This window comes from Pinus tabuliformis, chromosome 8 (genome assembly GCF_031772625.1).
Source record: "Pinus tabuliformis cultivar Carrire ecotype Pingquan chromosome 8, CPIR1, whole genome shotgun sequence".
Lineage (NCBI taxonomy): Eukaryota > Viridiplantae > Streptophyta > Pinopsida > Pinales > Pinaceae > Pinus > Pinus tabuliformis.
Window position 1 is genome coordinate 1,359,175,035 of NC_142294.1, and position 576,716 is coordinate 1,359,751,750.

The window sequence follows — 576,716 nt, forward strand, 5'->3', positions numbered from 1 at the left end:
TATAAAATAACAATAATAATTTTTCTTTTCTCTTTTACATAAAATCAATGAAGACCGAACCTTGTTATATATTTCAACAATGTGTTTTCATTGGCATGGAGATTTTCTTGGATTGATAGTGGTTTTAACCTTACCTTGCCATTCCCTGGATAACCATGGTGTTGTGGGTTTTTTCCACTTGATTGTTTTCTAATTGGTGCTCGTAATTCCTTATGGATGCAGGTTGGAACAAATGCTCTGGAAGCCCTTGAACAACTTGGGTTGAGTTACTAGTCTTGAAGCCTATGTTGGGACAAATTCATTAGAGCCCTTGGTGGGTTAAGTTACTAGTCCCTGGAGTCAATTTGGACAAATGCTCTAGAGCCCTAGAAGGTTGTGGGTTGAGTCACTAGTTCTTAGAGCCCTAGATAGCTTGGGCAGAGACCGATCTAGTTGGTGCTAGTGATGTTCAACTCTGGAGGTGGAATTACTATGGTTGAGGGTTGAGGTGGTTTGGCCTCTAGAAGCCTTGGTTTGGTTTTGCTTTGGTTTATACCATGAGATCCCACATTCATGCTTGGAATATGGTGCAGGGGTGATTGGCTGAAAGAGAGATTTGGTTCAACCTAATCTATGGTCAGGTGGTACGTGAAAGTCCCTGAATTGGTTGGTATTTTCACATGTTAATATGAGATAGTTCCTTATTGCGATCTATGAGCATTTGTAGTATTATATTGGTGATGCTATGGCTGAGTTGCCATGGTTTCTATGTTGGTTATTTTCTAGTTATTCATTGGTTATATGATGTTTATTATTTATGGCTCTTGTCATGAATCGTTTTGTTATCGATTGGTCGATGAATGTATGGACTAATAGTGTTTTTGCAGCTATTAAGATAGGGCATAGAGCCTTCTTGGTGATTCTTAGATGAATCTTAGACTATTATGATCAAATATGCACTTGTGACCTGTAGCTTACATGTTTGCCATGTGTTTGACGAAATGTCTAGTGTGTTCTATGCGGCCTAGGTCAAGTTATGCCTCCAAGTTTGAATGTTTAGCTTTCTTATTGTGTCTATTATTATTTTGGAAAGTCTCAGACAATTCTGAGCAGTTGTTTGGAGGCTAGCCTATAATTGTGGCTCAGATCTCGAGACCTCACCCTCTGAACTGGGAAAGTTGGATCACAACCACATGGACGCAGTGTTGTGCATGTGATTGGAGGCCTATAACTGCATCCAGGCCTTGTCATGCACACAGTTTGGAGTCCAGATCAGTGAAAAAGAGCTCCAACTCAGGGTTTGGTCATTTGTGGTGGTCCTTCTACCTCTGAGTGTCTTGTAGCCTTGAGGGATGTTGTGAGTTGTCAATTTGTGGTCAATTTCTAGGTCCCACTTCTTTAACTAGAGCTTGGAGGTCGGGTCATGTCATAGTAACTCTTTGTCTCATATTTATCCTGACAGGCAGGTGAAATTGGGTAAATGTGAGAGGGGGTGGTTACACTACATTTTTTTTCCTTTACACATTTCAACCATAAATTCATCTAAGCCAATACCAATGTTGTCCACTCAATTCATGCTCTCTTTTAATTGAGTTAAACCAAACAATTGTAGATACATAATAATATCTCAACTGTTATCTTTTGAGTCTATGCTTTTACAATATGTTATTTTAGGTAACTAAATCATATTTCAAACAAATCATCAATATCATAATTACCAAGTCATGATAGCCACTTGTCAAGATGTCAAGTTTTGCTACATGCTTCCTTGTGAGGTCAACATCCCTTTGCATGTTCTATCTTCATACTAGAATCCTTCTTCATGTTATTTTTCTTTCAATCATCAATTAATGTGTTCATCGAATGAAACAACAACAAGCTTCAATATCATATCCATCAGGGTCTTTACAACTCCCTTTGAAGTTGTCATTCTTAAAGAGACCATATCGAATGTTGATCAATACCATGCTCATCTATCATGCTTCTATGTATCGAGTAACCAAATGGAAGAGTTTTGTCTTATCCAAACTTAACCAAGACATACCATGCTCATGCTACCAAGCATATTTTTGCAACCAGCTCTTCCTACAATATTTTGAAGACATGAATTATACTTTCTAATGAAGAGCTCTAAAGATATGCATACCTCTTCCTTCATTTAGTCATCTAGTTTAATTCCTTCTAAACAAGTTGCTTCTTTCATTGAAGACGATATTCCTTCTCTAACAATATAAATGCTCCAATTATGCATTCTTATTGCAACTCGACTATGTTCATACCTTTGAAACTTCTAAACTTATTTTGATATTTCTTCCATGATCTTCTAATGGGATATACTCTTGCCATGTTGCAATGATTCTTGACAAACCTTCTTATAATGATGGTTTTATTATTGTCAGTGATCCTTGTGATCCTTTCCCGCTAGAAGATTATTTCTATAACAACATGATGTCAAAAAGTAGTTGCATGAACTATGGAGTGTTAGATGGTCCAAACCCTTCTATCCTTACAATATGACTGCTACCAATGAGATTCAATTGATGGCGTAGACTCTAATCCTTCAAATGCTTCTTTCCATGAAGCCATACTTTATAAAAACCAAAACTTTTAAAATGCAACTGCATAGGCTACTCTTATTGCCATTTTATAGAAAATTGCAAGTAAACCTAGTAATGGTAGAGTTATTCAATAATAGTGATCCTTAAGATCTTCACTCTTCGACTTTTTTTCAGGTTCTTCATTTTCTTCGACTAAATGAGCTCCACCCTTTTCCTTCCTCTTATTATTCTTCCTATTTTGAGGATCCTTGGGACAATATTTTTTAAAATGTCCATATTCATTGCATCCAAAACATTGTATTTTGGACATATCTTGTCTTCCTCGTGGTTGATTGTTGTTCTTCTTTTGATGAGGTTCAAACTTTCCAAACTTCCCCTTCTTCTTCTTCAATCTAGCAGCAAAAGCTTGAGACTTTTCATTGGGTTCGATGTCATCCTTTGCCTTCAATCTTGTCTCTTATAGAATACACAAAGACCACAACTCATCAAAGTTTGGAGTGTCCTTTCTTGAATAGATGCTTGTCACAAAACTACTCCATTATGAAGGTAATGCATTGAGTATACAAGTTGTTAATTCAAAATCAGAAACAACTTCTCCAAGCCCTTGTAATTGATCCTTCAACTGAGAGACCTTTATAAGATATGATGTCAAGTCTTCATCCTTTGATAACCTTGTTTTGTAAAGTATATTCCTCAAAGATATTTTCTGATGTGTCGTACGCACAAAATATATTTTTACCAATTTCTCATAAGTTGCTTTAGATGTGCCCAAATTTGCAACAAATGGAATAAGATGATCTTTGATGGATTCAATGAGAATCCTTTGAGCCATAACTTTTCCTTTATTGTACTTGGCCCATTCTTGAGTTTTATCCTTCATTGGTTTTGCAACTTTTCCTAGAACATAGTCCATGACTTCATTTTCTATGAGCACCAAATCTATTCTCTTCTTCCATGCTTGAAAGTTTGTTGGCTGATCGACCTTATTGCCTTCCTTGCAAAATGAAGTTATTAGATTTGAATATTGAGACATAAAGAATAATATAGTACTTACTTGTCAAAAGAATAAGATGCTTTGAATATGATGCCTTCTTGAAGCCTCCAAAAACTTTGATGATTCCAAGAGTTCTTCAAAGAGGTCCTTGAATAATATATTCAAGTTACCCCAAAAGTGAAAAATGATGTTTCCAAGATTGTAGAGGTTTCAAGAATCTTAATGCTTCTTCAAAGATTTCTTCCAATATCAAAGAGTTACCAAGAGAGATTGATGTACTTCTTCAAGATGATGATGTGTAAACAAGAGCCTTCAGTGATGGAGAGAGAGAGAGAGAGATGCTAACTTGATGCAGTACCTTCCTGTAGAAATTCCTTGTAGATTCAAACTGCAGATTGTAATATGCTAAAACAATTGAATTGAATCTACTCTACTAATCGGCGGAAACAATAATTGATCGATGAAATCACGAAGCATAAAAGAGAAAAATTCAAACACTGACAACACAATAATTTTTCGAGGAAAGCCACAACTAAAAACCCTTGCTATCTGTATATTGCATTAATCGAAAAATATGAGAAGATTACAATGCTTTTCTTAAGCCCGAGTAACTTCTGCATTATCTCAATCTATCTCGCTACTTCACAAACAAGCTCCAACCAATACTTAGGCAAATTTGCTGCCTGCCAAGCTCTTATTTCCTTGCATAGTTTCTTAGGGAATTAGCCCATATTTAATTGGGAAATTCCTCAATTATGAATTGCGTAATCCTCATAGGCCTTCCTCTGATTGCATGCACCACTTGTAAAATTTAGATGATTATACAACTGATAGTACATTGTCCTTGAACTCCAATCTCAACTGGGTCTTTCTCTGATCTGACATGCATGAGTTAATTATGAGTGAATCTTTAGTTTACTAGTTGATCAGTGTTGGTTACACCCCACTACTACAGGTTACACCCCACTACTGGATCTCCCACTAATTCCTCCATCAGTTGGAACTAGTTTAATTGAATTTAACTCAGTTAAACTGAATTAAATAATTACAACTCAAAATAAACTCAACTAGGTCTCCTAAAAAGTAGGAGACACTCTACATGACTCTAGTTAGACTCCCAACTCAAATTAACTGAGCAAACTAAGTCAAATTAACTTAGTTAACTATTACAAGTTGTTATGAGAATTGGAATTACAATTTAATTATGTTGTAGAGGCTACAAACACCCTCCAAAATTTTGGCTCGCATGCAAATTTCAGAGCCTACCTTGGATCCTATGATCGATCGTTCCTTGGTCACTTGTTGGTAAGCTGATGATCTCAAGCTCCCCTCCTTGATCTTAAGATGTGTTCACATTCTCATCTCATGTAATATGTGTCATCTTTGGGCATAGGGATTATTGTTTGTCATGCAAAGGGGATGTTGCTATGCTGTAAGGGGAATATTTGTGCGTAGGGGTTGTTCTCATCACAGAGACATGTTTCACATTCACTTCATGCACTCTTGTCATGAAGGTTGTTGCATCAAGAAAAGTGTGTTTTATACTTTTTGGATGGTCTATGTTGTATCACTAAGTGTTCGTGTGTGATCATAGTCAAGTTTTATCACTGTGTACATCAATGTCACTGATCCCACACATAGCTAGTTTCCCGAGCAACCTAGCCTCATCCATCTTTCCAGAACTGCACACTTTTGCTTCTGCAACCCTCAAGATTTTTCTCTTGACTGTTGGAACTGCACAATGTCCAGAGTCCTTAGCCTCCCTTGGCATCCAAAACTGCGCAATGGTTTTCTCTAGTGTCTTCCCATAGCCAGAACCCATTGTCTTCAAAAACTGTGCAGTGTTGTCCCTCAGCTGCCTAGGCAAAACTACTCTCCAAAAATGCGCAGAGTAGTTAGGCATCCAACACTGCTCTCCTGAAATGTGCAGAGCAGTCAGGTAGCTAACACTACTCTCCAAAAATGCGCAGAGCAGTTCGGTTGCCCTGCATTCAGAAACTGTGCAGAGGTGTCCTCCCAAGACCCCATCTCGCAATAGTGTCTTGTCATCAGAAAATGCGCAGTATTGTCCCTCAGCTGCTTAGGCTACAATGCACTCAAAAAATACGCAAGAGTGTCCTCCTAGGACCCCATCCTGCAACAGTGTCTTGCATCTCAAAACTGCGTAGTGTTGTCCTAACTGTCTAGCAACCTTGCTCCCAGAAATTGCGCAGAGCAGACAGCCCAACCTTGCTCTAGAAAACTGCGTAGATCATCCCTGCAGCAGTCACTTTCCATTGAAATTGCGTTGATATGTGTCTCGGTGACTACAGGAAAATATGACATACTACATCACTCTCGAGGAGTTGAGGAGAAGGACCAAGAAACCAAGTTATGATAAAATATCGAGACCTCATGCAAACTCCGTCAGATGCATATCATCTTGAGGGTATGTATGGTAAGTAAAGTACATATTTTGAAGTACATCTCTTAGTGTATCTTGAAGGACTGCTTGTCATTGTCATATCATTATGTCTTCAATAACATGCATGTTTGCAAGCACTAAAAGTCATTCCATGTGTTTCCCCTACGTGTCTTGCTTCCTTTTCGCTTGTTGAACCAACTGTTATCTTTGGCATGTTGATTGCTATGTCATGCTTGCGATATGGTTCTGGTGATTTTAAAGGTTTGCCTTTGTGTGTTTGGGTTGTCTTAGCTATGTGAACGCCCGTTGCACTCACACACAAAGTTGTAAGCACTGTCGCGTAAGTGTCGTCATGGTCGTACGAAGATCTATCCCAAGTTTCACACTTGTCGCTTTCAACATTAGATAGTCCCGTAGAGGGTCATGATTTGCCATGTTTGTCTTGTTGGTTTGAGGTGTATTGTTGTCAAGTTATGCTAAGTGTGTGATCACAATGTCATGTATGCATGAGTTCACTTTCTCTCACACTTAGTCATTTTTCCTGAAAATCTGTCAACCAGACAACCCTCCTTCAACCGAACCTCGATTGAGCTGCACTGCGCAGTCTCAGCTCTCAGTGACCCTGCACTGCTACCCAGAACTATGCATAGCTTGAGGTTGTCCTTTGTGTAACTTGCACCACATAATTATGGAAATGAGCCAACTGACTATCTCCCAGAACAACGCAAAATTTTTCCCATAATCTAATCCAGCTTGCGCTTCTTGCAAAGATCACCCATCAAGCCTCCCTCTGGTCAACCGGAAAAATTGAACTGAGTTGTGACCCAAGGTTGCACTGATCCCTAAAACTGCGCAGAACTTGTCCAGTTGCCTTCCTTACACTACCTTTAGAAACTACACAGAACTGTGGGACAAGTCTTTGTTGTCTGTCACTGCATTGTCTCGAAAAATTGCGTAGATCTAACAGGCAGGCCCCCTGCTGCCCTGCTCTGCTCTCCCTCATAAAATTGTGTAGTTTTGATTGGTACCTACCCTGCTTCCTCACTCTACACTCAGCCCAAAAACTATGCAATTATGTTCGGGAGCCCCTGCTTCATGTCCCAAACTGTCTCCCAAAATTGCGCAATTTTGACCAGCAGCTCCCAGTAACTTGATCATGCCTTCCTCTGGAAAACTGCGCAGAGTCTCCTGTCAGTGATTCTTGCTTCCTGCACTATCTTCCCCGAAGAAACTGTGCAGATTCCCAGCTGGACCCCCAGATGACCTACCCAATCCTCATCTTGAAAACTGTGTAGAACTGTCGAATAGTTCCCTGGACACCTTGCCATGTCTTCCTCCTAGGAACTGCGTAGTTCTGCCTCCCAGCTGGGTTCTCTCCCTCAACTATCATTGTTGTCTTGGATTCCGCAAATTTGCCCCCGATGACATCTAAATAGTTTTTCCCGATAGTGCCTCAAAGTCTCTCATCTCGACCTGAAATGTGCTCTGCGTAGTTTCAGAGCCTTGTCCTCTCTCCCAGTCATCTGCACCTGGAACCAAAAGACAATGCATCATGATAGAATAAGAGATTTTTGGATTTGATGTTGTCTCGTCATGAGTGATTACATGTACAAGTACATTGATGGAACATGGTGCGATGACGAACGAGATGAAGAAGGAGTGCATGCTAAAAGACTTTCTCGCAGTTGAACGAGCAAAAGAAACACATGCATGGGACCATCTTGCAAAGACCAAGACCATTGAAGGTCCCGCAACACTAAGCTATTGTGGAGATGAAGACAAAGTACATCCAAGAACACATCCATCACTTAGCAGCACAACAACTGGACATTGACACCACAGTCAACCAGTACATGTCAACAGTGTCATGTCGAGTTGTGTTATGAGTTGTCTCGACCACCTCACTACTAAGTCATAATTGTTGTAATAAGATGTAATGTAAAGTGAAATTCCAAGTGTCATTAGTGGAATGCAAACAATCATATGTAATGTAAAGAGTTATTTGTAACAAAGTTGAAAAGTCATGAGGGTAGTCCAAGAGTCAAAGGGGAATGTCAAGGGTCACCCCACCCTTTTCTATATATAGAACCTCATAAATCATAGAAGGGGCTTTTGGGAGCCAAGATTTTGCTAGGCATTGCTTAGAGAGGGCTTGGAGAGTATTGTGACGAGCCTTAGCTTCTCCACAGTGCAAAGCGAGTACGTCTCTTTGGAGGAGCAAGCGGTGTTGACTGTAACGTTCCACTATTGGGGCTAGTGGATGTCATGGTTATATGCATGGATGGAACTTTCACTTTTATATAATATAACAAAGCCAACACGTTTCATGCATGTGTTGTTATTGTAGTTCGAATATTCTAGTTACTTTAGCAATGTATGCAGTTTTAACCTACGCATTTATGTATGGACTATTTCGTATGTGATTGTATGAATCTTATTGAAGCGTGTTGTTGGTTTAACTCATCACTTTGGATTGTCGACTATTCTGCTCTCCAATTTTTGATGTCATTCAGCTAGTGTGTTCCTCTCAGGACGTATAGTATTACAGGCTTCTAAGGGATACACTCCTTTTCCCCTTTCGTGTGGTAGAACCTCCCCATGCATCTCTCTTGACTTGCTACAAGGTCACACCCTTGCTTTCGACAAAGATATCCTGCTTACCTCTGCGCATTATTGCAGTCAAGGCATAACTTTACTACCCACTGTTGGGACTCCTACTCCAAACGGTCTGAAGTCTAGTTGGGACATTTTACCCAGGAGATCCCCTGACATGTTGGTGTGTCTAGCACCCTCAACAAATTCCTAATTTAATTCAAGGAAAAATTAAATTAAGATTTTCTTGTCGCATTTTTCAACACCTCCTTCAAGGTGAATGATGAACTTTGAGTCTTCTTACTTGTGCCCTACCTTGTATCCTTCCTTATAACCTTTGCAAATAATGTCTTCCAAAGTAACTTGTATGAGTGTCTTTCCTTTATGCCAACAAGAGTGATCTTCAAGTTGCCTTCTCCTTCACCTTAGCTTTGATACCATGTTGAGAAATCAATAGGGAAACAATTAGGGTGATTTATCTTTACTTGATAATTGCTTGTGAAGTTATGTTGGCTTCTTATTACTTTTATTATGTTCTTTTCATCAAACAATTACCAAAACCATAAAGCATGAAGATCACAAAAAGACAATGGACACAAGATGTAGGCTCCAAGCGAGTAGAAATATTCTCTTTCTTATAGAATTATATCAAAGTGATAAATCCAAGACCCAAACACCAAAACCAAGACCTCCCATGATCTGAGCCAAGCCAACCCTCCTTCCAAGTTCTTCCAACAAATCAAAGTCTTCCAAATTTGGTCAAATTTCTGATTTTCGGCGCCTGCAATAGAATTTTGACCCCTGCAACTAGGTCTACAACTTCAACCCCTACAATTACCCTGCAACTTCGCACATGTGAGAGATTTAGGATAGAAAAGTAATATTTAGACCCTCTCTCTCTCTCTCTCTCTTGTCTTCCTTAGACCTTCACTCTTCTTTCTAGGCTTCTTTGTTGGCATTTTTCTTTCTTCTTGGCACAGGAATCAAACTTGCTTGCTTGTCTCCAAATGAGGTGGAACTGTCCTCAGTTTATACACATCTAGGAGGTCAAATGTGTCCCTTCCACGACCGACTTGTCTAGGCAAGGCCGACTTGGTCTTGTGAGGGACAAAATTTACATTTTTGACTCAAATAAAAATCCTTTTCCACTTTCTTTTCAAAATCCAAATGAAACTTTACTTTAATACAATAATCTAACATATGGAAAATATTCTTTTGACTAGAAAAACCTTAAAAACATGAAAAACATACTTGACCTAATTAATAAATTAACTTAAATATGAAACCCATTTTTGAAAAATAATATAATTTTTTTTATTATATAAAATACATAATAATACAAATTATGAAAACTGAACCTAATTACATTTTTCAACACTAACAACCATAAATATACAAATTATTATTCTCTTTTATGAAAAAAAAAATTGAAAATATAACTTCTTTTATATATTAAATACACTTTTTTTTTTTTTATTATACAAAATATTTAATTCATAAACAAAGTCAAAATGATTTCACTTTTCAAATCTGTGAGATGTAATTCATTTTACATAATATTCTAACACAAAATTATATATATATACACACTCAAAACAAACACACCCAAAATATTTATATCTTCATACATAAGTATACTCTCATAAATTGGAATGCAAAATATTTTCGCAACTTATAAGTGATGTACTCACTAATCTCAAAGTATCCGCTCCAATTCTAAGTGTCATAAATTTAAAGAGTATGCTAGATATGTAAATGGCCACTTTACATGAATAAGTTAATAGGTGGCCTAAGTCAATCCTTTTCGTTCCTTTTTTTAACTAGAATTAAGTTGATATTATCAACTCTTCATTTTCATTGTATTGTACTATTTAAAAATATTAAAATTAAAAAATATAAGAAATAATAAATAAATATTTTATTTTTAATATTTAAGTAATTAAATTAATTTAAATATTTTAATTTTTTTTGGTTAAGAGTTAGTTTTTTTGGATGTAACCAAATAAGTTAACAACTTAAGACCCAGAGACATCTGATAGGAGTGAAAATCTATGCCTTTATGAATTACTGACGAGCAATTCCAAATGGCATGGTTTTTTTTTAATGACAATATTGAGTCAACCTACATTCTCCCACTCTTAATTTGACAATATAATAATGATAAGTTCTCTCACATATTACAATGCAATGTATTAACTACAAAACTATAGAAGAAGAATAAATTATTTTAACGTCTACGAGGCTAAAGGTAGCATATGAGACAGATTGCTTCGCCATCTAATTCTTGTATTCAACCCTTTTCCTGTGAAGTCTCACAATAAACACTCACAACTTCTCAACAAACCTCTCGCTGAATAAATTATCCTAAGAGCTAGTTGTCAAAATATTTGCATAACTTTCTATGTTGTATTAAAAGGCCTCACATTCTAAAATGAAATGCTTTTTTGTTTCCACTTTTCTGGAAGAGCAAAAAATACATACTCTTTCTTCCCACACTTCTTTTGGTCTTTTCCAATGCCTTGTTTCACAACGAAGTTGATGATAATTAGTCCTTAACTAAGCAATAATAATTTTGGGTCTCCAAGAAATATTGGCTCCTATGTACACTTTTTGTTGATGATTATAAGTGGGTTTAAACTCTTCAATATAGTATTTTTTCTTTCTCCCTAGCTCTTTATCCCAAGTACACTTGTGGAACTTATCCATAACAAAAGTTTTTATCTCTTTACTATTTGTGGGACACATATTCAAGCAAATACCCCATTTACTAAACCATTTGTTATTTTGGTGCACCCAAGTCTTCTTTCTTTTGTACAATATGTCATTAAAGGCAACCTTAGGCCATCTTCCCTCTTCCATTTGCTCAACTTTTTTCAAGTACCTTATGACTCGCATCATAGCAATTGCTTCAATAGAAGCAGTGCTTGTTTCACTTAACAAGATATCATAAGGAACCGCACTTTTAATTTTGAATTTGTTTGTAATCAAGTACTTCTAAATTTTCTCAATTTGTTCCCATTACGTGTCAGATGTACTGTTGGCCCACAGTTCACAACCATAAAGAATCCCCATAATCACTAAAAGCCCAAAAGGAGTTTGAGTGGTTTTCTAGTCCCATAACTCTGCTTCTCTACACCTATTTTGAAAAGCATAAAATTCTTTCCACCCCCCCAAAGTTATTTTCTTTCTACAGCTGTCCCAACTTAGATTTCTGTTGAAGTCAATTCTGAGGTATTTGTAATTTGCAACTTCTTTGAGAGTGTTTCCTTCAAAGTAGAACTTATGTTGGTTATGATTTCTTTTGTTAGAGAAAACCACTACTTTCGTTTTGCTAATATTAACTTGCATCCCCACCCCTTTACAAAAACGCTCAAGGGAAAGTAAGTGCTCTCGCAAACCAACAACAGATTTAGCAATCAGAATAAGGTTATCTGCATACAAAAGAAGCCTTATAACAAACTCGCCCAAATGGATACCATCACCCCCTTGTGAATTTAGCCACTCTTCAAGCTTATTGATATATAAACCGAAAAGGGTAAGAGATAATGGGAAACCTTTCTTGACCCCAATATCACTTCTAAAACTTTCAGAAATGCCTACTAAAGTTCTAATTTTGACTTTCACCTCTTCATACAACCTATGCACAATTGCTCTCAAATGCCTAGGAACCCCAAGTTCCTCCATTCTATGCCAAATCTTGTCTATAGGAATTGTGTCAAAGGCTTTTCTGAAATCAAAAAAGCAACAAAAGGCTTCTTCCTTTTTCTCCCAAACTTTTTCAATGATGTGCCTTAAAGTTATACCATGATCAACTGTGGAATGTTTAGGTCTAAAACCTGCATGCCCTTTAGCACATTTATCACTTTCTTCCACCCACTTGCTAATTTTCTTTTCTAGCATGCTTCCAAATAAATTTGCAAACAAGGGATTTATCATTATGGTCTTATAATTAGAGGGAGCATTGACGTCACCACTCTTGAAAATAGGTATTGCTAGACTAGTTGTCCAATCCGTGGGGAACCCCTGTTGTATGATGATGTTGAAATTTTTTGTAATGTGAGGTGAAAGAATTTTTGAGCCCCATTTTAACTCTGCTTGGAGTTCAACTAGGTCTTTTGCTTTTCCGACACCTAACTTCTTGATGCCCATCTCTACCTCTTGCATCGTGAAGAGTTCAATATCAATGTTGACCAAGGAGGAGGGTCAAACTTGGGATCCTGCTCATAAAGCTGCCTTGCATAGTCAAACCATTTAGAAGCAATAATACTATTTTCAGTTTTCATCTTTCTCGGCTGGAGTTCCTTCCAAAATAATTTGGGGTTATTTTTCCCAAGGAAGATTAGTTCTTCCCTCCTTGAAACCATGAAATCAACTTTTTTCTTTGTCAATATATGTTTGTAAACTTTGAGCTTTATGTTATCCTTGTTTGACTCTTTCCACATTCTCCTTGCCTTTTGCATTCCTCATCAAACCAGGCATTAACTTGAAAGCATTTTGTTTCAGACTTCTTAATTTTTACTCTTTGCACTCTGCAAGTGCGCTTTGAATTAAATGTGTTAATTCATGACTATGAAGACCATGGATCAGAATATTCTTCTTCTCGAAGAGCCTCTCTAACACTATTTTGAAGGTACTACAATTTTTTGGAGTCAAAAGAATTATGCCCTTTGGGAGATTTTGTTGAACACACTGAGTTTTTGACGCTACCTACTTCTTTCCAATTCAAGATAAACTTAAATAAATTGGCTTGTGATCCGATTTTAAATCCCAAAGTTGTTCTCCAATCAAAACTTCCTCCATTTTCTCACACAAACCATGCGAGCAAATTACATAATCTACTACACTTGCTCCATTGTAAGTAGTGCAAGTGAAATTACCAGACTTTGCCCATCTAGTCAAACCATTACAAATGACTAAATCGAAAGCCCCAAATAGAGTAAGCAATTGTTCACCAAAGAGATTGCAACCCTTGTCCTTTGAGATTCTTTTCCAATGATAATTACTCTCTTCTGTAAGTCAGATAGGGTCACAATCTTCATTACAACAAAGAATGCTAGCTTGCTCACTTGCAATCCTAATATTGAAATCACCCACTATAAGGATTTCACCTAGTTAAGAATATGTTACAATATCTCCTTTTAAAGCTGCAAAGAGCCTTTATGATCAAACCCTCTACTTTTGTAAGCTTTTGAAACTTGCGGTGCAATATAACACACTGCAATTCTAATATATGATTTTGATTTTCTAATATTTTAAACCAAATAAATTATCTATTAAAATCTTCTTTCCCTAATATAAATCTCCTCATACATAACTTAAAATTAAATAATTATATATTAAATAATTAAAAAATATATAATGGAAAAATTAAATACCTTATTTCAATTTTATATAATTAATATGTCCATTTCACACTTTCCCCTCTCTTTATTTATTTATTTTTGTTTTAACTTTTTTATTTCAAAATAAAAAAGGAATGTGACACATTTATGACTTTTTCATTTACCATTTGGTACTCCAACTCCGAGGACTATTTAAACCAGACCTGAGAGCGTAAACTAACAGAAGATGTCAAAACTATATTGTTGATAGTTCAGAACAATTTGGATTTTTAATGGATGCGATTCAAAATCCGACTTAAGTCACATTAGACACATTAGACACCATGTCTGTTTAAAATTTGACCAGCGAAATCTTCGATGCTGATTTCTATTGAAGTCCTGTTATAACATATCCTGCTTTGTCGCTGGAGCAGATGTGAAATCTTGTTTTTTCAAAACGTGGTAAACTTTCTATTTTGGGGCTCAAAGTACACCATATACATCGATTTGATTTTACTGATCAAAAGAAACACAGCAGAGCCTTTGTGCTTTCTTTTTTCAGAGTTCTGTGCATGCAAGGATGGCGAACCAGAGCATTTTGTTTTCATCGCCAACTCCTCTGTGTATCGGACAAAAATGGTCTTTACCGACAACCAGATTGGCGTGTTTGGTCAGCTCTATGAATGCATTCCCCAAAAAACTGGTTGCTAAAAATAGCCATTATCTGCAACTGGGAATGGATATGGACGTGTTTCACACCAAAGTTATCAAGACCAGAGCAGTTAGAGCGATTGCAGCTGGAGAAATCGCGAGTGTTGTGGAATCCCCCAGCATTTCTGAAACGTTCGCCAATCTTAAGAAGCGTGGAAAGGTAATATTTCTGTCTGTTAAGCAGGCGGGGTTGGCTTATTAGGGGAAACGGCTATGTGGGTTTCATTTAGTAGGTATTTTCGGTCCCGTCATGTTATGCTTTATGGTGGTTTACAGAGGCTATGCTTGCGTTAATCTCATTTTATTTAAACATCGCATTTTGAACTTTTGTTTTTGACAGATAAATTTTGGGAAGTTACGAACCTCATAACGCTGCCATTAACGTCTTACACACCCACTTTAACAGGGGGACGGAGAGATTTGTCACAACATCCCATTAACGCCCTACACATTCAATTTAACATGGACCGAAAGATTGGCCACACTACCTCATTAATTTCTTACAAACCCACTTTGACATGGGGCAGAGAGATTTGAACCTTGCACTAAGATTACGATGCCTTTATTGATAAAAACAAATGAGATTATTTCAACATTATCTTTACCTGTAAATTATGAAGTTATCCCAATATTACAGAATGTTAATTTATGAAGTATCCCAATATTACAGAATGTTAATTTATGAAGCTATCCCAATATTACAGATTGAAGTTATTTTGGATGTCAACAATGAAATGCTAAAAACCCCAATACCCCGTTAACAACTTATTTATTAATGTCTTACAGATTTAAGTTATTTTGAATGTCAACAATGAAATGCTAAAAACCCCACTACCCCATTAACACCTTATTTATTAAAGTATTGGCAATGCATTTATCCATACATCATGGGGTAATCCCAACATTACAATTTGAAGTTGTCTAAAAATAAAAAAATAAAAAATGTTTTGAAACCTAACATCCCATTAATTCCTTGTAAACCCACTTTAACATGGGGCACAGAGATTTGAAACCTTGCACTTTTCTTAAGCATTAGCAATGCCTTCACCAGTACACAGTTGACAGTTGAAGTTGACCATCACAGTTGTTGTCTCGAATGTCAAAAATAAAAATCACATGGTCTATACATTCAGAGTTTTATGGCAATGATGTATGCAGGTAGCTCTCGTGCCTTACATAACTGCAGGGGATCCTGATCTATTAACTACAGCCAAAGCACTCGAAGTGCTGGATTCATGCGGGGCTGATATAATAGAGCTGGGAGTGCCATACTCTGATCCTCTAGCTGATGGGCCAGTCATACAGGTTCAAGTTTTTCTTCCTTTTTGATTGCCCTGTTAAAGTCTTTTATAGTTCTTTTCAGGTCTGGATTATGGTCTTCCTTTCAAAATGCAGGCAGCTGCGACAAGAGCTCTACAAAAGGGTACAAACTTTGATGCAGTTATTTCTATGCTTAGAGAGGTATAATTCTGCATATTTTTATTGAATACTTGAATGCTATTTTGTTCAAGTGTTTTTTCTTTTTCTTTTTTAATTTAAAGCAGTTAATTTTAGTTGCAATACAAGACATATTACAAAAATGGTCGGTTCATTCCCTCGTTCCCTCCTTAATGTTTTTTGTTTTGGCTTTTTGGCCTGTAATAGTTTGAACTTGGATTTCGTGGCCTATCTGCATTTGTCCAGAAGGATTCTATCTGTCTTGCATCTATTTGCATCATATGATATGTTATATTATTTGAGTTCTACTACCTAGACTTCCACGAGTGATAAAAAAATTGCAAAACAGAGGGGTGTGCTCGCAACTCGGTTATGATCATGAACCTTGGCCATTTTTGTTTTCTCCTGTTGTGGGGAGCTCAAGGCTTTCTATTTTGTAGATGCATGCTCTGAGAAAACATCGTGGGAAAACCCTGGGCACTTCCCTGCATTTTGCAAATGGTGCCCAGTGTAAACCTGCTGATGTTGATTACGGTGCTGGACCTGGTAAGGACATTGAGTGAGGCATACAACAGAGACAGCCAGCCTGGGAGATCTATGTAGTACGAAACTTCTAGGAGCCCGACGTTTCGGGCTGTACCCGTACCCGAAACTCCGAAACTCAACCATCATGTAATCATATATGAGAGTTAATATAGACTTGGTTTTCCTTCTAAATTGTTATCTATGGGTCTTATTTTCCTTTTTTCTTGCAAGATATTGTGTTAATCACTTATTTATAAATTTCTTTATATATATATATATATATGATGTTTCGGCGACATTTCCATTTTTGGGAGATGGCATTTCTAAATGTACCTGTTTCGGAAACTCCAAAACATTTTGGCACTTCCTGCAACTTAGTGGAAGATTGACCTAGAGCCCTCCTCCACGAAGCTCCAAAGCACTTAACCACTCGACCTAGCACACTGGGCTGTATACTTGACTAATTTTGCTACTTTAGGTAGCTATATTTACATTTGATGCACTCTTAATCTCATTGACCTACTTTTGTGGTCATTTGTTGGACATTAATAAAGTAATTTTATCTTATTTTATATATCTTGCCTGGTGACTGATGCAGAGACTCTTTGAAATAAAATATTTATGGCCTTCTACCAATGGGGACATGATTCATTGGTGAGATATGAATCTTAAGCCATCCACCAAGGTTCCATTCTCAACGTGGCCTGTCTCAAGAAATGGACGAGGGCAATTTTAGTGTAATAGTTATTCCCTAGAACCAAAGATATTCCATGTTGTGCAGTGCAGGCCTCATCATTGGGTCATGTTTCTTGAAGCAATTCCATAAACAAAACATGTGCCCTTCCATATTTTTACATATATATGGGGTACTGTTAAATTTTCTAAAACCATGGTAAGCAGACTTTGCACTCAAAGAATTTCTAACATACTAGATATCTGAATTTTAAAAGCCACTCAAAACTTCTGGTCTAATAATGCTAAAATCTGCAAAGACATACTGTAGAAAATATATAACAAAAACTCGCAGGTCTGCCATAAATCACATCACTGTTGTTAAATAGGAAAACATCATTACAGTGTACTTGCCAAATCACTGTTAAAAGCAAAACAGAAACTCAGATGATGGACTGGCAAAATCTGTTACTGCTTTCTCATGAGTTTTTAACTGAAATCTGCTACAGGAGAAATGCAGCTATCTAATTCATTGCCTGCTGCTGAACTGAATGAATAAATCCACACCCCTCCTTTCTCCTTTAGTGTAGGAAGAAGAGTAGGTACAACGAATTTGGACAGATGTACAACAATGCCTCAACTGGAGATGATCTAAGGCATGCTATCATGTACCCTGCTAGATATCTGCACCCTTATCTACATGCATGTGCTTAACTGAACTTAGAAGACTTAAGTTACATGTGGAACACTGCTTAATAAACTGAAACTAACATGTGCAACTACATGCGTCGTCTCTCCTTCACTTAGAAATGACCTTATCCTATCTTATCTAAGGATAACCTATCCTATCCTATCAAAAGCTGGTGCATGCATGCACCCTTATTGCCAGAAGCCTACAAATAAAAATGTGTCCCACTTCTAGTCTATTCTACTGCTGTACCTTCATCTACAAACATCATGCTACATGGACATTAACGTTGCACAACTCTGCTGAGTGTGTCATGCTATTGTAGAAGATTATCCAAGGTACACTCTCTTACACTCCCTCTTACTGAGGAAATTGTTCTCCACTAATCCAAGTGTTTTTGTGAACATATCAAACTTCCTCTTGGCCAGGGGCTGATTCAAGATATTTGCAACTTGTTGATCTGTTTGAATATACTCTAGAGAAATTACTCCCTTCTAGGCCTTGTCCCTGAGAAAATGGTATTTGATGTCAATGTACGAGCGGTCATGAAATACTAGACTCTAAGAGAGTCTGATACAACTCTAATTCTCACAGTGGACCACAGTAGGCTCCAACATCTCAACTGTCAGATTTGCAATCAGCTTCTGAAACCATATGTCTGAACAACTAGTAGTGCTGGCTGCCATGTACTCAGTTCTGCTGAACTCAATGCCACTAAACCCTGCTTCTTGGTGAACCAGGAAATCACTCTTGAGCAATGTTCCACCGAGTTTCCGGGACAGGGAACTGCGGGAGCGGGGATACACACAAGGGGGACGTATATAAGCAACCCAAAATTTAGGGAAATTTCAGGGAAATGGGGAGACGTCAGAGTCATAAAAAGTTATATTATTATTAAAAATTTAATATATAAAAATAAAAAATAAAATCCCAACAATGTGTAAATAATTAAGTAAATAGTAAATGTTCATAATTACGAAATGTACATCTAAATATGTTCATCATTTTGTATTAGACTTTTATGAATCATAATTATCATTTGACATTTTTGCAATCAGACAAGCTAGACTACAATCACTGACGGTGCATTGCAATCCCTCAAAGGCAACTCAATATTTGCCTTACAAGAAGTTAAAAGGAGGTGCTTTCTTGTCTAGCTCACGAAGTCACATGACACAAAGACACGAGACATGGAGGACACATAATTACGAGTGTCCAACACGAAGCATGATGAACCTGGAAATAGGACATGGAGGACACATTACACACACAAATTTGTTATATATTTAAAAAAATATAACAAATTAGTAACTTACACATACAAAAATGAAATATAGACAAATTCAATATTTTTTAGAATTTAGAAACTAAAACACTTACAATTGTACATGATCATGATACAAATTCAATCATACAACTTTTGCTCTTGAGCCTATTGTCTTGCTAAAACAATGTTTTTTTCAACATTTGTAGTTATTGTTGCAGTGCCATTTCTAGCAGATGGAGCACTAGTAGACCCTGAAAAAATGGAGGAGGGGGGCAACATCAATGGTGGCATTCCTCCCTTTCCTTTTAACTTTTTTCTAGCTGTCCTTGATGATTAAGCCATGGTTTTTGTGAAATGAGGAAGACAATGGGCTATTCTAGGAAAAAAACTTGAAGATTGGTGGACAAACCCACTTGCACAACACTTGGAATCCCTTCTAACACTACACAATAACCTTCAGTTGCACTCGAAAAACATCTCACACCTCCAACATGTAGGGAAAAATGAGCTCAAATGAAAGGAAAAAATGTGTTTTTATGGGTTGCATGCCTCTTTTACTAGGGGCACAGTGAGGGCATCTGTCTAACACATGTTTGGTAAGTGTCTTGTTAACATGACACATGCCAAACATTATCAGGACACCTTCCAAACATGTGTTAAACATGTGTCCTCACATATTGGTGTTCGACATATAGGATACAAGACACGGGTCTTGTTTGGAGGTGTCCTGTTACTTAGCTAGCTCAAGAACGTTACTTGAAGGCATCCCCAATGAAATGGAGCTAACTCCTCTCATACGGTAAGTGGTATCGTTGCCAAGCACAATCATGCCTCCCTTTTGCTCCCAAATCCCGTTGAATAGAGACTTATCATATGTTATGTGTTTGGAAGCTCAACTGTCCACATACCAACCAACAATAGACATGGTGTTAAAAGATAAACAAGAGACCAATGCTATATCCATTCTAGAAAATGTGCAATATGAAGAAGAAACAACTGTTCTAAGGTTCAAGGTGATTTTCTCAAGCAACTTACAATTTCTCACCTAGTCACCTCAATTAGGTCAAGTACCTATCCTAAGTAAACTCTAGCTGAAATACAAACTCTCTTTTATTCAAGAGTGATTCAACCATAACAAGCTTTGAAATTTCATGGAATTCAAGATTCAATGTGTTATCACATTTTTTGTTTTTGTTTTTTTATTTTATTTTAAGAAGACGCTGACAATTTCAGTGTCAGCGAAACAATTTGTGATAAACAGGAGAAATGCTGATAATGAGACTATCAAGGCTTATTAAGTTCAGAAAGTTATTAATAGGAATACGTTGACACTGTTATCAGATATTGGCTGATAACAGGAATATCAACGACGAAAGTAAAATTTGAATTTCGATTTTCAAAATCGCACTAACACATTCCACGTTAGCGACACGATAATCATTGTTTGGTCACACCACAAATTATCTGGAGGTGAAAGGGACATATGGAAAGTGAAGTTTTCCACCGCTGAAGAGCTATGGTGTGATTTTGTAATTATCGAAATATCATTTCACCTGTCAATCAGTTATTCCGCTTAAAAATCTCATTGTTTTGACCGCATATTATTTTCACCATTGTCATTTGCAAAGTTGTGTTAGTTTAGCGCTGGAGAGCTGTTTGTTTCAAATTAATCGACGGAGATACAACGTTCGATCCCAGCGTCTCATCTGCATAATCGCCAAACCATAGGGATAATGGGGAAGAGCGAGAAGCTTATCAGAAACGAACCCATAGGTCCCAACCTTTTAGAGATTTATCCAAATATTCAACAACAATTCCAGTGGGCTGGGTAGCAGGAATTTTTCCATCAATTACTAGGACGCTGTGGCTCAAGCATTCGCCTAAGGGTTTGACAGACAACATGTGGAGGTAGGAGGACTTTCGTTCCTGGTCACAGAGGAACTAATCGCTGAAGTTACAGGCCTACCTATGGATTGGGAAAAGGTTTTTAGAATTCACATTCTAGTTGGGATTGATGTCCCATTTTTCTTGAAAGTCGAGTTCAAGGACAAAAACTGGAAGGTAGGGGGCAAAGATCCTGGATGGAGGACAAATGGCATGGTCTGCTATGCATTACTCAGTCATACTTCATGTGTGAAGGGCGTTTTAACCGGGTAAATCTATACCATTTTCATTTCTTAGCTCATCTAGTGGGACAAGTAAGAACGAATGCCTGTTTTTATTTATTGGAGAGTCTCAAGCACATGGCTGCTTGTTTCCGGGCCAGAGCAGACCCCTCCCCTCATTTTGTTTATCACAAAGCCTTGATTAAGTTGTTAATTGAGAATCAGTTAGCCAAAGCTGGCAGAACTTGGAGCCATTTACTGTTTTGGGGAGGGTTTCAATCCCAGCCCCCTAAGGCCAAACGAGGGAGATAGAAGGGTACTAAACAGAGCAAGAAAACTCAGGTAGAAACAACCTCTCAGGGCACCTCCATTGAAACCCAAAGCCGAAAAGAGAAGGACATTCCCTCATCCTTTGGTCCTACAATTCCTAAGGTCTATGCCAGAAGAAGTGATAGACTTAAGAAGATACAACCCACTACTGAACACTCTCCCGCTGAAAATCTGTCTTTTTCTATGAATTCCCCTCATGTTGAGAAGCCACCCACTGAGAGTTGCCCTGCAGAAACTCATCCACTAGTGCAGACCAAGGGAAAAGAAGTTGAAACTGAACCCCACGAGGAAGAAGAACCCCCCTGGTTTCAAATGTTCAAAGGGGGTAAAAGATCTCATACTAGGACTTTAAACAAGTTAACGCTAAAGATAAAATTAAAACAAAATCCCGACCTCGCCAAGGAAGTGATAGATGTGGACAATGTCCCATTAAAGGACCTGATAATAAACAAAGGGAAAACTGCAGGTTCTAAAAGGTCAAAGGCCAAGGAAACTAAAAAGAAAATCCCTATGGAAACCAGACAGAGCAAGAGGCAGAGAATGGACAAGGTGGATGTTCTTTTGGAGGTGGCCAATACCCTCTGCTAGGAAGCTGATAATCACTTTTTTTTGGGTTTTTGACTATTCACTGCTAAAGTGAATTTTGTTGATCTATCATTGATCATGCACTTATCAGTGTTTAGATACAGAACAACACAAAGGAGAGTTGACATTTCCATTGTTAGCGAATTTTGCACAGAAAGCATTGACATTTTCATTGTCAACGCATTTTGAAGGAAACAATATGGAAAGGATGCTGACAGTCGGCCCTTCAGTAAAACTATCGATTCAGGTGGATAAAGGGTTGACAGTGGTAGTATCAACGTATTGCAGCAGGGATGAACGAGAAGACAACAACAAAACTGAAAACTGGTTTGGAGCATGACAAGGTTGATCTACAACGAGGGAAACACAATCATGATACATTTTCTTAGCCCCATTTTCAACATGATTTTGAGCAAGTTATTTTGATTTTTGATATGTTTAAAAATATATTTTCAGATGCATGTACCTAAGACATTTATACTTCTATTTTTGGATTATTGTAATTATATTGAGCTACAAACATGTTTCAGTTATTGTAATGCTTATATAAGCAAAGACTACATAAGAAGAAAGGGTTGGTGTTTATTCGAGTTTTAGCATCCTTGTGTATTTTGAGCAGACCATTAAGAAAACAGTGTTTATGAGCATTTACAAAAATTCTTGTGTTGTATTTCCCTGTCTGTTTTTTTGCTTTGTTTTATATTTCCTCATGTTTGAAAAGCAGAGTATGAGATTGGGATTCATATTTGATGCTCCTTTTTCTTTATTTCTGATGCAGGAGCATTTGACCACACTTAATCAAAATTCAAATTCAAAGCTGTGAAAGGGGAAACGTGGACAATCATTGTAAACCGGGGCAAATTCTGTTTAAACAGAGTGAAATTGATGGAATTGATAAGGCTTGATTTAATGTAATTATCTGCCATGTGTGCGTATAGAGGGATTTAGGGGATTTGATTGAGCGATTGTGGGAGAAACTCATGGATCTTAAACGATCCCTCCCTTTGTAATTTCCTATATAAAGAGAGTTTGTGTTGTGTGATAGATATAGGAGAGTACGCAATGTAGCCGCAGGGCAATTTGTGATTCAGGGCGTGAGGCCTTAGCCTGTAATCGAGTTCTGTATATATTTGAAATATACGTGTTATTATACATTTGCGTGTTATCTGAGTTTTGTGTGTCTGTGTCTTTATATATACGTTCTTTCCTGTAAAGTTGATAAATTGCGTGTGTGAGTGTAAGGGACGAAGTTCCTATGAACTTTGCCTTAGATAAAGTATGGCAGAGATAAAGTGTGTTGTAATACGAGTTTCATCGATAAGCAAATGGGAGAGCTGTTGGATTGAGAACAGATCAACGAATGAGAGGTGTTCAATCGAAACTGGAGTCGATTGAACAGTATAGCGGAAACCGTCGGATCGGCCAGATCGATGAATAATAATGACGGAAGAGGAATGGCGGAGATTAAACGCTAATCCTTTACTAAGCCAAGTTTCTTTAAGTTCCGTATTGAGCACGTGGTTGGTATTCAGCCAGTGGTAAGTGGTTTCTCGTGTGCCCTAAAGGTGGGAAGCTGTATTTCTAAATTCTACGCAATTAACCTTAACGGTTGACATGTAGCACGCGAAAACAACTTTTCTCGCGTGCTTTTGGAGTATTAATCGTCGTGCTAATTGGAACGAGAGATGATGCGACAGCTATTGGATCGAGCGGGGTCACATCGACGATGGAGATTGTCTGGGCTAGTTGGTGAGTGGATGATGTGATAATCGTTCGATGGAAGAAGATCTACGGTGATCGCGCGGGAACTTGCAAGCACATTACCTTGGCTAGCGGACCCGATAAACTCATTTAAAAAGAGTTTATACTTTAGGATGATCGAACCGTCTGTTTAATGGTAATCAGACGCATATCACTTTCGAAAGTGCGCGAAGGCTAACATTTGATTCGGATGCGATAAGGTTTTATACAACGAGATTAAAACCTCATTGAGTTCCGGCCATCAAGACCGTTCATTGTTGGTTGATTGGTCGGGTTTTGTTGTGAAGTCCACCAATTATAATGCTTCTGATGTATACGTGGGCCCATAACCCACAAGTCCACACAGATTTATGTAAAGATGCAACTTTGCTGTATCAAAGCAGCTGAGCTGTCATCGTTTTTGGTATCAGAGTAGAAGAAGATTTTGCGTTCAGAAGGAAGTACAATTATGTTGAAGATGGTAAGTGTGTGGTATTTATATTTTTGTGCAGGTAACAGCAGAGGAAGGTGAGAATATTTGCAGCGGCCTAGAGCATGAAGTGCTCATATGGTTCCAGAGAAGAGAACTAGAGAAATGCCAAAAGACTAAGCTCAGAAGAGAGAAGCTTGGTGAGGTATCGTGTAGCAAGAATGAGACTTGTTACTGCAGAGGTTTTGTTGCAGCTCACGAATGTTGTTACGAAAGATCATAAAGGCAATTCCACAGAGGATGTGGGTAGAATTGCTAAGGGATGAAAGAAGCATATGACCATGAGGTCATAAATTTTTGTACCTCGGGAGTCTGATGCAGGAGCATCTAACCACGCTTAATCAAAATTTAAATTCAAAGCTGTGAAAGGGAAACGTGGATAATCATTGTAAACCGGGGCAAATTCTATTTAAACAGAGCTAAATTGATGGGATTGATAATGCTTGATTTAATGTAATTACCTGCCATGTGTGCATATAGAGGGATTTAGGAGATTTGATTGAGCGATTGTGGGAGAAACTCATGGATCTTAAACGATCCCTACCTTTGTAATTTCCTATATAAAGAAAGTCTGTGTTGTGTGATAGATATAGGAGAGTACGCAATGTAGCCGCAGGGCAATTTGTGATTTAGGCCATGAGGCCTTAGCCTGTAATCGAGTTCTGTATATATTTGAAATATACGTGTTATCTGAGTTTTGTGTGTCTGTGTCTTTATATATACGTTCTTTCCTGTTAAGTTGATAAATTGCGTGTGTGAATGTAAGGGACGAAGTTCCTATGAACTTTGCCTTAGATAAAGTATGGCAGAGATAAAGTGTGTTGTAATACGAGTTTCATCGATAAGCAAATGGGAGAGCCGTTGGATTGGGAACAGATCAACGATGAGAGGTGTTCAATCGAAACTGGAGTCGATTGAACAGTACAACGGAATTCGTCGGATCAACTAGATCGACGAATAATAATGACAGAAGAGGAATGGCGGAGATTAAATGCTAACCCTTTACTAAGCCGAGTTTCTTTGAGTTTCGTATTGAGCACGTGGTTGGTATTTGGCCAGTGGTAAGTGGTTTCTCGCATGCCCTAAAGGTGGGAAGCTGTATTTCTAAATTTTACGCGATTAACCTTAGCAGTTGACACGTAGATATTGTTTGGGCGGGGTCACATCGAAGGTGGATATTGTTTGGGCTAGTAGGCGAGCGGATGATGCGATAACCGTCCGATGGAAGAAGGTCTATGGTGATCGCGTGGGAACTTGCAAGCATGTTACCTCGGCTAGCGGACCCGATAAACTCATCTAAAAAGAGTTTATACTTCAGGATGATCGGACCATCCATTCAATGGTAATCGGATGTATATCGCTTCCGAAAGTGCACGAAGGCTAACATTTGATTCGGACGCGATAAGGTTTTATACAACGAGATTAAAACCTCGTTGAGGTCCGGCCATCAAGATCGTTCATTGTTGGTTGATCGGTCGGGTTTCGTTGTGAATTCCGCCAATTATAATGCTTTTGATGTATACGTGGGCCCATAACCCACAGGTCCACGCGGATTTATGTAAAGATGCAACTTTGCTGTATTAAAGCAGTTGAGCTGTCATCAATTTCTCAGGCATTAATAATTGTTGTTCATTTAACCCTCACATTAAATTCCTTCATATTCCTCTAAATCATTGAAGTGTCAAAGGACCTACCTTGCTTTTGTGTTTTGCTTATCGAAACTGTGTTTGTATAAAACCTGATTGGGTTAGACTCCATGCCCAATGGTGGAACTTTCACACAGCCCAACCAAATTTCAGTCATTTTTCAATAAATATGGCCATAGGACTCAATTGCAAACCTTCTACTACAGTGACCTTGAGTAGTTGAGTTTTTAGGGAGAGATCCCTCTCCAGGTTGAAGGGCCAGCTTTCAACCTCAAAGAGGTTCGAGGTTACCTTAGAGGTTTTCCCGCAGTCGGGTTTCCTCTAAGAGACAACAAAATGCAAAACAAAAATTTCAGCTTTGACATAGATATGATGATAATTATATTAAGGTCCAACAATCCAACAAACGACTACAAAGGCCGGTCAATGAGATTGTTGAGTACAATGATGTCAATGCAAAGTAGGAGAACCAAAATGTCTCACATATAATGAACAAGAGGGAAAATAAGACATGAGGTTTATATATTAAACCTGGAGAAACCCTCAACTCCATATGCAGGTAACCACATTGGGAGGGAGATGTACAAAGGAAAGAGATCTATGGACAAGGTCATGGACTATTAAGTCTCTCTCTTCGACTAGTGGCTTGAGGAAGAGTTGGGAGAAGATACGGACCCGCTACTATGTTGCTACCTAGAACAAGTAATATGCAGTTGATGTCTAGGTGATCTCATTTGCCTATTGGTAAGGGATTTGGTATGGCGGTCTCTAGGGAAGGGGAATGGTCCCTCGAGCCTACACCTATATGTACTTAGGAGCAATGCTACCACCAATTTGTCTCTTGGTGCCTCTAGCTAATGGGAGCAATGCAAAAGAGGAACTAATTTGCTGAACACAATCAGGTCTAGGAGGAGGTTGGAGATTGTGGGTACAAAGCTCGAGGTCCTCCTGCATGTAGAGGGTAAAACACATCTGGTAGTAGGAATTTACAGGGTAAGTTCCTCAGAAAGAACACCAAAAGGACACCGCTCACAACCAGATCACAGATCAATACACCAGTATTTTTGACGTGGTTAAAACCCTCAAAGAGGGAAACAGTCCACGGCCTGAGCCAACGCGGCCACTTCAGGCAATTTATTAATCAAAGAATGAAAATTTACATAAGCTTCTCTCATGCACGGATTACCCTACAAATGACCCTCCACGCGCTTTAAATAGAATTCATGGACCAATCGGGTGTCAAGCCACGGATCAAGTGTCGGTAATACCGAGGAGAGAATGAACCGTCGGATCACTACATATCGTGACCGTCGGATTGTAAGTTACAAAATGTACAACGGTAAAAAAACACACTTTACCTAACTCTATACCTAACTCTACACTAGACCAAGTTGAACTTAACTATATCCTATGTGTCGGAATATCCTAACATCCCCCCTTAAGAACAACTTGGGATAGGATTGAAGGATTTACAAATATGACACAATAGGAGAAGGAAGGAGGCACTAGAGCCTATCCCCCCTTAGTGACAACTTCCTGAACTCCAACCATAAATCGAAGTTTAGTGAACTTCGCCTCTGTGAGAGCCTTTGTGAAGATGTCTGCAACTTGATCATCTGTTGAACAATATTGCACTTCAAGAACATGGTCGTGAATGAGCTTTCTGATGAAGTGCATGTGCAGTTCAATGTGTTTGCTGCACTGATGTTGGACTGGATCTTTGCATCGCTGAATGGCACTTTGATTATCACACCAAAGTGTAGTCGGATGCTGCTGCTCAAAGCCAAACTCTGACAGGATCTGACGAAGCCACAAGGCTTCCTTACTAGCTTCTACGGCACCACGATACTCTGCTTCTGCTGATGAAAGAGAAATGGCACCCTGTTTCTTGCAAGCCCATGTAATAGGTCCTGAACCAAGAGTGAACACATAATCGGCAGTAGACTTCCGATCATCAGGGTCACCAGCCCAATCGGAATCAGTGAAACCAACCAATAGAGGAGATGCTTTGGCACTGTAATGAATGCCAAACTGAATCAGTGGAACATAACGAAGTATTCTTTTAGCTGCTTTCCAATGACTTTCACGGGGGTTTTGCATGAACCGAGCAACAAGGCCAACAACAAAGGAAAGGTCAGGACGAGTATGGGTTAGATACAAAAGTTTTCCTACAAGTTGACGGTATAAGGTAGCATCAACTTCAGGAGAAGTACAAGTGACTGAGAGTTTGACTCCAGACTGAAAGGGAGAAGGGGCTGGCTTACAGTCTTCCATGTGAAAATGACGTAGAATATCACAAGCATACTTGGACTGGGAAAGGGAAATACCCTCCTTGGATTGCAAGACTTGAAGATCGAGAAAATAGTGTAAGTGTCCTAAGTCTGTCATTTCAAATTTCCTTTTGAGGCTAGACTTCACATGGTTTATAAGGTTGGGATCACTACCAGTAAGGATAAGATCATCAACATAAAGAACAAGGATGATAAGAGAGTTGCCCACTTTCTTGGTGTAGACAGTATTGTCAGAATGACACCTAGAAAAGCCAGATTCTAAAAGAAAGCTATCCATTTTGGCATACCAAGCCCGAGGAGCTTGCTTGAGACCATAAAGGGATTTCTTAAGTCGACAAACAAGGTTGTAGTCTGTTTGTATGAAGCCAATGGGTTGTTCCATATAGATTTCTTCATGCAAGTCCCCATGCAAGAAGGCAGATTTAACATCCATCTGATGGACTTCCCATTTGAAAGAGGTAGCAAGGGAAAGAACAAGGCGGATAGAGTTCATTTTGGCAACAGGGGAGAAGGTTTCAGTGTAGTCAATGCCTTCAACCTGTGAAAAGCCCTTAGCAACAAGACGAGCTTTATGTTTATCAACTTTCCCATCTGGTCCATACTTGGTTCTGTAAACCCATTTGCATCTAACAAGTTTTCGTCCCTTTGGTAAAGGAACAAGATCCCATGTATCATTTGCCAATAATGAATGATATTCTTCATTCATAGTTGCTTCCCAATCTGGATGGCCTGAAGCTTCTGCAAAGGTGTCAGGATCATAATTTACTGGAGCTTGAGCCAGTAAAGAAGAGGCTCTCTCGAACTGAGAACGTGTGCGTCGCTGATCTGTAGGATCACCGGCAAGATCACCTGCTGCATCTCGAGTAGCACGAACCCATTTTGGAAGCTCAGGAGCTGAAGGAGGATCCTGAGATGGTGGGGGAGGATTGTCATCCTCACTTTCATCATCTGAAGAAGAAATGTTTTCAAAGGTAGAAGAGATAGGGAGAGGTGGCACATCCGCCGGACTAGGCTCGCAGGCCGATATATTTTCATCAAATTTTACATCTCTTCTAATGATAACATTTTTGGACTTAAATGGAATAATTCTATAGCCTTTGACATCTTCAGAATATCCAACAAAAGTACATTTTTCACTCTTAGGTTCTAAAGCTTTATGCTTTTCATCTGGAATATGGGCCCACGCTTCACTTCCAAAAACACGAAAGTGACTTACACATGGTTTGATTGAGCTCCATGCTTCTTCTGGAGTGATATTCTTTAAAGCCTTAGTAGGAGTGCGATTTATTATGTAATTTGCACAGTTAATTGCTTCTGCCCAAAAACTAAGACCAAGTCCTTTAGATTGTAGCATACAATTAGCCATTTCCTTTAAGGTGCGATTCTTCCTTTCAGCTACACCATTTTGTTGTGGAGTATATGGAACAGTATGTTGCATTTGAATTCCATTCTCAGTGCAATAGTTGATGAATGTGTTTTTAACATATTCTCCGCCATTATCAGATCTTAACTTAAGAATTTGATGTCCAGATTGTTTTTCAACAAAGGCCTTGAAGGCCAAAAAGGTGTTAAATACTTCACTCTTGAGTTTTAAGAAGTATACCCAAGTGCGTCTGGAGAAATCATCAATGAAAGTTAAGAAATACTTGCAACCAGAGAATGACACAACTGGAAGTGGACCACATAAATCACTATGCACGAGCTGTAACGGGGCTGAGGCGTGCCAAGAGGCACGTTTTTCAAAACTGTCCCGATGATGTTTTCCGAGTACACATCCGGAACAAACACCATCTCTGCAAGATACCATAGGAAGACCTGTCACCATATTTTCTTTACATAGATGCTGAAGGGAGCGATAGTTTAAGTGACCAAATCGCTCATGCCAAAGTTTGCTCACTTCATCGTTATGAGCAACAAATACTGAGGAAAGATTTGATGACCCAAAATTGTGAAACTTATACAACCTTGTAGAGTCATCAGCAATGCCAGTAGCCAAAATCTGTTTAGGATCTTTTAAGTCCTTGATTACAACATCATGAGGTGAAAATTCAACGATTTTACCTTCACCTGAATGAGTTATCTGATAGACAGATAGAAGGTTGCAGGATAAGATTGGAACACATAATACATCATTAAACTGACCATTGTCTAGATGAACAGTTCCAGTCCCTACAACATTAAGAGATCTATCATCACCAACATAGATATTTTTGGTGTTACAATCATTTAAAGAAGAAAACATGGCTTTGCTTTTGGCCATGTGATAAGAAGCTCCAGAATCAATGAGCCACTCATGAGAATGAGAAGAAGAAGATACATTTAATGCATAACCAGACCGAGATGATTGACAACCACATGCAGAAAGTGCCATTCCTGAAGATGAAGTTGAAGTTGAAGATTGCCCCAAATGGATGTTATGCTTCTTCATTGCTGCTTCCAAGGCTTCCATCTTCTTAAAGCATTTTGATTCTAAGTGCCCATCTCGATTACAAAAATTGCAATGTCTGTCAGTGTTCTTCCATTTGTTTTTATTGGTCTTATCATTTTGCTGAAATGATCTTTCATTTTGAGGCTGAGTTTGCTTAGGACCCTTGTTTGGTTTAGGACCATTCCTTTTAGGATATGACTTTTTAGGATTCTTTGAATTTGGTTGCTGCTGGGCGGCTAACGCTTTCTTGGAAGAGTTTCCAAGATTAAGAAGACCAAGGTGTAAGAGTTTTTCTTGTTCTCTTATTAAAGAATCACAAAAAGAGTCAAAGGAAGGGGGCTTGTAGTCTTTTCCTTGAGAAATGAAGGCTTCTCTTGTAGAATGGAAGGTGGAAACAAATACAGAGTAGGCTGGTCCCAACTTAGTAAGGATGGAATAAATAAGGTTACTATCTTCTTTCTTAACCTTAACACCTTCCAAAAGATATCTAAGGGTCTTGAACTTGGACAAGAAATCTTCAATGCAAGAAAAATTATTAGGGTCCAATGTAAGCAACTCATTTTCAAGTTGATGGGCTCTAATTTCATTTTTAATCCCAAAAACTATATTGATTTGTTCCATTGCTTCATGAGGAGTTTCAAGTTCTGCAATATGGAATCTAAGATCTGGAGAAATAGACATCCCTATCAAACCACGTGCTTGATCTTGTCTATTTTCCCATTTAGCAGCCTTGTCTTCATCTTTCGGTTTCTTTTCTTGGCCTGTGGCTATTCGGTAGAAACCTTTACTTCTAAGTAAATCCTCCATGTAGGACAACCATTGGAAGTAGTTGGTGCTGTCAAGGGTGACTTGGTATTGACTTTCCATTTCAACAGAAACTGAAGCTGAAGATGCTGAAAGTAAGTGTTCCAATGGATAGATCTCGAAAAATTAGGCTGGTTTAAAAAAACGGCTCTGAAAAAGGCTTCCGGATGAAGAAGTTATGGTTTTTTGAAAAAAAGTTGTTGAAGTTGCCGACGAAGTGCGGGAATGTGCGGAAATGAAAAAGTCCGCCCCCACAAAATGGAGACTTGAACCCAAGACCTCTACTCTCTTAAAATAGCTTTGAACCAATTGATCTATACAAAAAATTTGAGAGAGAGAGAGAGAGAAGGGGGGGGGGCCTTGGGTTGCATGCTTGCTTTGAGAAAACTCTTTTTCCCTACAAAACAAAAAAACACAAAACCCAACACGGACATGCAAAGAAAACGAACCTTATGGCTCGAAGTTAGCTTTACCCAAAAAAACTAAATATTTTCAAAAATTGAACCTTGCGGCTCAAAGTTAGCTTTAGTCGAAAAACTAAATATTTTTCTCAATGTTTCTGATTTTCCGAGATCACACTAAGGTGCAGGGAAAAGAGCATACGCATGAGAAAAATCCTTCCTTTCTGTTTCTGATTTGCCCAGATCGCACAGAGTCGCAGGGCAAAGAGCATACGCAGAAATGAAAGGTATAGATCCGGTTAAAAAAAAGCTAAATAAACCGAAACCGAAATAAGAAGAGAGAAAATAACAGTAAACTGCAAATAAACACTGTATACCTCCAGATCTTAAAAATGACGCAGCTAGGGCTACAGGAAACCTTTTCGCGTGAAATGAAAGGGGTTCCTCACTGGAACAGATGCTCCGAACACAACAGAGCAGTCCTCTCGGCCCGAAAGCAGTCAGAAACAGCAGATCTAGGAAACGGCAGTCGGATGCAGTTCTACCGGCTTCAGATTTGGATCACCAACGGACGCGGCCCTCAAATAGCTTTGATACCATGTAGGAATTTACAGGGTAAGTTCCTCAGAAAGAACACCAAAAGGACACCGCTCACAACCAGATCACAGATCAATACACCAGTATTTTTGACGTGGTTAAAACCCTCAAAGAGGGAAACAGTCCACAGCCTGAGCCAACGCGGCCACTTCAGGCAATTTATTAATCAAAGAATGAAAATTTACATAAGCTTCTCTCATGCACGGATTACCCTACAAATGACCCTCCATGCGCTTTAAATAGAATTCATGGACCAATCGGGTGTCAAGCCACGGATCAAGTGTCGGTAATATCGAGGAGAGAATGAACCGTCGGATCACTACATATCGTGACCGTCGGATTGTAAGTTACAAAATGTACAACGGTAAAGAAACACACTTTACCTAACTCTATACCTAACTCTACACTAGACCAAGTTGAACTTAACTATATCCTATGTGTCGGAATATCCTAACACTGGTTTGGGTATCAGAAGAAATTGGATATAGTATGGATCCCTTTGAACAAGCAATAAAATTGCACGTGGATCTCACAATAAATAGGGCAATAGAAGATGAAATGCTCCTAGATCTCAACCTTTTGGAGATGGTATAACTGACAGATCCTGTCAGATTGATCAATTTGGTGGCCAGTCTCCATATGTAGTCTACGAGAGCCAACTTTGAACTTTCACAAGGGGATCTGAAGGGCGTGCACCTAATGGTAAAGTGTGTAATGGCATTGAATAGTAAGTCCATCACTCGTCACCATGAAATGCTCAACACAGAAGGTCATCTTTGGATGTAACCTGCCTTGAGGGTTTATCCAAGTGATCTATATATATCTTTTATAGATATCTTCTCAAATGATTGTATTCATCTCGTGTTTGGTTGGTAAAGGGTCACTGGGTGCACATAGGGAATATCAAAACAAAGAAGCTGGTCCACCATAATACCAATTGAAGCAAGGAGATCTGAGACTCCAATTTACCAATATTGAGATTGAGCTAAAGGATTAGCTGCTTGAATAGACTCTGATGAACAATAGGACATGTATGGATATCGCTCACGACCCTTTGTTGTATTTGCGACACTTTGAAGATTGTGTGGAAGTGAGATGAGGACAAACATTGTCTCAAGTTGGAAGGGTCAAGCACCAAACTTTGCGAGGATGATGGGCTGAGGAATTGTTTGCTTGCAACTAATGATGCAGCGAAGGAGGACAAGCTATACTTTCTCTACTGAAGGCCGATGAGACTCTAATAAACTGCGTCCCAAAACCTCAAAGCCATATAAAACTGTGGGTTGCACAAGAGTGTACATGAGCAATGTCTTGGACAATGTCTTGAAAATGGTTCTGGAAACATTGCTTCTCTAAGAGGGCTAGGGAACCATAACCCTTGTTGACTTGGGGCTAGAGTGCATGGTGCAGACTGAGTTGAGGTCCTGTGAATAGAACTCTTGAGTAAGTATATGAGCAAGTGATCTCAATCTCCTCCCCCCTAAACAAGAAATGGTGATTAAAGAGGGTCTTCTTTGACTTGTTGAAGACCATAACCTTGTTTTTACCCAAGTTGACCATCAATTGTTGAAGGTCACAAAGGAGGGACAAGTCATCGAACTATTTCTATAACTTGTCGAGGGATGAGGTTTAAAGGACCACATCATCAATGAAAAGCATGATAGAAATGAAAAATATGGAGGCAACACCCATCTTCCTCTTGAATGTGGTCATGCAACAAGGATTCTAGCTCATCGTTGTAAATCCCTAACAATGTGGGCCTTGGGGGATGGGAGCATCCCTGTTTGACCCCAATGGCGCTCTTGATGAAATTTGAAAACCCTTATATTATGCACAAATGACCAAGAATTGACTTATAGAGGTGCATGTTGACAACCAATAATGTACTAGAGATACCAATATCTCTCTCTGGAATAAAGCCTCACAAGGGACAATCAAAAGCTTCTTGAAAATCCACAAAGTAGTAGTAGGCTTTTGAAGAGTGATGTTGTGCCTCCTCAATAATGGCATGGAGTGTATGATCTAGGTGGTTGTTGGTGGCCACTTGCCTGTTCCACTTGGACCCCATCACTGTCTCTTTTAGTTTTTCAGTTTCCTTAATTGTAGCACAATTTACTATTTTTGGCAGTTTTTGGTAGTCCACGGATAGATCTTTCTAACACGGTATTATGCATGTCAAACAAAAATCGTATGCCAAAGTTATGACCTCGGGAAGTTGATATACGAATTTACACAAATGGGGCCCATAGTTTTGGCGCTTCATCTCTTAGGGTTAGGTTTTTGGATGTTTAGGGTTTTCCATTGTTTCTCAATAATAAATAGGCCTTCGAGCCTCATTGTAACACAGTTCAAAGGCATGTAGCCGCCACATCTCTTCTCCGTGATAAACTACTATCACTCGAGCTAGTTTATTTCCATTCTATTTGTAAGTTTATTTCAGTATTTTATATGAAATGAATTGTTATTTCTGCTGCATCTCTGTATTTATGGTTATATTTGTAACTTGTTGCATTTTTGTTTAAGTTCGGATCAAAGGTATAAGAGCGGTCTGATCTTTTTTGGTTTTCTTTGCATGCCCCCAATGAGGTCGGGATATAAGGAGTTAGGGCTCGAATTGGTCGAACCTTTGCAATACCAACCTCACAAACCCTTACGCCCTCCCATGGCGGAAGAAAAGAAAGACGAGGGGGCAGGAGATCCTTTCAAAATCTTGCTCAAAGAAGCCCTCGAGCGACAGAGGAACATGATGATGGACAACTTTGCCCAGATTTTTCAACGGTTACCCAAAGGCGACGCATCTCCTTCCAGCGGCCACTCTGGAAGCACCACACCCTTCAAGGTACAAGTTAACTTTGACATCCCCATATTTGAAGGTAAGATAGATGTGGATGCCATAAATAAATGGTTAAATCTACTAGAAGGATATTTTTCTGTTCATGATTTTTCCAGTCGGGAAAAGATTACTTTTGCACTTCTCAAAGCTGCCCCCCACGTCAAGGACTGGTGGGAAACCTACTGTGAGAAGAAGGATGAAAGTACACCCTCACTATTTTTAGCCGCACCCACTTGGAATTCATTCTGGGACGCCATCAAGGAGCAGTACTACCCTGTCGGGAGCTATGAGGATAAATACATAAAGTGGACCACGCTGCGACAGGGAAGGGACCAAGACGTGCTGGAGTTTACCAATGTTTTTCATACCCTTCACACGAAGTTGGGTATCAAGGATTCTGAGAAGCATTTGGTACTCAAGTACCACAACTATCTACACAAATACATCCAAGACGAGATGGAGTTCCTAGACATCTCCTCGCTCGGCACGACGTACTGATACATTGTCAAGATTGAGCATAAATTTAAACAGAAAAAAGAGACTTTGGATCTGTGAATCTAAAGCAAGGGAAAGGCGCCCCTAAACCGTAGAGCAAAGGACAAAGCCAAGGCGAGGCGACCCATGATAACCCACTTAAGCTGCAAGCAAAGAACAACACCACGAAAACAAAGGACGACACGGGAAAGTGGTGTGAGTTCCATAAGAGCTCCACTCAACGCAAGTGAATGTTGGGCCAAGCAGTCACTGGGGGCCGAGCTGAAAGTTTATGAATCAGATGCATGTTCCGACTTTGAGTCAGAACCCGACAAAGGGAATGACAAAGGGAAGCAGATCATTGACGCGGAGCCCATTGTCACCGTGGCCACCACCAAGATCCAGAAGATTGAGCCTGAAGATCCAGAGGAGGGGAAACGCCTCTTCCATTCACAGATGTGGGTGAAGGGTTCTCCGCTGTAGTTCATTGTCGATAGCGGGAGCCAAAAGAATCTTATTTCAGTAGAGGTCATGAAGCGGTTGGGCTTATTGACTACAACACATTCGTAACCGTACACCATCGGGTGGCTTCACCAAGGACGAGATCTCCGCGCCAGCCAACAGTGTCACCTTCCCTACAACATCAAGCCCTTCACGAATGAGGTACTGTGTGATGTTGTTCCTCTTGAAGTTTGTGATGTATTATTAGGACAACCATACTTGTGGAAGCGACATGTTGTATATGAGTCTAGACCTCGCTTTGTTATTATTTCTTTGGGTAATAAGTTATACAGGATACTAGAGGTAGCCCTGCCTACCACCATCTCTTTGATCTCTGCTAAGCAATGCAGTAAGATCATCTCCCAGACTGGGAAATTTGTTTTCTTTCTGATTCACTCTCAAAGTAAGGGGAAGATTGTAGCCACATCCATGGCCCCCGAGAAGGGTTCCTCCACGCAACAGAAGTAGGTGGATACGGTCGTGGAAGAATACAAGGACATCTTCTCCTCACCCACATGGGTACCCTTGCACTGTCAGGTCAAGCATTCGATCGATCTGACTCCTGGAGCACCTCTACCCAACGGGTTGATATATCGCCGCTCCATTCTAGAAAATGAAGAGATCAAGCGACAAATCCAGGAGTTGCTGCAAAAAAGGCACATCCGACCAAGTTCCTCGCCTTGTGGGAGCCCGATTGTACTTGTATAGAAAAAGGATGGGACCTAGAGGCTCTGCATTGATTATTGGGCACTAAACAAAATCACTGTCAGGAATAGGTATCCAATCCCACAGATTGATGACCTTCTAGACCAACTCAAGGGGGCCAAGTATTTTAGCAAGATCGATTTGAAGTCTGGCTATCACTAGGTTCCAATAGAGCCCACAGATGTATGGAAGACTGCCTTCAAATCCAAGGAAGGCCTTTTTGAATGGTTGTTTATGCCCTTCGGGTTGACAAATGCCCCTGCTACTTTTATGAGGCTAATGGATGACATCTTGCGGCCCTTCACCAACTCATTCGTGGTTGTTTATCTGGACGACATCCTCATCTTCAGCAAGAGTTGGGAAGAACACTTGCAACACATTCGGCAGGTCCTTCAAACCCTTCGACAACACAAACTGTGTGCCAACTTGGAGAAATGCACCTTTGGCATGAGCCAGGTCCAATATTTGGGTTACATCATAGATGAGCATGGTGTGCATGTGGATCCGGCTAAGATCCAAGTCATTCGGGATTGGCTAGCCCCGACTGCTCTAATAGAACTTCGCAGCTTTTTGGGCCCTGCAAATTTTTATTGGAGGTTTGTTTTGGGATTCTCTCATATCACTTGGCCTTTGAGTCAGATTACTAAGGGCGGGGCGAAAGCAAAGTTTTCTTGGTCTGAGTCCCAACAGAAGGCGTTCGTTGAGTTGAAGCACCGCCTTTGCTTTGCACTGGTATTCACATTAACAGACCTGCAATAGCCATTTGAAATTGAGACAAACGCCTCCGACTATGTTATTGGTGTAGTCCTCACCCAACATGGGCATCTAATGGCCTATCATAGTGAGACACTTTCCGATACAATTTGGAAGTACCCCACCTATGATAAAGAGATGTATTCCATCATGCAGGCTTGCCGACAATGGAAGCATTACATTCTGGGGAAGGAGACAGTCATCCACACCGATCACCGACCTCTTCAGTTTATACAGACACAAGGGAAGTTGTAGAACGATCGCCATCAGAAGTGGTCTACATATCTGCAACAATTCCACTTGAACATTAAATACAAAAAGGGCAGCACCAATCATGTTGCAGATTGCCTCAACTGGCCCCTAGTTGCAGCATTGACTACTGTTCTCAACTCTTGTGGCCACGAGACCTCTAGATGGCTGCAACTATACAAAAATGATCCAGAGTTCGCCTCCACATACTAGATGCTAGTAGATGGAAAGCAAGTTCTTGATTTCCACCTCCAGGACACATTATTATGCTACCTGGGCCACCTTTGTGTTCCTTCAAGCAAGTGTGCCAAGCTGATTTGGGAGGCGCACTATAGTCGGGTCGCAGGACACTTTGGTGTGGAGAAAACTGTGGCTGTACTACAAAAGTACTTTTATTGGCCAAAACTCCGACTGGATGTTGGAAAATATATCAGATCCTACACTGCTTGTGCCATCGCCAAGCCAACCATCAAGAAGCAAGGCCTGTACACTCCTTTGCCTACTCCCATCCAGTCGTCGGAATCCATCTCCATCGACTATATGTCTGGCCTCCCTTCTACCAAGCATGGTAATGACTGTATATTTGTGGTCGTGGACATATTTTGGTAATGACTGTATATTTGTGGTCATGGACATATTTTCTAAGATGGCTATATTGGTGGTCTGTAAGAAGAGTATCACAGCAGAGGACACTGCCAAACTCTTCTTTGAACGAGTGTGGGTACATTTTGGGATCCCGCAGACCGTTATATCATATCTAGATGGCAGGTTCCTGAGCACATTTTGGTCAAGCCTCTGTACACTCTTGGACACCAAGCTCACCAAGTCGATTGCCTTCCATACCCAGATTGATGGCCAGATGGAGGTCGTCAATAGGATGATAGTGTACATACTCCGCATGTACAACTCCAAGCATCCACGAACTTGGGATGAGTCTTCCCTATGTGTAACATAGTTATAACAAAGCTCTCCATAGCTTGACTGGTCGCAGTTCCTTTCAAGTGGATCTAGGATTTCAACCATTGTGTCCGATTGATGTTGCCATGCCTCATGCAACTACACAGACATAATCCACACATGTATTGTCTGAGGCTGATAAAGCGACCAAATTTATTGAACGCATCCAACACATCCGCCAACAGGTTCACGACATCTTGGAGAAGTCAAATGCCAAGTACAAGCAGCGACATGATCAACATCGAGTGCCACACAAGTTTCAGGTGGGCGACAAAGTTTGGTTGCATTTGCAGAAAGAACGCCTTACTGGAGCCCATCGGAAGCTCATACCACTCCGATATGGTCCTTATACCATTACCAAGGCTATGGGAGACAATGCTTTTGAGCTCAACATTCCCCCATTCCTTTGCCTGCACCTAGTGTTCAATGTGGACCGCCTTCAACCATACTTCCCACCATTACTGGACACATCATAAATCGCAGAACAACTCACACCAACAGAGTTAAACCCATATTGCATGGAACAGGCCACAACTGATCAGATTATGGATACACAGATCAAGAACACTCGCCAATAGAAAATCCAACTATATCGGGTTGTTAAAGATGGCCAACTCCTGCATCAAGGCAAGTGGCTCACCAGGGACCAAGTTCAGCAGAAGTTTCCCCATCTCATAGAGGCACTCAACGCAATGGGGACCATTGCTCCCTAAGGGGGAGGACTGATCCAGGTGGATGTTGGTGGCCATCCCCCTGTTCCACTTGGACCCCCATCACTGCCTCTTTCAGTTTCCTTAATTGTAGCACAATTTACTATTTTTGGCATTTTTTGGGTCCTGAACTTCCGGAGCCGTTTTGAGGCCCTAAACAACATTTTTTGCCATTCTAAAGTTGTATTCCTCAAATAGATCTTTCTAACGAGGTATTGTGCGTGTCAAACAAGGATCGTATGCCAAAGTTACGACCCCAGGAAGTTGATATACTAGTTTACCCAAACGAGGCCCATAGTTTTGACGCTTCATCTCCTAGGATTAGGTTTTTGGATCTTTAGGGTTTTCCATTGTTTCTAAATAATAAATAGGCCTTCAAGCCTCATTGTAACACAGTCTAGAGGTATATAGCCACCACATCTCTTCTCAGAGATAAGCTACCATTGCGGGAGCTAGTTTATTTCCATTTTATTTGTAAGCTTATTTTAGTGTTTGATATTAATGAAATGAAGTGTTATTTCTGTTGCATCTCTATGTTTATGGTTATATCTGTAATTTGTTGTGTTCTTGTTTAAGTTCAGATCAGTCTAAGGATGTGGTTGATGGTCTGATTCTCAGGTCTAAATCTAGCTTGTTGATCTGGATTGATCATTATATTGTTTGTCATCCATCTTGATGCTTTTAGAGTGGAAAAAGTGGGGGAATCAAATCACATGACCAATTTTACTAGCAAGACCTAGTTTGGCAAATTGGGGTTTGAAACCTATTGGGAGCATTTTGAGGCATCAAACAATGTTTTAGCCCCACACTTTTTTCTCATATTCTACACATAAAGACCTTTCCAATGACACAAGAATCACCTCATTCGGAGTCAGTATGCAAAAGTTATGCCACTTAGAAGTTGACCTTCTCGTTTTCACCACCATAATTCGAGAGGATGCCATGTTAGCCCCCATTATTTATGGAAAAGGGGCTGGCCACATGATTATGATGAAGAAGACACTAAAAGAGTCTATATTGTAACTTTGGTTAAGAGTTGAGGTAGTTAAACCTAACCACTAATAGAGTATTGAACAGTGTTATAACCAGGCCACTAGGAGGAAAAGGGGTTCCATTCTTTTCAAGTGCATTTGTTCCATAGATGAGCAAAATAACCGAGAGGGATAGGCGATAGAGCACACAAAGAGGATTTGTGCACCGTAGTAACCCTTGGGCCACATGCCATACTTCTTTGTACTTGCAATTAGAATTATCTTATTAACTCGACTTAAATTAAATGCAAGAGTGATTAATTGAGTAGTGCTCAGGCTATCCGATTAAATTAGACTACGTAGATTTAAAGTTATGAGATGAGTGCCTTCAATGACAATGCTCAAGACAAAATATATTTGCACAATGGATGGACCTATCAAGTTACACAAATGATTTATAGATCAGCACAAAATAAGCTTCAATTAATGGAATTAGGCTCACAGTTCTAATTACCAATGGATGCCATGCAAGGTGAGAGGCAAGACTTTGCAAAGTTGAATATTACTCCCAACAAGATACAATCACACTTTAGTGCCCCAAATGAACAATCAAGAACAATTATTCACTTGTAATCAAAGTGATGAATATACCCCTTGTAACGTAAGATCACAAGAGTGCCAATAACAATTTGTAAAGCGCTAAATAAATTTGTAATATCAAGATGACAAGAAAATATACTTTAAGCACAGAAATTGCAAGAGCTATCAATGGCAAATGGTAAAGCACTTTAGCAGTCACTTAATGTGCTTATAATGATTCTAATTTTCTTATTCAGAGCTATTGAGGTGGTCTTCATGGGAAGTAGTTCAAGACCACTTCCTTATGGTAATAGATATACCCCAAGAGTAGTCGGAGCAAGGACACCCATGGCAGCTAATGCTATAGCTATAGAATCATCAAAGATCTAACGCAAGTTTGTGGAACTCTAGAGGAACTACTAATAGAGGAAGAAGCGTGCGAGGAAGTAGCACAAGAGGACAAAACTCCTTTTTAAGAAACTCACAGTATGACACAAGGGAATCACCCCAGGTTAATTGTTGGGGATGCGGAGGACGTCATTTTTAGTGTAATTGCCCAAAGGCTTCATCAAGTGTGATGCATAGGAAAGGAAAAGAACCATCATCAAATACCAAAGGCAATCATAATATCCATGCAGTTGTCAACAACAACCAGACAAAATATCAACCTACTATAGTGGAGTCCTTAAATACTATTAACAACATAAAACTCAAAATCTTATTTGATACTAGTGCTACTGATAGTTTCATTTCATCATATGAATTAAAGAAATGTGGGTTGGCACCTCGCAAGCAAAACGATTTCAGACATGTAGAAATGGCTTTAGGAGAACCTTAGTCCGTAGATTTAAGTATTGAGGAATGCAAAGTTGATCTAGGAGTCTCTTTGACTAAGTAAAAAGTATATGCCACAACACTAGGAACTTATGATCTCGTCATAGGAATGGATTGGTTAGAAGCTCCTTAAGCTTGGGTAGATTGTTACGGAAAAATAGTTCCCTACATAAAGGAGAGACGATTCAAATCCAAGATATTAAGAGGAAGGTATCTTTATGCTTCATTTCAGCAATGCAAATGAAGCGTTGCTTAAGAAAAGAATGTTAGGTATATGTAGTTAAGGAAGTAAGCAACGAAAAAAGACCCTCCTTAGAGCAATATCCGGTGTTATCTGAATTTTCGGATGTTTTTTCCAAAGGAACTACTGGGATTACCTCCTGAAAGGGAGATTGATCTCACAACATAATTAAAACTTGGTACAAAACCAATTTCTAAAACAACCTACAAAATGACGACTACGAAACTTCAAGAGTTGCAAATTCAACTGAAGGAACTATTGGTAATAGGGCACATCCGGCCTAATATTTCACCTTGGGGTGCACATGTAATTTTTGTCAAGAAGAAGGATGGTTCCTTGCGGCTATGCATAGACTATCGAGACTTAAATCGAGCTACAATAAATAATAGGTATCCAATTCTTCAAATTGATGACCTCTTTGACCAAATGAAAGGGGCTTTGGTGTTTTCAAAAATCGATCTACGGTCGGGTTGCCATCAATTAAGAATTAAGGATAGTGATATTTCGAAGATTGCATTCCGAACATGCTTTGGGCATTACAAGTTCACGGTGGTACCATTTGGGTTGACTAATGCACCGAAAGTATTCATGAATCTTATGAATACTGTTTTTCGCAAGTACCTCGACCACTTTGTACAAGTCTTCTTAGATGATATTCTCATATATTCCAAAAATGAAAAAGAGCATGAAGAACATTTGTGGATGGTATTATTTTGCCTCAGGGAGCCTCAGTTATATGGAAAGCTATCCAAGTGTTCCTTCTTTCAGACGAAGATTCATTACTTAAGTCATATTATGTCTGGTGAAGGGATCTCAGTAGATCCTGAGAAGGTAAAAACAATCATGGAGTGGCTGATACCAAAGAATGCACATGCAGTGCGGAGTTTTATGGGTTTAGCCGGATATTATCGAAGGTTTGTGGAAGGGTTCTAAAAAATTGCAAAACCTATCACAACCCTCTAGCATAAAGGAGTTAGGTACGAGTGGACCAAGGAATGTCACATTGCATTCTCTGAGCTTAAAAGATTATTGACCACTGCACCAATCTTGCGAGTACCTAACATGGACAAAGACTTTACTGTATGTACCGATGCATCCAAGCAAGGATTAGGTGCAGTATTAATGCAAGATAAAGGAGTAATAACGTATGCCTCAAGGAAGTTAAAGCCTCATGAAGAACTCTACGCCACACATGATTTAGAGTTGGCCGTTGTAGTACTAGCTTTAAAGATATGGAAACACTATCTTGTAGGGAGAAGTTTTGTGCTCAAAAGTGACCACCAAAGTTTGCAATACTTGTTTATCCAAAGGGACTTGAATGTTAGGCAAAGACGATGGAGTGAATTCTTAAGTGAGTATGACTTTGAAATTTCATACATTAAAGGGAAAGAGAATGTAGTGGCAGATGCTCTAAGTAGAAGACCAAGGATCTTTTCCCTTATACCCATCAAGGTAGATTTGAGGGAGCGAGTGTTAGAACACTTCTTAGAAGATAGTTGGTATTTAAAAGTAAGATCTGGGCTTGATAGTAAAGGTCCAAAAGAACCTAAGTTTGAAGGATATGAACTAGAGAATGATGGATTGCTATGATTCCATGATAGAATATATATTCTTGATAGTGGAGATATCCGAAACACCATCCTTAAATAAGCCCACAGAGCACTGTATTGTGCGCATCTTGGCGTAAAGAAAATGTATGCTAATACAAATAAACTCTTATTTTGGGCTGACATGAAGCACAATATTGTCCAATTCATTGCAAAATGTCTTGAATGTCAACAAGTGAAAGCTGACCATCGACACCCAGCAGGTCTCCTGCAACCTCACGACATTCCTATGACTAAATGGGAGGTGATATCTATGGACTTTATCGTCGGGCTACCTCATACCCCGCAAAGGCGCAATGCCATTTTGGTAGTAGTGGACAAACTCATGAAAAGTGCCCACTTTATTCCTATAAAGACACATATGAAGTGGCTGATGTAGCTCGAGTATTTATAAATAAAATTATCAAGTTTCACGGAGTACTTAAGAAGATCATATTAGATGGAGATTCACGATTTACTTCAAGATCCTGGACTTATATGCAGTTAACCTTGGGAACTCAACTAAATTTAAGTATAACATATCTTCCTGAGAATGATGGGCAAACAGAAAGGGGTGAACCAAGTAATAAAAGATATGCTGAGGATGTACGTTATGGATCAACAGACACAATAAGAAAAGTACTTGCCCTTAGTTGAATTTGCATACAATAACAACTACCACAGCTCAATCGGAATGCCTCCATTTGAAGCATTATACGACAGATCTTGAAAAACACCGTTAAGTTGGGACATGTTAAAGGACCAAGTGATAATGGGGCCATAATTAAATTAAGAGATGGAAAAACAGGTAATAAAAATTAGAAAATGATTAAAGGAGGCACAAGATAGACAGAAAAGTTATGCTGATACTCACAAGACATATAGGAATTATGAAGTAGGGGATTAGGTTTTCATCCGCATCAAACCAAACAAAAGCAACATCCGGTTTGGAAAATGAACAAAGTTGTCACCCCAGTTTATTGGGCCATTCAAAGTTCTAGAAAAAGTTGGACTTGTCGCCTATTGTTTTGCACTACCACCCCACTTGCATAAAGTTCATAGTTGACAAATCACATAACCTTCAATAGAAGAAACTGCAGGTATCAGATGAGGGAACCATTTCAATCGAACCATGACGTATACTAGAACGTAGGGTTCGACATTTCAGGAACTGCATGGTAGACCAAGTTAAGGTCCAATGGGACAAGTATAGTCCTGGATTGGCTACCTGGGAAGACACAGAGACCATATGCTAGAAATACCCCAACTTATTTTGATTTTGAAGCACTTAAAACCTTATTTTGTATATCTTTACTTTATTTTGGCTGGATACCTAAGACTATCATTTTGAACTGTTACACGTAAGAATGATTTTAAATTATTTGTTTAACATTGTTGGTACATGGATACCAATATGAAATATGTTATTTGCTTAACATTGTTGGTACATGGATACCAATATGAAGTCTATTATTTGCTTAACATTGTTGGTACATGATACTAATATGAATTATGAATTATGATATGGATGTGATGTCTATAATTTTTATTTTTACATATCAACATGAATGATGAGATGGAAATAAAAGAATGACTACATTTGACTACTTAATATGAAAGCTAACTTACAGATATATGGGCTAGACATAGCCAAATACGTTATATGAACTCAAAGATCAATATCGTAGATAACAACATATTTGGAATGCATAGAAGCTATTATTTGAGTACAATTTACGATGAATATATTAATGCATATGTTATAATTTTTCCACTGGAAAAATCCGTAATATTTCATTATAAATATGAAAGATTACATATGTAGATGCTTTGTCGCATATGCCAAACTGTTCAGTGCATTTTCAAGATATTTGCAGATCAGTGCTGTATATCAGTCTGTTACATTTACAAAAATTGTGCAAAAATGGTGCCATTTAAGGCAAACCTCGATCTATTTACATATATATCATATTGTGCAGTGAAATAACAAAAAAGACTGATTGTTAAGTCGCTTGTAGACCCGCAGTAGGATATGGCGGGTCTATATATGGCCGATGGTGGTATTTCTGCTCCTGCTGTTCCAAGGATTCAGTGATTTCCCATAAGCCATTTTCCATCACCGCGGCCTCCTTGGAAAGCTTGTCAGCAGTCTGGTTATGTTCTCTGTATATATGAGATATGTGAAATGAGTTAAAAGCCGCCATTAGTATAAAGACTTCATCTAGCAGTATATTTAGAGTGTGTGAGTGACATGTAGTAACTCTATTGACCCAATTAACGACAATCTGAGAATCTCCATAGATGTTGATGCTGGTGCAATGATGGCTGAGTGCAAAATGAAGTAAGTGGCGGAGAGATATGAGCTCAGAGTAATTGTTTGTGCCAGCCCCCAGTCCTACTTTGATGTGATAGAAGTGCCTCAATGATTTGTGTATAATGATGCCCCCTCCACAGCCATGTTCGTTTGCAGCCCCATCGAAGAAAGCCCAAGGTGAGCTCATGTCGATATTGGGAGGAGGGGTCGGCCGTCGCTGTTTTGGGGGAGGGGGATTCGGTAGTTCGTTATATGCTGTAATGATACCAGCTTCAACGAGAGGCCATGTAGGCTCCCATCCATCGAATATCATTCTGTTCCTAGTCTTCCATATAGACCAGTTTACAATGATCGGAAGGTTTACAAATTTCGAACCACGGTGTCTGTTCCCCCAATCCATCCACGCGTTGATAAGTTCTGTACCAGACCAATCGCCCGAAAACTGTAAGTGATGTTTGATATGATGCCATAAATGATTTACAATGGGGCATCTTAAAAATAATGCATATGTTATAATATGTGGACAAGTGTTTACATTGCAGATAGTATCATTACTAAACCGACCACGTGATGACAAAATTCCAAGAACTATTGAGACTCAATGACATTCCATGATAGGGTGTTGAACTTGATCATATTAGGAGGGGTGGAGGTGTTGCCCATTGTTATCCTCCAAAACTTAGAGTCACGCTCCCCTAAACGTGTGATGATGGCTACTAGATGCCTACTGAGAATTAGGTCGATATAGTCAACGTTGTCACCTTGAGGTCAGTATAGCTGACGCCATGACATATTCTAGTAAAGGATGGATAGGATAGAAACAAAAGAGATCAGGAAGGATAGAGTGATTCTAGAATAGTTTGAAAGCTCTGCTGGGGAAAAGCATGACTATTAAGTTGTAAACCAATAAATATTTAAAACACAAATTTTAAAAGTGCCTTCACATTATAAATGAAAATTCAATCTTGAAATGCAAACCATACACGACTATAATAATCAATAAAGTAATCACTGTTATATTATAAATCCTAACTTCGGGGCAAAGTTTCTTGAAGGAGGGGTGTATGTAATGACTCATCTCTTATTATAGGGGACACAAGAATATTAATATGCATACCAAACATCCATATGATAGCTACATATGCATGAATCACATGTACTACACTAGTATACATATTGGCTAATATTGGAAAATGTCTAAGTTTAAGGTAATGAATTGATTATCGAAGTAAATTCCTAACTCACTAGAATATAATGAATATATCGAGTGGGGTACTTGATATGTATACCACCATTATATATATATATATATATATATATATATATATAATGCATAAATAAAAAAATAATAAATACAATGAATTATGAATTAAATTTAATATAATCAAAGTAAATAAAGTAATTTATTTAATATACAAATAAAGTAATTTATTTAACTTTTAAATAAAGTGATTTATTTTACTTATAAATAAAGTAATTTAATTAAATAAAATGAGATATTGTTAGCTCATAAACTAAATAAATAATTGTAACCAATGCTTCATTACATTTATAAATGTAACCTCCTCTAAACAAAGGGAAAAGACGATTCTAGAAGGTAGGAGATCGACAATAGAGGGATGTTGAGACAGTGATGAGTTTTGAGACGGTGGATTTTGGGCATATAAGGGAGTTGAGGAGACCAAGAGAAGGGGAACAGAGGACGAGGAGTACGGAAGGAGGGTTTTATTTCTAATTGTGGGTGAAGCAAAGATTGTGGAGAGAAACACAAAGTCTTGAGCAATTGTTCTTGGGGTTTTGGGCACGGGGGCCAGAAGACTTCTAACAGGACAAGTTGATCCTGTAGAAATTCTCATTGTAGATTAACTTGATTATGCAATATACTAAAGCAAAATACTTAATCTACTTCTACCATCAATCTTGCAGAAGCTTAATCGATTTGAGCAAGATCAAACAGAACACATATAACTGAGAAGAAGAATCAATACACATGAAACACAGAAAATACTGACGGGAAGTCTCAGCTAAAAACCCCACTATCTGTATTATCATAGAAGGTGGAAATACATTAGGATTACACAAAACCTTAGCTCTCACAACTAGCTAGCTCTCAGTGCAATCCTCCTAGATGCTCACAGGGTAACAAGACTTCTCCTAAGCCTTCTCCTCTGCCCTCCAAGCCTCCTATTTCCTTGCGCAATTTCTCTGGGTGATCCTCCTGTTACCAAGTGTAACACTGATCACTCACACTGATCTCACACCCTGTCAGAACTGTGCAATCCTCAAGGAACCTTGCCATGACTGCATGCTTTGGTTTCCTTTATAGGCAAACATAAGCAATTGATAGTACATTGTCTTTGTCTTTAATCTCAACTGGGTCTTTGTCTGAACTGACATGCATGAGTTATTTATGAGAGAATCATCAGTGATCTGGAGAACACTAGTTGCATGCATGCATGCATTAACTGACTAAACTCACAATTAGTTCCTCAAACTGTTTGGAACTAATTTAACTGGACTTAACTCAGTTAACTGAGCTAACTAATTACAACTCAAATACAACTCATCCTTATCTCCTTAACTAAGGGATAACTTCCTTAATTTAAGGGATAACTGTTGCATGACTTCACAAAGACTTCTAGCTTGAATTTCTCCAACTAATTAATCCATAATGAATTAATTAATTATTTTTCAAGCAGCTGGTGAGACTAAATTCGAATTTTAATTCTCAATTCTAATTCAAGGACAAATCAAAATTGGAATATTCTGAATGTTATTTTTAGCATTTCTTGTTGCTATTTTCAACACTCCCTCTCAACAAGAAAGGAATTCAACTCGATCCTGATCCTGAACCTTTGGAATGTTCTGCATGCAACACTTCTCTCTAGTGTTGTTGCTCCAGCAACTCCAGAAACAAAAAAAATCCAACCTGAATCAGAGTGATGCCTCTATCATCAAAGTCTCTGACTGCATCAATCCCACTGATTCCTCCTCTCATCATGTTGCATCGCGCTGCCCACTGCTGCACTGCAACTCAGTTACTGAGAAGTAAGTAATTGATCTCCCAACTGACCTCCCTATTGGGCTAGAAACACCCTCTGATGCTAAAGCTCCCTCTGCCGCTGACAAGTGCTTCCTCTCTGACCTTTGCGTTGCTACAACAACTCCCTGCATCTTGCATCGTTGCACACCTCTCTGTGCCATCCTGCACTGATGCAACACTCTTGTGCCTCTCGCATTGCTTTAGCCTGCTAGCTCTGCGCTGTCTTGGGACTCCTGCATTGTAGCTCTCTCTGCCACTCCATCCACATCTGTCTCTATCCACTCAGCTAGTCTTGCTACTCCTCGTTGGGCTTCCCGTAGCAAGGTCTAATCCAAGAGGCTGGGTACTTCGAGGATCCTGCCCCTATTTTAGCGTTCTTGGGACTATCACTTCACATCGCCCCACCTCACACCTGGAGGTATGGCTGCATGTGATCCCTCTGCCCACTTGGCTTGAAATTTCCCCCTACTGGAGGTCTCTGCATGAGTGGATGCCTCCACTCGGTTTCCTCTTAGCTTCTCTAGTTGTGGCTATTCCACAACTTTCTGAAGCTGCTTCTCCAATTGTGGCTCCTCCACAATTGTCTGAGACTTCTTCTGTGGCTGCTCCGCAAGGCTTTGCATGCATCTTGAACCTCAAGAGCATACAGGTTCTTGACTCGTGAACCGATCTGTTTCACCTGTCTCGTGGTGATGTGTCTATGGAAAACGTTTCCCTTACTGAAGACAACATTGTAGCCTTTGTTCTCCAACATCGCGATCGATACCAAGTTCTTCTTCAATCCTAGCACATACTTCATATCTGTCAAGGTGATAGGAGCTCTATGCTTCCTTTGAAAAGCAACCGTGTCCACTCCTGAAACACTATACCTTTCATCGTCACCCATCTCTATGAGTATCTTGAGGTCTTTCTCCTCTAAGGTACTGAATAAACTTTTATCGCCGATCATGTGGAATGAGGCTCCACTGTCAAGAAACCAACCACAACCCATCATCGATGACACCATGCAAGCGATGAGGGTGAAGTCCATCTCGAACTGAGAGGCTAATGCCTCACATTCAGATCCTTCCGAGGATCCCTTCTTGGACTTCTTCGATGGGAAATTAGTGGCATAATGTCCCACCTCATGACAATTAAAGCATCTCACTTTAGACTTGTCAACCTTCTTCCTTCCATGAGAAGAATTCGATTTGGAATGAGAATCCTTCTCCTTTCCTTTCCTTGCCTTACCTGCTAAGGCCAGATTTTCTTCATCCTCCTTGGATGAAGAACCATCTCGTGTGCTCCTCCTGATCTCCTCCTGCATGAGATCCGACCATAGTCGTTCCCAATCTAGCAGTTTCTCCCTTCCATTCATAGAGTCCTGGTAGCTATGCCAGCTCTTTGAAAGGCTGAGGAGAGCAAGGCTCACCATATCATCATCAGCAGTAGTTATTTCTACATTTCCAAGCTCATCTCTGCAGGTGGTGGGCTTGTTCAGATATGTTGAAGTAACATCACCGTTCTCCATCTTGATTCTTCAAAGCTTATCCTTGAGCGCCAATTTCCTCTAGTCGCTACGGTTCTGGTAGATGTCCTTCAATGTCTTCCACATTGAATATGGAGTATCCTTCCCATGGAGACTCGAGACAATATGGTCTCGAACTCCCTCAAGGATGATCCGTCTTGACCTCGCCACACACTTCTTCCACTCAGCCAACTCTTGTGCATTAGTTGAAGCTGGCTTTGGGATTTCTCGATCAATGAAATCCTTCAAACCATTATCTTCTAATACAGCCTCCATGTGATCTTTCCATGCTATGTAATTCGAGCTGCCATCCAAGGCATACTCGAGTCTCAAGCTATGGAACACCATTGACCAACCTGAAGTATGAGATGAATTCGATTTGTACTTGCAACCCCGAACTTCAAACTTCTAATTTCCCTTCTCAGTATACTGTTCACAGCTCTGATCACCTTTGCTCTGATACCATGTAGAAATTCTCACTGTAGATTAACCTGATTATGTAATATACTAAAGCAAAATACTTAATCTACTTCTACCATCAAACTTGCAGAAGCTTAATCGATTTGAGCAAGATCAAACAGAACACATATAACTGAGAAGAAGAATCAATACACATGAAACACAAAAAATACTTAGGGGAAAGCCTCAGCTAAAAACCCCACTATCTGTATTATCATAGAAGGTGGAAATACATCAGGATTACACAAAGCCTTAGCTCTCACAGCTAGCCAGCGCTTAGTACAATCCTCCTAGATGCTCACAGGCTAACAAGACTTCTCCTAAGCCTTCTCCTCTGCCCTCCAAGCCTCCTATTTCCTTGCGCAATTTCTCTGGGTGATCCTCCTGTTACCAAGTGTAATACTGATCACTCACACTGATCTCACACCCTGTCAAAACTGCGCAATCCTCAAGGAACCTTGCCATGATTGCATGCTTTGGTTTCTTTTATAGGCAAACATAAGTAACTGATAGTACATTGTCCTTGTCTTTAATTTCAACTGGGTCTTTGTTTGAATTGACGTGCATGAGTTATTTATGAGAGAATCATCAGTTATCTGGAGTACATTAGTTGCATGCATGCATGTATTAACTGACTGAACTCACAATTAGTTCCTCAAACTATTTGGAACTAATTTAACTGGACTTAACTCAGTTAACTGAGCTAACTAATTACAACTCAAATACAACTCATCCTCATCTCCTTAACTAAGGGATAATTTCCTTAATTTAAGGGATAACTATTGCATGACTTCACAAAGACTTCTAGCTTGATTTTTTCCAACTAATTAATCTATAATGAATTATTTTTCAAGCAATTGGTGAGACTAAATTCGAATTTTAATTCTGAATTCTAATTCAAGGACAAATCAAAATTGGAATATTCTGAATGCTATTTTTAACATTTCTTGTTGCTATTTTCAACAGATCCCAGATAGGCTGGGAGGAAATAGTCAGTTTGGTAGCAAGAGTGGGAGTAACTACAAACTAGAAACGCCTTCAAACTGATTTACAAGTATTCCTCTACATTTAATTTTTTTAAAGTCCGGTTCAAATTTACTGTCTGGTTAATTGTCAAATTAAGCTCATTAAATTCTTCCATCCAGTTAATTGTCAAACTTAGGGCTTTAGATTCAATCCTCCATAAATTGGTAAAATTGCACAAGTAGGGTTTTACAATCACACCAATTAGTTTTTCCATCTTTTCATATCAATCATATGAAAAGGGCAGTTGAAATCGTAGACCATTCAAATCTTTAACTTGAACTATTGTAGTAAATGTCATACCTTGTCTCTCTTGCTCTCCAATATTAGTGTTAGCTTTTTCCAATTTTAATCATTATGACTTGTGGAACATTAAACCCCAAGTTTCAATGGTAGCTGTTTTCTATTACTTTGTTTGAATGCAAAGTGACTAACAATGTTGAATGATGGAGAATGAGAATAATAAGAATGTAGTCAATAGTTTACAGTTTCAAGAAGCAAACATTTAAGGTAAGTGAACATTTTATTTAAAGTGAAAATTCAAATATTTTATTTATGGTTGAATTACTGTAACACAAAAATCAATGCACATTGTCAATATCGAGAGATTTGATCCTTCTCGGCACTTGATAGATCCGGGGTTAAGATGGATCTAAGCTGGTTTCAGTCCACAACCCCACAACCCTTCTCAGTTCCACGCGTTGATCATTGGTGCAGTTATGCTTCAATCGCTGAAGCTTGAATACACTGCCCACGGAAACCTGCCAACAGTTCTTTACCTCAGACAGCTTGCATCTAGAAGATTTAGAAACTAGGTTCTAAGACCATGTTAATGTTTCTTAAAACGTGGTAAGCAAACTTCACACTCAAAGAATTCCTAATGTAATAGATAGCTGAATGTTAAGAGCCACTTAAAATTGTTGTTCTATATAATACTAAAATGTGCAAACACATACTGTAGAAAAAATACAATGAAAACTCGCAGGTCTGTTCTAATATCAACGTTGTTACTAAGCAGGAAACCCAAATTACAAACTCTTGCTAAATCATGGTTAAATGCAAACAAGAAAATCAGTAAATGGACCGTTAAAACCTTTTGCTTTCTCATTAATTCTGAATTGAAATCTAATATAGGAAAAATACAAGAATCTATGATTGCTATGAACTGAATGAATAAACCTCTACCCCTCTTTTCTCCATTACAGACTAGGAAGAAGAGTAGGTATGGCGAATCTGGACACATGGACAACAATATTTCACCTGGAGATGATCTGAGGCATGCAAGCATGCATCCTCCTAGAGATCTACGCCCTTATCTACCTGCTGCACCTAACTGAGCTTAGACTTATGCTACAGTTGGAAAATTGCTTGATAAATTGGAACTAACACATGCAACGACATGCACACTTTTTAACTTAGAAACAAGAAGAATCTCCTACAACTAGAACCTAAGGATAATCGAATCCTATCCTATCTATAGCTGGCACTTGCATGTGCTCTCACTGCTCGAAGCCTGTAAATAAAGATGTGTCCACCTTTGGTCTATTCTATGCTCTGCTCTCATCTACAATTTATAAGTAATTATGCTGCACAGAAATCAATGTGGCGAAGATCTGCTGGCTGTGTCATGTTAACATAGAACACTATCCAAGGTATACTCTCTTACAGGTATGAACCCAACTGACTTGCAACAATTCCATAACTTGATAAGCACAATTTCTCCAAGTCATCTGCATGTACAGCCAACATTGTTGTTTTGTAAAGGTCCAGTTCCATTTCAACTTTTCCCTTTCCTTTCTCGTTGCTGACCTTTTTTGTCTTTTTCCAACCCATCTTTTTGATGATCTGCTTTATGTCTGTAGTGTTGTCTTCAACCTGTTTTGATAACTTCTGCATCATCTCCATGAGGTTGGCCATCCTCAACTCTACCTCCTCTTTCCACTCTTCCTCTTGCTTTTCTTTGTTGAGTGACTCCTTTATCAAAGTTAGTTAGTGTCCATTCTACAAGTCTGATCTGAGCTTCCTCAAACTTCTTTAACATTTTGTTCCATTGCCCTGCATTAAGAATTTGAATACGAAAATCCATATTCACAGTGGCCTTAAAGAAATTTATTTGTTAAGAGTTATCGTGTTGCTCAGAAATTGTTCTCCAGCAGTGTGCATTTTCAGTTGATCTCAAATGCCTTGATATTCATGCAGCAGTGGTCTCTGTCTCTGATTAAGGTATACTTAATGAGAGCACAGCAGTAATGATGTACAGATTGTGTTACAGGTGCATGCATGAACCAACTTTAGATTTGGCATTTTTAGCAGATATGCTTTTCTAGAATTAGAGTGTTGTTTAAACTTTATCTCTAAGTTTAAATACTTTTCCAGTTTAGGAAGGGCTTGCCTTTTGTTGTAATTTAGAAAGTGCTTTTCAGCTCAGTTTTCTAAGTTTGACAAAAAGTGCATGAGCTAAAAGAGTTTCCAGATTTAGCTAGGCACTCTATTCTAGAATGTTTTCTCATGTCTAGGCAGCTAGAGTTAGACAGGAATGGTTCTATTTTCATAAAACCTACTCCTCTCTTAGTGTATAAAAGAGGGACAGTGTGACTTTACTAAACAGGGATTTTTGAGTGAGTTAGGGATTTGAGTGATTGATTGTACAGTTTTATCTCCCCATGAATAGTAAATCAGATATGATTGATTTCAACAAAATCCCTGTACTTGCTGCTAATAATTCTTAGTTATCCATGTGTTTGTATATCTAGCATTCTTAATAGAGAGTTTTCAGTTTAAAAACTATCTAGGGTTTGCCAGCTTATCATCAGTTGAAAATTTTGACATGGTGATGAATCATGTTGTATGAAGTCTCCTGGGGTCCGTGTATCATATGGAGTGGGCTGCTGCTTGGGAGAGGGTGCTGTTGAAGCATTTCAGTTGGTCTGATGCGCTAGCTTCAATTATTGAAGCTGATCTGTGCCTGTGATACGTGCCAAGACATGTGAGAGGTTGGTGGGTGTGATGCCCATGATACTCCAATAATTGGAGTTTGTTCCTGAAATTTTCTATCCAACGCGTGGAGGAGTTTGCTTCTCATGAGAGAGTGTTGCTATTGGCAGATTTCAACAGGTGGGATTCTCAAGAAGCTGTAGAGATAGGAGCAGGTCCATGCCTTCGATAGGCAATAGGCCTTGTGAGGGTTTAATGGTTGTGATGCTTGGGAAGGTCTGTAAATTGGAGCAGAGGCATGCCTGTCATAGGATTCAAAACCTGTGAGAAGTCAGTGGGTGTGATTCTTGGTGAAGCTCCAGTGATCAGAATATTGTTCACTGGACCTGTTATAGGTTCAGGCCCTGTGAGAGGTGTCTTGCTCTAGTGATTGGAGTGAACTTGTTGTCTAAGATATAAACAAAATGAACCTGTGATAGGTTGCTGATTTTTGATTGATCTGCTTTAAGATGGCAGATGCAGATCAAGTATGGTGGGATGCCATGATAGAGGAGTATTCTTCCAGCTTTGAGGTGGCACATGCAACGTCCAGGTATGGTGGATGGAATTTGGGAGATTGTTCCAAAACCCCTTGTTGAATCAGTGATTGATTCTAGGCATGCAGTGGATGTTAGCATTAGAGAGTCTGTCAAGATTCATTGGCAGATGATTCTCTTAGAAAGAGGGAGTTAACCTTGTTGAGACTTGTGCTTTAGTTGTCAGATTTTTTAAGGTACATGGGTGAGATACCCATGATTGTTGATTGCAGATAGTGGCCCATGAGGTTGGCATAAAGAACTTTGTCTGCTGTAATATCTTTGTACAAGAGATCTTTTAGAGTGAAGAAGGGAGTGATTGTCTTTGTTACCCGTTGACCACTCCATGTCAACTATCCTATAGTAGTACACCCATTTTTTTACAAAAGGGATTTCATCATGTTCCAGTGTTCAGATCATCCAGGATTCATCATCAGTCGACAGTATGTTAAATTTGTGAACCCATTTTGCATGTTTATAATTTTAATGATCTTAGTAAGACCATAATGTATGTAACAACCTAGGTAAAAGTATTATTTTGATGGCGATTTTCATCCTAGGAGGTTTTTCGTCTTATCGATTCACTTGTGTTTCTAAACATAAATGATCGACAAAGTTTTTCCCTTTAGCTTCACCCGAAAACTAGGGTGTATTTTGTCATTAAGATCTTAGGTAAGTCCTTATGTTCTAATCGCGCCTTCTGTAAAGTGATTTGAGAATAATTTTAGCTATTTGGTTAAATTATTTGATCACAAATCACTTGGTTTACTAGATCATATTTGAGTCGTAGAATTGGGTAAATAATTGAGGGTCTATAACGAACGGGTGTTCCCCCTTCATGGGATACATGTAATTATCTTATGTAAAAAATATTTTAGCCATTACGCTAAAATATTAGAGCGTTGGAAAAAATAATTAATCTCTTCATTGTCAATTAATTATTTTTTTGGAAAAAATAAATTAAAAATCTAAGCTAGAAAATTAATTAATACAGTCAAATTTAAGTCTTAGGAAAATAAATTCTCTAAAATAAAAAAATTCGCGGTTTCTAGAGAAATTAATTTTTGGAGGTCTTCCACTAAGAGAATATTGAAATTTCAATAAATTTTGGACCTTTGGGCCTTGGTGGTTAAGTCAAAGTCATTTTTTTGAGGAAATTAGCTCAAGATAATTAATTTTGAGAAAATTAAAAATGAATTAAAAGAGAAATTGGAAAATTCCTCAAAAAATAAATATTTTGACGGTGAAGATTAAAAGATAATTAAATCTTTATCAATGGTTGAGATTACTTTGAGGGGGATCAAACCAATTAACCGTTTGGAGAATTTATTAGAGGGTTGGAAAAAATAATTAATCCCCTCGTGTGTCGATTAATTATTTTTTTTTCGAAAAAATAAATTAAAAATCCTAAGCCAGAAATTAATTAATTAGGGTCAAATTTAAGTCTTAGGAAAATAAATTCTCCAAAATAAAAAAAAATTCGTGAGTTCTAAAGAAATTAATTTTTGAAGGTCCCCCCACCAAGGGAATTTTGAAATTTCACGAAATTTTGGACCCTTGGGCCTTGGTGGTTAAGTCAAAGACAATTTTTTGAGGAAATTAACTCAAAATAATTAATTTTGATCTAATTAAAAATGAATTAAAAGAGAAATTCGAGAATTCCTCAAAAAATAAATATTTTGATGGTGGAGATTAAAAGATAATCAAATCTTTGTCAATGGTCAAGATTACTTTGATGGGGGTCAAGCCAATTAGCCGTTTGAAGAATTTATCTGCAAATGATCCGATCATTAAATCGTGTATTAGCTCTTGAAGCTCTCTTGTATTTTTTTGGAATAATAATAACGCAAAGTCTTTGGGGTTTTCATTGATGGTGGTGTTCCTCTTCTGCTGTTTATGGTAATACTGTTCTTAATATTCTGTTGAATAATATTTTTATAAGTTGTTGATTTTTAGTCTTTGGGAATAATCTATTGCTCAAGTATCTTGCATAAGTTATTAGATCTAAGATAGCATTTTATTTTAATTGAATCAGCAGATATATCTAATTCTTTAAGATTACATTGTTATTTTATATTTCTATCGATCTGACAACTTGATCTAGTGTGTGCAGAAATCATTTGTATTCGAAAAACTTGGGCGTTAGGGGAAATCTTCGGTTGGACCAGTGAACTCCCAGGGCATAAGCTCTCAAGAGCCTTCTTAATTGAAACCCCAAGATCTATCTAAAGAAGTTTATCTTGTAGGATTTCTTGGCTAGTGTCTCATTTAAAAAATTGTATACCTTTCATACATTGAATTTAATTGATAGATCTGGCTAGAAAGAGCTTTTATTTACAGATTTGGGAGCGGAGTTGGATTCATACTCCTTAAATTTGATAGATTTGTATTTTAATTGTATAGATCTGAAATAATTTTTAATTTTTAACATCTGGGTTTTGGGTTTTAGTTTTATTTTTGTATATATTGGGTTTTGGGTATTTCATTTTTACTTGTGCAGGTGTAGACCTGAGATTATTCAAGGAAATTTTGGAGTTTTGAGACAAATCTAGGCCCTGGAGGGCAAAATCTAGTTTCAAATCTTTGTTTGCAAGGTCAAAATTGAAGGATTATTCAGCCAAGGAACTTCACATCTCAGATCGGGGTTTGATAAATATTTTGGTGAAAGTTGGGCAAATTTTTATAGGCCTTAAAGGCCTAACATAGACCCCCAAGGGCCCTCTAAAACCCATGTTGCAACCTCTTTTCCTCATCGCAAGCCTTGTTGCCTCTCCTCTTGGCCTAACACTGCCCTATTACCATGCTTTCCAGCCCTTTCTTTCCTCCGTTCTGCTGCCTTATCCTTCCTGTGGCTCCCTCTTTCCCTGCGGCTGCCTGTTGCAGCCCTTATCCTTTGCCGCAACCCCTTATCCTTTCCTTCTCGACTCCTCCATTCCTCCACTCCCTTGTCCCTCCCTCCTTCCACCCTTAACGCTACTCACATCAGCCTCATCTCACCTGCCTTTTCTGGTGCCTTCGGCAACCTCCTAAACCCCTACTAACCCTTTCCTTCCTCCTTGCTGTCCCTTCATATCCTCATTCCCAGTCTATTGTTGCTCCCTAAGCCCTCCGATTTGCCTCCTCCAGGGCTGAGCACAGACCTTCCCTTCATTGTGTTGCCCTATTAGCCTTCAACGCTCCCTGTAGCAACCTTTCAACCTCAACATGGCCTCTCTCACTATCACCTTACAACAACTGTTCCTTTCCTCTAGCGTGACTTTTAAGGCTTGAATCCATACATCTTTCTTGACCCTAATCGCTGTCACAATTTCTTCCTCACTGCGGTGAAATTTTTTTGAGTTTGGATAAAGTTTTTGCCATTCAGAGTTGAAGTGAAGGGAGAGGTTAAAATTTCTAAGTTGATATATATTTTTGAAGAGAAGAGTGGATAAAGACAAATTTGCTAATCATTGGAAGATTTTGGCAAAGACTTCTAGGCCTTCGTTCTCCTAAACCCCTATGTCTATCACTGTCTAATGCATTAAGCTAATAAATTTGAAACATTGAGGTTAAATAAACACGTTGGTAATCTCTGGCATTAAAAAAATTACAATTCAAGTGACTGTCTTTTCTTTTTTGAGGTTTGATCATAAAACTGAGTTGCATCTTTCTTTGAAAAGCACATTTGAGAATCTAGTGTGAAAATTTCTAACACGAAATTCTACTGCAGTAACTGATTTATTTCTCCTGCTTATTTTCCATAATAAGTTATTTGCAAAACCCTTTAGTAAACATCAAAGTAAATTCTACTGTAGTTGTCACATAATAGCATAGAGAAAAGAACAGTGAAATACAAGCATAAGAATCAATCACATCAACACAATTATTTTTGGACAATAGTCCCTGGAAAAGCTCAATGCGGGAAAACCGGTGCAGCAGATGAGGCTTTATTTATTATTCTTCAACAACAATCTTGTTACAAGGAATGATTTGCAGAACATAGAGAAACCTCTGAGAAAACACCTGAGATAATTTTCCTCCAGCCCTTGGAGAAATTCTGACACCTAAGAGACCCTCCAGCCTTCACTGCGTCACCTCTGCGTCATCTCTGTGTGAGGATTGCGTCCCTTGCTGTGCTGCCTCTCTGATCTGTCCCTCAGCGCTGCCCCTCTGATGCACTATGTCGCCTCGTCCTCAATCTCCCACTGATGCTGATACCCCCTCTTCCTTCACCTTGCAACTCTCCCTCTGAAATCAAACTCTTGCTCCTTGAGAATCGATTTCTCTCGCGTTATTGAGTATTTGCCCGGTGTGTCTCCAAATGACTCTCACGTCTTCCTTTATACTTTTTCTGTTGAGATATCAACGGCTATGATCTAATTTCTAATCGATGGCTAAGATTCAATTAGACTTGATTCTCGCCTCTTAGAAGCTTCTCACCCATATTTTCATTAATACCCATTAATATCTTAATTTTCCTAAGTTTAGACTTAGGAACCCCATTAAAAATATTACTTATTTTAATAAAATACAATCCAGGTGGAATTTCACCAAATGATTTCCGGGTCTTGGAGATTTCATGTGTTCTAGCCCCTCCACAAAATTTCGAAGCTAAAGCACATCCTATGCTACCCAATATCAACACTCCCTTTTAGAGAGGAATGTGCTCTAGCAATACTTCCCAGCAGAAGTATCACACTGATCCACGACATCAGTTCTCTGTGCTGCTGATGCTCGACCTGCTGCCCTTCATCCACTGCGTTGCTGCAACTTGTACTACTGCCCATGAAACTGCCACTGTCACTGCTACCTCTGTATTGCAGCTCCCTCTCAATATGCTGCATCATGCTGGCTATAGCACTGCCACTGCTAACTGCTGCACTGCAACTCCCTGCACTATCCGTTTCTACTACTAAAACAAATTCTCAATCATCCCCATCTTCTCCTTGAAATAAACAAACTTTGTTCTTCCTAGAGCCTTGGTGAGAATCTCTGCCACCTGTTCTCCTGTCGGAGTGTACTGTAACTGTACTGCCCCTCGCTGGACACAGTGTTTGATAAAGTGACACGTGATGTCAATGTGCTTTGACCGATCATGAAAAACTGGATTCTCAGAGAGCTTGATGCAACTATGATTATCACACAAAATATTGGTCGCTTCCATCCTTCTTCTGAATAGATTCATAAGCAACATCCTAAGCCATATGGCTTTACACGATGCTGTGCTAGTTGCCATATATTTAGCTTCAGCTGAGCTCAGAGCTACGGATTTCTGTTTCCTACTACACTAGGAGGTCATTCCTGATCCAATGTTGAAACAGTACAACTCAGAGCTACGGATTTCTGTTTCCTACTACACTAGGAGGTCATTCCTGATCTAATGTTGAAACAGTACCTAGTGGTACTGTTAAGTTTAGGTATGTGATATGCTCAATACCTTTTCCAAATTAATAATCACATCATCATTAAAGTAAATTGCAGAAAAAACATAAACATAAATCGCAGAAGACAAGCCAAGACAAGAGGACACAAGATGTGGCGCTAGCCAGGGACAAACCCCAATGTGGGGAAACCCTTGATCAATTCTTCTTATATGTTCCTCAATAGTTCAGCACAGAGAGAGAGAGATAGTACATATACAATAGAAGTCAACACTTTCACTTATTTAAACAAGAACATAGATCATCTCTAAGTAGATGATACATGAGGTAGCTGAACTTAGTTGAAGACATGCTGCCTCAATTGATTCTCCTAGGTGACTCCATCACCATGCTGCACTTATCATTGTGTTGCTCCTCATCATCATGATGCACCTCACTGTGCTGCACCATGCTGCACCCATCATCACCATGCTGCATCTCATCACACGTCACTAATCATGATTGTACCTATCACTGTATTGCATCATGTACTTGCTGTCCCATGTGCCATTGCTACACCATGCTGTCACACTGCTTGTCCCAATGTTTAGCACTAGTGTACCTTGCTGCCATACATGCTGTCCCAATGTTTAGTACTGCTGTACCTTGCTGTCACACATGCTGTCCCAATGTTTGCTGCACCAATCACCATTGCCTAGCTGTTCCCTTTACCATGCTCCAACAAGCACCATTGCCTAGCTGCGCCATTTGGCATGCTATACCTTGCTGCTGTCCTAATGAGTTTGCAGCACCATGCTAATGCTGCTGTCCCATTGTAACCTTGCTATACCATGTCATAGCTTGCTATCCTATTGCTTTCTCCACCAAGTGACCTTGCTGTCCCATGTATCTAGCTGTCAACACACCATACAAACGCTGCTCCAAACAATTTATATACTGCTGTTCGTGATTGTTCTGGTTAGGGCACTAGGGCAGCCCTAAACTCCTCACACAGTCCTTGAACAACCCTCTGGAAAATTGTGGCACACCCTTAAGAGACACCTCCTTTACTACGTTGTTGCCTAGGGTCAATATTAGCCCTTAATTTGCCCCTATGCAAACCTTGCTGTGGTGCTAAGGCCTGCGGCCTAGCACACATCAGTCCTGTAGCCTTAGGTCCCTCAAAACAGTGCCTAAACCAACAACGTTTAGCCCTTAAGGGCTTGGCCTAGCACACGCATACTCGGCCTCCATTACAGCAACTCAGACCCCAAAACAGTCCTCCTATTCCACGTTGTTCTAGCCTCCTTATGCTGCGGCTAGGGCATGTTATAACCCTCCTTAGCTGCGGCTAGGTACAGTTCGTTTAAGGCCTCCTCTTTAGCATTATTTCTCCATCCTAAGACTACGGCTAGGCTCCTTTAGGCAATGTATAGAAGTAGGGTCTCTTCTCTTGAATTGTTGCTAGATCATCCTCCTTAGGGCTACGTTAGGGCATCCTCCTTAGGACTAGGTTAGGGCTTGTAGAGGGCAGCGTGTAGGCCTCCTTCCCTCCTGCGTCTTAGGGCTACTTCTTCTTGGATTTCTCTCACACTAAAGCCTAAGACAAGTGGAGAGAAATCAAGAGAGAAGTGTGTGTGAAATGACTCTCAAGTCATCTCTTTTTATACTAAAACGTTGAGCACATGGGGGTGTTATTTAGTTGCTGACCGATCTTGACGAATTGTCTTATAACACAAATAAATTCATAACTCCATGAATACTTATCGGAATTGGATGATCTTTAGATCAATCCTACACCTTTCGATGAGAGGGATCCAAGAAAAATATCAGCTACCATAAATAAGATGACCCACATTGAGTTTGGCCCTAGTTGCCAATTTTAACACTCCTTCTCAACCAGGGAGAACTCCATCCGTTGATCCATCTGCCAGATTGTACTATCTCTGCCATCAGTGTCATGCATTGCTCTGCTCTGCTGAACCCTGAAGAAGAAGAATTGATCGAGAATGTCTCATATCATTTTCTATTTATCCCAAGTCAGTTCCATATGAAGAGAGTGTGTCATACCACTCTTACTTATCCCAGATCAGTGCCAAAAGAGAGTGAGTTATGTCACTCTTACTAACCCAAAGTCAGTTTCATTGATCCCAGATCAATATCACACGAGAGTGTCTCAAACCACTCATACTGATCCCATATCAGTTTTATTGATCCCAGATCAATGGAGGTCATCCTAGCATAGGGAGTATGGTAGATACAACAATGCGTCCATCTATAGTACTACTATGGTCCCTAACCCCATTTCCCTGCTCATTGGCCAGATGAGAGGTACTTCCCATGAGTCCCAGACTGCATGGGTAGGATGCCTCGACAGGAGAACCACTCATCCTGTCCATAAGTCGCCATAGGGTATCATAGGGGAAGGCTGAACCATTCACCCTGTACACAACGCACCATTAGGGGAGGGTGAGTCGCCCTATGGTTGCTTGTTGCTCCAAGAAGTGCCCCAAGCCCCTTGGAGCTCTCAGAGCTCAATGCATGCATCATGCAGGACCCTCATAAGAGGGTCTCTCAACAACTCCAAGTCGTTTGGGAAAGTCAGAAATTTGACCTTTCCCCTTTCCTCGGGGCTTTGACAGAATGTATGCGACCTGTACATCAGTCTCAATGCGATGGAGCCTCCTCGCTCATCGACGTTCCATATCCTAGATAAGATAGTATCTGATGTCTATATGCTGGAGCAATCATGGAATACAAGATTCCTTAATAATCGAATCCCCCTCTGGTTGACATAGAAGATCACGGTGGCATCCATCATGTGTACAAACAACTCACTGAAGAGCTTCCGCAACCATGCAGCTTCACACGAGGTCACACTCATAGCTATGTATTCGGTCTTAGCGGTGCTTATAGCAATCGACTTCTGCTTGCTGCTCATCTAGGATATTGAGCAGAACCCAAAGAGAGTTAGCACCCAGAGGTGCTCTTGTGATCCTTCACACTGCCTGCCTAATCATCATCAGAAATAATCATGCAGCTTCACATTTCTGGCAGTGTATCTCAAGTCATGAGAGATTATGCCCTGAAGATATCTCAAATGATTATTGGCATCAATCCAGTGAGGCTCAACTAGATATGAGCTCAACATACTAAGTTACTAACTACAAAACATATATCCGGACGGGAGTTCACCAAGAATATCAATGCTAGTATGAGTTTGTGAAACTCAAAGGCATTTCCCAAAACAGGTTCGGCATCCCTACCACATAACTTCTGAAAGTTAAGATCCATTGAGGTGGTCACGGGCTTGCAGTTCATCATTCTAAATTGGAATCCAACTCCCTCTTACTTTTGTAACTGAGAGGGTCTGTACCTGTCAGAAAGAGGTCGTCCTCAGAAGGTGTCGGTATGAGAGGTCTATCATCCACAACCTTCAAGCAATGGTTTGGATCGGCTTCACTCCTAGTGAATCTCAGCTTCATCAGACAACTATCAATCCTCTCATACTACACCTGGGGTGTTTTGCTTCAAGCCATAACGGGCTTTCTTCCACCTGCACACATGAAATTCCCGATCATGAATCTCAAACTCCTCAGGTTGTTCCAATCCTGTGGACCTGCTACATGAGGGGAATGGCCCCCTTGCAAGATTTTCCTTTAGTACATCTCAGACATGTACCTTCATGCTCTTCTTGAATTCAGGCATCCTTGTCACCATCTGACTCACATCGGGTAGGGCCCCAAATAAGTAGACCTCTGGTGCTATAGATGAGATGTGACAACTGACATGGTCCCCAATGGACCATCCTGCAACTCGATACAAATTGCCAACCTAGAACCCATGAGTAACAACATCTTTGAAAATTCTATTTTCAAACACGTACCTTTCCATCGATGAATGCCACCCTAAAACCTTTGACTTCCATTGCCGAAATGGACACCAGGTTCTTCTTGTGATCAGGTACATAATTTTTTTTTTTAAGTGAATCGAGTTACCCTCATTCAATTGAGAGGTAACATTCCCTACACCCTTTCCGAGATAGGTGGTATTTACTCCAAGTATAATCCCACGAGTGTTTCCATCTCTACCAAATCAGAGAGAGCATCCTTCTATCCGATGAAGTGCCTTGAAGCACTACAATCGATAAGCCAGATTCCCAAAGATTCTGGAGGAGAGGGCCAATATATGATAACGCTTCTTTATTTTATCAGAAACAACATTTGATTCTTCATACCTGGGGTTCCTTGCTTTCTTTGAAGAGTCGGCTATTTCCTTGATGACTTGCATTACCTGTCATTCCTTCGATCATTGAAGATGTCCCTAGAATGATTGTTATCTTCATAAAGTGATGTGTCCCTGCCATTCGGACACTCCTTCACATAATGGCCGAACTTATTACAAACAAGGCATCTGCCTTTCCTTCCACCCTTAGACCTAGACTTCCCATTGAAGTGATCTTTAGGTAGGCAATCAGAAGCTTCCGCTGCGCCATTTTGATAATGTTCTCTACTTCGACTTCACCCTTGGTGAATTTGAAGAGGGATGAGGAATCCATTGATCATTTTGTCCTTTCCCAATTGTCTTTGGTGATTTCTCTTTCACTCTTGCTTGGGCTTTGTCTTCACCTCAGCTCTGATACCATGTTAAGTTTAGGCATGTTCTATGCTTAAAGCACTTTAATTCAATTTTCATAGTTAGCTCAATATCTTTTCTAGATTAGCAATCACATCAGCATTAAAGTAAATTGCGGATAGAACATAAACATAAATCGTAGAAGACAAGCCAAAACAAGAGGACACAAGATGTGGCGCTAGCCAGGGACAAACCCTAATGTGGGGAAACCCTTGATCAATTCTTCTTATATGTTCTTCAATAGTTCAGCAGAGAGAGAGAGAGATAGTGCATATACAACAGAAGTCAACACTTTGACTTATCTAAATAAGAACATAGAACATCTCTAAGTAGATGATACATGAGGTAGCTAAACTTAGTTGAAGACATGCTGCTTCAACTGATTCTCCCAGGTGACTCCATCACCATGCTGCACCTATCATTGTGCTGCTCCTCCTCATCATGATGCACCTCACTGTGCTGCACCATGCTGCATCTCATCATGCTTCACTAATCATGACTGTACCCATCACTGTACTGCATCATGTACTTGCTGTCCCATGTGCCATTGCTGCACCATGCTGTCACACTGCTTGTCCCAATGTTTAGCACTGGTGTACCTTGCTGCCACACATGCTATCCCAATGTTTAGTACTGCTGTACCTCGCTGTCACACAGGCTGTCCCATTGTTTGTTGCACCAAGCACCATTGCCTAGCTGTCCCCTTTACCATGCTTTAACAAGCACCATTGCCCAGCTGTCCCCTTTACCACGATCCAACAAGCACCATTGCCTAGCTGTCCCATTTGGCATGCTGTACCTTGCTGCTGTCCTAATGAGTTTGCAGCACCATGCTAATGCTGTTGTCCCATTGTAGCCTTGCTGTACCATGTCATAGCTTGCTGTCCTATTGCTTTCTCCACCAAGTATCATAGCCTTGCTGTCCCATTTGCTTTCTCCACCAAGTGACCTTGCTGTCCCATGTATCTAGCTGCCAACACACCATACAAACGCTGCTCCAAACAGTTTATATACTGTTGTTCGTGACTGTTCTGGTTAGGGCACTAGGGCAGCCCTAAACTCCTCACACAGTCCTTGAACAGCCCTCTGGAAAACTGCGGCACACCCTTAAGAGACACCTCCTTTGCTACGCTGTTGCCTAGGGTCAATATCAACCCTTAATCTGCCCCTATGCAAGCCTTGCTGTGGTGCTAAGGCCTGCGGCCTAGCACATAGCAATCCTGTAGCCTTAGGTCCCTCAAAACAGTGCCTAAACCAACAACGTTTAGCCCTTAAGGGCTTGGCCTAGCACACCGCATACTCAGCCTCCATTACAGCAACTCGGACCCCAAAACGGTCCTCCTATTCCACGCTGTTCCAACCTCCTTATGCTGCGGCTAGGGCATGTTATAACCCTCCTTGACTGCGGCTAGGTATAGCTCATTTAGGGCCTCCTCTATAGTGTTATTTCTCCATCCTAGGACTGTGGCTAGGCTCCTTTAGGCAGCGTATAGAAGTAGGGTCTCTTCTCTTGAATTGTTGCTAGATCATCCTCCTTAGGATTGCGTTAGGGCATCCTCCTTAGGACTGCGTTAGGGCTTGTAGAGGGTAGCGTGTAGGCCTCCTTCCCTCCTGCGTCTTAGGGCTACTTCCTCCGAGATTTCTCTCACTTTAAAGCCCAAGACAAGTGGAGAGAAATCAAGAGAGAAGTGTGTGTGAAATGACTCTCAAGTCATCTCCTTTTATACTAAAACGTTGAGCCCATGTGGGTGTTATTTAGTTGCTGGCTGATCTTGACGAATTGTCTTATAACACAAATAAATTCATAACTCCATGAATACTTATCGGAATCGGATGATCTTTAGATCAATCCTACACCTCTCGATGAGAGGGATCCAAGAAAAATATCAGCCGCCATAAATACGATGACCCACATGGAGTTTGGCCCTAGTTGCCAATTTTAACAGGTACTTTTCCGATTCACTGAACTTGTAGCCCAATCTGCATCAGTGAACCCACTCAGCCTGATATCATACCCTCAGGTGTACTTTAATCCATGCTCGATTGTTCCTCTTATATATCTGAGAACATGCTTGGCTGCTGCCCAGTGTGCCCTCTTTGGTTCCCCCATGAACTGACTCAGGATGTTGACAGTGTAACAAATGTCTGGCTGCCTGTACAAGGTACGATCTACTCCTTTATCTTCAAACGCATCAATCTTCTTCCAGTTGGTAATCATTGGAGTAGCCATGGGTCTACAGTCTTGCATTCTGAACCTTTTTAAAATTTCTATAGCGTATCTCCCTTGTCCAAGGAAAAGTCCACCCTTCTGCTGCCAAACTTCCAACTCCAGAAAATAATGCATCTGTCCCAAATCCTTCATGTCAAATTTTGTAGCTAGGTTTTCCTTGCAATCTTTGATGAGCCTGGATGAACCTATTAGGGAAAGGTCATCCACATATAACACTAGAATTAGAGACTCATTCTCTAAAATCAGATAGTAGAGGTTGGGATCTGCGTCACTCTTGATGAATCCCATCTTCTGCAAGTAAACATCAATTCGATCGTACCATGCTCTAGGCGCTTGTTTAAGCCCATACAAGGCTTTCTTCAACCTACATACATGAGTTTTCTTCTCATGTGTCTCAAAACCCTCTGGTTGTTCAATGTATACTTCTTCTTCTATCACCCCGTTCAAGAACGCAGTCTTGACGTCCATCTGGTGAATCTCCCACCCCATCTGTGTTGCAAGGGATATCACAGATCTAATAGAAGTATACTTGGCTACTGAGGCGAAGGTTTCTTCGTGGTCTATCCCTTCCTTTTGAGTATTTTTACACACTGCCATCTGTAGCATATTTGACCTTGGAGATCCATCTCGAACCTACAACTGATTTGTCCTGAGGCCTAGGTACCACTTCCCAGACATCATTGATCATTATGAAACTGTATTCCTCCACCATAGCATCTACACGTGATGCTAAACGACCTCCTGAAAACTAGAGGTTTCTCCAACATGAGCCACCAAGGCTTGGTATCTATCTGGTTGTCTACGCTCCCTTTTCTCGTTCCTAGGAGCTCCAATGAAATCCTCTGCATCCCGTAGTGTCTGTCGAAGTTCCCGACTCGTTCTTCCACTGGTAGTGGGTAGATCTATTTGCTCCTCTTCCGAATATTCCACCCGTTGTGATGCCTCTGGATTCTTGTCCTTTGGAGAAATACTGGTGCTAGTTTCTGCTGGTCGAAGTGTCTGGACCAATGGATCATCCTTTGATTGCTATGCGGAAGGCATTTCTCGGAATTCCTAAAAGCTGTCTTCCATGAACTTTACATCCCGTCGTACTACGATCTTTATATTTCCCGAAAGGTAGATTCTATATGTCTTAGCATTCTGACTATATCCCATAAGGTATCTTTTTTTTGCAGTTTGATCCAACTTCTTCCTCTTTTCTTGTATATGCAGTGTGCCAAACTCCCAAATATTTTGAAATGACTCACTTTAGGCTTCTTGCCGGTGAAGACACTTTCCGGAGTAATCTTACCTAATGCCCTGTGAGGAGTCCTGTTCTGAACATATACTGCTATGCAACATGCTTTTGCCCATAGAAAATTAGGCATATCCTGATCATACGACATTGCCCTCGCTGCTTCAACGATACTTCTGTTCTTCCTCTTTGCTACTCCATTCTGTGGCGGATTATATGGAGTTGTCCATTCTCTTATGATGCCTTCCCTTGTGCAAAAATTAGTGAAGTCCTTATCAATGTATTCTCCACCATTGTCTGAGCGCAACACTTTTATCCTCTTCTTTGTTAGATTCTCAACCAGAGCTTTAAACTCTTTGTGTCGATCAAAAACCTCATCTTTGGTTTTTATAAAGTAGATCCAGGTCTTCCTGGAATGGTCATCAATGAAGTTGACGAAGTATTCGGCACCACTAAGAGCTTTTGTGGACATGGGTCCACAGATATCTGAGTGTATCAATCCCAGAACACTCTTTGCCCTATTGTTACTTTTGGAATAAGCCGCTTTGGCGTACTTGCCTAGTACGCAACCTCTGCATACATCGTCTCGTTTGGTACTTAATTTTGGAACTCCTGTGACGGTTCTTCTGAGAATTCTTAGAGCCCCATGGTGTAAGTGCCCCATCCTTTTGTGCCATAGTTCATTCAAATCTTTTTCACCACTGCTGCCTATTAGTGCCATTGGAGATTCTAGCTGTAACTTATACAGTCTGTTACTTCTGACTCCAATTTGGGCCTTCTTCTTCCAACTTGGATGTTTGACATATACTTTCTTCCCAATGAAGTAAACATCATAGCCCTTGTTCTATAACTAAGATACAAAGAGTAAGTTCATCCCCAATCCAGGCACATGCAACACATTGGTAGCTCGAAGCTGATCCCCTGCTTCTGTTTGGAAAACTACAATATGTCTTCCTATGGGGGTACATTTTGACTTATTTTTCATGGTGATTTGGAAGTTCGTATGTTCTTCTTGATAGCTCGAGAAACATTCTCGTATTCCCGTCATGTGCGCAGAAGCTCCACTATCAATATACCAAACCTTAGAGGAAGCAGAACTTGCCAATCCAACGACTTCTTCTTCCAGTTTGGAAGCGAACACAAAATTGTCGTGATCCATTATATTCTTCATGCTTTCCTCTTTCCCGAGAGAACTGCGTGAGTCCTTTTGAGTTGCTGCTCCAGCATCATGCTCACGACCCATTGCAGATTATCTAATCCTGTTGCCCGATCTCTGCTTTGATACCATGTGAAAATTTCTAACACAAAATTCTACTGCAGTAACTGATTTATTTCTCCTACTTATTTTCCACAATAAGTTATTTACAAAACCCTTCAGTAAACATCAAAGTAAATTCTATTGCAGTTGTCACATAATAGCATAGAGAAAAGAACAATGAAATACAAGCACAAGAATCAATCACATCAACACAGTTATTTTTGGACAATAGTCCCCGGAAAAACCCAATGCGGGAAAACCGGTGCAATAGATGAGGGTTTATTTATTATTCTTCAGCAACAATCTCTTTACAAGGAATGATTTGCAGAACATAGAGAAACCTCTGAGAAAACACCTGAGATAATTTTCCTCCACCCTTTGGAGAAATTTTGACACCCAAGAGACCCTCCAGCCTTCACTGCATCACCTTTGCATCATCTTTGCGTGAGGACTGCGTCCCTTGTTGCATTGCCTCCCTGCGTTGTCCCTCTGGTGCACTGCGTCCCCTCGTCCTCAGTGTCCGACTGATGCTGATACCCTCCTCTTTCTTCACCCTGCAACTCTCCCTCTGAAATCGAACTCTTACTCCTTGAGAATCAATTTCCCTCGGGTTATTGAGTATTTGCCTGGTGTGTCTCCAAATGACTCTCAAGTCTTCCTTTATACATTTCCAGTTTAGATATCAACGACCGTGATCTAATCTCTAATCTACGACTAAGATTAAATTAGACTTGATCCTCATCTCTTAGAAGCTTCTCACCCATATTTTCATTAATACCCATTAATATTTTAATTTTCATAAGTTTAGATTTAGGAACCCCATTAAAAATATTAATTATTTTAATAAAATACAATCCGTGTGGAATTTCACCAAACGATTTCTGGGTCTTGGAGAACTCATGTGTTCTAGCCCCTCCACAAAATTTCGTAGCTAGAGCACATCTGATGCTACCCAAAAATCAATAGCTAGTAGATTTCAGAATTGTTGGAAATATTTGATGCTGATTTAAATTCTTAACTACTGTCATAAACATAATCTTTGAAGTCTAAACATAACAGTGATATTATTGGCATTTAACATTCTATTTGCTTATAAGTTCTTGTTCTATTTATTTGTGAATGATAAATGTGCTAATTTTGTTTGAGCTAAGTGGCATTGAAGATAATTTATTCCATTTGCATAATCTAAAGATAATTGATTGGTTTGAGATCTAATTACATATTGGGCTATAGCTGCCTCTAACTCTATTACTACAGTATCTAGCACTAATCTGGTTAGGATGCTTACTCTGCTGCTATGGCCTATGTCTCCGTATCCTTTGCTTCTATTGATACTGATGGGTGGGTCCACTGAATCATCAATTGGATTTGCCATAACTACATGATATGGATGTGTGATTAAGTATGAAGAGTATCTAAGCTCACTATATGGAATGTATAAACCTATGCTTATTCAATATGATGAAACAGATAGTACTCGTTAAATGTGCAAATTCGAGTAATTGTCTTTGGCATTTTATGTTGAAAATTGGATAAGTGCTTTATTTTGGATCTTGGCAAATTGTGCAGTTCAGTAATTTACTTAACTTTGTTGACACTTTACAAGATTGGCATTTATTTTTCTATTCAGGATTATCCATTGAATCTTTTGCTTAAGTACTTAGTGTACAACTCAGATTAAATAATAATCTAAGTGCTCCAAGGCTTTAACATCTCATCTTAAAGAACCATTCTCTAACTTCACCTTGCACTTGCATCCTAAGTTAGTATTGCATTTAATAACTGACTTCCAAGCATAAACTTGGTTGAAAGAGAGATAGGAACACCTTTGCTTCTTCTCTTGAGAAGTCTAACCTTTATGGTGTCTAAAATGGGGACCTTGTAGTTGTCAAAACCACAGCCTCTGCAGCGCCGAAGGCATCAGGTACGTTAGATTTCAAGGAGAGGATCGTTAATCACACCCTCGTGTGCTTCACCTTGACTTCTCTCTGCCATTTGCAATAAAGTGGCTCAATACAGACAAAGATCAAAGAACATAGTTAGAATAAACATTTAAGTAAAATCAACCAAGATTTCTGCATTTCACATAAATCTTAGGAATTGCATTTCATATAGGATAGTTACTCATTAAAGCAACATTTGTCCATCCTGTACTTGGTCTTAAAATTTGTAAAGTAAGAATATTGAGTCTATAAGGCATTGGTTTTAAATCTTATAAATCTAATCGAATCCTTAATATCTTGCTAAATCTAAACAAGTACTTGGCCACTCAACTGTCTCCTAGATTAGTTGGTTCCCAACTAGTCCTTCTTCATCTCATTTCCATAGGGTCTACCCCCCATAGTCTGTTGTTGGGAGACAACTTAAATGGAGAGGGTGGGCATTAGGGTGACAACCCTCGACCTGAGACTTTGTCACAGTGCGTATACATTTTGAGTGACAACATTACCCATCCAAATACATGGGTAACCCTAGGAGAATTTTTTTCTCCTACATTGCAGTTTGCTTGCTAGTAGCCTTTCCATGATACAGAGATAGCCAGCCTCAGATGCCTCTCATCCACGATCCTTTTAGTGTATTGATTGATCCAGCCTACTCATCCAATGAAGGTTGGTTATCTATTTTCAGGTACTTCAACCATTTTTACAATCAAGTGTTTTCAGGTTGAAATTGGATTATAAACTTCTACTAGTTGTGTATTTGTTCCCTTACTTTACCTTGGTGGTTATCATGTGCCGCTAGTTTGGGACCTTCCTTTGGGTATTCTCTTTCACCGTTTAGGAGGGCACAAATAGGAGGCTCAGATGATTGTATCACTCAATTTATTCATACTTAATTCTTTTCATCTTTACCCTATATCCATTATCCTATCTTTTGATTGGTTGTTGTTAGTCACTTGTACTGGTTCATTGTTGGCCTTGTCCTAATAAAAGGGGTTGAATATACCCGAGGTTGATGCCACTGTAAGGACAAAAAATGTGTGAGCCAAATGTTAAAACTTAAAATGCAAAATAATGGCAAAGGATCTAAAGCGAGGAAAATCCAATTCTAGCTTAAACTCTATCCCTTCTTATATAGCTAATTGTCCCCAAGAGCATCCATGCATATCAAGTGTATGAAAGTAAAAGGAACACTTAGTAAACATCTTGATCCCAATTAAGCAATATATTGCCCATCATTAAAGGGGGTTGTATGATGATCATTAATTGATAAATCCATAAAGCCTATTCAACAAACTATATCAAAGCAAGAAAGAAAAAATAAAATATTGGGGGTTTGGGAAAACAAAAGTGAGGGAAGGTAATTCAAGTAGGGAAGCACTCCCTCTATAAAGGTGCTCATGGACAATTTTTTTCATAACCTAGTATAAGACTATTGACTTTTCACGAAGTAAACCCCAAGTCATAACACCTATCACTTACACCTATCATTTGAAGGGGTCAACCTAGGAATTTTTCTTACTCTTAGGGTTGGAAGCACTAGATAAAACCATATGATAGCCATCCCGTACTTGTAAGGCGACTTGTACACACTCATTAGCTAGTTAGACATCTGAAAATGATGCTTGTGTGGAATACTTTGATGGCTTTAACATGAATATGGTACATCTTGATGGTTTTATGGTTTTTGTATCCATGATGTTGGTCTCACTTGATTCCTTGAGTATGTGCTAAATGATTCTTACAGGTGTAGTTGAGTAATGCTTCTCCAACACTATAGGACATCTCCATCCCCATTCCATGGTGACACATGACACCTAATGGAGGAAATTGGAGCCTTGTTGGGAGCGTTGACTTGGATGATAGGCTTGCATTGATAATGTGGCTTTCCTCCAACCTCATGACCTTGGATGGTGAGTATTGGAGCTAGGGTATCGAATTGAGAGCTAAGTAACATGACACGTTCTTTCCTCCCTTGTGTCATGTATTTCATGTGTTGGACATGACACATGTCCGACATGAGTTGGATTCATGTCCTGCTAACAGGACATGAGTTTTACTCATGTCAGACATGAGCCCTACTTGTGTCTCGAAATTTGGACATGTATCCAGTGAAAAAGCATCACGTGACTTCCTAAAATCGATTTTTTGCCTCATTTTCACATAATTCAATCATAGGTTTGGAGCTCCCAAAGGTTTTGGAGCGTAGCTAAGGGCAATTAAGCAATGTTAGAAGGGATTCCAAGTGTTGGGAAGTGGATTTGTCTAGGGCCTACTAATGGTATATAAGTAATGGCAATATTAAATTCTTTTCATCCATTTACTTAAATTTTTAATATTACCATTAATTGTTTCAGGGTGTTTAAGAGTGGTTCCAACCTCATTAGATTTCAGATGGAGAAAGTAGAATTTTAGATCCTATTCAAAATCCACCTTACTTAAGCAGTTTTCAGGATTTCAGGATTTGGGGGATTGCAATGTTTCCATTTGATTTTGTGTACTGTTCCCAAGTAATTAATCGCTTAAGGGATGAACTAGCCTATTGATCCCTATAGGCTATAGTCTTCCATAAAGGGAAAAACCCCAAATTTCCCTCTGTTGGGAAAGTTTTGGGGTAGCTAGGCGAAGAAACCCAAAATTTGGGCTTGGAGTAAAGTTTGCTCAATCAATTAAGGAAAGAGATCCCCTCAAAGAAATCTATAAATTCAGAAGGATTGGATTCATTTGAGCATCATGGAATTGGATCAATTATCTTTGTCTTATTGATCCTAAGGCTCTGAGGGTTTTAAGACCCCTTTTTTCCCTGCTAATTTCGGTGGTGAAAGATTCCACCCTAGTTAGTCCATTTTTTCTATTTATCTACCTTGTTTTGGCACAACGATTTCTCTTGTTTCAGCACAATGTTGAGCAACTTTGGTTTGGGTTTCAAGATTGACGTTTACCTTTGTCTCGACACATCATATTCCTTGAAACAATTTGGGTTTGGTCTAAAGGAATAGTTTCCTTATGGTCCTCTCTGTGATGCGAAGGTTAGAAGGCAACCTATCAACACCGAATTTCTGTTCCAAACAGTTTGGCTTTGTCACTCTGCGTCTACTAGCACACATTCCAGTTTTAACCAAGCATAGCAAGCAGACATGTCTGACATTCTTTGACCCTGAAGGCTCATCGAATTACGAAAGGCTGCTGTGAGAATTTAGTACAGCGAGGAACGATTATCTGCAACGAAGATTCCCTTTAAATATATCCGAACAAGGCATAGACAACGAACACCGAAATCTTGTATAGTGAGACGACAATCATAGCCGCGAGGATTTCTTGGGAGCAGAAGCATCTCCAATCGTATGATCCATATCGTGTCAGCTTTGGCACTAATTGGAATTCGACATAACGAAGTCATTGCGGGAAGCAATTTCGTGGCCCTATAATAACTGCAAATTGGTGATAGACTCTATGTGGCTATCAAAGGAAAACACATTTGAAGATTTGGCATCGACATGGCTGTGGAAGTTGGAAAAGGGTAGCGCAATTTAATATTGGTGCATGATCCAAAACAAAAGATCCAATCGTTTGACTCGACAGTGGACTTTCCTGAATTGCTGGTTCCTGCCCTAATTCAGGAACAACACTATACCATTCTAGTTTAGCAATAACCATAGTTGTTATTAATCTGTGTGTCTCGATACACACTGAGCAGTTAATAACCCATCCAACAGGGATCTAGTTACTTGTCAGCGTGCAGAAGGGCTCAGATCGCTGATTAGGGCATTTTTATTAAACATGTACGCACTATTTGGATCATATTGGGAATCCCACTAGTTTGTTGAATAGTATTGAAATTAAGCTTGTTCCTAATTTCATAATACTGTTGGGTCATGGACAGACAAGCAACGTTGTTCATCATTAAAATCTAAACGCTGTGATTTACAATATTGTATGACTGGAATGATATTGATCATATCTGTATTGAGAACCATGTGTTGAATGAAAGGAAAGAAAATATGTTACACGTTTTTAATTGTGTACGAAAAAACCTTAGGTAGAATAAGAAACCGTAGAAGAAAAACTGCCTTAGACCACTACATTCTGTCATGTATGAGGGTATGGAACTAGGATCTAATCGAGAGCGTCAAGCCCTCTATATACCTCAATGTTGGTGGCAATGATTGTGGAACTCCTCAATCATGACCCTAGTAAAAATATACCCGTCACTCAATTAAAATCTCTATTTGACATGTTAAGCTTTTTCTATCTTACTAGACGGCTTAGAGGGTGATATTGATGATGAGGATCCCAATATCGGCAATGATTTTGATGATATGAAGTACTAGTTATTTGCTATAGCATGTTTCTTTTTGGACTCTACAGGGCATTTAGGGCCTCTTTGTTAAAGTATTTTTGGTTCAGAGATGGATTGTGCTTAGTGCTATTTTGGTTTTATGCTTTAGTTGAATGATTGAATTTGTATCATCATCATGTAAATGTTTTATTTTCTAAATTGAATCTTGGTTTATATTTATTTTTTGTGTATTTTTTTTTTCCAAAGGGAAAACCCTGTAATTTTGTTTCAACTTTTGAAGAAAAGGAACAAAATTACATTTTGCAAATGCTAAAATCATTCAATATGAGCAACCTTACGACTCAGTAACAAAGAGAAAAATTAAAGATAGAAAATACAAAGGAGAAGATTTGGTGATATAAAAATCACTTATCGTCCCTTTTTTTTGGACCTTCTGCCATCCCCCTGTAGAATGGTCCATAGGAACCATTGCCAAATCGTTCACAGTAGTCTCTGGTGGGTGTTCTTTTTCTGAGTCGAAACTTTCCGAAGCGTGAGCTCTCTTTGTGCCCACCGTTCCATCTTGTTTGTGTGCCTCATTTTTTTGTTGTTCTAGTTCTTTTTTATATCTGATTTTGTACCATTTTGCTTGTGGGTTGCATTGCCATTTTGGACTTGAGAACCCTTGTCTTCTTGGTTTGGATGGTTCTCTGTGATTTATCCTTCTTCCTCCGTGATGTAGGGATCAGAAGGCTACCATCCTTTTGTTTTACAGGCTTGCTACTTTTTCTTTTTCGGGTGCTTTTTTGCTTGAGGGCATGTGTCTTGCAAGTGTCCTGTTTGGTAACATGATCGACATCTGAATGTCGTATTTTCATAATCTAGAATTTGGGTCCATTGGAAGTTTTTATGTTTCAGCTAAATGCGATCAGGTAGACCTTTACTTAGGTCTATTTCTACACAGATTTTGGCAAAGGTAAATAACCCTTTCTCCATTCTTTTTGTGTCCATCTTTTTGAATGACCCTAGAGTGTTTTCAATTTCCTTGAGGATGTTAGGATGCCAAAAGGGAAGGGGAAAATTTGGTACCCTCACCCATACTAGCATTGTTGAGGCCACCATTCTTGTGGCATCAAAATCTTTGAACCAAGGGGTAATGAAGACCTCTACATTTCCCCAAAACTAGGTCCTTCTTTCAATAATCTCTCCAAATCTTCCTAGGTGTCGAATTGAACAAAGAAGAAGCCTTCCGAGCATAGGTATATGTCACACTTGCTTGTCCAGGTTGTAAAAACCCACTGATGCAAAGCATCGGACATAGGCCAAAACTGTTGAATCTGCAAATCATTGCCTTGGATTGAAGAACAAAAAAGTGTTGATTTACCTCTATTAGGTTTACCTCCATGGTAGGCATTTGTTGCTGTTGTTCAACAATGTAAAGTCCAGGCCTATATTGTGGTAGATCCGATGGGGTAGGTCCCTTGCCCCGCGCCACATCTTTATAGGAGATTAAACCCCTTGGGTTCCTAGATCTTGAAGCACCCTCTCATAGTCTCAAATTCAAGACAATGGTAGAATTTATTGAGATGTTGTAATCCTGCAGTTGGGATAGATCCTGGAGATGCTTTCCTTCGTGAAGAAGACATTGTATGTCAGTACAGTAGCCCAATTGATTCTCTATACTTTACTTGAGATTCACCACATAGTCCAAGCCAGAGACCCAAAAAAGGAGGAACTTCCTATTGAGGGTCTTAATAAAAATTTGAAAGCCCTCCCCCTGTTCCAACTCTTCCAACCCTCCACTCAAGCTAGACCGATAAGAAGAAGGGGTTTTTCCTGGTAGATCCGCGCCATTCAAAGAGTAGTCGAGGCTGTGTGTGCATAGATCTAAACTTGCAGCCTGAAGGGCTTTCGAAAGGGGGTTTGCAGTGCTGGTTGTCGCTAGAGGATTCCTTTTCTTGATCGATAGAAGAACAACTAAGAGGCAGTCCCGAGTAGTTAGTTGCATGCGTTACCTCTTGGTTTTCGACACAATTTTCCTCATCATCATCATTATCACTCTTTGCGCGGCCTTCGCTAGCACATCTATTGTAGCCGAAGACATTCGGATCTGGCTCCCCCCTGTAGACCCCCATACAGTGACAGATTGGCAGATCTAGTACAACAAGCTTTCACAATGCAGTGCCATGAGAAAATTTACATTTTGAACTTTGGCATCGCAGTCCCAACAGAGACTCGCTTTGTTCGCCTCGCAGTACAATTTTGTAGAGAAGTAACCAATCTTGCGTTCCTTCATTGGTTTAGACATTTTCAAATCTCCCGCAAACCCTAGTTGAAGATACCAAATGTTATGGTTCAACAAAAGTGTTACTTTGATTCATTAATCTACATCTTTTTAATGTCTAATTCACGAATTTGTTATATTTTTAATATATAATGTGTCCTCTATGTCTTGTTTCAGGGGTTGTTGTGTCACGTGTCAAATACTCATATTTCGTGTACTCCGTTTCTCGTGTCATTGTGTCATGCAACTTAGCTTGAGATGGTGCACCTTTGAGATGACTACATGGCTGCAGGCTAACATCATACCTTCTTGATGGATGTTGCACCTCTTTGATGGTGATTGATGGTGTTGATCACTTGTGGTCCATTTGTAGGGGTAGATGCACCCACACTCGTTACCTTGATGACATCATGGTATTCCTTGAGTATGTCATCCTTGTTCCTCTTTTGATGATGATGTGAGCCCTTTTTGAGGATGACATGGGATTTGGAGGGCTATTTTGATGATATGACACCTCATTTGGTGAGATCTATGACTTAGGGGATAGGATGTGTCCCTTAAGTTGTTCCTTGCACCTTTTCATGAAGAGAAATGCTCTTTTGATGATGACGTCACCTTTGGAGGACATTAGACTCACACATGTGGGTTAATTCAGGCTTGATTTCATGTTATCTAATGGATTTGACTATTTTGGGGGCAACTTGTGACCTATCCACCTTGTATGACAAATTTAATTATATTTTAGGGCATTTTGGTCTATCTTAGGCAAATCGACTTGGCTACCCTCATATAAATAGAGGGGAGTCAATTTCCCAAGCACCTTGGTCACACCTGGATTATTACACTTGTTCATTAGTGATCTCTTCTCTCTAGTACACAATTCAATCCACTTGTTCATTAGTGATCTCATCTCTCTATTACACAATTCTAGTGTGCAATGGAGGCGTAATAGAGTGACTTTCTTAAGTGGATCTTGGATGTAATGTGATCTCTTTTCATGGATGCTTATGGCGGATCTTGAATGTTGCATGGTGAAGTAATTTAGTTTATTTGCTTTATCTTGGTATTATGTTCCATGGGATGTATGTTCTTGTTCTAAGTTATTTTATTTGGTATTTGTTTCATTGCCCCTTGTTGAGCTAAACCCTTCCTCCAAGTATTTGAGTAATAGAGATAGGTTTTTCTTTTCCTTAATCATCCAGAAAATTGAGAACCTAAATTACAAACCCTAGGATAAGTTAGTTTATTTGCTTTTGTTTGGATTTGGAATTGCTCCTAAAGAAACCCTAGATTGGTTTGTATTCTAGACTCCATTTGCTCTAGATTGATAAGGCACATGTCCTTATCATTTGTGGCATTCTATTAAAAATCCTAAAATTCTTTTTTATTTTGTTTCATTGTAAATTAAGGTTATTTTTTTCGCTAGAGAATGACGTCCCTTCCACTTCTCACATTTCATATATCCCTTCCCCTATTACACACCCCACCCCTCACCCTGTTCCGCCATCCATAGACCGACCTATTTCACCCGCTGCCTCGCCTACTAACTCGGTAGACAGTGACCTGGAATTTCTCTTACAGCGAAAGACATTGGACTTACATATGCTTACTATCCACAAGCCACCTGGCTCCACGTCCCCTATCATTAGCCCTTTATCGGCTGGAAATATTACGGTCTGTTGGAAAAAGAACCGGGATAGTCGACATTTCCGGGGGCGACCCCTGAATATCCCTTTCAATTCTTTTGATTCCCATTCCTTGACAGATGTCCCCATTGCTTCGTCCTCCTCTCCTCGAGCCCTTAGAGCAAAGCAGCCCATTGCCGGGCCTTCATGAATTACATTCTGTCCATGAACATTCGGGGATTAGGGCCGTCCCACAAATATTTGGCCCTAAAGGAGATTTTCTGCACGACTCGCCCTTTCATTATTCTACTACAAGAGACTATGCATCCGGCTCACCAGGTGATCAAATATTTTAGGAAGATGCTTCCTGACTGGTATATGGCGGCTACTGATGCTGATGGCCTTTTCGGGGGCTTAGTTGCTTTATGGGATCCTCGATGGGTTAGGATGAAGGCTTACTCATGTTTTTCTGGTATTCTATTAGCTGGATATATTAGAGGTTTGTTGGGGCGTATTCACATATTGAACATTTATGCCCCGTATAGGGATAGGGACTCTTTCTGGCAGAAGTTAGTGGCAACACAGATGTTAGAAATTACCACACTGATCATGGCAGGGGATATGAACTATTGGTTTGGATGAGGTGTGGGGTGGGAACAGAAGGACAGATCCTGTTTGTGCCCAGATAAAAGATATCATCATTGACTATAACTTCATTGACATCCGACCATGCAAGATTGGGCCGACCTGGGACAATGGGAGATTAGGTAATGATTATGTTGCCAAAAGATTAGATCATTTTCTGCTTTAGGAACAAGTTGTTGAGAGACTTGGAGTGGTCCAATCGGACATTGTGGATAATTTCATATCCGACCACCGGCCCATTATCCTCGGCTGGCGCCACGGGGATATCCGAGTTGGGATGCCATTTAAATTCAATCGGGTGTGGTTGGAGGACCCCGATTTTGGCAAGTTGGTACGAGACAATTGGGCAAAGGCTATATCTTCTTCCCCTTCTCCCATGATGCGTATGCTGGAAAATCTTCGGGCCCTTAAGAAGGTGGTTAAAATATGGGAGCGAAAGCGAATTGCACAGTAGAAAATTGAACTGAACGAGATAACAGTGGCTCTGTCTTCTCTTCGACCACATCTGTTAGTGCATCAACTCTCTGTGGAGGTTCGGGACGAAATTCGTTCACTGGAGCATAAGAGGAAACAAATCCTGCAAAACAAGGAGGTGACATGGCGCCTAAAGAGTAGGGCAATATGGATTCGAGAAGGAGATAAAAACACAATTTTTTTTCATAGATATGCTAACCATCGAAGGAAAGTTAACACAATTTGGGAGATTTTTGATGCTGAGGGTAACAGACACCTGACACAACAGGAGATATGCAGTGAGGTGGTTCAGCACTTCGAGCGGGCTTACAGTCGTAGGGAGCTCGATTATGTAGAAGATCAAATGTGGGGAGTGGAGGAGTATCCAATCATGTTCGATGAGGATGATAATAATAACTTATGCAAGGTGGTTACGGGGGATGAAATTTTGGGGGTTCTCAAGTTTATGAAGTGTGATAAGAGTCTTGGCCCGGATGGTTGGACGGTGGAACTATTCACTCATTTCTTCGACATATTCAAGGGAGATCTGATGGATATGGTGGAGCAATCGAGAGAAAGAGGATATATTCATCCACATATCAATTCAACATACATTGCTTTGATTCCGAAGAAGGTCACAACTGCTTCTTTCTCTGATTATAGGCCCATACCTTTGTGTAATCTTATTTATAAGATTATTTCCAAAACGATTGCCAGCAGGATTAAGAACACATTATCAAAGTTTATATCTCCGGAGCAATATGGTTTCTTACAAGACCGTCAGATACATGATGCGGTGGCGATTGCTCAGGAGTGCATTCATACGATTCATGAAAAAAGATTGAATGCTGCTATTATGAAAGTGGATCTACAGAAGGCATATGATTGTTTTGATTGGGGTTACCTGAGAATGATTCTTCATAAAATTGGTATGCAAACTAGAGGAGCAGAATGGATTATGGCATGTGTCACGAATGTTCGATATGTTGTTGTGATCAATGGATATCCAACACGGTTTTTTGGTGCTGGGAGGGGGCTCAGGCAGGGGTGCTCTCTTTCGCCCTTACTTTTTATATTAGCGATGGACGACCTCAACTTACAGATCAAAAAAGTGGTTGAGACAAACAATTTTGGGGCACTGGTCCTGGGCAGAGACATCAAAATTTCACATAGCTTCTTTGTGGACAATGTATTGATTATGGGGATGATTAAGCGCACTGACTAGTTTGTATTATATCATATCTTCAAAATATTTGAGAATGCATCAGGCCTTATTATGAATTTACTCAAATCTTCCATATTATATGGCTCTTGCAACATGGATGACATTGCATATATTTAGAACCTCTTTGGGATTGATGCGGACTCCCTAGAAGGTGGCACAAAATATTTACGATTTCATATCAAACCCTGTCGATATCGAAATCAGGACTGGATGTGGCTGGTCGATAAATTTTATAAGAAAATTATTGGATGGGAATTCAGATGTCTCTCCTTGGGAGTTTATTGGGCTCATTTATACCATCTCCCACAAGCCATTATACAACATCTGAATCGACTAATGGCACAGTTTATATGGTCAGGTGCGTCTTGCACACACAAATATCATCTGGCTAGACTGGAACAGATCTCCCTGCCAAAACGCATGGGTGGATGGGGTATTTTGAACCTGAGGCATTTTGGATGGGCACTATTGCTGAAGACGTTGTGGAGGGCCATTTTTGGGGAAGGCATATGGGGCAGCATAATTAGAAAAAAGTACCTGAAGGACAAAACCTTTACTGTTTGGATGCGCAGTGGGACTATCGGGGTCTCTATGGGCTCGACAATATGGCGTAGTTTGTGTAAAATTAAAAATATTTTCTTGCAGAAGTTTTGTTGGTGTCTGGGTACGGGACATCAAGTTATTATGGGATTGGATCATATTATGGGAACTGAAAGGCATGGATTGATTTTTGCGGATCTTAAACAAAAATTAAATAGGAGGGTTTTTTTGTTTTTGTTTTTTATTTTCTTTTTGGAATCAAGTGATCCAAGAATGGAATGGACATATACCAATATGGAAAAATGCTAGAGATTTAGGACTGATAGACCGGATGGCACAAGAATGGGAACATATCAAGCAGATTATGAAAATGATAGGTATATGCTGGGACGCTGGCGGAGATCAGATTTCATGGACTGGCAAGATGAAGGCTGGGGGCGTGGTGGTGGCGGATGCATACAAAACACTATGCTATCAAGAGGCACAATCAAATGAGGTATGTTGGTTTTACAAATATTGGAAAACCAAGATGCCTGTTAAGATGATTGCATTTCTTTGGCTTGTATGGCATAATAAGAATCTAACATGGGGGAACCTGCAAAAGAGAAATTGGCAGGGGCCGACATACTGTGTATTATGTAGGCATGTTGGGGAAGATAATGTGCATCTATTTTTAACATGTCCAGTTACAATACAAATCTGGAGATACATTGCTGTTTATGTGGGATTTCCTTTCATACAGTTTGATAATATAGATGTTTGTTTGTGTTGGTGGAGCAACCAAAAACCATCATGGCGTATGGTACCCCTTGCTATTTTATGGGAAATATGGAACATACGTAATAAAATTATATTTGAGGATGTCCTGGGAAATGTAGAATTGATGCTGGACAGAATTAAGAGGTGGTATATGGTTGGTAGTATTCAGGACAACGGTCCTAAAAAAACTGTAGATAAGGGGTCTAGACCAGAGATTACATACCCGGCTGGTTTTTTTGATGGGGCAGAGCAACGGGGTATATGCGGATGTGGATTTTGGATCCAATTTTCAGAGGAACAATAATACTGGGTACATTGGGGGTCAGGTAGAGGAACGAATATGAAGGCAAAAGTGATGGCCTTATGGGGTTTATTATGGTTCATTACATTTCTAAACATTCCCAGTATTCATATATATAGAGACTCTAGGATCACCATTGAGCACATTCGGGGCAATATCAAAATTAAACAACCTTATGCTACATGGATGGCTCTGCCAGATTGAGCTCCTATGGAACACTTTAAGGGACTCATCACTACAACACATTGGACGGGAATATAATCAAAATGCAGATCTCATGTCCAAGAGGGGTTTACAGGATGAGCTGGATGGGATGCATATTGAAATAGTGAGGGGTGCGCACAAAGTGGATGCTGGAATTCTTCCTTTGCCTGGATAAATGACAACTACAACAAGGGATTCACACATAAGTACCTGTTGTTTTGTTTGTTTTTTGTTTTTCTTGTGAGAACTAAAATGATGATATGCTGCAAGTTTCATGATATTGCAGGCTATGTTTTTTGGCACTTAGTATTTTGTTTATATTCTGTTGATATGGAACAAAAGACGCTTGTATAATGCTGATCTATGGTTGATAACTATTTAGATGTTCCACATTTAGTGCTGGGTATTTTTGGCTTAACATATCCGAATGTACAAAGTAGATGACTTGCATATGGACTGGTTAATGAATCATTATGTAAACAGTTTGATCTTATATGGATACATCAAATTGAGTATATGTACTGTATTTCTCTATATATAATACAATTTTTTTTTTCTTACTGAAAAAACGGACTTGTTAATGAATGCCTTAGGGATACGATTTGTTTAGAAGTGCATCAGAGAAGCTAATTTAGAATTTTTTAGGCATTTTCCAGCCGTTTTCTAGGGCTGACGTCATTCTTTATTCATTGTTATATGCTATTATAACCTTCAAGTTTTGTTGTAAATTTATCCTTATTTAGCTCTTACATTTAGCCTTTATTCCATGTAATTTTTTACGCAATTTTAGTAGCTAAATTTGCTGCTATTGTAAACTTTACTTTTGCTGCCATAAAACCCTATTTTAAAGTGGCCTTGAGTTTTTCTTTGTCTGGTGTGTTCAGGTAACTTATTTGAGATTCCTTAGACAAAACTGTAGCCTTTACATTGACTCATAGGCCCCTTATACATGAGTCTTGACTTTACATGTTCATCCACAGGAAACCCTTAGTTTGTCGTATCCTAATTCAGTGGATATGTTTATTGTAGAATTCCTTAGGGGGCACTTAACTTAAGATTCTTTGGTGACTTGATCCTTAAGCCCTACTAGGGAAGCCTCCCTTGTGTTGGATTTTGTCTTTCACTAAAGAGGGGAGTAGTTGCTAAGGTGATAGTGGTAAGACTCCCATGTGTTGCACATTGTTTATGTCACTTAGTGAGGCTTTATACTAGGTGTTAGATTTCACTGTAACAATCCTCATTTACATTCCTTTAGATTAACAATTGGTCAACATTCTTTTGAAGCTTCTAGTAGATGGGCGGTTCAATGTTGAATTGTTGATTTTGTAGCTTCAGAAGGTCTTCTGCATAGGCTAGTGTCTTTCATGCAGGAGGTGTTCTCTTTAGGCTGTTGTTCGAGAAAAGCAACTAATATGATCTTCTTCCTAAGTATTAACTTAGGAAATAATACACTGATTAATTATTTAATTAATGTTGACTTTGGGCTTGTTGACCACTGGAGTGGCCCCTGATGATTAAACAAAGGACTCCATGCCCAAAGATGATCCAGAGGACACTTGTACCATCAGATATCATCAGTCAGCAGAGTTTTTAAACTCTACTTCGATCTTCTCATTAGCTTTCTTGTACCCAGATTCCACACCCTGCGGGGAATTGTAATAAGTGATACTAGTAATGATGAGTTTTTGAGTCTGTAATAGGCCTAGGATGTTGAAACTCGATCAACAAACGAGTACACCTTGGAGTGTTTTTTTTATCTGGTTAATTATCCCTTCTTTTTCAGAGGCGGATAATTTTTTGGGTTTTTTCACTTACTTTTTACCCCAAGGTTGAGGTGACGGTTTGAAGCTTGAGCCCCTAACACATCTTAGTGTCTAGAGTCTATGTATATTACCATACTAGATCACACAAATTTTTTTGTGGAATTTGGCTAGGTTTAAGTAGGATTTTTTAATTTTTTTCTATGTAATGATATAAATAAGTGGCCTTAGGAAATGTCTGGGGTGTGTGACTACTCGAAATTCATCATCAGAGACCCAACATTATCCTGGGACATACTTTGAGAGTCAAAAAACGTCTATTAGTCCCTCAAATTCTAATTTTTCTAATGTTAGTGGCAAAAATGAGGAAAAAATTAAAAAAAATGAATAATTGGAATAATTTAGAAAATTTTCCAAAGTCAAAAAAAGTCAAATTTTGACATGGAAACTATGTGGAGAAACAAGAGATGATGTGGCAGCCATGTGGGGCCCACCACAGAAGGTACAAGTCAAAGTCAATATGCCAAGTCAAAAGCAAGTCAAAAGTATCACGTTGGTTGCATGAAATGCTACGTATGGCTAAAAATTTACTTTGGATTTAATTTAAACATGGTGGAATTAAAGTGCAAGGCATATTATAAAGTTGAAACTTTAACAAAGTTAGTGGGGGACAAAAGGTGTGACATGGCAGCCACATTGGAGCTCAAGTCAACAAATCAGTCAAGGAGGCCCACGAATCATCAAAAAGGCACTTAAAATCAGTTTATGGATTTGTAAAAGGAAAGTGGGGACAAGACTGCCACATGGGACAGACCTTGTCTCCCACTTGTTCCCCACTAAACTCCACTCAATTGGTAGTCCATTGAAAAGGTACGCAGCTCATTTTGATATCAGATTTAGTTGGGACAACTCTGACACATGGGACAAAAGCTTGTCCCCTATTCATTGGAACAATTTGCAGTTAACTCCACTAAGAAGATATGCAACCTGTTTTCAAAGCTCAGTCCAACTCACACGCAACAGTCAACTATAGCCTGTACACAACAGTTAGAGGCAGCCATATGTTGATGATAACACACAGATCTGATTAGCATTGATTTGGTACACGTGGGGCACATGATCGTTGTATTTGATTTATGGCTAATTTAGTGGGATATTGCTCCCATTCATTTCCACAGATTTCACACTTGGCAACAATAAGATGCACACACAGGCCAGCAAAGGGATACATTGCCCATTTTTGATGCCATCTGCAGCAGTTTGGAAACACATTGGGATTGTCAATCTATCTCCACTTGTCATTGGAATTTTCCTTGGGATTATCTCCCATTTTCTTATTTCTATGAGTCTTTGGCTCTCATTATTGTATCATATTGTTGCTAGCTATTCTGCTTGCGGAAGCGCTGATGTCTTGTACACTTGCAGAAATATCAATAAAGACTTTGGGGTTTCATTCATGAGGTATTCCTCCTTTGGGAGTGTGATGAATTGTTGATCATTGATATAATTCCTTTTATTCATGCTTTGATCTAATTTGTTTCCATATGCTTTTGTAGATTTGTTAATGTAGAGCTATTTTGCATTGACATTTGATTTAGAAGTATGCTCTAGCTATAGAATGCTGTAGTTGGTTTTAAATAAATCTCTAGAGTTTCTTATCATTGTTTATTGCGAAATCTATATGAAACTAATTTTTGATTGAAGTTTTGTAGCGGGAACATCTTGTTGGGATCACAAAATCAAGCATGAGGGGAAGTTTTTGGAGAGACCAACTCGCTCTTGATACATTCTTAAAGGAGATCTCATTTGTTCTTTGAGCCTTCATAGTCTTATCTTACAAAGTGTTTTGGAACATAGCTTGTACTCAAGCCGAATACTCCTAAATTTAAATATCTTTTAAAAAGAACATCATACTTCATTTCTTTCATTTGCTATCTAAGAGCTTGAAGATGGCTAAGCAAAGAATGAGAGTTTACTCTCACTCTTTAGCTTAGCCTTTTGTGAATTATAATTGTACATATATATTTTATCTTATTGATTTTTCCATTAATACTTAACTTATTTTACAGCCATTGTTTGGATTGTTTGCTAACTCTTGTGTGGCAGATTTTGAAGAGCAACCTCCCGCAACATCTAACAAGTGTTTGCAGGACCTTTGGCAAGTGTTGGGGGTTCGATTTTCAAGGGATGCCATGAGCCCTTTTGAGGCTTATTTTGGCCAAAATCAAGTTCACTAGAGGGCTGTCCATGTTTCTCTCTAAGCCGTGGGCATTTGGAGGAAACTTTCACCTTGTTTCCCTTGCATAAGTTTTGTGAAATCTTGTCATTACTTTCTCAACAAAGGAGGTCTAGTGTCCAAGTTGCAAGCAATTATTGTGAAGACTTTCCTTGAAGTTTAGTTGAGGACTTTGAAGGGCCTCTTCTCATTGTAATATTAATAAAAGATATAATTTGCTTGTGGGAGTTTGGGATTTCTCCCATGGTATCCTATCTCCCCATTTAGAGGGAGGCTTCTCTTGGGTGGATTGACATTTGCATGGTTTAAATTTTCACGCTTCATTCACTTACATGCATGCTTTAATTGGGAATTAACACAACCTCACTATCACATTTCATTTTTAATTTAAAGTTTGTTACAATTTCATTTGAGCCTTGCATTTTCTATCTCATTGTTGCTTGGAGCTACAAGCTTACCCTTTACTTTGGGCAATTAATCCTTTACATGCAAGCATTTTATATTCTTTACAAACTTTGATTCGTTTCCATTTACCTTGGTAAATTGTTTCATGAGCACTTGAATACATGCTTCATTTTTATGCTACATTGTTATCTTGAATACTTGAGCAAATTTATTGTCATTGTCTATTTGAAACAAATTTTACTTTCAAGCAAATTACTTGTATCATTTTAATTCATTGATGAGACACTTGCAACACTTGTAAGCTAATTGTATTTCTCTAATTGAGGTTATAATTGCAACTTATGTTGAACTCCATTTCATTTTCAAGCATTGCAAATCAATCTCTCTTTTGGGGAAAAAAATTACATGCATTTCATTTAGGCATTTTAGTATAGCCAGGCCCCAAGTCTCACTTAAATTAACCTCCAAGCATAACCTTGGTTGATAGAAAGTATAATGAAAAAAACTTTCTTGGAAAGTTCTTCTATTTGGTACGAAGTAAGGTAAAAGCGTTGTGACCTTGCAGTTATGAAAGTGACTTGTCTTCTTCTAGGAACGAAGGTATACGCTGACTCGCAAGACTTAGGGGACGGGTATCGTTAATGATAACTCTGTGCCCTCGTCCCCTCTTTCTTGCAGTCACCCCAATTTCCACTCTTTGGTAAGAGCTCAAGAGGAGGACTTTTCATTTAGATTAGGCGTTTTAGATTAAAAATAACCAAGGCTAATTGCATTCAAATCTAGTATAGGTGCATCTCATGCTAATACAGTTATGAAGGTGACTTGTCTTCTTCTAGGAACGAAGGTACACGCTGACTCGCAAGACTTAGGGGACGGGTATCGTTAATGATAACTCCGTGCCCTCGCCCCCTCTTTCTTGCAGTCACCCCAATTTCCACTCTTTGGTAAGAGCTCAAGAGGAGGACTTTTCATTTAGATTAGGCGTTTTAGATTAAAATAACCAAGGCTAATTGCATTCAAATCTAGTATAGGTGCATCTCATGCTAATACATTTTATGGTTTCACATACAATTGTCCATTTCACTTGTCATCATTGAATATTTTATGTTGGCAAGCATTGTTTCATTTTACTTTTGCAAGTAGAACACTAATTGTTTTTTCTTTTGCAAAATATCTCTATATGCTTTGATGTATGCATTGACTATGTTTTGAAAGCATTTTATATCTTGTATTGATTATCATGCTAACATCTTTGTCTCCATTTAAGAATTGCTTTGCTTTCATTGTTGGAAGCATTCTACTTTTGTTTTGAGCAAATGTATCTTTCATTCCCGTTGAGCAATTTATCTCAAGGCACTGGATTTTTGTTTTTAATATTGCTCATATCATATTTTGCTCATAATTCTTAAAAGTAATCCGTTTTCACTATAACACTCTCCTAGAAACTAACATTTTTTAACTTAACTTTTCATTAGGGACCCACCCCTTTAGCCAACCTAGGAGATAACTCAAATGGAGAGAGTCGGGATTAGTGTGACAACCCCTTCTCTGAGTTCCCTGCCACCAACCATACCTTATGGGGTTGAAGGCTTTTCTCACTAACTTGTAGGTAGGTGTAGGCGGCAGGGTCAACAATTTTGGGGCCGTTGCTGGGAACAAACTTTATTGTACCTAGGTAATCGACTAACCTTTTGGTTTTAACATTTTTTGAACTTTAGATTTAGATTCTTGCTCAAGTGGCGACTCCACTGAATCCAAATTTTGTAAGAGTCTCTACTAGGAGAACTTAAAGTGGTCTAGTTAGCCCCTCCTGATCCTGAAAGGGTTTTTAGACAGAGGATGAATAGAATTTCTCATAGTAGAGCTCTTGCTAGTCTTGGGCAAGAGGCTATTTCTGATATTCATTTGCTTTTTCAAGAACAAGTAGAGCCTAGCATCATGAATGATCTTTTTGCTCCTTGTGACTTCACTAACATAAATGGCTATCCTCCCACTATCCTTGACAAGGCTATTGAAAAGTTGCTGTCCTTTCAAGGTAACAATGACATTAGTGCTACATCACATGTGAAAAACTTTAATGTTTGTATCTTTAAATGGTGTAACACTACTAATTATGAGGATGTGAAGATGAGACTTTTTGTTTTATCTTTAAAAGAGGATGCTCTTGATTGATTCATTGAGCAACTTGCAAACTCGTAACACTCTTTACAAGCCATTCTAACTGCATTTTTAGACGAGTTTGGAGAGAAGGAGGAAAATAGGCATTTGATTAATGCCATTAGCAATATGAAGGAAAATGAGAACGAAACCATGGAGGAGTTTAACAAGAGATTCAATGGATTAGTAAAAAACATGCCTGCTACTGTGAAACCTCTCGATGAATTTCTTTTATGCTCATATTTGGATGCTTTTGGTGTTGACACTGTTTATGAGTTGAGGAGGAAGGAGCCTGCGAATTTAGGTGTAGCTCAAACTAAAGCCTTAAAAATGGAAAAGGCTAGAAAACAATCAGGAAAGAGCCATCGAAACCGAATGATTCCAAAGGCAAGGCCAAAGAAAAGACCACACATGATCCTATTAAGGAGTTAACCCAACTCATCAAGAGTATGGAGACAAATCACTTGAGTCTACAAAGTTAGTTGATGATTCCATGCCTTATTGTAGACCTTCTGATGACATACATGATGAACTCACTTGTCCTTATGCAAGAAAGATCCTAGAAGGAGATATGGTGGGAACAAGTGAGCAAATCAATGTAGTTGGAAAAGAGCATCATTTGTCCTTGTAAAATTGGATGGGAGTTATGGAGAGTTGTCAGAAGGTAAATAAAAATTCTCCATCCTCCTATAGTATAAATAATTTTGAAGATTTGGATAGGATCACTGAGTTATATGGAGAGAAGTCTTCATCACCTCAGATTTTAGAGATAGCCAAGGCTAAAGAAAGGGGAAAGAATAAAGAAAGAAATCATAGTAAAACTTTCACTCCACCCACATTGAAGTTGAATATTGACTTGGGAGGATGGATTAATAATGCTAAGATTTTAGTTCTTGTCACTGAAATCATAAAGATTCCCCCCCAAAGATATAAATTGTTCAAAGCCATTGATGCTCCCAATGGAAAAGAAATGTCTAGTTTTTCTAAGGATAGATATGAGGATGCCCTTACCACTCTGCAAAGTAGTGATATGTGTAGAGATAACAAAGAGCACCAACCTTTTTTCATCACTATGTTGGTCAATGGAATGCTTTTACACAATTGTATGTTTCACTTTGGGGCATCTTGTGTCATGACTACAAAATTTGTGCAATGGATTCAAAGATCATTGAAGTTTGTGGTTTGATAAAAGATCTTCAAGTCCACTTGGCTATGCATCCTGACATTATGATCACCATGGATATTGTGGTGATTGATGTGCCTGATGCTTGGGTGATGTTATTGTCTAGAAAGTGGGGAGTTGATATTGGGGGTAGTTTGCAAATGGATTTAAGTTATGCTACCATCCCTATTAGTGAGGGATTCTTGGTTAGATTGGATAGGGAGTTGGAGAGAAGGTTTCATGTAGAAAACCCCAAGGAGCCTCATAATGAAATTGTGTATGAATCTGATAACTTGGCAAACTATGCTATCCTGGCTAATTCTTTTTCTCCTTTGGAGAAGGAGGTGGATTGTAAGAAAGATGGAGTTTGGCACATGTATTTTGATGGTACCCATTCTAGGTATGATAAGGGTGTTGGAATTGTCCTCACCTCCCCTCTTGGTCACATATTCAAGTTTCCCTATAGATCGGAATTCGATGCAACCAACAATGTAGCATAGTATGAGGCTCTATTGTTGGGTCTTGAGTTGGCAAAAGACTTGACGATAAAGTTGCTTAGTATCAAGGGGGATTCTGATCTAGTCATTCTTCAAACTAAGAATCAATTTGCATGCAAGAATGATAGATTAAAGAAGTATCAAAATGTTGTTTGGGATAATATGTAATATTTTGATGCATTAGACCTTCAAGCAATTCCTAGGGAGGGAAATAAATAAGCTGAGGAGCTGGCTGTTGCTGCATCTACATTACAACTTGGAGAGAACTTGATGGATGATAAAGTTAAGTTGGAGATTATCTTTAGGCCATCAGTGCTTGATAACTTGAGCATTGGAAAATCTTTAATGATGAAAGCCAAGTGGCTCGTTTTTTAAACAACATGGAGGAATTTTCTGAATTTAAGGCTGGTTACAAAGAGGAAGGATGTGATTATGCAGAGTGTAACGTGGTGACAAATCCCACTCCTAGGGAACGTGTAGCCTTGGAGCAAATGTTTGATAGACATGATACTTCAAAGAGAAAAGATGATAAGAAAATTGACCTAGGGGAATTCATTAGAGTGAGTATTGGTACCCATCATGATTCAAAGATTATTAAAATAGGCAAGGGTACCAATGAGCAAGAAAGGAAGAATTTGATAAATTTACTTCATGAATATAGAGATGTTTTGGCTTTTTCATATGATGAGCTGAAAGGTTATAGGGAAGATGTTATGGACCATACTATCCTTCTTAAGGATGAAAATGCCAAACCCTTTAGGCAGAAACTTAGACAAATCAATCCTAAGTTAGCTTCCTTGGTGCAAAAAGAATTGCAAAAGATGCTTCAAGCTGGTATTATTGCTCACACTAGGCATTCCACATGGTGTTCAAACTTGGTTATTGTAAGGAAGAAGAATGGATCAATCACGCTGTATGTAGATCTTCGAAATCTTAATTTAGCTTGTAAAAAAGATAATTACCCTTTACCTAATATGGAAACATTATTGCAAAGGGTAACAGGATCTGGAATGATGTCTTTGTTAGATGGATTTTCAAGATACAACCAAGTCTTGGTGAAGAAAGAGGATAGACATAAGACAACATTCACCACACCATGCGGTACTTTTGAATATTTGAGGATTCCTTTTGGATTAAAGAATGTTGGAGCAACTTTTCAAAGGGTTATGGACTATGCCTTTAAGGGTCTAATTGGGAAATTTATTGAGATCTATTAAGATGATTTAACTATTTTTTCTAAAAATCGAATTTCCCATATGGGCCACCTAAGGCAAATTTTTGATAGGTGTAGAGAGTATGGAATATCCTTAAATCCCGCTAAATCTATTTTTGGAATGACTGAAGGGAAGTTGCTTGGTCACATCATTTCAAAGGATGGGATCAAGATTGACTCTGAAAGAGTTGAGGCTATTCAAAATATTCCTTTGCCTCATAATATTAAAACCCTTCAATCCTTCCTAGGAAAGATTATTTTTCTTAGAAGGTTCATTCCAAATTATGCTGAGATTGCCAAACCCATCCAAACCCTCTTAAAGAAAGATGTTAAGTTTGTTTGGGGAAATGAGGGTAGAAAAGGTTTTTAGGAAACAAAGGATTCTATTGTCAAAGCACCTATTCTAGTAAGCCCAGGAGTTTTTGATTTTCTCTTTTGCATCCGAAGATACTGTTGCTGGGATGTTGCTTCAAAAGAATAATGAAGGGCATGAGCAACCTATTGCTTTTATGAGTAGGTCCCTTCAAGGGTTTGAGTTGAAATATAACACCATGGAGAAGCAAGCTTATGCTTTAGTCAAGTCTCTTAAACAGTTTAGAGTTTATGTGGGGCATTTTCGGATAATTGCAATTGTTTCCCACTCTGTTGTAAAGGATATTTTAGTCCAAGCTGATTGCTTAGGAACTCGAGCTAGGTGGTTCTCGAAGATTCAATAATATGATTTGGATATTAGACCTACCAAGCTTGTGAAAAGCCATGGATTGGCCAAAATCTTGACTGAAGGAAATGAGAAAGGGATAGGAATGATTTGGAATTAGCTTCATCAGAACTTCAAAGATTGGGTCAACTTGAATGGTATAAAAACATTATTTACTATTTGCAAAATTTATCATGTCCTAACCAATTAGTTGGCCACAAGAGGAGCATTAAGGCTTAGAGCAACTAAGTATTGCATTATGAAGGATGGTCTAGGTTGGAGAAATCTAGAGGGAGTAATACTTAGGTGTGTTGATGAAGTTGAAGCCAAAAAGCTTCTATCTGAGTTTCATTAAGGATTTTGTGGAGGGCATTATGCTGCTAAGACTACTACCCACAAAATCTTGAGAGTTGGTTATTTTTGGCCTTCTATTTTTGTTGATGTGCACAAGTATGTTAGAGGTTGCCAAGCTTGTCAACTATTCATTGGGAAACATAAGTTAGTTTCTTTGCCTCTTCAGCCTGTGGTTGTGGAGGTTCCTTTTCAACATTGGGGGCTAGATTTTATAGGGAAATTTAATGAAAATTCGAGTAATGGATGCTCATGGATTATAACTGCCACTAATTATTTTACTAAATGGGTAGAGGTCATCCCTACAAAAAACGCCACTGACAAAGTAGTGATAGATTTTCTTGAAGATAAGATTATCACTCGTTTTGGTGTCCTTGCCAAGATTACTATTGACAATGCCAAGGCTTTTAGCTCTGCTGAATTCTCATCGTTTTGCTTTAAGTATGGCATTGTTTTATAACATTCATCAAACTACTATCCTCAGGGTAATGACTTAGTAGAGCCTAGTAATAAGAATTTGATAACCATAATCAAGAAGATAGTAGGGGATAACAAATGGGCATGGGATAGTAAAATTAAATATGCTTTGTGGGTTGATAGGATTACAAAGAAGAGTTCTACTGGGAAGAGTCCCTTTGAGTTAGTTATGGCTTGGATGTTAGCCTCCTTATGCATTTGAAGCTACCAACTTACCAATTGCTACAAAGTTTTACATCTAATAAAGATGCTATGCAATGTAGGATTGACCAAATTGTAGAATTGGATGAAACTAGAAGAAGAGCCTTTGAGCATTGTTGTAAAAATCAATCTAAGATAAAAATAAAATTTGACAAATCATCTAGGAACAGAATGTTTTCTAACAATGATATGGTTTTGCTATGGGATCGCAGGAATGAAAAGCTAGGTAATCATGGTAAGTTTGTCTGTTTGTGGCTTGGACCATACATTAGCAAGGAAGTAGTTGGACAAAATTCCTACTATTTGAGCACTTTGGATGGAGAACCACTCGAATTACCTGTGAACGGCCAACTACTCAAATTGTTCTGCAAAGAAAATATCTGATGCCATGGGCATCTTTTTGTATCATATTTCTAACGTTATCATGTGTCATTTTTGTTTAATTAGTTTTATTTCATGAATAAATTGTCATTTATGCTCTTAGAATAATTCTCCCTTTCTTCATTTCTATACTTTATTTCATACTCTCACCCCAAAAATGATTTGGAACCAATAATTGAACCACGCAAAATAGAAATACTTATGAATTTGATGATAGTTTGAATGGATATTGCTGATATATGTCTATTGTCGATGGATGCAGATTCCAGGTTTTTGCACGCTATCACTTCATATCTAGCATGCATTCCCATATGCAGCCAAATGTTGACCACTGGAGTGGCACTTGATGATTAAATGAAAGACTCTATGCCCAAGGATGATCCAGATGACACTTTTACCATCAGATATCATCAGTCAACAGAGTTGTTTAACTCTACTTCTATCTTCTCATCAGCTTTCTTGTACCTAGATTCCACACCCTGCGGGGAATTGTAATAAGTGATACTAGTAATGATGGGTTTTTGAGTCTGTAACAAGCCTAGGATGTTGGGACTCGATCAATAAACGAGTACACCTTGGAGTGTTTTTTTTATCTGGTTAATTATCCCCTATTTTTCAGAGGCAGATAATTTTTTGGGTTTTTTCACTCACTTTTTACCCCAAAGCCAGAGTGACGGTTTGAAGGTTGAGCCCCTAACACATCTTAGTGTTTGGAGTTGATGTATATTACCATACTAGAGCACAAAAATTTTTCGTGGAATTTGGCTAGGTCTAAGTAGGATTTTTTAATTATTTTCTATGTAATGATGTAAATAAGTGGCCTTAGGAAATGTCTAGGGCGTGTGACTACTTAGAATTCATCCTCAGAGACCCAACATTATTTTAGGACCTACTTTGAGGGTCACAAAACGACTATTAGTCCTTCAAAATCCAATTTTTCTAATGTTAGTGGCAAAAATGACGAAAAAATAAAAAAATGAATAATTGGAAAAATTTAGAAAATTTTCCAAAGTCAAAATTAGTCAAATTTTGACATGGAAACTATGTGGAGAAGAAAGAGATGATGTGGCAGCCATCTGGGGCCCACCACAGAAGCTACATGTCAAAGTCAATATGCCAAGTCAAAAGCAAGTCAAAAGTATCACGTTGGTTGCATGAAATGCTACGTATGGCCAAAAATTTACTTTGAATTTAAAGTAAACATGGTGGAATTAAAGTGCAAGGCATATTATAAAGTTGAAACTCTAACAAAGTGAGTGGGGGACAAAAGGTGTGACATGGCAACCACATTGGAGTTTGGAAACACATTGGGATTGTCAATCCATCTCCGCTTGTCATTGGAATTTTCCTTGGGATCATCTCCCATTTTCTTATTTATAGGAGTCTTTGGCTCTCATTATTGTATCATATTATTGCTAGCTATTGTGCTTGTGGAAGCGCTGATGCCTTGTACACTTTCAGAGATATCAATAAAGACTTTGGGGTTTTATTCATGAGGTCTTTCTCCTTTGGGATTGTGATGAATTGTTGATCATTGGTATAATTCTTTTTACTCATGCTTTGATCTAATTTGTTTCCATATTCTCTTTTAGATTTGTTAATGTAGAGCTATCTTGCATTGACATTCGATTTAGAAGTATGCTCTAGTTGGTTTTAAATAAATCTCTAGAGTTTCTTATCATTGTTTATTGCTAAATCTATATGGAAATAATTATTGATTGAAGTTTTGTAGAGGGGATATCTTGTTGGGGTCACAAAATCAAGCGTGAGGGGAAGTCTTTGGAGAGACCAACCTGCTCTTGATACATTCTTAAAGGAGATTTCATTTGTTCTTTGAGCCTTCATAGTCTTATCTTACAAAGTGTTTTGCAGGGGTTTTGAAACATAGCTTGTACACAAGCCGAGTACTTCTAAATTTAAATCTCTTTTAGAAAGAACATTGTACTTCATTTCTTTCATTTGCTATCTAAGAGTTTGAAGATGGCTAAGCAAAGAATGAGAGTTTACTCTCACTCTTTAGCTGAGCCTTTTGTGAATTATAATTTGTTGAAATTTGGTACCGGAGGACAGGTGGTTCCCTAAGGCTTTGATCTTTGGCCTAGGGAAAAGTGTCCAAAAGAATTTAATTTTTCTCCTAAAGTAACTTTATAATTTTTATAAAGTTAAATCTAATTTGAAAGTGACTTTAAGTGATAAAGTTACTAAGTCTAATTTTAAAGTGACTTTATAAAATCAATGAAAAATTAGAAATGAAAAGTGACTTTGGAAATAAATGACTAAGTGGGTCTTTATTAAAGTGGGGTGAATTAAAAAATAGAAAGTGAGATTTAAATGAGCATTTAATCTCAGCCATTGATCTAAATCTATTTCAGCCATTGGATTTAGGGATCACCCAAAAGTCATTTAGGGTTGGGTTAAGGGAGGAAAAGGAGAAAAAGATCATTCATTCTTTCATGAGCAGATTGAGAGAAGGAGAGCAAGAGAGCAAGGGAGATTTCTGGACAAGGAGGAGAAAGAGGCAGCAGTTTGGCACACACACCAAGGCAGCATTTCAGCAAATCTGAACAGCATAAAGAACAAGCAGAAAAAGGCAGATTTAGTGAGCAAAACAGGGAAAAAATTGATTTTCAGCACGAATATCGAGGAGGCGATTTTCTGCACGAATTTCGAGGTCTGTCCGTACAAGTCCGTCCGTACAGTCCGTACAGTCCGTACGGTCCGTACATCCGTACGTCCGTACATCCGTACGGTCCGTACAGTCCGTACAGCCATTTTCAGACTGTCTGTTAGCTGAAAAAACAGATAAGTTTGCTTGCTGGAAAATTTCTGTTTTTGCTGATTTTTTGCTGAAAAATATTTTCTCTGTAAAAGGCATTTTCCAGAAATAAAGAAGAGCTCTCAAACTGGTTTTCCCCAAGAGTTGTAGGGGGTTTTTCCAGGGTCAAGTTGACCAAAAATCACTGAGTTTAAATGTGTTTTTATGGCTGTTTTAATTGCTGATTTTTTATTTCTGCAATTTCCAGCACTCTGAAAAATTTCCAGAATTTGTGTTTTCAGCAATATTTATTTTTCAGTCTGTTAAATGTATGGCTATGGGAATGGGCATTTAACTATATGGGAGAAATAAGGTGAAACTGAAAACCGGGGTGGGAAACAGAAAATTTTACATGGTATCGGAGCTTGAGCGCTGAAGGGCAGTTTGGGACAGCAAAAGGAAAAAAATACAGCTGCTGATTTTTTCACTTAGAAAATTCCAGCAAGCTGATTTTTCATAAACAACAGTTTTATCTTTACCACAGCAGTGCTATTTTCAGTTTTAGGACAGCAAGATGTCATTGGGATTGAGGGTGGAGGATAGGTTGGATGGGCATACAAATTACAGCGTTTGGAAGGAGAGAATGCAGAGTATCTTTGAGGACGCAGAAGTCTGGGATATCATGGTGCATACAGCACAGCACCCTGTTGTTGTGCCTACTGATGCTACTCAGTTGGCAGCTTATAATAGAAAGAACAACAAGGGTAAGAGGCTGATTCTAGACGGAATCAAAGACCATTGCATTCCTCATGTGAGAGGAAAGAGCAATGCCCATGAGATGTGGACAGCATTGTCCAATCTCTACCAGAGTACCAATGAGAACCGGAAGATGGTCCTGAAGGAGAAGCTGAAGAACATTAAGATGGGGAATGATAGTGCAGCTGGATATCTCACAAAGATTACCAATGTGAGAGATGAGTTGGCAGCGATTGGAGAGGCCATTCCATCCACTGAGTTGGTGCGTATTGCAGTGAATGGCCTCCCCCGTTCATGGTTGAACTTTGCTGATGGGGTTTGTGCACGTGAGACACTTCCCACATGGGAGAGGTTTTGGGATGATTGTATACAGACAAAGATCAGGAAAGGACAGCTTGGGGCAGCCAAGCCAGTTGAGCAGGATGAGGACGTAGCACTGGTGGCAGGAGGCAAGAAAGGCAAAGGGAAGAAGCAGGCTTCCACAAGCGGTGGTGGAGGCAAAGGCAAAGGTAAAGGTAAACAGGGTAACTCACAAAAGGACTATTCCAAAGTGAAGTGTTGGAATTGTCAGAAGATGGGACACTATGCAGTTGTGTGTCCGGAGAAGAAGAAGAAGAAGGGGAAGACCCAGGATGTGGCAGCGTCAGCTGAGATTGAGGACTTTGCAGGTCGTTTTGACCGGGAGTTTGCGTTCACTACATGTGAGTCCTCTAGTGCAGGATCACCTGCCACACAGGTTCAGAGGGAGCATGCTTTTCCCTCGATTAGCGGAGCATCTACAGGTATTTGGTATGTGGACAGTGGGGCTTCACGTCACATGACAGGAGTCCGGGAGTACTTCTCAGAGCTTTCAGAGAGTGGCACTGATATTGAGGTAGTACTCGGTGATGACAGAGTTGTTAGAGCAGTCGGGGTGGGGACAGTGACATTTCAGAGGGAGTCCAAACCTCCCTTGAAGGTGTCAGAGGTTCTTTATGTGCCAGGGATGAGGAAGAACCTCATATCCGTCTCAGCGTTGGAGGACAGAGGATATGAGGTACTGTTCAGGGAAGGACAGGTGTTGATGTATCCCAGGGGCTCTCCAGCTGATTCAGCTAGAGTGATAGGTGTACGCCATGCAAAGGTGTACAAGTTTGCATTCCAGCCCCCTTTGGCATTGAGCTGTAGTACCGACAGCAGAGCTAGCAGTTCTGAGCTATGTGAGATTTGGCACCGCAGGATGGGGCACATGTCTCATGGAGCCTTGAGGACATTGCGGGAGATCACTACAGGTGTGCCAGATTTCAGTACTGATCACCATGATACTTGCAGAGGTTGTGCGATGGGCAAGTTTGCCAAATCCCCTTTTCCCAGCAGTGACAGCAGAGCGACGGGGATACTTGATTTGATTCATTCCGATGTGAGCGGTCGGATGTCTCATGTTTCCTTGAGTGGATATGAGTACTATGTCTTATTCATTGATGATCACTCCAGGAGGACCTGGATTTATTTCTTGAAGACCAAGAGTGAGGTCTTCAAGCGGTTTCAGGAGTTCAGAGCTCTTGTGGAGACTCAGACAGGTCGAAAGATCAAGTCCCTGAGGTCGGACAATGGAGGAGAGTACACCCTTGGAGAGTTTGTTGACTATTGTGCAGAGGCAGGCATTAGGAGGGAGTTCACTGTTCCTTACAACCCCCAGCAGAACGGGGTTGCGGAGAGGAAGAACAGATCCATCATAGGGGCTGCCAAAGCCATGTTATATGATCAGGGGTTGCCATTGTTCTTGTGGGCAGAGGCCTGCAACACAGCTGTTTACTTGCAGAACAGGAGTCCGCATCGTGCCTTGGGGCACATGACTCCGGAGGAGGCTTTCTTTGGGAAGAAGCCTGATCTTGGTCATCTTCATATCCTTGGATGCATTACATACTCCTATATACCCAAGGAGGAGAGGACCAAACTAGAGCCCACCGCAGAGAAGGGTATCTTTGTGGGCTACAGTGAGACCTCAAAGGCCTTTCGGATTTACATTCCTGCACAGAGGAAAGTTGTTGTCAGACGGGATGTGAAGTTCGAGGAGGACAGGGCCTTTAGGAGGTCACGGGAGTTAGAGTATCTGGATCAGCCAGACCCTCAGCAGCAGTTGAGTCAGTCGCAGGGATCCAGTGGGCAGGGATCAGGAGGATCCGGAGGTACATCTATGAGGATGTCAGGTCCATCAGTGAGCAGTGGCTCGCCGAGCCAGAGGGGTGGTGCTCCGGGCAGCATACAGAGCAGTTCACAGAGCAGTTCACTAGGGAGTCCACTGATGGACAGTTCACACGGTACCTCAGCTTCTACAGGTTCAGGTGCAGGCAGGAGGACAGCAGACAGACAGTCAGGAGTTCAGGCTACTGATGGGGATGAGGAGGAGGAGTTTCATTCTCCTATGGGAGAAGCATGCTCAGGGAAGAGGAAGCCCAAGTGGCTTCAGGACACCTTGAGAGATGCCACATCTGTTGCTGAACCGAAGAGGCCGGTCAGAGAGAGTAGACCACCTGAGAGATTTTGTAGCTATATGGCGATGGTTACCAGCATCCTTGACTCTGAGCCTTCTAGCTATGAGGAGGCAGCTAGCCAGCAGGTCTGGAGAGAGGCCATGCAGGAGGAGTATTCTTCTATCATGAAGAATGATGTTTGGGAGGTGGTGCCGAGGCCTGAGGGCAAATCCGTGGTTACTTCCAGATGGCTTTACAAGGTAAAGCATGCTGCAGATGGCAGCATTGAGAAATTCAAAGCAAGGTTTGTGGCTAGAGGGTTCTCACAGGTAGAGGGAGTTGATTATGAGGAGACCTTCGCTCCCGTGGCTCGATATACTTCGATCCGCTCCATTATATCGATAGCAGCAGAGATGGGTTGGAAGATCCACCAGATGGATGTGAAGACCGCATTTCTCAATGGCTTCATACAGGAGGAGGTGTACATTGAGCAGCCACAGGGCTTTGAGGTGCATGGGAAGGAGTCCCATGTGTGCAGATTGAAGAAGGCCCTTTATGGCCTGAAGCAAGCTCCCAGAGCTTGGTACTCCAGGATAGATGCATACTTGCAGGGGATGGGTTTCACAAAGAGTGAGGCAGATCCGAACCTTTACTTTATTGTGATTGGTGAGGAGCCTCTCATTCTGGTGCTGTATGTGGATGACTTGATCATTACAGGTGCAGAGAGACTCATAGAGCACTGCAAGAGAGATCTTGCAGCGGAGTTTGAGATGAAGGACATCGGCTTGATGCATTACTTTTTGGGTTTGGAGGTGTGGCAGGAGGAGGGGCATTTCTTCCTGGGGCAGGGGAAGTATATTGTGGACATCCTTAGCAGATTCCACATGGAGGATTGTAGACCCATGTCGACACCGATGATCACCAACTGGAAGAAGCTTCATGCTTCGGATTCCGAGTTGGTGGATCCCACATTGTACAGGCAGCTGATTGGTTCCTTGATGTATTTGGTCAACACCAGACCAGATATCTGTTTTGCAGTCAACACGATGAGTCAGTTTATGTGTGAGCCTAGGAAGGTTCACTGGGTGGCTGCAAAACACATTTTGCGGTACTTGCAGGGGACAGTGGATTATGGTCTGGACTACAGGCAGGGAGATGGAGTGAAATTGGCAGGATACACTGATTCTGATTGGGCAGGTTGTGCTTCTGATAGGAAGAGCACTTCAGGGTGTTGTTTTGGGTTGGGTTCAGCAGTAGTGTCATGGTTCAGCCGGAAGCAGCAGTCAGTAGCACTGAGTTCAGCGGAAGCAGAGTATATGGCAGCCAGTCTAGCTAGTTGTGAGGCCATCTGGCTTCGCAAGATGTTGTTTGGCTTATTTGGTCAGCCGTTGAGACCTTCAGTGATTTACTGTGATAATCAGAGTTGCATTAAACTCACGGAGAATCCAGTATTTCATGACAGGTCAAAGCATATCGGGATCAGATATCATTTCATCAGAGACCATGTTCAGAAGGGAGCTGTAAAGCTTGAGTATATTTCCACTGATGAGCAGGTTGCAGATATTCTTACCAAAGCCTTACCACGGGGCAAGCATGTCTACTTCAGAGACAAGATGGGTGTGGTGAGGAACACCTTCCTCGGTAAGAGGGAGTGTTGAAATTTGGTACCGGAGGACAGGTGGTTCCCTAAGGCTTTGATCTTTGGCCTAGGGAAAAGTGTCCAAAAGAATTTAATTTTTCTCCTAAAGTAACTTTATAATTTTTATAAAGTTAAATCTAATTTGAAAGTGACTTTAAGTGATAAAGTTACTAAGTCTAATTTTAAAGTGACTTTATAAAGTCAATGAAAAATTAGAAAGGAAAAGTGACTTTGGAAATAAATGACTAAGTGGGTCTTTATTAAAGTGGGGTGAATTAAAAAATAGAAAGTGAGATTTAAATGAGCATTTAATCTCAGCCATTGATCTAAATCTATTTCAGCCATTGGATTTAGGGATCACCCAAAAGTCATTTAGGGTTGGGTTAAGGGAGGAAAAGGAGAAAAAGATCATTCATTCTTTCATGAGCAGATTGGGAGAAGGAGAGCAAGAGAGCAAGGGAGATTTCTGGACAAGGAGGAGAAAGAGGCAGCAGTTTGGCACACACACCAAGGCAGCATTTCAGCAAATCTGAACAGCATAAAGAACAAGCAGAAAAAGGCAGATTTAGTGAGCAAAACAGGGAAAAAATTGATTTTCAGCACGAATATCGAGGAGGCGATTTTCTGCACGAATTTCGAGGTCTGTCCGTACAAGTCCGTACGGCCGTCCGTACAGTCCGTACGGTCCGTACATCCGTACGTCCGTACGGTCCGTACATCCGTACGGTCCGTACAGTCCGTACAGCCATTTTCAGACTGTCTGTTAGCTGAAAAAACAGATAAGTTTGCTTGCTGGAAAAATTTCTGTTTTTGCTGAAAAATATTTTCTCTGTAAAAGGCATTTTCCAGAAATAAAGAAGAGCTCTCAAACTGGTTTTCCCCAAGAGTTGTAGGGGGTTTTTCCAGGGTCAAGTTGACCAAAAATCACTGAGTTTAAATGTGTTTTTATGGCTGTTTTAATTGCTGATTTTTTATTTCTGCAATTTCCAGCACTCTGAAAAATTTCCAGAATTTGTGTTTTCAGCAATATTTATTTTTCAGTTTGTTAAATGTATGGCTATGGGAATGGGCATTTAACTATATGGGAGAAATAAGGTGAAACTGAAAACCGGGGTGGGAAACAGAAAATTTTACATAATTGTACATATACATTTTATCTTGTTGATTTTTCCATTAATACTTAACTTATTTTGCATCCATTGTTTGGATTGTTTACTAACCCTTGTGTGACAAATTTTGAAGAGCAACATTCCGCAACATCTAACAAGTGTTTGTAGGAACTTTGGCAAGTGTTTGTAGGACCTTTGGCAAGATGGCCAAAGTCGAGTTCACTAGAGGGCTCCCCATTTTCCTCTCTAGGCCGTGGGCATTTGCAGAAACTTTCACCTTGTTTCCCTTGCATAAGTTTTGTGAAATCTTGTCATTACTTTCTCAACAAAGGAGGTCTAGTGTCCAAGTCTTAAGCAATTATTGTGAAGACTCTCCTTGAAGTTTAGTTGAGGACTTTGAAGGGCCCTCTTGTCATTGTAATATTAATAAAATATCTAATTTGCTTGTGGGAGCTTGGGATTTCTCCCATGGTATCCTATCTCCCCATTTGGAGGGAGGCTTCTCTTGGGTGGATTGACATTTGCATGGTTTAAACTTTCACACTTCATTCACTTACATGCATGCTTTAATTGGGAATTAACACAACCTCACTATCACATTTCTTTTTTAAGTTAAAGTTTGTTACAATTTCATTTGAGCTTTGCATTTTCTATCTCATTATTGCTTGGAGCTACAAGCTTACACTTTACTTTGGGCAATTAATCCTTTACATGCAAGCATTTTGTATTCTTAACAAACTTTGATTTGTTACCATTGACCTTGGTAAATTGTTTCATGAGCACTTGAATACATGCTTCATTTTTATGCTACATTGTTATCTTGAATGTTGGAGCAAATTTATTGTCATTGTCTATTTGAAACAAAATTTACTTTCAAACAAATTACTTCTATCATTTCAATTCATTGATGAGACACATGCAACACTTGTAAGATAATTTTATTCCTCCAATTGAGGTTATAATTGCAACTTATGTTGAACACTATTTCATTTTCAATCATTGCAAATCAATCTCTCTTTTGAGGAAAAAACTTACATTCATTTCATCTAGGCATTTTAGTATAGCCAGGTCCCAAACCTCACTAAAATTAACTTCCAAGCATAACCTTGGTTGATAGAAAGTATAGGGAAAAAGACTTTCTTGGAAAGTTCTTCCCTTTGGTACAAAGTAAGGTAAAAACGTTGTGACCTTGCAGTTATGAGGGTGGCTTGTCCCCTTCTAGGAGTGAAAGCACACGCTGACTCGTAAGACTTATGGGATGAGTATCGTTAATGACACCTCCGTGCCCTCGCTCCCTCTTTCTTGCAATCACCCAAATTTTTACCCTTTGGTAAGAGCTCAAGAGAAAGACTTCTCACTTAGATTAGGCATTTTAGATTAAAAATAACCAAGACTAATTGCATTCAAATCTAGTATAGGTGCATCTCATGCTAATACATCTTATGGTTTCATTTGCAATTGTCCATTTTACTTGTCATCATTGAATATTCTATGTTGGCAAGCATTGTTTCATTTTCCTTTTGCAAGATATCTCTATATGCTTTGATTTAGGCATTGATTATATTTTGAAAACATTTTATATCTTGTATCGATTATTGTGGTAACATCTTTGTCTCCATTTCAGGATTGCTTTGTTTTCATTGTTGGAAGCATTCTACTTTTGTTTTGAGCAAATGTATCTTTCATTCTTGTTGAGTAATTTTCCTTAAGGCCCTAGTTTTATGGTTTTATTATTGCTCATATCATATTTTGCTCATAATTCTTAAAAGTAATCCGTTTTCACTATAACACTCTCCTAGGAACTCACATCTTTTAAGTTAACTTTTCATTATGGACCACCCCCTTTAGCTGACCTAGGAGATAGCTGAAACTAAGAGAGTCGAGATTAGTGTGACAACCCCTTCTCTGAGTTCCCTGCCACCAACCACACCTTGTCGGGTTGAAGGCTTTTCTCACTAACTTGTAGGTAGGTGTAGGCGAGAGGGTCAACGGGGCTAATGTTTTTTTTCTATGGATAAATAATTAATTATTTGACTTAGAAGGCTATGATTTAATCTTAATCTAGCAATGTTATTTGACCATTGATCTAGGAAGGCTATGATTTAATCTTAACATCTGTCACTTTGGAGATTAGGGTTTGTCACATGGAGAAATTATAAAGAGAACCTTTGGGAGAGGATTATGACACACGATACAATGCTATTGTTGTGAGAACAATTTTCTCAAGGAGTGAGAGACTCCAGGATTGAAGAGAAGGGAAAAAGATTGCAGCAGGGGAATTTCAGGAGAAATTTTCAGGAAGGCCAAGTCTACGAGAGAGAGGCAGAATTATAGAAGAGGAGGGCTGAATTCTGGAGGGAGGCCAAATTATCTAAGGGCCGATTTTTCTCTAGCGTGCAAGGGCTATACAAAGGGAGAAAGAGGGGCCAAGTTAGCTGTTAGAGGAGGCTGATTTAGGGCTGAAATCTTCAAGAGGGTCAAGTTCCAGGAGGGTCAAATTCCCTGAGGTCGAATTTCCCTAGGGGCTGATTTCTAGGTTCTAGCAATTGCAATTTTTTTGTGTATTCTCTGTGGGTTTACACTGTAATTTTCCTGAGTAATATAAAGTGAAAGAAAATTGTTTTGTGCAGAATTTTTTCTGCTATAGTGTAACTGATTTTCCCTATTTTATTTTTGCTGCAAATTTAACTTTTGAAAGTTAAACTACCAGTGATTTTATTAAGTAAATAATTTATGGGTATAAAATAATTGTCGGGTATAAGTAAATTATATCTTGCATTTGAGATTTAACATGGTATCAAAGCAATAGAAACTTTGTCGGGAGGGGGGGGATCATAACACAAGGATTTTACAGCGGCAAATTATTTTATCGGCAAAATTTTTACTTTTTACAACAAGGGTTTTGTGGCTAAAATCGATTTGGTTAGATGACATCATCTAGTTTGAGATTTGAAGGTAGTTTGGATTGGGATGCAAACTTCAGTCTATGGAAAGAAAGGATCACCATTGTTCAGATGGAAAATAACCTATGGGAACTTGTAGGAAAAGAGATCCAAGTTCCTTTAGATCCCACACAAATATCTGAACACAATTTGAAGGATGTGAAGGCTAGAGGGAACATATTGGACATTGTGAATGATCACATAATTGCTCACATATCAGGGAAGCATACAACTCAACAAATGTAGTCAACGTTGATGACCTTGTACCAAAGTAAGAACCAAAATATGAAGATGGTGCTGATAGAGAAACTACGAAACATAAGAATGAACATATTTGAAACTGTAGCCTAATACTTTACAATAATTCAACAGGTTCGTGAAGAATTGTCAGCTGTTGGGAAAGTTGTGGATGAGGGTGAACTTGTCAAGATAACCTTGAGTGGTTTTACCAAGCAATGGGCTACCTTTGTAACAGGTAACATTGCTAGAGGCAAGCTTCCTGATTGAACTGGGTTGTCGGACTACTTCACTCAAAAGATGTGGGAGAGTTCGATATTTGATGGACAACGTAGAGGTGGAGGTGGAGATGAGGAACTTGCTTTGCTGAGAAAGAAAAGAAGGGCAAGGGTAAAGCCAAGCATAACCAAAGTGGAGGAGGATCTTGAAAGGGAGAGGAAAAGGACATGAGCAAAGTCAAGTGCTTTGCATGTCACAAGTATGGTCACTATGTTGGATAGTGCCCCAACAAGAAGAAAGGCAAAGGGAAGACATTAATAGCTGAATCTGCATAAATGGATGGGTTAGATGAGAAATTTGAGGAGTTTGCATTGGTGTCATGTCTTTCTGGCACCATGACAAGTGTTGTATGGTTTGTGACAATAGAGCTTTTCGTCATATGATATGATCTTGTGACCTCTTCACCAATATGGCCAAGGAGCATTGCGATCTTCATGTGGAGCTTGGTGATAATGCCAAGTATGTAGTGGATGGTATCTGCAACATACAGTTCTAGTTGGACTCTGAGAGTCTTATGGAGCTAAGGGAAGTATTGTATGTGCCTCGGTTGGAGAAGAACTTGCTGTCCATTTCGACTATGGAGGATAGAGTACTGGAGGTCAATTTCATGGGGGGTGAGGTATCTGTTAGGCCAAAAGGAGCCGATCCTGGAATGAGGAGAGTGATAGGCAACAGAGGGTGCAACCTATATTTGTTAAGAGGACAACTAGTGAAGGTCCTTGTAGATGACAGTTACATCTAGAGTGAGCTTTGGTAGAGGAAGATGTGGCATCTACTCTTTGGGCTCTACCATTGTTATAGGTGATGGTCACTAGTTTTCCAGAGTTCAATTTGGAGCGGGATGGTGTGTGTAAGGGATGTTCGCTTGGCAAGCATGCAAAAGGAGTGTTTCCTAATAGTGGGACCAGGTCCAGGGGGGTGTTGGATTTGGTGCATTTCGATATTTGTGGTCCCATGTGAGTGGATTCTATCTTTGGGTGTAGTTATTTTGTGACCTTCATAGATGACAATTCTAGGAAGACATGGATTTACTTCTTGAAGGCCAAGGATGATATCTTCGGCCGGTTTCAAGAGTTTAAAGCTCATGTGAAGAACTAGACTGGAGTGGCAGAGAGGAAAAACATGACCATAGTTGGAGCAACAAAGGCAATTATCCATGATTAGGACTTTCTTATGTTCTTATGGGCGGAGCCTTGTAACACAACAATGTACCTAGTACTTACATAATAGGAGTCCTCATAGGGCTGTGGAGGACGACTCCTTAGGATGCATCAACAAGAGTGAGACCTGAGGTGAGCCGTCTTCGCATCTTTGGTAGCCCAATGTATGTCCATAATACATATTGCATCAGAGAAGAGGACTAAGCTGAAACCCTCATTTAAGTGAGGGATTTTTGTTGTATATAATGAAATCTCAAAGGTTTACGTGGTCTACATTCTGGGGCAGAGGAAGATAGTAGTAAGCCAAGATGTCAAATTTGAGGAGGGTAGGACCTTTAGGAGGTCGCGTGACATAGGTCTAGTAGTGGCAGAGGTTCAAGGATTGGGAGTGAGAGGCTCTAGAGGTTGAGCAGGAACTAGTAGCACCAACATTAGGATCACAACCTTCTAATTAGGAGCGAGATGTTACTTCAAAATTTACCAGGAGGAGATTGAGATGGGCCAAGCAAACCTTGAGGGATGCATATGGGCATGTGGAGGCCACTAGCAAGACCTTTAGGGAGAGTAGACCACCAATTAGATTTCCCAATTATATTGCCTTGATGGGTAGCATCGGTCAGTACGAGCCTTTACCTTTGAAAATGCAGTAGACCAATAGGTTTGGAGGGTTGTCATGGTGGAAGAGTATAGTTCCATTTCGAGGAACATTGCGTGGGAGATAGTATCAAGGCTTGAGGGGAAGGTAGTGGTCACTTCTTTATAGATCTACAAGATCAAGCATGCAACATATGGCAGTATCGAGAAGTACAAAGCAAGGTTCATGGTGAGAGGGTTCTCCCATAGGGAGGGAGTGGATTACGAGGAGACATTTACATTTGTTGCCAAATATGCATCTATCAAGGAATTTATATCTATAGCCTCAAAGATGGGGTGGAGGATTCAACAGATGGATATGCAGATTGCCTTCCTTAGTATGGTAATTGAGGAAGAGGTGTATATTGAGCAACCTTAGGGATTTGAGGTGCATGGAGGGGAGTCTCATGTATGCAGATTGAAGAAGGCCTTATGTGGACATAAGCAGGAACCTCACACATGGTTCTTGCTTGGATTGGGGTTCACCAAGAGTGAGGCGGATTCCACCTTGTACTATGTACTTGTTGATGGTGAGCAACTTATCTTGGTACTGTATGTTGATGATATCTTTCTGATAGGATCAAAGAAACTCATAAGAATGTGCAAGGAGGACCTTCCTTTAGAGTTCAAGATGAAGGATATTTGATTGTTGCACTACTTTTTGGGACTAGAGGTGTGGCAACAACTAGGAGAGATTTTTATAAGGCAGGGCGAGTATGTAGTTGAGATCTTGAAGAGATTCAGGATGAGGGATTGCAAGATGATGCTTACTCCCATGATTACCAACTCGAGGAAGCTTAATCTTTTGAGGGTGAGTTGGTGGTTCCCACATTGTATAGGTAGTTGATCGAGTCGTTGATGTATCTGGGTAATATTAGACCGGATATATGCTTTGCTGGGAATACACTCAACCAATTTATGGTGGAGCTGAGGAGGGTTCATTGGTTGGTAGCCAAGCATGTATTGAGGTATCTCTGTGATACAATGGACTTTGGATTTAGATATGTCAAAGTTGGTGGAGTGCAGTTTTAGGGCTACACAAATTCAAACTGGGTAATGAGTGTAGTGGACAAGAACAATACATATGGATGTTGTTTTATCTTGGGGTTAGCAATGATATCATGGTTTAGTAGGAAGCAGCACACAATGGCACTTAGCTTAGAAGAGGCTGAGTACATGACAACGAGTCTGCTGAGTTGTGAGGCAATATGGCTTCATAAGATGCTCTTAGGGTTGTTTGGTCTTGATATGGGGCCTATGGTGATTCATTGCAATAACCAAAGTTGTATCAAGCTTTCAGAGTATCCAATGTTTCATGATAGGTCCAAACACATAGAGATCATATGTCACTTCATCAGGGATAGGGTTTAGATAGATGTTGTGAGATTGCATTACATTTCCAGAGGGGAGCAAGTAGCAAATATTCCCATCACGTCCCCAGTGAAGGGGAGGTTTGTGTTCTATAGGGGTAAGTTAGGGGTGGTGAAGAATCCCTTCTTTGCTAGGAGGGAATGTTGATTTTGTAGCTTTGAAAGGTCTTTAGCATAGGCTGGTGTCTTGCATGCAGGAGAAGAATTCCTTTTTAGGTGGTTGTGCAAAAGGAGCAACTAATATGATCTCCTTCAATAAATAATTAATTATTTAAGTGACTGAGATCTAATCTCCACCATTGATCCAAGAAGGCTGGGATTTAATCTTAGTCATCCATCACTTTCCCATGGAGAAATTATAAAGAGAACCTATGGGAGAGGATGAAGACAAACATTACATTGCTATTGTTGAAAGAACGATTTTCTCAAGGAGTGAGAGGCTCCAGGACTGAAGAGAAGGGAGAAGGATTGCAGTAGGGGAATTTTGAGAGAAATTTTTGGGGAGGCTGAGTGTAAGAGAGAGGCCGAATTATCCAGGGGCAGATTTTCCTCTAGTGCTGTATGAAGGGAGAAAGAGGGGCCAAGCTAGCCATTAGAGGAGGCTTATTTGTCTCGGGCCAAACTCTTCAGGAAAGCCATGTTCTAGGAGGGCCAAATTTTCAGAGGGGCTGAATTCCAGGTTCTTGCAGTTGTAATTTTTTTGTGTATTCTCTGTGGGTCTAGGCCATAATTTTCCTGAGTAATATAAAGTGAAGGAAGATTGTTTTGGGCAGAAATTTTTGTGCTGTAGTGTGACTGATTTTCCCTATTTTACTTCTGCTGCAAATTTAATTTCTGAAATTTAAAATACCAATGATTTTATTTTCCAGCATTTTTCATATTTTATCGAGTAAATAATTTCCGGGTATGAAATAATTGTTGAGGTATAAATAGATTAGATCTGGTTTTAGAGATTTAACGTTCAATATGCTGGGATAATATCTTGGTTTGGTGTACAATACCTTCCTCACAAAAAGGATGTGTTAGAGTTTTACTTGTGTTGATCAGAAATTGTTCTCCAGCAGTGCACAACTTCCGTTGATCCCTGATGCCTTGACATTCATGCAGCAGTGATCACTGTGTATGATTAAGGTGTACTTAATGAGAGCACAGCTGTAGTGACAGATAGATTGTGTTATGGTCCATGTGTGAGCCAGCTTTAGATTTGCGATTTTTAGCAGATCTGTTTTTCCAGAATTAGAGTGTGTTAATCTCTAAGTTAAATGCTTTTCCAATTTAGGAAGGTTTTGCTTTTCTGTTATATTTAGAAAGTGCTTTTCGGCTCAGTTTTAGCACAATTTTCAATGTTTGGACAAAAGCGCATGAGCTGTAAGAGTTTTCAGATTTATCTGGGCATTTTATTCTAGGAAGTTTTCTCATGCAGGTAGGGCATACCCTTCTAGGCCACTACAGTTAGACAGGGATGGTTCCATGTTTATAGATCCTATTCCTCTTTTTGTCTATAAAAGAGAGATAGAGTGACTTCACTTGACAGATTTTTGAGTGAGGTATACAGTTGGGGTTTTGAGTGCATTGTACAAGTTTCTTTTCGAGTGCATACAGAAAACAGATGTGATTGAGTGTGGCAAAATCCAGGCACTTGCAGTTCATAATTTTCAGTTATCCATGTGTTTGTACTTGAAGATCTAGCATTCTTAGTAGCAGTTTTGAGAGGTTTCAGTTTTAAAACTATCTAGAGCTTGTAGGAGTGCAGGCCTGTTTATCATGAATTGAAAATTTATCATTCTTTGTGTGCTAGTGTGTTTGGAGTCTTCTGGGAAGGATCCACCTGCGTTGTCCCTGTGGGGTGCATGCCTACCATATTCACTACTAATTTTTACAGTTGTTCAGATCACTTTCCCCTTTTGGAAGTACTGTCCTATTCTCAGTCAAAATTATTGATCTCTGTGGTGTTTACCTTTCTCTTCTTTTCCATGAATGTATCAGTGTCAGTGTTGGAGGGGATTCTTTTACCCACCAGGTCATGAATCCAGCCAAGGAAAAAAAAACACTGAAATCCCGATATTGGGAGGGAACACAGATGCTTACAAGAGTGTAGTTCATTAGACATGATGTTAATCACTCTATGGAAGGAAATTTACAGAGCAAAGGAGATGGTGGAAAGAGCCACACGAATGAATGACACCAACTGAATGTTAATTTTTTTTCTTAGGGCTGTATTGTTCTTTGCTTTAGATAATTGCATTTACAAAGCTATCATGTTACATTCACCCCATAACATCGTTACAACATTAGCAATTATGTAGAATGAACAATATCATCAACAAGACAGCGGAATAATAAAAGGAACATCACAAGAAAAGCATGCACAAGTAGAGACACTAGGATTTGGTCAGAGACCAGGGCAAAACCCCACAAGGGGGAAAACCTGGAACTCAATACTTCTTCTATTAGATTTCATCAAATGTTTAGCTGAGATACAAAGTAAAAAAAGGTGTGAAACATCAAACACATGAGACCTCCTAGGGCCAATAAGAGTCAGTTCACAACTTTGTTTGTGAACTGACGCTAATCCAAAAAGAACTGATATTATATCACCATCTCTGACATAGTGGCACTGTCATCATTCTCAAGGCAACACAATCACTGTCATTGCAATGCAGTCATTCTGTCTTCACTAAATCACTGACAATATTGCTAGGTCATACTGATAGGGTTTCTATACTTCTCTGGATATCAATATATGAGGACATACATACAATGCAGGGATGCTATTCATACAATGGTGCCAACCATACGTAAGTGTATTGTATCAAACTCATTCTCTGTGGATATTCTGAATACCTTGGTGGCATGCATACCTGAACACCACGAACCCATAATACAACTATGCAGGAACAGGCCATACAAAAGAGGTGCAAGATCGTAGCTGTCATATTAATGTGAGATTGTGCCTGTGTTATATAACATGTATGATATCATATGTGAAACCAAGAACTGTATAACATGTATGATGCCAAGAATTGATGCCATATACGATGCCAAGACTGTATGTCATATGTGATGCCATGACTGTATGTCATATGTGATGCCAAGAACTGCACCAAGATATCATAGGAACTGTGAACATACAACTGTGTGATACTAATATTGTGAATTGAAGCCATACAAAAATCTGAGGAACTGTGTAAGAGCAATGCCGAGGAACATAGTGCGGAGCCTTATATAACTCAGAGATAGCCCAATGAAATATGTCCATACAGTTACTCATCAAGACCAAACAAGTCATAAGGAACTGTGCGTAGCAATATTGCAGAGGAACAAAAGGAGCAAGACCATATATACAGTGAATTGAAATTTGAAATGAATACATAGCTATGAGAGATAACCAATGTGAGGTCATGTGACAGAGGAGCGAAGGTTGGAACTGCGATGTCAATGTGATGATTTTAATGTGATGACTATAATTGCGTTGCTATTGAAAAAGCATTGCCACTGTAATAAAGAGAACTGTAGTCTAGCCGCAGTCATTAGATTCATAGAGCGAATCCCATGCGAGTGTAGTAGTCCTGAGGCAATACGAAGATCAGAGACCAAGACCCTTACAAACAGACCATAACCCTTTGTGAAACCCAGAAAATGACACCCGAAATCTCAGAGCCATGTGAGCCATCGAACTGCCCTTTTGGGGATCACACCATTGGGGTATTTATACTTATTCGTCAATGTAAAAAGGTGCCTCTTGGGGGCAAGCCAACTTGTCCCGTTATTCAAATTCAAATTGTGGCCGACCCATAGAATTGAAGGGAAATTTAAAATTTTAAACTCATAATATTTTGCCAAATAATTACTTCATCAATTTGAACTTTATCCTTGGGGTTCAAGGGAAATTCTTCCCGACGCTGCCCCATATTTTAACACTGATGACTAGAATGCGGGGATAATAAGATGGGTCTCCCTCTAGGGCCAAGTTGCAAGAAGATTGGTGATGGCTTCGGCAAACATTTGGTGAAGATGGCAAGGTACAATGCACCTCTACATGCCTTACTTAGCATGAAATTGATCCACAAACAAAAACGAGAAGCATGAAAAGTTGGTGTGTTGTGGCTGAGATGTCTAAGTTGGGTAGCTCAAATTTTCCTTCCAAGGTCACCTTTATATGGTTGCTGTTGCGTTCTGGAATTTCATCTAGCTTGCATAAATCATACTCCATTTCGGACCCTCTCCATGGCATCCCTTTGATCTGAGTTTTGTCATGTTGATTTGCAACTGCAGATCTCTGCCTTTTTTCATTATTATTCCTTCTGGTGTTGTTATTATATATATAGTTCTGATCAGTGATCTTTATTGTCATCTCTTAGAAAACATATGACATACACCTTTTCCTCCCAGTTGTTGATGCCAATTTTTCCTTTCTTTGCTAGCCCTTATTCTTCTAAGATTTTAGAGCCAAGTTATTTTGTTCTTGGTGTTGGTTTTTTTGCATTCCATCTACACTGTTTTTCCATTCCATGTGGAATTTTTTATTCCTTGATAGCTCCATTTTCAATTGGCCTGCCCTTATGGAGGCAGAATGCCCTTTTAAATATGTTGTTATTATATGTTGGTTCCACCTCCTACTATCTTATTTTTATAGTCGTGAATAAGAGTTTAGACATTAGTTAGTATTGTGAGGGGCTTTTGTTGTATCTTGTCAAATGTGTTAGGTCTTCATCAAAGGTGATGAATGATCAACATTGTTCAGTCAATGTTAAAGATACACTTGTGACTCTTCAGCAGTGTGGCCATTGTTTTCAAAGATCAACTCTAAAATGTTATTGTTTTTGCAGGTGATTCCACAATTGAAAGCTCCACTTGTGTTGTTTTCTTACTACAATCCAATCTTAAAGCGTGGCCCAGAAAGCTTCATGCATACCATCAAATCAGTAGGGGTTCGTGGTAAGTTCTATGTTCTATTTCTTTTCTTTAAAGAAAGATTTTCTTAAGGCTGTTTGTTATTGTCTAGAATTTGTTTTTCTAGTTTTTCCTTTTGTTATTAACTTTTGTTTATTAAGATGAGTGTTTTAATTATTAATTCTTTGCCTTGGGTGTACTTCTCTTAGAAACGGATTTTATTAGCTGTTTAACAATGTCTTGAATCATAGGTTTACTTTTTATATTTTATTTTGTTTATTGTTAAAATAATATAGGCAGTTTCATATTTAAATATTTTGTTTTCAGTGTTAGGTCTGTTAGAAATAGGAAGTAAATTGGCATCTTATTTTAAAAATACAAAAGAAGATTTAATTTACTATAAAATCTGATAATTATAATTGCTGGTTGGGAATCGATCAATCTTTACAATAAAAAATGATTGATTATGCCCAACTAGCTTCCATCATACCAGTAGCTATTTTGACTCGATCAAACAGAAGTTCGCATGGGGAACAAGCCCAAGCTTGTTACATGCCTGAACTTTGTTGTTTGGAAAATAACTATATGAAGCCTCAACTTTATGAAAATAAAAGGCTTTGAAATATTTAAATTTTATATTTGAAAAAGTTATAATTGAGGCACATGGCGTAATTGAAATGAAAAGTAAGGGTTATGAACTCAAGTGATCTTTGGAATATTATTCAATTGGAGAAGGGGGAAGGATCATTATGTGCAGATTTTGCATAGTGAGTGGCTAGGCAAGTGTTTGAGAGCTTGAGACTCATGGGATATAAGCTATTTTAGCAAGAGTGTTAAGGCACATCTAGCCAGGTTGAAAGTAGAGCGTTGAGTGGACATTGCCCATGGTTTAGACATTGTCTATGGACAAAGCTTTGGAAACTGGGTTATCGTTGTGCCCCTGACATATTGTTTGGAAGTAAAGAGTTGAACATTAGCTCACAAATGCAATATGCTGGTTGTTCCCTGGATGTGTATTTCAGCAAAGGTTCCCTTCCTTCAATAGGTTGGAGCTACTCGTCTTTGGAGATGCTAGTAAGTTCTCTTTCATATTGTCATATGAATTGGTCTCACTGCATATACAATTTATGTTTTGAATATGAATTGATAAAATTTTTCTTTTGTATGTTGATGACTTTGGTGCTAGAGATTTGACTTGTAACAAGTCACATGTTCAAAAAATAAGTTTTTTGCGTCCAATGCTTAGATTTAGCAAATTTTCAAGCAGGGTCTTCCAGGGTCGCTTTCTCATCCCTGAACTTTATTTGCATTGTTGTTTGGTGTTCTTCAGTTCCCCATAGGACATACTTATCCTCTGGGCTGCCAACTCATTTGCAGGATGACTGTTTTGCATTGCCAAGGCAGATTCCTTCTCCTTGAGCCGAAATTTTACTGCCTGGTGCAAATCGGTCTGTGAATTGGTCTTACTTGAGTTGTCTTCCCTCATCCACATGACCATACAACATCCCTACAGGTTGTATGCACTGTGCAGGAAGTGTTCCTTGCTCTTTGGACCATCAATTAGTTTTTTGAGTTGTTTTTATCTCTCAGGGGTTGATTTTTCCTTAGTTTTGTGTTTCGTCTTCCACCCACAGGCCGTATAATCCGTACATGATGTGTTTGGGTGGTCCCTTGCTCACTGAGGTTGCATGACTAGTTACCTCGGGACATTTTCTTGTGGGATTCTCCTTTGGCTTGTAGAATTGGAGTTATGACAGTTTGATTGGAAAATGGTGTGGGGATTGACAACATTTTGCTCCTTCATATTATGTTTCATTGATAGCCAAGATTGCTGTCAGTTAGCTTGCTTATTGGTCAAATACACGAGGATTCAACTCTAACTATAAAAAAGTTTTAGTGTAACCAACATAGGAATGTGCTACAAGAAGTTTGTATTCATAATTTCTTTCTGGACTCTAGCTTTGCAAAGAAAACAGGCTCCATCAACTTTGATTGGAGCTGAAGCTTGAAGACAAGAACTCAGTTATTTTTATGTATTGGAGAGTGTATTATCTTGTTGTTTGATTGATTTAGAATTGGAAAAGGCAATGCACTCCTTCAATAAGCCTTTGCTTACTTATTGGTGGTCTTTGGTATGAGAAAGGAGGGAGCATTGTGTAGAGCTCGGTAATACTCTTTTCATAAACACTAACACATTGGTCTTGTAATACACAAGTCTAAGGGAGAGTGTAAAGAAGATTGAAGTGAACAATCATTGAATAGATAAAAGCCAAGAAATCAAGAATTATAGGCTTGCATCTTCAGCAGTTTGCATTTACAGGCTTTGTAATAATCTCACGAGTTTTTGATTTGTAAAATTTGATGTTGGAGAATGGTTAATGTTGAGTTTTTTGTGTAGCATTGGGAGGTATTCCCACATGCCTAAGTCAGCCTCGAAGAATTATGAATAATTAAAATATAAATTTGATTTTTGAATGACAAGTCGGCCTAGGAAGCGAAGGGATGTGCCCCTTGGGTTATTTCACCCCATTCAACTAGTATATATAGAAGATGTGACATTTTGTTTTCACAACGAAGCAAGAGCAATTCTGAGCAAGAAGAAAATCAGTTTTGGAGATCATCCTGTATCTTTTTATCTCTCTTGACCACACATGTGGAGAAGCAGTTGACTGAGCTTTTATCTCTGTTTGATCGAGTTGAATGGGCATTGATCGAGTTGTTTGACCTCTGATTTGACCACAAAACTGTATAGTGTTGACCTTAGGGCCACAATTGACCAAGATTTTCACCGTGTTTTGACCATAGAGTTTGACCAGTTTGATTGTGTTGATTTCTGGTAGCATCGGATGTGCTCTAAGCCTCAAAATTTGCAGGGAGGCTAGGACACATGTATTCCAGAATGCCCAGAAATAATTTTGGGAAATTCCACCCGTAGACAGTTTTATTAAAATAATTAATAATTTTTAATGGATGCCTAAGTCTAAACTTAGGAAATTAAAATAATTAAAGGGTATTAATTAAACTAAGGGTGAAACTTCTAGAAGAAGACGAGGATCAAGTCAAAATTATCTGAGCCGTTGATTAGAATCTAATTTGGGCCATTGATTGATCAACGAGAGGATTATAAGGACTGATGGGCATTTGGAAAAGGAACCTGATAGATGCTCAGTTGCCCAAGCATATTGATTTTCTCACTGGCTGAAGTTCGGCAAGAGAAAATCGAATCAGAGGGAGAGTTGCAGGTTGGAGAGAGAGGGCGTCAGCGATAGTCGAGAGTGTAGGAAGCAGAGAGAAGACGCAGAGCAGAGGAGGGATAGCATAGAGGCAGTGACGTTGGAACTGCGCAGAAGGTGACGTAGTGAGGGCAGTAGGTCCTCTCCAGAGTCAGAATTTCACTGTGAAGCGTGAGAAAATTGTTTGTAAAATTTCTCACATAAATTCCTCTTCCATTCTACTGGTTGTATCTTGTACATGAGATTTTGCTGAAGATCAATAAAGAAACCCTCATCTGCTGCACCGGTTTTCCCACATTGGGTTTTTCCAGGGACAATTGTCCAAAAATAACTGCGTCATTGTGATTGTACTTGTGCTAGTATTTTTCCTTGCATTTACTTTTTGTAGTGTTTGAATTGTGAAGGTTGCAGTAGAATTTATTTCGATATTTGCTGTAGAAACATTGTGAATAACTTATTTATGAATTAATAAGTAGAAGAAATAATATCGGTCACTGCAACTGGATTTCTATTTAGAAATTTTCATATGGCATCGGAGCTAAGGAGAAGCAAGAGAACGGAGCCAGAAGAGCTAGCGCTGAACAAAAGTGGGAGCTGCGTAGGCAACAGATTGAATCCCAAGAGGGATTGCGCAGTTCAAGAGGGAAAATTTTTCATGGGAAAATCTTTGTCTGAGTGAGTTGACAGAGAGAAATATTTCTAGATTGAAGTTTGCTACTGATAGAGGGAGCAACGCAACAGTCTCAACGCAGAGCAGTCTTCAATTGGGACGCAGTTTTTGCTGGGTAAAAAAGCGTCATAAATTGATAAGAAAAATAGCACAAATAAGGATGGAAAATCAAGATGTCTCTGAATTATTTTCCAGATTGGAAGAAGAATTCGCATGCTTGTCAAGTTTAGTGTCAGCAGATGTTTGGTATATTGATAGCGAGGCTTTAGCTCACATGGCTGGAGTACGAGAATACTTCTCAAGCTATCAAGAAGAGCAGATGGACTTCCAGATTACTATGGGAAACATAACAAACTACAAAGTGTACTCCAATAGGGAGAGGCACCGTAGCATTTCAGACGGAAGCAAGAACCAACATCCAAGCCACTAATGTTCTGGATGTGCCCAGGTTAGGAATGAATCTGATGTTAGTGTCCCAGTTACAGGACAAGGGATATGATGTATACTTCATTGGAAGGAAAGTATACGTCAAACATTCAAGCTGGAAGAAGATGAGACAAATTGGAACTTGAAGCAACACACTGTATAGATTGCAGCTCGAGTCTCCAATGGTACTAATAGGCAACAGTCATAATGGCGAAAAGGAACTGAATGAACTGTGGTATAGTCGAATGAGACACTTTCACCATGGAGCACTGAGGATGCTCAGAGAGACTGTTACAGGAGTACCAATCCTCAGTACAGAGCATGACGATGTATGCAGAGGATGCGTACAGGGGAAGTACGCTAAGGCAACTTTTTCCAGAAGTAAAAACAAAGCGAAAGGCTTATTGGGATTAATACACTCAAATATTTGTGGCCCAATGTCCACGAGAGCTCTTAGTGGTGGCGAATACTTCGTCACCTTTATTGATGATCACGCTAGAGAAACTTGGATCTATTTCTTAAAGATCAAGGATGAGGTCTTTGATCGGTTCAGAGAGTTTAAGGCTCTCGTAGAGAACATGACAGGGAAAAAGATAAAGGTATTGCGTTTAGATAATGGTGGAGAGTATATGGACAAAGACTTCACAGATTTCTATGCAAATGATCGCTTCAAAAGAGAATGGACAACTCCATATAATCTAGAGAAGAATGGAGTAGCAGAGCGAAATAATAGAACTATTGCTGGGGCGACAAAGGCTATGTTGTATGACCAAGACTTGATTGTTATGGCCAGATGCATGCAACACAACGGTATATAACCTGAATAGAACTCCTCACAGAGCATTGGGGAAGAAAACGCCTGAAGGAGTCTTCACAGGGAAGAAGCTGGAGGGGAGTCATATCAGGATATTGGGAAGTGTGGCATATTGTCACATTCTAGATGAGAAGCGTAGTAAACTGGATTAGACTACAGAAAAGGGGTACCTCATAGGATATAGCGAGACCTCGAAGGCATACAAAATCTACATTCCTAGCAGTAGGAAGATTGTTGTAAGACGGGATGCAAAGTTCATGGAGGATAGATCTTTCAGGAAATCTCAAGAGATGTCAGCAAAAGATCAGTCAGTAGATGTTCCATTAGTCCAACAGCAGGAGAGGTAGCAAGGAGGACAAGCAAGAGGACAGACACCAGGATCGAGCACAATGACCAGCACCAGTATTTCCTCAGAAGTAGGAAATCTAGGCAATTATCAACAGATGGAACAACAGGAACAGGAGGGGGATTTGATTGAGCCTCCCATGTCCAGTGGTAGAACCAGCAGGGAAGTACGACAGACGCTGAGGGACACGAAGGAGTTTGTTGGAGCTCCTAGAACTGAGAAGAGGCAGCGTAGATAGCCTGACAGGTACCAATCCTTGGTAGCATAGGTTGAAGAACCCTCCAGCTTTCACACCAAGTTTGGGTGGATGGCATAGGAGAAGAGTATAGTTCTATCATGATGAATGATGTTTGGGAAGTGGTACCTAGACTAGAGGATAGCTTAGTTGTAGGATCAAGGTGGATCTACAAGATCAAGTATGTTGCAGATGGCAGTATAGAGAAGTACAAGGCTAGGTTCATGGCAAAAGGGTACGCACAAAAGGAAGGAATAGACTATGAGGAGACCTTCGCCCCAGTAGCTATATATACCTCTATCAGATCCATTATATCCCTAGGAGCTCAAATGGGATGGGAGATTCACTAGATGGATGTCAAGACAACATTCTTGAACAGGGTGATAGAAGAAGAGCTGTATATAGAACAACCCGAAGGCTTCGAAACTCATGAAAAGATAACTCGTGTATAGAAGTTAAAGAAAGCACTATATGGGCTCAAGCAGGCACCCAGAGCATGGTATGGTTGGATTGATAGTTACTTGCAATAGTTGGGATTCATGAAGAGTGATGCTGATCCCAATCTCTACTATCAATTGGTGGAGAATGAGCCACTTATTTTGGTATTATATGTGGATGACTTGTTTCTAATAGGGTCATCTAGGCTCATAAAGGACTGCAAGAAGTGTTGTAGAATGTAACTAGGTTCGGTCTTCATAATGACTTGTAGTTATGAATTCATGAAAGAAGACAAAGATAATAAAATGTATTTTGTAATACTTGCATCATGGGTTTCGTGAGCAAGAAGTTTTTATTATAGGTCAAAGACTTCTTCTTGATGTCTTTAGGGGTTTGTCATCTTGTCATCAATGTATCATTTAGAGTCATGTATATGAAGTGTTGTTACACTTGTAAAGAAGTCAAAGTGTCTATGTAAAAGTCCTCCAATCTAGACAAGCACGGTCATCCTATATCAACTTCAATATATATATGATGAAGACTTCATGTCGGCTTCGAATGAAGATACACCCTTTGGATAAATATCGACCTCAATATATATATAAGTGACATGTTGGCTTTCTTATGAGACATGTCGGTTCACAAAGGATAGGTCGGCTTAAATAGAAGCACCAACCACTATAAAAGGAAGCTTGGGTCATTTCCACGATGTACAGTTTCAGATCACTCTGAAATTTCGGATCATAACGTAGGAAGACAACTTCGGGTATGTCATAGAGACATAGTTCGAAAGTCCTCCAATGTAGCTCGATGATGGGGCTCGGGCATCAACGCAAAGACTCGGATCTCCTTAGTAGTTCGGACCTCTACTCAGCAACTCGGAAGTCCTCCATAGTAGCTCGATGATGACAGTCATGCTCAATTTACTCAGTGATGTTATTCGGTGCCTGCTCTACATGATGTCAAGGTTGGTGATAACAGTGATGTTAAAAGAACTAGTGAAGGATGACTGTGTCTTGATCTAGGAGAGGCTCTATGGGTCAAATATACTTGTCAAGGTCAATGTACTCATCTAATGAAGAATCTATAAGAAGAGAATTGCGGGTTTTCCCCTCAAGTGGAGGGGTTTTAGCCCTGGCTTGGAGCCTAACTATTGTGTCACTGATGTTATTGTTTTGATAGCAGTTTGATGTACTGAACACTGTAATAATGATGAACAAAGATAATAACTAAATATGTTACACAAGCAGTTATCATCTAAGAGAATTTAAATTAATGTTTGCCCTACCCACTTCTCAACAAGAAGAATCTTGAAGCATAATTCAACATGAAGGATATGGGGTTGATGCATTATTTTCTATGGTTGGAAGTTTGGCAGAAGAATGGGGAGATCTTCCTTGGGCAAGGAAGATATACTACAGAGATTCTGAAGAGATTCAGAATGCAGGATTGCCGGCCCATGGCTACGCCCATGATCACCAACTGGAAGAAAATATATGCATAAGGAGACAAGTGGACCCCACCTTGTACAGACAGCTCATTGGGTCGCTCATGTATCTGGTCAACACTAGGCCAAACATTTGCTTCGTTGTCAACACCCTTAGTCAGTTCATGGTGGAACCGAAAAGGGTGCATTGGGCAGCAGCTAGGCACATTCTTAGATATGTGCATGGAACAGTCGGATATGGGTTGAAATACACCCGAGGAGATGATGTCAGATTGAATGGATTCACAGATGCAGATTGGGTAGGTAGTTCAGTAGACCGGAAAAGTACCTTCGGGTATTGCTTTAGCATTGGATCATGAATGATCTCTTGGTGCAGTAGGAAGCAAAAGTTGGTAGCTCTGAGCTCAGCAGAAGCAGAATATATGGTGGCCAGCACAGCTACGTGTGAAGCTATATGGCTTAGAAAACTGCTTGTGAGTTTGTTTAGGAAGAGGATGAAAGTGACCAATATTTTATGCGATAATCAGAGTTGTATTAAACTCTTTGAGAATCCAGTATTTCATGATCGGTCGAAACACATTGATATCAGATGTCACTTTATCAGAGATTGTGTTCAGCGTGGGGCAGTACAGCTGCAATATGTCCCCAATGGAAATCAAGTAGCAGATGTACTCACAAAAGCTCTAGGAAGAGCTAAGTCCATCCAGTTCAGGGCCTGCGAATAGAGTACTCCACTTCAAATGGAAGTAGAGTCATAGATTGGGTAGGATACTGAAAAATATAGTTTATTTGCCATTGCATAATCATCTACCTTCTTGTGTGCCAGTTATGTAAATGAAGGAGCCAACCAGCCAGTCTGGAGTAAAGGTTGCGTAGAGAACAAGCTTACTAGCCTTAAGAAGTACAAAGATTCTTGTACAAGACAAAGGACAAACTTCAAAGATCTGGCATCCTGCAAAAAACAGAGTAATTTGTACAAGCCTGGTAGAGCACACATAAAAGTCTACTCATGAATAAAAAAATGTTGACAAAATGAGAAGTTTAGTATGAGGATCTCACAGAATTAATTGAGATACTATCAGAGCTAGTTATGGAGATGGTTGAACTGAATAATTAATTATGACATAGTTGTTATGGTCACCTATTGTTCCATAAAGGGACGTAGTGTACAATAGAAATACACACAAGATTGGATTAAGAGAATAGCTTTCCCCTTTGGTGGTTTCTTGAGTGCAAACTCCCAGTTTCCCTTGCTTAGTATCAAGTTGACATATGTTTGTGTGTATTTGCTGCTGAGTTTCTAAACTCAACATTTGGTACAATAGTTCATGGTTGTAAATATATCTCACATTTCAATTGCAAAGCTGTAAAAGTAAGATCTTGGTATGAATGTCAATTTTTGTTCAATGAACTCTTTAGTGAATTGAGATATGTAGTTTTCCCACTGCCATGTTGTATTTGAGAGTGAAATTAAGTTGGAAATGAGTTAATATGTCCACTGAAGTTGCTATGCTGCATTTTTTTAATGATCTTGGAGGTGGAAGAGCATGGTTGCCGTTGTAGTCAAAGATGTTGCTGAGCTGAGCAGATCCCACATGTAACACAAGCCAAATAAAGGTTCAGCATTATTGGTTAAAGTGTTATCGGGTTTTTTTCAAACTGTTTATTGAGATTATTGGAGAAGCCTGCTAAAGTTTGATGAGATGCAGTGTTTACTACGCTAAAGAAGACAATCATATCAATTTGAAGGTTTCTCGTCATTTAGAGCTGCTGTTAGAGGAAAGGGGAAAGCCTCCATATCCCAATCAATGAGTAGAAGAAACCATATGCTATTTAGGAGAGACTGGATTGTATCTGAAGCAGTTAGACGAGGCACAGAAAGCAAGCTGAGATATTGTTAGATAGACCCAGAGGTACAAAATTATTGTTTTACATTGTGCTCTATTGAATAAATATAGAGGAATCTATACACAGGAGAATGTTGGTCATCACTGAAGATATAATGAATGTGAGAAAACTGGCAATCTGAGCCTGTGTGAAAATGTAATTCTATTACTGTGTTGCTATCATGAATGGAGGAAGGAGCTTTGGTGAGGGTGTCTCCATTCCTGTAGATGCAATTATAGATTTTTGGCTCTGAGGAGGAAACAAAAGAAGTGTTTAAAGTCGATGAAACTACAGTGGAAGGAGCATCTAGTCTCTTCAGCAAGCAAAGCTACACACTATAGTTATGCCCAAGCACATCAAAGAGCCAATACAAGCATGTAGGGAATTCATCAGATCAACTTATTTGGCAATGTGTGAGAGAGCATTAGGTGGAGGTTTGGGCAGATTGCACCAGTTGTTCTAATTTATGATTTTACAGGCCACTCATTTTAAGTGTTGCAAAAGGACAGATTGACCCATATGTAGGCTGTCAAGTGTTGAGAAATGAATTCTTCAACCGAAAAGAAAAATAAAATAAATTTATCTACAAACGATCTCAAGCTGTGAAAGAGATCCTGTGGAAGAAATCATCCATGAGTCTAACCAAAGAGAGAGAAGTGAAGTAGTACAGCTCTGGGAGACAAACCTGAGTGATACAGAAGAAACACTTCTTGAAAAAGACTTCAGTCTAGATGAAGAGAACTGTGACAGTTACGAGAATAAGGCAGCCGGAGCAGGAAGCGATTAAAATTGTAGAAGGAAGCAATCAATAGCTTGTGAAGAAATTTAACAGTTGGAAAGCTGCGCACCGTGTTAAAGAAGGGTACGTATTGTTTCTGTGTTTACATTATGCCACATGCATGGGATGAAAAGAAAAAGCCATTCTTTATGATGAAGATTGACTGCCATGTTAAATAAGATTTTGAGCTGTATGGATGTGTAGAGAAACTTCTCTAAGTGATGGTTTAATTATACTAAAAGGTGAGTTGATATTTCAAGAAGGTTTTGTACTGTATACAATATTCTTGTATTTTAGAGTCATGTGGGCCAATGATTTTAGTGTATGAAAAAGAATCAATTTGAAAAGTAATTCTAAACTCATTCTAAGTTAGAAAAGAGATTTCTGATGATGTAATGAGCTATAAGAGTCATGTGAACTCATCCTATGATCATCCTAAGTCAGAAAAGAGATTGTTGATGTATTGAGCTATAAGAGAGCTGTTAGCCACCCAAGTGGGTAACCCCTAGGAGAATTTTTTTCCCTGTTTTTCAGCTTGCCAGCCAGCAGCCCTATGATGATCCTTAGATAGCTAGCCTCAGATGCCTACCATCCATACTCCAGTCAGCGCTTTATTTCATCTAGCCTGTTCATTTGATAAAGGTGGGTAATCAATTATGAGGTGCATTAACCATTTCTGTATTCAAGTGCTTTCATATAATGTTTAAGGGCATTCTAGTATATGGACCACAGTTTGAATTGGATGATATATGTATAGGATGGGCACAAATAGGAGGCTTTGATTGATGTTGCGTGTCCATGGTAATCCATACTTAACATTTTCCATCTCTCCCTTGTATCCACATCCCATCTTTTGGTTGATTGCTACTTGTTACCAATATTCGTTCTCAATTTTCCTCATCCTTGAGTAGGGGGCTTGGAAACTTTGTTTTAAGAGGTTGACTCAGTAAAAAGAAAAGAAAAAGTACGGGGCATATGTTAACTTTTAATGCCAGGTCTAATTAATTTTTTTCCACAATTATTTTATATCTATAAAATTATTTATGCTGAAATACTTTTGAAATTGCTTGACAATAAATACAATTGTATTTATAACTTCACAATAGAAATTATGTAGTGGAAATTAATAAGAAAATCAACCACAAGGCAACAAGAATTTTCTATCCAACAAATCTTCTTTCACTTTTATTAATTTGAAGAATTAGGGCCTAGACCCATAGAGAAATACATGGAAATGACAACAATAAATTAAACTTGGAAATGGTCCTGTTGCCTCAAAATCGCAAAATCTCACAGGTCTTGTGAGATGCCGCACAAGACAAAAATTCAGACTAAGACACAACAATGAGGTGGATGCCACTATCACCTTAGCATTCCACCTCCTACTCTTTAGTGGAATTTCATCACACGAGAGACTTCCCAATGTAGGTCGCCTAAATGGTATTCTAGGTCAAAGGATTAAAGGTGACACTTTGATAGGCTTAATCAAGGTACTTCATACTAGGAATGAGGGTCAATTCGTTGTGATAAGGAATAGTGTACCTATGAAGAGGCCTATAAGGTAAGACTTGTAGCCTAGGGTTTTCAAGATATGATTCAACATACTTGAAAACAATATTGCGTGATGGATTATCCCCATGAATTGACAGAATTAATTTTCGTCGAGGAAACCTCAGTCGCAAACTTGTTGAATGGCGGATGTTAGAGTGGAGGAGTAACGAATTTGATGAATAAAGTGGGAATGCGACATCGAATGCTTTGACATCAAGTTCAACGATAGCACAATTAAGCATACAAGAGGAAGGACAAGGTTTACTTGGAAGGTATGATTAACAAAAGGAACCACAAACCTTCAAATGACCCTTAGTTGAAGTCTTAATGCAGAGTTAGGGTTTTTCCAACCCTTGAATTGCCTAGGGTTTATGATGTCAGACCTAGGGAAGCACTTTCAACTATGAAAATTGCTATACTTTGATTTTTTAAGGCCAAGCAAGGTGAAATGACTTCAAATTAGCTTAATGTCTAAGCCCTAGTTGAATTTGGCTTGAAACCCTAACCTTAATGACTTGTCTTGAAGGAACAAAATTCTAGGAGAGAAAGGGGAAAACCCTATGTTTTCACTTGCTAACCCTAACTATCGCTTTATGAGCGGATAAGTTTACTAGAGAAAAGCTCACTAGGAGGTTCTCTAGGGAGTTCTAGGATACAAAATTAAAGCATGCAAAATGTAACGAATAAAATATATAAATAATATAAATATAATGTAAATGATAATAATCATAAATAATAATTAGTTAAGTAGTAATTAGGTTGAAGAGGCATGTCTAAATGAGACATGACTCTTCATGAAGAGACACTTGCTTGGTATATAAGCAAGCCTCTCATTCTCATTTGTAAATTATTCATTATCATTTTCATTCTTATTCATATATTTAATATAATATTTATATCCTCAATGGATAACTTCATATTCCAAGTCTTTTGGAGTAATTAATTTGTGGAAGGAACTTTGTTCACTTCATTTGGTATCAGAGCAGTTCGGTCCTCTAGGTTGCTTAACCGGTGCACAGAGCTTGTTGTCCGATCCAAGTCTTTGGCTATCGACTCTTCGTCAAATTTATTGCTGTTGCAATTCAAGCGTTTCGCTAAATATTTGGGAGTTTCTCCTTTTCTCCATTTTTCTAGGCCTTTGGCCATAAAAAAAAAATTAACCAAAAAAAAATATAAGTAAATAAATTAAAAAAAGAAGAAAAAAAAGTAAAAGAAAAAACAAAACAGATACAAAATCTCATACCAAGCATATTTAAAACTTTTTATGTGGAGAAGCCCGTGGTTTTAAAAACAACCCATGGTAATTGCCCATGGAATTTTAGAAAGTTAAGAAAAAAAAGGAATACGTTTTACTTTTTACGTGGAGAACATTTTAACGGAGGTTTTAAAAACAATCCATGGTAATTGCCCATGGTATTTAAAAAAAAAGAAAAAAAAGAAAAAAAGAAAAAAAGGAATACGTTTTACTTTTTTACGTGGAGAACATTTTAACGGAGGTTTTAAAAACAACCCATGGTAATAGCCCATGGTATTTTAACATCGTGACCATGTCATATGAAAAGACGTGACCTTTATATTTATTAAGTGGGGTGACATTAAAAAGTTATCATGGGAGTAATTAAGTATATAAAAAAGGGACCAATTTATTATAAAAAAAGAAAAGAAAAAAGAAAAGAAAAAAGAAGTGAAACTATTATTATTTTAAGATAATAAAGTTATTTTGAAAAAGGGTCTTAATATAAAGAAATACATACATATATAGAGGGAAAAAATATAAAGGAGTATTTTTTTTAATAAAAGGGTATTCAAGTTTCAACAATCCACATTAAAGGAGAATATTTGAAAAATATATATAGAATAAATAAGTGATATTTTATGATAAAAATAGCTCCAGTTGACATATTGTTTACGTAAAAACATCAAGGCAAAAATGGAGACTAGTAATGAAAGGTTTCCTGAAATCTTTAGTAGATATGTTTACACAATATTTAAAATCAAAGGATCACTTGCACGAAGAGACATCATAATCTCTATCAGTCCTACTGAAAGAAGTAATTATGTTAGTCCTAAATGTGCTAATCAATTGGTGATTCCTGAATCAAATATAGTTGAAACAAATATTTTTGGCAAACAATACGATATAAGCAATCTACACCTAAATATTGGAGATTATACTTTTACCTCACAATTCACCGTGCAAACCTTATCTCTTAACGATAGTGATATTGTTTTGGGCTTACCCTGGATGGAAACTCTAGGTTCCTTTATTCTAAATACAAAGAAGAAGTTTTTAACATTTTCTTACAAGAAGAAGAAAATAACGCTCCAAGATTTTACACTAAAACCAAATTTAGTAACACCCGAAGATATCTCAGATATTTCAAAAGTAATGTCTCAAGAAGGTAAAAAGGTATTACAAAATATGCAAAAAGAAATTGACAAAATCAATGTTGACAAAAATGAAGAAGTTTCTCGACTTAAAAACCATAGTGAAAAATTGCTGACGCAAATTAAGAAACTTAAGAAGGATAAGAAGTCATTAGAAAGCCAGGTACAACAACTTATCAAGAAGGAAGCATCAAATGTAGGAATTCAAGTTGATGACAAAACAACAAATACCGATTCAGTGAATGTCACAATTCAGGAAGAAGACAAGCGAGTTGAAGAAAAGACGCGCTTGGATGTTGTAGTTCAAACAATGAACATCCCCAGTGAATGTTTCATAACCAACTCAACAACATCTTTGCCAGAAGAAAATATAAAAATTGTTGCATGCCCAGTGAGGAAAAATCAAACAAAAAAAGTTCTATATCGGTATCCGAATCATGAGAACAGACGAATCAACCATGCTACATATTTGAACCAGTAAGAACTGAAACAACAAACTGATGTTCCAGAGAAGAGTAATGTAACCTCAACCCAGTGCTACGAGGACAAGTCATTACAAAATTCCAATGATCAGAATGCTATACAGAAGATTAATCTCGGATGGTCTGATCCCTTCTCAGTGCGACAATTTTGTTTGTCACTTAGAAGATCATATCAGCTTGTATTGACGAAGATGACTGTTCCAAGACAAAAGGACGTTCGAAGCCGAAAAAGAGATCAAGCCTTTTTCATCGACAAGCTTTAAGGACAAAGCTTTTTGAGGAAGGAGGCAATGTAATGAATAAAATATATAAATAATATAAATATAATGTAAATGATAATAATCATAAATAATAATTAGTTAAGTAGTAATTAGGTTGAAGAGGCATGTCTAAATGAGGCATGACTCTTCATGAAGAGACGCTTGGTATATAAGTAAGCCTTTCGTTCTCATTTGTAAATTATTCATTATCATTTTCATTCTTTTTTTTTCCCATGGAAAATGTCGTAATTTCTATTGATATAAAGAATTACATTTTGCAGATGCCAAGTGCATATTCATATGGAGGTAGAGATGCCTGACAAGTTCATAAGCTTTTAACCAAAAAGGAAAACTATAATGTCTCCACGCAGGGAGTCTGTTGACTGCTATACTATAATTTACTAGTTTGCAACTGTAGTGAGTGATCAAAAATCTGTCCGGCTCTTCGCAGAGAGCACTATAACTATTAAGTATCCAAAAATGAGATTGTAACCAGTACCAAGTTGTAGAATATGTATAGTAAATACAAAGAAAGTTTAGAAAAGGTGGGCCTTATAGCCCATTATTTGTAAGATCATCAAAAGGTCTGTGGTAATGCTGGTAGAAGGACCCGTCGATCTCTTCCTGAATCAACCAGTCGTTTCCTTGTCTGTGCGCTGCCTCTTTGGATAATTGATCTGCCCCTGTATTTTGTTCCCTGTAAATGTGTTGACAGACAAAGGAGTCAAAGGATGTAATCAATCTTTTAGCTTCATCTAATATATGCCTCAATGAAAATGCATTGCAATGAGATGCATCATTCAACCAATTGCAAACAATTTTAGAATCGCCGAATAGCTGCAGGTGTCTGCATTGTTTTTGCAGTGCAAAGTGGATAATATGTTTTGCTGTGCATAGTTCAGCAAAGTTATTGGTTTCCCTGCCTAAATTAATTTGGATTTTGAAACAATGATTCTCATTAAGATGAAGGATGGCATTATGTTGGGCACTATGTTGCGAGCAATCCATAGTGCCCAACATACAAGAAGAGGCATATTTGTGGATTTTCCTTTGTGATTTTGACACCATGTATTCTAGGCATCCATAAGGTTGAGCCCATGCTAGTTTTTTAAGGAAGGATAGTGAGCAATGATGGAGTTCCAAAATTCCTTTGCTGTGGGGCAGCTTAGAAAAAGGTGCTCTGTGCTTTCTTCATCTTTGTGACACAGGTGGCACCAGAAAGGGCCATAAAACGATCTCTTCATCAGATTAGTCCCAGTAGGAATCTTGTCAAAAAGGATATTCCACATCAGCAAGCGAGAGTGGGGGTTTGCCTTGAGCTTCCAGAGTAATTTCCAAATAGGAAGAATGTTCTGTGGCTTGTGAGGTTCCATTAACTTAATATAACCCTGTTTCGGGGAGTATACACTGTGTTTGGCATAGGCCCAGATTGTCTCATCCGGTCCATCAGTGAGACGGATGTGTGCCTGGGTAAGGGCATCCGTATAGTCCTGCCATTCATTCTGCCACTGAACCGGAATGTCCAATTCACGAGCCGATATCCATGCTTGATGAAGAAAAGAGGAGTTGTTGTTGTCGCCAATGTGTTTGATGTGGGTGATACCCCTCCTATGTAGATACCTTATTAAGTTTGCAGGTAGTCTATGAGCATTGCCACAGCCTACCCACGGATCCAAACCGATTCGAACAACATTGCCCTCCTTGATACGCCATGTGATGCCTTCTCGCAGGAGAGGAAGAGTACCGATGACCGCTTTCCAGATATTGGAAATGTTATTTCTCGTTCCATGCTGCTGTCTGAACCAGTCCATCAGGTTCATAGGCCAGATATACTTCACATGTGCAACTCGGGACCAAAGACTGTTGGTGGTAATAAGCTGTCAACCAAGCTTAGCCGCCAAGGCTCTGGAAAAAAGATCAAGCCTTTTGATGCCCCATCCTCCCCATCTCTTGGGTTTTGCAATAGTGTCCCATTTGACCCAGGCAAAGAGCTTGCCCGGTTGATTACCCTTCCATAAAAATCTGCAGCATATACTCTATAATCTGTTTAGAATACCTTTTGGTATCCAGGACAGCGTCATCAAGTAGACTAGAGTTGCTTCGATCACCGCCTTGATAAGGATCAGTTTGCCTGCCCGAGATAGGTATTTATGGTACCATATCTGGAGTCTCTTTTCCACTTTGGCAACGAGCCATGTCCAGTCCACTATCCTGTATCCAAGAGGCTTTAATCTAAATCCTAGGTATTTTATACCCGCTGTTAGATTCAGAGAGGTAAAAGGGAAGCGGTGTGATGTGTATGTGATCTCATGTTGTGAGCAGCCAACCGTAGTGATAGTGGATTTGCTATCATTTAACACCATCCCTATGGCTTGTTGAAATAGATTGAAGATGCTCTGGAGGGCTGTGGTATCCCCAATACTGCCATTTAAAAAAATGAGAATGTCGTCAACAAACAATAGATGAGTGAGGAAAAAATTCTCAGCAATTTTGATGCCTGACAGGTGATTACTATTGCGAGCAGATGTAATAGTCCTACTTAATCCTTCCATTATAAGTAAGAATAGTAAGGGCGAGAGTGGACATCCCTGTCTGAGGCCTCTCTCCGAATTGAAGAAAGAGGTAGCTTCTCCATTAAGTAGCACACTGTAAGATACATCTGTTATACAGCTCATTATCAATTTAATATATGCAAAAGGAAAACCTAGGTGGGTCAGCAGTAGTCTGATGTAGAGCCAATTTGCTCTGTCGAAGGCCTTAGATAGGTCCACCTTAAGTATCATACCTTTCTGCTTTTTAATTTGCATGGTGTGGAGGAGTTCCTGCGCTGTAGCGATAGCTTCATGTATCTGTCTGTGGTGTAGGAAAACAAACTGTTCGGATGATATATGTCGAGAGAGGATAGGCTTCAGCCGATTAGCTATGATCTTTGCAATAATTTTATACAGACAATTACAGAGGGAAATGGGACGGAAATCGTTGAAAGTGGCGAGATTGTCAGATTTCGGAATGAGGGCTATGAATGTGGATTTGATGGCCGGAGGTATTCTGCCACGCCTTCTGCCGTTTTCCACGATCTTGAGCAGGTCATTCCCAAGGATTTCAAAGAAAGCTATGTAAAACTCAATGGTCCATCCATCTGGACCAGGGCTCTTATCTTTTTTGAACCATTTTAAGGTTTCCTCCAGCTCTTCCATTGATACTTCCATCAATAGATCCTCCGTGTCTTCCTGTTGTACAAATCTGGGGAAATGTTCCGCCACCCGCATGATCTCCAAGATATTCACATCTCTAGGAGCTTTATATATGCTCCTGAAATGTTCTATTGCTAATCTGGCCAGATCCCTCTGAGATGATACTGAGTGTCCTTGTTCATCGCGCAATGCCCAAATAGTGTTGATGGCTTTGCGGCCGTTGGCAAATTTATGAAAGAACTTTGTGTTATCATCACCTTCGGTGAGCCATATTGCCCTACTCTTGAGCCTCCAGCTTTCTTCTCTTTCCTTCAGAATTTGTGAGCGCTTCATGATGAGGGAGGTGTAGAGTTCTTTGCTTTCAGGTGTAGGGAAGGTACCATTAGATGAGTCCTCATGCGCAACAATGGCCCTTTCTGCCTCTTTCAGAGAGTTGTCATCATTCATACGCTTCTGATGAGCCCAAATTTTAGAGATCCTCTTTAGTTCAGATAGTTTCCTTATAAAGCCTTCAGTATGATCCTCTCCTTCTAGGATGGGGTTGGTCTGCCAAAAGTTGGTTGCCAACTGTATATACAAAGGGTCTCTTAGCCAAGAGGCATTAAATTTAAAGGGGTTCCTGATCTTCTGATTTTCATCGGCCATTTCCAAGAATATTGGTCGATGATCTGAGATGCCTCCAGTCCCAACCCATTGACGAATGCGGGGGAGTCTGCTAAGAAGGGCTTCCTTGATAAGAAATCTATCAAGTCTTCTGGCCAGACTATGATCTCCACTGCGATTATTGGTCCAAGTAAACTGAATCCTGGCCGAAGGAATGTCCACCCACTGATGTTCCTCAAGTAGATTAGAGATAGTATCAGATAAGCAGTCCACTTGGGCCGAGTGTCCCCATGATTCATAGTAGCCCAGCGAAAAATTTAGGTCCCCTCCTAGAATGATGTTGTCTGCCTGTAGGAGGTCAGAGTCCAGTATGGTTCTCCAATAGTTGCCCTGTCGGCGCAGGGACCATAAACATTCAAAATGCGAAATTCCAACTCCATAGAGTGGGCAAAAATGTCCATTCCTATGAAGCCTCTGCCTCCCCAAATATTCTTGATCTCCATAGCTTTGTTGCTAATCCCAATAGCAGAACCCCCAGATCTCCCAGACGCATCTAATGTGTGGAAGGTCCAATTAGGCAACCAGGAATTAAGTGTGTGAATTAGAGGTTCAGCTAAACAGAGAGTTTCTTGTAAAAAAATAATATCCGATTGAGACGAGGTGAGCAGTCTTCTGAGCGCTAGTTTTTTGGGCGTGCTAGCAAACCCTCTGCAGTTGAATGATAGAATCTTCATGATGGGTGAAACTACGGGCCATTCCTAGCTCTAAGGGCCCTGAAAATGGTTTGTTGTCGCTCGAGGGCAACTTCTTCACCCGCGGTATGTCTGGATTTTGTGAGGCGAGAAGGTCGGCCTCTTGAGTTCTTATGGGTAACAGGGGTAGCCTCAGGGTCCAGACCAAATGCATCGAAGCTTCTATCCTTCGATCTGGAGCGGAGTGAGTACCGGGGAGATACTGAGGGGGAGGGGATGGAGTGAGAAGGGAGGGAGGAAGATGACAGGGATGGAACACAGGGGGATGAGGCGGGAGCGGGGAGAGGGAGGGAGCAGATAAGGGAGGATGGAGGGGCAAGGCCCTGCGAACTAAGGGAACCCACAGAGGTCATGAGCGCCGATAGGGGGGAAGATGTGCAAATGATGGGATGAGATGCAATAACTTCAGATATGCAAGACACAGGAGGAATGTGTGAGGAGGATGAAAGTAACATACCCGGCGTCGAGGAGTCCTCCTGATCAGGAGCGGTGCTTGCAGGAGGCGGCGATGGAGGGAGTGTATCTGAGATGCCCTTTACCGCGTCCGCATTATCAGGAGTACCGTGGGACTCCCCTGCATCCTTGACTTGCTCCTCTTGACCCTTTCTTGAATTTTGCCGAGGGGGATTTCCTATGGGATGATTAGTCTCCAAGCCCTGTGCATTATCCTTGATTTTCTGGAGGAGTGGACAATCCCTTTATAGGTGCCCCACTTTGTGGCATCTGCTACATCAATACAAGATACCTTCATAGTCAATGATTTGCTTTCGTGATGTGTCCCTCCATTGAATAGTAATGAATTCTTGTAATCCGCCCCTGGTGTCCAGATTGATGAGAATCCGAGCATAAGCCATCATGCCTGTGTGCTGGAAGGATTTATCATAGTCCATGTAGGAGCCTATCGCATTGCCAATCCGCCAGAAGATGTCTTCTGACCAGTATTGCAGGGGGAGTCCCGGGAGTCGAATCCAAACTGGTCCAATGCCAATCTGCTCAGTCTCGGGGTCAAAGAGGGGCGTCCATCGCTTGAGGAGAACCGGGGCGTGTTCAAAATGCCAGTATGAGGACAATACCCAATTGGTGTGGTCGGCACGAGTGAATCTCAAGGCGAACCATCCCCTCACGAAAGTTTGCACGAAGGGGATGTCCACCAGATGGTGACCCCATACCTCCGTTGCCCAGGTCTTCAAGCGAGCGGCTGTATAATTCCGACCTTTGATGCATCCAACCAGTACCCTGTCAGCGAAATCCATGGTCTCTCCCCACTGAATGTCCTCCTCTAATCTGAGAAAGATGTCGTCTGCCTTGGATTTGAAACACTTGTACTTCTTCTTTGGTCCTAGAGGGGGAGGCTGGTTGTGAGACCAGTTCGGAGGAGGGGCCGATACAACCGGGGGGGGGAGGGTTAGGGTTAGACGAGGATGGGTAAGTGATACCCACAGTGACAGGGAGGGAACCGGCGAGCAGAGGAACTGCGGTGAAGCTGCCGGACGGGGGGGTGAAGGAGACTTGAGAGGTAATACCAGTCGAAACAATGGGAATCGAAGGGGGGAGAAACGGCCGGGTAAATGCTCCAGACACCGGGAGGTCCAAACCAGGGTTAGGGTTCAAACAGCCAGAAACGAAACCAAGGGTTGCCGGGGAGTGGGGGGGGGGGTAGAAAGCGATGGCCAGGTAGGAGGGTCGTCAGGGAGGCCCACAGGATGTAACCGCGACGGTGCCACCAAGGTATATGAGGGGTAATGTTCGGTGAGGCCAGAACTGTACATACCCGCTGATGTGGAGAAAGAGGAGCGCCAGATGGAGACCCCCTCCAGCGGGTCTTCAGAATAATCAACGGCTTCTAGTTCCTCCATGACGCCAGCTGCTTCTTGGAACGACGGACACCTCAGATAGCAGGAAAAACCGGAGAGAAAACAGTGCCCAGGGAACGGACCGAGTGCAGCTGGTAATGCAAACCGTTTGCGGATTGTCAACCGGGAGATAGCGGCACAACAGAACCCCCTCGATATCACAGCAGGTCAACCAGCTCAAAGCAAGGGTGAAAGGTGACGAACGGGCATGATAACTAACGACAAAGATGCAGGTGACGGTAGCTTAGCATGGTTACTGTGACCTGCAGAGAAACCTGAAACCCTAACCCAAACCCTTGCGAGCTGCCTCCATCGTCTCCAGTAAGTCCTTCTAGAATGAAATCTTCTCATTTTCATTCTTATTCATATATTTAATATAATATTTATATCCTCAATGGATAACTTCATATTCCAAGTCTTATGGAGTAATTCATTTGTAGAAGGAACTTTGTTCGCTTCACAAAATTTACTAAGCATTTCATATAAATATAAGCATTTAGAGATGGAACGTAGAAACCCTTACAATATTCATTACATGCAATAATCATAAATGATATTAAGCAAAAAGGTGCTCACAATATATCCAAGAACATTTCTTCTTTATCCCAAAATGACATCTCTACAACAAGCGCTAGTTTCCAATAGCCAAAAATCCACAAAAGATCACATCTCCACAAAGTAGCAGAGTACAAATAGCTAGTCTGAGTTCTCTAAGAGAGGCAGAGTTTTCCACAAGTGACGATGAGCAAAATGAAAGAGGTGATCCTCTATTTATATGACCTCCTCCTCTTCTAATTTCAAACTAAAAGCCCTTACACAAGTTTGTTTTTTGAGTGGACAAAAATTAAAATTGGGTTACAAGTCGACCCACTAGCTTTACAACTAAATATGCCAAGATAAGTCCACACGCATGAGCCATAGACCTAAAAAGGTGATGACATCATGACCTTTTAGGGCTCAAAAAGCTCCATCAAGGGAAATTCAAGGCTGAGAATGTCTCCAAGCATCATGGTCATCCTCCATTTGAGTAAAATATCCAAATAATGTCATCTCCATGCGTGTCAAGTGAGCAACGTTGTGCCTCCTTTTTCCAACTTTAGGGCTCCATCAGGTGAAACAATCCCTCCTTAATAATGTTAATGATGAACATCCTCATCAGGGCCCTGGATCATGGCATGCACATCAAGTAGTGTTAAGGCCAGCCTAGGGGAATGCAGGGTCCACTGGTACATCATCAAGAATCCTCCATGCTAGGCAAGAGAAAAGAATATAGTCATTGAGCCTCTCACTCATTGAAAAAATCGCTTCGTCAATCATAATGTATCTTAACATCTCCCTTAAGCTTATTCAATAATTTCATCTTGAGCTAAATCCCTAACCCTCAATATCTAAAGTGATAGGTGGTTAGCATTAATTTCTAACCCACTTAGATGAATAGAAGAGATAAGATTGAAGTCACTTAAATAATTAAAAGATTAACCCCCTTGGGGAGTTGAGACAATAAATTTACGGTCAAGATCGGTAAATCATCTAGATCACCCATTTATCCATGCTAAATGCCCAAAACATTAACTAAAAGCACTCAATTGCAAAATGTTCAAAGTACCTATTGAGTGGTGGCCCACCTTTCAAGAGGAATGCTATATAGTGAGAGGTATAAGGACTGGTGCAGATGGTGGAGGAACTGGCATATCATCATCATCAAGCAAATGTGTAGGGTTGCTGGTTGGATGGCTATCCAAGATAGGAACAATTATTTTCTCCTATGGGTTTACCCATTTTGGTAGGTAACAGGCGCTCTGGATTTTTTATCTAAGGGAAATTTGGCCTTTAGAACATGGCTACTTTCGAAGATGAATTGACCCTAGAAAATCATGGCCTCTACTTGCAAATTTTGATCCTCCTGACTGTGCAACCTGCGCATTGGAAGTTTGAGTCCCCTAGATGAAATTTGGTCTCCAAATCTCAACTCTCTAGCAAACGCAGCTTCCACGTAACCCAAATGGAAAAAATCAGCCTTCACCCTTTATCTCAGCCTGAACAAGAATTTCAACCTCTCTCCTCGAGGTCTCACCCTCTCTCTCGAAGAGCTCCGCCTCCTAAAATTTCTCTTGCAAAAAACCGTTACTATATTCTTTTCTCTTCACTTTAGTCATTGAGCCTCTCACTTATTGAGAAAGTCGCTTCCTCAATCATAATGTGTCTTAATATCTCCCTTAAGCTTATTCAATAATTACATCTTGAGCTAAATCCCTAACCCTCAATATCTAAAGTGATAGGTGGCTAGCATTAATTTCTAACCCACTTAGATGAATAGTAGAGATGAGATTGAAGTCCCTTAAATAATTAAATAATTTATTCTTAGAAACTTATTCCAATAGTCAACATTAATCAATTAAATCTATTAATGTGCTTTTCCTAATTTAAATTTAGGAAAGAAATCATAATAAAATTTGAGTGACTCTTGTCATAAACGCCTAAAGAGGAAAATCCTAACAACTTTTGCATGCTAGACACCAAGCCAATGCAGAAGCACCTTGCTTGAGCTATTATCAACACTCCCTCCTAGTGAGAAAGGTGTTTTGCACCACCCCAAACTATCTTTGTAAAATACAGATATTCCCTTCACTAGGGGTTTGGTGAGAATCACTGCCACTTGCTCATTTGTGGATATGTATTGAAACTTCATAGCTCCCCTTTGGATGCTATCTCTAATAAAGTGATACCTAATCTCTATATACTTGGACCTATTATGACACACTGGATTCTCTGAGAGCTTGATGCAACTTTGATTGTCACATTGAATCACGGTCAGATCCAACTCAATAACAAACAACCCTGTGAGTATCTTGTGAAGCCAAATGGCCTCACAACTCACCAAACTTGCAGCCATGTACTCGACCTCTGCTAAACTAATCACCATTGAACTTTGCTTCCTACTAAACCATGAGATAACTGCTCATCCCAAACTGAAGCAACACCTCGAGGTGCTTTTCTTGTCAGCTGCACTCCTAGCCAAATCTGAGTCTATATAGCCCACTAACTATACTCTATCACCTTTGACTTACCTGAGCCCATAATCTACTGTACTTCGAAGATACCTAAGCACATGATTCACTGCCACACAATGAAGCCTCCTTGGCTCCACCATAAATTGGTTCAGTGTATTCACAACAAAGCAAATATCTGGCCTAGTGTTGACTAGATACATCGAAGAATTTATCGGTCGTGGCATCGCCTAGACAATGTGGGATCCACCAACTCTGACTTAGAGGCATTCAACTTCCTCTAGTCGGTAGTCATGGGTGTTGACATAGACATGCAATCCTCCATCACGAATCTCTTCAAGATCTCAATTGCATACTTCCCCTGTCCAAGGAAGATCTCACTTGTTTGTTGCCACACCTCCACTCCCAAAAAGTAATGCATCATTCCGATTTCCATAATCTCAAATTATGTCGCAAGATCTTGTTTTCACATCTCTATGAGCTTCTCGAACATTATAAGGAAGAGGTCATCCAAATACAACACCAAGATGAGAGGATCATCTCCAACAAGTTTAGTACAAGTTGGGATCCACCTCACTTTTGGTGAAGCCCATACCTAGCAAATACCCATCAATCCTTGACTACCATTGTCGAGGTGCTAGTTTGAGACCATGCAATGCCTTCTTCAATTTGCATACATGAGATTCCCTGCCATGCACCTCAAGATCCTGTGGCAATGCACATCTCCTCTGTGACAACCCTGGCGATTTCCCTCTTATTGTAAATATTATCTCTATTTTTGTTGAAATCAAAATGACTGATAAATTGGGACACAGATTCCAGAGTTTGGCGAGGGAGATTTGCTTGCGGAGACCAAGTTAATATTAATGCCGGATTCTGTGCTTTAATGAATCGATTGCACAATAAATTTTACTAGAAAAGGAATGATAAGGAACCATACTAGCTCCTTGGAAAAATATTCAAGAAAGAGAATAAGGATTAAATGGAAATTTGGCTGCACTGACAGACTGACAGGGGCAACAAAGAGGTTATGCCCACGTAACTAGAAATGGTGGCGATAGCCTTTAGTGGGAGAAATTAATGAAAACAAAGAGAATTGCCTCTGCACATACTGGAAGAGGTAAGCGCCCCTGTGCACGACAGAAAATGTTAGCATCTCTATCCACCAGTAAAGGGCAAACATCGAAATTGGCAGGATGAGGGAATAATTATTTAAGAGATCGATGAGGAGGGGGTTCTGTTTGGGGCGGTGCTAGTTGGTTTGGTTTTGTTCTCCCTAGACCTAGAATAAAGCTCATTTCTAATAGAGAGAGTTCACTTTGTGGCAACGTAGTTGATGAAACCACTGTGTGGCTTGCTAGCTCAGATGAAAGAATTTACAGGGCAGTGGCTTGACTTGAGGCTGATGAAGCCACTGTGAGTGGATTTCCTAAGGTCTGAAGAACCCACCGGAAAATTTGCAGATTGATGAACCTACTAGCCAGGAGGTGGAGACACTCAGGTACTTGTGAGGCTGATGAACCACCAAATGTTTCCTTGGGGTTGAAACATTGATGCTTGCTTTCACTGATGAACTACTTGGAAGAGTGATTTCCACACTCCCATGGTAGCTTGTCTGCTGAATAATCTTCCCAAAATTTGAAAGAACTCTCCTCCAGGTATTGAACTGTAAGTCTTTACTCTAGAAAGAACCTCAGAGTTGAGGTTGACTATGTTAGCAATCTTTGTTATGTAACAACTGTGAGTTGTTGATAAAACCTGAGGGAAGTGAATTCCTACTCCTTTTGTTAACTCCATATTGGTTGTTGAGTAAAGATGGGTTACCTTTGGAGGCCCTGTTTCACTTGGAAGTACTAATTTTACAATTTAAGCACTCCTTCTCATGCTCTGGAATCTGGCTTGGGGGTGACTACTGCAAAAAAGGCTTGGCTACAAGTGTTTAAGGTTGGGTGGAGAGTTGAAGTCCCAATCTTAGTTGCCAAGCTTTGGATATAAGATAAGTGTTTATTTCATTTATATGTGCAAGTGAATTTCCACTGAATACCTGCTATGTTGATTTTAAATGCTACTGAATGTATGAAACTTGGTTTCATGAATGATTTGAGGTGCTGATATCTTGAGTATTGGTTATGTTGAGTAAATTGCTTGAATGCTAATCGTAGTTCCAAGATTTGGTTCATGTAGGCTGATGCCTTGGTCAATTTTCTGAGTAATGATGTATTAAGTGCATGCACAAGTGCTAAGGAATGGTATAATTCTGATTTGTCTATGCAATAGTGCTCAATATGATTGATGTGCTAGTGATTTTATATGCATGCTGGTTATGACGTTTAATTATTATGGTATATGTGAAGGATATGTATCCCTTGTATGAAAAGGATTGTGATTCTCGTAATTGCTACAAGAATGGATCCCTGTATAATTTCTTGAAGAATGGTTGAATTCCTATATGCACTATGTGACCATGAATCTCTGTATTCTTTTCATTAAATTGATGAGTATGATTTGCTGGCTCGTTTACTATTGATATGCGTTGTATAATTGAGCTGTTATAGGCTAAAAATAAATGCATATATCTATATGCTGTGGATGGGAGGCGGGATTGAACTCTTGTGATTATGAGAAGTGCACTCAAATCACATGTCCTCTATGTATTTTATTGGGTAAGAAATAGCCCGAGTTTTTTAATTTTTTGTTGTCATCCCAATAAATTATGGGAGTAAGCTCATATGTGTGCTTTAGCTTAAATGATAGTGTGAGCGCATCATTGGATGGCTCCTATTCTCAAGCAGCGTTGGAAAGGGTTCATGAGGTCTTCAAATTTCAATTCTTGAACTCGTAGATGGCAAGTTTATCTCTTCGCAGACATTCAAATTTTGTATGGTTTGGGCTTGTGTGAAACCGGAAAGAAAATATTTGTTTTCTTTCTAAGTAGGTTGAATTTACCTATGGGACTGCCAAGTCGGGGTTGGGAAGGTTGGGTTGAAAGGCCAAACTGAGAATGAGTTGGAGCCCAACTAGAGGAGAGTAGGCCGAGCAGTCGGGTGGGGCCCTAGTCAGGCTAGTCGGCCAAAAGGCCAGGGTCAACATGGCATCGCACCCAACCATGTATTGTACTCGAGAAGCGTTAGGCTGACCTCTAGGTTGGGGGTCGAGAGGTCAAGCTAGTCACACCAGTCAGGGTCGGAGATTCTAGTACACATGTTTGGCAGTTTTGCAAGGGAGGGCTGACCTTACACGATGAAGGCAGACGTACCTTGCTTGGTGGCATGGCAGCCACATGGGCTCCATGTGGGTGGCATGTGGTTGCCACGTGGATGTTAAGGATGGCATGGAAGAATTTAGTGTGTGGAGTTCAAATGGTCACATCTCTTGATTCAAGAGTTGGATGGAAGCAAATTTTGTATTGTTAGAATCATCTCGATGAGACAAACACAATGACATTACCCATTTTAAGTTTTGAGGAAGTTGAAAAGGGTCGAAAAATTTAGACCCCATTTCCATAATTGGACCATGGAGATTGGGTCAACATAGTAACTCCCTCCTACATACCTTAGTGAGGGCTGGGGATAGTAAGGGGTATGTTACATCCTCCTCAATAACCCCAATGAGGAAAGCTGTATTCACATCCATTTGATGTATCCTCCACCCCATATCTGAAGAGAAAAATTATCACGACCTTGATAAAAGTATACTTTGTGACTAGAGCAAATGTCCTTTCATAATCTACTCCCTTCTTTTGGGAAACCCTTTTGCCATGAATCTAGTGTTTTACTTCTCGATGTTCCATCTCTAGCATGTTTGATCTTGTAGATTCACATGGAATTCAACATTGGTTTCCCCTCTGCACTCGGAATGATGCCCCACATCATTCTTTGTGATGGACTCCTCCACCATGGCATCTCTCCCAACTTCTTGGCATGTCGCCTCGTCATCACTGGTAGGCTCAAAGTCAATGATGCCACTCATGAGCGCCATGCAACTAGGTAACTTTCTCGGTGGTATTCTCTCTATGAACATCGTCATAGGGGCTTCCACATGTTTCGCAACATCCCTAAGAGTTTGCTCTATCCATATCAACCTCCCCTTGATATGGCTACTTCTTGATCTTTAGATTGAATACCTATTGCTAGTGTTGTTGGCCTCTCTTAAACCTTTGGAGCCTCTTGCTCTTGATCATTTGCCACCATTGGTATTGAATCACGTGACTTACTCAAAGCCCTATGCTCCTCAAACCTCATGTTCTTGCTCATTACAGTCTTTCCCAACATTCTAAATTGAAAATAGGAGTCCTGACAGGGTCTTGGGAGACAAGACTCTTGAGGAAGTGTTGAAATGAGTGAAACTGAAGGTGGGACATTTTCGCATCTTAGGGTGTCTCATGTATATCCATGTCCCATCAAAGAAGAGAACAAAGTTGGAGCCCTCAGGTTTGATGGATTTGGAAGCCTTAGCAATAGCCCTGCTTTTCCTCTCAACAACCCCATTTTGCTATGGGTTGTAGGGAATTGTCAACTCCTTGTTCATGCCTGCCTTTTTACGAAAGTCCTTGACCTTCCTCCCTATTTAGTTCTCCACGAGAGCTTTGAACTCCTAAACCTGCTGAAGGCCTCATCCTTGGTCTTCATGAAGTAGATCCACATCCTCCTGGAACAATCATCAATGAAGGTTACATAATAGTTGTAACCACTCAAGGACCCTACCAACATAGTAGCACACACGTCTGAATGCACTAGGTCCAACAACCTCATGGACCTAGTGTAACTCTCTTTCCCACCCCCTTGGAGTCTGCAAGACTGAATGGGAGGTGCTACCTTCATTTAACCCAATGTGAAAATTCTAATGCAATTAACTAGTAATTATTCTCCTATCTTTTAATGATTATTTGTCACAACAAATTACTTTACTGAAAATGAAAAATAAAACCAGTACTGCAATATTCACCGATTAAAATACACAGGAATTGGAAAAACACACATAAAATAGATAGCGAGATTTTTGGACAAATTGTCCCTAGAAAAACTCCAATGTGGGGAAAACCAGTTCTGTAGATGAGGGTTTTATTATTCTTTAGCAAATCCATAATTTAAAATTAAAACAATTGCTTGCCGTAAACTGGCAAAGCTCTGACAAATAATTTTCTCCACCTATCAGCACATCAAAACTACTTAGAAGGAACTTGACCTCCCTTTGTAAGATAACTTAGCCTCCTCTACTGAAATTCTCTGCCCTCTTGCGCAAGTGTATGACCTCCACATGCATGGCCTCTACTAAAGGAAATATGGCCTCATGACCCCTAGCAAATTTGGCCTCCTCTGGCAAGCAACTCGGCTTGACCTCTTGGTATTCCCTGGAAGAATTTGACTCCAATAATGGTCCTCACTCTCCCAAACGTGCAAATATCGAAAACTCGGCCCTAAAAAAAACCGCTACGCACTAGATGAATATCTTGACCTTCTGCATTAAAATCGCACTAACAATCGCTCCTCCTTTGGATCTCAGAAACTTGAATAGAATTGATGAAGAAATTCTCCTGAAATGTTTCTCGCGCAATCACTCTTGAACCCTCAATGGTGTCCCACACTATCTCTGCACCCTTGTTCATTCGATATGATCTCTAAGATGCCCATCAAATTCCTCTTATAATCTCTCATTGAGAAATCAACGACCAAGATGTAATCACAATCAATGGATAAGATTATCTTGACTCGATCAAACACCTTTTATAGAAGTCACTAGAGAGAAATCGACTTGTCTCAATTAATACTGATTAATTAACCTGTTTTCCTAAGTTAGACTTAGGAAAATAATTAAAATTGGTTAATAATCTAATTAAGACATTTTCCCTTAGAAAAATTTACTGGGCTTGGAGATAATTAATTCTCTTGTGCTCTTAGCCTCATTGACACCTCCTGAGACTAGAACACCTGTTCGAGCTACAAAATCTAACACCCAACCTCCATGATCACCTTATGGATATGGGGTTACAAAATTTCTCGTTTCCCAAAGTTAGCGGAAATAACGTTGGATAACATCATCGCATTCAACTCACTGAGAGATTTCTAACCAATGTTATCAAAACCGAATTGGTCATCGAATTGGTAAACCCCCCAAACTGGGAACATGTCAGAACAGGACCGAAATCGGACCAAAAAACCAGTCAACCAAAAACACATGAAATATTCAAATTTTAAAGAAAACCACATATTCTCATGTTCATCTGTCTTAATCCAAAACATTTATACACAAATAAGCAACAATTTTCATTTATAGAGCATATAAGGGTGCGCATAACCAAAATAACACAGAGTGCAATCGATCCTTGAAACAAAAATACATAAAAAAGAAGACCTAGAGGGCCTCTAGCATCCAAAAACTATTATGCTACAACAAATACGTACATATCATCAAAATTATTGCTTGTATTGGGATCTTCGGGATCAATATCACCCTCTAAGCATTAAAATAAGATAAAAAATTCTTAGTATGCCAATTAAAGATTTTGTTTGAGTGACGAGTATCTTTTTAATAGGATCATGATAGAGGAGTTCAACAATCAATGCCACTAACATCAAGTTACATAGAGAGATTGGTGCTCTCGATTAAATCTAGTTCGATACCCTCATACATGATAAAATCCAATGGAAACATTGCAATCCCCCCAATCATGAAATCTTGGAGTGTGGATTTTGAGTGAGATCTAAAATTTTTCTTTCTCCATATGTTATCCAATGAGGTCGAAACCACTCTCCAACATCCTGAGTCGTTTCATGGTAATGATAAAAATTTAAGTAAAAGGTCGAAAATGAAAGATAAAGGAGAATGCCACTTTTACTCTAAGACTTTAAAATTACCATGAATTGCATAGCAATGATAGGGCCATATGCTTGAATATTAGGCACCCATTATGGGCTAGTGCCAAGCTAAGACAAAAATTAAAAGAACAAAAGAAAAACACGGCCCACTTGTCACATTCTATGCGGCTTTACTGTACCTAAAAATGGTTCGAGTCATTGGTTCGAACCAGTTTTCGCCTCAAAATGGCCAAACCGATTAGACCCGACCAGTTTGGTTTGGTCCTTATGACACTGTTTCCGACGATATAAATTTTATCTCGATCCGATGCCCAAATCAAAAGTTATGCCCAATTAAAGTTACTTTTCCACATAGGTGAGAACTTGCCACGTGGCATCTCCACCTCACTTAGGTGGTTCTATGTCATCTTAGGACGCCAAGGAGACCATGACTAGGTCCACGTGGTGCCCACCACATCACCTAGCCTCATGGGCCAATGAATCTGGCCCTTAGCACGTGGATCCATTTATTCATGTTATATCTGCATCATAAAGAAGTCTCATGCTCCCACCATTTCTCACCTGGCAAAGGTCCCGAACTTTCAAACCTTCGAACTAGCTCCTCTCCACATGTGCGCTTGGGCTTGGCCCACATCCGACCCTCCCAGACTTGTGTCCTTGCACGCACCACCGGATGCCATGGATACCCGAATGCATCTGCCCAACTCCTGTTAAGTCTGGTCCCGCACTACTTTTCACTGTGAGAGCCCCACCCATATTTCCATTGGAATCTGATTTGCGATGGGATTTAGCCTCAAACACCACAATGTACCACCCATGAAGGGCCCCACGACAGATATGGCTTATCTGGTTCATTTAACAACCTCATTAAATTCTATCTGATCCATCCGAAATACAATCCCATTGCGACTTATTGCTTATCATTCCTCCCGAACATTCAGACTCCTAGATGTGTCTGGACTACTTCTGTCCACCTTGGACACAAAGGAAATTTTTGCCTTATCTGTCCCGAATGACTTTCTGGGTTTTCTTCAAGTGCATCAGGGATTTAACCAAGGTTTTCCTGAGAGCCTGGTTCATCCCAAAACATGCACTATCACAGGAATATATCCCTAAGTTGAGCACAACATTCTAATGTGCTGACCATTGATAAAATACACTCACAAAGAGGCAAGTCCAACTATTAACAAACCTAATAGCCAACCAATCCAAGGCTACAACACTCTGACTTTAACCACAACAATACCAGATTCCTCATATGTATATATGTGTGTGTGTGTATAAATATTTGTTGCCTTATTCCTTCTATCACTCCATGTCTAAGGAAGGCAATAATTAGTCATGCACAACTCGTCAACAGGAAAACTCTTTAATTCTCAAACACACAGACCCTTTTGATAGTCACAATTCTCAACCATGGAATTTCACACACCATAGCAGTTTAATTGGATTCTTAAACAATCATCAACAATCATGCAAGTAGCAAAACATATATTAGCAGTTATAGGGAATCCACAAGTCCCTCATACCATGAGAATAATCACATAATATCATCATTGCAACACACACATGATACACATTCCTTTATTAAAAGTGTTGATACTCTCGTACCATATATTAACATCAATTATCATTCACATTACACAATATATGTAGAGATGAAAGTAAGCAACTTATCTTATTAGTTAAATGACTGGCATCAAAAAAAGGGACTTCAACTCTCCTCCCAACTGTAGGCCAATTGCACTGCTGCACTTTCTTGCAGTTAACTGCCCTCGAGCTAGTTTCATAGCCTGAGGAGTGAAGTGCTCAAGGGAAATTTGCACCAATCAAGTTACAAACACATGGGAATATAGAGCATTCAGTGCCTCCACCTGCAATCTGGCAAGAATCTAGAGGGCATGATGTATGCACCCAACCAAGAACTTTCGGGAATTTAGAGCACATAATGCTCCACCCAACAATCACTGCAGGGATCCAGAGCCCATGGTGTCTTCGCCCGATTCACACCACAGGAATCCAGAGCCCACATTGCCTCCACCTGTAATCCTTCAAAAATCCAGAGCACACCATGCTTTCACCTCGTAGCTTTCATGGGAATCTAGAGTCCACTTCCAGGGTCTCCACCTATGAAACTCCAAGAGAAGTTATAGAGCACCGAATGTCTACAGTTGTTAAGCAGGAATCCAATGCCCACTATTACTTGTTGATTTGGGGTAGCATTGGATGTGCTCTAGCCACGAAATTTGGTGGAGAGGTTGGGGCACATGAGATCTCCAATACCTAGAAAGGGTTTGGGCATATTCTAAGCAGTTCAGGAGATATTAAAATAATTAATATTTTTAATGGAGTCCCTAAGTCTAAACTTAGGGTAAATAAAATATTAATGTGTATTAATATGACACTGTTAGAATGGTCCAAATGACATGGATCAAGCCAGATCTAATCTTAGCCATTGATTAGGGACTTAATCTTGGCCGTTTATATGTCAACAGGAAAAGTATAAGAGGAGGCTTGAGGGTCGCTTGGAGAACACACCAGTGTGATCAGTCATTCTATTCTCTAGAGCGGGGTTTGCTAAGAGAGATAGAATTAGTGATCAGGAGATGCGGCTAAGGGGCATTTGAGTACAGAGACATTGAGAGGCAGAGATAGTGCCGGGAGAGCAGCGCAGTAGCCAAGGAGAGTGACGCTGAGCCAGCAAGGGCTCATGTAGGGCCATGCAGAGGCAGTCGGGAGCTGCGTAGAGTCTTAGAGACGCCAGTGTTGCTGACCCAAAGGGCTAGAGGGCTGATGCAGGGCCTCCCAGGGCTGACGCAGATCCCATCTGCGGTGACGCAGGGCCAGCGTGAGGCAGAGAGGGGCTGACACAGTCTAGAGAGAGGCTGACGTTGGGGTTCTGGGGCTGATTTGGGTTGAGAAGCTGTCGGAAGGATTATTCGGGGTTTCAGCCAGGAGATTTGTCAGAAACTGAGATGTATTACTGCCAAGGAAGTTCTCCGTTGGGTAGGCCAGGTTCGACACTCAGATTGTACTTTGATATTGCTTAATAAGAAAACCCTCAGATAGCTGCAACGATTTTCCCACATTGGGTTTTTCCGGGGACATTAGTCCAAAAATAATGGTGTCATATGGTGTGTTTGTTTCTGTTTCTTTTAGTTGTCGTTCTGTAATATGTTGAGCATGCACTAGTGTTTATTTTCAGTGTTTATATTGTAAATAACTTGTTAAGGAAAATAACAAGTAGGTAGGAATAAATCAGATAAAGTGCATGGAAGGTTTCTAACTAAGTAAACTTAGAGACTTCAACATGGTATCAGAGCGTGATTGCAAATCACAGGAGGACTAAAGGACATCAGCCAAGCAGAGCAATAGCAACAAAAACAACTGTCCCGAGGTGACAAAAGCTGTTTCTACCAAAGCAGCAACAAGGATGGGTGATGCAGTACCTGTGTCATCAAGGGTAAGCTGGGAAGAGGCAGCGCAGAGGCTAAGGAAGGTCAGAGAAGCCTCACGCAGAGCCATGCAGTAGTTGGGAGGGCTGATGCAGTTCGTTGAGGAGGCCAGATTGCGGTGCCTGGATTGCGCAGAGCCTAGGAGCTCTCACCTTCAGGTTGTTGGGGTTTAGAAGGCTGCGAGAATATTGCGGAGTGGTGTTGGTGAGGTACTGTAGTTAGAACAGGACCTGACAGAGCAAGGCCAAAGGAGTTGCTACCAAGGGTTTCTAGCCGAGGAACCTAGATCAGTGGTGCGGTTGCACAAGACGATCAGAGTAGGGGGCATCTCGACAGCGGCAGAAGGATTTCCAGGAGGGAAATTAGGACTCAGAGGGAGTCTAGACGAGAACTTCCAGACGGGAAGTAGAGACTCAAAGGAGTCGAACAAAGAACTTCTAGGAGGGAAGTAGAGGGGCATCATGGCACTACACGGAGTAAGAGACCAGGATAGACTGGACAGAGCATCGAACTTTGCAGTTTGGAAGGCCAGAATCTTATCCGTACTTGACAGGAATTGTGTGAAGAACTTCGCCTTGAAGGTAATAGCTGTCCTAGTCGACCCCAATGATAATGACAAGTACGAGGAGGCGATGGCAAGGGCCAAGAGCATTATCCTTGACGGGGTCAAGGATCATGTATTACCACACATAGACGAGGAGGAAACAACATTTGAAATGTGGGAGGCTCTCAAGAAGCTGTACCAGCATACTTCTGTGCAAAGAAGAATGTTGCTTGAGAATCAGTTGAGGTCGTATTAGATGAAGAAGGAAGAACCAATTGACACCTTCCTTAGAGGACTGAATGAGATTCGAGATCAGTTGATTGCTATAGGGGCGACACCAGATCAAGAGCTGATGGTGAGGACAACCTGAATGCTGTCTCAGAAGACTGGGAAGTATTTGTCCAACCTTGGGACGAGATGTGGGCAGCGCTTCGCCAGGAAGAGATGAGACGACAGTCGAAGACGGGTTGTAGCAGCAAGGGGATCAAAGTCAAGCAGGAGGAGGAAGACGTGGCCCTAACATCTGAGGGAAAGCAGGAAAAGCGGAAGAAGAAGGATCTCTCCAAGATCAAGTGCTTCCATTGTGGGGAGTTGGGTCATTATGCAACCCAGTGTCCAAGGAAGAAGAGTAAGGGAGAGTCTTTCGAGACTATGGCAGCAACAACACGGGCATAGAAGGAAGTTTTGACTGACAAACACTGTGCCATGAGTGCACACACACCACTTGAGTGGATGTGGGGAGACATCAAGTTGTAGTCAGGTGGACTACAAGTGATCAGGGGCAGGATCCTCGAGGTACCCAGCCTCTTGGATCAGACCTTGCTACGGGAGCCTCGACGAGGAGTAGCAGGACTGGTTGAGTTGGGTAGAGACGGATGCGGATGAAGCGACAGAGAGAGCTACAATGCAGGAGTCCTGAGACAGCGTGAGGCTAGCAGGCTGCAGTAGTGCGAGAGGCACATGAGTGTTGCACTAGTGCAGGATGACACAGAGAGGTGTGCAACGGTGCGAGATGTAGGGATTTGTTGCAGCAGTGCTGAGGTTAGAGAGGGAGCACTTGTCAGCGGTAGAGGGAGCTTCAGCATCAGTGGGTGTCTCTAGCCGAATAGGAGGTCAGATTGGGTGATCAGTTACTTACTTCTCAGTAACTAAGTTGCAGTGCAGCAGTGGACAACACGATGTAGCATGATGAGAGGAGGTGCTGTGCGGATGCAATATGCTAGAAAGGACCAGCAACAACATGGATGCAGAGGGAGCTGTCGTATAGATGCAACAGTGGCAGTGGCAGTGGAAGAACCATGGGCAACAGTACAGGATGCAGTAGTGGCAGAACCATGGGCAGTAGTACAGGATGTAGTAGTGCAGAGGATGTTGGGCAGGAAGGCCTAGCATCAACATGGGTATCGATGCTGGATGATCAGAGTAATACCCACTGAGGAGTATTGCTAGAGCACAATCCTCGCTAAGAGGGAGTGTTGATTTGGGGTAGCATCGAATGTGCTCTAGCCACGAAATTTGGTGGAGAGGTTGGGGCACATGAGATCTCCAATACCTAGAAAGGGTTTGGGCAGATTCTAAACAGTTCAAGAGATATTAAAAATATTAATATTTTTAATGGAGTCCCTAAGTCTAAACTTAGGGAAAATAAAATATTAATGTGTATTAATATGAAACTGTGTTAGAATGGTCCAAAATACATGGATCAAGCCAAATCTAATCTTAGCCGTTGATTAGGGACTTAATCTCGACCGTTGATATGACAACAGGAAAAGTATAAGAGGAGGCTTGAGGGTCACTTGGAGAACGCACCAGAGTGATTAGTCATTCTATTCTCTAGAGTGGGGTTTGCTAAGAGAGATAGAATTAGTGATCGGGAGATGCAACTGAGGGGCATTTGAGTATAGAGAGATAGAGAGGCAGAGATAGTGCCGGGAAAGTAGGGCAGTAGCCAAGGAGAGTGACGCAGAGCCAGCCAGGGCTCATGCAGGGTCACGCAGAGGCAGTTGGGAGCTACGCAGAGCCTCAGAGAGGCTAGTGTTGCTGACGTAGAGGGCCAGAGGGCTGACGCAGGGCCTCCCAGGGCTGATGCAGACCCATCCGGGGTGACGCAGGGCCAGCGTGAGGCAGAGAGGGGCTGACGCAGTCCAGAGAGAGGCTGATGCTAGGGCTTCTGGGGCAGATTTGGGCTGAGTTGCTGCTAGAAGGATTATTCGGGGTTTCAGCCAAGAGGTTTGTCAAAAAATGAGAGGTATTACTGCGAAGGAAATTCTCTGTTGGCTAGGCTAGTTTCAGCACCCAGATTGTACTCTGATATTGCTTAATAAGAAAACCCTCAGATAGCTGCAACGATTTTCCCACATTGGGTTTTTTCGGGGACACTAGTCCAAAAATAATGGTGTCATATGGTGTGTTTGTTTCTGTTTCGTTTAGTTGCTGCTCTGTAATATGTTGAGCATGCATTAGTGTTTATTTTTAGTATTTACATTGTAAATAACTTGTTAAGGAAAATACAAGTAGGTAGGAATAAATCAGATAAAGTGCATGGAGGGTTTCTAACTAAGTAAACATAGAGACTTCAACATTACTCTACTTGCTCAACACCACAACTTCAGCGTGAGCTACCTCTGAGCTCTTCCAGTGCTTCATGCACACTGCTAACACAAAATCTTCCTTGTTCCTGCGTTATCCCGCTCTTGGGTCTTCTCGTGCCTTTCCCAACATCCAATTGATACCACACTGTAGTCTCCCTTATTCTTCTTTGTTGAGGTATTCTCGCAAATCGAAAGCTTGTTGTTACTCTACCTCACCACCAAAATTGCAACCTAGGCTTCCATTGAGCTCTTCTAGTGCTTCACACACACCGCTAACCAGCAATCTTCTTGTTGTTGCACTATCCTACACTTAGGTCTCCCTGGGTGCTCTTTCTTGTGAGAGTACATTTGTTTTTTCCTATCCTTACTTGTTGCGTGTTGAGTAGGGTGAACACGTCTCATGAGAGTAGGACTAACTTGTCCTCTTGCCCATACACATTTTTAATGCGTACCAATGTTGCCTCCTTTATGAGAGAGATAGGTGGCCAATTAGATGCCACTTTTGAGCTTGGCTATTTCCCCAAGCAATTCCCAAGCAACTTCTCGCAAAGTCTGAATTGTTGTCCTCTCTCTCAGTCCAATCATTTTTATATTTTTCTCAATTATTTACTATTGTACAAATATTTACAAAAGGGGGCAGCCAAAATGGGTTGTCACAGACCCCACATCTTTGGAGGGACACTGTCCTTGGTGTTCCATACCTAAACACAATTTACAAGAGCTTTACATACCCAACTCATTTACATTTACAATTGCTTACCCAAAAACAAAAATGGATACGATACCCTCATTGGTTAAGCCATTTCCCAAGTCGCTTCATATGGTCCAAAGTGATTACACTGCACCTTGACCTGCTCGATTGCTTGATTTTTTAGGATGATCTATTGGAAAATTAGAAAATCAGAAATGCAGAAATATTTTCTTTATGTTGATAATTACTTGTGATATTCTTATGTTGTTATTAACTTTCTTGTGTTCTTCTTTTATTTAGTTCATCAAGCAATTACCAAAATCATAACACGAAGATCAAAGACACCAAATGTAGGTAGACAGCTAGGGCAAAACCCCTATCTAGGGGAGAACCCAGTCAACAACTCTTCCTTCAATAGTTTCACGAGATGATTTAAGACTCCTCGACCTAGACACGGACTTCCTCCAATCACTAAGTCAACCCTTCCTTTCTTCTGCAGATGATGGCCTTCCAACAGCAACTTCGACCTAGCACTTCGATCTTGCAGCAGCAGAGTTTCGACTTCCAGCAAAAGAACTTCGACCCAACAGCAGAACTTCGACCCAACAGAACATCCATCCAGCAGCAGAACTTCGACCCGACAACAGAACTTCGACCCAGCGGAAGAACTTCGACCTTCCAGCAGTGGCTCAGTAAATTCATACGTGAGAGAGATGACCCATAAAACTTCGATCTAGCAATCCTTCTTCTTCTCCAACAATTTCGTACACTTCTGCTTCTTCTACTTGTATATCGAACTTATGATTGATACTCCAAATGAATCGAACTGCACTTCTATATATAGCCTTTTATGGAGTTCGAATTACGCCTATGTACGTCGACTTCATCAGTTAAGGGCTAGCTTGGTGTGGAGGCAACAAATGACTTATTTTACTCAAAAATAATTCTTTTTACATGATTCAAAAGCCCATGAAGGGTCTCATTAAATGGACAATGACTCTAATGACTTAATATAAAACCCAGAAGTCTTCAATGGGGACTTTGACCTAAAACATGATGACCCAAGCACGAAACCCATGCTTTAATAAGTCATAATAATAATAATAATTTCTTTTTCTTTCTTTTGATAAATACATTTATTATGACTCAAATACAATTATGAAGACCGAACCTAGTTACATTCTTCAACACTCCCTCTTAAATAGGGAGGTATTCATACTTACACATATATATATATACAAATGGAAGATCTCAAAACACATGAACCATGAAGAGTTTAGGCACACACAGTGCCACAGACTAGATTCCTGACTAGGGTAGTCTATTTGGGTGGGACTAAGATGGACTAAAGCTTTCAGCCTGTCTAGGTACCATCAGGCTTACTTGTTAACCATCAATCGAGGGAACTAGGTGCGTAATCCAAGGTCAGAGCTCTATGACCAAGGCCACCCTCCCTACTTCGAGAGCTAGGCATCATTACACAGGGCGGCTAAATGTCCTCCCAGGCATACACAATGCCTCAACATAACAAATCTCTCTCGATCAAACAGATCGGTAACATCAAGCATGCTTCCAAAACTTCGAGACATTTACATGAACAATCACAACCCTAATCAATAACAATCTTTCAAATACATAAGTAAACACAAACCTTCAGGGTTTATAGACATCTTGATGCTACTTCACAATTTACCATAAGTAGGACTTAGAGGCTTTCCAAACAAATCTTGGCAGAAGATTACTCAATTATACAACTTCCTTTCATGCAACAACATATTCTTCAACCAGACACTGCTTTCCTTCTTTCAACAACACCCTAATATGCATTCTCCGATTTCTTTTTCAAAGTATCCACCATCACTGTCATACTATGCACTCCCTCTCAACTTGGGAGATTTCCTCTATCTAGGCTCCCTCTTAACTTGGAGAGTTCAACTTCTTTTCCATAACATCGGAGATTTTTTCATGGCTTCAATCCTTCTTATCAAAGTCATCATGATCATCATCATTCATATAAATTCCTTCATCATGCTTATCAACCTAACCAACTTTACTTACGAATATTTTCAACATCTTGAAGATTATGTACCTACACAACTTAGATAGCAAGTACAACCAAATACATATATAGAAGCATCAACTTAATTATATCAGAGTCATGGAAGTATTAGACTTTAGACATCAAATACATAAACTTAGTTAGACTCATAATTAGCAAGAGACACATACTTTTAAACCTCAACTTCTTGCTCGGGTTAGGTTATAACCCCTAGATCACATTAGTAACTCAATCAAGATATAAGTTGTTAAAATTGGCAACTGGGGCCAAACTCCACATGGATCATCTTATTTATGACAACTGATATTTTTCTTGGATTCCTCTCTCCGAGAGGTGTAGGATTGATCTAGAAATCATCCAATTCCGACATGTACAAATGAAGTTATGAATTTATTTTGATTTTGGACAAATTGTCAAGGTTGGCCAACAAACTTATGTAGGCTCAAGAACCCAACAATCATGTCTATTCATCCTCAATGTTTGCTATAAATACATGATGACTTAGCTGTTGATTTGGGGTAGCATCTGATGTGCTCTAGCCATGAAAATTGGAGGAGAGGCTAAAGCATATGAGATATCCAAGACCCATAAATGGTTTGGGCAGATTCTACCCAGTTAAGGAGATATTAAAATAATTAATATTTTTAATGGAGTTCTTAAGTTTAAACTTAGGAAATATAAAATATTAATGGGTATTAATTTAAAACTGGGTTAGAAGGTTCTAAATGACATGAATCAAGCCAAATCTAATCTTAGCTGTTGATTAGAGATGTAATCTTGGCTGTTGAAGGACCAACAGGAAAAGTATAAGAGGAGGCTTGAGGGTCAGTTGGAGAATACACTAGAGTGATTAGTCATTCGATTTTCTAGAACGGGGTTTCCTAAGAGAAATTGAATTAGTGATCAGAGTTGCAGCGAGGGGTAGTGAGTACGAGGCAAAGAGGCAGAGATAGTGTCGGAAGTCTGACACGGAGGCAAAGAGAGAGACGTTGAGCCAGAGGAAGCCACGCAGAGGTAGAGGAGATTGCACAGAGGTAGAGAGGCAGATGCTGAGCTAGAGGAAGCCATGCAGAGGCAGAAGAGACTGTGTAGAGGCCAGAATGGCTTGCGTCAACCACGCAGACGCTGTAGGAGTGACGCAGAGGGCCATAGATGTAGCGCAGAGCCTCAGAGGGCTGACACAGAGGGTTTCAGGTTGACGTAGAGGCCAGGAGGGCTGGCGCTGTGCTTTAGATTGTGCTGGAGAGGGCTTCGTGGGGCAAACTTTCCGAATATCTGCTTCTGAATAGAGAGGTATTACTGCTGGATTATTTTCTTTGTCGGGTGAGCCAGTTTGGCACCAAGTTGTACTCAAAAAGACTGCATAATAATATAACCCTCAGAATTGTTGCACCGGTTTTCCTGCATTGGGTTTATCCAGGGACGATTGTCCAAAAATAACGGTGTCACTTGTGTGTTTGTCTATTTATTTTAGTGGTTGATTTGTAGATGGTTGAGACTGTATTTTGTTTATTTTAGTGTTTATATGAGTAAATAACTTGTTAGTAATTAAATAAGAGAATACAGATAAAATTTTTAACGGGTAGTACTTAGAAATTTCAACATGGTATCAGAGCGTTGCAGATCACAGGAGCGCTGAAAGCACCAGCAGAATCAGAGCATTTGCGACAGAAACAACTGTGCCGAGTGACAGAAGCTGTTCCTAGTAGAAAGTAGCAGAGAAGAGTTGACATAGAGGGACTCTGTCATTAGTTCGAGCGAAAGGGAGGCCAATGCAGAGGCCGAGGAGGGCAGAAGAGGCTCACGAAGAGCCACACAGAGACCAGGATGGTTGACGCAGTGGGCTAGTGGAGCAATTCAACCAATGTCAGGATTGCGCAGAGTCTGGAGGCTTAGTCCTTCAGTTGTTGGGGCATAAGAAGCTGTGGGCAGATTGCAGAGAGTGACGCTGGTGGGGTGCTGTTGCTGCCGAGACAAAACAATACCTAACGGGGCAAAACCAAGGTAGAGGGAGTCGCTACCTAGGTAGATTTCTAGCCAAGAAATCTAGATCAGTTTTGCAGCTGCATAGGAGATCGGAGAGGAATGACTCGACAGCTGGAAGGCGGGTTTCCAGGAGGGAAATCGAGACTCAGAGGGAGTTTAGCAGAGAACTTCCAGGAGGGAAGTAGCTACTCAGATGGAGCCGAAGAGAGAACTTCCAGGAGGGAGGTAGAGACTCAGAGGAGTCGAAAGGAAGAGCAGAGAGATGGCCATGAATGGATTGAGGGATCAAGACAGGCTGGACGGGGCGTCCAACTTTGTTGTCTGGAAGGCCAGGATCCTGTCCATTCTAGATAGACATTGCATCAAGGCCTTTGCCTTGAGAATCGTGGCTATCCCAGTTGACCCAGCTGACAATGAAAAGTATGAGGATGCGATGGCCAAGGCAAAATGCATAATCCTTGAGGGGTCAAGGATCATGTGGTCCAGCATATTGTCGAGAAGGAGACGGCAAAGGAAATGTGGGACACCTTGAAGACATTGTATCAACATACTTTCGTGTAGAGGAAGATGCTACTAGAGAATCAACTGCGGTCATACTAGATGCAGAAGGGGGAGCAGATAGATCACTTCCTCAGCAGATTAAAGGAGATCCGGGACCAATTGACTTCCATAGGGGCCACGTCGGATCAGGATTTGATGGTGAGGACCGCCCTAAACGCAGTCTCTAAGGAGTGGGAGACATTCGTCCAAAGCATTATGGGCAGAGCGAATCTTCCAGATTGGGAAGAATTGTGGGCAGCTCTTCGCCAAGAAGAGATCAGACGACTGACCAAGACGGGAAGTAGCAACAAAGGAATCCGGGTCAAGAAAGAGGAGGAAGAGGATGTAGCTCTGGCATCTGCGGGGAAGTAGGAGAAGAGGAAGAAAAATGACCTCTCCAAGATTAAGTGCTTCAACTGTGGGGAACTGGGGCATTATGCGAACCAGTCTCCGAGGAAGAAGAATAAGGGAGAGGCGTTTGACTGCAAGGCAGGGCCATCAAAGGCAGAAAAGGAGGTAGAGGACGATGATGATTGTACCATGAGTGCTCATGTACCTCTAGGGAAGAGGTGGGGAGACATCAGGTTGTAGTCAGGAGGACTACAGGCGATGAGGGGCAAGATCCTTGAGGTACCTAAACTCTTGGATTATCCCTGGCTACGAGAGCCCCAAAGTGAGAGTAGCAGGATGGGGGATGTCGGTGGAAATAGATGCAGATGAAGCAACAAAGAGTGCTAGAGTGCAGTAGTCCCAGGTAGCGCAGAGAGGCTTGCAACAGTGCGAGAGGCACAAAGGAGGTTGCAGTAGTGCAGGATGGCACAAAGAGGTTTGCAGCGTGCGAGAGGCACAAAGTTGTTGCAGTAGCGTAGATGCAACAGAGGGAGCATAGTATAGCGGCACAGAGAGCTTCAACATCGAGAGTGTTTCTAGCCTGACAGGGATGTCAGTAGCTGGGTGGATCAGTTACTTACTTCTCAGTAACTGAGTTGTAGTGCCGTAGTAGTTAGTAGTAGCACAATGCAACATGATGAGAGGGGGTTGCAGTGCAGATGCAGTGTTGGGAGAAAGGACCAGTAGCAGCATGGGTGCAAAGGGAGCTGCCATACGGATGTAGCAGTGGTAGTGGCAGTGCCATGGCCAGCAGTACAAGATGCAACAATGCAGAGGATGTTGGGCGGGGAGGCCTAGCATCAGCACTGGTACCGGTGTCGTATAATCAGAGTGATGCTCAATGTGGAGTATTACTAGAGCATAGTCCTCGCTAAGAGGGAGTGTTGATTTGGGGTAGCATTGGATGTGCTCTAGCCATGAAAATTGGTGGAGAGGCTAAAGCACATGAGATCTCCAAGACTCAGAAATGGTTTGGGTAGATTCTACCCGGTTAAGGAGATATTAAAATAATTAATAGTTTCAATGGAGTTACTAAGTCTAAACTTAGGAAAAATAAAATATTAATGGGTATTAATATAAAGCTGGGTTAGATGGTTCTAAATGACATGGATCAAGCCAAATCTAATCTTAGCCATTGATTAGAGATGTAATCTCGGTCGTTGAAGGACCAACAGGAAAAGTATAAGAGGAGGCTTGAGGGTCAGTTGGAGAATACACCAGAGTGATCAGTCATTCGATTTTCTAGAGTGGGTTTGCTAAGAGAAATCGAATCAATGATCAGAGTTGTAGTGAGGGGCAGTGAGTACGAGGCATAGAGGCAAAGATAGTGCTAGAAGTTCAACGCAGAGGCATAGAAGCAGACACTGAGCCAGAGGAAGCCACGTAGAGGCAGAAGAGACTGCGCAGAGGCCAGAAGGGCCTGCGTCATCCACGTAGAGGCTGCAAGAGTGACGTAGAGGGCCATAGAGGCTGCACAGAACCTTAGAGGGCTGACATAGAGGGTTTCGGGGTGACATAGAGGCCAGGAGGACTAGGGCTGTGCTTCAGATTGTGCTGGAGAGGGTTTCGTGGGGCAGACTTTCCGAATATCTGCTTCCGAATAGAGAGGTATTACTGTCGGATTATTTTCTCTGTCGGGTGAGCCAGTTTGTCACCCAGTTGTACTCAGAAACACTGCATAATAATATAACCCTTAGAATTGCTGCATCGATTTTCCCGCATTGGTTTTTTCCGGGGACAATTGTCCAAAAATAATGGTGTCACTTGTGTGTTTGTCTATTTCTTTCAGTTGTTGATCTGTAGATGGTTGAGTCTATATTGTGTTTATTTCAATGTTTATATGAGTAAATAACTTGTTGGTAATTAAACAAGTAGGCGAAATAAACAAGAGAATACAGATAAAATTTGTAATGGGAAGTACCTAGAAATTTCAACATGGTATTAGAGCATTGCAGATCACAGGAGCGCTGAAGGCAACAAAGGATGTGCTCTAGCCATGAAAATTGGTGGAAAGGCTAAAGCACATGAGATCTCCAAGACCCAGAAATGATTTGGACAGATTGTAATCGGTTTGGGAGATATTTAAATAATTAATATTTTTAATGGAGTTCCTAAGTCTAAACTTTAGAAAAATAAAATATTAATGGGTAATAATATAAAACTGGGTTAGAAGGTTCCAAAAGTCATGGATCAAGCCAAATCTAATCTTAGCCGTTGATTAGAGATTTAATATTGGACGTTGAAGGACCAATAGGAAAAGTATAAGAAGAGGCTTGAGGGTCAGTTGGAGAACACACTGAGGGAGACCAATCAGTTCGATTTCTGGAGTGGGGTTAGCTGAGAAATTAGAACCAGTGGTCTAAAGAGCAGCAGGAGGCAACGAGTACAGAACAGAGAGTCGGGAACAACACCAGAAGACCAACACTAAGGTTGGAGAGGCAGACGTAGAGGCAGCAGACTGCGCATTCACTAGAGGGCCTTCGTGGGTGATGCAGAGAGGCAGGAGCTGACGCAGAGGGTCTGGGAGCTACACAGAGGTAAGGTAGCCTGACGCTGACACTGGGAGAAGTGCTGGAGAATTTTCTCTCTGTTGGGTAAGCCAGTTTGGCACCCAGTTGTACTGAAGAATTGCTGAATAATAAAATCCTCCCTTGCTGCACTGGTTTTCCCACATTGGTTTTTTTTCCAAGGACTGTTGTCCAAAATATCCGTGTCGATGTGTCAATTCTTGTGCACGTGTTTGTTTCTGTATTATGGTGTGATATCTGTAGCAAAATTTATTTTAATGTTTACTGAAGGATTTTCATAAATGACTTATTGGGAAATAAGTAGGTAAAATAAATCAGTGGTTGCAGTGATAGAATTCTCACAAAGACAGACTTTCCTCCATCCACCAAGCCAACTTCCCATGAAGAGAAGTCTAACTCCAGTCCATTTCACATGTCAACACAAGTCAACTCAACAAGTGACTCTGCCCTCTCCGCAACACTGTAAGTCTCAGCCCTTACTGCAACTCTGTAATTTTACGTCCTCTTTGTATCTCTGTAATTCAGTCTTCTCTGCAACCTTGCAATTCGGTCCTCTCTGCAACTTTGCAATTTGGCCCTCTCTGCAACTCTGCAATTTAGTCCTCTCTGCAACTTTGCAATTCGGCCCACACCTCAATCCTTTTCCCACGTGTGGCAGAAATATAAAGAATCTCAGCTTCTCTTTGGTAGTATCTTCCTTTTATGCAAAGACCTCTCTTTAGACCTCTTCACACTTCCTTTTTTCACCTTGAAAATTGCAGATCAAAACCTACTCATCTCTATTCGAAACTAGGTCGAATTCATGGGTATATATAGTAGTTTGAGATTGCTCTTTGAGGCTGACATGAAGAGTGAGAATTGGTGGCTGTGTTAAAAGACTTTTGCTAGGGATAAGAGCCCTAAGTTGAAGAATGTAACTAGTGTCAGCCTTCATAATTGTATTTGAGTCATGATGTAATGTATTTTTCAAAAGAAAGAAAAATAAATTTTAGTTATAAAAGAAAATTATTTTTGAAGCATGGGTTTCATGCTCTTTTATTTATTTTCTAGGTCATAGCCTCCACTAAAGGCTTCTAGGTTTTGTCTTGAGTCATAAGAGTCATTTTCATAGTGTAATAAACCCTTCTTGGGGTTTGTATATCAAGAAAAAGATTTATTTATGTGTCAAAAATGTCATTTGTGCCTCCTCCACCAAGTCGGCCTCAAAGAAGACAAGTTAGCCTCAGTAGGAGCCTCGGAACACTATATATTGGCAGCTACTCGACCTCATTTGATACACCAAGCAAGTAAGTTCGATCTGTAGTTGCAGGGGAAGAAGAAAAGAGCGAAATTTCAAGAAAAGGAAGAGAAACCCTAGAACGAAGAAACAGGAACCCCAGCGAAAGAAGACCATCTTTTCTCTTATTTCTACTTCACACATGTGAGATTTTGCAACTACAGAGAGAGCTGAAATTACAGATCTAAAGCAGGGCCGAAATTTTGTTGCAGTAGGGCCGAAATTTTATATTAGATGTAGTTTGACTGGAGTTGACTTTTGGTGCTTGGTTAATCATCTTGGACGCTGACTTGGTGGATAGAAAGAGGTTCTTTGTCTAGGTCTAAGGTCTTGGATTATCTAAATTTTGATTTGGATCTACTAGTGGAAGAATTTGACTGGGTTTTCCCCTTCATAGGGGTTTTTCCTTGGCCGAGTGCCTATATCTGGTGTCACTGATCTTCATGCTTTTGATTTGATAGTTGCTTGATGAAAAGAAGATAAAAGAAGAACATAAATGAAGTTAATAAGAATACAAGAATTTTCACAGGTAATTGTTATGACAAGAAAATCTTTCCACTTTTCTGATTTTCTAACTTGGTATCAGAGCTAAGTTGAAGGATAAGAAGGAAAACGCAGCTTGAATATCTATTGAAGGAAGAAAGGATTTAAGAAGGAAGGATCAAGGAAAGATGTCAAGACAAGATCATAAGGAGAAGAGAAGTTTCATTTTACAAGACTCCACTTAGGAAGACTTGAAGAAGAAGGCTTATTGAAGGAAAGAATCTAAATCTAGTAAGGGTAATATAGTCAAGAAAACCTAGGGCATCTTCAATGATGTCCGAAAACAAACTAGAAGGAGCCACGAGCTATAGAGCATGGAAGAAGAGTAGATCTAATCCTTGCAAAGCACAAAGTATTGGATTTTGTACTTGGAAAGGTTAAGGAACCCGCAGATGAAGCAGGAAAGGAAAGGTATTGGGAAACTGACATCTTTGGTATGAATCTAATTGTAGATGGAGTGAAGGATAACCTATTCCCCTACATATCCAATATAGACACCGCAAAAGGGATGTATGATCAATGATGCTCTCTCCAAACTATTCATCATCAAGAATATTGGACAAGTAGCTAGTCTCAAGAATGAACTAAGAACAATAAAGATGACAAAAGATGACATTGTATCTTCTTATTTTGCAAGGATATCCTGCATAAGAGATGAGATCCAAGCCATTGATGAAGTCATACTTGATAAAGAGCTTGTAATTGCTGCACTACTAGGTCTACCAAAATCATGGGGTGCCTTTGTATCAAGTATTAGCAGTTGGAAAGAAACACCATCATTTGAAGAAATGTGGAATGCATGTAGTCAATAAGAAGCTCGCATCTCATTAGAAAGTGATAAGAAGGAATATGAAGAGAACACCACATCAAATGCATATTTTGCTCACTACAAGAAAAAGGGAGGACACAAGAAGTTTAAAGGACCAAAGAAGAAGATTGACCTATCTAAAATTGAATGTTTTAATTGTCATATGTTGGGACACTACAAGAGCCACTGTCCTGAAAATCCAAGGTGCAAGAAGAGAGAAAGAAAACATGCAACAATTGTTGATGAAACTCCACCCAAGAAAAACAAAACTGAAGAATCTGAAGTCAAAGATTTATATTATTGAGTCTCTAGGGATGCTATCCCTTACATATCCTCATATAGTATAGACTATTATTTTATGATTGGACTCTAGGATTAGTCTATCTTTTGATTTCTAGCATTCTTTTATGATTGGACTCTAGGATTAGTTTATCTTTTGATTTCTAGCATTCATAGGTCTAACATGTTTTGATAAGAATATTCTTGAGTTGTTTGTAAGGAAGTCCCTTGCAAAGAAAAAATTGATGCTAATAGGAGATTCCCCACCATTTTACAAAAGATGAGTATCCTGTTCTTTATTTCCTTTATGATTGATTTCCTCTATACATCTAGCTTTCTTTATATTGCATACTTATAATCCTTGTATTTTCGTTGCTAGGAAAGTTTGCATAAGGATTGTGACTAGATTCAGAGGGAGACATCAAAAGAAAATACTTGTATCATGAAAATAAGCTTGTTGCAAAGGAAACTCTACAAGGTTTGTTAGATAACAACTCAAGGTATGTTTTTAGACTACAAGTTCCACTGCAGATCTTCATAAAAGAAGGTATGATCATTCTTCATTTGAAATTTGCTTTTAAGGTTTGCTATAGAATCATTAAGATTCTATATTGTTAGGGTGATTAATCTCTAGATTGAATCTACCCTTATCATACTATCTTTACTGTTTATTCATTTTGGTAAAACCCTAAATCTTTAGGTTCTCTATAAAATCCTAACCTTTTGATGCTTAAGGGTATGTTGATAATGAAACTCTAGCCGACTTGGGGTTTGTTGATAAAGTCTAGAATCTATGATAAAATCCTACTCTGTTGATGTTTAGGGTTTGTGATATCATAAAGCCCTCACCTTTTAGGGTTTGTTGTTGATGTCTAGATTATATGATGAAACCCTAGATTTTTAGGGTTTGGTAAATTAGAGTTTATAACAAAGCCCTTGCAATAGGCAATGTAAGATTCTGGGAATGAAACCCTAGGTGTATATGCTTTTGTTTGATTAAAACCCTAGCTTTGTCGAGTTGTTTTATATCTAACACTAAAAAGTTTTGATGTTTGCATCTAAGGGTTACAATAAAGCCTTAGAAAGAGATTGATATAAGATTTTAGGGAATAATAAAAAAACCCTAGATATAAAATGCTTTCGCTATGATTAGAATGCTAACTTAATTGTTAATATCCATAATTTAGTTTTGTTGATGAAATCTAGGGTTTGTGACAAAACCCTAGTGAATGTTCCTGTAAAAGTCTAGGGTATGAAAGATGTAACCCTTGTTGATTGTGAACCTAACTAGGTTTAGGTTTTAGATGTCTAAAGCTTGATTTCTTGCTCAAAGTTTTTATGCTCCCATTGTGATGACATACTAACCCTATATTGATAAAGTTAACTTCATGCTCCTATATACTTATTGATAAGTTTTGCAGGCACATAATCTTCAAGACGTTGAAAATGATTCCCTACCTTTACTTGTTGATAAAATGATGATAATGTTGAGCATGGTAAGAAGCCCGATAACATTAAAGTCTACATTGATGATTGAAAGATGACCTTGTTTCCATATGTAGGAATAAAGTTTTGAAAAATCTAAGTTCTTTATGATAATGCAAAAAGAAAGAGCCTGTATAGCTGAAAGAATAAAGTTGTTGATCTCCCTAAGTTGAGAGGGAGTTTGGATGAAGGAAAGTGTATATCCTCCATAGTTAAGAAAGAGGACATGATCTTGGAAATATGAAGAATATCGATAAGGGAAGAATACAATCAAAGAATAGCTAAAGCACTACAATTGATTGTTCTTAATTGATAAAGTTGCAAACAAAAACTTGGATATGTTGAAAAGTGTTGAGGCTGAGGTTGGTGCTATTGAAAAAATTGAAGAAAGAAGCTTCCATAGAGATAAGTTTAGATATTGTAATGATCTAAGCAGCATCAGAATGATTGAAGACCCCATAGGTTTGTACTAACACACACACACACACATATATTGAAAGTTTGTTACTAACTGGGGTTGTGATTGTGCAGGATCTCTCCATAGGAAGTTCAAATATTTAGAAGCATGCTTGGATGGTAAATATATCTGATTTAGTTAATAGGAGAGACGAAGCATCTTAGGCTGCCTGCTTATATGATGCTTGGGAGGACATCTGGTCAGCTTGTGATGATGTCCAAATCCCAAAGAGGGAGGGTATCGTTGGTCTTATGGAGCTCCGACCTTGGATACGATACCTAGATCCTTGTGGGTTGGTGTTAGAGCTGAAGCTCGATGGTACCTATAGTGGCAAAAGCTTGGATAACACTTTAGTCCCAACCAGTTAGATACCTTGGTCAAGTATCTAATCTTTAGCATTGCACATGCTATGAGCCTTTGTAGAACATATCAATTTGAGTTCATCCTTGTACCTATATATATCTATAATTATGAATACCTCCCTAGTTAAGAGGGATTGTTGAAGAATGTAACGAGTGTCGGTCTTCATAATTGTATTTGAGTCATGATGTAATGTATTCATCAAAGAAAGAAAATGAAATATATTTATAAAAGAAAATTATTTTGAAGCATGAGTTTCTTTGCTCTTTTATTTATTTTCTAGGTCATAGCCTCCATTGAAGGCGTCTAGGCTTTGACTTGAGTCATAAGAGTCATTGTCATCGTGTAATAGACCCTTCCTAGGCCTTGTATATCAAGGAAGAAATTTATTTTTGTGTCAAAAGTGTCATTTGTGCCTCCTCCACCAAGTCAGTCTCAATAGGAGCCTCGAACCACTATATGTTGGCAGCTAGTTGACCTCATTTGATACACCAAACAAGTAAGTTCAATCCGCAGTTGCAGATGAAGGAGAAAAGAATGAAATTTTAAGAAAAGGAGAAACCCTAGAATGAAGAAAGTGGAACCCTAGCGAAAGAAGAAGACCATCTTTTCTCTTGTTTCTACTTCACACGTGCGAGATTTTGCAGCTACAAAGAGAGCCGAAATTACAGATCTGATGTAGGACCAAAATTTTGTTGCAGTAGGGTTGAAAGTTTATACTGGATGCAATTTTGATGCAGTTTGACTAGAGTTGACTTTTGGTGCTTGGTTAATCATCTTGGAGGCTGACTTGGTGGATAAAAGGAGGTTCTTTGTCTAGGTCTAAGTTCTTGGATTATCTCAGTTTGATTTGGATCTACTAGTGGAAGAATTTGACAGGGTTTTCCTCTTCATAATGGTTTTTCCCTGGCCGAGTGCCTATATCTAGTGTCACTGATCTTCATGCTTTTGATTTGATAGTTGCTTGATGAAAAGAAGATAAAAGAAGAACATAAAAGAAGTTAATAAGAATAAAATAATTTTCACATGTAATTGTCAAGATAAGAAAATCTTTCTGCCTTTCTGATTTTGTAACACCCTAGACCGTCCGGTTGGTTGGTCAAACTCTTTCTTCACTTTATTGACATTATGGGTTTGGACTTGCTTGTTGTTGTTGAGGAATCTCGCACATTTGGTTATATTCCCGGTGCATTGAATGCTACGTATATTACCTTGATTTCCAAAGTCTCCATTGCATCTACATTCAAGGACTTTCGACCCATTTCCTTATGTAACACAATGTATAAAATGATCTCTAAGATCATTGCAATCAATTGAAAAGCACATTGCCTAAGCACATTGGTCCTGAATAATTCGGTTTTCTTCAGCACAGACAGATTCAGGGCGTGGTGGCCATTGCACAAGAGTGTATTCAGTCGATCAAGGTAAAAAAGAAAAGATTTGTTTTACTGAAACTTGATTTACAAAAGGCTTTCGATTGTGTGGATTGGTCCTTTTTGCGCATGGTTTTACATAGTATTGGATTCTTTGAACTCGCTCTCGACTGGATAATGGAATGTATTTCATTTGCTAATGTTGTGGTGCTTATCGATGGGGTGCTGTCATAGTTCTTTAAGGCTTCTTGGGGACTAAGGCAGAGATGTGCCTTATACCCACTTCTTTTCTTGATAGTTATTGATGATCATAAGTGCATCTAAGTGGCCCATAGTTAAGTGTTTAATATTTCAAGCTAGGGTCACCTTCAAATATCTAATTAGACCAAGTTTGGTAAAGGTGTTCCCTACCTTTGTAGAGGTGGCTAAGTAATAAACCCTATTAGGTGCTTCCAACTTGCAAGGGGAGGTGGCATTTCCAAGGTTAACCCTTCCAATCAATAGCTGTTGGTGTAAGTGACAATAGGGGGAGAAGATTTCATGTCCAAGTGCCATGGTTTGGGGACCAACGAATGGGAGTCCACATCCTAAGTGTATAGATGTAATGGAGGAAGCAATCGTGGATGCATGAGTTGACCTACTTGGCTTGATTTTTCCACCCTCTAGTGTGCCTTTTACTTTTTTTTCAATAAGGGTTTGTGTTATGGTGCATAACTCATAGATCAAAGATTACTCTTTATGATATAGCATTTAATTTACCCCTTAAGATGAGGCAGTTTATTTCTCATCAGGGTTGGGACATGCAAGGGTTCCTTTTGATGAGGAACATTAAATGCTTAGGAACCGAGTGATGGCTAATGAGGTCGGTGTTAATTTAGCAACACAGTGACAAATTCCAATCATGGGACTAGATTCTTCTTTTCGAGAGGACCAATTTGGAATATTGAAGCGCTCAATTTGGATAAGGGAACATATCTTTTTGAGGAAAAGCCCGCATGTGCACAAAAGGATAGGTCGACTCAAAAGAGAAATTGGATGCATGGGTGGCTATAAATTCAAGTCAAGTGACCTTCATTTAGACATCATCATTATGATCATTCTTCTCTCTTTTGGTTTAGCTCGCATAGGTCTAAGGCTGGGTTGCAAAGATTGGTTTGTACAGGTCCGAGATTGCAGAGTACGAAGCTCGCACATGTTTTAGGGTTTTGGTTTCCAGTCATAGACATGCTTCAGGAAAATTTCGGTCGCAACCATAGGCACGTACGCTCATGCATGAGGTTGGAGGGTTTCAGCTGCACGCACATCACCCTTTGCGTGTGGTTGGGACCTAGGGTTTGATCTTTACAGTTGACCGCAGAGTTCAGCAATTCACTGCAGATAGTGATAGCTGACCGTAGGCTTCTGAATTAGGGTTTTGATTATTAGCGTTATTGGGTTCATATCATGGATGTTGTTTAGTTGATTTTGTTGGATAGGATTATGGTTGAAGATATGGATCATTGTACTCTCTTTTGCTGAATCATTCAATGACAATCTAATAAGAAGAAGAATTTGAAAGGGTTTTCCCTGTAGTGGGTTTTGCCCTGGTCTCTGACCAATCCTAGTGTCTCTATGTGTGAATGCTTTTCTTCTATTCTTCCTTTATGTTCCACTCCATTGATGATGATATTGTTCTTTCTATTTAATTGCAAATTACTGAATAATGTGGTAAATCTGAATAATGTTATGAGTTGTGGGGTGAATTCAATATGTAAAATGATGAAATGCAATTATCTAAAGCAAAGAACAATATAACCCTAAGAAAATTTAACATAACTCATCTCTTGACCATCTTTTGCATTTTGACTCTTTTTCTTTCATTGTGGCCATATTATGATTTTCCATTCTTTTTAGTTGCATCAACCTCCAGGGCAATGTTTTTCGGCCCTACTTAAGAATGTGGATAAGAAGGCACGAAATCCCAATGAACTAATGACAAGTTAGACTTAAAGAATGTAGATGGTATAAGGGGCTTATAATGTGACATGGTAAGTGTTAAGTATGGTGAAAGGGAGAATGAACATGCTAGTTGAGGCCTTAAGGGAGGTTTCATTGGACTAGGGCTAAAAAGTAACTCCCATGGTAAGGTGAGAGAACAAATTTACAGTCAAGATTGGTAAAACATCTAGATCATCCCTTTATCAATACTAAATGTCCAAAACATTAAGTAAAAGCACTAGACTACAAATGATCAAGGTACCTATTGAGTAGCCCACCTCCATCTGAGAGGCATGTCGGACGGTAAGAGGTGTAATGACTAATTCAGGTGGTGAGGGAGCTGGCATGTCATCATCATCGCCAGTATGTAGGGCTCTTCCTCGGTTGGCTGTCCAAAATAGGAGAAGATTTTTCTCCTAGGTGACGAGGGTTACCCATTTTGGTGGGTAACATGGAGCTTTACTTGTGGGAGTGAGCCTGCTTCAACTTTTTGGTGGTGTGGCCCTTGGGTGGTGACATGGAATCATTAAACCACAATCCAACATTTTCTTACCTTGGAATATGCCTTTTCTTAATCGCTCAATGAAATGCGACCTTTCTTCTTGTGGGTCATGTTACCCACCATTTTGTGGGTGATATCCCTTGGAGAAAATTTTCTCCAAGATGGTCCTCAACCGTCAACCAACAGCCCCTTGTAGCCACCAACTAGCTCATTGTGCTACTTCCTCGCCACTTGAGCCAGCCATGTGATCCCTCACCCAGCTGTCATGATCGTATGTTTGAAGGTGGGCCTCCCAAACCTAAAGGTACACATTGTCATTTGGTAATTGAGTATTGTAGTTTACTTATCATAGAAACTTTTGGGCATGAATTAATGGGGGGATTTGACGGAAAGAGTGGGCTAGGTCTGTGCCCCTGTCCCCTAGACCTCTTTTGAATGTTACCCTTGGATCTTAGTCTCATGGGATCTCTTTTACTAACCTTTGGGCTCTAGGGATGGTCCTTCATGGGAAACCTTGATTTTGGTTGCGTGATTCCGATCCCTCATCCACATATATCACCCCCCTCCATTCATTATAACCCCATTCATCATTTTTCCCACTGGGTCCACATTCCTCCACTGGGTCCACATAGGGTTAGCCTCCCCTTCCCCTTACCTACACCTTGGGTCAGGCTTTGAACGATGCCCCGAAGGTTGATACAACTAAAATAAAAATAAAAGCATAATTAGTCACATTCAACAGGAAAATGTACCACAAAATGCAAAAGATGGTCAGGACAAACACATTTAGCACGTGGGAAAAAGCCAATGCATGAGCTCTAACCCATTCCTATGCCCATCGCCCTGGTTCCTATAGGCCCTGTATGAGTTTCCTCTATCATTCAGGAACCCACGATTGTCCCAACCCCTGGTGGGTAATGAACTGCCCCACCTCAAAGGGGGTATCCACTGCTATACTTTACACATCATGCTCTTATTCCTTAAGCCCCGAGCAGTTAATCAAAGAAAAATCATAAAAGGCAAAAAGCATGTGAAGAAGCGTGGAAAAATCAAGGTCGGGGTAACTCATGTATCGTGATCGCTGCCTCCTATACATTATATACCCAAGTGTGGGCTTCCCCTTTATTAGCTACCCTTATACCCTGACATGTGACCTAGGATTGCCCCCTACATCTCCTACTCCATTCCATCACTTTATCACATTCCACCACCATTTGAAAGGATGTATTTTGGACATATCATCCCCTTTAAGAGTAGAAACCACCTAATAAGGGTACTTGGTTAACTCCCCTTGGAGCTTGGAGACATTAGCACATGTAAAATCCCACTATGGAAGGGCATGCCATTATGAAGTGCCCACCTGTTATCCATGGTTTGTAAGCTCTTTAACTCGATTTCTTTAAATGACTTGTTGTACTGGAAGGCGAGGGGACGCATCGATCTTATGTAGGATTGTAGATGGTGTCCATTTTTGCTTTGGTCTCCCTATATGGGGTCCTAACTCTCTAGAGGGCTACATTGACACATGTAGGGTGTGTGTAGAGAGCGATGAGCCTCCACAACAATAGACAACATTCCATGGATCCCCATAGACATTCAAAGATTACTTGAGATTAACCTATTGGATGAGGAAGATGCACCTGGCTCACCATGCCCAACCGACCACACAATTGTACCATGCACTTGGCAAATGACCCAGGACCTGTATGATGATGTGGCATCACTTACACCATCATCCGAGCCCTTGTAGATGGTCTTCATGCATTTTCGATCTACTTGGAGACCCATGAGGTTACTTGTGTGCCCCCATACCCATTGGGAGCACCACAAGTTTATTATTTGGAGAACAAGGGGCCAACCCCTTAACCACTACTTTGGGAGTCCAATTTCTCATTATGGCACCTATGGACTTTGCCAGGTCTCTTATAAGGCCCAACGACATGTACTATTGATCATTCAACCTCTTGAAAGGCTTATTTTTTTGTTTATGAGCTAGTTTGGTGAGCTTGTCACCAAAAGTTAGTTTTTTTGCACATTATTTTATTCGAGAGGCTAATGTAGGCCTAAGTAGCTAAATCAAACTCATTAGAAGTGTATATATACAAGTGATGTGAATTCATTTTAGCATCATTATTTGGATTTGAAACTTGTATCTCTTTAAGGATTTTCCATATCTTTCTTGGAGGATGATTTTTTGGAGCATGGAATGAATTTTTGATGTTTGGATTATTTTCTCGTCTTGAAGCTTCTTGAATGGAAAATTTTGGATGGTTGGATATATTCTTATACATGCAAGTACAATTTGTTGGAATGTCTAAGTGTATCCGTTAGAAACCCTTCATGTACTTTCTAAGTGTATCCGTTAGAAACCCTTCATGTACTTTCTAATTTATTCCTACCTACTTGTTTGGTTAATTAACAAGTTATTTACCATGTAAATATTGGAAATAAATATAAGTACATGCTCGACACATTACAAATCATCAACTGAAGGAAACAAAAACAAGCACACAAGTGACACCGTTGTTTTTGGACTAATGTCTCTGGAAAAACCCAATGCAGGAAAATCGGTGTAGCTATCCGAGGGTTTGATTTATTAAGCCATTTCAGAATACAATCTGGGTGCCAAATCTGGCTCACCAAACAGAGAAAAATCTCGGCAGTAGTACCTCTTTACTCTGAAGCAGATATTCCTGTTGAAACCCCGGATAAACACTCTGGCAGCTCCATAGCACCAATATGCCCCACGAAACCCCATCGTCGACGTCTAGGGACTGCGTCAGACTCTCCCTGGCCCAACGTTAGCCCAACGTCACTCTGGCTTGGCCTGCGTCAGCCTCTAGAGGCACTGCGTCAGTCCTTTCGCCCTTTGTGTCACCCATGCTGGCCCTCTGAGGTACTGCGCAGCTCTTGGCTGCCTCTGCGTGAGCCCTAGCTAGCTCTGCGTGAACCCTTGGCTGCTTTTGCGTTCCTCTCCTGCTACTGTGCTGATCCTCCCGGTGCTATCTCTGCCTCTCTACTTCTGTATTCATTGCCCCTTAGCTGCAACTCTGATCACTTGCTCGACTTCCTTAGCAAACCCAGCCCCAGAAAATCCAAATCTTGATCAACTCGGTGTGTTCTCCAAGTGACCCTCAAGCCTCCTCTTATACTTTTCTCGTTGACAAATCAACGGCCGAGATTAAGTCCCTAATCAACGGCTAAGATTAGATATGGTTTGATCCATGACTTTTGGACCATTCTAACATAGTTTTATAATAATTGACATTAATATTTTATTTTCCCTAAGTTTAGACTTAGGGACTCTATTAAAGATATTAATTATTTTAATATCTCCCAAACTGTTTAGAATCTGCCCAAACCCTTTCTGGGTATTGGAGATCTCCTATGCTACCCCAAATCAACACTCCCTGCTCTAGCAATACTCCTCACTGAGTATCACCCTGATCATCCGACATCGGTCCCTATGCTGATGCTAGGCCTGCTGCCCATCATCTGCACTACTGCATCCTGTACTGCTACCCATGGCCTTGCCACTGCCACTACTGCATCCGTACTGCAACTCCCTCTCATCCTGTTGCATCATGCTGCCCATAGCACTGTCACTGCTAATTGCTGCACTGCAACCTAGTTACTGAGAAGTAAGTAACTGATCTCCCAACTCTGACATCTCTGTCAGGCTAGAGACACCCTCGATGCTGAAACTCCCTCTGTCGCTGACAAGTGCTCCCTCTCTGACCTCTGCGCTGCTGCAACAACTCCATGCATCTCGCACCGTTGCACACCTCTCTGTGCCATCTTGCACTGGTGCAACACTCCTGTGCTTCTCGCATTGCTGCCTCACACTGTCCTGGGAATCCTGCACTGTAGCTCCCTCTGTCGCTCCATCCACATCCGTCTCTACTGACATCTGCCAGTACTGCTACTCCTCTTCGAGGCTCCCATAGCAAGGTCTAATCCAAGAGGCTGGGTACCTCGAGGATCCTGCCCCTCATCGCCTGTAGTCTGTCTGACTATAGCTCGATGTCTCCCCACTTCCGCTCAAGTGGTGTGTGTGCACTCATGGCACAGTTATCGTCTTTCTCCACTTCCTTCTTTGCCCTTGCTGGCACAGCCTTGGTCACGGAGGTCTCTCTCTGGCTCTTCTTCCTTGGACACTGGGTCGCATAATGACCCAACTCCCCACGATGGAAGCACTTGACCTTGGAGAGGTCCTTCTTCTTCCGTTTCTCCTGCTTTCCCTCAGATGCTAGGGCAGCATCCACCTCCTCCTTCTTGATTCTGATCCCCTTGCCGCTGCTTCCTGCCTTGCTCAGCCTTTTGATCTCTTCTTGCGGAGAGCCGCCCACATTTCCTCCCAATTTGGAAGGGTTTCCCTACCCAGTATGCTCTGGACAAACACCTCCCAATTTTTTGAGACTGTGTTCAGGGCTGTTCTCACCATCAATTCTTGATCCGGCGTGGCTCCTATGGAAGTCACCTGATCTTGTATCTCCTTCAATCGACCAAGGAAGGGGTCGATCTGTTCTCTCTTCTGCATCTGGTATGATCGCAACTGATTTTCTAGTAACATCTTTCTCTGCACAGAAGTATGCTAGTACAATTTCTTTTGGGCCTCCCACATCTCATTTGTCGTGTCCTTCTCGGCAATATGTGGTACCACATGGTCCTTGACCCCGTCAAGAATGATGCTCTTGGCCCTCGCCATTGCCTCCTCGTACTTGTCATTATCAACTGGGTCAAATGAGATAGCTATCGTCCTCAAGGCAAAGTGCTTGACACGATTTCTGTTTAGAATGGATAGGGTTCTGGCCTTCTAGACTACGAAGTTTGAGGCTCCGTCCAGTCTGTCCTAGTTTCTTACCCCGTTCACTGCCATCTCGTTGCTCCTCTACTTCCCTCTTGGAAGTTCTTGGTGTGACTCCCTTTGAGCCTCGATTTCCCTCCTGGAAACCCTTCTGCCAATGTCGAGATGCCCCCACTCCAATCGTTAGTGCAGCTGCACCACTGATTCGGATTTCTCAGCTAGAAATCCTCGGTAGCAACTCCCTCCTCCTTGGCCTTGCCCTGTTAGGTACTGTTCTGACTACAGTACCCCACCAGCTCCACTCTGCAACTTACCCACAGCCTCCTAAACCCCAACAAACTGAAGGTTAGAGCTCCTAGGCTCTGCGCAATCCCGACACTGGCAAATCAGCCTCCTCAGCCAACTACGTCAGCCCTCCTGGCCTTTGCGTGGCTCTGCGTGAGCCTGTCTTTGCCTCCCTCAGCCTCTGCACTGCCTCTTCTTGGCTCAAACTTGATGATGCAGGCACTGTGTCACCCCTTCCTTGCTGCTACTCTGCTAGGAACAACTTCTGTCACTTGGGACAACTGTTTTCTGCTGTTGCTGCTCTGCTCGACTCATGTCCTCAGTTCTCTTGTGATCTGCAACCACGCTCTAATACCATGTTGGAATTTGTAAGTCTATACATTAGAAACACTTAATGTACTTTCTGATTTATTCCTACCTACTTGTTCTGTTAATTAACAAGTTATTTACCATGTAAATACTAGAAATAAATACAAGTACATGCTCAACACACTACATATCATCAACTGAAGGAAATAGAAACAATCACGCAAGTGACACCGTTGTTTTTGGACTAACCTCCCTGGAAAACCCAATGCAGGAAAACCGGTGCAACTATCTGAGGGTTTGATTTATTAAGCAGTTTCAGAATACAACCTGGGTGCCAAATCTGACTCACCCAACAGAGAAAAATCTTGGCAGTAGTACCTGTCTACTCGGAAGCAGATATTCTGGCTGAAACCCCAGATAAACACTCCGGCAGCTCCACAGCTCCAATCTGCCCCACGAAACCCCAGCGTTAGCATCTAGGGACTGCGTTAGCCTCTCTCTGGCCTAGCGTCACTCTGGCTTGGCCTTTGTCAGCCTCTAGAGGCACTGCGTCAGTCCTCTGGCCCTCTGCGTCACCCACGCTGGCCCTCTTAGGCACTGCGTAGCTCCTGGTTCCCTCTGCGTGAGCCCTGGATGGCTCTGCGTGAACCCTTGGCTGCTTCTGCGTCCCTCTCTCCGGCTACTGCACTGATCCTCCCGGTGCTATCTCTGCCTCTCTATTTTTGTATTCACTGCCCCTCAGCTGCAACTTTGATCACTCTCTCGACTTCCTCAGCGACCCCAGCCCCAGAAAGTCGAAATCTTGATCAACTCGGTGTGTTCTCCAAGTGACCCTCAAGCCTCCTCTTATACTTTTCTCCTTGACAAATCAACGATCGAGATTAAGTCCCTAATCAATGGCTAAGATTAGATTTGGCTTGATCCATGACTTTTGGACCATTCTAACATAGTTTTATAATAATTGACATTAATATTTTATTTTCCTTAAGTTTAGACTTAGGGACTCCATTAAAGATATTAATTATTTTAATATCTCCCAAACTGTTTAGAATTTGCCCAAACCCTTTCCGGGTATTGGAGATCTCATGTGCCTTAGCTTCTCCACCAATTTTTGTGGCCAGAGCACATCCGATGCTACCACAAATCAACACAATTATTCTTTTTTTTCTTGTATTTTTCTCACATACATTGTTGCTGGGATTTCGCTATACTAGGGCTTATTTGCTGCATGCATCTATGCGAAGTTGTGGAAATTTTGTTTCTAGATAGTGAATGCTTCATGTATGGGCCATCTATAATGAATGAATGTTCCTAGGGATGTTTTTGTTAAAATTATGCAACTGCGATCAAATTCCACTGTGGACAACTCATATGATGAAGATAATAATTGCAATAGATTCTTCTTTTCGAGAGGACCAAAATCGACCTAAAGATCACCTTATTTGGACAAGCAAAAGTTGGTTTTTGAATTTATTTATTTACTCATGTATATTGGATTAGGTTGGCCCTATGCACATATACAATTGGACAGGTCAGCCTCAACATCAAATGGACCCTCATGAAAGCTTATAAATAGAAGGGACCTCAAGCTCATTTTGGATACAATCATCAAGCACTCTCTTCTCTCTTCTATTGTTTGTTTCGCACAAGTCTGACGGAGGAAAGTTCGCGCAAAGGGTCTGAAACTACAGGGTTGAAGCTCACACGTGTCTAGGGTTTCTGTTTCTCGGACGCACGCTCGTAACTAAGCGTTCTCGGCCCTAGACGCACGCATAGAGTGGTCAAGGGTGCGTCTGGGAAGTCTCAGACGCACGCACATAGTGTCTCAAGGTGCATCCGGGAGGCTAGGGTTTCTGCAGTCCAGTTTGGTTCCCAGACACACACATCCAGTTCTCGAGGGAGCGGTCAGATTAGTCTCAGACAGACACACACAATGTCTTAGTGTGCATCCGGGACCAAAAGATGAAGTATCAGTATTCTGAAGATTCCGCTCAGTGACATTTGTATTCAGCAGTTGACTATAGTCAGTGACAATGCATTACAGTCCTTAGAATCAGGGTTTTGAGTAGAAGAATGTTTAGGGTCATGTCATGGATGTTCTAGTTGTTTTTTTACATTGATGAAGATATGGATCATTGTACTCTCTTTTGCTGAATCATTTGATGACGATCTAAGAAGAAGAAGAATTTGCAAGGGTTTTCCCTGTAGTGGGTTTTGCCCTGGTCTCTAACCAATCCTGGTGTCTCTATGTGTGCATGCTTTTCTTCTATTGTTCCTTTATGTTTCGCTGCATTGATGATGATGATATTGTTCTTTCTACATAGTTGCATATGCTGATGAATAATGATGTAAATCTGAATAATGTTATAATGTTATGGGGTGAACTTAATGTGTTAATGAAGAAATGCAATTATCAAAGCAAAGAACAATGTAGCCCTATGAAAAATTAACATGGTATCAAAGCTAGGCTGAAGAAAAGCCATGGAGATCACCCCGATGATGAAACCATTGATGGAAGCAAGAAGAGGGTGGTGGAGACCTAAAAGAATTCTAGGGTTTGAAGAAAACCCTAGGCAACTTGATTATTAGGGTTTGATGGATTCTATGAGGTTAGGGTTGGAGAGAAAACCCTGGTTTATGGAAAAGACATGAGATATAGCATGGTCAATGTGAAGAGGCTCAAGCACTTGTGAAAGATTTGATGAAGCCCTATATGGGATAATCCCTAGTAGCCTTGGTTGGATAATTGTAAACAACATTGGTATGTGGACAATAGACACTGATGGCTCTTGAAGGTTGAGGAAGAGGATCACCTCTCATTGAATATAAGTATTTCTTGACTTATGATGCTTCTTTATGTCCTTACTTTTGTTTAGACTTATGGATCTGATTATTATGATTATTGTTCATACTTCCTGCATGTGTATTTGAGTATATGGATGTTTCTAACCTCCTTGATGAGCTGTGATAAGTGGATCCTTCTTGAGGATCATTTGAAATGCAGGAAAGGTGGCTAGAGTTGGAAAAGGTAAAGAGGCACTACATGAAAAGATAACAAAGTGCTACAAGCTGCCTATGTCTAATGAGAAGGTGCACATGTACTTGAATATTTCAAGGTATGCATGATATATTGTTTCAAAGCTCAAACGAGAATGTCTCCTTCTCGAATGGTTCATACATGCATATGAAGGTGATTTGATTTATGATGAAATGGTGCACCTGGTATTGAACATTTTTTTATCTTCTTGAATTCTATGAGGCTACCTAATGTTGATCTTTGATATACTTGATGTTGGATATTTTGATCCCATAAATAATGTCTCTTTCTCAAAGCCCTAACGAGAATGTCTCCTTCTCAAATGGTTCATACATGCATATGAAGGTGATTTGATTTATGATGAAGTGGTGCACCTGGTATTGAACATTTTTGATCTTCTTGAATTCTATGAGGCTACCTAATGTTGATCTTTGATATACTTGATGTTGGATGTTTTGATTCTTTAAGAATGCTAGCACCTTGACTCTAGTATAAGATACTCTTGATACTTGACATGCATAAGACATGATGGATTTCACATAGAAGGTTAGCTCCCTGATTCTTATACATGATACTATTATGCTTATGGAAGGGTTGACACTCTTGTTGTTTTGATAAAGTTTTATCAGATGACCTAACTTGATCTTATTAATAATGACGTGATAAGTAACTATAGCATATGGTAAAACTTGATGGATTGACTTGATAGAAAGTGTTATTGTGTTCATGATCTTTGAGATATAATGTCACATCTGTCTGTTGCCCTAATCACTTAAATCTAAGCTTTGATGAAAGATCGATGTCATGATGCTGATGACCATGATGAATATGTGTTTGATTTTATGATCTAATAGATCTACTGTTGCATGACATTAGTATAAGACAGGTTGATAAATGAAGAGGAATGAAGTGGATTCCCATTCATAATCTCTCCACAAGGTTCTTACTCATTACCATCTGCATTATCATTATATATATATATTATGTACTGTAAGTATGATTTATGTGCATCTGACGTTGTTGAATTGCAATAAAATTCTGATCTGAGATAAGAAGAGTTTTTTGATTCAAAGTCCTAGTCACACAAAAAAAAATAAAAATTAGGGTTTCTGTTTCGGACACATGCAAAGCACAGGGAAATTTCTTCCACATAAGCACGGATGCTAAGGCCAAGGGAGCTTCCAGGAGCTAAAGACGCTCACATAATAACTTGAAGGGAGCGTCCAGGGGTTTGACTATAGTTGACCATCATTCGAAGTTTTTTGAAGCTGTCTGAAGTCTGAATCAAGGTGTCTCTGAAATATTCTACCACTGTAAATTGATTTTTGAAGTTGTTGGGTTGAATTGCTGATCACAGAAAAATGAAGTATTGTGCATGAAATCAGATGTTCACTTGAAGCATGTCAGTCCTACAGATATGAAGACAGAAAGATCTGTGAGCAGGAAAAGTTTAGATATTTGCTATAATATGAACTTGTGTTTGCAGGTGACTGAGATAAGCATATAGATATGCCATTATGATTTAACCATTGAAATTTGTGATACAAGAGATTTGGCTGACTGATATAGATAAGCAGCGTTGAGATATGTTTTTGGACTATAAATCTCTATACGATAGAAAATTTGGATTTGACCTAATGTCTAATGATTTGATCTGACGACTGATGATTTGCCTTGATGAGAATGATATATGAGCATAGTCACTTCCAATGACTTATATTGTGACAAAAATGACTTGTATTATGATTATGAAAATGACTTGATTGATATTGCATGATAGATGACAACTTGTTGGCATGAGAATTGATATTGTGATATTGATGACTTTGATGAGTTGACTTAGTTGATGGTACAATATTGATTTATGAAAAGATGAGCAAGTTGGTTTGGTAAAGTGTTATGTTTGCAGAGAGCATTGCATGAAGCAAGCTTCCCGATCCAGATATGTCTGCATTGACTGTTATCTGGTGAAGTCAGGATGATGTGTTCCAAGGTATGACTTTGATTTTGGTTTTGGTTTTGGTTTTTATACACTGATGGTTTACTCTTGATAGGTAATGAGCCTTCGATGATCTAAGTAAGAGGGAGATGGCTTCTGAAGCTCGAGATGATGAATCATGGCATGATGAATCAATTTCTGAAAAATGGGAAAAGATAATCTATATTGTGAAGCTATTGAAGAAGTATTGAAAAGAGGAAATGCGAATCCTTGGACACTCCGATTGAAGAGATATTGTTGAACTTGACTTGGCAACCAACAATTGATTGAAGCATAGATGTTTTGTTTTTTAACATTCGTCCGTATACATACATGATGTGCATAGAACTTGAGTCGATTCATTCACATAGAGTTGCCACCGAGCACCCTTTGAGATACTTGCATGGGACAATCTATTTTTGGTCTGAGATATTCTTCCTATGATATATGATTGTATGGATGTGTTGATGAGATGAGCACATATGAGTGTTGCCTTAGTATGAGATCTGCCATGATATGAGAGGTCTGTAGCACGACCAAGGTTGAGAATGATGTTGCTAGCATGACTAGCTATGAGGTAGAATGAAGAAGTGTTTGAAGAGATGTTTGAGAAAGTTTTTGGATACATTGCGATGATAAAGAATGGGATTTGATTGGCAGAGAATCCCATATATATAGTTGAGATGCTTTTAGTGAACCAGTGCAACTATTCGAGACAAGCTTAGGCTTGTGATTGGCACCTCCTTGAGAGGGAGGATGATTATGGTATCCTTTTGTGATTTATATGATTATTTATGTTCTAACATGATATTTGATTTGATGTCTTGTATGAACAGGAGACAACTGCTATTGAGACATGATGATTACCAGATATATGTTGCTATAGAGAGCATCGTTGATCAAGGACACTGAGCCATACTCTTCCTCCCCTGTCTGAGCTCCCAGGGTGTGGAATTGAGATAGAGGGCTCTTGGGGTTGAGGGAACTCTGGACAATAGGGTATCACCCCTATCTGTTACCCATAGGGTTGGAGTAGTAGCTCACCCTATCTTGGTCTTTGTAGAGTATACCCCAGTTGGCATCATACCCACAAGCTAGGCTTGTTGGGATTATCCCTCTCTGTTTGGCCAATGGGTGAGGAGGCTTGGGGGCATGAGATCCTTACCTTTGGTAAGTCGGGTATCTCGCCCAAGCTAGGATTATGATGCAGGTGTTCTACCACATGACTATTGAGGGTCATTGCTGGGAAGATCAGTAGGCGATAAGATGGGTTGAGTAGTAGCTCCCCTATATTACCTATTGCTTGATATGGGGTCGTAGTAGTAGCTCCCCGATGAGATACTGGGTTGAGTAGTAGCTCCCCCATGAGATTCCGGGTTGAGTAGTAGCTCCCTGATGTGGTTCCAGGTTGATATGTGCTCCATGATGATATGATCTCCAATGATGATACACTGACAGATATTCTAGGTAGTAGCCCGATGACAGATATTCCGGGTAGTAGCTCGATGACCGATATTCTGGGTAGTAGCCCGTTGACCAATGTTCGGGGTAGTAACCCGCCGACAACCATTCCAGGTAGTAGCCCGTTGATTGATATTATGGTTAGTGGCCCGTTGACATAGATTCCGGGTAGTAGCCCGTTGACATAGATTCCTGGTAGTAGCTCGCTGACAGAAATTCCAGGTAGTAGCCCGCTGGCAGAGATATCGGGTAGTAGCCCGATGAATAGAGGGTGGTAGCTTAAGCTCCCCTTTGGTAACAAATTCTTCTTCTTTTAGATTCGAGAATATTCAACATATGAGCAGGGACGATCAAGAGATAAGCAAGGGATGGATTGAGATGTACATTGATGATTTGTATGGCATGATGACTACATGACAGAGATGATCAATGATGATACGTGATGACACTTGAGATACCAAGATGGCATATTGATCGATGGACATATATTGGCAGGTAGAATTCTCCCTAGTTGAGAGGGAGTGTTAAAATTATGCAACTGTGGTCAAATTCCACTTTGGACAACTCATATGATGAAGATAATAATTGCAATAGATTCCTCTTCGAGAGGACCAAAATCGACCTAAAGATCACTTTATTTGGACAAGCATAATTTGGTTTTTGAATTTATTTATTTACTCATGTATATTGGATTAGGTTGGCCTTAGGCACATATACAATTGGATAGCTCGGCCTCAACATCAAATGGACCTTCATGAAAGCCTATAAATAGAAGGGACCTCAAGCTCATTTTGCACACAATCATCAAGCACTCTCTTCTCTCTTCTATTGTTTGGTTTGCACAAGTTTGACGAAGGAAAGCTTACGTAAAGGATCCGAAACTACAGGGTTGAAGCTTGCACGTGTCTAGGGTTTTTGTTTCTTGGACACACACTCGTAACGAAGCATTCTCAGCCCCAGATTCACACATAGAGTGGTCAAGGGTGTGTCTGGGAAGTCTCAGATGCATGCACACAGTGTCTCAGGGTGCGTTTGGGAGGATAAGGTTTCCACAGTCCAGTTTGGTCCTGAAGGCTGAGACGCACACATCCAGTTCTCTAGGGAGCGTCTAGATCAGTCTCAAACGTACACACGCAATGTCTCAGTATGTGTCTGGGACCAAAATATGAAGTATCAGTATTCTGAAGATTCCGCTCAGTGACAATCGTATTCAACAGTTGACTACAGTCAGTGACAGTGCATTACAGTCCTCAGAATCAGGGTTTTGAGTACAAGCATGTTTAGGGTCATGTCATGGATGTTCTAGTTGTTTTGTTACATTGATGAAGATATGGATCACTGTACTCTCTTTTGCTGAAACATTTGATGACGATCTAAGAAGAAGAATTTGCAAAGGTTTTCCCTGTAGTGGGTTTTGCCCTGGTCTCCGACCAATCCTGGTGTCTCTATGTTTGCATGCTTTTCTTCTATTGTTCCTTTATGTTCTACTGCATTGATGATGATGATATTGTTCTTTCTACATAGTTGCATATGCTGATGAATAATGATGTAAATCTAAATAATGTTATAATGTTATGGGGTGAACTTAATGTGTTAATGAAGAAATGCAATTATCAAAGCAAAGAACAATATAGCCCTATGAAAAATTAATAGTTTCATTACTGAAATTAATCTTGATAAGCTGTCTATCTTACAAAACGAAGTATAACGTCTTTGAAGCTACTTTTGCTGCTGCCCTAATGCTAAGCGAAATTGTCTTTGAGGCCTCCTTGACCTAGAAAACCCAAAAGTCCATTGTCATAATTCTACCTGACTCTAATCTCCCTAAAGGATTAGGCATTGGGCCACAAAAAGGTGATCACCTTAAACCTTATTCATTCTACTCCCTCTTCTTTTCTAGGCCTAACCCATTAGGTCTCTTAGGACATCATTTATCTTGCAAACCACCCATTAGAAAAATTCGATCTCTTGGCTCCTACTGCATTGCTGTGTCTCCTAGGTCCCCTCCAATTTTGAAGATATTCTAATGATGGGATTTTGAGATATCTCAGGCCCTAGCCTCGAGATTGAATCCTGCCCTTGGTTTCCTTAGGCTAGAAGCCTCATTGGGATCCTCACATTGTCTTGCATTAAAAATTCTTTCTTTGGTCCCTTTCTCCCTCTGGAATAGGTTAAGCATATCATTGGTTGCTAAACCCTACCCCCTTGACCTAACCCTAGGTCCACTTGGTCCCATGTGGTCCCATACACTATTAAGGATAATTCTTCAAGGATCACTTGGAATCCAAGCTTTCACAAGAATTTTAAGGCCTAGGAACCTCCATTATAAGATACATACCCTAAACCTAAACCTTGAAATTCCCCTTAAGCCCTTCCTTGAGAGCTTTCAACCTTGCCTTCCAAAGCAAGCAAGCCACATATTTGAGCCTCTCTTGTGAATAGGCTTCCAGGATCACCCCTCACCCTATCATTGGTCCATCCATTTCATGATCCTTATTGTAACGGGTCTCCTCCCATCGGTAAAAGTCCATAAAGAGTAGGGAGCTTTAGCCGAGGTGACAGTGGGCTATTGCTCCATTGTTTCCCTTAGCCTACTAGTAGTCCTTCAAGGATCCCCTTTTAGGACCCTTGCTAGTTTGAGCGGTAACAGGTCACTCTTTACCAGTGTTGCAAACATCTCGATAACATCACGATTTTATCTCGAAATCACGATTTTATGGCCTAGCCGATGTTTGCCGATTTTTACCGATATTTTCCCGATTTTTACGATTTGTTGGTTTTCCAAACCCTTGCTGATTTTATCCCGATGGCGATGTTCGCAACATTGCTCTTTACCATTCCATTTTCATTTGCCCACATGTAGTGCTTGTCATTTTTGAAACATGGGCCATTTATCAAACTGTCACGAAGTGATTATGATTCAAACCTTTGACACCTAAAAGCTTTGCCAATATGGATTGGGAAGAAACATCAAATTTTAAACGCCATAGCTGTGCTTTGATATCACTTCAATCTTTAAATCAATTTATCCTTCAAATGAACAACTCTCAGTAAGTCATTACTGGTGTACTTGCAATAATCTTCCATATATTTGCATATCAATCAATAGAAATCTACAACTGACTACTATTTTTTATCCATTGCAATGTTCTTCACAAACACATCACTTAAAAAGCTGACGATGGCCACTACCTCTCATGACCTCACACTTTCACCTTGATATCAATTCTTGGCTTTATTAGCCAATTACCGAAAGGGGAAATTATATTCAATAAACATTCCCATGTGTAATTCTATTGTACAAATGGTCCCTTTATATACATATAGGTGACCATAATAACTATGTCATGATTTGACATTAGTTCAATCATCTCTGTAGCTATCTCAATATATTCATGAATCTCTCAACCAATATTCATCCCTAACGTGTCTCCTTTCTCCTCATCTCTAATTCTTACATTAGACTTCTAGAATTGGTCTTCATCATTAACACATTACAAGTCCGTCATTAATTTATTAAACATCACAAGTAGGAGTTATTCCTCTGGAGTATAGCTAATATAGGTGCTTTTTTGCACTGATGTTTTTTCCTTATGCTGTGCATCATTTTTTGTTTTCTGCCATCATTTGGCCACCCTAAAGTTCTATTTCTGAGATTCCCATCACTCCAATGGAGCAGAAAATTCGTTTCATGGCTTCTGGAAGATCGTCCAGGGACAGGGCATTAATTAAGCATATGCATCTTGTTGCCAAGGAAAAAACAAAATGCTCATTGGTGAGTTTATGCTCAGAAAACTCATGCTTCATAAAGCCACCAATGGCCATGTTGGAGCTAAACTTGCTTACTTGGACATGTTGGCTATGTCAGCTATGTAGCTATAACTGATCAAGTCTCTGAACTCTAGGTGCAAATTAAGCACAACCATTGATACTGAACCAAATCCCAAGACATGCCTGACATTACTCTGTGTCTGTAGTCGCTGGTGTAAACATTGGTCTGTTAGGAGATAGTGTGAATGCAAGCTTGTATCTGTTGGACTAATGCTGGGCTATGGTTGTAGTAATTGAAAAAAAATCACTGGTTGATACTAGAATAGATGTTGATGAAATGGTTGCAGAGTAGACCTTGCCCCATCCCGATGATCTGCAGGTTAATATTTTAAGCCTTGCATATTAAAGCTGATGTCCTGTCTGGTAGTGTTTCCTACATTGAGGATTTAAATTTATAATGCCACAAATTGAATGTTATTGAAACTTGAATGCAATATTTTGTTGTTATTTCAGAGTTGTGTGTCATGAAGTGGTATTTATGCATCTAGATATCCAGCAGTTTCTCTCTCACTTGTTAAGCACCTAATTTGCATTGGTACCATTAAAATAAAAAAGGTTGATCTGGTTGTTGTCATAATAAGCTGAGCCAAGCACTATGTGAAGTTTGAACATTTGTGCCTGAGCTTTTTAATCATGTGCCATGAGATATCTACTTAGTGAAACTTTGATACATTTAGCTGGTACACTTCCTAGAAGCCTTACAGAAAGTTGTATGTGCAGAAAGTATATATATGATAAAAGAATGTTGTCGCAGGTCTTGTTGTCCCAGATGTTCCATTGGAAGAGACAACAAATCTGAGAAGGCTAACAGCTGCAAATAAAATAGAACTTGTACGTCTGACAGTGCAATTGTTTATTTTGCAGTTGGTGTTAAAGTATCTTAGTACAATCGAATCCAATAATTTCTATATCAATGTTTGTCAATGATATTTTACAGTGAATATAAAGGTGTTTCTTACTGAAAATGTTAGTTTCCCAAATTTATTTTGAAGGAAACTTCAAATCAGTGCAAAAACTTTTATAATTGTGAATCAAAATAACAGATATGGAGATTCACATTGAAGTGGCACATTGCCCTTTTTGGTTGCATTGGGTGAATTCCTGATGTGGAAAAGAATCAGTGAATCTGCAAAACGTTCTAATTGCTTAAAGTCTGCATATTTCCAGATAATATATTTTCCTAGGATTGTTAGCCAGGTCACAAGTTGTCAAAATATAAATTTGTCAGGTAGATTTCTTAGTTAGCAAAGCTGAAGAACAGGAAGAAAAATAAATTTATTATATGAATGTCCATGGTTCACCATACAAACAGTCGATGGGACTGTCGGATACATCATGTGAAATACCCCAAAGGACTGCCTATGACATCTCCAAATTAATTGCAAATTCCTAGAAATATTATTATATTAGGTTGAATAGAAATACAGTCAACTCCAACAGAAACTATTTGCAGACAGTGAATTAGAAATATGAACAAATGAAACGCAAAGATTGGGTAAGCTTTTGGGTTTTGCGTCTGATGTCTTTTCATACACATTGATCTAGGCATTTTATCCATTGTCATACTGCATGCTTTATATGGCATCATCATAATATGATATATAGAAAATCAGCTGTCAATACATTGCATTATTCATGATACCCTTTTAAACTCAAATTCTGTCATTTATGGGAAGATGAAAATTTTGTATGCAGAGCCAGGATTTTGGCAATAATCTTTTAGGAAACATTCAATACCTGATGAGCTGCCAGTTGGTGATCTTTTCAGGATCTCCAGCTTCTGGAATAAATAGAATATTTTCTCTGTTAATTAACTCCCCCAATGCTTTATTTTGAATTGCCTCAATGCATTCTTGTAGCAGATGAGGGCCCACAAAATTCCTGGTACCTTTGTAACACTCACACGAGAAACTGTCAAGTTGAGGAGACATTTTATTACTCATATGAAGTGTGTGATGCATCCATGGACAGGTATTGGTCACATATTGTGGTTTCTGACTTGGACAACCTATGAGGAACAATGCCCATAGAGGTTTGCATGGATTCCTCACGTTCCTCTGTCATTGTTTGAGATGCAGAGATATGTTTATAATGATTATTTTGTTTGGAAATACTGCCTATACACCTGTCCATTTGGCTAAGGTACTGTGGTATGAGGGGTATATCTATGCTGTCAAAAACTAAAATCACATTGGACTTGCACTTGTTCTCATTTGCATCAACTTGGCAGGTTTTGAACCCTTGCTTTCCATTGATACAAGCCCAATCATCTTGCTACTTGCTACCAGTCACATTCTCGTGTGCTATGTTTATAATGATTAATAAATGCTTTCTCAATGTTGGCCTGTTGTGTTAGCCTACTCTCATCCACCTTAAGCACAAAGATACACTCAGTAGCCTTAGGTGCTAGAGTTTGAAAGAATGCCCTTGTCAGCTTATCACTGGTCCAAATCCTATGCAATTAGCCTGAATATGAGCCTCTTTTGCTTCTCTTATTTTTGTGATTTTGATGGTATACTAAATCTTGGCTGCTTGACTTTGAAACTCTTTGTTGAAGGAATGAAGCTGTAACCTTTCACCGATATCCTCTAGTTCTTTCAGGGCTGCTCTCTCACATCTTTTTCTAATTGTTGAAATTTCTATCCCAAAGCTCTGCAAAACGAAGGTTGTCCTATTCATAGTGTTGTTCCACTACCATGCCCACTATCCACCCCTTGTCACCTTATGGTCAAAGGAAAAGGTTCCGTACTTAATGGATGGTATATGGGCAGCCAAGTTTAACCAAATTTGACAATTGAGCAAGGCTGCGGGGAGAGAATTGAAACCCCTCGAATCCGCGCTCAAAGCGCGCTTTGCTCAGAAGTGCTAGGGGAGCAACCTCCTGAGCGCACTCCCGATCCGTTCCCGTTTGGGAGTGCACTCCTGCAATTTTTTTTTTTGATTGGGGCAGCCTGTTGATTTTCTAGGGCGTGTGCTAGAATTAGGTTTTTCTTCACCTGATAACCATTTCATTGATCAATTAGACATTAGTTTCACATAGCATTAAATTCAATATCATTTAGACAACGATACAGAAGAAAAACATTAACAAATAGACATGAAATAGTAGTAACGTAACCATGAAACAAAGAGACGAGACACACACAACCAAGGTGTTAAAATTGGCAACTAGGGCCAAATTCCTCCTTCGGACAACTCATTTGATGGAGATGATGATTGCATATTTATGCCCACACATGTGCCAATTGTTCAAGTCGACCACTTCATCATGTAGGCTCATGAAGCCCAATGGATGTAAATCTTCACCCCCAATGACTTGTATAAATACAAGTGCCCTCTCACCTCATTTGGCATCATCTGTTAGGTAAACTTGACTCAAGATAGAGTCAAAGTTGACCAAGGAACCCCAAGTCAAGTTTAAGGGGGGAATTGTTAGGTAAACTTGACTCAGGATAGAGTCAAAGTTGACCAGGTTAAACAATGATGGTTTTTGGGCACATGGTATTGTGCACCGATAGTATTCTGCCCGTGGTATTATATGTAGTGGAGCTTATAAAAGGCTGGAAGGACTTCATTGTACTGCAAGACCTAGAGGTGAGCGGTGAAGGCTCACTTGGTCGAATTAGCCAGGCTTTTGGCCAATGCTAATGAGATCTTATTAGGTTGGGTTTTTCCCCGGATTTGGGGTTTTCCCGGATAAACATTTGTGTTTATGTGTTTATGGTTGTTGCTGGTTATTTTTATATTTATTCCTCTCAGTAATTATTGATCTTACTTTGACTCTATCCTGAGTCAAGTTTACCTAACATCATCATCACACACATTTCTTCTCTCCCCTTCTCTCATTGGTTCATACAGCGATTGGGCAGATCTTCTTTCTCTCACACGTGTGGTGTTGAAATTTCTAAGTATTACCCGTTAGAAATTTTATCTGTATTCTCTGGTTTATTTCGCCTACTTGTTTACTTACTAACAAGTTATTTAACCATATAAACACTAAAATAAACACAATACAGTCTCAACCATCTACAGATAAACAACTAAAAGAAATAGACAAACACACAAGGGACACCGTTATTTTTGGACAATCGTCCTCGGAAAAACCCAACTTGGGAAAACTGGTGCAACAATTCTGAGGGTTTTATTATTATGTAGTCTTTCTGAGTACAACTAGGTGCCAAATTGGCTCACCTGACAGAGAAAAATAACCGACAATAATACCTCTCTATTAGGAAGCAGATATTCAGAAAATCTGCCCCACGAAACCCTCTCCAACACAACTGAAGCACTGCATCAACCTTCCTGGCCTCTGTGTCAGCCCTGTGAGGCACTGCACAACCTCTACGGTCCTCTGCGTCACTCCTGCTGCCCTTTGCATGGATGACACAGACCCTTTTGGCCTCTGGTCTATCTTAACTAGCCTCTGCGTGGCCTGCTCTGGCTTCTGCGTCAGCCTCTCTGCATGTGCGCTGGTCTCTCAACACTATCTCTACCTCTCTGTCCAGTCCTCACTACCCCTCGCTGTAAATTGATCATTGATTCGACTTTTCTTAGCAAACCCCGCTCTAGAAAATCGAATGACTGATCACTCTGGTGTGTTCTCCAACTGACCCTCAAGCCTTCTCTTATACTTTTCCTGTTGGTCTTTCAACGACTGAGATTACATCTCTAATCAACCTCTAAGATTAGATTTGGCTTGATCCATGCCTTTTGGAACTTTCTAATCCAGTTTTATATTAATACCCATATTTTATTTTTCCTAAGTTTAGACTTAGGAACTCTATTAAAAATATTAATTATTTTAATATCTTCCAAACGGGGTAGAATCTGCCCAAACCATTTCTGGGTCTTGGAGATCTTATGTGCTTTAGCCTCTCCACCAATTTTCATGGCTAGAGCACATCCGATGCTACCCGAAATCAACATGTGGCCGAATTTTAGGATTGTTGCAGGAGTTTGACCAATGTTGACCAAGCACTTTGACTCATCATTTGACTGCAATTTTTGTGGGAGAATTTCGTTTTTTGCAAGCTATACAGTTTGGCATAGGAATCGAGAATTTCTGGGCACTTTGACCGCAAGGCTGATTGCAGTGTTGACCACAGAGTTGACTGCAAAGTTGACCAAGTTTGACCACAGTTTTCAGGACTGTTTTGGGCTGAATTTGACCACTTTATCAGGCCAAGTTTGACTGGGTATGATCGAGCTCCAAAGAGGAAGATTTGCTGCTACATTGACCATCTTTGACTTTCTGGTTAGGGCTGAATTTGACTCCAGTTGACTGCAGATTTGACAGGGCTGTTTTGACTTGGATTTGGCAAGTCAACTTTGACCTTTTGTACTCTCTCTCTCTGCTGAACATTTTGATATAATAATAAGAAGAATTGATTAAAGGGTTTTCCCCACATTTTGGTTTTTCCTTGGCATCCGCCAAATCTGGTGTCCTCTTGTCTTGGCTTGTCTTCTGCATTTCATTTTATGTTCTAAACTTCTATCTATTGTCATTGTCAATGTGATTTATCATTAATGTAACTACTATTGGAAAATTAAATTGAAATTGTCATTGGGTTGCTAAAGGAACATTGAAGTAATTGTGCTAAGCATAGAACATACCATTGTTAACTAAAATTAACATGGAATCAGAGCTTAGGTGAAGACAAAGCCCAAGCAAGAGAGAGAAAAGCAATCACTAAGGGAGAGCTGTTAGACAAGACTATTGGACTAGCTTCAATGGCTACTACATCTTACTTCAAATTTGAGGATAAGCTCAAGGACAAATCTGACTATCATGCATGGAAGATGACTTTGGATTTAACTTTGGAAGAGCATGATGCCATGGACTATGTGCAGGGAAGAGTGGTGGAGCCTCCTTCAAATGCACCTGTTGCTGCAAAGATGAAGTACAAGAAAGGTGAGGTCAAAGCTAAAAGAATTATCATAGACTCCATTCAAAAGCATTTGGTTGCCTATATTTCTGATTTGGGAACATCTAAGGAGATGTATGATAAGTTGATTGGGATGTTCAAAGTAAACAATGCAAATCAAACCCTCTTTCTCAAGAACAAGTTGAAAGACATCAAGATGGATAAAGGGGAGCCTATCCAATCCTACTTGATGAATATCACACAAATCAAGAATGACCTTCTATCTATTGGAGAAGTTATTGCTGACAGGGAGCTCACTCTCATTGCACTTGGAGGTCTTTCAAGAGCATGGGATGTGTTTAACACAACCATTCTCAACAATGACAGGATTCCTAGTTTTGATGAATTATTGGCTAGATGCACTCAAGAAGAGACGAGGATGATGGAGAGAGACATGCCTTCAAATGGAAATGAACCTTCTGCTTTCTTTGCTCATGCTAAGAGGAAGAATAATGCTGGTTCAAGGAGACAGGGTCAAGGGCTCAAGCAGGGATTCAAAGAAGGAAGAAAAGGAAGGTGCTACAATTGTAAGAAGTTCGACCACTATGCTAAAGAGTGCCCTCACAAGAAGAATTTTCCAAGGGATGATGATAACAACATCCACAACAATTTCAAAGGCAATGGCAATCAAAGGAACAACAGGTTCAACAATAAAAGAAAGAGGAATGCTCCTGCTGCTTGATATGGAAATGGTCGATCTCCCAAAAGGACGAGAGATTCCATGTACGGGGAAAGAAATGTTGTAGAAAAACAAACGAAATTTTATCTTATTTTTGCTCCATCTATTGCCTCTCCTCCGGATACTTTGGATCATTGGTTGATTGATAGTGGAGCCTCAAGGCACTTCATTGGGTACAAGGAGGCCCTCTCAAATTTGGTTGAAAAGAAGACTAATTTGGAGATCATACTTGGAGATAATGCCACCTATCCCGTGAAAGGGATAGGCACTGTCACTCTTCACTTAAATCAAGGTCAAACCATTCATCTACAAGAAGTATTGTATGTACCTGATTTGAAGAAAAACCTGGTGTCTATTTCTGCAATGGAAGATAAAGGCTTCAAGGTAGCATTCATTGATGGAAAGGTACGTATTTGACAAAGAAACCCTAAAGATGCATTTACACTTGGATTTATGGTTGAAGGTCTATCTCAAGTTGGGGGAAGTCTTTTGGGAGCCTTGACTTGCGATACTTCTTTTCAATATGAATTATAGCACCGAAGATTTGCTTACCTTCATTACAAAGCCTTACCTGGGGTAAAGAAGATGGTTACAGGTATGCCCGAGTTATGAATCATGAAGGAGTTTCTCAAGGTTGTGCAACTGGGAAACTTACGAGGATACTTATCCTATGTAATTTTTGTGGATGATTTCCCTCGCAGAACATGGATCTATTTCTTGAAGAAGAGGATGAAGTGTTCAAATGATTCGTGTTACCCACCATTTTGTGGGTGATATCCCTAGGAGAAATTTTTTCTCCAACATAGTCCTCAACTGGTAGCCAGCAGTCCCTTGCAGCCACCAACTAGCTCATTGTGCCATTTCTCCGCCACCTAAGCCAGCCATGTGGTCCCTCACCCATCTGCCATGATCATATGTTTGAAGGTGGGCCTCCCGAACCTAAAGGTATGCCTTGTCATTTGGTAATTGAGTATTGTAGTTTGCTTATCATGGACACTTCTGGGCATGGATTAATGGGGGGATTCGGCGGAAAGAATGGGCTAGGTCTGTGCTCTTGTCCCCTAGACCCTAAGTTGCACGAAATGCCGAAACGTTTCAGAGTTTCCAAAACAGGTATGATTAGAAACGTCACCTCCCAAAAATGGAAACGCCTACTGAAATGTCAGTCGAAAAGCCATATATGTATATATAAAAAATATATAAATATAAATAAATAAGTGAATAACACATTATGTTGCAAGGAAAAAGGTAATAATACCCATAGATGACAATTTAGAAGGAAAAACAAGTCTATATTAACTATCAAGATGATTACATGATGGTCGAGTTTCGGCCAAGTTTCAGAGTTTCAGGTACGGGTACGGCCCGAAACATCGGGTTCCTAGAAGTTTCGTGCAACATAGCCTAGATTCCTTTTTGATGTTAACCTTGGATTCTAGTCCCGTGGGATCTCTTTTATTGACCATTTAGCTCTGGGGATGGTACTTCATGGGAAACCCTGAGTTTGGTTGTGTGGTCTAGCTCCCTCATCCACATATATTGCCCCCTTTCCACTCATTATAACCCCATTCATCATTTCTCCCACCTAGGTCCACATTCCTCCATTGGGTCCATATAGGGTTAGCCTTCCTCCTCCCCTTGCCCACACCTTGGGCCAAGCTTGGAATTAATGCCCCGAAGGTTGATGCAGCTAAAAAGAAAAGTAAAATCATAATTAGCCACATTCAACAGGAAATGTACCACAAAATGCATAATATGGTAAAGACAAACACATTTAGCACTTGTACAAAAGCCAATACATGAGCTCTACCCCATCATGGCCATCACTTTGGTTCCTGTAGGCTCTATCAACCTCCTTCATCATATAGGAACCCATGATTGTCCCAACCCCTAGTGGGAAATGAACCGCCCTACCTTAAAAGGGGGTATCCATCGCTATATCTCACACATCACGCTCTTACCCCTTGAGCCTTGAGCAGTTAATTAAAGAAAAATCATAAAAGGAAAAAGGAATATAAAGAAGGGTGGAAAAATCAAGGCCAAGTCACCTCATGTACTACGATTGCTCCCTCCTATACATTATATACCCAAGTGTGGGCTTCCCCTTTACTAGCTATCCTTGTACCCCAACATGTGGCCGAGGGCTGCCCCTTTTCATTCCCTATACCATTCACCTCTTTACCAGATGCCACCACTTTTTGAAGGATGTACCTTAGACATATTGTTCCCTTTAGAAGTAGAAACCACCTAATAGGATACTTGGTTAACCCCATTTGGAGCTTGGAGACATTAGCGCATGCCGAAGCGCATTATGGAAGGGCATGCCATTATGAAGTCTCCACCTGTTGTCCATGGTTTGTAAGCTCTTTACTCGATTTCCTTGATGACTTGTTGTGCTGGAAGGCTAGGGGACGCATTGGATCTTATGCAGGATTGCAGATGGTCTCCATCTTCTGTTTGGTCTCCCTATACAGGATCCTAACCCTCCATAGGGCTACATTGGCACATGTAAGGTGTGTGTTGACAGCCATTGGCCTCCACAACAGTAGAAAACAATCCATGGATCCCCTGAGATGTTCAAAGATTGCTCGAGATTCACTTATTGGATGAGGAAGATGCACTTGGTTCACCTTTGCCCAGCCAGCCCCACAGTTGTGCCATGCACTTGGCAGATGACCCAAGACTTGTATGCCGATGTGGCATCATTTACACCATCATCTGAGCCCTTACAGATGGTCTACACGCATCTTCGACTTACTTGAATACTCATGAGGTCACTTGCGTGCCCTCACAGCCATTGGGAGCATAGGAAGTCCAACTCATCATTTTGGCACTTATGGACTTCATCAGGCCTCTTAGAGAGCCCAACGACATGCATTATTGATTATTCGACCTCTTGGGAGGTTAAGTCAACTAACACGGGAATTCAGGATTCGACGGATATGGGGATTCAAGTGTCGGATATGGACACATTGACCCCCCGGAACAGGACATGTTCGGATACATTATATATTATATTAAAAATTAGATATTTCTTATGCAAATTCTCATTCATGATACAAATTCATTGATTCAAACATAGATCTTCATCTAGATGTAAGTTTTACAAAGTAACATTATGCATAGAAAATTACAAATACAATTGTGACATAAATGATAAATGATAAATTATAAATTTATAATACATATTCAATTCATCAATGATCCAATAGGAGAAAGACAAGATAGTAAGATAAAGATATTGTAGTTTTCTCATTAAGTCATCAAAATCAAAATGTGTTACTATTTACATAGGTAGTGCAATGCCAATGGCAAATAGAAATAGCAAATACAAAACAACTACAACTACAAGTCTACAAGCCTCAAGGTAGTAGGTAGCTCATGAATCATGATTCATCAATCCTCATAGTCATAATCAAAATCAGCATCACTGTTCTCATCATCATGGTCACCACTGCTCTACTCTGCTGCATCCTCCTCCTCTGTATCCAAAGTCATCTCTGCATCTGCTGGTGTGGAGGATGACCCCTCTATAGTATCACCTTCATCAATTCTAACAAGCTCTAACACTTACATGTTGCTTGAATCTCCTTGAAAATGCTCCCACACCCTTTGCTCCTTGCTCCCAAACACCCACAAACCCACAACAAACCAAAGAAGTGAATGTGCAAATAGAATGGGGAAATACGCCTTTATAACATTACGTGGGTTCTTGATTTCCAGATTCGAAGTGTCCTGATCGAGACATGTTGTGGATTCGAAGTGTCCCAATCAGACACGACGTGTCCCAATTTTCGGACACGAATTTGCGCGAATCGTGTTTGATTCGCCGGATTCAGGACATGTAGGGCTTGAGGGACGAATCTAGTTTCATAGTTGGGAGGCCTATTATTTTATTTATGAGCTAGTTTGGTGGGCTTGTCACCAATAGATAGTTATTTGCACATTATTTTAGTTGATGGGCTAATATAGGCTCAAATTAGGTAATTCAAACACCTAATGGGTGTATAGGTAGGAGAGACATGAATTCGTTTGTATCATCACTTTGGATTGGATCATATTCTCTCTGGAGAATTTCACGTTTCTTTCTTGGAGGACGAATTGGAGTATGGATGAATTTTGATGTTTAGATTGGATTTTCTTATCTTGGAGCTTCTTTATTGGCAAATTATGATGGTTGGATATGATCTCTTACATGTAAGTACACACATTTAATGCTATTCTTGTTTTACTTTGTCATATTCATTGGAATGAGATTTTCGCTATACTAGGGCTAATTGCTGCATTGCATGATTGCGAAATTGTGGGATTATTGTTTCTATATAGCATCTCTCAATGTCTGGGCCATATGTGTTGAATGAAATCTCCTAGGGATAATTCTACCGTTGAATTTATTTTGATAAGCCATCTCTTTTTGCACAGCGAAATATAAAGCTTTAAGGTCACTTCTTCTTGTCTTAAAGGTCAAGCAAAGTAGTCCTTGAGGCCTCCTTGACCGAGAAACAAAGTCCTTTCTCATCATTCTCCTAGACTCCATTCTCCCCAAGGGATTAGGCATTGGTCTACCAATAGGCGATCACTCAAAGAACCATTTTTCTTCACCTTTCCCCTTTTCTTCTAGGTTTAGCCAAGTTCGGTCACCTAGGGAATCACTTTCCCAACAAAGTAGCCATAGAAAAAATTTGATCTCCTAGCCTCTACTGTGCTAGTGTGTCCTCGAGGTCTCCAAATTTGAAGAAATCCAATGGTGGGATTGTGAGGTATCCCAAGCCCTAGCTTTGAGATCAAACTTTTCCCTGGTGTTCCCTAGGCTAGTACCTCATAGGATCAATTTGACACCTTTAAGTGGAAATTCTTGTTTTGATCCTTTCCCCTTCCTTGTCTGGGCTAAGATCATCATTGGTTGCTAGACTCCATCCCCTTATCCTAGGTTGGGTCTACTTGGTCCAGTGTGGTCCCATACCTTTGAAAAGTTAATTCTTTAAGAACCACTTGGGAAATCAAGTTCAATAAGGATTTTAGGGATTGGGAAACTCCTTTACAAGGCATATTCCTTTAACCTAGCCCTTAAATCCTCACCTCCTTATCCTAGAAAGCTTTGTACCTTGCTTGAAGAGCAAGCAAGCTCCACTCTTAACCTCCTTCTAGGAAAAGGATCATTAAGGTCACTTCACATCCATTTGTTGACTCATCTTTCACAAGTGACTTTCCATATACCGGGTCTCCTCCCATCTCTAAAAGTCTGCAAAGAATAGGGAGTCTTAGCTGAGGTGACAATGGGTTAAGTCTCCATTGTTGCCCTTGACCTTTCAGTTGTCCCTTTAGGAGTCCCTTTTAGGCCCCCTGCTAGTTTGAACGGTGACAGTTTGATTCTTTCAAAGCCTTGTTGGAAAGTCAAAGAGGGAAGAAGATCAAAATATTGAGGACCGACAATGGAACCAAATATGAATCAAAGGAATTCAATGAATTTTGCATAGAGGCTGGCATTAAGAGAGAGACAACCGTTCCATACACTCCTAAACAAAATGGAATTACTGAAAGAAAGAATCGAACAATCATGGAAGCCACCCGTGCCATACTCCATGATAAAGGTCTACTGAAGTTCTTATGGGGAAAAGCTGCCAACATTTCTGTGTATGTTGAAAATAGGAGCCCGCATCAAGCACTGGATTTCAAGACACCCGAAGAAGTTTTCACTGGTAAGAAACCTGATGTTTCTCATTTTAGAATATTTGGTTGTGTCGTCTATTTTCATGTGCCTAAAGAGAAAAGAAACAAGTTAGAAGCATATGGGAAGAAATCAGAATTTCTGGGCTACAGTGAAAATTCAAAGGCATATAGAATCTATGTGCCTGGACAAAGAGATGTGGAAGTTAGCCATGATATCACCTTTGATGAAGACATTGTGCTTGGGAAGGCGAAAGATCTCCCCATTCCAAGAAAGGATAATGATGATGCTGCAGAAAAGCAGGATGAACCTCCGACATATGAGCCTATGTTTGATGGATCCCATTGTTCCACCTTCTGGTGATTTCTCTACCTCAAGAAAAAGACCTTTGTGGCTCAAAGATACACTCGATGATGCTGAAAGACATATTGCTCCAAGAGGGGCATTCCATGAAAGTAAGAAGCCGAACAAGTATCAAGGGTATTTAATTGCTATGAGTACTATTGTTCAATCCGAGCCATGTACGTTTGAAGAAGCTGTAAAGCTCCAAGTCTAGAAGGATGCGATGAATGAGGAATATGAATCTATCATGAAAAATGATGTCTGGGATGTGGTGCCTAGCTTGAAGGTCAAGTCTGTAATCACCTCAAAATGGCCATACAAAATTAAACATGGAGCTGATGGGAGCACTGAAAAATATAAGGCCAGGTTCATTGCTCGAGGCTTATCTCAAAAGGAAGGAGTAGATTATGATAAGATATTTGCACTGGTTGCCCGATATACCACTATCTGATCGATTATTGCTCTTGCTGCCTCTCAAGGATGGAGCCTACATCAAATGGACGTTAATACTGCTTTCTTGCATGACTCACTTAAGGAGGAAGTCTACTTGGAACAACCTCAGGGGTTCGAAGTACAAGATCGAAGGACACACGTATGCAGGTTGAAGAAAGCCCTCTATGGGTTGAAGCAAGCCCCTAGGGCTTGGTATGAGAGGATTGATAGCTATCTTATGAAGATGGGATTTACAAGGAGCGATGCTGATCTTAACCTATACTTCAAGGTTGAAAAGGACATGCCTCTCATTTTGGTCCTTTATGTAGATGATCTCTTTCTAACAGGTGCAAACCCTCTCATTTATCAATGTAAGAGGGAGTTGGCTTTTGAATTTGAAATGAAGGACCTAGGTCTGATGCATTACTTCCTAGGCTTGGAGGTCTGGCAAAAGCCAGGTGAGATTTTCCTTTCTCAAGGAAAATACATTGTGAAGCTGCTCAAGAGATGTGGGATGGTGGATTGCAATTCTGTGTCTACTCGGATGGAACTTGACTTCAAGAAGCTATGTGGAAGTGCTGCTGGGCCCGAATTGGCAAACCCTTCCAAGTATCGACAACTTGTGGGGGCCATGATGTTCTTGGTAAACTCCCAACCAGATATATACTTCGCTGTGAATACATTGAGTCAATTTATGGTTGAACCTCATTGCGTACATTGGATTGCTACTAAGAATCTCTTGAGATATCTCTGTGGCATAATCAACTATGGATTGAGATACATTGCCATGAATTTGAGGCTACATGGATATACTAATGCTGACTGGGCTAGTAGTGTCATGGATCGTAAGAGCACGTCTAAATGTTGCGTCTCATTGGGATATGTGTCAATTTCTTGGATGAGTAGGAAGTAAAAACCGGTTGCTCTAAGCACAGCCGAGGCCGAATACATTATTGTTAGCACTGTTGATAATATCGGCGATATTCGGAAATATCGCGATATTTTCGGCAAAACGATATATCGCCGAGAAAATATCGCGATATTTTCTGTTTTGAAAATATCGCGATATTTTCAAAATATCGGCAAATATCGGAAAATATCAGCAAAATATCGCGATATTTTGAAAATATCGGCAAAATATCGGCTATATTTTAAAATTTGAAAAAATTATTTTTTATGCTTGCCGATATTTGCCGATATTTTGCCGATATTTTCGCCGATATTGCCGATAAGATATTTTCTGGACCCTCGCCGATATTTTGCCGATACCGATATTTTCAACACTGATTGTTAGTATGGCCTATTGTGAAGCTATTTGGTTGAGGAAGCTCTTTAGTGAGCTATTTGAGCATGTGCTAGATACCACTGTGATCTATTGCAACAACCAGAGTGGGATTCGCCTTTTAGAGAATCTTGTGTTCCACGACTGCTCCAAGCACATTGATATTAGGTACCACTTTATCCGGGATATGGTACAACATGGAGCAATAAGGCTCCAACACATCAGGATTGATGAGCAGGTCGCAGACATCCTCACGAAGCCCTTAGGGAAGGTCAAATTCTTAGCCTTCTGAGAGAGACTTGGAGTCGTGGAAAGACCCTCCCATGAGGGTCCCGCTTGAGTTGGACATTGAGCTTTGGGAGCTCTTGGGGGCTTGGGGTACTTCTTGGAGCTATGAGCGACCATAGGGTGAGTGGTTCATCTTTCCCTATTGGTGCACTTTGTACAGGGTGAGTGGTTCACCTTTCCATGTGTACTCCATGATGGTTGACATATGTGTAGGGTGAGTGTTTCACCTTCCCCTACAATTGACATATGCATAGGATGAGTGGTTCACCTTCTCCTATGGCATATGAGTAGGATGAGTGGTTCACCTTCTCCTGTTGATACCCTAACATACATCTTACCTATGTAGTCCGGGACTCATTGGAAATATATCTCATCTGGCCAATGAGTTGGGAAAAATAGATAGGGACCATAACACTACTAATGGACGCATTGTGTACTGTCGTATTCCCTGTGTCTAGGATGCATGGTGTTCAACAACTTGATTTGGGATCATGTTTGATTGAGGTTCTACCTCTAGATTGAGATGAGATGAGATATAGAAATGGTACATGATGACAAGATGGCATGATGATCGATGATGATGGATGGACTGGTAGGTGGAATTCTCCCTAGTTGAGAGGGAGTATTAAAATTGGCAAATAGGGCCAAATTCCACCTTGGGACAACTCATTTGATGGAGATGATGATTGCGTATTTATGCCCACACATGTGCCAATTGTTCAGGTCGACCACATCATCATGTAGGCCCATGAAGTCCAATGGACGTGACTCTTCACCCTCAACAACTTGTATAAATACAAGTGCCCTCTCATCTCATTTGGAATCATCATCACACACATTTCTTCTTTCTCCTTCTCTCATTGGTTTGTACAACTATTTAGCAGATCTTCTCCCTCTCACACGTGTGGCAGAAAGACGAATTTTCTGGGCAAATTGCAGGGCCGAATTTTAGGACTGTTGCAGGAGTTTGACTAGCATTGACCAAATACTTTGACTCATCCTTGGATTGCGACTTTTGTGGGAAAAATTCATTTTTTGCTGGCCGTACAGTTTGGCACAGGAATCGAGAATTTTTGGGCACTTTGACCGCAGGGCTGATTGCAGGGTTGATCGCAAACTTGATCGCAGAGTTGACCAAGTTTGACCGCAATTTTCAGGACTGTTTTGGGCTGAATTTGACCACCTAATCAGGTTGAGTTTGACTGGGTATACCTGAGCTCCAAAGAGGAGGATTTGCTGTTGCATTGACCATCTTTGACTTTCTTGTTAGGGCTGAATTTGACTGCAGATTTGACAAGGTTGTTTTGACTTGGATTTGGCAAGTCAACTTTGACATTTTGTACTCCCTCTCTCTGTTGAACATTTTGATATAATGATAAGAAGAATTGATCAAAGGGTTTTCTCCACATTGGGGTTTTTCCTTGGCATCCGCCAAATCTGGTGTCCTCTTGTCTTGGCTTTTCTTCTGCATTTTGTTTTATATTCTATCAACAGTTATTGTCAATGTGATTTATGGTTAATGTGACTGCTATTGGAAAACTAAATTGAAATTGTCATTGGGTTGCTAAAGGAACATTGAGGTAATTGTGCTAAGCATAGAACATATCATTGTTAACTAAAATTAACACAAGACAAAACCCACAAGGGGAAAACCCAAAAAAGTTCTTTCTTATGAGAGAGAGAGAGAGTTTCTAGATTCATCTATACATCATAAATAACAATAGTAGAATAATAACCAAAGCAGTAACCAAAATCATGATGAAGTGCCATGTCAAAATTCAAGTCCCTGAAATTTCGACCCTCCTTAGAATTTTGGCCTCCTCTTGAAATTTCAGGGTTTTCCTAAAATTTTGGCCCTTTTGTAATTTCTCTGGATCAAAGATGCATGAGACCAAGTTGATGTGTCCAAATGAGGAGAAATGATCTCCTTTATATAACCTTCAAGTTGGCGTCGAATGGGTACCTCTTAAGGGCCCAACCGACCTATTATAATTTTGGAGGCAAATTTAAAAATTCAAATTTCTATTTTTTTTTCAAGATGATCTCTTAGTCAGGGAGGTACTTTTCGTTCTCTCTCTCAAGATCAATCTTCCCTACCAATCATAGGTCTCACAACCTACAACCTAAGGAAGAGATTACAAATACAAATCTCTCTCTCTGTCAGGATCAATCTCCCCAACCAAATAGAGGTCTCACAACCCACAACCTAAGGGAGAGATCATCAGTCTCATCATAAGGAAAGATACATAACAACCATCTGAAATCATCTCCCCGACCAAGAGGTCTCACATCACACAACCTAAGGGAGGAACTAACAATACATCTCTCGGACCATGAGGTCTCACGACACACAATCTACAGGAGGAATCAAGAATACATCTCCCAGACCACAAGGTCTTATGACACACAACCTACAAGAGGAATCAACAATACATCTCATGGACCACAAGGTTTCACGACACACAACTTACAGGAAGAATCAACAGTACATCTCCTTGACCACAAGGTCTCAAACACACAACCCACAAGAGGAACCAACAATACATCTCCCGAACCACAAGGTCTCATGGCACACAACCTACAGGAGGAATCAACAATACATCTCCCGGACCACAAGGTCTCATGGCACATAACCTTAAGGAGATAGTCCATAATATGATGCTATTTAATCAGTGTTCCTTCTTTAAGGGGATTCTCAGTCATTTTAGTTTCTTTATATAAACATCAACAAACAGTTCATCATCATAAATGTAGCCATGGTGGATCACTGTTCTTTATCAAACACATCAATATTCAATTGTTCATTCAGCTTCAACTAGGGGTTCTCTTGGAGGCAAACATCAACAATTATTAGAGAATAGTAGACCTTAACAGTGGCTTCTCACAGAAGCAATCATTGACAACCATAGTATAGTCTAGTAGACAATAAGTGGCTTCTCACAGAGGTGAATGTCAGTATCCATAGTCGAATCTAGTAGGTAATAAGTGGCTTCTCACAGAAGTAGGCATTGACAAACATATTAGAATCTAGCAGACCATAATCGAATCCAACAGATAACAATAGATAGATCAACGAACCAATTAGTGAATCAACGAAGTCAACATCAGAGTCTTGTAGCTTCTTCAAATCATTCATCAGGGAGATGTCGATGGACCTGCAGTCCATTGTGCCAAAGATATCGCCAAGTTCATGCCTTAAAAGTAACTCCCTCTTACACAGAAGTCCTCTACATAATAGAAAAATCACGGGCTCATTTTTAGCATATCTAGATCAACATTAGTCTTCAAAACTTCTAGCCACCTTTATGGAAATGTGTGCTTCAATCAGACTTGATCTTGTTTGCTTCCTCTAAATACAAATCTTATCAATTTGTTCTTCCATCTATTTCCAATGATTGCCACACCTTGGTAGTCTTTATTATGCACCTACAATCCTCGCTAGGAGGCCATGGAAGAACAAAGACAACCAAGCAAGCCAAGAGACTTATAATGAAATAACCAATAGAAGCAATCAAGATAATACTTATCTTTTGAGAGTGTGTTAGCTCCCTCTTGATCTTAGCTTTTTCATATCAATTCAATTTCATCACATCATCAAGGAGTCCATATCATCATCAACGAGTCCATGTCATCAACAAGTCCTCATTATCATTATCAATATTATCAACGAGTTCACATCATCATTATAAACATCATCAATGTCATCAATGAGTCGACATCATCATCATCATCAACATCATCAACGAGTTCACATCTAATCAATGAATGAATTGAATTAATTTTCAATGAGCAGTGAAGCTCAATAAATAGTACAACTGTATTTACAGAAACAACAAGTTTCTACTAAGAAAGTAGAAACAAGAAGTTTCTACTAAGAATATAGAAACAACAAGTTTCTAACAAGAAACTGCTAATTACAATCATAAATGAGCAGTAAACACTAAAATAGCATTATTCTAATACCCTCCCTTAATGCTCAATCTATTTACAACACCTATAGACCCTTTGAATTTTACAAACTTATCAGGACCAAGAGGCTTGGTGAAGATGTCTGCTGGCTGCTCCGTTGTGGGAACATATAGCCACTGAATGGATCCGTCTTCAACAAGCTGGTGAATGTAGTGACAATGAGTTTCCACATGCTTTGTTTGTTCATGGAAGACTGGATTCTTGGCAAGTTTGAGCACTCCCTGATTATCACAAAACAAGGGAGTAGGACCTGCCTAGGAAACATGCATGTCCACAAGCATATGTCGGAGCGAAACTGCCTTGCAAGATGCCTTAACTGCTCCCCGATATTCTGCTTCTTTCGAGGAGAGAGCCACTGCCTGCTGCTTCTTACTAGCCCATGTGACAGTGCCAGATCCCAGACTAAACACATACCCAGCTGTAGATTTACGGTCATCAATTGAACCAGGCCAGTCTAAATCTGTGTAACCGCTAAGTGTAGGATCTGAACTTCGAGTGTACAGAAGTCCATAATTAGGAGTGCCACTCACATAACGCAGCACACGCTTCACTACTATCCAATGATCAGCCTTAGGAGTTTACATGAAGCGAGAAATGTAGCTCACTGCAAAACTGATATCAGGTCTAGTGGCAGTAAGGTAGATGAGGCTGCCCACTAATTGCCTGAATAAAGTTTCATCCACAAGTGGTGAGGATGACTGAGCTGAAAGTTTGAGCCCTGGTTCCATAGGAGTCGTGGCAGGTTTGCAATCCTGCATTCTGAACCTGTCCACAAGATTTCTGGCATACTTGGACTGAGAGAGAAAGATGTTGTGCTTAGTCTGCCAGACTTCAACCCCCAAACAGTGATGAAGAAGTCCCAAATCTGTCATATCAAAAGTGTTGCACAAATCCTGTTTGATCCCATGGATCAAATGCGCTGAACTGCCAGTAATGATAAGATCATCCACATAGACAACCACAAACAAAATATCATCACTAGTATGTTTGATATACAAGTTTGCATCAGATGGACTCCGCTGAAAACCATGATCTGTTAGGTACTTATCAATTTTCATGTACCAAGCCCGAGGGGCTTGTTTCAGACCATGGAGTGCTTTGACTAATCTACAAACTTTCTGTTCTTGATCGGTAACCTTGAATCCTGGAGGCTGCGTCATGCAGACTTCTTCCTGTAAGTCACCATTTAGAAAAGCACTCTTTACATCCATTTGATGGACTTTCCAACTGAACTGAGCTGCTAAGGCAAGGACAAGCCGTATGGTACTCATCTTGGCTGTAGGAGAAAAGGTCTCCTCATAGTCTATGCCTTCCTTTTGTGAGAATCCTCGAGCAACAAGACGAGCCTTATACTTGTCGAGGGTCTTGTCAGCTTTGTATTTTACTTTATACACTCATTTGCAGCTAATGGGCTTCTTCCCTGTAGGAAGATTAGAAAGGGTCCAAGTGTGATTCTTCTGAAGACTCTGGAATTTTGCTTCTATAGCCTGTTCCCACTCAGGTATACCCTTAGCCTCTGAATAGGTTTGAGGCTCAAAAACACTGTGTAAGTTAGCCATAAGAGCGAAATTTACTGTAGGCTGGTGTTTGCTCTTATTTCGAGAAGTTCTACCTTCAAGGAGCCCATTGTCTCGAAGATCACCAATAGTTTTAGCCCACCATTTAGGCCGGAGAGTAGAAGAACCAATATCAGGAGTGGATGAAGGAGGCTCAGGAACAACAGGAGCAGCAAGAAGAGGATTATTTTCCGGAGGAAGCTCAGGTAGTGCATCATCAAATACTGATGCTGCATCAACCCTCCCATCAGGTGGACCTATCGAAAGAAGAACATTGTGAGGCTGATCTTCAAAACACTGCTCAGAAGTACGAGACTGAAAGAATCCTCTATCTTCATCAAACACTACGTCCCAACTTAAGCTAAGACGACCAGTGTTTATATCTATCAGCCTATAGGCCTTGTGGTGGTCACTGTACCTTGCCATCATGAGTTTCTGGCTTTTGGAATCCAATTTAGAGCGCTTGGCAGCTGGAATCCAAACATATGCAACCGAGCCAAACACTTTGAGGTGACTGATCTAAGGCTTACGACCAGACCAAACCTCTTCTGGAGTCTTCCCCTTAACAACCTGAGTAGGTGATCGGTTAAGAAGATAGACAACAGTAAACACTGCTTCAGCGCAAAATTTGTTCGGAACACTCCTGTACTGTAACATGGAATGAGCCATTTCAACAACCGTACGGTTGCGATGTTTGACAACACTATTTTGCAGAGGAGTGTAGGGTGTAGTTAACTGGTGTTTGATGCCATGGGTATCACAGAAGTTGGAGAAAGCAGAAGAACAAAATGCCCCCTCATTATCTGTCCTAAGAGTTATGATATTACAGCCTGACTCTTTTTCAACTAAGGACTTAAACTTCTGAAAGATACTAAATACATCAGATTTATTTTTTAGAAAGTACACCCACATATTTCTACTGAAATCATCTACAATAAACAAAAAATATTTGCAACCAGTAATAGAAGATGTATTCATAGGACCACAAATATTAGCATGAATTAACTGGAGTTCCTTAGATGCGTGCCAAGATTCTCTATCCTTGCATAAAAACCGATGTTGCTTGCCAGCTTGACAGGCGCCACACACTCCCAACTACTGAGTCTGAATATCAGGTAACCCTGACACAAGTCCTTCCCGAGATAGCTGAGAGAGATACTGAATGTTTAGATGCCCATATCTTTGATGCCACAGAGTGCTGATGGGAGAAACATGTGCTACTAGAGCCACTTTTGGAGAATCACCAGTGTCAAGAAGCCTGTATAGGCCATGGTCTTCTAGGCCAACAACAACCATAAGACGAGTTTCCCTGTCAATAATGGAGCATTTGTGTGCACTGAACACTACATCGAGCCGGGGAGAGTTCCTCATAATCTGGCTGACAGACAACAGATTAATTTCCATACCAGGAACATAGTACACATTTAGGAAGATGAGTGTGCGCCCACCAGAATGGATCTGAACTGTACCTTTGCCCCACCACTGTGTACTCCTCACCTCCATCGAATACCACAGAATCATTGAAAGATGAGAAGTCAATAAACCAGTCACGCCTATGAGAGAAATGACGTGATGCACCAAAGTCAATGTACTAGGTAGAAGACGGGACATGATCTGAGGACTTCTTAGCCATAAAGGCATAAAAGGAAGATTTCGTCTACTCGGAATGTTCTGCAACATTTGCTATCTGATGAGACTCTGTTATGAAACCAACTCACAAAAAGATAGAAAAGAGAGATCAACGCCTTAGAATTCAGCCTCTTCGAGGGGGCAACCTCCTTTACATTACACAAATGAGCAATTCTTGGATGATTCAAATGACAAAACCTCCTTTCTATATATAGGAGTCTAAGGAGTCACAATATAACCCAGCCAACCTAACAATAATAATATAAAGCCACAAAAATAACAATAGAGGGATTCTATGGGGCACAGTAATAACAATATGGGGACAATAGGGGCACAACAATATTAATAAGGGATACAACTACAATAGTAATGGGGTAATCACTAGTATTATAGGGACCCAACATGCCCCTCTCCTTCAAAAAAGTGTTGTCCTCAACGCTTGAGTAGTTCTGGATGCTTCTGTATAAAATTCTCATCCTCCCATGTGGAATCTTCAGTGGATAAGTTCTTCCACTTGATAAGATACTCCGAAATTGATCGATTTCGTAACTGTCGAGTTCTTGTTTCTGTGACTGCTTCTGGTTCCAATATAATTTTTCCTTCCTCGTCAAGTTCTGGCAATATTGTTTGAACTGGGAGCTTGTCGCCTATAACCTTCTTTAAACATGAAACATGGAAAACTGGGTGCAATCGAGAAGTTGCAGGAAGCTTCAATTTGTATGCCATAGTACCAATCTTTTGCAAGACCTTGTACGGACCATAATACTTTGGTGATAATTTATTATCCTTCTTAGCTTGCTTGAGGGACATTTGCTTATATGGTTGTAGCCGTAAGAATACCCAATCACCTACATCAAAACTTCTTTCGTTGCGATGTTGATCTGCCTGTTGTTTCATTCTATTCTGTGCCAACACGAGGTTATCCTTTAAGAGTTGGAGGACTTGTTGTTGATGTTCGATGTGATGTTCCACTGCTTGAACCTTAGAATTTTCTCTTAAATATGATGTGATGGATGGTGGCTGATATCAATAAAGTGCCATAAATGGGGTCATTTTTGTTGCTGTATGGAAGGAAGTGTTATACCACCATTCAGCCAGAGGCAACCATTTGACCCATTGTGTCTGTTTATCAGATACAAAGCAACGAAGATATCCTTCCAAACATTTGTTTACTATCTCAGTTTGCCCATCAGATTGAGGATGATAAGATGAGCTATGAGCTAACTGAGTACCAAGACAAGAAAATAATTCTGTCCAAAAATTTCCAGTGAAAATGGGATCTCTGTCACTTACAATAATCTTTGGGTTTCCATGTAGCTTTTGAATTGTTTCCATAAATGCAGTAGAAATTGTACTGGCTTTAAATGGATGTGATAATGCACAAAAGTGTGCATACTTGGTAAGTCTGTCAACTACCACCATGATGACACTCTTTCCCTTAGACTTGGGTAAACTTGTGATAAAATCCATTGAAGCCTCCTCCCAACGTTGGCTTGGAATGGATAAAGGTTGTAATAGACCGGGTGTCTTAATTGTTTCAACTTTATTTTGTTGGCAAACCAAACATTCCGCCACAAACTTTTGAATATCTGATTTAAGGCCCTCCCAAAAAAATTCCTTCTTAACCCTGTGGTAAGTTTTTAAAAATCCTGAGTGCCCTCCTAAGGGAGAAGTGTGCAATTCCATAAGAATCTTTTGTTTTAGCTGGGAATTCTTACAGAGGTATAAGCGATCTTTGTACCATAACGAATCATTTTGCAAGCTAAATGTATCAGAAGTACTGGAATCTTGTTGTAACTTTCGAATAAGTGCCCACACTTCTTCGTCATTCTTCCATTCCTCCATTGCTTCGTTTATCCAATCTGGTTGGATAATAGAAATGGCGCACAACAATGCTTCCACATCCTCATCCTTTCTTGAGAGTGCATCTGCCACCACATTTTGCTTCCCTTTTTTGTAGATGATTTCAAAGTCATAACCCAACATCTTTGTGACCCACTTTTGTTGCTTTTCAGAGGATAATCTTTGTTCTAAAAAGTATTTAAGGCTATCATGATCCGTTTTTACCTTGAAGTGTCTTCCCATTAGGTAGGGTTGCCATTTCTTAAGTGCATGGAGTATTGCCAACATTTCCTTCTCATAAATAGCTTTGTGTAAAAACTTTCCCTTGATTGGACGACTTCCAAAAGCAATGGGTCTTTCATCTTGCATTAAAACAACACCAATTCCATTTCCTGAAGCATCACATTCCACAATAAAGGTTTTTGTGAAGTCTGGTGTAGCTAAGACCGGTGCTTGGCACATTGCCTCTTTAAGATGTTCGAAGGCCTTTGTTGCTTCTGGAGTCCATGAAAATGCATCTTTCTTCAATAATGTTGTTAGAGGTGCTGCTATTCTCCCATAATTCTTAACAAACTTGCGATAATACCCTGTCAACCCGAGAAATCCTCGCAGATGCTTTATGGATGTGGGGATTTTCCATTCCTTAATGGCTTTAATTTTGCTAGGGTCTACCTTAACTCCTTCATGAGATACAATATGACCCAGATATTCCACCTCTTGTACTCCAAAGAAACATTTGGATCTTTTTGCATATAATTGTTTCTCCTCCAATAGTTGTAGCACCCTGTCAACATGTTCAACATGATCCTTCCAAGACTTGCTGTAGATTAGTATATCATCAAAAAATACTAACACAAATTTTCTAAGGAATGGTTTGAAAATGGAATTCATCAAACCTTGAAATGTTGAAGGTGCATTGGTAAGGCCAAAAGGCATGACCAAAAATTCATAATGACCCTCATGAGTTCTAAATGCTGTTTTCGGAATGTCTTCAGTCTTCATTCTGATTTGATGATATCCTGAACGAAGATCCAACTTGGTGAAGTAAATTGATCCATGCAATTCATCCAGTAATTCATCAATGACAGGAATGGGAAACTTATCTTTAATAGTGAGCTTGTTGAGCTCCCTATAATCCGGACACATGCGCCATGATCCATCCTTCTTGTGCACCAATACTACTGGAGCAGAGAAAGAACTTTGACTCGGTTGAATTATACCAGCCTCTAGCATTTCTGCAACCATACGTTCAATTTCACTCTTTTGGGCATAGGGATATCTGTACGGCCTGATGTTTGGAGGAACACTTCCTGGAATCAGATGAATAGCATGATCATGATCACGAATAGGTGGGAGACCTTTGGGAGTCTCAAATACCTTGGAATGATTGTCCAAGACTTTTTGGAGATCTGGAGAAATAGATGATTCCAATGTGGAAACATCTAGCAAACATAATTGTGCAATTACACCTCTTTGTTCCTTTTTTAGAAGCTTTGTCATACCATTAGAGCTGATTATCTTTCTCGGTTTCCCTGCAATACCCCTTAATTCAACTTTCTTTCCTTCCACAGAAAATTTCATGAAAAGTTCTTGAAAATTAAAAGCTATTGTACCCAAGGATTGTAGCCATTGGACTCCTAGTACAACATCAGCACCTCCCATTGGAATGGAAAGCATTGGGCTAGTCAATACATATTCTCCCATGGATAGCTTGATATTATGGCACTTTCCAGAGCAATTTATTGTTCCTCCATTTGCAACCATCACTTGACACTCTGGTGCTGGATATAAGAAGCAATTCAATTCTTTTGCTACCTTACAATGAATAAAATTGTGGGTACTTCCTGAATCAATCAACACTATTACCTTTTTCTTTTTGATTTGTCTTTCTATCTTGATGGTTTGAGGAGTGGTAATTCCCGCCAATGCATTACAAGATATGGTCGGATTCATTTCTTCTTTATCTAGGCTTTGTTCCTGGAGTATATCCTCTTCTTTTGACCTTTCTTGCTCCTTTTCTTCTTCCTCTTCACAATCTATGTAGAATAATTTCTTCTCAGCACACTTATGACCTTTAGTGTATTTGCTATCACAACTGTAACAAAGCCCTTTTGCTCTTTTTTCTTCCAATTGTTGTGGTGTCAACCTTATAGGTTGTGGAAGACTAAGGGCAACAACACTTCCATCTTTATAGTTGTGAGTGGTATGCTTCCTGGTTGCCATAATTTTGCTTTCCATTTTTCTTGCTAACCTGAATGCCTTCTCTAATGAATCAGGTTCCCAAAGGCGAACATCATGTTGGATATTATCCTTTAAAGTCCCTATGAACACATCAATCCTATGCTCCTCTGGAATATTTTTTACCTTTATGTTCAATTTTTGGAACTCCTCAATGTGCTCCATTATTGAACACTTTTGTTTGAGACTTATCAATTGGCTAAAAAAAGTGTTGCTTTTTGTATCCTCATAATGTGCTATCAATTCTTCCGTAAAAATTGCCCAAGTGATAATTTGTTTACGAGAGCAAAGCCATTGATACCATACAAACTGATTTGGTTCCAAATATAAAGTTGCAATACGTACCTTTTGTGTGTTTTGCACATTATTGAGATCAAAAAATTGCTCCATCTGTAATATCCATGTTGCGGGATCCTTGCCATCAAACTTCCTCATATCGATTTTTGGAATATGGTGGGTTTTCGATCCAACATTAGAATCTATGGAATCATGATTAACATTTCTTTTGTTCTCATCATGAGTTTCCTTTATTACCCTTTCAGCATTAGTGACCATTTCATGTAGCAACTTATTCATATTTATCTTCAATTCTTCCATCTTATCATCCATGCCATCAATTTTAGCGTCCATGCCATTCATCTTAGCTTCCATGCCATCCATCCTAGCTTCTACACCTTTCTTTAAACAATCCATCTTAGCTTCTACACCTTTCTTTAAACCATCCATCGTAGCTTCTAAATCTTTCCTTAAACCATCCATCTTAGATTCTGTTGCTTTTTGTGCAAGTGACACTTGTTGCACTTGGTCTCGTAATTTTGATATATCATGTTGCATTTCTTCCTCTTCTTCATGAGTCATGCTAGAGCTTTCAGGTTGCTTACTAGGTGTTTGCATTTTTTTTCCTCGGGGCATCAATTACCGATTCAAACTAATTTTTCAAACCAAGCTTATGCAAAAATTTAAAAAAAACTACACACCTTTTTTCACCTTATAGAAGCTTGATATTGAATCTGATGTATCTCTGCAATTTCGGATCATCCAGTTCTGAAATTGCGACTTGTAGTAGCCCTCTGTGTCCTCTTTCCAATGCCACCAGTCTGATCCAAATTGGATTCTCCAAGGAAGAGTTATGCACAATCTCCCAAGATGACCTGATTATAGACTAGTTCAGTAGAGCAAACTTGTACGACATGCCACGAGTCACTGTTTTGACCTTTGGCTCTGAAAAATATGTACAAGAAACTACAGTCCATCCTCTTTCTGTACCTTCTTACAAAATTTCAATCCGATGCTCAGAGAGAAAGTTATGACGATTTTCCCCAGGTCACCTGTTTGGAATGTAATTCAGGAGTCTGCAAAAAGACCAACTTCCTCAGATCATATCTCCGCAAATATAACACGAAAAGCTCTGAAATTCAGACCCGAGATTCAGCATGCTTTCTTCTCAAATGGGTTTTTTTTTTAGCTTTTGAAACGTCGCAGAAAAAAAAGTTATAGCGAAAATGCCACGATGACCTGTTTAGAGCAGTGAAACCCTAGAATCCAAAGCTCTGATACCAAATGTTATGAAACCAGCTCACAAAAAGATAGAAAAGAGAGATCAACGCCTTAGAATTCAGCTTCTTCGAGGGGGCAACCTCCTTTACATTACACAAATGAACAATTCTTGGATGATTCAAATGACAAAACCTCCTTTCTATATATAGGAGTCTAAGGAGTCACAATATAACCCAGCCGACCTAACAATAATAATATAAAGCCACAAAAATAACAATAGAGGGATTCTATGGGGCACAATAATAACAATATGGGGACAATAGGGGCACAACAATATTAGTAAGGGATACAACTACAATAGTAGTGGGGTAATCACTAGTATTATAGGGACCCAACAGACCCTCCCTGTTTCTTCTGTTCAGAAGCAATCATCTGTCGGCAATCTTTCTTCATGTGGCCAAACTTGTGACAGTAATTACACTGCACATTTTTTTCCTAGTAGGATTAGAAGGCTAAGAAGAACCTTTCTGCTGAAAGGACAGAGAGGACTGATATTTGGCAGCAAAAGCATTTTCTGAGGAGGCTGATGAAGCACCACTACCAAACTGCTGTTTCCAACGATCTTGCTGCATGAGTTTGGTGCATAACTCCGGAAACTTCAGATCAACATTAGTGGAGGTAATGTTGAGTGTTTCGATGAAGTGCTCATAAGGTTTCAGTAGACTTTTCAGAGTGATGACTACCATATCTTCTTCCTCCATGGTCTGACCAATGGCTTCGAGCTAATCTCGAATGTATATAATTTTGTTAAGATGTTCCCGTAAAGACATATGTTTGTCCATTATGATGGAGAACAACTGATTCTTTAGAAAGAAAGCTTTGCTCTTGTCGGATGTCTCGCGCAGTTCCTTCAAATGTTGCTAGATTTTGGCAGTTGTCTTGCCGGAAGGAATCTGTGGTAACTGATCATCAGTCACAGAGAGTTTGAGAAGCATAACAGCCTCTCGATTTTGATCATCAAATTTATCTTGATCGGCACCAGCTGTACTGGGATGGAGTTCTTTGCCCAAAACGAGCTGGTCAAGACACCTATATTCAAAAATGGTCAACATTCTCTGTTTCCAGATGTTATAATTGGTGCCATTAAAGCGTTGACTGGCTTCTAACATCAGATTGGTTAGCGAGGCCATCTGCACGTTTCCCAAGACATAGAAAATAATAAAGGAGGGCACGGATTTCAATGCAGATGTTGGGTGATTTGATAGGTTCGATGTCAGGAAATACCGAATTGACCGTCGGAAAAAAAAAACTGAGATCAACTTCACCGCCTTCGTATACAACCGAAAAAAATGACAAAAGAGGCCTTCAGCAATTCGTTTCAGCCTTTGGTAATGAAGACATCCCCCAGAATTAAATACACTGGCACAAAACTTTCACAACGGTCATTATACTACCAACCAACCGAGACGTCGGGGACCCGTTTGCATACCAAGCCGTGCCACTGCTACACGCTGTCCAACACCCCGTGCCACTGATACACGCTGTCCAACACAATTTTAGAGAGCTCTAGCAACTCACACGCTGTTGGAACCGCAGTTGTTGATACCGTCTAACCCGTTGCTCAGCTGAAAGCACTCAAAGCACTTGCCGTGGTAATTCCACAGTGAAGAAGACGAGAGCAGGAAGTCGGGGACAGGAGGTTCAGTTGGGACTCGGCCATCGAAAAAAAACCCACGTGTTAAAAAAAAAGAAACCCGCAGATTAAAAAATAATTACCTCTGTTTTCTTGCAATTTGCTTAAGGTTCGACAAAAGCATGGCTAGAATCTGAGTCGTGTTAAAAAAACGATTATCTCCAAGGTACCGCGTGTGAATCCGCACACCCCCGTCGAGCCCTTCACGCTTCCACACACCCGGTTGGGCCCGTTATCGACGGTGAACGGCAAGCTCTGCAAATCCCTTTGTCGGACTTCTTCGATATTGACAGTGCAAACAAAGTAACTGGAGGCAGCGAAAAAAATGATTTGGACGTCGCCTTTCAGAGTTCTCTTGAACTGCTCGACGTCGAAGATATCAGCGAATTCACTGTCGTCCTCCCAAACAGCATTGATTTTGCAGAATGGGAATAACCAGAGCCGCCTCCAGAATTCTGGAAATGACAACCGCGTCGGCAAACAGAGATGGAAATCGCGGAAAAAAAATTCCGTTGTGCCACGGATCGACCTGGCTTGGGTCCGACGCCAAGAAAGATCGCGCGCCAAAGTATATTCCAGCAATCAAGAAACCCTCGGAGTAGTCAGAACCCACAAGCGCGACGTTCAAAGAAGAATAAAACGTGACGCCCAAAAAAAAATCTCCAAGAGAGCAATTTCGAAATGAAACACAAAATTTTTCAATCAATGAAAAATTATCTCGAAAAATACCCGAGCTCTGATACCATGAAGAGGTTTTCCGTTACACCAAAACCGGCAGGTGTTGGTAAACGTTCCAAACCAGTAACTAGGATCCCCAGGGTGGAAATTACGGATTCCATAGAGGTGTGGTGATTCTTCCAACACCCCCCTCTAACGTAATCGGGGGAGTCGAACCTGGGTCCAGGGTCTGATACCATAATCAATGAATGAATTGAATTAATTTTCAATGAGCAGTGAAGCTCAATAAATAGTACAATTGTATTTACAGAAACAACAAGTTTCTACTAAGAATATAGAAACAACAAGTTTCTAACAAGAAACTGCTAATTACAATCATAGATGAGTAGTAAACACTAAAATAGCATTATTCTAATAACATCATCATCATCATCAACATCAACATCATCAATGTCATCAATGAGTCCACATCGTTAAGAAGTCTATATCATTAATGAATCCACATCATGCGTCCACATTATCATCAAAAATTTCATATCCACATCATCAAGGTGTTCACATTATCAAGGAGTTCATCATCAAGGAGTTCAATCACATCATCCACATCATCAATGAGTCATACATCATTGTCAGCAAGGAGTACACATCAACATCATGACATATGCATTATTCAACAACAAGGAGTCATATATCAATCTTATAAAAAAAATCTAATAAGGTGTTCACATCATCAACAACAAGAAATATATCGTCATCAACATGAAAGTGTTAGGGTTTGTTCTATAAATTGGACATAATTGTCCATACTATCAAGGGGGGTAAACTTGTCCATGTCATTATTAACATATCAACTTCAACGAGAAGGACAAATCATCAAGAGGCTCATATTATCCATATCATTATGGAGTACTCAATACCATCAACAAGAAATTAGGGTTAGGTTCGTTAGACTTAAATTTTCTTCTCTAAACCCATCCTAGGGTTTTACAAATCATAGGCTCTGCAATGTCAGTATTAATTGAAATAACAAAAGAAACACAAGATACTTATCTTTTGAGCTCAAGACAACTCCCTCTTGGCCTTGAGTCCTTCTAGAATCCAACCTGCAAATTAGCCTCAACATCAAGATATCAAATATTTTAGCAATCAATTCATAAGCTCAACATTTTCTCAACTATTTATATTGAGGTAGGGTTAACAACTTTTGGCAACGATTTGCAATTCAAACCAATGTGGAAAAAGTGGAAGTTGGGATTAAATTGACAAGGGTCCAAAAATTGAAAAAAGTTGTTAAAGTCGGGAGGTTTTTAAAAAAAGTCGGCAGAATAAAAAAAATACAAAAACATTCATTTTTTTTTTAAAGTCGTTAAATAAGCTACCTCACTCATGATTTTTTGGAACAACTCCCTATTTTATCCTGACTTTTTCGATAAAATCCCGATTTAAAAAAAAAAGTCGTTAAAGAAACTACCTCACTCACGATTTTTTGGAATAACTCCTGATTTTATCCCGGCCTTTTCAATAAAATCCCGATTTTTTCGTTTTCCAAAAAGCTGCCAAAAAATTGGCCGATAAAATCGGCTAGCTGAAAAAATCGAACTTTGTCGATTTTATTGCGACTTTTTCCACAATGATTCAAACAACTAGAGTTATTGTATCTGTTGTCAATCAAATTGTACAGCAGAATGCGACAACGCTCAGGACAGGGGCTGTCACTCTAATTTCTGCCCTCTCTGTTTAAGCTGTCTCCTAAATGCAAGCTAAGGGGGGTAGTACCTACGAATGAGATGACGAATAAATTGTTGGGAACCAACAAGTCAAGGAGACACAACTGAATGGCCTAGCAACTTGGTTGGAAATTAGGTGGCAAACAAGATTATTTAGCACAATTTGATTAGATTCCTTAAGATTGTGGATTAGAGACCAGTGCCTTTAATATTAATTACTTGCACAATGAGATTAATACATCCAAGTCACCGGATGAACAGTTGTTGCGGAATGCAATTCTATCTTAGATGAAATGCAGGACCTAAATCTATGTGTGATGCAGGATTTTGGTAGGTTTTAATTATATGCCTAGTCTAGGTGAAGCCTTCTCCTCAATTCTTTTGAATCTAGTCTTGGATGCAAGTTGTAGAGAGAAGTTCAAGGGAAGGAGGCTAAGGCCTCATTAACAATACCTCCCGTGGAGATTTAACAACCCAAGTTCCTTTGTTTCTGCAAGGGATTGCCCACAAGAGAACTACAAGGTCACTGTTTTAACTGCGAATGAGGTTCTAGACTTCATAAATTGTGTGAAGAAGGTGGTCCTATCTCTCTTACAACCATGCTTATTCTGGAGGTAAATTTTAAAGATGCACTTCTAACCTAGAATGAAGATGCAAGATATGAGTGATTGCTTCAATGAGATTATTAAATATGTTAAGTACTCCAACAAGATTAAATCACTTGAAATCAAAATGCTTATAATGATATTTCACAAGTGAACAAATGAAACACTTGGAGAAAAAAATTATAGATTATCTCAATGAAACAATGTTAGCAATTTCAATTATCCAAGAGCTTATTAATGTGTCAATAAGATCTCATTTAAGTCATCTTATGTTAAATGTTACTTAACAATTAGGCACAAGAAAAAAATGTGAGCAATTTATCACTTAGATCATAAGCTGATGAAGCACAATAGATGATCTTAAACACAACAATGACAAGCGTTGATGGAGACTAACACAATAAGGGATTGCTAACAGTGATATGCAATGTGTGCAATTAGCAATGCAAATGCAGTTAGTGAAATGACTAGATATCCTTAAGACAAGATCTAAGATATATGCAACTAGTTAACCAATGATGAGATCACTTGAGAAATGCACCAAATTCTTGCAAATCATATCAGCAGGCTATTAGTATGAAGACAGTCCCAAAATTGACAAGAGAAGCTAGCAAACACAACAATGATTAAGCCTTTAGATAATTGATGTTAACCTTTTATGTTCTTAAGCTTGTATAAGGGTGGTTTTAGGCTTCCTTGAGGCTATTATCAATTGATTATGCCACTGTTAGATTAGTCTTCAGATCTAGTTACTTATGATAGTCAACAAAAGAGAGGAAGGGAGAGAGGATCAAACCCTCAAGGCCTAAAGGTCTTGCTTCACTACCAAGTTTGCCAAGTCGAGGCAAGCTTGAGGTACCAAATGAAGTGACTTGGCAAATGATTGAGCCTTTGAATACCTACAAGCACAAATGATTAGCTTGAAAACAAGGAATAAGGTGCCTAAATCCCACGACTAGGAAAAGATGAGCCTTTTAGGCTAGCGTCTACGACAAATGACTTCAAAAATGTGATATGAGGTTGTCGACAAGTGCAGGACACCTACAAACACAAAGAATTAGCCTTAAAAATACTTTAAATGATAAATCAAGCAAATGCCTAGTGTTTGGAGGCCCTTTAGGGCTGCGACTAGGGCTAGAAGCCTTAGAAACCCTTGCGTCTAAGTGAGAGAAGGCCCTCTAGGCCTACAAAGAGGACCAAAAGTAGGTATGAGCTCCCAAAATCTCTTCGAAATAGATATTAGCCTTGCAAAACCACTAGTTAGCCAAGAAAAATTGAACCCTTGTGGATGAGTGACAAAATTTTCAGTGAAAACCAACCTCAAATTCTTATAAGAAATGGTGTTAGGCCCGCAAAACAAGTTGCTAGCCCTCAAATCACATGCATTAAATTTATTGAGCCTTTCTAAGCTTACGGTTGGGCCTTAGAGGCCAAAATAGAGTTGCAACTAGCCAACAAAGGTCACTTAGAAGCTACGGCTAGGTCTATAAGCCCTCAAATCCTTGCGGCTAGGCCTCAAAGAACTTCAAACCCTTGTTACTGCCCTTGATGAGTGGCTGGATGAGTATGAGCCAGAAAAATTTTGATTTCCTCCACCAAATTGGCTTACAACTCTTCCAGTGATAAAATGCTTGTGAAAAACCCCAGTTGCAGCAGCGAACAAGCCCTCTAAGGCTTGCAGCTTCCTCTTAGAGGCTCAGCGTTGGAAAAATGGCACTTGGGTCTTGTAGATCACGCCCTAAAGGGCCTAGATCAACCTCTACCAGCTGAACATTCTTCTTACCTTTGGTAGATGACTCCTCCAAACTTCAAAGGAGAAAATATGCCCAAACTCTAGCCGCCTAGGCTAGGTGAGGGTCTCAAACCTCTTGCTTAAGATTTGTCTATGAATCCTTTAGATAATGCCACCTGCATGTCAAATAAATAACAATGTTGCGAACATCGCGATCAAGATTAAATCGGCAAGGGTCCAAAATAGGAAAAAATTCGCTAAAATTCGGGAAAAAATTGGCAAATACAATTTTTTTTTTTTTTTTTCAAAAATTTTAATATCTAAAGCATCCACAAGATAAAATATATGCATTGACACATAAATATGAAAATAGAACTAATATATAAGATGTGTAATATCATGTCTAGTGCTACATCACACATAACAACAAATCATGTCTTGAATACTAAGTCCAGAGTCCCGACTCAACCTTAAAATATCAACAAAAAATATAATAATGTATCTCATATCATGAGTCATAATGTCATATACAATGAAATGAACCAAATAACTAATACTACTGATTTCCTCTGCCCCTCTTACGAGAAAATGTAACAACTTTCCCTCTAGATGAAGAAGGCGCTGGTGCTGGCACTGACACCGACAGTGGACTCTGTTGTGCTCTAGAAGTTGAAGAACTAGGAAATATAGGAGGTAGACCACGTCCTCTACTATTGACCATGGTAGGTGGTGTCACCTCCTCCTCTGCAACTGCTAACCCATCCACTATCTCCTCCTCTAACCAATCAAGGGCTGACTCCATGAAAGTTGAAGCAATATATGAAGAGACACTGAAATTTGAAACAAACTAAAGCTTACCTGGCATTTTAGTCTTCCTATCCACAATAGCCATGTCAAAGCTAAATGTGCCACCTTCCATCTTGTATATATCCATTTCTTTGGAGATTTTGCACGTTCTGCTAGAGATGACACCATCTTTTGAACACAAGTCAAGAATCCATCCATGATCTCATCATCGAATAAGAAGCCACAAGAGTAAGAAAATGCGGGGTTCAGGTAGATCCCTGCAACATGAATGAGACGATGGAGTGTATTTTTCCATCGCTCATCAATCACTTCGCATGAGTTGTTATCTTTGAAACCCCTCATCTCCCTTATTATCATAGTAGCTACGAATGGATTCTTTGGCCCTATCCATGGCTTCATACAAGTAGCCCATTGTGGGCTTGTTTCCGTCAACTAATCGAAAAACCTTTACCAAAGGTTCAGTAATGCTTCACACCTGCACTCTGGCCCAAAAGCTTTCCTGGTATGAAACTAGCCTGCATATGGCCTCTCCCTCTGGTTTGCGGCTATATGGAAAAGTACGCCACTCCAAAAGAAACATTCTCTTCACATCCCACATAGAATTTAAGAGGGATTGAAGAGATATGAAGCTAGTGGCAAACCGTGTAATGGTAGGGCACACCAACTCCTTGTTGTTGGTGAATGTTCTCATCAAATTAAGCACAAATGCATGATTATATATAAATTTTGTAATGCTTTTTGATAATTTAACAATATCCATGACAAAAGGAATTTTTCCTATGTACTCCAACATCAAATCAATGTAGTGTGCAACATAAGGTGTCCAAAATAAGTTAGGATACCTCTCCATAAGCATCCTGCTAGCAACAACATAATTTGTAGCATTGTCCGTTATGACTTGGACAACATGTTGTGGACCCACCTCTTGAATAAACACTTCCAACAAATCACATAATAACCATGCATCTTTGATTTGTGCAGATGTATCAATAGATTTCGTAAACATTGTCCCCTTTGGACAATTAACCAAGAAGTTAATAAGGGTTCTACCATTTTGATCGGTCGAACCATTTGACGTCACAGTGCATACTATGTGTGCCCATGAGCCCCTAAAATTCTCGAGTCTCTTAGTGCATTCATCCTTTTCATTCTGAAGAATGCGCCCTGTAAAGTCTTCATATGAAGGGGATTTGTACCTCGGGCTGGGCCAACACTAGCAATAACGTCAAGCATAGGCTAGAAAAATGGATTGCTCTTGGCAATGTTGAAATGAATATCGCTCCAAGGAAGACACCTGCCGAACAACTTGTCATCTTCTTCTTTCTACCTTTTTTTAAGAGCTGACGTGATAGATGGTTGTGCTCTAGGTGTGGTTCTAGGAACAAAAAATGATGAGGCAACTATGGGGTTGAGTGTAGATGCTGATGCTGAAGAAGAACCAGTACCACTCTCACGGTCACCTCCCAATCTTGCCACTCCACCCCTTGCCATTTGACTCTTCAGAGCTGCCTTGGTCACTTTGGTTGTCTCTATTTCTTCCAATGATTTGATGGCTCTACGAATGATTTCTGGATTTGTGTTTGTGCAAGGCCCTACCTCATGTCTAGGAATTTGTGCAAGGTGGAACTTCAATCTATATACCCCCCGTATCATATGATGCCCACATAACTTGCAAGTCAAATTTGATCTGTCAAACCCTCCATCAGGTTCACCAAATTTCCACATAGCGTCCAATTTCCTTGGTATGTTTGTAACTTTTTTGAATCTTGAGTTTTGATGTAAGATTGAAGTTTGAACCTAGGGCAAAAGAAGAATTGCAAGTTAAACAAATGAAATTAAAATTTACATACAACATTTTGAATTTTTGATGGAAAAAAACCTTCAACTCAATGCAACAATAATGGCAAAAAAGACACATTCAAACCCAAGCAAATTCATGGAAAAAAACAAGGGGACAAGAAGAGATTAAACAAAGAAAACTAACAATCAAAATTTTGCAATTTTTACCAAAAAAAACGCTCTCCACTAAATGCAACAAAAATGACAAAAAAACACATTCAAATCCAAACAAAAATCATGAAAAATATATGGGTGATAGAAAACCAAGGAAGAACAAGAAAAAAAACAAAAAAATTAGGGCCAAATTTGATGCCCATACTTGAAAACCACGCACTATTGAAGAAACTTGGTCCAAACTTGATTTTTTTTTTCGCTTGGGATGCTAATAAATTCCTTCACTTTTCTCCTCTCTTTCCCTTGTAGATGAGTTCTCCTCCTCCTTAGCTCTCACCTTTGCTGTTTGTTTGCAAAATGAGAGAAAAACCAAAATTTAGCTTTAAAATCACTTTATCGCGTGGCTTGACGATTTTTTCCCATCGACGCGTGATTTTTTCAAGCCGAAAAAGTCGCCGATTTTATCGACATCGCAAAAAAATCGCGATTTTTTGAAAAAATAATTGCGATTTTTTGAAAAAATTGCAATTTGATCGCAATGTTCGCAACACTGATAAATACAACCAAGCCACAAGATCTAGAAAATTCTAAAATAAAACCCCAAAATATTATTTACAAAAGGAAAAAATAATATACAAGAACTAGAAATAATTTACAAATTATTTACACTATTCACAATTAAAATCAAGCTCTAGGTAGCAAATAAATCTTTTTAGCCCAAGAGATTTTGAAAATAATTGATGGAAATATTTTGTATTTTGATGTACCAACCCAAACCCTGCACAATAAATTGTTAGATAAGCACAAAATCCAAACAAGATTTGATCACCTTGAAGTCTATGTCAATGTTGCGAACATCATGATCATGGTTAAATCAACAAGGGTCTAAAATCGGAAAAAAAATTGAAAAATTGGGAAGAAAACGGTAAAAATCAGGAAAAATCGGCAAATACAAAAAAAAAAAAAATGATTTTTTTTTTCAAAATTTTTAATATCTAAAGCTTCCACAACATAAAATATATGCATTGACATATAAAGATGAAAAGAGAATATATATAGAAGCTGTGTAATATCATGTCTAGTGCTACATCACACATAACAGCGAATCATGTCCTGAATACTAAACCCCGAGTCCCGACTCAACCTCAAAATATCAACAAAAAATATAATAATGTATCTCATATCATGAGTCATAATGTCATATACAATTAAATGAACCAAATAACTAATACCACTGATTTCCTCTGCCCCGCTTGCGAGAAAATTTAACAACTTTCCCTCTAGATGAAGAAGGCGTTGGGGCTGGCACTGGCAATGGATTTTGCTATGCTCTAGAAGCTGAAGAACTAAGAGCTATAGGAGGTAGACCACGTCCTCTATTGGTGACCTGAGATTTTGGCCCTCAAATCTACTCCAAAAATTCTGCAAAATTAAATGTAGGCTCTCCACACCAGGCTCAACAAAACCCAGAAATATCTCACAGACCCAAGTGGTGGAAATAGTCACGGGGTAAAATGCGACCTCCTCCAACAATTTATGTTGCTAATTGCTGAATGGAACTAGGAATTCTTCCCTCAAAATTGCTCAGAAAATTTTGTAAAATTAATCCTAACCTCCTCTCACCAAACCCACAAAAACCCAGAAAGGGTTTGGGTTGAATCCACTGACCCCCTATGAACCCCAACATATGTAAATTGCTCAATTTGGCTAGAAAACGCCCTACAATTTAGATACTATTGAATTTTGTCCAAATCTCCCTCCAAGAAATCTTCCCTAACTCCTGCAAATTTCTCCCCTCAATCACCAAACAGATCCCAACTCGAATGCTTCCCAAATTCTGAATCTCGGCAAGTGCACAAAAGTTGTTAGTGAAGCCTAGCGCAACTCCTGGAATAGATAAATTCGGTCCTCCAAAATGCAACACTCTCGGCCCTACAAATCCCCAAGGAAAAACTCATCCTCCTTATGGATAATTTTTTGCCCAAAACTCCATTGTCTGCTAGCTTCTCTCAGTCCCTTCGAATTTCCTTCTGCGCCCTAAGAGAAGCATGCTCTAGTTGGAAATAGTATGCAATGTAGCTCCTAGAGAAGCTCTGAGATGGACTCCTTCTTACTCCCCCAGGGTGACATTCGAAGTTCATCGAAGGTAGAGGTAGAATTCCACTTGGAACTCCTGGTGCTAAACAACACTTTTCTTCTTGTGCTAAACAACCCCAAGAGAAGATGAAAGGTGAAATGTAATAGTCAAAAGATGATTAGCAAATGAGTCCATCCTCCTTTTATAATTTCTCCCCATGCTTCTAGACTCCTTTTTTAATTATTATTTTATTGGTGGGGGCCATTTTCCACTAAGTGACTTTTGCCTCCATTTTAATAAAATAATAATTTGCTGCCAATCTCCAATAAAATAATACTTTCCACCTTTCTCCAAAATAATATTTGCCCCCTTTACTTAATATCAACAAAATTAGGCGAAATTCCCATGCTCACAAAATCAGGAATATTACAAGGATATTGCAATTTTTAATATGGCACACATAGAAACCCTAATTCACATAATAGAGCATGCAAAATGGAAGGAAAATCAACATGAAACTTACACCATTCCACAAGAATCCCTTTAATCAATCTCAAATAAGTCTCCTCATGCAAACATCTCCCTTCCAAGACAATTCACTCCATAAAGATTACATTGCATCTAAGAAGAAAGAAGACAATAGTTAGTGCGAACTTCATGATGAAAATGAAAAGTGACTCCCCTCTATTTATATTAGTAACTAAGTCACTTTTTTATAATTTTACAAGTAAAGCCCTAAGAAAGTTTTCTTGAGCATTCAACTAAATCAAAGGTCACAAGTTGACCTTGAAATAGCTCTTAAACATAATAAAGTGCCAAAAATAACCCACATGTGTGGGAATACATGCTCTCCACCATGACACCATCCTCTAAGAATGGTCAATAAGATGAAATGGTCCAAGAGTGCTCCTCACTCCAAGAAAACCTCAAAATGCATGGGTATATCTCTAGAAGACAACTTCTCCACCATGACATCATCCGTAAAGCGACCTTCATCACCCTTTCAAGGCATGTACGTATGACATAGCGCTGCTTAGGGCAAGCGCTGGCATCAAGGAGGAATGTCCTAGCTCTCCCAAGTTATTTCAATGACATATGTCCTCATCTGGGCTTTGGATCAAGGCATCATCCATCAAACAGGGTGAAGGCTAGCCTAGGGGCATCCTGGGTCCACTTGGGTACATCATCAAGTCAAATGTCCAAGTTCTCAAGTACAACATTTTGGCATCTAGAGGTACATCATTGGGTGTAGAATCATGTAGAAGTTGCTCAAGGCCCAATGCTCATCTTTGGTGGGGCAATGTTGGGGCCACAAGGTCATATGTACTCTTATAATGGGGCAAAACCTATGTTGCAGGAAACGTGGGGTAGAAGGGCGTTTTCGTACGGAAACGGGTACGAAACGCTGAAACGCGTTTGGTACGGCCCTGAAACGCGTTTCAGGCCGTACTGTCACGTTTCACGAAACTGAAACGTGGCCAGTACGGCCTGAAACGCGTTTCAGGGCCGTACGACCCACGTTTCAACACTTACTTGTGTTTTTTTTAATTTTATTTAATTTTATTTGTTTTCTAATCTATTCTTACGTTAGCCTAGTGACTTTTAGTTGCTTCCAGATGCCTGTCTAATGTTATAAAAGTGAACTTTTGCCCTAGTGTTGATATGCAGTTCATGGTAATGTTAAATTCTTAAAGTAAAAGTGATATTCTCCTTTATTTTTCATTTTCATCCTTCTACTTAAATTTTTAACATTACCATGAAATGACTCAGGATGTTTGAGAGTGGTTCGCCCTCATTGGATTTCATATGGAGAAAGTAGAATTTTAGATCTCACTCAAAATCCAGCAGACTTATCTGTTTTTTAGGATTTCAGGATTGGGGGGATTGCAATGTTTCCATTGGATTTTATCATGTACTAGGGTATGGAACTTGTATTTAATCAAGAGAACCAAGCCCTCTATGCAGGGGAGACTCCCAATAATCAAGAGAATGTAGGGTACTAGGGTATGAAACTTGTATTTAATCAAGAGCATTAAGGTCATTCGACTATGTAGGAGGAGACTCCCAATCAAGCACGAGACAAGAAAATAGAAATTTCTCGTGGCTGATTTTGGATATTTCTATTTTCATTATGTGATTATTCATGAGTAAATGTGATGCAAATTTAGATACTTATAGTTTATGCATTGACAATGGACAGTTTTATCATAATGTAATAAATTAGAATGTATCATATATGCTTTATAATTGCACATATTTCTTAAATGTCTTAATATATATATATATATATATATATATATATATATATATATATATATATATATATATATATATCTATTCGCGTTTCCCCGTTTCCAAAATTTGGGGAGGTCGCGTTTCGTATCGCTTCCCGTTTCGGAAACTCGTACCCGTTTCCCCGTTTCGTGCAACCTTGAACACCCTTTGGAATGTGTTGGAAAGGAGTCAAGCTATCTCTCAAGGGATCTCTGTTGCATGTGTGATATCACTTGAACAAAACTCTCAAGATCAAGTGAGATCAACATCATTAGGGACATAAAACCGTCAAAGCATCATAATGGACCATATCTAATGCTAGGGCACAAAAATACTTCACACAAGACTTACCTTCAAATGTCTAGACTCTAACTAGCCGAAGATCTATAAACAAGTTACCTCACTTATGTTAGGGATGATTAGGTTAACAATCATATTAGGTGTTTCTGGTTTCCAAGGGGAGTGACATATCTTGGGTAGACCCATCAATCCATAGGTGTATGTGATAAGGTGGTCAGGGAGTGGGAAAGGCTCCGAGGAAGATGGCACAACCATGAGACCGGTCAATAGAGGTCCAACATCCCGAGGGTAATGATGTAAAGTGGGAGCAATCATGGAGGCATGAGTTACCCCTTTGCTTGGCCTGCTTTTTCAACCCCTCTAGCGTGTCTTTTGCTTTAATGATTTGTCTTTAATTGGTGTGTAGCTTAGGGGATCAAGCTTGGATTTGTGCTCTTCCAATACCCCTTAAGGATGTACTAGTTACTCGCTCATCGAGGATGGGACATTCAAGAGTTTCTTTATTTTAGATGAAACATTAAATGCTTGAGGGATTGGGTGATGGCCAATGAGGGGCGTAGAGCTCATGCTAGGCTTTTGCTCATGTGCTAAACTAGTCCCAACCATCTTTTGCATTTTTAATTTTTTTTTTTCTATTTTGGCTATATTCTTTTATCATTCTTTTAGTTGCATCAATTTCTGAGGCCAAGTTTTCGGGCCCTGACTCAAGGATGTGGATATAGGGTGGCAATCCCAATGGTCAATGACAATCAACCCAAAGAATGAAGATGAATCATTTGGAAAGATGGAAAGTGGTATGTATGAGTTACCTTGGACATGCTATGTCAATTAGTGCCTCCCTAATAGTGAGCTTCCTAACCCATAATGCCTCAGAGGAGGTCCATTGGACTAGAGTCAAAGGCTAACCTCCAAGGTGAAGTGTGGGAACAAGGATACAATCAGGAGTGATCAATCATCCAATTTGCCCTGTGATTTAGATTAATATGCGCATAATAGTAAATGAAAGCACATGATTGCTAAAATGGTTATAGTACATGCTGATAGATGACCCACCTTTACTTCAAGAAGAATGCTAGATGGGCAAGAGCACTGACTGGAGCAATAGGTTGAGAATTCTGGCAAAATGCTATTTGGAGACCATCATAGGGTTGTTGACTGGCTAACTGTCAAATGACGAGAAATTTTTTCTCCAATGGGTTACCCACTTTTGGTGGGTAACAAGCCTCTTTGATTCACTGTTGTTAACCCATATGAATTTCCACCTCAACTTGCTTCTTTGCTAGTGGCAGAAAATACTTCCTTTTGAGATTGTTTTAGAGTGGCTTGTTGCTATGTCTAGGTCTAGGCTTCCCCCTACCTCTTCCATGTCACTGGTATGTGATCTCTATCTCTCTCTCTCTCTCTCTCTATATATATATATATATATACACACACACACACACACACACACACACACACACACTTACAAGTGCACACACGCATATATAACACACACACATACATACAAAGTGTTTCTTTCTTGTCTTTTTCAAATTGCAATCTAGAAAATGTTTGTCCTAGCATTCTCTTGAAATTTCTAATGATTTATGATTATGATGATGTGGTTGTTGGGGCTAGGGTTGCGGGGGAATGGCCCCCCCTCAAATCTGCTCCCGGAGCGCGCTCTAGTCGGCATCGGGAGCGACCTCAAGAGTGCGCTCCCAAAATTCGCTCGTTGTGGGAGCGAATTTCAGGAGTGTGCTCCCTATTTTTTTTCGCTCCCTGCCTATTCAGGAGTGATAGAGGGGGCTATTGAAGATTGGAAACAATTTTTTTTGAGTGGGGCAACCTAATGTTCAAGACTATGGCCCTAGTGTTGATATGCAGTTTATGGTAATGTTAAATTCTTAAAGTAAAAGTGACATTCTCCTTTATCTTTCATTTTCATTTAAGTAAAAGTGACATTTTCCTTTATCTTTCATTTTCATCCTTTCACTTAAATTTTTAACATTACCATGAAATGATTCAAGATGTTTGAGAGTGGTTTCGACCTCATTGGATTTCATATGGAGAAAGTAGAATTTTAGATCTCACTCAAAATCCAAAAAGTAGAATTTTAGGTCTCACTCAAAATCCAACAGACTTGTCATTTTTTCAGGATTTTAGGATTGGGGGGATTGCAATGTTTCCATTGGATTTTGTCATGTACTAGGGTATGGAACTTGTATTTAATCAAGAGTACCAAACCCTCTACGATGGAGAAACTCCCAATAATCAAGAGCACCTAGGTTACTAGGGTATGGAACTTGTATTTAATCAAGAGCACCAAAGCCATTTGACTATGTAGGAGGAGACTCCCAATAAAGCACGAGACAAGAAATTAGAAATTTCTCGTGGCAAGAGCGTCAAGCAATAGATAACAGATTTACTTGTCTTTTCTAGTTTCTAGTACTTCTTATAACTATTGACTCTTCCATGTTTATTATGGTATTTTTTGTAAAAAATATATGACAATTTAAGTTTGAAGTTTGAAGTTGGCATTTATAACTCATTGGTAACGAATTATGAATATGATGCTTCATGAAAGTTGAAAGTTGAAACATTTTGTTTCATGTTAGATATTCTTTGTTATCATTTGATTACTTGGTAATGGTAATGGTTACAAGTACAAGTTATAACTTTAGTGATGAATGATGATAAATGTTGTATATTGAATTTTGAAAGCTTGAAACTTTAAGAGTGATGAATCATGACATTCAATATATTGTATGTTACTAACTTGTGGACGTGGTTGATGAAGATTATAACTTGTAGATGATTGATGTTATATGGTTGAATCCATGTTTTTATATTTTTTTATATCTAATTCATCATTCTACATGCTTTTGTTGACATATATGCATCAAAATATATAAAAATACATGTTATATAAAAATTCGCTCCCGATTCGCTCCCAAACCAGGAGCTTTTGAAAATGTCGCTCCTCGCTCCCGCTTCTGCTCCTGCTCCCCCCTTTCGCTCCTGCTCCCTGCTTCCACTCTTGCTCACCGCTCCCGCTCCCCTCTCCCAAGCAATCTTGGTTGGGGCTTCCTCTTACTCTCCTCCCTTCATTCTGCATCTAATGATAATAATATGGCTTTCTAATATGTTGTATGTAGGCTTATGCTTTTGACCAATTTTCTCATTCAGTGGTGTAGCGTATTTTATGTTATACTGTGCTTTTTGACTTCTAGGAGTTGCTTTGGCACTCTTATGGCTTGTCACTACTGGATTGTACTATGTCCCATTTATTTACATTTTTTGGTTATTCAGTGACATCAATAATGTGATCTTATTTATCTTATCTTGACTGTTGAATGTGTAAAGGTACTCCTCACAACTCCAACTACTCCAACAGAACGGATGAAATTGATTGTTGAAGCTTCAGAAGGCTTTATATATCTTGTAAGTTCTTTTCATATATCATATTTAACGTCTTTTTGAGGTTGGTTCGAGAGATGTTATGCACAAGCGAAATAAATCCCCCATGGAGGTAGTGATTCACACGAGGAACTTGCATGTGGTGCATATAGAACTGTTTTAATGATGCATTGTCTTTTAGATGTTTTGTCTCATGACTTGGAAAAGCCTTTGCATTGAGTTTAGCCTGAACAAGGGATGGGTTACTGTGTGTAATATCTGCATTCCAGATTAAGGGACCCCAAGACTAAATGGAAGTTCAGTCCAAATTTCTTCATTTCAAGAGGCATCTTAAAGTGATATGTAGCAAGCGTTTTTGGAGATTCATGTTGTGTAAACTAAGCTTTTCCGCTTACTTGTCTCGTTGCAAACCTGTTAAACTTTTACATTTGTTGTATCCTCTTGAACTGATACTTCTATGATCTTGCCATCATTCCTTTGCAAAAACTACTTTTGTGGTGCAAAGCTGAGACATATTGTTCTGAATAAGGTGTGAAACAGAGCTTTTCATTTTCTCTTGACCCGGGCATGGAAGGCTTGCAGCTCTTGTTGAGCCTCAGTATCACCTGATGTCAGATATGCTCCAAGGAGAATGATCCTATATTACTAAGTCAATGACCTTCCCTATTTGCATGCAGGTTGGCCATAATCAGGTGGTACAATGGCTGCTTTCTTAGGATTGGTTGTCCATCATCATTGCTACAATCATCTCTTAAGGATTTGTTAATCAAGACTTCTTTTTCTCTTAGAAATATTTGCTCCTTTTCTTATATATGAAGGTTGCCTTCAAATATTGTGAGGAAACCATTTTTTCTCATTCTTCTTATTAATTGCTCTTACAGGGCCACAACAATTGTTGTCATTTTAGGAGTCTCACTGTACTCAACAAGTCTGACACTTATAAGTGTTGGCCTTTTGGTGAGGTCATGATGTTGTGTATGGTTTAGGTGATGCATGTTTTTATGGTGGTTGATTTTTCCCCTGAAAAATACCTCTTTTGATTTCTGGCCGTTTTAGTCTTTTATCATTCCTTTGTTCTTTATTTCTTATGCTTTCTTTTAGGCATTGGGAGTGAGGGTGAGGGCCTCCACATTGTTTACATTTGATTTTTTCCATCGAGGGATTTCTGTTTGAGGGGTGGGCTCAAAGTTTTATCATCTTTTCAGGATTTGATTTGTTGTAGCTTGTGAATGCTATCAACTTTTGAGTTGTTTATCCTTATGTTTTGATGGCAAGTTTGGTGGCTTTCTATAGCTTTATTAATAATGTTGCATCTACTGAGGATAAAATAAAAAATATTAATACACTAAACCTAACCGTAGCCCCCTACTAATGCTATTTTGGACGATAGAGGCCATTTAGATCCCCTTTGTTGATGTTTTTTCATTCAGATATGCATTGCACTTGGTGCTATTTTGGTATATGCACTTTTGCCATATACATGTGAAACTTGCATATTTGTGTGTAATTGTTTGGATTGACCTGGATGCATATCAAATAAGTGCATTGGCAGACAAATATGGAAAAAAAACATTGATATATATGTGGTGGATGCCAAATGATACAATCTAACATTAATTACGGAAACTGAGTCCTGATGGCTGTACAGTGTTATCTGAACCTGTTGTCTCCAGAAACTGGAACCAGACAAAAACCAGAAACAAAATCAGACCAGAAAATTGGTTGACCAAAAAATACATAAAAGATTCATATTTATAAATTTGCATAAGTTTCTGGAATCGACTGGTTCTGATAGCACTTTGTAGTATGTACAGCTATCAGGACACAGTTTCCACAATTAATGTTTGATGTATCATTTGGCATCCACTGCATATATATCAATGTTTTTTTTCCATATTTGTGTGCTAATGCATCTATTTGATGTTTTGTTGGTTTATAAAAAAATTGAAAAAAATAATTTATTTTGTATTTTTTAATTGTTTCCATGGTTTGCCAATTTTTGCCAATGTTTTTGATATCCTGATGTTTGGACCATCCATGATTTTTTGCTGATGGTGATCTTTTAATCAATAGGTCACACTTTTTTTCTGAATGGTTCGATATAGGAGGAAGTATACATTAATTGATGGAGGGGTTTTGGGGTGCATGGGTGATAAACCAATGTCTGCAGATTTAAGAAGGCCCATTATGGCTTGAAGCAAGCATGACATGCATGGTACTCAAGGTTTGATGTGTACTTATTGAATATGGCTTCACCAAGACTTCTTGAGATCCTAATCTTTGTTAGTTGCTTGTCTTGGTTCTATATATAATTCCCAAGGGTAGTTCTGAGTCATTGCGTTATTCAAGAAGAATCTAGGTAGTGAATTCAATATCAAGGACATTGACCTTGTGCGCTTTTTCTCTGTCTATTTGACAAGGTTAGGTGAGGTCTTCATTGGTCAAGAGAAGTACATAGATAAGAATCAAGATAAGATAATTATATCAATGTCCAACAAATGACTACAAGATATTTTGAAGAGATTTTAGATGTCGGATTGTAAACCCTTGTCCACTCCTATGGTTCCAAATTTGAAGTTAGATGCTGATTTAGTATATCCTTTTGTGTATTGGCAGTGGATTGGTTCCCTTATGTATCTTGTGAATGCCATGCTTTATATATGTTTTGCAGTGAGTACTTTCAGCTAGTTCTTGGTTGAATCTAGGCAAATGCATTGGTTGTTGCAGAGCATCTTCTTCAATATGTGAGGGGAACTATCCATTATGCCTTGAGGTATGTGGAAGATGGCAAGTTGATGCTGCATGGTTTTGTTAATTCTGATTGAGTAGGAGATGCTGGTGCCAGGAATAACACTTCAGAATTTTGTTTCAGCTTGGGATTAGGTATGATATCCCGGTTCATTGAGAAGCATGTGACAATTGCACTCAGTTTGATAGAGGCTGAGTATATGGTGGTTAATTCTGTTCGTTGTAAGGCCATACATTGATAGCAAAGCTGGTCAAATGGATGTTGCAACAACTGCAATATACTGTTTAGAATGGTATTAGATTGTTTGAAATCCAATGTTTCATAATTTCCTCAATAACATATATATTTAGTACCCTTTCCTCAGAGACACGATTCATAAGGGAGTAGTGGCTCTTGAGTATGTTCCTTCAAATTTGCAACTGGCATACATTTTGATCAAACCCTTGGCTAATGGGATGCTTGAGATGTTGAGAGAGTGACTTGGCTTGGTGGAGAACACCTTCTTCCCAAAGAGGGGTTGTGGACTGTCCAGATTGAATCACTGTTGATTCTCCTCCAACATTGGTGAGGTTCAGCAAATCCTTGCATTAGTTTCTGTGTGCAACAATTATGTTTGAGAGTTGAGGTGCATTCATAAGGAAGGCACAATCATGTAGAAAATGGAGTAGGGTGCATGCATGTGCTAGCCTCAGAGTTTCCATTCTTAACATGCTACAGTCATGGATGCATGTGTTAACCAGAGTTTCCATTTTTAGCAGTCGTTTTTCACAATGAGAAGTTCGCTATTTTGATTTTCTGTTAGCTGTTATTCTAACTTTAGATAGGGTCCATGAGAGATGAGTCTTCCAAATTTAGATAGTGCTTCCAGGTGCAGTTTCAGTGCATATCGATTAAACTCTATCTAATGGAAGTGATTATCAGATCTACAATTTTCTATGGCTCTGAGATTCAGGGATTGAGCTTGTTATAGACAGACTCGACTAGACTTGAGAGAGTATAGGCCTTGCTTCTTTGGTGCATCATCTTATGTAAGTGGACGGTTCCACAACCCATTATTCAAGCAGGGTTGTGCATCCAACCTTTCTTCCTTGAGGTCAATTTGTGCTTGGTTTCTTTCATTCACAGAGTCCGCTCTCTTGGAGACTCTGCCACTAGGCAAGAGAGGTCTCCGTACCTTGCAGTTTGCTCCTTGGAGACACTTGCCTTAGATTGTTCTCCAAGCTAAGTGTGAGGTTGGTTCTTAGAGGTGTCTCAACTTCTTAAGATGATTACTATCTGCCCACAATGCCTTCCCCCATTTGGATTCTCCATTGATGCACCACACGATCTCTTCCTGACTAGCCCTGCACTGAACCAAGGATTTAGAGAGGATATCTACAGAGCATACATTAAGGTCACTTGGATCTCACCCTCAAAAATCTTGGGCTTGAATATATCCTTTTGCCTAGAGCACTTTTTGGAGTTCCTTGATGGCATGATCGTCTACACCCTTATACATGGACATTGGATGCAGTCGGTCAAGATCCCATTGGGACAACTCTAGGTTGGCTTCCATCAACTCCGGATAGAGACAGATCACCATATATCACAATTTGATACGATCTGCCAGGTGTGTCACCTTTAGGAGTTGGAGACGGAGTTGCACCTCATTTTTTGATGTTCCTTATACTATGCGATTAGAGGACACTATCACTGCCTCTATAAGGACTTGGCAGGCCGTCTCTACTTTCTTCTAGTACTGGGATCAGGTATTCAGCCATAGATCTTAGCTTTGACATGCCCTGCCTTGCTTTGGGATGACTAGATCGATTAGCTCATACTACCCTGTTGATCCATCTGTGTGGAGCAATAAATAATAGGTAGATTTCTAGAGTACAACAAATAGCAGGATGGTGAGACCTCAGGTTTCTCCTCAACCTCCTCCCCCTTTGGGATACCACCCAATATTATTAAGATCGATTCAGAGGTGTCGGTTTTTACATAGGGCCATACATCCTCAGAGCATTAGAGAGGTCAGGTTCATCCTTAGAGCATTAGAGATATCAAATTCAAACAGATCTAGATTGGAGCACACCTCCCTTGTTAGACTACCCTCCTAGACTTAGATCCAGAAGAGAAACCAAAGATCCATTCAAAGTTTCCTTCTTTCCACCTTGGATATTAGGACTCAGGAGTATCCCTTGCCCATATATCCACCTCTTGATCGTGCAATCAAGCTCCTCAATGGTTTCAGAAGACTTAGACAATGAACCAATGCCCAATTCACCTTCCTCAACCTCGACCATCAGAATCAGGTGACCTTCACATCATCGGCCCCATTGTTCAATCTCCCTCAATCGCTCTCTCTTTCAATAGGTTTTTAGGTTGCGCTGTCCACCTGCAATCTTGGACAAACTCACGTCAAGTTTTATATCATCGTACCTTTGTCATAGTTTGATTCATAAGTTCTGATGTTATACTTATTTACGCTTCTCTCTTTGTATTATTTTCTGTTGATTTGGGGTAGCATCAAATGTGTTCTAGCCACGAATATTGGTGGAGAGGCTAAGGCACATGAGATCTCCAATACCCAGAAAGGGTTTGGGCAGATTCTAAACAGTTTGGGAGATATTAAAATAATTAATATTTTTAATGGAGTCCCTAAGCCTAAACTTAGGGAAAATAAAATATTAATGTGAATTAATATAAAACTGTGTTAGAAGGGTCCAAAAGTCATGGATCAAGCCAAAGTTAATCTTAGTCGTTGATTAGGGACTTAATTTCGGTCGTTGAATTGTCAATGAGAAAAGTATAAGAGGCTTGAGGGTCACTTGGAGAACACACCAAGAGATCAAGATTTCGACTTTCTGGGGTTGGGTTTGCTAAGAAAGTTGAGAGAATGATCATGAGTTGTAGTTGAGGGGCAGTGAATACAGAAGCAGAGAGGCAGAGATAGTGCCGGGAGGATCAGCGTAGCAGCCGAGAAAGCTGACACAGAGGGCAGAAGCTGGAACTGCCAGAATAGCCGGGAAAGCTTACGGAGAGGGCAGAAGCCAGAACTGTCGGGAACAACAAGAACTGTTGGAATAGCCAGGAAATATGCTGCAGAGGGCAGAAGCTAGAACTGCCGGGAATAGTTGGAATTGCCGAGAACTGCAGGAACAACTGGGAAAGCTGACGCAGAGGGCAGAAATCAGAACTGCTAGGAATAGCTGGAATTGCCAGAATAGCCGGGAAAGCTGACGCAGAGGGCAGAAGCCGGAACTGTCGAGATTTCTCTCTGTTGGGTGAGCCGGATTTGGCACCCAGATTGTATTTTGAAATTGCTTAATAAATCAAACCCTTTGATCGCTGCACCGGTTTTCCCGCATTGGGTTTTTCCGGGGACATTAGTCCAAAAACAACAGTGTCACTTGTGTGCTTGTTTTTGTTTCCTTCAGTTGATGATCTGTAATGTGTTGAGCATGTACTTGTATTTATTTCCAGTATTTACATGGTAAATAACTTGTTAATTAACAGAACAAGTAGGTAGGAATAAATCAGAAAGTACATGAAGGGTTTCTAATGGGTTAGACTTAGAAATTCCAACATGGTATCAGAGCGTGGTTGCAGATCACAGGAGAACTGAGGACATCAGCCAAGCAGAGCAGCAACAACAGAAATCAGTTGTCTCGAGTGACAGAGCTGATCCTTGCAGAAGGCGACAGAGGAAGGAGTGACGCAGAGGGACTGTGTCATCATTCTGGGCCAGAGAAAGACAACGCAGAGGCTAAGGGAGGCAGAATTAGGCTCACGCAGAGCCCAGGAGGGCTGACGCAATTGGCTAGGGGAGCTGATTTGCCGGTGCTGGGATTGCGCAGAGCCAAGTGGCTCAATCCTTCAATTGCTGGGGTATAGGAGGCTGTGGGTAAGTTGCAAAGTGAAGCTGGTGGGGTACTGTAGTCAGAACAATACCTAACAGGGCAAGACCAAGGGGAGGGAGTTGCTGCTGAGGCGGATTTCTAGCCAAGGAATCCAGATCAGTGGTGCAGTTGCACAGACGATCGGAGAGGGGAAACTTGACGGTTGGCAAAAGGATTTCCAGGAGGGAAATCAGGACTCAAAGGGAGTCCAGAAGAGAAATTCTAGACGGGAAGTAGAGAGACTCAGAGGAGTTGAACAGAGAACTTCCAGATGGGAAGTAGAGAGAGTCAGCAGGAGTCGAACTAAGAACTTCGAGGCGAGAAGTAGAGAGACTCGGAGGAGTCAACAAGAAGAGTAGAGAGATGGCCATGAATGGGTTGAGGGATCATGACAGGTTGGATGAGGCATCCAACTTTGTCATCTGGAAGGCCAGGATCCTTTCTGTTCTATGTGCCATGAGTGCACACACACCACTTGAGCGGAAGTGGGGAGACATCGAGCTGTAGTCAGATGGACTACAGGTGATGAGGGGCAGGATCCTCGAGGTACCCAACCTCTTGGATTATACCTTGCTACGGGCGCCTCGAAGAGGAGTAGCAGGACTAGCGGATGTGGGTAGAGACGGATGTGGATGAAGCGGTAGAGAGAGCTACAGTGTAGAATTCCCAGGACAATGCGAGGCTAGTAGGCTGTAACAGTGCGAGAGGCACGGGAGTGTTACACCAGTGCAGGATGGCACAAAGAGGTGTGCAACGATGCGAGATGTAGGGAGTTGTTGCAACAATGCAAAGGTCGGAGAGGGAGTACTTGTCAGTGATAGAGGGAGCTTCAACATCAGGAGTGTTTCTAGCTTGGCAGAGATGTCAGAGTTGGGAGATCAGTTACTTACTTCTTAGTAATTGAGTTGCAGTGTAGCAGTTAGCAGTGGTAGTGCTATGGGCAACACGATGCAGCATGATGAGAGGGGTTGCAGTGCAGATGCAACAGTGGCAGTGGCAGGGCCATGGGCAGCAGCACGGATGCAGAGGGAGTTGCAGTACGGATGCAACAATGGCAGTGGCAGGGCCATGGGTAGCAGTACAGGATGCAACAGTGCAGAGGATGTTGGGCAGTAGGCCTAGCATTAGCAAAGGGACCGATGCCAAATGATCAGAGTGATGCTCAATGAGGAGTATTATTAGAGCACAATCCTCGCTAAGAGGGAGTGTTGATTTGGGGTAGCATCGAATGTGCTCTAGCCATGAATATTGGTGGAGAGGCTAAGGCACATGAGATCTCCAATACTTAGAAAGGGTTTGGGCAGATTCTAAATAGTTTAGGAGATATTAAAATAATTAATATTTTTAATGGAGTCCCTAAGTCTAAACTTAGGGAAAATAAAATATTAATGTGAATTAATATAAAACTGTGTTAGAAGGGTCCAAAAGTCATGGATCAAGCCAGAGTTAATCTTAGTTGTTGATTAGGGACTTAATCTCGACCATTGAATTTCCAATGAGAAAAGTATAATAGGAGGCTTGAGGGTCACTTGGAGAACACACCAAGAGATCAAGATTTCAACTTTTTGGGGCTGGGTTTGCTGAGAAAATTGAGAGAGTGATCAGGAGTTGCAGCTGAGGGGTAGTGAATACAGAAGCAGAGAGGCAGAGATAGTGCCGGGAGGATTAGCGCAACAGTCGGGAACGCTGACGCAGAGGGCAGAAGCCGAAACTGCTGGAACATCCGGGAAAGCTGACGTAGAGGGCAAAAGCCGGAACTTCCGGGAACTGTTGGAACAACCGGGAAAGTTGACATAGAGGGCAGAAGCCAGAACTGTCAGGAACAACTGGAACTATTGGGAACTGCCGGAACAGCTGGGAAAACTAATGTAGAGGGCAGAAACCGGAACTGCCGGGAATAGCCGGAATTGCTAGAACAGCCGAGAAAGCTGACGCAGAGGGCAGAAGTCAGAATTGCCGAGATTTTTCTTGGTTGGGTGAGCCAGATTTGGCACCCAAATTGTATTCTGAAATTGCTTAATAAATCAAACCCTTAGATAGCTACACCGGTTTTCCTGCATTGGGTTTTTCCGGGGACATTAGTCTAAAAACAACGGTGTCACTTGTGTGCTTGTTTTTGTTTCTTTCAGTTGATCATCTGTAATGTGTTGAGCATGTACTTGTATTTATTTCTAGTATTTACATGGTAAATAACTTGTTAATTAACAAAACAAGTCGGTAGGAATAAATCAGAAAGTACATGAAGGGTTTCTAACGGGTTAGACTTAGAAATTCCAACATTTTAGTCATTTCCTAGTATTTATGTTGGCACTTCCACATTGTATTCATAGTGGTTTTACGATTCGAAGTGTTGAGAAATCTAGGATAGCTAGATTAGGTGATTTCTCTTACTTTGATCACTGTTTGTGATGTATTTTTAATTAACTTAATTAGCTTCTTTCTCTTGATTATATTTAGTGTTCTTATCATCAAACAACTACCAAATCACAAAGAACAATGAAACAAGAAGACACAAGATGTAGGCGACCATCCAGGGCCAAAACCTCTCCTATCGAGAGGAAACCTCACAAGAATTATTCTCTTCTTATAGAATCCTCAAATGACGAATTCCAAGACCTAAGACCCTTGACAAAGACCCCTCCAAGACCAAGTCAACCTTTCTCCTTGATGAGCTCTCTTTCCACCAATTTTGACTCCAGCAACTTTGACCCCAACAATTTCTTCTGCAATTTTGACCCAGTAGTTTCTTCTGCAACTTCGACCCATCAGTTTCTTCTGCAACTTTGACCCCAGTGGTTTCTTCTGCAATTTCTATCCAATAGTTTCTTCTGCAACTTCGACCCCAACAACTATCCAACACTTTGACTTGCCCAACAACTTTCCAACACTTCGACTTACCCATCAACTTTCCAGCACTTCAACTTGCCTAGCAACTTTCCAGCAACTCAACTTTCCAAGTAGCTTTAGAAACCCTAACACAAGAGAGAGAGAAATCAAAAAACCTTGATCTTGCTTTTCTTCTTCTTATCCTTGATTTTCGTCCTTTTTCAGTTTCTTTCTTGAGGAGATAAAACTTGCTTGAAGTGTGTACAAATGAGGTCGAGTTCCTTCTTATTTATAGGCTTTCTAGGGGTATGAATTGCTTCCTTGAGGTCGACTTGATCTTTCATGTAGGCCGACTTGCTTAAGGTACCATGACAATGTCTTGGAGGGTCTTTGACAATATGTAACATGCCCAAAAGGGTCTTTCATACATGACAATGACTCTTATGACTTGTTGACTCAAAGACAAGCCCTAGAAGCACTCAATGGGTGCTTGACCTAAAAATAAATTTCCCTTGAGCATGAAACCCATGCCTCAAGAATGATTTTTTTTCTTTTACAATAAATATATAAAATCATGATTACATATGTCATTGTGAAGACCGAACCTAGTTACATATTTCAACGCTCCCTCTTAACTATGGAGGTATTCATAATCCATATAAGGTACTTGGACATTCTCAAACTGAAGAATTCTCATAAGAAGAGTCGGATTGGTAAGCCATCTCATAAGCTACTTCCTTAGCTTATGTCAAAGCATCTCATCAAACCAACCAACATTGTCACATAGCAAGGCCTTGACTAACAACTCTATCTCTCCACAAGATCATAGCACAATGCTAGTGAGACTAATGACTGACAGGCACCATCATTACTGTCTCTCAAGGCACATACCCCACTCAGGTGTTCACAAGGTATGCCCTTTTAGGGAAATTCCTATCTTGGAAGAACACATCCTCAAGGAATTTCCTCTTCGAATACTCTTATCTTGGATGTCCTACCTCATCCTCAAGGAGTATCAAAATCAGTCTCAGATGCTTACCCAATCCTCCATTCTTTCTACATAATATGAAGACAAGAATGATGTGTCTATCTCTCTTCATGGCCTTCACTAGACTTACGACTATTAGTCTTGGTCTAGTGCTTGACATATGAAGTAGAGAACCATATCTGTCACTCCTTCTTAACTAGGGAGGACAACCTCATTCCTGTAAAAGGAATATACCGAAGCTCCCTCTTAACTAGGGACTTGTTCAACAACAACTCTTTGGTGGAGATCATGGTACTATCAGCTGCTAGTAGAGCTCCTCCTTTCAATGTCATGAACTTCATCTTTTTCATTATGGAGCCTTCATCTTCTGGTTCTTCTTCGTAGGGAATCGACTATCCATAACTTTCCTTCAACGAACCATAGGATTGAACCAATAGTCATGTCATCCTTCTTTTCATCAGAAAGTGATCTTCTAGTCCACATCTATCTTTTTTTCATATAACTACCTCTTCCAAGTCACATTTCCTTCAAGATCTTCCATCCAACCACATGAGTGTTAGGTGTAGGTGACATCTACAACTCTTTTTCGGTAGCCCTGTATCAACCCATCCAGATGTTGTTGAAAAATAAAAAAAATGAACATCAAATCAAAGTTACCTTTTGTGATGGCCTTTCATCATGACATCTACTTGCTTGCAATATCAACATCCTGCACATTCATAAACACATCTCCAAGACTTTCAATGTCAAGGGTCTCCTTTCTTTACAGACCTTATTAGGGTCTTCATACCTTCTCTATGGAGATGTCATAGCCAATTATTCTAGTCATCGGATGTTGATTTCCTTTTCTTACGTGACCATAGTTGCATCTTTCACGATCTCTTCTTTCTTTCTTCACATATTTCTCCCCAAGAACTTTCATCCATGGTTCCTTCATCTTTGTCAACCACCTCATATTCCATATGAGGATGATTTCATCTTGTCAATATGTGAATCATGCCTTCATGCATCTTTCCAAAGGAAGAGATTCCTTTTCTTCGATCATGCTCATGAGGTAGAGCATTCACCCATGCTATCTACAACTATATGATGACATGACTTAATCTATCAAACATATACATACCTCTTTTCTCCTTTTGGTCATCTAGACTTCCTTTGACAGCTTCCATTCCTTGATTGAAAGTACTTCAACTATTTTGGCATGCTGCACTCCTTTGTCACCATACCATCATCCTTCTAAATAATGGATCCCACATAAGGTGGAATGATCAACGAGACACTTGCTTCTTCCAAGTAGAGGTAAAGCTTCTAATGAAGATTCCAATGGAGGATCTTGATTATCCTCATATTGCAAATGCGCTCTTAAAATGATGATGATGTATGATGAGTTCTTTCTATCTTTTATCATGCTAGATGACTTTCTTCATATTTACTACTTATGCTATCAATGAGGTTACCAAGAGCTACTTCCTTTCCATGATGATTGCTACATCCACATGGACTTATACTTCAGCTATCCTTTCAAGCTGCTATAATGATGTCACAAGCTATTGCTTCAATCATATGCTTCTAATATGATGCCATCTCCTAATATGATGCATTCTGTCATACTTACAATTTTTTCTACCCTGAAAACTGAAAAGAACTAAGTGAGGGAGATTATCTCAATCATAGTAGAGATCTTTCGCTTCCTCCTTCTTTGATTTCTTCTTCTCAGGTTCTTCCACTTCTTCGGTGATATGGGCTTCATTCCTTTTCTTGTTGTCCTTCTTAAGATTTGGACAATCTCTCTTGAAATGCCCATATTCCTAACAAACATAGCATTGGATCTTTGACATATCGATCTTCTTCTTTTTCTGAGGACCAAACTTCCCAAACTTTCCTTTTCTCCTAGCCATGGCAACAAATGTTTGAACTTGTTCATTTGGTCCTACATTGCTTTTTGTTTTCAACCTTGTTTCTTGATTTTTACACAATGACCAGAGTTCACTGAATGGGGTGGCTTCCTTCTTTCTGTATATGCTTGAAACGAAGTTGCTCCATTCATCAAGTAGTACATTGAGTGCCACGATGGTCATTTATTTATTAGTCATTGTTTCCCCCAACTCTTGTAGTTGGTCCCAAATTTATGACACCCTCATAAGATATGAGGCTATCCCTTCTTCCTTTGATACCTTCATCTTATATAGCTCGGTTCTCAAAGATATGACTTCTCCAATGGTGCTTATGGAGAACAATTCTACTAACTTCTCGTAGATTTCTTTTGATGTCTCCAACTTTGCTACATAAGGTATGAGGGGATCATTGATGGATTCAATAAGGATTCTTTGAACCCTTATTTCCCTTCTCATATACTTAGCTAGAGCTTATGCTTCTTCCTTCAGAGGTTTAGTGATTGAACCCTTAACATGTCCAACGACTTCATTTTCTATGAGGATCAAATCTGTCCTCTTCTTCCATGCAAGAAAGTTTGATGACCCAACCAATTTGTTGCTCTCCTTGCAAAATGAAGTCATTTTGATAGATTTAGACATAGATATAAAGATACTTACTTGTCAAGTGAAGATACTCCTAGATGATGAAATCTTCAACTTGATGCCTTTCTTGATGATGTTGATAATAGAAGATGTCTTCCTTCAAGTATGCTTTGATAGTGATCCTTGACTCAAGAAGAGGGAGATCACCTTGATTCCTTGATGATGATGGCAGTGCTTCTTCCTACTTTCCTTGGATGTAGAGACTTCAAGATGCTTCGATGTGTAGTCCTTCTTTGAGTGGAGGTAGGGTCCTTGAGATCTTCTTTGTGATGATGATTGAAAAATGTGTGAGCTTCTCAAGAATGCTTCAAATGTAGAACCCTTCTTCGGATGAGCTAGGGTTTTGAGGTCTTCTTCTCTTTGAGATGTGATGATCCTTGAGATGTGATGAATGGTCCTTCTTGTTTAGATTGCTTGTCACTTATGTATCCCTTGACAAAGACCCCTCCAAGACCAAGTCAACCTTTCTCCTTGATGAACTTCCTTTCCAGCAATTTCGATTCCAACAACTTCTTCAACAACTTCGACCCCAATAGTTTCTTCTACAACTTTGACCCAACAATTTTTTCTGCAACTTCGACCAACTGTTTCTTCTGCAACTTTGACCCAAAAGTTTCTTCTGCAACTTCGACTCCAGCAACTATCCAACACTTTGACTTGCCCAACAACTTTCCTGCACTTCGACTTGCCCAACAACTTTCCAGCTCTTCGTCTTTCCTAGCAACTTTCCAACAAGTTGAATTTATTAGTAACTTTAGAAACCTTAACACAAGAGAGAGAGAGAGAAACCTCAAAACTTTGATCTTGCTTTTCTTTTTCTTATCCTTGATTTTCGTCCTTTTCTAGTTGCTTTCTTGAGGAGATCGAACTTGCTTGAAGTGTGTCCAAATGAGGTTGAGCTCCTTCTTGTTTATAGGCTTTCTAGGGGTACAAATTACTTCCTTGAGACCTACTTGATCTTTCATGTCGGCCGACTTGCTTAAGGCACCATGACAAGGTCTTGGAGGGTCTTTGACTCTAATTTGATTTAAATAAAATTTTCTTTACAATATGTAACATGCTCAAAAGGGTCTTTCATACATGACAATGACTCTTATGACTTGTTGACTCAAATACAAGCCCTAGAAGCACTCAATGGGTGCTTGACCTAAAAATAAATTTCCCTTGAGCATGAAACACATGCCTCAAGAATGACAATAATAAATTTATTTTTCTCTTTACAATAAATACATAAAATCATGATTACATATGTCATTATGAAGATTGAACTTAGTTACATATTTCAACACAAAGCCATTGACCTACTTTTCTGGTCATTTGGACATTAATAAAAATATTTTATCTTATCTTGAAATTCTCTCATGCATGTTGGGTGCATTCTACGAGGTAGATTTTGGGTCACCATAGTTATGGTTAGCATTTGTTGCGTTGTCGCACAAAGTGTCCAAGCACCGCGACAATGCTCAGAGTAAGGGCCATCACTCTAATCCTTACTCACTCTGTTTAGACTCTCTCCTAGACAAGTCAAGGGGGGTAGTCCCTAGGGTGAATGAATGAGGGTAGCCTGTGGAACACAGGCTCTAGGAGACTTAAGGATGAACAACTTGATGAATGTGAAACAAGTCCTGGTTAACTGAGATGGATAGATCAAACAATTAAGACAAATACAACCACAAGATAGAAATGATTTTAGACCAGTGCCTTAATATTTAATTAACCATAAACTAGATAAAAACAAGTTATCCAGAGCAATTTATAAATGTGATGAAAGTGACGATCATGAACAATTAAATGTAAATGCCCAAAACTTTATCATGCAATATATTCCAATAATCAAATACTGTGAAGAATTATGAAAATTAACTGTTAAACAATGATTCTAGATTTAAAATGATTTTATTCAATAACCCAGAACTAGAATTATCTTTCTCCTATAGTCAATCTTTATATATGATTCTAAAAAATTAATCGCACTTGACAATAGAGAAATCACTACCACAAAATTTAAAATCTCACCTAACACACAAAAAGACACCAAGGAACTTTAGATTAGAATTTAATTATCCCTTAAGTAAATTTTTAATGTGCTAAGCTTATGAAGCAAAGTTTAATGTGGCAAATGTTTTTTAATGTGACCAAAAATAAAAACACAAAATTTAAAATCTCACCTAACACACAAAAAGACACCAAGGAACTTTAGATTAGAATTTAATTATCCCTTAGGTAAATTTTTAATGTGCTAAGCTTATGAAGCAAAGTTTAATGTGGCAAATGTTTTTTAATGTGACCAAAAATAAAAATCAAAAGACCTTAATTAAATTTAAATTTTTAATGGGTTGTAGGCCACATAAAAATTTAATTTTTTTAAATGTGAAAGCTTAAATTCTCCTTTTGATTTATTTCATTGGCAATTTCAAAGTCACAAAAATGATTTTTTTTTTTTTAATTTTTTAGTTTTTAAAATGTTTAAAGCAAAATCCAAATAAAAAAAATAAGAGAAAGGAAATCAAAACAAAATCAAAATCATGTTGATTTTGGGTAGCATCGGATAAGCTCTAGCCATGCAAATTGATGGAGAGGCTAAGGCACATGAGATCTCCAAGACCCAGAAATCGTTTGGATAAATTCTACCCAGATGAAGAGATATTAAAATAATTAATATTTTTAATGAGTTGCTTAGTCTAAACGTAGGAAAATCAAAATATTAATGTGTATTAATATAATATGGGTGAGAAAGTTCTAAGTGACGAGGATCAAGCTGGTTCTAATCTTAGCCATTGATTAGGTACTTAATCTCGGCCGTTGAATCATCAACAGGAAAAGTATAAGAGGAGGCCTGAGGGTCAATTGGAGACACACCAAGAAACCAAGAGAGATCCGTTAGTTCGATTTTCTGGGGCAGGGTTTGTTGAGGAAATCGAGCCAGTGATCAGTTGCAGCAAGGGGTAGTTCAGCAAGGGATTTTCATCTGAGTTTGAAGAATACATAGCAGAGAGGCAGCACAGTGTCGGGATAGACAGCGCAGGCCCTAGAAGGGTCGACGAAGAGGTCATAGAGCTGACACCGAGGCTGACGCAGGTGATGCAGAAGCCATAGACTTGACGCTGGGCCTCAGAGGAAGTGCTAGGGAGATTCTGTGGGGCAGACTGAGAGCAGATCAACAGATTCTGAGCTGGGAGAGGGTGACGCAGCCCCAGAAGAGTGACGCAGTTCTAGAGCGGTGCTTGGAGCAACTTTCGCTATCCAGCATAGGGAACAGCCGGAGTCGCTGTGGGGTTTGATCATTCAGTTGATGATTTGCTGGAATATCTGTCTATAGATAGAGGTACTATTGCCGAAGATACTCTGTTGGGTGAGCCATTTCTGGCACCCTAGTTGTATTCATGAAATCTGCTTAATAATAAAACCCTCATATATGCTACACCGGTTTCCCACATTGGGTTTTTCCAAGGACGATTGTCCAAAAATAATGGTGTCCCTTGTGTTATTGTCTCAGTTTATTTTAGTACATGATTTGTATATTTGTGAAGGATGCAATAGTGTTTACTTTGATGTTTATGCAATTAAAGAACTTGTTAATGTAAATAAAAGGTAGGAGATTGTAAACCAGTGATTGCAGTAGGGGTTTCTGATGTGTTAGATTCAGAAATTTTCACATGGTATCAGAGGGATTGCAGATCATAGGCGATTGAAGGCACCAATCGAGAAATTTGAGAATTTATAGCAGAGAAGCAGTTGTCCCAAGAGGCAGCGCTGCTCCAGAGCTGAAGAAGCAAGAGGAGTGATGCAGTGCAGTCTGCAAAGAGTGTGACACAGAGGTTCACGCAGTGCCTACGTCAACATTGCGAGCCGGGAAAGGAAGACGTAGTAGGTGGGAGGAGCCCACGTAGTCGCTGCGTCAACCATTAGGGCTAGTGCAGAGGCAGAGGAGGAAAGATCAGGCTCGCGCAGAGTCACGCCATCCTTTTGAGCCAGGAAGGATTGACATAGTTGGCCGGGAGGAGCAGATTCAGCCCATGTAGAGATTGCGTAGAGCTTGAAGGGCTCAGATTCTTTGAGTTGTCGGGGCTAAGGGAGTTGTGGAGATTTTGATTTGAGGCGCTGGTGGGATGTTGTTTATGTTGGTGCAGAACAATGTCTAAGGAGACTGAACCAAGGTAGAGGGAAGCACTACCTCAACAAATTTCTAGCCAAGAAATCTAGATCCGGGTTGCAGTAGAAAAGGAGGATTGGAGAGGAGTGTTTCGACGATTGGCCAGAGGATTTTTGAGAGGGAAATCAGGACTCAGAGGGAGTCTAGAGAAGAGGAGCAGAGATGGTAGTGAACAGATTGAGGGATCAAGACAGATTGGACGGGGCTTCCAATTTTGTCATCTGGAAGGCTAGGATCTTGGCAATCTTGGATAGACATCGCATGAAGGACTATGCCTTGAGAGTAGTCGCTGTCTTGGTTGACTTTGATGCAGCCAAGAAGTATGAGAGGAGGCCCAGGCAATGGCGAAATGCATAATCCTAGACGGGGTCAAGGATCATGTAATACCACATATTGTTGAGAAGAACACAAGGGAGATATGGCACACGCTGACCACCTTATACCAGGGATATTCCGTACAATGAAAGATGTTATTGGAGAATCAACTGAGGTCATATCAGATGCAAAAAGGAGAGGAGATAGATCCATTCCTTCTCAGGTTTCAAGGGATTTGCAACCAGCCTACTTCCGTGGGGTCTACACCAGATCCAGAGTTTATGGTCAGGACTGCCCTAAATGCAGTCCCCGAGGACTGGGAGACGTTTGTCCAAAGCATTTTGGGCAGAACGACTCTCCGTAGTTGGGAGGAGATGTGGGCAACTCTTCGACAGGAAGAGCTCAGGAGATTGACCAAGGCAGGGAGTAGTGGTAAGGGAGTTCAAATCAAGAAGGAGGAGGAGGAGGATGTAGCTGTCGCATTTGCGGGACAACAAGGACTACAAAAGAGGAAGAAGAAAGACATCTTCAAGGTCAAGTGCTTCAACTGTGGGGAGCTGGGACACTATGCCTCTCAGTGCCGTAGGAGGAAAGGCAAGGGAGAAGCTTTCGACTCAAAGGCTGCTCCAGCAAAGGCATAGAAGGATGTCGAGACTGATGACGATTGTGCCATGAGTGTTCATGTGCCTCTAGAGAAGAGGTGGGGAGACATAGAGTTGTAGTTGAGAGGACTACATGCAGGGGTAGGATCCTTGAGGTGCTCAAACTGTTGGATCACGTTCGGCTACGGGAGCCCTTAAAGACAATAGCATACTGACAGGTGTCGGGTGGAGCAAGTGTGATGAAGTGGCAAGGCAGTGCTAGAGTGCAAAAGTCTGTAACATCGCGGTGGAAGTTGCAGTAATGCGAGATGCACATAAGAGGTTGCAATAGTGTAGTGGTAGTAGAGGGAGCACAAGATAGCAACAGAGCTAGCTTCAACATCACGAGGCTTCCAGATTGACCGGGATGTCAGTGTTTGGGTGAAGTCAGTTAGTTACTTCTCAGTAACTGAGTTGCAGTGTAGCAGTTAGCAGTGGCAGTGCTATGTGAAGCATGATGCAACATGTTGAGAAGGAGCTGTAGTACACATGTAGTAGTGGCAGTGGCAGTGTCATGGGCAACAGTATAGAAAGCAACAGTGCAGTGGATGTGGGGCAGCAGGTCAAGCATCAACACAGAGTATCGATGCGGAAGATCAGTGTGATGCTTCTATGGTGAAACATTGCTAGATCACATTCCTTGCTAAGAGGGAGTATTGATTTTGGGTAGCATCAGATGTGCTCTAGCCATGCAAATTGGTGGGAGAGGCCAAGGCACATGAGATCTCCAAGACCCAAAAATCGTTTGGAGAAATTCCACCCGGATGAAGAGATATTAAAATAATTAATATTTTTAATGAGTTCCTAAGTCTAAACTTAGGAAAATTAAAATATTAATGTGTATTAATATAATATGGGTGAGAAAGTTCTAAGTGACGAGGATCAAGCCAGTTCTAATCTTAGCCGTTGATTAGGGACTTAATCTCGACCATTGAATCGTCAACAGGAAAAGTATAAGAGGAGGCTTGAGGGTCAGTTGGAGACACACCAAGAAACCAAGAGAGATCAGTTAGTTTGATTTCCTAGGGCATGGTTTGTTGAGGAAATCGAGCCAATGATCAGTTGCAGCGAGGGGTAGTTTAGCAAGGGATTTTCATCCGAGGCTGAAGAATACATAGCAAAGAGGCAACACAGTGCCGGGATAGACAACGCAAGACCTAGAAGGGTTAGCGAAGAGGCCGTAGAGTTGATGCAGAGGCTGACGCAGGAGCTGTAGAGGCTGAAGCTGGGCCTCAGAGGCAGCGGTAAGGAGATTCTGTGGGGCAGACTGAGAGCAGATCATCACATTCTGAGCTGGGAGAGGGTGACGCAGCTCCTGAAGAGTGACGCAATTCCAGAGCAATGCTTGGAGCAGCGTTCGCTGTCTAGCATAGGGAATAGCTGGAGTCACTGTGGGGTTTGATCATCTGGTTGTTGATTTTCCAGAATATCTGTCTCCAGATCAATGTTTTTAAAACCGGAACCGGTGACCGGACCGGTCCACCTAATGAACCGGTTTACCGATCGGAACCGGTCTAACCGGGACTGGTTTGGTCTAAACGAACCGGTTTTAGAAAAATACATTAAATAATTATTTTTTAATGAAAAAACTATTTTTAAGATTTAAATCCATGATTCCAATCCAATAGAGACAAAATATGCAAAGATTGCTCATTTATATACCATGTAAAGGTGAATATATCAAAATGGCACCGAGTGCAATACATATCATTGACAAAATACATAAGCAATGAGGCTCTAAATGGCCTCTAGAGTGAAAAAACAAAGCCTACAAACTATGGGGCCAGTGGCCTACTACAAGACTCCTATCTACATATATGATAATACTATAATAGTGATCAACATTATCACTTGAAACTTCTCATGAGTCATCATGATCAAACTCAGTTGGTTGAGTCTCGACTCCCAAACTTTGTAGTCAAAAACTTTTCTATTGGTTCAGTGACTTGAGTCTCAAACTTCTGAAGGTATTCTGCCCTAATATGCCCTATTATTTCATTTGGTGCTTCGCATGGCTTTACATGGTCTCCTATCCCAGCCAAGCGTTGCTTGAACCTGTTAATACCTCCTCCTTGAATGGATTTTTGGCAATATTTGCAGATCATTTTGCCATCAATCATATCACAATGAGCCCATGCAGTATCTCTGGCTTTTGGAGGCATGATGGCTACCTGGAAATGCAAACTAGCTTCCTTAGCCTCCTCTTGAAGATGGCAACTCCACTGACAGCTACACACTATCTCTAAAATAGCTCCAATCCCAACTCCAAGATGACTACTTCAGCAAAAACTCAACACTCTCCAAGCTCACAAACAAACTCACAAACACTCCAAATCAGTTGTGTGAGACAAATGAGAGTGAGAGGGGCCTCTTAAAGGCTTGGAGAGGGTGTTTTTGGAGGGAAAACACCCTTAGTTTCCCCCCAAAACCCCTAAAACACGGTCAAAATTTTGCTTTTTTAACTCTGCGGTGGGCGTGCCTCTAACCGGTCGGTTTAGGACGGAACCGGCCGATTTGATACAAAACCGGCTGGTTAGCACCGGTTAGGGCAAAAAAAAGGAGAAATGGGCTAATGAACCGGGTTTTTTGGCCGGTTTAGACCGGCGGGCTTGCTAACCGGCCGGTTAGACCGGTAACCGGTTTTTAAAAACGGTTTTAAAAACACTTCTCTAGATAGAGGTATTACTATCGAGGATATTCTCAGTTGAGTGAGTCATTTCTGTCACCTTAGTTGTATTCATGAAATCTGTTTAATAATAAAACCCTCATATATGCTGCACCGGTTTTCCCGCATTGGGTTTTTCCAGGGACAGTTGTCCAAAAATAACGGTGTCCCTTGTGTTATTGTCTCAGTTTATTTCAGTACATGATATACATATTTGTGAAGGCTGCAATAGTGTTTACTTAGATGCTTATGCAATTAAATTACTTGTTAATGTAAAGAACAAGTAGGAGATTATAAACCAGTAATTGCAGTAGGAGTTTTTGATGTGGTACATTCATAAATTTTCACAAATCATAAGTCAAAAATAAAAATGTAAAACAAAAAATAAAATCAAAGATAAAATTAAAATAAAAAAATCTAAATTTTAAGTTTTGAATTTTAATGAACTTGAAAGTCAAAATTAATAAACAAGGCAAACTCCTAAAGAATGAATTGCTAAACCTAACCCTAATGCATAAAACAAAATAAAAATCCAAAATCGAATGTTTGTGTTGTGTGTGCAGTGTAGGCTTGGACGACGGCGGAAGGGAGGAGCTTGATGAAGGAGCAAGGGAGGATGGAATCCACAGAGAACTCGAGTAGGGACAGAGGAGAAGCGATGGGCTGCAGGTTGAACTCGAGAAGGTGGAATAGATGGCGACTGAGGATTAGATGCAGCTGGAGGACGCGGGTTAGGGAGCAACGAGCATAAAGCGAAGGAAAAAATGCAGGTTTGGAGAGGAGAAGAAGGTTGCAAGCAGGGGAGATGGGATATCACGAGGAGAAGGAAGATGCAGGTAAAAGAGAGGCACGAGGATGAGGACGCGGGTAGAAGCGAAAGGCAACAAGCAAAAAAATCTCGATGAGAAGCTTCAGGGCCGCAGGTTTGCAGCGATGAGAAGGGAGATGGGAAAATCGAGTTTGAACGCCAGTTTGCAAGAGAAAGGGTTGCAAATTTTATAGGGGACAGAGCAAAGGCAACGTTAGAAGATCGTGAAGATAACAGGGAGTGTTTGGATGTCGATTTGCAGGTGCAGCAAATAGGGGATGACAAAGGATGGGGGAATAGAGGGAGACCGATGGTTTCGACAATGGAATGGAGCTGAGGCAGCGAAGGATTGGAGGTTTGCAGGAAGGGATAACACGTTTTTTGCAAGCAGCGAAAAATGGACGCATTTGGAGCAGAAGTTGCGAGTAAGCGAAGAAAAATAGCGATGAGAGATGGGATCTGCGCTAGGTTTTGCAGGTAGCTGGAAAGGAGGGAGTTGCAGATTCGATGCAGGTTGTAGATGGTATAGGAGGGTTGTGGGTTTTCTTAAAATATTTCAAAATTTTCTACAGCAAAAAGATAGAAAACCCTAGGCAGCAGTCCCAGGCAGTCAACAGTAGCCTCAGAAAACCCAAAATAAACTCAGGAAAAACGAATTACACACCAATACATTTTTATGCTTCAGATTTGGCCTTGAAACCCTTCTAAAATTTCCAGATTTAAAATTTTAAAACCCTTGGACTACAAAAAGTTGAATAATATCCCTGCAAAGTGATAGTGAGGCCAAATCTTACCCTCTAGGGCCTAGATCTGGCTTCAAACAAAAATTCTCCTTAAGATCTGCCACTACAAATGACAATAACGTCCAGAAATGATATATACAGTGATGAAATTAAAAAAAACAAAAACCTAGTTGAATTACAATAATTACAGGCTGAAGGTTCTAAGTAGCCAGATCTATCATTATGCTACACAAAAATTGAAAGATTTTTAAAATTTTAAAGGAGGTGCTAACTTGAAACCCTTCGTGCATCACCAACAAAAATCTTATGATAAGCCCGAAGCTAATTTAGCTGGGCTCTTCAGAAAATACGGATCGGGAGTTGGCTGGTTCAACTGAAAAATTCCCCTAACGCCTGATGATCTAAATCAAGATTTCCCGGCAAAACTCGATCCAACCATTAAAAATAGAGCGAGAAAATAATAATATAACATGGACAAATAGAGATACCTGCTATTACGTTCAAAATTTAAATTATTATTCAAACTCCAGCGATTAAGCAAGATACTTGTACTCAAATCACTCTTCAAAAGCTATCATCAATAGCCTTAGAAAAAATTATGCAAGAAATAAAACATCTTACATCATTCCCATGAAGAGTAACACTAGTAGAAATTAACTCCAAAGTCTTTCTTTATTATCCAGGAAAAAAATTACAATAGAGCCTCTTGTTAAGCACATGACTCAAAGATCGGATAGATCGACTGACAAATGACTTCCTATTTAAAGATAAATCCTCCAACGGCTAGTTCGAGTGATCCTTGTCAAAGCAATCTCGACCGTTGATGAAGATTAAAATTTCTTTTAATCTCATCCGTCGAAATATTTAAATATTTGGGGAAATTCAAAATTTTTAATTAAATGCATTTTAATTAACTCAAAAATAGAATTTTTGAGTTAATTTCCCAAAAAAATTGACTTTTACTTAACCCCTAGGGATCAATGGTTTAAAATTTAGCAAAATAATTAATTTACCTTAGTCCCAGGACCTTTTAAAATTCAATTTTTTACGACCGATGAATTTTTCCTTCGGAGAATTTAAATTTACTTAGGGCCTAGAATTAATTAAATTTCTGGCTTAGAATTTTAATTAATTTTTGGTCAGAAAATTTAATTGATTAACCTATGAGCTAAGGCACATGACACAAGCACATGAGACACATGGGACACATAAATACGAGTATTCGACACGAGACACAACGACCCCAAAAACAGGACACGAGGGACATATTTTGTATATATATATATATATATATATATATATATATAGATAGATATAGATATAGATATAGATATAGATATAGATATATAGTTCCTGATCCATATTAAGTTACTGAAATATAGTATTAGTTTATTAATTTACTAAATCAATGATGTTCATTGCTGATAGTTCAATGTTCATTCTTGAATCTTCATGTATTAACTTGTTAAACATATTAAGAACCAAATCAAGGATCTCAACAGGGGCATTTTGCGTATTGCACATGTGACATCAGAATGATATTTTCTTTCTCGGTAGTTCTAGCTCTCTTGTTGACTAGTATATGAATCTGACTTACTCAAGTTGCACATCCTGGAAAATGTGGGCAATTGCAAGATAGACTCAACTAGGTAGAGCCCTATATATTTAAGTAAACTCTTTGTAGCCATTGAAATTTGCAATTAAAACAATACAATGGCTATATATGCATGCTTTCTTCATTGGTCAAACTTGGAGATATGCAGGGAGTCAAAAAATGTTTTGAAGAGTGGGAATTCGATGGCCTAAGTTATGATATCAGAGTGCCCAATGTACTAATTGATGCCTATATCACAAAAGGAATGATTGAAAAGGCAGGCCGCAGAGTCTTTCTTGAACATGTTTTAGAAAAAGGAGGAAAACCAAATTTCAAAACATGGGAAATGTTTGTGGATGGATATTTAGAGAACAAGCAAATGAATCGAGCTATAGAGACCATGAAGAAAGCTATTTCAAAAGTTAAAAATCGTGAATGGTAGTCGGCACCTGAAAAGGCACTTGAATACATTGATACAAATTATATAGATATGGGCATATGGAATACAAGAAAATATTGACCTGGTCCCCACACACTCCAAAACAAGAAATTTAAGCTCCAAACGACGAGCTCCAAACCATGAATGCTATTATCCAGGACCCAGGTCGATGTGAAGTTGACAATTGGGAATCGTTGAAGGAACTTCCAACACAACACAACATGGACTCCAACGACGAAAAATGACCGAAAAACCAAAAAAATGAACGATGCGTGGGCTTATGAGTGACTTTTCGTGGGACATGTGTCCTACGAGGCAAAAATGTTAGGGAACGTTAGGGCACGTTTTCGCCACATCGAAAACGCGTGTCGCGATTGGAGGACACGATAAAAACCGTTTTGGACATGTTTTAGGTCGTATTTCGTGTCCGACACATGAAATACAAGACACGTGACCTTGAGGGATGTGTCTTAATGAGGGGATAAATTATTTTTCCAACCTTTGGAACACTTTACATCATGATTTTCATATTTTTTACATCATAAGGGGGAAAACCCATTTGTAAGAGACCCTCATAGACTATCCATTTCTGCGACACAAATATAATCTAGCAGACCAAGCAATTTGTAATAAAATAACCTAACCAAATAGTTAGAATTATTCTCAAATCACTTTTACATAAACTTGATCTAGAACACTAGGGCTCGCCTAAGATCCTAGCGACAAAATGCATTCTAGCTTTGGGGTAAGATTGGAGGGGAAAACTTTGCCGACCATCCGAGAATGGATCGGTGAGACAAAAAACCTCCCAAAATGGAGATCATCACTAGAAAGGTAGGTTTACCTAGGTTGTTACATACATGACACGGTTCTGCTAAGATTAATTACATCATGTACATGTGAATGGGTTTACATTATAACATGATGATTAGGCTGATGACGATAACTGGATGACACAGACACATCGATTAGGCGATATCCCTTTTGCAAAAAAGGGGGTGTACTGCTATGGGGTCATTGACACGGAGTGGTCAACATCTGGCTGTACTTGGGGATACGTTGCTGCAATGGAGGAATGTGAGAATCCAGAATCTGCATCCATGCAACACACAAGATAACGTAAGTAGTGTCCATCCAAAAATCATCATATAATATTAAGCACACGAAAGATATAAATTCTTCATTTATTAACTATCCTAATAACATGAAAAACATAAATCTACCTACAAAATAAAATACTGAAATAAAATGGTGTAGGGTTAGGAATACAATACAAAGGATGCCCCATGGCATCAGGTGCGTTCAATGTTGTGCATGCTAAGCATTTGCCTGCTTTCAGGAAAATCTGTAGGCTGCTTTTCAGATGTGCCATGTTCAATCGTGCATATGGTAGGACTCTTCATTCTCTGAAAATTAAGCTGTTTGGATCCGTCTTCCATAGAATTTATTTGAAAACCCTAAAACTGATCCAAATTATTTAGAAAGTGAATAACATGTGTTTTATTATGAAAGGACTACTCATGTTCAGATTTGTCTGGGATAGAAGGTTTAAAAATAATATCTGTCTTGGTTTAATTTTCAATTAATTTATCAGACAACTGCATGTTAGAAGCAACAACAACTAACTCATCAGCTAAGAAATTTTGCTCCCTTGGGATAGCTTCAAGATTGATTGCATCAAAATACTGCATGGTATCCCACACAACATTTCTAAACTTTCTTAATCTTTGATTTTTACATGTCATGATAACTAAATCTGAATCACCCTTGATACTCAGCAATTTGACTTTCAAAGTTTTTGCCATTTCAATACCCAACAACAAGGCTTCATATTCAGCCACATTGCTAGTTGCTTCAAATTCTAATTGATAGGCAAATTTTAAAATATGACCAAGGGGAGATTTCAAGACAATTCCCGCACCTTTACCATGCCTAGATGCTGCACCATCAAAGTACAAATGCCAAACTTTATTTTTTTAATTCACCCTCTTTTTTATCAACCTTGACCTCTACGGGAATGATTGAATTAGATAAAAGAGCATGATTATGAGGGTTTGCTTTTTAACATATTATCTCATTGTGGGGGCTTTTAGGATATTTGACATGGAATCTCCTTTTGGGCTCTCTGTTTAATTTAAGAAATCCTTGACCATTAGGGGAAGGAATCATCACATATGACTAGTTCATTTATATGCTTCCTCCTAAATCAGAGGCCCATTTCCTAGACAACAACATACCCCAAGAATCAGGCACCTAAAACACAACTATGTCCATGACAATCATGATATCAGGGTACACAGACAAATGGACTTGTAAGTCTTTAATTAACACATGAACTTCAATTTGCTTCGAATCCATGGCACACATGTTATAGTAAGGCCTAGATATCCTCAAGTTAAGCTGTTCCATGACTCTCTTAGTCATCACACAAGCAGAAGCACCAGAGTCAAGCATGTAGTTATATAACCGATAATTATTAACAAGCAAAGTAATGAAAAAAGGAGAATGCCCTTTGTTATCGAATTCCATACTTTGCAAATACATAGGAGCATCTTGGTAGAAAGCCTCATGAGTTTCCTCTTGAGTTGCATTCACCTGGGTACTGCCAATAGCACTTAGTAACTTGGCCTTTTGGGAGGGGATCTTCACTATTTCGGTGACAGGAACCAAAACTTTAGAGTTATTAAACCAACCTCCTAAATCAATATTCATACCAGAAGCTGATCCGGGGTTAAGACTTCGAGAATTAACTTGATTATCATTTTGACTTCTTCTCTGATAGGTTAGCCCCTTGTCCTTAGCAATTTCAAGAACTTGCTTAAGAGGAGGCTCCTCACTAAAAAGTTTAACCAAGACATTAGTTTCTTGACCAAAATTATTAATGCTATATGAAGATGTGAAAGGTCTGATGGGTTGACTATTTCCCTTGACCTCTTCCCAATTCTCTTGCGATAGATGATATTCTTTACCAACCACATTTATCTGATTATTTGTCCCAAGCATCTCATGATGCATGATTCTCTTGATAATAGGACAAGTAGCTTCTTCATGAAGCTCATCACAGGCCCTATAGTAAGGCGGGGTATCCTCCATAAGATTATTAGTTTCGAGAGGATTGGGAGGCCTTTGCTCACTGGTTTGACCTTTTTCTTACCAATTATTTCGATTATTATTATTATTATTATTATTCTGACCCCTAGGTTGATGATTTTGCATTTGAGCTCTTTCCATTTGAATCAACCTAGACTGTAATGTAGTTATTTCTTTAGCATGATCAACAATCATCCTAGCTTGATTTAACTCCATATTTTCCAACTTAAGCAGTTTTTGCATAGGTTCTTCGGATTCCTTTTCCTTTCCTTTAGGTTATTTTAATTTAACAACAGATCTATCAAACCCAGGAATTTCAGATTTGCCAGAAGCCTTCTTATCTTTTTCCAGCTCTAAAGCTGTGAGTTGACAAGCCTTGTAGTCAACAAGCTTGGACCTTCTTAGCTCATAAGAAGTGTCAGGATTGAAAGCATCGAGATAATATTCTAGAATAATTTTCTCAGTTGGTTTGTAATCATTAGATATCTCTTTAAGCATACCATTAAACCTTTTATTAAATTCTTCACACATCTCATTTTCTTTCTTTTTAATGACGCTAATGGCTTTTGCTAAAAATCGATCTTCTTTCTTATCACCAAATTTCTCTCTAAAAGCATTAAGGAGGGAATCAAATGAATCAATGCTATGATCAGGCCTATCCCTAAACCAATCCATAGCATCCTGCTCAAGGGTCAAGACGAAGCATTTCATTTGCACATCCTCATAATTATGAGCATGAGCGAATTTAGCCCACCAAGTCTGAAAAGCATATAAATGATTTTTAATAGTGATTGCATTATTTCCTTGGAAAGCGGGCAACTTGTCTATACCAATATTAGGAAGGTTATGGGGATAACCCTGGATGTTAGCAAAGTTAAGAGGCTCATAGATATCCATGATGTCTGGAACGGGAGGATTCAAGAAGAGTGAATGGATGTCACAGAGAGCTTCCTGGCTGAGATTGTCAAGGAGTGTACGAGAAGAGAGCTTGTGTAATCTAGCTCTGAGAGCCCTTTTAGGATCCGGAGTAGGATTAGCTCAACTACTTGGGTTCCTCCTAGTACACGCCCTTGTAGAAGATGAAGGAAGTGGAGTTGCCACCTAGACTGAAATCTAACGTAGACACAAAAGATGATATGATGAAAATGAGATGAAGATGAATGGGTGAAGATGAAATGATCAAATGATGAGAAGAGATTGAGATGACAAAAAACTGTCCCCGACAACGACGCCAAAAAATGTTGTCGCACAAAGTGTCCAGGCACCGTGACAATGCTCAGAGTAAGGGCTGTTACTCTAATCCTTACTCACTCCGTTTAGACTCTCTTCTAGACAAGTCAAGGGGGGTAGTCCCTAGGGTGAATGAATGTGTAGGAATTTACAGGGTAAGTTCCTCAGACAGAACACCAAAGGACACCGCTCAGAAACAGATCACAGATCAATACACCAGTATTTTGACGTGGTTAAAACCCTCAAAGAGGGAAACAGTCCACGGCTTGAGCCAACGCGACAACTTCAGGCAATTTATTAATAAAAGAATGAAAATTTACATATGCTTCTCTCATGGACGGATTACCCTACAAATGACCCTCCATGCTCTTTAAATAGAGATCATGGACCAATCAGGTGTTAAGCCACGGATCAAGTGTAGGTAATACCGAGGAGAGAATGAACCGTCGGATCACTACATATCGTGACCGTCGGATTGTAAGTTACAAAATGTACATAGTAAAGAAACACACTTTACCTAACTCTATACTAGACCAAGTTATACTTAACTATTTCCTATGTGTTGGAATATCCTAACATCCCCCCTTAAGAACAACTTGGGATAGAATTGAAGGATTTACAAATATGACACAATAGGAGAAGGAAGGAGGCACTAGAGCCTATCCCCCCTTAGTGACAACTTCCTGAACTCCAACCATAAATCGAAGTTTAGTGAACTTCGCGTCTGTGAGAGCCTTTGTAAAGATGTCTGCAACTTGATCATCTGTTGAACAATATTGCACTTCAAGAACATGGTCGTGAATGAGCTTTCTGATGAAGTGCATGTGCAGTTCAATGTGTTTGCTGCACTGATGTTGGACTGGATCTTTGCATAGTTGAATGGCACTTTGATTATCACACCAAAGTGTAGTCGGATGTTGCTGCTGAAAGCCAAACTCTGACAGGATCTGACGAAGCCACAAGGCTTCCTTACTAGCTTCTACGGCACCACGATACTCTGCTTCTGCTGAAGAAAGAGAAATGGCACCTTGTTTCTTGCAAGCCCATGTAATAGGTCCTGAACCAAGAGTGAACACATAACCGACAGTAGACTTCTGATCATCAGGGTCACCAGCCCAATCAGAATCAGTGAAACCAACCAACAGAGGAGCTGCTTCGGAACTGTAATGAATCCCAAACTGAACTGTACCTCGAACATAACGAAGTATTCTTTTAGCTGCTTTCCAATGACTTTCATGTGGGTTTTGCATAAATCGAGCAACAAGGCCAACAACAAAGGAAAGGTCAGGATGAGTATGGGTTAGATACAAAAGTTTTCCTACAAGTTGACGGTATAAGGTAGCATCAACTTCAAGAGAAGTACAAGTGACTGAAAGTTTGACTCCAGACTGAAAGGGAGAAGGGGCTGGCTTACAGTCTTCCATGTGAAAATGGCGTAGAATATCACATGCATACTTGGACTGGGAAAGGGAAATACCTTCCTTGGATTGCAAGACTTGAAGACCAAGAAAATAATGTAAGTGTCCTAAGTCTGTCATTTCAAACTTCTTTTTAAGGCTGGACTTCACATGGTTGATAAGATTGGGATCACTACCAGTGAGGATAAGATCATCAACATAAAGAACAAGAATGATAAGAGACTTGCCCACTTTCTTGGTGTAGACAGTATTGTCAGAATGACACCTAGAAAAGCCAGATTCTAAAAGAAAGCTATCCATTTTGGCATACCAAGCCCGAGGAGCTTGCTTGAGACCATAAAGGGATTTCTTAAGCCGACATACAAGGCTGGAGTCTGTTTTTATAAAGCCAATGGGTTGTTCCATATAGATTTCTTCATGCAAGTCCCCATGCAAGAAGGCAGATTTAACATCCATCTGATGGACTTCCCATTTGAAAGAGGCAGCAAGGGAAAGAACAAGGCGGATAGAGTTCATTTTGGCAATAGGGGAGAAGGTTTCAGTGTAGTCAATGCCTTCAACTTGTGAAAAACCCTTAGCAACAAGACGAGCTTTATGTTTATCAACTTTCCCATCTGGTCCATACTTGGTTCTGTAAACCCATTTGCATCTAACAAGTTTTCGTCCCTTTGGTAGAGGAACAAGATCCCATGTATCATTTGCCAATAATGAATGATATTCTTCATTCATAGCCGCTTCCCAATCTGGATGGCCTGAAGCTTCTGCAAAGGTGTCAGGATCATAATTCACTGGAGCTTGAGCCAGTAAAGAAGAGGCTCTATCAAACTGAGAACGTGTACGTCGCTGATCTGTAGGATCACCGACAAGATCACCTGTTGCATCCCGAGTAGCACAGACCCATTTTGGAAGATGAGGAGTTGAAGGAGGATCCTGAGACGGTGGGGGAGGATTGTCATCCTCACTTTCATCATATGAAGAAGAAATATTTTCCAAAGTAGAAGAGATAGGGAGAGGTGGCACATCCGCCGAACTAGGCTCGTAGGCCGATATATTTTCAACAAACTTTACATCTCTTATAATGATAACATTTTTGGACTTAAGTGGAATAAGTCTATATCCTTTGACATCTTCAGAATATCCAACAAAAATACATTTTTCACTCTTAGGTTCTAAAGCTTTATGTTTCTCATCTGGAATATGGGCCCATGCTTCACTTCCAAAAACACGAAAGTGACTTACATCTGGTTTAATTGAGCTCCATGCTTCTTCTGGAGTGATATTCTTTAAAACCTTAGTAGGAGTGCGATTTATTATGTAATTTGCACAGTTAATTGCTTCTGCCCAAAAACTAAGACCAAGTCCTTTAGATTGCAGCATACAATTAGCCATTTCCTTTAAGGTGCGATTCTTCCTTTCAGCTACACCATTTTGTTGTGGAGTATATGGAACAATATGTTGCATTTGAATTCCATTCTCAGTGCAAAAGTTGATGAATTTGTTGTTAACATATTCTCCGCCATTATCAGATCTTAACTTAAGAATTTGATGTCTAGGTTGTTTTTCAACAAAGGCCTTGAAGGCCAAAAATATGTTAAATACTTCACTCTTGAGTTTTGAGAAGTATAACCAAGTGCGTCTGGAGAAATCATCAATGAAAGTTAAGAAATACTTGCAGCCAGAGAATGACACAACTGGAAGTGGACCACATAAATCACTATGCACAAGCTGTAAAGGGGCTGAGGCGTGCCAAGAGGCACGTTTTTCAAAACTGTCCCGATGATGTTTTCCGAGTACACATCCGGAACAAACACCATCTCTGCAAGACACCATTGGAAGACCTGTCACCATATTTTCTTTACATAGATTCTGAAGGGAGCGATAGTTTAAGTGACCAAATCGCTCATGCCAAAGTTTGATCACTTCATCGTTATGAGCAACAAATACCGAGGTAAGATTTGATGACCCAAAGTTGTGAAACTTATACAACCTTGTAGAATCATCATCAATGCCAGTAGCTAAAATTTGTCTAGGATCTCTTAGGTCCTTAATTACAACATCGTGAGGTGAAAATTCAACGATTTTACCTTCACCTGAATGAGTTATCTGATATACAGATAGAAGGTTGCAGGATAAGGTTGGAACACATAATACATCATTAAATTGACCATTGTTTAGATGAACAGTTCCAGTCCCTACAACATTAAGAGATCTATCATCACCAACATATATATTTTTGGTGTTACAATCGTTTAAAGAAGAAAACATGGCTTTGTTTTTGGCCATGTGATAAGAAGCTCCAGAATCAATGAGTCACTCATGAGAATGAGAAGAAGAAGATACATTTAGTGCATAACCAGACCGAGATGATTGACAACCACATGCAGAAAGTGCCATTCCTGAAGATGAAGTTGAAGTTGAAGAGTGCTCCAAATGGATGTTATGCTTCTTCATTGCTGCTTCCAAGGCTTCCATCTTCTTAAAGCATTTGGATTCTAAGTGGCCATCTCGATTACAAAAGTTGCAATGTCTATCAGTCTTCTTCCCTTTGTTTTTATTTGTCTTATCATTTTGTTGAAATGATTTTTCATTTTGAGGCTGAAATTGCTTAGGACCCTTGTTTGATTAGGACCATTCCTTTTAGGATATGACTTCTTAGGATTCTTTGAATTTGGTTGCTGCTGGGTGGCTAACGCTTTCTTGGAAGAGTTTCCAAGATTAAGAAGACCAAGGTGTAAGAGTTTTTCTTGTTCTCTTATTAAAGAATCACAAAAAGAATCAAAGGAAGGGGACTTGTAGTCTTGTCCTTGAGAAATGAAGGCTTCTCTTGTAGAATGGAAGGTGGAAACAAACACAGAGTAGGCTGGTTCCAACTTAGTAAGGATGGAATAGATAAGGTTACTATCTTGTTTCTTAACCTTAACACCTTCCAAGAGATATCTAAGGGTCTTGAACTTGGACAAGAAATCTTCAATGCAAGAAAAATTATTGGGGTCCAATGTAAGCAACTCATTTTCAAGTTGATGGGCTCTAAGTTCATTTTTAATTCCAAAAACTTTATTGATTTGTTTTATTGCTTCATCAGGAGTATCAAGTTCTGCAATATGGAATCTAATATCTGGAGAAATAGACATCCCTATCAACTCTCGTGCTTGATCTTGCCTATTTTCCCATTTGCCTGCCTTATCTTCATCTTTCGGTTTGGTTTCTTGGCCTGAGGCTATTCTGTATATACCTTTACTTCTAAGTAAATCCTCAATGTAGGACAACCATTGGAAGTAGTTGGTGCTGTCAAGAATAACTTGGTATGGACTTTCCATTTTAACAGAAACTGAAGCTAAAGATGCTGAAACTAAGTGTTCCAATGGAAAGATCTCGAAAAATTAGGCTGGTTAAAAAACAACGGCTCTGAAAACGGCTTCCGGATGAAGGAGTTATGGCTTTTTGAAGAAAAGTTGGTGATGATGCCGACGAAGTGCGGGAATGTGCGGAAATGAAAAAAAAACGCCCCCACAAAAATGACATTTGAACTCAAGACCTCTACTCTCATAAATTAGCTTTGGACCAAGTGAGCTATACAAAAAGTTTGAGAGAGAGAGAGGGGGGGGTTGAAGCTTTGGGTTGCGTGCTTGCTTTGAGAAAGCTCTTTTTCCCTACAAAACAAAAAACAAAAAACCCAACACGGACATACAAAAAAAAACGAACCTTACGGCTCGAAGTTAGCTTTAGCCGAAAACTAAATATTTTCCTCAATGTTTCTGATTTTCCGAGATCACACTAAGGCGCAGCGGAAAAGAGCATATGCATGAGAAAAATCCTTCCTTTCTGTTTCTGATTTGCCCAGATCGCACAGAGTCGTGGGGCAAAGAGCATACGCAGAAATGAAAGGTTCAGATCCGGTAATAAAAAAAAGCTAAATAAACCGAAACCGAAATAAACAGAGAGAAAATAACTGTAAACTGCAAATAAACACTGTATACCTCCATATCTTAAAAATGACGTAGCTAGGGCTACCGGAAACCTTTTCGCATGAAACGAAAGGGGTTCCTCACTGGAACAGATGCTCCCAACACAATAGAGCAGTCCTCTCGGCCCGAAAGTAGTCAGAAACAATAGATCTAGGAAATGACAGTCGGATGCAGTTCTACCGGCTTCAGATTTGGATCACCAACGGATGCGGCCCTCAAATTGCTCTGATACCATGTAGGAATTTACAGGGTAAGTTCCTCAGACAGAACACCAAAGGACACCGCTCACAAACAGATCATAGATCAATACACCAGTATTTTGACGTGGTTAAAACCCTCAAAGAGGGAAACAGTCCACGGCCTGAGCCAACGCGGCCACTTCAGGCAATTTATTAATAAAAGAATGAAAATTTACATATGCTTCTCTCATGGACGGATTACCCTACAAATGACCCTCCATGCTCTTTAAATAGAGATCATGGACCAATCGGCTGTTAAGCCACGGATCAAGTGTCGGTAATACTGAGGAGAGAATGAACCGTCGGATCACTACATATCGTGACCGTCGGATTGTAAGTTATAAAATGTACATAGTAAAGAAACACACTTTACCTAACTCTATACTAGACCAAGTTATACTTAACTATTTCCTATGTGTCGGAATATCCTAACAGAATGAGGGTAGCTTGTGGAACACAGGCTCTAGGAGTCTTACGGATGAGCAACATGATAAATGTGAAACAAGTCCTGGTTAACCGAGATGGATAGATTCAACAATTAAGACAAATACAATCACAAGATAGAAATGATTTTAGACCAGTGCCTTAATATTCAATTAACGATAAATTAGATAAAAACAAGTTATCCAAAGCAATTTATAAATGTGATGAAAGTGATGATCATGAACGATTAAATGTAAATGCCCAAAACTTTATCATGCAATATATTCCAACAATTAAATACCGTGAAGAATTATGAAAATTAACTGTTAAACAATGATTTTAGTTTTAAAATGATTTTCTTCAATAACCTAGATCTAGAAGTTATCTCTCCTATAACCAATCTTTAGATATAATTCTAAAAGATTAATCACACTTGACAATAGAGAAATCAATACCACAAAATTTAAAATCTTACACCTAACACACAAAAAGACACCAAGGAACTTTAGATTAGAATTTAATTATCCCTTAGGTAAATTTTTAATGTGCTAAGCTTATGAAGCAAAGTTTAATGTGGCAAATGTTTTTTAATGTGACCAAAAATAAGAATCAAGAGACCTTAATTAAATCTAAATTTTTAATGGGCCGTAGGCCACATAATTTTTTTTATTTTTTATTTTTAAATGTGAAAGCTTAAATTCTCCTTTTGATTTATTTCATTGGCAATTTCAAAGTCACAAAAATGAATTTTTTTAATTTTTTTTTAGTTTTTTAAATGTTTTAAAGCAAAATCAAAATAAAAAAAATAAGAGAAAGGAAATCAAAACAAAATCAAAATCATAAGGCAAAAATAAAAATGTAAAACAAAAAATAAAATCAAAGATAAAATTAAAATAAAAAAATCTAAATTTTAATTTTTAAACTTTAATGAACTTGAAAGTCGAAATTAATAAAAAAGGTAAACTTCGAAAGAATGAATCACTAGACCTAACCCTAATGGATAAAAAAAATAAAAAAATCCAAAATCGAATGTTTGTGTTGTGTGTGCAGTGCAGGCTTGGACGACGGTGGAATGGAGGAGCTCGACGAAGGAGGAAGGGAGGACGGAATCCACAGAGAACTCGAGTAGGGACAGAGGAGAAGCAACATGTTGCAGGTTGAGCTCGAGAAGGTGGAATGGATGGAGACCGAGGATTAGATGCAGTTGGAGGACGCAGGTTAGGGAGCAATGAGCAAAAAGTGAAGGAAAAAATGCAGGTTTGGAGAGGAGAAGGCGGCTGCGAGCAGGGGAGATGGGATAGCACGAGGAGAAGGAAGATGTAGGTAAAGTAGAGGCATGGGGACAAGGATGCGGGCAAAAGCGAAAGGCAGCAGCCAAAAAAAACTCGACGAGAAGCTTCAGGGCCGCGGGTTTGTAGCGATGGGGAGAAGGGAGATGGGAAACTCGGGTTTGAACGTCGGTTTGCAGGAGAAAGGGTTGCAAATTTTATAGGGGATAGAGCAAAGGCATCGTTAGAAGACTTCGGGGATAGCAGGGAGTGTTTGGAAGTCGATTTGCAGGTGTAGCAGATAGAGGATGGCAGAGGATGGGGAATAGAGGGAGACTGATGGTTTCAACAGCGGAATGGAGTTGAGGCAGCGAAGGATTGTAGGTTTGTAGGAAGGGATAGCACGTGTTTTTCGCAGGTAGCTAAAAATGGACACGTTTGGAGAAGCTGCGAGTAAGGGAGGAACAACAACGATGTGAGATGGGATCTGCGCTAGGGTTTGCAGGCAACCGAAAAGGAGGGAGTTGCAGATTCAATGCAGGTTGCAGGCAGCATAGGAGGGCTGTGGGGTTTCTCAAAAAAATTCGAATTTTTTCTACAGCAAAAAGATAAAAAACCCCAGGCAGCAGTCCCACGCAATCAACAGTAGCCGTAGAAAACCCAAAATAAACCCAGAAAAAACGAATTTCACACCAATATATTTTTATGCTTCAGATTTGGCCTTGAAACCCTTGTAAAATTTCCAGATTTAAAATTTTAAAACCCTTGGACTGCAAAAAAGTTGAATAATATCCCTGCAAAGTGATATTGAGGCCAGATCTTACCCTCTAGGGCCTAGATCTGGCTTCAAACAAAAATTCTCCTTCAGATCCGCAATTGCAAATGACAATAACACCCAAAAACGATATATACAATGATGAAATTAAAAAAAACAAAAACCTAGTTAAATTACAATAATTACAAGTTGAAGGCTCTAAGTAGCCAGATTTATCATTATGCTGCACATAAATTAAAAGATTTTTAAAATTTTAAAGGAGGTGCTAACTCAAAACCCTTCGTGCATCACCAACAAAAATCTTATGATAAGCCTGGAGCTAATTTAGTTGGGCTCTTAAGAAAATACGGATCGGGAGTTGGTTGGTTCAACTGAAAACTTTCCCTAACGCCCGATGATCTAAATCAAGATTTTCCTGCAAAACTCGATCCAACCATTAAAAATAGAGCGAGAAAATAATAATAAAACTTAAACAAATAGAGATACCTGCTATTACGTTCAAAATTTAAATTATTATTCAAACCCCAACAACTGAGCAAGATACCTGTACTCAAATCACTCTTTAGAAGCTATCATCAATGGCTTTAGAAAAAATTATGCATGAAAGAAAACATCTTACAACATTCCCATGAAGAGTAACACTAGCAGAAATTAACCCCAAAGTCTTTCTTTCTTATCCAGAAGAAAAGAATTACATCAGAGCCTCTTGTTAGGTACACGACTCAAAGATCGGATAGATCGACTAACAAATAACTTCCTATTTAAAGATAAATCCTTCAACGGCTAGTTCGAGTGATCCTCGTCAAAGCAATCTCGACCGTTGATGAAGATTAAAATTTCTTTTAATTTCATCCATCGAAATATTTAATTAAATGCATTTTAATTGATTCAAAAATAGAATTTTTGAGTTAATTTCCCAAAAAATTTGACTTTAACCCCAAGGGATGAAAGGTTTAAAATTGAGCAAAATAATTAATTTACCTTAGTCCCGGGACCTTTTAAAATTCAATTTTTTAGGACCGACGAATTTTTCCTTTGGAGAATTTAAATTTACTTAGGGTCTAGAATTAATTAAATTTCTGGCTTAGGATTTTAATTAATTTTTGGCCTGAAAATTTAATTAACCCAAGGGGATAAATTATTTTTCCAACCCTCAAGACACTCATCATGATTTTCATATTTTTTACATCATAAGGGGGAAAACCCATTTGTAATAAACCCTCATAGACTTCCCATTTTTGCGACACAAATACAATCCAGTGGATCAAGCAATTTGTAATAAAATAACCTAACCAAATAGTTAGGATTATTCTCAAATCACTTTTACATAGACTCGATCTAGAACACTAGGACTCGCTTAAGATCCTAGCAACAAAATATTTTCCAGCTTTGGGGTAAGACTAGAGGGGAAAACTCTACCGACCATTCGAGAATGGATCGGTGAGACAAAAAACCTTCCAGAATGGAGATCATCACTAGAAAAGTAGGTTTACTTAGGTTGTTACATACATGACACGGTTCTGTTGAGATTATTTACATTATAGACACGTGAATGGGTTTACATTATAACATGATGATCATGCTAATGATGATAATTGGACGACACAGACACATTGATCAGGCAATACCCCTTTTGCAAAAAAGGGGGTGTACTGCTATGGGGTTGTTGACACGGAGTGGTCAACAGGTTGTAAACCGTAAACCTCCTATTTTATAGAGAGACCAAGGTCACCACTGAGATGGTTACACAGATAGGTGTTTGAGCTGTTGTATTGTTTTTTTATTCTTACAGTCAAGAGAAGGCATGTGATCAAGTGTCATAAATTTGTACTTTCTGTCGTAATTTCAGAATGTTGTGTTTGTATATTTGACATTTATTCATCTGTTGTTTCCATAGGTTTTCATTTTTTCTGTAACCTAGGATTGTCTAGCAGTGTAGGGCTGCCTACCACGTCAGAATAATTTAATATTTCAATGCATTCTCAAGTGCTCCAAATGGGAAAAATTGTTATGAAACCAGTAGAAATCTTGATACATTAATTTAACTAACAATCACTTCTCTTCAATACATTGTGAACTGTTCCGAGTGGGGAAAAGTCATTATCAAACCAGTAGCAGTCTTGATACATTAATTTAACTAACAATTACTTCGCATCTCAACACCTTATCCATTATATGATAATATATATATCGTCTCAAATCTTATTTTCCGTTTTCTCTTGAAGGGTTCCTCCAAGCATTGGTAGAGAATTGTATTTAGAGTTTATCTTATTGTGCTGTTACCTCGTGTTTGATTCATCGTTCTTTCCATGTTATGTTTTCTGTAGTGTTTTGAGGCTTTTCTAAGTTCGTTGTTTAATGTAATTTCTATAAATTACAATTAACTATAGACCATGTTTTATGTAAATGGAGGTCTTATAGCTCTATTTATAGTCTTGTCAGTGAGAGCAAAAAAGATGTTAGTATGAAATGAAGGTGTTCTTTTGCCCTTCACTACATAGCAAATTTGTTAATGTCATTGTTGTTTAGTATTGAATTGAGCTAGGTTGCTTTCTCTTTCGTCACGCTTCTCTAAGATAGGTGGTACATTGTGCTTTTAAATTGTAAACTTAAGCTGCATTCATAGGGAATTAGAGTGAGAACCAACATGGTTAATTCTTTTTTGATTTTGTAGGTAGAATATTGTGATAAATGTTCTAGTATCCAATGTCACATATCTGTGATTGCTTTTCTGTAGGTGAGCATAACTGGTGTGACTGGTGCCCGTGCTTCAATAGAATCACGTGTTGAGCTTCTTCTTCAAGAAATTAAAAAGGTTATTCCTTCTCTTTTCCAATCGACAAAATATCTACCTTTGAGGTATTTGTGGTTTCTTATCTGAACATTTTATTTGGATTAATTTGTCATCTTGTATAACTCAAAGTTATCCTATGACATTTAACATAAGGTAAAACTTATTAGCATTGAACTTTCCTTTTACCAATCAAATTTCAAAGAAATTTGATGTTACTAATTATGGAATAAAATGCAGTTTTTTTGTTTAATTGAAAATTTTCATGTTTCAACCATTGGTTTGAATGGATTAATTTGTTTTTTTTCATGTTTTACCTGACAATCTACTTGGATTGCGACCTTCTTCTTGATCTGATTGGACCATCTTGTTATTGGATGTCTTCATGAAGAAGTTAGCGTAGGCACATAATAAAAATCTACATAATTAATGAGGGGATTGTGGCCGTGATACAATAGAAAATTGAAGGTGTCTTTATTGACATTGCATAATGAAATAATCAACCATGCCTTAGACACAAAGATCAAAATTGAGATTTAGATGAAGTCTCCTATCATGGATCATGACAATAACATTGAATTGTTGTCAGTGGCCAACTAAAGTCTTGTAGGAGTCTGGAGATGTTGATGTGCTCTCCTTTCATTGGGAGCATGGGCCCATGCACTAGATCCAAAAATTGTGAAATGTGAAATAGAAGGTTTGCTGCCATACCATTTCTTGTAAGGAGTGATGCCTATGACAACATGGGTAGGTGTTCTATTGATGATATGTGCTGCAGAAACAAGCATTGCTCCCCAGAATGACAGCTTCATTTTCTTGGAGTGAAACATGCAGCAAGCTGTGGAGTGTAAGGAACGGTTCCCTGCCAAGAAATGCTCTCATATATGAGCATTGTCTGGAACACATTGCTGATATATTCGCCTTTGCCATCAGTCTTGAGATGCCTATTTCCATGAGATTTGAATTCCTAGAACTTTCCAAACACTTCATCCTTATATTGTAATGGTGTATGCCCAAGGAAAGTGGGAAAAATCATCAATAAATGTGAGGAAGTTGTTCTCTCCCGAATAGAAGGTATTACTAGAAATCAGATCAAGAGTCTTAGAAGTTCGTCATGCTTTGTCCTCAGGAAATTACTGTTAATGATGTTTCCCCATTACACATGCTTCACAAACGCCACTTGGTGGTTCGATCTGTTGAAGGTCGTCAACAGTAAGAAGACAGCTGATATGTCACAAAGAACTGCAGTTGGTAGGACTGAGATGCTAGTTCCATAACATACTAGTGGCATTGATATTGACCACCCTAGGAATAAACCCTTTTCTTACTTTGGAAGGAGTCTTTTCAAGTGTGCACATGTTATATTATTGGTCATAATGTTTAGAGGCAACCACTTTGAAATATCATTCATTTTCTTTACAACTCATCGATCTGATCAGAAATTCCATCATTGTATTGGTATGTGTAATATTATAGAGAGAAAGAAGATCTGGTCCAACACAAACATGAAAAAAGACTCCAAAATTAGTTGTATCAATGATGACATCACCACGCCTTGTGTATTGCTAAATTGTGACCAATATTGCTCTCTTTCGATTGTGCTGCCATCTCTATTTGAAGTGAAGGTGCCCATGTTTGGTCATATGTTGAGTAGATCTATAATCAACAATCCACTCTTGTTGAAAAGTGTTGAAATACACTGTAGTGAAAGATAGGTGTCAATGTCATTTCATTAGAATGATATAGATATAAATACAATGTTGACAACTTTTGGATTTAGCTTCCAAGGTCTCTCAGACTCTTGATGATAGTGCATATTCCACACCATAATCCTAACAGATAAGTTGTCCAACTTTTGCTACCTCAATTCTAAGGGGTTCTTTTGGGACTAAGCAGAGAGATCAAGACATTTGCTAATGGTTGAATGAGCTCTTTGAATCTGGTGGTTTTAGGTTGACCACAAATCCAATTGCTAGCAGAAGTCGAAGTTCTCTATTAAATAATGGTTTAAGGCTGACCAACAACTCTAGAACTTGATTCTAAAGCCCAACACATCTAGGAACAATTCCTGATTTAGTAGGATATTGATGTCTTTTGCTAACTAGAAGTGCTCGCAAATGGCGACTTGAAGATCACTGCAAACTGTGGAACATGGCCCTAAGGTTTAGCAGTTCCTGGAACATTTCCTGATTTAGTTGGAAGTTGATGTCTTTTGCTAATTGGAAGTGCTCGCAAGTGGTGATTTGAAGATGATCGCAAACTTATGTTGGTTTGAAGATGACCACAAACTGAATCATTCTTATGGCTATGACTCTGGCTACAACTCTGATTCTGGCTAAGGATTGAGGCTTTGGTTCTAGCTATGGATTAGGATTTCTTGTACATGCTTGATTGATAGGGATTCAAAACTATAAGCCTCACTATCAATCACTTATATCGTTCACCCCTTGTTAGGTGAGAAGATGAATATGTTTCCACAATGATCACATGGATGAGGATAAAAAACTATGATCTTCTATGAGGCTAACTTGACGAGGGTGTCAGGTTCTATTGAAATTGTACCCATTTACAATGCAATTGAACACCATTCTAGCTCTCAAAACTTTGTCATTCCTCGCATTCAAGCTCGGTCTTAACTCTTGGAACTTGATCTTGATCCCTATTCCTATAGCTTTGTCAGATGGAGCAGGCACTTTGGTCCATCTTGTTAATTGAAGTTGGAGATGGAAGGGTTCTTCTAAATTTAGAAGTGTGCTAAATTTGGTAGCGAAACCCACGAGTGAAGCTAAGGCATAGTTATACTTTCTTATAGTTTTGACTTAGGAAAAATCTCTAGTTTTACTATAGTAAAAAATAGTAAATCAAACTCAGCGATGCATGGAGATTTAATCTTAGTTCGACTTGAGTCTAGTGAGGTAGTTTGACTTGAGTTCAAGGAGCCAGTTTGACTTGAGTTCCAATAACCAATTCGACTTGATTTTTGTGAGGCAGTTTGCTTGAGTTGAGGAGCTAGTTTGATTCTATATAGAGGAAGGGCATAGACTTTGTAATCACATCATTACACACTAAAGACGTGTGTTTTAGCTTAGCAATTAGTAAGAAGAGATTCCAATTTAGCGTGCTAGGGCAGAGAGGCAAATGTCGAATAGCCTTAGCAATTTCTTCAATAGCATGCTCACTTACCAAGGCCGAGTCAGTCTACTTAGGAGTGCCAAATAGCCTATATGAGTTCATACAACTGCGTATGCAGATGCCGAGTTGGTTAGAAAGATGCAGAATAGTTCAGAACGTCGTTTTTACTATGTCTTCCAACCTTATTCTGATTTGGTAATACCCTGACCTTAAGTCCAATTTTGAGAAGTATTTAGCGACATGTAGTTCATCCAACATTTCATCAATAAAAGGAATTGGAAACTTGTTTTAATTGTTATTTTATTTAGTCCTCGATAATCGATGCATAGTCTGAATGATCCATCTTTCTTTTGAACTAACATAACTGGAGCAACATACCGACTTCTACTTTTTGTGATGATGCCACATTTTAAAAGGTCTTGGACTAATCTCTCAATTTCAGTTTTTTGATGGTGTGAATATCGATATGGTTTGATGTTGGTGGGATTTGATCCTGCTTTGACTTCTATTGTATGCTCGATTTCTCTTTTAAGAGGCGTCTTCATTGGAAGATCTTGGAAGACTTTTTTGTGCTTTTGAATTACCTCTTGGACTTCTGGTGCTTCTTCGTTGACCAGATTTGAAGTTAACATTTCTAATTGATGACACTATATTACATAAGCTGGTGCTCCCTTCTTAATCATTTTCATCATATAGGATGATGATACAATTTGATTCTCAGGTGGCTGGAACCCACATAACTTGTATTTATGCCCTTCCCATTTAAATTTTATAAATTGCTTTTGATGGTTGGTAGAGTACTTGCCTAGGGTTTGAAGCCATTGGGTACTTAGGACCACATCCACTCCTCCTAATGGTACAATGTAGAATGGAGAATCTAGATTATAATCTTGAATTTGTAATTTGACTTTATGGCTCTTCCCAAGTTTTTCAATTTTCTTACCATCAGCGACCATAACCTTCATGTTGAACATGGGAAATGTGAAAATGTTGAGTTTTTTCACCATAGTAGAGTCCAAAAAGTTGTGGGTGTTACTGGTATTGATCAGAACCATTACATTTCTCTTCTTGGTATGTCCTTTTGACTTTAATGTTTGGGGCTGCGATATACCTGTCATGGCTAATAATGATACTTGTGGAATATTCTCGTTATCTAGTTTTGGAGAGAATTCTAGAGACACTTCGATTTGCTCTGTCTCTGATTCATCATTGTCTGAATCATTAGTTGCTTCACATTTATACAAGTTTTTGGTCTCTTCTTCTTTAGCACACCTATGTTTAGGATCCCATTTTTCACCACAATGTTTGTACCTACCCTCTTTCATTTTTTTCATTTCCAAGTTAGTTTTCTCTCCTTCACAAAGATGAGGTGGAACATATTTTGTGTTATCTGTGTTCACAGCTTGGAAAAATCTTTGTCTCGAATATACTCTTTCAACTTTTAGCCACTGCATCTTTTCGTGTGTCTTTTCAACAACATTTTCCTTTTGTCTTGCTACTTCTATAGAAGTGATGTCCTGAAGTTCAAGTTCAGCTTGGAGATGGGGTTTAGGCCCCGTGGTGTATGATTGAATGAGACAAGTTTATGATAATCCAGGTAGTTGTGTAGCTAAAGTTTCCCATTCTCGAGTGTATTTGTCCACATCTCCTTTTTGTTGCAGTCAAGTAAGTGCTGAGAATGACTCTTCTTCCTTGACACCTTGAAATCTTTTAAAGAATGCATTTTTGAATTTCCTCCAGCTGATAGCAATTGTCGTCTTTTTCCACCACATATACCAATTATATGCTTTGCCTTCCATTTGCATGGATGCATCCCTGATCTTTTTGTCATCCTTGTCAATACCGTAAATCTCAAAATATTCTTCTGCTTTATTGAACCATGCAACATTGCACTTCTCATTACCGTCAAATTTGGAGAGTTCAAGTTTTTCTCTTCGTTGATATGTCGCCACTGTTGGAGTAAAGAGGGTATTGATTTGCAAGCTGCATATTTGAGAATTGATTCCAAAGCTGCATATTTTTGAAAATTCGTGTTACTATTTTGTTGATAGGATATGGTCGATGCTTTTGGAGACTTGAGTTTCTCATGTGAGTATGATGAGTTTGACGAATTTGGGTAATTGAGATGTTGAGTAGCTTCATTATTTTGGGGTATTTGATCGAGTGTAATCTTCAACTTGTCACAAACACAGGTCAACATCACCATTGCTTGACTATGATTTAGATTCATTGTATTTGAAAGGATTGCACGATCTCTTTTAAATTCATTATGGTTTTGCTCGCGCTGACTCTATATTCTCTTTGATGTATCTTGGAGCACCTCGATTTGTTCGCCATGTCCGGTCACCTTAGTTTCCAGATCTATCAAACTTTTATTGAAATTGGCCATCGACATTGATGAAGCCATTGGTCGGGTATGCGGTGGAGTATACTTATCCATCTTAACTTTTCTTAACTTGATCCTATTTTTTTTTTTTTTTAATTAAAAAAAATCCTATTATTATTATTATTTAAGATTTGTTTTTGTTCTATCTTAAATTATATAATTAAATTATAATTATATTATTATATAACTATATAACTTTAATTATATAATTATATATTTTAAAACTTATTAAGCGGAAGTGGATAGTGATGAAACGTCGACGGTGGATGGAGTGATGGGTCACGATGAATGACAATAGTGAAAACAACCCACGCGGAAGGTTAAGCAGAACACGTAGGATCGGGGCTCGAGTAGGGATGGTGGAAGCGCAGCCGGAGATGGTGGTACGATGAGGTGAGTCAACTGTCTGTTTGAAAGCTACCAGGAACAGAGATGTGGTGCGACCACTTTACCAACAGAGATGGCAGAACATTACAGACGCAGGACGAAACGATGGAAATGGGAGTGTAGGGCAGCAGATTCGCAGGGACACAGTGAAGGGGCACAATGGGGGAGTAATATGACTTGGGGACGATGAGTGCCAGGAGACAACGATTTACCAACCGAGGAATGATAGGCTCTGATAACACCTGAAGCGCACAAACTCTTTAACAGAAACATGTATAGATATATTTATTAATTATTGAATGACGGATACAATTGTGGGAGGCCCCTGGCTTAAATACTGCCTCGGGTGCCTCTTGGTGAATGAGCCCTTAGTTAACTAATAATTACAGACTAATTAATTTTTACATAACAGAATTAGAGTCCAATAATATTAGCACTCAATGTTTAGTAAAGTGTCATGAAGGTCCTGTTATTGTTAAGTGATCATTATTACAGTTACGTGTTAATCGTTAATAATTAGAATAATTTAGTAGACCAACTACCAAGCCATATGAATCTAACTTGCAGGAAACAATCCCCCCATGTTTCTAGGCTGGAAATGTTGAAATGCATTTTTGAAAAGGGCCAAAATGTTTCGGGAAGGTGTAGTGATTTGTAAACGTGCCCTGAAATACTGGCCCATGTTTCTAAAACGTTTCAGCCCAAACATGGTGCATTCTGGGACAACAAAAGCACTTAAAAGGGGCATAGGACTTGCAGAAAGCACACAAATGCCTAATGACACAAATAAAAAAAATAAAATAAAAAAATGATGAAATAAGCCAAAAAACATTCTAGTTTTCTTGATCATTTTATTCAAATTTGCAACTTTATGTTGTTTGCAAAAACTAATTTTTGAAATATTTGTATTTTTGTTTTGTCTATTTTGAGTACAATGTTTTCAAAATTTTGTGAGGGGTTACAATTCCATGGTATACCGGTTTCCAAAACTCGTACTTATGTCCACGAATAAAAACATATCAAACTTAATGGATCAATCACTCCAATTAATAAGAAGATTCTATTCCACATCTCGGTTACATGTATTTCTAAATCTCTACACCGTGTCCGTCTCCATTACCATTTCAAGTTTCAAATAAGTTTCTAAGTACCTTCAGTCAGAACATCAGAGGGACACATTGATTTCATTACCATCTACAAGGTATAAATTCTTTGTTCTTTTTGGATTTCTGTGATTTATCTCGATTATCTTTGAGGATTTGTGTTTGCAACAGTAATTCAGTTAATTGCATTAGCCCAACATTGCATCCATGGAACACCTTTATCATCATCTCTCAATGTCTGGTTCCTTGCTTTTGGTTAATATATGTGAACTGTGCCTTCCCTCTTGGTTTAATCATAATATATCTATAAATGAAAATATTGTAGGGATAACATATTCATTGACTTTATCATAGCAGGACCCTGACTTGGTTTTGCCCTTATCACTCTATTTTCCTTAAGTTGTCTTGGTTTGAACAATAATGTGATCCTTTTAATGTTCAAGACTCGTGAATAATTGCTGTTGATATCGTTAGGATGTAAACTTATGTATGCTTGACTTGGTCACATGATGTCTAATATTAAAGACATGGAGAATGTTGATTAAGATTTGACCTGACTACATTTTTTTGTTTTGATGATTAATCCTGTGTCTTACAGGCTACAACTAAACCAGTGGCTGTTGGATTTGGTATATCCAAGCCAGAGCACGTGGCTCAGGTTCGTTTTCCTAAATGCATTAAGACCATAAACTATAGGTTTTGATTCATTGTATGCTAGCAAAACTGTGATTTCATTGATTTCTGATGTTAGTTATATTTATGTTGAATGTAGACAATTCGTAATAGGTTAGGAGGATTTAGAGTGTGATACACCCGTGCAACTTGTGAACCTACAAAACAAAGCGCGTGCTTTAGCTACTCCAAGAAATATGGATGTAATCATAATGAAAGTAACCATTTATAGAAGTTATTGGCAAAGAGTTCACGCTGTACAACGGGCCAAAGTCTTCCCCTGATGAAAACACATGCTTTATTACTGTTAAAACCACCTATGGACAAAGCCCAGATGTCCAATCCGCAAAGAGAACACATGCTGCTGTCCAAACTTGAAATTGGCTGCTAAAATATAATCTAGTTAAAAAATTGAAATAGGTTCTGTTTTAATTGTTTGAATGGGTTGCATAGAGTGCACTAGGATTTTTTGAGGGTGTTACTAAGCTTTTTCTCTGTCATTGCGATTATTTTCTTCTTTTTTTTGAAGCGTTTTAGTATGGATGCCCCTTCTTTTGAGGTTACTGACTTGCCTTTGAGGCACAGAGGGTGCGTCCCCGGGGGTGCTAGTTTGTATTCCCCAAACAGGTTTAAAATCATTTGGTGATTATACTTCTATCTAATATCTATGTTTTCAATCTCAAGGAATTGGTGACATCTATCTAGTGAACTATAAGGAATTTCTTTTGGAAATGAAGAAACCCAGTCCAGATACAATTAATTACTATACCACAGGAAATATGTCAACAAATATTTATTTTGAGATAATGTGTGAAAATATATAGTCTGCAAGAGTAATCGAATTACATGAGACATTAGAGAGGAGCACCGTCAGTGGGAACTAAATACTAGTAAACATGATAAGCAGGGGTTTTTGAATTGATGCTTGCCTTTGTTTACATGCTGTTACAGATTGCACAATGGGGAGCAGATGGAGTGATTGTGGGCAGTGCAATGGTGAAGTTGCTTGGAGAAGCAAAGTCACCGGAAGAAGGACTTGAGCATCTTGAGACCCTTACTCGAAATCTTAGGGCTGCAATTCCTTAGTCAATTGTATGGCAAGAATATGTTTCCTAGATTCCTGGGATGCTTGCTACTTCTGAAATGCCTCCCATCTTATTGAATGTTTACCCTCCACATTCGAGCACTATGTTTATAAGATGTTGGACTGGTGTTGTCAATACGAACAAGAAAGTAGGTGGTTGAACTTGACACTCTTTTCGTTCTTGCTTTCAGGGAGATTTTGTGGTCTCTCTGTGATTAATTTGTCCTCATTTTATGTAAAAATGTGTTGGCCTAATTTTGTCATGCTAGCTGGGTGTGTTTAGCAGTCTGCCTAAAGAGTTTTATGATACAAACGACAGCTTACTCTGATATCCTGATTGACATCATGTTTCTCAGTAAAGCATTAGATTTGATAGCAATATTCTCTAGTGATTCGGTGATCTGCATTAATACAGAGTTCTGTTAATTCACAACCATTTTTGTCAGAATGAAACAGATTTTCGTTATATTTTAAGTGCACATAGCCAGATTTATGATTTACCGATCGCAATTAAGCCAGCGTAAAACAAATAATTTAATTTTCAGAATATGATGGCACGTGCTTTGATGGATAATGTCATCAAACCGAATCTGCAAACGAACTACACAACACTTATTTACAAGGCTGGCAATGACAATGCCTGTGTCAGTTTAATCAAGTGTAGAAGATTTCATCGTTGTTCAATGGTTTAATCTGCGGATAATATCTTCACACAGGTTGCATCCCTGAAACAAAAGCAACGAAAACCACCACGATTGCAACTTTTTTTTTCAGAGAAAAAAGCACTATATATTATATTAAGATGATATAATAAACGAGTTACATAAGGGCGAAAAGCCACAGTCAAGATTTAAACTTGATCCAGTAAAACAGTGAGCCAAAATGCTTCAGCGAAAGGATAATGACCATATCGACCAGAACCATATAGCGTCATCGATAGGAATACATTGACATAAAAGTCATATAGCAACAGCGGAAGGATAAAAACCATATCAAACAGAGGCATAATAACAGCATCTAGAGAAAAAATTGATATCTAAGGATCGAGACCATGCTGGATAAAAAAACATGGCCATCAGTAGAGTGTGCGCAGAAACAGCAACATGAAGATAGCCCCCAGCTAGGGGAGATCGTGCAGAGACCCCTGGATGATAGGAAGAATAGAAAAAAGGGGGAGGGTACAGCCCTGAAAAATGCGGCGATTCCGCCACTTCCAGATATTCCAGCAAGAAAAGATGAAGAGCGCCTGCCATGAATTGCATTGGGAAGCCCACCAGGAGAAAGCTTCCTGAACAGAGGAAAACTGCTTGAGTGGAAATCCGAAGATGCAAGAGAGTTCATACCAGAGAGCAGTGGATGCCGAGCACTGAAAGAACGTGTGGAAATTTGTTTCCAATGCTGCGAGACAAAGAAGACATCGGCCAGGCCCACACCAACCTTTCCTTTGAAGAACATCCCAAATGAGGTTCTTGTTTGAGAAAAGGAGCCAAGAAAAGAGAATGGATTTGAGAGGGCAGGGGGCCTTCCAAAGATTGAGAGGGAAGACAGAAGGAAGAGGAGGGAGGGCCGCAGATAAGACAGAGTAAAGGTCAGGAAATCCATGTTATATCATAATGACACAAATCCGCCTCTGGCCCTTTGGATCGCTGATCGGTTTCAGATCAATCTGCGCCTGTTGAGGGATGGATTCTCTTATTTGGGTTTTCGATTAAAGGCCTCGGGATACAGATGCCAGGATTGGGCCTGGTTGGTTGATCGTTTCTACAACAAGATCTCTTCATGGGAATTCCGCTTTCTTTCCCTTGCTGGTCGATATATACTAGTCCGAGTGGTCCTCTCCCAGCTGGCGGTATACTGGAGCCACCTTTTTTTGCTCCCTTCTTCGGTCATCAAGAAAATGAAATCCATTGCTTCTAATTTCTTGTGGGGCGGTCGCTCCTTCTACTCAAAGATCCATCTTGTCAGTATGGATACCATTTCGCGGCCAAGAGAAAAAGGCGGGTGGGGGCTGCTTAACATGCAAATTTTTGGAGAAGCTCTCATTTGCAAATCTCTGCACAGGGGTATCTTTGGAAGCAGTCCGTGGAGCTCATTGATCAACAAAAAGTACCTGAAAGGAAGGAACTTGGCGTTCTGGTACAGAAGATCCTCCCTTGGGATCAGGAGTGGATCCCCCATTTGGCACTCTTTCAAAAAGATCCAACCCTTCTTCCTCAAGAACCTAAAGTGGACTCTTTTTTCTGGATCCTCTGTTCTCATTGGTATTGACCCTACTCTCCACAATCTTGAGTCCATGATCCCTCCGTCTCTCCTCACCTTTTTTCACTCTAGAGGCCTTTTTACCTGGAACCATCTCATTCTCTCTTGGTCCTCCCTTGAACCTATCTAGAAATCTGACCTCCAGCTTGCCATCCCGCCCCCTCTCCGTCCCTTATGGTCCTCCTTCACTTCTAGATTCTCTCACCGGGGGGTTTTCCAACTTGGCACCAAGGATGAACTTATTTGGTCCACCACCACGATTGCAACTTACTCTACTTGAGCATTTGCAATTCAATCAAACTGCAAATCCATTCAAATCTCAGTAGATTGCAAAATAAATTAATGTGAACACTACGCTTCGAAACTTCTAATTGAATATAATTGCATGCTTATTTTATTTTAAGCTCATTCCTGCTTCTCCTCACATATTCAATGTTTTAGGTTTTGGTTGTCTTAGCAAAACAGGCTATCTAATAATTTTTTAGTTTCATTTCCATTAAAATATGTAATTAATTGATTATGTAATTCCATTTTATTTATGAATATGTGGGTCTATGAGAGTTGATGAATGACATTAGTAAAATCATCTGAGTAATTGTAGGTTTTGGGAAGGACATGAGTAAAGTCAAATAGTTGTTGCCTTTGTTCATATTCATTAAATTTTCAAAACATTCCAAAATCTGCAATTAAGGTAAGAATATCTAGTGAAATAGATGAAATCATAAATGTACATTGAAATCGCTAAAACATAATCCAAACAAACAAATCAGGTATGCTAAAACATAATCTAAACAAACAAATCAGGTATGCAAGATAAACTCATGATCCAAACAACCAAGTCAGGCATGCAAGATAAATTCATGTTCCAAACAACCAAGTCAGGCATGTAAGATAAATTCTTAAAACTAACCTATTAGCTCATGTTCACAAATTCAAAACTTTTAACTATTAATGTGTGCCATCTAATTCTTTCCTATCATTGCTAACTGCAAACAGTGATCAACTAGCTTTTAAATTTTTATGTTCTAATTATTCATTGATTAATTAAATTTAGTAACTAATAATATTTCATTAACCTCCAATCAACTAACAAATTGAGAAATTCCTTAACTCTAATAACTAATAATATTTTAATAACCTCTAATCAAATAACAAATTAATAACTAATCTATTAATCTACATTTCTAATTCACTAATTTCCAATCTTTGATAAACATCTCTAATCTTAATTACTAATCTCAAACTTCTAAGTATTAACACATCAATTATTATATAACCACTGACTTATTAACCATTCCCCAACCACTAACCTCTAATACTAACTGCTTTATTTATAACTTAGTTAAAACCTCTAGCTTGTAATCTATAATCTTTCAAGGTGAAACCTGCTAATAACTTTTTTGGTATTGACCTTAATAACGGAGACCATCCTTGGAACTTTTAATATGACCTTTAACCCTATATAAAAATAAACTTAACCTTTATAATTATACAACCCTTGATTATTTAATATAACTCTCATGTAAACCTTGTACTTATAAATTAGGAATGAATTATATATTAATTGTTAATTAATTTTATATTATCTACTTATTGATCAATATTATCTACTAATTACTCATAGTAAAAAATAATGTGTAATTTTCAAAATGCTAAAAAAGTGAAGGATGAGAAACACTTTACCTTAAAATGGTTTGTTGATGCAAACATTAGGTTTTAATTTCAAAATATTTGTAAACCTCTTGTTAATCATGGCTCATAAATAATCATGAAAGTAAAAAACATCCAGGAAAGTTTATCTTCAATTATTTTGACCATAAAACACATTGTTAAAAGGAAGCAATGAATTCCTTATTAATTTTCTTAAGTTTCGATAGACCAAAGCTCTTCTTTGTTGGTAGTAACCATCATCTTGATCATCATTGATTATCTACCTTTATAATAGCTACCCCTGTACTAATTAATAATTTTAGTTCTTGGGACCTGACTTGAGAACTTATTATGAACTTATTTTTTGCGACATAAGTGTGTCCTAAGTAACATCCAAACTAACTCAAAAGAAATTAAAATGGAAAAGATAGGGAAAGAAAATTGCCTTGAAAAGAGGTCTTTTGTATGTCATTCTTTATGTGCCACAGACATTCCAAATGCTTGTTAAGGTAGATAGAGATATAGTAATTGTAGGCTTGTTGATTATATTGACTCAATTGTAAATGAGATCAAGGTGCTCTTAGAATAGTAGCTTATATTTTCTGTGAGAAAGGGTTTGCTAAAAGAGTCTAGATTTTAGTTAAAGACATGAAGAAGTCCACCTTTGATGAATTCATCTTCAATACTACGATCCATAGTGGTGTGCTAGGTGAAACACTAAAGGAAGAAGGGTAAAGGCAAATATACAGACACATGGATTTTGACTAGGTTGCTTGCTTACAATTTTCTTATGTAGGACTAATTACTTGTATTTCATTCTACGTTTGAAACATACTCTTGCTAGCTCACGTCACTGACATAACATTATGATAGATCACCATTGCTACATTGCATAATTTTATTGGATTTGTAACATGATTTCATAACAACTTTCCCTATATTTCTACCCAAAGGTAGAAACATGGAAAATGAAACATATCATTCAATGGATATTCTTCATAAATTCACATACACATAAGTTTGCTAGTTAATTCCTTGAAAAAAAAGGGTTTCTAGTTAAAATTAGAGATAGGTGATAAATTATCTAGCTTTCAGAATCAGAATGGACTTCTCAAGGGATTAAGTCAATTTGAAAATAGAACAAAATGGTGTCACCTACACTCTACAAGTGATGAACAAATCCAAAACCATTCAAAATCATTTTAGCATCTTAGCCTTTTAGCCTTTTTAGCTAACTCATATATATATAAAATTGAAATTGTTGGATTTCATTAACAAAAAAGGGTTACAAAGTTTTTTTTTAGATCTTGCCTAGAAATATGTAAGAAAGAGAAAGATCCCAAATACCTTCATACAAAGACACATAGTAGTATTGCTCTCTTTATTTTAACAACACACACCACTACAAACCTATCCAATGTCATCATAGATACATAAGCAAAGTTTCAAAACATAGTGCTAGTATTGCACATAAAATATCACCCTTCTCCATTGACAAGAAGCAACATAACGATGTATAAATTGCAAGAAATACCTAGCATCAACTACCAAAGGGGAGTGTATCTCCATAACCATATATTTTCACAATTCAGAGAATAAACCAAATAACCATAGTGTCATTGGTCATCAGAATAAAGAGGAAGTTTCCATAATGTTCCCAGAGCCACAAAAAGATCCACCGCCGAGAAATTCATAATGTATAGGCACCCACAAGAACAAATCAACCGCTAAAAAAATAGCAACAATTCCAGTGGTCCGTAGAACAAGCAAGAATTAGCCATAATTCATCTAGATCCAAAGGGGGATCAACCATCGAGAGATTCACAACACATAGGATCCCGCATGAATAGAGGGTTATCCAACGTACACACATTTATCCATATCCAATTGTAGGTAAAGCACAGGCGTGTCACAAATACAACAGCGGGAGCCATAATCTCAATTCCCCAATTCATAGCCCAGAGAAACAACAAGATATGACATCCAACCATAAAACACAAGATACATCGATAACACCATCCATCCACAATGATATACTAAACTGGATTGCCAACCAAAAATATGCTCATGAACAAGGTACTTTTGAACCAAAACATATTTAGAAACCCCTTGAAGTGGCCATACCTTTTAGTTTGCATGCCAAAATTGATTACAAAACCCAACATCTTTATTCATGATCAGAAGAAGGTATTGTAGTCGGCGCTTGTGCACTATCATCTAGAGGGTCTGTAAGATCACCAAAGGCTGAATCACTCACAAGAAATCCTTTTACATGAGCCAAACAAGAATCCAAATTGACTAAACAAAACCTTTGATTATGAAGCATGCATTTAGTGTTCTCCAATGAGGAGAAGGCATTGTAATTTTTTGACTTGCTTGTCTTTGAAAATCAGTGGTAATAGGTTAGCCATTTGTTCATGTCAATCCATAGAATACATAAAATGTAGTCGCTTACTCGTGTATCTTCTAGGAGTAAGGACCCACGTCATATCTTCACTAATCAATTCATAATCACGAGTGATATGGGCAATCCCCCTACTCTTTACATTCCAACAGTAGAATTTCTTTCATCACCTTAGGAGGAACTGAATTAAAGAAAAGTAACTTAGGTTCGACCTTCATAATGACATGTAATTATGATTTTATGTAATTGATGTAAAGAAGAAAAATAAAATTATTATTGTAATGCTTATCTCATGGGTTTCATGAGCAAGGAATTTATTTTTAGTGTAACTCCCATTGTGAGTCCTTAGGATTCATCATAAAGTCAAATTGAGTCAATGTCATGTATGAAGGACCCTTCTTGGGTATGTTACATTTTTTGTATGAGTCATTCAAAGAGTCAAAAGACCCTCCAAGACAAGCACAAACAACTCCTTGCAAGTCGGCTTCAAGTTGAATTAAATGATCTCCTCAAGTGACATGTCGACTCACATCCAAGTCAATTCGGCTTATTTTGACAGGAAAAAACTATAAATAGGAGTGCTCGACATTCAGAGGCAGATTTTCAGTGATCACGGTCTGAAGTGCGAGGTACAACAAGTCTGCAATAGGAAGTGTGAAGTCTCATTAAAGAAGACTCTCCGCAAGAAAAGAAGGAAGGACTAGAAGACAAGGTCATTTTTGGACTGATATCACTTCAAATGTGCAAGAGTGCAGGATTGTTTGCTACAGGAAAATGACCAAAATACTTGAGTCATCTAGGTAGCCAAATTGCAGAAGAAGGAGAAGTCGAGTTAAGTAAGGAAAGGTCTCTACCCTGTGTGAAGGAAATCAAGGTGAAAAAGAAGGCTATCTACATGTACTAAGGCCTCTGAATTAGGGATGAGGAGCTGCAGGTTTGAAGAAAGGACAAGGAAGCCGAGATCTATAAGGAAGCCGAGGTAGAAGTAGGAGCAAGCAGTTGATTATCTTTGACTTTAAATAGGGGTCAAAACAAGAAGCTTGGTGTCTTGGTCTTGGAGAGGTTGAATAGGTCAAGGGTCTTGGTATTGGTATTCGTCAATTGGAGTCTCTATACGAAGAATAATTTGTGCGGGTTTTCCTATCAAATGGAGAGGTTTTGGCCCTGGAAAATAGCCTACATCCTATGATCTGAAAATCACCCTTGAGTGACCTCAGTTAATTAATTAATGAATGAAGGTATTACAGACTCATGTGCTGGTGTGTGTCTATGTTATTTTAGGCAATGGATCGATCAGATTGCAAAATACACAGACACTGGAAATGGAAAACAGCAGAGAAACACAGTAAGAAAATACAAGAACACAACAAATTAATAAGGAGTTCACCCTATCCTCCAGGGCTATGTCTCCGGTCCAGCTTTCAGTGGTGGCCTTCTTTTATTGTGTCTTTAAAGCAGAGAATTACAATGAGGAGCTCAATCTGAGTCTCCTGAAATAGAATTGCTTGGCAGGGTGGTTCTTGGATTCCCCAAGCCACTAGAGTGCACAGACTCTTTTCCTTACCAGCTCTTGACCTCTCTGGTCTTTAATGGGAGGAGCCCAATGTGGTACTCAGTTCTCAACAGATCCTCTTAGGGATTGCTTGATGTTACCTTATGCTGCAGGTCAGCTCGGCTCTCTGTCTTTTCTACTATTTGCTTCACTATTTCTTCATTCTCTGTCTTTGTCTTCTTCTCTCTGGTTCTTCCTCTCGGTATCCCCCTGTTCTCTGTCTCTGTTCATGACTTTAAAGGCAATCAATCTCATGACTGCTCGATTCCCCTTCTACCTCTGTCAGATCGCGTACTGCTATTCACTTGGAATCCCCTGTCTCTGCGTCATCGTCAACAGCTCACAGGGAGTGGCCACTTGTCATCTTGTGAACTGTGCCAGCTCTTCCTCGTCGGTTCTGGTTTTCGGTTACATTGGGAAATGACTCGTCCACCATCTCAGTGGTCAAATCAGACCTCAAATCCTTATACATCACGGCTTATTCCCCTGTCAAATCCGGTTCCTTCATCGGGTGCGTTCTCAACCGTTAGATCTGGGGCCCCCAGATTCGACGTCATTCGCTCATTTCGCGCGGTTGACTTGCTCGACTATTAGCGTGCGATGAGCGGTGGTTTTCTCTCTCATCCGCCTACCATGCGTCAGGCGCTGAATGGAATCACTCATTTTTCTCCAAATTCGCTTACCTCCCAAGGGTGCCCCTGATATACCGCCGGTTTTGGAGCGTGGGTCTCGCCTTTAGCCTTTATCGTTTTCCCAATGGTTTCCTTGCTTCCATGTGACCGAACGCTCGGGGCCTTTCCTTCTTGAGGGGTTTTTGCCCAACGATCAGAAACAACCTCCTTTTCCCAATCCAGGCTTCCCAATGGCCAGTTTCGCCTCCTCCCAATGGCAAGTTTCGCCTCCTACGTGGTCTCCATGGGCCTCGGTCAGCGCGCTTTGACCGAGGTCCTTGTCGTTCCTCGCTGGCGGCCAACTGCCACTGTTTAGAGGTCTTCCTGATCGCTCTGTGCTCTTGAATTCGAAGTTCTTGTCCTGTTTTGATTTAGTCATGGTGCTTTGATTTTTCTTCATGGATCCAATCCGGATCACGACCTTCTCACTGAAAAAGCTTTTGGACCACCAAAATTTGGTTTTCAAGCATCGACTAAGTGAGGGTACAATTTTCTCACTTGTCCAATCTCTATCCACTTTGCACTGCTCGGATTTGAACTTTTGAGCCCAATTCTGAGGTACTCAACATCTCCCCTGCGCGTCTTCCTCACCTTCTTGTCCAGAACTGTGTCTTCCTGCAATTCATTAAGATATTCAGGTAGCAGGTCATTAATAGAAGGAAATTGACTTTGCTCTTCCTGATCCTCAATTAGAGAGGGTTCAAACAATCTCAAGCAATCCACATTTACAACTAAGTAGATGTGCATGTAAGCTGGTAGATCAAGGCAAAAAGCATTCTCACCAATCTTCTCAAGTATCTTGAAAGGTCCATACCTGATAGGCTTTAGCTTTTTACCTTCACCTTGCATCTTGTCCTTGTTGATATATAGCCAGACCTGGTCACCAACTTGAAAAATATGCTCCATCCAATGCTTGTCATGCCTAGCCTTGTATTTGGCCTGGCTCTTTTCCAGCTGTTCCTGTACTACTTTGTGGATCTCTTGGATTTGTTCAATGAACCTAGTTGCCCTGTTCACATCAATGTGTCCCTCAATTGTGGTATATTTACCAAAGACAAAATCCAAAGGAGACCTTGGTGTGAAACCAAAACAGGTCTCAAAAGAAGATCTCTGTGTAGAAGAATGTTTTTCTCTGTTGTAAGCATGCTGCACATAACACAAATGTTCATCCCAAAGCTTAGGATGTTTGCTGCAATATCCTCTCAGTAACTGGATCACTGTCTTGTTAACTACTTCTGTCTGGCTATCGGTTTGTGGATGAAAAGTTCTGTTTTTCTTTAGTTTCATGTCCATCAGTTCCCATAGACTTGACCAAAACTTTCCCACAAATCGGGTGTCTCGATCAGATACAATGGAAGTGGGTAATCCAAAATGAACCCATACATGTTCAAAAAACAGTTTTGCAGTTTGTTCAGCTGTAATATGTTTATTACAAGGTATCAAAATACACATTTTGCTGAACCTATCCACAACAACGTACAGATAATCATGACCTTTCCTAGATTTAGGTAGTCCTCCAACAAAATCCATGGAAACAATTTCCCAAGGGTGAGAAGGAACTAGTAATGGAGTGTGCAAGCCTAGTTTTCTATTGCTGGGCTTGCTTTTAGCACACATAGTACACCCTCTTATATATCTAGAAACTGTCTCATTCATTTTTGGCCAATAACAAAATCTTTGCAGCTGTGCAACTGTTTTACTTACCCCAAAGTGACCTGATATCAGAGAAGTGTGTGCTTCTCTAGTTATCTTTACTCTTTCGATTTGTGGAATGCAGAGTTTCCCACAATGGTATAAGAGTCGGTCCTTCACATGATAATCCAATTCTTCTACTCATTTTCCTTGACTCAAAGTTGCATATACATATTTAAAGTCTATATCTTGAGCATACTGTTCAATGTAGCTTTCATGTAGCACAGAATTATTCTTAAGTATAGTAGATGCATTTATAATGGGTTTAGATAACATGTCTACAACTTTATTATGTATGCCCTTTTTATATCTGATGACTAAATGAAACTGTTGTAGAAAACCCGTCCATCTGTAATGTCTTGATTGCTGCAAATTAGTTTGGGAGTGTAGATATTGAAGTGGTTGATGATCAGTATGTATTACTGTCTCTTTTCCCATTAAATAATGTTTCCACTTTTTCACACTTTGAACTAATGCATACAATTCTTTATCATATGTAGGATAGTTAACTACTGTAGGATTAAAAGTCTCATAATGATAACATATGGGTTTACCGTGTTGTGTCAACACTACTCCCATGGCATACTCACTGGCATTTTTTTGGATCTCAAGTGGTCTTTTCAGATCAGGCAGTGCTAGTACAGGCGCTGTACTAATCTTTTCTTTCAAGGTGTTGAAGGCTTGATGATGTTTGCCTCCCCACTGAACACCTTGTTCAATCCTGTTAAAGCATGTAAGGGAGCTGCAATTGAGGAAAAGTTAGAAATGAACTTCCTCAAATATTGTGCTGCCCGTAAGAAGCTTCTCACTTCTGTAGTAGACTTGGGTTTAGGCCAGTGTACAATGACTGCCACCTTAGAGGGATCTATTTTCAATTCACCATCCCCCTACTATATGACCCAAATAATTCAGAGATGTTTTGCCAAATTCACAGTTTGAGAGTTTAACATGAAGTTTTTCTATTTTCAAAACATCTAATATTTGCTTAACATGCTTTACGTGTTCTTCCCATGTTTTACTAAAAATCAGAATGTCATCCAGATACACAATAACAAAATCATCAAGAAAATGCCTGAGTACATCATTCATTAATCTTATGAAAGTAGCAGGAACATTAGTTAAGCCAAAAGGCATAACTAGCCACTCATACAATCCCTGCTTTGTTTTGAAAGCAGTCTTCCATGCATCTTGCACTACAACTCTTCCTGATGGTATCCACTATGCAAGTCTAGCTTAGAGAAATAAACAACTTCCTTCAATTGATCTAAAAGATCATCTATGCGTGTTATAGACATTTTTGTGCCTTACAGCATGAAGCAGGAAATGTCCATAATCTAAGGGATCCAAAGTCCCTAAACATGTTGTTCCTACCCCTAGAGGAACAAGGTCAGCAAACCACAGCAATTCAAATCAGTTCTCCACTGAAAATTACTCAAAAACAAGTCAATTCTAGATCATGTCAACTGCTCCACTGAGCATCTGCGCTGAATGTCAACTGCTCCATGGTCTACCTGCGTTGAATGTCAACTCCAACAAAGGCTACCTGCGCTGAGCGAGTTTTGACATGTGGAGGTCTCATTCCTCAATGTGTCAGTGCCCAGGAAGCTTCCAAAGTGACACTTGGATCAGGGAATTCGCCTAGTGATGAGTAAGAGGTTCTAAAACTCCAAGTGGAAGCAAGGATCTCCAAGTGGACTCAAGAACTGAAGAAGAACTGGAGTTGGAGAGGACACTAGTCACACATCAAGCTGACTCATGTTCTCTCCAAAACTCTATATAAGGATCTCTCTCCTATGAGATCTGAAGGCTGGAATTTTGTGCAAAGAATTGCTGTTGGTTTAGGTATAGAACTATTGGGTGATTGCTTTGAAGGAGGTGAAGAGGAGATTTCTTTCCGTCGGGAAGGTGATGCTGGATTGGGCCTCTTATGGTTGTATCATTTCCCGAACCTTACTTTCTTCCATTAATAAAGCATTTGAGGTTCTTCTATATGCATGTGTTTCAATGATGTATTGTTGTACTTGTGTATTTGATTTATTCTAATCCTTGAATCAATTATGAATGTATGCTTCTTGTAGTTTCCCTCTCTTGTCATTTTGCAGGATCTTTGTGTAGCTGGGCCCGTGAAAGAGCAAGAAGCTGGGAGCAAGCAGCAAGGAGAGAAGATTGGATCAACCATTAGCGGAAGACATCGGTTAGTGGATATCTTTCTTCCCCCTTTTACATCTCATAAAGAAGTAATCTTAGATAGCTTTGCTTTGATTGTTGCTAAGGAACTATCACCCTTAGAGTGGGATAGGGTCATTCCGTATTGGATACTTTTCCCAACAACAAATTGGCGACTCCACTGGGGATCGTATCTTGTTGGATGTTTGTGTTTCTTGCTATTCATTTTATAAACACAGGGAGTACCGAATCGAACTGCATTTGGATCTTTCCAATGCAAAGTAGAGGGCAGCTACTCTAGCTCAGTTTCTGGGCATGTTTATGATTTGAAGAGCTGATCCACAAGGACTCTGAATAGCTCTTAGTGATAGTCTTCATCTTCCTTTGAATCATCCTCTAGTGTGTACTTGATTGATAGCCTTGATTTGGCCAAAAAATGTTGATTTTTGAGCAATCTGTGACCCAGAACCTGAGAGAAACGAGAGTTTCTTCTTCAGCGCAACTGCTGTGAAGGCAGTCTGCATTTCAACGCAGGTCCCGTGAAGGCTACCTGCGCTGAATGTCAAACTGACAGTGTTGAGGTTGCGCTGAACCAGTTAGGCCTTGTGCAACTGGGGTTCTCTGCTTTCTGTTGCCCAGTTTTCAGTCTTGTTTTGCTGCCTGTTACCAGTCAATGTACCTATCTGAAACCACCTTTCTTTGCCACTATTCCGCCTCGGTTGTATAAAGAAACTGTATTTGTTCTTTGTGTATTTCTTACATCATTTGCAGTTTCCCATAACGAAAGTGAACTAGTCTTGTTGTGGCCTCTTAGATCTAGACCTGTTGTAAGTGTCGTTTTGATCTTATGAGTTAGTTTGTTTGCTGTTCATAGCTGATTGAGCTTTTGCTTTCGTCATATGGTTTGAATTTATGTATTTCTAGTGTTGAAACAAGTAAATCTTAAGGTGTCTTTTGATTTTGGACAAAAGCTTGTTTGCTTTCACTTGAAATTCAATTCGAATTTATACAACAGCTTTCTTTTTGTAATACATCAACATTAAGAAAGAGAAAAGAAATACTTGCATTGTGCATGTGCATTTTGACAACTTGCATGTTGATTTAGGAAAAAGTGCATCAGTGTGTGCTCTATGATCTGTGTGAAAAGATGATGTCTTTCTTTTCCCTCAGTAGTTAAGATTTTCATAAGTTGAAAAGATTGAAAAAGCTTGCTTCTCATTCTTAGACTGCATTTAGGAGTTGTACCATACATCTCGTGGTGATCCATAAAGGCAAACTGCTAAACAAGATCAACCTAAAATAAATTGAATTTACATAACAACGCTTTGAAACATAACGCAAACACATAGAGGTCTAAGCTAGAGACGTGTTCCGGCGTCGTTAAACGTGATATCTTACCGTCGAGTGGTTGGGTGATTCCTCCACGGTGAAGCGATAAGTATCAATACGGACTTGTGCTCCCACGTACCGTCGCGTATATATTGGGAGACCCCTATAGGAATAAAGCCTTTATCCATAGGAAGCCGTGTCGGCCGCCCTACTGATCGCAATGCAGTGAACACAGCATTCACGAAGATCGACCACCCGTACCGTAAAACGTATTCTGTGGTTTTGCGAAAAGTTTGGCACACCCTCTGCCTAGAACTCCATAGCAGTTTCTTTTGGCCTTTTTCAAACTCTATAACTGAAAAAGTCCATCCGAGCATTTGTCACTTTGGGCTCGTTAAAACATCGAAGGAGACTAGAGTCATCTTTAGCTTTTTCTCGACTCTTAAAAAGTGAAAAAGCAAGTTGTGTCTAAAGCGTCGTTATAAAATTTATTTTAAAACGGAACATAATCACCTCCTATTCCTGCATTGATCTTTAGGTTGAGAACATGGAACACACCAACCAAGGAGTTCCCCATGATGGAAATCCTAGTCCTTTCTCCTCTTGGGGAGAAGTTGGTGCACCCCACATGGCCACATTGTCGCTTCCAGGACTGACAATTGGCCTGCCAGTCTGGCTATTCTCAACCAGTGTAGTTCAGAACACCACGGTTCCTGAACAGTCGAGTCAACAGTTAGATCAGTCTAGAGCTGCCCACCAGCCTTCTACTTCTTATAACTCTTCCTCTAATCCTTCCTCTTCGCAAGGTAGAGCCGGCAAAAGCCAAGCTCCCATGGAGAAGAAGGAGAAGAAGAAGAAGGAGCCTAAGGCGACTGGGGGCAAGCAAAAGACATCTGACAAAAATCCACACACAGCACAGACCGGGCCTAAATCGCCATGTGTCATATGTAGAGGAGACCACTTCCATAGAGATTGTCCTTGTATTCCCCGGATACTAAGGGACTGGTCCCCTCGTTTGCACAGTTCGGGAGCATCAACCTCTGATAGCCATGTTGAATGCTTACCGTCAACCAGTGAAAGTGAAGGTTCAAGACAAAGAGGAGGAGCTAGATCCCCCTGCAGACGGTGTGAAGGCAATCACGCCATCCACCATTGTCCCTTCTTAGACGAAGCGAAGAGAGTTTTGGAAGATCGCCCGGTTTCACCGTTGCGACTTCCTCCTGGATACAAAAAACTCGTGCCAAGTCCCTCGTTGGTTGAAAATGCAGCTGGCCCGCTCAAGTGGTCAGCTGAAGCGTCAGTCATTGAAAATGAACCTACTGAATCCAGACCGGACGAAAGTCCAAAGGTCGAAACGGCAGTTGACCCGGTTCTCCCTTCAGAAGTTTCATCTTCGAATGACACCGTCACTGAAGATTCATCTTCAAATGACACCCTCACTGAAGATAATAAGGATGACACCATCCAGATTCTTTTCATCAACACCGACTCTGATGAGCATCAGGGCAATGCGCCCATTCCTTTATTGCAGGAAGGAACATCGTCAGGGTCATATCCGGCCGTGTATTCGGTCCCACCACCAAGCAACCTGGTTGTATCCTTTGATTGGAACCAACTAGGCAGACCCCGGTTGCCAGCCAGTATACCGTTCAGAATTATAGTCCAAATATATAGAATGGTAATGGCTGGAACTATCATTGATGAAGGGGCATCTGTGAGTATCCTTTCCTCTATTGCTTGGAAAGCATTGGGTTCCCCGGCGCTTTTGCCTGAGATAAGAAATCTCTCGGGTTTCGATAAAGGAACCAGTCGACCATTAGGGATCCTCCCCAATGTGCCCATTACATTGAAAGGGAAGGCCGTTCAAATGAACGTGATGGTCGTCCAAGGACCCTTGGATTATAACCTACTCCTTGGACGAGACTATATATATTGCATGGGAGCAGTAGTCTCCTCACTCTTTAGAGTAATGTGTTTTCCACACGAAGGGAGAATGGTCAAGCTCGTAGACCAACTTTCATTTCCGGGATCACACATCGCAAATAGTCACATACCAACCTTGAATGGTCTATTCAATCAAGAAATGTCTCCACCCCCAGTTCTTCTTCCTGATGAGTGCGAGTGATTCGGGAAAATAGGACTGGAACCCAGGGGGCATGCATCCTGGTCTGCTTTGGGCAGAGAAAACCCTGGGTATAAGGTAGAATTTCCGCGGGAGAATATGACTAGTCCGTACCCCGTCCGAAAGAAGGAAGAGGGGTTGTTCTGGAACAAGATTCTTTTGTTAAGGTTATGTGTTTGACGGAACAGGGTCATTCACCGTTGTCTATTTCGGTAGACATCGCCGAAGAAATGTTTTGTTTGCTCCGTGAACAAGACAATCTTTGGGTAACCAGAAAGAGGTAGGCCTCACCTCAGTAAAACAAATGTTTTGTCTTTGAGTAGTGTTCTTCTCTTGTCGCAAGTAGCTGTTCTCTTGTCGCAAGTAGCTGTTCTCTTGCGATCTTGCAAAGATTCATTAAAGTTAGACTAGCGAGAAAAAACAAGTAGCTGCTCTCTTGTGATCTCGTATAGTCCCAGTAAAACTAGACTAGCAAGGAGACAAGTAGCTGTGAACACCCAAAGAAAAGCAGATGTGAGAAGCCGGAGGGGTAACCTTGAAATTGTACTTTATACCTGGGGGCATGCAAACCTTTTGGAATGCAAGCAAGGGCGGCTATTGATTTTTTTAAATTTTTAGGTCCTTCCTTTAAACCTGTAGGTCTAACCCTTTAAACTCGTAGGATTAGTCGTTACCAAACTTGCATAACGAAAGGATTTGAGCAAAGCGTAGGGAGATGAAGCTCCGTAAAAATAGCGATCTCCTAGGAGACATTCTTATCTTATGACTGGTATAAACCAGCAATTTTAGCAAAGTTCATGCTCGTTAAAAAATAAACGCAAATCGAGCAGTTTTAGCACGAGTTTATGCTCGTTAAAAAATAAATGCACCTGTGAGCAAGCTTCCCCCAGAGTTCAAGCTCATCCAAAGAAAATGAACTGGTAAATAACCATTTGAAATCGTAAATTCATCAGCCATAAAAGCCTTAGTTGTGTTTGCACCGTCACCTCCACTTTTCATTTGGCCGATCATTCACCTCCACTTGATTGTTTACCTATTTTGAGGAACAACTGCGAAGAGTGATTTCACCTAGCCATCCTTGTGACACTGCCGTGATTGGAAAATTCCAACATGTACCTGGAATCTGCTGCTATCCCTGTTTATCACTCGTTCCTCAAAATACGAGTCTTCTTTGAGCTCTTTTCACTGACTCGTAAAATATGAAAAGTTTGCCGAGTTTTGGCCTTCCAGCTCGTTAAAGCGACTGGGCGACCGGAAGAGCTATCCCTCCTCTAGATTTTAATCTTTTTGGACCTGAGGGATTATTGCACAAAAAGATCGAGCGTTTGTCTAGTTCGGCTCGATAAAACTATCGAACATTCATCCCTTCTGTATTGTTTTATACTTTTTCGGACTTAAGGGATTAGATGACGAAAAAGGACCTTTGGAGTTAACTTTACGTACCTTTTCAGACTCTCTAAAAATGAAAAGGACCGAGTTGTCTTTGTCGCTAGACTCGTTAATGCATTAAATAGCGACAAACTTGTCTTTAGACGAGAACGAGTTTCCCTATCGCTAGGCTCGTTAAAACATAGCGATGGGCTTGCCCGAAGGGCAGGTTATAGAACAAGCATATGTTATCCTCCTCAAGCTTGACAAAAATAAAGAGGTACTGGTCGGAAATGACTGGGGAAAAATTGGGAGAATCTCAAAGCTTTAACGGTAGCAAGTCGCTCTTGAACATGACACTTTTTGCCTCCGTACCACATCGGATTGGGTTGTTTCATTCACCGGTCTCATCACCATGGTCTCGCCATACCATCCACATTTGGGGTAATGCTACCAATCCATCACATCAGTGTCGTTGTATGTTCAAGAGATGTCGTTCAGAAAGAGTCAATCGTGTCCCATCCACTGCCATACATAATCTTTCATCCTTTCATGACCGCCACCCTGAATCATATTTCACAGATCGTTTTCACCTTCATCACAATCATTAGCTCCGTTCCGTGTCACTGATGTGGGATTCATTAAGGCCCTCCTTTGATGGATCGCTTCTTGTCGACATCAGCTCATTATCCAAGAAGTTGATCTAGGAACACCCCTCTCAGTACTTTGAAGCTTGCATGCCTCAATGGCAAGTTTCTCACTTCCGGCGACAGGTATACATCAATGACCTTCGACCGAGAGATTTTGCGTGGTGTTCGACGCCAAGTCCTCTATTCACACCACGTGAATTGTACTGCAGTACCTTGAGGGTCATCATCATTATCGGTGATTCCTCTCGCGCTTGTTAACAGTTTACATCATTGACTGGTAATCAAGCGATGTCTTTCCATGTTCGACTCCAAGAAATTCTCACATGGATCGACTTGTACTTAGAGTGAAGATCGGACGAGTTTGAAGACCCCGGATCTAGTTTCATCCATCCGGGCTGCGATATATATTCAGGAAATAAAGACATTGACATGTGCAGCAGATGATCATCCTACTCAAAGGATGATAATTTCATTAGAAAATTATCAGTCTACCTTCAGACGATTGTCTGTTCTATGTACAGAAAAATGTATTTATAAAGCTGAGCATGGGAATGCCCGCCTCAGCTAGATCATGAAAGCAATATGAAAAATAATGTGTTGTATTGTATCTTATTACAGGTCACCTCCCAGCGATTGAATGAACTTCAGATCCTCCTGATAAAGCATTTCACCCGATAAACGACCTCATACTTTAGGGGGCAACTATTATATACATTTTTGTGCCTTACAGCATGAAGCAGGAAATGTCCATAATCTAAGGGATCCAAAGTCCCTAAACATGTTGTTCCTACCCCTAGAGGAACAAGGTCCACAAACCACAGCAATTCAAATAAGTTCTCCACTGAAAATTACTCAAAAACAAGTCAATTCTGGATCATGTCAACTGCTCCACTGAGCATCTGCGCTGAATGTCAACTTCTCCATGGTCTACCTGCGTTGAATGTCAACTCCAACAAAGGCTACCTGCGCTGAGCGAGTTTTGACATGTGGAGGTCTCATTCCTCAATGTGTCAGTGCCCAGGAAGCTTCCAAAGTGACACTTGGATCAGGGAATTCGCCTAGTGATGAGTAAGAGGTTCTAAAACTCCAAGTGGAAGCAAGGATCTCCAAGTGGACTCAAGAACTGAAGAAGAACTGGAGTTGGAGAGGACACTAGTCACACATCAAGCTGACTCATGCTCTCTCCAAAACTCTATATAAGGATCTCTCTCCTATGAGATCTGAAGGCTGGAATTTTGTGCAAAGAATTGCTGTTGGTTTAAGTATAGAACTATTGGGTGATTGCTTTGAAGGAGGTGAAGAGGAGATTTCTTTCCGTCGGGAAGGTGATGTTGGATTGGGCCTCTTATGGTTGTATCATTTCCTGAACCTTACTTTCTTCCATTAATAAAGCATTTGAGGTTCTTCTATATGCATGTGTTTCAATGATGTATTGTTGTACTTGTGTATTTGATTTATTCTAATCCTTGAATCAATTATGAATGTATGCTTCTTGTAGTTTCCCTCTCTTGTCATTTTGCAGGATCTTTGTGTAGCTGGGCCCGTGAAAGAGCAAGGAGCTGGGAGTAAGCAGCAAGGAGAGAAGATTGGATCAACCATTAGCGGAAGACATCGGTTAGTGGATCTCTTTCTTCCCCCTTTTACATCTCATAAAGAAGTAATCTTAGATAGCTTTTCTTTGATTGTTGCTAAGGAACTATCACCCTTAGAGTGGGATAGGGTCATTCCGTATTGGATACTTTTCCCAACAACAATGCGAGGAAGGGGATAACGATTTTTGATTGTTATCTTATTCAGTGCTCGGTAGTCAATGCACATTCTCCACGAGCCATCTTTCTTTCTCACCAAAACGATTGGTGACCCACATGGTGATGTGCTAGGCCTGAGGAACACCTTCTTGAGCAACTCCTACACCTGCTTCTTGATTTCATCATTCTCTAAAGCAGACAACCTGTACATTCCAATGTTAAGTAATGGAGCATCTTGCTGCAAAATAATATCATGTACTATTTCCTTTTTGGGTGGCAGACCTTTAGGTTCTTGAAACAAGACATCATACTCTGAAACAACCTTTTCTATATCAACTTGCTGTTTAGCATTACAACCCTCAAATACATTGGTTTTTTCAGGTTTCTTTTCCTTTACAACCATCAGTAAGAATTGTTTGCATGAATTTATCATTCTTTTCATCTACCCTGAGTTTATGAGAGTGTAATTATTCTTGAGCTTATGAGCTCTTACAAAGTATTCTATTCCATCTTTAACAAGTAGATACTTGTTCTTAGCTCTATAGAAAATAGCTTTTCTATCATACAAGTAAGGACTTCCTAAAACAATTCCACATATATCCAAAGGAATTATGTCTAACTCAACCTCATCTACAAATGCTGACCCAAAAGAAAACTTGAGTTTGCATTGTCTAGTCACTTGTAGTTGTGCTTTATCATTCAACCATCCTACATATATTTCTCTTTATCAAGAAGTTTTCACTTCACCTAATGGGTATGGTTTCTTGTGAGGTGTAGTTGCTAATCCCAATTTCTTTACAATTGCTTCAGAAATTAAATTTACTTGTGAGCCACTATCAAATAAAGTATCAATCTTTTGATATTTGGAAACAACTCGAATATGGAAAAGCTCATGTCTTTTTCTCTCATTTTCTTCATCAATAATAGATTGTGCAGAATTACTAGTAGATGCTTCAGAATTCTTACCTTTTATACTTATGGTTGCAATGGTTGTTTCATCTCCCGAGTTTGATCCCAAATCTTTCTGAATAGCTACAACAATATTCTTCTTCTTTCCCTTGATATTCTTAGGTCTTAGCTCTGGATGCAGAATCCAGCAATGCTCATCATCATGCCCATCCTTTTTATAGTGAGTGCATGAAGCTTTGCTCTTCTGTGCAGTGTTAGCCTTCCTTGATTTCCACTTCTGCTTTCTTTTCTCCTTGTTCTTGCTTACAGTGGTTTGGGATGGTCCTCCAACTTCTGGATTTCCATTCTTTCCTCTAGCTTATAGATGAGTAGCTTGTACAGATACCTCATCTATACTAATGGGATTAAACATGAGGATGGTATGCCTCATGTAGCTCTGTAGACCACCAATGTACTTCAACAGAGTCTCTGGTGAGTCTAATGAGATTCCTAGAATCAATGCTCTCTTTCTAAATTCTTGAGTGTACCCTTGCACACTTTTCCCTTTCAATTGTCGAAGAGTTTGCCAACCCATCATGGCTTGTTGCATGTAGGCCAATGGATAGAACTGTTTTTTGATTGCAGAAACAAATTCACTCCAGACAGAGATAGTCTTACCATGTCTTTTCATATCAGCTTGGGTTCTGCCTTCCCACCAAACCAAGGCAGTGCCTCCAAGGCGTAGGCTTGCCAACTGAATCTTGCTCTTGTCTGAATCGATGTTCTAAACTCTGCAATAAACATCAATTTGTCTACTCCAATTGTCCAACTTTTTTGCATTTAACTCTCCATCATATATAGGTAGATCAAATTTAACATCCAGCTTGATCAAAGATACTTTCTTGTTATGTACAGGGCTATTAGGAGGTGTGAGAAAGCTTTCCTCTTTCCCTTTTCCTTTGGAGTGGTCATGGAAGTGAGACTCATCTTCTTCTTTGTCTTGTTTAGAGCCTGATGAATCTTCATCCTTGTGTTTTCTAAAGTCCATATACATTTCTTCTACTATGGACTTTATGGTTAGGAAAATTTCTATGAATTGAGGGTCTGGTCCCATTGAACCTTCCTCTGACATTGTCTTCTGAGGATAGACTCTCCCAATTTTAGGATTAGTTTCGACCAACTCTCCTTCTCCTAATTTGAGCTTTGATCTAGTGAGCATTCAACATCTAGACCAACACAAGCTTGTCTAACCTTACAGCCTAGAGCTCTGATACCACTTGATCTGAAAATCACCCTTGAGTGATCTCAGTTAATTAATTAATGAATGAAGGTATTACAGACTCATGTGCTGGTGTGTGTCTATATTATTTTAGGCAATAGATCGATCAGATTGAAAAATACACAGACACTGGAAATGGAAAACAGCAGAGAAACACAGTAAACAAATACAAGAACACAACAAATTAATAAGGAGTTCACCCTATCCTCCAGGGATACGTCTCCGGTCCAGCTTTCAATGGTGGCCTTCTTTTATTATGTCTTTAAAGCAGAGAATTAGAATGAGGAGCTCAATCTAAGTCTCCTGAAACAGAATTGCTTGGTAGGGTGGTTCTTGGATTCCCCAAGTCACTAGAGTGCACAAACTCTTTTCCTTACCAGCTCTTGACCTCTTTGGTCTTTAATGGGAGGAGCCCAATGTGGTACTTAGTTCCCGATAGATCCTCTCAGGGATTGCTCAATGCTGCAGGTCAGCTCGTCCCTCTGTCTTTTTTTCTCTTTGCTTCACTGCCTCTTCTTTCTCTGTCTTCGTCTTCTTCTCTCTGGTTCTTCCTCTTGGTGTTCCCATGTTCTTTATCTATGTTCATGGCTTTAAAGCCAATCGATCTCATGACTGCTCGATTCCCCTTCTGCCTCCGTCAGATTTCCTACTGCTGTTCACTTGGAATCCCCTGTCTCTGTGTCATCGTCAACAGCTCACAGGGAGTGGCCACTTGTCCTCTTGCGAACTGCGCCAGCTCTTCCTTGTCGGTTCGGGTTTTCGGTTACGTCGGGAAATGACTCGTCTGCCATCTCAGTGGTAAAATCGGACCTCAAATCCTTATACATCGTGGCTTATTCCCCTGTCAAATCCGGTTCCTTCATTGGGCGTGTTCTTAGCCGTTAGATCTGGAGCCCCCAGATCCGACGTCATTCGCTCATTTCGCGCGGTTGACTTGCTCGACTGTTAGCGTGCGATGAGTGGTGGTTTTCTCTCTCATCTGCCTGCCACGCGTCAGGCGCTAAATGGAATCGCTCATTTTTCTCCAAATCTGCTTACCACCCAAGGGTGCCCCCGATATACTGCCGGTTTTGGAGTGCGGGTCCCGCCTTTAGCCTTTAGTGTTTTCCCCATGGTTTCCTGGCTTGCATGCGACCGAGCGCTCAGGGCCTTTCCTTCTCGAGGGGTTTTGCCCAGCGATGTGCGATTAGTGTTAATCGCGCATCAGAAACGGCCTCCTTTTCCCGATCTGGGCTTCCCAATGGCCAGTTTCGCCTCCTGCGCGGTCTCCATGGGCCTCGGTCAGTGCGATTTGATCAAGGTCCTCGTCGTTCTTTGTTGGTTTCCAACTGCCACTGTTCAAAGGTCTTCCTGATCGCTCTGTGCTCTTAAATTCGAATTTCTTGTCCTGTTTTTATTCAGTCATGGTGCTTTGATTTTTCTTCATGGATCCAATTCGGATCATCCTATGTCTCTCATATCTTTATTGTTTATGCATTGGTAACTGTTTGATGAAAGAAGAACACAATAATAATCTAAAGAGAAGAATCTAATATAAGAAGTAAAAAGCATTCACAAGAAGTTATCTCTCAGAGAAATCACCTAATACTTGATGCCCTAGATTTCTCAACAATTTTTAAGGTTTTTTTTTTATAATGGATCAATTCCACCCCCACCACGTGTTTATTTCATGGTTGATTTTTAAGTTTTCATTACAAAGGGTCAAGTATCCACTATGTGTCAATTTGATGATTGATTTTTAAACTTTCCTTGCAATGTGTCACTTTGTCTTAGGCTAAGATTTTAAATAGGTATACTTTTAGCATTTAAAAACTTACTCTTGATATAATGACACTTTGATTTATGAATTCATTATTGAGGTTTTGGTTTTGATTCCATGGCTATTTTTTTTTTAAATTTTAATTTTTTTTAGAGACATGTTATTTTATCTTTAATACCATGGTTGAAAAATATCAAAATTTAAGGCTTTTCAGAGTCATTATATTTATATTGAATTTCATAGTTGAAAATTGTTGAAATTTTTAGATTTGTTGGAGTCGTGATATTTTATCTTTAATGCTATCATTGAAAACTATTGGAATTTTAAGGTTTTTCAGAGTCATGATATTTTTTTAATGTCATTACTAAAAAATGTTGGAATTTTAACCCAAAAAAGTTGATGCAACAACAACAATTTTTTATTTTGGGGTGTTTTTCGTGTTTATTGCATTATTTTTTTAGTTTTTAATGCCATTGTTTAAAAAATTGGAATTTTGAGTGGAGAATAAATAAATAAATAAATAAATAAGAAGAAGAAAAAAGAAAAAAGAAAAAAGAAAAAAGAAAAAAGAAAAAAGAAAAAAGAAAGTGTTGATGCAACATCAATACTTTTATTTTTCAGTGTGTTTTTTCATTTTTGTTGCACAAAAAATTTGGTTTTCAATGTCGTTGCTAAAAAGAATTTGGAATTTTAACTCAAAAAAAACTTTGATGCAACATCAACATTTTTGTCTTAGGGTGTTTTTTCATGTTTTTTATGCAAAAATAGGGATTTTTTGGACTAGAGTTCTTGTTTTGAGGTTACAATTCTTGTTAGGTTCTTAACTTTGTTTATAAAGAAGGAAAATTTTCATCCAAACTGTTATGCAACCAACTCACAAAATAAAAGCAAAGAAAGATCAATGACTTAAAAATTATCCTCTTCGAGGGAGAAACCCCCTTTACATTACATAAATGAACAATTCTTGGATGATAAAAAGGGTAAGACCTCCTTGGTATATATAGGGGTCTAAGGGGTCACAATATAATCAAAGCCTACATAACAATAATAATGTAAGGGCACAACAATAACAATAGTGAGCTTCTAATAACAACTTGAGGGATACATTAGCATGACAATAACAATAGGGGGCTACACTAACAATAACAATAAGGGGAATGCACTAGTATTATAGGGACCTAACATGCCCCTCCCCTTCAAATAAATGTTGTCCTCAACACTTGAGTAGTTCCAGTTGCTTCTGTATAAAATTCTCAAGGCTCCCATGTGGAATCTTTAGCAGGTAAGTTTTTCCACTTAATGAGATACTCTGAATTTAATTGATTCAGTAGCTATCAGGTTCTTGTTTTTGTGACTGTTTCAGGCTCAAATATGATTTTTCCTTCTTTGTCAAGTTTTGGCAACACTGTTTGAACCAGGAGCTTGTCATCGATAACCTTCTTTAAGCATGAAACATGGAAAACTAGGTGAACTCAGGAAGATGCAAACAACTCCAATTTGTATGCCATAGTACCAATCTTTTGCAACACGTTGTAAGGACCATAATACTTGGGTGATAATTTATTATCCTTCTTAGCTTGCTTGAGGGACATTTATTTGTATGGTTGTATCTGTAAAAATACCCCATCGCCTACATCAAAATTTCTTTCACTGCGATGCTGATTTTCCTGTTGTTTCATTCGATTGTATGCTAGAGTGAGGTTATCCTTTAAGAATTGGAGAACTTGTTTTTGATGCTCGATGTGATCTTCCACTGCTTTAACCTTAGATTTTTCTCTTAAAGGTGATGTGATAGATGGTGGATGATATCCATAAAGTGTCATAAATGGAGTCATTTTTACTACACTATGGAACTTGGAAGTGTTATACCACCATTTAGCTAGAGGTAACCACTTAACCCATTGTGTTTGTTTATCAGATACAAAGAAATGAAGATATCATTCCAAACATTTGTTCACTATCTCAATTTTCCCGTAAGATTATAGATGATAAGATGAGCTATGAGCTAATTGAGTACCAAGATAAGAAAATAATTCTGTCCAATTATTTTTAGTGAAAATGAGATCTGTGTCACTTACAATAATCTTTGGGTTTCCATGTAGCTTTTGAATTATTTCCATAAGTGCAGTAGCAATTGTACTGGCATTAAACAGATGAGATAATGCATAAAAGTGTGCATAATTGGTAAGTCTATCAACTACCACCATGATGACACTCTTTTCTTCAGACTTGGTTAAGCCTGTGATAAAATCATTTGAGACCTCCTCCCAACACTGACTTGGAATGGTTAAAGGTTGTAACAGACCTGAGGTCTTAATTGTCTCAACTTTATTTTGATGGAAAACCAAACATTTTACAAAAACTTTTGAATATCATATTTAAGGCCATAAAAAAAAATCCTTCTTGACCGTGTGGTAAGTTTTTAAAAATTTTGAGTGCCCTCCTAAGGGGGAGGCGTGCAATTCCAAAAGAGTATTTTGCTTTAGTTGGGAATTCTTTCAAATATATAAGCGATATTTGTACCATAATGAATTATTTTTCCAGCTAAATGCATTAGATGTACTAGGATCTTATTGCAACTTTTGAATGAGTGTCCACACATCTTCATCATTCTTCCATTCATCCCTTGCTTCAGTTATCCAACCAGGTTGGATAATAGAAATGGTACAAAAAAATGCTTTCACATCCTCATCCTTTCTTGAGAGTGCATCTACAAAAACATTTTGTTTCCCTTTTTTGTAGATGATTTCAAAGTCATAACCCAACATCTTTGTGACCCATTTTTGCTGCTCTTTTGAAGATAATATTTGTTCCAAAAACTATTTCCACAATAAAGGTTTTTGTGAAGTTTGGCTTAGCTAAGACTGGTGCTTGTCACATTGCCTATTTAAGATGTTCAAAGGCCTTAGTTGCTACTGGAGTCCAAGAAAATGCATATTTCTTAAGCAATGTTGTTAGAGGTGCTTCTATTCTCCCATATTTCTTAACAAACTTGCGATAATACCCTGTCAACCTTAGAAATCCTTGAAGATTCTTTATGGATGTGGGGATTTTCCATTCCTTAATGGATTTAATTTTGTTAGGATCTATCTTAACACCATCATGAGATACAATATGACCCAAATATTCCACTTCTTGTACTCCAAAGAAACATTTGGAGGTTTTGACATATAATTGTTTCTCCTCCAATAGTTTGAGCACCCTATCAACATATTTAACATGATTCTTCCAAGACTTGCTATAGATTAGTATATCATCAAAAAATGCTAATACAAATTTCCTAAGGACGGGTTTTAAAATGGAATTCATCAAACCCTAAAATGTGGAAGGTACATTAGTAAGGCAAAAATGCATGACCAAAAATTCATAATGACGCTCATGAGTTTTGAATTATGTTTTCGAAATGTATTCAATCTTCATTCTAATTTAATTATATCCTAAACAAAGATCCATCTTGGTGAAGTAAATTGCTCCATGTAATTCATCCAACAATTCGTCAATGACACAAATGGGAAATTTATCTTTATTAGTGAGATTGTTGAGCTCCCTATAATCTAGACACATACACCATGGTCCATTCTTCTTGTGCACCAATACTACTAGAGTAGAGAAAGAACTTTGACTAGGTTGAATTATAGTAGCCTCTAGCATTTTTGCAACCATACGTTCAATTTCACTCTTTTGGGCATATGGATATCTGTAAGGTCCGATGTTTGGAGGTACACTTTATGGAATCAATTGAATAACATGATCATGATCACAAATAGGTGGGAGGCCTTTGGGAGTCTCAAATACCTTGGAATGTTTGTCCAAGACTTTTTGGAGATCTGGAGTAACAAATTATTTCACTGTTTGAACCTCTAGTGATCATAATTGTGCAATGGTGTCATGTTTTTCTTTCTTCAGAAGCCTTTTCATTCCATTAGAGATAATTATCTTTCATGGTTTCCCTGCGATACCCATTAATTCAACTTTGTTTCCTTCCCAAAAAAATTCAAGAAAACTTCCTAAAAATTAAAATCTGTCATCCCCAAAGATTGCAACCATTGGACTCATAGTACGACATCAACACCACCAATTGAAATGTAAAACATTGGAATACTCAATACATATTCCCCCATGGTTAGATTGATATTATGGGACTTTTAAGAGAAATTTATAGTTCCTCCATTTTCAACCATCACTTGACACTCTGGTGATGGATATACAAAGCAATTCAATTCCTTGTCTATCTTACAATGAATAAAATTATGGGTACTAATTGAATCAATCAAAACTATTACTTTTTTATTCTTGATATTTTATCTTGAGAGTTTGAGGAGTGGTAATTCCCGCCAATGCATTATGAGATATAGTTCGATTCATTTATTCTTTCTCTAGGGTTGGTTCCATGTGTATATCTTACTCTTTTGATGTTTCTTGTTTCTTTTCTTCCTCCTCTTCACAATTTATGTAGAATAATTTCTTTTCAGCACACTTATGACCTTTAGTGTATTTTATATCACAATTGTAACAAAGCCCTTTTGCTCTTTTTCCCTCCAATTGTTGTGGCGTCAACCATGTAGGTTGTGGAAGGATAGGAGCAGTAACACATCTATCTTTATAGTTGTGAGTGGTAGACTTCCTTGTTGCCATAATTTTGCTTTCAACTTTTCTTGCTACCCTGAATTCTTTCTCCAATGAATTAGGTTCCCAAAGACGAACCTCATGTTGGATGTTTTCCCTTAAAGTCCCCATCAAGACATCAATCCTATGCTCCTCTAGAATATTAGTTACTCTGATATTCAATTTTTGGAAGTACTCAATGTGATCCACCATTGAACCCTTTTGTTTGAGATTTATCAATTGGCTAAAGAAGGTGTTGCTCTGTTTATCCTCATAATGTGCTATCATTTCCTCCGAAAAAATTGACTAAGTGAAAAGTGGTTTATGAGAACAAAACCATCGATACCATATAAACTAATTTGGTTCTAAATATAAAGATGCATTGTGTACCTTTTATGTGTATTGCACATCATTTAGATCAAAATATTGCTTCATCTGTAATATCCATGTTACTGGATCCTTGCCATCAAATTTCTTCATATTGATCTTTGGAATGTGGTGGGTCTTAAAACCAACATTGGAGTCTCTAAAATCATAATTCATATTCATTTTGATCTCCTCATGAGTTTCATGGAATACATTTTCTCCATTAGGAAGCATTTCTTGTAGTAAAATTTTCAAACCTTCATTCAAACCTTCCATGTATGCTTTTAAACCATTCATGTCGCGTTTTATTTATGCTTTTGAGCCATTCATGTCCCCTTTTAAACCATTCATGTTGCATTTTATTTGTGATTTTAAGCCATCCATGTCCCCTTTTAGTTCATCTTTGGTTGCTCTTTGTGAGAGCGAAATTTGCTGCACTTGGTCTCGTAATTTTAATATATCATGTTGCAATTCTTCCTCTTCATGAATCATAATAGATATTTATGAGGGATTAATGGGTGTAGAATTATTTTGTTTAGGAGACATTTTAGAACCAAATACTGATATCTCTACTTCAATATTCCCTTTGAATCACTTCGAACTGATTTTTCAAACAAAAGTTATGCAAAAATTAAAAAAATACACACCTTTTTCTTGCTTTTTAGGAGCTCGATATTGAAGTTGTTGTATCTATGTAATTTTAGATCTTCAAGGTATGAAATTTAATCTTGTGGTATCCATCTGAGTCTTCTTTCCAAACCCACAAGTCAAACCGAGATTGGATTCTTCAAGGAAGAGTTATTCCCAATCTCCCACGATGACTTGATTATAGATTGGTTCAGTAGAACGAACCTGTATGGAGTACCACGTGTCACTTTTTTGACCTTCGGCCCTGAAAATGATACAAATAAAATTAAATTCTATGAAATTTCAGTAAATTTTTCCAAAATTCAAATTTGATGCTTAGAGAGAAAGTTATGACTATTTTCCCCAGGTCACCTATTTGAGATGGAATTCTAGAGCCTACAAACAACCTAACTTTCATATCTCTAAAAATGTAGCGAACCAAGATCTAAAATTCGTACACGAAGTTCACCAATATTTCAGCGCCACGTGGGTTCAATTTCAGCTTCTGAAGCCTTGTATAAAAAAATTATAGAAAAAATTCCAATATATCCTGTTTGAAGAAGTGAAACCTTAGAATCCAAAGCTCTGATACCAAATGTTATGCAACCAACTCATAAAATAGAAGAAAAGATAGATCAAAGACTTAAAAATCATCCTCTTTGAGGGGGAAACCTCCTTTACATAAATGAATAATTCTTGGATGATACAAATGATAATACCTCCTTGACATATATAGGGGTCTAAGGGATCACAATATAATTAGAAACTACATAACAATACTAAAGTAAAGGCACAACAATAACAATAGCGGGCTTCTAATAACAACATGTGGGATACATAGGCACAATAATAACAATAGGGGGCTACACTAACAATAACAATAAGTGTAATACATTAGTATTATAGGGACCTAACACAAACATCATTCAAATCCTTTAAATGTATTTTTGTGATCATGAGTGTTGTTAATTATTATATAATGTAAACATGTGAAGAAATTGAGATCCAACTAATGCTTTGGCATACTTGTACTGATATCTTTGTCCCTCCATCTTTTCACATGTTAAAAGTAACTTTAAAGACAACAAGTATATTAAAAAAGTAAAGATTGACAATATAATTAAACATCTCCAACATTTACAACATTTGAAAAACTCAAAGGAGCCAACACACTATGTACAACTTAATGCACCATAGTTACTCTGAGTCGTGACCTCTTAAAGATTATGACTTTTAGGTAAACTACATTTTCCTCCTTTTTCCTGTTCTCAACAAGTTGCAATTGTGTTTTGTAATAAACCAAAGTTTAATAAAATTAAATTTTAAAACATAAAAATTAAAATTGTCATCATCCATTATCTTATAATGTTTACTACTCCTTATAGCCCACTACAAATAGTAAATGCATAAAAGAAACTTAATACACATTTAAAAAAAATTACCACAACAAAAAATTCACACATTCACACATTTACACATATATATGATGGATCTGTAATTTGATTAAATTTAATTGTGAACTATATATGTATATTTTCAACACACAAGTTGGGGAATCCTTGTAATTTAAATGTATACTCACAAGATTGATTGTAGGGGGGATAATATGGGGTATAGAGGGAGGTACCCAAGGGAATAATGTAATAATGGGATGAGCCATAGTAATAAATAAGGTGGTTAACCCGTATCATGTAAGGGACCACAAGTAGTTAGCAATAATGTAATAGGCCCATGGTATTAGATAGATGGTATTGAGGGAACAATGGTATGGTATGTATGATGCCTATATAGAGGCTAGAGATTTCCCATTGAGAGATGTCAAGGATTATTGTATGAACAAGCATATGGCTTGTGGAGTGTTCTCCTTCCTTAAAGAGTGAATGTATGGTGTTTCCCTACCTTAAGGGTTTGATATTAATAAAGTGAAGCATTTCTATCTATATTCAAATATTGTTATTTTTGGGTATATTTCTATTATCATATATTTTCAGATTAGATCTATAACAAGTAGTATTAGAGCACTTTCTTGGGCAAAGTAGAGATTTTTATTTTTATTTTTTTATTTATTTTTTATTTTTTGCAGAAACTTTTTGGGGCAGCGAGTTTGCAGATCAAATCTATACATTCTGGTGCAAAATTTGTAGAATCTCATTGTAGATCTAGGTTCTTTGCAAAAAAATACCCAATTTGAAAAAAAAAATTGGTTGAATCGAAGTTTGAATGAGGGAGATATCACTGATTTAAAAATCAGTTGTGTTGTAGACATTTTTTGGGGCGACAAGTTTGCGGATCAGATCTGTACGTTCTGGTAAAAAAATTTCAGAATCTAATTACAGATATGGGTTCTTTGCCAAAAAAACACCCAATTTGAAAAAAAAATCGGTCGAATCAGAGTCCAGATGAGGGAGATATTGTTGATTTAAAAATCAGCTATGTTGTAGACATTTTTCGTGGTGATGAGTTTGCAGATCAGATCTGTATGTTTTGGTGCAAAATTTTCAGAATCTAATTACAGATCTAGGTTCTTTGCAAAAAAAATACCCAATTTCAAAAAAATAAATCAGTTGAATCAGAGTTCGCATGAGGGAGATATCGCTGATTCAAAATTAACTCTTTTTTTAAGAAATTTTTGTGACAGCGGGACAATTGCAGCGCAAATATGAAATTCTAGTGCCTAGATCCGGATTTCTATCACATGGGAAGATGAAGAATGGTTGTTCCATTTCCGAAAACATGTCATAATAGGGATTCCGAGAAATATTGACTAAATTGTGACAATTTCAAATTTTTGCGAAGTAAGTGAATTTATTTTCCAAACCCTCTTCATGGCGGTTCTATATTTTACAGGAAAAGATAATGGTCCTACTATTGAATAATACATAAAAGAAAAAAATTCATTACAGGCAAAACATTGGAAATTTTGAGTAGTGGCTAGTTTTACAGATGAGGAGGCCACATGCAACTTGTCTGATGAAGAATTTGAAAAATTCCTTTTAGACAGATGCTCTCATGCTAGAAAACAAGATAATGAGAAACATGTGGGGTTATTTTCTACTGGTATCTACTTATTACAGGTTCATGGATATATTTAGAAGGAGAAGATCATTGTGTCTATAAATCCTAGTTGCAAGCAAAATCTTATAAATGTCAATTTGGCAAAAAAATTGCAAGTTCCAGCAAAACAAATGGAGCACACACAGGTTAATAATGAGGAGGTGCAAGTTTATAAATATTTGAATATTTCTATGGACAAGTATGTATTGCATTCTGATTTTTATGCTTTAGATATGGCTAATGTGGATGTTGTTTTAGGATACCCTTGGATGGAATTGGTGGGTATTATCAATGTTAATGTGCAGAAGAAATTCCTGAAGCTTTGGTATAAAAAGAAGAAAATTACATTACAGGATATTTCCATCAATAAACAGGTAGAGTCCAAGGAGGCTGAAGTAGAAGATGTTCCAGGGACTGACACATTAGATGATGAGCCCTTGATGGTCGACAACCAAACACAAACATCAAACTAGGTATGAGAGAAATAGGTAGAGTCCAAGGAGGTTGAAGTAGAAAATGTTATAAGGATGGATACTTCAGATGAGGAATCCATGGTTGAAGTAATAATGGAAGATAAGCAACAACAACAGGGACCAAAACATGCACCAGATACCAATCAGGCTCCATTACGTCGTGAATTAAAGAAAGATACAACGTTGGTTAAAACTTCAGCATATCACCACTCACATCACCCCGCAAGAAAACAAACAACAAGATGGCAACGAATCAGCAACAAGGACAACAATCCCCACATGACAGATAGAGAGGGGTGACAATCCACCACAATAAAACAACGCAGAAGAGCCGTCAGGGTCAACTTCCATCTCAAGCGAGCAAGGCACCAGCTAGATTGAGGGTTCACCTTTCTCTAGGATGGCTAGATGCACGTGCATGGTACCAGTGGACTACTCTTTTGAGTAGATCTTATTATTTGTGTTCTTCTTATGTTTCGAGGATGAAACATGTTTAAGGGGGGTGGAATGTAGTATACCTAGGGGGGATAGTATGGGGTATAGAGGGAGGTACCCAAGGGAATAATGTAATAATGGGATGGGCCATAGTAATAAATAAGGTGGTTAACCCATATCATGTAAGGGACCACAAGTAGTTAGCAATAATGTAATAGGCCCATGGTATTAGATAGATGGTATTGAGGGAACCATGGTATGGTATGTATGAGGCCTATATAGAGGCTAGAGACTCCCCATTGAGAGATGTCAAGGAATATTGTATGGACATGTATGGCTTGTGGAGTGTTCTCCTTCCTTAAGGAGTGAATGTATGGTGTTGCCCTACGTTAAGGGTTTGATCAATAAAGAAGCATTTCTATATATATTCAGATTTGGTTATTTCTTGGGTTTATTTCTATTGTCATATATTTTCGCAGACATTGATGGTGTTGATCTAAACTCAATCCATCATACACCTTAGTTTATCCAAGGATATGGCTAATTGATACCTCATTTCCAATCCAAGGATTTGGTTTGAACCCTTAGTCCACTAAACTTGCAATGCAAGTAAGGATGAAGTCCTTAAGAAAAAATGAAGTCATCTTTTACTTCCTGGATGGGATGTGTTTTTCTTAGTTTGTGCTGTTACACATGTAATTGTCAGTCGAATTTGACATATCATGTCAACATGCTAGTAGAGTATTTATTCATAATAATTAGGAGTGCATTTTCTATGATATATTTATATTTTTATATGTGAATCTTGATTTTTGAAGGCTCATTTAGTTCAATTTTTTAACCTGGGCTTTGATACCACTCTGTAACACTACCTACCCTACCATTTGCATTTTTATGAATTATGGGATATGTTACTAATATTTTAGCTCAAATCCCTTCGGTGATCATCAAGGCAGAAAGTTACAAAATGCAAAAACCTAAACTTTGCGGAAAGGGACATATATTGAAAAAAAAACATATATTGGGTTGGAATATTTATACATGAATGTAAATTTCAATTTTGGTTAGTAAACTTAACATTTGATTTAGTTAAATATGGTAAATTTTTATTGTAGTTCATGGTGGTTAATTTTTATCCATCTTGCATTTGTATTTATCATGGGCAGTCTTTAATCATGGTCAATCTTCATTGATATATAACCATTAGAAACTAGTTGTGTGCATTAGCATTCTCTTCTACATGCTCATATATGCAACATTCATGTTCTAGTGTTTTGGTAAAAACTACAATGTCTTGAGTCTTTCTTAAACCAACATTCTAATGTTCAAATGTAACCCAAAATTTAATTTACCATTAATTCATAAAATCATAGTATGCTATAGAATATATAGCAACATTAGTTGTGCTATCACAAGTGGTAGACAATACAAGAGTATTAGATTGATTGAGATAACATATATATTATGAAGTCTCAGGGGGGGAACTCAATTTGTGATCGAAGTAGTGTAAATCTGTGAACTCTAAGAGATACAAGGTTCAAATCCCCCCTATTTGTAACCCGTTTTATGGAGAGGAGGATAGGCCATAGAACCACAAATATTTACTAATAATTACATGTCAGATGAGCCGCTACATTCCTGTAAGTCATAAAAAAGAAACATGAAAGTTTTACAATATATCTTTTCTAGCTCCAAAATATATATTCATCATATGGATATATATGATTAACTATTCAACAATTTATTTGACAACATATTTCCACATACGCCTTGTTATATGCCGACAAGACCCATCATGCTACCCCATATGGAGTCAGGGGTCCCAAGATTGTGCGTACATTCCTCACCACTTCCCCTCTCGATAGCCAGATGCCAATTGTTTATTTTGGAGGGCACTGATAAACCCACCCCTCCACCCATCGAAGGTTGGAGGTCCCAAGGGCTATGTTATCAATCTTATCACCATATGCTCCCGTGAACTATATTTCCATACTTTGGTGTGCCAGACCACGTAACCATCAAGTGTCAAATGTGGCAAGGCAAGATGTAGGATCACATATCCCATCGATGTTTGGGGGTCCCAAATATTATGCCTAAAGGCTTACCATGAATAGTGTCGATGGTAGATGAGACTAATCGCCTTTATATTTAGCGCCAACAATAGTCACAACGTGTCCACATCGATTTGGCCAAGTTTGTTATAAGGCTTCTTTTGTATGCATATGACCTTATTCTGATTGCTAAATCAAATCTTGGTTTACAAGAGCACTTACTATCCTTTGAGAATTTTTGTAGAAGTGTGGGGATGCAAGTCAATATCAACAAAAGGAAATTAGTGGTTTTCTCTAAAAAAAGAAAACATAACCAGCATAAGTTCTACTTTGAAGGCAACATTCTGGAAGAAGTTGCGGATTACAAATACCTCAGAATTGGCTTCAACAAAAATTTAATCTAGCATGGTTGCAGAAAGAAAAGAAATTTGGGGGGCTGGAAAGCATTTTATGATTTTCAAAATAGGTGTAGGGAGGTAGAGTTATGGGACTAGAAAACTACTCAAACTATTTTTGGGCTTCTAGTGATTCTCTATGGTTGTGAACTGTGGGCCAGTAGTGCATCCGACATGCAATGGAAACAAATTGAGAAAATTCAGAAGCATTTGATTACAAAAACATTCAAGATTAAAAGTGCAGTTCATTATGCTATCTTTTTAAGTGAAATAGTGTCTTCTCCTATTGAAGCAATTGCTATGGTGCGAGTCATACGGTATTTAAAAAAAATTGAGCAAATGGAAGAGGGTAGATGGCCTAAGGTTGTCTATAATGACATATTGTGCAATAGAAAAAAGACTTGGATGCAACAAAATAACAAGTGTTTTAGTAAATGGGGTATTTGGTTGAACACGTGTCCCATAAACAACAAAGAGATAAAATCTTTTGTTATGGATAAGTTCCACAACAGTACTTGGGATAAGGAGTTAGGAAGAAAGAAAAAGTACTATATTGAAGTGTTTAATCCCACTCATAGTCATCAACCAAAAGCATACATAGAGGCCAATATCTCTTGGAGAGACAAAATTCTTATTGATCAGTTAAGGACTAATTATGATCAACTCCGTTGTGAAACAAGGCATTCGAAAAGGAAAAAAGAAATGTGGGGGGAAAGAGTATGCATTTTTTGTTCTTCTTGAAAAGTGGAAACATAAAAACATTTCATTTTATAATGTGAGGCCTTCAAAGAAAACAAAGAAAGTTATGCAGATATGCTAGTAGGTAGCTCTTGGGATAATCTATTTAGCGAGGGGTTTGTCAAGAATATGGGAGAATTTATTGTGAGGCTTCACAGAAAAAGGGTCGAATACATCAAGTAGATGAAGAAGAAATCTGTCCCATACGCTATCTTTAGCCTAGTGGATGTTAAACAAATTTTATTTCTTTCTTTATATACATAATGCAATTTGGTGAGTCTAATATCGTATGCATTTGTGCCAGCAATTTAACATATATGTGGAAATAAATTAAATTCTCATACCTTCTTGCCAAGCCAACACAAGTATATGTAAGTCATGTTAGGCTTGATATATACATATAATAATAAATTTTCTATGATCATGTAGGGGGGCCTGGGGTTGATTTGGACTTGCATGCATAGCTAATAACAACTTGCTACACAACTTAAAGATTAATTAAAAGGCCTGGGGCCATTTGAGTTTATACATGTGAGTATTACAATTTATTTAAGTTCTTGAAATATAACTAAGATACCTTAGTCATATTGAGCTCATACTCACCAAGTTTTACAATTTATTTATGTTGTTGAATATAACCAAGAGACCTAGGTAGTTTTTAGCTCATACACATGAGTATTACAATTTAATTTTGTTGTTAAAATATAACTAAGAGACCTAGGTTGTTTTGAGCTCATGCATACAAGTATTACAATTTATTTACACTATTGAAATTCAACTAAAATACCTAGGTCGTATCTACTATGGCTAAGCCAACACATGCATTATTGGTGTGTTTAAAATGGGAATTCTAATGTCGACTGCAGATTTAAGGAATATCCCAAAATATGATGGTCAAGAGAGAGGTTAATTGATTGACCTATCTCCTAGCCATCATATTCTGGGGTATTCCCAAAATTTTCAATTGACATATGTTTAAGAGTTTAAAATAAAACGATTTGGGCCACATCTCTATTACATAATTAAAGAGTAAGGCTTGGGCCGAAGCCATAAGGCTCTACCAACAATTCAAATATTAATGAAATAAAATAGAGTTTTGCATATTCACAATAGTGTAGGGACTTATCAAAATAACCTAAAAGAAAAGCATAAGTATCGTCCATACAATTTTACACACCAATTTTCACAGGCTTATTGTAATTTAGCATTTGAAATTCACATACGAGGACTAGATTACTTATTTGATAAAAATCGATTTTTCTGTTGCAGATTGGAGAAGAGACACTACATTAACCTGCCAACTATAGGGAGTCATGAGACTTTTCTTTGTAACTTTCCACCCCCCTACCAGGTTTGGAGTCTGAGAGCTTGAGTTCCCTGAGAAAAATTGTCCATGTGAGTTATAAGAGTCTTGTTACTTGCAGGTGGTTTATCAGGGAAATAAAAACATGGTGGTTTATCATTTGTAGCAATAATTGTGGTTTATCAGTCCCAACAAGAACTAGTGACCTGTCATATATGTGGTTTCTCATCCAAGGACAAGTACGTTGGTTTATTAACCACAAAATGCTAGTTTATCAGACCCAACAAGTGGGTGTACATTTAATCAATCTATGTTCATGCTCAGGCTTGGAAATATCTAGGCAAGGAGACTGATAGCATAACTTTCTATGTATTGTCCTTGCGTAGGTAATTTTTCCCAGAGTTCTCTCCAAGACCATAATTTTCTCCCCTTTATATTCATCTCAAGTGTGTTTCTTAAGCAGTTTGGGGTTGCCCCTGAGCATCTCTACTACGAGGCCACACTTGCCCCTACCCCCTTCTCAGTACATTATCGTTTCGGGAATGTGATCAAATGACACTGCCATGCATTTATGGTCGCCCTGCTCAGACCCTCGACCCATGTGCCTCATCCTTGGGTTTTTAAAATTCACTTAAATTTTTGATTACACATATGTTGATAAGTATAATATGTAAAATTCAATTAATTAATCAATTAACATTATAATTTAATTAATCACATTTAATTAAGTTTACTAATCCATAATTAATTAATTAATAGTATGGATAACTAATTGTCATTAATGAATTTAAAGCATAATGATTTAATGTCTCATTAATACAAGATTTCTTTGGTTTTGGTGTTGATTAACCATTAATGCATATTGAACATTGAACATTGTTCATATTTTTAGTATCATTATCAAAATACTAATGAATGTTTACTAGTAGTAATTTTCTTATATTAATCATGCTGAGTTTCCATGCAAGCAATCTAATATCACGCTAAGATGCTCAATTATTAAAAAAAAATGTTTATAGAGATTTAGGTAATGTAGGGGTGTTACAGTTATCCTACTTCTATAACATAAGAGGAGCAAATAATTTGGGGCCTAAAGTAGTATACAGTAAATTATGCTTACACAACATTACTTTCCTATATGGAATTCCCCCAAAATTAGCTATGTGGAATTGCTTATGGCACTTTGATTGCATTCCCAAAATAAACGTCTTCTGATGTTAATGTTATCCCATAAAAAGATCCTAATAATGGAAAATATATTAAAAAAAGATTTATAGGCTTGTCATGTTGTGCATTATGCTAAGAAAATGGAGAAAGCATACAACACCTATCCTTGGAGTGCAATTTGTTTGTTGGCTATGTGTTATTTTCTTTCCATGACTATCCCCACACATTGTACATTGCGTCAAGCACAACGGGGGTGGCGGATCCCCCTGTTGAGGGCTCCGAAGGGGGGCGGTGTCCCCCTTGTATGATGTTGTCACCTGTCATACCATCTTATAATTATGACAAATGGTCCTATTTTGCATCCCTTGTACAAAAAAGGATGGGTGAAATCTTGGATAGCCAAAGGAAAAGTCAAAGTTCAAAATCCAAAGGAAGAGCCAAAAAGGAAAAGCCTAAGTCTGAAATCCGAAAAGGATGGCTAACCATTGGGACCCGATATTAGAAGGATCAGAAAGAAGTGTAATTGAGATTTCGTGATATCATAGGAAAAAAACGCAGAGCCAAAATTCAAAGCCAAATCTAAAGGGGAAGGCTGACCATCTGGATCCCGATTTCAAAATAGCTCAGCACATCAGAACCCAAATTTTGGAGGCTCAATCATTTCAGAACTTCAAAGCATCGAAGTTTCGTAACTACTTAAAAATCAAAACTCTTTTGAAAGCACCGAGGGTCGTGGAGTAGGGGAAATACAAAGTAAATCATTGCAAGAGCAAGGACCCCAAGGACCTTTTATCTCTCGTCCATAGGACACATGGAAATAGATAATTAGCTCTGAGAATATGATGAGGTAGATGACGTCAGTGTGATGTGGTTGTATGGTGGACACATGACAATCATTTTCAACATTTTTGAGGGCCTAATGGGGAAATTTTGGGTGACAAGTGTCACCACTTAGGTGGCACTAAGTGGAAATGATGACGTCAATGTGATGTCATTTCGAAGGTCGGTTTTTCAGAAGCTAGAGTTTTCATAACTCCTGTCAAATTGTTTGATAAAAAGTTCCAATTTAATGAAGGGGCTCCAATGTTGAGTGGATTTTGGTCACACGACTCCAAATAACCTAGAGTGAAGAGATGGCATAGTACCTAGGTTCTATGGAGAATGCATAGGTTGGAGCTTTCAGAATCCCTATATAATTGCATTTGAGAAAAATTAGAATGGGAGGTGCTTCCGATGTTGAATAGCGTTTGGTCATGGAAGCCAAAAGAATCAAGGGGCGAGAGAAAATGCACTATGAGATAGGCCCCTAGTAGCATCTTAAAGACCTTAGCACCTAAGTGCCAAGTCTTCGGTAACATCACTAGGTCCCATGGAGGAGAAATAGGAAGAGGGGTTAACCAACAAGGAACTAAGGGCCAATTCGGATGTTGTAATATCATAACGTCCTCTTAATAAAAGTTACAATATACAGGGCTCTGAAATATCCAATGCAGTGTTGTATGAAAACCTCCAATCACAACTCATGGTACTATGGTAAGATGAACAAAAGGGGGCTAAGCATGAAAGGGATAAAGGCATAAGAATTTTGGACTTTCGTAATGTCATTTTAAATAAAGTTACGATGAGTTGTGGCTTCGAAGTGGCACTATGCTATATTACAACATTAATTGGGCCCCGACAGTGTACCACGAAAGTAATAAAGGGGTGGATGGGTCAGAAGCTATGTCACAGGGCACCTTCAACGCCACCACACCTAATCATGGCCAGCTCCAAGAGGGGAAATTAAATTTTTAGAGAAAGAAAGCAATAGGTGAATTGGTCGGTAATCATGGAGGAATATCACAACAGAAGTGTGGCTAGATCATCTACCCACCACTAATACAGACACTAGAGCCTGAGTCCTCCTAAGGGACTAAGAGGAATTTGCATGGAGATATTTTTCTGTGTCAATCATGACACCACATGTTTCTCATGTTTTGTTAATTTTTTTCCCTTTCAAGAAAAGAATCAGATCTGTTATGTAATCATCAGGACAACTAAAACATTCGCATGCTCAGACAGCTGTAGCACTTTGAAGATATTTTGTAGCTATTGCTTGATCTCTCTCTCTCTCTCTCTCTCTCTATAAAAGGGAAGAGGAACTCAATATTAAAGGTTCCAAAATTTTGTTTTCAGAGATGTGAATTCTGTCTTTCATTGATTCTGAATTCTCTTTTTAGAGAGAGGTTCCAAGTTTTAGTTCAATTGTTTGTTCTTGAGGTGGATTTGTTATACAAATTTCACCAGGTTTAGGCTGTGACATGGACTCCATTTTTGAATATTAATGAAGAAGATATGGTGATTCCAAGCATAGGAATGTGTAGTATGTGTTATTCCTCTGTATGTCACTGCATATGTGTTTTCTTCATCAGAAATTGTGTAAGTTATAATTGCTGGATTCACTCATAAATCGTGGATTTACTTAAGTTATACTCTAGCAAGGAGTACCTGTGAGATTGGAAATTTACTATGTTATATTGTAGCAGAAAGTACCTACGAAATATTGATTTGGAAACCTTAAAAATCATTCCATAATTTCTACACTTCATTTTCTTATTCTTTCATGATTCTATTTGGACATACTACATAGGATTCTAGGCTTGTCCAACCCTCTATACTGAATTCCTTCCTTATTTTTCTCCTTTCCATCTTCACTGCAATAATAAATTGAGCTACATTTACTCTGTGTAGGCCACCAGACTTGGACATTTATTCTTGGGAGGATCTATATTGTTTATGTGTATGTCGAAATCTACATATGTGAAAGGTAATTGAACCAAATTTAAAATCATTTTACATTTTTCTCTTGAGAAGCAATGAATTATCTTCATGAGACACTAAGATGTCCTAGGCACTAACCTCTCCTCAAACCGGGGGTTGTCTCTAGGAGCGACAATTGTTGAGAAATGATAACAAGAAATTTCAGTTTAATTTGTCCTTGAATTAAATTCGAATTCTATTCTCATAGCAACTTAAAATAGTTATATTAAGTTTATTAAAATTACTTAACTTAGGAAATTCGAGTTGGAAGTCTTTTGGAAGTCATGTATATGTTATCCCTACTTTGTAGGAGTCCAATGTGAGTTAAGTGTGAGTTGTAAAATATAAGACTCAGTTTCATGAGTCAGTTTAGTTAAATTAGTTCTCAAACTGATTGAGAGAACTAATAGTGAGTTAACAGTTAGTGGTGTCACTAATTAACTCCACCAATGCTACTCTAGTTAACTGAATATTTACTCATCAGAAACTCATGCATGTCGATTATGAGAATGACCTAGTTGAGACTAGATTGTAGGGACAATGTACTATTTGTTTTAGATTTTTTTGAGTTGAACTGATAGTGCATGCATTCAGGAACTGATCCTTGAGGGATTACACTATTTTTAGAGGTTTTATTTCCCTTTAAATACAAGCTACCCTTCATAGGAATTACACATTGGAATAGAGACTTGGAGAGCTTGTGAAGAGGCTAAGATTTGGCCTTGAGCTTGCTTATTAGTTGAATATTGAATTTGATGAGTGTTGGAATTGTTCTAGAGAGAACGAGCATTGTAATTTCATCTTGATTTTCCAGATTAATACAAAATAGATAGTGGGGTTTTGAGCTGTGGCTTTCCCTGGATATTTATTATGTTATGTGTCTTTGACTGTCTTCCTATATTGATTTTTTTTTCTCGATGTTTATGGGCTTTCCATGTAAATAGTAGAAGTAGATTATTGTCTCTTGCTTTAGTAAATTGCATTAGCTTGTGAATCTAAAGGATTTTCTACATGGTATTGAAGCAAGATTATTTTTTGGGCCAAGAGTTTGCAGAGAATATTTGAGAAATTTTGTGCAAAATTTTCAGAAACAAATATCAAATCTGGATTCCTTGGGAAAATATACCCAAATTCAAAAAAAAATCAGTTGAATCGGAGTTCGGATGAGGGAGATATAGCTGATTTAAAATCAGATCTCTAGAGGAGATTTCGAAGTTTTGAGTTTCTGGGTTATAGGTGAAAGTCGAATTTGCAATACATACTTCAGGATTGGCTGATGCCATTCCATGGGTTGAGGCTTGCTTATGCCTTGGAAGGAAGATTTAATTTCATAGCCTAGAGGGACAAGATGTAGGTTGTGCTAGAGGACAATGGCTTGAAGGATTTGTTGAACACGCAATTCCTAAGCCAACAACTACTGATGCACAAAACTTGACTGAGTGGAAGAAGTGTGTGGCGAAGGAAAGATAGATAATCCTTGAGGGATTTCAATATCATATTGTCTCGAGTCTCCATGGAAAGGAAACCTTGCATGCTGTGTGGAAAACATTGACGAAATTGTATCAGAATAGCAGTGATCAAAGGAAGTTGGCACTGAAGGATAAAATTTGTAAAATCAAGATGGAGAAAGGCGAGACGATTCCAAAGTACTTGACCAAGTTCACTCAATGTCAGGATGAACTTGGAAGTGTTGGAATCACGTTTACTGAGGAGGATATGGTGAATCTTTCTCTTCTTGGACTTCGAAATAGTTGACATAGTTATCAAGACTCTATCAATGGTCGGGAAAAGCTGCCAGCTTGGGAACAACTATGGTCGGATTTGATGCAAGATGAGATCAGGAGGAACATCAGGGATGGCTCTTCATCAAATATTGATGATGAAGAGAACTATGCCTTAGATATTAAGGTGAGGAAGGGGATAGGTAAAATTTCTCCTTCCAAATCAAATTCTTATCATAGCCACATGGCGAAAATTAAATGCTTTCATTGTCACAAGATGGGTCACTTTGCTACAAATTGTCCATTGAAGAAGTCCAAGAAGAAGTCCTCCGGGGGAGAAACAGGTGAGGCTTTGGCCTCCCAATTGAAATTGGAATTTTCCCTCATTTCATGCATGTTTTCTTCAATGATGGGAAGTGTTTGATACTTAGACAGTGGAGCTTCTTTCCACATGATTGGTGACAAAGAGTTATTCAGTGAACTGGAGGAGAAAGATCTCAAGATGCATATCGAGATGGGTGATGACGATAAGCACATTGTTACTGGTATGGGCACTATTACTTTTCAAAGGGAGCATGCGGCTCCACTCACCTTGAATAATGTTATGAATGTACCCAGATTGACAAAGAACTTGGTATTTGTTGCCATGCTTGAGGATAGAGGCTATGATGTGATCTTTTCAAAAGGAAAGGTGTTCCTTCGACACATAGACATGAGTCAAGTAAAGAATATAGGGATTCGAGTTCAGAATCTTTATAAGATAGAGGTAGAGGATTGTGATGCTTTGAGTTCAAAAGAGGAAAATATGTTGAGAAGAGACATCGGCGAGTTGTCGCATAGGCGATTGGGCCACTTGCATCATGGGGCTTTGAATATATTGTAGAAAATATCTACTGGTCTTCCCAAAGGTATGCTTGAGAAAGTTGATACATGCAAGGGTTGTACTTTGGAAAAATACACCAAGTCTTCCTTTGGATACAGAGACAATCGAGCAAAGTTTGTTCTGGAGAAAGTCCATTTAGATGTGCATGGACCATTCTCGACAGCATCCATGGCCAAACACAGGTATTATGTTATATTAGTTGATGACTATTCTCGTAAATGCTGGGTATGTTTTATGCAGAAAAATGATCGAACTTTCACAAAGTTTTGTGAGTTCAAAGCATTGGTAGAGAAATAGTTTGGCAAGAAGGTTAAAGCTCTAAGAGTGATAACAGTGGTGAGTATGTCTCCAATGAGTTTAAGAACTTTTGTGCAGTGGAAGGGATTAAATGATAGTTGATGGCACCTCATAACCCTCAACATAATGGGGTTACCGAGAGGAATAATAAGAGCATAGTAGGGGAAGAAAGGGCGATGTTGCATGATCATGGCCTACCACTACACTTGTGGGCTGAGGCATTCAACACAACATTTTATGTTCAGAACCGTAGCCCACATCAGATAATTGAGATGAAGACACCAGAGGAGGCTTATTCAGGTAAGAGGCTAGATGTTGGTCACTTCAGGATTTTTGGGTCATCAGTTTATTGCCATGTGAACAAAGATGCATGGAAGAAGCTTGAGCAAAAAACAGAGTTGGGGGTCTTTGTGGTGTACACTGATACACCCCACAACTATTGAATGTACATGCCAATTAGTCGGATGATAGTGGTTCACAAGGATATAAGGTTTGATGAGGAGAAGGCCATGCGAGTATCCCTTGAGAGGGAGCTTGAGATACATTCGGATGAGGATATTTTAGCTCCTAAGGTTGAGAGGCCTCAAATTGATGTGGAGAAGCCTCATGTAGAGGTTCAGAGAGTGGAGACATCCACTCAGGCAGAGTCTTCTAGAAAGGGAAGAAAGCGCACTAGAGAGGTTGACATATTGTTGGATGATGCATAGGAGAATGTGGGAGCACCCACTTCTTAGCGCAGATAGAGGAGGTCACCAGAGAGGTACATTGGATACATGTCACTTATGGGGTGCATGTGTTGTGACAGAGCCATCTTCCTTTGATGAAGTAGTGCAACAGTCGGTTTGGGTTGATGCTATGGTGGAGGAGTATGACTCCATAGTTCGAAACAATGTTTGGGATGTGGTCCCGAGACTAGAGGACAAGTCAATTGTGAGCTCTCATTGGATTTAGAAGGTAAAGCAAACTGAAGATGGTAGTGTGAAGAAGCATAAGGCTATATTTTTTGCCCGTGGATTTTCACAGGTCGAGGGGATTGACTATGATGAGACCTTTGCTCCTATTGCAAGGTACTCATCAATCAGATCTATTTTGGCACTATCATCAGAAATGGGTTGGAAGATCCATCAGATGGATGTGAAGATTGCCTTCCTCAATGGAATGATTGAGGAAGAGGTGTACATAGAGCAGCCAGAAGGTTTTGAAACATTGGACCACGAGTTGCATGTGTGTAGACTCAAGAGAGCATTGTATGGGTTGAAGCAAGCACCCTGTGCTCGGTACACTAGGATATATAGCTAATTCAATGGGTTGGGCTTCACGAAGAGTGAATTGGATGCAAACCTGTATCACATAGTGGTGGAAGGTAAGTTGTTGATCATTGTACTTTATGTAGATGATATTATAGTGACAGGTGATGAGAAGCTCATCAAATCTTTCAAGGAGGAGCTTGCAAGAGAGTTTGAGATGAAGGACATGGGGCTCATGCATTAATTTCTTGGAATGGAGGGATGCCAATGAGATACTCAGGAGATTCCAGATAGAGAGCAGTAAACCCATGGAGACTCCTCTAGCTGGTAATTGGAGGAAGGAGGATGCTACCTTAGGGGAAGTAGTGGAAGCTACTGTTTATAGGCATCTTGTGGGTTCAATCATGTACTTGGTGAACACACGACCGAATATGTGCTATGCATTTAACCAACTTAGTCAAGTGATGGTTAGGCCTACCAAACTATATTGGAGGGCGACAAAGCATGTATTGAGATACCTAAAAGGCACTACTCAGTTTGGGTTATGGTATAAATGGATAGAGGGAGTGAAGCTTCAAGGTTTCACCCATGTAGATTGGGCAGGGAGTCCATCTGAAAGGAATAACACATTAGGAGGGATCTTTAGTATTGGGTCAGCGGCAGTTTCTTGGTACAACAGGAAACATAGATTGGTTGCACTCAGTTTGGCTAAGGTAGAGTACATGGATGCAAGTCAGGCATCATGTGAGGCTATCTAGATGAGGAATATCCTGGTTGGTTTGTTTGGTTAGCAGATGCATTTGACAATGATTTATTGTGATAATCAAAGCTGTATCAAACTCTCTGAAAATTTAGTCTTTCATGATCTGTCCAAGCATATTGATATCTAGTATCATCATCTTAGATATTGTGTATTGAGGTGGATCATGTTGTTAGATTACTTTCTCACAGAGGAGCAAGATGCTGACATTTTGACAAAGGCATTTTCAAGATGTAAATTCAAGTTTCACAAAGACAAGATCGGGGTAGTTGATAATCCCTTTCTTGTTGAGAGGGGGTATTGAGAAATGGCAACAAGAAATTTCAGTTTAATCTATCCTTGAATTAAACTGTGAATTGAATTCAAATTCTATTCTCATAACAACTTAAAATAGTTAAATTAAGTTTATTAAACTTAATTAACTTAGGAAATTCGAGTTGGAAGTCTTTTGGAAGTCATGTATATGTACTCCCTACTTTGTAGGAGTCTAGTGTGAGTTAATTGTGATTTGTAAAATAGAAGACTCAATTTCATGAGTCAGTTCAGTTGAATTAGTTCTCAAACTATTTGCGAGAACTAATAGTGAGTTAACAGTCAGTGGTGTCACTAATGAACTCCACCAGTGCTACTCTAGTTAACTGAATATTTACTCATCAGAAACTCATGCATGTCTATTATCAGAAAGACCCAATTGAGACTAGAGTGCAGGGACAATGTACTATTTTTTTTAGATATTTTTGAGTTGCACTGATAGTGCATGCATTCAGGAACTGATCCTTGAGGGATTGCACTATTTTTAGAGGCTTTATTTCTCGTTTAAATACAAGCTATCCTTCTTAGGAATTACACATTGGAATGGAGACTTGGAGATCTTGTGAAGAGGCTAAGCTTTAGCCTTGATATTTCTTATGAGTTGGAGATTGAATTTGCTGAGTGCTGAGATTGTTCTAGAGAGAACAAGCATTGTAATTTCATTTTGATTTTCTGGATTAATACAAAATAGATATTGGGGTTTTGAGCTGTGTCTTTCCTTGGATATTTATTGTGTTATGTGCCTTTGATTCTCTTCCTCTATTGATTATTTTTTGCTTGATTTTTATGGGCTTCCGTTGTAAAGAGTAGAAGTAGATTCCTGTCTCTTTCTTTAGCAAATTGCATTAGCTTGTGAATCTACCAGATTTTCTACAACATCTTATGGAGCCATTGTCAGTAACGAATTAGAATATTTTCCCCATGTACGACATTTTCTACATTCCTCCTGTCAGGTGAGTGAAGGAAGTGTGGGTTGAAGATCTCTCGCCTTGGTGACTCCACTATTTAAATCTTCTTTTTGACTATCCTGATTTTCAAAAGGCCTCATACTCACTCTGACACTTCCTAACATAAAACCCCTCCTATATCCAACCCTAAAAGAATCATATCTAGGAGAGTTTGGAAAGAGAGGACCTCTATTACTCTTGATCATGCAATCCCTTTTCTTGAAGTGTCGACTTCCAGCTCTCAGAAAGCTGAGATCAACTGCTTTGAGTCCTCTTTTAAAGCCTTTGAATATTCAGAAGAACTTTTCCCACTATTTGGATATTTTTCCTCTAAAGTTAAGTCTGAAGAATCTTTAGTCAGTTTTACTCCTCTCATATTCCCTACCTTCCTAGAAATTGAAGAAGTTAAAGATATCCTCATAAATAATCCCACTCAAATCATTTCTAACACTCTATCTCATCTCCATACAACCATAATTCATAAAACACCTCAACCAATCTCTATGGTAAATCTTCTACCACCTCCATTGCAAAACATGGTTGTCCCTAGTTTTCTACTTAATAGATATGATCCACTCAACTTGCCACAACCTTTGAATGGTATGCCACAAGATTACCTTAAAAATCTTCCAAGGTTCACTAGAGAGGATGATATTTCAGCCCAAAAACATATAGAATTTTTGCCCATTTGATAATAATTTAAAGGTAGAACATCTCGATGTAGTACTAAGACTCTTTGTTCAGTCCTTGGATGGAGAGGCCAGGAAATTGTTAAAGGTTATACCAAATGTTTCAATTAATATCTGGGAGGAGATGGAGAATGCTTTCATGCAGAAATGGGAGGAGGAAAGTGATTATGGCTATATTCTTACAGAATTTAATGCAATGAAGATGTTTCAGAATTTATAAGGAGATTTAATAAATTATATAATTGTCTTCCTGCTGAAATTAAACTTCCACACGATGTTTCCAAAGTGGTTTTTGTTGGGTCTTTCGAACCAGAGCTTGGGTTTATCCTCAGAGAAAGAAAGTCTCATATTCTAGACCAAATCCAAACAAATTCCCTCGAAGTTGAAGCAAATTTCACCTCTACTAGAAAGTGGAAAGGGAAAGTTGAATATGGTGATAGGAGGAGAGGAAAGGAAGAAGCCATCTCTCTAGGCTGTGTAAAGGAAACTAAAGAATAAAATTTAGAGGAAATGAACAAGATGATAAGGAATTTTTCTAACAAACTAGTAAAATTGGAGTTGGAAAACAAAAATCCCCCTCAACAAAGTCAACTAGCTCCTAACATAAATTTTAATCCTCAATACAAGAGACCACCTTCGTAGCTCTTGCCAAGGGAGAGAAAGGATCAAAAAGATCATATTCAACCTCCTTTGTAATTAGAATATGATCCTAAAGAGAATATTTAAGAAACCATAGAATTTCAAAAAAATCAGTTCTCTTCTCTCTCAGAGGGAGAAAATGAAATATAAGCCAACAAAGGAGAAGGGGGTGATTTGGAAGCCCCAATGGATGATTATGAGATAGAAAATTATTGTAAACAATGTTTTGACTTCATGAAACCCCAATTTCATAGGAAACATGATCTCATGTCATCTAGGAAAAGGTCTAGAGGTCAAGATCAGAATGAAGAAACTCTTCATTCAAGTTCCCCTAAGTGAGCAGATAAAGGGAAGAAAACACTCAACCTTGTCCCAGCAACCAAGAGAGAATCCTCCCATCCCTTTCCAAATGAGTATGTAGCCTCCAAAATAGAGCAATTTCCCCCATCAATGAAGCCAATCTGTAATGAACACAAAGCGCATGTCAAATCTATAAAAACTAATAAGAATCTGTCTGCCTTCATTCTCCAAAAAGAGTTAGAGAAAGTCAAGATAGTTGTCCCTTTGACTGAATTATTGAAACAACCTTAGTATAAAGCTCATGTGTCTCAGTTTATGATTTCACCCATCACTACCCCCCTGCAAGATAGCCTTAACCTTCAAGAAGAGAGGCCTATGGTTATGTTTGGACCCCATGTGGAGGAGCAGGACCCTTCCACTCCTCCATTGGCTCAGGAGCATCTCACAACTTAATTCCATTATCTATGATGGAATAGTTGGTACTGCAGATAAGGCAAGGTATTCTTTATGTATTTTGATTGGGCCAACCAAGTGGCAAGCAACAAGTAGAGAAGCTAGGGAGTGTAGGGTACCCCTCACTGAGACCATATCTATTCTTTGTTTTGCTATCTACAAATCAATAATCAAATTGCTGCATGCACCTATTTATTAGTGAGGTTTTAGGCATGAGTCTAGCTATACCGACCGCCTACTCCTGCACCGGCCCCTGCCAGTCATTACCTGATAGATACACTCTGCCCCGCCCGAATCGATACCCCAGTCATCTCCCGATCAAGAATCCCTCCAATAGATACAATGATCAATGAAATCGGAAAGGGTAAGAAGCCATACAAATATCTATACTCCTTTGATTCTAAAAGAGTAAAGTGCTTGGGTATGATCAAGTATCTAGTAGTCAATTTGGCTCAAAGCCCAGTAAAAAGTATGGTAATGGATATTGTAGTGGCTGATATCCTTGCAGGATTTGGTATTCTTTTTTTGAGTTCATGGGGAATGAAACTTGGGGGTTTCATTAAACTAGATCTAACTTATGCTACCATTCCTATGTTTGGTGGATAGGAGCACTGATTATACAGAGAATCTAGATTTTTGAAGAAAGTTACAAATGTAGACTATTGAAACAATGCTCCTGTATATGGTAGGGAGAAGGATTTTCCTTGTCTATTGTTAAAAGAAGATGATCAAATCGTGGGAGACACCCAGGTGGAATGTACAACTCAATTAAGTAAACAATCATTGGAGCATGACAATGTATGGAAATTATATTTTGATGGTACTTATTCTAGAGAAGGAAATGGGGCAAGTGTGTTATTAGTATCACCAAGAGGCAGCTTGATTCCTCTCTCTTTCAAGCTAGAGTTTTGAGGCCATAAATAATGTTGTTGAATGATGTAGCGCAGAAGCAAACTCAAGAAAATCCCAAAATCACCCTGCAGATCCCCTTTAAACTATAACTCGACTGTTTCCCTTTTGCCCAAAATACATTGAAAAAATGCAAAACATTGATATTTACCTTTTTATATTGGCGCGCTTATTGTACATCAAAAGTCAACGCATCGATGCTTTGGAATTTTCAATTGCGATTGGTGAGATCTGACGGTTGTCAAAGATTTCGGGTGGAACAATAGATCGAGGGTTAACCGCCCGATAAACAGTTTTATTCCCCTTCGCCTTTGCTACATGGCAATGTTTCAATGGAATTGGGTGCTGACCCTCCCAAACAACTTACCACCTTTGATGTGCCAAAATACCACTATTTTAGCGAAACTACTTCACGATCCAATGGTTGCGATATATCGTGATCTAACAACCATGATTTAATCGCCGATCGAAAATCACTATGCCCTTTGTCTAGACTTCTTCCACTTCAAAGCTGCGATGCAATAACCCTTCATGGACCTGATAGATTATCACCCCTTTTCTATAACATTTTGGATCCAGTTGTATCACAATGTCGGAATTCGACGATTCAATAAGATGGTTCCTCTCCGCTGAAGCGATGTGATTTGGGTTCCACAAACCCGATAACATTAAAACCTCCGTCCATAATATTTGAAGTCCAGATTCCAAATCTGAATGTGTTTTGCGTCGATTTTTAGTGTAATTTGGGTTTTCCGCTTGCGGAACCAAAATGATATAAAAACTCGCCGATTATTCTTTTAACTTAGTGTTATCTATTGTAAAGTGGAAAACAGAGCAAGCATCAATCTGATCCAAATGCAAAGAAAACAAACACTCGAAGATCTCCACGGGCTGTATATATATAATCATGCACATAACACCAATTTATTCATAATAAAAGAATTACAGAGTCTCGGCCTTGGGCCTGATTACACAAATAAAGACATCTGTCTCAAAATAAAATCCGCACACTATTTTGCTCTCACTCTACTAAATCCACTTCTCAATCCTCTCTATTTTCATTACATTTTCCATTCCTTTTATCAATCGAATATCACTCTAACTGTGTCTAACAAATCAATCCCTATTTTTAATAAATCTAACAACAAATCTTCTAATTCCTAGCTCTATCTCACACCTATGCTAACAAATCATCTTTGAGTTTAAAATAAGACAATTTCTAACTTATTACAATAATGAAATACAACTCATTTATTGAGAGATCAAACCCTCTCAGTAAAACTGCCTTTTTCACCCATCAAGTCAATGAATTTCAACTTGTTTAGCCACAACATGTGAACAAAATTTCACATTGTTGGCTAAGTCCAGATGCTCTTGCATCAAACTCCCAGGGAAGAAAAGAATTGTCCTTCAAACTTTTAGGACTTACTTCATACTTCTGCAATTTTGTTGTTGTCAACTAGCTAGCATCCTCCATTAGATGTCCTTTCCATTTGACTAGATATTGGAAATAAGTCTGTCCTCTGGTTCTTTTGGATACTCTTTTCTCCAAAACAGCTTCCACTTCCTTCTTAGTTGTCTTTGGAATTTGTTCTTCCCAGTTCACAGTTTGAACTTCATCTCTACTAGTTTCCTCCTGTAGCTTTGTCTCTACCTCTTTGTATGGATACAAATCTGCAACATTAAAAATGGGGGATATTCCAATCCCTTCTGGCAACTCAATTTCATATGCATTGGCTAGAAATTTTCTTACAATTTTACAAGGTCCTATCTTTTTCATTTTCAGTTTATTGTAAGTTTTAGCAGGAAATCTTTCTTTTCTTAAATGCACCATCACTAAATCTCCCACTTGGAATTCCTTCTCTCTTCTTTTCAGATCTACCCTTTGTTTGTATTTGTTGTTGCTTTCCTGCAATCTGCCTTTGACTTCTTCCTGTAGTCTCTACATCTGTTCTGCAAAATCTTCAGCTTTTGCACTTCTGGTCTCTTGCTTTCCCAAATCCCTGAGTTCATACACACCTCTTGGATTCATTCCAAAAACAATCTGAAATGGACTCATTCCAGTACTTCGGTTTGGAGTATCATTATAAGAAAACTCAGCTTGAGCTAGTGCTAAATCCCACTGCTTAGGATTTTGATACACTAAACTCCTCAATATATTCCCCAAGCTCTTGTTTACTACTTCGGTCTGTCCATCTATTTGAGGATGGTATGCTGAACTAAAACTAAGGTTAGCTCCCAATTTCTTCCAAAGAGTTCTCCAAAAATTCCCAACAAACTTTGTATCTCTATCAGACACAATACTTACAGGCAATCCATGTAATCTTACAATCTTTGAAAAAGAATAAATTAGCTATGTGTGTTGCATCACTAGTTTTCCTACATGCAATGAAATGTGCCATTTTGGAAAATCTATCTACTACAACATAAATGGAATCATTTCGTCTCTGGGTTTTTGGTAATCCCAAAACAAAATCCATGCTAACTGCATCCCACGGTCGGTCTGGTACTAGCAATGGCTGATACAATCCTGCATTCTGACTCCTTCCTTTTGCATGTTGACATATCGTGCACTTCTCAACAAACTTCTTAACATCAGTCTGCATTTTACGCCACTAATAAAAAGAATTCACCTGAGAAAAGGTTTTATCTTGTCCAAAGTGACCAGATAATCCTCCACTATGTTTCTCCTTTATTATGTTTTCCCTCATGGAACATTTGGGAATACACAACTTGTTGCTTTTAAACAATAGGCCTCCTTGAATGAGGTAGTCCAACCACTGACTTCTATTATGACTCATTGGATTCTGAACTGTTGTATAGATATCTTTGAAATCTGCATCATCCTTGTACATTTCAATCATTTCCTCAAATCCTACAACACCCACTTTGAATTCTTGCACAATAAAACTTACCCTGCTCAATGCATCTGCTACTTTATTTGACTTACCACTCTTGTGCTTTATTACAAAAGTAAAGCTTTGCAGAAATTCTACCCACTTGGCATGTTTCTGATTCAGCTTCGGCTGGTTATTGATGAACTATAAGGCATGATTGTCTGAATATAATATGAATTCTTTTGGCAACAAATAATGTCTCCATTTTTTCAAGGCCTGCACAATAGCATAAAACTCTTTATCATAAGAAAAATATTTCTTCTTTGCATCATTCAATTTCTCACTGAAGTACGATATCAGTCTTTATTCCTGACTCAAAACTGTGCCAACTGCAACTCCACTAGCATTTGTTTCTACTTAAAAGACTTTCTCAAAATCAGGCAAAGCTAAAATTGGCTCCTTTGTGATTTTTTTCTTTAGCAAATTAAAATTTTTATTTGCTGCTTCTATCCACTTGAATGGCTGATTGATCTCCTTGATTGTTTCAAGGATTGGTGCACAAATCTGACTAAAGCCTTTAATAAACTTTTTGTAAAAACTTGCAAGACCATGGAAGCTTCTTACCTCAAATATGCTTCTAGGAGTAGGCTAGTTCCAAATTGCTTGGACTTTCTTTGTGTTATCACTGACAAAATTTCAATGCTAAATGTCTGCAAATAAGCACATGAATCCTTTTAGCGGTTTCGCAGCGCTACATGTTTAGGTGGTTTCGTAGCGCGCTACGAAATTGGGGATTTGTCCTAATCCATAGCGGCCCTTTCACAGCTGTCATGTTTATCAAAATCCATTGGGTTTGCATCAACAGTTGTCAGCTTATAAGGTTTTTAGTATCCCAGCGGATGGTGTTTCATTAGGTTTATCTGGAGCATTCTTTCTTTGGAAGAAGCCTTCTGTGGTAATCAGCGCTGTAAACAAAGTGAACGCATCAAACATTGAAAACATTATTCCAGAGCTCTTTGCAGAGAACCTTATCCGGGGAAGAGGTCTATTTTGTAGGTCATGTATGAAATCCCAGATGGCATCACCTGGATTTACTGATGTTTTTGCTGCCTTGGTTGCTGTGGTGAATACAAAGTTTCCAGAAGTTGGTAATCTCCTTTTGAGAAGGTTTATTTTGCAGCTTAAGAGGGTTTTCAAACGAAATGACAAGCCTCTGTTACTAGCAGCGACAAAATTCATAGCTCACCTAGTGAACCAACAAGTTGCACATGAGATCATTGCTTTGGAACTTCTTACTGTTTTGCTGGAGAATCCTACAGACGATAGTGTTGAGGTTGCTGTTGGATTTGTAGAGGAATGCGGGTCCATGTTTCAAGACCTATCACTTCAAGGCCGCTATGGAATTTTTGAGCGATTTAGGGGTATTCTTCATGAGGGAGAAATTAACAAACGAGTGCAGTTTTCGATTGAAGGACTCTTTGCAATTCGCAAAGCCAATTTCCAGGGTTATCCTGCTATTCGTCCAGAACTGGATCTTGTGAAGTAATCAGCGAATTTTCAAAATCAGTGCAGGGTAATGAACACGCGGCATTTTAAACTGAGGATGTCATTGAACATCCGTGAAGCCCCCAATGCATGCATTTGTCAACGTTTGGATTCATGGTGATTATGTTTCGGCTTCGGATAGAAATTCCACAGGACCCATGATTGCCGTGGTTGGAGGGAGACCCAGCAGGCGAAATTTGATCGAATCAGGCCATCAGCATTCTAATGCCACATTTCATATTGGACAAGGAACATGAGCGCTTCTGTTGAGCAAGTTTTGTTAGCAGCTAATGATGCAAAGCTACATGGAGGAGAGCGTAAGCGCCTTTTGAATATAGCCATGCAATTGATCATCATTCGCGGACAAAATGGTTCCAAAACTGATAGATCGTGCTTCCAAAGTTCTTATTTCTTCCACAGATGACAAAACGATATATTTTCAAGGTTGGATTTGGATGAAAGATGGAATGGTGCCTCTCTAGTATGCAAGAACCGGTTTAGGGCTTTCCAGGATCCATCTTTCTGGCAAATTGTTGATCTCGAGGAGTATTTTACAAGAAAGAGAGTCACTGCTTCCTGGTGGGATACAGAATTTGAGAAAAAAATGAATCTTCTGCGCATCGAAGGGATGTAGAAAACAATTAACGTGTGGAATGCCTTGTGTAGGAAGAAACTTGGTGCTTCAGGGCCTCGCCATGGGTATAGCACATTAAAGACTGATCAAGGTTTTGAAAACGCTTTATAACAGACAATTTATGCAACGGCATCAGAGTATTTTTGGTATTTGAGGCTTTTACAATTCATGCAATGTGGCATGCTATATTTAAACTGCAAAGTTTTGGGACACTTGTGGTACTTACTTTAGAACATAAGCAGTTCTTGCTACTTGAGGCTGGTCTATTATCTGCATTGGAACGATTCTATCTTTTGGGAAATGTGGGAAGCATGGAATCTCTCTGCTGTGGATGCTATTGCTACAGAGAGCGGATTACATTATTATCTGGTGTTTGTTTCCGGCACTTTGGTGGTCTGTGCAAGTCTTATTTCACATCTGTTTTTGACCATACTCACTAGCTACTTGTTCGTCATGCAAGCATGGCAGAAGATCTAACATGAATGCCTAACACTAGTGTTGCGGCAGTATGGTAAAATGTGAGATCGTTTTCGTTTTGATCTACAAGCTCTTCAAGGAACGGGACTGTGCAGGCTTATCACCTAAATCTCAGGAGCTTGCTGTTATATTCTTAGCAGTGAGGGAGTACTGCAGCATATGTTTTGACAATGGATGTGTTTGGGCCAATAGCTGATAATGCAGGTGGAATTGTGGAAATGAGTCAACAGCCTGAAAGTGTTGATATAGCTATTCCAGAGGTATTTCTTGGAGGATCTGCTGTTTTTGTTGCTCGCAATCGATTTGCAGTCCTTGGTAAGATTTATAACCAAGTGATGATAAAAAATCTCAGAAATGAGGTGACTAAGAGGTGTAGTCTTCCAGCAACTGTAGATGCAATCTTTTATGCAGGTGAAAAATCTGTCAAGCAGTGCGAGGATCAACAAATCTATTTATGCAAAGTTTAAAATAGATGAGCCAAAACCATGTCAAGATAAATGAGGCTCAAGACAGTCTGACTTTGATGTTAAAGCTGTGTTTTGTGATTACACAGCAGTTTCGTAGCGCGCTACGAAACTGCTGTAGCTGCATGTTTCAGTTGAGCCAATCAATTATGATTGACAAATCAGCGAATCTTTCTGAAAGGTGTTGTCTTCACACATGGAAAAATGGCCAGCACATCGAAGACGTGGCAGCCTGTGCTATTTTGAGTAATCAAAGATAAAAGGCACGCTTCTTTGGATTCGAATATGGTGAAGCACATCAAAGACCGACAAACAGGGGCCTATGTTTCAGGGTAACAGAAAGATATGTCATTGAAGACAAACATGGAGCATTAAAGGTTCATCACAGCCACCGCCAGAAAGAGAGCAGATGTTAAAGAATGAAGTTCATTGTAATTAAAGCCATCAAAGCTACCGCTGTAGTAATCCGCTTGGCAGAGAATGAATCTTGATTGTAATAAATGCTATGTCCAGCATGATGTAGAATTAGAATCTTATTTGTTTAGGTTTGTAGAGCTGTCAATTAGTAGTAAGTGGCTTTTATTAGTTAGTTTAAAGGTGAATAGGTGTCATTAGAAAAGGACTTCGAATTTCCCTCAGATGAATCGGAGTCAGGTAGAAGAACTTTATAAATAGCTGAATCAGAAATAAACAAGGGGTTGGATATTTTGGAGAAGACTGTTTTGGTTTATGTATAAACAGATTTCAGTAATGCAAATGACTGTTTTTTCTTCTCAGGATTCACAATGGATCTTCTTGTTCAAATGTGTGATGGTATACTTTCTTTAATGTTCTTTTACAGTTTTGTTAATGCATAATCACTCAGAACTCATGGATCATGCTCTGACTTCCTGTATGCCTTGGCAAACTGTGGTGTCAAAGTTATGTTTGAACATTTAGATGTTAAGTGCCCTGATTTCTATGAAAAGATAGTGTTATTGTTTACTGAGATATGAGTGACTCCATAAGCCCAATGGGAATCAATTCAATGTTGTCCAACCAGCATACTTTTTCATCTGTCTTATAAGAGTTAGCCATCTTGTCATTAGTCAACATTCGTAACCTTTGAGAGAGCCCTCTCAGACTAAGGAGGCTAAGCCTTAGTCAAAAGTCTGGTTTGAAATAGTTACACAGAGTCTCGCTGATTGGCAGCCTTCAGTGCATGATTTTGTGATAACATTTTGGTGCATCTGCCGGGAGCCTGAAGATTATTCTTTCCCGAAATTATGAAGCTGAACTTCTGAAGGTAGCAGGAGCTCAGAAGGTTTTTGAGGCTGCAAAACTACCTTGGCGACTCCATTGTTGAATAATTCAAAATTCATACATTCATGGTGATTCCACTGGAGTTATGAAGGACCCAGAAGCTACCATTCTTAGTTCAAGGTATGCATGCATATATTTTTCAGGAATTCATGGTTTCCCAAATCATTTTCCCAAGGATGCATATTTTCTAAGGAATGGTCCCAAATTTAATGGAGAGGATTTGAGTTTAACTCTGAAGCATATCTCAGATTTCTGTCATTTTGCTGAGATTCTTAGAGTTAAACATGAGGATGTTTGCATTATTTTATTCTATGATTCACTTCAAGGGAAATGTAAACAATGGATTGGAAGCTTTCCTATCAAATCCATTAAGTCATTTCAAGATTTATGGCTTATGTTTTTAGAGGAATGGATAGATAGGTCAGAGGTGGTGGTAAACTCTCCTTCAATTCAAGGTTTCAAACAATGGAATAATGATCATAGTAATGGAGAAATAGATGAAAATTTTTCTTTATCCTTGTCCTTGTATCTAAAATCCTTTGACTGCAAGGCAGAGGATAAGATGAGATTTTTGGATGAAGTTGCTGAGGACATTGAGAAAGACATTGAAGGTTTAGAAGGTAAAATTCAGGCATATAATTTTCATAATCATGATCATTATTTTCAAAAGATTTCTATGGCCACTGGGGAGAGAGTGCTATTTCCTTTCTCTTTTACGATTGAGGAAATGTACACTGTTGTTGAGGATCAGTTTGCACAGCCGGAAAGTTACAAGAAAAATCAAACTGATCATGTATTCTGGGATCCTATAGCTGATTACATGGAAGAGTTTTACTCTCCAGTGCTTCAGTTTACCTATAAAGATCAGAGACAATTTCAGTGGCAGCGGTCATCACACTATCGTATTGGCTCTGAATTCCGATGCAGTGAAAGAAATCAAATATCAGATAAAACAGAGGATTGGCTACATTGGAAATTTCATATTGATTGAGCAGAAAGAAGTTGAAAATGTTAGGGTAGGTAGGTAGGTAAATGCAAATAAGCTCAAGGTAAACTGAGCATTTTTCAGTAGATGTAGCTTTCTTTCTCCTACAGTCATGCTTGTCAAGCAAATTTCTGTTTGTCATCAATGGATAAGGCACTGGATCTGCATGTTCTTAGTGTACCACAAGGGCACACTATCCCAAGTGGAGCCACTGTTATCACTGACAAAATTTCAATGCTAAATGTCTGCAAATAAGCACATGAATCCTTTTAGTAGTTTCGCAGCGCTACATGTTTAGGTGGTTTCGTAGCGCGCTACGAAATTGGGGATTTGTCCTAATCCATAGCGGCCCTTTCACAGCTGTCATGTTTATCAAAATCCATTGGGTTTGCATCAACAGTTGTCAGCTTATAAGGTTTTTAGTATCCCAGCGGATGGTGTTTCATTAGGTTTATCTGGAGCATTCTTTCTTTGGAAGAAGCCTTCTGTGGTAATCAGCACTGTAAACAAAGTGAACGCATCAAACATTGAAAACATTATTCCAGAGCTCTATGCAGAGAACCTTATCCGGGGAAGAGGTCTATTTTGTAGGTCATGTATGAAATCCCAGATGGCATCACCTGGACTTACTGATGTTTTTGCTGCCTTGGTTGCTGTGGTGAATACAAAGTTTCTAGAAGTTGGTAATCTCCTTTTGAGAAGGTTTAGTTTGCAGCTTAAGAGGGTTTTCAAACAAAATGACAAGCCTCTGTTACTAGCAGCGACAAAATTCATAGCTCACCTAGTGAACCAACAAGATGCACATGAGATCATTGCTTTGGAACTTCTTACTGTTTTGCTGGAGAATCCTACAGACGATAGTGTTGAGGTTGCTGTTGGATTTGTAGAGGAATGCGGGTCCATGTTTCAAGACCTATCACTTCAAGGCCGCTATGGAATTTTTGAGCGATTTAGGGGTATTCTTCATGAGGGAGAAATTCACAAACGAGTGCAGTTTTCGATTGAAGGACTCTTTGCAATTCGCAAAGCCAATTTCCAGGGTTATCCTGCTATTCGTCCAGAACTGGATCTTGTGAAGCAATCAGCGAATTTGCAAAATCAGTGCAGGGTAATGAACACGCGGCATTTTAAACTGAGGATGTCGTTGAACATCCGTGAAGCCCCCAATGCATGCATTTGTCAACGTTTGGATTCATGGTGATTATGTTTTGGCTTCGGATAGAAATTCCACAGGACCCATGATTGCCGTGGTTGGAGGGAGACCCAGCAGGCGAAATTTGATCGAATCAGGCCATCAGCATTCTAATGCCACATTTCATATTGGACAAGGAACATGAGCGCTTCTATTGAGCAAGTCTTGTTAGCAGCTAATGATGCAAAGCTACATGGAGGAGAGCGTAAGCGCCTTTTGAATATAGCCATGCAATTGATCATCATTCGCGGACAAAATGGTTCCAAAACTGATAGATCGTGCTTCCAGAGTTCTTATTTCTTCCACAGATGACAAAACGATATATTTTCAAGGTTGGATTTGGATGAAAGATGGAATGGTGCCTCTCTAGTATGCAAGAACCGGTTTAGGGCTTTCCAGGATCCGTCTTTCTGGCAAATTGTTGATCTCGAGGAGTATTTTACAAGAAAGAGAGTCACTGCTTCCTGGTGGGATACAGAATTTGAGAAAAAAATGAATCTTCTGCGCATCGAAGGGATGTAGAAAACAATTAACGTGTGGAATGCCTTGTGTAGGAAGAAACTTGGTGCTTCAGGGCCTCGCCATGGGTATAGCACATTAAAGACTGATCAAGGTTTTGAAAACGCTTTATAACAGACAATTTCTGCAACGGCATCGGAGTATTTTTGGTATTTGAGGCTTTTTCAATTCATGCAATGTGGCGTGCTATATTTAAACTGCAAAGTTTTGGGACACTTGTGGTACTTACTTTAGAACATAAGCAGTTCTTGCTACTTGAGGCTGGTCTGTTATCTGCATTGGAACGATTCTATCTTTTGGGAAATGTGGGAAGCATGGAATCTCTCTGCTGTGGATGCTATTGCTACAGAGAGCGGATTACATTATTATCTGGTGTTTGTTTCCGGCACTTTGGTGGTCTGTGCAAGTCTTATTTCACATCTGTTTTTGGCCATACTCACTAGCTACTTGTTCGTCATGCAAGCATGGCAGAAGATCTAACATGAATGCCTAACACTAGTGCTGCGGCAGTATGGTAAAATGTGAGATCGTTTTCGTTTTGATCTACAAGCTCTTCAAGGAACGGGACTGTGCAGGCTTATCACCTAAATCTCAGGAGCTTGCTGTTATATTCTTAGCAGTGAGGGAGTACTGCAGCATATGTTTTGACAATGGATGTGTTTGGGCCAATCGCTGATAATGCAGGTGGAATTGTGGAAATGAGTCAACAGCCTGAAAGTGTTGATATAGCTATTCCAGAGGTATTTCTTGGAGGATCTGCTATTTTTGTTGCTCGCAATCGATTTGCAGTCCTTGGTAAGATTTATAACCAAGTGATGATAAAAAATCTCAGAAATGAGGTGACTGAGAGGTGTAGTCTTCCAGCAACTGTAGATGCAATCTTTTATGCAGGTGAAAAATCTGTCAAGCAGTGCGAGGATCAACAAGTCTATTTATGCAAAGTTTAAAATAGATGAGCCAAAACCATGTCAAGATAAATGAGGCTCAAGACAGTCTGACTTTGATGTTAAAGCTGTGTTTTGTGATTACACAGCAGTTTCGTAGCGCGCTACGAAACTGCTGTAGCTGCATGTTTCAGTTGAGCCAATCAATTATGATTGACAAATCAGCGAATCTTTCTGAAAGGTGTTGTCTTCACACATGGAAAAATGGCCAGCACATCGAAGACGTGGCAACCTGTGCTATTTTGAGTAATCAAAGATAAAAGGCACGCTTCTTTGGATTCGAATATGGTGAAGCACATCAAAGACCGACAAACAGGGGCCTATGTTTCAGGGTAACAGAAAGATATGTCATTGAAGACAAACATGGAGCATTAAAGGTTCATCACAGCCACCGCCAGAAAGAGAGCAGATGTTAAAGAATGAAGTTCATTGTAATTGAAGCCATCAAAGCTACCGCTGTAGTAATCCGCTTGGCAGAGAATGAATCTTGATTGTAATAAATGCTATGTCCAGCATGATGTAGAATTAGAATCTTATTTGTTTAGGTTTGTAGAGCTGTCAATTAGTAGTAAGTGGCTTTTATTAGTTAGTTTAAAGGTGAATATGTGTCATTAGAAAAGGACTTCGAATTTCCCTCAGATGAATCGGAGTCAGGTAGAAGAACTTTATAAATAGCTGAATCAGAAATAAACAAGGGGTTGGATATTTTGGAGAAGACTGTTTTGGTTTATGTATAAACAGATTTCAGTAATGCAAATGACTGTTTTTTCTTCTCAGGATTCACAATGGATCTTCTTGTTCAAATGTGTGATGGTATACTTTCTTTAATGTTCTTTTACAGTTTTGTTAATGCATAATCACTCAGAACTCATGGATCATGCTCTGACATCCTGTATGCCTTGGCAAACTGTGGTTTCAAAGTTATGTTTGAACATTTAGATGTTAAGTGCCCTGATTTCTATGAAAAGATAGTGTTATTGTTTACTGAGATATGAGTGACTCCATAAGCCCAATGGGAATCAATTCAATGTTGTCCAGCCAGCATACTTTTTCATCTGTCTTATAAGAGTTAGCCATCTTGTCATTAGTCAACATTCATAACCTTTGAGAGAGCCCTCTCAGACTAAGGAGGCTAAGCCTTAGTCAAAATCCTGGTTTGAAATAGTTACACAGAGTCTCGCTGATTGGCAGCCTTCAGTGCATGATTTTGTGATAACACTTTGGATCCATCTTCAAGCCTTCTTTAGAAACTACAAATCCTAAGTAAACTAGTTCTTCCTTCATGAAACTACATTTCTTTAGATTTATTAGTAGTTTCTCTTTCTGCAGAGTTCTTAGGCCCAACTTAAGATGTTCTAAATGTTCTTCTTTACTTTTACTAAAAACTAGAATATCATCAAGATACACAATAACAAATTTTCCTACATACTCCTTCAAGACTTCATTCATTAATCTCATGAATGTGCTTGGTGCATTAGTGAGTCCAAAAGGCATCACTAACCACTCATACAGCCCACTGTTTGTTTTAAATGCATTCTTCCATTCATCACCTTCTCGAATTCTTATTTGATGATATCCACTCTTCAAATATATTTTAGTAAAGTATTTTGATCCACTCAAATAGTCCATTAAATCATCCATGCGTGGCAAAGGAAATCTGTACTTGATTGTGATCTTGTTGATGGCTCTGGAATCTGTGCACATGCGCCATTCTCCTCCTTTCTTTGGACTGAGTAATGTTGGTACAACACATGGACTAAGACTTTCTATGATTAGCCCCTTATCCATCAGCTCCTGTACTTGCCTTCCAAATTCCGCATTCTCTTGAGGAGTTAACATGTATAATGCTTTATTTGGCAAACTTGCTCCTGGTATTAGGTCAATATGATGACTAATACTCCTGATCGGTGGCAATGCATTCAACAACTCATCCACAATAATATCAACAAAATCATCTAACAAAATTTTAACTTATTCAGGCAAGTCACCCAAGTTTGTGGAAGTCAAAATTACCTTTGGTCTTCCCACAATAGAAAAATGCAACTCCTCATCCTTCGCTAATTCCTACAGCAGCTCCTTTCCACTTATCAGCATAATACTACTTCTAGGTGTTCCTTTGTCAGCATCGTCCTTCAACGACAGTAATGTGTGTTTAGTTCCATCCTTCTCCAGAGTATAAGTGTTTCTTCTTCCATCATGAATAGCTTTTCGATCAAATTTCCACGGTCTTCCCAGAAATACATGGCATACATCCATGGGCATTACATCACATAATATCACATCTTTATACGTACCAATTTGTATCTCCACCTTGCATTGTTCAATTACAGTAATCTTATGTCCCTTCTATAATCATGATACCTTGTAAGGAGTAGGGTGCATGGTCTTTGCTAGTTCGAGCTTGTCCACCATCTCTATAGAAACAAGATTTTCAGTGATTCCACTATCAATTATTACTTTGCAGCACTTACCTTTTGATTTACAGGTAGTTCTAAGCAAATTCTTCCTCTGTGTTGGTTCTCCAATCTCGAGCTCTGCCCTAAGCAAAGTCCTTCTCAACAACAGGGATTCACCTACCTTAGGGGGTTCTTCCTTTTCCAAAAGTTGAGGCGGTTCTAGCTTTGCCTTATCCACATTCGCATTCGTCTGACTTGCTGGTTTATTATGAGGATAGTCCCATGACATATGTCCCCATTCTCCAAATGTATAACATCGAACATCTCTTCCTCACCCTCTTCCTCTGGGCACAAATCTTCCTCTGTTAGATTCTCCCTTTTGTGGTGGTCTGCTACTTGAGCTTCCTACTTCATGCTGATGCTGTTGTCCCCTTGGTCTGGTAGTTCCTCTACCTCTTACTGAGCTTTTTCCTCTATTCCTTTGATCCTGTTTCCTCAATATCTTCTCTTCTACCTTCAAACTTGCTTGATAGGCATCCTCAATAGTCTTCAGACTTAACAAGATAGTTTCATCTTGTATGTCATACCTTAAGCCATTGACATATCTAGCTACATTTTCCACATAATCCTCTACATGCCCTGCTTTAATACTCAATCTATAAAAGTCTTCTGTATATTCTTTAACAGACATTCCTTTTTGCCTTAAATTTTGCAATTGTTTAAAAAGATTTAACTGATAGTATTTAGGAAAAAAATTGGCTTTCATTTTACTTACCATTTTGTCCCATTGCTTGATCTTGGACATCCCTTTCCTTGTTCTTGATGTTTGTACCTCATCCCACCAGATAGTTGCATAACCCCTCAATCTGGTAACTACAAACTTCACCATCTTCCTCTCATCAACCTCTTCATAGTCAAAGTACTGGTCTAAGGATCTGATCCAATCCATTAGCTCTTCTACGTTCAGATTCCCTTCATACATAGGGATTTTCACCTTAGGTTTTCCTCCTATTTTTTCCAACATCTTGATGACTTTGGTAGTTTCATTGTCTTTGTCTACTACCTCCTCAGGAGATTCTTCTGAAGAAATTTCATCCCCTTCATCAGGTGTACACAGACTCTGTACCTCTTCCAGTAGAATTGCATTTGCTTCAAGTCTTCCTCGACCAATGCCAGCTCCTCTCCTTGGTGGAATTTTTGCTTCAAACAACCCTTTCTTCTGCTCTGATACCACAAATGACGCAACACAAAAGCAAACTCAAGAGAACCCCAAAATCACCCCGTGGATCCCCTTTAAACTATAACTCAACTGTTTTTCTTTTGCCCGAAATACATTGAAAAACAATGCAAAACGTTGATATTTACCTTTTTATATTGGCGCGCTTATCGTACGTCGAAATTCAATGCACTGATGCTTTGGAACCATTGATCTAGATCGGTGAGATCTGACGGTTGTCAGATATTTCGGGTGGAACAATAGATCGGGGGTTAAACGCCCGATAAACGGTTTTATTCCCCTCCGCCTTTGCTATGTGGCAACATTTCAATGGAATCGGGTGCCGACCCTCCCAAACAACTTACCACCTTTGATGTGCCCAAAATACCACTATTGTAGCGAAACTACTTCGTGATCCAATGATTGCGATATATCGTGATCTAATAGCAACAATTTAATCGCCGATCGCAAATCACTATGCCCTCTATTTAGACTTCTTCCACTTCAAAGCTGCGATGAGATAACCCTTTGTGGACCCGATATATTATCACCCCTTCTCTATAACATTTCGGATCCGATTGTATCGCAATGTCGGAATTTGGCAATTCAATAAGCCAATTCCTCTTCGCTGAAGCGATGCAATTTGGGTTCCATGGACCCAATAACATTAAAAACCTCCGTCCATAATATTTGAAGTATGGATTCCAAATATGAATGTGTTTTGCGTCAATTTTCAGTGTAATTTGGGTTTTTCGCTAGCGGAACCAAAACGATATAAAAAACTCACTGATTATTCTTTTAACTCAGTATTATCTCTCATAAATCAAAAAACAGAGCAAGCATCAATCTGATCCGAATGCAAAGAAAACAAACACTCGAGGATCTCCACGGGTTGTATATATATAATCATGCACATAACACCAATTTATTCATAATAAAAGAATTACAGAGTCTCGGCCTTGGGCCTGATTACACAAATAAAGACCTCTGTCTCAAAATACAATCCACACACTATTTTGCTCTCGCTCTACTAAATCCACTCCTCAATCCTCTCTGTTTTCATTACATTTTCCCTTTTATCAATCAAATATCACTCTAACTGTGTCTAAAAAATCAATCCCTATTTTTAATAAATCTAATAGAAAATCTTCTAATTCCTAGCTCTATCTCACACCTATGCTAACAACTCATCTTTGAGCCTAAAATAAGACAATTTCTAACTTATTACAATAATGAAATACAACTCATTTCTTGAGAGATCAAACCCTCTCAGTAAAACTGCCTTTTTGACCCATCAGGTCAATGAATTTCAACTTGTTTAGCCACAACATGTGAACAAACTTTCACATTGCTGGCTAAGTTCGGATGCTCCTGCATCATTGAATATGAAGCTTTGTTGTTGGGGTTGCAAGATTCTATAAAACTTAACACCAGGTGCTTAAATGTGTTTGGGGATTTAGAACTGGTGGTGAATCAAATAAAAAATAAATGTCAAACCAAGCATCCAATATTGAAGGCCCACAGGAACGAAGTATGGGACTTGATCAAAAATGTTTTCTTAGCTTTCAATATTTAGTTTCTTCCTGGGAAGCATAATAAGATGGTAGACTCCTTGGCTATCATTGCTAGAAATTTTTAGCCTCCCCAAAATCCGTTGCTCATAGATGAAGTCGAGGTCTGGTACAGATTATCAGTACTAGAAAATGTGAAGTATTGGCAGGTGTTTAGAGATGAAAAAAAAAATAAAGCGCTTCATGGAGGTCGTTGGAGAATTCTTGAACTCGGTGACTGATGAGGAGGATGAGGAGATGACATGTGAACAACAAGTTAGTTGGGAAGAAACCATTGTTGGTCACAAGATATCACAGCTAAAGGGGAATACCATCCCCATAGGATTGGTTCCATTGGAATGGATTTTAAACTCAAACGATGTGGCTATTAAGCCAGCTAAGTAAGAGTTTGAGGAAGATGTGGAAGATTGTAATATCAACACCAAAGAATATCCTAGAATCATCAAATTAGCTAAAGGAGTTCCTAGGGAATACAAACAAAGGTACCTGGAACTTTTCAAGGAGTACTTGGATGTTCACTTGGTCGTATGGTGATTTGAATACCTTTGATCCTAGTGTCATACAACACAAAGTTCCTTTAAAAACTGTTACAGGATAATATAATTGTGCCTTTAAGGTACCCTGATTGGGTAGAAAATTTGGTTCCTATCAGGAAGAAGAATGGAGAAATAAGGTTGTGTGTAGATTTCATAAATCTGAATAAGGCCTCACTGAAAGATAATTACCCTTTGCCTAAAATGGACTACATTTTGTAGAAATTTGTAGGGTTTGCTTGAATGTCCATGATGGATGGTTTCTTTGGATACAATCATGTTGTTGTATACCCTGGGGATCAGAAGAAGACAACTTTTACTACACCATGGGGAATGTTTATGTATGCCATAATGCCTTTTGGCCTCATTAATGCTGGAGCTATTTTCCAAAGAGAAATGGATATAACATTCATAGGAGAATGGGATAAATTTGTAGTGATCTACCTGGATGACATGACCCTTTTTTCCAAAACAGATGAGGAACACATTAAACACTTGCAACTCACTTTTGAAAAATGTAGAAGGTATGGTTTGTCCTTAAACCCAAAGAAATCACATTTTTCTTTAAGTGAAGGAAAAATATTGGGCCAAATTGTAGAAAAGGAAGGAGTGAAGTTAGATCCCAAAAGGGTGGAAGCTATTAACAATATTCGATTACTAAGGAATAGGAAAGAAATATAGGCTTTCTTGGGAAGAATAAATTTTTTAAGAAGGTTTATAGCAAATTATGTTGAAATTGTCAAAGAGATCATAGAGATGTTAAAGAAGGTTAGGGAAGCAAAGTGGACTATAGAAGCTAGGGAATCATTCTCCAGAATTAAAAAATCTTTTGTAAAATCCCTAGTCTTAGCTAGCCAAAATTATCATAGGCCTTTCCTCATTTTCTCTTTTGCCTCCCCTAACATGGTGGCAATTGTTTTAATGCAAAAAAATAATGAAGGAAAATAATAACTGATCACATTTTTTCAGCTAGGTGTTTCGAGATGCAGAGCTGAAGTATAATATCTTAGAGAAACAAGATTATGCCTTGGTCAAAGCCCTTAAGGCCTTATAAATTTATGTCCTTCAGTCCAATATAATAGCATATGTTCCAACTACTATTGTGAAAGACATTTTTGTGCAAGGAGCAAGTGAAGGTAAGATGGGCAAGTGGATTGCCAAAATTCAAGAATATGACATGGATATCAAACCCACTAAGTTTATCAAGGGGAAAATATTGGCTAACATGTTGTTTGAGGCTAACTTCCAGGCCCTAGGTATAAATCTGCTAACTGATAAGGAAGGAGAAGGTGGAAGATTAGAGGACCAAAATAATAATGAGACCTCAATATAGAAAATCCAAATGAAGTACCTTGTCTCATAACAGTATAAATATTTGGTCCATTATTTACTTTTTCTAAAATTCCCATTGAATTTTGACAAAGTTAAATACAGGGCATTGAGGCTACAAGCTTAGAAGTTTGTTATCTCAAATGGACAATTGTATTGGAAGGAACCAATGGGGATTTTGCTTTTATGCATGGTAGAAGAAGAGATTCATAAGGTGATTGATGAATTCCATAACTGTGTATGCAAAGGAAATTATAGCTAGAGAGACACAACCCATAAGATCCTTAAAGCACGTTTCTATTGGCCCAAGTTGTTTGGTGAGGTTCATGCTTATGTTATATCTTGTGGAAAATGTCATATTTTTTTTGAGAAGCAGAAGTTAGCACCCCTCCCCCTGATTCTTATTTTTGTGGAGGAGCCCTTCAGGAAATGGGGGCTAGACTTCATAGGAGAAATAAATCCACCATCCAAAGGTAAACACAAGCAGATACCTACAACCATTGATTATTTCACAAAATGGGTGGAGGCCATTCCAGCCATAAATGCAACCGATGTAGTGGTTATTATGTTTATGGGGGAGAATATACTTTCCAGATTCAGTTGTACAAGGAATATTATCATTAATAATGCTCAAATTTTTAAATCTTCTAAGTTTCTAAGTTTTTTTCAAAAAGTACAACATCATCGTGGGACACTCCACCACCTACTATCCATAGGGAAATAGGCTGGTTGAGTCTTCAAATAAGACTTTAGTAAAGATTCTAAAAATACCATATCAGAAAATCATAACAACTGGGACTCATAGTTGAAGTTTGCTTTATGTTTCAACCAAGTCACTACCAAGAGGTCAACCGGGAAGTCTCCCTTTGAATTGGTATATGGAAAGGATGCCATTTTACCTGTCAAGCCATGTCGTTGGCTAAAATTATATAGGATGTCGAGGAAGATCCAAATGATATGACCAAGAGAATCAATCAGCTAGTAGAACTTCAAGAAACCAAGGGGGAGGTAACTCATATACTAATTAAATATCAGGAAAAGATGAAGGCTCTTTTTTACAAAAGGACAAGGGACATACCCTTACAACCATGATATTTGGTGCTCACATGGGATGTTAGGAGAGAGGACAAAGCAAAACATGACAAGTTTGATCCCTTGTGGTTTGGACCTTTCAAGATATCTATGGCTAAAGGAAAAACACCTTCTTGCTAGAAAATTTGGATGGTGAGGTGCTTGAACTACCTGTTAATGGGTAATTTCTCAAACTCTATTTTCAGCATTAAGGAGGTCCATTTTCACCCATTGTATATACCAGTAAGCCATTAAATTAGTTGGTAGAGTAGGTGTTTGAATAAAATGACTTCATTCCCAATGGATAGAAGGCACTAATTTGCAGGTTCTCACCACCTTGCCAACAAAGCATTGTCCCCAATTGGAGCCAATTTTTTCACCTGTCATACCATCTTACAATTATGAGAAATGTTAGTGCGAAAATTCCTGGAAGGTGTACCAAAAATGCTCAATTAAGTCACTGGGTGACAAGTGACCCTAACAATAATTTAATGGCTATTGTCGTTCTATATCTGTAATACAAATGGGAAATTTGTAGTAAAAGAAAACAAGATCCAAAGAAAATAGCAGCAAAATAATGTATCTAGAATAATAACCCAATTGGAAAGATAATTTTAAATGAATAAATCTTTATTGATAACATCTGGTGAAGGAGATTTACAGATTGTTCTGTAAGTCCCCCTCCGTGGGATGGGTCCTTTGATATCCTTGATGCTTTAGAAATAGAATTCCCTCCCTCAATGTGAAAAACTCAAACAAAAGTGAAGAACTCAAAATGGGAGCTCAGGAAACATTACGATAATGTTGACAATGATAATGATCATGGTGAAGAATGGATGAAAACCCCACCTTTATATAGCAAAGTATGGAGTTAATCTCGAAGATGGAGAATAATAAAATATTATTGACCAAATTCAGATCTAACTACTTGGAATAATTTATTATATTTATTGGAGAGGGAAAAGGAATTTAAAATGGTTAAATTCCTTTGTTTAGAAATAATTAACAAACAAAATGACTTATTAATTACTTCACGAGAAACAAGAACGGTGTGAAATCAAAATAATTATTAAATAGTGATTAAATAATTATTCTAATAACATAAATAAGGAAATTCAATAAATAATGATTTATTTAAATATTCCGAAGGGATTTAGTCAAATGTGACAAGGAATAATTATTAAATAATGATTTAATAATAATTCATAGAGAAAATTAAATAAATAATGATTTATCTAATTATTCTCACTAGGTTTTTTGATTTAAATCATATTTTTTTAATAGAAGTGGTTTGCTAAATTATTTTCCATAGTGAAAGTGATTTTACTATGGTAAAATTAAATCCACATGTTTTATTTCGATCCACCTAGTTAGAAATTGCTAGGTGATCATTTTTTGGTGATAACAAATTCCCCCCACACATATGAGTGTTAGGAGAAAATCGTATGATCGAAATATGTTGTAGATTACACTTCCAAAAAACACCAAAAGGCGAGTCAGAGAGATAGATAGACATATGAAGCAAGTCAAGGATGGACAAATAATGGAGGGGGTGAGACCTACAATATTGATAGAAGTCTCCTTTTATGTGGTAGTACATGATCTCAAATGAGGCAGGGGAGGCATACCCATACTCGTCGAGATAACTAAGTACAAAGAATAATGGTGAGCCCAACAATGTGGGATTGAGTTACAAAGTACATGATACATGATACATGATACACTGACATCAATGGGCTAGAAAATAATACAATGGATCCCATATACATAATGCACCTAGAAAAACATAGGTCAGGAATGAATACAATAAAATCTTGATACATGAGATATAATGCCCCTCAAATTGACATGGGGAGGGGGGATCAAAACTGAAGAAGCCCTACTGAACATGGAATGGCTCTGAAGATCTAAATGGATCATATGATGGAGACATGCACGATGTGGGCGCTATAAGTGGCGGAAACCAAACCCATCAAATCTATGGAACTGCATCTGAGGTTGGATCAACATCTATTTTCATTCGGGCATGTGGGGGGCTAATTGAAGGGCCACCCCCTAATGAGGTTTGGAACATCTCACACACACCCATGAAGCACTGAGATAATCATCTGGATCATTGAACTGTCAAGCATACAAATCTCAATTGTATGATAAGGATCTGATGTCGAGCACATGAGAAACAACCAAGTCAAAGGGAAATAATGAGTCCCTTTTCTTGATTTGAGGTATTGAAAAAATATGGGAGCTGTAACCAAGGTACACCACCCTCTAGACTACTCTTCTGGAATAAATGTGCTGAGGTCGAGAGAAGAGATCCCGCCAGCATTGAGGCAATGAAGAATCCTCAACAAAGGCACGAGGGAACATAATAGAGTGATTAATGGACTGACACCAGGGATGAAGATGGAAGGAAAGATGATGGATGGTGGACTGATGAATTCCCTTGTCAGAGCATAATAAAAATGGTTGACCTAGCAGCAATTGACTCAAATCTAGAGGGGATGGTTAATGACTCAAATGAGGGTTCGATAAAGAGGGAGCAGAAGGACTGTAGGCCAAAGATAAGTATAATGGATGAAATGTGGCATGACAACGAATGAAACACTGTAACAAGACATAATGTGGACTCAGAACAAAATCCATATGTACAAGGGTGACACATCTCAAATTCTCTGAATAAGGGTGACTCGATGATGTTGCCACATGGGGGAGGCTTGGTGGGGACCTTAAAAACATGAGTAAATGATGGTTAATCACGAAGAAAATCAACGTGAGAGTCAACCAGTGCAAAGGTAAAGTGGTACTACGAACGGGTGGCTCAAATGAAGAGATTCGATTTTAAAGGGCGACAAAGTGGAACTTCATGGAAAAAATGGCTTCTAGGTGAAGTGTTAAATTACCAAAAAAAAAGACCTATTATATAACTCGGTGAAAGATATCTAATGGTGCTAACGGTTTGTCAAACAGAGCTACGGTTTGGTCGCAATGGGCGATGGAAAAAACTAGGGTTTTTCCTATAAAAGGGATTTTTGCTTCCCAATCCAATTCATTTGCATAGTGAGATGTGGAGAAATTGGAGAGGAGGATAAGGCCCTAAATATTGTGGAGATCATAGTGGACAAACCAACCATCGAAATTTGGATCTGCGACTTTCATGTAAGTGGCCTTACTTGTCTAAAAATAACCTTAATGCTTCTTGGAAGAATTATTCCTAGTGAAGAATCAAGGTAAGAAATGAAAACATGAATGAACTACTAGAGAAGGTATAGGATCATCCATGACCACTAAGTCAATCATGGGGACCAGATGGTAAATGTTGTATGACTTAGAGTAGAAGATTTGAAGATATGGTATCAAACATATATGATATGTAATGTGAATATGGCTCAATGGAGAGTCTGGTAGGACAAACTATCCAAAGAATGGGAGAATAATCAACCATACCTAGACCATTAGGGTCTAGGCTAAGATTAATGTTAATCAACTGAGAAGGTGGCTAGGGGGTGGGGGGGGTTGTCATGCCCCCAAGCATGGGATACTTCCCCTAAGCATATGTGATGGAGGGCACTGATCTGGTATGCAATGGTTAGAATTATGCCCCCTAGCAGGAGGAGTTTGTGGGGCGTCATTGTGTTCCAAGTGCTCGAATGAGTGATTCAGGCATCTTGGGCCAACTGGCACAATATCCTCCAAAGGATGATGAGAAAATGTAGGGGCATATGGGCCCTCCCAGTCATGCTATGGACATATAGAATGCATTTAGAGTGGTGGAATCCAAACACATTTTGATGATGTGGTTCACCATTTGTTTATGGATGTCTTCTTGTGGGAAGAGTGGATAGATACAGTTAGAGAAAGGAATGGTGAATTACCAATCTTGTTTGGAACTGCATATATGAATAAAATGGAATGAATTTTTGGGTTCACATACATGGTGTCACTATACCAAAGAGTGGCTTAAGATATAATGAACTAATGCTCACCTAGAAAACATGGGGGTTGAAAAACAACAATGTCTAAGGAACTGGGTTGTTGAGGTAAGATGGATGGATTAGTAAGTCGATCATCCAAAGAGTGATATGAAGTGATATGAGACTCTAGAAGTTCTTCTAAATGGGGAAGAATAATGGTACTAGAGTTGACATTACTAGATGCACTAAGTGGTTTCGGGAGAATAAATTCTCTTAGACTCTTAAAAGTGAATACCCCCTTACCCAAACATTGGGTGGTAATGTAATTGCCACAAGGTGGATGTGGTTCAAATTCATGGGTTCGAAGTAACAGGTGGTTAAACTAATCGACCTCACCATGGACGAAGTCTTTGGACTCCACAACATATTGGTCATGGGTCTGCTGCAGAAGGAAGTATGTATGATGGTGCATATCATCCCAAGGATAATCAGGGGTGGTCATGGCTTCCATAATGTCTTGATAATAATGGAAGATGGGCATACTATAGGAAGAAATACCACATGATGGAAAAGAGCTACCTGAAGCCTCTTCATGAGAGACAAGGTTCACATACGCATTGTCAAAAGTAGGAGACATATGACTAATAGATGGCGGGAGACCGATGTTGAGACCAATGCGATTGATGAGGGAGGTTAAATAGAAGCACGAAAATAAATTCCTAGGGAGTTTCCAGGTAACGATCTCATGAATAACGACAAGTAGAGAATAGGAGAAGAACTATCCGTCATCTTGAAATCAGGGGAGGGATGACAATGGGTGTTGTAGACACCTCCTATTCTGGTGTAGAAGTGGGACTAGAATCCATAGGTAAAGGAGAAGTGGACTCATCACGAGCAACCTCTATTTTGTGAATTAATTGAAGTGTATCACAAAAATATTGAAGATGGGGACAGTGATGGGAATAATAGTCATAGTTATTGCTCAAAGTGCAAGGGTGGTTTGTGCGTAACAATCATATTCTCTTAGCCGATTCAAGAAAGGTTACATGGACCTCGGGGATGTTAGGATTGAGAAAGGTTGTTGGATTGAGGGGGCCTGACCTAGGTTTGGAATTATTTAGCCAAACAAATCCCTGTACTACTGGCCCTTTTGGCAACAGCCTGCAGAGTGCGGACTGAGGTCTCACCTGAAGCAGTATGGGGGGATGCTGGAACCAAGTTTCCACACCCTTGAGATGTCTGGGGGGTCGAATTAGTCCAACTATAACTACCTTTGTGTAGGTCACTTTGCACACTTTCCTAACCTGTGAGACCTTCACACTCCATTATACTCACCTTCGCGCAGTCCTAACTAGGGGTTGAGGAGCCTTCACGCTGCTAAAGCAACGATCTGTGCTATCTCCCCAAGTTACCTCTCAGATCTTACTTATCTTCTTATAACAGTTATTTATCTCCGCGTAAACAGATAGTTTATCTTATATTCACTTATTCAACATATTCATATAAGTTCGCACAACAAATAAACAGTAAACTGGCAATTCATACCCAATATAATTCAATGCATAAAACAGGAAAAGATACACAAAAATAATGTAAAACTTCTCTTTATTAATGCTTCAATCGGTTACAGACTCAACCTGCCCTGCGCACTTAGTTGCAGGGGTCCATGCACTCAGTTGTGGATTACTAGGCCTCTGCACACTCAGCTGCAGAGCTTTCTCCTACTCTACAACAAAAAGACACGACTTTACACTTTAGACTCAATGATTCCTCATTAGATATTCTATCTTTGATGCCTTCGTTTTTTTACTACACTTAGAGTCTTGCTCTATTTATACAATCCCATGGTCCATGGACCATGGGTAGAAGTCTCAAGTCGACACTACATTACAAAAGTAAGGGCAGACAACCATATGACTCAATTACAACTTCGCGCTCTACGCCCACAAATTGCGGAGTCTTTACATCAGACTTAGTCAAAACTTGGGCTTTAAGCCCCAAAACTTGCCTTGGGAGGATCCCGCGCCCAACATGCCCCCAACACAAACATCGTGACTCGCCCTTGAGTCACTCTATCGATGCGGAGATCTTCGCATGGAGACCTCCCAATTCTGCTCGGACTGCTGCAAGGTCGGCAATGCACTGAGCGATTGCCTGCTGTATCTCTTGGACGAGCTGTTTGGAGACCGTGGTGTCTGAACTGCTTCCTTGTATTTTCTCCTGCGTCCCCTACATCTGCGCAAGCTTGCCTTCAATTGTTGTTGTGATTACGAAGGCCTCGTCGATCCAAGGCTGGACACGCGCCTTCAAAATTGCTTGTCTATGTTGCGTTGCATCTACTTGCTCCTTAAGCGCTTTTGCAAGTTGCATTCGCGTGAGCCTCTGTGTGAGGGCCACCATCTACGTGGTTCCCTTGAAGTTTTCATACTGTTATTGTAGCTAACGCGCCTCTGTCTCTAAGTGCTGTATGTTCGTGTCCTCATGCAGGGTGGTGAGGACCTCGAACGACTCTTCCAACATTTTGGTGTAGTCCTTCACTTCACTGCTGATCTCCTCCATCCATGATATAATGGTGCTGGCGTGCTGTTCCCTTACCTCTGGAGGAGTTGAAGGCTATGCCTTCAACCACAACTCTACTATCTGAACGCTTAGCTCCAGCTGAACCTTGGCCATCGCTTCTCGCGCCTCACACACCCCTACTGCTAACCTATGGATGTGCACCTCTGTTAGGATGGCCAACTCAGGGACCATCTGGCAGGCTTCCTCAACCACCTGCACCATTAGTCGGTTTTGTGCCACAACCTCGTCATGCTGCAGGCTCAATTGCTCCATGTTGATTCTTTGTTCACTTAACACCTGTAGCACGTGGCCCTCCCTAGCTCGCAGTTCTGCAGTCACTCCATCCTGCAGGACATAGAGCATCTCCCGAGGGAGCGCAACCATGTTGATTCCTACCCTTTTCAATGCACTGATCGTAGGCCTGTCGGCCTCGTTTTCTATAACCAGTGCCCCCTCTGGCAGCACTATTGTGTTGGTCATGCAGGCGTGCAACATTTCCTCAGCCACAGTCATTCCTACTATGTGGCTAGTCGAGAGAGTACCAGCATAGGGAGTGCACACCTGCAACTCCTGAATCTGTGTCTGGAGGGCCCCCAACACAATTTGATTCTCCTCCACCAACTATTGGAGGGCCTCTGTGGTGACTTCGCACATCGTCTCCCCTATATCGTGTAGATCTCCCTCAGTGAGGGTGATCGGGTCAAAAGAAGTCTTAGACGCTTTTGACTTCTTTCGCGGCCTCACCTACTCTCTCGGGCGCTAGCGCTTTAACTGTGTAGATGTTTTTTTTGGGTTCGTACGTCCCTCCTCTATCTCTGTCTCCATTTCTTGTTCCTGCTCAGATGAAGGTGAATTCCGGCCCTTGCACTCCTTCTGTGCTTCTGCTGCTGCTGCCTGTTTCCTTCTCTTCTCTGCCAACTGTGCCATCTGCAATTTTCTCTTCTCCTTCTTCCATTGTGCAGTAGAATTTTCTGTTTCCATTGCAGAGAGGGCTGGAGCGCGCCACTATGGTGGCCATGACTCTAAAACGATGAATATCACATCGTTCGTGGCCCAGTACGGGAGCTGATTCCACTTCTTCACGGGGTCCTTGTGCCCCTGATGTAGACGTAATGGAACTATTCCTTAAACTCCACGAAGCTTTGTAAGTTGTTGTAGACAGTGCGCGATAACAGCAGCTTGCGGTTAATCCCCATTCTGATGTTCATCTCCATGAACACCCAGAATATTTTACTATCTTGGATCCGGTGCACATCTTTAGTTGTCCATGGCGAAGCGTACTTCGCGGCCTTCGGGAGATCCCTCACAATTATGGGGAACTGGCTGTCCTCAGGCAATTCTCTAGCCACCAGCAGAAGCCATGCATAGTGGAAGGTTTTCCCTTGTTCCTGTGCCTCGTGGAAATTCTCCAGGAACTCCTTGCACAAGAATTCGGACTAGTTAAACTGGACCCCCTCTGCACATTACTGGACAAGTGCAACCACTAGCATGGGCACCTCAACTGTGCGGCACTTCCGCATGACCTTCCCTGCCAGTTTTTGAGTCGCAACTTGGACTGCCTTGTTGATGATACTAGAGATCGCGTAGCCCCTCTTTTTCTTCTCTAGCTTATATTTCTTTTTCATGGCCTTCGCGATGGCCAAACCACTACTTTTACCCTCTGAAATGTCTACTGGGTCTTCCCCTTTACAAGGGATTCGGGTAATTCTATGGATTAGGTGGTCCGTGATGGGGATGGGCTCCTCCATCCACAAACACCCATCATGTACCAGGCAGAGCAACTGCCTGATGACGAAGATAGTCATTGGGCATGATGGTAATGTGACACCCAAAGCAGGTTCAACAACCCTACCTTTTCAACTCCGCGTAACCACTTGCACGGCTCCAATTCTATGACTCCTGCCATGGTGTTTTTCTTTAGCTTCATGAGTTGTGTGGTTTCCAAGTGTGGGAACTTATAATGGTTTGTGAGGTCCCAATCTTCAAACTTCAGACTTGGCACTTGTCTGAAGTGCGCTCCTTAAAAAATGATATCGTCAGGTAGCAACGGAGTCTGCAGAGAGCTCTTTCTCTCATCTAGGTCCTTGGGCACCTTTGTATTCCCCTTCCGCGGAGGAACATATGCAGGCAGCCAGGTTGGAGGTTCCGTGCCCTCAGTTTCTTTCTCCATGTCTTTGTCCTCGTCCTCTTCTATTAGGATGTCCTCAAGGTCTTCCTCCTCCTCATCGGTTTCCAAATTAACTGCTTTCCCTTTTTCTTCCATGGTCAATTTAGTTCTCAGCGAGTTTCGAGGGGACATCCACACCATAATCATAGGATGCTTGTCCTTCTTGGGCCTCAGTGTGTGTGGTGATTTATGGATTTCCACAACTATCTCGACACTCTCAAGGGCATCATTTACTGTCATGGCCTACACGGCCTCTTCGGCGGTCATTTCTCCGATTTCCCTGGCTTCTTCAGATGCTGCCATTTTGTTTGTCCAGAAATCTCTCAACTACTCAACTGGGTGCTCAAACAACACTCTCCAAAGGTTAAACATGTCTTGGTTCAGAATACTCTGGGCGCATGATAGCTCAATTCTCAAATGACCAAGTGTTGTTTGCGGGTAGCCCTTTGTAATTTATAGTGCCTTTTGAATTCAAATTCGACTGTTCCCCCCAAATCCAGTTCATTAAAGCTCCCTTGGTAGCAGATTTTCCCAAATCTTACCCATAAAGCTTGTCTTAAATGCCTGCTGCCCACTCCATTTGGTCTCAAACCAACCATCACATCATGAATAGTGACTACAATGGTCACTTTCCAGCCAACTCGTGTGGCAGTGCAACCACCCTTGCGCTGTTGCGACCCCATGACACTTCGCTCTTGTGCATAGCCCTAACATTGCGCAACTCTCGGGCAAAGTAGTTTATAGTCCTGCACCTCCTTCCAACTACCTGGAGTGCTAAGACTGTGCTTCCCATGGCTAGTTAGGTGGCTAGGTCACTTGTATATGGCTTCAATCGACCATTAATCACTTTTCTTGGAGAAAATCTGCCTTTTATCTTTACTGTCTATGTCACGCACTTCACCATCTACATGGTGCCATCATCGATGATCCCTTTAGTAATATGCGGTCCAATCCAAGGCATTAAGCTGATCAATTCTTGGCATTAGTCCCCAAATTTGTCAACGTAATTGTCTGCATCCCGTTTTATTACTGTATTTTTCTTATCGAGAAAATCTTTCTTTATTCCTTCCTCAAGCTTCTTAACTTCTGCTTCAATCAGAGCGCTTTTCTCCCTTAATTGAACTCTTTCATTCATGAGTTCTTGGAGCCTAAGATCACCTTGTTGAATCTCTTCATCAGGTCCCAAACATTTTTCTTCGTTCAGCTGCGCGATCCCTTCTTCCAGGGCTCCACGAACCATCATATCCACGGGTGCTGCTATGCGCGGACGAGGTATAACATACTCCATTGGGATTATAGTGCTTGCTCCATAGGCCAGCCTAGAAGGCATCAGTCTTGTCAGTTTCTTGCACGTTGTCCTGTAAGCCAACAAAATTGCTGGTGCGCACAGGTCCAAGTCAATTCTCTGTGCATTATATACCCCGTTCAGTGCTTCTCATACTTCATTAAATGCCTTTTTGTGGTTAATCTTCTACGCACTCGTTCTTTCCACCCTCTTTCGTTCCAACTCGAGGGACTATTCGCGCAATTGCCTCCCCAACACATGCTTATTGATCGTGTTCCCCAACATGAAGTCCATGTGCATCTGCACAAGTTGTTTACCATATGCCTCTACCCACTTGGATAGATGCATGCGCGGACCATCCCGTACATTGTATTTATTTGTTAGTCACATATGAGGCATCCCAAAATGCATGTGCATCATTCTACTGCATTTGCGCCAATTCTCAAAGCTTCCTTGGTGCGTACCCCACCACCTCACGGGCGTAGTGCACAGTACCCACTTCAAAGCCTCGAAATGTTGTTGTTTTAGCACCTCCCTTTCAAATCTGTTCAAGAAAGAATCTACCTCACTTAACCCATCATAAGTAGGCAGATCCCTCACTTCCATCGATATGCAATGAAACGATCTTGTCATCATATTACAGTTCAACGTGGTCACCTCATGCAACCGGTTCTGCCATCGCTCTATCTCCTCATCAGAATCCAATGTACAAGCACGACAATTGACATGGTAGCAGGAGACTGTGCCAAGTCATCTACTATGTTATATGTATGGGAGGCTTTGGTAGAAGCAACATTTCTATGTAACAAAACTTTGGGGATTTTTGGATTGACCTCAACCTTAGGTTGAGGGATCTGTAAGGTATTGTTTGGTGATGATAGAGGCTTGGGGGACACTTTGGTTTGGGACTTAGTCGCAGACTTAGTGGAGAGCTTGTCATACTGATGTGATCGAGTCTAGAGGTTCACTTGTTCAGTGTTTACCTCATCAGAATTCATCATGAGAATATGATAATCGTGGTGACTAGACGGAGGAGCTGGTTGAGAATCCTGACCTTGCGAACGTTGTGCAGCTATATACCCTTGGTGGGGAAAGGGTTGGTAAGCACAATGGGTTGAGATGAAGCAGGACGGGGAGTAGGAGGGGAGGGTTGCAATCCTTGAGAAGATCCTTGATATTCCCATGCTTGGTGCATCTAAGGTAACAAGGGACACTCATGAGTATAATGACCATTGACTCCACAACAAGCATAAGTTTTGTTCGTATGAAGACCCTTGTTCTGCTTGGGTTGACTTCCCCGTTACTGGGTTGCGGGGTTAGGTGGAGGACCCTTAGGGGCATTGGGTGGAGCACCCTAGTTGGCTTTATTACCTTGAGGCTACTCGTTCCTATTACCCTTCCCCTTGTTCTGTTTCTTGGGATTCGAGGGATTGGGACCACTTTGCTGAGCATACACTTGTCCTTGTGGAGGAGGTACTTACTACAGTAGAGGGAGAATAGGCATGGGGGACTGGGGCGTTGGTGATAAAGGATATATAGTGCTAGGTTATTTGTAGGGATAATATGGAGATGGGGAAACATTGGTATAAGAAGGTGGTGTAACAGCTAGCCCTGGCATCGATTGATGTGGATGGGGATATGCATATGGTGTACTGGGACCTGGATAAGGAGTGCCTTGAGAAGGATTGGGGGGGGGGTATTTATAAATGGGATTGGTCTCTCCCTGAGGTTGACCATAATTCATTTGAGGAGGATTATATGGTTGGGGGTGTGAAAGGGTTCCAACAATGACATATGTGGCATGAGATGCCCCCGACGCATTAGCAGCATGAGGCTAAGGAAGATCGGGGATGATATTGTAAACGTAACTTGACTAGGCATAAATCAGGTCAAATTTAAGAGCTATCTGAAGAGCTTATTCCTCGGATTGAGGAAAGTGAGAAGCAAAATCTTTCACAATGGGAGCCAACAATGATCTAAGAAACCAATCCATATAGATTCGGTCTTTGAAGTCAGTAGCTATATAAACACTCCTCCTTCTACGCCATTCCTGAACATGGTCGGAAAGACGAGTGGCAAGAGTTTGACGGAATGAAGTCAAAAGTTTAGTACCGGTGTCATAACATAGAGGTAACTAGAAATATGAAAGAAATGTTGTGGCAAGAGTCACTAAAGTGGAATGGGTTTCCCTGGGCTAGTCTACATACCACTTCGCAACAACTCCAGTGAGCGTGTATTGGAACAAGAAAAGATGAATGGAGTTGTTGGTAATAGAATTGGATGAACACCACATACGAAAGGAGCGAACATGATTGGTTGGGTATTCTCCAGGATTACCCTCAAACTTGGGGATATCTGAAGGGAGTTTTGTAGGCATTTCTGACCATGTGGGATCATGGATAAGGGGATCATTGATAAGTTGGTTAAGATCTATGAGAATTAAACCAACGACAAAAGGAAGTAAGGGAGTCAGAGTGACCACACTGGTTGAGGTGCCGCTAGTGGGGGCACCCTGGTTGGAACTTGAGTTATCGCCCTAGGTTCCTACACTTGCATTGGTTCCTGACATGATGATGATATGAGGATGACGAGATGAAAAATCAAAGGATGAATGGGATGAATCAGTAGAATCATAATCAGAGTTAGAATGATGACACGATGGAGGAATGGGATGATGAAATCGCACTCGATGGGGAGCAGTGATATGGCCTAACGGGAAATAAGCGTGAAGCGCTCGAATTCATCACGACAAACACCTTGGAGGCGCTATGATGTCTATATTAAGGGAGAATCATAGGAAGAAAAGAGAAACAAAGAGAAATAAAACACCTAGTGTAGTGGTTTCAAATGTAAACTAACTATTTTAATGATGTTATGCTAATGCAAGAAAACACGTCCTATCAAATAAAAAATGCGTCTAGACTATAGGTGACATGAATCCTCAAACAATCCTAGATTTACTGTTTCAGATGGCCTTCCAAATAACTTCTTACTTGATGGAATCTCATTCCTGCAAGCAGAGCTGTCTAGAGAAAGGCGGGGTAGAGGACTAATTGCTTCCCACAATCTATCCTATAAGGTGTTTTCCTAAGATTGGTCACTATGGTTACCTTCGTCCCACGGGGGTGGTCAAGTCTTGAGATTCTTGGTAGTCATCGACTGCACGGAATTCCCTGCCATGGGGTGGGTAGCCCAAAGGAGAACTTCTCGCACGATAACCTAGCCTAACCCCCTCTAAATCGGGTTTCTGACACACTTTGTCTTTGACTGTGGGATGGTGAAGGATTTTAAGCTCCCTAACATGACAAATTCTATGTCTCAATGAGAAGTGACCGATGGGTGTTATTGGAAGCCTATCCCACTGACCATACACCTACACTACAACAATTGTTTGGCCTAGATGCTCATGTGGGGTTAATATATGTGTGTTGATTTATTAAGGTGTAGTGTTTAAAGTCTTGGCTTGGCGGTGTTAACCAAGGTCTCGTTTGCTTAAGGTGTGAGTGTGTGAAAAATATGTGTCAAGTGGATGAGTTAATTAAGCATGTTTCATGATGCCATATGCTGCTAAAAGTAAAATGCTAAAATACTGTAAATGAATATGAAATGACAAAAAAATACACAGTCGATCAAGCATAGACAACCCCACCCATAAGGGATATCAAGAAGCCAAGCAAGAGAATGAAAAAAAGCTACTCAAAGACACATAAAGAGGCCAGAAAGATCTGATGTCAAGGGATTGGGATCTAAATTCCCTAAGCTACTGAAAATGGTGCAGATAAACAATAAAAATCAGAAGTGAAAACTATTGTAGAGGACAGGCATGAAGCTCTAAGACCTAGGATGCTCAAGGGGATCCTAAGGGGGAAAAGGAAAACCCAAAATCTAAAGTGAGAAAAGGTAAAATAAACCTATCCAACGGATCTGAAAAGTAATGGATCATATCTGAAAAATAAAGGCTAAAAATGTTGAAAACCCTAGACTCCTCACTCAACAAATGTCTTCCTAACAATGTGGAGGAGTACTTTAAACAATGGGGGCCTATTTCCTTCCTCAAAGAGACAAAACAAGTGGATATAGGCCTAAGTGAGATTGATTAACAAAGTTGAATAACCCAAACCAATCTGTAGACAACAGTCTCGACGAAACTGTAAAAATTTTGAAGTTTTTTAAAAAAAATTGCAAAACGCAGGTACTAACCTGTTTTCAGTGAGAGCGCAGTTCCTGTGCCAAAAAGTGCGCTCGGGAGCGCAATAAAGGGGAAAGAAAGTGCACTCTGTCCCCGGGAGTATCAATCGACAGATCTCAGACAGATGTTGCTGTACCCTACTCGGCTGGTACCTATGATCCGCGGAAAATACCAGAAACCCAATAGAATTTGAAAATTGGACAAAATAGGGTTTAAAAATGGAAATAAAATTTGAGAGGCCTAAAAAATGGCTAAAGAAACCCTGAAATTTCTGAAACTTCAACCACCCAGTAACGTGGTTATTAAAACAATGGAGTCACCATTTGTTGGACGAAAAATGTGTAACTAAAGACACAGTAGAGTCACCATTTGTTAGTGTGAAAATTCCTAGAAGGTGTACCAAACATCCTCACTTAAGTCACTAGGTGACAAGTGACCCTAACAACAATTTGATGGTTATTGTCATTCTAGATCTACAATACAAATGGGAAATCTGCAGTAAAATAAAACAATATCCAAAACAAATAGCAGCAAAATAATGTATCTAGAATAATAACCCAATTGGAAAGACAATATTAAATGAATAAATCTTTATTGATAACACGTGGTGAAGGAGATTTACAGATTGGTCTGTAAGTCCCCCTCCGTGGGATGGTTCCTTTGAGATCTTTGATGCTTCATAAATAGAATTCCCTTTCTCAATGTGAAAAACTCAAACAAAAGTGAAGAACTCAAAATGGGAGCTCAAGAAAAATGACAATAATTTTGAAGATGATAATGATCACGGAGAAGAATGGATGAAAAACACTCCCTTATATAGCAAAGCATGGAGTTAATCTAGAAAATGGAGAATAATAAAATATTATTGACCAAATTCAGATCTAACTGCTTGGAATATTTTATTATATTTATTGGAGAGGGAAAAGGAATTTAAAGTGGTTAAATTCCTTTGTTTAGAAATAATTAACAAATAAAATGATTATTTAATTACTTTGCAAGAAACAAGAAAGGTGTGAAATCAAAATAATTATTAAATAGTGATTTAATAATTATTCTAATAACAGAAATAAGGAAATTCAAATAAATAATGATTTATTTAAATATTCCTAAGGTATTTAGTCAAATGTGACAATGAATATTATTAAATAATGATTTAATAATAATTCCTAGAGAAAATTAAATAAATAATGATTTATCTAATTATTCTCACAGGGTTTTTTGATTTAAATCAGAAAATAATTTAATAAAAGTGGTTTACTAAATTATTTTCCATAGTGAAAGTGACTTTACTATGGTAAAATTAAATCCACATAGTTTATTTTGATCCACTTAGTTAGAAATGGCTAGGTGATCATTTTTTGGTGATAACAACAAATGGGCCTATTTTGCATCCCTAGTACAAAAAAGGATGGGTGCAATCTTGGATAGCCAAAGGAAGAGCCAAAGTTTGAAATCCAAAGGGAGAGCTAAAAAGAGAAAGCCTAAGTCCGAAAGCCAAAAGGGGTGGCTGACCATCGGGGCCCGATATCGAAAGGATTGAAAGGTAGTGTAATCAGGATTTCAAGATAATGGAGGCCAGAAACAAAGGAGAGCCGAAATTTAGAGTTGAAATCAAAAGGTGAAGGCCGACCATCTAGATCCTGATTTCGGAAAAAGCTCAGCACATCTGAACCCGAATTTTGGAGGTTTAATCATTTCAGAACTTTGGAGCATCGAAGTTTTGTAACTCCTTAAGAATTAAAACTCTTTTGAAAGCATCGAGGGTCGTGGAGCAAGGGAAATAAAAAGGAAATCATTGCAAGACCAATGACCCCAATGACCTTTTCTATCTCCTTCGGAGTATACATGGCAACAAATAATTAGCTACAAGAAGATGAAGAGGAAGATGACGTTAGTGTGATGTGGTCATATGATGGACACGTGGTAGTCAATTTCAAAAATTTTGAGGGCCTAATGGATCAAATTTGGGTGACAAGTGTCACCATTTAGGTGACATCACGTGGAAATGATGACATCGACATGCTGTCATTTCGAAGGTCAATTTTCCAGAACTTGGAGTTTTCGTAACTCTTGTCAAATTGTTTCATAAGAAGTTCTGATTCGATGAAGGGGCTCTGACGTTGAGTGTATTTTGGTCACAAGGAATCCAAAGAATCCAGAGTGGAGAGATGGTCTAGCACCTAGGTGCTATGGATAATATCAGAGGTCAAAGCTTTTAAAATCCCTTTGTAATTGCATTTGACAAGAGTTACGATGGGAGGTGCTTCCGATGTTGAATAGTGTTTGGTCATGGAAGCCCAAATAATCAATGGGCAAGAGAAAATACACTACGAGATAGGCCCCTAACAGGATCTTAAAGACCTTATCACTTGAGCTCCGAGCCTCCAGTCATAGCACCCAGTCCCATAGAGGAGAAATAAGAAGAGGGGATAAGCAATAAGGAGCTAAGGACCAATCAGGATGTCATAATATCATAAAGTCCTCTTAATAAAAGTTACGAGATACAAGGCTCCGAAATCTCCAATGAAGTGTTGTATGAAAGCCCTTGGTCACAGTTCATGGTACTATGGTAAGATGAAAAAAAGGGGGCTATGCATGAAAGAGCTAAATGAATCAGAACTTTGGATTTTTGTAATGTCATTTTAAAGAAAGTTATGATGAGTTGCAACACGAAAGTTACACTATTCTATATTAAAATATGTATTGGGCCCTGATAGTGTACCACATAAGTAATAAAGGGGTGGATGGGTCGGAAGCTATGTCACGAGGCACCTTCAACGCTACCACACCTAATCATAACCAAATCCAAGAGGAGAAATTAAACAGTTAGAGAAAGAAAGTGATAGGTGAATTGGTTCGTAATCATGGAGGAATATCATAGCAGAAGTGTGGCCAAATCATCATCCCACCACTAATCCAGACACTAGAGCTCGAGTCCGCCTAAGGGAATCAGAGGAATTGGCATGGAGATATTTTGCTGTATCAATCATGACACCTCCTATTTCTCATGTTTTGTCAATTTTTACCTTTTCAAGAAAATAATTGGGTTTGTTATGTAATCATGAGGACAACTAGAACATTCACATGCTTAGACAACTATAGCACTTTGAAGATATTTTGTAACTATTATTTTATCTCTCTCTATAAAAGGGAAGAGGAACTCAGTAGTAAAGGTTCCGAAATTCTATTTTCAGAGGTCCAAATTCTGTCTTTCAGTGATTCCGAATTCTTTTTTTAGAGAGAGGTTCCAAGTTTTAGTTCAATTTCTTGTTCTTGAGGTGGTAGTTGTTATACAAATTTCAACAGTTTTAGCCTGTGATATAGACTCCATTTTTGAAGATTAATGAATAAGATCTGGTGACTACAAGCACAGGAATGTGTAGTATGTGTTCGTACTCTGTATGTTGCTTCATATTTGTTTTTCTTCATCAGAAATTGTGTAAGTTGTAGCTACTAGATTCACTCATAAATCATGGATTTACTTACGTTATATTGTAGCAAATAGTACCTAGTAGATTGCAGATTTAGTATGTTATATTGTAGTAGAATGTACCTATAAAAGATTGAGCTGGAAACCTTAAAAAGTGATCCATAATTTATGGACTTCATTTCCTTATTCTTTAATGATTCTACTGGGATTTACGACTTAGGCTTTTGGGTCTGTCCATCCCTCTGTGATGAATCCCTTCCTTATTTTTCTCTTTCCCAGGTTCACTGCAATGATAGATTGAGCTACATTTACTGTGTGTAGGCCACCAGACTTGGACATTTATTCTTGGGAGAATTTATATTGTTTATGTGTATGTCTAAATCCACCTCTATGAAAGGTAATTGAACCAAATTTAAAATCATTTGACGTTAATCTCTTGAAAAAAAATGAATTATCTTCAAGAGACATTAATATCTCCTAGGCACTAACCTCTCCTCAACCTGGGGGTTATCTCTGGGAGTGACAACACATGGTGGCTGGGGGAATTTTCTTTTATGCAGACCCAATAAGAGTTGGGTGGAACCAAGGATGGGGAGTAGACCTAAAGATGGTGGGAATACCTACCAATGGTTTTGTGCATGGGGTTTGCACATGGTTTTAGGCATGATGGTTTTCTTCCCATGGTATTTTGTAGATCTGGTCAAGGGAACTATGGTTATGTTCTAATCCATGATTAGTGGATCGGGGTTTATGAATGCTTAAACATATCTCTCTCTCTCTCTCTCTCTCTCTCTCTCTCTCTATATATATATATATATATATATATATATGTATGTATTTTAACATTAAAATTAATATAATGAAAAATCAATTTGGTAGTCCTGCTTTTAAGATCAAGGGGAAAATCTATATGTGTATTGGTTTGATGTTCTCACTAGTATATATTTTTTCTGTTTTAAGAATTCGTTTGCAAGTAATTTATGCAAATGTTTAAAAACTACATTCTCTAAGTAGGTATGGGGCTTTATTTTGAAAAACCTTAGTACTCAACTTGTATGCTCTATAAACATAATTCATCTTCCTAATAATTGGGAAAATCGTTATGCTGGTAAATCTTAGATTGAGGATTGTGCAAAAAGCTCCAACAAGTATTCATTAAGGAATGAAACATATTTATTACATGGAGAAACATGTGGGTTGTCAATTTTCCCAACCAAGTATCCATTACATTACACCTAACTTGACATCTAATTGCTTTTTACCATAAGCTTGAAGGATTATGGTGTCTAACATTCCCTCCCTTAATCTGAAGGGGTGTTTGTGAGCCCAAGCATCCTTTTAAACTTTTCAAAATCTCATCTTCCAACTTCTTTCGTGAAGATGTCTGCAATTTTCTTAGCCATGGAACAATGTCTTAGATGAATAGTTTTGGCCTCTACATGATATTGAATCAAATTATACTTTGTTTTGGTGTGCTTGGTTCGACCATGAAATCTGGGGTTCTTTGCCAACTTGATTGCAGAAGATTGTCAACAAGTAAAGAAGTTGAGTTCACTTGTTTCTCCTACATGTATCAAAGTATTTTCTTGAGCCACACAATTTATTTTGTCACTTATGCAGTTGCCACATACTCTACCATTGTTGTCGAATCTTCCAGAACTCATTGTTTGTGTGACCTCTAGGAGATAGTTGTTGATCCTAGACTCATGAGATATCCTAAAGTTGATACTTCATTTTCCTTGTGCCCATTGAAGACTAGATCATAATGTGCAATAGGAATAAAATCATACACCTTGGTGTACTTAAGTCCATAATCTTGGCTTCCCTTTTAGTATTTCAACACCCTTTTCATAGCAGACCAATGTCCCTCACATGTCTTTTGTAAAGATCTAGAAAGGATGCTCACAACATATATTTGGTCTAGTCGTGGCAAGGTAGATGAGACTTCCTACAAGTTGTTTGTACTTTTTTGCATCCTCAAATTCATTCCCTTATTGTGATGTAAGATTCAGGTTTTTTTCAATTGGAGTGGAGAGATGGTTGCAATCTTCCATGCCAAACTTGTTTAGACGTCCTCCAACGTACTTGATTTGGGAAATGAATATGTATTTTGGAGTGTGATTGACTTCAATGACAAAATAATCATGAAGATGTCCTAAGTCTATCATTTCAAAAAGTTTCTTCAAATCTTTCTTCATAGATGCAATATAAGTTTCATTGTTTCCAGTTATTAATAGATCATCTACATATACTACAAGATACCCAACTTTTTTACTGAACTTTCTGACATACAAAGTTGCATCATGAATATTGTAATGTTTGAAATTTAGCTTTAAAAGATGCTTGGTTTTCTCATAACATTATTCTAGTGCATATTTTAAACCATACAAGGATTTTATGAGCTTGCATACCTTTGTTCTTTTCCCTTCACAACAAAGCCTTCAGGCTGAGACATAATTTTTTTTTCTTTCAAATCCTCATTCAAGAAAGCCGCCTTCATGTATATCTGATGAATTTTCCATTCTTTCTGTGTTTCCAAAGAGAATATGGTTTGGATGGTCACCCATTTTTCTATGGGAGTGAAGGCTTCCTCATAGTTAACACCTTCCTTTTGTGCAAATCCTTTTCCCACAAGCCTTTCTTTGTGCTTGTCAAGTGAGCCAAATGCTTTAATTTGTTTTTGAAGACCCACTTGTAGCCAATTGGTTTGGTTGTGTATGGAGGTTCCACTAATGTCCAAGTTCCATTTTTTTTAGCACATCATAATCCTTCTGCATGTTAATTTTTTTTGGGGCTATATTGTTCTTTGATTTGATAATTCAATTTCTTCATTAACACATTACATTCACCCTATAACATCCTACCATTATTCATATTTACATCATTATTCAACACCATATGAAACTATATATAAATAACAACATCATCATCATCAATGCAGCTGAACATAAAGTAACAATAGAAGAAAAACATTCACACATAGAGACACCAGGATTGGTCTGAGGCCAAGGAAAAACTCACTATGGGGAAAACCCTTGAAAATTCTTCTTCTTCTTAGATTGTCATCAAATGATTCAGAAAAAGAGAGTACAATGATCCATATCTTCTTCTAATAAACTAGCCATTAAAACAACTAAAATATCCATAAAATGAACCCAACAATGTATATACTTAAAACCCTGATTTTGAAGATTGTAATGAATTGTCACTGTCTGTAGTCAATTGCAAAACCCTGCAATCATTGAGTGAAATATTCAAAAGACTGAGATTTCATCTTTTAGTTCTTGGTTGCAAAGAGGAGGAGATATGCGAGCGACTATGGCTGCCTAGTCTCTCCCTTAAGGTTGGAAAGTGAGCGGCTAGGGTCAAATCTGGACTATGAAACTCCTAACTGCCAGTTAGATGCATAGTGAGTTGTCTGTGTGATTGGAAGGCTCCATTCACTTGCATGAGCTTTTGAGAGAGTGACTGTAGTTTGGTTCCTTCTATGTTGTGCTTGTGACTGTGGCCCAAAACCCTAGATCTGAAATGATAGCTTCAAGCCTTGCAATTTCACCTCAAAGCGAACCTAATCCTCCATAGACAAGACTCAGGCCTGTGCAAGTCAAAAAAAGGATAGAAGAGTGTCACATGATTGTGTCTAAATGAGGTAGAGGTCACTTGCATTTATAGCCTTCCAAGGTGGTCCACTTTTCTTTAGGGCCGACCTTATCAAATATGCACATATGGGATTTTATTCATAATTACACTTTACCTTATCCAATTTGAGTGATCTTTAGGTCAATTTAGGTCCTCTCGAAAATAAGGAATTCAATGAAATTATTATATCTATCAAGTGAGCCATCCAAAGTGGAATTAGACCGTAGTTGCATATTTTTAACACTCCCTCTCAACTAGGGATAATTCCACCTATCAATATTTGTCCATTGATCAATATCTCATCCTGTCATCATATGTCTCATCTTAAGTATCTCATCATCTTGAATCATCAATGTTCATATCAATTCATCTCTTGTTTATTCTTGCTTATCTCTTGATTTTCCATGCTCATGTGTTGAATATTCTTGAATCTAAAAGAAGAAGAATTTTGCATCAGAGGGGAGCTCAATCTAGGACCCTCTGTCCATTGGGATACTACCCATAATCTTTGTCAGTGGGCTACTACCCAAAATCTATGTCAGCGGGCTACCACTCGGGAATATCGGTGGGGGGTAAGATCTACGACCCGCATCATCATCAAAGAGCATATCATCAGGGAGCACATCTCAACTTGGAACCATATTGGGGAGCATATATCAACCCAGAATATCATGGGGGAGCTACTACTACAACCCCATATTGAGAAATAGGTGCTATAGGGGAGATACTACTTGACCCATCCTATTGAAAATTGATCTTCCAAACAATGACCCTCAATAATCATGTGGTAGAACACCTGCATCATAATCAACTTGGGTTGTACACCCTAAGTACACTCTTAACCTGTTGGCCAAACAAGGAGAGATATTCCCAACAAGCCCTTCTTGTGGGTATGATGCCAACTGGGGTATACTCTGCAAAGACCAAGATAGGGTGAGCTACTACTCCAACCCTATGGGTAAAAAATAGGGGTGATCCCCTATTTTCCAGAGTTCCCTCAACCCTAGAAGCCCTCTATCTCAATTCCACACCCTGGGAGCTCAAATAGGGAGGAAGAGTTGGCTCAATGTCCTCGATCAATGCTACTCTAATCATACTCATATCTAGTATCAACTTGATCAATATGTAGCAATAAAAATCGTCTCCTGTTCATGCAGGTCATCAAATTAAATATCATATTAGAACATAAATAATCATATATATCCCAAAAAGGATACCATAGTCATCCTCCCTCTTAAAAAAGTGTCAATCACAAGTCTATGCTTGTATCGTATAACAACACTGTCTCAATATATGAAGGTATATCAATCCAAATTATATGCAAGATTCTCTACCAATCAGTCTGGATCCTTCTCAGATGGCTCTCTAAGGAGCTTCTTCATCTTGCCTCATAGCTAACCATGCCAGCAACATCATACTCATCCTCGATCGTGCTACAAACCTCTCATCCAAGATATCATAGCAGATCTCATACTAAGACAACATCAAAATGTGTTCATCTCATCAATAACGATCATAATCATCATCAGTACATCCAAGTAGTCAGAAATCGTAGAGTGAATATATCATATCAAAAGTCGATCATCCCATGCAATTATCTCAAAGGATGCTCGACGACAACTCAATGTGTATGAATCAGATCAATTATGAATTCATCCAGGTTCTATGCACATCATATATATATATATATATATATATATATATACACACACACACACACATACACGGATATATGTTCAAAATGGAACATCAATGCTTCAATCAACTGTTGGTTTCCAATTTGAGTTCAACAATATTTCTTCCCAAGATCTTGAAATTCAATCAGAGTGTCCAAGGATTTGCATTTCCACTTTCCAATACACCTTCAATAGCTTCGCAATATAGAGAATCTTTTCCCAATTTCATAAATTGGTTCATCATGCCATGATTCATCATTTTTAGCTTCAGAAGCCATCTCCCTCTTACTTAGATCTTTATAGGCTCGTTACATGTCAATAGTAGACCATCAGTATATAAAACCAAAACCAAAATCAAAGTCATACCTTGGAACACTTTTGAAGTAGAGGTTCAGATCAACACATCATCTTAAATTCACCAGATAAATGTCAATGTAGACATATCAAGATTGAGGAGCTTTCTTAGTACAATGCTCTATGAAAACATAATAATTTTCCAAACCAATATGCTCAACCTCACATAAATCAATATTGTACAATAAAATCAAGTAAGTCATATCATCAAAGTTTAAATATCAGATCAAAACCAATATCAAAATCATCATAATATCACAATATTAGATTCTTTAGAGCAAGTGACAAGTAGAGCTCTCTTCAAGTCATGAATCTATCTATTGTCATGCCAACAAGTTTTCATTTGCAAAGTAATATCAAACAAAAATTCATCAACTCATCATCATGGTCATAATATAGGTCACTAGATGCAAATGCATATACCAAGAATAATTCATGCAAGTTTCATCCATTTATCGTGAGGTTACTTCATACTATGTCACATTTGTCAATACTTCAACCATTGTGCTAGGAACAATGAGGCCAATACAAAACTATTATCAAACACCAATATTAGCCACTTAAGGTCACTATGCCCATATAGCATTGTTATCGATGCAAATCATCAATCGTTAAGTTAAATCATTAGTCATTAGGTCAAGTCTCAAATTTGCTATCATAGTGAGATGTATAGTCCAGAACATATCAAGTCAAGTTTCTTAAGTCATTATCATGCATCATGTCAAAACTCCAAACATTTCTCATCTATATCAATCATCTAAATCATGTCAAGCTCTTGTAGCACAAACTTCAAGAATAATGCATGTCCTGATCACTTGGAAACACAAGTTTAGTCTATCTATTCATATTATAGTAAACATTCAAAATTTCCTGCTCACAAATCTTTCTATTGTCTTATCCACATCTATAGGACTGACCTTAAGGTGAGCATATAATTTCATGCAAAAAACTTCATTTTTGTGTCCTGCAGGCATAGTTGCACCCATGCATCTTCCTTTGTATGGTTGGGAGATTATAATAGAACTCTTCAAGATGTCATGCAAGCCACTGAGGATTCCCAGTCACTCTCTGAAGCACTATACGTGAGCGATTGTGATCAGATTTTCCCAGAACTATCTCAGTGCCTCGGTCGCACCCTTGAGATTGCTTCCATGTGACTGGGAGGCTATAGTCGCACTTGTAGGATTTATTCCATGTGACTAAGGCTTAGAGTAAGAGAAAGATCTCTCACCTCGGATTAGAACTTTGTTGTAGATCAAAAATGTTAGATATTTGTCTATTTTTTCCCATAAATCATACTTCAACAATAAAGAGTATAGAATGCAAATGAAAATAGGAGAAAGGATTTTGTAGAGAGGTTCTCCCTTTGAGTGGGAATCCACTTTAGTCATCTTCATTCATGCCATCAACTTGTCTATAATGCTATCATGCGTCAGCATATTTGTTAGATCATAAATTCATACTATATCACATATTTATCATGGTTATACCATGTTATCAAGATCTACTTCATCATGACATCAATCTGCCATCAATGGTTAGAGAAAAAGAGCTAATAAGAGTAGACTTCAAGAATCATGATCAAAATCATTACTTCTTTGTCACATAACTCAATCCATTAAGTTAGGGCATTCAATTTTAACATATTCCTTAATCAATAAGCACATCAAAACATAACCATGGTCAACAAAAGATCCTGAATATCAATCTCATTGTTATATGGTTGCCATGATTTTCACAAACAAGTAGTGTCAAGATACCATCTACTAGAATCAAGGTGCTAACCTTCTTTATAAGATCAATATATCCAAAATGATAGATGGTAGCCAAACATCAAGAATACCACTATATGAAATATCAGCATAGAAGTAAGATACTTGTTCAATACCAAGTGCACCATTTCATCATAAGAACCATGAATCCAAATTACTTTCATATGAATGCATGGACCATTTGAGAAGGAGACATTCTCATCAATACCTAAGGGCTTACCTTGCCATTAAATATTACAATTGAAATATAACATTGAAACAATATATCATGCATACCTTGTAGTATTCAAATACTTGTCCATCTTTTCATTTGACATAGGTATCTTGTATCACATTGTTACCTTTCCATATGATGTCTCTTTTCAAATGCCATATCTTCTCTTCCTGCACTAACCATGATATTAAATAAGTATCCACTTATCACATCTCATTAAGGAGGTTAGAAACATCGAAATACTCAAATATGAATGCATGAAGTATAAGTAATGATCAAAACAATAATCATATCAATAAGTCTAGACAAAATTAAAGATATAAAGGAGCATCATAAGTCAAGAAATACTTATATTCAACGAGAGGTAATCCTCTCCTTCTTGAACCAATCCTTCAAGAGACATCCCTGTCCATTGTCCACATAAAAATGTTGCCTTCAATCAACATTATCAAAAACCAGGCCTACTAGAGACTATCCCATCTCGGGCTTTCATCAAATTTGTAACAAGTTCTTGAGCATCTTTACATTGACCATGCAAGGTTTCATATCTCAAATATTTTCCATAAACCATGGTTTATCTCAAAACCTAACCTCATAATATCTATCAAACCCTAAAACACAAATTGTCTAAGGTTATCTTCAAACACTATAATTCTTTTAGGTCTCCTCCAACTTCTCTTTCTTCCATTAAAGGTGTCTACATGGGGGTGATCTTCGTGACTTTTGTTTAGCCAAAATCTGATACCATGTTAATTTTTATTAGGACTATATTTTTCTTTTCTTTGATAATTTCATTTCTTCATTAACACATTACATTCACCCCATAACATCATAAAATCATTATGATTTACATCATTATTCAGCAACATCTGCAACTATATAGAAAGAAAAATATCATCAATAGCAATGCAGTAGAACATAAAGGAACAATAGAAGAAAAAAATTCACACATATAGAAACCAGGATTGGTCGGAGACTAGGGGAAAACCCTTGCAAATTCTTCTTCTTCTTAGATTGTCATCAAATGATTAAAAAAAAGAGAGTACAATGATCCATATCTTCTTCTAAGTAAATAACCATTAAAACAACTATAATATCCATAAAATGAACCCAACAATGTATATACCTAAAACATTGATTATGAAGACTGTAATGAACTGCCACTTTCTGTAGTCAATTGCAGAACCCTGAGGTCACTGAGTGAAATATTTAGAAGACTGAGATTCCATATTTTAGTTCTTGGTCGAAAGGAGGAGGATATATACGAGTGCCTATGGCTTCCCAACCGCTCCCTTAAGCCTGATAAGCGAGCACCCGAGGTGAGATCTGGACTGCGAAAACCCTAACTCCCAGTCATATGCATAGTGAGTTGTCTATGCAACTCGAAGTCTCTAGTCATATGCATGAGCATATGAGAGAACTAATGTAGTCTGACTTCATTTGTGTTGTGCCTGTGACTGTGGCTCAAAACTATAGATCCGAAATGTGAGCTTCGAACCCTGCAATTTCACCTTTGAGCAAACCTTATCCTCCGTGAATGAGCCTTAGACCTATGCGAGCCAAAAACAAGCTAGAAGAGTGTCTCAAGATTGTGTCTAAATGAGGTAGAGGTCACTTGTATTTATAGCCTTCCAAGGTGGTCCACTTTGCTTTAGGGCCAACCTTATCAAATATGCACATGTGGGATTTTATTCATAATTACACTTTCCCTTATCCAATTTGAGTGATCTTTAGGTTGATTTTGGTCCTCTTAAAAAGAGGAATTAAATGAAATTATTATCTCTATCAAGTGAGTTGTATAAAGTGTAATTTAACCATAGTTGCATATTTTTAACACTACATGGATTCTTTCCATTGAATTAAGTTCTTTGAAGGAAGTAGGTCCAAAGTAGGTTCAAAGTCGATAGAAAAATGTAGTTCACAATTATACAAAGTATTTTTGTTATCCACATCACTTGAATTTTCACCTCCATTGTCTTATCTTGCAAAACTCATGGTTCTAGTATTTATAATCTCATAAGGATGGACATTTTTAAGTGTCCCGATCAACCATTTTGGTTATTTTGGAGAAGGAATAAATGGATCCTTTGAGGGTGTAGAAACATCAATGTTCAACTTCTCAATTCTAATTATAACATCATCTAAATTTGATGAGGTTTTTGTAACTTCTTCATGAGGAACTTCTTCATTAGGAGGAGTTGGTTTTGGTTCTGCAAAGGGAGACTCCAAAGATTGACCCAGAATTGGGTTCCCCCCTTCAACGGTTGGAATCTCATAGTCAAATTCATGATAACTCTTCATTGGAGAAATACTTTCTAGATGATAAAGTTGTATTTCAACATAGTCATCACTTTTAGTGGACTGGAGGAATGAAGATGATAGGACTTGGTGGTATCTGAGTACCCCAATAAAATGTGTTTATGAATCCTTGCATCAAGTTTATTTCTTTGTTTTTTTGGAATCAAGGCATAACAGGTGGAAAAAAAAGCCCTAAGATGTCTGATGGAGGGTGTGTGGCCATACCAAATAAGGAGTCTTGTTTTTCATATCATGTGATAGACATTTGTTCTTTACATAAATTGCACACAAAACTGCTTAAGCCAAAAACATCAGTTTTACATTCTTAAATAACAACATGGAATGAACCATATTCAACAATGTTCTATTTGTCTTCTTAACTACACCATTTTGGTGAGGATTGTATGGAGTTGTAGTCTGATGTTGGATCCCATGTTGTTGAAGATAGAATTCAAAATCATTACTAGTATTATTATTTGCCATTATTAGTATGAAGGACACCAATCTTAGTTTTTGCTTCATTTTCAATCCATATATGAATTTTTTTGAATGCTTCAAATGCTTTAGACTTGTCATTTAACAAATATACCCAACACATTCTGGTGTAATCATCAATAAATGTCATGATATATTTATTTCCATTTGTAGAAGGTAATGGCATAGGACCACATATATATGAATGGATCAAACCAAGTTTTTTACATGCTCTAGAACCAGAGTCATGGAATGGTTATTTGCTATGTTTTCCAAGAATGATGGCAGAACATTGCTTTATGATTTTAGGAATAGTTGGAAGAGCAGAAACAACATTCTTTTTCATTAAATATGTCCAAATATAACAAATAAGACTTGAAGACATTGTACCTTTTTTATGCTAAGTATGATGGGTTGAATGTTGTGTAAAAGATGTGGATGACCCCTTTAGCTTCAACAATCTGTCTTCTTCCACTCCAAATATCGTTATATTTTTGTTGGAAGCCATCCTTATCTCAACCTTTCCATAAAAAATATGAATGGAATGTCCTTGTTGTTGAACATGCACAAGGGATAACAAGTTCCTTCGCAAGTGAGGAAGATAGAGAACATCATGTAGGAAAAAATATGAAAGTTTGGGCAACTTGAGTCTTATTGTACCAATCCCTAAAGGCTTGACATTAGACTTGTCATCAAAGTATACCATGAAATATATGTTTTCATCAAAATATCATATTATTCTTTGTGAAATGTCATGTGGCAGGTGGCACTTGTGTCAAGCAACCATGTGTCTCTCAAAGAAGCAGATGCAATGTTAAATACCACCTCATGCAAACCAATATTACAATGAGACACAACATAATGAGCATATTCTAGTGCATTAAATTTTTCTAGTTTTGGAGCTTTGTATTTTTATTCTTGTTCTTTGATCTTCTCCCATGGAATTTTGCATGTTTTGGCTTTATGTCATTTTCTTCCACAACAAACATAATGCATATTAGGTCTCCCTATATTATTTTGTTTTCCTTCCCTTCATTTAAAGTTCTTTCTCCCACGTCCTCTTTTGTTGTTGTCTCCTTTGGTAGTATCTGTCTTTCCTTTTTGGGAAACAAATACAATTACTTCAATGGACTATGATGCTTGTGTCTTATTTCCAAAGACCTTGTCTCTTTCTGCAACCTTGTCAACTAGGGTGTCAAATGTTATACTTTTCATCTCGCCACTTGCTTGTAGAGATTCAAGGTAGTGAGAGTAGGTAGGATAGAGGGCCTTTATGAAGGCTATGAGAGGAAAATCTATTTTTACTCTCGTGGCATCTATGTCATGTATAGTATAGTTGATTTCTAAGGCTAATGCCATAGGGTCATAATATTTTAATTCAATATTAAAAAGATTAACAAGCAATTATATGAATTCTAATTCTAAATGAGAATCATACAAATTTTTTAACTTCTTAAGAGCATCATATGAATCAGTAACTGAGGCAATGTGCCTTCATACCTTGTCACTCACTGTAGCATTGATGAGGGAAAATATTTCTTGTTTTTTCTCTTCCAAACTATAATTTCTTTGGTAGACATAGCTTTGGCTTGTGCTTCTTCTTTCGACTTCACTTCAGATTAATCATCATCATCCTTTTCTACATCTTCTCTTTAGAAAAATACATCCCATAGATCATTAAAAATGAGTGTGATATTTATCTTTCTGAGATACTCTACGTAGTTTTCCTTACCGATCAATACTATGCCAATTATGGAGATTAATGAGTGCATTTCGATAAGCCTTCGTTTTGTTTAAGAAGCCCTTATGTAATTTCTCATTATATATATATATATATATATATATATATATATATATATATATATATATATATGTATTAAAAACATTCCATTGTAAGTGAAATAAAAGGATGTCTACCTGAAACCTAATGGGTGAAAGCATGAAGATGGGTTACAGTTTTGGGCTAAATTTGGCAATGAAATTTCAAGTTTCTCCTCTTTTATCGAATTAAAGCCATCAAAATTCATATAAGCACTGTGCATTTTGATTCAGAGTAAAAAGACAAATTGTGGATAATTATGTTGTTGTACTAACCAAATATTTTTTGCAAAAATATTTAGCGTCATATAATATATCAATTTTCCATTAAATGAAATGCTTGTCCTTGCAATTTTTCACATATCTTAAGAGGTATGTGTGTGTTCACGTAGCATAACTTAGTCTAAAATGTGTAATGTCTAATATATGTATATGTATATGTGTGTGTATATATATATATCTATATATATATATATATATATATATATATATATATATATATACATATATATATATACATATATATATATACATATATATATATACATATATATATATACATATATATATATATACATATATATATATATATATATATATATATATATATATATAAGAGCATGATATACACAAAGAGAGCTATGTTTTTCATATTAAAAATATATATTTTTATTATTTTTTGAAGTTGGCGAAGTATTATTTCAATTGCATTTTGCAGACACATGTGTTCACTTTAGGTTTTTTTCAACTATTTAAATAAATTGAAAAACAAAAAGTACCATTTTGAAGAGGAATTGTAAGCAAAGATGGTGGTATTTTTTGAAAATTTTTCATTGTGTATATTTTGTGATAATGATTTTTTATTCAACCTCTTTAAAGCAGTTCAAAACATTTCAAGCGTTAAGTTTAAAATAAATTAGATGAAAAATATCATATGAATTCGAAAATGTAGAACTCATATGCCATTGGATAGAGGATTCCTTCATGAATCCAATGGGATCAACTCCTCCACCTAAGGAATAATTTATCCCTAACTTCACTAGGGTACAAAATGGAGTTGCAAGAAATTTTGCAGAAGGGGTGCTGAAATTGTGGATTTTAGGACCTAAGAGGCTCGATCAAGCGATTAAAGCGGTCAATCAAGATCCTAAATTTCAAATTCAAATAGCTTGATACAGGGTTTTGTAAACCCTTTATTGAGCCATATACATGGTTAACAGGGGCTCGATCGAGCTATGTAGCTTGATTGAGCTTCTATAATTGTTTTTTGAATGATCTAAAATTAACCTTTTACCTCATTTTAAAATTCCAAATCTTATTAGAATTTTTGTTATCATATCATGTAAAAACCTTATTAAATTTAATATTAATATTAAAATATTATTATTATTATTAAACTAAATGATGAAATGATATTTTTGAAAATATTAGATAATATTTCCATGGAAAATTATCATTTTCCCTCTATGTGAATGTACAACACACATTTGAAATCTTTCATTTTAAATATGTATTATATAAAAAAAATTAAATTGTTGTACGACATCAAAATAAAAATTTAAACATAATATTTTAATTGTCAAATTATTTTAAAATTTTTGAAATATAGAGTGAGAGAGAGTAGGAGAGAAGGGTAAGAGGAGGAGAGAGTATTTGAGAAAAAGAGAGAGCTCGAGAGATGGAGTTGGAGGAAAAGATAAGGAAAGAAGAAGTACAAGACATATATATAGAGAAAGGTGGAGAGAGAGAGAGAGAGAGAGAGAGAGAGAGAGAGGGAGTGTCAAGGGAGAGATGAAGAGAGATTGTGTATGTTTGGGGGTGAGATAAAAATATAAAGAAGGAAAGATGGAGAGAAGGAGGGAGATAGTCAACAAAGTTGCAGGACGAAGCTCGAGAGAGAGAGAGAGAGAGAGAGAGAGAGAGAGAGAGAGAGAGACATGGGGGAGAGGCAGAGGGAGGTGGGAGAAAAAGGAAGAGAGAGAGGATTTAAGAGGGAGGGAGAGAGAGATATGGAGTTTTAGGGGGAGAGAGAGGAAGGTAATAAGAAATAAATATAGGGAGAGAAAGGTGGAGAGAGAGAAAGAGGGAGTGTCAAGGGAGATGGAGAGAGAGAGAGGGAGTGAAAAGGGAGATGGAGATAGAGGGAGAGAGGAGAGTAGGAGGGAAAAGAGATGGAAGGGGAGACAAAGGGATAGAAGGGGAAGAGAGAGAGGGAGAGGGAGAGGGAGAGGCAAAGGGAGGGAGATATAGATAGATATGGAGAAATAATGTGTATGTTTTCATGGAGATATAGAGAGATGAAGGAGACATAGAGGGAGATAGAGATATAGATGGAAGGGGGAGAGAGGGAAGAAGAAAAAGATATAGGGAGGGAGGGAGAGATAGATAGATATGAAGAGAGAGAGTATGTGTTTTTTGGGGGGGGGGTGAGATAGAGAGACAAAGGAGAGATGGAGGCAGATATCGATATAGATGGGGGGGGGAGAGAAAGGGAAGACAATGCACTAGATGTATTGATTTCAGTGTACAAATGATGATTTCTAATATTATTTGATTTCTTACAAATTAGATGCATTATTTTATGTGTATCTATTGATTTCTGATTCTATTTCATTAAAGATTTCATTGTTTGTATTAGATGCATTCATTTCATTAAAGATGTTAATTTATAGTCTTGTTTGATTGAGTGTGCATTAGATGCATTGATTTCAATGTAGATGTTGATTCCTAATCTTATTTTATTTCTAGCACTAGATGCATTGATTTCAGTGTAGATGTTGATTCCTAATCCTATTTGATTGCTTGCAGCAGATGCATTTATTTCAGTGTAGATGTCGATTCTTAATCCTATTTGATTGTTTTCATTAGATGCATTGATTTTAGTGTAGATGTTGATTTCTCATCCTATTTGATCACTTGCATTAGATGCACTGATTTTCATGAAGATGTTGATTTTTGATAGATGATGTAACTATATATATGGTGTACATTAATTTCAAGGTAATTAGTTTAACATTATGCATTGATTTCAGTGTAAGCACAAAAAAATTATTGACGACATGCATTATGAATAAGCTTTTGTGAATAACCTCAAACAAAATAAAATCAAATAAAACTTGTATTTGTAACTTTTACATCTCCACATATTTTAAAATTGAATATATAACTTATTTCAATCATATTTGAGTTTTGAAAATTTGAATAAAACTTATTTCCATCATAAGGAATTTATTGAAATACTTGGATAACTACTTGTAAATTTAGGAAAGTTGATAACATTATATAAAATTATATAAATGTTGTCATGTATTGTTGTTTGACATATATATTAAATTTCAATACGATTGACTTATATTATGTTATCACTAAGCTCTTATAGATGATATAAAAATAAATAATGCCGAAGAAAACCTATTTGTTGTTTACATGGCATCTTTTAATATTTAAATTGCATAAAACTGATTTCAATCCTATTTGTGTTTTTAATTGAACCTTGAGATAAGAAATTGATTGAAATAAAAATTTGTCCATGCAATGGTATAAGGTTGAATCACAATTTTTTTCATATATATATATATATATATATATAATATGACTGACTTTATAATTCAAATAGTTTATTTTTAAAATTGAATCGTTATAACATACATGTTGATTGCACTAAAATACACTTTCTACAAGTCAATATGAAGCATGATTGGAATTCTTTCCAGGTTCAATATTAAATTGATACATGATATATTTTAGTTCATTTTAAGTATAAAAGTGACTTGCATCATCACTTAAGATTGTACTCATTTTCTTAGTCTATGAAATTGGAAATCAAAATTGAACATATATTTTACTAATAAAAGTTATAGTATATAGAAAAATGATTAAATTAATGAAATAATTTTAACAGATCCATAAACTTAAAAAATTAATGAGCATCCATAAACGAGATTAATACAAATCCATAAACTGAAATAGTAAATAGATGTATTGATAAACTATCCATATGAAAATATATACAAATTAAAATATCACATGAACATCCATAAACCAATCTAATAAGCATCCATAAATTAAAATAATGTCCATGATGTATATCCATAAACTGAAAACATAAGCATCAATAAACTAAAATAATGTCCATGATTGATCAGGATTTAAATAGGAATGCAACAAATTTTAGAGATAACCATAAACACAAAGATGCAGCGGAAATAATGCTTCATTTCATTAATGTAAAACACTGAAATATGCTTACATAAATAGACTAGCTAGGGCGATGGTGGCTTATCTCTGAGAAGAGATGTGGCAGGTACATGCCTCTGAATTGTGTTACAATGAGGCTTGAAGGCCTATTTATTGTTGAGAAACAATGGAAAACCCTAAACATCCAAAAACCTAACCCTAATAGATGAAACGCCAAACTGTGGGCCCCGTTTGGGTAAATTGGTACATCAACTTCTCGGGGTCATAACTTTGGCATTCGACCTCCGTTTGACGTGCACAATAGCTCGTTAGAAAAATCTATATGAGGAATACAACTTTAGGAAGAGAAACATCAATATATGACCCATCTTGCCCTCAGATTTCCAAAAAAACGTTGTTTAGGGCCTCAAAATGGCTTCGGAAGTTTAGGACCTGAAAAACTGCTAAAAATAGTAAATTGTGCTACAATTAAGGAAACTGAAAAAATGAAAGAGATAGTTGTGGGGGTCCAAGTGGGATAGGTGGGTGGCCACCAACATCCACTTGGATCATTCCTCCCCCCTTAGGAAGCAATGGTCCCCATTACATTGAGTTCCTCCATCTGCTGAACTTGGTCCCTGATGAGCTACTCTACAATATCGGATGTGTCCACTAATGGTGGGAAGCATGGTCAAGGTCAGTACATATTGAACACTTGGTGCAGGTGAAGAAATGAGGGAATGATGTGCTCCAACGCATTGTTTCCCATAGCCTTGGTAATGGTGTAAGGACCATGTCGGAGTGGTCTGAGCTTCTGATGGGTTCTGGTAAGGTGTTCTTTCTGTCAATGCAACGAGACTTTATCGCCCACCTGGAACTTGTGTGGTACCCCTGTGGGTGAGGAGAAGTTGCTCCTGTGTTCTTTCATGACCGTATCCATCTGCTGCTGCTGCTGCATGGAGGAACCCTTCGTAGGGGTCATGGATGTGGCTACAATATTCCCCTTACTTTGGGAGCGAACTAGACATAAAATGAATTTCCTATTCTGGGAGACAATCTTGCTGCATTTCTTAGCAGAGATCAAAGAGGTGGCGGTAGGTGGGGATACCTCTAGTATCTTGTATAATGAATTACCCAAAGTAATAATAACAGTTCGAGGCCTTGACTCATACACAGCATGTTGCCTCCACAAGTATGGTTGGCCTAATAATACATCATAAACATCTAGAGGTGCAACATCACATAATACCTCATTTGTGAAGGGCTTGATGCTGTAGGGAAGGGGACATTGTTGGCGAACTCGGAGATCTCATCCCTCGTATGACTCTGGGTGTGGTGTAGTCGGTAGGCCCAACTGCTTCACGACCTCTACTAAAATGAGGTTCTTTTGGCTCCCACTATCAACAATGAATTGCAGAGGCCAACCCTTCACCCACATTTGTGAGTGGAAAAGTCGCTCCCTCCTTTGGATCTTCGGGTTCATTCTTCTGGATCGTGGCGGTGGCAATAATGATGCTGGGCTCCACATCAATGATTTTCTTCCCTTTGCTATTCCCCTTGTCGGGTTTTGACTCAGGGTCAGAACATGCATCTGATTTGGAAGCCTTCAACTCGGCCACCAGCGACTGCTTGGTCTGACACTCGTGTTGTGAGTGGGGCTCTTGTAGAACTGACACCACTTTCCTGTGTCCTTCTTCAACTTTGTGGTGTTGTTCTTTTCTTGAGGCATGGATGGGTTGTCTTGGGTTACCATGCCTTGACTTTGTCCTTTGGTCCTCGAATTTACAGATCCAAAGTCTTCTTCTGTCTAAACTTTTGCTTGATTTTGACAGCGCATCGGTACGCCGTGCCAAGCGAGGAGATGTTCAGGAACTCCATCTCTTCCTGGATGTATCTATGTATGTAGTGACAGTATTTAAGTACTAGATGTAGCTTAGAATCCTTGATACCCAACTTTATATGAAGGGTATGAAAAATATTGGTGAACTTTTACACGTCTTGGTCCCTTCCCTGCTACAACATGGTCCACTTTATGTTTTGGTCCTCATAGCTTTTGACAGGGTAGTACTACTCCTTAATGGCATCCCGTAATGAATTCCAAATGGGTGCGACTGAAAACAATGAGCTTGTGCTTTGATCCCTCTACTTGTAGTAGGTTTCCCACCAGTCCTTGACGTGGGGGGATGATTTGAGAAGTGCGAAAATAATCTTTTTTCAACTGGAAAAATCATGAACAGAAAAATACCCTTCTAGCAGATTTAACCATTTATCTATGGCATTTGCATCTATCTGACCCTCAAATATGGGGATTTCAAAACTAACTTGTACCTTAAAGGGTGTGGCATTTCCAGAGTAGCTGTTGGAAGTTGATGTGTCACCGCTAGGTAGCTGCTGAAGGATCTGGGAAAAGCTATCCATCATCGCGTTCCTTTGTCGCTCGAGGGCTTCTTCGAGCAAGAGTTTGATAGGATCTCCTGCCCCCTCATCTTTCTTTTCATCCACCATGGGAGGCCATCGGGATTTGTGAGGCTGGTCTTGCAAAGGTTTGACCAATTCAAGCCCTAACTCCTTATATCTTGACCTTGTTGGGGACATGCAAAGAAAAACATAGAAAAAGCAGACCGCTCTAATACCACTGATCCAGATTTAAACAGGAACGCAACAAATAATGGAGATAACCATAAACACAAAGATGCAGCGGAAATAATGCTTCATTTCATTAACGTAAAATACTGAAATATGCTTACAAATAGAAATGGAAATAAACTAGTTGGGGCGATGTTAGCTTATCTCTGAGAAGAGATGTGGTGGCTACATGCCTATGAATTGTGTTACAATGAGGCTAGAAGGCCTATTTATTGTTGATAAATAGTGGAAAACCATAAACATCCAAAAAATTAACCCTAGAAGATGAAACACCAAACTGTGGACCCCGTTTTGGTAAATTGATACATCAATTTCCCAACGTCGTAACTTTGGCATACGGTCTTTGTTTGACGAGAACAATAGCTCGTTAGAAAGATCTATACGAGGAATACAACTTTGGGAAGAGAAACACTAGTCCACGACCCATGTTGCTCCCACATTTCCAAAAAAGCGTCGTTTAGGGCCTCAAAACGGCTCCGAAAGTTCAGTACTCAAAAAACTACTAAAAATAGGAAATTGTGCTACAATTAAGGAAACTGAAAAAATGAAAGAGACAGTTGTGGGGGTCCAAGTGGGATAGGTGGGTGGCCACCAACATCCACCTAGATCATTCCTCCCCCTTAGGAAGCAATGGTCCCCATTGCAATAAGTTCCTCCATCTGTTGAACTAGCTCCCTGGTGAGCTGCTCTACAATCTCGGATGTGTCCACTAATGGTGGGAAGCATTATCGAGGGTGGTACATATTGAGCACTTGGTGCAAGTGAAGAAATGAGGGAATGATGTGCTCCAATGCATTGTTTCCCACAACCTTGGAAATGGTGTAAGGACCATGTCAGAGTGGTCCGAGCTTCTGATGGGTTCTCGTAAGGCGTTCTTTTGGCTGATGCAACAAGAATTTGTCGCCCACCAGAAACTTGTGTGGTACCCCTGTGGGTGAGGAGAAGTTGTTCTTATGTTCTTTCGTGACCATATCCCTCTGCTGCTACTGCTGCGTGGAGGAACCCTTCGCAGGGGTCATGGATGTGGCTATGATCTTCCCCTTACTTTGTGAGCGAAACAGATAGAAAATGAATTTCCTAGTCTGGGAGATGATCTTGCTGCATTTATTAGCAGAGATGAAAGAGGTGGTAGTAGGTGGGAATACCTCTGGTATCCTGTATATTGAATTACCCAAAGTAATAGTAATAGTTCGAGGCCTTGATTCATACACAACATGTTGCCTCCACAAGTATGGCTAGCCTAATAATACATCAAAAACATCCAGAGGTGAAAAATCACACAATACCTCATTTATGAAGGGCTTGATGCTGTAGGGAAGGCGAAATTGCTGGCAAACTCAAAGATCTCATCCCTCGTGAAGCCACCCAATACTGTACAGTTGCGAGTGTGGTGTAGTTGGTAGGGCCAACTGCTTCACAACCTCTGTTGAAATGAGGTTCTTTTGGCTCCCATTGTTAACAATGAATTGCAGTGGCGAACCATTCACCCACATTTGTGAGTGGAAAAGTTGCTCCCCCTCCTCTGGATCTTCAGGCTCATTCTTCTAGATCTTGGCGGTGGAAACAATGATGCTCAGCTCCGCATTAATGATTTGATTCCCTTTTCCATTCCCCTTGTTGGGTTTTGACTTAGAACATGCATCTGATTCGGAAGCCTTCAACTCGGCCACCAACGACTACTTGGTCCAACACTCACTTGTGTTGTGAGTGGGGCTCTTGTGGAACTCACACCACTTTCCTGTGTCCTTCTTCGACTTCATGGTGTTGTTCTTTTCTTGTAGCTTTGATGGGTTGTCTTGGGTTACCCCACCTTGGCTTTGTCCTTTGGTCTTTGATTTGCAAATCCAAAGTCTCGCTTCTTGTATCTAAACTTTTGCTCGATTTCGACAGTGCATCGGTATGCCGTGCCGAGTGAGGAGATGTATATTAACTCCATCTCTTCCTAGATGTATTTATGTAAGCATCCATGGTATTTGAGTATTAGATGTAGCTCAGAATCCTTGATACCCAACTTTGTGCGAAGGGTATGAGAAATATTTGTTAACTCTGGCACGTCTTGGTCCCTTCCTTGCCGCACCGTGGTCCACTTTATGTATTGGTCCTCATAGCTTTTGACAGGGTAGTGCTGCTCCATAATGGCATCCAAAAATGAATTCCAAGTGGGTGTAGCTAAAAACAATGAGCTTGTACTTTCATCTTTCTGCTTGTAGTAGGTTTCCCAGTAGTCCTTGATGTGGGGGGCTGCTTTGAGAAGTGCGAAAATAATCTTTTCTTGACTAGAAAAATCATGAACAGAAAAATACCCTTCTAGCAATTTTAACCATTTATCTATGGCATCTGTGTCTATCTGACCCTCGAATATGGGATTTCAAAATTAACTTGTACCTTAAAGGGTGTGGCATTTCCAGAGTAGCTATTGGAAGTCGATGTGTCGCCTCTGGGTAGCCGCTGAAGTATTTAGGAAAAGATGATTATCATCACGTTCCTTTTCTGCTCGAGGGCTTCTTCGAGCAAGATTTTGATAGAATTTCCTGCCCCCTCGTCTTTCTTTTTCATCTGCCATGGGAGGCCGTCAGGATTTGTGAGGCTGGTCTTGCAAAGGTTCAACCAGTTCAAGCCCTAACTCCTTATATCTCGACCTCGTTGGGGACATGCAAAGAAAAAAAGAGAAAAAGCAGACCGCTCTGATACCACTGATCCAGATTTAAACATGAACACAACTAATTACAGAGATAACCATAAACACAAAGATGCAGCGGAAATAATGCTTCATTTCATTAATGTAAAATACTGAAATATTCTTACAAATAGAAATGGAAATAAACTAGCTAGGGCAATGGTAGCTTATCTCTGAGAAGAGATGTAGCGGCTACATGCCTCTCAATTGTCTTACAATGAGGCTCAAAGGCCTATTTATTGTTGAGAAATAATGGAAAACCCTAAACATCCAAAAACATAACCCTAGAAGATGAAACGCCAAACTGTGGGCCTCGTTTGGGTAAATTGGTACATCAACTTCTCGGTGTCGTAACTTTGGCATATGGTCTCCGTTTAACGCACACAATAGCTCGCTAGAAGGATCTATCTGAGCAATACAACTTTAGGAAGAGAAACATTAGTTGATGACCCATGTTGCTCCTAGATTTCCAAAAAAATGTCGTTTATGGCCTCAAAACGGCTCTGGAAGTTTAGGACCTGAAAAACTGCTAAAAATAGTAAATTGTGCTACAATTAAGGAAACTCAAAAACTGAAAGAGATAGTTGTGGGGGTCCAAGTGGGATAGGTGGGTGGCCACCAACATACACTTGGATCATTCCTCCCCCCGTAGGAAGAAATGGTCCCCATTTCATTGAGTTCCTCCATCCGCTAAACTTGGTCCCTGGTGAGTTGCTCTACAATCTCGGATGTGTCCACTAATGGTGGGAAGCATGGTCGAGGGCGGTACATATTGAACACTTGGTGTAGGTGAAGAAACGAGGGAATGATGTGCTCCAAAAAATTGTTTCCCACAGCCTTGGTAATGGTGTAAGGACCATGTCAGAGTGGTCTGAGCTTCTGATGGGTTCTGGTAAGGTGTTCTTTTTGCCGATGCAACCAGAGTTTGTCACCCACCTGAAACTTGTGTGGTACCCTTGTGGGTGAGGAGAAGCTGTTCCCATGTTCTTTCATGACTGTATCCCTCTGCTGTTGTTGTTGTGTGGAGGAAACCTTCGTAGGGGTGATGGATGTGGCTACGATCTTCACCTTACTTTGGGAGCAAACCATACAGAAAATGAATTTCCTAGTCTGGGAGTCGATCTTGCTGCATTTCTTAGCAGAGATCAAAGAGGTGGCGGTAGGTGGGGATACCTCCAGTATCCTGTATAATGAATTACGCAAAGTAATAATAAAAATTCAAGGCCTTGACTCATACACATGTCACCTCCACAAGTATGGCTAGCTTAATAATACATCACAAACATCCAGAGGTGCAACATCACACAATACCTCATCTATGAAGGGCTTGATGTTGCAGGGAAGGCGGCACTGCTGCCGAGCTCGGTGATCTCATCCCTCGTGAAGCCACTCGATATGGCTGTGGGTGTGGTGTGGTCAATAGGCCCAACTGCTTCATGACCTTTGCTGAAATGACGTTCTTTTGGCTCCCACTATCAACAACGAATTGCAGTGGCAAATCCTTCACCCACATTTGTGAGTGGAAAAGTCGCTCCCCCTCCTCTGGATCTTCGAGCTCATTCTTCTAGATCTTGGCTATGATAACAATGATGATAGCCTCTGCATCAATGATTTGATTCCCTTTTCCATTCCCCTTGTTGGGTTCTGACTCAGGGTCGGAACATGCATCTGATTCGGAAGCCTTCAACTTGGCCAACAGTGACTGATTGGTCCGACACTCACTTGTGTTGTGAGTGGGGCTCTTGCGGAACTCACACCACTTTCCTGTGTCCTTCTTCAACTTCATGGTGTTATTCTTTTCTTGCGTCTTCAAAGGGTTGTCTCGTGTTACCTTGCCTTGGCTTTGTCCTTTGGTATTCGGATTTGCATATCCAAAGTCCCGCTTCTTCTGTTTGAACTTTTGCTTGATTTTGATAGTGCATCAGTACGCCATGCCGAGTGAGGAGATGTTCAAGAACTCCATCTCTTCCTAGATGTATCTGTGTAAGTAGCCGTTGTATTTGAGTACCAGATGTATCTCAGAATCCTTGATACCCAACTTTGTGCGAAGGGTATCAAAAATATTGGTGAAGTCTGGCACGTCTTGGTCCCTTCCCTACCACAGCGTGGTCCACTTTATGTATTGGTACTCATAGCTTTTAATAGGGTAGTACTGCTCCTTAATGGCATCTTGGAATGAATTCAAAGTGGGTGCGGCTGAAAACAATGAGCTTGTACTTTCATCCTTCTACTCACAGTAGGTTTCCCACCAGTCCTTGACGTGGGGGGCTGCTTTGAGAAGTGCGAAAATAATCTTTTCCCGATTGCAAAAATCATGAACAGAAAAATACCCTTCTAGCAGATTTAACCATTTATCTACGGCATCTGCGTTTATTTGACACTCGAATATGGGGATTTCAAAATTAACTTGTACCTTAAATGGTGTGGCATTTCCAGAATAGCTGTTGGAAGTTGATGCGTTGCCTCTGGGTAGCCGCTGATGGATCTGGGCAAAGTTTTCCATCATCGCATTCCTTTGTCACTCTAGGGCTTCTTCAAGCAATATTTTGATAGGATCTCCAGCCCCCTCATCTTTCTTTCCATCCGCCATGGGAGGCCGTCAGGATTTGCAAGGCTGGTCTTACAAAGGTTCGACTTCTTCAAGCCCTAACTCCTTATATATCAACCGCGTTGGGGACATGCAAAGAAAAAAAGAGAAAAAGAAGACCGCTTTGATACCACTGATCCAGATTTAAATAGGAATGCAACAAATTACAGAGATAACCATAAACACAAAGATGCATCAGAAATAATGCTTCATTTCATTAATGTAAAAAAAATTAAATATGCTTACAAACATAAATGGAAATAAACCAGCTAGAGCGATCTTAGCTTATCTTTGAGTAGATATGTGGTAATGGTGTAAGCACCATGTTAGAGTGGTCTGAGCTTTTGATGGGTTATGGTAAGGCGTTCTTTCTGCCGATGCAACCTAACTTTGTCACCCACCTCAAACTTGTGTGGTACCCCTGTGGAGGAGAAGTTGTTCCTATGTTCTTTCATGACCATATCCCTCTGCTACTGCTGCTGCGTGGAGGAACCCTTCGCAGGGGACACGGATGTGGCTATGATCTTCCCCTTACTTTGGGAGTGAACCAAACAAAAAATGAATTTCCTAGTTTGGGAGATGATCTTGCTGCATTTCTTAGCAGAGATTAAAGAGGTGGCGGTAGGTGGGGATACCTCTGGTATCCTGTATAGTGAATTAACCAAATTAATAATAACAATTCGAGGCCTTGACTCATACACAACATGTCGCCTCCACAAGTGTGGCTGGCCTAATAATACATTGCAAACATCCAGAGGTGCAACATCACACAATACCTCATCTGTGAAGGGCTTGATGTTGTAGGGAACGCAACACTACTGGCGAACTCAAAGAAATCGTTCCTCATGAAGCCACCCAATACTATACAACTGTGGTTGTGGTGTAGTTGGTAGGGCCAACCACTTCTTGACCTATGCTAAAATGAGGTTCTTTTGGTTCCCACTGTCAACAATGAATTGCAGTGGCAAACCCTTCACCCACATTTGTGAGTGGAAAAGTTGCTCCATCTCCTTTAGATCTTCGGGCTCATTCTTTTGGATCTTGGTGGTGGAAACAATGACGCTGGGCTCTGCACCAATGATTTGATTCCCTTTGCCATTCCCCTTATTGGGTTTTTACTCAGGGTCACAACATGCATCTGATTCGGAAGCCTTCAACTCGGCCACCAGTGACTGCTTGGTCCGACACTCAATTGTGTTGTGAGTGGGCCTCTTGTGGAACTCACACCACTTTCTTGTGTCCTTCTTAACCTTTGTGGTGTTGTTCTTTTCTTGCGGCTTCGATGTGTTGTCTTGGGTTACCCTGCCTTGGCTTTGTCCTTTGTTCTTTGGATTTGCATATCCAAAGTCTCGCTTCTTCTGTCTGAAATTTTGCTCGATTTTGACAACGCATCGATACGTCGTGCCAAGCGAGGAGATGTTCAGGAACTCCATCTCTTCCTGGATGTATCTGTGTAAGCAACCACTGTATTTGAGTACCAGATGTAGCTTAGAATCCTTGATACCCAACTTTTTGCGAAGGGTATGATAAATATTGGTGAACTCTGGCACGTCTTGGTCCCTTCCTTGCTGGAGCATGGTCCACTTTATGTATTGGTCCTCATAGCTTTTGACAGGGTAGTACTACTCCTTAATGGCATCCCAGAATGAATTCCAAGTGGGTGCAGCTAAAAACAAAGAGCTTTTACTTTCATCCTTCTGTTCGCAGTAGGTTTCCCACCAGTCCTTGACGTGGGGCACTGCTTTGAGAAGTGCGAAAATAAGCGTTTCCCGACTAAAAAAATCATAAATAGAAAAATACCCTTCTAGTAGATTTAACCATTTATCTACAGCATCTGCATCTATCTGACCCTTGAATATGGGGATTTAAAAATTAACTTGTACCTTAAAGGGTGTGGCATTTCCAGAGTAGCTGTTGGAAGTCGATGCGTCACCTATGGGTAGTCGCTAAAGGATCTGGGCAAAGTTGTCCATCATCGCATTCCTTTGCTGCTCAAGAGCTTCTTCGAGCAAGTTTTTGATAGGATCTCCTACCCCTCGTCTTTCTTTTCATCCGCCATGGGAGGCCGTCAGCATTTGCAAGGTTGGTCTTGCAAAGGTTCGACTAGTTCAAACCTTAACTCCTTATATCCCGACATCATTGGGGACTTGCAAAGAAAAAAGAGAAAAAGCAGATTGCTCTGATATTGATCCAGATTTAAACAGGAACGCAACAAATTATAGAGATAACCATAAACACAAAGATGGAATGAAAATAATGCTTCATTTCATTAATGTAAAATACTGAAATATGCTTACAAACAAAAATGGAAATAAACCAGCTAGGGCGATGGTAGCTTATCTCCGAGAAGAGATGTGGCAGCTACATTCCTTTGAACTGTGTTACAATGAGACTCGAAGGACTATTTATTGTTGAGAAACAATGGAAAACCCTAAACATCCAAAAACCTAACCCAAGAAGATGAAACGCCAAACTGTTGGGCCTGTTTGGGTAAATTGGTACATCAACTTCCTGGGGTCGTAACTTTGGCATACGATCTTCGTTTGATGCACACAATAGCTCGTTAAAAAGATCTATTTGAGGACTACAACTCTCGTAAGAGAAACATTGGTCCACAACCCATTTTTCTCCCATATTTCCAAAAAAACGTTGTTTGGGGCCTCAAAACAGCTCCGAAAGTTCAGGACCCGAAAAACTACTAAAAATAGTAAATTGTGCTACAATTAAGGAAACTGAAAAACTGAAAGAGACAGTTGTGGGGGTCCAAGTGGGATAGGTGTGTGGCCACCAACATCCACCTGGATCATTCCTCCCCCTTATGAAGCAATGGTCTCCATTGCGTTGAGTTTCTCCATCTGCTGAACTTGGTCCCTAGTGAGCTGCTCTACAATCTTGGATGTGTCCACTAACGGTGGGAATCATGGTCGAGGGCGGTACATATTGAACACTTGGTACAGGTGAAGAAATGAGGGAATGATGTGCTCCAACACATTGTTTCCCATAGCCTTGGTAATGGTGTAAGGACCATGTTGGAGTGGTCTGAGCTTCTGATGGGTTCTGGTAAGGCGTTCTTTCTGCCGATGCAACTAGACTTTGTCGCCCACCTAAAACTTGTGTGGTACCCCTGTGGGTGAGAAGAAGTTGTTCCTGTGTTCTTTCATGACTGTTTCCCTCTGCTGTTGCTGCTGCATGGAGGAACCCTTCGCAGGGCTCATGGATGTGGCTACGATCTTCCCCTTACTTTGGGAGTGAACCAGACAGAAAATGAATTTCCTAGTCTGTGAGACGATCTTGTTGCATTTCTTAGCAAAGATCAAAGAGGTGGCGGTAGGTGGGGATACCTCCTGTATCCTGTATAATGAATTATCCAAAGTAATAATAATAGTTTGAGGCCTTGACTCATACACAACATGTGGCCTCCACAAGTATGGTTGGCCTAATAATACATTGCAAACATCTAGAGGTGCAACATCACACAATACCTCATCTATGAAGTGGTTTGATGTTGTAGGGAAGGCAACACTTCTGGCAAACTCGGAGATCTCGTCCCTCATGAAGCCACCTGATACTGTATGGCTGCGAGTGTGGTGTAGTCAGTAGGCCCAATCGCTTCACGACCTCTGCTGAAATGAGGTTCTTTTGGCTCCCACTGTCAACAATGAATTGCAGCGGCGAACCCTTCACCCACATTTGTGAGTGGAAAAGTCACTCCCCCTCCTATGGATCTTCGGGCTCATTCTTCTGGATCTTGGTTGTGGCAAGAATGATGGTGCACTCCGCATCAATGATTTGCTTCCCTTTTCCATTCCCCTTATTGGGTTCTGACTCAGGTTCAAAACATGCATCTAATTTGAAAGCCTTCAACTCGGCCACTAGCGACTGCTTAGTCCAACACTCACTTGTGTTGTGAGTGGGGCTCTTGTGGAACTCACACCAATTTCTTGTGTCCTTCTTTGATTTGTGGTGTTGTTCCTTTCTTGCAGCTTCGATGGGTTGTCTTGGGTTACCCTGCCTTGGCTTTGTCCTTTATTCTTCAGATTTTCAGATCCAAAGACTCGCTTCTTTTGTATGAACTTTTGCTTGATTTTGACAGCATATTGGTATGTTGTGCCGAGCGAGGAGATGTTCAAGAAATCTATCTCTTCCTGGATGTATCTATGTAAGAAGTCACAGTATTTGAGTACTAGATGCAGCTCAGAATCCTTGACACCCAAATTTGTGCGAAGGGTATGAAAAATATTGGTGAACTCTGGCACGTCTTGGTCCTTTCCCTATCGCAGCGTGGTCCACTTTATGTATTGGTCCTCATAAATTTTGATAGGGTAGTATTGCTCCTTAATCACATCCCAGAATGATTTCCAAGTGGGTGCGGCTGAAAACAATGAGCTTGTACTTTCATCCTTCTGCTCGTAATAGGTTTCCCACTAGTCCTTGACGTGGGGGGCTGCTTTCAGAAGTGTGAAAATAATCGTTACCCGACTGGAAAAATCATGAACAGAAAAATACCCTTCTAGTAGATTTAACCATTTATCCATGACATCTATGTCTATCTGACCCTCGAATATGGGGATTTCAAAATTAACTTGTACCTTAAAGGGTGTGGCATTTCCAGAGTAGTTGTTCGAATTCGATGCGTCGCCTCTGGGTAGCCACTGAAGGATGTAGGAAAAGTTGTGCATCATCGCGTTCCTTTGTTGCTCGAGGGCTTCTTCGAGCAAGATTTTGATAGGATCTCCTGCACCCTCAGATTCTTTCTTTCCATCCACCATGGGAGGCCGTCAGGATTTGCAAGGCTGGTGTTGCAAAGGTTCGACCAGTTCAAGCCCTAACTCCTTATATCCCAACCTCATTGGGGACATGCAAAGAAAAACAGAGAAAAAGCAGACCGCTCTGATACCACTGATCCAGATTTAAATAGGAACGCAACAAATTACAGAGATAACCATAAACACAAAGATGCAACAGAAATAATGCTTCATTTCATTAATGTAAAAAAACTTAAATATGCTTACAAAGAGAAATGGAAATAAACCAGCTAGGGCGATGGTAGCTTATCTCTGAGTAGAGATCTGGAGGCTACATGCCTCTGAACTGTGTTACAATGAGGCTCGAAGACCTATTTATTGTTGAGAAACAATGAAAACCCTAAACATCCAAAAACCTAACCCTAGAAGATGAAACGCCAAACTGTGGGCCCCATTTGGGTAAATTGGTACATCAACTTCTCGAGGTCGTAACTTTGGCATACGATCTTCGTTAGACACGTGCAAAATAGCTTGTTAGAAAGATATATCCAAGGACTACAAATTTGGGAAAAGAATCATCGGGCAACGACCAATGATGCTCCCAGATTTCCAAAAAAACGTCGTTTAGGGCTTCAAAACAGCTCCAAAAGTTCAGGACCTGAAAAACTGCTAAAAATAGTAAATTGTGCTACAATTAAGGAAATCGAAAAACTGAAAGACACAGTTGTGAGGGTCCAAGTGGGATAGGTGGGTGGCCACCAACATCCACTTGGATCATTCCTTCCCCGTTAGGAAGAAATGGTCCCCATTGCGTTGAGTTCCTCCATCTGTTGAACTTGGTCCTTGGTGAGATGCTCTACAATCTCGGATGTGTCCACTAATGGTGGGAAGCATGGTCGAGGGTGGTACATATTGAACACTTGGTGCAGGTGAAGAAATGTGGGAATGATGTGCTCCAACGCATTGTTTCCCACAACCTTCGTAATGGTGTAAGGACCATGTCGGAGTGGTCTGAGCTTCTGATTGGTTTTGGTAAGGCGTTATTTCTGCCGATGCAACCAGACTTTTTCGCCCACCTGAAACTTGTGTGGTACCCTTGTGGGTGAGGAGAAGATGTTCCTGTGTTCTTTCATGACCGTTTCCCCCTGTTGTTGCTGCTGCATGGAGGAACCCTTCGCAGCGGTGATGGATGTGGCTACGATATTCCCCTTACTTTGGGAGCGAACCAGACATAAAATGAATTTCCTAGTCTGGGAGACGATTTTGCTGCATTTCTTAGCAGAGATCAAAGAGGTGGTGGTAGGTGGGGATACCTCCGGTATTCCTATAATGAATTACCCAAAGTAATAATAATAGTTCAAGGCCTTGACTCATAAACAACATGTTGCCTCCACAAGCATGGCTGGCCTAATAATACATCACAAGCATCTAGAGGTGCAACATCACACAATACCTCATTTGTGAAGGGCTTTATGCTGTAGGGAAGGCGACACTGCTGGCAAACTCGGAGATCTCGTTATTTGTGATGCCACCTGATACTGTACGGCTGCGGGTGTGGTGTAGTTGGTAGTCACAACCGCTTCACAATCTCTGTTGAAATGATGTTCTTTTGGCTTCCACTGTCAACAATGAATTGCAGCGGCGAACCCTTCACCCACATTTGTGAGTGGAAAAGTCGCTCCCCCTCCTCTGGATCTTCGAGCTCATTCTTTTGGATCTTGGTGGTGGCAACAATGATGTTGGGCTCCGCATCAATGATTTGATTCCCTTCTCCAGTCCCCTTGTCAGGTTCTAACTCAGGGTCGGAACATGCATCTGATTTGGAAGCCTTCAACTCGGCCACCAGCGACCGCTTGGTCTGACACTCACTTGTGTTGTGAGTGGGGCTCTTATGTAACTCACACCACTTTCCTGTGTCCTTCTTTGACTTCATGGTGTTTTTCTTTTGTTGCGGCTTCGACAGGTTACCCCACCTTGGCTTTGTCCTTTGGTCTTCGGATTTGCAGATCCAAAGTCTCGCTTCTTTTGTCTAAACTTTTGCTCGATTTTGACAGTGCATCTGTACACTGTGCCGAGCGAGGAGATGTTCAGGAACTCCATCTCTTCCTGGATGTATCTGTGTAAGCAGCCGTGGTATTTGAGTACTAGATGCAGCTCAGAATCCTTGATACCCAACTTTGTGCGAAGGGTATGAAAAATATTGGTTAACTCTGGCATGTCTTGGTCCCTTCCCTGCCGCAGCGTGGTCCACTTTATGTATTGGTCCTCATAGCTTTTGACAGGGTAGTACTGCTCCTTAATGGCATCCCATAACGAATTCCAAGTGGGTGCAGTAAAAAACAATGAGCTTGTACTTTCATCCTTCTGCTCACAGTAGGTTTCCCACCAGTCCTTGACATGGGGGGCTGCTTTAAGAAGTGCGAAAATAATCTTTTCCTGACTAGAAAAATCATGAACATAAAAATACCCTTCTAGAAGATTTAACTATTTATCTACGGCATCTACGTCTATCTGACCCTCGAATATGGGGATTTCAAAATTAACTTGTACCTCTAAGGGTGTGGCATTTCCAGAGTAGCTGTTGGAGGTCGATGCGTCGCCTTTGGGTAGCCACTAAAGGATCTGGGCAAAGATGTCCATCATTGCATCCCTTTGCCGCTCGAGGGCTTCTTCGAGCAAGACTTTGATAGGATCTCATTTCATTAATGTAAAAAAAAGAAATATGCTTACAAACAGAAATGGAAATAAACCAGCTAGGGTGATGGTAGCTTATCTCTAAGAAGAGATGTGGTAGCTACATGACTCTAAACTATGTTACAATGAGGCTCGAAGGCCTATTTATTGTTGATAAACAATGGAAAACCCTAAACATCCAAAAACCTAACCCTAGAAGATGAAAGGCCAAACTGTGGGTCCCGTTTGGGTAAATTGGTACATCAACTTCTCGGGGTCGTAGCTTTGGCATACGATCTCCGTTTGACGCACATAATAGCTCGTTAGAAATATCTATCCGAGGAATACAACTTTGAGAAGAGAAGCATTAGTTCATGTTCCACAATGCTCCCAGATTGCCAAAAAAAGGTCGTTTAGGGCCTCAAAATGGCTCTGGAGGTTTAGGACCCGAAAAACTGCTAAAAATATTAAATTGTGCTACAATAAAGAAAACTGAAAAATTGAAAGAGACAGTTGTGAGGGTCCATGTGGGATAGGTGGGTGGCCACCAACATCCACCTGGACCATTCCTCCCCCCTTAGGAAGCAGTGTTCCCGATTGCGTTGAGTTCCTCCATTTGCTGAACTTGGTCCTTGGTGAGCTGCTCTACAATCTCGAATGTGTCCACTAATGGTGGTAAGCATGATCGAGGGTGGTACATATTGAACACTTGGTGCAGGTGAAGAAATGAGGGAATGATGTGCTCCAACGTGTTGTTTCCCACAACCTTGGTAATGGTTTAAGGACCATGTCAGAGTGGTCTGAGCTTCTGATGGGTTATGGTAAGGTGTTCTTTCTGCCAATGAAACCAGACTTTGTCGCCCACTTGAAACTTGTGTGGTACCCCTGTGGGTGAGGAGAAGTTGTTCCTGTGTTCTTTCATGACCGTATCCCTCTACTGTTGCTGCTGCATGGAGGAACCCTTCACAGGGGTCATGGATGTGGCTATGATCTTCCCCTTACTTTGGGAGCGAACCAGACAGAAAATGAATTTCCTAGTTTGGGAGACGATCTTGTTGCTTTTCTTAGCAGAGATCAAAGAGGTGGCAGTAGGTGGGGATACCTCCAGTATCCTATATAATGAATTACCCAAATTAATAATAATAGTTCGAGGCCTTGACTCATACACAACATGTCGCCTCCACAAGTATGGCTAGCCTAATAATACATCACAAACATCCAGAGGTGCAACATCACACAATACCTCATTTGTGAAGGGCTTGATGCTGTAGAGAAGGCGACACTGCTGGCGAACTCAAAGATCTCTTCCCTCGTGAATCCACCCAATACTATACTGCTGTGGTTGTGGTGTAGTCGGTAGGCCCAATCGCTTCACGACCTCTGCTGAAATGAGGTTCTTTTGGCTCCCACTGTCAACAATGAAAATGCAACGATGAACCCTTCAACCACATTTGTGAGTGGAAAAGTCACTCCCCCTCCTCTGGATCTTCAGGCTCATTCTTCTAGATCTTGGTGTTGGCAACAATGACGTTGGGCTCCTCATCAATGATTTTCTTCCCTTTGCCATTTCCCTTGTTGGGTTCTGACTCAAGGTTGGAACATGCATTTGATTCCGAAGCCTTCAACTCGGCCACTGACGACTGCTTGGTCTGACACTCACTTGGGTTGTGAGTGGGGCTCTTGTGGAACTCACACCACTTTCCTATGTCCTTCTTTGACTTCGTGGTGTTGTTATTTTCTTGCAGCTTCGAAGGGTTGTCTTGGGTTACCCTGCCTTGGCTTTGTCCTTTGTTCTTCGGATTTGCAGATCCAAAGTCTTGCTTCTTCTGTCTAAACTTTTGCTCGATTTTGACAGTGTATTGGTACGCTGTGCCAAGCGAGGAGATGTTTAGGAACTCCATCTCTTCCTAGATGTATCTGTGTAAGAAGCTGCGATATTTGAGTACTAGATGCAGCTCAGAATCCTTGATACCCAAATTTGTGCGAAGGGTATGAAAAATATTGGTGAACTTTGGCACTTCTTGGTCCCTTCCCTGCCACAACATGGTCCACTTTATGTATTGGTCCTCATAGATTTTGACAGGGTAGTACTGCTCCTTAATGGCATCCCAGAATGAATTCTAAGTGGGTGCAGCTAAAAACAATGAGCTTGTACTTTCATCCTTTTGCTCGCAACAGGTTTCCCACCAGTCCTTGACATGGGGGGCTACTTTGAGAAGTTTGAAAATAATCTTTTCCCGGATGGAAAAATCATGAACAGAAAAATACCCTTCTAGCAGATTTAACCATTTATCTACGACATCTGTGTCGATCTAAGCCTCAAATATGGGGATTTCAAAATTAACTTGTACCTTAAAGGGTGTGGTGTTTCCACAATAGCTGTTGGAAGTCGATGCGTCGCTTCTGGGTAGTCATTGAAGGATCTGGGAAAAGCTATCCATCATCACGTTCCTTTGCCGCTTGAGGGCTTCTTCGAGCAAGGTTTTGATAGGATCTCCTAGCCCCTCATCTTTCTTTTCATCCACCATGGGAGGCCATCAGGATTTGCGAGGCTGGTCTTGCAAAGGTTCGACCAGTTCAAGCCCTAACTCCTTATATCTCGACCTCGTTGGGGACATGCAAAGAAAAACAGAGAAAAAGCAAACCACTATGATACCACTGATCTGGATTTAAATCGAAACAAAAAAAATTATAGAGATAACCATAAACACAAAGATGCAATGGAAATAATGCTTCATTTCATTAATGTAAAATACTGAAATATGCTTACAAACAGAAATGGAAATAAACCAGCTAGGGCGATGGTAGCTTATCTCTGAGAAGAGATGTGACGACTACATGCCTATGAACTGTGTTACAATGAGGCTCGAAGGCCTATTTATTGTTGAGAAACAATGGAAAACCCTAAACATCCAAAAACCTAACCCTAAAAGATGAAACACCAAACTGTGGGCCCCGTTTGGGTAAATTGGTACATCAACTTCCCGGGGTCGTAACTTTGGCATACGATCTCCGTTTGACGTGCACAATAGCTCATTAGAAAGATATATTTGAGGACTACAAATTTGGGAAGAGAAACATCAGTCAATAAGTTATGTTGCTCCCAGATCTCCAAAAAGCATCGTTTAGGGCCTCAAAACGGCTCTGGAAGTTTAGGACCTGAAAAACTGCTAAAACTATTAAATTGTGCTACAATTAAGGAAACTAACAAACTGAAAGAGATAGTTGTGGGGGTCCAAGTGGGATAGGTGGGTGGCCACCAACATTCACTTGGATCATTCTTCCCCCCTTAGGAAGCAATGGTCCCCATTACGTTGAGTTCCTCCATCTGCTAAACTTGGTCCCTGGTGAGCTGCTCTACAATCTCACATGTGTCCACTAATGGTGGGAAGCATGGTTGAGGGTGATACATATTGAACACTTGGTGTAGGTGAAGAAATGAGGGAATGATGTGCTCCAACGCATTGTTTCCCATAGCCTTGGTAATGGTGTAAGGACCATGTCAGAGTGGTCTGAGCTTCTTATGGATTTTGGTAAGGCGTTCTTTCTGCCGATGCAACTAGACTTTGTCGCCCACCTGAAACTTGTGTGGTACCCTGTGGGTGAGGAGAAGTTGTTCATGTGTTCTTTCATGAGGTGGTGGTAGGTGGGGATACCTCTGGTATCCTGTATAATGAATTACCCAAAGTAATAATAACAGTTCGAGGCCTTGACTCATACACATCATGTCGCCTCCACAAGTATGGCTGGCCTAATAATACATCACAAACATCCAGAGGTGCAACATCACACAATACCTCATCTGTGAAGGGCTTGATGCTGTAGGGAAGGCGGCACTGCTGGCGAACTCAAAGATCTAGTCCCTCGTGAAGCCACCTGATATTGTACGGCTGTGGGTGTGGTGTAGTCGGTAGGCCCAACTGCTTCATGACCTCTGTTGAAATGAGGTTCTTTTGGCTCCCACTATCAACAATGAATTGCAGTGGTGAACCCTTCACCCACATTTGTGAGTGGAAAAGTCACTCCCCCTCCTCTGGATCTTCGGGCTCATTCTTCTAGATCTTTGGTGGCAACGATGACGCTGGGCTCTGCATCAATGATTTGCTTCCCTTTGCCATTCCCCTTGTCGGGTTCTGACTCAGGGTTGGAACCTGCATCTGATTCGGAAGCCTTCAACTTGGGCACTATCGACTGCTTGGTCTGACACTCACTTGTGTTGTGAGTGGGGCTCTTGTGGAACTCACAACACTTTCCTGTGTCCTTCTTCAACTTCGTGGTGTTGCTCTTTTCTTGCAGCTTCGACGGGTTGTCTTGGGTTACCCCACCTTGGCTTTGTCCTTTATTCTTCGGATTTGTGGATCTAAAGTCTCGCTTCTTCTATCTGAACTTTTGCTTGATTTTGACAGTGTATCAGTACATCATGTCGAGCTAGGAGATGTTTAGGAACTCCATCTCTTCCTGGATGTATCTGTGTAAGCAACTGCAGTATTTGAGTACCAGATGCAGCTCAGAATCGTTGATACCCAGCTTTGTGCGAAGGGTATGAAAAATATTGGTGAACTTTGGCATGTCTTGATCCAAAATGGATGATAAAACCCTCTAAGTGTTCAAAGATAAAAAACTATCGCAAAGGATGAACCTTTAAAAATGGAGGAAAAACACTATCGGGAGAGGAAAACATGAAGAAAAAGAGAAAACAGAGCCTATCGAAGGTCAGAAGAACTCTGCACGGGAGCCGTCGGATCTGGCCGATCAACGGTCTAGATCCAATTGGCATATCGCAATAGGCGATGGGAAGCGAAGTTTATCGGAGGCGGCCCTATGAACATTGTGAAACGATCAATTCAAGTCAACGAGGATCGTCGATCAAGCGCACAGGTCAACGACCCAAGTTAACTCGCGGTATCACATCGGCAAAACACAAAGGGAAAGGATTACAGAGGCCTGAAGACCGTGCGACATGCGAATGCGATATATCGCATCACATTATCGCATCGGAGTGATACAAAGCAGTGGGGCCGATACACTTGTGACTTGTGATAGCCGGACCCGATGGGGTTTATAAATAAAAATACATATATTTTGAGTTCTGGTAAATGGGTTTTTTTATGTATTTCACATTTTCATTAAATAAATGAAATATAGAGAAAATGCGCTCGATGTGATGAAAATGGACCCGAAAGGGTTTATACATGCAGCAATATACATTTTGAGTTCTGTAATGAGCACGATTTTGGGCGGGCCTACGACGTTAAGTGGTATTGGATGGATTCCGCCCCAGCCCATACACTGGTCGCCACATGGCTCGGCACCGGAGAGAGAAAACCACCTTTTTGGGGGAGGTAACCTTCGTGTGTGTAAGCCACCTGAAATCAATAATAACCATTGGATCAATGATCACTTGCGATAGCACCCGAAGATGGATCTGAAAGGATTATAGGGCAGAATTGATAATATTTCAGATCCGATAAAAGGCATTTGGGTAGATTATTACAAGTTTTCTTTGTATTCTCTGTGTAGACAAAGAACAACTATTTTGGGGATTTCAAAGGCACCGATGGTCCCTTCCATTACTAAACAGGTGGCCACCATCCCTGAAGACGTTTAGCAATGATTGCTTAACCCTCAGAGGGAATTTGAGTGGACAAAGGCCAGGAGCCAGAGAGCCCAGAATAGGAAACGAACAGACAACGTCGATTGGCTTAAAAGCCACAGAATGACAGAGATAGAGGTAGGCAGTGCCGAGACAGAGAGAAGACAGAGACAAAGAGCGAGAGGGAGAGTTTATGTACTCAGTAAGACTTGAGGGATTCAAGAAAACCCCTATTTTTTGTTCCCCTTGTGTTGAGACTCAATTTGAGCTCACATTTGTAAAAACTATGATCTTGAAGACATAATAGAGAGGTCACCACTGAAAGCTGGACTAGGAGACGTAGCCCAAGTGTTTTGGGTGAACTCCTTGATTATTTGTTGTGTTATGTGTGTATCTACTATGTTTCTATAACTAGTTCATTATCTATATTATTCACAATCTTATCGATTTGTTGCACTAAGTGATATAGGAAAATCCTGCACATGAGTCTGTAATACCTTAATATTAGTCTAAGATCTCATTATCAGATCAAGTGGTATCAGAGCTTTAGGTTTGCTAAGGTTAGACAAGCTTGTGCTGGATTGTTGAATGCTAACTAGGTCAAAGCTCAAACTAGGAGAAGGAGAACTTGTTGAGGCTAATCCAGAAATTGGAAGAGTCTATCCTAGGAGGAGAATGGTAGAACAAACCCCATTGGAATCAGAATCTCAGTTCATGGATAGTTTCATGACCATGAGAGCCATGGTGGAAGAGATGTATCAAGAATTTAAGAAAGGTCGAGGTGAAAGTACTTCAACCCCCAAACAAGACAAAGGAGCAGAGGAACCTTCTCTAGATGCTCTAGAGGGCAAAAGGAAAGGGGAAAAGCTTCCTCCATCATTTCCTCCACCATCACCTCCATCATCCTCATCTCCTAGCCATGAAAAGAAAAAGAAGAAAACATCTTTGATTAAATTAGATGTGAAATTTGATTTACCAATTTATGATGGAGAATTAAATGCAGAAAAGCTAGATAACTGGATTAGACAAATTGCTGTATATTGCAGGGTGCAGAACATTGATTCAGAAAGGAGAAAGATTCAATTGGATAACATTCACCTTGGAGGAACTGCACTAGTGTGGTGGGAAGGCAAGACACAAGCTGATATGAAGAAACATGGTAAAATTCTTTCTACCTGGAATGAATTTGTTTCTGCCATAAAAAAACAATTCTATCCTCTAGCTTATATGCAGCAAGAAATGATGAGTTGGAAAACTCTTCGCCAATTAAAGGGGAAATGTGTAGAAATTTATACCCAGGAATTTAGAAAAAAAGCTTTAACTCTAGGCATATCTCTAGACTCACCTAACACTTTGTTGAAGTATATAGGTGGTCTGCATAGCTATTTGAAGCACACAATTCTCATGTTTAACCCCACTAGCCTAGATGATGTATTAGTTCAGGCTACACATCTAGAGGCTAGAGGCAAGAATGTGAACCCAGAGATTGGTGGATCATCAAAACCCTCTGCAAGCAAGAACAAAGAAAAGAAGAAGCAGAAATGGAAGGAGAGGAAGAAAAAAGATGTACAAAAAGAAAAACCTTCATGCACTCACTGCAAGAAGGATGGACATGATGATGAACACTGCTGGTCTTTGCATCCTGAGCTAAAACCAAAGAAGTTTGGTGGTAAGAAGAAGAAGACTGCTACTGCTATTTAGAAAGACTTCGGGTCAGACTCAGGTGATGAAACAACAATCACAACCACATGTATAAAAGGTAAAAATTTTGAAGCATCTACAAGTAATTCTGCTCAATCTATTGATAATTAAGATAATGAGAAGAAAAGACATGAGATTTTTCATATTAGAGTTATTTCCAAGCACCAAAAGATTGATACTATATTTGATAGTAGTTCACAAGTAAACTTGATTTCTGAAACAATTGCAAAGAAGTTGGGCTTACTAACAACACCTCACAAGAAGCCATATCCATTAGGTTGGGTATGTGATAAAGCAAAGCTACAAGTGACTAGACAATGTAAACTTAGGTTTGCTATTGGGTCAACATTTGTAGATGAGGTTGAGTTAGATATAGTTCCCTTGGATATATGTGGTGTTGTTTTAGGAAGTCCTTACTTGTATGATAGAAAAGCCATTTTCTATAGAATTGAAAATAAGTATCAACTCACTAAATATGGAACATAATACATTGTAAGTGCTCATAAACTCAAAAATAACTACTCTCTCATAAACTCAGGGCAGATGAAAATAATTGTAAATTCATGCAAGTAATTTTTACTAATGGTTGCAAAGGAAAAGAACCTTGATAAAACCAATGTATTTGAAGGTTGTGATGCTAAATAGAAAGCTGATTTAGATAAAGTTGTTTTAGAATATGATATCCTATTTCAAGAGCCTAAAGGTCTACCACCCAAAAGGGAAATAGTACATGATATTCATTTGCAGCAAGATGCTCCATTACCTAACATCAAAATGTACAAGTTATCCGCTTTAGAGAATGCAGAGATCAAGAAGTAGGTATAGGAGCTGCTCAATAAAGGATTCATAAGACCAAGAACATCACCATGTGGATCTCTAATTGTGTTGGTGAGAAAGAAAGATGGTTCATGGAGGATGTGCATTGATTACAAAGCACTGAATAAAATAACAATAAAAAAACGTTATCCTCTTCCTCGCATTGATGATCTATTAGATCAGCTAAAAGAAGAAATTTACTTTTCCAAGTTAGACTTGCATAGTGGCTATCATCAGGACAGAGTTGCAGAACAAGATGCATGAAAGACTACTTTTAGGACAAAGCAAGGGCTGTATGAATCGCTGGTTATGCCTTTTGGCTTAACTAATGCTCCTGTCACTTTCATGAGAGTTATGAATGATGTACTCTGACCTTTTATTGATGATTTTGTAATTGTATATTTAGATGACATTCTTGTTTTTAGTAAAACATGGGAAGAACATTTGAAGCATGTAAAGCAGAGTTCAGATGTTTTTAAAAGAGAAAATCTCTATGTGAAGTTATCAAAATGTGAATTTGGCAAAAAATATTTAAATTATTTGGGTCATATTGTAGGGGGTGGTGAATTGAAGATAGACCCCTCTAAGGTTGAAGTCATTGTGAACTGGCCTAAACCCAAATCTGCTACAGAAGTTAGGAGTTTCCTAGGAGCAGCACAATATTGGAGAAATTTTATTGGTAACTTTTCCTTGATTGTAGCTCCCTTACATGCTTTAACAGGATTGAACAAGGTGTTTCAGTGGGGAGGCAAACAACAGAAAGCCTTTGACACCTTGAAATAAAAAATTAGTACAACACCAGTACTAGCACTTCCAGATATTCAACGACCATTTGAGATTGAAACAGATTCCAGTGACTATGCCATGGGAGCAGTGTTGATGTAACATGGTAAACCCATATGCTACCATTCTGAGACATTTAATTATGTAGTAGTTAATTATCCCACATATGATAAAGAATTGTATGCATTAGTACAGAGTGTGAAAAAGTGGAAGAATTTCCTATTGGGCAAAGAAACAATTATACATACAGATCATCAACTACTTCAATATTTTCACTTACAAACTAAATTGCAGCAATCAAGACATTATAGGTGGATGGGTTTTCTATAGCAATTTCATCTTGTCATCAGATATAATAAAAGCATACACAATAAGGTTGCAGATATGCTATTAAGTCCAATCATAAATGCATCTACTATACTGAAGCATAACTTAGTAATGCATGAAAGCTACATTGAACAAGATGCTCAAGATATAGATTTTAAAGATGTATATGCAACCTTAAGTCATGGCAAACAAGTAGAAGAATTTGATTATTATTTTAAGGACCAACTCTTGTATCATTTGGGAAAGTTATGCATTCCTCAAACTATAAGAGTCAACATAATCCGAGAAGCACATACTTCTCTAATATTAGGTCATTTTGGTGTAAGTAAAACAGTTGCACAGCTGCAAAGGTTTTGTTATTGGCCAAGAATGCATGAAACAATTTCTAGATATATTAAAGGGTGTACCATGTGTGCTAAAAGCAAGCCCAACAATAGAAAAATAGGCTTGTACACTCCACTTCCAATTCCTTATCGTCCTTGGGATAGTGTTTCCATGGACTTTTTTGGGGGATTGCCAAAATCTAGAAAAGGTCATGATTATTTTTATGTTATTGTGGATAGGTTTAGAAAAATGTATATTTTGATACCTTGTAACAAGCAAGTTACAGCTGAAAAAACGACAAAATTGTTCTTTTAGCATGTATGGGTTCATTTTGGGTTACCCACTTCTATTGTATCTGATCGAGATTCCTGATTTGTTGGGAAATTTTGGTCAAGTCTGTGGGAATTGATGGACACCAAATTGAAGAAGAGCGCAACCTTTCATCCACAAACAGATGGTCAAACAGAGGTGGTCAATAGGACAGTGATCGAGTTTCTCAAGGGATATTGCAGCAAGCATCCCAAGCTTTGGGATGAACATTTGTGTTATGTGCAACATGCTTACAACTGTGCCAAGCACTCTTCTACTCAGAGATCTCCCTTTGAGACTTGTTTTGGTTTTACATCAAATTCTCCCTTGGATTTTGTCTTTGGAAAAGACATAATAGCTGATGGACACAGTGATGTGGACAAAGCAACCAAGTTCATTGAACATATCTAAGAAATTCACTAGGCAATGTAGGAACAGATGGAAAGAAGGCAGGCCAAGTATAAGGCAAGGCATGATAAGCATCAAATTGAGCATAGCTTCCAAGTTGGTGATCAAGTCTGGCTGTACATCAGTAAAGATAGAATGCAAGGTGAAGGTAAGAAGCTGAAGCTAATAAGGTATGGGCCTTTCAAGATACTTGAGAAAATTGGTGAAAACGCTTTTCACCTTGATTTGCCAGCTTATATGCACATCTATTTAGTCGTTAATGCAGAAAACTTGAGACTATATGAACCTTAATTGATTGAAGATCCAGAAGAGCAAATTCAATTGCCTTCTGTTGATGATTTGTTGCTTGAATATCTCAATGAGTTGTAGGAAGACATAGTTTTGGACAGGAAGGTGAGAACTACGCGCAGAGGGGATGTTGAGTACCTGAGAATTGGACTCAAAGGTTCAAAACAAAGCAGTGCAAGATGGATAGAGATTGGACAAGTGAGGAAGCTATATCCTCACTTGATTGATGGTTAAAAACCAACTTTTGGTGGTCTAAAAGCTTTTTCAGTGGGAAGGCGTGATCCAAAATGGATCCTAAAACCCTCTAAGTCTTCAAAGATAAAAACTATTGCAAAAGATGAACCTTTAAAAATGGTGGAAAACACTATCGAGAGAGAAAAACATGAAGAAAAAGAGAAAAACAAAGCCTATTGGAGGTTAGAAGAAGTCTGCATGGGAGCTGTCGGATCTGGTCGATCAACAGTCCAGATCCGGTCGACATATCACGATCGGTGATGGAAAGCGAAGATTATCGGAGGCAACCCTATGAACATTTCGACAGTGATCAACACGAGTCAACGAGGACCATCAATCAAGCATGCAGATCGATGACCTAGGTTAAATCGCGGTATTGCTTCAGTAAAACACAAAGGGAAAGGCTTATGGAGGCCCGAAGACCGTGGGACATGCGATTGTGATATATCACATCATATTATAGAATCAACGCGATACAAAGGAGTAGGGCCAATACACTTGCAACTTGTGATAGTCGGACCCGATGGGGTTTTTAATAAAAATACATATATTTTGAGTTCTGGTAAATGGGTTTTTTCTATGTATTTCACATTTTCGTTAAATAAACGAAATATAGAGAAAATGCGCCTGATGCGATGAAACTAGACCCGAAAGGGTTTATACATGTAGTGATATACATTTTGAGTTCCATAACGAGCAAGATTTTGGGCAGGCCTACGACGATAAGTGGTATTGGCTGGACTCCGCTTGAGCCCATACATTGGCCGCCACGTGGCTCGGCGCCAGAGAAAGAAAACCGCCTTTCGGGTAGGCAACCTCCGTGAGCGTAAGCCACCCGAAATCAATAATAACCGTTGGATCAATGATCACTTGCGATAGTGCCTGAAGACGGATCCGAAAGGATCATAGGGCGGAATTGATAATATTTCAGATTCGATAAGAGGCGTTTGAGCGGATTTTTACAAGTTTTTTGTGTATTATCTGTGTAAACAGAGAACGACTATTTTGGGGATTTCAAAGGCACTGATGGTCCCTTTGGTTACAAAACAGGTGGCCACCATCCCTGAAGACGTTTAGCAATGATTGCTTAGTGCTCAGAGGGATTTGAGTGGACAAAGGTCGGGAGCCAAAGAACCCAGAAGAGGAAATGAACAAACAACGCCAATTGGCTTAAAATCCACAAAATGATAGAGACAGAGGCAAGCAGTGCTGAGACAGAGAGAAGACAGAGACAAAGAGAGAGATGGAGAGTCTGTGTAATTAGTAAGATAAGAGGGATTCAAGAAAAATCCTATTTTTTGTTCCTGTTGTGTTGAGACTCAATTTGAGCTCACATTTGTAAAAACTCTGCTCTTGAAGACATAATAGAGAGGTCACCATTGAAAGTTGGACTAGGAGACGTAGCCCAAGAGTTTTGGGTGAACTCCTTGATTATTTGTTGTGTTATGTGTGTATCTATTATGTTTCTATAATTACTTCATTGTCTATATTATTCGCAATCTTATCGATCCATTGCACTAAGTGATATAGGAAAATCCTACACATGAGTCTGTAATACCTTAATATTAGTCTAAGATCTCATTATCAGATCATGTCTTGGTCCCTTCCCTGCCGCAGCGTGGTCCACTTTATGTATTGGTCCTCATAGCTTTTGACAGGGTAGTACTGCTCCTTAATGGCATCCCAGAATGAATTCCAAGTGGGTGCAGTTGAAAACAATGAGCTTGTACTTTCATCCTTCTCCTCGTAGTAGGTTTCCCACCAGTCCTTGACGTGGGGGGCTGCTTTGAGAAGTGTGAAAATAATCTTTTCCCGATTGGAAAAATCATGAACAGAAAAATACCCTTCTAGCAGATTTAACCATTTGTCTACAACATCTATGTTTATCTGACCCTCGAATATGAGGATTTCAAAATTAACTTGTACCTTAATGGGTGTGGCATTTCCAGAGTAGCTGTTGGAAATCGATGTGTTGCCTCTGGGTAGTCACTGAAGGATCTGGGCAAAGTTGTCCATCATCGTGTTCCTTTACCACTCGAGGGCTTCTTCGAGCAAGATTTTGATAAGATCTCCTGCCCCCTCGTCTTTCTTTTCATCTGCAATGGGAGGCCGCTGGGATTTGTGAGGTTGGTCTTGCAAAGGTTCGACCAGTTCAAGCCCTAACTCCTTATATCCCGACCTTGTGGTAGCAGACTGCTCTGATACCACTGATCCAGATTTAAACAAGAACGTAACACATTACAAAGATAACCATAAACACAAATATGTAGCAGAAATAATGTTTCATTTCCTTAATGTAAAATATTGAAATATGCTTACAAATAGAAGTGGAAATAAACTAGCTAGTTCGATGGTAGCTTATCTCTGAGAAGAGATGTGGCAGCTACATGCCTCTGAACTGTGTTACAATGAGGCTCGAAGGAAACAATGGAAAACCCTAAACATCCAAAATCATAACCCTAGAATATGAAACGCCAAACTGTGGGCCCTGTTTGGGTAAATTGGTACATCAACTTCTCGAGGTCGTAACTTTGGCATACGATCTTCGTTTGATGCGCACGATAGCTCGTTAGAAATATCTATCCGAGGACTACAACTTTGGGAAGAGAAACATCAATTTTTTATTCATGTTGCTCCCATATTTCCCAAAAAACATTGTTTAGGGCCTCAAAATGGCTTTAGAAGTTTAGGACCCGAAAAAATGCTAAAAATAGTAAGTTGTGCTACAATTAAGGAAACTGAAAAACTGAAAGAGATAGTTGTGGGGGTCCAAGTGGGATAGGTGGGTGGCCACCACCATCCACCTGGATCAATGATGTACATCAATAAACTGTCAATGTATGAAAATATACAAAGTTTGTATGAAACATGTGAATATGTCCCATGAAATGAGCCTGGAAATATACAAACTATGACACACTAAGTAACACCATAACTCCTATGTGAAATATGCCATGCAAAGTAAGTGTCCATAAGCTAGTAATACAATATAACACATTCAAATTCAAACTAATTAGATCATTATTTGTACAAAATCAACAATATGGAAATAAATGATATTGAACCATATTTTTAATTACATATACATGAATCTACTAACCTCAGTGAAGTCCAAATGTAAGTTAGATAGGATGGGGGTCTGATCATGAATTTGGGTTTGGTGCTCCCCTGCCTGTGGCTTGATGATTGGGGCCTGCATCAATGGAACCGCATCATTAGTGCCTCTAAACCCAACATCCCACTCATATCTCCACATAACAATGACATCAATGACACTACATATGGGCTTGTGTACACAATGGAAAGGGAAAATTATAATTAGTCTACAAATTAATTAGCATATATGTGTAACTTACAAAAAAAATGTTGAAGTATTAGGAGTAAAAAAGTTTATCTCAACTATTGTTCCATGTGGTTGTATATCAATGACTCTCTTCCACATTAGTGAACATATAAGGTGGAGGTGGAGGACAATCCATGGAAGCATGCTCTGGTACAAGATGGATTGACTGATCAACTGCCCCCCTCAGATGACCTCATAAGCTCATCCATGTAGCTGGGATGTATCTACATGTTATCATGAACTTATCAATATAAATGAAATCTAATACAAACTAGAAATTTTAATATAAATAATTATGCATAATTTGGTAATAAGAGTCAAAAGATTCATATATGTGTGTGTGTGTGTGTACCTGGTCTGTGTCATGTAGGTTGTGCACCCTCTAGTCTCAAGAATGGCATCACCATACATACATGTATGTGTCAAAAGCTGGTCAAAGGTAAACTCACAAGAAATTCATCATCATATAAGGGAATTAGCGGGTCACAAGAAAATGGTGGTGATCTCCTAATCTCTCCATCCAATGCAACACACACATTAGCCAATGACATCTGCATGTTGTCCGCCATAGTCTCCCGCATCTCACCACCAAGCTACGGCAACTCCTCTAGCTATGTCAGTAATACCAAGCTCCGAGACAGTAGTGGAAGGAATCTTGGAGGTGGTGGTACATGCCCAAGGTCCTATGAGCCCCCTCAGACTCATTGGTATGTCCCAAGTTGGGACCATAACAATGAGATATGGTATTAGTGTAATATTGCCTCATATGTAACACATAGTATACATATAAATGCATGGAAAAATAAATGGTGACCTGGTCATGGTGGGGGAACTGGCTCCAAGCTCCAATTAATCTATCATACACGAAAGGGGTTGCATTAACATTCCTAAAATATTTCAGTGGAATTAGACCTTTATGTCTAGCAGGGAGATCTAGAGGGATGTCGAACAAGTCCCCATGAACATCAATTTCCTTGGTGGCCTCTTTCACCATCCCAAGAATTTGGTCCTCTAATCTCATGCCTCCTAATCCTCTGTATGAACTGTAATATGTGGCTAAGTGGGCCCAACCTATGGTATGTGTCAATCAACCAAGTCATTCTATCCAGCATCAAAGGCATTAATGCAAGATGAGTCAGTTAATTGGTAGGGAGCTTCTTTATCTCTGCTATGATCTGTGTATGACGGGTCATAACATCCTCTAATGTGATATGAGTTGTAGCATCATCCCACATAGGGATCGATGTTGCACTATGATCCTCGACTTCGTCCTCCTGAGGACATGTAAATCATAAACATAATTTAACATATATATAATTAACAAACTAGAAGCATAATAATATATACATTAAATTCAAACACATCAATTGAAGACAATTTAAAAATTAAAGATAATTTCAAGATATAAACACATAAAGTTTAAAGAGGATTTAAAAATGCAAGAGGTGTACTTGAAATGAGTGAAGAAGGTCCACTGGATGTAGCATGGTCATCAACAAAGACATAAACATTGCCTTTGATACTCCAACTGGCGTCAAAGGCAAGATGTATAAGGGGAACATGAACTCTCTGTGGGTTATGTGATCTAATCACAAGCTCGACGAAGTATTTAATAGAACCTCTCACACTGTGATATCCTGTAGTTGGGGCATGTATATGGGATGCCTAAACATATTACATATAATATATATAAACTAATCCAATAAAAAAATGTTGACAAAAAAACCATTTCTAAACTCAAGCAGAATAATCTAGCTTGAAGTCCTAAACTTTAGAGTCCGTTTTTTGATAACTTATCAACCAAAGTACATTGTTCCATGCAAACATAATCAAAAGAAGTGATCAAATATACCCTCACACTTTTTCTCGTTTCTAAAAATGCATTTTATTCATAGTGCATAAATATATAAATTTATATGTAAAAAGTTGAAATAAACCTATTTAGAAAACTAATAAAATTTCACGTCAATCAAATACTACAATAAACTTTAAGTTCTTAATGTTTGAATTTGACACATTACATGTACTAGGTGCAAGCACATGAATAAAGAGTTTCTCGTACAACACACTACATGATGAAAAAATATGGTACAAATTAGAAAAGAATCAAAATGCTTTTATTCACTCGAACAAATACACTTTTCATGACGGATTTAATGTATCTGTCAATGATGCATTATTAAAGCATAAATTTATATATATTATATATATATATATATATATATATATATATATATATATATATAATTATGCTATGGACTATGTGTGTGTGAGAGGGAGAAATATAACTTTATAATAGTTAAAGTTATAGTTATTTTATATGCTATGTTATATACATGTGTTACGTTAAATAATTTTATGTTATACGTGTTAAATAATTATAGAGTTATATGTTATGTTATGAATTATATAAGTTATAATTTAGTTAAATATATATAATTATATAGTAATTATGTTATGATCTATAGTTAAGGTTCTGTTGTAGCATGTTTGCTATATATTTATTAAATTTTTTAATGTTATGTTAAATAGTTGTAAAACTATGTTATATTATGTATTTTATATATAGAACTATAATATATAGCTATATGTTGTTATAGTTAAATAATAATTAAATATATTTATATGTTATGTTAAATGTTATAATTATAAATAGTTAAATATTATATATATCTAAGTTAAATGTGTTTTATATATATATATATATATATATATATATATATATATATATATATATATAACTTTAAAGATTAATATTTTATTTTTAAAATAAGAAGAATCGTATTATATTTATTATTAAAAAACTATTTAAAATATAAATTAATTTAAATTTAAAATAATAAAATAAAATAAATTTTTTTATTTTATAAATAGATGTTCACTATGAGAAACTATATTCATTATGTCAATCTCAAGCTCTTAATTTACTTATTTATTAGTTATAGTTTTGTTGTTTTATTTTTTGGAGCTTTTTGGGGCATATTTTTAGTCAAATTTGCTAGAAATTTAAAAATCATTTTAAATAGTAAAATATTAAAAAAGACAAAAATTTATTTCACAAAATTCCTAAAGAAAAACTTTAAAAGCTAAAATAATTAGAAAAAAAATGTTTTTACCATTCAAAATAAGAAAATATGCATTTAATAAATAAAACATTGCAAGTAAGAAACAAATTTAAAACCTAAATTATAGTTTTTTTGGTGGTTTTGAAGTGTTTCCTAGGTTGTTTTGAAGGTTTTTTTTTTTTATGGTTTTCTAGGTTGATTTTGTGGTTTTTTAAGTTGTTTTGAAGGTTTTTTTTATGGTTTTCTTGGTTGATTTTGTGATTTTGTAAGTTTTTTTTAAAGGTTTTTTTGTGGTTTTCATAGTTTTTGTATGGTTGCTTTTTTTTAATTAATTGGTTTTCATGGTTTTTGTATATCTTTTCTTTTAAATTGACTTGTTATAATTTGGAAAAAAATTTAAATAAGAAAGAAAATGATAGAATACCTACCTTCATTTGAGCCTCTGTGATGTTGGAAGGGTGGTTGGTGAGATTGATTTGAACGCTCCATTGCTTGATCAAGCTCCAATACTCTCGATCGAGATATTGTCACACTCTCAATTGAGCTCCCGCAGTTTGTGCAAATGGTGTGTGCAGACCATGGGAGCAGTATATATTAAAAAAAGGGATTGATCGAGCATTATAGCTTGATCAAGGGTTAGTTTTTAACCCTCAATTGAGCTACCTTTTTAGTGCCCAAAGAGATTGATTGACCGCTTAAAAATGCTAGATCGAGAGCTTAAATGGCTCTATTGAGCCATTGTGTTTTCCACCCAAACACACCCTCTCTCACCAAAAAGTGTAACTCAACTCGATGCTTTCACCCTAATTCACAAGCATTTTTAAGTCGATTCACACCTTCAATAGAAATTTTACCTACACTCCATATTTCAAATAAAGGGATCTTGTTCGATCATATGGCACTTGGTTCAATGATCAAGTCTATTGCATGTCAATCTAATGCACCTCGACCAACGTTCCTTAAAATTTAAAATACTTTTCAAATTATTCTACAAGTCGATCAAAGAATAACATTCTGGTTTGTCTTCATCAACATCGAGTAATTGATCACAAAGCTTCCCATGCCATTAATCTAATTCAACCTTACCACCTCAAGTGTGTGTAAATATTGGTACATCTCATTAAAATTCCCTTCTACGTTGCACTATATTCTTCTTACTAACAACAAGTGTTATTCCCACTAAGTTGGTGCTACACATATAGAGTAATTGTTGTATTGCAAAGAACAGGAAGTATGCTAGACTAACATATTTGAATTTTAAATTAAAATTTAATGGCCAAGCTTAAATCCTACATTTAAAACTACATTGATTGATAACACCGCCACAAAAGGTTCAACATCATTTCTAGTACCAGGAGTAGCGTGGCTGCCTTAGATGAGTCTCCTCCATTTTCTCAGTTCTTTTACAATAATGTTATGCTCATGTAGCAACTCATTTTTCCTTGATGAAATTTCCTATTCACCAAATAGTAGGAATGGTGCATCGAATATGTAGCTCAACCTCAATGCTGAATTGCTTGTTTGACCATGGAAACGATGGATGGTTTCATTGGTCACTGTTTTTAATTTCACTGCACAAGAAACTGAAAAGATAGATGTATCTCCTTGCACAACGCATCGTATAATAATGCATTGAGATATACAACAAAACCAATCCAATCCATACAATGCACAACAATTTTTTGATTTCACTGCACAAAGAAATGGAAAAATAATAATTTTATTGCCTTATTGATGGAATATTTCCTTTTGACTGATGCATGCTGAGTTGCCTAACAAAGCACTAAGAGATTGATCCGGATTTAAACAGGAACACAAAAAGTTACAAAGATAACCATAAACACATAGATGCAATAGAAATAATACTTCATTTCATTAATGTAAAATACTGAAATATGCTTACAAACAGAAATGGAAATAAACTAGCTCGGGCGATGGTAGCATATCTCTGAGGAGAGATGTGGTGGCTACATGCCTTTGAACTGTGTTACAATGAGGCTAAAAGGCCTATTTATTGTTGAGAAACAATGGAAAACCCTAAACATCCAAAAACCTAACCCCAGGAGATGAAGCGCCAAACTATGGGCACTGTTTGGGTAAATTGGTACATCAACTTCCTGGGGTCGTAACTTTGGCATGCGATCTCCATTTGATGCGCACAATACCTCGCTAGAAAGATTTATCTGAGGAATACAAATTTTGAGTGAACAACATGGGTCCCAAAAAATGTCATTTAGGGCCTCAAAATGGCTCCGAAAGTTCAGGGCTTGAACAAACTGTCAAAAATAGTAAATTGTGCTACAATTAAGGAAAATGAAAAAAAATGAAAGAGACAGTTGTGGGGGTCCAAGTGGGATAGGCGGGTGGCCACCAACATCCACCTGGATCAAAGATGTGTGTTGAGTTTCTTAGAAAATTGCTAATAGCATGCCAACATCGTGTTCTCTTATGTTCTGTTCATAATCTCCCTCTCCTGCACGGGGAGCACTCGAATTTGATACCATGTCATTGAGGATCATGCGAAAAGATCCAATTTCTATTCATTAAGGAATGAAACATATTTATTACATGGAGAAATGTATGGGCTATCATTTTCCCCAACCAACTATCTGTTACATTACACCTAACTTTACACCTTATTAATATTTACCATAATCCCAAAGAATTACGTTGTCTAACAGTAAAGGAGAAAAAGGAGGGACAATATATTCTTGGTACCTAGGCATTGCCTCAAATAATCAAGCATAATTATGCAACCTTTACCAAGGTTTACTCCTAGAAATATATCAACAAATCATTGATATAACAATTGTCGAGGACTCCTCCTTGCTTATTTCACATCTACAAAGAGCTTTTATACTATATAATGGTAAATTGAAGGCCCTCCTTCTCTGAAAAAGAGGAATTCTCCAAAAATTTACACATTATGAAGTATTCCATATCCTGAGAATGAATAACATTGAAGCAGACATTTTGGCAAACCAAAGCACCACTCAAGGGAAGGTAATTTGATTTTTGATGGATAATTGATGAGCACCAGTATTGCAACAAGAATGTTGCAACTCCTGGGTTACCAGCTTACTTTATCAACCCGGGGTTCGTACAAACTTGGAGGTGACAGTGCTGTATACACAAGTAAAAGTGATGGTTCTACCTTTTGTCACTATTCAGCTTGCAAGAGACCACTGGGGTTTTCAAGCCAGACTTCTATGGAGTCAGAAGAAGCTTGGTTTCTTGATGGAAGAAAGGGAAGTCTACTCTAAGGGAGAGCTACTCTACTGCAATAATGAAAAAGACTGAAATTCAATGCTAAATCATACCATTTCCTAATTAACTATCGAGAAATTATGCTTTGCAATAATGCTAAATTAACATGAACCAATTGCTACTATATAAGCATGGAAGTAAACAACATCAAACATCACTAATGTGAAAGTAAAGGGACTAAAATAAATCTATTTTTGTCTTTTTGTCTTTTCATGCAAAATCAAGTATGCAAACTAATTTATTTTGGTGATGTGGCAGGTGAATTAAGGATGTTGGAGGATGGTTGGAAGGGTTAGGAGATGGTTGGATGGTGTGGGAGACCCTTGGGTGACCTTTGGTGGCTTCCTAGAGGTTTTCCCTCAATTCAGCCTCAAAACAGGCCATTACAAGAAAACCTACAGGATGTACTAGAAACCTACAGGATTCCCTATAAACCTACAGGATACAGCCGAGAGAAAAATGGGAGGTGTTGGAGGTGATGGAAGGCTTAGGGAAGGTGGTTTATGGGTGGAATGGAGTGAGAAAAGGTCTAGGATCACTCAGAAGTCAACAACAAGGATAGAAGATGGTTGGATTCGCTCAATGTGCTTGGAAGAATTTCTATGTAAAATGATGAAAACTAGTGAAGGAAATGGTGAAAACAAGGAATGACTATGGTGGATGAAGTGGAAGGTGGTTGTTGGCTATGAAGTCTTTGTCTACTCCTAAAGCACCTGCTCTGCATAAAACATGTATAATTTCCAAAAAGCTATGTAAACAAGAAACATTCTGATAAGCTAGAAAAGCAAAATTAATGAACTAACTGCCTACATTATGCATGAAGAAAGTTGTTGAAAGGAATGAAAGCATGGATGAGATCTACTGCAAGAATGAATATAGAAGAGATGTAAATGAAATACTACTTTGTAAAACTAATCAAATGCTAAGTTAAATGCATTAAACTCTAAAGCTCTTACAAGAAATAGAAATATGTGTTTTTGGGGCTGCATAAGGGCCCCTTCCTCAAATCATGATCCCAAATGGAGGAAATGAGGCCAAGACACCTACCGAAAACCTTGTGGTGCTCCTTTTATCCCTACTAACATGCTACTGAATTAAGGCATAAATGGAAGCAAACTAATAAACAACCAATCCAATCTGCACTACTTGTAATGAAAATACATCTAAAGGAAAATTAACAATGAAGCTATGAGACTGATATAAACATACAGATACAAGAAAGAGGAGCCTTGGCTGCTAGGGTTGGTCCCTAACCCAAGAACTTCAGCCCTCTGAGTTAACTCAGTTTTGGTTCAAAACAAAACTCATTCTTATTACCAAAACAAAAAATTACATCAATAAAACTTCCACAAGTTTGTAGCTTGAAAATAACTTAGAGTTTTACAACAAAAATTCGAAATACTAATGAGGCTCTAGGCCTCTCTACTTATACAACTGAAGTCCCCATCGAATTCCTTAAAATTAGAGAGGCTTAGCTCCCAAACTCGAGATAAACTAGCTCTTTGTCTCTCTCTTGCTCGGCTGCCTTCTAATCCTTGTGACTTGGTTGCTTTCACTTCGAGCTAGTGTGATAAATGGAGGACTATTTGAATGGGGGAGAAGTAAATGAGGAGGATTTACCTCCTATAATCCCTCTCTCTTGTCCCATTCAAGTTTTAACCTTAGTATTTTCCAAAAATCCTTGATTTTCTCCTTCAATCGTGCATTCAATGCATATTAGTCCATTAGGCATAATATCCAACTCTAACTCATCTCATAAAACAAATATAATAAAAAACGTGTAATAAGTTGTGAGAAAAGTTGGTTTGACTAAGCTAGGAGGTGAATTAAGGCCCATATAATTACCCAATGATGAGGCTCATCATCACCCCCTACTAAAAGCGTTTCTCATCCTCTGAGAAACTCAATCAATATCCATATCCTTCATAGCTCTAGTGGTGTCCTTGACATCCCATGGCCTACTTTCTTTTCTACCTCCTCCCATTGCCTCTTTTCTTCTTCTTCCTTCCTTCCTTATAGCATTCCTAAGAGTAGTGGTGGACTGAGTTTCAAGCCAATCCAATTGACTTTCAGCCTTTGCCTAGATTTCTTATACATGGGTGTCCTATTCAGTGCTTCTCTCAATCTTTGAGGAGAGTGGTACTCTCTTATCTTTAAGTTGTATGGCAATGTGTTCCATCTCCTCAATCAAGCATGTACGATATCATCCCCTAACAACCTAAAAATTTCCTCAAAATGTGAAATCACTTGCTCTTGGGCAGCAAGATACCTGGGTGCAAGTTGAGGATCACTTGCAATCAAATTATGGATACTAATGAGGGCCATGGGATCTGACTGTACAACTCTGATCATAAGAGGTTTAGTTTGTTCTCTTGCCAATATCTTCTTCATCTCTACAACCCTTGATTCCTCATGGTTCATCCATGATGCCAAAGCCATCAATTGTAAATCCCCTAGCTTGGCATTAAGGTCCCATACATTCATGTATATTAAGGCCATGTTATGCAAATAAAACTCAAACATCTTGGCCCTATCTTCTAGTGTGCTCTGATCACAAATATTAATGAACTGCATGTATTCCTAAAATGGCATGGTACCTCTCTGTGCTAGGGTCTTGATCTGGAATTGCATCCACTGTTCCTTGAGGTAAAGGCATAGGATTTAGCTGGCATCCTACACTAGATTGCTTCCAAAGAGAGACTAGCCATACATGACAATTGATTCTCTCTTTCTTGTAGTTGTCCTCTCAACCATGCATTTTCTGTTTCTAGTTGATTTTTCATTATGGCCTCTCTGTCTCTCAAGCTACTTAGCTCTCTGCCCATCTCCTTGAGCTTATCCTCCATGTGCCGAATGTCTTCCACTCCCTTTGATTTGGAAATCTGCATCCATCGTTGAGTTCTAGCTCTCTCCTTCTCAAGCTTGAAGAATAGTGGAATATTTTTTTTTTGAGGAATGATCCTGCCTCCTTTAATAAACTTGTAGTAGGAATAAAGGTTAGGTTGGGGGCTAGGTTATTTTAACTCTGGGTCCTCTTATTTAGTTTCTTGTTGTTGGCCTCCCTACATTTCCAATTTTTGTGTCTCTTGTAGGTTCATCAAAGTATCCTATAGGACTGCTTCAACTTCCTGTTGATCCTGCTGTGTATCCTGTAGGATTGCTTTTCCCTTAGAGGAGGTGGATCTAGTCATAGGCCTTCTCACATACGTGATAGGAGACTTAGTAGAAGGCATTTTCTCCTGTTGTTCAGGTGACTCCTCAAACACAATGGGAATTTTGGATGGTGTTTGGGGTTTCCCCTCCCTTATTCTTGTGCTTTTCCTCGTCCTGAAATATAAGGGGGTCTACCTCTATATTTTTCCTTTTTACTTGATGGGGGTGCTAAGAGTAGTGAGGGCAGCTGGTTCCTCTCTCTCAGTGGGTTTTGGAGACACCCTAGGTGACTCCTCCTTGTCTTCTGTGCCCTCTTTCCCATTGCTTTCTTCACCTATGTCTTTCCTTTCTTCTTCCTCTTGTAGATCCTCATCTTCTTTATCAGTTTCCTCCTTAACATCCTCCTCTGTTTCTTCATCATCCTCCTTCTCTTTCTCCTCTTCTTCTTCATCTTCCTCATTTTCTTTTGTTTCATCTTCTTCTTCATCCATCTCATCTTCATATGTTTCATCTTCTTCTTCATCCATCTCATCTTCATATGTTTCATCTTCTTCTTCATCCATCTCATCTTCATATCCTTCTGCTTCTTCTTCTTCCTTCTCTACTTCTTCCTCTTCTTCAGTCTCTTCTTCAGTCTCTTCCTCATCCTTTCCACTAATAGTAGGACTAACATCATATGTGAGAGCTTTGATGTCCTCCTCTGCCTGCATGTCTCTGAAAATTGACCATTGTATAGGAATTCTGAGGTTTTAGGGGGCATCTTCTATAAGGATTCTAATTAACCCATGGTGAGCTAACTGTTGGGAATTTCCCTCTTGCACCTTGATGCTTTTGTCTATCAGTGCTTGCAAAAGGAAGTATGATATGCTGAGCCTATGGTGAGGGGGTGTTTCTGCTCCAAATCTCAACTCTTCAAGAAGACTCAAATGATAGCCATAGACCACACTATACCTACCCTCACATGATATGTATTTGATAAGTTTGTAACTCACCTCATTCCAAGGATATGGCAGACTTTCTATCCTTACTCCATTATTTTCCTTAATGGGTTCCTCACCTTCTAAAAAGAATTTCCTTTTGGAAATTTGACTATCTCCTTTGTCTTCCTTCCTCCATGGTACTCCTAGGGGAAGTGTGGTAACTCTGCTGATGAGTTCAGGGGTGAGCTCTATGGAGAGACCTCTTACCACAACAGTGGCATGGACTCTGGTAAGTGGAATGAGGGAGAGAGAAAAATCTTGGGCCACCTCATCATCATACATCCTTAATTTTTCGAAATACCCCATCCAATTATGCCTTGTGAAGATTTCTAGCACCTGAGGGTGTTGTTGGATTCTCATAGTGTTAATGGGATCCCTTCTATTAAACCCTCTTGTCATCTTGGTTGGTGAATTTTGATGAGATGAGATGGTTGATACAATTTTCAAATGCAGAAGTAAAAAAACCAAAATGACTGTGTGTACAATTCTCTTGCACAACTACCAAATTCACAGAAATTATAGCATTTTTTGTTCAATTTACTTGTAAAGAGGGATGTAATTACAGGTCCTACCTCTTCATAGTGTTTGTTGTGGCCAACCCCCATGTTTTCCCCTCTAAAACTCCTCTCGACCTATCATGTAGATTGTCTCTGTGTATCCTGTAGGAATCTTGTGTGCAATCCTATAGGATTTCCTGTGCAATCTTGTAGGAATTCTTGTGCAGAAAAAAGATGGAGTTTTCCTTTCTATAGGTTTCCTGGGTATGAGAGCGACTTGTGAGAGAGAGCCTCGAGGAAATGAATGCATGAATGCATGGGGATAACGATTATTTCCTCTTATGGTCATTTGGGGTGAGGTGGTGTGCTGGCAGCTGAGGTACTGTTTACATTTTTGGTCTGTTGATCCCCATTACGACCTCATCATTCCCCGCTCCTCGTAATCAACTCCCACTTCATGCTTATGTAGCCTTAACTACTTTTGTACTTCTCCTTTATGTTTTTGAGTTGATTGTTGCCATGTGTGAGAGGACAAATTGTTTTATCTTTGTTGACTAATTGAAGGTGGCCAAGTTAATTGGCCACCTTTTGCTTATAAACCAACTTACTCGTAACCTTTATATATTTTGACTACATTATGCACATGAGAGAGTGAGTAGGATACTTACCTGTGGTGCTAATACCTTGTTGTAGTTATTGAAGACTGGAGGTGCTTGCTGTGTGTATTGGCTGCATGCTATTCTTCCTCCTTTTTTTTTGTTGTTCTCTAATGATTCTTTTGTTTTGCTGGTACCTGGTGTTGAAGATGATGGTGTTGCTGCTGCTTTGGAGTTCCTTCTTCTCTTGGATCATCATGGTGGAAGTTTGTTGTTCTTATGATTTGTATTCTGTGGGATAGGCTGCTACAAGATTTCCTATAGGATGTCCTGTAGTTGCTTCTCCCTCAGAACTCTTAATCATACACTTTGTTGGGATTTTGAGGATGGTGACATGGATGGAGAGGGATACTAGGAGTGTGAAGAATGCTCAGGTGATGCTCCCTTCTGCTCTCTATTTCCTTCTTTTTTCGAAGATAATGAAATTTTTGTTGAAATTGATTTTTTTTCTAAGGGTGAATGCAGGGGTGATGAAGGTGGACATAGGTATGGTAATGGAATGATGATGTAAGGGTGATATTTTATTGACATAGCAGGTCATTTTTTCCCTAGGGTCACTTCTTGTAGGATTTATGGGTCACTGTGATTCCTACAGGATCATCCTGTAGGTTTTCAGGGGATCTTGTAGGTTTATAGGGGATCCACAGCCCCCTTGTAAACTGAAGCAAAGGAGTGGAAAAAATGAAAGAAATGGTAGAGTGATGAATGACAATGAGTGGAAAAATAAAAATGTGAGTGAAATAGGTCTCTTTGTGATCCTCCTTTTCTCTCTGGTCATCCTTCTTGCTGACTTGCAAAATAGAAATTTTCATGATTTTTCTCTTTTTTTTCCGTTTTTTTTTTTTTTGAAAACAACTAGGCTGCCTCTAAGAGGTTTTCATCATAGATGTTTTCTTGGGCACCTCAAGAGAGGTTTTCACACAGGGATCTTTTTATTCTCATTTTGATATTTTTATTGACAACATTGGGCTACCCCAAGAGGTTTTCAACTCGATAGTGGGACTCAGGTGCCTCATGGAGGTTTTCACCCGAGTCCTTATTATTTTTTTATTTTTTTTTCTCTCTCAGTGACTTTATGAGGTAGGAGCTAAAACTTGCTCCACTACTATCATTGTTTTGTTGATACCATCAATGAACTCTTGTTTTGACAGTGGTCTCTTGTAAATTTTCAATCGTTGTCCATTAACAAGTAAAGGAATGGCCTCTTCATCTATGGTTTTGATCTATACTGAACCATCATCATGGCATATTTCTACAACTTAAGGTCCTAGCCATCGTTTCCTTAACTTTCCATTGAAGTCCTTATACCTAGAATCACATAACAAAGCCCAATCACCTTCTTGAAATTTCTTTTCCTTGATGTTCTTATCATGCCAGATCTTCCTCTGGAGTTGAATTACCTCTGTCTATAGGAGGGCATGCATTTTGAACTAATCTAAACCATTCAATTGGAGAAATCTCTCTTTTTATGCACTTCTGAGATCTAGATCTAGTTGGGCTGCTATCCTTAATGTGTTATACTCAAATTCAATGGACAACAGGGCCTTCTTCCCATAGACCAGTTCATAGGGTGTGAATCTAGTGGTGGTCTTCCAGGTGATATTATAGGCCTAGGTGGCCTCAACTAGTCTATCTTCCCAATCCTTCCTGTTGCTGCTTACCACTTTGGTCGAGATGCCCTCCAACGCTCTATTGGTCACCTCCACTTGCCCATTAGCTAGTGGATGATAGGGAGTGGAGCTTCTATTCTTGACCTTGTGCTGACTGAGCAAGTCTTCAATCATGTTGGAGGTAAACTGGCTACCTTGATCTATGGCCAGCTCTCTAGGGTACCCAAATTTGTAAAATACATTCTCCCTTAGGAACTCAGCTACCTTCTCCTCTGTTACTGCTTTAATTGCATTGGTTTCAGCCCACTTAGTCAGATAATCATTACACAATGATGTATTGTTTTTCTTGGAAGGAGGGTCAATAGGTCCAATGAAGTCCATGCCCCACTTGTCAAATGGCTCGAAAGTCACTTGAGGCTACAGGGGAATTTCATCTCTTGGAGTAGGCCTTCCCATCCTTTGGCACCGATCACACTGACTAGTATATCTTTTCACATCCTGATGAAGAGTGGGCCAATAATAGTCTGCTTGCAACACTTTGAATGTTGTCCTCTTTGCTGCAAAGTGACCTCCACAAGGCCCATCATGATAGGTCAGAAAGATGTCAAATACTTCCTCCTCCCTAAGGCACCTTCTCAAGATTTGATCTGGGCCAACTTTGAAGAGATTTCCCCCAATCCAAGTGAAGGGGGTGCTCTTCCTCACTATCTTGCTTTTCTCTTTAAAGGACGAGTTCGGTGGGAATTGTGCAGATACCAAATAGTTTGCTATATTAGCAAACCATGGAGAGAGAACTGAAATAGAAAATAAGTGCTCATCCGGTAACTGGTCATCAACCATTCCTTCTTCACCTGCAGGCAAATTTAATCTGGACAAAAAGTCTGCAATAACATTTTCCTTACCAGGATTATCAACAATAGTTAGATCAAACTGCTCTAATAAAAGTAACCATCTTATAATCCAAGCATTCACATCTTGTTTATTCATTAAATATTTGATTGCAACATGGTCAATATGTACAAATGTTTGATAGCCTGTAATATAATGCCTAAATTTTTTCAATGAATGCACAATAGCCAGGAGTTCCTTTTTGGTCACTGTGTAGTTTAGTTCAACCTTTGACATATTCTTATTGATAAAGTAGATATCATAAGGCAATTTTCATGTATCTGACCTAAGGCTACTCCTATGGCTTTGTGTGAGGCATCAACATGAATATGAAAAGGAAGGGCCCAATTTGGGCCTCGAAGAATCGGTGCAATGGTTAACTTGTTCTTTAGAGTGTCTAAGGCCTCTTGACAACTTTTTGACCATATAAACTCAAAGTCCTTGGCCAAAAAACCAAATAAAGGAGAGGCCAACTTGTTGAAGTCCTTTATGAACCTTCGGTAGTATCCAACTAACCCTAGGAAGCTTCTGACATCTCTCTGCTTTTGAGGAGGTGGGACCCTTTGGATGATAGCTATTTTGTTTGGGTCCACCTGCAGTCCTTGCTGAGATATTGAATGACCTAGCACGGTCCCTACAGTCATCAAGAATTCACATTTTTCGAGACTAAGAGATAGGTTCATTTCAATGCATTTGTGCAATACTTTGCCTAGGTTGGATAGAACCTCTTGAAAATCACAACCATAAGGTGTAAAATCATCCATATAAATTTCTACTGCATCATGGACTAACTCGGAAAAAATAATTAGAATTTCTCTCTGGAAAGTGGTAGGAGAATTACATAGGCCAAAAGGAAGGACCCTATAAGAAAAATTACCCCAAGGACAAGTGAAGGTGGTTTTATCCTGGTCTTTCGGGCTGATTTGGATTTGGTTGTACCCACTGAATCAATCTACGAAAGAGAAAAACCTTTTCCCTGCCAGGCCATCTAGCACTTGGTCAATGAAAGGTAGAGGAAAATGGTCCTTCTTTGTGGCTTTGTTCAACTCCCAGTAATCGACACAAATCCTCCACTTATTATTTTTCTTTGGAACTAACACCAAAGGAGAGACCCACTCACTGTTAAAGATAGGGTAAATGAATCCTACATCTAGCAGTTTTTGTAGTTCTTCTTTGACTAGATCTTTAAGAGTTGGATTCATCCTCTTTTGTGGTTGTCGGATTAGCTTGCAACCTTCTTTGATGTATATGTGGTGAGTACACATTGAGGGGTGCACTCCCTTCATTTCTTTGTATCTCCAAGCGAAGGCATCTAGATGTTCCTTTAGCATGTTGCATAACTTGTCTTCTTGGAGAGTAGAAAGAGATGGATTGATTTTAAAGGTTCTCTCAGGGCCAAATTCTATGGTTTTGACACAGAGAGGGTTAGAATTGGCCAAGAATATGTAAATTGGATGATTTTTTTAGGTTTCCTTTACTACATCTTCTAAGGACAATGTACTGGGAGTTGGAATTCGGAGTAGGTGTTCAATCAAATCATCTTCATCATGCTGTCCTCCTCCCATGGTTGTTTCTAAAGTACAAAGTTGGGTGGAATAAACTTCATCTTCTTCCTCCTCCTCCAGCCATAAAGGTAAATCATGCTCTAGAGATGGCTGAGCAGGAGGGTATATGACTAACTGCTTCGACATATGCCCATTCTTGATGGTCATATTCTCAACTCTGCAGTTGATGTAAGCATCGATAGTGGCCAACCAGGGTCTCCCAAGGATGAGGGTAACCAGTAAGCTTAGCGTTAGGTTGGAGAACTAGGAAATCTATAGGGTACTCCCAAGAGTCAATGGAGACCATCACATCCTCCACAATCCCCTCAGGGGTCACTATGGAGTGGTCTACAAGTTGCAGAACTGTTGTGGTCTTCCTCAATGAACCTTGGAAGTTGATATTGAGAAGGGTGTCCTTGACCATCACATTAATGGTAGCTCCAAGGTCGATAAAAGTGTATGGGACAATGGTGCCATTGATGTGCACATATACTATAGGGCTTCTATGGTCCAAATACTTTGGATAGATTACCTGCCCCAACATTAAGTCAAACAGTTATCCAATGACATTAATGGTAGGGGCATCTCTTCTTCATCTCCCTGGATTCTTGAAGAACTTATCCTTAATCAACTTATTGCAAATATGAAGATCTTTTATTGTTTGGAGAAGTGGAATATTTACACATAGATTTTTCAATTCTCCCAGAAGTTCAGTCTCTTATGGGGTAGGCTGGAGTGATTGGGTTAATCTTTTAGGAAAGGGTGGATTTACTTTAATAATTCTTTCATCTCTTTCTTCCTCAACCTCCCTAGGTGGAGGTGGAGGTTGGTTATTCAGAAGAATTCTGCCAGATCTCAGGTTAATCTCCTATATTTCCACGGCATAAGCTGGAAATGATGTCTCTCGATTGTATACTTTTTGAGCCTGTCCATTGTTCGGGTTTGGATTTGGCTGGGTAGGCATCTGAGGTTTCTTGGGTGGAGCAGAGTGTAACAGCTGTGGTTGGGCAGGTTTTGGAGACAATAAAGCTGGAATATTGTTGTATTGGGGCCTCCACCCCTGGGGTGGTGCATTCCACTGAGGTTGTGGTGGAGCATATGGTTGAAATGACTGGCTGGATGGTTGCGAGTGATACTGAGATGCAAAGGACCAATGAGGAGGAGTAGACCTAGAATGATGAGCAGGGGGTCCCCAAGAAGGTATGGATGTGGTCTGGTTGGGGTTGTAATATGCATGGGATGACCCTTGCATGCCCTGCTGATATGGGCTAGGCCCATGAGGTCTCCTTTGGTTTATGTAGCAAAGCTACTCAGTGACCCCTTCAGCTCCTTGATATACAACTTTGAGTCTAGGAAAAGAAGGGCACTTGTCTATGGAGTGGTGTTCTTCACAGATTGAGAAAATTTCAATAGAATTCAATGGAAATTCATTCTTGGGGTGCCTCCTAGTGCATCTAGGACAGAAAATGGCCAAGGCTCTCTCTGCTTTCTCATGCTTTCTCTTAATGTGTATAGTGTCCATTTGTAAGGCAAGGGTTTGTAGCATCTCACGCTTGAAATATTCCAGCATTTTTCCAATTTCACCCTTGATGGATGAGTTGGAAGAGAATGTACTGACCATACTTTGAATACCCTTACCCTTTTTCCTTGCTTCCCTAGAATGGTTTCTAAAGGCAGTCTTGATATCCTTGTAGGGTAATTGGTAGATATCTCCTCCTACTAACAAGTGTAGGGTATCCATAAGATCTTCCCTTACACCCCTAGGTAGGACCAACTTTAGTGAATTCGGGTCAAGTGTTCACCTAACCCTCTTGTAACTAAGTTGGATTCTTTCTTCATAATCCTCTAGGGATTCATCATTTCCTATGGTCATCCTGAAAATTTCCTCTTTATTATCCTTTGATGTACAATAGTCTCAATACTTGTTGTTAAAGGCTTGCTGCATCTGAGCCCAAGTTGTGATGCTATCCCCAGGTAAACCCATGAACTAGCACAATGTTGCATCCTTGAGGGTAAATGGAAATAGTTTTAACTTTTTCTCATCATGTGTATAGTCATAGGTTCGGCAATAACAACAAACTCAAATAGGAAAGTGTCGGGATCTTCTGTGGTCAAGCCATGGAAATGAGGTAGGGAAAAGGGGCTTATATTTTTCATCCTAGTGTCCTCATTGGTTTCCCTGATGGGGAAGGCACCCTCAACTCTCTCTCTATTCCCTCTGTCTTTTTTGTTTTCAGCCATTGGTTCAGTAGGAATGAGTTCTTCTTCTTCTTCTTCCACTGTAGGTTCCTCAAATATGTCAGGTTGCTCACCTAAGGGTTCCTTCAGTCCGTAGCCACCAAAGAATAGGGAAGGTTGGCTATTTGATGTAGTGGGGGTATTTGGAAAAAATTTCCCTAAGTTATCCCTATTCCTACGAAGCATGAAAGAAAATATTTTTAGTTTGGTTTTGTGTTTTTTTCAAACTTGGAAGGTACTTTGCAGAATTGAAATTGCTGATTGAATGAAAACTACTGACCGTCTGAAAAAACTACTTGCTAAATTGAAATCTTGCTTGCAAAATGGAAAGGAAAGCAGAAAATGTAGAATGAAAAAGGAAGCAACTAAATTAATTTCACAGAAATAAACTAATGGCAAAATATTAGAGACAAGAAATAGAAGAAAGAAGCAGTAATCAAATATTACTCAGACACCTCCTTGGAAATGTTGCCAAAAAGTGATGAGCACCAGTATTGCAGCAAGAATGCTGCAACTCCTGGGCTACCATCTTTACTTTATCAACCCGGGGTTCATACAAACTTGGAGGTGACAATGTTGTATACACAAGTAAAAGTGATAGTTTTGTCTTTTGTCACTGTTCAGCTGGCAAGAGACCACTGGAGTTTTTAAGCCAGAATTCTATGGAGTTAGAAGAAGCTTGGTTCCTTGATGGAGGAAAGGGAAGTCTACTCTAAGGGAGAGCTACTATACTGCAATAATGAAAAAGATCGAAATTCAATGCTAAATCACACCATTTCCTAATTAACTACCGAGAAACTATGCTTTGTAATAATGCTAAATTAACATGAACCAAATACTACTATCTAAACATGGAAGTAAACAACATAAAAAATCACTAATGTGCAAGTAAAGGGACTGAAATAAATATGTTTTTTTCTTTTTGTCTTTTCATGCAAAATCAAGTATGAAAACTAATTTCTTTTGGTGATGTGGCAGGTGAATTAAGGATGTTGGAGGATGGATGGAAGGGTTAGGAGATGGTTGGATGGTGTGGGAGACCCTTGGGTGACCTTTTGTGGCTTCCTAGAGGTTTTCCTTAAATTCGGCCTCAAAACAGGCCATTACAGGAAAACCTACAGGATGTACTAGAAACCTATAGGATTCCCTGTAAATCTACAAGATACAACCGCGAGAAAAATCGGAGGTGTTGGAGGTGATGGAAGGATTAGGGAAGGTGGTTGATGGGTGGCATGGAGTGAGAAAAGGTCTAGGATCACTCAGAAGTCAACAAAAAGGATAGAAGATGGTTGGATTCGCTCAATGTGCTTGAAAGAATTTCTATGTAAAATGATGAAAACTAGTGAAGGCAATGGTGAAAACAAGGAATGACTATGGTGGATGAAGTGGAAGGTGGTTGCTAGCTATGAAGTCTTTGTCTACTCCTGAAGCACTTTCTCTGCATAAAACATGTATAATTTCTAAAAATCTAAGTAAGCAAGAAGCATTCTCATAAGCTAGAAAACTAGAATTAATGAACTAATTGCCTACATTATGCATGAGGAAAGTTGCTGAAAGGAATGGAAGCATGGATGAGATCTACTACAAGAATGAAGATAGAAGAGATGGCAATGAAATCCTACTTTGAAAAACTGATCAAATGCTAACTTAAATGTCGTAAACTCTAAAGCTCATACAAGAAATATAACTATGTGTTTTTGGGGCTGCATAAGGGTCCCTTCCTCAAATCATGATCCCAAAGGGAGGAAATGAGGCTAAGAAACCTACCGAAAAACTTGTGGTGCTCCTTTTATCCCTACTAACTTGCTACTAAAGTAAGGCACAAATGGAAGCAAACTAATAAACAACCAATCCAACCTACACTACTTGCAATGAAAATACATTTAAAGGCAAATTAACAATGAAGTGATGAGACTGATCTAAACATACAGATACAAGAAAGAGGATCCTTGGCTGCTAGGGTTGGTCCCTAACCCAAGAGCTTCAGCCCTCTGAGTTAAATCAGTGCTAGCTCAAAACAAAACTCATTCTTATTACCAAAACAAAAAATTACATCAATAAAACTTCCACAAGTCTGGAGCTCGAAAATAACTTGGAGTTTAACAAAAAAAATTCAAAATCCTAATGAGGCTCCAGGCCTCTCTACTTATACAACTGAAGTCCACAACGAATTCCTTAAAATTATGGAGGTTCGGCAACCAAACTCGAGATAAACTAGCTCTTTGTCTCTGACTTGCTTGAATGCCTTCTAATCCTCATGACTTGGTTGCTTACACTCTGAGTTGGTGTGATAAATGAAGGAATATACGAATGGGGGAGAAGTAAATGAGGAGGATTTACCTCCTACAATCCCTCTCCCTTGTATTATAGATTTAACCTTATGCTTTTCCAAAATTCCTTGATTTTCTCCTTCAATCCTTCATCCAATGCATATTAGTCCACTAGGCATAATATCCAACTCTAACTCATCTCATAAACAAAATATAATAAAAAAATGTAATAAGTTGTGAGAAAAGTTGGTTTGAATAATCTAGGAGGTGATTGAAAGCCCATATAATTACCCAATGATGGGGCTCATCAATAATGAAAAAATGTGTTTGTTGGAAATAATACTGAGAGGGGGGGGGGGGGGTGAATCAGTATTAGCAAATCAATAATCTTTTCATTTTCATACTCAGATTCATATATGCTACTTCAGTTAAGGATATCCGTATATATACGCGACTGTGTTAAAGGCAACTAGCGTACGTCCAGTAAACTTTATGATTTAGTTAGTTCATCTTCAGTGAATGCATTAGAACATTATTAACCATATGAACAGTAAATAGAACAGATCATCACGCATAAAGAGCACACATGAACACCATGATATAAGGTGGAAACCCAATGTGGGTGAAAACCACCTGCTGTAATTTGTTTCTATCTTCCTTTAATAATAAACTTCTTTTACAATGTATTGGTGCAGTCCTTTACCAGCACGCAGGCTGCAACCTGCAGAGGGCTACAACCCTCTTAGCTCTTGTACTAGCCAATCCATTTACTAGTACGTAGGCGCTGGCCTACTGAAGGCTCCAACCTTCACTTGTTTTCCAGCTGCTCTTGGAAGGGAGCTACAACCCCCTAGCTCTTGTACTGGCCAATATGTTTACCAATACGTAGGCACCGTCCTACTGAACTCTACGATCATCCCGGGACCACATTTCATACATTTTCATACTAGATCCATAAAACAATAACCATTGCAATAAAACCTGCATCATCAATCTCTGAATCACCCAATACTGAAACCCTGTCAACAACACAGTCACCAGAACACAGAATAGACAAAATAACTTTGCAACAATAACCAGATCCAACTGCATCTTCAAATATCATACTTCATATTGTATACGCTACTCGGACGAACCCAACCTGTGTGTATACGTGCTTTTACCAAAGACAACCCACGTATAGATCTGCAAATTCTAAATTATAACTTTGCAGCTATTTCAGACATCAGAACATACCTAGATCATAAAATTCATACAATAAACATGCGTCAATAGATCTAGTCTATCCATAATCAAACCATATAAAGATAATCATTCCAAGCCTTGAGATCCCGTTCCATCATTCATCATCCTCCACATGAGTGCAACCTTGGTTTAGATCAAGCAAGGCATCACCAACCCATAATCAGCATCTGGATCTCACACTTCATCAGATATTCATCACTTGCACGCCTCTCCTTTGGCCTAATGATCTTCTCCTTATATAGGTTTAGGCTTCTCTCAATACCATGGTCCAAAACCATGTAGAAACAATACTAGGGACCCAATACCCTAGGTTCAACACTTCGAACGCAATACCAAGGACCAAAACCATAGGTCTAAATACCACAGGCCCAAAAATTAGCTTTCCCACATGTACGCGCTTTTCCTTATGTGAACTTGCATGTGTACGTATACGTGCCTTTTGCTCAGCTTACCTGCATGTATACATGCTTTCATCAAGTCGAACCCGCATATACCTTTCTTTTGACCTACTGCACTAGATCTGCCATCTGATTAAGTTGCCATCACCTGTATCATACCCCTGAGTGAGTTGCCATCAAGGACAACACCTGTATCAATGCCAACAATCTCCCCTTTTGGACTTGATGGCAACCACTACACCAAGTCACTCTCCCCCTTTGACATCAAGGGCAAAGGGCAAACCAAGATATTCTCTTCTTTGATAAACATTCTGCTATCCATACTCCCCCTGAGTACATGCTGAAGTTTCTGATTGATCTCCCCCTTAGTACATGCCAAGATGTACCATTTTTTCCATGCTCCCCCTAAGCAGATACAAGTTCAAAAATCCATTCAAGACCATGATAATCATTAGCCACTATCATACATCATATATGATCTGCACCATAAACATCAGCATCCAAACCTGCAATACCATTCCTTTGATCAAACAACAAGGTGTATCATTTAGCTTCATAAACTTCATCAACGACTTCTAACCATAATGCCAACAATGCATTATTTGAGGTATATGCCCCCCCTGAACCTGTTCCATGCCATCATCAAACTGTGACTGAACCATATCAGACTTCTATACTGCTTCTTTTCTTCAGAACATCATATACGCCACTGTGTAGCATCTAACTCGCGTATATACGCATCTTGTCTTCATGAATTAAGCGTATGAGGTTTAGAACACAGAGGTTCCACATTTTCAACTTCCTCTGAGTCTGTCTTGTTTGTGTATACTGTTATGCCACATCTTTCTGGCTGTACTTCCTTTTTCTTCCATATCTTCAACTGTGATGATGTTTTCTTCTTTTGGTTTGGTGTCCACAATATTCTCCTGCATTCTTTCGCTATGTGTCCCAGCTTGTTACATGCATAACATCTCACATGTTTCATATTCCTTCTGTAGCAATCAACAGCTTTGTGACCAAACATATTGCAAGCAAAACAATATCCCTTAAAGTACCTGGAACGTGATGATCTTTCTGTTTGATGGTCTTGAACCATTCTACTTCTGCATCTGGCTGCAACATGTCCAAGATTATGACATACATAACATTCAACATTATTCATTGGAGGAAATAATCATCTATCACTTCCAAAATTAGGAGAAAAATATTTTCTTTGAGGAATTCCTTTCCTTGGATGTTGATGTGGTTGTCTTCTCATATCATTGTTGATCATTTCTGATTTCTCATTCCCTTGCCTCACCTTGTGAGCTAGATTCACCTTTAGTAGATTCATAAAAACCGAGACCAGTTTTGATAGCAGGCGACCTTTGACTACTAAGAATATCATCCATGATCTTAGTACTATCTTGAAATCGTAATAGTTTATCTTTTTCTTCTAATTTACCTTTCAAGATATTTACCTCAACTTGATGTTGTTCTTCCTTTTCCAGACATTGCTTCGTCAAAGTTTCTTTAGACTTTCTTGCTTCTTCCACCTGTTGCCTTAGTTTGAGAATCTCATTTTCTTTCTCTTCATTTAGCACCTACAGCATTTGTCGTACTCTAGAGGCACATTCCAACTGAGCTTTTAATCTGATAATTTCTTCTTTGAGGGAACTCTCCCTTTTTCTAGGTAGATCTTGTTGATCTATGAATTTATCTGATGCTTCATTTGCTTGTCCATCTTCAATCTGAGGTGATTCAGGATTTGAATACTTGCTTCCACTCAACAGCAGGTTGTCATTATTCCTTTGAGTTGTCTTCTTCTTTTGACGTGCATTCTTTCCCATTGTTCTACGGATCTCCTTCAAGCGATCAAGCTTCTACCAAAGGACCTTCTCCGATACCAATTGTTGGAAATAATACTGAGAGGGGGGGGGGGGGGGGGTGAATCAGTATTAGCAAATCAATAATCTTTTCATTTTCATACTCAGATTCATATACGCTACTTCAGTTAAGGATATCCGCGTATATACGCGACTGTGTTAAAGGCAACTAGCGTACGTCCAGTAAACCTTATGATTTATTTAGTTCATCTTCAGTGAATGCATCAGAACATTATTAACCATATGAACAGTAAACAGAACAGATCATCACGCATAAAGAGCACACATGAACACCATGATATAAGGTGGAAACCCAATGTGGGTGAAAACCACCTACTGCAATTTGTTTCTATCTTCCTTTAATAAGAAACTTCTTTTACAATGTACTGGTGCAGTCCTTTACTAGCACACACACTGCAACCTACAGAGGGCTACAACCCTCTTAGCTCTTGTACTAGCCGATCCATTTACTAGTACGTAGGCGCCGGCTTACTGAAGGCTCCAACCTTCACTCGTTTTCCAGTTGCTCCTGGAAGGGAGCTACAATCCCCTGGCTCTTGTACTGGCCAATATGTTTACCAGTATGTAGGCGCCGGCCGACTGAACTCTATGATCATCCCAGGATCACATTTCATACATTTTCATACTAGATCCATAAAACAATCACCATTGCAATACAACCTGCATCATCAATCTCTGAATCACCCAATACTGAAACCATGTCAATAACACAGTCACCAGAACACAGAACAGACAACATAACTCTGCAACAATAACTAAATCCAACTGCATCTTCAAATATCATACTTCATATTGTATACGCTACTCGGACGAACCCAAACTGTGTGTATACGCGCTTTTACCAAAGACAACCCATGTACAGATATGCAAATTCTAACTTATAACTTTGCAGTTATTTCAGACATCAGAACATACCTAGATCATAACATTCATACAATAAACATGCGTCAATATATCTAGTCTATCCATAATCAAACCATATAAAGATAATCATTCCAAGCCTTGAGATCCCGTTCCATTGTTCATCATCCTCCACATGAGTGCAACCTTGGTTCAGATCAAGCAAGGCATCACCAACCCATAACTAGCATCTGGATCTCACACTTCATCAGATATTCATCACTTACACGCCTCTCCTTTGGCCTAATGATCTTCTCCTTATATAGGTTTAGGCTTCTCTCAATACCATGGTCCAAAACCATGTAGAAACGATACTAGGGACCCAATACCTGGGTTCAACACTTCGAACGTAATACCAAGGACCAAAACCATAGGTCTAAATACCACAGGCCCAAAAATTAGCTTTCCCACATGTACACACTTTTCCTTCTGTGAACTTACGTGTGTACATATACGAGCCTTTTGCTCCGCTTACCCGCGTGTATACGTGCTTTCATCAAGTCTAACCTGCGTATACCTTTCTTTTGTCCTACTGCACTAGATTTGTCATTTGATTAAGTTGCCATCACCTGTATCATACCTCTGAGTGAGTTGCCATCAAGGACAACACCTGTATCATAATGCCAACAGTGTCATCTCCTAAAGAATATTTAGGCGATAATCCTAGCATCTATGCTTCTCCTTTGGAACCATGACACAACATGTAACCATGCCACAATTCAGAACCAAAGCCCATATTAGAACAAATCTTGAATCAAAATTCAAAACAAGGTTGCTCCACTAAAAAAATCTCAAGCCAAGTGGTCAACATTCCCATGGGATGACATCACCCCACCACCTTGGCTCAGACATATATCAACTCCATCATTCAACCTCACTAATCTCCACTAGCTCATCATTAAAGAATTTTTGAGGTAAAAAATGGGCCTCAAAGAAAAATTATACAATCGAAATCAAAGTTATAAGAACCAATGGGATTCAAGATGATGATGTCAACCATGGGGGATGATTCACCATTTTTGGAGTAAAAAAATAAAAAGATTAAAAAAAATAACTACTTTTTTCAGCTCATACTTTCAATTGATATCCCTACGGCAAATTTCAAGTAGGAGAATTCATTGGATGAAAAATTTGATTTCTCATCCAAGGAGTACACATGTTGCATACTTTCGATTGACCATGCTACACAAAAAATGAGAAAATACATGAAAAAGCATGATTGCAATTGTGTTTTTTCATGTATTTCTCATTTTTTGTGTAGCATGGTCCATTGAGAGTATGCAACATGGTTACTTCTTAGATGAGGAATTAAATTTTGCATCCAATGAATGCTCATGCTCGAAATTTGAACAAAGTGTAGATATATCAGTTGAAAATACGAGTTGAAAAAATAGTTTATTCTTTTTTCCCTCTAAAATTTGATGATGTAATCTAATATTATTTTATTATTTCCACGATTATTTTATAATATTCCTTAGGCGAACCATTTTAGACTTCAAAATTTCTTTAATGCATATCTTCGTTCCCATGCTTGACCTAGAGGTGACATGCTACTCTCACATTTTGCAAAATGAAGAGTCTCAAACATCATCTCCAGGCAGTGGTGTACATCCCCACTTCATCATTCATGTTGGAAAATGAATGTCTCGATGGGGGAATATCTTACTTTATTAAAGCACCAACCCATAACCATTGCACCCACCTTGACTCTCCTCTCAACCCTCAAAACTCTCCTTTCATGACGAAAAGCAGAGAAAGCAACCCAAGTGTTCTAGAGGGTCCATCAAGCTCCGTGGAAACATAAAGGAGTACATGGAATAAGCCATTTGGAACAAGGAAACTTATCAGGAACCCACAAAGGGAAAGGGAAATCATATTGAGCAATTTAATTTCACTGGGATAATCCTATAATAGAGATACAGGGTGGTAAAGAGGATTTAAACACAATCATTGCTACACTTCAAATACGACACAATCAATTGGCCTCTTCTCTCCTAGTGGTTATCGAGAAATTAATAGAACAAATATCCCAAATGGGAAAATCAAAGGATGAACTAAAATTGAAGAAATATCCCACCAACAAGAGAAAAAATATCAGGAACCTCCCTCAACATACAACATAGTTAACAAAAAACAAAAGGAGATTCCGGACTTGAAAAAAACTCCCAATAGAGCAGAGCAACTCAAGAGAGGATCCAGAGGATGACACACCATCAGGAAATGAATAGAGTGGCTTCATATGCATTGGATTCCGTAGTCACTTGTAATATTTCAACGTTTATTTTATTTTTAAATGAACTATTACAACTAGTATAGATCCATCTTAAGTATGGATCTAACATGAGCCGAGAGGGGTCTAATTTCTTGGGGTGCAAACTTCTTTATAGTGCAAAATACAATGTGTTATTTTTCATTGTTTAAATTGTATTTGTGAATGCTAAATAGAGTATATATAGGACCAAAGAAACGTTTTAACCATAAAAACTTAATTTTTTCATGACATATACATTATTTTTTTTAAATGATACTTATTTGACATTAAAATATGTTACCTAACATGTATATAAGATATTTTATCATGCAAATTAAAATGGTTTTTTATTATTAATATATTTTTAAGTATAAGTGACTATTAATTCACATTGAATAATTTTTTATATACAACATTAAAATATTTTATTTTAACAATTTATTTCTATATATAGATATATATGAAGTTGATATCGACGTAAATTAGTTAACATAGATCTTCAAATAGTTTATTAAATTTCTTGTTGAAGTATTTTTGAAAAGTATAAGATTTAAACATCTTACTCAAACATTTTTTTTACTTCCAATTACTTTACAACATATTCGTTTTATTATAGCAGACATTATTTTTCTATTTAGAATATAATTTTTATTTTTTGTTTTTATTTTAAAGAGGAACGTACAGATGGACAAACTTACGCATCACCTCATAGTGGGTTGTAGAATCATCATAACTTCATTTTATTTTTTGTTTTTATTTTAAAGAGGAACGTACAGACAGACAAACTTACACAACACCTCATAGTGGGTTGTAGAACCAACGTAGATTCATCTTAATCTAACATGAGCCAAGATGGATCAAATTTCTTCATGTGCAAACTTCATTAGAGTGCAAAATACAAAATACAATGTGTTATTTTTCATTGTTTAAATTGTATTTGTGAATGCTAAATAATATATATATATATATATATATATATATATATATATATATGTATATATATATATATATATATATATATATATATATATACATATATATATATGAATATGACCAAATAAATGTTTTAACTACAAAAACTTTTTTTTATTATAAACTTAATATGAGACCCCCTTGTTTGTGGGACAAGGGACCCACCTTCGCGCAACGATTTGACTTCTACAAAGGCATACATACTCTACCCCCTCTGGTTTTAACCTGTGACCTCTTATGAGGAAACACATGCTCTTAACCATTAGGCCCACTCAAGTTGTATAGCCTACATTATTTTTCTATTTAGAACATATTTTTTATTTTTTATTTTTATTTTAAAGGGAACATGTGGACAAACTTACACATCCCTCATACTGGGTTGTAGAATGAACCTTTTTGCTCAAAAATCCATAATACTAACCTAGTTATATAAATTAAATAGTTAGTGAATATTTTATAACATATTTTAAATTGAAAAAATTAAAAACATTAATTAAATTATAATTTTATTTTAAATTATTATTATTATTATATGTGTTATATATATATAGATATATATATTTGAAAAAATATGTCACAAAATTTTTAACCAATAACTTATAACTAGATTTTGTTAAAATATCATGATTCAACAATCATATATCTCGACGTATTCCATAATCAAATATTTTTTATATATTTGATTTTAATTTTATAACATTTTTTAAAAACAATGGTGCCTATTGTTCAGGTTATGGTGGTGGCTATGTCAATGGATCCGGTAACGGTAATATTTCATTTGAAAATTAGAGTCTTGTACTGCAGTTTGATCTGAAAATAGCTTCATGCAATTGATTAATTTATTTCTTGTAATATTTTTGCAGGTTCTGGGGTTTGCAATAAATAAAGAAGGCGACTATTAGGAAGAAGCCATAGGACTTATGGCTGAGATCTGTTAGATCAAAGCATGCATAACACACAACGGATTTATACTCAGAGACTTAGACGGCATTAGCAGATAATAATGTTGCGCTCCCCGTTAATGGCGATGTTAATCCAACGCTCCCTATGTGTTTCGTGGCATGCGCTTAAATCTAGCGATGTGTCTGTTTACTAACACCTGCGGGTTTTGGTGTAACAGCAATCGTGACTCCAACAAGTGATATCAGAGCCAAAGGTCTCGAGTTTGAAACACATCTGGCTCGTATTGATGGGGGAGATTGTTGCGCGCCTTGTTAATGGTGGTGTTAATCCAACGCTCCCTGTGTGTTTCGTGGCATGTGCTTAAATCTAGTGATGTGTCTGTTTACTAACACCTGCGAGTTTTGGTGTAACGGAAATCATGACTCCAACAAATAATTGACAGAGACAGACAAATGGAGAAACAACAAGATTACTCAATCAAAAACAACAAAATAGACAAAACAATCACTAGAGAATAGAAATCACTTTGCATTACATAATAGTCTTGGGCCTTGGCTTACTTTCCTTGGCCAGAGAAATTACAAATTTATAGAGGCAAAAGAAGGATCTAGAATCCTGTATGTGATTCAGATGGAGATCTGGAATGATCTAGAAACTACTGGCGGTGTAGGAGGATCTAGAATCCTGCATGTGATTCTAGAAACTACTGGCAGTGTAGAAGGATCTAGAATCCTGCATGAATTTGGCTTCACACTTAACATTCTCCCACTTGAAGCCAAATAAGAGTGATCAAGTCACATCGAGTCCTGCCATGCCTCAACATAACTCATGTTTATTTTGTGGTAGAATCTTAGTGAGCATATCAGTAGGGTTCCTATTTGTATGGATCTTTTCCAAGGATAATTGTTCTTCCTCCAACACATGGCGGATCCAATGGTACCTTAAGTCAACGTGCTTGGTTTTTGAATGAAATTCTGGGTTTTTCGCCAAGTGAATGGCACTCTGACTATCACAATATAACACATACTTGTCTTGCTTTATTCCTATCTCTCCTAGGAATCGTTGCATCCATAACATCTATTTACAAGCTTTTGTTGCAGTTATGTACTCTGCTTATGTTGTAGAGAAGGCTACTATTCCTTGTAGCATTGACACCCAAGATACTGTTGCACTTGCAAATGTATACAAATAACCTGTAGTGGAGTTTCTGGTATCCATATCTCCAGCCATGTCTGCATCTGTAAATCCTTCAAGCACAGTCTCATCAAGACCAAAACATAAACAATAATGACTAGTACCCTTGAGATACCTTAAAATCCATTTTACTGCTTGCCAATGTTGTTTGCCTGGATTGGTAAGGAGCCTGCTCACTACTCCCACTGAATATGCAATGTCTGGTCATGTGCATACCATGGCATACATTAAGCTGCCAATTGCTAAGGCATAAGGAATCTTGCTCATCTCTTCTTTCTCCTTGTCATCACTAGGACATAATTCAGTACTCAGCTTGAAGTGGGCTGTAAGGGGTGTACCAACTGGCTTGGCATCCTTCATATTAAACCTGTCAAGCACCTTCTTGATATATTTTTTTTGTGATAGCCACAACCTTTTGTTTTTCCTGTCACACATAATCCGCATGCCCAATATCTGTTGTGTTGGTCCCAAATCCTTCATTGCAAATTTGCTACTCAAATATTTCTTCAACCTATTGATCTTATTCTTATCATGCCCAATAATCAACATGTCATCCACATATAACAATAATATGATATACTTTCCTTGATCATACCTCTTGATATAGACACAATGGTCAACTTCCAACCTCTGAAAACCATGTTCCAACATGAATGAATCAAATTTCTTGTACCATTGTCGAGGTGCCTGTTTCAGCCCATAAAGACTCTTCTTCAACCTACAAACAAGGCCTTCTTTGCCTTTTTCTATGAAGCCTTCTGGATGCTCCATATAGATTTCTTCCTCCAATTCACCATGAAGGAAAGCAGTTTTTACATCTAACTGTTCACATTCTAGGTCTAAAGCAGCAACTAGACCAAGAATGACTTTAATGGATGACATTTTAACAACAGGTGAGAAAATTTTAGTGAAGTCAATACCTTCTTTTTGGGCAAAACCTTTCACCACTAGTCTTTCTTTATACCTCTCCTTCTTTTCGTCACCTTCATGCTTAATCTTGTACACCCATTTGTTTTGTAGAGCCTTTCTACCTTTTGGGAGGTTTACCAACTACCAAGTTTTATTTTCCTGCAAAGATTTCATTTCTTCTTCCATTCTTTACTGTGCTTGACTTTACAAGCTTCTTGAAAACAATTAGGTTCACCTTCATCAGTCAACAAAATATAGTTTGAAGGAGGATACCTTTGTGAAGGCTTATGAGGCCTAGAAGATTTGCGAACCAACTGTGGTGGTGCATTATCAAGTTGAATCTCTTGTAAAGGTTCTTGCAATATTCCTTCTTCTTGTTGTTCATTATTTTCCACTTATTGTTCTTCATGCTCCTGAATTTGTTGTTCATTTTCTTGTATTGGTGGTATGTTTTCCTGTTGCTCTTCAAACCTATCAATAACCTTCTTAACCTCCAACTCACCTACAGTCCTCTTGAACATTTCTGACTCATTAAATATAACATCCTTGCTTCTAATAATTATATGTTTAACTGGATCCCATAGATGATAACCATGATCTTCATCCGCATATCCCAAAAAAATGCATTTCATAGATTCATCATCTAGCTTAGTTCTATTTTATTTGGGAATATGTATGAATGCTTCACATCCAAAGATTTTCAAGTGAGAATAATTCAAATTCTTACCAGTCCAAACTTCTTCAGGGATACTGCCATCCAAGGCTGTAGTTGGAGATCTATTTACGAGGTAGCAAGCGGTCTTGATTGCTTCAGCCCAAAAATTCTTCTCCAAACCAGAATTAGACAACATACTTCACACCTTTTCCATAATGGTGTGATTCATCCTTTCTACGACACCATTTTGTTGAGGAGTACCAGGCACAATCTTCTCATGCTTTATGCCAAACCTGTTACAATATTCCTTAAATGCATTTGATCAATATTCTCCACCATTATCTATTCTTAAACACTTCAACAATTTGTTAGTCTCTCTTTCAACAACAACATAGAATTTTTGAAATATTCCAAACACTTCACTTTTACTTTTCATAGGATATGCCCAAACCTTCCTGGATGCATCATCTATAAATGTTACAAAATATGATTCTCCTCCTAATGATTTGATCTTAACATGCCCAAACACATCTGAGTGTACTAATTCTAACACATTTTTCTTTCTGTCATGGCCACCTCTAAGGAATGAAACCCTTCTTTGTCTACCATATATACAATGCTCACAAAGATCAAGATTGTAGGATTTCAAACCTGGCAATAAATTTTTATCAACAAGTATTTTTAAGCCCTTCTCACTCATGTGACCCAAACGCTTATGCCACAGATCTACTGAATTTCCTTCTTTTGTGACAACAACCAAATCTGATTTTTCTATCAGTGTCTTCAATGTGTATAATGTTCCCGTCTTGGGTCCTTTGGCCACGACCAGTGCACCTTTGCTAATTTTCCAGCCTCCTTTTCCAAAGCTTGTCGAATAGCCTTCATCATCCAGTCGTCCCATAGAGATTAAACTCATTCGCATTTCTGGTACATGCCTGACCTGTTTCAACAATATATCTTGTCCATATTTCATTTTGATCTGGACATCTCCCACTCCAACAATACTGCAAAAATGATTATTCGCCAAATGCACTCTACCATAATCACCGGGATTATATGAAACAAAACTATCTTTGCATGGGGTTACATGGTGAGATGCCCTAGAGTCAAGGATCCAATCAAAGCTACTGCTAGATGTATATACACATGCATCCTCTACTGAAACAGTAAACAACACATCACCATCTGTGGCTATAGCAGTAGTCTCACCTTCATTTGTGTTGGATAACTTGTGATTTGTACTGGATCATCTCTGATCCTTTTTTCCTTTCTTCCAGAATCAACATTCTTTCTTCATGTGCCTGGGTTTGCCACAATGAAAGCAGATGATTCTGCCTCTCCTTTATTTTGATCGGCCTCTTGATCTTGATTGCCCTTGCCGGCCTCAATCCATTCTCCTACCACGATCAGCTAGAGCTAGTGCCTCTCCTCCCTGGTTTTATACAATTGACTTGCGTCGCAGCTCCTCATTAAACTGCTGCTGAGATCATTAAACTTCAAGGTCCCTATAGTTGTTGAAGTGCTCATAGTTACAAATAAATTTTCCCAGCTGTCTGGCATAGAACACATTAGCAAAATAGCTCTAATTTCATCATCTAAAATGATTTTAACAAAGGCAAGCTGATTAGTAATAATATTATATGCATTCAAGTGCTTAACAACTGAAGCACCCTCCTTCATTTTGAGATTATAAAGCTTCTTCATCAAGAACACTTTGTTTAATGCTGTGTTCTTGTCATATAGATCATGAAGCTTCTTCCATAATCCTTTTACCGTCTTTTCTCTAGACACATTGAAATAAACATTCTTTGTTAAATATTGGTGGATTGTTGCAATCACCTTTCTATCTAGCTTATTTCACTCTTCATTTGTCATCGATAAGGGTTTCTTTGTTGTGCCCTTAATCGACAAATATTGATCCTTTAAAATCAGTATATCCTCCATCTGTGATTTCCATAGGGAAAAATTAGCCCCACTCAACTTCTCCATCTCTGTAATTGTTGTCTCCATTTTCAATCAAATTCACACCCCAACACAAAACTCCACTTAAAAATAAAACTTTAATTATTAATGTTTAAAATTTAGTAATAATGACCTTCCTCCTTTTAAAATACCCTTTTCAAAATTCCTGCTCCTTTTTAAAATATACTTTTCAAAATTCCAACATATAATTATATATGTTTTATAATAAATATAAAAACATATATAATGTTTTAACCTTTTCACATTTCACACATACATATGTTGGTTTGAGAAAAAAAACTTGACGTATATGTGCAAGCTTGATGTAAAAAAAACTTACGAACACCACGTTTCAACTCCAATCTCCACGGATCTCCACTTTTCAAACTCTAGCAACACGTTTCAACATAGGTCCACGACCTTGTTTTTCTTGCAGCAACTATCTTTTAGTTCCAACGTTCCTCAGTTATTTCCTGGATAGATCCTTCAACAGCTCCAGAGGTAACAACCAATGTTTTAACGAACGCTGCCAGAGCAAGGTGATGGAACTAAGCGGCTTGCACGATGGATATTCGAACTTGGCTCCGATACCAGTTGTTAGATCAAAGCATACATAACACATAGCAGATTTATACTTAGAGACTTAGATGGCAATAGAAGAGAATAATTCACAGAGATAGACAAATGGAGAAACAACAAGATTACTCAATCAGAAACAACGAAATAGATAAAACAATCACTGGAGAATAGAAATCACTTTGCATTACATAATAGGCTTGGGCCTTGGCTTGCTTTCCTTGGCCAGAGAAATTAAAAATTTATAGAGGCAGAAGAAGGATCTAGAATCCTGTATGTGATTCACATGGAGATCTGGAATGATCTAGAAACTACTGGCAGTGTAGGAGGATCTAGAATCCTGCATGTGATTCTAGAAACCACTGGCAGTGTAGAAGGATCTAGAATCCTGCATGCATTGGCTTCACACTTAACAAGATCTTCAAGTTAATAGCCAAATCAGATTTCGATGCTGATGATATTAGCTCTTGCAACCATGGTTATATTGAGCATATGCTTGCTAAGGTTAATTGTCTGGTTCCACTGTCAAATATGTATGGCTGAGACTATAGGTCCAGACAGAGTCAGGGATGCTAGTGATCAAGAAAACCACGCTGGTGAAGGTGGCATGAGAGGAATCGATGAGGCCATGCTGGATTCATATCCGAGGATGGTGTACTCGGAAAATTTTTTACGATCATCAAAATATGACAAGTGTAAATGGAAATGTCTGTTCATGGTTTTTACATTGTGAGGATGTCGTTTATTAAGAAAAAAACTGGATACCCTGCAATTTGTTTTCAACTTTCTCTTATTTGAGTTTTGAAATAGAATTATATATATACCTGGGATGGATTTTCATAAAATATTTTATATAATTGAAATTTTTGATAAATTATTAAGTTAAAAGTAATTATAAAACATAACATTAATAAAAATAGTAAATGGTTTTCCTTTGAATGTAATAAAATTGTAATTATAATTCCATTGGAATATAATAAAATTATAATTATAATAAAAGTAAATATGAATATTTTTATAAATAAAATGTGAAACAATTATTATTTATAATTTTATATTTAATTTAGTTAATAAATATATAAAATATAATATTTGCATTTTTTTTATAATAATAAATGTCAAACAAAAATTTTATTAACCTATATGTTATGAAGGTATGTATCTAATTATATATACCATGAAAATTTTAATAAAATGAAAAATAAAAATATTACTTTACATATAAATTTCCAAAAAAATAAAATAAATCTAATTTAAATGAGTATTAAATCTCTTTAATCACAATTTTTTTCTAAATTATTTCAGAAAAACCCTTTCCACACTTTAATAAATACTTAACAAATCAAATATTAAAATAAACCTATACTTATATATAATTAAAACCACAACATACACTTTAAAAGATTACAAAACTACGTAAGCAACTCATATAAGTATTTGCCAAACTTAGGGTTTATAATATTTATCTTTGAGTTTATATACCTTAGGTTTATAATTTACGTCACGTTATGACAAATATTGTTTCAATATAATAATCATTGTCAACCATGGTAAATCATGGTCAACCTTGGTGAACAATTGTCGCCCATGTAAAAAAAAAAAACATGGTCAATCATGGTCAACTATGGTCGAAAGTCACATTGTCACAAATATTGTGTTGATATGAAAATCAACCATGGTTAAGCATGGTCAACCATGGTCGAACGTCGCATTGTGACACGGATTGTCTCAATACGAAGTTAAACCATTGTCAACGATGTTTATTTTAGTGTTTATAATATTTATCTTAGGCTTATATACCTTGGGTTTATAATATTTGTCCCTTGGGTTTTTAGTATTTATCCCTAGGGTTTATTATTCCATTGGGTTTATAATATCAATCATTGTCAAGCATGGTAAACCATGGTCAACGATGGTCATCCATGTATATTTTATTTTAGGGTTTATAATATTTATCTGAGGGTTTATATACCTTTGACTTTTAATATTAATCCGTAGGTTTTATTATTCCCTTTAGTTTATAATATCAATCATGGTGAATCATGGTCCAATGTCACATTGTGACAAATATTGTTTCAATATGAGAATAAACCATGGTCAACCATGGTTAAGCATGGCCCAATGTCACATTTTGACAAGCATTGTCTCAATATGAAAATCAACCATAGTCAACAATGGTCAACCATGTTTATTTTGGTGTTTATAATCAACAATTATGTTAAACATGGTCAACCATGGTCAACCATGATTATTTTAGTGTTTATAATATTTAACTTAGGGTTTAGATACCTTGGGTTTAGAATATTAGTCCCTTGTGTTTAATATTATTCAACCATGCTCAACAGTGGTTAATCATGTTCTATAAAATCAATTTTGGTCAACCATGGTCCAACTTCGCGTTGTGGCAAATATTGTATCTATATGAAAACAATTCATTTTCTCAACCATGCTCCAACATCGCATTATGACAAAGATTGTATCTATATGAAAATCAATCATTTTCTCAACCATGCTCCAACATCGCATTGTGAGAAGGATTGTCTCAATATGAAAATCAACCATGATCAACCATTGTCAACAATGTTTATTTTAGTGTTTATAATATTTATCTTAAGGTTTATATACTTTGGGTTTATAATATCTATTCCTTGGGTTTAATATTATTCCCTTAGGTTCATAATCCCTTTGGGTTTTAGTATTAGTCCCTTTGATTTATTATTCCCTTGGGTTTATAATATCAATCATGGTCAACCATGGTCAATCATATCCAACCATGGTCAACCATGGTCGAATGTCACATTGTGACAATGATTGTCTCAATATGAAAATCAACCATATTCAACCATAGTGCATCATCTCATTTTGACATATTATCTCGATATGAAAATCAATCATGGTCAAGCATCATTAACCATGGTCCAATGTCGCATTGTGACAAAGATTTCCTTCATATAAAACTCAAACATGCTCAACCATGGTCAACCATGTTCATTTTAGGGTTTATATACCTTGGGTTTATAATTTACGCCACATTAACAATGATTGTCTCAATATGATAATCATCGTCAACCATGGTCAACTATGGTCAATCACAGTCAACCTTGATCAACCATGTTTTATAAAATCAAACATGGTAATCCATGGTCAAACGCCGCATTGTCACAAAGATTGTGTTGATATGAAAACCAACGATGGTTAAGCATGGTCAACCATGGTCAAATGTCACATTTTGACAAGGATTGTCTCAATATGAAAATCAACCATGTCCAACCATTCTCAACGATGTTTATTTTAGTGTTTATAATATTTGTCCCTTAGCTTTAATATTATTCCCTTGGGTTCATAATCCCTTGTGGTTTTAATATTAATCCCTTGGGTTTATTATTCCCTTGGTTTTATAATTATTATTCCATTGGGTTTATAATATCAATCATGGTCAACCATGGTCAATCATAGCCAACCATGGTCAACCATGATCGAATGTCACATTGTGACTAAGAATGCATCCATATGAAAATCAACCATGGTTAACCATGGTCCAACATCGCATTGTAACAAAGATTGTCTTGATATGAAAATTAATTATGGTGTAGCATGGTCAACCATGCTCTAATGTCACATCATGGAAAGTATTGTCTCAACCATGGTTAACCATGTTTATTTTAGGGTTTATAATATTTATCTTAGGGTTTATAATTTTTATCCCTAGTGTTTATTATTCCCTTGGGTGTATATTATTCATATGGTTTATAATGTTAATATTTGGGTTTAATATAAATCCATTGGGATTATAATCATGGTCAACTTTGGTCCAATGTTAGATTGTGATAAAGATTTTCTCAATATGAAAATCTTTATCACAATCTAACATTGGACCAAAGTTGACCATGATTATAATCCCAATGGATTTATATTAAACCCAAATATTAACATTGGATTGGTCCAATGTCACATTGTTACAAATATTATTTGCATATTAAAATCAATCAAGGTCAACTATGGTCCAATGTCACATTGTGACAATGGTTGTCTCAATATGAAAATCAACCATGGTTAACCATGCTTATTTTAGTGTTTATAATATTTATATTTGAGTTTATATACCTTGCGTTTATAATTTGTGTCGCATTATGAAAAATATTGTCTCAATATGATAATCATCATCAACCATGGCAAATCACGGTCAACCTTGGTGAACCATGGTCTACCATGTTTTATAAAATCAAACATGGTCATCCATGGTCAATCATGGTCAACTATGGTCAAAGGTCGCATTGTAACAAAGATTGTGTTGATATGAAAATCAACCATGGTTTAATGTCGTAATGTGACAAGGATTGTCTCAATATGAAAATCAACCATGGTCAACCATTGCCAAAGATGTTTATTTTAGTGTTTATAATATTTATCTTAAGGTTTATATACCTTGGGTTTATAATATTTGTCCCTTAGGTTTAATAGTATTTCCTTGGGTTCATAATCTCTTGGGGTTTTAATATTAATCCCTTGGGTTTATTATTTCCTTGAGTTTATAATATCAATCATGGTCAACCATGGTCTAATGTCGCATTGTGACAATGATTGTCTCAATATTAAAATCAACCATGGTCAACCATAGTGCAACGTCGCATTGCGATAAATTGTCTCGATATGAAAATCAATCATGGTAAACATCATCAACTATGGTCCAATGTCGCATTGTGACAAATATTGTCTTAATATGGAAATAAACCATGGTCAACCATGTTTATTTTAGGGTTTATAATATTTAGCTTAGGGTTTATAGTTTATGTCGCATTAACAAAGATTGTCTCAATATGATAATCATTGTCAACTACAGCCAACCATGGTCAATCATGATCAACCTTGATCAACCATGGTCAACCATGTTTTATAAAATCAAACATGGTAATCCATGGTCAATCATGGTCATCCATGGTTGAACATTGCATTGTCATAAAGATTGTGCTAATATGAAAATCAACGATGGTTAAGCATGGTCAAGCATGGTCGAACATCACATTTTGACAAGGATTGTCTCAATATGAAAATCAACCATGTTCAACCATTGTCAACAATGTTTATTTTAGTGTTTATAATATTTATCTTGGGCTTTATACCTTGGGTTTATAATATTTGTCCCTTAGGTTAAATATTAATCCCTTGGGTTCATAATCCCTTGGGGTTTTAATATTAATCCCTTGGTTTTATTATTCTCTTGGGCTTATAATTATTATTTCGATGGGTTTATAATATCAATCATGGTCAATCATAGCCAACCATGATCGAATGTTACATTGTGACTAAGATTGTCTCAATATGAAAATCAACCATGATCCAACATTGCATTCTGACAAATATTGTCTTCATATGAAAATCAATCATGGTGTAGCATGGTCAACCATGGTCCAACGTCGCATTGTGGCAAGGATTGTCTACCCCATGGTCAACCATGTTTATTTTAGGGTTTATAATATTTATCTTAGGGTTTATATAACCTCGGTTTATCATTTTTATCCCTAAGGTTTATAATATCAACCCCTTGGGTATATATTATTCATATGGTCTATAATATTAATCTTTCGATTTAATATAAATCCATTGGGTTTATAATCATGGTCAAACGTCACATTGTGATAAAGATTTTCTCAATATGAAAATCAACCATGGTCCGACGTTGCATTGTGAAAAAGGTTGTCTCAATATGAAAATTAATCATGGTCAACCATGATTTTTTTAGGGTTTATAATATTTATCTTAGGGTTTTTATACCTTGAGTTTATAATATTGATCCCTTGGGCTTAACATTATTTCTTTGGGTTTATAATCCCTTCGGTTTTTAGTATAAATTCATTTGGGTTTAGTATTTCCTTGAATTTATTAATTTAAAGATTCACATTTGTTGGGTATAATGTTATTTTTAGGCTTTTTAACGGTACTCCTTGAGTTAAATATAAATCTTTAAGTTTAATTAATTAATAATAATTGCTATAAATTATTAAAAATATAATATTTATATTAATTATTTTTAATATAAAACATTATTAGTTAATATAAAACCATAATAATAATAATAATAAGTTATTTATATTTATAAAACATTATTAATAAATAATAAGAATAAGAATAAGAAGTAGTTAATTATATTTATATTTATATTTATATTTGTATTAATTTTTTGTTAAACAAAAAATAAAAATTATTAATAACAGAGATATTTATTTATAGGCTTTTGACGTATAGTAAATGTAAATGCGGTTTCACGCTATTACACTGTATAAATGCGGTTTCACGCTATTACACTGTATAAATCCGCACAGTAGAGCTGCACGAAGAGAACTCAGTTAGGTCGATGAGCAGAGGAACAGGGGGGAACACGCCCACAAATAAGTAATATCAAATAATTAAACAAATTAATCATAACTTCATATGGAAAAAATACATTGTTAAATAATTATCAGTATTATTAAATAAATATCGTTGAATAATTGACAATTTCTATTTTTATTATATTGTTTTAAAATGGGGAGTGAGTCCCCTGAAAAAGCTTGTATTAGTCCAAAGTACAATATTTACAATTATATACAACTGTTGGATCAATCACATCAATCACATAGATTATACATATACATGCTCAATGAAATATATATGCTATTGCGCAGCGCCACATACAAAGGGAATCGATCAGAGTGGCGAGCGGGAAAATCCACTGCCCCAACCACATGAACTGTGCACTCGTGTGCTATTTTTATTAGATTTTTATATTAACCATTAATCACAATATCGTTAAATAAATATCGTCGAATATATTAATCAGTAATCATTACATCGTGGGGAAAGAATACCAATATTGTTAAATAAGTATTGTAGAATAATTAAACAAATTAATAAAAAATAAGCATTGTCGAATAATTAAACAAATTAATAAGTAGAGGGGCTCAGTAAAAACAGCTTAAGCGTCGTTGTCTAACCGAAAGTGGGAATAACTTGAAACTCCCAATCCGTGTTTCATTTCCTCACCGGCCTTAGTTGCTTGCGCACAATATAACATACCTCTAAATGTCTTTAATGTTATGGTTTCAATTGCGCTTTCAAATGGGGGATTATTCTGCTGCACACGCCTGTTCTTTTGCAATTCCATTTTCCCTGCAATGTATATACCATTCGTTCAATTCAATTTCATTCTTTCCTTTTTTTCATATATCAAATTCATTGTTTGTTATTTTAATTAAAAATGATTTTCCATCCAAAGTTTGATTCAAGTTTTTTTCGGACATACAAACATTTTGATCAAGAGAATGAATTGACATCTTTTAACAGGTGCTTTGTTCTTTGAACCAGAAGTATAGAGTAGCTTTGTCCATCCCCAACAAGTTTGTATAACTAGGCTTATCTGTGGTAACATCATTCTATAAATGCTAGGTAAAAACATATTCCAAAAACTTTTAGAACAGATCCTGAGTATTTATGCAACTAATTCCAAATCAGTTTGGATTTATTGACTGGTTTGTAATAAGGAAAGTATTACGATTGTGTGATAATTGAGTTTAGAGGTTTATTTTACAACTCAGTATGATGTGTAAGGTTGTTTTTGAGTCATCAAAGTTAAAATTTTGCTCATATTAGCTAAAATCAAATTTTTAAAAAGTCTTAAAATAAAAAGAAATTAAATAATTATACAGAACGTTTAAATAATATCCATTCAAAAAAAATTACAAGTGAAAAAATTAGATTCCTCTCAACAACTCATATTAAATCTTTATTTAAAACTGATCTATACTAATATTACAACAATTTTGTGATAATGTTATAACAATTTTGTTAAAAAAATATAAAATTATTTTACTCACAATTATTTTAATAGTATTGATTTATATACCAATTCTCATGATAATAAAATTCTTTTACCTTGTATATGATATTTCATTCATAAAGAGTCAATGTTTTACCGCATAAAATATTATGTATTATTGTTCATTTGTGTCATTATTGTTATGATCGCCAATCCAGATTCTCGCAGTTTAGTTTTTTTTAAAAATAAAATATAAAGAGCTCCGAATCATCTATCAAAGAAAGAGCAACTGAAGTTTGCTGGTAACTAATCCAGAAAATTACACATTTTTAAAGATTAAAAGCATAAGTTGATATTGACTTCCTGTCATTGTCCACAGAATCTCACAGTTTAACCAGAAATTCTCATTTTTTGAAAATATGTTTTGCAGAGTTTTTCAAAGTCTTGTCTTCCAATTCTACCTCGTCTACCTCTTCATTATTTTCTTCTTCTGCATCAGCAGTACATTTATATTCATCTTCTTCAACTTGGATGTAAAGCTGTTTAGTTTCTGGATTTTCATTCACCTATAAACATTTACTTTTATTAACATAATTTTCAATTTTGTGCAACACTTACTCTCTATCTATATATATATAATTAATTTATGTGGTGTTATTTAGGCTCCAAACAAACAAAAATTTTGAAATTTTTTAATTATTTCATCAAGGTTCATACTATGAATTATGAATTTATTTTTTTAAGATTTATATTCCTATAAAACATTGAAATTAAACATTTTCATTTCAAGATTCATTTCATTTGGCCATCTTCATAATTGATTTATTTTTCTATTTTGCTACCATTCTATTGGGATGTGTAAGCCATTTTTGTTGGTCTCCTAATAACTTGTTTGTTCTAAAAATCATAGAATTCATTTGACTATTATTCATCTCTTTGGTTTCTTTGCAAATAATATAATTAATTTGACTCTTAGTAATCTCTTTTGTCTCTTTGCAACTGGTTAATACTTATATTATTAATATTTTTCATCAATGTTTTTAAATTTTCACATGTTTTTAAAATTAGTGATTTATTTTTGGGAAAATAAATCTAATTTTTTCTTGAAAAATCATCTATAAAAGTAATAAAATAAATGGTTTTTAAGTTAATGCATTCCTTGATATAAAGTTACTAGTTCAATTCCCCCTATCTGGGTGATATATTGTATATGATGAAGATAAGTCCTATCAAACTTACAAAAAAAATAGCAAAATATTTCACACTTTTAAAGTATGAAACTTTTAAGGTATTTGAGTTCTCATATGACCACAAATATCAGTTTGAATTAATTCAAGTCCCTTTGTTCCCTTGGTTTCCATTGTAAATTTAATCCGACATTATGTTTGGAAACACCTTTCTACTCTCATATATGTAGTAGGCTATTCATAATGTTATGCTTGTTGGACAAATCAAGTTAGAAATAAATGACATTACCATGCCTTTCATGCCAAAGCTAGTTCTCCAAACTAGAATACTTGTAGCTTGCATGGTATTCCTTCAAATTTGTACATATCATAATATAATAAATATTATTATTGGCAAGTGTATACACCGGAGTTCGTGATATTATAGTTCCTCGATCAAACATCATATTTTCTAGAAATTGAAAATAACTTTTTCATGTGTAATCTCATTGATAGAAAGAAAATTTTTCTTTGAAACCAATTATATAGAGTATATATATTTAAGATTTTTATCATTATCCTTTGAAACTATGGTTGATATTTCTCCTTTACCACATACATGACTTATTTTCTTATCACCTAACATAATTATCAACAATTTCATTTTAACATGTACTAAGTTTTGAAAAACAATTCTCCCACTAACCTGTTTGGTAGCTCCAAAATTAAGACACTAGTGATCACAAATAATGAGAATCTTTTACTTATTTTTCTGCAAACATTAAGATATTTTTCATTTTAAGTTCATTCAATGTCATAGTTTCATTATTCAGCGAAATTACTCCTATGTTTACCATGTTATCCTTTACATTCACCTCTAACTCTATTGCTCTCCGTTGCATCCCTTTTGACACATTGAAAAGGGTCTTAGGCCCATTCAACTTCATAGTTTTATTACTCTCAAAATTGCCACTATGTCTACCACCTTTTCCTTTACATCTTCCTCTAGCTTTATTCCTCTATGTTTTATCTCTTTTTGTCAAAAAGCATTCTTCTTCTATGTGATTCTTCTTTCCACAATAATTACAATATTTTGACTTGTTGGTTTGATAATTAGCTTTGCTATTTTGTGAACTACTTCGTTAATTTTATTGCTAAATATTATTCCTAACCTCTGCCTCAACTCTAACCACAACCATTGTTTTTCTTACCCATGTATTCTTTGGTCCTTGACCTCCATCTTTCTTCAATATTTTTTCTTCTTGGATAAGCAATCCCAAGACTTCTCCTAATGATGCCATTTGTTCAATTCTAGAAGAAATGAATAATGAGGTCACAAAATTATGGTAAATTTATGGAAGTTTCTTTAGTAGAATGGTTACAAACTATGTCTTCAATGGTGGTCTCAAGCACCTACAATTCATTTGCAAGTTCATGTGTTTTTTGGAGATGTTCTAAATTTCTTTAAAAAATCTGTGAATTAGTGAGTTTAACATCAATAAATTTTGAATACTAGCCATCTTTCCTTGTATGATGGAGAAAAAATGTTCTTTTAGCATTTTATGGCTCTAAGATAAATACCTTAAAAATTACTCATTCATCCAAAATCACCATTTATTCTAAAAAGATTATATATCCTAGTAAAAATATTTATTAAAAAAACACACACACACAAAAAAAAAACATCTGAGCATGACTAGTTGCACCTCAACAAACATAAAATGGCAGGCATTCAAATTACTTAATGTCCTTTAAGTTTAAAGAGGGATTTATTACATCATTGAACGACGAGGAAAAACATCATCTCTTTGAGGATTGTTGCAAAATAAAAAACATTACATCTTCTATTGTCATATGTTTCTACTCTAAAAGTATATTAATATATGATTGCCATGGTTTGTAAATATAGTCTATGTTCAAAGCTCAAATTTTTGCCCACCTTTCGTAAATATTCTTTATGTTTTAAAAAGGAATAATAATTCCTTTTCTTTTTGGTCAAAATTAAACTTGAAAAATTATGCACACCAGCGATTAATCCTTCACTGCATATAAAACTTATGTGTCTTAGGTTTTGGAACATCTGTCTTGATGCTTTAGGTTATGAGAATTAAGATACTTTAGGTCTTGGAACATCTGTCTTGATGTATTCTAGAAACCCATTTTCATCCAATATTGCCTCCATGCATTCCTTGTTGTAATGTGGCAACAAGAATATTCCAATTTAATTTGTCCTTGAATTAAATTGTGAATTAAAATTGAATTTAGTCTTAACAGATACTTAGAAATAATTAACTAAGTTATTTTGACTTAATTAGTTGGAGAAATTCAAGTTTGAAGTCTTTCTGCAGTCATGCAAGAGTTATCCCTTAAATTAAGGAGATAAGCCTTAAATTAAGGAGATAAGATTGAGTTATAATTGAGTTGTAATTAGTTAACTCAGTTTAGTGAGTTAAGTCTAGTTAAATTAGTTCCAAACTGTTTGAGGAACTAATAGAGAGTTAACAGTCAATTGATGCATGCATGCACACAACTAGTGTATTGCAGTTAACTGAAGATTCACTCATTAGAAACTCATGCATGTCTATTCTGAGAAATATCCAATTGAGTTAAATGTCAAGGATAGTGTACTATTAGTTGCATGTGTTTTCTTATAAAGAAAAATCATGCATGTAGAAGTAATCATTCCTTGAGGATTGCGTAGTTCTGACAGTGTGTGAGAACAAGAGATCATCCACTTGATAAATCGAGTTTTTCCACTTGGTTGAAGGAGATCATCCCAGAGGAACCACGCAAGGAAATAGGAGCTTGGAGGGCAGAGAGGAAGGCTAGAGAGAAGCCAGGATTGCCTGTGAGCATCTGTGAGGATTGTATTGAGAGCTGGCTAGCTGTGAGAGCTAAGGCTTTGTATAATCTCTATGTATTTCCACCTTATATGATAATACAGATAGTGGGGTTTTTAGCTGAGGCTTTCTCCAAAGTATTTTCATGTGTATTGTGCGATTGATTATTCTTCTTATGGTTATATTATTTAGCTCGATCTTTAAGCTTCCGCAAATTGATAATAGAAGTAGGTTATAGTATTTTGCTTTGATTTATATTGCATTACCAGGTTAACATACATCAAATTTTCTACATGGTATCAGAGCGATATTTGTAGAAATTTTCTACAAGATATCAGAGCTGTGAACAATATACTGAGAAGAGAATCTGAAGTTTGAAGTTTGGGGTTGCAGGTGCAAATCGAATTCATATCATACTTCAAGGTTGGCCAATCATTCTATGGCTTGAGACTCGAGTATGCCTTGGAAGGTAGCTCGAATTACATAGCATGGAAAGATAGAATGGAGGTTGTATTAGAAGACAATGGCTTGAAGGAATTCATTGATCAAGAAATCCCAAAGTCAGCTTCAACTAATGCACAAGAGTTGGTTGAGTGGAAGAAGTGTGTGGCGAAGGCGAGACAGATCATCCTTGAGGGAGTTCGAGACCATATTGTCTCGAGTCTCCATGGGAAGGATACTCCATTTTCAATGTGGAAGACATTGAAGGACTTCTACCAGAACAGTAGTGACCAGAGGAAATTGGCGCTCAAGGATAAGCTTCGAAGAATCAAGATGGAGAAGGGTGATACTATTTGCACATATCTGAACAAGCTCACCACCTGCAGAGATGAGCTCAGCAGTGTGGGAATAACTACTATCGATGATGATATGGTAAGCCTCGCTCTCCTTGGCCTTCCAAAGAGTTGGAATAGCTACCACGACTCTATGAATGGAAGGGAAAAACTGCCGGATTGGGAAAGAATGTGGTCGGATCTCATGCAGGAGGAGATCAGGAGGAGCACACGAGATGGTTCTTCATCCAAGAATGATGATGAAGAAAATCTGGCCTTAGCAAGTAAGGCAAGGAAAGGGAAGGGGAAGGCTTTCCATTCCAAATCGAATTCTTCTCATGGAGGGAAGAAGGTTGACAAGTCTAAAGTGATATGCTTTAATTGTCACAAGATGGGACATTATGCGACTAATTTCCCATCGAAGAAGTCCAAGAAGGGATCCTCGGAAGGATCAGAAGGTGAGGCATTAGCCTCTCAGTTCGAAATGGACTTTACCCTCATCGCATGCATGGTGTCATCCATGATGGGTTGTGTCTGTTATCTTGATAGTGGAGCCTCATTCTACATGACCAGTGATAAAATTTTATTCAATGCCTTGGAGGAGAAAGACCTCAAGATGCGCATAGAGATGGGTGACGACAGAAGGTATAGTGTTTCAGGAGTGGGCACGGTTGCTTTTCAGAGGGAGCATGGAGCTCCTCTCACCTTGACAGATGTGATGTATATGCCTGGACTAAAGAAGAACTTAGTATCGGTCACGATGTTGAAGGAAAAAGGCTACAATGTTGTCTTCAGTAAAGGAAAGGCGTTCCTAAGACACATAGCCACGGGTCAGACCAAGAGGATATTGATTCAGGTGAAGAATCTCTATAAACTAGAGGTAGATGATTGTGCAGCATTGAGTACGAAAGCAGAATTGGTGCAAAGCCAAGACATTGGCGAGTTGTGGCACAGGCAGTTGGGCCATTTGCATCATGGGGATTTGAAGATAATGCAGTAGATATCTACAGGACTTCCCAAAGGTAAACTTGAGCAAGTTGACACATGCAAATGTTGTACCTTGGGAAAGTACACCAAGTCTTCCTTTCATGATCGAGATAGTGGAGCAAAGGCTATCTTAGAGGGAGTTCATACTGATGTGTGTGGACCATTCTCGACGGCATCCACAACGAAGCAAAGGTATTATGTGAATTTCATTGATGATTATTCTCGTGAATGCTGGATTTATTTCATGCAGAAGAAGGACCAAACTTTCACAAAGTTTTGTGAGTTCTAAGCTTTGGTCGAGAAAGAGTCAGGGAAGAAGATCAAGGCCTTGAGAAGTGACAACGATGGAGAATATGTCTCTCAAGAGTTTAAGTACTTCTGTGCAGTGGAAGGAATTAAACGAGAGTTGATGACACCTCATAACCCACAGTAGAATGGGGTGGCCGAGAGGAAGAACAGAACTATTGTAGGGGTAGCATGAGCAATGTTGCATGACCAAGGCCTACCACTTCACTTGTGGGTTGAGGCATGCAACACAGCGGTCTATTTGCAGAATAGAAGCCCACATCGCATACTTGGGATGAAGACACCAGAGGAAGCTTTCTCCGGTAAGAGACCAGATGTGGGTCACTTCAGGATCTTTGGCTCATCGGTATATTTCCATGTGACAAAGGATGCATGGAAGAAGCTTGAGCCAACAATAGAGTTGGGGATATTTGTGGGGTACACTGATACACCTCACAACTATCGGGTTTACTTGCCTACGATTCAGAGGACAGTGGTTCGTAGAGATCTCAAGTTTGATGAGAAGAAGGTCATGCAAGTTTCCCTTAAGAGGGAGCTCCAACTACATGCTGTGGAGGAACTGTTGGTTCCTAAGGAGGAGGATCCTCAGACTGATGCGGAGCAGCCGCATGCAGAGGTTCTAGGAGTGGAGACATCCACTCAAGAAAAGTATTCCAGAGATGGACAGAAGCACACAAGAGAAGCTGACAGAATGTTGGAGGATGTGAGAAAGAATGTGGGAGAACCATATTCTCAGCGTAGACAGAGGAGGTCACCTAAGAGGTACACTAGATACATGGCCCTTGCTGGGGAATGTGTTGAGACTGAGCCATCTTACTTTGAGGAAGTAGTGCAGCAACCGATTTGGGTTAATGATATGGTGGAGGAGTATGACTCCATAGTTCATATGAGTGTTTGGGACGTGGTTCCAAGAACAGAGAACAAGTCAGTTGTGAGTTCCCATTGGCTTTACAAGGTAAAGCAAGCCACTGATGATGGGAGGAAAATGTTGTTGCAGTATATTTTGACAGAGGAGCAAGATGCTGACATTTTGACAAAGGCATTGTGTTGTGGGGAAAAGTATCCGATGCGGATGACCCTATCCCTACTCTAAAGGTGACAGTCTTTAGCAACAACTGAAAGTAAAGCTTTGATGTTTTCCTTTATGAAGGTACAGAGAGGGGGAAGAAATGATCAACCAACCTGGTATCCTTCGCTTAGTCGATTTCGATCCTCTCTCTTTGTCTCTTGTTCCCAGCTCTTTGCTCTCTTTGCCGGTCCAGCTATACACAAGCCCTGCACAAAACGAGAGAGGAAACTACAAGATACAAGTACTCATAACTGATGCATGGATTAGAGTGAATCAAATATACATGTAAATACAATACATCAATGCAATACAAGTATATAGGAGAACATGCAAAACTTTATTGATAGAAGTAACAGGGTTCTGAGAAGGTTACAACCAATGGTGGCTCCAATCCAGCAGCACCTCCCCAGCAGCAAGAACTCTCCTCTTCACCTCTAGTAAAACAATCACCCAATAGCTCTAACTGTAATCCAACAGCACCTCCTTGCTTTACACAAAATTCCAGCCTCCTTAGACCTCATAGAAGAGCTCTATATATAGGAGAGAAGAAGAGAGGATGAGTAAGCTTGAGACTGACATAAAGCTGCCTTGTGTCCTCTCCCTCTTCAGTTAATCTTCAGTTCTTGAGTCCACTTGGAGATCCTTGCTTACACATGGTGATCAAGTACCTCTTACTCATCACAGGGCGAATCTCATGAACCAAGTGTCAGTTTGGAAGCTTCCTGGGCAATTGACACCTTGCAGAATGACTGTGCCACTTGGCCAATCTCGCCCAGCGCAGGTAGCCTTCATTGCTTTTGACTTTCAGCGCAGGTACAATGAAGAGCAGTTGACATTCAGCGCAGTTGCTCAGTGGAGCAGCTGACATGATCCAAAATTAGCCTGTTTTGAAGTGTTTTCAGGTGGAGAACTGATTGGAAGTGCTGTTGTTTGATGACCTTGTTCTTTTAGGGGTAAGAACAACATGTTTAGGGACTGAGGATCCCTGTAATTATTGACATTCCATGCTTCATGATGCGAGGCACAAAAATGTCTATAACAGTTGCCCCCTAAAGTATGAGGCCGTTTATCGGGTGAAATGCTTTATCTAGAGGATCCGAAGTTCGTTCCAGTGCTGAGGAGAGTGCCCTGTAATACAATACAATACAATACATTATTTTTCATTCATCATTATTCTCATGATCTAGCTGAGGCGGGCATTCCCATGCTCAGCTTTTTATAAATACATTTTGGTACATATGACAGACAATCGTCTGAAGATAGACTGATAATTTTCTGCTGAAATTATCATCCTTTGAGTAGGATGATCATCTGCTGCAATGATGTACATGGCAAATGCTTTTATATTTCCTGAATATATATCGCAGCCCGGATGGATGAAACTAGATCCGGGGTCTTCAAACTCGTTCGATCTTCACTCTAAGTACAAGTCGATCCATGTGAGAATTGCGCTGAAGTCGAACATGGAAAGACATCGCTTGATTACCGGTCAATAATGTAAACCGTTAACAAGCGCGAGAGGAATCACCAATAATGACGATGACCCTCAAGGTACTGCAGTACAATTCACGTGGCGTGAATAAAGGACTTGGTGTCGAACGCCACGCAAAATCTTCTGGTCGAAGGTCATTGATGTATACCTGTCGCCGGAAGTGAGAAACTTGCCATTGAGGCATGCAAGCTTCAAAGTACTGATGGGGGTGTTCCTAGATCAACTTCTTGGATAATGAGCTGAAGTCGACAAGAAGCGATCCGTCAAAGGAGGGCCTTAATGAATCCCACATCAATGACACGGAACGGAGCTAATGACTTTAGTGGAGGTGAAAACAAATTGTGACATATGATTCAGGGTGGCGATCATGAATGGATGAAGGATAATGTATGGCAGTGGATGGGACACGGTTGACACTTTCAGAATGACCCCTCTTGAACATATAACGACACTGATGCGATGGATCGGTAGCATTACCCCAAACATGGATGGTGTGGCGAGGACCATGGTGATAGGACCGGTGAATGAAACAACCCAACCCGATGCGATACGGAGGAAAAGTGTCATGTTCAAGAGTGACTTGCTACCATTAAACTTTGAATGTTCTCCCAATTTTTCCCCAGTCATTTCTGACCAGTACCTCTTTATTTTTATCAAGCTTGAGGAGGATAACATATGCTTGTTCTATAACCTGCCCTTCGGGCAAGCCCATCGCTATGATTTAACGAGCCTAGCGATAGGGAAACTCGTTCTCGTCTAAAGACAAGTTTGTCGCTATTTAATCATTTTAACGAGTCTAACGAGAAGGAAAACTCGGTCCTTTTCATTTTTAGAGAGTCTGAAAAGGTACAGAAAGTCAACTCCATAATTCCTTTTTCGTCAGCTAATCCCTTAAGTCCGAAAAAGTATAAAACAATACAGAAGGGATGGCTGTTCGGTACTTTTAACGAGCCGAACAAGACAAGCGCTCGATCCTTTTGTGCAATAATCCCTCAGGTCCAAAAAGATTAAAATTTAGAGGAGGGATAGCGTTCCGGTCATTTAACGAGCTGGAAGGCCAAAACTCGGCAAACTTTTCATATTTTACGAGTCAGTGAAAAGAGCTGAAAGAAGACTCGTCTTTTGAGGAACGAGTGATAAACAGGGATAGCTACAGATTCCAGGTACAGGTTGGAATTTTCCAATCACGGCAGTGTTACAAGGATGGCTAGGTGAAATCACTCTTCGCAGCTGTTTCTCAAAAGAGGTAAACACACAAATGGAAGTGAATGATCGGCCAAATGAACAGTGGAGGTGATGGATGAAAACACGATCAAGGTTCTTATGGCTGATGAATTTACGATCTCAAAAGGTTATTTACCGGTTCATTTTTTCATGAGCTTGAACTCTGAGGGAAACTTTTGCTCACACTTTTCTATTTTTTAACGAGCATAAATTCAGTCCTAAAACTGCTCGGATTTGCTTTTATTTTTTAACGAGCATGAACTATATGCTAAAACTGCTCGATATACCAGTCATATGAAGAACGCCTCTCGTAAGGACCAATTTTTATAGAGCTTATGCCTTACCACAGCTGTGCTCACTTTTAGCAAATTTTACTTTTGCCCCACAGGCTTTCTTTCATGCAAGTTTGGACACGGCTAATCTTAAAACCAGATAAATAACCGCCCCTAGCTTGCACTCCAGAAAGTTTGCATGCCCCCAGGTATAGGATAGAATTTCGAGGCTGCCCCTCCTCTCCCCTACTTCTGTTTTTCTTTGGGTGTTCACATTTATTTGTCATCTTGCTAATCTAATGCTAACGATACTTGTCTTCTCGTTATTTTAAGGGGTCTTACGCAGTACTCAGGCTTCCCGTCGGCCCACTTTTAACAAACAGCTACTTATGACAATAGAAGAACACTACTCAAAGATAAAACATTGGTATTATTGAGGGAGGCTTGCCTCTTTCTTATTATTCCAAAGACGGTTCGATTTGCTGCCGCAGATCAATCTCTTTCTTCGGCGGTGCCTATCATTGGGTTGTCCTAAGATGGTTACCCTCTGTTACAACAATACGGTCTCCTTCTTAGTAGACTGCCCCTTCTTATCCTTCAAAACATATGTTTCGATGGGCGAGGCTTGAATTTAAAGATGGTGACTACTTGTTGTAATAAGGGAATTCCTACTTAGGCATTGCCCACTTTTTTAGACAAAGGTGAATGATTCCCAAACACATAACTTTAACAAAAGATCATTATTCTAGAACAACCCCACTTCCTACGGACGGGGTACGGACTAGTCATGTTCTCCTGCGGAAATTCTGTCTTATACCCGGAGTTTCTTCTGCCTGAAGCAGACCAGGGTGCATGCCCCCTGGGTCCTAGTCTTTCTTTCCGAATCACTCGCGCTCATCGGGAAGGAGGACCGGGGGCGGAGGCGAATCTTGAGTGAACAGACCATTTAGGATTGGTATTTGACTATTTGCGATGCGAGATCCCGGAAATGAAAGTTGGTCTACGAGCTTGACCACCTTTCCTTCATGTGGAAAACACATTACTCTAAAGAGTGAGGAGACTATCGCTCCCATGCAATAAATATAGTCGCGTCCAAGGAGTAGGTTATAATCCAAGGGTCCTTGAACTACCAACACGTTCATCCTGACGGTCTTCCCCTTCAATGTAACAGGTACATCGGGGAGGATCCCTAATGGTTGACTGGTTCCTTTATCAAAACCTGAGAGATTTCTCAACTCGGGTAAAAGTGCCGGGGAACCCAGTGCTTTCCAAGCAACAGAGGAAAGGATACTCACAGACGCCCCTTCATCAATGATAGTACCAGCCATAATCATTCTATAGATCTGGACAATGATTCTGAATGGTACACTGGCTGGTAACCGGGGTCTGCCTAGTTGATTCCAATCAAAGGATACAACCAGGTTGCTTGGCGGTGGGACCGAATATACGGCCGGATAGGACTCTGATGACATTCCTTCCTGCGATAAAGGAATGGGCGCATTGCCCTGATGCTCATCGGAGTCGGTGCTGATGAAAAGAACCTGGATGGTGTCATCCTTGTTCTCATCAGTGAGGGTGTCGCATGAAGACGACTCTTCGGCGACGGTGTCATTTGAAGACGGGTCTTCAATGACGGGGTCATTGGACGATAGAACCTCTGAAGGAAGAACCGGGCCAACTGCCGTATCGACCTTTAGACTTTCGTCTAGTCTAGATTCAGTAGGTTCACTCTCAATGACCGACACTTCAGCTGACCACTTGAGTGGTTCAACCGGATTTTCAACTATCGAGGGATTAGGCGCGAGTTTTTGATATCCAGGTGGAAGTCGCACCGGTGACACCGGGCGATCTCCCAAAACTCTCTTGGCCTCATCTAAGAATGGACATTTGTGGATGGCATGATGACCTTCACACAATAGACAGGGTGATCTTGGTCCCCTTCTTCGTCCTTCACTCTCGCTAGTTGACGGAATGCAATCAACTTGACAACCAGAGGTTGATGCTACCGGATTGTGCAACCTTGGGGACCAGTCCCTTAGTATCCGGGGAATACAAGGACAATCACGATGGAAATGGATCCCTTTGCAAATGACACATGGCGATTTAGGCCCGGTCGGTGCTGTGTGTGGGTTTTTGTCAGCTTTCTTCTTCTTGCCCCCAGTCGCCTTCGCCAGAGGCTCCTTCTGCTTCTTTTCTTTCTTCTTCTTTTCCTTCTTCTCCTTGGGAGGCTGACTTTTGCCGGCTCTACCTTGCGAAGATGAAGGATCAGAGGAAGTATCATAAGAAGTGGAAGGCTGGTGGGTAGTTCTAGATTGTTCTGACTGTTGATTCGACTGCTCAGGATTAGTGGCGATCTGGACTACATTAGTTGAAAAGAGCCATACAGGGAGACCAATTGTCAATCCTGGAAGAGACAATGTAGCCATATGAGGCGCACCAACATCTCCCCAAGAGGAGAAGGGATTTGGACTTCCGCCAAGGTTACTTCCTTGGTTGGTGGGCTCCATACTTTTCAACTGAAAGATCAACGTGGGAATAACAGGTGATTATGTTCCGCTTTAAAATAAATTTTATTAACGACGCTTTTAGACACAAACTTGCTTTTTCATGTTTTAAGAGTCGAGAAAAAGCTAAAGATGACTCTAGTCGCCTTCGATGTATTAACGAGCCCGAAGTGACAAATGCTCGGTTGGACTTTTTCAGTTATAGAGTTTGAAAAAGGCCAAAAGAAACTGCTCTGGAGATCTAGGCAGAGGGTGTGCCAAACCTTTCGCGAAACCACAGAATACGTTTTACGGTATGGGTGGTCGATCTTCGTGAATGCTGTGTTCACTGCATCGCGATCAGTAGGGCGGCCGACACGGTTTCCTAAGGATAAAGGATAAAAACCTATAGGGGTCTCCCAATATACGCGGCGGTACGCGGGAGCTCAAGTCCGTGTTAGTGCCACCGACTCTCAGGAGGAATCACCCACCTTCGTAGAGATCGACAGTCACTATGTTTAACGACGCCGGAACACGTCTCTACCTAGACCTCTAGATGTTTGCGTTAAATTCCAAAGCGTTGTTATGTAAATTGAGTTTATTTTAATGTTGATCTTTCTTAACAGTTTGCCTTTCAGGTTCGCCACGAGATGTATATATACAACTTCCTATATGCAATCTAAGAATGAGAAGAAAATCTTTTCAATCTTTCAACTTTGAAAACCTTAATCTACTTGAGGGAAAAGAAGGACACAACTTTTTCCACAGATCAAAGAACACACACTAAAATGCACATCTTCCTAAATCGTCAAGCATACAGTCAAATGCAAAATGCACAATGCATGTATTTCTTTTCGTTATCCTTAATGTTGATGCTAGACAAAAAGGAAACTGTTGTATGATTTTGAATCTAATTTCAAGTAGAAATAAACAAGCTTGTCCACAATCAAAAAGACACCTTATGATAGACTTGTTTAAAAACACAGGAAATGTATAGATTCAAACCATGAAATGCAAATTGAACAAACTCAAACAGCTATGAACAGTAATAAAACTAGCTCATAAGATCACAAAGACACTTTTACAGTTCAGGATCTAAGAGGCCACAGCTATACTGGTTCGCTTTTCACAATGGGAAACTGTAACTGAAACAAGAAATACTGAAAGAACATTCACAGTTTCATCACACAACTGAGGCGGAATAATGTCAAGGAGAAGTGGCTTACAGCAAGTACAATAACCAGCAAGCAATCAGCCAAAAAACAAGTGCAAACAGGGCCAAGACACAATAGGAAGACTGAGCAAGACAATGGCTAACTGGACCAGCGCAGGTTCTAGTCTGCCAATTTCACTCTCAGCGCAGTTCCCGAAGGGAGTACCAGCGCTGTAATGCAGACTGCCTGTGTACAGCCTGCACTGACTCACGAGAGTTTCGTCTACAAAGAATTCCGGGTCATAAAAAGCTCAAAAATGCACTGTTTTTGATGAAATAAAAAGCTATAGGTCAAGTACAGGCTAAGGGATGATCAAGAGGATGAAGATCTATCACAAAGAGTAAAGAGTCTTTTGTAGATAGGCTCTTCAAATCTTGAATTTGCTCAGAAAATGAGCAAGAGTAGCAGTCCCTCTACTTCGCTTTTGATATAGTCAAAAGCTTTTCGATTTGGTACTCTTTTCTTCAAGAAATGAATAGCAAAATACTACAAACACCAACAAGATGCTTAGCTTCCCCAGCGGAGTCGCCAGTTTGTTGTGGGGAAAAGTATCCGATGCGGATGACCCTATCCCTACTCTAAAGGTGACAGTCTTTAGCAACAACTGAAAGTAAAGCTTTGATGTTTTCCTTTATGAAGGTACAGAGAGGGGGAAGAAATGATCAACCAACCTGGTATCCTTCGCTTAGTCGATTTCGATCCTCTCTCTTTGTCTCTTGTTCCCAGCTCTTTGCTCTCTTTGCCGGTCCAGCTATACACAAGCCCTGCACAAAACGAGAGAGGAAACTACAAGATACAAGTACTCATAACTGATGCATGGATTAGAGTGAATCAAATATACATGTAAATACAATACATCAATGCAATACAAGTATATAGGAGAACATGCAAAACTTTATTGATAGAAGTAACAGCGTTCTGAGAAGGTTACAACCAATGGTGGCTCCAATCCAGCAGCACCTCCCCAGCAGCAAGAACTCTCCTCTTCACCTCTAGTAAAACAATCACCCAATAGCTCTAACTGTAATCCAACAGCACCTCCTTGCTTTACACAAAATTCCAGCCTCCTTAGACCTCATAGAAGAGCTCTATATATAGGAGAGAAGAAGAGAGAATGAGTCAGCTTGAGACTGACATAAAGCTGCCTTGTGTCCTCTCCCTCTTCAGTTAATCTTCAGTTCTTGAGTCCACTTGGAGATCCTTGCTTACACATGGTGATCAAGTACCTCTTACTCATCACAGGGCGAATCTCATGAACCAAGTGTCAGTTTGGAAGCTTCCTGGGCAATTGACACCTTGCAGAATGACTGTGCCACTTGGCCAATCTCGCCCAGCGCAGGTAGCCTTCATTGCTTTTGACTTTCAGCGCAGGTACAAGGAAGAGCAGTTGACATTCAGCACAGTTGCTCAGTGGAGCAGCTAACATGATCCAAAATTAGCCTGTTTTGAAGTGTTTTCAGGTGGAGAACTGATTGGAAGTGCTGTTGTTTGATGACCTTGTTCTTTTAGGGGTAAGAACAACATGTTTAGGGACTGAGGATCCCTGTAATTATTGACATTCCATGCTTCATGATGCGAGGCACAAAAATGTCTATAACACATTGTCAAAGTGTAAATTCAATCTCCATAGCAACAGGATCGGGGTGGCAGATAATCCCTTTCTTGTTGAGAGGGAGTGTTGAAATGTGGCAACAAGAATATTCCAATTTAATTTGTCCTTGAATTAAATTGTGAATTGAAATTGAATTTAGTCTTAACAACTACTTGGAAATAATTAATTAAGTTATTTTGACTTAATTAGTTGGAAAAATTCAAGTTAGAAGTCTTTTTGTAGTCATGCAAGAGTTATCCCTTAAATTAAGGAGATAAGACTTAAATTAAGGAGATACGATTGAGTTATATTTGAGTTGTAATTAGTTAAATCAGTTTTTTGAGTTAAGTCCAGTTAAATTAGTTCCAAACTATTTGAGGAACTAATAGAGAGTTAACAGTCAGTTGATGCATGCATGCACTCAACTAGTGTACTCTAGTTAACTGAAGATTCACTCATCAAAAACTCATGCATGTCTATTCTGAGAAAGACCCAGTTGAGTTAAATGTCAAGGACAATGTACTATCAGTTGCATGTGTTTTCTTATAAAGAAAACTCATGCATGCAGAAGGAAACATTCCTTGAGGATTTCATAGTTCTGACAGTGTGTGAGATCAGGAGATCATGCACTTGGTAAATTGAGTTTTTCCACTTGGTTGAAGAAGATCATCCTAGAGGAACAGCGCAATGAAATATGAGCTTGGAGGGCAGAAAGGAAGGTTGGAGAGAAACTAGGGTTGCTTGTGAGCATTTTTGAGGATTGTACTGAGAGCTGGCTAGCTGTGAGAGTTAAGGATTTGTATAATCTCTATGTATTTCCACCTTGTATGATAATACATATAGTGGGGTTTTTAGTTGAGGCTTTCCCCAAAGTATTTTCATGTGTATTGTGCAATTGATTCTTCTTCTTATGGTTATATTGTTCAGCTCGATCTTTAAGCTTCCGCAAATTGATAGTAGAAGTAGGTTATAGTATTCTGCTTTGATTTATATTGCATTATCGGGTTAACCTACATCAGATTTTATACATTCATTCCATGCAATAAAATTTGATGTGCCTTCCATGGCATACTCTAGCCTTAGTCCATTGAAGGCCATCTTCTCAACTCTGAAGAAATCCTACTACACAGATCTTCAAAATAAAACCTTTGAGATCAAACTTCAAATTTCCTATTCTACTGTGAATATTTCTATGATACCATGTAGAAATTATGATGTAGATTGGAAACTGCTTATGAAATTTACTAGATCACAAGACTTGAAGCTACTCTACTACTCAGTGGAATTCAATTCACGATCTAGAACACAAATCATAGACATGCAAAAAGAAAACATCACACATGCAGAGATATTTATCTAAGGGAAAGCAACTGCTCAAAATCCCTTCCTATCTGTATTACATTAATCAAAGAATAGAGATGAATACATATGCATTCTCAACCTTGAGCACAACCTACAAGTGTATAATTGATGAGCCTCATCATTGGGTAATTATATGGGCCTTAATTCACCTCCTAGCTTAGTCAAACCAACTTTTCTCACAACTTATTACATGGTTTTGATTATATTTTGTTTATGAGATGAGTTAGAGTTGGATATTATGCCTAGTGGACTAATATGCGTTGAATGTAGGATTGAAGGAGAAAATCAAGGAGTTTTTGCAAATAATAAGGTTAAAACTTGAATGGGACAAGGGAGAGGGATTGTAGGAGGTAAATCCTCCTCATTTACTTAACCCCCATTCAAATATTCCTCCATCCATCACACCATCTCGGAGTGCAAGCAACCAAGCCATGAGGATTAGAAGGCAGCTGAGCAATTGAGAGAAAAAGAGCTAGTTTATCTCGAGTTCAGGAGTCGAGCCTCCTTGATTTTAAGGAAGTCATTGGGGAATTCAGTTTTATAAGTAGAGATGCCTAGATCCTCATTAGGATTCAAATTTTTGTTGTAAAACTCTAAGCTATTTTCGAGCTCCAGACTTGTGAAAGTTTTATTGATGTAATTTTTTGTTTTGTTAATAAGAATGGGTTTTGTTTTGAGCTAGCACTGAGTTAACTCAGAGGGCTAAAGATCTTGGGTTAGGGATCAACCCTAGTAGCCAAGGCTCCTCTTTCTTGTATATGTATGTTTATTTTAGTTTCATAGCTTCATTGTTAATTTTCTTTTAGATGCATTTCCATTGCAAGTAGTGTAGATTGGATTGGTTGTTTATTAGTTTGCTTCCATTTGTGCCTTACTTCAGTAGCAGGTTAGCAGGGATAAAAGGAGCATCACAAGGTTGTCAGTAGGTGTCTCAGCCTCACTTCCTCCCTCTGGGATCATGACTTGAGGAAGGGACCCTTATGCAGCCCCAAAAACACAGATTTCTATTTCTTTTATAAGCTTTGGAGTTTGTTGTCTTTAAATTAGCATTTGGTCAGTTTTGCAAAGTAGGACTTCATTGTCATCTTTTTCATCTTCATTTTTGCAGTAGATCTCATCCATGCTTTCATTCCTTTTAGCAACTTTCCTCATGCATAATGTAGGCAGTTAGTTCATTAATTCTGCTTTTCTAGTTTATGAGAATGTTTCATGTTTACATAGCTTTTTGGAAAATATAAATGTTTTATGTAGAGCAGGTGCTTCAGGAGGAGACAAAGAATTCATAGCCAGAAACCACCTTCCACTCCATCCACCATAGTCATTCCTTGTTTTCACCATCACCTTCACTAGTTTTCATCATTTTTCATAGAAATTCTTCCAAGCACATTGAGCAAATCCAACCATCTCCTATATTTTTTGTTGAATTCTAAGTGATCCTAGACCTTTTCCCACTCTAATCCACCCATCAAACACCTTTCCTAAGCCTTCCATTACCTCCAACACCTTACATTTTTCTCTTGGTTGTATCCTGTAGGTTTACAGGGAATCTTGTAGGTTTCTAGTACATCCTGTAGGTTTTCTTGAAATGGCCTGTTTTGAGGCCGAATTGGGGGAAAACCTATAGGAAGTCACCAAAATCCTCCCAAGGGTCTCCCACACCATCCAACCATCTCCTAACCCTTCTAGCCATCCTCTAACATCCTTAATTCACCTGCCACATCACGAAAAAAAATTAGTTTGCATACTTGATTTTGCATGAAAAGATAAAAAGACAAAAACAAATTTATTTCAGTCCCTTTACTTGCACATTAGTGATGTTTGATGCCTTTTACTTCCATGCTTAGATAGTAGCATTTGGGTCATGATAATTTAGCATTATTGCAAAGCATAGTTTGTTGGCAATTAATTAGGAAATGGTGTGATTTAGCATTGGATTTTAGTCTTTTCCATTATTGTAGTAGAGTAGCTCTCCCTTGGAGTAGATTCCCCTTTCTTCCATCAAGAAACAAAGCTTCTTCTGACTCCATAGAACTCTGGCTTGAAAACCCCAGTGGTCTCTTGCCAGCTGAACCGTGACAAAAGGCGGAACCATCATTGTTACTTGTGTATACAACACTGTCACCTCCAAGTTTGTACGAACCCCGGGTTGATAAAGTAAAGCTGGTAGCCCAGGAGTTGCAGCATTGTTGCTGCAATACTGGCTCTCGTCACACCAGCTCAGAGTGCAAGCAGCCAAGCCATGAGGATTAGAAGGTAGCCGAGCAAGTGAGAGAAAAAGAGCTAGTTTATCTCGAGTTCGGGAGTCGAGCTTCCCACATCTAGTTTATTCATTAAATACTTTATTGCAGCATGGTCAGTATGCACAAATGTTTGATAGCATATAATATAATGCCTAAATTTGTTCAATGAATGCACAACAGCCAGGAGTTCCTTTTCGGTCACTGTGTAATTTAGTTCAGCCTTTGACAAATTCTTACTAATAAAGTAGATAACATAAGGCAATTTTTCATCTATCTGACCTAGGGCTTCTCCTATGGATTTGTTTGAGGCATCATCATGAATATGAAAGGGGAGGGCCCAATTTGGGCCTCAGAGAATCAGTGCAGTGGTTAACTTGTCTTTTATGGTTTCTAAGGCCTCTTGATAGTTTTTTGACCATATAAACTCAGAGTCCTTGGCCAACAACCCAAATAAAGGAGAGACCAACTTGCTGAAGTCCTTTATGAACCTTCAGTAGTATCCAGCTAACCCTAGGAAACTTCTAACATCTCTCTACTTTTGAGGAGGTGGGACCCTTTGGATGATAACTATTTTGTTTGGGTCCACCTGCAGTCCTTGCTGAGATATTGAATGACCTAGCACGGTCCCTGCAGTCATTAAGAATTCACATTTTTTAGGACTAAGAGATAGGTTCATTTCAATGCATTTGTGTAGTACTTTGCCTAGGTTGGATAGAGCCTCTTGAAAATCACAGCCATAAGGTGTAAAATCATCCATATAAATTTCCACTGCATCATGGACTAACTCGGCGAAAATACTCAGGACTGCTCTCTAGAAAGTGGCAGGAGCATTGCATAGGCCAAAAGGAAGGACCCTATAGGCAAAAGTACCTAAAGGATAAGTGAAGGTGGTTTTATCCTGGTCTTCCAGGCTGATCTAGATTTGGTTGTACCCATTGAATCCATCTAGGAAAGAGAAAAACTTTTTTCTTGCCAGGCCATCTAGCACTTGGTTAATGAAGGGTAGAGGGAAATGGTCCTTCTTTATGGCTTTGTTCATCTCCCTGTAATCGACACAAATCATCCACTTACCATTTTAATTTGGAACTAACACCAAAGGAGAGACACAATCACTATCGGAGATAGGGTAAATGAATCCTACATCTAACAATTTTTGCATTTCTTCTTTGACTATATCTTTAAGAGCTGGATTCATCCTCCTTTGGAGCTGTCAGAATGGCTTGCAACCCTTTTTGATGTATATGTGGTGAGTACACACTGAGGGGTGTACTCCCTTCATTTATTTGTAACTCCAAGCGAAGGCTTCTAGATGTTCCTTTAGCATGTTGCATAACTTCTCTTCTTGGAGAGCAGAAAGAGATGGATTGATTTTCAAGGTTCTCTTAGGGCCGAATTCTATGGTTTTGACATGGAGGGGGTTGGAATCAGCCAAGAATAGGTCAATTGGATGATTTTTCTGGGTTTCCTTTACTACATCTTCTAAGGGAAATGTACTGGGAGTTGGACTTTGGAGTAGGTGTTCAATCAAATCATCTTCATCCTGTTGTCCTCCTCCCATGGTTGTTTCTAAAGTATAAAGTTGGGCAGAATAAACTTCATCTTCTTCCTCCTCCTCCAACCATAAAGGTAAATCATGCTCTAGAGATGGCTGAGCAGGAGGGTATAGGACTAACTACTTGGACATATGCCCATTCTTGATGGTCATATTCCCAGCTCTACAGCTAATGTAAGCATCGACAGTGGCCAACCAGGGTCTCCCAAGGATGAGAGGGTAACCAGTAAGCTTAGCCTTAGGCTGGAGAACTAGGAAATATGCAAGGTACTCCCAAGAGTCAATGGATACCATCACATCCTCTACAATCCCCTGAGGGGTTACTATGGAGTGGTTTGCAAGTTGCAGAATTATTGTGGTCTTCCTGAATGAACCTTGGAGGTTGAGCTTGAGCATGGTGTCCTTGGTCATCACATTAATGGTAGCCCCAATATCGATGAAAGTGTGTGGGAAAATGGTTCCATTGATGTGCACATCTACTACAGGGCTGCCAGGGTCCAAATTCTTTGGACAGATTACTTGCCCCAACATTAAGTCAGACAGTTGTCCAATGACATTAATGGTAGGGGCATCCCTTCTTCACCTCCCTAGATGCTTGAATCCCTGCGCCTTAATCAACTTATTGTAAATATGAACATCTTTTATTGCTTGGAGAAGTGGAATCTTTACACATAGATTTTTCAATTCTCCCAGAAGCTTAGTTTCTTCTGGGGTATGCTGGAGTGGTTGGGTTAATCTCTCAGGAAAGGGTGGGTTCACTTTAAGAATGATTTCCTCTCTTTCTTCCTCAACCTCCCTAGGTGGAGGTGGAGGTTGGTTATCTGGGAGAAATATCCCAAATCTCAGGTTAATCTCCTGGATTTCCACAACATAAGCTGGATATGATGTCTCTTTAGTGTATACTTGTTAAGCCTGTCTATTGTTTAGGTTCAGATTTGGCTGGGAAAGAATATGGGGTTGCTTAGGTGGAGAAGAGTTTAGCATTTGTGGTTGGGTAGGTGGTGGAGGTAATAAAATTGGAGAATTGTTGTATTGGGGCCTCCACCCCTGGGGTGGTGCATTCCACTAAGGTTGTGGTTGAGCATATGGTTGAAATGACTGGCTGGCTAGCTGGTAGTGATACTAAGATGAAAAGGACCAAGGAGTGGGTGTAGACTAGGAAGGATGAGCAGGGGGTCCCCAAGAAGGTATGACTGTGGTTTGGTTGGGGTTGTAATATGCATAGGATGACCCTTTCATGCCATGCTAGTATGGTCTAAGCCCATGAGGTCTCCTTTGGTTTATGTAGCAGAGCTACTCAGTGACCCCTTCAGCTCCTTGATATACATCTTTGAGTCCAGGCAAAGAAGGGCACTTGTTTGTGGAGTGGTTTTCTTCACAGACTGAGAAAATTTCAATAGAATTCAATGGACATTCATTCCTAGGATGCCTCCTGGTGCATCTAGGACAAAAAATGGCCAAGGCTCTCTCTGCTTCCTCCTTATTTATTTTAATGTGCATAGTGTCCATTTGCAAGACAAGGGTTTTTGGCATCTCACTTTTGAAATCTTCCATAATGTTTCCAATTTCACCCTTGATGGATGAGTTGGAAGAGGATGTACTGACCATAGGCTGACTACCCCTACACTTTTTCCTAGCTGCCCTAGAATGGTTTCTAAAGACAGTATTGATATCCTCATAGGATAATTGGTAGATATATCCTCCTGATAACAAGTGTAGGGTATCCAGAAGATCTTCCCTTACTCCCTTAAGCAGGACCAACTTTAGTGACTCAAGGTCAAGTGTGCACTTGGCCCATTTGTAACTAAGATGGAATCTTTCTTCATAATCATCTAGGAATTCATCATTGCCTATGGTCATCCTAAAAATTTCCTCTTTAGTATCCTTTGACCAAAAATAGTCTCGATATTTGTTTTTAAAGGCTTGCTACATCTGAGCCCAAGTTGTGATGCAATCCCTAGGTAAACCCATGAACCAGCGCAATGTTGCATCCTTGAGGGTAGATGGAAATAGTTTTAACTTCTGCTCATCATCTGTATAGTCATAGGTTCGACATATAACATCAAACTCAAATAGGAAAGTGTCGGGGTCTTCTGTGGTCAAGCCATGGAAATGAGGTAGGGCAGAGGGGCTTATATTTTTCATCTTAGTGTCCCCATTGGTTTCCCTGATGGGGAAGGCACCCTCAACTCTCTCTCTATTCCCTCTGTCATTTCTGTTTTCAGCCATTGGTTCAGTAGGAATGGGTTCTTCTTCTTCTTCTTCCCCTGTAGGTTCTTCAAATATGTCAGGTTTCTCACCTAAGGGTTCCTCCAATTCACAGCCACCGAAGAAGAGGGAAGGTTGGTTGTTTGATGCAGTGGGGGTATTTGGCAAAAATTTCCCTAAGTTATCCCTATTCCTACGAGGCATGAAAGGAAATGTTTTTGGGTTGGTTTTGTGTTTTTTTCAAACTTGGAAAGTACTTTGTAGAATTGAAATTGCTGATTAAATGAAAACTACTGACTAAGTGAAAAACTACTTGCTGAATTGAAATCTTGCTTGCAAAAATGGAAAGGAAAGCAGAAAATGTAGAATGAAAAAGGAAGCAACTAAATTACTTTTGCAAAAATAAACTAATGGCAGAATATTAGAGACAAGAAATAGAAGAAAGAAGCAGTATTCACATATTACTCAGACACCTCCCCAAAAACGGTGCCAAAAAGTGATGAGCACCAGTATTGCAGCAAGAATGCTGCAACTCCTAGGCTACCAGCTTTACTTTATCAACCCGAGGTTCGTACAAACTTGGAGGTGACAATGTTGTATACACAAGTAACAATGATGGTTTTGCCTTTTGTCATGGTTCAGCTGGCGAGAGACCACTAGGGTTTTCAAGCCAGACTTCTATGGAGTCAGAAGAAGCTTGGTTTCATGATGGAAGAAAGGGAAATCTTCTCTAAGGGAGAGATACTCTACTGCAATAATGGAAAAGACCGAAATTCAATGCTAAATCACACCATTTCCTAATTAATTGCCAACAAACAATGCTTTGCAATAATGCTAAATTATCATGACCCAAATGCTACTATCTAAGCGTGGAAGTAAGAAGCATCAAACATCACTAGTGTGCAAGTAAAGGGACTGAAATAAATCCATTTTTGTCTTTTTGTCTTTTCATGCAAAATCAAGTATGAAAACTAATTTCTTTTGGTGATGTGGCAGGTGAATTAAGGATGTTGGAGGATGGCTGGAAGGGTTAGGAGATGGTTGGATGGTGTGGGAGACCCTTGGGAGGATTTTGGTGACTTCCTAGAGGTTTTCCCTCAATTCGGCCTCAAAACAAGCCATTTTAGGAAAACCTATAGGATGTACTAGAAACCTACAAGATTCCCTGTAAACCTACAAGATATAGCCGAGAGAAAAATGTGAGGTGTTGGAGGTGATGGAAGGATTAGGAAAGGTGTTTGATGGGTGTAATGGAGTGGGAGAAGGTCTAGGATCACTCAGAAGTCAACAAAAAAGATAGGAGATGGTTGGATTCGCTCAATGTGCTTGGAAGAATTTCTATGAGAAATGATGAAAAATAGTGAAGGTGATGGTGAAAACAAGGAATGACTATGGTGGATGGAGTGGAAGGTGGTTTCTGGCTATGAAGTCTTTGTCTCCTCCTGAACCACTTGCTCTACATAAAAGATGTATATTTTCCAAAAAGCTATGTAAACAAGAAACATTCTCATAAACTAGAAAAGAAGAAATAATGAACTAACTGCCTACATTATGCATGAAGAAAGTTGTTGAAAGGAATGAAAGCATGGATGAGATATACTGAAAAAATTACGATGAAAAATATGGCAATGAAGTCCTACTTTGAAAAATTGACCAAATGCTAATTTAAAGACAACAAACTCCAAATCTTATCAAAGAAATAGAAATCTGTGTTTTCGTGGTTGCATAAGGGTCCCTTCCTCAAGTCATGATCCCAGAGGGAGTAAGTGAGGCCGAGATGCCATCTGAAAACCTTGTGGTGCTCCTTTTATCCCTACTAACCTGCTACTGAAGTAAGGCACAAATGGAAGAAAACTAATAAACAATCAATCCAAACTACACTACTTACAATGGAAAAGCATCTAAAAGCAAATTAACAATGAAGCTATGAAACTAAACTAAACATACATATACAAGAAAGAGGAGCCTTGGCTGCTAGTTTTGAGCCCTAACCTAAGAGCTTCAGCCCTCTGAGTTAACTTAGTGATGGTTCAAAACAAAACTCATTGTTATTACCAAAACAGAAAATTACATCAATAAAATTTTCACAAGTCTGGAGCTCGAAAATAGCTTAGATTTTTACAACAAAAATTTGAATCCTAATGAGGCTCTAGGACTCTCTACTTATACAACTAAAGTCCCTAACGACTTCCTTAAAATCAGTGAGGCTCGGCTTCCGAACTCAAGATAAACTAGATCTTTTTCTCTCACTTTCTCAGCTACCTTCTAATCCTCATGGCTTGGCTGGTTGCATTCCGAGCTGGTGTGATGGATGGAGGAATATTTGAATGGGGGATAAGTAAATGAGGAGATTTACCTCCTACAATCCCTCTCCCTTGTCCCATTCGAGTTTTAACCTTAGTATTTGTAAAAATTCCTTGATTTTCTCCTTCAATCTTACATTCAATGCATATTAGTCCACTAGGAATAATATCCAACTCTAATTCATCTCATAATAAAAATATAATCAAAAACATGTAATAAGTTGTGACAAAAGTTGGTTTGACTAAGATAGGAGGTGAATTAAGGCCCATATAATTACCCAATGATGAGGCTCATCAATAGTCTATCTCTCTGCCTTACTGATTGACTTTGGCCAACACATAGCCAATTTTCAAGCCCTCCAAGCTCCTATTTACTTGCATTGTTCCTTGAGGAAATTAGCCCTTATTATTTAGGAAATTCCCTCAATTGGATTACGAAATTCCTCTAGGCTCATCCTATGACTACATGCACCACCTGTACACATTGGAATAGTCTAGAACTGATAGTACACTACCTATGAATCTCCATCTCAATTGGGTAACTTGAATTCTCTGCATGCATCCAGTATTTTGGGTTGATTGATTAGTTAACTAGTTGATCACTGAGTGTGGTTGAAGTTACACTTCCACAACTTGGCCTTCCACTAGTTCCTCCAACAGTTAGAACTAGTTGAATTGACCATAACTCAATTTAACTAAAATAGTTTGCTATAAATTAGAAATCAATCGTACTAAATTGAAATCAAGCTTCCCAAACTCTAATTAATTGAGTTAACTGAGTGACAAGTTCCATGTCACCTTAGTTGACTTCCTCCAATATTTCTGTTGAAATGGAAATTCAAATTTTCTCTAGTTTGACCATGGCATGGTCAAACTGAGATTTTCTTACTGCATTTTCAACATTGATTTCATGTATATTCTCATGTAAATTTGGTTACTATGATTAAATATTATTTTGGAATCTGAAAAATATATCAATATCCACCTCTCAAACTACACAATTAGATTGAAACTATTAAAACTAAAACTAATAACTTTCGGAGTATTCATTTAATTAATAATCCATAGGTAAGGCTCTAGAAACCTATGGTCCAACAAAAGACAAATAATTTACTCAATGAAAATTTCAGGAGAGAAATATGAAGCTTAAACTATGTTTGGACTTAGTATGCATCCAACCTAGAAAAAATGTATAAATTCAGGTTGCAATTGACAGCCTTGATAATTCATGCTCTATTATTGTATAGTTCATCCAATAGAACAACATTTATTTGGTCTACCCATGATGCAAAAGTGGGATGCTATCATCAAAGAGATGTTAATTCTCTTGAATATTTGGTACGTTTCAGCGAGTCTGTAACATACAAGGTTCATATACATAATATCTGGAATATAGTAGTATCCATAATAGGACAAGTAATATTATATATAATCAATAGTTATATATAAGAATGTTGAATGTACAAGTCATATCATTGGTTCTAAATGAATGTTGAAATTCGATTGCAAGATGAATTTCTAATCTTGGTGTTGGGGCCTTCGTTTTAAGATTTTGCAGAGAAGGCAATTGATGACAAGTGGCGGAGATGATTGTTGGGAAGTTGCGGAGTTGAAAGCCAAGGGAATATTAGAAACTAAAGGACGACTATCTGTCATGAAGGAGTGGCAGGAAGAAGAAGGTACAACCGAGCGAGGAAAGAGTAGAGGCAGCCGAGAATGAGGGTAGTCGAGCAAAAGGAAATTAGAACTCGACTTCCAAGTGGATGACAGGAGATAAAAAAAAATAGAAGAAAGAGAAAAGGAGGGTTGTTTCTAGTCAGTAGAGCAAGTCTGTAATAGTTCTAGTCTTCCTTTTTTGTGGAGTAATGTAAAAGAATCCATGATCATGTTTGTACAATTCTATGTTGGTTGTATGATTTCTACTGTTAATGATTAGGCCTTGAGCCTTATGTACTGCATTATGTTATGTTAATGGAGAAGAATGTTCTAGAAACACCTTTTGCCTTTGAGCATTGTGTTATCTATTTAAATTTTAATGAATGTATCCAGTTAGATAGTTTCTTGATATAGCATGAGTAGATATTTTCGATTTTGTTAGTTTGTATGTTAAGCTACTATATTTTGGTCTCTTTCGTTTGATATGACTCCGATGGTATCTAATTCCACCCTCATCTAACTTCAATCGTGACATGCCTCGGGTGAGACTCCTTACCCTCCCTGGGTAAGGTGAAAATGTTGGCATTTCTCTAGACTATAATGGAGCCTTGTTGTTCCCCTTGTGCCTCAACCCAGGGTCTCAACCCTGTTGTAATTTTTGTGCCAGCAAATGGTTCTATTTTGAGGACCTGAAATTCAAAAGGAGGGTTCGGAAAATGGTATCACTGATTTTTAAGAAGGAAATACAAAACTTGTGGGACGAGCAAGTGGATCAGTTTGTCTCTCAACAAGCTCTACTTTGCCATCGAGATGCTGTGAAACTCAAAGATGAGATCATGTACTCAGAGGTCACAAGTGATTTGTACGAGATATTTTGGTGAAAGTTCCTAGAAGAATTGTACAATTGGTTACAGAGATTGCAGGTGAAGGGTAGGTCGGGAGGACATACATTGTCTTGTCACAACTAGACTCTGACAAATCTCGCGAAGCTTTACCATCCTGACATAGATTTGACGAGAGCGGTAGATTTCTGGGTGCATACTACACTAGAAGGGTATGTTGTTGAGTTCGTGGTAGAAAGCCACTAGTCCTTTTCAAAAGCCGATATTATGTTCGGAGCGGGGTTGAGAGGGAAGTTGTTGAAAGAAATGACCCTCTGATTAAAGTCTTAATGGTGGAAGAAGGTTTGCTTATATTCCAAATTCCAAGCATGAAAGTGTAAACACACAGTACTGGGGGAAGGATATAAGGGGAGGGATTCTTTCAATTGCAGGATCATGAGGTTATTATAAGGATGGACATCGAGGATTCATGGAGGGCCAAGGAAACGAGAGCGCAGATAGCGGAGAAATGGCAAGAAAAGGCCATGTAGGCGATTAAAAGGAAGTTGGAGGAACTACACCAAGCAGGATAGGTGTTGAGGAGCCCGAAAGTGGAAGGAAGGATGGAGGAGAACTCAATGAAATGGATAGGGACAACTGGAAGCTAAGAAGGCGATAAGAGCCCTCCCTCACTGATCATAGGTGAGGGGTTGAATGAAACTAGTTGTGTTGGCTCAGAGTAAGATTTAGAGAATAAGATGTACTTTTTTCTACAGAGACTGTTCATGGAAGCTGATGTGTCTAGAAGAATCAAGGACCCAACCCCCCGAGGCTTAGGTATCATCTCCCCCAACCTTCCCCTAGTACTCTACAACAACCCTAACAAATTTCTTTCTAAGTTGCTTAAGACAATAAGAGTGCATATTGTGCATGTTAACTATAAGGTTGGTACTATTAGTGGTGGAAATAATAGTAGTAGTATCTTGGGGTTACAAGGATCTCTACAGCCGGGATCACAAGGTTTTGTGCTTTTAGCACAAACATGGCATATAATGGTGGGGTCATTTACAAGATATCCATAATTCTCTAGCAGAGGAAATGAAGACGTAGAGCAACATTGGTACCTATGCAAGGCTATCTGGAGGGCTCGCCAGTTGTCTAACAACGTGAAGTTGATAGAATTCCAGACCAATCTCAGGGAAAGTTCCTTGAGGTTGTGTTGTAGCCACTACAACACCACCCAAATTTTTGGGCATATTCAAAATTTTGGGTACCCCACTACTCACCCCAAACTTTTAGGGTTTGTTAATAGGACCCCAACTAGTTTCTCTCCCAACAACCTTGCCTATACAAACCCTTTGTTGTGCCCACTCACATTTCATGCATAACATTCACACATCATGTCTTATCTCAAATGTAGGCCTCAAAATCGCATTACGGTTTCGAAGGTCAACGGCTTATTTAATAAGTTAAGAGTCTCTCATGATTTTAAAACTCATCTTCACATGATTCACATCGTGATCAACAAATTTCCTATTCGTGAGTAGGCATACATGAAATTTGTCTTTCCTTATGATTGGTAGAGGTTTGGGAAAATCCCTAAATGGGAAAAGGTGATCCCTCTCCTTCTTTGACCTAACTCACCTCATGCTAAGAGTGTGTTTCCATCGACATTGTCAGGCATCATAGGAGATATGGTTGCATGTTATATTCCCCTAGGTTCTTGGTTGGCCCCACACCTCCACATGAGAATTAGTGCTTGCAAAGATTATATACTACCCTTGCATCCTTGTAGCTCTAGACATATGTGATTGAAGTACTCATGTCATTTTAAGATCTTCTTGACTCACCCTGAAGCATGATCACACACATGCATAAGGGTTTATGATAATACATCATGATAGTAACCTTGCTTTGTCTTGGTCCTTGTCCCCTCGAGTGCATTAAGATTCCTCAAATTTCCATATTACCCTACACCCTTAAATCTATAACTACTCCATTGCTTTCAACATCACATAAATTGCTTTCAATTCATAAGTCCAGTAAGGTGCCTAAATGTTGTGTTGATTTTCGGATTCGAGCACCTCTTATTTTACTCATATAATTTAGTTGCAATTTTACTATCACCTCCAAATGAAATTATTTTCATGGTTTTAATTATTTATCCCTTTTTCTTTGCAAGGATTTAAATGGAGCATAAGGGGTATCATATGGGCATCGTAGGTTCTCAATTCTGACACGAGTGTCCTTGTTGAGTTTTTGCACCATGGTATGGTCATTGAATATGGATCAAGGGGTTTCCAACCATTAAGGTATTTACTCCTGGTAAACCCCCATTAGACTATAAAAGAGAAAGGGATGCAAAACAATAGCAGAATTTGCAATTCAGCAGTTGAAAATTATTTTTAAAGACCAGCTAAATGGGAAGACTGGAACAAATAAGAAAAGTTTATAAAGTTCATCAGTAGAACTCACTTCAAGCAACTTTAATGACATTGTCTTCAAAATTAAAGATCAATGGCTTGTTGAATGTTATGCTCCCTGGTGTGGACATTGCAGAAAACTTGCTCCAGAGTGGAAGAAAGTCGTAAATAGCTTGAAGGGCAAGGTGAATATGGGTCACATCAATTGTGACAAGGAGAAGAGTTTGATGAGTAGGTTCAATGTGCAAAGTTTTCCTACAATCTTGGTATTTGGGTCTGATAAGTAGATTCCAGTTCGTATGAAGGTGCAAGGACAACTTCTGTGATTGAATCCTTTTCCCTTGAGCAACTTGAGATGAATGTTTCTCCTCTGGAGGTGATGGAGCTTACAAGCCAGGATGTATTGGAAGCCAAACATGTTTCTTCAGTGATCTGTTTTGTTAGTTTCTTGCCCAACATTTTAGACACCAATGGCACCATCGATGGTTTAAGGAGGATGTCCGGATAGGCTTGTGCTTTGAAGCAATTGCCTTCTCCAACAAAACAATAAACTGCTCCAAATATAGAGAGTGTAACTTTCCTTTGAATTGCTTTGCCTTGGTCCTCTCGACCTTCAGTTTCTCCAATTCTGTGGAAAACACATCAGAGTCTAATAGAATCTGCAAACTCTCTACTATCTTTTCTGTGAGCTTGATGCTGAGGGGGTCGTCGGCTATGACTGAATCCAGAGCACCATCCTCAAAATAATTGCAAAGGATCTGATCCTTTAATTCAAGCTTGGAAATTCCCCTCTCTATCATCCACTTCGCTTTGGAAACATGAAACCTTAATGCAACAGAAGAGCCTTCCAAGATTACATTCTCCAGAAATGAATCTAAACTATTTGCGAAAAACCTTGAATCGATCAACCATAGTCGAGCAATGGGTTATGCGTTGAAGTCACATTTGAACAGGATGGTCAATAGGATGCATGCCATGCCACTGTACACAAAATGACAATGAATTAAATAATTCTCTCAGCATGTGAACGTTCTAGCGATGCCCATGCAGAAGCTGAAATATTGTTCTCATCGAAGGATACTGAGCCATGAAGGGGATGAGGTGAACTAATTGTTAATAGTGCTTCTCGATACTGATGAAACATGGAAAAAGTTTGGCAATGGTTCTCAAAAGAAGCTTGGTTTCTTGATGGAAGAAAGGGAAATCGGCTCTAAGGGAGAGCTACTCTATTGCAAGAATGGAAAAGACCTAAATTCAATGCTAAATCACACCATTTCCTAATTAACTACCAAGAAACTATGCTTTGCAATAATGCTAAATTATCATGACCCAAATGCTACTATCTAAGCATGGAAGTAAGAAATATCAAACATCACTAATGTGCAAGTAAAGGGACTGGAATAAATTTGTTTTTGTCTTTTTGTCTTTTCATGCAAAATCAAGTATGCAAACTAATTTCTTTTGGTGATGTGGCAGGTGTATTAAGGATGTTGGAGGATGGCTAGAAGGGTTAGGAGATGGTTGGATGGTGTGGGAGAACCTTGGGAGTATTTTGGTGACATCCTAGAGGTTTTCCCCCAATTCGTCCTCAAAACAAACCATTTCAGGAAAACCTACAAGATTCCTTGTAAACCTACAAGATACAACTGAGAGAAAAATGTGAGGTGTTGGAGGTGATGGAAGGCTTAGGAAAGGTGGTTGATGGGTGTAATGGAGTGGGAGAAGGTCTAGGATCACTCAGAAGTCAACAACAAATATAGGAGATGGTTGGATTCGCTCAATGTGCTTGGAAGAATTTCTATGAAAAATGATGAAAACTAGTGAAGGTGATGGTGAAAACAAGGAATGACTGTGGTGGATGGAGTGGAAGGTGGTTTCTGGCTATGAATTCTTTATCTCCTCTTGAACCACCTACTTTGCATAAAACATGTATATTTTCCAAAAAGCTATGTAAACAAGAAACATTCTCATAAACTAGAAAAGCAAAATTAATGAACTAACTGCCTACATTATGCATGAGGAAAGTTGTTGAAAGGAATGAAAGCATGGATGAGATTTACTGAAAAAATGACGATGAAAAATATGGCAATGAAGTCCTACTTTGCAAAACTGACCAAATGCTAATTTAAAGACAACAAACTCCAAATCTTATCAAAGAAATAGAAATCTGTGTTTTTGGGGCTGCATAAGTGTCCCTTCCTCAAGTCATGATCTCAGAGGGAGGAAGTGAGGCTAAGACACCTGCTGACAACCTTGTGGTGCTCCTTTTATCCCTACTAACCTGCTACTAAAGTAAGGCACAAATGGAAGCAAACTAATAAACAATCAATCCAATCTACACTACTTGCAATGGAAATGCATCTAAAAGCAAATTAACAATGAAGCTATGAAACTAAAATAAACATACATATACAAGAAAGAGGAGCCTTGGCTGCTAGGGTTGAGCCCTAACCCAAGAGCTTTAGCCCTCTGAGTTAACTCAGTGCTGGTTCAAAACAAAACTCATTGTTATTACCAAAACATAAAATTACATCAATAAAACTTTCACAAGTCTGGAGCTCGAAAATAGCTTAGATTTTTACAAAAAAATTCGAATCCTAAGGAGGCTCTAGGCCTCTCTACTTATACAATTGATGTCCCAACGACTTCCTTAAAATCAGGGAGGCTCGGCTCCCGAAATCGAGATAAACTAGCTCTTTTTCTCTCACTTGCTCGGCTGCCTTCTAATCCTCATGGCTTGGTTGCTTGCACTCCGAGCTGGTGTGATGGATGGAGGAATATTGGAATGGGGGATAAGTAAATGAGGAGGATTTACCTCCTACAATCCCTCTCCCTTGTCCCATTCGAGTTTTAACTTTAGTATTTGCAAAAATTCCTCGATTTTCTCCTTCAATCCTGCATTCAATGCATATCAGTCCACTAGGCATAATATCCAACTCTAACTCATCTCATAAAAAAAATATATAATAAAAAACATGTAATAAGTTGTGAGAAAAGTTGGTTTGACTAAGTTAGGAGGTGAATTAAGGCCCATATAATTACCTAATGATGAGGCTCATCAATAGTCTATCTCTCCACCTTATTGATTGACTCTGGCCAACACATAACCAATTTTCAATCCCTTCAAGCTCCTATTTCCTTGCATTGTTCCTTGAGGAAATTAGCCTGTATTATTTAGGAAATTCCCTCAATTGGATTACGAAATTCCTCTAGGATCATCCTATGATTGCATGCACCACCTCTACACATTGGAATAGTCTACAATTGATAGTACACTACCTTGGAATCTCCATCTCAATTGGGTAACTTGAATTATCTGCATGCATCAATTATTTTGGGTTGATTGATTAGTTAACTAGTTGATCACTGAGTGTGGTTGAAGTTACACTTCCACAACTTGACCTTCCACTAGTTCCTCCAATAGTTAGAACTAGTTGAATTGACCATAACTCAATTTAACTGAAATAGTTTGCTATAAATTAGCAATCAATCATACTAAATTGAAATCAAGCTTCCCAAACTCTAATTAACTGAGTTAACTGAGTGACAAGTTCCATGTCACCTCAGTTAACTACCTCCAATATTTATGTTGAAATGGAAATTCAAATTTTCTCTAGTTTGACCATGGCAATGTCAAACTGAGATTTTCTTACTGCATTTTCAACATTGACTTCATTTATATTTTCATGTAAATTTGGTTACTATGATTAAATATTATTTTTGAATCTGAAAAATCTATCAATGTCCACCTCTCAAACTACACAATTAGATTGAAACTATTACTGCCTAATTTCATTGGTTAAGGAAACATATATATTTCAAGAATCTAAAGTGCCTATTGCAAATGCCTTATTTTATTTGCAATATGTTCTAGATTTGACCGCAGGCATTTTAGGGTGAAATTGGGTAGTAGATTATCTCTTACAAGAGTCCATGTAGCTCACAAGAAGTTCCATATTTTTCATCTTTAGTGGTTCAATAACCAAAATGTGAATGAAAAACCTTGACCAATTGTACCTTCTAAATATTCGTCAACAATATCCACAATTTATTAATGGAAAATGTTCTTTAGTATAAACATTCAAAGGAGAATATTCTGCTGATTACAAATTCCAACCCTAGCTAGTCTTCTACCTCTCTCTGTCCTATTTCATTGACACAATATTTTGGAGCATCTTTGGTATGGTTTTCCAAGCAAGGAGGTAATTTATCTATGGTTATTTTCTTGATCACTAAATTCTATTTTAGGAGTAGCAGAGGTCTTCCCTAAAGATTCTCTAGTCACAGAAGTTTTAATTCAGGGTATGTTGGGTCCCTATAATACTAGTGATTACCCCATTACTATTGTAGTTATACCCCTTATTTATATTGTTGTGCCCCTATTACCCCCATATTGTTATTTCTGTGCCCCATAGAATCCCTCTATTGTTATTTTTGTGGCTTTATATTATTATTGTTAGGTCGGCTGGATTATATTGTGACTCCTTAGACTCCTATATATAGAAAGGAGGTTTTGTCATTTGTATCATCCAAGAATTGTTCATTTATGTAATGTAAAGGAGGTTTCCCCCTCGAAGAGGCTGAATTCTAAGGCGTTGATCTCTCTTTTCTATCTTTTTGTGAGCTGGTTTCATAACATTTGGTATCAGAGCTTTGGATTCTAGGGTTTCGCTGCTCCAAACAGGTCATCGTGGAATTTTCGCTATAACTTTTTTTTGTGACGTTTCAGAAGTCGCAAAAAAACCCATTTGAGAAGAATTGCGCTGAACCTTGGGTCCAAATTTCAGAGCTTTTCGCGCGATATTTTCGGAGATATGATCTGAGGAAGTTGGTCTTTTTGCAGACTCCTGAATTACATTCAAAACAGGTGACCTGGGGAAAATCGTCATAACTTTCTCTCTGAGGATCGGATTGAAATTTCGTAAAAAGGTACAGAAAGAGGACGGACTGTAGTTTCTTGTGGGTGTTTTTTAGATCCAAAGGTCGAAACAGTGACTCGTGGCACGTCGTACAAGTTCGCTCTACTGAACTAGTCTATAATCAAGTCACTGTGGGAGATTTCACATAACTCTTCCTTGGAGAATCCAATTTGGGTCAGACTTGTGGCATTGGAAAGAGGACACAGAGAGCTACTACAGGTCACAATTTCAGAACTAGATGACTGGAAAGTACAGAGATACATCAGAGACAATATCGAGCTCCTACAAAGTGAAAAAAGGTGTGTAGATTTTTTAAATTTTTGCTTAAGCTTGGTTTGAAAATTTATTTTGAAGGAATTCAAAGGGCATAGTAGAGCATTATTATCGGTAACTGATGCCCCGAGGAAAGAAAATGCAAACACCTAGTAAGGAACCTGAAAGCTCTAGCATGACTCATGAAGAAGAGGAAGAAATGCTACATGATATATCAAAATTACAAGAACAAGTGCAACAAATGTCACGCTCACAAAAGCTAACAGATGCTAAGATAAATGGCATGGAAGCTAAGATGGACAATTTGAAGATAGATTTGAACACAAATTTGAAGACAGGCATGGCAGATTTGAAGACAGATTTGACTAATTTTCTACAAGAAATACTTACTAATGGTGAAAAGGTAGTAAAGGAAACTCATGATGAGAACAAAAGAAATGTTAATCATGATTCCATAGATCTAATGTTGGATCGAAGAATCACCATATTCCAAAAATCGATATGAGGAAGTTTGATGGCAAGGATCCCGCCACATGGATATTACAGATGGAGCAATTCTTCGATCTCAATAATGTGCAAAACACACAAAAGGTACGTATGGCAACTTTATATTTGGAACCAAATCAGTTTGTATGGTATCAATGGCTTTGTTCTCGTAAACAATTTATCACTTGGGCAATTTTTACGGAAGAATTGATAGCACATTATGAGGATACAAAAAGCAACACTTTTTTTAGCCAATTGATAAGTCTCAAACAAAAGGGTTCAATAATGGAGCACATTGAGGAGTTCCAAAAATTGAACATAAGGGTAAAAGATATTCCAGAGGAGCATAGGATTGATGTGTTCATAGGGTCTTTAAAGGATAATATCCAACATGATGTGCGCCTTTGGGAACCTGATTCATTAGAGAAGGCATTCAGGTTAGCAAGAAAAATGGAAAGCAAAATTATGGCAACTAGGAAGCATACCACTCACAACTATAAAGACGGAAGTGTTGTTGCCCATAGTCTTCCACAACCTACAAGGTTGACACCACAACAATTGGAAGAAAAAAGAGCAAAAGGGCTTTGTTACAATTGTGATAGCAAATACACAAAAGGTCATAAGTGTGCTGAGAAGAAATTATTCTACATAGATTGTGAAGAGGAAGAAGAAAAGGAGCAAGAAAGGTCAAAAGAAGAGGATATATTCCAGGAACAAAGCCTAGATGAAGAACAAATAAATCCGACCATATCTTGTAATGCATTGGCGGGAATTACCACTCCTCAAACCATCAAGATAGAAGGACAAATCAAGAAGAAAAAGGTAATAGTGTTGATTGATTCAGGAAGCACCCACAATTTTATTCATTGTAGGGTAGCAAAAGAATTGAATTGCTTCCTATATCCAGCACCAGAGTGTCAAGTGATGATTGCAAATGGAGGAACAATAAATTGTTCTGGAAAGTGCCATAATATCAAGCTATCCATGGGAGAATATGTATTGACTAGCCCAATGCTTTCCATTCCAATGGGAGGTGCTGATGTTGTACTAGGAGTCCAATGGCTACAATCCTTGGGTACAATAGCTTTTAATTTTCAAGAACTTTTCATGAAATTTTCTGTGGAAGGAAAGGAAGTTGAATTAAGGGGTATTGCAGGGAAACCAGGAAAGATAATCAGCTCTAATGGCATGACAAAGCTTCTAAAAAAGGAGCAAAGAGGTGTAATTGCACAATTATGTTCGCTAGATGTTTCCACATTGGAATCATCTATTTCTCCAGATCTCCAAAAAGTCCTGGACAATCATTCCAAGGTATTTGAGACTCCCAAAGGTCTCCCACCTATGCGTGATCATGATCATGCTATTCATCTGATTCCAGGAAGTGTTCCTCCAAACATCAGGCCGTACAGATATCCCTATGTCCAAAAAAGTGAAATTGAACGTATGGTTGCAGAAATGCTAGAGGCTGGTATAATTCAACCGAGTCAAAGTTCTTTCTCAGCTCCAGTAGTATTGGTGCACAAGAAGGATGGATCATGGCGCATGTGTCCAGATTATAGGGAGCTCAACAAGCTCACTATTAAAGATAAGTTCCCCATTCCTGTCATTGATGAATTACTGGATGAATTGCATGGATCAATTTACTTCACCAAGTTGGATCTTCGTTCGGGATATCATCAAATCAGAATGAAGATTGAAGACATTCCGAAAACGGCATTTAGAACTCATGAGGGTCATTATGAATTTTTGGTCATGCCTTTTGGCCTTACCAATGCACCTTCAACATTTCAAGGTTTGATGAATTCAATTTTCAAACCATTCCTTAGAAAATTTGTGTTAGTATTTTTTGATGATATACTAATCTACAGCAAGTCTTGGAAGGATCATGTTGAACATGTTGACAGGGTGCTACAACTATTGGAGGAGAAACAATTATATGCAAAAAGATCCAAATGTTTCTTTGGAGTCCAGGAGGTGGAATATTTGGGTCATATTGTATCTCATGAAGGAGTTAAGGTAGACCCTAGCAAAATTAAAGCCATTAAGGAATGGAAAATCCCCACATCCATAAAGCATCTGCGAGGATTTCTTGGGTTGACAGGGTATTATCGCAAGTTTGTTAAGAATTATGGGAGAATAGCAGCACCTCTAACAACATTATTGAAGAAAGATTCATTTTCATGGACTCCGGAAGCAACAAAGGCCTTTGAACATCTTAAAGAGGCAATGTGCCAAGCACCGGTCTTAGCTACACCGGACTTCACAAAAACCTTTATTGTGGAATGTGATGCTTCAGGAAATGGAATTGGTGCTGTTCTAATGCAAGATGAAAGACCCATTGCTTTTGAAAGTCGTCCAATCAAGGGAAAGTTTTTAAGCAAAGCTATTTATGAGAAGGAAATGTTGGCAATACTCCATGCACTTAAGAAATGGCGACCCTACCTAATGGGAAGACACTTCAAGGTAAAAACGGATCATGATAGCCTTAAATACTTTTTAGAACAAAGATTATCCTCTGAAGAGCAACAAAAGTGGGTCACAAAGATGTTGGGTTATGACTTTGAAATCATCTACAAAAAAGGGAAGCAAAATGTGGTGGCAGATGCACTCTCAAGAAAGGATGAGGATGTGGAAGCATTGTTGTGTGCCATTTCTATTATCCAACCAGATTGGATAAACGAAGCAAGGGAGGAATGGAAGAATGACGAAGAAGTGTGGGCACTTATTCGAAAGCTACAACAAGATTCCAGTACTTCTGATACATTTAGCTGGCAAAATGATTCGTTATGGTACAAAGATCGCTTATACCTCTGTAAGAATTCCCAGCTAAAACAAAAGATTCTTATGGAATTGCACACTTCTCCCTTAGGAGGGCACTCAGGATTTTTAAAAACTTACCACAGGGTTAAGAAGGAATTTTTTTGGGATGGCCTTAAATCAGATATTCAAAAGTTTGTGGCGGAATGTTTGGTTTGCCAACAAAATAAAGTTGAAACAATTAAGACACCGGGTCTATTACAACCTTTATCCATTCCAAGCCAACGTTGGGAGGAGGTTTCAATGGATTTTATCACAGGTTTACCCAAGTCTGAGGGAAAGAGTGTCATCATGGTGGTAGTTGACAGACTTACCAAGTATGCACACTTTTGTGCATTATCACATCCATTTAAAGCCAGTACAGTTTCTACTGCATTTATGGAAACAGTTCAAAAGCTACATGGAAACCCAAAGATTATTGTAAGTGACAGAGATCCCATTTTCACTGGAAATTTTTGGACAGAATTATTTTCTTGTCTTGGTACTCAGTTAGCTCATAGCTCATCTTATCATCCTCAATCTGATGGGCAAACTGAGATAGTAAACAAATGTTTGGAAGGATATCTTCGTTGCTTTGTATCTGATAAACAGACACAATGGGTCAAATGGTTGCCTCTGGCTGAATGGTGGTATAACACTTCCTTCCATACAGCAACAAAAATGACCCCATTTATGGCACTTTATGGGTATCAACCACCATCCATCACATCATATTTAAGAGAAAATTCTAAGGTTCAGGCAGTGGAACATCACATCGAACATCAACAACAAGTCCTCCAACTCTTAAAGGATAACCTCGTGTTGGCACAAAATAGAATGAAACAACAGGCAGATCAACATCGCAGTGAAAGAAGTTTTGATGTAGGTGATTGGGTATTCCTACGGCTACAACCATATAAGCAAATGTCCCTAAAGCAAGCTAAGAAGGATAATAAATTATCACCAAAGTATTATGGTCCGTACAAGGTGTTGCAAAAGATTGGTACTATGGCATACAAATTGGAGCTTCCTGCAGCTTCTCGATTGCACCCAGTTTTCCATGTTTCATGTTTAAAGAAGGTTATAGGCGACAAGCTCCCAGTTCAAACAATATTGCCAGAACTTGACGAGGAAGGAAAAATTATATTGGAACCGGAAGCAGTCACAGAAACAAGAACTCGACAGCTACGAAATCGATCAATTTCAGAGTATCTTATCAAGTGGAAGAACTTATCCGCTGAAGATTCCACATGGGAGGATGAGAATTTTATGCAGAAGTATCCAGAACTACTCAAGCGTTGAGGACAACACTTTTTTGAAGGAGAGGGGCATGTTGGGTCCCTATAATACTAGTGATTACCCCATTACTATTGTAGTTATACCCCTTATTTATATTGTTGTGCCCCTATTACCCCCATATTGTTATTTCTGTGCCCCATAGAATCCCTCTATTGTTATTTTTGTGGCTTTATATTATTATTGTTAGGTCGGCTGGATTATATTGTGACTCCTTAGACTCCTATATATAGAAAGGAGGTTTTGTCATTTGTATCATCCAAGAATTGTTCATTTATGTAATGTAAAGGAGGTTGCCCCCTCGAAGAGGCTGAATTCTAAGGCGTGGATCTCTCTTTTCTATCTTTTTGTGAGCTAGTTTCATAACAGGGTAGCAAGGGATAATTATGAGGATATCTTGAGGCAAAAAGGATTTATCTATGGTAGGGAAATTAGATAGCTCTTTAGATACCTTTGATTTTGCTTGGAAATAAAGGATCAAATCTTAGAGGCTTACCGGGTTACTAAAATTTTGGTTCATGGTAGAAAAGTATAGTTCTACGGATATTCTGAAGTAGCAAATGATATCTCTTGGATTTACATGGTCACTGACAACCTGGATAAGGGGGATTGAGGTAGCGAAGGCCCTTTCTAAGGCACACAGGCTTAACTGTGGATGGGTCAACAAATAAAATCACTGTGGAAACCCTCCCAAATTTCCTGTGGCTAACTGAAGGCACATTAGGGGATGGTCTAAGGTTGGTTTTTCCTTCCTAAGGCTACTTAGGATAGCGAAACCACCCTAAATCAATCCAGAGGATGTTTAGGGAAGAAATATAGGATTTAACCATTCTCCGAAGTAGTAAGGGCCATGTTTGGTCTTTTAAGAGGTAGTAGGCCATACTTGGATAACAATGATCATTTCATTGGATCTGTACCAGGAATCAGTTAGTTATAAGTAACAATAGTAAGCCCATAAGTGGAATGATTTCTTAGACTTACTATAAGGTAAGGACTAGATCTAATAAGCTATTAGAATAGCTAAATACTTTAGCAGTCAATTGTACTACAATTGTTGTGTGAATTATGGTTCAAGTTCCACATACTTGGTTTCATGTTCATGAGCCGAGAATTGTTTCAAAGCAATCTATGGAGTACTATTAATGGACTAGTGCTAGAATTTCATTAGGGAATGAGCCTATGAGATCTTTAAATTGGTATATTGTGTTGATGTTGCTTATCTATTCACTATTGTATCTTATTTGTCATTGACGAAGGTTTTAAAGGATAATGTAAATTTGGTGAAATATTTCTTGGATTTTTGAAACCCTAAAGGAAAAAATTCCCTAGGTACATTAAATTCATCCTCACATGTAATCTAGTTGATGGAAAAGTGACATGAACATGGTGAGATAATAAGCCTTTACAACCTTCTGTTGTAACATATACTCAGGCTTCCATATTGAACATAGGTACACTTCTATCGACATAAGTTGTCTTTTGATTTATATAACTTGGCTAACATCATTCCACCTAGTACATAAGATAAACAAGGCAAATTTCTTTAGTTTATTGTTTAATCAACTAACGAAATATTTTCATGTTATGAAAAAATCCTCTCACCCCCTTTTCATCATCTAGATTCACTAATTGTATGTTCTTCACTAGAAACATGAAAAAATTGAATTGCGGAGGTGAGGCACAACTGAAAATAATCATGATTACAAGGTTTAGGTTAATAAAAGAAAACAAAAGATCATCTCCTACAATACTTCTTGGTCAACAATCTCTTCTAATATAGATCTTACTTAAACTCCTTTCCTGTAGACTATCAACACTGTCGCTACATAACGTTCACCTTCATTTGCTACTTTTGAACGCTTATGACAATGATACAATAACTTCATTGAGACTTTGTGCTGATACTAAATGGATTTGTGAAAAATATCATCTTCTAATTCACAATTCACCACAAACAAGTCTAACGGGGTATGTTTGGAAGGGTTGTTAATAACATTATATCTAGCTTGATTTCTCATAAAAAATTACTTGTATTGCTAAAAAAATGCTTTAAAATATCCATACATTTTGAGGGGTAACACAAAGAATTCTTCAAAAATAGAGGAAAACATGTGCACCAGAAAATCCATGGTCTAGGAGTCAACCCTTGATTCTTGAATCCACATCAATTGGACTTGTTGAATTCTTTCTTGGTTACCTGGCCTAGTCTTCTTCCTTTGGTGCCAGTAGTACCAACATCACTTGTCATTGATGGTTCCTCTACCTTTGTATCTTTCTCCATTGCTTTTTCATTTTCCTATTCAATGCACTAGATAGCATTATGAAAGTGTCATACTTGGACTCCAATTATTGTAGCCTAAGGCCTCTAAAGGACAACATTCTCCTAAAGCCTTTTGTTCTCAATTTCACAAGCTGATTATTCCTCAATTTGACATTACAGGTGTACAATTTTGGTATACTTGGATTTTGTGCTTTTGGAGAAGCCAATTTTTGGAATAATTTTACACTTTGTGATCTAAAAATTTCCATGATACCCAATTTTTTATTAACAAGCCTATTGGAAGAAGTTGGATATAATGATAGGCATGTTGTAGTAGAATCTTGCAAATAAAATTTTGTCTAGAAATGGAGTTTACAACTGTCATGGACATGTTCAAAAGGAGCATCTTATTATTTCTAGTGGACTTTTGTGTCTAGAAGATATTGTCTTTAGTTGCGAGAGTTTGGATTCCACATAACCATTTCAAGAAGGTGACCAGTATCTTTGATGTTTCCATCTAGGTTATTGTTTCTTAGAAGTTTAAGATTGAAGGTTTGCAAGATTCCATTTCTAAGGCAGTGGATCTGAAATTTGATAAAGCTTGGACAATTATTTTCGAAAGATGGCATTGTTCGCATATTTTGAGAGGAAAGAAAAAGAAGAATAAAAAAATAATATTAGAGGTGATGAAAATAAGTTCATAAACATTTGAAAATCATGAAATGAAGTAATTATTGTGGGACTTGTAGTTCAATACTACTGTAATCCACCAGGAAAGCCTTCTGCAGCATTTGGAAATGAAGTGTTGACTTCATGTGTTGTGAATATTGGTGCTCAAGTTGCATCTGTTTTGTGTATTGAGTATGCAGTCGATATGCCAACAATAGGCATGACTCTCCCATATGGTGGGGAAGATTTATCAAGGCATCTCCTTGATCACAATTCTTAGGTAAAGACCATCAAGCAGGTTTGGTGTTATTTTTTATGTTGTTGGTGAAATAATCAATGACCCACATTGTCATGTGCCAATAAAATCTAGTGCATTGTATTTGATAAAATAGGTACCCTCACAAAAGGAAAACCCTCTATTACTAGTGCTAAAGTTCTATCAGATATGAAATTGGGAGAATTTCTCAAAATAATTGTTCCTTGGTTTACGATCTAACAATAGAATCTTAACCTTACCCATGCAATTATGACCTTATTGCAATCTTCTAACTTCGTCTTCCCATTACAAAACTGGAGGTATTACTAAATTACCACCAATTATATCCATGACTCCACAATCAATGTCAATAGCATTCAAGTGCCAGAAACACGCGATATTTTTCAAGAATTCAATGTTAGATTTAATCCTGACCATTGACACAACTAATCCAACAATCCTCATACATCCTAGAGTATTGAGTTAGGTTCACTCTATAATTTCAGTGGCTTCTAAAGTTCAAATAGAGGTTGGATATAAAATGATTCCAAAGCTAGCAAAAACTACACTACTCTTCCACATGCAACAAAGGTTCATATCTAAAATGATATCTTGTTTCACTATGGTTCAAACAATATTTCATTAGATTTGTATGGTGAACTCCACTTCAAACACATTCAAAAAAATCAATTCAAACGTAGTTGAGTAGTGATCATCGATTGGCAAGGGAAGTGGCAGAATACGCATATCACTTTAATTTCTTTTGCGAGCCACCTACAACTACAGATATGTAGGGGCTTGGGACCAAGAATACTGCTTGATTTTGAATCTCTTATCGGAAAAGATGTAAGGTGTTAAATAGATGGGATAGATATTTTGGTTGGTAACTGGAAGCTAATGTTTGAGTTTGGAGTGTCTACACCTTCAATTGCAGAGGATTATTTAAAGGATATGGAATAACATGCCATAATAGGAATTTTGGTGACCTTTGATAAAATACTAGTGGAAATGATGGCCATTTCTAATCCACTTAAAAGGGAGGAAGTTGTTTTCATATAAGGTCTAAAGAAAATGGGCATACACCCAATCATGGTTACAAGAGATAACTATAAAACAAATCAAGTTGTTCTGCAAGAGTTGGTTACTCAACATGTCAAGGCTAAGGTCATTCCTGCTAACAAAGCTGAAACAATTCGTTCTCTTTAGAAGGATGGATTTTATGATATGCAATGGCAAGCCATATATAAATCTTGGGAACTTAAATGGGTGAATAACAAGCACTTATTGTTCTCAGTTTCTTCAACGAAAAGTTTCCAAAAATGAAAAGTAATCCACCATTGAAACGAAACACAATAGCCCACATCAGTATCATTTGCTGAATATGTAAAGCTGACAATTTTATAGTAGTCATAAGTGCTCTCAAGAAAATGAAATCAAAAGGCTTCTACCTGAATATCACGTTCACAATACTTATAAAATATATGGATGATGGGGGATGTTTGAAAATATGGTGTTGGCTCTGCACTAGATAAAATCCTTTAACTGGAAATTGAGATCATCCAAATAGAAACATTAAAGTGGTTCGAGTAGCCAACTGCCTCTTTCATTGGGGAGTCAAACACATAAGGACAAATATTCCCATGTTCATCCATCACAACCTTGATATGGAGGTTGGAATTAGTTTTTCCGAACCTTGATAGGTATGCATCAAATGTGCCAGTCAGAAGGTCTCATCAATTAAACAATGGAGACATTTTCAAGCAGATATCCATGAAGATACATTCCATAATGCCAAATCTCAACAAGGCTCATAGAAATGAATCAACACCATTATTTATAATATACAATGATCTTTAATGCTTTTGTCTTGTTGATTCCTCCATCTCCCTCTAAGACTAATTCTCATAGATCTGAGACTAATGTATCTATGTTATGATCTTAAATCCTCTCATGCTTCCCAAGTAATCCATATACTTTTGAAGAGAACTCCTTTTGTTGCCACTTAAGACAATGATATCAATATTAAATTTCTTTCTTCTGTATATATCTCCATTAACTTTATTTATGTTGAAGGTTGTGCTACAATTTTGGAAAATATTTAATGAAGATTACATTCTAAGATTCTTTGGCATTGTGTCATGTACCTCCTATAGGAATATAAATATAGTTGAATAACCACTATTCCCCCTATATGCACCCTCAAGGGATAAGTGACCACTATTCTATAAAGATATGTTAGGGATTTACACTCGCACATTCTTACATTTTCATGGAGAAATTTCCATCGTAAAATATTTAGTTTTGTGGCATAATAGTCATTAAATATATATGCCAAATGTATTTTTTCCAAATAATGTTCATAACTTCTAACCACACTTATAAAGACGTTTAAATTTTTTTGTGAATCTAAAATTAAAATGATACTTTAGAAATGGGTTTTCTTTCTATTGGCCATGGATCTTATCATTCTTTTCCATTGTCTCTATAGATTTTGAAGCAACAATTCTTATTCCATCTACTTCTAAGGATGATACAGATTAGTTAGATCTTTGACTTCTTAGAATCACTATAACCTCCACAATATTCACCTTGGGAAATTATATCTTGGACAATATGTTTATTTCTTGACGACCAAGAATCCTCCTATAAGGCAATATTATCACATAATAAGGAAACCAAAAAGTAAAAATCTGACTTCTGAGGCAGAATCATAGCCTATTGAAATTTATGAAGTTTCTTTATCCTTAAATTCATTTACTCTATCACAATTGATGTAATGATAGCATAATACAAAGCATCAGTGAAAGCTTCCACACCCAAACTTTTCATTGGGAAAAGTCTGAGTGTTTATATTCTAGCCTCCAATGAATCCTAGCAAAATACAGGAGCATTGTTTTTTAATCCATGAAGGAATTTTCTCCATATTCATTGGTAAACCTGTTGATCTATGACCTTCGCTCAATCACAAAAGGCCAACATTGGGTCCCTTCAACTGACATACAATATTCATAAAAAAATGGGTCAAGTTTGACCACTGAGGATTATTAAGGCTATGTTGTGGATAAAACAATTCAACTCCACTTTTTCATTTTGAACATATATGAATGCGTTGAGCCATGATTACATGTGCACCAAGAAGCATAGATTTTTCATTTTATTCACTAGAATGCCTCAACTAAGTTTGATATAACACCAATACAAGACTATTGTGTGAAGTGAATTCCATAGGAATTTTACACATATTACAAAGTATATGAACTTTAGATAAGAAATCATTAGTGCTTAGACATTGTAGAGAAAGGTATTTTTTCACATATTACAAAGTATATGAACTTTGTATTGGAAATAATTGGTGTTTAGAAAGAAGCTAGAGAAATATTATAGATATATAATTAAATATTGATCATATCTCTTTTATTCCAAAATATCTAAATAGGTGCATGGGAGAGTAGATCGATGAGGCATCCCCTCCAAAATTTCCTATGGACCATTCTTAACTCCTTTCTCATTCTTGTAGTATCCTCTTATGAGGGAGGATCTACACAGGTGTGGCTTTTCCTTTTGGTATTGGGCCAAGATCTCTGATATATCACAAATTGAACCCTTTTGTTTTGGTTGTGGCATAAAAACTGATATAGTTTTTCTAAATAGTAAGGTTCCTAAACTGCATGAAATTCACACGGGGAATTCACTAGGGGGGCAATACCATACATACCAACCACATTCATATTGGGGGATATATATTGAGGAAAAAATGACATAATATATTGAGCATATAAAAGGGCTTAAAGGGTTTTTATATTGACAGGTATAAAAAATGGAGCTCAAAGTTAATGAAAAACTATAAGGGGTATAAAAAATGTTAATGAAAAATTGGATACCTACAATATCTAGTGAAAGTAGTGGTTTTTTAAATTGGGAAGGTGTATTGGGTTCGTATTGGTAGGGGGTTACATAATGTGATTTTTAGAGGTATTTTCCAATATGTAGTCAAATTAAGGGTATTTTTTAGTATGCCATGAATGCACGTGATATGTCAGTGGTTCATTCGGTGAAGCCCCCATGGAAATTCATTGGAGTTTATTCTTTAGGGGAATCCAAAAGATACATCAAACAATTCCATTCCCATTCCACGTAGTTGTGAAGTATTCAATCATTGCCACAAAGAGAAATGAACTAATTATGATATCCACTACCAAGAGAGATGACAAGTTTCTTGCAAAGTGCTCCACTGTATTTGGAATGAATTTTCAATGAAATTTTATTTCTTAGAAATAAATCACCATCTCCCTATATCCAAGACTTAAAGTGTTAGGAATAAATTATGTTTAAATAGTAGGGTAAACAACAACTTGTAGTCAATCAATTTGAAAAATTTGCATGCTCTATCCAACAAAATTTAAATCATGCCCTTGTAATTTGGAATATCAAAACCCCAAACAACTTTTTTGGCATTTTTGTAAAGATCTTGATGTCTTGTGTAGTTTTCCATGTTTCAATTGATACAACTGAGATGCTACTAAAATTTGGGGATGGACAATCCTTATTGAAAGAAATGATCAAAAAATTATTATTGCTCTTGAAATAGATATATTCAACATTCTTTTTCAAAAAATATGACTAGCTAGTCCTATTCCTTGGCATTCATAAACTTGTGTGAGCATAGGTTTTAGAAAGTCACTTAAAGTGGAAATTGTTCAACTTAGAGTCTGCAGTAATACATGAAAGAACTCAATAACAATCCTTAGCAAGCGATTGATTAATTAATTTTCTAATTCATTGTTTTCCAGTAACACATGCATTTCAAGAACCAACCAAGAGAATGCTCAAAGGTTTCTCATCGACTCTTCCTAACTCCTTTCTCACTCACCTACTCCCATCATATGATGGAGCATATACTCTCTCAATTGTGCCTTCACCTCCTGTGATTGGGCCAAAATATCTATTAGATCTTCAACCTTCCTCTTAAATAGCTACATTTTTCTCAATAAACCCAACTATTCCATTAATACGAATCAAGTAGAAATTCCCCCTTATATCTTCCTTTAGGAAAATCCAACTTGAAAAAAGCTTTCTCCCAAAATAAAACATGTTCAAGTTCCTATCATTTTGGTAGTTGTAGCCGCAAATGAAGTATGCCAAAGTTATTGGAATATGTGGTTTAATATAGTTTTCCAACTGGCCAGGGAAGCATTTACCCTCTTCACCTAGACTGACATCAACAATATAGCCATCTAACCAAAATTTGGTTCAATATTAGATGGGAACAAATGGCAATAAATATGAAAAACAAAAGGAAAAATGGAATGTTGTACTAATAAGCAACCTAGGAAATACAAACCCCATTAAGTATATGTGTGTAGGGTAGACAAGTTTTACTCTTTGTAGAATCAACAAACGCTATGAAATACACTATAAGTGAAAATTCATTGAGATTTAAGGCTGAAGTAATAGCCCAAGCATCGACATCCGAAGACTAGGAGTAGAGCTACATGTTTTTATCTTGAGGTTACATCCAAGGGATGGATCCAACTTTGTTAATGAATAATGATATCATTATTGAATAGTAATGTTGGAAAAGATATGCAAGATTCCAAGACTCTGAATTCTCAAACCGTACAGGGAAGCCATTAATTTCTTCTTCTACAATGCTATGGACAATATTCTAGGGTTCTGATCCCTTTCTAAATCGAAGACATTCATTTGAATTAATCTTGCCCTTTTCATTCATGTTTTTTTTTGGTGAATGAAATATTTTCCTTATGAATGTTTTTGGAATGTAACAATTTACAATTTAACTTTTCGGGGTGAATTTTATCCATCTTAAAATCGTTTATTTTGATATTTGGCATGTGATAACTGATATTCATTTGTTTATATCTGCTCAATTTTATTTCTTTGTAGATAATTTTCTTTTGCTTATCTTTATTGGATTATGTCCCCTTTCTTGCCCTATTTCCTTCTTCCCTACCTATTGGTTTACCATTTCATAGTTTTTCCACCATTCATCTCAAGCCATGTTGCCTTCTTCCTTCATTTTTTCCCCTTATTGACCAATTGATTGTCATACCATCCCCATCCTTTCTTTCCACTATTTGATCCATACCACCCTTTCTTTGCATCCTTACAACTAAACAATTACATGAACAATGAGGAGCATGTCATTGATGAAGGTCTAAAGTGTTATTCAAGTAGCCATGCCCCATTCCAACATATCCAATTACATTGATGGTAAGTAGTGTGGTGTAGCATCCCTACTTTGCTCTGTGTAGATGGATGATATTCCTTTTAATAGAATTGAACGAAACAAACTATTGTGAGCTCCCTAAACTTTAGCATTGCATATCCATTTGACATAATATTTATTGCCTAACTACTAAGAAAATTGTCCTATAAGCCAGTGTTCTCACATGAAGAATATACATTTTGTATGGATGTCTTCAAACTAGATGTGTAGAAATTTATAGTTCAGATTTAGCCATTTTGTCCATCTTAAACTCACTTTTCTCTTTTTTTTCATCTTTAGCATGTGACTTAAAGTCAAGACAATCTTCTTCATATCTACTCAATCTTATTATATTTTCATATAAATAGATAAATAAATTCGTCATTTTATTATCCCATTTACCTTCTAGACATAGTTGAATTAGTTTCTTCTACTAAAGCAATTCATGTGAACCAGTTTCCAAGCATGAATTTCCCTTGTTGTTTATCCTTAGAAAATTGAGATTGAATAAAAAATTTCCCCAAGAATAAAACAAGTGAATATTTCTTTCACATGTCACTTCTTCTCAAACTCAATGTATCTTATTTATATGAGTTTCTTCTCTTGAGGCTAATTCCTCTACTAGAAATTATAATCATTTTGTGACCTAAGACAACCAAGTCGAACAAGATTATAGACACAACTTGTGAAGAACATAAGAAAATATCTGACCCAATTGAGTTAAAGATACTGCACATTGTAGCTAAGTTTAAGAGTAGTGGTAAGTTGTATGCAAAGACACCCTCACTAACATTGATCGATGAAGGAATTTTAAATTTAAATAATAGGTGTAATATTTCTTAAATAAAACTAATAACTTTCAGAGTATTCATTTAATTAATAATCCATAGGTAAGGCTCTAGAAGCCTATGGTCCAACAAAAGACAAATAATTTACTCAATGAAAATTACAGGAGAGAAATATGAAGCTTAAACTATGTTTGGACTTAGTATGCATCCAACCTAGAAAAAATGTATAAATTCAGGTTACAATTGAGAGCCTTGATAATTCATGCTCTATTCTTGTACAGTTCATCCAACAGAACAACATTTATTTGATTTACTCATGATGCAAAAGTTGGATGCTATCATAAAAGAGCTGTTAATTCTCTTGAATATTTGGTAGGTTTCAGCGAGTCTGTAATAGACAAGGTTCATATATAGAATATCTGGAATATAGTAATATCCATAATAGGACAAGTAATATTATATATAATTAATAGTTATATATAAGAATGTTGAATGTACAAGTCATATCATTGGTTCTAAATGAATTTTGAAATTTGATTGCAAGTTGAATTTCTAATCTTGGTGTTGGGGCCTTTGTTTTAAGATTTTGCAGAGAAGGCAATCGATGACAAGTGGCAGAGATGATCGTTGGGGAGTTGCGGAGTTGACGGCCAAGGGAATATTAGAAAGTGAAGGATGATTGGTAGTCATGAAGGAGTGGCAGGAAGAAGAAGGGACAACCGAGTGAGGAAAGAGCATAGGAAACTGAGAATGAAGATAGTCGAGCAAAAGGAAATTAGCACTTGCAGTCCAAGTGGATGACAGGAGATAAAAAAACAGAAGAAAGAGAAAAGCAGGGTTGTTTCTAGTCAGTAGAGAAAGTCTGTAATAGTTCTAGTCTTCCTTTTTTGTGGAGTAATGTAAAAGAATCCATGATCATGTTTGTACAATTCTATGTTGGTTGTGTGATTTCTATTGTTAATGATCAGGCCTTGAGCCTTGTGTACTACATCATGTTATGTCAATGGAGAAGAATGTTCTAGAACCACCTTGTGCCTTTGAGCATTGTGTTATCTATTTAAATTTTAATGAATGTATCTAGTTAGATAGTTTCCTGATATAGCATGAGTAGATATTTTCGAATTGGTTAGTTTGTATGTTAAGGTACTATATTTTTGTCTCTTTCATTTGATATGACTCCCTTGGTATCTAATTCCACCCTCATCTAACTTCAATCGTGACACACCTCGGGTGAGACTCCTTACCCTCCCTAGGTAAGGTGAAAATGTTGGCATTTCTCTAGACTACAGTGGAGCCTTGTTGGCCCCCTTGTGCCTCAACCTAGGGTCTCAACCCTGTTGTAATTTTCATGCCAAAAAATGGTTCTATTGTCGGGACCTGAAATTCAAAAGGAGGGTTCAGAATATGGTATCAAGGATTTTTAAGAAGGAAGTACAAAACTTGTGGGACGAGCAAGTGGATCAGTTTGTCTCTCAGCAAGCTCTACTTTGTCGTCGAGCTGCTGCGAAACTCAAAGACGAGATCCTATACTCGGAGGCTACAAGTGATCCATACGAGATATTTTAGTGAAAGTTCCTAGAAGAATTGTACAACTGGTTGTAGAGATTGAAGGTGAAGGGTAGGTCGGGAGGACAAACATTGTCTCGTCACGACTAGACTCTGACAAATCTCGTGAAGCTTTACCGTCTTGACATAGATCTGACAAGAGCTGTAGATTTTTGGGTGTAAACTACACTAGAATGGTATGTTGTTGAGTTCGTGGTAGAAAGCCACCAGTCCTTTTTGAAAGCTGATGTTATGTTCGAAACAGGGTTGAGAGGGAAGTTGTTGAAAGAAATGACCCTCTGGATTAAAATCTTAATGGTGGAAGAAGGTCTATTTATATTCCAAAGTCCAAGCATGAAAGTGTAAACACACAGTACTGGGGGAAGGATATAAGGGGAGGGATGCTTCCAATTGAGGGATCATGAGGTTATTAGAATGATGGACATCGAGGATTCATGGAGGGTTAGGGAAACGAGAGCGCAGATAGCAGATAAATGGCAGGAAAAGGCCATGAAGGCGATTAAAATGCAGTCAGAGGAACTACACCAAGAAGGATAGGTGTTGAGGAGCCCGGAAGTGGAAGGTAGGATGGAGGAGAACTCAACAAAAGGGATAGGGACAACTGGAAGCTAAGAAGGCGATATGAGCCCTCCCTCACCGATCACAGGGGAGGGGTTGAATGGAACTAGTTGTGTTGGCTCAAAGGAAGATTTAGAGAATGAGATGTACTTTTTTATGCAGAGACTGTTCGTGGAAGATGATGTGTCTAGAAGAATCAATGACCCAACCCCCTGAGGCTTAAGTAGCATCTCCACCAACCTTCCCCTAGTACTCTACAACAACCTTGACAAATTTCTTTCTAAGTTGCTTAAGACGATAAGAGTGCATATTGTGCATGTTAACTATAAGGTTGGTACTATTAGCGGTGGAAATAATAGTATTATTTTGGCGTTACATGGATATCTACAGTCGGGATCACAAGGTTTTGTGCTTTTAGCACAAACATGGCATATAATGGTGGGGTCATTTACAAGATATCCATAATTCTCCAGCAGAGGAAATGAAGACGTAGAGAAACATTGGTACCTATGTGAGGCTATTTGGAGGGCTCGCCAGATGTCTAACAACATGAAGCTGATACAATTCTAGACCACTCTTAAGGAAAGGTCCTTGAGGTTGTGTTGTAGCCACTACAACACCACCCAAATGTTTGGGCATATTCAAAATATTGGGTACCCCACTACTCACTCCGAACTTCTAGGGTTTGTTGATAGGACCCCAATCGGTTTCTTTCCCAACAACCTTGCCTATCCAAACCCTTTGGTGCGCCCACTCATGTTTCATGAATAAAATTCAGACATCATGTCTTATCTCAGATGTAGGCCTCAAAATCGCATCAGGGTTTCAAAGGTCAATGGATTCATTAATAAGTTAAGAGTCTCTCATGATTTTAAAACTCATCTTCACATGATTCACATCGTGATCAATAGATTTCCTATTTTTGAGTAGGCATACATGAAATTTGGCTTTCCTTACGATTGGCAGTATTGAGGTTTGGGAAAAACCCTAAATGGGAAAAGGTGATCCCTCTCCTTCTTTGACCTAACTCGCCTCCCGCTAAGAGTGTGTTTCCATCGACATTGTCGGGCATCATAGGAGAGATGGTTGCATGTTATATTCCCCTAGGTTCTTGGTTGGCCCTACACCTCCACATGAGCATTAGGGCTTGCAAAGATTATATACTACCCTTGCATCCTTGTAGCTCTAGACATATGTGATTGAAGTACTCATGTCGTTTTAAGCTCTTCTTGACTCACCCTGAAGCATGATCACACATATGCATAAGGGTTTGTGATAATACATCATGACAGTAACCCTGCTTTGTCTTGGTCCTCATCCCCTCGAGTGAATTAAGATTCCTCAAATTTCCATATTACCCTACGCCCTTAAATCTATAACTGCTGCATTGCTTTCGACATCACATAAATTGCTTCCAATTCATAAGTCTAGTAAGGTTCCTAAATGTTGTGTTGATTTTCAGACTCGAGCACCTCTTGTTTTACTCGTATAATTTAGTTGCGATTTTACTATCACCTCCAAATGAAATTATTTTCATGGTTTTAATTATTTATCCCTTTTTCTTTGCAGGGATTTAAATGGAGCATAAGGGGTATCATATGTTGAAAATGGCAAGAAGAAATGCTAAAAATAGAACTGCTAAAAATAGCACTGCTAAAGATAGAAGTTTGAGTACCAGTGCTGGATTGGGCAACAGGGAATGAAAAATGGAAGTGCTAAAAATAGAAGTTTTATTTTTAGCAGTTCAGGATGGATTCCTATTTTAGTCAGTCCCTGGACTAAAAATAGGAAGTAAAATTTGAATTTGATATCAACAACAGTTTGAAAATTAATTAATTAATTCATCTTGAGTTAATTAGTTAAGGAAAATCAAACTTGAAGTCTATGTGAGGACATGCAACAGTTTCTCCTTTGATTGAGGAATTTATCATCAGTTAAAGAGATAAGAGTGAGTTTTAATATTGAGTTGTAATCAGTTGACTTAGTTTAACTTAGTCAAGTCCAGTTAGATTAATTTAACAGTTTGTTAAATTAATGAGAGTTAATTTAGTTAATGCTTGCATGCATGTAACTGTTGCACTTCAAATAACTGAATATTCTCTCATAAATAACGCATGCATGTCAGTTCAGAGAAAGACCCAGTTGAGATCAGAGGAGGGACAGTGTACTATCAGTTGGATGGATTTTTCCTATAAAGGAAAATCATCCAAGTAGAAGGATGAAGGTTCCTTTAGGATTGTGTAGTTTTACAAGGCGTGAGATCAGTGTTACACTTGGTAACAGGAGGATCACCCAGGAAAAACTACGCAAAGAAATAGGAGGCTTGGAGGGCAGAGGATAAGGCTTAGGAGAAGTCTTGATTGCCCATGAGGATTTAGGAGGATTGCACTGAGAGCTGGCTAGCTGTGAGAGCTAAGGCTTTGTGTAATCCTGATGTATTTCCACCTTCATCTGTGAGGATTGTATTGAGAGTTGGCTAGTTGTGTGAGAGCTAAGGCTTTGTATAAATCCTATGATTGATAATACAGAGATGGGGTTTTAGGCTGGTGCTTTCCCCAGGTTATATCTTCTATGTTATGGTTGATTACTTCTCATTCTCAGTTATATTTGTTCATACTTGATGTTGCTCATGTTCAATTAAGCTTCCGTAAAGTTTATGGTAGATGTAGATCTAGTATTATGATTTAGTACATTGCATATATCAGTTTGATCTACAGGTGAAATTTCTACATGATATCAGTGACCTAGCTGATTTGTAGAAATTTTTTAGATGGTATCGGAGAAAAGGTGATCAAAGGAGGGAACAGTATACTGAAAGGAAATTTCAAAGTTTTGAGTTTTGGGCCGAGAGTTTGCAAAGAAGATATGAAAATTTATGTAAAAAAAATTCAGAAACAAATAGCATATTTGGATTCCTTGCGGAAAAACACCCATATTAAAAAAAAATCGGCTAAATTGGAGTTCGGATGAGGAAGATATCGCTGATTTAAAATCAACTCTTTTTCCAGAAAATTTCGTGACGGTAGGAAAGTGGAAACAGATTGGTGTGCTAGCCAATAACCAGTATGCACTTGAGGTACAAGATGCATGCAAAGACTTGAGGAGCAAGGCAAAGGTTAGATACTTGGTGGTTGAGAGGGAGAGTAAATTAAGTAGCTTCAGGAGGTTGTGGAGCAGCCACAATAGGGGAAGCTAAGTGGAGATCGAGTAGGGACATCTACTCATGTAGAGACCTTCAGTAGGGGGAAACTTCAAGTCGGTGAGCTAAGGGATCACATGCAGCCATACCTCTAGGTAGGAGGCGGGGCGATGTGGAGTGATCGTCCCAAGGAGGAGGGGCAGGATCCTTGAGGTACCCAACCTCTTTGATTCGACTTTACTACAGGAGCCCCGATGAAGAGTAGCAGGACTGACTGATTGGGTAGAGATAGATGCGAATGGAGCAACAGAGAGAGCTACAGTACAGGAATCCCAAGATAGCGCAGAGCTAGTAGGTTGCAGCAATGCAAGAGGCACAAGTGTGTTGCACTAGTGAAGGATGGCACAGAGAGGTGTGCAACAGTGCGAGATGCATGGAGATGTTGCAGTAGCGCAGAGGTCAGAGAGGGATCACTTGTCAGCAGCAGGTAGAGCTTCAACATCAGAGTATGTTTCTAGCCCAACAGAGAGGTTAGTTGGGAGTTTTTTTGTTCTAAGAGTTTCTGGAGCAACACACTTGGTAGAAGTGTTGCATGCAGAATATTCTGAAGGTACAGGATTGGGTTCGAGAGGAAGCCTTTCTTGTTGAGAGGGAGTGTTGAAAATGGCAACAAGAAATGCTAAAAATAGAAGTGCTAAAAATAGCAGTTTGAGTACCAGTGCTGGATTGGGCAACAGGGAATGAAAAATGGAAGTGCTAAAAATAGAAGTTCTATTTTTAGCAGTTCAGGATGGATTCCTATTTTAGTCAGTCCCTGGACTAAAAATAGGAAGTAAAATTCGAATTTGATATCAACAGCAGTTTGAAAATTAATTAATTAATTCATCTTGAGTTAATTAGTTAAGGAAAATCAAACTTGAAGTCTATGTGAGGACATGCAACAGTTTCTCCTTTGATTGAGGAATTTATCCATCAGTTAAAGAGATAAGAGTGAGTTGTAATATTGAGTTGTATTCAGTTGACTTAGTTTAACTTAGTCAAGTCCAGTTAGATTAATTTTATAGTTTGTTAAAGTAATGAGAGTTCAGTTAGTTAATGCTTGCATGCATGTAACTGCTACACTTTAGATAACTGAATATTCTCTCATAAATAACTCATGCATGTCAGTTCAGAGAAAGACCCAGTTGAGATCAGAGGAGGGACAATGTACTATCAGTTGGATGGATTTTTCCTATAAAGGAAAATCATCCAAGTATAAGGATGAAGGTTCCTTGAGGATTGTGCAGTTTTACAAGGTGTGAGATCAGTGTTACACTTTGTAACAGGAGGAGCACCCATGAAAAACTGCACAAGGAAATAGGAGGCTTGGAGGGTAGAGGAGAAGGCTTAGGAGAAGTCTTGATTTCCTGTGAGCATCTAGGAGGATTGCACTGAGAGCTGGCTAGCTGTGAGAGCTAAGGCTTTGTGTAATCCTAATGTATTTCCACCTTCATCTATGAGGATTGTACTGAGAGCTGGCTAGCTGTGTGAGAGCTAAGGCTTTGTATAAATCCTATGATTGATAATACAGAGATGGGGTTTTAGGCTAGTGCTTTCCCCAGGTTATATCTTCTGTGTTATGGTTGATTACTTCTCATTCTTAGTTATATCTGTTCATGCTTGATGTTGCTCATGTTAAATTAAGCTTTTGCAAAGTTTATGGTAGATGTAGATCTAGTATTATGCTTTAGTACATTGCATATATCAGTTTGATCTGCAGGTGAAATTTCTACATGATATCAGTGAGCTAGCTGATTTGTAGAGAAAATTCTACATCATATGGGCATCGCAAGTTCTCAATTCTGACACAGGTGTCCTTGTTGAGTTTTTGCACCATGTTATGGCCATTGAATACGAAATCAAGGGGTTTCCAACCATTAAGGTATTTACTCCTGGCAAACCCCCATTAGACTATCAAAGAGAAAGGGATGCAAAACAATAGCAAAATTTGCAAGTCAACAGTTGAAAATTGTTGTTAAAGACCAGCTAAATGGGAAGACTGGATCAAATAAGAAAAGTTCATCAAGTCCATCAATAGAACTCACTTCAAGCAACTTTAATGACATTGTCCTCAAAAGTAAAGATAAATGGCTTGTTGAATGTTATGCTCCCTGGTGTGGACACTGCAAAAAACTTGCTCTAGAGTGGAAGAAAGCCGCAAATAGCTTGAAGGGCAAGGTGAATATGGGTCACGTCAATTGTGATGAGGAGAAGAGTTTGATGAGTAGGTTCAATGTGCAAGGCTTTCCTACAATCTTGGTCTTTGGTTCTGATAAGGAGAGTCCAGTTCCTATGAAGGTGCAAGGACAACTTCTGTGATTGAATCCTTTGCCCTTGAGCAGCTTGAGATGAATGTTTCTCCTTTGGAAGTGATGGAGCTTACAAGCCAGGATGTATTGGGAGCCAAACATGCTTCTTTAGCAATCTGTTTTGTTAGTTTCCTACCTGACATTTTAGACACCAATGGCACCATCGATGGTTTAAGGAGGATGTCCAGATAGGCTTGTGCTTTGAAGAAATTGCCTTCTCTAACAAAACAATAAACTAGTCCAAATATAGAGAGTGTACCTTTCCTGTGAATTTCTCTGCCTCGATCCTCTCGACCTTCAGTTTCTCGAATTCTATGGAAAACACATCAGAGTCTAATAGAATCTTCAAACTCTCTGCTATCTTTTCTGCGAGCTTGATGGTGAGGGGGTCGTCGGCTATGACTAAATCCAAAGCACCATCCTCAAAATAATTGCAAAGGATCTGGTCCTTTAATTCAAGCTTGGAAATTCCCCTCTCTATCAACCACTTGGCTTCGGAAACACGAAACCTTAATGCAATAGAAGAGCCTTCCAAGATCACATTCTCCAGAAATGTACCTAAACTATTTACAAAAAACCTTGACTCAATCAATCACAGTGCAGCAATGGGTTATGCGTTGAAGTCACATTTGAACAGGATGGTCAATAGGACGCATGCTATGCCACTGTGAACAAATTGAGAATGAATTAAATAATTATCACAACACCTGAACGTTATAATGATGCCCATGCAGAAGCCGAAATATTTTTCTCGTCAAAGGATACCAAGTCATGGAGGGGATGAGATGAACTAACCGTTAATAGTGCTTCTCGATATTGATGAAAAACAGATAAAGTTTGGCAATGGTTCTCAGAACTCAGATAACAAAATTGCTCGCATGAGTAGTTGCCCATGCCCATACAACCACGCCAAATCACTCAGCAAAAGGAGATCACTATGTGTGAGACCCATGAGGGAGCAAGAAGAAAAGTTTCAATACTCTTTTGGCATTCCTAAAGTTGTTGGCGGGATCCTGGTTACACAAGCTTGGAATCACGCACTCCATCTCAGATTGTCTTTCGGGATCAGGATCATCAGACCAAACTCAGAAGTGGAGTGTTTTCTCTCACTAGTCGCTAAGTCAGACTTCGCACCTTGAGGAAAGAAAATAGAAGTGTGACCTCACTTAAAATGCTACTATGCGATCAATGGTCGCTAAGTCACACTTGGAGACCTCGGGTTGGTGCCCAGCAGATGTGACCTGCACTGCATGGTGACCTGGCAATCTCCAGGGGGGTCACACTTTTGAATAAGTCGATGGGTCACATTACAATCCCTTAGGCGAGCTTCTTGGGAGTGCAACTAGCCAGCAGTTGCGACCATGTGACCTTCGGTAAGTCAGGTACCCACATAGGTCACGAGGTCGCGTTTTGTGTGTTAGTGAAAGCAGCCATGGATGCGACTTAATAGTGGTGCGACTATGCGACTATGGGAAAGTAACAAATCACTCCCAAAAGTGTGACTCTACATTGTTATGAATAAACTAAGTGAATGGCCTTTTAATAATTGGACCCAACATGGCTTGTCAGACTATGTCAAAGAATGCAAGCCCAAGTATAAGCTGAAATTGAATTTAAATGTAAAGGTCAGGTGCTTAGAGTTGATGGTTGGTTGAGAAAAGAGAAGCAAATGCCTCTCATATAAAACGTGTCTTCTTCTACCCGGTGACATTCCACACTCAAGACTGAAAAAGGTTGGTCCATCTATAGGCACTTTAAGCGCCAATGTAGATTGGCCATGCTGCCTACATATGAAGCATAATTCTCACCCAAGGGAGAAGCTCAAGGAATTTGGTGATTTGTATTTAAGAAAATATTCCTGAGAGCTTAAAGGAAGGAGGTCAATGCCTGATGAACATAGGTCCTGCCAGCTTTTCTACGAGTCCCAAACCAAGATATATGTCATGCAATGAGCATAAGGGACCTTTTCTACTATACACCAGATGAAGGGACATGCAACATTGAAATATAGTGGCTAACCACGCGCTGCTCACACCTTTTCCCAAAGATCCTATTGTATAAATTTGATTCATGAAAGCAAGGAAGAGGTTAAGGTTTAGAATCACTATGATTTTAACCCATGAAGAATGATATGAAGACTCTGCAAATCCACCCACTCTGACACTGCCATAGCACAGGATAGGACTATCCAGGGGTCCAAAGTTGATTTCGGTTTTTCGTGATTATTGTTATTTATTTATCTATGGTTACATTTATGGTGTGGCTCTTCAATTATCATCGTTTATAACTATGGTTACTGTCTTACAGGTTATAGGAGAGTGAGATATTACAGGTTATAGGAGAGTGAGAGCTTCAACCTATGAGGAGAGATCTAGGGTTACTTACGGGAATCCCTGCAGCTAGGATGCCCAATCAGTAAATAAGTTGGCTTCGCATGACTAATCTAGACACTATAGAAACAACAATGGCATTCCTCGAAGCCAAGGGGCCACACAATTTGGTCTTGTACTCTGGCAACCACCTTGGTGACAAGCATTCTAGGATCCACAAGAACCCTCTACAACTTCGTCTTCTTTTCATCATAATGTAAATGTTCTCCTATGATGTCAGCAGTTAAGCTCAGAGAAATTATGAATGTATTAGGCAGTAGGTTTGAGAGGGTAGTGAGGAAGCTCAAGAGGCATGAAGGTAGTTGAAAGGGCATGAGGGAAGGCCAAAGGTGAAGGTAGGTGAATGGTCACATAACCTTTATAAATGTCCCCTCATCCCTCACCAAAAAAGGGACTTTAGCACCTGAGTTGAGGCCAATAGAGATAGTTGATTGATGCTTGAGAGCTAAGCCCACTAAGCTCTTGGTAGCTAGGAGAGTGGGTTTGTAGTAGGGCTAGGGTTTTGACATCGAGCAATGGTATGAACATCCCATGTTCCACTATTGGGTATTGACCAATTTCATGATATGTATTTGAAGTTGCATCATATTAATAAGATGTTTTCTTTTATCTTTGGCACTGATTCCCATGCTCACTCATGGTCGTTGTATTAGCTGTCTGGTACCTCACCATATTTGTATGTGTGCTTTCATATATGTAAGATGTTATGTTTTGATACATAGTGGTTGCATGTATGTTTCGCTTTCGAATCTGTGTTTAATTTTTCCTTGCCATGTCGATGACCTATTGTGAACTAATTCGCAATTGACCTCCGACATGTTCCTGTTTATTATGTCTGATGGGGTTTTAGCTCACTAATCACTCTCATCATTTATCTCTTCTTATCGTTGTTGTGACTTGTTTAAACCTCTTTCTGCAATTTGTCAATCTTGGGCTGATTTTGTTCTGCTACCCGAGCACTTCACTCTCGCCCCACTCTGGCATCTTCTCATTTGATAACCAAGAGTAGAAAATATTCATGGCGGTAGCCGGGACCACATCCTATCCAAACATTGTGAGGTCTAATTGGGACTATACACGGGGAGACCCCTTACTCGTTGGCGATACATTTTGGCCCGTCAAAAAATTGGCACTAGAAGGAGGGCCAGTTGAAAAGATGAGCCCTTTCAGCCTACAGTTTAGTCTCATATCTATTAATGGCTCTGACCAGAATCTTGTTCTCGAGGTGTTTGTTTCGTTTGTCTATTTTTCAATTTTCCATTCCCCAAGAGCAGCTCCATCCCTTGTCTCAGTTAAGGTTTGATGGTGAGGATGGAACACCTTTAATCGAGCACATTTCTGACTTCCTCGAGTTTTGTGAGTCTTTTGAGATCGACGATGAAGAGTTTGCTTGTGCATTTTTCTCCCTCACCCTTGAGGGTTGTGCCAAGAAATGGTGCCACACGTTGCCAACAGCGTCCATTTGTTCATTCGAGCAACTCGTCGGTAATCTCCAACAAGCATTTGATAGGTACGATTTTCAATATGTGTTAAAGAGGATAAATGAGCTTAGTATGAAACCTAAGGAATCTTTAGAGGATTTTTCTTTCAGATATGTGAATCTTTGTTTTGAATTTCCTGAAAGTGATGTCGACTGGGCGTATTTGAATATTAATTATCAATGATTAGTTCTCATTTCTTTACAACATTTTCAATTAGAAATAAGTCATGTTTCGCACGAGTATCATCATAATTTGAAAATTACAAAGTGTCCAAATTATACCCGTAATTTTGTTTTGCCTATCTCTCTGAATCTGGAACAACCTCAACCCCCCGAGGAAGAGATTACTATTTGTGGGATTTCTCATTCTCCTCTTGATTTGTTACATAATAATATTGTGGTCGTAAATGGTGCAAACGATGAACAATTATTTCTGGGAAACGGATCTGATGGTCTCGCCTCTAAATCCCTCATACATTCTTTTGGTCTTGAATCTGAAAATTACATAACATCTCTTCCTACTGATGGAACCCCAATCGAGTCCATTCAACATACATCTCACTATATCTTGGGTTCTCATTTACCTGCACATGATGTCTTTGGTCTTGGCTCAGGTAAAGTTGATTGTCCTATCAAATCCATGGACTACATCAGGCCTACAAATTCTTCTTTCTCTTTGGTGAACGTAAACAAGTCGAATGTGGGTTTAGGTACGTTTAGTGCCCCTTCATCTAACCCTTTGCATCCATTCTACCCTAATTTCGTCCATGGGTTCACTGCACCAGTGGTTTCTTCAGAACATTCACATCTTTATCTTGCTCGCATTGATTGTAATCATGTACATGGGGGTGATGTTTCATAGTCAAGGGATACAGAGTTTGAATCCCTTATGCTTGATCTTTTCCACTCATAGTCTTTGATAGGTGAAGGAGAGGGCCATGCATCTCACCTAGCTCAAGCTGGTTCTCTCATTAATCCCTTTTCACTCCCAATCCAAGAAGAGCCTTATGTGTCAGATACCCAACTTGATCAAACTGGTGATTTCAACAATTCTCATTTTATCAGGAATATATTTGCTCATGCCTCTGGTGATTATCCTACGTATTTGTCTATTGATCCTATGAAGCCACCAGAATTCGCTGACCCACCTTTGAAATGTTTAGGGACTCATTAGGAATTTGAGGCACTTCAGGTTCCACTCATGGTTATGTTAGGTTCTGACGTTCCTGATGAGACCCTTGAACCAAGTCAAATTAGGGTTTTTGCGCATCGCGCTCCTCACAGCATCATCTTGCGAGATGCGAGCTTGTCTTGGAAACCCTTTGATTCGAGCAATGTCTCTATGAGAAAATATTTCCATCACCTTTCTACTAATGCGCATCAACCTCTATACCCTAATTTGTTTGCTGAAGGGAGTGCTTTGCCCATTGTCTCGAATCTTTTTGATTCTCTCCCAACCAATACAGTCTATCAACATACACAATCAAATGATGTCTTACAATATCCTATAGGGGAAGGGGAAAATATCCTGACCTCCCCTCTACCTGAGACTCTTTCGGTTGATTCAGTTCAGTTTTGGGAATCTAAAGAATATGATCTATCGAGCTGCTGATCTGTCAATATTTAAACGATGAATCCAATCCATAATATTTTCACTGACAGTTACCCAGTCACAACCAACAATAACCCTATACACCCATCTACAAATCTTGCGAAGCTACCAATATTGGATGGCATGTCGTTTGAATTTTTAGAGGTTGGTTAGACAATGAGGCACTTCAGCTTCTGCTGATGGTTATGTTCGGTCCTCATGTCCTTGATGAATTCCATGAACAATTTCAAACTAGGGTTTCTGAAATTAGGGTTTCTGTGTTTGAATCCTCAGGGATCTCAGTTACACCCGACAGTGGCCCCTCATCTCAGGGTTATCAAGTTGATCATCCTCTACATCATGATAGGATTGTTGATTAGATCAATCAGGTAGATTCCTTTACTAGCCGGCAACATCTTGCCTTACTTGCATTGGATTTAGGGTTAAGCATAAATGGATGTATGTTATGGCTGGATGACTATAAATTTCACGCTTGTGGTTCGGTTTACCAGGATTGGGTTGCAATTCGCATTGAAAGGTCTTCTCTGACACATTTCCCTGTAGGTGGACAAGATGTTCTTGTTGTAGTGCATGCTTTACAGGTAAACATGTTATGTTTTGCACAACTCTTTCCACAAATTCTAATTGTTGTCATCCTTTTTCTTTGTAGGTTGGGAACTTCTGCGGTGGCTACATTTGAAGTTTGATTTCACATAAAATGACCTATGCTTTGGTTAAATTAGGTTTCGGGGTTTTAGACTAGTTAAGTTTTAGTTTCTCTTATTAGTTCGATGATTAGAGTTTGTTTTATGATTTAAATTTTTCATTTTCTCTACTGTTGGTAGTTAGTTCCCTGCTTGTTATTTTTGCACTCATGTCCTTGCATTTTTTTATTGTTGCATGGAATTCATGAAATCTCTGCATATGCATTGCATTGGTCCTTTAATTCCAAGTGGTTGATCTCTTCTACACATAACATTACATTGCATCATTAGGTCTGTCTGCTGCATTAAATCATACACTTTCCTTCTTGCTTGGCACACACACCTTTGATCTAGCCTAGAAATTTCCCCTCTGTTGCATGCCGCTACATGAGCCTTTGTGAACCTGAAGTTTTCAAACCTCTGGTGCCATGAATAGCTTTCTAGCACCTTTTTTCTCTTGCTCCAGCCTCAAGGTGCATTGCTTCGACCTCTTCACACATGTTTGAAAGCCCTAGGAGAGTTTCCTAGTCACCTTAATCCTAGAGCTAAAACCCTAGCCCTAATGATGGTGTGAAGTTGTGATGGTTACACCGATGAGTAGCCTCTCTTGGAACCAATCATCAAAGTTGCATCCTTGAGATCTCTCCTACGAGTCTAATTTATTAACAGGGAAGATAAGAACAAGTTACGCATGGGAAACCCTAATCTATTTGAATGACCTATACCCATAACTTGAACCTAGTTCCCAACATGGTCTTGATTGTTTCAATGACTTATGTTCTTTTTCACTTGTTGAGTGGAAATGAGATGTGGAAGCTTGGCATGAGGGAAAACCTAAATCATGATGTCTCTTAGTTTCTGTCAAACAAGAAACCACCTATCTTACTCGTAAAATAAGTCAAGATCCCTCATCCGCCCTACCACAATGAACGCCTAGAAATAATAGAAAATGCACATGTAAAAGAAAATGAAACCAAATAAAGGGTAAAGGATCAAGAAAGGCTTCTTGCGCAGAGAGGTAATGCAACGACTCTGTCGGGGTACTGACCAGGCTCGCTAGCAGCAGAGCAACGTTTGTGATTTCTTGGAGTGACTCTACCGGGGTACTGTCCAGGCCCGCTGGCAATGGAGCAACACCAAAAAATTACTTTTTAAGTTTTGAATACAATAAGCCCTCTACCCTGTTCTTTACACCATCATCAACTACTGGCATGTATGAACTGTCAATGAGGCATTTACTAACTGGAAAGACCTAGCGGAGGTACGAGGGAAGGCATATCTGCAAAGGTCGTGGCAATGCAAGAGATGCCCATAACGTCTGTTCAATATTCCCTTGCAACATTATTCGCGCTCACACTGCTACAGGGGTGTTGACAGAGATATTATATTCTACCAGTGGTTTGCCAATTGTTGTAGCCACTACAACACCACAAACTTTTTTGGGCATATTCAAAATTTTGGGTACCCCACTACTCACCCCGAACTTCTAGGGTTTGTTGATATGACCACAACCGGTTTCTCTCCCAGAAACCTTGCCTATCCAACTCCTTTGGTGCGCCCACTCACGTTTCATGCATAACATTCATGCATCATGTCTTATCTTAGATGTAGGCCTCAAAATCGCATTAAGGTTTCGAAGGTCAATGGCTTCATTAATGCATTAAGAGTCTCTCATGATTTTAAAACTCATCTTCACATGATTCACATCACGATCAGTAGATGTCCTATATTTGAGTAGGCATACATGCAATTTGGCTTTCCTTACGATTGGCAGTATTGAGGTTTGGGAAAAACCCTAGATGGGAAAAGGTGATCCCTCTCCTGCTTTGACCTAACTCACCTCCTGCTAAGAGTGTGTTTCCATCTACATTGTTGGGCATCATAGGAGAGATGGTTTCATGTTATATTCCCCTAGGTTCTTGATTGGACCTAAACCTCCACATGAGCATTAGGGCTTTCAAAGATTATATACTACCCTTGCATCCTTGTAGCTCTAGAAATATGTGATTGAAGTACTCATGTCGCTTTAAGCTCTTCTTGAATCACCCTGAAGCATGATCACACATATGCATAAGGGTTTGTGTTAATACATCATGACAATAACCTTGCTTTGTCTTGGTCCTCGTCCCCTTGAGTGCATTAAGATTCCTCAAATTTCCCTATTACCCCATGCCCTTGAATCTATAACTGCTCCATTGCTTTTGGCATCACATAAATTGTTGCCAATTCATAAGTCCGGTAAGGTGCCTAAATGTTGTGTTGATTTTCAGACTCGAGCACCTCTTGTTTTACTCATATAATTTAGTTTCAATTTTACTATCACCTACAGATGAAATTATTTTCATGGTTTTAATTATTTATCCCTTTTTCTTTGCAAGGATTTAAATGGAGCATAAGGGGTATCATATGGGCATCACAGGTTCTAAATTCTGATAGGGGTGTCCTTGTTGAGTTTTTGCACCATGGTATTGTCATTGAATATGGAATCAAGGGGTTTCCAACCACTAAGGTATTTACTCCTGGCAAACCCCCATTAGACTATCAAAGAGAAAGGGATGCAAAAAAATAGCAGAATTTGCAATTCAGCAGTTGAAAAATATTATTAAAGACTAGCTAAATGGGAAGACTAGATCAAATAAGAAAAGTTCATAAAGTTCATTAGTAGAACTCACTTCAAGAAAATTTAATGACATTGTCTTCAAAAATAAATATCAATGGTTTGTTGAATGTTATGCTCCATGGTGTGGACGCTGCGAAAAACTTGCTCCAGAGTCACGGAAGAAAGTCGCAAATAGATTTAAGGGCAAGGTGAATATGGGTCACGTCAATTGTGATGAGGGGAAGAGTTTGATAAGCAGGTTCAATGTGCAAGGTTTTCCTACAATCTTGGTCTTTGGGTATAATAAGGAGAGTCCAATTCTTATGAAGGTGCAAGGACAACTTCTGTGATTGAATCCCTTTCCCTTGAGTAGCTTGAGACAAATGTTTCTCCTCCAGAAGTGATGGAGCTTACAAGCCAGGATGTATTGGGAGCCAAACGTGCTTCTTCAACAATCTATTTGGTTAGTTTCCTGCCCGTTTTAGACACCAATGGCACCATTGATGGTTTAAGGAGGATGTCCAGATAGGCTTGCGCTTTGAAGCAATTTCCTTCTCCAGCAGAACAATAAACTGCTCCAAATATAGAGAGTGTACCTTTCCTTTGAATTTCTCTGCCTTGGTCCTCTCGACCTTCAGTTTCTCCAATTCTGTGGAAAACACATCCGAGTCTAAGAGAATATGCAAACTCTCTACTATCTGTTCCACAAGCTTGATGCTGAGGGGATAGTCGGCTATGATTGGATCTAGAGCACCATCCTCAAAATAATTGCTCAGGATCTGATCCTTTAATTCAAGCTTGGAAATTCCCTTATCTATCAACCACTTGGCTTCGGAAACATGAAACCTTAATGCAACAAAAGATCCTTCCATGATTACATTCTCCAAAAATGTACCTAAACTATTTGCAAAAAACCTTGACTCGAGCAATCATAGTGGAGCAACATGTTATGCTTTGAATTCACATTTGAATAGGACAGTCAATAGGACGCATGCCATTCCGTTGTGCACAAAATGACAATGAATTAAATAATTCTCACAACACATGAACGTTATAGGGATGCCCACGCAGAAGCTGAAATATTGTTCTCGTCGAAGGATATCAAGCCATGGAGGGGATGAGATGAACTAACCATTAATAGTGCTTCTCAATCCTGATGAAACACAGACAAAGTTTGGCAATGGTTCTCAGAACTCAGATGACAAAACCGCTTGCATGAGTAGTTTCCCATGCCCATACAACCACACCAAATCACTTAGCAAAAGGAGATCACTGCGTGTGAGACCCATAAGGGAGCAAGAAGAAAAATTTCAATACTCTTTCGGCGTTCCTAAAGTTGTTGGCAGGATCCTGGCTACACAAGGTTGGAATCACGCGCTCCATCTCATACTATCTTTCAGGATCAGGATCATCAGACCAAACACAGAAGTGGAGTGTTTTCTCTCACTAGTCGCTAAGTCGGGCTTCACGCCTTGAGGAAAGAAACTAGAAGTGCGGCCTCATTCAAAATGCTACTATGTGACCAATGGTCGCTAAGTCACACTTGAAGACCTCAGGCTGGTGCCCAGGAGATGCGACTTGTGCTGCATGGTGACCTCTCCAGGGGTTCGCACTTTTGACTAAGTCATTGGGTCGCATGACAATCCCTCAGGTGAGCTTCTCGGAAGTGCAACTACCCAGGAGTTGCGACCATGCGACCTTCGGTAAGTTGGTCTCCCACATAGGTCACAAGGTCACGTTTTGTGCCTTAGTGAAAGCAGTCAGGGATGTGACTTAATAACGGTGCGACTATGGGAAAATAACAAATCACTCCCAGAAGTGTGACTCTACGCTGTTATGAATAAACTAAGTGAACGACCTTTTAATAATTGGACCCAACATGGCTTGTCAGACTATGTCAAAGAATGTAGGCCCGATTATAAGCCGAAATTGAAATTAAATGTAAAGGTCAGGTGCTTAGAGTTGATGGTTGGTTGAGAAAAGAGAAGAAAATTCTTCTCATATAAAATGTGTCTTCTTCTACCTGGCGACATTCCACACTCAAGAATCAGAAAGGCTAGTCCATCTACAGGCACTTTAAGCGGCAATGTAGATTGTCCATGCTGCCTACATATGAAGCATAATTCTCACCCAAGGGCGAACCTCAAGGAATTTGGTGATTTGTATTTAAGAAAATATTCCTGAGAGCTTAAAGGAAGGAGGTCAATGTCTGATGAACATAGGTCCTGCCAGTTTTTCTACGAGTCCCAAACCAAGATATATGTCATGCAATGAGCATAAGGGACCTTTTCTACTATACACTAGATGAAGGGACATGAAGCATTGAAATGTAGTGGCTAACCACGCGCTCCTCACACCTTTGCCCAAAGATCCTATTGTATAAATTTGATTCATGAAAGCAAGGAAGAGGTTAAGGTTTAGATTCACTATGATTTTAACCCATGAATAATGATATGAAGACTCTGCAAATCCACCCACTCTCACATTGCCATAGCATAGGATAGGACTATCCAGGGGTCCAAAGTTGATTTCGGTTTTTTGTGATTATTGTTATTTATTTATCTATCGTTACATTTATGGTGTGACTCTTCAATTATCATCATGTATAACTATGGTTACTGTCTTACAGGTTATAGGAGAGCAAGAGCTTCAACCTATGAGGAGAGATCTAGGGTTACTTGTGGGAAGCCCTACAGCTAGGATGCCCAGTCAGTAAATAAGTCGGCTCTGCGTGATTGATTGAGACACTATGGCAACTGCAATGGCATTCCTCGCAGCTAACGGTCCACACAATTTGATCTTGTACTTTGGGAACTGGTTTGATGACAAGCATTCTAGGATCCACAAGAACCCCCTACAACTTCGTGTTCTTTTCATCATAATGTAAATGTTCTTCTATGATGTCAGCAGTTAAGCTGAGAGAAATTACGCCTATACTAGGCAGTAGGTTTGAGAGGGCAGTGAGGAAGCTCAAGAGGAATGAAGGTAGTTGAAACATCATGAGGGAAGGCCAAAGGTCAAGATAGGTGAATGGTCACATAACCTCTATAGATGTCCCCTCATTCCTCACCAAAAAAGGGACTTTAGCACTTGAGTTGAGGCCAATAGAGATAGTTTATTGATGCTTGAGAGTTGAGGCCACTCAGCTCTTGGTAGCTAGGAGAGTGTGTTTGCAGTAGGGCTAGGGTTTTGACATTGGGCAATGGTATGAACAACCCATGTTCCACTATTGGGTATTGACCAATTGCATGATATGTATTTGAAGTTGCAACATATTAATAAGATGTTTTCTTTTATCTTTGGCACTGATTCCCATGCTCACTCATGGTCATTGTATTAGATGTCTGGTACCTCACCATATTTGTATGTGTGCTTTCATATACGCAAGATGTTATGTTTTGATACATAGTGGTTGCATTCACTTTAGAATTTGTGTTTACTTTTTCCTTGCCATGTCGGTGACCTATTGTGAACTACTTCGCAATTGAACTCTGACATGTTCCTTTGATACATAGTGGTTGCATTCACTTTAGAATTTGTGTTTACTTTTTCCTTGCCATGTCGGTGACCTATTGTGAACTACTTTGCAATTGAACTCTGACATGTTCCTGTTTATTATGTCCGATGGGGTTTTAGCTCACTAATCACTCTCATCGTTTGTCTCTTCTCATCATTGTTGTGACTTGTTTAAACCTATTTCTGCAATTTTTCAATCTTGGGCTAATTTTATTCCACTGCCCAAGCACTTCACTCTTGCCCCACTCTGGAACCTTCTCATTTGATAACCAAGAGAAGAAAAACTTCACGGCAGTAGCCAGGGCCACATACTGGATGGGGCTCTTATCCCAAACGGTGTGAGGCTTAATTGGGACTTTACACTGGGGAGACCCCTTACTCATTGGCGGTACATTTTGGCCTGTCAATAGGTGGTTCATAAAATGGTGGGAGTTACATCAGAACCCAATGATGGATGAGGTTAAAAGAGAGTTTGTACTGGAATTCAAGCTTCCTCTAATGAATCAGAAAGGGTTGTCAAAGTTGTGCGAGATAAAGCAGTGAGAGGGAGAAACTTCTTGGGAAATAATGCAAAGGTTTAAGGACACAATTAGTAAGCTCATTTATACCATAGAACCAAATCACCATAGGGATTAGTTCATCAAAGCATTGTTACCCCTCACCCGGACGTCATTGACACAACAGAAGATCGAGATGCTACTAGATGCCCTAGAGAAAGCAACTCGAATAGAGGTTATGCTAGCGTATACACATGAATATCAGGGGGGGGAATGCTTTACATGACCCCTCTATATTATGTCTTTAGCACCAAATTGAAAGTATAACAGAGAAGCTGAAATATCTACAACCAGCGTACCCAGAAGGACCAAATGTGTGGTGTACCAATTACCTCGTGGAAGGTCCCATTTCCAAGGAGTGCCCAAGGCTAAGGGGTGTGGGTGCCACGTCAGATCTAGGGGGACCATCGCCCCCCCCCCCCCACGGCAGGAGTCGTAGTGGTAGGATCACAAGGAGCATATCTTGGTCGCAACCAACTAGAGTATTGTGAAGTGTGTAGGGGGTATGGACACCCTCCTCGCCTATGCAAGATATTGCAACATTGTTATAATGTCCCAAATAACAACTATTGTGAGTTTTACATGTCCACAACCCACCACACTGACAAGTGTAGAGCGTTAGATGTGCTAGTGGATCGGTTAGACTGCTAAAATTTTTGGATCAACGAGACTGCTCCATGCGGGCAAGGAGGGGGAGGAACAAGAGGAGGAAGTGCAGGGGGCATAGGCACTATTCGTTGTTACAACTGTGACCAGGAGGGGCATGTTGCATAGGATTTCCCTCTACCGAGGAGACCCTGGTGCTCTTAGTGCAAGGTTAATGCCCATGCAATGGAATATTGTCTAGAGATGATCGCAAGATGGGAGGAGCGAATAGAGAATGGGGGGCGAATTTGATCAATGCAGAGCCTAGGATCACAGAGGTAGCCCTGCTATCCAATATTAACATAGTTACACATGGAGAAAAGAAGACTAGAGATGACCAGGGCACTCCAAACCAACCCACAATCATTCGAGTAACCTCCACAAAGCGGCCATATAACTCTGAGCAGTAGAAACAATACTACAAAGAGGCAACAAAATTGTTTGACAATTTGACTGAAGGCACATGATTATCAAAAGGGAAGACAGAGTCTCATAAAGACAAGACTCCATACCTTCTAAAATCCACCATTGTTAGACCTATTAAGGAATGGTTCAAGCTATTCTTGCAAAATGTCAATGATGATCATATGCTGGAGAAACTACAGAGAAGCTTGAGAGAAGCTATACTGGAGGAAGAAGATGAAGGGGGGACAATCTCTACCAACTTGCCTGAAAGGCACACTAGAAGAGTAAGGATAAATAAGAAGAGAATGAGGAGGGAATTCAGAATCATTGCTCAGATTTTAAGATCAAGGACACTATGTTAGATCTGGGCTCTGATGTCAACATCCTACCAAGAAAGACGTGGGAAGCACTAGGGAAACCTCAGCTAACATTCTCACTAATCCAGTTGCGAATGGCCAATCAATACTTTATACTTCCAATTGGGATATTGGAGGACATGGAGGTAGATGTAGCAGTAGTAAAGATACATGTGGATTTCAAAGTGATCGATATTATGGGAGACAATGATTCTTACCCAACACTACTAGGTATCGATTTGGCCTATTGTTATAGACATTTTTGGGCACTACAACCCCAAGAATAAAATGTCCATAAACCAAGGGCTCCTAAGTCCCTAAAAGTGTTGTTCTGACCCCTAAAGGAACAAGGTCAACTGATTACAACTTCTCCTAGAAGTTCTCCATGGAAAACTACTCAGAACTGGTCAAAACAGGATCATTTCACCTGCTCCATAGGCAAAGTGTGTTGCATTGCACCTAAGTACTCTCAGTGGGTGCGTTGCATTTCAAAAAGCCCTTCTATGGGGTGCGATGGGCGAGAAGAGACAAATGGCAGTGTCAATCTGCGAGGTGGAGAAGCATGGAATCTTCCAGAAACTTCTCCTGTGACACTTGCCTCTCTGAATTCGACCAAAGATGAGTAAGAGATCATCAATCTCCAAGTGGAAGTAAGAACTATCAGAGGGAAGACACTAATCAAATCACAAGCTGACTCATCCCCCTTACAGATATCTATATATGGATCCCTCATCCCAGAGATCCAGAGGCGGGAATTTTGCATCTTGTAAGGAATTGTTGTTGGTTTCTTGAGGCAACTTCATAGTGTTGGGTGATCTAAGCTTTGTATGAGGTGAAGAAGGGCTTACTTGCTGAGAGGATGATGCTGGGTCAGAACAACTGGTTGTAACTCTCTTGGCTCTTTCTTGATTATCAATAAAGCTATTCAAGTTTTCCTCCATACCCTTGTGTAATCTATGTTTTTGTGCATTTGTATGGTCAATTTACATATGATCCTAGATTATTTATGATAATAGATCCATGTTCTTGTATAGTGTTATGCTTCTTTGATTCTACAGGTACTCTGTGAAGCTGGGTATACGAGAAAGCAAGTAGCAAAGGACTATCAGAAGAGAGAGGAATCGAGCAAGGAACCAAGTGCAAGACAGAGGTTGGTCTCCTTTATTTTTCTCTCATCTATCTTTCATAAAGGAAAATGAAAGTAGTTTTACTTTGTTTGTTTCTAAGGTAGCTACCACACCTTAGTGGGATTAGCAGTTCTGCATAGACACTTTTCCCTGTGAAAAAATGGCGACTCCACTGGGGAGCGACTAGATTGATTGTTTATCTACATTTGTTTACTTTATAAACTTACAAACGGAGCCTGAAGTTGAGCCAGGTAGCCTTCGAATTGCATTTGCTCTGCAAATGCAAAGTAGATAAATGCCGCTTCAGTCAATCTCCAGGTTTTGTTTATGAATTAAACAACTGATTTACAAACTCTCTAATTTTTCTTGTGGTGGCTCTAGTAACCTCCTTAGATCTACCCCTGTTGTTGATTTACTGATTACCACTTGCTCGACCAAAATCCCTGAACTGAACTGCAAACTGTGACCCGGAACCCAATCAAAGTCTCGTCCCTGGTCTAGCACACTGTTTGTTCTGTGAATCTGAAATTCAGTGCACTTCCCGAGTGTAGCAGGTGCGTTGCATTTCAGTTTCACTGTGTTACAGGTGCGCTGAACAGACAAGGCCTTGTTCCTAAATTTTGGTTTCTGTGTTCATTCTTTTCAGTTCTATTCATGAGTTTTGCTGCCTGTAGTCAGTACACCTCTATTTGAAACCCCTTTCCTTGCTGTTATTCCGCCTCTATTGTGCAAAGAACTGTAAATGTTTTTGTGTATTTGTTGAGTCATTTTCAGTTCTCCTTTGCAAAAAAGTAACGTAATTGTACTGTCGTTTCTTGATTTGAAAGTGTCGCAAGTGTCGTTTTCAGTCATAGAAGTGAGTCTGATTTCTCTTGATAGTCGATTACCCTGTTACCATTGTATTTGATCTGAATTAGTAGTTTTCTTAGTGTCGAAAGCAAGTTTTCATTTCCAAATCGCAAAGTGTTGTCATTGTCTTCATTTTGATTTTGGAAAAAAAGAGCTTGTTAGTAATTATCGCTTTGAAAATAATTCAGATTTGCGCATTAGCTTTCTTTTTATCATTCACATATTAAGAAGGCTGAAAACAAATACATGCATGTGCATTTGCATTTAGATTGTTTGATTGGTTTGATTTAGGACAGTGCATATAGTGTGTGCTCTTTGCTCTTTGTTGAAAGAATACTGTCTATCTTTCCTTAGTAGCTAGGATTTTCATGGCATAAAGAAGATAAAAAGATTGTTTATCATCTTAGATTGCATTTTAGGAATTGTATATATACATTACGCGGTGAACCTGAAAGGCAAATTTCTTAAGCAAGATCAACTTAAAATAAATTTAATGAATCTAACAATGCTTTGGAACCTAACGCACAACATCTAGAAGTCTAGGCTAGAGACGTATTCCGGTGTCGTAAAGCCTGGTAACTGTTGTTTTCACTATTGGTTGGGTGATTCCTCCACTTTGAGATGATAAGTGCCAGTACGGACTTGTGCTCCCACGTACCGTCGAGTATATTTTGGGAGACCACAATAGGCTTAATCCTTTATCCATAGGAAGCCGTGTCTACTGCCCTATTGATCGCAATGCACTGAACACAGCATTCGGGAAGATTGACTTCCGTACCGTAAAAAGTATTCTGCAGTTTTGCGATTGGTTTGGTAATCCCTCTACCTAGATTTCCAGAGCAGTCCCTTTCATTCCTTTTCAGACTCAACAGAAAAGGTCCATCTGAGCACTTGTCACTTCAGGCTCATTAAAAATCGAAGGCAACTAGAGTCATCTTTTGTTTTTTCTCGACTCTTTAAAATTGAAAAAACAAGTTGTGTCAAAGTGTCTAAAATTTATTTTAAACGGAATAATCATTACCTTTCCTACATTGGTCTTAGGTTGAGATAACAGAGTCCACCAACCAAGGAATTCCCCTTGGAGGAAATCCTAGTCCCTTCTCCTCTTGGGGAGATGTTGGTGCGCCCCATATGGCCACATTTTCGCTTCCAGGATTGACAATAGGCTTGCCGGTATGGCTCTTCTCAACCTCTATCGTTCAGAACACCGCAATTCCTGAACAATCGAGTCAGCAACTAGACAACTCCAGAGCTACCCCCCAACCCTTTACTTCGTCTAATTCTTCCTCTCCTCCTTCCTCTTCGCTTGATGAGGCTGGTAAAGCCAAAAATCAAGTACCTGAGAAGAAGAAGGAAAATAAGAAGAAAGAGAAGAAGAAGAAGGAGCCAAAGGCGAAAAGGGGCAACCAAGCGTCGTCTAGCGAAAATCTACACACTGCACCGACCAGGCCTAAATTGCCATGTGTCATTTGCAAAGGAGACCACTATCATAGAGATTGTCCCTGCATCCCTCGGATCTTAAGGGACTGGTCTCCTCGTTTGCACAACCCGGTGTCGTCAACCTCTGATGATCATGTTGATAACACACCGTCGACTAGTGAAAGTGAAGCCCCTGGACAAAAAGGAAAATACAGAGTTATTTGTAAATTGTGCGAAGGCGATTATGCCATCCACCATTGTCCCTTCTTAGATGAGGCTAAAAGAGTTTTGGACGATCGTCCGGTTTCACCGTTACGACTTCCTCCTAGATATAAAAAACTCTTGCCAAGTCCATCACTAGTTGAGAATCCGGCTGACCGGCCCAAGTGGTCGGTCGAAGCGTCTATCATTGAGGATAAACCATTTGAATCCACACCAGACGAAAGTCAAAAGGTTGAGGCAGCAGTTGACTCGGTCTTGCCTTCAGAGGTTCCATCTTCAGATGATACAGTCACCGAAGAGAACAAGGATGACACCGTCCAAATTATTTTCGTAAGCACAGACTCCGATGAACATGGGGGAAATTTACCCATTCCTTTACCGCAGGAAGGAAGTTCGTCAGAGTCGTACCCGGCCGTCTATTCGGTCCCACCTCCAAGCAACCTAGTTGTTTCCTTCGATTGGAATCAACTAGGCAGACCCCGTTTACCAGCTAGTGTACCATTCCGAATCATTACTCAAATATATAGAATGGTTATGGCCGGTACCATCATTGATGAAGGGGCTTCTGTGAGTATCCTTTCCTCGACTGCTTGGAAAGCGCTTGGTTCGCCATCGCTTTTGCCTGAGATGAGAAATCTAACAGGCTTTGACAAAGGAACCAGTCGACCGTTAGGGATCCTTCCCAATGTGCCCATAACATTGAGAGGGAAAACCGTTCAAATGAACGTAATGGTAGTCCAAGGACCCCTAGATTATAATCTACTCCTTGGACGAGACTATATTTATTGCATGGGAGCAATTGTCTCCTCACTCTTTAGAGTAATGTGTTTTCCGCACGAAGGAAGAGTGGTCAAGCTCGTAGACCAGCTTTCATTCCCCGGTTCACGCATAGCAAATAGTCATATACCATCCCTGAATGGTCTTTTCATGCAAGGAATGTCTCATCAATCCCCAGTCCGTCCACCTGATGAGCGCGAGTGATTCGGGGGACATGACTGAAACCCAGGGGGCATGCACCCTGGTCTGCTTCGGCAGGAAAACTTCGGGTATAGAGTAGGTTTCCGCGAGAGATATATGACTAGTCTGGTACTCCCGACGTGATTGGAAAAGGGGGTTCGACTGGAACAAGATTCCCTCGTCAAAGTTATGTGGGCGAATTGTCTCACCTTTGTCTATTTTGGTAGACATCGCCGAAGAAGTGTTTTGTTTGCGGTGTGAATAGAACAATCTTTGGTAACCTGAAAGAGGTAGACCTTTCCTGATAAAACAAATGTTTTGTCTGAGATTTGAAGGGTGACCTTGAAACTCTGTTTTATACCTGGGGGCTTGCAAACCTTTTGGCGTGCAAGCGAAGAGCGATTATTTATCTGTTTTTTGGATTGGTCGTTTCCTAGCTTGTATAAAGAAAGGATGTGGGGCAAAGATTTGAAAAATTGCCATTTTTAAATGAGACATTCTTATTATACAACTGGATCGAGCGGTTTTAGGACATAGTTCAAGCTCGTTAAAAAATAAACATAAGTCATGAGCAAATGTTTCCCCCAGTGTTTAAGCTCAATAAAAAAAAATGAACCGATTTCCGGTAAATAACCATCGTGAATGTAGTACTTCAGAATTTAAAGCCTTGGTCGTGTTCTCACCATCACCTCCACTTTGTATTGGCCGATCATTCACCTCCATTCGATTGTTTACCCCTTTTGAGGAACAGCTGTGAAGAGTGATCCTATTAGCCATCCTTGTAACACTGTCGTGATTGGAAAATTCCAAACCTTACCTGGAATCAACTGTTACCCAATTTTATCACTCGTTCCTCAAAGACGAGTCTCCTTTAAGCTCTTTTCAACTGACTCATAAAATATGAAAAGATTGCTGAGCCATTGGCCTCTCCAGCTCGTTAAAGGGACAGGAAGTGCTATCCCTCCTTTAGATTTTAATCTTTTTGGACCTGAGGGATTATTACACAAAAATATCGAGCGCTTGTTTTGTTCGGCTCGTTAAAAGTATCGAAAATTCATCCCTTCTGTATTGTTTTATACTTTTTCGGACTTAAGGGATTAGATGACAAAAAAGGATTTTTAGAGTTTCCTTTACGTTCCTTTTTAGACTCTCTAAAATTGAAAAGGATCGAGTTATCTTTGTCGTTAAACTCGCTAAAACTTAATAGCGACAAACTTGTCTATAGACGAGAACGAGTTTCACTATTGCTAGGCTCGTTAAAACATAGCGATGGGGCCGAAGGGAAAATTATAGAACAAGCATATGTTATCCTCCTCAAGCTTGACAAAAATAAAGAGGTACTGGTCAGCAATGACTGGGGAAAAATTGGGAAGAAAACTTGAAGAAACTTTGTTGGTAGCAAGTCGCTCTTGAACATGACACTTTCGCTCGGCATCCAAGTCGGGTTGGGTTGTTTCATTCACCGGTCACATCACCATGGTCACATCACACCATCCACATTTGGGTTTAATGCTACCAATCCATCATGTCAGTGTCGTCGATATGTTCAAGAGAAGTCACTCAGAGAATTCACCTGTGTCTCACCCACTACAATACATCTTCTTTCATGACCGCCACCCTAAACCTTATATCACCAGACCGTTTTCACCTCCATTAAAATCATTTGCTCCGTTCCGTGTCATTGATGTTGGATTCATTAAGGCCCTCCTATGACGGATCGCTTCTTGTCGACATCAGCTAATTATCCAAGAAGTCGATCTAGGAACACCCATTTCAGTACTTTGAAGCTTGCATGCCTCAATGGCAAGTTTCTCACTTCCGGTGACAGGTTTACATCAATGGCCTTCGACCGAAAGATTTTGCGTGGTGTTCAACGCCAAGTCCTTTATTCACACCACGTGAATTTTACTGTAGTACCTTGAGGATCATTATCATTATCGGTGATTCCTCTCGCACCTGTTAACAACTTACATCATTGGCTGGTAATCAGGCGATGTCTTTCCATGTTCGACTCCAGAACATCTCTCACATGGATCAACTTGTACTTTGAGCGAAGATCGAATGAGATTGAAGACCCCAGATCTAGTTTCATCCATCTGGGCTGCGATATATATTCAGGAAAATAAAGACATCAAATGTACATCATTGCTGCACAGATAATCATCCAACCAAAGGGATGATGGCTCTACTAGAATCATCAGTCTACACTCAGACGATTGTCTGTCCTATGTACATGAAAATGAATTTATAAAGCTGAGCATGGGAATGCTCGCCTCAGCTAGATCATGGAAATATTATGAAGATAATGTATTGTATTGTATCTTATTACAGGTCTCCTCCCAGCTTGAAAGAACTTTGGATCCTCATGATAAAGCATTTCACCCGACATCAAAAAAGATTAACGAACTCATGCTTTAGGGGGCAACTGTTATAGACATTTTCGGGCACTACAACCCCAAGCATAAAATGTCCATAAACCAAGGGCTCCTAAGTCCCTAAAAGTGTTGTTCCAACCCCTAAAGGAACAAGGTCAACTGATTACAGCTTCTCCCAGAAGTTCTCCATGGAAAACTACTCAGAAATGGTCAAAACAGGATCATTTCACCTGCTCCATAGGCAAAGTGCATTGCATTGCACCTAAGTACACTCAGTGGGTGCATTGCATTTCAAAAATCCCTTCTATGGGGTGCGATGGGCGAGAAGAGACAAATGGCAGTGTCAATCCACGAGGTGGAGAAGCATGGAATCCTCCAGAAACTTCTCCTGTGACACTTGCCTCTCTGAATTCGACCAAAGATGAGTAAGAGATAATCAATCTCCAAGTGGAAGCATGAAATATTAGAGGGAAGACACTAATAAAATCACAAGCTGACTCATCCCCCTTACAGATATCTATATATGGATCCCTCATCCCAGAGATCCAAAGGCGAGAATTTTGCATCTTGTAAGGAATTGCTGTTGGTTTCTTGAGGCAACTTCATAGTGTTGGGTGGTCTAAGCTTTGTATGAGGTGAAGAAGGGCTTACTTGCTGAGAGGATGATGCTGGGTTAGAACAACTGGTTGTAACTCTCTTGGATCTTTCTTGATTATCAATAAAGCTATTCAAGTTTTCCTCCATACCTTTGTGTAATCTATGTTTTTGTGCATTTGTATGGTCAATTTACATCTGATCCTAGATTGTTTATGATAATAGATCCATGTTCTTGTATAGTGTTATGCTACTTTGATTCTACATGTACTCTGTGAAGCTGGGTATACGAGAAAGCAAGTAGCAAAGGACTATCAGAAGAGAGAGGAATCGAGCAAGGAACCAAGCGCAAGATAGAAGTTGGTCTCCTTTATTCTTCTCTCATCTATCTTTCATAAAGGAAAATGAAAGTAGTTTTACTTTGTTTGTTTCTAAGGTAGCTACCACACCTTAGTGGGATTAGCAGTTCTGCATAGACACTTTTCCCTGTAACACCTATGAAAAGTATGCAATCATATATCTGAAGAAGGATCTTATGATCTTTGAAGTAGAGGGAGTAAGAATCATTCAATCACTAGACCCATATCAGGGGCCCAGATTCACAGAATTTGTAGATGACAAAGAAGAGTCAAGGATGTTAGATCAACTCTATAGATTAACGGTGCGAAAGAGAGAAGATTACATAAACCCAACAATTGAAGGATCGGTTAGCTGGAGGAGTATCTAGAGCTTTGAGGCTGGTTCACAAGAGACATGGGACGATTGGTGACTGTTGGGGCCTTCATTTTGAATTTTGAAAGATTCTGAAGATACAAAGAAGGGAAAACAGGTGGTGATAACAATGGTCAAGCTGTAGAGAAGACAGTTAGGAAGGGAAACAGGAACATGTATTTGTGGGATGGTTGTGGCAGGGTGTCAGTAGAAAGCAGGGGTAGATGAGCAGACAAGGTAGACGAAAGGCAGCCGAGGAAAGAGAGAGCCGAATAGAACTGGCAGTGTAAATAGTAGAGGAGCATACAAATGAAGGAGACCGAAACAAGATAAGGGTTGGAATAGTTGAGGTAAAAGACGAGTAGTGAGGAGGATGTGGGATACTAGAGTATCAGACCCAAAGAAGAGAGCAGTAACAGGAAAGTCCGAGTTGAGATCTATTGGGAGTCACGATGTTTTATAAGCCTGGGGTTTTATATTTTTGTCTATGGCTGAGGCCGAATCTATAATGTATTGAACCTTCAGTTGGATTAATGTAAAAGAGAAATCAGACTAGTTACTTGGTATCGTGTGTGCATTTAGTTATGATTCATGGACCCGCTAATTTTTTTTATATGTTGCGAGTATATTCTCATGTTAGATTGATTATCATGTTGATATGTTGTTAGATTGAATATATGCATTGGGTCGTATATAGAGTAATGGTTAATATATCCCTGACATTACACTAACCCTTCTTAGTTTTAGTTGTGGCACACCTCCGGTGAGATTCCTTATCCCTCGGGGTAAGGTGAAAATGTTAGCGTTGTCCTAGAATACCACGAGCCATTGTTGACCACTTATGCTTGAACCCAGGGTATGTTCATGATGTCATTTTTGTGCCAACAAATGGTTTCATTTCCAGGACCTGAAGTTATAAGAACCGGTTTGGAATATGGTGCTGAGGATATTTAAGAAAGAGATTCGGGATTGGTGGGACAAAAGAGTAGACAAGTTTATATCAGAACACGCTATTCATCGGGGTCAACCTATTGCCAAAGTAAGTAAATAGATTTTGTACTCTGAGGTTGCGAGTGACCAATACAAGATCTTCTGGTGTAAGTTCCTAGAAGACTTGTATAATTGGTTAAGGAGGCTAAAAGTGCAGAATCGACCAGAAGGAATGACACCAGCCCGTCACGACTAGGTTCCCTCAGACCTTGCATCACTTCGACACTTGGATATCGATCTGAAAAGGGCAGTAGATTTTTGGGTATAGACTACAGTAGAGGGATACATAGTCGAGTTTGTGGCAGAGAACTATCAGTCCTTCTCAAGGGTGGAAGTAGTGTTCAAGTCAGGATTAAGAGGGAAGTTGGTGAGGGAAGTGTCGTTGTGGATTAAGATGTTCATGGTGGAAGAAGGGCTACTACCTTTACCTACAACAACCATGGTAGCGTAAAACCCTAGTACTGGGGGAAGGGCCTAAGGGGAGGATGCTACTGGTTGGGGAATGTAGATGCTGCTGAAGGAATGGATGTAGAAGGATTGCAGAAAGCTAGAGATATTAGAGCGCAAAGGAGAGCGCTACTAGCCAAAAAGTGGCAGGAGAGAGCAGTACAGACTCTGAAAGAGAGACAGATGGGACCCCACCAAGCAGGAGCAGTGTCAGGGGGCTCAGAAGAAGGAAAGAGAATGGAGAAAGATGTAGAACAAGAAAGGAATGCTGATGGGAGGAAAAAAAGCCAAGATAATGATGAGGACTCTCCCTTACAGGTTGCGGGAAAGATGTCGGAGGAAAAGGTTTGTAACAGTTGTGATGAGGAAATGGAAGATGAAATGGGTAATGTCATGAGAAGATTATTCACTGAAGATGAAACATCCAAAAGAGACTAGTAGAAAAATCCCCAAGTCACAGGCAGTATCCACCCCGACCTTCCCCCGATGCCTTACAATAACCCTGATAAACTTGTTGCTAAGTTAGCTAAAGTGATACGAGTACACAATGCACATAAGAAGTATAAGGAAAGTTTTAACACAATAAATAGCAGTGGAATTATAATTATTAGTAATTTAGGACTACAAGGATCTTAGCAACCCAGAAATGAAGGATTTGTGTTGTTGGCTCACACTTGGGTAGCCATGGCAGGATCTTTCACTAGATATCTTGAATTTGCTGGTAGAGGAAATGAAGACGTAGAACAACACTGGTACCTTTGCGAAGCTATATGGAGAGCGCGTCAAACGCCAGATAATGTGAAATCAATTGAGTTACAAACCACATTAAGGGAAAGAGCTCTATGTTGGTTTATAAAATGGGCAAAACAGAACCAGAATCCCACAGTAGATGATATCAAGAGAGGCTTCATGCAAGAATTCAAAGTACCTCAGACTGATCAACAAGGATTATCAGAACTATGGGAAATAAACATAAGGAAGGTGAAATTGCTTGGGAACTGATGCAGAGATTTAAGGATGCTATTGCCAAGCTGAGCTACACCTTAGATCCTAATCATCAAAGAGATTGGTTCATCAAAGCACTCTTACCCCTTACAAGAACATTGTTGACACAACAAAAGATTGGGACTCTCCAAGATGCTTTAGAACAAGCATCACGTATAGAAGCCATGGTAGGATACCCGCATGAGTATCGAGGGGGATTGTAAGACCCATCAATCATGGGCCTCCAAAATCAGATTGCCAACTTAACGAAAAAACTGAAAGATCTATAGCCAATTCGGCTAGCTAGACCTAACGTATGGTGTACTCACTGCCTGTTGGAAGGACATGTTGCGACAAAATGCCCAAGGTTGAGAGGCATCAATAATTCAGGGGGAATTGTAGGACCATCAGGAACCCCGCCAACAATAGGAGTTGTAGTAGTAGGAGCACAAGGAGATTTTCGAGGACGTAATACACAAGAATACTGTGAAATCTGTAGGAATTATGGACATTTAACACGGGTATGTCCAATACTACAAAAGTACTCTAATGTACCAAATAATAACTATTGTGAATTTTTTGCATCCACAACGCATCACAATGACCAGTGCAGGTCATTAGATGCTTTAGTAGAGAGGTTTGACATGTCCACGTTGAGGGTCAATGAATCTAGTAGGGGAGGACGAGGAGGAAATATGAGAGGAGGAAGAGCTGGAGGAAGAGGTCCCGTAATATGCTATAATTGTGATCAGGAGGGGCATGTTTCCAGAGAATTTCTACTCCCCAAAAGACCATGGTGTTCGCAATGCAGGGTCAATACACATGCTATGGAGGATTTCCCTGAGCTCATTGCAAAATGGGAAGAAAGGACTAGACAGAGAGGGGCCAATATGATTAATGCAAAGCCTCGTACTAATGACACTCTTCCCGTAACTAACATAAATATAGTTACAAGAGGAGGAAAGAAGACAGGGGAAGATCGGAGTACCGTGGACTCACCCTCAATTGTTTGGGTAGCATCCCCAAAGAAGTCATCCCCGAAGAAGTCATATAACCCCACACAACAAAAACAATATTATCAGGAAGCAACTAAATTATTTGAAGGAATGACAGAGACAAAGGAAAACCAAAAATAGGACAAGCGCACACTCGACAATGCTCTACCGATAAAATAATGGTTTAAGCTATTTCTACAGATCGTTGATGATGAGAAGATGTTGAAGGAGTTGCACATAAGTTTGAAAGTGGTGTTGCCAGAAGATGAGGAGAAACAAGAACCAATATCTGCCAACTTGCCAGAAAGACATACAAGAAGAGTGCGGCAGAATAAAAAGAGAATCAGAAGGGAATTCCGGATCGATGCTTAGGTTGTAGGATTCCAGATCAAGGACACAATGCTAGACCTGGGGTCAGATGTAAACATTCTACCTAGGAAAACATGGGAGGCACTAGGGAAGCTGCAACTTAAATATTCACCAATACAATTGAGGATGGAAAATCAATATTTTATTTTTCCTATTGGAAGGTTAGAATATGTAGAGGTGGATGTAGTGGGAGTAAATACATATATTGAATTTGAAGTGATTGATATAATGGGGGATAAGAACACGTACCTAGCACTTCTTGGTATCGACTGGGCATATGAAAACTATGTTGTCATCGACCTGAAGAAAGAGTTAATGATCTTTGAAGCAGAAGGGATGCAGGTGATACAACCCTTGGATCCATATCAAGGACCTAGGTTCATGGAAGCTGTGGATGACAGAGATGAGCGAAGAATGCTAGACCAGTTGTACACACTAACGAAAGGAAAGAGAGAGGATTATATAAATCATATAGCAGGAGGATCTATCAGCTAGAGGAGTATTCAAATCTTAGAAGTTGGTTCATACACCGTGTGGGATGCATGGCAGCAAGGGGGATATGAACTTGATACCAGGCATTGCACAAAGATATGTAGGATAAACTGGATAGGGGCAGAGGTAAGTGACTATCCCAAATTCCATGATATTGAATCAGTAGACAGAGACATAAGAGAAGATCACAAGGTTCCATTATTATATATCACGTTACATGCCACCCCGACAAGGTTGTGGAGAGCGCACCACAACGCATTGCATGAATGGGGAATCATAAAGCGAGCCATGAGAGAGAGGTTAGTCAAGAGGAAGGCCGATTATAGAATAGAGTGAAGTATAGAGGTAATTAAGATCCTAAGAAGAATTTAGAAGACTCCATAGAAAATTGGGAAAGAGAAAAGGTTCCGAAGGAACTTTGGGTGCATGTATTTATACACACTATAGGTACAATCCTGCAAGCATGGTACATACAAGAGGAACTTCGTAAACATACAGCGGATTGGGATATGATGGCTAAACAGTTCAACAATAGATTCTCGTTCAAAGATGATTATAAACGCATGACTGAGACCTTATATGCCATCAAAAGGATCCTGTTCACTCTAGGATAGTTATGGGAAGGTTGCGTTGATGAGAAGTTTCTACAATATTTTTATGAAGCAGGTTATCCAGAATATATGTCCTACGACAAAGTAGATGTAGAACCAGATGAATATGATTTAGAAGGATTAAGATACTTGACCTTTCTTGAAACAGAAGGGGAAAGGGATATTCAAGAAAGTCCTGTAGGAGAGGCCACACACCTACTCCCGATGAAATTGTGAAAGAATAATATCGGATTAGATTATAAACCAAAGATGGCATCCATCAGAGATTACTAGGATGAACAAAAAACAAGGGGATCTTCGACCTACTGCAAGAATATCAAGACTTATTCCCAGCTTCGGTAGCTGAGCTAAAAGGGATAAAACGGAACATAGGAGAGATGAAACTTATGTTGAAACCAGATGCTCGTCCAGTAAAGCATAGGCCATATAGGCTAAACCCAAGAGTGAAAGAAAATTTCAAGAGGGAGATTGACAAAATTCTAGAAGTTCGACTTATGTTCTTGATGGATGAAGAGGAATGTATTAGTCCAATCATTATACATAACAAGAAATACACAACGAAGATTAGAGTCTGTGTCAATTACCGAATTCTAAACAATGCATGTGTGCATGATCCCTTCCCAACACCGTTTAGTGATGAGGTTCTGGACAATGTGGCGGGGAATGAAGCGTATTCCTTCACTGATGGATTTTTAGGCTACCATCAGGTTCGAATGGCAGAGGAAGACAAGAGGAAGACAATCGTTACAACAGAATGGGGGTCATATGCTTATCATGTAATGCCATTCGGGTTAAAGAATGCACCAGTTGTTTTCTCAAGGATCGTTATAGCTTCATTTAGAGAATATATCCACAGGTTCTTGGAGGTATACATGGATGACTGAACAATGTACAGTTTACTGAAAAAGCACACAAGCTTGTTCAGGGTCATGTTTGAGAGATGCAGACAGTTGCAAATTTCCTTGAATATAAAAAGATGCATCTTTGCAGTTCCATTTAGAACATTGTTGGGCCATATTGTTTGCAAATATAGAGTGTGTGTAGATCTTGCAAAGGTTGTGGAAATCATTAACATGGAACCCCCACATAATGTAAAGCAGTTGTGGTCCACTCTAGGCCATACAGGGTATTATCGATGATTCATCAGGAATTACGCATCAATTACAACCCCTATGGAAAAGTTACTGAAAAATATGGAAGCATTCACTTGGTCGGAGGCTTGTCAAGCAACATTGAATAAGTTGAAAGAGAAACTGGTAAGCGCTCCTATCCTTGTATACCCAGACTGGAACAAGACATTTCATGTACATATTGATGCATCAGGGATCACACTAGGAGCAGTACTGGCGCAACCGAGAGAGAGAAATATGGATCACCCAGTGTACTATGCCAACAAGAAATTATCAATTGCAGAAAGAAACTATATGAAAACAAAGAGGGAAGCACTGGCCATGGTTTACTCTCTACAAAAATTCAGGCATTACTTGCTGGGAGCACCATTTAAATTTTTCACAGACCATTCAACACTGAAGTATTTGGTGAAAAAACCAGTATTGGAAGGCAGAATATGTCGTTCGTTATTACTCTTTCAAGAATTCACATTCGAGGTAGTCATAAAACCCGGAAGGCTAAATGTGGGGCCAGATCATCTGTCAAGACTGGAGTCAGGAGAGAATGAAGGGCCATTAGATGATCAGTTTCTAGATGCTGACTTATTCAGAATAGAGGCAATTCCAGACTACTTAGAAGAAATTGCTGGGCTACTAACGATAGGGTACTGCCCGGAGGGGTATATGTCAACACATAAGCAAAATATAATAGTAAGGGAAACATATTATCAACTAATTGCAGGACATCTCTACAAGATGGGCCTGGATAAAATTCAGAGACGCTGTATACTTCAACATGAAAGGGAATAAGTGCTTTGGGAATGTCACACTGGAGTTGCGGGAGGCCATGTTGGAGGGAAATCTACCGCAAGGAAAATACTACACGCAGGATTACGATGGCCAACCATCCATAAGGATTCTAAGGAATACGCTAAAAATTGTGATGTCTATCAGAGAGTTGGAAAGCCATCACATCAAGATGAACCACATTTAAACCCAATTCACACAGTGCATATTTTCAAGAAGTGGGCGATAGACTTCATCGACCCTATAACACCACCAGCGCCACATTCACACGCAAGGTACATCATAACGGCTACATAATATATCACACGATGGGCAGAAGTAACACCAGTCAAGTAATGTACAACCGACACTACTGCAAGATTTATCTTTGAATGCATAATATCAAGATTTGGATGTCTAAAAATCTTGAAAAGTGATCAAGGGACACATTTCATTAATGAAACTATTGAGTCTCTTCTTAAGAACTTTATGATTCAACATCAAAAAAGTAGCCCATACCACCCACAGGCCAATGGAACAGTTGAAGCATTTAATAAAATACTGGAGAAAGGCCTCACAAAAATTGTATCAGCCAACAAGGACAACTGGGATGAATGCGTGCCAGTAACTTTATGGGCCTACAGAACAATAGTGAAAAGAATACACAAACAAACACCATTTCAGTTGGTATATGGAAAAGAAGCAGTGGTCCCAGCGGAATTCATAGTGCCAAGCATGTTTATTTCTCAAGCAACCAAAATGACAGATGATGCAACATTAAAAGAAAGAATGGATCAACTGATGGAACTGGACGAATCGAGATTTCTAACTATGTTTCACCAGTTAATAGAGAAAAGGAGGTAGAAATCTTGGCATGACAGACATATTAGAAAGAAAACATTCCAAGTCGGAGATCATGCACTGTTATACGACAAAAAATTTCAAAATTTTCTAGGGAAATTGGAAATGCACCGGATGGGCCCATTTATAGTTGCAGAAATCAAATATTCTGGAGTGGTAAGGCTAGAGAAACTAGACAACATTATGTTACCGGGATGGGTGAACGACGCACGCCTGAAACCCTTCCAAAATCCAACAACCATACAATCAAGTTAAAAGGTCTTAGAGACGAGCCTGCAAAGTATGTGGTAGTCAATAATACCTATTCATTTCAATACCAAGTTTATTCATTGTTCATGTCTTTTATAGTATTTTATTTTTTTCAATAAGGTTGCGGAAACTATGCCATGATACCGCAACCCATTTGTGGTTGGGGGATAGTCACACGCTTTGTCAGTCTTCATAGTCACACAATTTGTCAGTGTTTTCTGCCATACGACTAGTCTTTTCCATAATAAGTGACTAATAATACAACTGTCAAACAAAGGCCTGTAAAATATTTTTCCCAATAGGAACAAAATTGAGCTAATAAATACACCCCATCACAAAAAAATTATTAACAATGCGGCCCACTCTGTCATTCCCTCCATGTCATAGATGTCAGGTCCCAGTCAACTGATGACAAAAAAGCGTGGTTAAGCTGCATGGGGAAGTTGTCGTAGTAATTAGTTTCCAAGTCCAGTCAGAAAACATCATGTCAAGGTCTGTCTACTCAATTTGCATGAAAATGCAGAAAACTACAGAGTTTCAAACACAGGTAGTAGAAGAACTCCAAATTTTCTTTGAAGAACAACAGCAACAAAAGTGCAGAAGTTCGAGGCCTCCAATAACAATTGTCTACCATAGACGAAGATCAATGGCAAAAGGAATTATTTCAGTCCCAGAGGATAGATTCGAGATGGCACAATGAAAACCAGGTTCAAAGAAGATTTCAGAGGTCTACAACGATCAACTTTAATCAATCTAAGGAGTCTACCAGTTTTCAGCACGCAACTGGTTGCGATGTAGTGCACGATGCTCCTAGATAGAAGAATGCATGGATGATTGTTGTGGCTTGGCAAGTAGTATCCAATTCATGTAGATGATATCCATTGTCTCACAGGACTTTCGGCAGGAGGAAATGTGGTAAATACAATGTTCCAATCAGGAATGAAAAGAGCAAAGAAGGAAGGATAAAATGACTACTATGGAAAATATGGGACAAAGCATGGGGACAGGGGAGAAAAGATTGATCTTATTAGAAAAATTGAGATAAAATTCACTTGCTACATAATAGCAGGAAAAATAATGAGACACTTTGCAAGAAATGAGTGCACTCTGGATGTAATCTCGATTGCGGAGCACTGCTGTAAGGGAGAAGTGCTCAACTGCTCAGCTTTTGTGCTAAATGATCTATTTGAGGCCTCCAAGGATATCTACAGGAGGAGTACCAATTTCATATTTGGATACATATTGATGACTTTAGCAATGTGGAAGTGGTGACCACCAAGAGGAAGGGAGATGTTGCAGATTACCGAAGGACAGCTGGTAGCACTTAGGTATGATCCATGGAGAGTTTCAAGAGACCCAAGGAGCAAGGAGATCAATGAGATGGCCTTCGCCAAATGGTACGAGCTGATGCTAGACACAATTAGGTCGACAGAGAGGATACCCAAACCACTCTTAGATGAATTTTCGCAAGACATATGGTTTGGAGTCTCGCATGGACACACATGCCTTAGACCCAGATGTGTCCACCCTGAGATATTTAAGATGACGCTGCATAAATTTATTTTATCCAAGGCAACACTCCACAGCGAAATTGGGTCATGGCTGGGGGTTGCATGTGAGATCATTGAAGGGAAATATTGTTATTTGTTTGAAGGATTGAGGCCACAGTCACAAGTAGGGGAAGCGGGAGAGAGAAATAGAAAGAGACAAGCTGAGGAAGACATAGAACCAATGGTGCTACAAATGGAACAACAAATGTTTTCAATAAGGCAGACAGTTACAAGATTTGGTGAACCTTCAAGTGAGACAACCCAACCCATGTTTTTTCAAGGTTCTACTATGTTTACACCAATAATCACAACTCCGCTATTCATGGCAATTCCTACTATTGGACCTAAAGCTCAATCACAACCAAAATTCCCGAAGCCCAGGAAGAAAAGAGTAGTCAAAAACCCAACAACCATGAAGGCCAGAAATACCAAAGTAATTCACATTGTCGACCTCATTGATGAGGTCAGACAATCGATATCTGCATCGCCTATTGTCGAAGAAAATCCCCAAAATTCATCTACCATTCCACCACAGTCGCGAGAACCTTCTCCACACACAACCTCCACCTCTGCAACCCTATTGGAAACCATCCCCCCCAGTACAAGGTTGGCAACTGAAGAAATGGAAGTAGACTCAACCCAGCAGCCTAGAGGGGCCAACCATAGCAATGACACCCAAACGGACTCGCTAGTATCATTACTTCTTGGGTCGGGCCCACTACAGGGGGAAGAACCAGTCACAACCATTCTAGGATTAGCACGAAATGAACAATACCAGCTAATATTTCCTATAAATTCCCATTGGTCCCCAACCCTAATATCATTCCCTCCACTCCCCAGTTCACCCCACCATCACAGCTAGTAAACTCTCCCACCTCCCACTCTGAAAAATCCATTGCCAGCGGCTTACCCATTCAAGCCAACTTTCCAGATCCCAACACAATGCAGACCAAGACCCTACAACACTGGTCATCGGCACAACTATTTGCATTCATCCAGAAATTTGTGTAAAGATCTGAAAGGATACATGATGACCTAGTCTAGGAACATGAACAATAGAAGCAACAACTACAGGAGGTTATAGAGGAAAGAGATCACCTAAGACAGGAAAATACCGATCTGCAGGCATAGGTAGATCAGGTGACAGAAAAATTTTGGTCACTTTGGCCGATGATAACAGATGTTAACACAGAATCCTCAAAGGACATTGCAACATGCACATTGGCAAATTGTTGTGACCACATTCAAGCAGCATGCTCAAGTCTGGTGGAAACAAACATTGACATGAAGAAAAAACTAGAGATAGTCAGATCAACATTGCCAGATCTGGTGGAGATATATGCTCAGACAATAGATGAAAAAATCAGCATGGTAGCAACTAAGAAACAATCACTCACTAAAGCAATAGCTGACAAATACACCCTAATGGATAAATTTCATGACTGGTTGGGAAGCCTCGCAATAAAGAATCAGCCAGTATATCCTATGAGGGAACAACTCCAAACCTTGTTTTCCAATAGCAAGGAATGCATAGACTCCAACCAACTCCAAAATATCAACAAACAAATCACAACTATTCAAGCACAAGTCGCCCAGATAGAGGAAGAATCAGCAAAAACCAAGAAGATCATCCGGGACCTAAGACCTCTGGCCTGACTACAAGTACTGGCCCTAAAGGAAGTCTGCAATAGTAGTGAGGAACAACGAAACTGCCTATAGAGTCAAAGACCAAGTGAACTAATGTCCAATGCAACTGAAGACTTCACCCAACAGGTTGATTCAATCATTATTGCATGGGAAGTTTCCCTCCACAAATACAATGAATTCAGGTAGAAGACAACCATCGTTGTTCCTAAGTTGGGGCCTTCATTTGGGAAAGAAGGTCGACAAAGAGAAGAAGGAGTAGCCGGAGTAGGAACCACCCAGCCAATGACAGAGGATACAATGGAAGCAGTAGCTCATCAAATGGAAGAACAAGAGTGGCCACCAATAGAAGTATCTACAGAAACAACAACAGGACCCACAACACTCGAGATAGATTGACTCAGGGACGAGTCAAAGAACTATGGTCAGGGCCTGTTGGTGCCTTCATTTTGAATTTTAAAAGATTTTGAGGATACAAACAAGGGAAAAAAGGTGGCAGTAGCAACGGTCAAGTCGTAGAGAAGACAACTGGGAAAGGAAACATGAACAGGCAGTTGCAGGACGGTTGCAGCAAGGTGTCAACAGAAAGCAGGGGTAGCCGAGCGGACAAGGCAAACGGAAGCCAAGGAAAGAGACAACCGAATAGAACTGGTAGTGTAAACAATAGAGGAGTATGCAAGAATATAAGGGTTGGAATAGTTGTGTTAAAAGATGAGTAGCGAGGAGGATGCGAGATACCAAAGTATCAGACCCAAAGAATAGAGCAGTAACAGGAAATCCCGAGTTGAGATCTATTGGGAGTTGTGATGTTCTATAAGCCTAGTATTTTATATATTTGTCTATGGCTGAGGCCAAATGTATAATGTATTGAACCTTCTGTTGGATTAATGTAAAAGAGAAATCAGACTGGTTACTTGGTATTGTGTGTGTATTTAGTTATGATTCATGGACCCACTAAAAGTTTTTATATGTTGCGAGTCTATTCTCATGTTAGATTGATTATCATGTTGATATGTTGTTAGATTGAATATATGCATTGGGCCATATATAGAGTAATGGTTAAGATATCCCTGACATTACACTAAACCCTTCTTAGTTTTGGTCACGGCACGCCTCGGGTGAGACTCCTTATCCCTCGGGGTAAGGTGAAAATGTTGGTGTTGTCCTAGAATAAAACGAACCATTATTGGCCCCTTATGATTGAATCAAGGGCCTATCCCTGATGTCATTTTTGTGCCAAAAGTAACAAGGTAGATACGAGGTCAACACCAGACGCTACACTGGAATATGCCACACCAATTGGATTGGAATGAAGGTAAGAGACTTTGCGATCTTCAATGGTATAGACTCAGTATATTTATTCCTCAACAAGGTTGATGTAACTGTAAGGGAGGAACATAAAATACCATTATTAAATGTTGCACTGCAAGCGACCCCAGCATGATGTTGGGGGTTCCACCGCAACTACCTCTAGGACTGGGAAAGAATCAAGAGAGCAATGAAGGAAATATTCAGACAGGCGGGGGAATACCCGTAGGATTTTGCAAGCTACAGAGGGGATTATGATCCTAAACAACAGTTGGAAAGATGTAAGTATAGATGGAACCGAGTGGGTGTTCCAAAAGAACTATGGGTGCATGGGTTCATACACACATTGGGTATATTTCCTAAATCTTGGTATGTACAAGAAGAAATAAGGAGGCAGATGGGAGATTGGGATGCTCTGGTCAAACAATTTGTTAGTAGCTTCTCTTCCAGGGATGATGATAGAAGGTTGACCGAGGTGTTGCACGCTATAAAACAGATCCAAATCACATCAGGCAAGTTATGGGACAAATGCGTAGAGCAGAGAACTTTATAGTACTTCTACGAGTCGGGTATCCGGAGGCAATGGCCTGTGGAAAGGTGGACAAAGAACGAGATGAGGATGACCTAGAGGGGTTACAAAACCTGACATTCCATGAGACCGAAGGGGAGAGAGATATACAAGAGGGACTTGTAACTAATGCTCCACACTTACTCCCAGTGAAGTTGTGGAAGCACAACATTGGCACAGATGATAAACCTAAGCTAGAATCGATTGGAGATTATTGGGATGAACAAACAAAAATATATTTTTGATCTCCTAAGAGAGTATGAGGATTTATTTCCCTCATCATTTGTAGAGCTAAAAGGGATTAAGGGAGACATAGGAGAAATGAAAATTGTACTAAAACCTGATGCAAATCCAGTAAAGCACAGGCCATACAGGTTGAACCCAAGAGTCAAAGAGAAGGTAAAGAAAGAAATAGACAAGATGCTAGAGGTGGGACTTATTTTTCTAGTGGATGAGGTAGAATGGGTCAGTCTGATAGTGATATAGAACAAAAAGGATGCTACGGAGATAAGGGTCTGTGTGGACTATTGCAGCCTTAACAATGCTTGTGTACATGACCCATTCCCAACACCATTCAGTGATGAGGTCCTAGACAATGTAGCAGGGAACGAAGCATATTCCTTCATAGATGGGTTCTCGAGCTACCATTAGTTCAGAATCACTGAAGAAGACAAGAATAAGATGATGTTTACTATAGAATGGGGGTCATATTCCTACCATGTGATGTCATTTGGTCTTAAGAATTCACCTACAGTATTTTCAAGAATTTTGATTACAACCTTCAGGGACTGCATCCATAGGTTTTTGGAGGTATACATGGATGAATGAACGGTATATAGTCTACTGAAGAAACATTCAAGGCTACTCAGGATAATGTTTGATCGTTGCAGACAACTACAAATATCCTTGAACCTGAAGAAATGCATATTTGCAGTCCCATTTGGAACACTTTTGGGCCACATTGTGTGCAAAGACGGGGTATGTGTAGATCCTGCCAAGGTTGCGACAATAGTCAACATGGACCCACCTGCCAATGTCAAGCATCTCAGATTGACATTGGGGCACATTAGATACTACCGAAGATTCATCCACAACTATGCCTCCATGATTGCACCAATGGAGAAGTTGTTAAGGAAGGCAGAAGCATTTTCATGGTCGGAGGAGTGCCAAGCTATGTTGAACATATTGAAGGAGAGGTTGGTAAGTGCACCGATTTTAGTCTCTCTTGACTCGAATAAGAAATTCCATGTCCATATTCATGCATACCAAAGTGGTCCTTATACTTTCTCAATGGGCATCAATCCAATTATTTCTATCTACAAATCATCTACCAACTCATGAACTTGGATTCTTTTTTAATCTCAATTCTAGTAGGGTATATAACTCTTCTCGTAAAAATCAATATGCATGAGAAAATAGTCCCACTTGAGACTAGGTGTTATTTTAGAATTAGCTCAATAATTTGTAGCTTGATAGTGTGAATTCTTTCCTTTGTGTTCATTCCTTCAAATATTCTACAATCTCTTCATTTGATTGAGTTGGCATAATTCAAAACATGGGGAATAGGAACCACTTATGTCAAGGATTTAACTTTGTAGTGTAGAATCATTTATTTTGGCTCGCTTTCTCCTAGTTTTAATCAAATATTTTTATCTTAGAGAATGAAAATAGATATCAAGAGCCTATTTGTAGTTCTAGGGTTCATGGGGTCACAAGTATTTAAATTTTACTATTTCATTTCAAGACAAGATGGAAACTTATCTTCATAAAAGACATGATCAATGGAGGTTGTAGATAAACACCTTTCATTAAGAATATTCTTTGGAATTTAAGAGATTTGGTTCATTTATGTTTGAAATTTTTTAGTATCTACACCATATGAGTTTATGAAATACTGAAACACCATAATAGTTACTCAACATGTTGTTGTGGAACTCCATGAATTTTTCTAGATAGGAACTAGGTGGAAAGAAGATGCAACAAACTTCTTGATATGTTGTTGTTAGAGATTTCGAGGAGCCCATTTTTGTTGTTACTTGAACTTAATATAAAGATATTGGGGAAGCTTGGTCTAGGGGAGCAATACTATTATGCTCCCTTTCTGTTTGAATGTGTACATTCTAACTTTATTTTTCCATTGGGTTCTTGTTCCTTTATTTTAATGTATAGGCTATATAATTGTTATATACAATATTAGTCTGCACATTTTCTTGGATGAGATATAACTATTTCTTAAACAAGTACTCTTTATATCCTAGAAGATTGATTCTCATTTGCAACCCATTTTTAAACAAAGCTCATTTCTATATCATGGATGGAAGGCGGCCTTGTAGTGGCACACAAACTATTGCACAACTTATACCATGTGAAGGACTATTCATCCAAATTAACTGATGTAATCATATATTATTTTGGCTTGTTATATTTGTTTGTGTTTGAAAATAGGCTTCTAGACTAAACTACACACGTCTAAGTTCTTTCTATTAAGAATCCTGACAATGTTAGGAATCATAATTACACAGTCAATGTAAAAATTGGGTCATTTAATGGTAAAGGTTGTTAGTATCAGATATTGTTATTGTTCCCATGGGTTTACTCACACTGGTCACACAATTCCCATGCAAGAAGCTAGATGATAAAATGGGGTTCCTTGATAGCTTGCTTGATTTCTTTGATATATTAACTCATTTGGTTAAGAACTTAACAAAGATTTAATTTTTTTGAATTGTATAAGAAAGTGAGGCTAACCTCAAGAAATAGGGTTTATCCTAAGCAAGAAAATAGGTTTGGTCAACAAAAGGAAATTAGAGATGATATACAACAAGAAAATAACAACAATGTATAATGAGAATAATGGGTGAGCATATGTTAAGTTTGCAGGTGACTTGAAAAAAAATGTGGATAGGTTAATGGTTAGGCTAAACTAGGTTAATTTCAGGGTTGAATGAAAAAAATTGTATCAGGGAAAACTTTTGAGTCATTGTGGTGGGGGACAAGGAAAAAGTAGAGTTGTTGTAACAGAGAAAGGATGGATTATCTAGTCACTAATTTTTGTGTACTTAAGGAAAATTAAGAATCTTGGAGAAAACTTATCTAAGCTCAGTTGAAGCACTTGGTGCCATCCCATACATGGTGGAATTTTTCTAAGAGTAGGATGAGAGTCAATACAAGGTTGTGATATCCCTTAATACAAGAAAATAACATGAGAATGTAAAAAAAATAGAGAAAAATAATTAAGTAAATCATTTTCGTAACCCCACATTGAAGTATCAGGTTAACATTATGACCACCCCTAGTTATATAAGGGGGTGTGTTACAGTTCCCATGTTCCATTCTTCTCAAATTGGTTCACCTCTTCTTCCATTGCCTTTCTCCAGTGTGGATCCTTTCTTGAGTGAAATCCTTTGGTTATACTTGGGATAACAAGGCGATATCACTCTTTTTTGGTTTGTTTTCCATCCTTCTTCTTCTTTGTATTCCTATATCCATATCAACGATAATCTGGTCTTCTAGATGATGCTTTTATACAAACTTGAAGTTTATCTTGGATGGTGTTTGAGTTTGTTCCTCCTTTTTATTTTTTGGCTCTTCCTCTTCTTTTTCAACACCTTCTTCATGATCTGTAAGGATAAGTATTCTTCATTTGTGAGATCTAATTCTTTCTCAGGAAGAGCCTCACCTAATTTACATTGATGCTCTCTAATACCTTCTGAAGACGGTTATTGTAGATTTGTAGGCCTTTCTTCTTAGTGAGTACCCAAGAAAAATTCCTTTGTTAATGCGAGAATCAAACTTGGCTAGTGAATTGTCATTTATCTTCATAAATCATTTTCTTTCAAATATTTTGAAGTGTTTCATAGATGTAGGTATTCCTTTCAATAGTTTGTATGGAGTCTCATCATTGTTTACTCGATGTTGGGCCCTATTTACAATATGTTCTATTGGACCAATTTATTCCTTCTAGAATTTAAATAGTAATTTAGCTTCCAATGACATTGTTCTTGCAGTCTCTTGTACAGATCTGTAATTTCTTTCTACCACTCCATTTTGTTGTGGAGTCCTAGCAACAAAAAGTTGTCTCTTGATTCCATGTTTTTCACAAAACTCATTGAATTATCTTGAGGTAAATTCTCCACCTCTATCTGATCTTAAGCATTTGATCTTTAACTCACTTTCATTTTCAATTGTTGCTTTGAAAATTTTAAAACAATCTAGTGCTTCTGACTTATATTTAAGGAAATATACCCAAATCATTCTAGTATAATCATCTATAAATAACATAAAGTTCCTTTCTCCTTGTAGCATTGGAGTTCTAGTTGGACCGCACATATTTGAATGAATGATTTCTAGAGAAATTGATGTTGAACATTCCTTTGATTTGAAGCTAGTATTAGTTTGCTTTCCCAGTTGACATGGTACACAAATACCATTTGTTGGTTTTGGGCTTCTGGGAATATCTCTTACTGTTTGAGTTTTTTTTATCTTCACCAAGTTATAAAATCTTAAATGTCCCAAACATTTGTGACATAGCCAACTTTTATTTGATTGACTCTTGTAACACCTTTCTTCTTGAATTTCACTAAGAATGTATACATTATCAATTGTTCTCACTCCTTTTCCTACTAGTGTCCCTGAAGATGATCTCCTTATTTCATAATCTTTGGCATTAAAAGTGAGATCTTGTCCTTGATCACATATTTTGATGACACTCAAAAGATTATGCTTGAGGCCTTAACTATATAACACATTTTGTGCTTTTCCTTTCCATTATTGAGACTTACTATTCCTATTCCAACAATTTTAGTAGATTTGTTATCTCCAATGGTCACATTTCCATCCTTTTCTTTGCTTAATGAGATGATGTTGTTTTGGTCACCTGTCATGTGTCTAGAACATCGTTTATCAAAAAACCATTGAATTTACTTATTAAGAGCATACATAACTAGACTACATTTCTAAGGGGTGGATTCTTCATCCTTCCTTCTCCATATTCTTTCTCTTGGATTTAATGGGAAATTTTATGCTTCATGGCCTATATTTTTACATTTGTAACATTCTAGACTATACTTTGAAAGAGGAGCAAAGGAATTATAATTTCTTATTTGGTATTGCCTCTTAATGTCAACAATATTATTTCAATGGTTAGTCCTAAACGCCTTGGATTCTTTTGCTTGATGACCAAAATTTTTACAAAAGAAACAATGACCAAGAAAAACAGTTTGATACATGTTAGAATAAGATTTGCTTGATGAGACATTCAATTTGGGGAGATACTACTTCTCATTCCATGAATGAACTTTGTTTCCTATAGGATTATTGTGATGAGATCCTTTAAGGACATCACCAAAACTTTTAGGTTTTTCTTCATGATGAAAACTGGTGTCTTCCTTCGAATTAGAGGGTTCACCTATATAGCCAAATCTATATTTTTCATATGGTGGCCTTTGGGAGGTAAGAATAACATTCAAGTTTTGGGAAATATTCGAATTCTTGTTGGCTTTGTCCAACTCCCTTTTTAGATATCGATAATCTTGTCCCACATTTCTTTTGTTGATCCACATTTCATAACTTTGGTGAATTCTGAGTTTGACATACCACTTGTTATAGAGTTCAAAGCCTCGACATTTGCTACATACCCCTTTTTTGCTGTCCTAGTCTATTGGTAGAGGAGATGGGATTTGATATCCATCTATAACTTATTTTCACTCTTTAACACCAAGAGACATAAGATAGTACTTCAAATAAATTTTCCAAAATGTAAAATTTGTTCCGTTAAAGTGGGGAGCCTTAAGCGCTTCCTTGCTAACTATTATGGTTCAAAAAACAACATTCTTCCAACTATTAGGTTGATGTTGAAGAAGTTGGCGCTGATATAAATTGTTGGAAATACTAAGAGGGGGGTGAATCAATATTTCTTTCAATTTTTTATTTTCGAGTTAAGATTTTTCTTAATAGAAGCAAAAGTTTTGCCAAAACACAATAAATAAAATAAAAAATAACTTATATAATAATTTTTCAAATAAAGATGACGAGGACACCAATCCTCTTTTACAAATATAGGCTCCAACCTTTACAAGAACTTCAATTCAAGGCACTAACCTTAAATTAGGACAACAATAATGTTAAGCAAATCTAGGGACTATCCTGGTCTATATGAGGACACTAATCATCTTAGGTTCTAAAATTTAAAAATACTTCAAAATAATGATTAAACTCTGCCAAGATAGTTCCAATGTACTGCTTCAAGGTGTCTCCAAGGACTGCTCCAAAGTGTCTTCAAGGTTTCTCCAACATGGCTTAAAGAGGCTACTTCAAAATCTCTTCAAGAGCTGCTCCAAAGAGTTCAAGAGGCTACTTCAAAATTTCTCCAAGGGCTGCTCCAAAAACTTCAAGAGGTTGCTTCAAAATGTCTCCAATATCTACTCCAAAATTTGCTTCAAACCTGGTCTCAAAATATGCTTAAAAAATGATCAAATTAAGCATTAATAGCAGTTACCCACAAGGCCAAATTCTATGTCAATGGGAGGCTGAAATCAATGCTCAATAAATTTGAGTTATGTCCTAGTATAATTCTAATTTTCGTTCTCCGAAATAGACTTGAGTTTTGTCCTTAGGGGGGTGAGCATTGTTCCTTACCATAGATCCAAATTTTCCATGGGAGGTGGTGGTGGAGTTTTGATCCTCACCATAGGGTCGAGTCTAAGGTAAGCTAGGCTAAGTTGTAGGGGCTGAGGTCTATCCTCAGGAGGACATGTATAGGGTTTGATTTTTGTTCTTTAAGGTCTAATTTTTGTATCATAAGAAGGGGTTGAGATAAATGTTAAAAAGGCCAAGTTTAGGTCAATAGATATCTTCAAAAGATACTCAAAACCCGATCAGAAAACCTTCCAAGAATCCTTAATCCAGAATAGAAATAGAAACCATAAAATCATTCCATTAATATTCTTATAGGTTCATGAGATATAAACCTCTTCACTTTCTTCCCCAAGTCTAAATCATTCTCCTGCTTCCTTTACTGATTTGTTAGATGAATGGAGGAGAAGACTCACTTTTTTATACTATTCAAGTCACCCAAACAGGGTTGACTTGTCCTTAAGCAGGGTTGACTTGATTAGAGGAAAGATTTATAGATTTTTGTTTAAAAAAATGATTTCTCCTAAATGGAAAGGAATTAGGGTGCATATTATACCTTGTTGGAAAGCGCTTAAAGCATTCTTTAAGCCTATGAAATTCTTCTCTTAGCCTATGAAATTATTCTCTTAAGTTGTATAGCCTTTGACATCAATAACAATTAATTTATCAACAAGGAGAAATCATATGAGAGACCATAGATGGGTAGATCTAGACGAAAAGGAGATAGAAGGGAAAACACAATGCCTATCGATGAGGCTAGCCAAATGCATGGGTGTATAGGAGATAGACCAAAGAATAAATTCGATGGCCCAAGAGCTAGAAGAGAATTACTTGAATAACACCCAAAAAAGATGATGTCCAAGGGAAAAATAGTAATAGGTTCAAAAGCATGAATAAATGCCAAGTAGTGATTGAGATGCAAATTAGAGATGACCAAGAAGGCTCCCACCGAGGTGGTCGACCAACTCCCTAAGAGATTATCCATTATCATGCATTGGGGACCTAAATCAATAGTTTCTACATGTGTAGCATTCGAGATAAAGAAATAAACATCAATTTTGAGTACCAATTGCAAAGCAACCCTAGGTCTCCAACTAGGGAGTGTAGACTTGTCATTTCTAGAACAACAACTATGTATCAAGAGAAGAAAAATAGAGCCTGGCCATGGCTCACAAAAGTGGGTCAAATGGTGCCCTTGAAATGTATTTCTAAGAGGCATGGACGAAGTTGAGAACATAGAATATTGATGGTCATATGCTCCAAATGAGAGTGGTGTCACGAAGGGGAGAGGTGTGACATACATTAGGATGTGAGTAATCACCACACGACTAGGGTCTTGATAGACATGGAAAGGCGACAAGAATTAATGGATTAAGTGTAATCGAGCATGAGATTAAGTGACTAGAATCCAATTCACTTGAAGAAGAGTAGCCATGTGTTGATATTCATAAATACATGGTTATGGGGGCTTGTTACCATGAGCCCTAGCCACTTGGCCAAGTGAGGTGGTGGAAACCTGCCCCCACCCATGCCATTTATGCAACATAGGCACACCGTCCAAGATAGATGTATCCCACTTCATGAGTTTCCAACATTTTTCTTTGAGAGGATACTCCTGTAGAAGGTTTTGGGTTGAGGAGAGTGCTGCCAAAGAATCTATATATCCATGATTAGCTAATACATTTGTGACTTTGTTGCCAATTTGCCAGACATGGGAGGGGATATTACTAGGGAGCCTTGCATATGAATGCTTCAGGACACAAACTTCAAGAAACTTTGGTGTCATTCTATAGCTTTTATATCATGTTAATGATAAGCTGAGAATAATCTTCAACAAATATTTTAGAGTACCCCTCTGTATGTGTGATTTCCATCCTAGTGATTAGGCCAGTGAGTTCCAATACATTGTTATTGTTGATGCCCAAGAAGCCTGAGTATTTGTAAAGTGGAAGTTCATTATAATCTCTATCAGTACCTCCAAATTCAGTTGGACTTGGATTCCCCTTTGAAGCACCAACAAAATTAAGTTTAAAGAAAGCGGGAGGGAGGGGACCGCACAGATGGAATCATGTGTGGAGGAGGAGGGACAAGGGGCAGAGAATGGATAAGGCTAGAGGTGACTAGATGCCAACATATAAGGATTTGAGATTCTTGAGTCTAAGCCTACCATTCATATGGGGACCAAGGGGGAGGTAAGAATGGATTCTTTGATGTTTGTTAGAGTTGTGTTCCAAATAGAGTGAACAAACAAAAAATATCATTCAAAAATTCTCTTGTTCTATTTTTGCTAGATTGACTAAATAATGAAACCAGGGGAGAATGCCTAGATTCGATTGAGAAATAGGTTGGAGAAGGCACAATTTCTCCAATTATAAATAGTGTTGGGAATGTTAAGTAGATATTTGTCTTAGAAAGAAAGATGATCCTGAAGACAAGCCTAGAGGGAGGTGGGAAAGGTGCAGCTATTAGAGAGATGCTCCAAACTTTCTAAATGGAGAATGCATAGTGGGCATCCAGAAGGACCTTGATAATTCCATTTTAGAATGGTGTCCCATGTTAATATTTTGTTTTTAAACAACAGCTAGAGAAAAAAAGGATATTTTTGGCTAAGTATGTTGTTTCCATATTTTAGCATGAACCTCCTCTCTTGGTATGCCATGATAACTTGATTCCAAGTCGTAAGACTTTTGGATGGTGAAGGCGTCTTTTACATTATAGCCGCATCATATTTTGTCTAGATTAGATGAAATGGGGATGAACCTGTGATGAATATTTCTCTATAATTTCTACCATTGTTTGTTCGTTGGTTTAAAATAGGCAGTAGCTATTAGCATCATTACTATTTGGGCTCAGTTATGTTCCAGTAGTATACAAGTTTTGTTAAGCCCTATTAAGTCATGTGCTCCTTCATATGATTCAATTACTAGTTTTCACAAAGCTTTGAGAACTACTCCCAAGAGTCCTCCCAGGACAGTATCATGTGACCATCCATTAGGGGAATTATGAGGCAAAAAATGGCCCTCAAAACAAAACATGTTCTAACAAAATAAAATTTAAGAGAACCAATAAAATTCAAGATGCTGATGTCATCCCCATGGGTAAATATTTTTGGAGGAAAAAGAAGAAAACTACTTTTCTTTATTGTATTTTTGGCTTATCTCCTTATAAGTTTACTCAAATGTCAAGTGTAGGCACCCATTGGATGCGTAATTGAATTCCACATCCAACGAGTGCCCACTCAACATACTTTTGAGTGGACATACAAAAAAAAAAAAGGTGAAAATACAATTAAAAGAATAAAGAAACACATTTTTTTAAATTGTATTTTCAATTTTTTTAGTGTGGGTCCACTGAAAAGTATTCAGAGTGGGTACTCGTTGGATGTGGAATTAAATTTTGCATTCAACGGGTGCCTACACTTGACATTTGAGTAAAACTATAAGGGTATAAGACAAAAAAACAATAAGAAAAAGTATTTTTCATTATTTTTCCTTAAAAGTACATAACTGTTATTTTATTATTTTCCTTAGGAGGCCCATTTCAAAGCTCAAAATTTCCCTAATGCTTAATTTCCTAGAAGCAATGTTGTTGTATTAAGTGCATACGTTTCTTGGCTAAAGACCATATGGATGAACCAAGATCCATGTAGTGTAGGAGGACCAAGAGCTATGATGGTGTGTGAGGATCATATTTGTGATGCCAGATAAATTTCCAAAGATTAAGACCACCTTGAATCCATTTCCAGCAAATTTTTGCACCTAGAATTTTCAATATGTTGATGGGGTCCCGCAATTTGTGTTTGCCTTTGAGTTTTGGTTTGAAAAGATTCTCCCTTGCCACTAAGTACCATTTATATTCCATAATGGAGCCTCCCCAAAATAATTGGTGTTTAATTCTCTAAAGTTCTTGGAGGATTGAGGAAGGTGCATGTAACAACCCTGGTGAAAATTCCATGTAATAAAAGTTAATAAAAGAAAAATAATAACCATGGTTGATGGGACATTTATTGCAAGTTGAATGTTTGGAAAAATCATAGTGATGGGGGATTAATGGTAATTTATTAGTGGCTAAGGAAATTGGAAAAGGAAATGGCAAAGGCTTTGGAAAGGTAAAATGGCAATTTGGCAAAATTTATTTATGAAAAAAATGGAAAGTAGGAGAAAAGGGAGGTGAAAGGTCACATGTTCAATGTGAGGAGGAAAATGAAGGAAAATTATGGAAAATGAAGAAAATAGAGGCTTCATTAATAAAAAGGTTTCTGAGGATCAGTTCACAGACTTTTATCAATTCATTTTTGGAGCTCTCCCTCTATTCTCTCTCTCTCATACTCCTGGCCACTTAGAGGTTGCTTGGAGCACTCTTGGAGGGTGTGTAATACTTGGATTTTTGGAGAAAGAAGGCAAAGGAAGAGCAAGAAAGTGTAAGAGGACACAGGATCAACAATTACAACGGGTTTTGCTTGCAGGTACCAAGTTCCATGTATGTTTTCCTCACTAGTTTTGGCATGCATGGCATATGCATGTGGTTTATTGGTCATGATTTTTCAGTGGCATGGAGGATTTGCTGGATCGACAGTGGATTTTCCTAGCTTGCCATTTCCTAGATATCCATGGTGTTGTGGGTTCATTTATTTATTTTTCTGGTTGGTTCTCATGTTTCCTTTAGCATGGGTTGACTTACCAATTCCTTAAAGACCTGGTTGGACAAACACTCTAGAATCCCTGTAACAACTTGGGTTGAGTTACTAGTCTTCGAAGCCATGGTTGGACAAACACTCTAGAAGCTCGTGATGGGTTGAGTTACTAGTCTTGGAAGCCATGGTTGGAAAAACACTCTAGAATACCGTAGTAAGCTGTGGGTTGAGTTACTAGTCTTGGAAGCCTTGGTTGGAACAACACCTTGGAGCTCTGGAAGGCTTGGGTAGAGACCAATCTAGCGATGGTTTTGTGATGTTTGACCATGAGGTGGAATCATTGTTTGATGCGTTGAGGTGGTTGGCCTTTGGAAGCCATGGATGGTTTTGATTGGTGTGTTTTATGAGATCCCACATTCGTGCTTGGAATATGGCACAGGGGTAAATGGCTGAAGTGAGATTTGGCTCAACCATGTCTATGGTTAGGTGGTTCGTGGAAGTTCCACAATTGGTTGGCCTTTGAATCATTAATATGAGATTATTTCTCATTGTTATTTCATGATTATTGTACTAGTTTATATGTCGATGATATGGCTGTGATTTCCTTGGTATTTTTGTTGCTATTATGATGGTTATGAATATGTATTATGATAGTGGCTATGCATGGCTCTCCTCATGTTTTTACTTGCAAATGAATGAACAATGTATCTATGGTGTAATGGATGAAAATGTAGCTAATGTGTTGAGGCATCAATGATTCTTAGTGATTCCCAGATGAGTATGAGCCCCTTATGCTTAGATTTGTTGTTTAAATTTGTAGATTACATATTTGTGACATGTTTGACGAAATGTCTGTCATGGCTAGTGAGGGTCCAGTCAATTCCTTGTTCAAGTAATTTCACTTTTTTCCTTATTTTGTTGCTATATTTTGTTTCTAAAAGTGTCATTAAGTTTTGGGCAGTGACCCGGGATCTGGGCCTGAAAAGTGGCTCGCACAACATTGGGTAGAAAATCCTTGGATGCATGCATACCCATGTTATGGGAGTGTCTAGAGCCTCCTGGACACATGCATGCCCATATCAAGGGATCATTCGGGGGTTAACGATCTAAAAAATTAGTTGGTCTTAGGGGCTAGTTACCTAAGTGGTTGGGATGGCTCCTGGGAGTTCTATCGCTGATGTGGAAGGTCTATATGGTGTGTTTCTGTCGGTTCCACTTCCTTAACTGACACATACGAAGTTGAATCATATCATAGTAAATTCGTGTCACATGTTTACCCTGGTTGACCGGTTACTTGGGTAGATGTGGGAGGAGGGTGTTACAATGCCATTAATGATGAACATAGGTAGATGGGGATGACTTGAAGCACTACTTTCAATAGGAATAATATGCCAACAATATTCAATGAATGTATTTCCCACCCAACAACTTACTATTGATCTTAGATAGGAGGTCCCATATGCTCCATTTTAGAGAAATTTCAACTAGATGGGTGCCTAAATATTTTAAGGGAAGATTTCACTTTTGGATGACCAAAACGTTAGCTATGTGACATTGAACATTGTGGGGTATTGAAAAAAAAGACTTGATATTTGAATTTGTCCATGCCCAAGGTGAGGGAAAAATCTTATAATATTCATAAGAACTCACGAACTTCAGACATAGAGGTGACGCCCATTCCCTTGGTATCATTAACAAAATTTTTGGTGAGTAATAGGAATATCCTCACCAAAATGATGGAGCCCTTGGAGTGAGTTCTTAGAGATAGATTCTTTAAGAGATAACCCCAACCCTTACACAACCAAAATGAAGAGGAATGAAAACAAAGGGTCTCCATGTCAGATATATTGAGAGGATTTCAAGGGGATAGAGGGAGAACCATTGACAAGGATGGAGAAGGAGGAAAAAGTTAATAGATTTCGAATCCACTCGATCTAGTATGGGAGGAAACCAAAGGCTTGCAGAACATGTAGTAAGTGCTACAAGTTAATCCTGTCAAGATATTTTGAGAGGTCTAGCTTAAGTCTCATTGCAGGTTTACGAGAGACTTTCAAGGAGTGGTTGAATTCATGAGAAACCATAATGCCATTGAGGATTTGATGACCTTCCACAAAGCCAATTTTTCTATTGAGATTAGCTTTGGGAGGAGGATCTTAAGTTGGTTGGCTATGATATTAGTGATTATATAGGGAAATAGGTTTAAATCCATTAGAATCCTCCACTTTATCCTACTTTGGAACTAATGTAAGGAAAGTATCATTTATTTCTTTAATAATGGAAGGAGATTTCTAGGATTATTCTACTGCTCTCCAGACCTCTTGGCCTACAATGGGCCAATGGAACTAAAATAATTTTATAGTAAAACAATCCAATCCAAGAGCCTTGTTGTGTGACATCCCTTTAACATTCATTTCGACTTCCTTAGGAGTGATTTCCCAAAGTATGGCTTTGTTTTTCTCATCGGTAACTAGATGGGGAATATGCTCAATGATGCATTGGATTTCCCTTGAATTATTTTGAGAAGGTTTAGTTTAAATGGATTGATAAAAGCAAACAAACTCCTAAGTTATCTCTTTATAATCTAGTTGTTTGTCTCCCACAAAGTTCTTGATGGAAAATATACAATTATGATGCCAATGTTGAGCATGGATTTTGTTGATTTTCTAGTACAATCAAGGCTAGTACAATTTTTCAAATTGATAACCACATCCAATGATACAATATTACTTATTTTAGATCATTCCAATCATTAACATGTTATACATGAATAATTTCAATGATTCACTTTTACAAAAGAGAAATAGAGATCACAGTAAACAATAAGACAAGAAACAAGAGACAACAAAATTTAGGTTAGTGGCAACCCACAAGGGGAAAACCCAACAATATTTGCTTATGAGAGAGAATTTCATTCATCAAAATGTACATCATAATATTTCAAACAATATTCCAATTTATGACCTCAATAAATTCTAAGTCAAACTAGTCAAATGAGAGAGAAAAAACGGTTAACATTGGTCGAAGTCAAGTTTGCAATAGAGGGGGAAAATTTCAGGCCTGATGTAGCTGAACAAAAGAGGCTAAAATTAGGTCAAATTAAATTCAATAATCCACAATCAAAGTCTCGGTCAAATCTTAGAGTTGACCTGCAGTCAACCTTTGGTTAACAACCTAGAAATAGAGGTGAATTTTAGTCAAATAGAGTCAACAAACCACAATCAATCCCAGTCTCCAAATCCAGTCAAATTCTTATTCAAATAGAAGCAAACAATAAGTCAAAGTTCATCAATGTAGATCATAACTTCTCTATTTTTTCTTCGCATGTGTGGATGAACCTTCTTGTTTCATATTGATGTGATGTGATGGATGAGATTCTAAATGAGGTCCAACAAACTTCCATTTATATATGAGTTGGGAGGAGGGTTTTAAACTTTGGGTCAAACCCATTCAAAGAGTGGGGTCAACTTGTGCACTTGATGTCGACTTGGTCAACATGGAAAATATATAATTTCTCTTTTTCTTTTCTAATGAAAATACCAACCACAACTACCAAATTTTCAACACTCCCTCTTAGCTGGGGAGGTACTTTTCATTCTCTCTCTTTAGATCAATATCCCCGACCAATCCATTGGTCTCTCAGTAATAACCCAAGGGAGATATCAGATGTACAAGTCACATCATAAGGAAAGATACATGGTATCAAACTCATTCCATAAGCCAAAACCCAATGGCATAAAGATCAGTGCCCAGTTGACAATGGGATCAAATTATGAGGCCAAAATCTCCAACCATATGCAATGGTTTCTTAATCAAGCACAATGACCCTAGAGTGTATACATGCTCCATCTCCCAAACCATAAATAAGGTCTCTTGGTCCATGACCCAAGGGAGAAATCCCTATCTCAATCCTTGACTATATAGTCTCTCAATCAAATGCTGTTAGGTCCCTATACTACTAGTGTAACCCCTTATTTTTATTAGTACAACCCCCTTATTATATTGTTGTGCCCATGTAGTCCCCATATTGTTATTATTTTTCCCCATTAAAGCCCAGTATTGTTATTATTGTGCCCTTACATTATTATTGTTATGTCGGCTTTGATTATATTATGACCCCTTAGACTCCTATATATAGAAAGGAGGTCTTGTTATTTGTATCATCCAAGAATTGTTCATTTGTGTAATGTAAAGGAGGTTTCTCCCTCGAAGAGGCTTATTTCTAAGGTGTTGATCTATCTTTTCTATCTTTTTGTGAGCTGGTTTCATAACATTTGGTATCAGAGCTTTGGATTCTAGGGTTTTGCTACTCCAAACAGGTCATCGTGGTATTTTCGCTATAACATTTTTTCTGCCACACTTCATAATCTAAAAACAAAACCCATTTGAGATAAAATCTCGCTAAACATCAGGTCCGAATTTCAGATATTGTCTCGCTATAGTTTCAGAGATATGATCTGAGGAAGTTAGGGTTTTTGCAAGTTCCAAAATTTCATCTAAAACAAGTCATCGTGGAATTTTCACTATAACTTTTTCGATACAAAGTTTCAAAAGCTAAAAGAAAAACCCATTTGAGAAGAAATCCGTATGAACCTCGAGTCCAAATTTCAGATTTGGTCTCTCTATATTTTGAGATATATGATCTAAGGAATGTAGGGTGTTTGTAGACTCTCGAATTACATCCTAAACAGGCGACCTTGGGAAAATCGTCATAACGTTCTCTCTGAGCATCGGATTGAAATTTCGTAAGAAGTTACAGAAAGAGGATGGACATTACTTTATTTGGGTGTATGTTTCAGAACTTAAGGTTGAAACAGTGATATGTGGCACGTCGTACAAGTCCACTCTACTGAACTAGTCTATAATTAGGTCATCATGGGAGATTGGGAATAAATATTTCTTTAGGAATCCAATTGCGATAGGACTTGTGGATTTAGAAATATGACTCAGAAGGCTAATATAGGCTACAATTTTAGAACTTAAATATCTGAAATTACAAAGTTACAGTCGTTTCAAGATCAAGCTCCTAAAATCAAGAAAAAACAAGATGAGAAAGTTTGATGGAAAGGATCCGGTAAATTGGATACTACAGATGGAGAAATATTTTGATATACATGGTGTACCACTATTACAAAAGGTACATATTGCATCCATTTATTTAGAACCGAATCAATTTTTATTGTATAAAGGGCTTTGTTGTCATAAACCACTTGTCACGTGGTCAATTTTCATGGAGGAAATGATAGCACATTATGAGGATACAAAGAGAAACAACTTCTTTAGCCAATCTATGAATCTCAAACAAAAGGGTTCAATGGTAGAGCACATTGAGGACTTCCAAAAATTGAATATAAGGGTAAATGATATTCCAGAGAAGAAAATGGTTGATGTCTTCATAGGGACTTTAAAGGATAACATTCAACATGAGGTTCGTCTTTGAGAACCTGATTCATTGGAGAAGGCATTCAGGTTGGCAAGAAAAATTGAAAGCAAAATTAAGGAAACAAGGAATCCCACCACTCATGACTATAATTATGGAAGTGTTTTTTCTCCTAGCCTTCCACAACCTACAAGGTTTACACCAAAACAATTGGAAGAAAAAAGAGAAAAAGGGCTTTGTTACAATTGTGATAGCAAATACACTAAAGGTCATAAGTGTGCTTAGAAGAAATTATTTTACATAGATTATGAAGAGGAGGAAGAAAAGGATCAAGAAACATCAAAAGAAGAGGATATACACCAGGAACCCACCCCAAATAAAGAAGAAATGAATCCGACCATATCTTGTAATGCATTGGCCAGAATTACCACTCCTCAAACTATCAATATAGAACGACATATCAAGAAGAAAAATGTTCAAGAAGTGAAAGATCACATCGAGCATCAAAAAATGAATCTGACCATATATTGTAATGCATTGGAAGAAATTACCACTCCTCAAACTATCAAGATAGAAGGACATATCAAGAAGAAAAAGGTAATAATGTTGATTGATTTGGGCAATACCCATAATTTTATTCATTGTAAGATAACCAAGAAATTGAATTGCTTCCTATATCCAACACCAGAGTGTCAAGTGATTGTTGCAAGTGGAGGAACCATAAATTTCTCTGGAAATTGCCATAATATCAAGCTATCCATGGGAGAATATGTATTGAATAGCCCAATGCTTTCCATTCCAATGAGTGGTGCTGATGTTTTACTAGGAGTCCAATGGCTACAATCTTTTGGTACGACAGCTTTTAATTTTCAAGAAATTTTCTTGAATTTTTTTTGGGAAGGAAAGGAAGTTGAATTGAGGGGTATCGAAGGGAAACCGAGAAAGATAATCAACTCTAACAGCATGAAAAAGCTTCTAAATAAAGAACAACAGGGTGTAATTGTACAATTATGTTCACTAGAGGATCCCACGTCGAAATCATATATTTCTCCAGATATCCAAAACGTTTTGGAAAATCATTCCAAGGTATTTGAGACTCCCAAAGGCCTCCCACCAATTCGTGATCATGATCATGCTATTCATTTGATTCTAGGAAGTGTTCCTCCAAACATTAGGCCTTACAGATATCCATATGCCCAAAGGAGTGGGAACTCATTCAAAAGTTGCAGAAGATTAGAGTCCCGTTCAGGTCCTAAGTCTATAAACTACAGATAGAGTCTAAAGCCAACCAGGAAGCCTTCGAAAAGCTTTTGTTATACAATTGCTGATTAGATAAAAGCTACTTTAGTCAATCTCTGGTCTAGTTTATACTAAAATCATGTCGAACTTCTTAAGATCATTCTCTAACATAGATAGACGCACTATTTCTGAAGTCGATTCTCGCTCAATAGAAAGTGATCATATTGAACATGAAAGAGTCGAAGATCCCGAAAGCTGGAACCCACCTGTTTTGAGTTCAAAAGAAATTTATCAGGTTCCATCTATGTTTAGTCTATCAAGAAAAAATTGGTTGAAAGAAGTTGAATTGAAAATTAAGATTTTTGGTCCTTCTGTACAAATAGTAGGTCTGAGTTTATTTTCTGAAGATGAAATCAAAAAATTCAAAAAATATGTTCAAGAGAAAAAGTTTTCTTATTTGCATTTTGGAGGGATAAGAATAGGTCTAGCTCCACTATTTCACCATGGACTCAATACTCCATGCATATCTGAAGTCTTTGACACCTGGCACCAGAATTATGACCATGCTCGCATCGGAACCATATTAGGAAATTTATCCTTAGGTTGTCAGTATGGTACCATTTACCTAGACTATTCCATCATTCCATCTTATGTTCATTTAAAAGATTGTTGGAAAATATTAGTCGGAGTCCAAGGTCTTGATATGGTCGAAGATAGTGAATATCTCTCTGTGTTAGTTTAGACGTCATTCCAACTTACCAACACTATACATCCAAGGTTAAAACAACTAGTGTTGAAAGATTGTGTGACTATAGGAGTCAGTAATGCTCAAGTTGAAGGTGTGCATTATGATAAAGAAGCTCTTCCAAGTGACTGATATATACAGTACAAGTCGTTGGCATCTACAAACAGCCTAAGAAACAAAACTAGAAGAATGTATATAAGTGATGGTCATGTCCGCATACTACCTGATAGATCTTCAATACCCAGACCAATATTTATGCCACAAAAGCATGTTTTACCAGCCATTTCAGAGTATGAGCAACCATCGACCAGTGGCCGCAATTCTATTTCACAAAATGTATATAGTCATCCGTCAAGAGAAACCACTATATCTATTCCATCAGATTAGTTATATATTCCTGAAGAAAAGCCATTTCTTGCTATAAAAAGATGTTCCAGACATATGTATATAATGTCTCACCTGTAGAAGAATTCTAGTATGCCAATCATAGATATGTCAAAGGGGGAAGTGGCCACCAAAAACCAAGTTTTTTACTTCTTCATCTCAGTCAAGACAACCACCCACAAGAACTAATTGTGCACCACTCCTAGAACATAATTCCCAGAATCCTACTGATCTTGACCAGGTCTATCAGATAGGATCCTATCTCACCACTTGGTGTGCACATGCTGAAGATGTCGTTGATGATTTCAGTCGGCAATCAAATTTGATTAATGTAAATTTTATGTTGCTCTATGAAGAGCAACAGTCTGAGAAAGCCGAAAAAGAAGAGAGGAAGAGAAGAAGACAGAAGAAAAAGGCCAAAGAAATTCCTAAATTCAGAATTGACATGAGCACTCCCAATTATTGGGATAAAGAAGAAGAGGAGGAAGACACAGAAAAAGCAATTACTGCCACTAGTGCAGAAGAGTCAACTTCAAAGACCTTTAGAAAGTTGACCAGGGTAAAGGAAGAAGCATACAAATCAGAAAAACAATTTTCTTCTAAGAAAGAAATTATGACTCTTGATCAAGCAGCTTCTAAATTCCCTTCCTTTATTTTACCTTCTATAAACAACCAGAAAAAAGCTCAAGTGTTGAAATAAGTCTCTAAATACCCGCGTGTAGAAGAAGATTTGTATGCTACAAGTTGTAGTGGGTATATTTTAGATCTAGACAATTCATCCAATCCAGATATGGACTGGTGCTCTGTATCAGATCCAGGTCACCACAAAATTAGATAATGTTTCTATAATGGTCCTAGCTGAGAAAAGAATGACCGGAATTGTATACGATTGGTGGATGGGACCATTAGATGAAGAAAGAAGAGCAGTCATGGAAGCAAGACTAGCCACTTTAGAACTTTTGTTGAAAACACAATTTGTCCCAAAGCCAGTAGATGAGAAAAAACAGCTGATAATAGACTTAAGCTGTATGGAATTAAAAGATTTAAAATATCTTGATCAGTTTGGCAAAGATTTCATGGCAAAAGTCTTTAAGGCAAATATTTCTAATGACACTGCTCAAAAAATATCATTTTTGTCTAAGCTTCCCAGTAATTTAGGAGATCTTATTATGAAATATCTAGATGTACAGAACAAGAAAATAGATCAAATATATTAGGTTGATCTTCTTTTCAGATGTACAGAGAAATTTAAGTATTTGTGCTGGCAAAAAAGCACACGATATTACACCTAGTTCAGATGTCTGCAGAACAATGCTACCCTTGACACCCTTTAAAATGAAGAAGAAAACAAAAAGGTATGGAAAATTTAGACCCAAGAGAGTCTCCAATCCAAGGAATCCTTTCAGAAAATTCAAATTTTTAAAAAAGAGAAAGAAACCAAGAAACAACAATTGTTGTTTCATTTGCAAACAAGAAGGCCATTCCACACACAAATGTCCTAATAGTTACTCTTCTAAACTAAAAGCTTGCTTTGAGATTGAGGAATTCAAAGACGACTAGACCGTAGTTGATTCAGAAGACAAAGTTTCTGATGTATATATTTTAACAGAAGCTTCAGAAGATGAAGGTAATGTAGAAGCTAGTGTACAAAAGATGAATGTTTGTAATTATTGTTCTGATGATGATGTTTCTGAAGAATTGCATTATAGTGACCAGTCAGATGAAAGTGAAACAGAAGAAACTGAAGACACCACAGATGTTTCAGATGATGAGTCAGCTTCAGAAAAGCTTGCAACAAACAGGTAAGCAGTCGATCATAGTATTGACAGAATTAAATTCTTTTTGTCCTTATCAAAAGAATATTGTTGCTTCTACAAGTTTAAAAATTCCAAAAAATAATAGAGTTGAAGAGCAAGCTCTATTAAAAAAGATCATTAAAACAAATAGTCTCATTTATATCCCAGTACAAGTGCAAGTCAGAAATGAATGGATAAATGTTGATGAATTCATAGATACTAGAGGATCAAATAATCTAGCTCGTCCATATTTCTTTAAATCTCTTTGGAAGCCACTCCAAAATATTCTTGTGTCTGAAACAATTGGGGGATCTATTCAATTGACGCATTATGTTGATAACATATCTTTGAAAGTTGGGGGGAATATAGTAAAAATCTTTGCTATTCAGCATTTTGATCCATCTACAAGTTTAATGCTTGGAATGCATTTTATTAACTCTGTGCTCCTAGTCACTATCAACGAAGATAAGCTGATAATTAATTTAAAGAAGAAGGCTATTGTTGTGCCTATATTATCCATAGCAAATTTTGAGGCACGAAAAGAGAATAGTCAAAAGAAAGTTGGAGCAAGAAAACTTCTTAAGGACTCCAATAATTGGCAAGAAGTTTTGCAATTATACGAAGAAAGAATGGAGTTAAAGAACAAACAAAAGGCATGCACTGACCTAAATTAGTCCGCTGAGTAGATTTCTATGCATGACAGATTGTTGAAAATCTATTCAAACAATCCCCAGTAATTCTGGATAGTAGAAAGCCCAAAGAAGGAAATAGTGACTCTACATGACAATGGAGTCAAAGGAAAACTAATTCCATGCACCCCCACAGATGAACAAGAAATTAAGAGACAGATATGTGAGCAGTTAGGTATGAATCTTATTGAACCAAGTATGTCTGATTACTCTTGTTCAACATTTCTAGTTAGAAACCATTCAGAAATAGTCAGAGGTAAGCCCATAATGGTAATTAACTACAAAACTCTGAATGCTATCACTCAAGGTTTTCATTACCCTTTGCCGAGACTAGAAACTATTATGCAAAAGATTCAAAACAGTAAAGTATTCAGCAAGTTTGACATGAAGTCTGGATACTATCAAATACAAATCCAAGAAGAAGATAGGCATAAAACTGCCTTCACATGCCCTGCAGGTTTTTATCAATGGAAGGTGGTACCTTTCGGCCTCAAAAATGACCTTGCATTTTTCCAAAGAAGAATGGATTTTATTTTTGGAAAGTATGATTTCATTGTAACATATATAGATGATATACTTGTACATAGTCCCGATCTTGAAACCCATTTAAAGCATCTAGAGATTTTTCTAAGTGAAGTTCAAAATCATGGCATAGTCCTTTCTGAAAAGAAAATGGTTTTGTTTCAAGATAGTATAGACTTTTTGGGGATCAATGTAGTTAATGGACAAATCCAAATGCAGCCCCATGTTCTTACTAAACTATCTCAGTTTCCAGATGAACTAAAAGACACTAAAACAATTCAAAGATTTTTAGGTGTCTTAAATTATGTTCACAGATATATTCCCAGGTTGTCAGAGAAAACAACCCCAATCAGAAAACATCTCAGAGAAGGATGGTCAGCAGAAGCCACTGCAGCAGTTAAAGAGCTTAAATCAGAATGTCAGCAACTTCCAAAGTTACAACCACCAGGTGACGGACTTCTGATTTTACAAACTGATGCTTCTAATAGTTTTTGGGCAGCCGTTCTTTTTGAGAAACGGGAGAATGAAGAAGAAAAACTTTGCACATATGCCTCAGGTGAATTATCTCCCAGTCAAAAGAATTATTTTATTGCTGAAAAAGAAACTTTAGCAATTTTTAATGGGATACAAAAATTTGAACTATATCTCGCACCAGTAAAGTTTCCTATAAGGACTGATTCGATGAACTTCAAGTATTTCTTGTCTGCCAAGATTTCAAGACAGCTTGCTAGAGAAAGGTTGCTCTCATGGTAGATTTGGTTTCAACAATTTGATTTTGATGTTGAATGGATATCAGGCATTTCTAATTTTTTAGCAGACTCTTTTAACTAGAGATATGAACAAGGTTTTTGTCACATCACCAGGAAATTTCTTTATAATACTTGGAAAAGGACCCCAAGACGATAATTTTAGTAAATTTGTAGACAGATTCCGAATTCTTGAAAGTCATGTGAATCATTTAACAGAAGAAATCAAGAAAGTGGTGGGTCTGCATCTGAGGAGGAATCAGTGGATTCGAATATGCCAAGCATGGCAGTCTAAAATCATTGGCATATCATTAAGCCTAGACGTTGATTTGGTAAAGGTATACCCTTTGCCCAACATGAAGGTAAAGGTTTATTTAAAATTTTTATCAGATCTATGGTCTAGTCAATTCACTGAAAATATGATTTGGATCCTCAAAGCATTGAATTACTATCAGTTGATAGGAGGAATAGAATTTGCTCTAAGCATATACACAGGAGCCCAAATTTTGGATTTAGAAGCTATTCCAATGAAAGGAGAATTAGAAAAATATCTTTTGTCATTAATAATCCCTGATATTTTTGAGGAACTTGAAGCATCTTTTCTACAAAGATTTGATGAAAACTATGCACCCAATGACACATTTCCCTAGTATGAAATTTTTGAAAATTTTGTCGATTGGGAGATTAAAGAAGGATTTTGCAGGAAAAGGCTATCTGTTAGAACGTCTCAGTGCATCTAGAGAACTCTTAAATATCTAATGACTTTCTCATCCCCTTGGGATTACCAAAGTTTAATATTAAGAGAAATTATTTCTCCAAATCCTTTTGCGCAGGTATTTTTTCATGAGATATCGAGAGAAAATAAGACCAGTAATAATATAGAAATGATCAAACAATTGGCTCTCTGATTCAAAGAATTTGGAAATTTGAAATTAATATAGAAGCGACAGGTTTTACAGTGATTGGATGAACTACAAGGAGAACTGAAAGTTTTAAGATTCGTGATTAATCAAACAGCATTAATCACAATCAGCATTGTTGCTAGAAATTGGAATAACAATGTAGTTCATATTATCAGTTTATTGTCGTCAAACAAAATTTGTGCTTCAATGATTTTCGAATTGGGATGGCAATCAAAAGCATACATTAATGAAAACTGTAGACTATGGGTCAAACATGCAATCGAGACTTCCACTAACATGTTTCAGATCTTTAAGTGGGAGCTTCTAGATGGTATTGAGTTGACAGTTCAGCCTTCTCCCGTGTTCAGAAAAGTATTTAAAGATTCTTTTTTAGATATTGATATCTGCCCAGTATCTTTTCTAAACAAGTGGGAAAAGCAAGAAGTGATGTTTACCCCACAACAACAGAACCTCCACAAAGTAAAAGTAAATCAGGACCAAGGACAAACGTCAAAAGCATCTACAAACGACAAAGAAACAATATCAACAGATGCCAAAGGAAAAGGTAAAGTTGAAGAAACTACTTTTCAGGACACATATGTAGATGCACAAGACCCGCATGATATCAACTGGGACAAAGAGTACTCAAAGATGATGGAATACGACTACCTCAAGATGCTTGAACAAAAAGCCTTTGAAAGACAAGTGTCTTCGGATAATGATGATGATTATGATTTGGACCGAAGTCTGAAAGGATATTGGTAGAATTATTGTACCGGAAAGGTTGATTAGACACCGTCAGATAAAGAAAATGTCAACAGGACCCTCAATTATTTCCACTTTGTGTCATATCGTAGATTAGATTAGATTCCTTTAGGAGGTTATAAAAGAGAGATCAAACCAGAGAAGCCCACAAGTTGGAACAGAGTGGTTGTTTGATCTCGTATTGTAATCTGCAAAGTATTGTAATTTTGATCTTTGAATTAATATTGAAGCCGCTAGGCCACCTGTCTGAGGACAGTTTTGTAAACTTCAAAAGAACTTGGAGAAGTAAAGTGAAGGCATTGAAGAAGACCCAAGGAGAGAGAGGTCGTTTCCGCTCGTATTCTTGGTGTGAGGAGTTTCAATTGCTGCCATTAGATTTTCTACCCTCAGATCTTCAAGATCTGGTTCAAAGTAATTTCGACTTTGCCCTACAAATGACAAAGAAACAGTATCAGCAGATGCCAAAGGAAGAGATAAAGTTGAAGAATCTACTTTTTAGGACACATATGCGGATGCACAAGACCCACATGATATCAATTAGGACAAAGAGTACTCAAAGATGATGGAATACGACTACCTCAAGATGCTTGAACAAAAAGCCTTTGAAACACAAGTGTCTTTGGATGATGATGATGATTATGATTCGGACCAAAGTCCGAAAGGATATTGGTAGAATTATTGTATCGGAAAGGTTGAGTAGACACCGTCGGATAAAGAAAATGCTGATAGGACCCTCAATTATTTCCACTTTGTGTCATATTGTATATTAGATTAGATTCCTTTAGAAGGTTATAAAAGAGAGATCAAACAAGAGAAGCCCACACGCTGGAATGGAGTGCTTCTTTGATCTCGTATTGTAATCTGTAAAATATTGTAAGTTCGACCTTGGACTCCGACTGATATTTTCCAACAATCTTTTAAATGAACATCAGACAGACTGATGGAATAGTCTGGGTAAATGGTACCATACTGACAACCTAAGGATAAATTTCCTAATATGGTTCTGATGTGAGCATGGTCATAGATAGTGAATATCTCTCTGTGTTAGATCAGACATCATTCCAACTTACCAACACTGTACATCCAAAGTTAAAACAACCAGTGTTGAAAGGTTGTGTGACTATAGGAGTTAGTAATGCTCAAGTTGAAGGCATGCATTGTGATAAAGAAACCCTTCCAAGTGACTAGTATATATAGTACAAGTCACTGGCATCTACAGACATCCCAAGAAACAAAAATAGAAGAATTTATGTAAGTGATGGTCATGTCCGCATACTACCTAATAGATCTTCAATACCCAAACCAATATTTATGCCACAAAAGCATGTTTTACCAGCCATTTTAGAGTCTGAGCAACCATCGACCAGCGGTCGCAAGTCTATTTCACAAAATGTATATAGTCATCCGTCAAAAGAAACCACTGTATCTATTCCATCAGATCAGTTATATATTCCTGAAGAAAAGCCATTTCTTGCTGTAAATAAGATGCTCCAGACATATGTATCTAATATCTCACCTGTAGAAGAATTCTAGTATGTCAATCATAGATATGTCAAAGGGGGAAGTGGCCACCAAAAACCAAGTTTTGTACTTCTTCATCTCAGTCAAGACAACCACCCACAAGAGCTGATTGTGAACCACTCTTAGAACATAATTCCCAGAATCCTACTAATCTTGACCAGGTCTATCAGATAGGAAACTATCTCACCACTTGGTGTGCACATGTTGAAGATGTCCTTGATGATTTGGGTCAGCAATCAGATTTGATTAATGCAAATCTTAGGCTGCTCTATGAAGAGCAATAGTCTGAGAAAGCCGAAAAAGAAGAGAGGAATAAAAGAAGACAGAAGAAAAAGGTCAAAGAAATTCCTAAATTCAGAATTGACATGAGCACTCCCAATTATTGGGATAAAGAAGAAGAGGAGGAAGACACAGAAGAAGAAATTATTGCCACTAGTGCAGAAGAGTCAACTTCAAAGACCTTTGGAAAGTTGACTAGGGTAAAGGAAGAAGCATACAAAGTAGAAAAACAATTTGCTTCTAAGACAGAAATTATGACTCTTGATCAAGCAGCTTCTAAATTCCCTTCCTTTAGTTTACATTCTATAAACAACCAGAATAAAGCTCATGTGTTGAAAGAAGTCTCTAAATACTCACGTGTAGAAGAAGATTTATATGCTACAAATTGCAGTGGGTATATTTTAGATCTAGACAATTCATCCAATTTAGGAGAATCAATCCGGATATGGACTGGTGCTCTGTATCAAATGCAGGTCACCACAAAATCAGACAATGTTTCTATAATGGTCCTAGACGAGAAAAGAATGACCGGCATTGTATATGATTGGTGGATGGAACCATCAGATGAAGAAAGAAGAGAAATCATGGAAGCTGGACTGGCCACTTTAGAACTTTTGTTGAAAACACAATTTGTCCCAGAGCCAGTAGATGAGAAAAAAAAGCTGATAACAGACTTAAGCCGTATGGAATTAAAATATTTAAAATATCTTGATCAATTTGGCAAAGATTTCATGGAAATAGTCTTTAAGGCAAATCTTTCTAATGACACTGCTAAAAAAATATCATTTTTGTCTAGGCTTCCCGGTAATTTAGGAGATCTTATTATGAAAGATCTAGATGTACAGAACAAGAAAATAGATCAAATATATTGGGTTGATATTCTTTTAAGGTGTATAAAGAAAGTTAAGTATTTGTGTTGGCGAAAGAAAGCACATGATATTACACCTAGTTCAAATGTCTGCAGAACAATGCTACCCTAGATACCCTTTAAAATGAAGAAGAAAACAAAAAGGTATGGAAAATTTAGACCCAAGAGAGGTCTCCAATCCAAGGAAGCCTTTCAAAAAATTCAAATTTTCAAAAAAGAGAAAGAAACAAAGAAACAACAATTGTTGTTTCATTTGCTAACAAGAAGCCCATTTCGCACGCAAATGTCCTAATAGTTCCTCTTCTAAACTAAAAGCTTGTTTTGAGATTGAGGAATTCAAAGACGACTAGTCTGTAGTCGATTCAGAAGATGAAGTTTCTGATGTATATATTTTAACAGAAGCTTCAAAAGATGAAGGTAATATAGAAGCTAGTGTACAAAAGATGAATGTTTGTAATTATTGTTCTGATGATGATGTTTCTGAAGAATTTCATTATAGTGATCAATCAGATGAAAGTGAAACAGAAGAAACTGAAGACACCAGAGATGTTTCAGATGATGAGTCAGCTTCAGAAAGCTTGCAACAAATAGGTAAGCAGTCGATCATAGTATTGCCAGAATTAAATTCTTTCTTTCCTTACCAAAAGAATATTGCTTCTTCTACAAGTTTAAAAATTCCATAAAATAATAGAGTTGAAGAGCAAGCTCTATGAAAAAAGATTATTAAAACAAATAGTTTCATTTATATCCCAGTACAAGTGCAAATCAGAAATGAATCGATAAATGTTGATGAATTCATAAATACTGGAGGATCAAATAATCTGGCTTGTCCATCTTTGTTTAAATATCTTTGGCAGCCACACCAAAATATTCTTGTGTCTGAAACAATTGGGGGATCTGTTCAATTGATGCGTTATGTTGATAACATATCTTTGAAAGTTGGGGGGAATATAGTAAAAATATCTGCTATTCAGCATTTTGATCCATCTGCAAGTTTAATGCTTGGAATGCCTTTTATTAACTCTGTGCTCCTAGTCACTATCAACGAAGATAAGATGATAATTAATTTAAAGAAGAAGGCTATTGCTGTGCCTAGATTATCCATAGAAAATTCTGAGGCACGAAAAGAGGATAGTCAAAAGAAAGTTGGAGCAAGAAAACCTCTTAAGGTCTCCAATAATTGGCAAGAAGTTTTGCAATTATACAAATAAAGAATGGAGTTAAAGAATAAACAAAAGGCATGCACTGACCTAAATTGGTCCATTGAGCAGATTTCTATGCATGACAGATTGTTGAAAAGTTGTTCAAACAATCCCCAGCAATTCTGGACAGTAGAAAGCCCAAAGTAGGAAATAGTGACTCTACATGACAATGGAGTTAAAGGAAAACTAATTCCATGCACCCCCACAGATGAACAAGAAATTAAGAGACAGATAGGTGAGCTGTTAGGTATGAATCTTATTGAACCAAGTATGTCTCATTACTATTGTTCAA

General features: G+C 38.9%; 1 protein-coding gene and 3 pseudogenes across 2 annotated transcripts; all 4 read left to right on the forward strand.

Annotated features, from left to right (window-relative positions):
• The first annotated feature begins 14,041 nt into the window (after window positions 1-14,041).
• LOC149240535 (tryptophan synthase alpha chain-like) lies at window positions 14,042-280,531 on the forward strand. Of its 2 annotated transcripts, XM_089373752.1 has the most exons (10): window positions 14,042-14,310; window positions 14,411-14,719; window positions 15,718-15,864; window positions 15,955-16,020; window positions 116,464-116,572; window positions 188,014-188,090; window positions 231,797-231,874; window positions 271,335-271,412; window positions 278,995-279,054; window positions 280,020-280,531. In XM_089373752.1, the coding sequence occupies exons 2-10, from the start codon at window positions 14,429-14,431 to the stop codon at window positions 280,152-280,154; spliced, it is 1,041 nt and encodes a 346-aa protein (XP_089229878.1). In that variant the 5' UTR covers window positions 14,042-14,310; window positions 14,411-14,428; the 3' UTR covers window positions 280,155-280,531. The 2 variants fall into 2 exon arrangements, with proteins under 2 accessions (XP_089229878.1, XP_089229877.1); XM_089373751.1 differs by having other exon boundaries at window positions 14,042-14,719.
• A 77,080-nt stretch (window positions 280,532-357,611) lies between these two features.
• Window positions 357,612-485,591, forward strand: LOC149240536 (protein disulfide-isomerase like 2-2 pseudogene; annotated as a pseudogene).
• A 26,603-nt stretch (window positions 485,592-512,194) lies between these two features.
• Window positions 512,195-512,855, forward strand: LOC149240537 (protein disulfide-isomerase like 2-2 pseudogene; annotated as a pseudogene).
• Window positions 512,856-516,071: 3,216 nt separating this feature from the next.
• Window positions 516,072-521,956, forward strand: LOC149240538 (protein disulfide isomerase-like 2-3 pseudogene; annotated as a pseudogene).
• Window positions 521,957-576,716: the final 54,760 nt, after the last annotated feature.

Coding starts and splice junctions, on each gene's coding strand:
- LOC149240535 (XM_089373751.1), top strand. CDS start 14,429: ATGGCGAACCAGAGCATTTTGTTTTCATCGCCAACTCCTCTGTGTATC. Junction 188,091..231,796: donor CTGCAAATAAAATAGAACTT/GTACGTCTGACA, acceptor GAATGTGTAAAG/GTACTCCTCACAACTCCAAC. Junction 279,055..280,019: donor AGCCAGAGCACGTGGCTCAG/GTTCGTTTTCCT, acceptor ATGCTGTTACAG/ATTGCACAATGGGGAGCAGA.